Genomic DNA, 576,716 nt, shown 5'->3' on the forward strand with positions numbered 1-576,716 from the left:
AATAATAGTCTGGAACTAAAAGAACTATTTATCTCGCCAGTATCCAGGAATTGAGAATTGAATGGGCGTATGTAAAAAAGTAACATAACTAAATTTTATTTTTGTGGAGAATGAGGAGAGCACCGGGGGATGAGCACTCAGTGAAATAATAGTGGCTGTCTTATCATCTTGGATAAGAGTAGAGCAGTATGTATTTAAGGATGATGATTAGGAATGGGAATACTGAATGGAAAAGCACAGTAAAGGTTCCAGATTGACAGGAAGGAGGGAAGAGAACAGAAACTAACCAGATCAATCAACAAAAATAAAAAGCAAATAACCAAGTAAAATAAGGAAGTAAAGAAAAGTAGAAGGTAAGATGAAGACGATAGTCAGTTGGGGAAAGAAAGAAAAAAAATCTCAGTGATATGCTGTTTATAAGATATATGCTTTATAGAAGGTTAGAGGGAAGGTTGAAAATTCAAGGATGGACAAAAATAGAAACAAATGGTAGCTTTTTAAAAGGCAAGAGAGTACAAAATGCTTACAAAAGAAATTTAAAAAGACCTAAACAAATTGACACATATTGTATCAATGGATTAGAAGATTCAACATAATAAAGATGTCAGTTCTCCTCAAACTGTTCTAGAGACAAGACAATTCTCACCAAAACCTAAGCAAAATCTAACACAATTCTTATCAAAACGTCAGCAAGCTCATTCTAAAATTTATATGGAAAGAAAAATGCATCAAAATAGCTACACAATTTTGAAAATGAAGAATTAAGTGGAAGGAATCACTCTACTAGACTTTTCCCTCCCAGGGGTAAGTTTGCCCTAAACTAACATCTGTTGCCAATTCCTCCTTTTTTTTCTTCCTTTTCTCCCCCACAAAGCCCCAGTACATAGTTGTGTATAGTTCTAAGTTCTTCTGCTTCTTCTATGTGAGCCCCTGCCACAGCATGGCTGCTGTCAGACAAGTGATGTGGTTCCGGGCCTGGGAACCAAACCCAGGCTCCCAAAGGGGAGCACACTGAACTTTAACCACTAGGCCATCAGAGCTGGCTCATCCTATTAGATTTTTAAGACTTACTCAATAGCTACATTAACCAAGACTGTGGTATTAGAGGAGGTATAGACACATAGATCAATGAAACAGAATAGAGAACCCAGTAGACCCACACGAAGATGCCCAACTGATTTTTGATGAAGCTGCAAAACCCATTCAATAGAGAAAGGATATTCTTTCAACAAATGGGGCTAAAGCAATTAAACGTTCATAAGCAAAAAACAAAACTTTACTGAAATCTCATAACTTATACAAAAATTAACTCAAAATGGATCTTATATTTAAATGTAAAATATAAAACTTTTAGAACAAAATGTAGGAAAAAGTCGTTGAGACTCAAAGCCAGGCAAAAAGTTCTTAGACTTGACGCCAAGACCATGATCCATGATAGACCAAAATGAAAAACTCAATCGAAATTTAAAACTTCTGTTCTGCAAAATATTCTATTAAGAGGATGAAAAGAGTAAAAACCCATCAAAACAGCCAAAATTTAAAAATAACAATGACACCAAATGCTAGCAAGGATGCAGAGAAGTGGATCTCTCATCTATTACTGGCGAGTGTGGAAAGTGGAAAGTGGATGTAAACTGGACAGCCATTTGGAAAATAGTTTGGCAATATTTTACAAAAACCTACAATTAGGATGCAACCCACCAATTGCACTCTTGGGCATTTATCCCAGAGAAATAGAATCATATGCTCACACAAAAACCTGTACCCAAATGTTTATAGCAGCTTTATTCATAATAGCCAAAAATTGGAAACAACCCAATGTCCTTTAATGAATGAATGTCTAAACAAACTCTGATACAATGGAATGCTACTCATCAACAAAATTGTTGCAGGTAGCAACAACTTAGATGGAACTTAAGAGCATTTATGTTTACTGAAGAAAGTCAATCTTGAAAAGTTACATACTGTATGATTCCGTTTACAGTACGTTCTCGAAATGACAAAAGTATAAAGGTGAGAACAGATTAGTGGTTACCAGGGACAGTAATGGGTTTTGGCTATTTTTCTTCTTGCTAGATGATCTCTGAACCAGGTATCCTCGCTCCTCTAGAGAATTTTTAAGGCACCATATATGAACTAAATAAATTTATTTTCTTTTACATTTAAATCAGCTAGAGTTTGTTACAGTTGCTTGCAGTAAGAACCCTGACTGACACAACAATCCACAGAACTAAAATACAAAAAGAGACCTTAGCAGTCCATGAATCAGGAACATGCTTTTTTCCTTCATTCAAGGAAAATATGCCAAATTGAGCATGTATTTAGTTACAAAGAAAATTGAATTCATTTTTTTCAACCATTACTACTATCTATTTTCCAAAACTTTTTCATCACCCTAAATAGAAACTCTGTATCCAGTAAGAAATAACTCCCCATTCCCCCCACTCCACAGGCCCTGGCAACCTCTAATCAACTGTCTCTATGAAGTTGCCTATTCTAGGTGGCTTCTATAAGTGGACTCATACAAGTTTTGTCCTTTTGTGTCTGGCTTATTTCACTTACCATAATGTCTTCAAGGTTCATCCATGTTGTAGCATGTGTCAGAACTTCAGTACTTTTTATGGCTGAACAATATTCGATTGTATGTATATACCACATTTTGCTTATCCATTTATCCGTTAATGGACATCTCCACTTTTTAGCTACTGTGAATAATGCTACAACAAACATTGGTGTACAAATATCAATTCCAGTCCTGCTTTTTTGTTTTTTTTTAAAGACTGTCACCTGAGCTAACACCTGTTGTCACTCTTCTTTTTTTTCTTCTTCTCCTCAAATCCCTCCAGCACATAGCTGTATATTTTAGTTGTGGGTCCTTCTAGTTGTAGCATGTGGGACACTGCTTCAGCACGGCCTGATGAGCGGTGCCATGTCCGCGCCCAGGATCTGAACCGCAAACCCTGGGCCGAGAATCAGAATGCACGAACTTAACCACTTGGCCACAGGTCCGGCCCCGTCCAGTCCGTGTTTTCACTTCCTTTGGGTATATTCCTAGAAGCAGAATCACTGGCTCATAGAGCAATTCCATGTTTACCTTTGTAAAAATCCTCCAACTGTTTCCCCTAACAGCTGCACCATTTTATATTGTCACCAGTAATCGACAAGGATTCCAATTTCTTAACATTCTCACCAACATTTGTTATTTTTCCATTCGTCTTTTTTATGTATATATGATAGTCATCCTAACGTCTGTGAAGTGGTGTCTCAATATGGTTTTGATTTTCATTTCCCTAATGACTAGTGATCACAAAGCATATCTTTTCATGTGCTTATTGGCCATTCGGATATCTTTTTTAGAGAAATGTCTATTCAAGTCTTTTGTCCATTTTTTAATGAAGTTGTTTCCTTTTATTGTTGAGTTACATGAGTTTTTTTATATTCTGGATATTAATCCCTTATCAGATATATGCTTTACAAATACTTTCTCCCGTTCTATAGGTTGTCTTTTCACTCTCTTGATAATGTCTTTTGATGCATGAACGTTTTCCATTTTGAGGAAGTCCTATTTATCCATTTTTTCTTTCCTTCTTTCTTTTTTTTTTTTGAGGAAGATTAGCCCTGAGCTAACATCTGCTGCCACTCCTCCTCTTTTTGCTGAGGAAGACTGGCCCTGAGCTAACATCCGTGTCCATCTTTCTCCACTTTATACGTGGGACGCTTGCCACAGCATGGCTTGCTGAGCGGTGCCACGTCCGCACCCGGGATCCCAAGCAGCAAACCCTGGGCCGCCAAAGTGGAACGTTGAACCATCCTTACACTCCAAAATAAGCCCCACTTGGTTTGCTAATATTTTGGAGCATTTTTGCGTCAATATTCACAAGGCCTATTGGTCTGTAGTTTTCTTTTCTTGCAGTGTTTTTGTCTGGCTTTTGGTATCAGGGTAGTGCTGGCCTCATAGAATGAGTTAGGAAGTGTTTCCTCTTCTTCAATTTTTGGAAGAATTTGAGAAGCACTAGTGTTAGTTCTTTTTTTAAGTGTTTGGTAGAATTCACCAGCAAAGGTTTCTGGTCCAGGACTTTTCTTTGTTGGGAAGTTTTTGATACTGATTCAATCTCCTCACTAATTAGCGGTCCATCCAGATTTTCTATTTCTTCCTGATTCACTCTTGGTCGATTGTGTGTTTCTAGGAGTTTGTCCATTTTACCTAAGTTTTCCAATTTGCTGTTTATAAAAATCTTCTAATACTAAAGGCACAGGTGTAAAACATACACATGTTCAAAAATCCTAGAAATAAACAAATATTAGTCAAGCATCTATCATGTCCAAAGCATCATAAAACAGAGAAGTACACAAACCAGAAACAAAAGTCAAAAACGAAATTTTGAAAAGATACTATTTCCAATAGCCACAAACATCAGTAAAGTAACTGGGAATAAATCTGACTAAAGATGTGTGACAAGGAATAGTGCAGCAGCCCAAAGCGAGCCACAGTGAGAACAACCCTAGGAGTAAACAGACCCCAGGAAGAGCAACTGCAAAAGCTCACCACCAGAGACGGAAACCATCTAGAGGGGTGCATCCAACCTATAGGGACAAAGTGAGGAGGAATAAGTTCCCCATCTCAATCTCTCAACTTCTGATCTTTTTTTAATTAAACCTTTCACTTTGAGATCATTGAAGATTCACAAATAGTTCTAAGAAATAATCCAGAGAGGTCACGTGTATGCTTTATCTAGTTTCCCTTTCCTGAATGGTAACATCTTGCAAAATTATAGTGCAATATCACAAGCAGGATATTCACATTGATAAAACCCACTGAACGTGTCTGGATTTTCCCAGTTTTACTTGTACTCATTTGTGTGTGTATGTGTGTTAGTATATTTAGTTCTATGTAATTTTGTCCCATGGGTTTGTGTATCCACTACCACAGTCAAGATCCGGAAAAGTTTCAACACCACAAGGATTTCACCTGCTGTCCTTTTATAACCCTACCTACCTCCTTCCACCCTCTCCCCATCCCTAACCCTGGCAACCAGTAATCTTTTCTCATTTTTATAATTTTTTAATAAATTTTATAAATTTTGCAATTTTATAACTTCAAAATGTTACATAAATGGAATCACACAGTATGTAACTTTTTGGTATGGACTTTTTTCACTCAGAATATTTCCTTCAAGATTCATCCAAGCCCATTTCCTTACTGTTGAGTAGTATTCCATAGTATGAGTGCACTGCAGTTTATTTAACCACTCACCTGTGGAGGGACATTTGAATTGTTTCCAGTCTGGGGGCTATTACAAATAAACGGCTGTGCATACTCAGGTACAGGTTTTTGTGTGAACATAAGCTTCTGTTTCTCCGAGATAAATGCCCAAGAGTGCAATTGCTGGGTTATGTGATAATTGTATGTTTTGTTTTTTAAGAAACTGTCAAACTTTTTTCTAGAGTGGCTGTACCATTTTACATTCCCAACAGCAATATATGAGAGATCCAGTTTCTCCACATCCTCACAAGTATGTGGTGTTATTACTTTTTATTGTACCCGTTCTATTAAGTGTATAGTAGTATTATACTAGTTTGAGTTCTCCAGAGAAACGGAACCAATAGGAGAACAGAATTGGTTCTGTTGGTTCAGTTGGTTCTGTTTATGAATATACTTTGCTGACAGTTGCTGAAACAGTTGTTGAAAGTAGGATTCATATATACATACAAATGAGATTTATTATATGAAATTGGTTCACGTGGGTATGGAGGCTGAGAAGTTTCAAGTTCTGCAGATGGCAAGCTGGAGACCCAAGAGAGCTGATAGGGTAGTTCTGGTTTGATTATTAAGGCCTGAGAACCAAGATGAGCCAATGGTGTAAGTCCCAGCTTGAGTCCAAGTCCAAAGGCAAGAGGAGACCGATAACCCAGCTCAAAGACAGTTGGGCAGAGGAAATTCTCCCTTACTTAGCCTTTTGCTCTATTCAGGCATTCAGTGGATTGGATGAGGCCCACCCACATTGGGAAGGACAATCTTCTTTACTCTGTCTACTGATTCAAACGTTAATCACATCCAGAAACACCCTCACGAAAACACCCAGAATAATGTTGAACCAACTATCTGGGCATTCCATGTCCCGTTCAAGTTGACACATAAAATTATAGTAGGATATCACATTGTAGTTTAAATTTGTATTTCCCTACCAGCTAATGATGAAGAGTATCTTTTCACATGCTTATTTGCCATCTGTATATCTTCTCCAGTGAAATGTCTGCTCATGGCTTTTGCTCATTCTCTAAATGGATTTTTCAAACTGTTGAGTCTTGAGAATTCCTTATATATTCTGGATACTAGTCTTTTTTCAAATACGTGGTCTATAAGTCTAGTTTGTCTTTTCATCCTCTTAACAGAGTCTTTCACGGAGCAAAAATTTTTAATTTTGAAGATGTCCAGTTTATTAAATTTTCCTTTTAGGGATTATGCTTTTGGTGTCAAGTCTAAGAACTCTTTGCCTAGTCCTAGCCCCAGAAGATTTCTTCTGAAAGTTTTCTAGTTTTATACTTCAGATAATGGTTCATTTTAACTCAAAATGAGTTAATTTTATAGAAGATATTAAATTTAGGTCTTTTTTTAAACTTATGGATATACAATTTCTCACCACCATTTGTTGAAAAGACCATCCTTTCTCCATTGAAAAGCATTTGCATCTTTGTCAAAAATTAGTTGTGCATCTTTGTGTAGATCTCTTTCTAGACTCTCTATTCTGTTCCATTGATCTAGGTATCTATCCCTCAGCTAATACCACACACTCTTGATTGCTGTTAATATGTAGTAAGTATTTAAATTGGGTAGACAAATTTTGCTATATTGTATTTTCATTTTCATTCAGTTCTATGCATTTTTAAAATTTCCTTTGAGATTTCCTCTTGACTCGTGGATTATTTTGAAGTGTGATGCTCAGTTTTCAAGACTTTGGAGATTTTCCTGTTGCCTTTCTGTTATTGGTTTCTAAATTGATTCCATTACGCCCAATTGATTTTTTTTTTTTTTTGAGGAAGATTAGCCCTGAGCTAATATCCACTGCCAATCCTCCTCTTTTTGCTGAGGAAGACTGGCCCTAGGATAACATCTATGCCCATCTTCCTCTATTTTATATGTGGGATGCCTGCCACAGCATGGCTTGATAAGCGGTGTATAGGTCCACACCTGGGATATGAACCAACGAACCCTGGGCCACCAAAGCAGAGCACGTGAACTTAATCACTATGCCACCAGGCCAGCCCCTATGCCAAACTGATTTTTGACAAAGATACAAAAGCAATTTAATGGAGAAAGGATGGTCTTTTCAATGAATGGTGGTGGAGTAATTGTACAACCATAAGTTTGAAAAAACAACTTGACCTAAACATCATACCATGTATAAAAATTAACTCAAAATGAATCATCATCTTAAATGTAAAGCTATAAAACTTTCTGGAAACATACTCTGTATGATTTCAATTCGATTCAATTTGTGGAGGTTTGTTTAATGGACCAGGACGTGGTCCCAGGGCACTTGAAAAAATCGTATGTTCTGCTGTTGTTGGGTAGATCGTTTTATGTATGTTGATTAGATCTCATTGGCTGATTGTGTTGTTCATATATTATCTTTTATGCTTTGCTGATTTTCCATCTTATATTCTGAAAGTAGGATGTTGATATCCCTAACTGTAATTACGGATTTGTGTATTGCTTCTTTCAGTTCTCTCAGTTTTTGCTTCAAGTATTTTGTGGCTCTGTTGCTTGCTGAATATATGTTTATGATTGTTGTGAATTCCTGGTGGATTCCTTTTATCACTGTCTTATGTCCCTCTTTATCTCTAGTAATTTTCTTTACTATGAAGTCTACTTTAACATTGATGGAGCCACTCCTTTTTTAAAATTAATGTGTGCATAGTATATTTTCTTCCATCCTTTACTTTTGACCTATCTATGTTACTGAATTTGAAGTGACCTTCTCGTAAACAACACATAGTTCAGTGATTTTCTGTCTCTGCTGCCAATATATACCTTTTAATTGATGCATTCTGACAATTTACATTCAGATAATTATTAATATGTTAGCACTTACGCTCGCCATTGTATTATTTCCTTTGTTTTCTCTGCTTCTCTTTTCTTGCCTTCCTATGGGTTACTTGAACATTTTTTAGGATTCCATCTCGGTTTATTTATAGTGTTTTTGAGTGTATCTCTTTGTATAGTTTCCTCGGTGGTTTCTCTGCATGTTACAATATACATATGAGACTTATCACAGTCTACTGGCATCAATGTTTCATCACTTGGTGTGAGGTGAGGAAACCTCTCTTCTATGTAAGTCCCTGTTCCTTCCCCTCTTTTAAATATCACTGTCTTAAGTACCAGACATTGTTAAATTTTTGTTTCAATTGTCAAGTATGATTTGTAAAGCTTGCAAGCAGAACAGTCTATTCTATGCACCCACGTTTCTGCTCTTTCTGTTGCTCTTCCTTCCTAATGCTCCAAGAGTCCTTCTATCATTTTCCTTCCGGTTAAAGAACTTTCATTAGCTACTCTTTTTAGGGTAGGCCTACTAGCAGCAGTTCTTTTAGTTTTCCTTCATCTGCAGATGTCATCCTTTCCTCTTCATTCCTGCAGGATCGTTTCACCAGATACAGTGTTCACAATTAACAGCTCTTTGCTTTCAGCTCTTGGAAAATGCCGTCCCACTTCCTTCTGGCCTCCGCAGTGTCAGATGAAAACTCTGTTGTAATTCAAGTTGCCGTTTTCCTATAAATGATGTGTCTTTTCTCTCTGGCTGCTTTCAAGATATTTCTCTGTCTTTAGTTTTCATAAATTTGATTCTGATATGTCTTGGCATGAACTTCTTCAGGTTTAGCCTATTTGAGGTTCACTCAGCTTCTTGAATCTGTAAGTTTATCTTTCACCACATTTGGGATGATTTCAGCCTTTGTTTCTTCACATACTCTTTCAGTCCCACTCTTTTATTCACATCCTCCTAGGATTCCAATGATACAAATGTTGAATCTTTTATTAGTGTCCCACAGGTCCCTGAGGTTCTGCCCACTTTTTTTCAGTCTATTCTCTGTTTTTCTCAGATTCTGTAAAGTCTACTGGTCTGTCCTCAAGTTCACAGATTCTATCCTCTGTCATCTACACTCTACTATTGAGTTAAACCAGTAAGATTTTTATTTTAATTATTTTGTCTTTCAGTTTTATAATCTCCATTTGGTTCTTTTTTTTATTACTTCTTTGCAGAATTTTTTTTATTTTTTATGTTTCAAGAGAATCCATGATCTCGTTGAATATTTTTGTGATGGCTGCTTTAAAATGCTTGTCAGATAATTCCAACATCTGATTCATCATGGTATTGGTACCAGTTGATAGTCTTTTCTCATTCAAGTTGTGATTTTCCTGGTTCTTGGTATGATAAGTGATTTTTTATTATATCCTTGACATTTGGTTATTCTGTTAGAAGTCTCTGGGTCGTAGTTAAATCTCTTATTTTAGCAAGCAGTCACTCTGCTTAGATTTGGCACACAGATTCTTGCCTAATTTTGTGGGTTCTGGTTCTAATGACAAATTAACTTTCAGAGCCCTTGAAGTGTTATTTTGGTCTGCTTGGTTTATTTGGTGCAAGTGGAGCTTCTACTTGTCCCTGCATGTTCTGCCTAATGGGGCAGAAGGAGCTTCCACAGGCCAGGCCACCTGGCACCTCTATGTGGCGGAGTCTCAGGCCCAGGGGAACAATAAGGTTTCCTAAGCTGCCCATTTGTGGGGGTGGGTTCCCTCTGGCCAGTACCATCGTGCCTCCTGGTGTCTCTCAGTGGGGTACAGGGTTCTCTGGCCTGGCAGGGAATGAGAGCATGTCATTCGATCACTTACTGTCAGTGAGTTTCCTGATTTATCCCACTTGCTGATGCTACTGCATTCACCTGGTGTTGTCAACGGGTCTCCTATTTGATCTAGGACAGGAATGAGCCTACATTGGCTGCCTTCTGTTGCTAGATTGATGGTCAGGGAACACCAGGCTTTGGTCATGTTTTTATGATGGTTGGGTAGTTGTAAGATGCCCTACCTATGTTGTTTCTCCTGTCCTGGGGTTCTCAACCAGTCCACATTTTTCTTTCCACCTTTCAGAGCTGTCCTTTGGTATCTTTTATGTTGTTTCCAGAGTTCATAGTCGTACTTAGAGAAGAGGAGCAGAGAGGCATGAATCTACATCATCTAGTCTAGACTGCACGTCTGATCTCCTTTTAGTGCCTCTTATTGACTAAACCCAAGTATCAGCAGGAGAGTAAAAGAGCATGTCAACGCAATCCACAAGGGCAGCCTCCAGCACACAGAGCAGAAAGGAGAAGGGTGAAGAGTGGACTTGGAGAGAACAGAGAATATCCAGCACAACCAGCATTTGATTGTGAAGAAAAAAATCAAAACACTTTTAAATATACAAAGACTAAGAGTATTTACCTACCCTATACAATCATTGAAAGAATATCATCTGAAGAAGAAAAGTAACCTCAGAGGAAGGATAGAGATGCAAGAAAATGAGACTGGAAATGAATAAAATATGTTGGTATATTCAATTAAATATTTGTTAAACACCAAGAGACCTAATTCTGGGATTTAAAAAAGATGATACTGGGGCCGGCCCAGTGGCATAGTGGTTGAGTTTGTGTGCTCTGCTTCAGTGACCTGGAGTTCACGGGTTCAGATCCCAGGAACAGACCTACACACCATTCATCGAACCACGCTGTGGTGGCATCCAACATACGAAAAATAGAGGAAGATTGGCACAGGTGTTACCTCAGGGCCAATCTTCCTCACACACAAAAAAAGATAATATTAAATCCTTAGACAAAAATAACAAGGAATCTGATGGGTGGTTCAATGGGTAGTTAAAGTGCGAGACCATCCCTGTCTTGTTCTGAGAAAGACAGCAGTCTTAGGTAACTCTGGACTCTGTTGGAAAATTCACAATCATGATGGATGTTACAAAAATTTTAAGGTAACTACTAAAAAAACAGCTATCTAACCTATAGTTTCCAGTCATGTATATAAGGGAAATGGGAAATATAACAACTTTTTTTTTCAATGAGAAAGATTGTCCCTGAGCTACCATCTGTGCCAATCTTCCTCTATTTTGTGTGTGGGACACCGCCACAGCATGGCCTGATGAGCGATGTGTAGGTCCACACCTGGGATCTGAACCCACGAACCCTGGGCTGCCAAAGCAGAGCATGCAAACTTAACCACTACACCACTAGGCCAGCCCCGAAACAAAGCCATTTTTATCAATTTTTTAAAAGGAGAGGGAAAAGAAACATAACCAAAAAAGATGGCAGAACACCTATTTTGTGCTTTGGAGACTATTCTAAGGCACACTGAGCGTGTAGAGGACGTGAACAAATCACTGGATTCAGCACAACGTAAGCGTCTCAGTGAACTGCAGGCCTGTATCGTGCATGGCCTGCTTTGTGCTCAAGTGCTTTCAGCAGAGAAAGGCAGCTTTGCCGTCTCATGAAAATTGATAATTAACCAGCTCTGGGAAGGATATTGATGGGGGGGGGGGGTTAAAAATCAATCCCTGGAAAAACTGTTTCCTGCTTCTCTTTCCTCTTTCCGCAGCCTGCCTCCCCACCCACCTTAAACTCTGGACCTTCAAACCCCAACCCAGTTCTTCACTTGTTTTTACTTCCTTTCAGGCCTCTGAACTTAGCACTTGCTCTACTTCAAAAAAAAGCCTGTGGGGTAAGTAACAATCAGTAAGTAAATCTCTGTTTTTATAAGAATTTTCCAAATCAATAAAACAACCAATAGCAATGGCTGTCTGATTCATCTTTAAATTCCCAGTACCTAGCCCAATAGTGACTGCCATGCAGAAGTTATGCATATAAGACAGAAAGAAGGAAGGAAAGTGGGAAGGCAGGAGAGAGGGAAAGAAGGAGAATCAATAAGCATTTATTGTGCACTGGCTACGTGGTAAGCATTGAGCAAATAAAATTGCAAAGACGTGGCTTTTACATTTATGGGTCCACATCTCATGGTGCTGAAGGAACTCAGCTCCATTCACAGGAATCTGAGAGATTTCTTGGATAAGATAGAAGCAGTGAGTCACTGAAAGCCACGCACTCCTCGTTCTGCTCCTCACACCCCTTCCCCAGCCCCACCTCACCAGAGTGAGTGCGGTGGGCTGAGGACTGCTTCATCCTGTGTATCAGTCCATTTGGGCTGCTGTAACCAAATACCATAAACTGGGTGGCTTATAAACAACAGAAATCTATTTCTCACAGTTCAGGAGGCTGGGAAGTCTAAGATCCAGGCACCAGCGTATTCGGTGTCTGCTGAGAGCCTGCTTCCTTGTTCATAGAGAGCCATGCTCTTGCTGTGTCCTCACACAGCAGAAGCGGCAAGGGAGCTCTCAGGAGTCTCTGTTATAAGGACACTAATCCCACTCATGAGGGCTCCACCCTCATGACCTAAGCACCTCCCAAAGGCCCCTCCTCCAAATACCCTCACACTGGAGGTCAGGGTTTCAACATATGACCTTTGGGAGGACATAAACATTCAGTCTAGAGCTGAAAATTCAAGTTTTCTGGATATCATTTTTTAGCACTTCCAGCTCTAAAAACTAAGATTCTTTGAATGTCTCTTCCAAGTATGAGAAAAGGCATTAGAAGTGGCCCACAGGGACGCTCAGAGGGCATGCCTGCATCACAGAAGTGCGCGTCACTGTGCTATGAAAGAGAGTGTTGGCCTGTGGGTAACTCTTGGGCAGTTCGTTTACGCAGTTACCACAGAGACATATTTATCCAACTTGAAGTGAACTGGAACTTTCTAGGCTATAGAGGCTCAAAAAAATCTTACTTGTGGTCCACAACTCACCTAGCCCCCAGGTATGCGTACCTCTGCATTGGGAGGGTTTCTCCTCATCTTTGGGGCTAAGAGTGAAGTAGGGAGGAGGGATGAGATAAGTCACCTGACGTTGAAAAAAAAAAATATGCTCAAAAGTGAGCAAAAAGAGCCAGCCCTGCCTGCCTAGTGGTTAAAGTTTGCATGCTCTGCTTCAGCAGCCTGGGCCAGTTCCCGGGTACGGAACCACATACTCATCTGTCAGTAGCCATGTTGTGGCAGCAGCTCACATAGAAGAACTAGCAAGACTCACAACTAGAATGTACAACCACGTACCGGGGCTCTGGGGAGAAAAACAAAGAGAGTGAGGAAGATTGGCAACAGATGTTAGCTCAGGGCGAATTTTTCCCAGCAACAAAAAAACCCCTGCAATGGCTTTACAGAAAAAGGCTTGAGACTCAGCTCTTAAAAAAAAAGGGAACAAATCATGGGAAGAGAGTATGGAAACCATATCAATGCGCCTCCATAAACAATTTCTCTTTTAATCTTCACTACAACCCCAAAGGTATTATTATCATTGTCATTTCACGGGTAAGAAAAATGAGGTTTCTCTCTTTTTGTTTCCTAGGTCTGCCAGAACAAATTACCACAGACTGCGTGGCTTAAAACAACAGAAGTGTGTTCTCTCATGGTTTAGGAGTATCAGAAGGTGGCAGCAGGGCTGGCTGGTTCCTCCTGGAGCCTCTGAGGGAGAAGCCATCCTCTGCCTCTCCTGGCTTCCGGTGGCTGCAGGCCATCCCTGGCATTCCTCCGCTTGCAGACTGGCTGAATAAATCTGCTGTACTGAGCCAACTTCATCTAAAGTTGGAAACACAGCTTCAGCCCATATGTTCTCTTTTCAGCAAATCTTCCACTTTGGCAACACCTCCATGGACAGCATCCTTAACTCATGCCTTATTGTCACCAGATTCTTGAGTTTCCAGCAATTTCTTCAGGTGTTGGATGAGCCTTTCACCAGATGTATTTCTAATGCCTGAGCCTGCAGATGCTATGTGGGGAAACTCCTGCTAGACTGGATGTCCGAGATGCCCCACAAACTTCCACCTTTAAATTACTGTCTCTGTAGATCACAGCCACAAAGTAGGAGGGACAAGTCTGAAATGCAGATCTCCTGACTCTAAGTGCAATGCACCATTTCAGCTTTTCAGTTTTCTTGGGCTTTTCAAGTTCAATTCCAGTGGCATATCATGTGTGCTAGTTTCCTATGGACCCATTTTAACCACCCATCTTGGACTTCAGAAATCTGCTTGTTTGCCGCCCAGGCCTTAAGGACACATCCTAAGGTTCACAGGGCGCTGAGGGCATCCATCACGCAGACAAAGTCCTGAGCAAAGGATGGGGACAAGTGATCGCGACAAGAGGAAGTTATTTTTCTCAGATGAGAGGACAATTGAAACAGAGGGAAAACTCTTCTGTGGACATCAACATCACACAGTGAACACAACCTGAGAAATCTAACAAGAAAGCAGAAAAAAATAATGGCGCTTCTTATGCATTTCTCTTACAATTGTCATAATTGCATGGATCACAGCTACCTATTCCTTGGTTTTGAATTTGAATCTAATAATATTTTCTGCTTCATCCCAACATCTTTTCTTTGCTACCTGTCATTTTGTTGGCCTTCGTAGGATAAATAGAAGTTTGCCAGGATCAAGCATGGAAGAGTGCTAATCCAGGCAGTAGCTGGGGGTTCTGGGAGGGCAGGATACTCCTAGGAGATGCTGAGAATGGCCATTTGATTAGTGTTTGGTGCTTGGGGGAGGGGAGGACTTGTGAGAAAGGCAGCTTGAAGACAGGGTTGGTGCCAAATTGAAGGACTCCTTGGGTTTTGCCAAGGAGTGTGACTTTACTCTATGGGCAATGGACAAAATAGATTTTTAGTTTGAAAAAGTGATAAAATTCGTATTGTAAGAAAAATAATTCTGGTGATAAAGTACACGTGCTGGGGTGTGAAGAAGCAGGCAACATGGAACCTTGGTGGACACCCATCACAACAGCCCAGATGAGACCCAATCTTCACTAAGGCAGTGGCCAAGGGCATTAAGGAAAGGCCAATTCAAGAGCTGTTTAAGAGGAAGAATGGACAGAACCCCGGAACCTAGAGGATGTGGGTACAAAGCAGAAGTCAAAGATGTTAGACAAATCGTGGTACTCATATATACTGAGATCAGGCAGGTAGGTGCACTACTGTACTCAGAACCCTTAAATGACTTTCCTGAATCATGACGACAATCTGGAACCCTCTGTCTTGTCACACTTTTCCACGCTGAAGCACATGTACTATTTTTCTACCAAATCACAGTCCCATGAACTTTCCTTTACTGACTTTACTGACTCCCTTTCTCTTTTCTGCTCCCTAAGTGGGGATATCCTCAAGAATTTGTCTGTGGCTCTCTTTCTGTTTCGCATTCAATATTTCAATAAGCCAGTCAAGACTCAGGTCTCTAGCTATCCGCACGCTCTGCCCTGTTCTCTCACGCCATCCTTTATGTCTAAATGCCTGCAAGCTCCTTGAATTTATGTTGCCCACCTTCATCCCAAACTCAGCATATTCAAATAATCATTATCTTTCCCTGAAAACCGGGTCCTCTATCAACACCCCCTTTTCTGTCCACAGTAAAACCATTTTTTCAGTCTCCCAGACTAGCAGCCTTGAAGCCACCATAGAATAAAAGAACAAGGGCTTTAGAGTCAGACAGAGTCTGGGTGAATGTATGTGACTCAACCAGCTGCTAATTATAGACTTTGGGCAAGCTAATCAACCTTTCTGGACCTCTGCTTCTTCAATAGTAAAATGGAGGTAATAATGCTTAACTCAGAAGAACGTCACAAGGTGTAAATGGCAGGGCAAAGGGCCTGGCCCAGGACCTGGCACAAAGTCAGCACTCAGCAAATACCGGCTCCCATCTCCTACACCTTTTCCTTCACTTCCTGCTCAACAGGTCACCAAGACCTATAGTCTCTTCCTGTCAAATTCTGGATTTTCCTAGGCTACATGTTCTCATATCTCCACCACTCTTTAACAGTTTCTGAACTGATCTAACCACTTTAGTCTCATATTCTGGTCCATCCTTCACGTTGTTATATTCACATTCCTAAAACATTGCTTTCATCCTGTTCGACATACTTGGTGTGCACAAGCTGGGAACGTAAATCTATCTGACACATGTGAGTATGCGTATGTGTGTGTGCTTCCTCACTCACTTGTTTTCTCATAACTTCTGTGAAACAGATCTTTTTTGCTGCCTTCCACTTCCGTAGTGTCTTCCTGCAGAGATGAGCAGACAGGGAGCACTCAGCCAATGCCATGAGCCCAGTGTTTCACAAGCCTGGTCCCGGAACATTGCTCAATTTACAGCAATTTATTTTCTAAAGGACACAAAGTTCATGAATTCATATAATTCCCAAGAAAACAGCAGTAGCAGTGGGAAGGGAAAAGACAGAATTACTTTAGAGGAAGGTCTGTAGCCCAGCAGAACCCATGCTGGAGAATGACATCCCAATGACAGTAGCTATAATGACAAAACAGTGAGAAATTAACATGAGGGAGAATGTCTGTGAAAGTTGTAAAACCCCCGTGAGGTAGTTGCAGGGGCTGCAATGGGGCGCTGGTGTTTAATGGGTACAGAGTTTCAGTTTTGCAAGATGAAAAGAGTTCTGGAGATTGGTTACACAACAATGGGAATGTACTTAACACTACAACACTGTACACTTAGAAATGCTTAAGATGGTAAATTTTATGTTGTGTGTTTTTTAACACAATTAAAATATTTTTAAGTTTCTAAAAAAGGAAAATTGTAAGGAAAATCCTGAAGGAGCTGAAGGTGTGTGCCTGAGCTATGGAATGACCACAGCAGGAAGGAAAGCACCCCTAGATCAGGGGAGGTGTCCCTGCGCTGGTGCTCCCATCACAGGCTACATTTGTCCCTGTCACAGAGATCATCTCACTGCACTGAAATTTCCTCTCGAGTTGCCTGCCACCCCTACTGGACTAGAGGTTTCTTTAAAGAGAGACTACCTCTTCCTATGGCATCCCCTACACCTAACACAGTGTGTGGCACAGAGCAAACATCCCATAAATATTTGTTAAATATGAATGAATGAATGAATGAATGAATGAAGAGCTAGTCACTCTCTATATGTGTTTTTTTCAGAGTGCTTCCCACATATTATGAATTCATAGGGTACAACTCTATGAGGTTGGTACTATGATTATCCTCATTTTACAGAAGAGGAAACTGAGGCACAGAGAAGTTAAGGGACTTACCCAAGGTCACACAACTAATAAGAAGTGATTTTGGGATTCAAACCAGGACAGTCCAGCTCCAGAGTACATGCTTTTAACCACTCATCAAGCTGTAATTCAGTAGATGGGAAATTTGAAACACTGGTCAGCTGAAAGTCCAAAGTCAAACAGACCATATCACGTCTGCTTTCAGGAAATAACTGAAACCTGGGCCACAAGGGAAGACAACGTTGTCTCTGTGTGAGTCATGTGTTCACCAGCTTCCAAAAAGAAGTGCAAGAGCCACATTTTCGGGGCATCTGGAGTTCTTTGCTGTGTGTGTGTTAATGTACTTGCTTTCTTCCCACCAACAGTCTAAGGCCTCCAGGGAAAGCATCACATCTTATTCTATTCTATCCCCAAAGCCTGCCACAGTGCCTGTCACAGAGTAGATATTTAGACAAGAGTTTTTTGACTGGAGGAAGGGAAGGACAATCTTAATCCAAACTATCATTTACAGGAACAGATCAGTATCACTGTTTAATGCATCTGTCAGTCTTCGAATTTCTAATAAACCTTAGATTTACAATTTCACCTCTCCAAACTTATCATTTGACCTCATCATGTTTGTTATCCTCATAGAACAGGTAACTCCAATCAGAAAGTTGAGTAGTAATTGTCCAATGTATGAGTCCTCTGTACATAGCATGAGCATCCAGTCAAATAAACAGTGATCATTGTGAATATTCACAAGGAAGCAACTGGTATAAAATTCCAGATAGTGCACAGTACCATCAATCCAAACTCCAGAGGTGGAGGTGAAAATCACGAGTTGGGCATGAATTGGGTCCAGGTAAACCCTGCCTTGTGAAGGATGGCGATGGATGGGCTGGGGAAGCAGGGGGCTGTGAATTTCCTAAAGTCTCATGCAGAATTTTGTGTGCTTACACACGTGCATTTTCTAGGGGAATGATTCTTGCATTTATCACAATCTCAAAGAGCTACTTAATTAAACAACAAAGTCAGGACTATGGCTTTGGTATATTTCTTACCTCTTGTAATACAATATTTACCTTCCAGGAACCAAATGAGAAAGAGCTATAATGACTCCTTGGTGTAAACTGAAGACATGCTTCAGAGCTTCTCATGGATGGAAAGGGTGAGAAACAGGAGATGAAATTTATGAAACAGCTTGTGGCTTGATAGATAGGAGGATTTGGTGCAACAGGTGCTAAGGTGCTAGTTGCTTCTATTGCCTTAATTAGTGATTTTCTTGGAAGTTGAACAAAATTGAGTCTTTTCACGTACATTTTTGAGAAAAGGGAGCTTGACTGAAATGAGGAATGAGGCAGGCCGGGCTGTGTGCCTATCTGCTTCTATTCAAGACCATTCACCACCCTTTACCCAACATACTGAAGGAAAACAAACACTATTGAAATACCACTCAATTTTGTTAAATTATCTTTTCAGCTGAAATGTACATAAACCATCTCCAGTTATTTCCTCTCCTATATGAAGCAATAAGCAGATCTAAAGTCCTAGAATATTATAAATAGTAGATGGAATAAGATCAGTATTCTCTTTAAAAAATGGCCCTGATCTTATACAGAAGAGATTCACAAGAAACACAGCAAGAGAAAAGCGGAAAATTTGAATGTTTCCTAGTAAGTACTTTTCCTTGCTGAATTTCTTTAGTTGCTCTATTTAAGTTTGGCTACTGGTCACATAAATACAAAAAGGTAAATAGTGTCACTCCACTCTCTTGAGAAAACTTCAAATTCTGTGTCATTACAGGCCAAGAGACAGATAACACAGGCTAGGGGTTAGAGCCTTGTGTTTGCCTTTTTGTTATCACCTGTCACAATTTGCTGGGAAGGTAAGAAAACACTGCTATTTATCTGGATTCATGGCAATCTCTAACTGCAACTTTTAGAAACTTCAAGGTTTGACTGTGACCATGTTGGCAGAGTCTAATAAATTGCTTTGTAAATGAAGCAGACAACGCTGATTGATTATGTTTTACAATACAGCATTAGTAAAAAGAGAAAAGATTTTCTTCCCCTAAACTGAATTTTAGGGCCATGTGTGCCCCTTTCCCAAGAAAACCAATGGAAATTAGGTCCGTTTATGTATAGGCTAGCCGTAAAATCGGGGATACACAGATAACGGTATTTTATTTTGTATACATGGAATACAGGATATTATATATAGTTGCCTGTGTTTAGACTGTAAGGACACCCGATATGAGGTATTAGAGTGACAATAAAATGTGAAATGATCAGGTCTGTACTGAAAGCTCCGCACACAAGTGAGGAACTTAGGTGTGAATGGGAGCCCTAAAGACAGACTAACTTGATCATTTACGCCCCTCAGCTCTACCTTCCCTCCAATGATCTGAATGAATCAGGTCAGGACAACTCTGTGGTATGTGTATATCTGCTTAGTCGCTGTTACGAACACCTGCCCAGTGGGAGAGATGGCTCTCTTCAAACCAAGATATATTTCATGACTCTTGACCTGAGTCATCCAAAGAAATAAACATGGAACACCCAAATCAGGCCAGGCCCACTCCCTGCCGTTTTTCAAATAGACAGTTCAGTAGAGAGAACGTCTCATGACTCTGGTATGAACTATGCAGGCTCTCAGAAGGGCACAGCATGGGGCAGGGACTGATGGAGACAAGCTCTGATATAGGCACGAAAATCAAGTTGACCAGACGATCCAGGCATTTAAAGGAGAATTTCTCATTTATAGTTTTCAATATTCAAATAACTGTACAACAGTTGATGTTCTAGTAAATACAAAGAAGAAATAATACGTCTTGGCTTTGAAGACCCAAATTCTTTCCCAAGTTTTAAAATACTGTGTCTAAGCGATTAGAATTTGGCATGATTCCTACCTTCGGCACTTTCTCTAGGAACCTAACCCAGTTAGAAACATTTTGTGAAAAATAATTTACTATCCAGAAAGTTTTCCTGTTTCCAAGATAAGAAAGCCTGTTCTGCCATCCCAGCAGGCAAGGGTTGTTTAAGTTACTAGATAACAAAGTTGTTATTGATTCTATTATTTCTACTCTTCCTGATTCCCTGCAGTCCAAAGGGAGTTTGTCAGACTAAGAGTGATTTTATAAAAAGGAGTAGTTGTTATTGTTGTAACTGGCCCCATTGTGACAGATGGGAGCCTAGTGTTTTCTCACTGCACTTTACTCAGGAGCTAGGAGAACAGAAAGCAAATAACCAAGAAACCAACACACTCGTAGTAATCTGGATTTCTCAGCGCTGAGCCAGAGCACTTGGAAGTCAAATATTGGCCTCCTCCTGAACGCCCCTTTTAGCCTGTTGTTGTTAACCAGTTTAACATTCCCTTATCACATGCTCATGTGGGCAGAATTAAATGGAATTAGCTGCAAATTATATAAAATTCATTTACCTTTAAAGGAAGCTATTTGGTCATGTTCAGTGTGGAGAGAGCATGGCATTAAGACACAAGTTAATGGTACTGCCTGGAGATGAAGCAATTTGCTTTGGTTTTATTGCCTGCCTTTATTTGCCCTCACATGGTAGCTACTGTGGCTGGAAATGCTCAGCTCAACTTCGCAGAGCCCACATTGGAGCCACATTAACAGCCCGGGGAGAGTCCCACTGTTTCCAGAGGGCTCAGTGGGAGTAAGCGCAATAATAAAATAAGATGAAGCTGATCCTTTCTAAATCCTTAGTGACATAAAGAACGAACAGATTTGTGAGGGTGAAAGGAGAAATCTATGACAATGTTCAGGATTTATAACTTATACATGTTTAGCCGACGTAGAGATTCAAATAACATGCTTTCTGCGCTGACGTAGGCATTTTTCCATACATTTCCTCATTTAAACGTTACGACAACCCTGTGACCTAGAGGTATATTGTCATTTGAACGTCCATGCTTCCCGTTTGTTCTTCAAGAGTACCTGTGAGTCTCCATATACCGAATAAATGATAGTTTAAGGGTTGTTATTGTTGTTACCCTCAATTCGCAGTGTGCATAAGAAAGACTTTGGGTGTGTTTAAAATGCAATTCCCCCGAGTCCCACCATGCCCCACGTATGGTTATTCAGGAGGTCTGGGATTAGGCTCAGGAATTTGCATTTTAAAGGAATCCCAGTGATTCCCAGTGATTTGGATACACATGCATAGGGTGGAAACACCACCCTATAAATCCATGTTATTTCATTGATTAGTAGGAGTCTGTCCCTTTGTGGGATTTGCCTAAAGGTAAATGTGTCACAATATGTAATTGGAGAAAATACACAAAATAAATGTATTCAAATACAGCTTCTCTCTGCACAATGATACACTGATAAGAGCTATCTACCAGAGGAAGAAGCACTAAGAGGAACATTAAACCAAGTTCAGACCACAGCCAATGAGCCTCTAATCCCTGCAAGAGAGGGAACAGATCTAGCCAAAGCAGTCAAAACGTGAGGGCCTTCAGCAGCGCTGTTCTGGGTTTGGAGCTGACTCATCCCCATGAACCCCCACAGATTTCTAATTTTAACACTTTCGTATGGGTCTTAGATTTGGAGGACATGCAGAGGAATCACTTTGATGGGGGTGGGGGTGGTGGTTCTGCATCTTCACTAAGAGCAGAGTTGCACATGCTCACCTTCCTGACCTGGGGAAAGCAAGAATGGAGCAGGATGCCAGCCCTGCTCTCGACCCGGGCAGGAGAACCCCTCCCTTCCCTCCTGAGCCGTTTGAGGGTTTCCTCTGAGTTAATGCTAACAGTTTCATCTCCAACCTGGAAATGGAAGAACCATGAACAGCATGGGGGAGTGGCCTCTGCCTATAAGACAGAGCTCAGATTCTGGATTCCCCGCTCTGGGAGAGCTAAGCCATCTTAGTTGCGATTAGTTTAAGTCTTTCTGTCCTCCCCTCCTGGACGTAGAGAAGGAGAAGCCCCTGCCTCTCCGCCACACCCGTTTCTCTGTGGTGAGTTGAGGGCTGGCTGGAGCGAGTGCCATCCCGCTCTCCCTCCTCCTCCATCCCCTTTAAGCAGGGCCCCACTTTGGGGCACATCCCCCTAAAACACAGCAATGTATCCACCTATTGTTTGCTCCCAGTGTTCCTGAATAAAATATACCTTTCCAGGTCTGCCTGTCTGGGAAGGTCCTTAGATGTGGGCTTGTGGTAACGGCTCTGTAACTCTTTTGGATGTAGTAATGACCAATAGTTAAATGCTTGTAGGTGCATTAAAAGCAATGTCGGGGGAGAAAGGAAGAGACGATCATTTATTGAGTGCCGACAAAGTGCCCGGAACATTAGACATTTTGTCTCATTGAATTTTCCCAAAAACAATAAAAATATTTCTGGATTGCCTACTACATGGAAGAGAGTATGGTGTCACATGGAAGAGAATGCATTCTAAAGCCAGACCTCCTCAGTTTGGCTCCAGGCTTGGCCACCTACTAACTGTGTGATTCTGGGCAAGTTACTTAACATCTCTACGCCTCAGTTTCCTCCACGGTAAAATGGGAATAATAGTATCTATCTCCTGGGATTTTAGTGAAGATTAACATATGTAAAGTACTTGAAACAGTGCCAGGCTCCACGTGTTTGCTGTTATTATTACTATACGCAAGGGGTACACTTTGTGAAGCTGTAGTATTGTTTCCATTTTACAAATAAGGACAGGAGACTTAGTGGAGTTACACAACGTGCCACAGGTCACACAGCTTGTTCAGGGCAGAGGCAGATTTGAAGGCAGCTATATGCGCCTCCTAAGCGCTTTCCCTCCTACACCAAAGCCAGAACTCACTTCTACTACTGAGTTTCTGTCGCTCAGAAAGATTGCACACAGGCACACAGTAAGGGCTATATAGGTTTTTTACCAACAAATGTTTTTGAAAATATTTGTCCTTCTAACTAATAAACCACGTGAAATGCAGGATGATTCAGGAAGGCGGCTGGCGTGACCGGGAAGCGTGGGTCAAGCCTTCCTTGGGTTCAGGCAGGAGCCTGGAGGTGAGGAAAGGTTCCCAGGAGAACAAAGGATTAATCACAGGAAACCAGGATGGGAGGCGGGGTGGAGGGCAAAGAAAGTGAATTTCAACAGAAGCAAGGAGCTGGTTATCCAGGACTAAGAAGAGAAGGGAAGTGGTAAGGGCTGGGATTTCTGGAGACTGCATATTTGGAGGGTGGAGCACAGATGGGAGCCTGGTGAGAGCAGGCCAAAGGGATGGGTGCAAAACCTCGAGGCTGGGCCACAGGGGTGCTCGCAGAAGGGCAAGTAGGGGGCCTCAGACCCTTTGGAGTCTCAACTTCCTTTCACACTTTTCCTTTCAGCTGCAAAGTAAACTGAGGGCCTCAGAAGGATTAAACAAAACCGGGAGCAGAGTGCTGGTGTCTGGGGTCCCATTCCTGGGGAGGCAGCACCAAGCGGTGGAGCACGTGAGCAGCGCAGCAGAGTCCAGGGGCTCACAGAGCCTCCCATATTGCCCTTTCTTCTCTTCTTTCATGCGGGAGAGAACCAGTGAGGTAGCGAACAAGACAATTGTCCAATAAATTCGATTTTTAGGCTACATTTATCTATACACTTGTTGGGGGCGGGCTGAATTTTCTGGAAAATAATTTCAACTCTCCAGTTATTTTTGCTGGCTTGTTTTGCCCTAAAAATCAATGGGAAAGCCTTGGCTTCAAATTCTGAGGTCCTTTTTCCCAAATGAGTTAGGTTTTCTTGGCCCCTCTCAAACTTGGGTACCAGACTCTGAGGAAATAGGGGGTGGGGGCAATAAAAACTGGCCTGCACAAGTGCTCACTGAAGGAAAGGTTAATGTACAAAAATTCAAAGTAAATTATGAGAGGAGCATTTTCATTACATACATCGTTTGCCTTAGTGTTTAAACTCATGGTGCAATGTTTTTATTTTTTACTTTTTTGGTGAGGAAGATTGTCGCTAACATCTGTGCCAATCTTCCTCTATCTTGTAGGCAGGACGCTGCCACAGCGTTGCTTGATGAGCGGTGTGTAGGTCGACGCCTGCATAGAGACTGTCAAACCGGGCCAACGAAACAGAGCAGTGGAACTTAGCCACTACGCCCCCTGGCCGCCCCTCACTGTTATTTTTAACAGCAAATTAATTATAAAAATGACTATAACAAATTAAATCCCACACAAATTGATTATAAACACATCCTTGGAGTTGAGGTTCCCCCCTCCCTCCCCCCTTTTTAACGGAATACAGTGGCTTAAAAATTCTTATCAGTAAGCCAAATTCATCCCTTGGCATGCTTGTGGAACCACCGAAGAAGACTCAGCCACTTACCAAGGACAAGGTAACCCGTGTTCTCCAGGGCGCAAACGGTGTCTCCGGAAGGGGTAGAGGGGAGAGGGCAGGCGAGGACCTCCAGTATCAGCGAGGGCTATCAGGACGTCCCGCTAATAAACGACTTTTTCACTGTCCACACTATAATTGGTTTACAGCCTTTTTTGTTTATTTATCCATAAGAGCTGCTGTTAAATGGCTCGGCAAGGCGCTCGCCTAATGGCTTGGTATCGCTGCGAGGCCTGTGGGAGGCGAGGGGGGCGCGGGCGTCAGCGGGGAGGCAGAGCGGAAACGCATTTCACCTGTAATGGACTCGGCGCTTTTATGGCACCAGGAGCCGTGTCCACACAAGAAACACAACACGCGGTCTCGCTCAGCGGAGGGCTCCGCGGGGCGCGTTTTTTTATATGGATATACGTTATAATTAGCCAACCCAAAAATCCTGTTAGCTCCGTCCTACCCAAGACGAAGAATAAATGGCTGTTTGACCTCTGTTTCCTGGGTCACGTCTTTAGGTCGCAGGCAGCCCCAAATGCGAACTGTGAAAGTGAGAAGGCGCCTCCGCCGAGCGCCTTCACCGCCCCCCCCGCACAGCCCCCACGTTTCGTTCAGCTCGGGGTTCCGGGTTTTATACCCTCGAGCGCGGCGGGCGGATTTGCTTTCTGCTGAACGTCTCTTTTCTTTCTGCAGGGCCGAGCAAAAATATTAAATGGGAGCAAATGAAGCATCGAAACGGAGACCAATTTACAGAAATGTGCAATTAGACGAGAAGTGCAAAGTAAACACTCCGGATCGGGGGTGGCGGGCGAGGCAGGGAGCGGGGGCGAGGGGGGCTGCGAGCCGAGTCCGGAGGGGGGCTGCCGAAGGGGGGGAGTGGGAAGAAAAGAGAGGGGGAGGGGAAAGGTGGCCGATCTTTGTCCCAGGCGGAGCTCGCGGCCCGCTCATAACCGCGTCGCCAAGTCAACCCGCGGCGACTGGGCAGTTTATCTCCAAGGGTCAACACGCCGCGGCCGGGCAACCCCCTCCGGCCCTGCCCTCCTGATCGATGTGGTCACTCGCGGCCCGGGTGATAGCGTCGGGTCCTCCGCAGCCGCGGCGAACAATGGACTCATTGACGCCGGCGCGCAGAGATTAGGTGCGCAGGTCCCACGGCCTTTCACTTCCTGGCCCCCTAGGACCGCAGGTGGCCCTTTTCCCTGAAGAAATCGCCGAAACTCCCCCCCACCGGCCCGGCTTGCCTCAGCCTGCCCTCAGGCGAGAGCTGGGACATCAGCAAGCCCGGGAGCTGCAGGCGTTCCGGCTCCCGCCGACCACCCGCTGCCCAGCGCCCAGCCACGCGCGAATGTGGAGATGGCGCCAGCATCTCACAAGAGAAGGAATCTGCAGAGAAGTCCAGATTCCTAGTTGGCTTTTTGCTTTTAAATGCAAATGAGTATTTCAGCGTAGCACACTCAATCAGTACGCATTTTAAACACAAACATTTCCCCTAAGAGAAAATACATTAAAAACTACCTCGGAAAGCACTGGATGCAGTTTGTAGTTTAGCAGAATCGGATTGCAGAGAATTTCTCTTGCTGGTTCCATGTGGTTCACGCTCCCTCTTGCCGAGGCTTTTCTGCAAAGATGTCCAGTTTTACTAAATCTCTCCGTGGTACTTCGAGGAATGTGGTCATTTCGGCAGGGCCCGGTCTGAGGCCTCCCGGGACGCCCCGAGCACCCGGGCCTGCGGCGTTCTTCATGCCCAGGCCGGGGGTTGGGTGGCACCATGACCCGGAGATAGTCGGTCCGCACCATTCGGTCCCAAAAAGCGTCTCTCAGGACCCTAGAGTATCCAGAAGTTACTGAGCCAGTGGGGGCCGAAGACTGACGTCGTCATAAAAAGGCAGTGCTTTTCTTTCTTTTCTAGACACTCCTCTCCTGTCTCGGGCCTGCATTATTTCAACCGTGCTCGGAGTAAACGGTCTCCGGCTGACGGACTCCGGCCGGGTCTCGGGATCCGTGCAGGGCAGAGCCATGAAGGATCTGAAAACCCCGTGCCAGCCTCCTGCCCCCGCCTCCCAGCCGCAAGAGAGGACGCTACTCCTTTCCCCCTTGCCACATTAGGACACTGCATTCTGAGCTGGCCAAAGGAGCCCCAATTTCCAAAAATCAAAATTAATATTGCCCTTCAATTTAAAAAAGTTAAAAAGCCACTGTGCGTATTTCTGAAGTTACAGTTTACACTCCAGAAGTCCCCAGAGCACAGACGCCGATAAAACAGACGACGAATGCCGGATCTGAATGTGCTAGCTCACCGACATCGTTGGTGGATGTGTACAGATGTCATAAATAAGATAGAACCAACCGCGCCGACCTGCAGAGCTGGAGTCCGCAAACTTTTGGACCCTGCTCCCTAACATTTAAAAAAAGTTTGTGTACCACTAGAAGGACCCGCAACTAAAAATACGCAACTATGTACTGGGGAGCTTTGGGAGAAAAAGAAAAAATAAAATCTTAAAAAAAAAGTTTGTGTACCACCTCAATATATGCACATTTATCAAGTATATTAATGAACTAATATATTATGTACATATCAAACATACAAGGGAAATAGATCGTTCAAAGTATGATGAAAATAAGTTTTTGTAAATGGAGAGAAGTTCTAATGTTTTCATGCGTGCCCCGCTTTGGAGAGCACTGCCAGCTGCGCGTACATGTGTGTGCAGAAACTCAGCGAGGAGAGAAAATTGAAACAAATGCAGGTGCTCTTGAGTACCTGGGCCTTGCTTCTTCAGGCAGCCAGCCAGGCCAATAACGGCCCCAGCCTGAGCCACGTGGGGCGCCGTGGAGCCTATGGCGCGGCGGCCGGCCCGCCAGTCCCCGCCGGCGGCGGGTTCCCTCTGCGAGCAGAGGGGAGCTGTCAAAGCGAGCAGGGGTGGCGCCCGGAGTGGCAGAGCCGCACAGCTCCGCGTCTCCGGCCCCAGCTCCCTGCTCCCGGTACCCAAGCCCGGGCGGCAGCCATGAACGGCGAGGAGCAGTACTACGCGGCCACACAGCTTTACAAGGACCCGTGCGCGTTCCAGCGGGGCCCCGCTCCAGAGTTCAGCGCCAGCCCCCCTGCGTGCCTGTATATGGGCCGCCAGCCCCCACCTCCGCCGCCCCCGTTCCCGGGCGCCCTGGGCGCGCTGGAGCAGGGCAGCCCCCCGGACATCTCCCCGTACGAGGTGCCCCCCCTCGCCGACGACCCTGTGGTGGCGCACCTCCACCACCACCTCCCTGCTCAGCTCGCGCTCCCCCACCCGCCGGCCGGGCCCTTCCCGGATGGAGCCGAGCCAGGCGCCCTGGAGGAGCCCAGCCGCGTCCAGCTGCCTTTCCCATGGATGAAGTCTACCAAGGCTCACGCATGGAAAGGCCAGTGGGCAGGTAAGCCTGGCTTCCGGGGCCCCTTTGTCCCCCCCCCCGCCCCCGCACCCCCCTCCCTCAGCCCGGCTGCCGCTACCTCCAAGCGCTCCCCAGGACCCTCTCCCAGTTCGCGTTCCCAGTCCCCATGGATAACCCAGGGTCAGACTAAACTACACAGAGAGCCAATGTGGCCATCCTTCACAGAAGCTCTTTTCTGGTCCAATGTGGAGCGTCTTTTCCATTCAACTCTCTTCCTGGAAGGTTAAACCCCTTCCTTTCCTGTACACTGAACTCCAGGAGCCTGCGCGCTCCATGCAAGCCAAGGCCTGGCCGAGCTCAAAAGCTTTGGACCCTCAGGATCCTCCTCCAGCCGGGGGATCCGCCCGCCCAGGACTCCCAGGAGCGCGCGCTGAGGAAGCCGAGGAGGGCTTTGGGATCCTTCTGACCCCGACCAGAGCGTGCCTTCAGAGCCCCGGGCCCTCTCTCGCTCTGCAGCCCTCCAGGGCAGCTTCATTAGAGAAGGCAGACAGACTCAGGGGACCCCCCGGTAGATGGAGAAAAGCAGGGAAGGAAAAGTGCACCCAAGCCTGCAAAGCTGTTGGGCGGGGGAGGGGGGGGGTAGGGGCGGTCACCCCAAGGCCGAGGACAGGCCGCTCACCCTCGGAGCCAGGCAGCTGGGAGAGGCGTCTGCGATGCCAATTAATTTTTCAACAAACAAAAGCATTTGAAAGGGTCTCCCCGCGCTGCTTCCCAGCAAGTAAGTTTGAGGAAGGAGATGCCCTCTTTGCATAGCCGGCTCAGGGAGACGGGAGCCCTGGTTCCCCGTAGCCCTAGGCGCCGGCGTGGAACAGGTCTTCCCCAGAGGCGGAGATGCGGAGCAGTCCGCAGGTCCCTTCCCCGCCCCAAGCTGGCGGCGAGTTCCTGCGTGGCCTGCGCCACCTCTGCAAGACAATGTTATCGCTACCGCGCCTCAGCCACTTCTGGTCACACCTGCATTGCAAATACTAGTTTGACTTTTCTTTTTCTTCCAACTAACAGTCGGGAGTAGGGGAAAAGAGGTTCGAGCTGGCGCCCCCTCCCTTCCCTCTCCCTCCTCGGCGCCCTGTCTGCCGGGTCTAGCCGGCTTGCTTGACACTGACCACTGAGCAGCTATGCGGGCCTTTGCGGGGTCTGGGCTTGCCCAGGGTCCCTGGGGCTCGCCTCTCCCTAGTTCTCTTTCTCTCGAAGGCTGAATGTGAGGACTGGGCAGCTCTTGAGACAGGACAGGGCCCAAACTCGGCTGCAGTCTTCCCCCAACTCCAGCGAAACCCCGAACAAAGGGGGCGCCAGATACTTGAGGCGCCTCTGTGTACTTACCCAGCGCGCGCGGGCCCGGCCAAAGGCCTGGAGTCTTGGGAAGTGCGGGATTCTTGGGAACCGGGGAGAATGGCGTCCCTCGACTGGGAGTGGGGGACTTTCAGCCCGTAGTTTCCTGCCAGGAGCTGCGGTCCCTCCGAGGGGTCCCTTCCCGCAGCGCGCTGGGGACGCGCGTTTCCGACATTCCCGGCCCTGCTCGCAGCTTCCTCAGGAAAAAGGCGAGGGAGGCCCTGAAAGAGGTTTCCAGAGGCGTGGTAACTTCCCCATCTCCCCCACAGGGTGTGACCCCTGCTCGGGTGGAGCTTGGGCTTGGGTGGACCCAAGGAGCCAGAAAGTGAAATCCGAAGGAACATCAGCAGTCTTGCCCAGGAATGGAGGGTCCCTGGAAGGGTGACATCCTCGGGCTGGAGAGTCAGGGGCTGGAGAGGCCTTTGCCAGCGCCCTCTGAGCCCCTGTGCTCTCAGCCCGCAGGGAGGAGCCCACCCTCCCTCTCCTGGAAGCTGCCTTCGAGGTGGAGGTGCTGCCGCAGCCGGAGCGGTCCTCCCCGGAAACTTTCGGAAGAGCCGAACTTCAAGGGTTTGTGAACCCGTCTGCCGCTCCTCGTGGGGTTTCACGCCCCTGGGAAAACGCAGTGACCAAAGGCTTTCATTAGTAGTACGGATATGAATACTTATAATAGGGACTTTTGAAAACGACATAAAAAATGCACTGCATCAGCCTCGCTGGCTGACCAGGTCGCCCCTAAACGGCCTCACCCTACGCCTTAGGGAAGAGCGCAGACCTGGGGCCCTTGACATCTTCCCAGTAACACCAACAACAGCCTCCATCCCCTGCCAATTCGTCCTGGGCACAAGTCCCCTGGGGTAGTGGATCCCCCGCGCACCCTCTCGCAGCACCTTAGTGGGGCCCGCTGAAGAGGGACAGAACCCCGAGAAGTTGTGGGTTGAATTTAAGAACGTTGGACTGCCTTTATCAATGTTCCTTTAAGGCTCCCTCCTTCCCTCCCAGGCCAAGGAAGGCTTGGCAGTGGAAGACTCGGAGATGCCCCCAGCGAGCAGGACTCCTCCGCTGACTGGGGCCTAGCCTCTGCCTTGGCTTCTGGGCGCCTCCTTTCCGCGGGGGGAAGTGGGAGGCTCTATGTTGTAATTAACCCTCCCCCCAAACACATACACGCTAGCGTTTCAGCTCCCTAAGGCTTAGCCAGCGGTCACGAGGGAAATGCCGCATACTTCTGACCTAAGACAAGCCGACTTAGGCCTCTTCCCGGAGTTTTGGTGGAACTTACCGCGCCGTCGGTATTGCGCACAGACGCGAAAAGATCAGGACCTGGAGGGGCCAGCAGCACACACCAGATGTGCGTGCGGCGCTGACCTACCCGGCCAGGCCGGGGCCGTTGCTTTCTCTCGAAGGGGACTTGGAGCCAGGATCCCCCAGCCCTGAACCCCACCACTACTCCCGCCTCCGCGGGCTCTCAGCGCCCCAGCAGGGATCTGTCCCCACGCATACCCTCTCCGCCTCTGTCAGCATTTGGGGCCCAGGACATAGAGGGCAGGGCTGACAACGACCTTCCTGGGAGCCCAGAATCGTTTCCCTTCTCCTCGAGGGCAGGGGCCCGACAGAGGCTAAAATGACAATTATAGAGAATTTACCGGCTATTGAGGTGGGACTGATTACAATAATATAGCTACATAGACAGATAATATATGTTCAACTATAACACTCTATATCATAATCCCAGGGTTTTTACTAGCTCAAGGCTTTTCAAACTGAGGGTTGCACCCATTAGTCGGTCATGAAATCAATTTGTTGGGTTGATTTTTTTAAAAAACGAAACAGTAAACAATAGGAAAAATTAGATAGCATCCTATGTGGTAAAGGTTGGTATTATGTCTTGAAATTTTTTGTGTCAGTTATATATCAGCCTATGAACTGGGTAGTGATCTGAAATGTTTTTCTTACTGTGGATCATCGTCAGAAGGTTGTGGGTTTTTAAAGTAAGTCCTGTATTAATGGCATTGTAGAATTGAGTCAGTTTAAATATCTATTATGTGCATTTTAATCAGCACCAACCCAAACACGAGTTAAATGAACTCGTTGGAGAACCACTCATTTACAGAGGCCACTGCGGGCTCACGGAGAGATGTGGCGCAGCTTTGACTTCCACGAAAAGGCAGCCTGTATTAGAGAAGGGCTGGGTGCGCCCAGGTTGGGCTCTGGGCTAGGGGCTGGGACTCGGTGGCAGGAGCGGCTGGGAGGGCCGGGGCTCCTATGATTGGGACCGAAGCGTTGGGCTGCGTGGGTAGGAGCAGGACAGGAGGAGCCAGGGACTCGGGGACCACGCTCACGTGCTGTGTCGCCCGCAGGCGGTGCCTATGCTGCAGAGCCAGAGGAGAACAAGAGGACGCGCACCGCCTACACACGCGCGCAGCTGCTGGAGCTGGAGAAGGAGTTCCTATTCAACAAATACATCTCTCGGCCTCGCCGGGTAGAGCTGGCCGTCATGCTGAACTTGACTGAGAGACACATCAAGATCTGGTTCCAAAACCGCCGCATGAAGTGGAAAAAGGAGGAAGACAAGAAGCGCAGCTGCGGGACAGCCGCCGGGGGTGGTGGGGACGTGGAGCCGGAGCAAGACTGCGCGGTGACTTCAGGCGAGGAGCTGCTGGCACTGCCGCCACCACCGCCCCCCGGGGGTGCTGTGCCGCCTGCTGTCCCTGCCACAGCCCGAGAGGGCCGCCTGCCGCCTGGCCTTAGCACCTCGCCGCAGCCCTCGGGTGTCGCGCCCCGGCGGCCGCAGGAGCCCCGGTGAGAGATGGGCACTCCTCCCTGCCGGGCGGCTTCAACCACTCGCAGAGGAGAAGGGAGCGGGCCTGGCCCCGGGTGTGGACGACCGGCCCTGGCGGTTCAATGGGCGGGAGCTGCGGGGCCCACGGCAGACGGGAGGAGAGAACAGTGCTCTCAGGCGCCTGTGCCAACTGGGGCGCCGTGGTGAGACGGTGGCAGACCTTCTGGAAGGAGAAAAGACGCTTTCTGTAATATCTGGGGCCTCGTCTGGAGGTATTGTTGGATTGGCGACGTGCATCGCTGTTGTGCAGGTCCCATCAGTCCTTTAGAGAAGCCATCTCTTCAAAAGACCACAGAAACTGTACAAATCGGACCGCTCCCCAGCGCACGGCAGGCAAGCGGGATGGAGCGACCAGAAGCAGCCATTTTTATTCGGCCTTTCCCCTTAACGTTTAAAAATAATTGAGAGGAAACTTCTGAGGTTTCAAAGACCCAGTGAAATTGATGCCTGTGGAATAGAGTAGTTCCTCCTCCTCCTCTTCCTTTTAAAATCCCTTTAGCAAAGCCACGCCCTTCACCAGCGCGCATCCTTCTACCGGCACCTTTTCCTCTGCGGGGAGAACTTCTTGCGAGGGTGGGCGGGCAGCGGCTCGGCTGGAGTGTAAAGGCGGAGGGAGAGTCCCTGACCCGCTGGCCCAACGCTTCCAGAGAGGGCAGGCGAAATGGGTCTGGAGCGAGAACGATGGACCCCTGAGTGATCACAAAACTGAAGATATTTGGAGCGTTCTATTTAGGGTGTGGATTTAGTTCCTGGTCTCAGAACTGGGGGGAGCCGGGGGAGGGGGGTCGCTTTGTGGAAGGCAAGCGGGGTGGCCTGACCCACCTTGGAAATTATTCACAGAGCCGGTCTGATTTCCACATGTTTAGAAGTGATTTAAAAATATGTGGTTGGGGAATTTGGAAAACTGGTTACTTTTATTTAAAGATTTAAAATTACCTAACAATTCTTTACAAACAGGTCTGTAGTTTCCAGGTCAGTTCCTCCTTTCAGGATCTGGGCCTTGTGTTCAGGTGATGTCTGTGGAAAATGCTTAATAAATACGGATAACACGGAAAGAGATGAAAACAGATTCCCTTCGCTTTGTATCAAACCTTTCTTGTGATGCAATGATTCCATTTCATTTAAAAAGTTAAAGCCGCATTAATTTTCAATACTAACGAGGGAAAACAAGTAATTAAGAAACACTACGTTTGGGTTTGGGGTTGGAACTGCATATGAGCTGGTGGATTTTCGGTTTTGTTTCATTGTTAACTTGAATCACCTCTCATGATGAATTTCTTAGGCAAGATAGCCCAGCGGCATGGGGGGTTCAGAGCCCCGCTGGCTAGCGCTGAGTGGGCGCAGAGCCCAGGAGCAGCCCATCCAGCCGCACAGTGACCAGCCCGGAAGCCCGCAGCTGGCCAGGGCCATGAGCGGCTCTCTTTCCTCCCAAAGCCGCAGCTCGGGCCAGGCCTTTTTCTGAGGCTCTTTCAAAGGAAGTGTTGGTTTGGCTGTATCTCCGCCCCTGGAGCCAAGAGTGTCTTGTGTTAGGGGCAAACAGGCGTTGACAGTGGGCTTCCAACCTCTGGGGCCTCTCTGCTCCTCCCCATGTTGGATGAGCGTCTTAGCCCGGCTGTGAGCCTGAACACGCCTTCTGAGCGCTCCCACCGTTCTGGGCCATCAACTCCCAGGAGTCGCTATTATTTTCTTTTGCAAAGAGACTCAGGGCTTGTTTTTGTTTCTTGCTGGTTTTTGCTTCTGGTTTTTTTCGAGGGAAATCCAGTCATAAGGCTCCTACGAAGAAAAGAAGGTCCCATGGATCAGAAAGGGGAACTTTCTCATCAGTGAGCGGTCTCACAGGGAAGACGGTGCCCTTGCCCTGCAGCCTCTCCACACGCGCCCGGGCTCTGGAGTCTAGCAAATCTGCGTTGGAACCCCGGGCCCTCAAATACTGGCCCGTGACCCTGAGAGAATTATTCAGCTTCCCTGCGCCCCGGTTTCCTCATCTGTAAGGTGGAGGTGAATACTACCTCATAGAGTTGTGAAGTTTAAACCAAGTATGTGTAAAGGTCTTAATTCAGTATCTAGAAAATAGTTATCCCTCCACAAATATTAACTATTGTTTTATGCCATCATCATTTTCGGAAGCAACCAGGGAGCTGCTGCTGCAGATTCCCCGGGTCTCCTGCCGGCCCTAGCAGCCCCTCTGTCACTGTTGCTCTCACCCTTGTGCATATACCCGCTGACCCTCACTGCGCGCTCCCTGGTTTTACGACGCCTTTCCTCGTAAACGCCTTTGACTTCCCATAGCCACCTTCGCCAGGTAACTGAGACTCGCCTCCTCTGACCCAAGGGAAGCTGATGCTGAGCGGTGGAGGGAGGACGAGCTGGAGCTCAGCCGCCCAGTTGGTGGCGGCCCAACGACTTGTCATCAGAAGCCAAGGACATTTTCAGAGCTCCACACCCAGCCCGCCGCGCTCTCCGAGGCTCGCGTCCCAGTCTCGCCGGTGGCCTGGCCGAGGGTTCGCGAACCAAGGGAGACGAGGTGCGCGCCGCCCGGGCGCGGCTCAGGCAGCGGGGCGCGCGGGGGCTGACGGCGGCCAGGCGTGCGGCCTCCGACCGCCCAGGCCCGCCCGGGAGCGCTGAGCTTTGCTGAAAGCGCCACTCGGCGGCTCCCGGGACTCCGGGCCGAGCCCGAGCCGCCGGAGAAGCTCCGCGGAGGAGAGCTCGGCTTTCACGTGCTGCCGCCCAGGGCCTGAATTCCGCGTGGCCTTGAGCAAATCGCTTAATTCTCCGTTTCCTCTTGCATAAAATGAGCTCTTAACGAGGATGAAATGAGATGATGTCTTTGAAGAGTTTATTACCGGGCCTGGCGCGCAGTCGTCGCGAAACGCGGCGGGGGTGGCGGAGGTGAGGCGAGGTTGCCAGTAGGGGCCAGTCTTCCTGGGAGGCCCGGGGAGGTGCGGAGAGCGAAGCCCGGGCCTCGAAGACAGGAAGGAGGGAACGCGCTCCGCCGGGAGCGCCACTCGGGGCTCCAGCAGAGCGGCGGAAGCGGGGCGAAGGACTTTGTCCCGACCCCTTGGGCCGCAGGGTGTAGATCAGCCCCCATAGGGCGATGGCGTGGGGTTCACTCTGCGCTGCCACCCTCGGCCAACTGGCTAGTGGACGCGAACCGTGGGCCCGAGGGGCGGGGGCGCTCCGAGCTCCAAGCCCGAACCCACACACGGGGCTGTCTTCCAAGTAAGACGTCTTTCCATAGCCCAGAAAAAAACAGCCTTGGGAAGGGCCTCTTTCTGCCAATCCAGTCACCTTCTCCCGGCCCCAGGACTCCAGCAGTGACCCTGGTACCTGCCTCCCTAAGGACCGTCAGCCTCCCACTGCTCTTCAGGCTTGGCGCGCTCCTCTCAGGCAGTAAACAGACATCGGTGGCCTTCGAAAGCTCTCAGGACAGGTGGCCTTCGGCGCGGAGGAAGAGCAAGGCCCCTGCGAACGCCGTGCGTCCTTCCCCGCGCGGTGCGCTCCAGCATCCGGGGACAGCCAGGCTGTGCTCACCGCGCCAGGACGTCCAGGAGCGCGCCCGCCTGCACCTTCACGCCTCTCCGTTCCCCGAAGAGTCTCCGAGCTGGAGCCACAAGCCCCACCATTCCTCCCAGAGTCTTCGACCCGAGGTGAGGTATGTTCGTGGAGCGCCACTGGGAGGTGCGAACGATCCGGGCGCTGGTTGCAGGGCAAAAAGAGTGCTCCCCCAGCGCGCCGACTGCCGCGGCACGTCAAAGCTGCCGCTCCGGATGCGGGGAATTCGGCACGAGTCCCTCACCACACACACCCTCACACAGAAGCCACTGAAAGAATGGGAACCAGGGAACCGGGGAGAGCGCGCCGCTCTCCGGGCGGGGGCCCGAGCTGTGGGACTCCTGTGGATAGCGTCTCCTGTGGATAGCGTCGGACCACATAGTGCCAGAAACAGTGCACGGCAAACAAAAATCTTTTCTCCTGCGATATATTTCTTCCTGTAGGTTGGCTAACAGTTACTCAAAGTTCTCACCTTAAGAGCTAAATTCATACCATGTAATGACAATACGTAAAAGTTGGTGATGATTTCAGGTGCTGCCTGTCGCTTTAACAGCTTTGATGTCTAATCCGCTTGCCCCTTTCGCTCAGGGACTGTGCCCGCGTGCCTTCCGCAGCGTTTACTAGGCTCACACTCTGTGCCGGCACCTCTGGAGGTCGTACAGTGCTTTGCCCTGGAAGCACTCAGAGTTTGAAAAAGCCAGATCACCTCTTGGTGATGGTTACCACAGTCATGGAGACTGGATTGATTATTGGTGAATTTACCAGAGTAAGTAGAGGGCACTCAGGTTCCTCAAGTTCTCCTTTTGAGCAACAAAGGCTGTTCTGATTTCCCAAATTAGTTTTGTCCCCCTTAGTCTAGCACTGGAACCCTCTCCATATCCCCTCCTTCAACTAATTCAGTTCAATGCATTTAAATTTGAATGAAATCTAAGTATTGCACTGTCCTTTCCAGTTGGTAAAATCTGCCTGTTCTTGTATTCCCATACCCCCATTCTCTCTCTCCCACCTTCTCTTTCTCTCTAGATCTGTGTGTCTATGCAAGAGTGATGTGTGTCTTGCGTTGAGTCTGTCTGTGTGTGTCTGGGTATGCCTGGGTGGCCCCATGTATGTTTGTATGCATGTGTTTGGTTGTGTCTCATGTGGGTTGCACTGGCGGCAATGATCAGCGTGTATCTAGGGACCAGGGACGCTTTCCTATATGCTCTTTTTTTCTAGCCAGGACAGCCATCTCCCAAGTGTAAGATGATGTTGCTGCTGATGAAAACTGTCCACTCAGGTAACTGTCTCAATTCTTTGTGTTGACACAATGTTTGAAGGCAGGAGAAGCTGTCTATGAGAACATCGCTTGAAACATTGGTAGAAGCTGATTGCTAAAGGATTGCATGATTGTATAAGGAATTAATCTTTTTTCTTTCTAAGAAGAAAGTTCACAACTAAAGTCTTTCATACTTCAATAGCATCACCTTGAAACCCTCCTGAAAATTAAGTAGTTAGAAGGGTCAGAAAAGGGAAATTCTGGATGGAGACTGAGTCAAATTTTACTCAAACACAACTCTGACAAGGTAGATGTAGGAGCAGTAAACCTAATGGGAAACTGAGGCAGGGCAGCAGGAAGCAGAAAGCCCTCCCTGGAAGGGAACCAGGAGTGATGCAGGAGTAGGCAGCCAGCCCACAGGGAGTTGCTACCTGTGCACAGTTGAGCAGCGGGAAAGCATCTTCAGGTGACTCTGGGTAGGAAGGGGATGTCGAGCTCTGCAAATAACGGCTGCCAATAGCTGTTTCAAGAGTGAAAGTGACTGGTGGATATGGGTCTTTTGGGCTAGATAATGAGAACCCGGCAATGCCAGGTTCCCATATTAAAGTATACAGTATTTATATATTATGAGAGAGAATGAGCACAATAAAATTCTACTCCTGTTTTTTTCATTAAAATTATTTTTCTTTATAAAGGAGATGCCATGGCTTTTGAAAGCACAGATAGCTCTGACCTTAAGCAATATTTTATAATTCAACAAGTTGGGTTGCATGGAGTCGTTCCCTAAACACAGAGCATGTGGGCACCTTAACTGTATGCCGTATCATCAGAGTGCATTCAAGTTCTTGTCTGGGTTATAGAATACACTGCTCTTACTTCTGGTGATAATTACACGTATAAAAATTGCAACAATATTTTTGCTGTAATTTATCACTTGAATAAATTCTATGATTTTCCTGAATTTTCAATTAGTCTAATATACAAAGGATGAGAGTTTAAAAGATGATTTCTCCTACTTATACATGCTCTAAAAATTCAGAAGTTTCACATTTCTAGGTATGTCTGAAAATACTGCCAATTTAAAATTTAGGGCCGGCTCCGTGGCCGAGAGGTTAAGTTCGCATGCTCTGCTGCGGCGGCCCAGGGTTCGGATCCTGGGCGCGGACATGGCACCGCTCATCAGGCCATGTTGAGGCGGCGTCCCACATCCCACAACTAGAAGGACCTGCAACTAAGATATACAACTATGTACCGGAGGGGTCTGGGAAATAAAGCAGGAAAAAAAAATGATTGGCAACAGTTGTTAGCCCAGGTGCCAATCCTTAAAAAAAAAAAAGGAAGATTGGCAACAGTTGTTAGCCTAGGTGCCAATCTTTAAAAAAATTGAAAAAAATAAAATAAAAATTTATATATTACGTGTAACTATTTCCACTTCAGTAGCTCTAGAAACCCAATGAAATGCATAAAATAACCTCCAAAAATTAAAAAAATGAAAGTGCTGTATAATTGAATTTGTTGGAATAAGTTTATGGTTTATTTTTACTTAATGTTGAAAAACTAATTTTCTAGACCAGAAGTGTAGTGGAGTAGATTATTTCTCCCCTGGATGGGTGGGCCTTTCACAGAAACACGAACAAACAGACTTTGGCAGCACAGGCCAACTTCCATGCTGCCGTTTGCCCTCAGAACCAGTGAAAGAGAAAGGGAAGGATCTCTGGCCAAATATGGAAGTTGACAGCTTTGTTTCTCAGCACCCTGGGCAGGCTTTAACTTCCCTGTCCACTATTTACTGCCCTCCTGAACTAGGGCAAATAACTTAATCCCTTTGAGCCTGTCTACTCACCTGTGAATTAGGAGTAATGCCAGCTCGTGTGATTGTCCTGAGGGTTAAATAAAATAACATATGTGAAGAGTACATACGTGGAGGGGTTGGGTCCTTTAGATGGCATGTGGTTCCTTCAGAAGCTGAGGTCTTTCTTGTCCCATGAGAGCAGGGACATCACTTTGCTCAGTGGGCCTTGGAGTGACACAAACTGGATGTGTGCCCTTTTCCCTGGGGCCCTAGGGTCCTCCCTCAACAGGGGCAGCTAAGTCTTGCCCTGGCTCTTCACAAGAGATTGTCTGGGCTCCAAGGTCACATTGGTGCTTCCCAGGCAAGAGCAAAATTAATCACCCACTCTATAAAGCACAGAGGTAAAAGCCAGCCACACTGAGGTTACACTTCAAATGGCATTGATGCCCAAATTCAACTAGCTTTATATGTAAGGCACGTATGTTTTTTTCTTTTTTTAAAGATTTTATTTTTTCCTTTTTCTCCCCAAAGCCCCCTGGTACATAGTTGTGTATTCTTCGTTGGGGGTTCTTCTAGTTGTGGCATGTGGGACGCCGCCTCAGCGTGGTCTGATGAGCAGTGCCATGTCCGCGCCCAGGATTCGAACTAATGAAACACTGGGCCGCCTGCAGCGGAGCGCGCGAACTTAACCACTCAGCCACGGGGCCAGCCCCGTAAGGCACGTATGTTTTTAGCTAATTCAGGGATAGTCTGATGACCAAAAATACAAAGTCTCTTTACAAAATGGAATTTGTTAGGGGTCCCTCGGCCCCCAAGAATAGGGAACTGTCCCAGGACCTCCTTAATAAGTCTTTTCTTTACTTGCTACTGTATTGGTTAGATTTGACTAATAGAAACCTCAAATTATCTCAAAATAAGGAGATTATCTTGGATTATTTGGTGGGCCAAATCTAACCATATAAGCCCTTAAATTCAGAGAACTTTCTCTAGCTGGGATCCAAGGGATGCAGCAGAAGGAAGAGTCAGAGAGAACCAAGCATGAGAGGATTTGACGTGTCATTGCTGGTCTGGGAGGTAGGGACACACGTGCAAGGGCTGGAGCGAGGCCTCTAGGAGCTAAGGGCTGCCCTCAGGTGACAGGAGCAGGAAGTGGGGACCTCAGTCCTACAACCACAGGACCTGGATTCTGCCAACAACCTGAATTCTTCCCAGAGCCTCCCTAGAAGAGCCTAGAAGATGGCCAGCAACTTGATTTTGACCTTGTGAAACCTGGAGCAGAGAGACCTGCTGAGCCAAAGGGGACTTTTGACCTACAGAAACTGGGAGATAATAAATTAGTATTGTCTTAAGCTGTTATAATCACTATTGCACCAGTAGAAAATAAATACAGTCCCCCTTACTTTAATGACACTTCGAGGAAGTTAGGCGTCTCCTGCTTACACCTCATAAACAGGGCTTAGTTACGTGAAACACCACTGGCACAGCAGGCTGGAAAGTGTGGTCTTTCTTCTGGATGCCATTTGTCTCATTGAAAGTGGGAGAGTAAGGGTAGAATGGGTATTGGGGACAGCTAGCAGTCTCCACCACTGTGATCAAAGAGCTATATAAAAATTACCATAATAATTTGGCATTTTCTGCAAAATCCACAGATGAAATCAATACTCATTATTATGTACGGCCCACATATGGAGCCCTTGTCCTGTGAGTTAATGCTAAAAGGAAGCCTTTTCAGACAAATCCAGATGCCTGCTCTCATCAGACAATGTGCACTATACAACCCATTATTTGTCTTGTCTATCAGAAAGCTCAGAACTAAAATTAGTATTCAGTTAGAGCTCAACCATGTCTCTCATCCTGGTGGAGCACATTGGGAAAGGCTGAGATTTTCAATCAGAAAAATTGGCTTCCAGTTCTGTATTCAGCATTCATCACCCTTCTGGACTGTGTGGCAGATGACCTGGTATCTTTACATCTGTTTTCTCATTAATAGATTGGGGAAAATACCCACCTCATAGGATTGTTGTGAGGGTTAAAGAAAATAATGTATGTGAAAAGTACTATTCGATATGGAAACCTTCGTATTATATGTATATGAAATGTTATATGTAATCATAAAACATTGGGTCGCCCCTTCCTCTAAATCAGTGTTTTTCAAACAGTCTGTTGCAGCCTATTAGTAATTGATGAAGTCAGTTTAGAGGGTTGTTATCAGACTTTTTTTTTTTTTAAAGATTTTAATTTTTCCTTTTTCTCCCCAAAGCCCCCCAGTACATAGTTGTATATTCTTCGTTGTGGGTCCTTCTAGTTGTGGCATGTGGGACGCTGCCTCAGCGTGGTTTGAATGAGCAGTGCCATGTCGGCGCCGAGGATTCGAACCAACGAAACACTGGGCCGCCTGCAGCGGAGCGCGCAAACTTAATCACTTGGCCACAGGGCCAGCCCCTGTTATCAGACTTTTTAAAAGTTAAACAGAATAGACAATATCAGAGTACATAATGAATAGTGAGGATAATCATTGCTACATGAAACTTTTTTCAGTTATATGTAGATGTCTAATAAATCATAATATATATTTCTCCTTTGGTTGCCATGCGAAGTTTTGAAAACACTGCTCTGAATGGTGTGTGATCTTTATTTTATCTATTTTGAGCTTTTTTGTTTTAAATGTCCCATTTAGTATGTGCCTTTATTGCAAACCAACTCAAATCTTCCTTGAAGGGAGAAAGTTGAGCTAGAAATGAAAGGAAAAAGAGGGGGGGAGGGGGAATTCATGTCAAATACTTTTCAATCTAGATATGAGGGTTAAGCTCTTATTTCTCGGCCTCAGACCCACCCTTCCATACTCTGCTTTGTGATGAAGGAGCTGAGCTGAGACACTGAAAACTGCCTTTCTCCTTTGGCAACTGGCTGTTGATTCAGATCAGCCAACCAATTGGAGGCACTAGAGAGAGGCTTGAAGGCTGAAGGTGGGAGGAAGGACCTGTTTCTTCCTTTCTGCTTCCTTTCACCTCAGTGAGAGCTGAGCCATCTTCTTCTGGTAATGGCAGTTTATTCCATTAGCAGCAATTTATTCCATTTACTCCAGTTCCCAGTTTTTCCAGAATCAGCACCCCCTCAAAGACATCACCACCAGTCGGCCAGCAGCCCCCCTCGGAGAGTTGAGTCTCAGCTGCATGGGGCACCTCCTTCAAGTTTCTAAGTTTTCATGTTTACGACCTTTGTTTTGTTGCCCAGGCCTAGGGGTGGAGCTCTGCTTTGCAGTTACAACCTCCATGATTCTTCAGTGCGCCCTTCTTACCTTTTTAGTTTTCCAATATCTGATTACCCTCCAGTGAGGTAACTTGTGTTGTTTCTGTCTCCTGACTAGATCTTGGACCAGGGGACAATATAATGTGCGTTGAAGATAAAGATAGATTATTAAAGGGGAAATTACAGGATTTATATTTTTCTCGCAGCTCCAAAAGCTTCCATCCTCCCCAGACCGTCCCCACATTTCACCGAGGCCAGAGGGGTCTTTCTAAAATGTGAAGACGCTCATGCCTCTTCATCACCTAAAGCTGTCTGGTAACCTCTAGAGTCTGAAGGGTCAAGTCCAAATGGCCCCCCCCCCGCCCCCGACTCTCAGGCCCCTCCATTCCCTGAGCCCGTAGGTACACACACCGGTCCTGAAACCCACTGTGCTGCCTCTGAACAATGTTCTTTTGCCTCTGACTGGAAGGGCCTACCAACTCACACTTCCTGTGTTTGCCCGCCTTCCTTCTTTTCTTCCACCCTTGCCTACATTAAGATTTATTGAGTAATGACGGTATGGCCCTGGGTCCTCTGTCACGTCTGTTAGCTCGTCAAATATTGGATGTTTTCCATGAACCTTCCCCAGCTTCCACACAGTGTCCTCCTGTGATAGCTAGTTTCTAAGATGGCCTTTGGTGCATCGTGCCTCTTGGCCTCCCCATCTTTGTGTCATCCCTGCCCATCTGGAATCTGGGCTGGGCCCGTGACTCACTTTAGCCATAAACTTCAGCCAATCTGATGCTGTGCCAGTTCTGGGCCTGAAACTTAGGAAGCTCTGACAGCTCCCACATGTGTGCTTTTGGGAGCCCTGGACTACCGTGTAAACAAACCCAGCTACCTTACTGGAGAGGCCACATGAAGTGTCCACGTGAAGAGGCTGCATGAAGGAGAGAGCCCCTGAGGAAACATGGAGAGGGGAGAGGCCCAGGTATCCAGAGTCTCACTTGAGCCTCTGGAAAACTCCAGCTCCAGCCACTCTCTGACTGCAGCGACATAGACCAGCAGCAGAACTGCCCAGCCAAGCCCAGTCGGTCCACAGCACTGTGAGAGCATGAGCCCCGAGGTCTGGGGGTGGTTCGCTCTGCAGCAATAGGCCGCCAAAGCGCCCCTTCCCGTGCTGTGCTGTTACTCTTTAGTCCCACAGCTCCTTTCCATGTGTGCCTGTGTTCTATTCCCACTCAAGTGGCATTGTCTGTCTCCCCTAACAGATAGTATGTTTCTTTTTTTAAAAAAAACATTTTATTTTTTTTTCCATTTTTCTCCCCAAAGCCCCCAGTACATAGTTGTATATTCGTTGTGGGTCCTTCTAGTTGTGGCATGTGGTACGCTGCCTCAGTGTGGTTTGATGAGCAGTGTCATGTCCGCGCCCAGGATTCGAACCAACGAAACACTGGGCTGCCTGCAGCGGAGCGTGCAAACTTAACGACTCGGCCACGGGGCCAGCCCCGATAGTATGTTTCTTAAGGGCAATGATTACATCCTATTTATTTTTCTTATCTGAAAATATTCAGTGTTGAAAATAGAAACCCCTTAGGGCATTTCAAGCAAAAGGTGATTCGGTGTTTACAAAATCACTGGAAGGTAAGCCACTGCTAGACTTTTGGCCTCGAGGTCATATCACCATGGTTGTAATACAGAGGTCTGGAAACTGCTCATATGACCACAGCTGCCCCACATCCAAGAAGATGATGCCAAACAGTGGAACGTAGACTCGGGCTGTGCCAGTACTCGCATCTGCCAGAACCAGTCAGTCAGAACTATGACAAGAAGAATTACCTCTGCCTTCTTTCTGTCTTCCAGAGATTGTATGAGTGTACCTCACTGGCAAAATCTTAATTGCACCCAGAAGACTTGCTGCTAAGACTTCCGGGAAATATAGATTTTAGCATTCCAGCTAATACTAAACAGGGAAGAATCTAGATAAGGTTGGAAGTGGATAATGAGGGCCAATCAACAACAGGTGCTACCTTTCTGTATCCCTAGCCCCTAACACAATTGCCTAGTAAGTAGGAAGTCTTCAGGATAGGCTTGTTGAATTAATTTGATGAATATACAAATTAACTAGCTTATCAATCAGTCTGTCTGGCCTACAGTTATGGGCCTATGATGGACCCCTTCCTATGCTAGATGGTGGGAAGGCAAAGGTGAATAGGTGGGGAAAATATTTCCAAAAAGCAAAATGCAAAGGTAGAGCCAAGTTGTGGCAAGTGTGAAACATGAGTGTAAACTTTGTAAGGTTCTCACTAGTGTTTGTGAGGTCCCTATCTTCTGCACTGTCACGAAAGTAAACAGGCAAATACAGAACCCATTTCAGATATTAACCTTTTCAACTGGTTTTGCAAATGTAACCAGTTTCTCCTGGAAGTAAAGAGGTTACTTTTCCAAGGCCAGCCCCATAGCTGATTCTAGAAAGTAGGCATAAATCATGTTTAAACAGAATAAATCAGCCACAAAGACTGTATTCTTGAAAATAGTCACAACTAAGGCTGTATTGACAGGTAAACCCTATGGCTTCACCTTGAACTTTATTTAACCTTGGAGGTTAAATAAAATCACTTCACACATACTGTTTATTTACCCAAGCTATCACGTATAGTGCCACGTAGCTACCAATTCCTCAGGGATGAGGAGTGGAACAGAGACCAGAAATAGAAACTCAAGACTCCAGGTTTCTTTACTTAGTTCAGCCATTAACTTGTGAAAGCAGGTTAAGATCTCATTTTCAGCTATGTTATCTTCACCATTTATGAAATGCAGGTATTATATGGGTAACCAAACAATGCTGATAAAGTGTCAATCTCATTCTGCTCAGACACTGTATACAGGAGTATCCAAGAAGGTTTGTGTGGCCATGGGGCTCATGAACAGTTCCAGAGCACATCCCCCATTCAGAAAAACAAGACAGGATTTTTTAAAAGAAATTCATTGATCTTAGTAGGTTTTGTGCCATTTTATTTGTTTCCATTACTATTGTTGAGATCTTGTGCTTCTCTTTTTTTTTTTTTAAAGATTTTATTTTTTTTCCTTTTTCTCCCCAAAGCCCCCCGGTACATAGTTGTATATTCTTCGTTGTAGGTCCTTCTAGTTGTGGCATGTGGGACGCTGCCTCAGCGTGGCTTGATGAGCAGTGCCATGTCTGCACCCAGGATTCGAACCAACAAAACACTGGGCTGCCTGCAGCGGAGCGTGCAAACTTAACCACTCAGCCATGGGGCCAGCCCCTTGTGCTTTTCTTAAAACATTTGTTTTGTAGTTTTTTTAAAAAGGCTAAACAAAATTGTAACGAAGTACTAATTGTGGTTAACTCTGGGGAGTGGCAGTAGGTATTCCTTTACAGTTTTTAGTAGTCCCCCTTATGTGTGGTTTCGTTTTCCAAGGGTTCAGTTACCTGTGGTCAACCAAGGTCAACTGCGGTCCAGAAGCAGATGATCCTCCTTCTGAGAAATGGTCAGAAGGCCAACAGTAGCCTCACGCTACATCACAGTGCCTACGTCATTCATCTCACTTCATCTCATCCCGTAGGCACTGGGTCATCTCACATCATCCCGAGAAGAAGGGTGAGCACAGGACAATAAGATATTTGGAGAGAGAGAGACCACATTCACATAACTTTCATTACAGCACATTGTTATAATTGTTGTACTTTATTATTAGTTATTGTTATTAATCTTTTACTGTGCCTAATTTATAAATTAAATCTTATCATAGGTCTATATGTATAGGAAAAAATATAGTATGTATAGGGTTCAGTAGCATCCTCGCTTTCAGGCATCCACGGGGGGGTCTTGGAATGTATCCCCCATAAATAAGGGGGGACTACTGTACTTTATGTTCTTCTGCCTTGTTTATATTTTTGACAACAGGAATGTAGTAATTTTAAAGTGAAAAGCAAACTTTTAAAAAATGTTATCAATGATTAACTCTGAGTAGAAGGATTACAGATGCTTTTAAAAATTTTTTTCTTATTTGAACTTTACTTTATGTTGAGAAAAAAGGGGCATATATTAAAAGAACATTGGCTAAATTGTCACTTCTACAGAAAGTGCAACAAAGGTGTCAAGTTACAACTAGGTCTGCTCTTAGAAGTCTGTAAACTTCTTCACCTCATTAATCATTGGATGACCTGCAAAGCCTCAACAACCAGAAATAATGACGTGGGGTCAAACTGGACAGCACTTGGGAAGGCTGTCTGACCTGGACTGGACAGTTCAAGTTCAGACTGACTGGGAAGCGAATGGGAAGTCTTCCCGGGGAGCGGAAGTGTGGGCATGGTAAGACACTGCTCCACCCTCCGCGGCTGTCAGAACCTGGTGGAAGTGCCAGGGACTGCTGAGCAAGTTGCCTTTGCGAGTCCTTATTGTGGTTTTCTGTTTGTTTGTTTTTACTCCATAAACTTGAATGAACTCCTTACTATTTGTCAGGCCCTGTGCTGATTACTAGGGATCGAAAGAGTCAAAATATAGGATCCCTACCCTCAAGAAGTCCACTGTGGAAAACAAGAATCAGATAAGTAAGAGGGTACATTATAATACAGTGTAAGAAAGGATATACAAAGTACTCAGGGAATAGAGAGGAAGGAGAAACCAAGCCTGTGGGATTCGGGGAAATCTTAGCAGAGTTGGACGTAGGCAAGCCGAGGAGATGGTGTTGTGTGTCCAGAGAACACCTGGGGCAAACCTGGAGGCCAGAAGGAGAACAGAGAAAGGACACACACATAGTTCCTGCATTCCTTTTGTGTGGCTGTCATCAAATTACTACAAACTTGGTGGTTTAAAATGACACAGATTTTTTCTCTTATAGTGCCGGAGGTCAGAAGTCTAAAATCGAGGTGTCAGCGGGGCTGGTTCCTTCTGGAGCTTCAGAGGAGAGTCTGTTTCCAGGCCTTCCCAGTTTCTCGAGGCTGCCCACGTTCCCGGGCTCCTGCCCTTTCCTCCCATCACGCCAACCTCTTGCTTCCATAGTCATCGTATCTTCTGTCATCAGATCTCCCTCTGCCTCCCTCTTATAAGGACCTTAGATTACATTGAGCCCACCTGGATAATCGAGGATAATCTCCCCATCTCAAGATCCTTGACTTAATCACATCTGGAAAGTCCCTTTTGCCCTATAGGGCAACACTCACAGGCTCTAGGGATGAGGGCCTGGAGATGGTTGGGCGTTACTGAGCCAGCCATGGTTCCCCCAAGACTTTGACCTGCTAATTCTTCTGCCTGGACAGCCTTTCTGCCCAAGATCTGCTTAAGAGGCTCCTTCACAGCTACTGTGTAAATTTGGGCAATTTGCTTAACCTCTTGCACTTCAGTCTCCTCATGTGGAATGTGAGGATAATAATAGATCCAGCTTATTATGTTTTTGTGTAGATGAAGTGAGTTAATATATGGAAAACACTTGGAGCAGCACCTGGAATATTATAAGCAGTCCAAAATAACTAGCCTTTTGTTGTTGTTGTGATCATTGTTGCTTTTGTCACCTAGGTCTCTATTCCAATGTCAGCTCTGCAAAAATATCTTTCCTGGCTACCCTCTCTAAAGTAATCCCTCTAGTAATTCTCTACGTATCTCTTTGTTTCATTTTTTTTTTCATAGCAATGGTCACAATCTCACGTTATCCATATGTGGTGTATACTTATTTACTCTATTTACTTATTGTTTTTCATCTGCTTCCTCCACTAGAATGTAAGCTCCATGTCTCACTTATCACTGATTCCCCAGCACCCAGCATGATGCTTGGCACATAGTGGGCCCACAGTAAACATCTATTGAATGAACAAATCAAACTCCCAGCCCTGCATTGTCCAATAGAGCAGCCACTAGCCACACATGACCACTGAGCCCTTGAAATGCGGCTGTTCCAAACTGAGATGTGGCGGAAGTGCACAATGCACATCAAATGTAGAAATCTCGTTAATGATTTTCATATTGTTTACATGTTAAAATGATAATAATTTGGATACATTGGGTTAAATAAAATATATAAACATCAATTCCAGCTGTTTCTTTTTACTTTTTAATACTGGTACTAAAAAAATTAAAACTGCACATGTGATTCAGATTACATTTCTGCTGGATGGCACTGCCCCAGAAAGCCCTTATCGCGTGTGCTCTAAAGTTCAACTGTCTGGGTTTGAATCCTCGATCCACCATTTACTAGCTGTGTGACCATAGGCAGGTTACTTACTTCTTTCGATAAATTAACATTTACATTATGATCTACATAAACTATCATTAGCCAAGTTCTAAAGAAGAACTTATTTTTTGTCCTAGAAGTTCAGAGCTTTGTAAATGTTTGCCAGCAGAAAAAAAGACTAATATGAATCTGGAAAAATCTGCTAGGCCCTTAATAGTGGTTTGGGAGGGCTTTCACTTTTAATAATTTATATTTCTGATGGTTTGTATTTTTCACAATGACTTTGTCACGTTTGGAAGAAAAAAGGAGATATTTTCAAAAAATAAATTAGTAGAAGTTTGCAAAAATTCTTCAAATTTGTTCATTGTAAATGACGGTTTTCAAGTCCTAAAACTGGAGCCTGTCCCAGGGGGTTGGCCAGCTCTGACATCGTCCATCATCCAAGAAAGCCTGCTATAGCCCACTCCTTCCTCTGTGTTCCGACCTACGGTTCTGAGATATGCTAGGCCAAACAAATGTCCGGGGAACCATATAAAGTATTTCCATACTTTTCTAAATATTTCCTTTTTCCATTTTGACTTTCCTCTAATAGTTTTATCAACGCTATAAATACAATATAGAGTCTTGTGTTTGACAAGGGCTCGGTAAATAGGGAATGACTCATTCAAGGAATGAATACAAGAGTGAATTCAATATAACTAGCATTTCCCTTCTTCGCAGCCTGTCATTGATGCTTCTCACTGTTTTCTCCTTGTTAGATTATAATTTTCTGACACATTTGCTTCCCTCTTCTTTTTCCTCCCCTGATGCAAATATCCTCCATGGATTTCTTTATACTTTTCATTTTATCCACCACTTTTGCCCTCTGATCCTCTGTAATACAATCCCTGGTGAAATTTCAGGAGACCTGTTTAGATTCCCCATTTTGGCTACATCAGTCACGTTTTCAAAATAACTCCTCATACGTATGGTATACTACCACTTATCTCAGAAAAGGGGAATATGAAAAATTATGCATATAGCATGATGACATAATCAACAAACCAGAATGTAGGCTACCCCCATGGGGCACATAACCTGTTTTCTTCAACAAATAAACTGTAAGATTAAAAAAACAAAGAAATTGAGTTAATCTCTATTATCGATTAACAAAGCCATAAAAGACATGCCAACCAATCGTAATTTGTGAACGTTTTGTATATCCTAATTTAAACAAATAAAACTATGAAATAAAAACATTTACAAGACTTATGAGACAATTGTAACTTTGAACACAGACTAGACATTTGATGAAATTAAGGAATAACTGCTATTTTTTTAATTGAGGTATAGTTGACATAACATTATATTAGTTTCAGGTGTATAACATAATAATTAAATATTTGTATATATTGCAAAACGATCACCACAAGTCCAGTTAACATCCATCATCGTACATAGTTATAAAATTTGTTTTTCTTATCCACTTTGTTTTTAAGATCCACTCTCCTAGCTGCTTCCAAACATGTAACACAGTGTTATTAACTATAGTCACCATGCTGTACATTACATCCCCAGGGCTTACTCATTTTACAAGTGGAAATGTGTGCCTTTTGACTTCCTCCACTCATTTACCCGCTCCCAACTCCCCACCTCAGGCAACCACCAATTTGTTCTCTATATACATGAGCTGTGTTTTGTTTTTTGATTTTTTTTAGATTCCACATAAAAATGAGATCATATGGTGTTAATCTTTTCCTGTCTGATTTATTTCACTTAGCATAACGTTCTCAAGGTCCATCCACGGTGTTGCAAATGGCAAGATTTCATTGTTTTTTATGGCTCAATAATTTTCCATTTTCTTTACCCACTCATCCATTGATGGACATTTAGATTGTTTCCATGTCTTGGCCATTGTGAATAATGCTGCAATGAGTGTGACGGTGCAGATATCTTTTCGAGTTAGCGTTTTTGTTTTCTTTGGATAAATGTCTAGAAGTGGAATTGCTGGATCGTATGGTAGCTCTATTTTGAATTTTTTGAGGAAACTCCGTACCGTTTTCTATAGTGGCTGAACCAATTTACATTCCCACAACAGTGCACGAGGGCTCCCTTTTCTCCACATCCTCGCCAGCATTTGTGATTTCTTGTCTATTTGATAATAGCCATTCTAACAGGTGTGAGGTGATATCTCATTGTGGCTTTGATTTGCATTTCTCTGAGGATTAGTGATATTGAGCATCTTTTCCTGTGCCCATTGTACATCTGTGTCTTGTCTGGAAAAATATCTATTCAGATCTTCTGCCCATATTTTAATCAATGGTTTGAGTTTTTACTATTCAGTTGTATGAGTTCCTTACATATTTTGGATATTAACCCCTTATCAGATATATGGTTTGCAAATATTTTCTCCCATCTAGTAGGTTAGCCTTTTCATTTTGTTGATAGTTTCCTTTGCTGTGCAGAAGCGCTGTTTTTAAGGGAGGATAATAATAAAAGTGTCCATATCTTTTGAAGATACATTCCAAAATATTAAGAGATGAATTGATACAATATTTTGCATTTTCCTCAGAACATTGGGGAGATGGGAATGAAGCTAGGTTGGCTGTGAGTCGATCATCATTGAAGTTCAGTGATGGGTACAGGGGAGTTTCTTATACTTTGTCTTTTGAATGTCCTTGAAATTTGTCATCATAAAAAGTAAAACATAAAATACTGTTTAATACAAAATAAATATAATTATAGAAAATCCGAAAAATACAGGAGAGTCTAAAAAAAAAGGGAAAAACCAAAACCGCCCCTAATACCACAGCTGTGATTCTCTCCCAATCACTCATGTTTTGGTACATTTCCTTTCAGTCTGTATTCTATGCACGTATGTATAAATACACGTGTGTGCATGTGGCTATTTTAAAGCAAGACCACGTGTTTTTTACAGTCCTTTCATCAAGAAGTCGAATATTTGTCTTCCCTCCTTGAATCTAAAGGGTTTGTGGCTGCTTTGACCAATATAACATGGTGGAAGTGACTCAGTGTGATTAGGTCGTTAAAGGCCGTACAGCTTCTGCACTGTTTGCTGGGAACACATGCTCTTGGAGCCCTGAGCCATCATGTAAGAAGTGATTACCCTGTGGCCGTCAAGCTGTGTGGAAGCCCAAGCCACGTGTAGAGACCAAGTGCAGAGATTCCAGCTGACAGTTCCAGCTGAGCCTATACTCTGAGTCGTCACAAACAAGGTGCCAGATATGTGAATAAGGAAGCCTCCAATGACTCCAGCCTCCAGCCACTCAAGGCTTCCCAACTGAGGCCCTAGATATGGCGGAGAAAAAACAGCTACTCTTCCCTGTCTGAGCTGCTGACCACAGACCCCATGAACATATTAAAATAGTTTTGTCTGAGGTGGTTTGCTACACAGTAATAGGTAACAGGAACAGAATTGAGTACCTAGAAGTAGGTTGCTGCCATAAAAATTCCTAAAACATGGCATTTGTCTGGGAACTGGATGGCAGTGAGAATTGGGAAAGCCGATGGTGGGGGCCTGAATAAAGTGAGGAAAGTGTTATCGGAACTGAGGGAGAGAAGGCATTTTTTATGTACTGGCAGAATGCTTGGTGGCACTGTCACCTGAGGTAGCGTGGAAAAGAGGGAATTTGATGACTTAACAAACTTAGTGGACAAGGTATTAAGGGCGCCACCAGCTTATTCTAGCTGCCTATGTAAAATGCGAAAGGATTCTGTTTTCAAGTAGAATTAAGAGGAAATGTAAAGGGCTCAGCTGGGACTTATCCAGCAAGGGATCCTCAAAATAAGAAAAGACTTATGAGCAAAGATCAAACCCAGAGCACTGTCAAGAAAACGTGTTTTCAGGAAAAGAATGAAGCCAAGTGTGTGACTTTAAAGCCCTTTGTGGGACCTAAGAAAGGTATAAGGGGTGCTCCATAGACTGTCTCAACTCAACAAAAGATTTTGTCAAGGTAGACAATATTTTCCTCTACCCTCTTAGGTTCAGTGCCTGGGAGAATTCGAATTTAACTGACGAAAGATAGATTAATAGGAGAAAAAGAGCACAAATGTCATTAATATTTTACCTGCATGAAAGTTCAAAGAAAAGAAATGAAACTCAAAGTCACTAGATTCAGGAGCTTATATTCCATTTTAACAAAGGAAGGGGGGTTTGAGCTTCAAGATTTGAGAAATTGTGGGGAAGTGACTAGGAAAATCATGAAGGAGATAAATGGCAGGTTAAGGTTATTTTAGTGAGGTTTTTTTCTGCAGACTCATCTAAGCGCTGACTCCCCACCTCCATGATGAGTTGCGCTCCTCTTCCTGGTACAGGAGACGGGGATGCCTTCACAAAGGGAAAGTTATGCCCCATTTTGAGACAGGAAAGGGTAGGGCAGAGAACTCTCCTTGGATCTGCTGACTCTCAACCGCCTTCAGCTCAAAATAATCTTTATGCCAAAGAGGCATATTTTGAGATGGCTCAATTTGAACCTCTTCAAGCCTTCTAGGGATTTAGGGCAAGGCTTACAAATAATCTCTTTTAAACAACAGGGCTTCTAAAAATCTTAAAGACGTTGCACAACAGCCTCGTGGGGGCTCAAAGTAGGGAAGGGCTTATCTCAGAGAGTTGTGGGCAGCTTTATCCAATGGAATGGATTTTCATAAATTAAAACATAAGAAATCCACAGAGATTTTAAAGGAATTATATTCAGCTTGGATTGAAAGGAACAGAGATAGTATAAAATGAAATGAGGCCTCTGGCTCCCCAAACTTCCAGGCAGAAAGCAGGCTGAAAAAATCGCAAACACTGACTACTTTTTATGGAAAAAGGAAGGATGACTCAGAGAATGACAACAAAGGCCCAGAGGGCAGAGGAAAAAGTCCCAGATAGTCACTCCCAGGGAGCAGGTGGAGTCTTAAGCCATAAGTGGGCAACACATGCTCAGATGGATTCCAGAATTAATATAAATCAGTGACTCTGAACTTCCGTTTTCTCCACTTTGGAAGAGAAGTCTGTATAGCAGTTATCCTTTATCTGTCCCACCATTGTATGTTGGGTCTACCTGAGGGAGAAGTGGCAGAAAACTTGTCTCCTTAATTCCTAAATTTTCAGATCAAGAGGAACCATACTCCATCACTTAACTCAAAGAGCCTAATATCCACCTGGACCTGATTTATCCCATGAGACCTGGACCCTAAGCCCAAAGTCTTAACAAGATGAAACTTTAGGAGGAGAGAACTTGGATGTGTCGGAATGTAAATAATACGTGGGCATGGGACTAAGTGTGGCAGTTTTAAAACATGGCTGCAAATTCTTTGATAGTCCTCCCATAGAGAGGTGGATTTATTTCCCTCCTCTTGAATCTGAGAGGGTTTGTCACTGCTTTAGTCAATAGATTGAAAGTCGTGGCGAAAGTGACACTATGTGACTTCTGAAGCTAAGTCATAGTAGGGCCACACAGCTCCCATCTTGCTCACTGGAAACACAAACCTTTAGAGCTCTGAACCACGATGTAAAAAGTCTGACAACCCTGAGGCTCCCATGCTGTGAGGAAGCCCAAGCCACAGGAAGAGAAATTCTGGTTAAGGATCCAAAACGAGCCCATTGTTTGACTCATTTCAGCCTAGGCACCAAATAAATGAGTGAAGAAACCTCTGGATGATTTCTGCCCCAGCCACTCAAGTCTTCCTAACTGAGGGTACAGACACCGTGGAGTGGAGACAAGTCTTTCTTGCTGTACTCTGTCCAGATTCCTGACCCACAGAATCCATGAATGTAATGAAATGCTTGTTATATGACACCGAGTGTGGAGTTGTTGGTTATACAGCAATAAAAACACTGCTGTGTTAGCTTCCTGTGGCTGCTACAACAAATTAGCACAAACTTGGTGACTTAAAAGCACAGAAATTTATTCTCTCACAGGTCTGGAAGCCAGAGTCCAAATTTGTATCCCTGGGCTGAAACCAAGGTGTGGGCAGAGCCACACTCCAGAGACTGTAGGGGATTATCTGTTCCAGCTTCTTCCAGCTTCTGGTGGCTGCTGGCATTCCATAGCTTGGGGCTGCATCACTCTCATCTCCCAGGCCAGCATCAAATCTCTCACTGCTCCTTCTTCATATCACTTGTGTGTGTGTGTGTGTGTGTGTGCGCATGCGCGTGCATGCAATCTACCTCTGTCTCTTGTAAGGATACTTGTGATGGCCTGGAGGGCCCACATGAAAAATCCAGGATGATCTTTTCATCTCAAGATCCTTAATTTAATCATATCTGCGAAGACTGTTTGGGGTGGGGGTTTTTTGGTGTTTGGTTTTGACTTTGGCTTTGGTTTTTTTGGTTTATTTGGGTTTTTTTTGCCATACAAGATAACATTCACAGGTTCCAGAGATTAAGACACAGATAACTTTTAGAGGGCCATTTTTCAGCCTACAGCTGCATAGTTACAAAAGATGATACTGTCTATATTCTTCTGTATCCTGCTTTTTTTGATGTATGAATCAAAAGGAGTAAGTACTCCCCAGATCATTAAACACTCTGAAAACAGCAGCTTTAATTGTTATACAATATTCTATTGAATGGGTATATCATAATTTAGTTATGCAAACTTTTAATGTTGGACACATTTCCAACTCACTACTTCTGATTATTTCCTTACATTAGTCCTCGATGTGGAATTACTGAACTTAAGGAGTGTGAGCATTTCAAAATTTGTAAAATGCATTGCCAAATTGTCATCCAAAATATATTAATTTACAATCTTATCAGTATGGGAGTTGCCTGTTTCATCATAACCTCACCAGCACTGAGTATTGGATTTTTAAAAGTTTTGTTATTTGATGATTTTTTTTTAGAAGTCTAGTGTTTTTCTTATTATTTTGCATTGAATTCTTTATATATTAAGGATAATAATCCTCTGTCATTTTCATAGCAAATACTTTTCTAAATTTTTATTTGCTTTTAAGCTTTGGAAATGACATTTTTGATAGCTATCTATTGTTTTCTTTAGAATTTCTCACTTTGTCTTTATACTTAGAAAGTCTGCCTCATTCAAAAATCCGACTCAATAGTGGTTGAAACAGCATGGTGTTTGACGTCAGAAAGGCCTGCCTTAGAATCTATATTATGTGGATGGATGTTGGTTGTTGCAAAGATTAAATGAAATAATTTAAGTTAAAGAATCCAGCACAAGGCCTGGGATGTGTGAGAACTCCATTAAACTAAATTCGTGACCATTTTCTGTCCCTTAGATTACCAAAAACTGTAAAGATAACCTCTAGTGCAAGGAGGCTATGGAGAAAGGGGAGCTCAGTTACGGGCACCTGTGATGGTAGTGTGAATTGCTAAACCCTTTTGGAAAGCAATGACTATATTTATTAAAGTAAAAAAAAAAATGAGCATTTTCTTTGACTCAGCATTTCCAATTTAAGTAATCTATTCTTTAAAAATACTAAGATACGAAAAGATATATGTAAAGATATGTTTACCTTTGCACCATTTATAAAGCAAAACGCTGACAACAAGTTGAATATCCTTCGGTATGGAATCAGTTAAATAGTAAATATAGTTTTTTTTTTCAGTCTCTCCCGACTAGAATGTAAGCCCTCCAAGAAAAGAGATTTTTTATCTGTGGTCTTAATGCTGTTTTCCCAGCACCTAGACTATAATAACCATTCAAAGAAATTGCTGACTAAGTGAAGGAGTAAAATTCTGGTATATCCAAATTTATAAAATGCATGGCCATTAAAAAGAATCAGTTGGATTTATATGTAATGAGTCTGGATTATATGTAATGTAATGATATATTATTCAGGGATAAAAGCGAGTCACAAAGTAAAGTATGACGTCTTAAAAAAAAGAGAGAGAGAGAGAGAGAGAGACCGGAAGAAGATGATATGCAGTATATGCTGTGTAAGCACAAAAACTCTCGGATGATATGGACCAGGGTGTTAACATCGGTATCCCAGAGAGGTGGGACTGAAAGAATGGAGAAATTAACTTTTTTTCACACCTCTGCATTATTTAAATTTGTTGGAAAAGATTGTTTGTGCAAGCCCTTAGTTTGCTTTATCTTGTAAAGGCTTAAACCAAACCAGACCTTGCTATGGGAGAGAGTATGTTTGAATCCTTTGCCCGCGCGTTAGGAAAAAAGTGTCCTCGACACTCTTAGGTATTCTTTTCACGGTATCGGTTTGTTGCCTTTTCTAGTTCGGCGTTTGTTGAACGCTTCACGCTCCCGCACCGTCCCGCCCCCACCTCTTCTTTGTTGGCTCTGCCCTCCCCCTCTCTGTGCGTGTCCCTCCCGCCGCTCTCCCGGTCTCAGGGGCCTTAGAGCGGACGCCGGCTGCTATGTGCCCGCCCGGTCTTTGCGGCGCTCGGGGCTCCTGCGAACCGGAGGAGGACGCGCCTTACAGAGCCCGCGGCCCAACTGGCCTTATTACAGCGTCCTTATTTCCGAAATGGACCCCAAACTGCAAGGCCCATCGCCAATTAAATAAAAAATACAGGAGGAGGTGGAAGAGGGGGCAGAGGGGAAGAGGAGGCGTTGGAGAAGGCCGTGCGCGCCTCCACCACTATTAATATTAACTTTTATTAAGACTTGGCCTTTCTCTGCCCGGCTTCACAAAGCAGGAAGTCAAGGGCAACGCTGCAGGCCAGGGAACTGGCAGGCGGAGGAAACCTTGAGTCAATTATTGAGCCGGGAGCCGAGATTAAGAGCGAGCCCGCCCTCGCCCGCTCCCCCTGCTCCTCGCCCCGCACAGGGGGCGCAGGTCCGGCGTCAGCCCTCCCCGCCACTACTCATTTCAGCTGGAAAATCCCCGGGCCCTGCGGAGGGCACACCAGGGACGTTTCTCCGCTGGGAGGCGGACCCGGGAGAAAGCGCGACGGCGCGGCCGGGCCAGGAGGAAAGGTGGAGGTCCGTTCACACCGCTGTTTGAGGCGACACCCCTGCGACGGACCCCCGGACCCGTGCCCTCTGCCCGTAGGGGCAGCCGAGGGGGCGGGAAGGGTCTCCACGGGACGCCCCTCGCCGGCTGGCCTCGCTCGCCCCGCTCTCGGGTCCGCGGCCGGGTCGGGGACGCAGGCCGCCGTTCCGCCCGCTCCGCCGGAGCAGCAGCGCCGCCTGCCGGGGCCCTGGCGCTCGCTCGGCCGCGGCGCAGGCGGAGACCCGCCGGAGCCGGCGAGGCGGCGAGCGGGGCCGCCCGGCGGAGGGCCGAGCGCAGCTCCCTCCCGAGCCCTCTGCGGGAGACCGCCCCTGCGGCCCGGCTCCGCACCGCCGTCCCCTAGCGGGCGCGCCCTTTAAAACTCGTGGCACGCTTCTCTCTGATGACAAAAGCAACTGTAGAAACCAAGCTGAGCCAAAGAAGGAAAAGAACGTGCCCGGAATCTGGAGGCGCGACTTCGGGGCCCGGGCGCGGCGGGGCGGCCTCCCCAGCGCACCTCGCCGGCCCCGGGCTGCGCTCCCGCTCCCCGCCAGAACTCTCCGGGAGCCCCCGGGCTGAGCGGGAGCGGGGCCGTCGGTCTGACACCGGCTGGCCAGGCGAGGAGCCGGCCGGGCGTCCGAGGGCGGGAACGATGGGGACACCTGCGCCCCGGCGGCGCCGCGGAGCGCTCGGGGAGGCACGTGGCGCCGGGCCGGCCGCTGACCGTCCGGGCGGCTGCAGGGCAGGGGCGACGCCGCCGCCGCCGGGGCCGTGGCCTCCCTGATGGCTGCGGCCGCGCTCAGATGCCTGATGCGGCCGAACACTTCCCCCAAGCCCGTTTGAAACAGCCGGCCTGTTTGGGCAGGAGCAAAATTTTCTTGTGTTTCTCTGTCTGAAACATTCAAGGACTCAGATCCAGACACTCATTTCTCTGAGGCAGAGGTGGGAGGTGGAAGTGAGCTAGCCCGTTTCGTCCGTCTTCAGGTTTGCGGACGTAGCGCCCAGCTTTATTCAGTAAAATCAAGTCCATCGAAAGCTTTACCTGCTGAACAGCTTCAGACGGCACGATCATTTGGTCGTTTAATTCACTTGGTCATTTGGCCTTTTAGTTCTCAATTCTGGCCAAATGTCCACCCAGGAGGAGCAAACATAACCTTTCAAGACTCTAACCCTGGAAATGAGAAATAAATGGTTTTCTGTGGACTGAAGATCATGACCAAGAACTGTCGTTCTGAATCAGTGTCTAATATGTACAACAATGTATCACCAACAGATATCTAAACGTACAGAGGTGGTGGTATAAAATTCACAGGTATGGTGAAAATTGTAACAGGAACAAATGAAAATAGAGGAATTTGGATTTCTGAAATTTGCATTTTTAATAAAGTGGTGTGAGGGGGAAATTGCGGTTTTATTTTATTTTATTATTATTATTATTATTTTGGTAAGGAACATTAGCCCTGAGCTAACATCTGTGGCCAATCCTCCTTTTTTCGCTTGAGGAAAATAGTCCCTGAGCTAACATTCGCGCCAGTCTTCCTCGACTTTAATGGGGGACGCTGCCACAGCATGGCAAACCCCGGGTGGTGGAAGCAGCCACAAACATAACCACTATGCCACCCGGCAGGCCCACATTTTTATTTCTGTGTGTGGATTCTAGACAAACAGTCTCTTTTTCTTCTTCCTGCATGCTTCTATGTTGTTATTTATTGGACAATGGTCCCTTGTTTTTGCTTAATTATGTCTTTCTTCTGTTTCTGGCAATGCACATACGTTCTATCATAATTCTGCCTAAAAAGGAGGGGGGGGGGGCGCTGAAAACAGAACCTGTTGAGTTTTGTTGTAGTTGTTGTTTTTAATACATTAGATACGCAGAGTGAAGGAACAACGCACTGTCTTTCATGAGTAAAAGAGCCTGCCCAGGTCATTTTTAACAACTCCTATCTGTGGTTTAGGCACTTAATCTTTGTCACTGATTCAACTAATCGTCAATAAGTTATAATTATTTAAGTGCCACACAACAAGCAATTGTATGTTTGTGCTGCAATGACTTTAGCTCCTACATTGTTTTACACTGTTTGCTTTCCTGAGGTTGTAGGGGAATTTATCAACTGCTACTTGTATAAAACCTCTTATTGTCATACTGCAGATACCAAGTGTTGTGATAGCAGACTGTCAGTCCTGAAAGTCCTGAGATAACACGTGAACGATTGGAAAAGAATTCCTTTCCTAGAAATTAAAACAAATATTAAAATGCACCAAACGCCTGGGTTCCTATTTACCAATAAAATATTGGACACATAAACCTGATACATGACCTGAATATTATTTTTTAAGTAAATGTGTACGTGTGTGAAGGGATGGTTTGGTACCATTTAATCTCAGAGAACTCTTCATCATGAATCAAAATTGGTTGTGTTCTGCTTTATGGATTAGATCTCTAGCACAGAATCCCCAGGATCCTGCAGAAAGAAGAACAAACTGGTCATTGAGCTTTGGGGCTCCGGCAATTTAGTTGCTATTATCTGTCTCCACTGAGGTCAATGACAAATTCCAATTTGGAAAAGCTGTTGTTAAAACAAATGCCATGTTTGGGAACCCACAGGTCACCTTTGTGTTTGCCCCCACCTTTTCTAAGCTGGTTCTTCCAAAAAGAATGTCAAGGTAAGTGTTGGTATAGTCTCTGGGACTGACAGATTCTATTTTCCTGATTTGGAATTTGAGAGGTTTTTTTTCTAGATCTAATTTCATAACCTTCAAGAAAGTAATGATATGAGAAGCATATATTCCTTCTGGTTTGTAGCTAAGTAAAGAAGACATTTAGTGTTTGTTTGGGCCCACTATCAGCTCGTCCCACAGTTGTCAATAAAACCTACCTGGTTTCCTAAAATTGTATTCATCCTTCTGAAGAAAGGTAGGAGGTAAAAGGAGAAAATTGACCAAATGTAAGAATTATAGGGGTTGGAAGTTTGTATAGTCTAAATGTGATTTAAGAAAATAATTTAAATGTTCACTTTAAATATCTACAAGTTAATCTACATCATTTAGCTATGAATGTTTTCCTGATCCTTCAAAGCAAAACTAATTTAACACAAGATCTGCTGTCGTTTCAAAGTAAGAGAAAATCATGGAGACTAGAGTAAAATGTCTACCTTAAAATGACTTCAAGGGATGAACCAGGCAGAAAGAATTAAATCCACAGCAGCTATCCCAGAAGAGTACAGAATTGATATTGAAATGTTGGGGTGGACATTGTTTCAAAATAAGAAACTTTTAACGCTATCTTGTTGGAGTATCTGCCTCTGCCTCTTTTGGCTAAAAGTGTCCGGATGGAGTTTCCCAGCTACGTCCTCAACTAAGCTGACTTTCCTGAGTATGACTAGAAGTGTTGGGGCATATGCTTTCTGGTAGATGAAAGGGCAAGTGAGCTGTGTGTATCAGTAACAACTTCACCTCTGGAATGTCAGTTCGTGCTTTGACTGGAGATTCTTTGCAGATACCTAGGCAGTGGAAATCAAGACACAACAGACTTGAGGCTATTTTGACAAAGTAAGCAAAGCTGAATGCATTAGAAATACTTCTGGGAAGGGGTTATTGTATTGTGATTTGAGAAATTATCCTTGTTCGAAGCATAATTGGACCCTTCTAATGATCCTAGAGCACTTTGCAGAAGATGGTCATGATAAAAAGAAGCAGTAGTTCCAGCCGGCCTGGTCGTGTAGTCGTTGAGTTCATTTGCTGGTCCCATCCCAGGTACCTACACACCGCTCATCAAACCACGCCATGGCAGCATCCCTCATACAAAGTGGAGGAAGATTGGCGCTCAGCGACAATATTCCTCAAGCAAAAAGAGAAAGATTGGCAACAGATGTTAGCCCAGGGCCAATCTTTGTTGCCAAAAGAAAAGGCAGTAGTTCATGTCATTGTTGGGGTCTAATCATCAGTGTATGCTATAACTTGCATTCGATTACATTACTCACTTGCTCCCCAGATTAGGGATGAGGGAGTGGTGGCTCAGTGGTCGTGAACTTCCCAAGGTCATTAAACTGGAAATAGCAGCCTGTCTCTAAAATAAGGTGCAAACAGTGCCCCTAAAAAGCAGATAATCTCTTCTTAAGATTCTGTAGCTGGGATTTCTTTATTTCTGCTTGTTGCCTTCTCTTGTCTTTTCCTGAGTGGTTGTGAACAACAGCAAGAATATTGCTGTTTATGCATTAGGATTTCTACTTAAGATTAGTTTTCTTGACTATGAGGGCCTCTTACTAGATATTATCAGAAAGAAGTGAAACTCATTGAAACTTTCATTCCTTTCATTAGCAGTCCATCTCGTTAACTTTATTGAATGAGCACATTAAAGCCGTGAATTGTTTATGGGGGTAAAAAAGGACTCAGGCTGTTTTTTCTCCATATATACCTTTTTTGACATGACTTCCACAATACTGGTACATTCCCCCCCCCCCCCCGCCCCCGTATTTATCCTAAGTTCTCAGTCTTTCCATATATTAAGATCGTACCCACATTACTGTAATTTTTTTTGAAGAAACATCTTGTGCAAAAAGACCTTTTGAGAATGGTAGCTACCTCCCCCAAATTGGTTTTTCTTAAACATTCAACAGACCCAGAGTCTCCCGCGCCTAACTTAGTTTGGACTGAGTTTCAACGGGCCGGTGATGCTCGTGGGGAAGCCTCGGCCTGCCCCAGTTCGGAGCAGCCGGACCGGCAGGCGCTGGAGCTTGCACCCTCCCAGCCGGCGAGGGCGGCGCCCCTTTCCGGGTGGGCTCCGAGGTAAAGCGGAGCGCGGGCCCCAGCTCTTCCCAGAGCGCGCGCGCCCCCTAGCGGCCGAGCCAAGGACTGGGCGCTGGGAGGGCCGTGTGACGGCGGCCACCCCATCGACGGTACCCCACCGCCCGGCCGGCGCTCGGAGACCCGAAGTCAGCCCGTCAGAAATAAACCCGGGCGTCCCGGCGCCGACCCCAAGCTTCCTGAGGCTGTGCTGCCCACGCGCGCCAGGTCCCCCTGTCCCCTCCGGCTTGCCCCAGGGGTGCTGTCTCGGCGCGGGCAGCGCGGCGGCCTCAGCGGCCGGCGAGGGCCCTCGTTTCTCGCCGTCGCCGCGGCCTGGAGCCGGGGTCGCAGCTCGCGCTCGGAGCCCGGGCCGTGCGTTTCCGAGGGCGGCGGGCGCCCTCCTCCGCCCGGATGCGCGCGGGCCCGCGGCGGGCGTGGGCGCGGGCGCGGGGCCGAGCCCCGGGAAGGGGAGGAACTTGTAATCGCTTGCAGCAGGACAATGCCGACTTTTGAACCTCTAACCACTAAGCAAACAACCCTTGTGCTCTCGCTCCACTGTCCAAACAGGGTTTATTGACAGGCGTTTCACAGCAACGCGTAGCAACCGCGGCGGCGGCTAGGGGGCGGGCGGTGGGCTCGGCCGGGCGCGGGGCCCGCGCTCCCTCCCAGCACCCACGCCCTGGGGGACAGGGGACCACAGCCACCGTGAAACGGGACCCGCGCCTCCGCAGACCCCCACGCGGCTTTCCTCCGGGGGGCCGCGTATGCCCCCGAGGGGCGGGCCAGGCGCTCTCCGTCCGGCGCCCCTTTCTCCATCCGTAGCCGGACGCGCCCCCCGCAAGGGCCGCGGAATCAGGGAGCTGCTGCAGGGGGTGTTATGTCTCGAAGCCTTGCTCATCCTCCCCTGCCCTCGGGGCACCTTCTCCTTCTGTTGAGGCGCTGATTAGGCTCGAAGGTGCTTGTGGGGAGACCGAAATGGAGGGCAAAGCCCTCTTCCTCGGGCCCCGACGGCAGTGTCCACATCGGCAGCTTCCAGAACCAAAACCTCAAGGGCAGCAGCCCGGTCCCCAGCGGATCGGCCAGACAACAGCACCGTCACCAAAAGGATGTCCTTATACTGGCCCAGGAATTCTTGTATGTGGGGCTAGGTGGGCGGGAGACGATGGGACAAGGAAATGGCACAGAACAGGGCAAGGAAGGGGTGGAGGCACAAAGGGCTCAAGGAAACGCCCAGCGATTTGCAGAAAGACTATGTTCATGGAACTGTGGCCTCGGGAAAACAGAAAATAAATATTTTTACTTAATGCTTATGTTTAACTCGCTGGATTGTGGGGGATCCCTAGGGAGGAGGGCATCGCTGCTGAAGGGAATGCTTAAAATCTCCTCAGTGTGGATGTGAGGAGATGCTGAGGGGCTCTCTCACCTCCACCCCCCATAACTCCCGGCAGCTGGGAAGCAGCTGACCATTCAGATGTGCATTTCGCCCAAAGGCACCCCCAGGAGAACCATACATTCCACAATCCTAGGCTGGGCTCCGGCTTGGGGGCAGGGAAGGTCTCAGAAGCTGCTCCCTCGGGCTTCTGCCGCTCTGGGGTAAAATGAGGTTGTCCAGATAACCTTCGCTACCCCCTCCCTGACTTTTCTAATTCTAGCTTGCAAGTAGAGAAGATACTTAATTCCTTAAAAAAATAATAATTCCAGACAAAATCTGAAGACAATAAATACAGAATCTGAAATCTGGAAAGCTCGTTTATCTCTTTTTCTTTTTAGAAAAAATTCAGCTGTGTTCAAATACCCCCCACTTCCCTTCACCATATCACTTCTCTCCCCGTGGAGCCAGAGGCTTTTTAAAAGCTGGCTTGGATGTTACACAGACCAACAACCCAAACAGCAGCAACAACAACAACAACAACTCCCCTTCTTCATCAGCCCCAAGATTGTGAAAAGGACAGGAAGTCCAGGTTGGCTCTGGCATTTATAGCACTGACATACATTCAGCCCAGAGAAGCTCTGGTGACAGGCTTTCTAAACAAGGCTCTGTCCTGGGCCCCCTTGTCAGGCCTGGAGTCCAATAACCACCCCCTCACACCATACAGCACACATACACCAGCCAAGCCTTTCCTGGTCTGGGCAGGGAAGAGAAGAAAGACAAAGACCTGGGGGTTCTGCAGTCCTTGGTAGGTCCAGGTTTCTATCTTAGCTGCCTCTGGCTTCTGCAGTTTAAATCTTGCCTGCCCTTGAGGCAGGAGGGGCCAGCTGGTCCTTGGATGGTGAGCAGGCAGTAGCCATCTTGGCTCCAAGCATTGGCGTTACCTGGAGTGCCTCTCTGCTCAGCTCCCACCAGAGATGCATCCTGCAGAGTTTGGAGGCAAAGAGCTGGGGAGGTGGGGGCTGGAAACCTGGTCTGTTTAGCCAGTCTAGGCATTGCTTCTGCCAGTACCAAACGAAGCCCCCATCATTTACCCTCTCCTCGGGGACAGAAAGAGTCAGACCGGAAAAAGTCAAAATCTGGGAGAATGTCTTCCTTGAGGCCTCCAACCCCACTTGTCTTTACTCCTGGCCCCCAGTTTTTCTCTGAGAGCTGGGTAAGTTGGTGTACATTTGTGGGTGGGAAGGGAGGGGTCTCTCCTGAAGATTCTAGCAGAGTCCATGCTCCTCATGGCTCAGCCTGGAATTGCTCTGCTGCTGCAGGCCACTGTAGGTCACTGGGTGACAGTGGGGTTTAACACCCCCCCGGTTGGCCCCAGAACCCCAGGGACAGAGCCAGGCACCGAGCCTTGGAGGGAAGACACAGGACTCAGGGGCTCCGGGACACTTCTCAGAGGACCTGGCTGTGGCTGGGCAGGCTGTGGTGCAGGCGGCGGCTGCTGTGGCTGCTGCGGCGGCTGCTGCTGTTGCTGCTGCTGCTGCAACTTCTTCTTGTTGATTTTCCTTTCCTTCGCTCTGCGGTTCTGAAACCAAATTTTAACCTGGAAATGGGAAGGCGGAGAAAAATGGAAAGTGATGCAGAAGTAGTCAGGGAAAAAAAGAACAGCATTCAGCACCAGCACCACTATCTCCCTCTGCAACCAAAGACAGAGGACCCCCAACCCTTCTCACAGCCTTTCACTGGATACCTCGACACAGCCAAGCGCTGCAGCCCGCCCCCCGCCCCCCAAGCCAGACTCAGCCTCATGAGAGGGGAGCCTTCCTCCCTCCTTGTTCCCTAGATTTCTTTCCAAAGCAGCCTTTATCTACAACTTCACTGGAAAAGTTCAGAGTCTCAGAACCAAGGAAACAGAAACTGTAAGGCCCTTTCCACACAGAGCAAGAGGAGGCCAGTGCTGGAGGGGCTTCAGAATGGCAACCTTTGGCCTCTCAAAGCTAAAGTGTAATGTAATACTCCTCACCCTGAAGCTGAGAATGAGACTTAACGTGGGGCTTCCTGGCTGTGCATCGGGTTTGTTTTTCCTAAACTATGTAGAGTGTTCATAAGCCAAACCTCACCCCTCTAGTTTTTATGGGCAGGTATTGGGGTCTTATGTTAATTCTTTCCCCAGGTACAGTGCTGGGCACAAAGAGAAAAGATCTTTAAATCTTTATTGACCCAAATGGAATTCTGGATTAAACTAATACTCAGTTTTTTCTTGGACCTCCCGGACCCCCCCAAAAGAGAAAAAAATATTCAACATCAAAAAGAGACAGAGGTGAAAGGAGGCTTTTAAAAAGCATTCAGAAGGAAAACGCTCTCTATCCTTTTCCTTTGCTCTGCCCACAGAACGAGGTGGGTTCCCGGGCCCAGCTCCTAACTCTCTGGCGGGACTCCCCCCTACGGTGACCGGGCCCCAGAGGGAGCAGGACAGTGCCCACCTGCCTCTCGGAGAGCCCCAGCGTGGCAGCCAGCTCAGCCTTCCTCCGGATGGTGATGTACCGACTGTAGTGAAACTCCTTCTCCAGCTCCAGCCGCTGGTGGTCCGTGTACACAACTCGGTATTTGTCTTTCGTCCTGGTTTTCACTGTGGAGGAAGGAGAAGTTGGGGCTGAGCACTGCGAGGCCGCCCATCAGTCATGGGTAATGACAAACCTCCCTAACCCCGGGGCCATTTCTCTTCCTCCACCGCCCTGGGGGGCCGGGGCTGGCCAGTTCCTGCTTGTCTGACAAGACCCCCCAGAGGGTCCTGGGGTGGGGGGGTGTGGGGCTATCCCGGACAACTAAACTAACCTTGGAGTTAAGCGGTTTTAAAAAATTAAGGAAAATTAAGGAAAATTAAAACGTCATACACACAAAAGATAGCAGAGCCCAACTACCCTTTTGGTAAAACAAAACAGCACTGAAGCGGCGGGGCCCAAAGGCAGAGGGGCAGATCAGAGTCCCGGAAACAGAGACTTTCAGGCCTACCAGAGAGGGAAGCCCACGCTGAAAACAGCTGGGACTCTGGGTACACGTCCTGGGAGGGGGGTTACTTTCTGGTTGCTTTATTAGAAGTGGAAAAGGGGGTGCGGGAGCTGCCAGGTTCCCTCAAGTCACCAGAACCATCCCCCAGGTAGGGTGGGCCCATCTGGTGGAATTCTCAGCTGGGGTCTGGCAGGCAGCAAACCTCTCCCACTGGGGACACGGTACACCGGGCCCACCCTGGTTTGGCATTTGGCACTTTTTCCCTTTGAATCCCCCCGTTCATTTCTGCGGCAAACGCTGCCAGAGCTATCCTGACCGGTGATCTACGCTCATTGGATTGAGTCAACATATTAAACCTCGGATTGATTGTTTTACTGAAGGGCCTTGACAAATAGTGCCGACGCAGTCGGAGCAGGCCGAGCCTGGCGTCTCCGCCGGCACCGTCCCTCGGCAGAGTGCTGGCCAGGAGATGTTCCCTCCGGGCGGCCCCAGGTCAGGGTCTCGCACCAAAACAGGTTCAATTGCCCAGTGCCCGGTGCTACAGGAAGATCTAAAGGGTCTGGGAGTTGCTTGGAGGTGTTTAATGCCCCGCAGGCCGACTTTGTTCAGGTAAAACCCTTTGCAAACCACAACAAAAGCGCCCTGGGAAGATGCAGGCCGGATCAGAGGGAGCTCCCCCGAGCCGCTGAAAGGGGAACACAGTCGCAAACAATGCAGGACAAGGCGATCTTATCAAAGAAAAGCCCTTTCAATGCCTTAATAACAACCGCATTCTGTTTGAATTACCACTACTGAGCAAATGGCGGCCCCGGCTTTCATCCCCCTCCCCGCCAGGCGCATTAACATAAACACGGCCGGCAGGCGCATTTGAATGGGCGCAGCGGCCCCGACCCCGCGCCTGAGAAAGGACAGGGAGCCAACGCGTCCCCGGAGCCTCCAAGCGTGGGCGCGGCACACGCGTTAACCCTCAGACCCACTCGAGGCTGCCCGTGGAAGTCGCCCCTCTTTACAGACGAGGAGACTGAGAATCAGACTAGGTCACGCAGCCCGTATAAGGCGGGGCTGGCACTGGAGCCAGGCTGGAACCACACAGGACACCTCCAGGGCTGGGGAGCAGCGCAAAGGAGTTCTCTGAGCCGAACTCTCCTGTAACCACACTCGCCTTGGGGTGCTAGGGAGCAGATGTTTCTCGGGTGCTGCCCCGTATCCTGGATGCGCCGGGACACGCAGTGACCAGGTCCCATGCGCGCACTGCAGCCCACGCTCCAAGGGTCACGGAGGCGCCCCGCACCCCCTGGGAACCAAGAAGGGGGCTGGAGGAGGGGAGAGATGAGAGGGACTTGTCAGAATTCATTATTGACTGCGAAAGTCACCACCCTCTTTCCGGGCCCTAAAAGAGACAATGGCAGGGCTGGGAAGGTGTATATCAAAGCAGGCCGGGCCAAGTACCAACCCCCCCTCGCCCCTTGACAGATGACGCTCCGCAGAGGAGTCGGGCTCCGGGCCCGCGGGCCGCTGGCCTCCCCACATTAACATCACAAGGGCGCCCGGCGCCGACTGCGGCCTTGCCACCTCCGCGCGGGACTTCACAGCGTCCTCTCATCTGCTGACCCCGCGGCCTGGGCTCCTAGGCTCCCCTTTCTCTACCCCCACCCGGGCTCCTGCACCGCGGTCACTCTCCCGGGACATGCCAAAGGTCTCCCTTAGGCCGCCCCACTCCCCGCCAGGTGCGCCCCAAGGAGGCTCCGGAGAAGGAAGCCTTCTTTGGGAGCGCACTCTGATCAGACGAGGGCGCCTCCTCTTGGGGAAGCGACCAAGCCGAGGTTCCGAGGCTGGCCCTGTGGCCTTCTCCCCAGGCGGCCGCATTTCCCACCCGGACGATCCCCGGCATGTGCCCAGTGACGCACAAACCCGATGCCCAGAGACAGCCCCTAACGGCTGCTCTTGATTTATACGGCTGTAATTGGCTATAAACCTCTGCAGAGTGGTCATAACCTGCATGCATGCCGGCCGGGCTGGGCCAGCAAGGAGGGCAGAAAAAAAAGCGGAAGTGTAGAGAGCTGGGAAAAGGACTACAGGGAGTAAAAAGGGGACGCCAATAGGACTCTCCCCACGGCACCTATTCGCATTTCCTTTCCACCTTGACACACATCCTGACACCAGAAGGGGCAGACCCCGAACCAATGAGCCCCCCCCCCCCCCCAAGTCCGGCAAACCTAGGATCTTTGTAGGGACATCTCCTGAGCAAGCTTCTTGAACATGCACGCGTGTACACACACAACCCCGAGACCCTTGAAAGGAAGCTTTGGGAGAAAAGATCCCTGTATGGAGCAGCGGCTGACTCTCCACCAAGGTTTCCTTCCCTTCTCCCTCTGCAGACACGAGAGGACTCCCACGGCTTCTTGCCCCTAGCCCTCCAGCTTTCGATTGTAATAGCCCCTTTGCAGATCAAAGGTTCAAAGACCGGGGCGCGCCCCCTTCCCCTTACCTCCTGAGGCCAACACCTTCTTTGCAGCTACAGCAGCTTTGCCCGGTCTCCCTACTTGCTGTAGCTCCGCTCCCTGAAGTTGGCCGGAATGGCCAAACCTGGCCCCACGTGCCGCCTGGACGCCTTCCTGGCCCCCCAGGCCACCACTCTTCTTGAGTGGCTCAGACGGGGAAGGAGGGCGTGGAGAGAAATAGTCTAGAGCCGGGGGCGGCGGAGTTCGAGGCTCCCCCTTCCCGGCGGCTCGAAGCTGCGCACCGAGCTCGCGCGGCAGCGAGCGAGGAGGATGCGATTCCGCTCGCGTGCAGCCGAGCTACACCGACATGCCCGGGAGTCTCCCGAGTGTTCGGCTGTTGGAAAGAGGAAGCGACTACTCTGCCCTAAACTGAACGCGGGTGGAGGCAAAATATTCAGTCCCGACCCCCACCAGCCCAGGTGCAGTAGCTAGAGGGGACCCGAGGGTCAGAGCCCCCTGAACTGGTCTTCCCGCCCCGCCCCTCCGGGCGCGGAGCTCCGGGACAGCCCGGACGGCCCAGGACGCGCTGGCCACACAGCCTGCCCAGCGGCCCGGCCGTCCGCGCCTTCCCAGGGCGCCCTCCTGCGGGGCGCGGCCGCCGCTTACCTTGGCTTCCGAGGGACGGCTGCGCGGGCTTCCGCATCCACTCGCACAGGTTCCGCCGCTGGCCGCCGGGGGACAGCTGCTCGGCGGCGGCGGTGGCGGCGGGCCCTGGAGGGCCAGGGTTGAGCGTCTGCAGCAACCCCGAGGCACAGGAAGGCGCGGCGGCCGGGTGGTGCGGGTGGTGGTGCGGGTGGTGGTGCGGGTGGTAGTCGGCGGGGCTGCTGTAGCCCATGGCGGCGGCCGGAGAGCCCCCGTTGAGGCCGTGCGCCACGGCGTTGGCCGCTGCACCCCCCGGCGCGTAGCCGTTCCAGTCCTCGCGGAGCGGGGCGCCGTAGGCGGCGGGCCAGGACGGCCCCGGGGACTGCGCGCTGTCCAAGTTCGCGGCCGCGGCCGCCGCAGCCGCCACATGATAGCCGCCGTAGTCCGGGTACTGCGGGGGACTGACGAAGTTCTGCGGGGCCAGGTTGAGGCTGCCAGAGTGGCGCACGGAGCTGGGGTACATGCTCACGTCCTTGTCTAGGAGGTAGCTCACGTACATGGTGGCGAGGGCCCGACAGCAAACCTCACCATGCTGCCTGGGGACGGACGCTGGAGGCTGCCCGGGGGAGCGAAGGGGAAGAGGCGAGGGGGCGTGAGGAGCAGCGGTGGCTGCGCCCCAGCCCGCGGTGCTCGGCTGGCTCCTCGCGGCGCTTCTGCCTCTGAGGCGGTTCCTCCCTCTGGCCTGCCTCCTCCCTCCCTCCCTCCCTTTCTTCCTTCTTTCCTCCCACCTCCTTCCCACTAGGCTGCAGAGGCGGGGAAGACCCGCCACAGGCTGGCGTGCAGAGCCCCAGGCTGGCGGCCTTACGTGATTAACGAGTGTTTACAAGACTTTATTAGTAATGACACAGACACCAATGGCTGGAGACGTCGAGGCGCAGCGCGCACCCTGCGCGCAACCCCCTGAAACACGATTTGCATTTTAAAAGATAAGGGGGGGGGAGCTTGGAGAGGACGACTCTATCCCAACTAAATATTCAAACCTTTATTGTCAAGAGCTTCCTCCTTCCAACCTGGTGCACTTTAACCTCCAATCATAGGTTCAAAGAATGAAATCAAGAGACTTGCAAAAGAGAGGGCGAAAGAGCTATCTTGGTGGGAATCTGTCTTGGAGACTGAGGAGTTGTGTCTATGCATTTGCGGGGAAGAGGGGTGGGCGGTCACGAAGCTCTTTCCATCCCAAAGGGAAAAGCAAAGGGAAGCCATTGCTTTGATGACAACGTTTCTGACCCACCCGAGGTGACGAGCGAGCGGAGCCAGAAGAGATGGGCCAGTTCCTTCCCGCTCTGCGCGCCTGGCCAGAACGACCGCGCGCCCCAAACAACAGTCACCCAGTCCTTTCTTTTCTTCCCCAGGGAAGCCACTGGTTCTCCGCACGAGATAAATTGTGACCCCAGCTTCAAGCTGCATCTCCGAGTTCATCTCACGTTTGAGATTTAGGTTAAATTAATGCAATTGCTTTGAGCATTTACATTCAAGACTCAAAAGTAAACTACAAACCAAGGGACAGTGGCAGAAGTCAAGGTAGTTAGGAGGGCAGAGACGGAAGGGAGCAGGAGGGGAGAGGTAGAGCGCGGGTAGCGTTTCTTGAGCAGGGTACTGGTCACTGTGTGTTGTGAAAATCCAGGGTGTACACTTATATGTTTAGTATACTTAAGTATATGGTTAAAAATCAAGGAAGAGAGGGCCTAGACTTTCTCCTAATAGGTACCTAGGTATTTATATGTCTTAATACTTTCTCCTTTACAAAGTAAAACGTCCTTCCAAGAAAATTGTTTTTCATCTCCAGGGGATGATGGGGGAACCATGGGCCATTGCTAATGACGGCTTCTGAAAATCGCCCAGTGGGGAAGGGTTGAGAAAGTATCCTCCGTGGTTTTTGAAACACTGTGTCCACAGGGCCTGGGGTTGGAAGCGCAGGCCTGTTTCAGGAACTGCTGCAACAGGAGCACAGGGCAACCAGATTCGGCTTCTGCCGGTGTCCATCTCTGTTCAGCGCCCTCAGGGAGACGGCCCCGGTTGCCGCCTGCCTTCTCCCCAGCCCAGAGGCGCTGCCAGACTAGGATCTGAGGATCCCAGGGGCCGGGGCCGGCGGGCCGGGCAGCCTGACTGGGTGGCTTTGAGCGCTCCCGAATCAGCGGGTGCTTGCCGCCCTCCGCCAGATCTGCACTTGTCGGTTCTCATTGTCAAGCACTCTCTGGTATTTGTCACTTCATCTTGTCATCCCTGGAGCTCTTTCCAGTGTCCTTTATCTCCCTTGATCGGGAACAAAGCTGATGTTGTCATCCTCTCCATTTTACAGATGACACCCACCAAGCTGTATGGTGCAGAGAGGCCAAGCCAGAGCAGGATCAGAACTGCAGGACCTCCTGTTTGCCGGGCCCTCCTGGCCTTGTGTTTCCTAAGGAAGAAGGTTAAAATTGGGGCTGGGTCTGGGGCAGCAAGCTGAGCACTCAAGAGATGGAATATCAGAGCAGGTCCTCCATGTGGCCCCCCCAGGCCTGGGCCAGCCAGCTAAGTGCCATCGGACCTCTCCAGAAATAAAATAGGAAATAAATTGTAAACCCCATTACAGAACTCAAATCACCAGGGGAGGGAAAGGGGTCTGCAGTCCTGATGGGGCGGGAATGTGGGAGGTTAAGTAGTGGGCACTTGGGACTTTTGATCTAGCAAACATCTTCCTCCTCTTCCTGGAGACACAATCCCTCTTTCCGTCCCCCCAACCCCCTCCCAACCCCCAAGCTCTGGAAGCCGAGGCCCAGGCTCGAGCCTGTGTCTTCGGAATGTGGGCATTCTTTGGAACAATCACTTTATTGGGGACAGCCATCCCCTCCGCCCTGCGGTGGCCGCTTCCTGCGTTTTTATGGCCCGGCCGCTGGCCGCTGCCTAATTGTCCCGGTTTTCCAGCTGTGTCTCTGTGCTCTGCCCCGGAGAAAGGGCTCTGGCCTGCCCGCCCAAATGCTTTGGGAGCGGCCAGGGTTGCTCTGGCCCCAGGGGTCACGCCAGGTCCAGAGCTGACCCTACCACAGGGAAGCCTGAGGCTCACTTGGGGTGTGAGGGCTGCAGATAGGAAATCATGGTGAAAACCAATCGGTTTCCTTCATGAAAAAATGGGCCCACTGGTAGTGGCATGGCCCGCCTATGGTCCTGGGGTCTGGGCTTTTTGGTGAGGGGAAAGGAGCCAATAATGATGTCCTTGAACAAGCTCCTCAGAGCAGAAGTGTCCCCTCACATCCGGGTTGCCCTCTCAGCCAAGAGAGGGCCCATCTGGGTCCCTGGAGGGGCAGAGTGGTGAGAGCAGTCAGAGAGAGTGGAAGGTGGCTGATGGGAAGGGAGTCTGGGTGTCTTCTCATCCTGATGGCTTACCCCCTGGCAGGTCTCTGTCGGGGGTCTGCCCTCTGGAGGCCTGCTCTGGGTGGCGGCGGCTCCTCAGCGTCTGGGTGCAGGTATGCAGCCCTGGAAGGATGCAGATGCCACCTGCGTCAGGACCTCAAGCAGAGCTTTCTCATTCCTAGACCCAAGGTGCTTAACAGCTTTCTTAGAGCCTTTTGGCCTGAGCCAAGAACCACCTCGGATGGCTGTCCCCACCTCCGCAGCTCAAGGCTCTCTTCCAGCCAGTACCTCAGGCCCTTAACCGGCTGCTCTGCTAGAGAAGCCTTCAGCAAATCACTCTGGAGAAGGCAAACTTGTTCGGGAAGCTTGGGGCTTGGGTTGGGCTGGGGCTGTGACCCCACGGAGCCAGTGCTCGAGTAGGCTTTAAGGGCCAGAGGTGGTAGGAGGAAAGAGACTCAGGTAAATAAAGTGTCAGGAAGACTACAGGGATAGCCATGACTCGACTCACTTATAAAAGGGACGCCTCTTTGTTACTGACAGTGTAGAGGCCATACCACATTCCTCGGAGGGGGGTCTCATCTTCCAGGATCCCAGCTGGTAGCAAGGGCAGGGACACAGAGGGGGATGGGAAGCAGGAGACTCCGGAAGGGGCGGGCTGCTCCTCTAGGTAGACACTCCTTGAATCCACAGATCATTGACAGGGCTCCCTCCCTGCTCAAAGGTCCTGGGTGTTTGCTGCAGCTTGGGGAACCCTGCTTTCCCCCATATTTGTGGCTCCCGGAAACTGGGGAGCCTGTGACGCTTGTAACCCAGATAGGGCAGGCCATCTCTATCCACCTTAGCGTGAAAGTCTACTTTCTTTTGGATCAAGGAAATGATCCAAATAGTGCAGCCCTTCCAGACTCCCTCTCCTCCCCTGCACAGGAAACCCCCACCCTGCACTGACCTGAGTCCCCAGGATAATTAGGAAAGAGTGAGAAGGAAGAGAATGTTGTCTGATAAAATTGTTCGGCTTGGCGACCTGCAGCGCTGTGGAAAAACGACTCGATCTCTACTTAATTTGGAGTTTGGGGAGTTCTTCAGCCACTGCACTCAATTGCCAATCCCCCTACACAAAGGACGGCTCAATAATGGGTGGTTTGACCCCGAGAAACCCACTCTGCACTGCCACAGCCCACTCAGCTAACATCTCTGGGAAGGAAATCAATCGCAGTGTCCTTTCTGTGGGGCCTCCCCGAGTCCATGGCCTGCTTAGCCCCATCAGGCCACAATGGAGCCCAACGTGTTCAGCCTGCACAGCAGTGAGGGGCCGAAGCTGCCCAGGCTTCCTTCACTGGAGCAGACGTGTCCCTGCCCAATGGGGTCAAGAATGTTTCCTCCCAAGCAAACTGAGTGTCTGGTCCTCTCTACCTGAGGAAAAGCTCCTGCGTTTGTAGGAAGTCACTGGTGGACCAGAGTTTTATCACTTGGGGACCAGGGGGCAGAAGTGTGGGGAAGACAGCTGCCTTGCTCCTCTCACAGAGGGACCACCATGCTTTCTGATCCAAGGCAAGGAATACATTTTTTTCCTGCTCTTCCATCTGAAATCTATTCTCAAAGCCAGGAGACCTAGGAAAATAAAGAGCCTCAGGACAGGGGGTGATATTTGGGTGCAGAAATCTGGCTTTGCTCACTGAGTGAAAGTTATGGAAATAAATGGTGATTGCCCATTTTCTTCCTTTCTTCTGAAATTAGAGTCCGCGGACATTGTGTGGGTATTGTATAACGCACTCTAATTCTGTGTGATGGGTGAGCACAGAGAATGATTTAAAGCCCGAGGAGGGAGGGACTTGGGGTCTCATCCCAAAGGAAAACCCTTCATGCTGGGGAGAACCAGGCTCTTAGACCAGCAACAGCTTTGATGTGGAGGACCCTCAGTTACCATTTTTTCACTCACGAATGTCTCGTGCCCAAAGTGACCTTTATCATATGAAAATGTGTTCCTAGGAAGCCCTACACAATAGGCTTTATGTGGCTGAGTGAAGGCACTCAGATAAAGGGTCAGCTCTCCTTGAGTCACTGGGCCACTAGGAAGCTCATCTCCCCAGAGGGGAGACAGGGGACTTAGTTGTCCCTGTAGCATTTCCATTTTACGAAGGAGAAATCTGAGGCCCTGAGAGGTTGGGCGACTTTCCCAAGGTCACACAGATAGCTGTTCCAGTTACTAAAATTAAATGAGCTACTACAGGTGCATTCTTTGCAACCCGTAGCAGTCTGTACAGATGTTAATCATTACTAAGGCTGCTGGTGCCACCCTGGGAACAGTGCCTCTGCCACTCGAAACCCACTAGCATGATTCCTGGAATCCAGACTCCCCACCCCCACGCTACACGCCAAATAGTACCGGAACAGTCAGGCTCTGCTGGGCCACGGTGCTGACTAGTTCTCACATCCTATTTCTCCCTTTCACAAGCATGTGCTAACTGCAGTTTATGAGTTTATTGAATGGTGAATTTTCCATAATTTCATCTACTTTTGTCCTGCAGTAAATACTTTCTGAAAAGAGCTCTTCTCTGTTTTTGAGTTGGAACCGCAGGTACGCTGTGGCGGATCTCTGAAAATGTGTCAAATTTAAGATGAATAAAGATTATTCAAAGAAATCGTGTTGTCTCTTTCCCCTTCCCTTCTTCCCGTATCAGTGTCCATAGACATCTTTTGGACGCACAGACCAAAAAGCCTACCTTTCTGGGTTAAGTAAAAGAAGGCCCCCGTTCAGTTTCCCGGTTACATAGGTAAATGCCAAGCTCGGATCGGGTTCGTGAATTCCTAGCGGGAACCCTCTCGGGTCCTTTTGCTCACGGCACTCGCTAGGCTGGGCTTGGATGTTTTAAGGGGAAGCGAAATTCGGCTAAGCAGCCCACCACCTCGGGAGTGTGCATGAAGAGGTCGAAGGGTTACGGAAACTGAAATCAGCTATACGTTCTCCAACTCTTCTTAGCGTTGCCATCGTGCTTTTTTAACGAATTAGTAAGTAAAGTATTAATTATTCACCCTGGAACCTGCGGGGACCGTTTCTGCACGTCCCGACACTCGCTGGGCGCGCTTCGGGCCACCTTGCCGCCGGGGCTGGTGCGCACGATGGGGTCCAAGTCGGCGGCCACGGTCCCTGCTATCGGGGTTTGTCTCCCGCATCGTGCGCACCGGAGCGCAGAAACGAGAAAACAGGCGGAGGCTGGCAGAAGCCCAGGGCGTGTCGCTGTTTGAGTCAAGATGTGGCCGGAGAAATCTGCCCTGCCGAACCTCGGCAGCCACAGGGGACCCTCCCGCGCGAGGAACGGCCTCTGCTTCTTTGCTCCTACCGAAGAAGAAAGCAAGACCCAGCAGCTTTTGCCAGGGCCCTTCCCAATCTGGCGCCGACGTCCCGTGCCCGCCATCAAGGCTGCAATTGCTCAGGTGTCTTTGGAAGAGGCGCTGGGCTACCCGCTCTCGCTCTCACTTCAGCCCCCAGCTCCTTTGAAGGGGCGGATCTAGCGTCTTCCCCGACCCGTACCGTCTCCTGCAGAAATAAACCATTTCCCCCACACGCTTTGAACCGTTGAAATGTAACTGTGTAATTGGAGACATTCAGATCGTGCTTGAGAGGTCCTGATCACATCTACACTCCTAAAATTACCGCCGGGAATCTTCGCCCTGGGGATTCCTACCGATCTTAGGCTGAGCACATTTACATAAAGAGCCCAGACCCTGCATTTTGTGGCCCATCTATCTAAGAGCTGGGCTCACCCCAGGGATGGACAGGGTGCCTTGAATGCGGTGCATTAGTCTGAGTCTCAGGCTCAGCCTGAGAACACCCTCTTTACCAAGCTTCAGGTTTCTTGTGTGTCAGGAAAGCCCCCCAGTTACCCTGACCAAAGGGAGACAGGCGTCTAGCTCCAGGCCCAAGGGGGCCCAGAATACAGAAACTGAGTCATTGAGCTCCCTTTGTGGTGTGCACCTGGTGCTCCTACACCCAGAGAAGTTGTCTGGCCCAGGCCCGGGCCCAGGCCCAGGCCCAGGCCCAGGCCGAGGCGGCCCTGGCAGGGGTCTACAGGGACTCTAGTAGCCACAGCTCACCTTCCTGGCACCCTCCCCCACCTCCCTGCCTCCCAGCTTCTGGCCTTCTTCATAGCATGGACCACCTGTAAGCTGGGAAAGGGGAGCGAGGTTCCTTGATTAAAATTCCTGGTGCTACCACGGTGGTTTCTTTTTGTGGAATTCAGCCCCCAACCAAGGAGCGACAATACGACTTTTATGGAAAGGTTTTCTTGCTGCCGTTCCTGCTGCTAACCCCACCCGGGTTGGACACTCATGGAGGTTCTTGTCTTCGAAAGGGCTAGCTCTGCCTTCTCTTCTTACTCTGTGTTGAAGAGACAAGTATGGCTTGTTTCTCCTCTGCCAACAGAAGCCTAATTCATGTCTGTGAGGGACCATTAGACTTTCCAGTGTATGTGGCTGAAAGAGAATGTGGTGGGTTTTTCCTGTATGAGTGGGCATTCTGGCCACCAGGGCAGGGCGCTGCCCAGTCCGCTGGGGCTCTGGAGCCTCAGGGTTGACGAGCTGCCCAGAGCCGGCCTACTCTGGCCGGGAAGATTTCTACGGTAACAGATATTCCTTTCATTATCTCTTTAACAGCGCTGTGGGGGTCCATTTTCATCCCAGGGGCCACAATACCCAGCGCTACTCAGTGAGTATTGTTCAACTATTTTTTTTGTCATATATATATAACCGTTGGGTTTCCCGGGGCAGCCTGAGGTTCTGATGAGCCAACTCTCACGGGCCGACATCCGGAAGAGACGGAAGGCAGCCCGCCCCTGACCTTCAGGCCCATCCAACTCGGAGACGCCCCCACTCCCACCCCTCCTCTTAGGAGCGCCCGTAGCAGCGACTGTGCCCGCCCCCCGGGGGCGCTTCCCCACGCTGGCCCATCGCGGGGCTCCCTCCTGCCCACCGTCCCCCACCCGGCCTTCCCGGGGGCCGCGGACCGAGACCAGCGCTTTGCTTTCCTCATTCGGCTCCTGGAGGAGCCCCAGGGGGAGAAAGCCGCTTCCGCCCCCGTGGAGATGTCGGGTGCAGCAAATGAGGTGGGAGAAGGAAAACAAATAGCCAAACCGTGGAGTAAAAGATCCCTTTTCCGTCCGTTTTGCTTTGCAGCTCGGGCTTAGCAGAGAGGGTGGGGAGGCAACAAGGGCTGGATAAGCGCTTTGGAATCCACAAAGGCTGGTGGTGTCAACGGGCCGCAAAGGGAGTGAAGAATTGAAGCAGTGAGCTGGATAAATCGGGGGCAAAGCGTGAAACTATACAAATATTTTGGCAAAGCGTGAGCGTGTGGGTGTGTGGACAAAAGGGTTCGTTATTCGTATGATTGCCTCAATTCTCCCCTTCCTTTACGCGCGTGTGTGGACGCCGTTCCAGGCTTGCGACAGCCTCCAGCCCAGGGCGCACAGCGCCGGGCTGCGGCCCCCGCGCGTCCCGACGAGCGTCCGGCGCCCCGGGCTCGCGCGGCCGCTGCGGCCCGGCAGGGTCCACGCCGAGGAGGTCCGCGAGACGCAAGTGGCCGATCTTCTTCACCTCGGCCAGGGCGGTGCGCAGCTCCTGCGCGGGCGGGCAGTGCAGCCTGCGCGCTAGCTCTCGCGGCACGGCCGCGCGGTCGCTGAGGCGGGCCGCCAGCACGAAGGGGAAGCCGAAGCGCGCGCGGTACTGCGCGTTGAGCTCGGCCAGCCGGAGCCGCTCGTCCGCGCTCAGGCTCGTCAGGCCCGCGCCGCTCTGCTCCCGCTGCGACTCGGCGGTGAGCGTGCCCCGCTGCAGCTCGCGGCCCGCCAGGTCCGGGTGGCAGCGCAGGATGCCCTCTTGGCCTGCGAAGAAGCACAGACACGGCGGGAGCGCGTCACCGCGCCTGCTGAGCTCCGCGGAGAGGGCACAGAGGGCTGCGTTCAGGCCGAGCCCGGCCTCCTGCCCTGCCCCGAAGAGGGCTTCCAGAGGGAAGCAGGGGCCCCAGGAGGTAACGAGGGGCAACAAGGGGCGTCGAGGAGGCGCTGGGGGGCCCATTGCACCCGCCTCTCGTACACATCCCGAACCTTGCGCCCCTCGGTCCCTGCTTCGGCCAGGACCCAGGGGCGGGACGGGAAGTGACAAGTTTGTCCTTTGAGACCTTGGGGCAAGAAGAGCGGAGGGGAGAGGTCTCTGAGGCTCGGAATTTACGACTTGCTCGGGAGGGAGCTGGGACGCGATAAGGAGTCCGAGGGTTTCGTATCTTTTCAAAGTCCTTTGCTCTCAGAGGGGCTTTGATGTCGGAGAGGGCCGGACGCGAGGGCCTGAAGACTTCCTGCAAAAGCCGAGGAATGGGTTTCGTTCTGTTCCAAAGGAGAAGAGCCAGGAGAGTCCATAGGGATGACATGGGGCTGACAAATAAATGCCCAGAATTTTGCGACCCTAAGTGTGAGTTCTGGGCTCCTGGAATCAGGCAACCAAAGAGCCTTGCAGATGATTACCTGCAAAGAAGCCCTCTCTTCAGCAGGAATTCCACAGCCCTTCGAACGAATGTGGCTTTCTTCCGTTTAGGAAAACAGCGCCCGCTCACCACCCACCCTGTGTGAGGCTCATTTCCCTCCTCCACCTGCAGATCCCAAAGAGACCGCAGAGAAGAACGTTTTCTTTGAAGACAGCTTCTCATAATCTCCTCGGCCTAAAATTGGAAACCCCGGGGATGATACCTGGGATTGTAAATACCCTGATCCAGGTTTTCCCTGAGACATCGCCAATCACTTTACTTAGCTCGCTAAAGAGGGAATTAGGATCCTCAGGGCTGGGCAAGATCTCAGATATGGTAAACAGGGGGCCGTAATCCACACAAGGAGCATAATGACACCTAACTTGCTGAGTAGTTGTGAGGATTAAAGACAATGCACCTACCTAAAACACAGCACCTAATGCCAGCGAGCCTTCAGTGAACAGCCTTTATTATTAATCCTAGTAGATGCTGGGTAACTGGACTGCGACGCGGCTGGAAGCGTCCGACTCCTGCACTGGGAGTAGGCATTGGGCTCTACTGGAAAAGGGGATAATTTAACCCCCTTTTAATTACGGTATAAGCCTCCCCTTACTCAAACCTTACAGTTTCTGCCCAACTAAAGGATGATTGGGATTGTTCCAGCTAAGGCATAGACCAGTGTCCTCAGAAGAGGGGAGGACTGGGGAAAGATCTGCATTTAAGAGAGGATTCAGTGGAGGCTCTGAAAGGGTCGGGTGACCTGCCCAAGGTCACTTAGCCAGTAGCCAAGGGCCTGAGCCTGGATCCTGGACTCCAAGTCGCAGGCGTCTTCAGCGCACTGGCTGCCCCTACAAAGCTAAAGAGAGTTTAAAACGAGACATGTCACCAATAATCCGATCTCTGCAGCACCACTGTTTTAAAACCCCTCACGGGCCCTGTCCCTCGGGCACTGCAAACAACAGGTGGCTCTTTCCCGCTTCATGCGTCCAGCCCCGTTTGGGCGGTGTGAAAATGCAGGTGGTGGGTGTGAAATTCCCGACCTGGGGAGACCTCAACCCTCGGCCGGGGGGTTGGCTGTGCTGGGCGGCCTCTTGCCGGTCCTGACCCGGAGCGGCGCCCGAATCTACCCTGCACCCACCCAGCCTGGGACCGCGAACGACCTCGGCGGGCGAATGGGGAAACCGCGAGTCCTGGAAGGCCCTACGGGCCGGACCCGGCACGACCGCCCGCGCCCCCTACTTTGCATATTCAGATTTTCAAAGCAGCCTCAAGGCGAGGGGGGCCAAGACGCCGTCTTCCCACAGGATTCCCTCTCTCTCGGCTTCCTTTTCTATTCCTGACTCTCTAGAGGCCCAGCTCGAGTTCCCAGGGAAGTAGTTACTGGGGGGAGGCCCGGGCGCGGGAGTAGGGTCTGTCCCCTTGCCGCCCCCACCGGACTCCCCTCGCCCCACGGAGCACGGAGTGGAGGCGGCCCGGCAGGTCCCACGCGCGCCGACCTGCCTCTGTCCTCCCCCTTGCACCTCGCTTCTCGCTCCCCGGGGTTTGTCTCCCCTCTTGAAAACATCGCCTGGGGTTAATGTTTGCCTAGGACTGAGCCTGTGTTTTCCGCTGTGTGCGGGGAGGTGAGGGGTGAGAGGAGAGAAGGGAAGCCGAGGAAAGGACAGAGCAAAGAGAAGAAGAAAAGAAACTAAATAAGAGGAACTGGAATTTAAATACACACACATACACCTCAGCTGCAGATAAAAAGAAAAAGGTGTGGGGAGTCGGATAGGGGGAAGAAACAGAACCCGATCCCGTCCAGCCAAAGACTCCATCTTTACTGCCCCAAACCTTTGGCTCCTTAAGTACTGCCCAGGATGGCACGGACCCACTGGCTGCAGCAAAGCCCCAATTCCCCATCCAATGCTTCCTCCACAAGGTACTCCCAGCCTGGCCTTAAACCCCCACAGGAGGCTGGAGACTGCCTGGGGACTTCCCACCCTCCTCACCTCCAGTCCTGCAGGTCCTCCCACCTGGAATGCCCAAGCCCTGGCCAGGTCAGTCGAATGTCCTGTGGTTCGCAGGGCCATTTCAAAGCTGCCTGTTCTTCTGTCGTTCCTAAAACCTTAGACTTGCTGCCTGTGCCATTGTCACGTCCCATCTAGAGATGGAAGTGTGGACGTTGTTTGCTGCCGCCAGAAGTCGCGCATTTTGCACCTAGAAGAGCTCCTGGCACAGAGCCAGCACTGGTTGTTTCAACAGGAGAAGAACAAGGCAGGCAATGGTGGCCTCTGAAGAGCAGACGATTGGCCTAGAATCCCAATAGAGTCCGCCAGTGTCCCTACATGTCTGCCAACTAGTGTGCTCCCGGTACAATGGATCACCTGTCCCTTCTGTTGAAGACCAACCTCTCCACTTGTATTCTGGAAGCCAGCCCATCTTTTCCGTCTCAAAAACCACAATTTCAATCATTGATTTCTTTCCCCCACCACTGCCTTATCCTCATCAACCCACAAACGTGCCTTAGAATCACTCACTCCCTTAAACAAAATTCACACCCTCCCCTGATTCCAGTTGTCCTCTAGCCTCTTTGCTTGTCTTTGCTCCTCCTTACAGGAAAGCTCCTCAAAGAAGTTGTCTACCTGGTCTCTCCGCTTCCTCACCTTCCATTCCAGGTTCACTCTATCAAGCGTTCAGCCCCACCCGCCAACCAATCTGTGCTCCTCAAGGTCACAGATGATGGACATCTTGCCTAAGCCCAGTTATCAGGCCTCCTGTCTCAATCTCTTGGGAACATGTCATGTGGTTGGCCCTCTCTCCTTCATGGAAGATTACCATCACTTGCCTGCTTTTATCACTGGTTCCTGCTCTGCCAGATCACCAACAGTGAAGTACCCCAGGACTCAGGACTCACATCTCTTCCCTTCTGTATTTACACTGATGCCCCAAGTGTTCTCATCTAGTCCCATGGCTTTAAATGCCATCAATTCTTTGATGAAACCCTGATCTCATCTAGCCCACAGCTTTCCACTGAGTTCCTGTGATATGAAGAAACAAGTGAACACTCAATATTTTCATTTGGATGATGATTAGGCATCCCGGACTTAACAAGCTCTCGTTCTCCTTCCAGTCCGCTCAATTCCAAAGTCTTCCTCATTGTAGAAAACAACCCCGCCACCCACGCAGTTGCTCAGACTACAAGCTTAGGAGTTATCCTTAATTTCTCTTTGTTTCTGACCTGCCTTCCCCCAACAAATCCATCACAAAAACCCGGTTAGGAGCCGGCCCTGTGGCCGAGTGGTTGGGTTCTCGGGCTCCGCTGCAGGCGGCCCAGTGTTTCATTGGTTCGAATCCTGGGCGCGGACATGGCACTGCTCATCGGGCCACACTGGGGCGGCGTCCCACGTGCCACAACTAGAAGGACCCACGGAGAAGAATATACAACTATGTACTGGGGGGCTTTGGGGAGAAAAAGGAAAAAATAGAATCTTTAAAAAAAAAAAAACCCTGTTAGCTCTAACTCTAAAATCTATTCTAAGAATCCAGCCACATCTCCCCACCTCTCCTGCTCCCACCCTCGTCCAAATGACCATCACCTCCCACTGTTACCACCACAGCCAGCCCCCTCCCCGACCTCTCTTTCCTCATCTCCCTCCACTCTTCACTATTCTCTGATTGCCTGGGTCTGTCTGTGCCCCTAAAATGTCCAGTCTCTGGCTCCTTTTCTTAGAGCGGCCTTCTAGATCTTTGACTACTGCCTTCTCCTCTTTGGTTTTAAACTCAAATGTCACTTCCTAAGAAAGACCGCCTTTATTACATATTTTCTACAATATTACATATTTTATTCTATTACTTCTAACATCTGAAGTTATCTTATTTATTTCAGTTGATCCTGTCTCCCTTCACTAGAATGTAAACTTACGGAAGGCAGGCACTTGTCTTGTTCCCTGCTCTGTCCCCAGTACTGGGGACAGTTCCTGGGGCACAGCGGGCACTTGATAGGTATTTACTGACCAACACGTCACTCTCGGGAAGGAATGCCATATATTTTTTGACTGAACACATTGTAATAGCCTCAACTAAATACATTATAGCCTGCATTTAAGGGAATTATTAGTATGTAACTCTTTCATTTATTCAACAACTATGTTCTGAAATAAATATTAAATAATGAATTATGGCATTATTGCTATCATGAAATGCCACAAAGGGATGCACAATTAACTCTATTACAGTTTTTTTGCTCTTTGATTTTTAACACAAATCAGTGCTGAACCGTCTTCTTGTTGGCTCTGTGTGTGATGCATGTGTGGAGTATGTGTATGTAATGTATGTGTGTGGTGTGAGTGTATGTGTGTGGGGTGTACGTTTGTGTGTGTGTGTGTGTTTGTGGTGTGTGCATTTGTGTGTGTGTGTGTGTGGTGGGTGTGTTTCAACCTTCTTCCCTTTACTAGCACCATCCCGCTTGCCTGGTAACCAGGAACTGATTGTCTTGAAAGGGCACTTTGCCAAGTAGTGCTGGAGCTGAATGTTAATCCAGGACTGCCACCTACTGACCAGTAGTCATCATAGCGTAATCTAAGTGGATCGTGGACCTGGGCTTACTCCAGAAACAGGATTTTCAGTTTTCTGGTAATGGTGTAGGGTTTTCTTAGATCGTCTAAAACAAATCCTTGACCAGGTAGATCGTCATATCCTGAACATCTCTTTAAGTTTTGGGAACTTTTTAGTTTTAGGATTCAAAGGCCCCGTTACACCCAGTTTGTTCTTTACTATCCAAGGATTAAAGCTAGACTATACAGTAAACCCCATTTTATTTGATTGTTTAAACTACCAAACATGGGATCTGGGACATCAAGAATTAATGTTAATTGAATAAATTAGTGAATGAATAGATGAAATGCCTAGAAACTGTTTCTACACTTTGCTTCTAATTCTCTGGAAAATCCTTCAAAAGCTGTTGGGTTGACTATTAGGGTTTGAATACTGGTTCTGCCATTTTCTAGCTGTGTGCCCTTGATCAGGTTACTTAATCTCTTTGTGCCTCAGTTTTCTCATCTGTAAAAAGGGGATAATAATGACAATGCTTGTTTTATAGGATTGTGATGAGGAGTAAATGTAAATGAGTTAACAAATGCAAAGTGTTTAGAAATGTCCTCAAACGCACCAGTAGTAAGGGTTAAATACATTTTAGCTAGTGTTATTGTTTTTCCTACTGCTAACATCACCATTGAGGCTCTGCTCCCAGCCGTCTGTCTAAGAGAAACGCAGATACTGGCACAGGGCTAAGAAGCAGGCTCCACCAGCGGGGGGGTGGGGGTCCCTCCAAAGAAGTGTGCCTAGTGCAGAAGCAAACCACTGTCCAGGTGGCCTGAATTCTCTCCAGTCATCTTGTCCCACTGACCTGCCATGAAAGTCACTGCAGTTAAAATGTGTGGGGAAGGGGTAATATCAGGATCCGTCATCTTTTAAAGTCATCTTAGGAACAATTTCATTCATTCATTCAGCAAACCCTTCTTAAGTGCCAATATTCTATTCCCTGAGTGATATAGGATTCTGACACTGGCCAGAAGACAGAAGTTCCACTGAGTCTGGAGGGGGATCAAATACAAGCCTGGGGAGTGAGGGAGTGTATGCCAGACCTGCCCCAAATCCCACTTTGCTCAGGACTGTGATTAGATTTAACCTGAACTAGGTCTTAACTAACCTTAACTAGAACTTCTGGTCAAACTGGTTGGAGTGACTGCTGGTGGGAAAGAAGACAGAAATAGGGACATTTTTATTGTATTATCTAAGTTCCTGGCACAGAGTAAACCCCAAATAATGTTTGTTGAATAACTGGATAAACCAATGAATGCTAGAGTTAAATTCTTCACGCTATCACAGCTTTCTCTCAGTGCCTTCCCTCCGCAGCCCCACCACCACTTTGGGTATTGAAACAGATCCTGGGATTTTCTTCCTTAATGACATAGAACAATGTCATTCAGAAGGCATTCACACCCTGGAAAAGTCATTTCCCCTCTGGCCTAGCAGGCTTTCATTCAGCCTCCTCTGTTTTCCTGTCAGACAATCCGACCGTGGGCTCCAGGGCCCCTTGCTCTTTCCAGCTTGCTCTGCAGGCTTTGGGCCGACAAGCCTGAGTCACCTCACCCGTGGAGCGGGGCCAACTGTTCCCGTGAGTCATCAGTCAGAAGGCTCGGGGTCGCCAGTTGCCCCTGTGCCGGAGCCCAGTGGTGGAGCTGAGTTTGGCTTTGGAGTGAGTGAGCATCAATGTGGCCCAGACGTTTCTGTCCATTTGCTTTTATAACACTGTCTTCCCCTCTTCCTTGATGAGCCTAACATGAGCTCCTTATTTGGGAGACGCTCATCTGACAGTCAGAGACCATCCAGTGTGAAAGCCCTGGACTGAGAGCAGGACTTTATTTGTTGGCCTCACTATGGAAGAGAAGAGAGCAGCCGTCCTCCCTCCCCACCCCAGACCCCTTAGAAGGCCCTCTGTGAAGGCAGCCCTGCCTTGCCCCTGCGCCCCTTCAGCTCCGTCCAGGCGTCCAGGCGTCTCTGGAGAGTGTCAGGACAGCCCAGGAGGCAGCTTCCACTGCTAACGCTTGGCAGCTGCATCCCAGAGAGCCTGTGTGTCATGCTGAGTCACTTGGGGTCAGCCCAAACCTCCACGTCCGCCTCTCCCACCCCGCACCCAGAAGGGCCTCCTTTTCCCTCTCTAACCATGGGAAATCAACAATTTCTTTCCTTTTCTCCAGAAGAATTCCTTCAGATTTTCGTATTTTCCCTCGAACTCCCCCAGGGAGTTGCTGATCTGGGTGAGTCCCCTTTCCTTAGCAGTCCGGTCCAAACTAGCTCCTTCTGGTAAAAATATCAGCCATTTCTCCTTTCCCCTGGGCTCCTGAGATATTCTGATATTGAGCTGTCTCCTGTCTTGCATATAGGACGTTCCCAAAGTGAACACACTCAGTGGAGAGAGGGTGGGCCCTCAGCCTGACCTTTGGCCTCTGAGCTGCTGGGAGGCCCGAGGAGAACAGCGCCTGTTCCTTTTTCCTCGTGACCTCATGGCTTTAATATTTAACAGCCACTTGACCTGAGCCAACACACGTTCTTTCATTCCACCTTTGGCTTAACACCATGTAAGTGCTTGACTCTTGAGTACTAAGTCTGAGGAAACTTACTACACCTTACCATAAAAATAACTAAATAAATATATCAAGTATAAGCAAGTAGTCTAAAATGTCTAAAAATATTTTGATAAGCATATTTGAAACCCCTCTGTGGAGAATCTCGGTGTCTAATACTGCAGCCTTACCTGACTGTGGAAGAGCATCAATAAACGCAAAAAAGTGCTTCTCTAAATCTTCCAAGTCAGAGAACGGGCGCTGGGACCAAACGGCAGCTGCAATCAGAGGACATCTCTCCACGACGTTCCCGAACACATCCACAAACTCCCCGAAGTCCATAGAGTTGACCTTCTCCATGTCCATTGCCGTGTTCAGCCAGAGGCTGCAGGACGCTGGCTCCCCTATCGGTGAATGAGTAACGTCGCTCTGCTCACCAGGTTATATTTGCTGAATGCACAAGCTTGCTCTTTATGCAACACCAGCTTGGCACGTGTAAAAAGGCCTCTGGGAGAAGCAGACCCAGACTATCTGTGTAATGGACAAACACAGGCTTACGGTTCTAATCCGGGGAGCAAGATCTCTGCATTGTAAACGTTTCCAACCAATCTGTTCCCGTTATCAAAGCCAGTAGGGGCCGTATTCCACTCTCAGCGTTCAAGCCAGATAGACTTTTGGTGTCATCAACGTTTTAATGTCAGCATTACCCCAGGGAGGTCGTCCCTGATAACTCAAAGGCAGAGCATGAGTCAGCGCACTTGGGGTTTGATTTCCCATCTGTGGGTGCTGCCTTCGAGGACCAAATGGTGTGTTTCACTCTCTCTCTGTATCTCAAACTCTGAGTACAGTATGTATTTAATAAATGCTCACTAAACAGCATGCCGTTTCTAAGGAGTGATTCTGCCCCACTCTCAGTTGTCTCTCAAACACTGTTATGTATTATTTTCTTCCTGAATATGCCTATCTCTATCTGAAATCACTTGCTAATTGTATTTATTTACCTGCATATCACATCTCAGCCGGACTTACTCCATGAACCCGGACACAGTGTGTCTTGCTTGTTTCTGTGTCCTGGGTGCCTGGAAGGGTGTCCACAGCAGGCCCCCCATGAACACCATGGGGTGACTTAGTTGACCAAATGATCACGTAGATTAAATTTCTCACCCTACTGTGTTTCATGTATACTCAAACAAAAATACGGTGGAAGATAAAATCAAAAAAAAGGAGGGGTCGGAATTTAAAAATAAAGAAAGAAGTTGTTGCTATCTCCTTCTAGTACTAGAAATGCAAACATATTTCCAAAAGTCATACTAGCTACGCATTTGCTTCCATCTGAATTGAAATTCAGTGAGAGAGCAGCCTCATTAGCATTAATAAATCACTCACGTTTGCCCTGTGGTCTGTGAGAAGCAGGTGACAATAGCGCCTGTGACAATCTACCAGCAGCCACAGATTTTGTCCCAACTCTGTAGAAGATTCCCAGCCCGGGCCTCACTTGGACTAACTAGGCCAAAGGGTCATGACCGAGACCCCATCCTTTGAAAAGAAGCTGATGAAATTTACTTTTCAAAGAGGGTTAGTCAGGTGCTAGAAGTACCACCATGGCCAGCCCTGTCTTCACATATGAAGGAAGACATACAAGATTAACACTTACACGTCATATACCTTCATATATGTGAAAACACAGTGGATCCTGTCACGTGTGTGCAGCATCGGGCACAGTGCACAGAGCACGGACCCAAGAGTTCTGATCCCGGCTCTGCCACCTACCATCTGACATTGACGCATTATTGAACTCTTCTGTAGCTAGCTTCTTTGTCTGTAAAGTGGGGATAATAGTATTTACCTCATGGAATTTTTGCAAAGATTAAGTGAACTAATATTCCAAAGTGCTTAAAATGGTGCCTGTTACATAGCACTACACGAGTGCTGGCAAATCTAACATTTTCTGTGTACAATCTTCCTGTTGGGCGAACCACAGAATTTTCTCTTTTTTTCCCTTCTGCCACCAGAGTCACATAGTCTTTTCCTTGTCCCTGCAGGTTTTGCCTCAGACCCAGTTAACAGCCCACTGTCCATTTCCTCCGCTTCTCCCTCCACCACTGCCCTCTGCCTTGGTGCATTCTAGTGCTGACCTGACCACTCGAGTGCAGCGGCCACAATGTCAGAATAAGACTGTGGGAAAAGGGAAGGTGTGGTCTGTCTAGGGTCCCACGATTGGGCTGGCCAGGCCTTATTCCCACCCTTGTCCCTGGACTCTCAGTGAGTGGAAAAGAAGGTGGAGCTGAGGAAGAAGGGGTTCTTGGCTCCCCTCTCTTCGTCCCCCATCCCTCTTGCATGAGGCTTTACCAGTTCCTTCTGTTACCTCTGCACACCGAGATGATCCCCCAACCAAAGGTGCTCCTGCCCTGGGCTTGGAGCCTGGGGGTTCTCAGTTCCTCTGAGAGCAGCAGGAGATAGACATCTGAATTTGCAAATAGAAACTCCTTCAGCTCCTGGAAATGCTGATTCACGTGGCAGGACAGACCCAGCTACTGATAGTATTGCATTTCTCGCAGAGACTGGAAAACTAACCTCCTTTTATTTTGTTGTATCTATTGCAAAATAATGGAACTCCAAATAACCTACTAACATGTGAACCTTTAAGACACAAAAAGTTGAGAAATTAAATAGTCACGGATATAGAAACAACGTTCACAGAAAAGCCAAACAGATGCCACAGAAGCACCCTGGGGCTTAACTTGTCCTGTTTTGATGCTCACCAATCAAATCAACCAAAGAAATGTAGGGTGGTCAGAAGGTAAGGCAATATTCATCCAATCAAAAAGCTAAGTTATTGAATTGTGCACTATAACTAGGTGAATTGTATGGTATATGAATTATACATCAATGAAGCTGCATTTCTTAGAGTTAATTTATATATGGATGTAGCCTCATAATTTGTGTTTGACCATCCAAGATATGATTCTTATGTTCTGGTTGCTGAATGTATTATATGTGACTTTATTATAATTTTTCTTTTGAAATAAGAGACTTTTAGCAGTATGCGGAGAAGATTCTTAAATAGGCACAGTCAAATTTTTATTTCATTTTTTAGTTGAAACACTTCGTGCACCTGCCCTCTTCAGCTACAGCCATTAACGTTTCATGACTGGAGCTTATGCAGAAGTGGCTTCTCAATAAGATACCACAAAGGCAAATTGCTTTCCTCCATGTGCATTTTTAATTTGAGATAAACTGGGAGTTGGAACCCATATAACCTTGCTGTTACCAGACCCTCTTGACTGGCTGAGGACTGAGCCAAAGAGGCAGACGGCACCCAGGCAGCCACAGGGGTGGCTGTGGCTGTGAGGAGGCGGCAGGCGTGGGTTCCAGGACACCTGCACCTCGTACCTCCGTGTGTCCGTAAGTGACTTAACCTTCTTAAGCCCTGGTTTCCCTGTCTAACTGCCACAGGACAAGCTCCTACTTTACTCTTTGTTAAATGGGGCAATCCATGTGAAGCCTTTAGTGCAGCTCTGGAGTACCATATGTCATCAATAAATGTTAATATAAAGAATTCATCAGAGTGAACCTTGAAGACATTATGCTAGGGGAAATAAGCCAGTTACAAAAGACAAATGCTGCATGATTCCACTTGTGTCAAGTTCCTAGAGCAGTCAAATTCATAGAAGCAGAAAGTAGAACGGTGGTGGCCAGGGGCTGGGGGAGGGGGAATGGGACAGAGTTTCAGTTTGAGAAGATGAAAAAGTTCTGGAGGTGGATGGTGGTGATGGTTGCATAGCAATGTGAACGTGCTTAATGCTACTAAGCTGTACACTTAAAAATGGTCAAAATGGTAAATTTTACATTATGTATATTTTTCCACACACAAAAAGTTAATCAAAGCCTTTTCTGCCTCATTAAGATAATTTGGAATTTAATACATGTTGGACCTCTAGGGTCAAAAAAGATGTGGTTTTTTCAGATAATTTTTCCTCCCTTTTTTTTTCTGTTGTTGCTGATGGTGATTCTGGCACAGACAGAAACAAATGTGAATACTGATATGTCATTTATTTTTGACAAAAATGACAGTGGGAGTGGCAGAGGAGTTCAGATAAGTCTGTTATGGAGAAAGTCCTGCATGATGAGCTAAGGAGAGAGAAGAAAGATCAGGAAGAAACAAGTGGCAGAGGTGGGGGAAGGAGGAACAGAAAGGCAGGTGGACCATCGACGGGCTGGAACTGCGATAAGAGGTCACGCAGGACATCTTCCCGCTGCAGGCCAAACTCCCCTGGGTGTTTCTCTTACTCCTAAAGATCTCTAGGAAACAGACCCTTTGTTTTCGATACAGGAAGCCAGCCCCAGCTCAGACAACACTCAACACAGAAGGTGCTCCAAGAAGAATAAGTTCAAAAGTCAGTTCCCTGTGCAGATGAACGCACTGTAGAGAAGACAGTGGTGAAAACCAGGTGCTATAAGAAAACCTTACATCAGCCTGCTCAGTGAGGTCGAGAATGTATAAATACTGCACGTAAAATGCACAATCATTGCCGTAGTCAAAGAATGGATGAATTGAAGTTACTTACATGGGGGGTTGTTTTTCCTTCTAATCAACTGATCGATCTTTTCTTTACTCTTGCTTCTTAAAGTCTGCCTTTCCAGGGGCCAGCTCAGTGGCATAGCGGTTAAATTCTACGCTCCACTTTGGGGGCCTGGGGCTTGCAGGTTCGGATCCCAGTGGTGGACCTACACACCGCTCGTCAAGCCATACTGTGGCAGCATCCCACAAACAAAATGGAGGAAGATTGGCACAAATGCTAGCTCAGGGACAGTCTTCCTCAAGTAAAAAGAGGAAAATTGGCAACAGATGTTGGCTCAGGGACAATCTTCCTTAGGTAAAAAAATTTTAAAAAAGAGGAAGATTGGCAACAGATGGTAGTTCAGGGACAATCTTCCTCATAAAAAAATAAATAAGTAAATTAAAAAAAATAAAAGCAAAGCTGTATCTTATTATTTTTGTTTTAAATTGCCTTTCTGGAGAAGGGTGTAGTACTACAGAAGTCAGGCTACAGTAGCGAAACACAGTGGTCCTAGGGCGCCACCTACTGGCAAGATCGCGGCAAAGGCCTGGCGCAAGGGGCTGTCCACGCAGCAGGAGCGACGCTCCGTAAAAACCAGCGCTTGTAAGTCGTGTTCTTACAGGTGTTCAAAACGTATAGTTATGTCAGGGACACAGCTTGACTCACGGTAAATTGGAATCTGTAAGAGCTGGATTTAATAGAGTCAAATCTCATTTTCCCCTAAGTGGTTTATAAACCCCATCCTTCCTCAGAGTAGGTTGGCTTTTTTTAAATATCGTATTTGGTACATACAGAAGCTATGTTAGTAAATACAATGATATAATGAACACCTGTGAACCCATTATTCCACCCAACCCAAAAACCTTCCAATGTCATCAGTGTGAAAATAAGTAATCCTGCTATCTGTATCTTCACACAGTCCCCAGTGAAATGAAAGCGCTTCAGCTCCGTGTAAGACCATGAGCAAATCTTGGAGGCATACAGTTGATTTTTTTAAGAAAGTAGGATCTGGAAGTCTGCATAGGGTATGATACAATTTTTACAAGGCTCATGAACAATAGAATATTCATTCTCAGAGAAATCACATTCGTGGTGCCTTAAATGCTGCAACAACACGGAGTGTGCTGTGTAGGGGATCCCGCGTATAGACACATTTGTTTGGCTCCATCCACAGTGAAGTCATGTTTACAACGTAAGCATGTCTTGACCAAAATCTCTTTGGCAGAAGGAAATGGAGAACACTCCTACAAATGTTAACTCACTTTTATTTTTCTCCCTATATCACCAACAAACATATTTTGACGAGCATTTTGAGAGGGCTTACCAAATGCCTGTGACTCTACGGCCTCCTCGAATCCCATCAAGACGACGGAAGAATAGACAAATGAAGTCAGGTTAGCACTCGACGCTAGAAAGAAGACAACTGGCTGACCAAAATAGAGAGACCTTTCTAGAAAAAGTAAAGCAGATGAAATTCTCAGTTGAGCCGGGGAGACTGCGAGTCAGTGCATATGTGTGCGCCAAGGTTCTCTGGTTGTAGGCAACAGAGGCAGCCTTGGGCTCACCGCATCAGAAGACGATTTACTGGAAGGATGCTGGATGGCTCACAGGCCTGACAGGAAGGCTGGAGACCAAAGGCTTGGGCAAGAAGAGGGAGCAAAGCAGCTGCAGGGCTGTAGGAAGTGGGAACGGCTTGTCACTCTTGTCAGAGACTGGTATCGCACGAATAATAAGATCCAACTCCTGCTTTCATCCTTGCCTGAATCCAGTCAAGGTACAAAGTTCCAGAACAAGAGAGGAAGTTTATTGCCTAGCTTGAGTCAAGAACCCTCCTCGGCTACAGGGCAGAGCTCCCTGACTAAAGTCCCACCACTCTGCCCGCAATAGGGGGAAGTAATACCTCAGATCACGGTGCCGTTACTGAATGAGATGGGAATTGACACTGGGTGGCCAAGGAGGCGCACCGTCACTACAACAGGGCCTTTCACGGATGAACGCATGAGCGAAATGTGTTACCTACACACCAGGGACTGTGATTCGGCCTGAAAAAGAAAGGAAGTCCCGTCACATGCTACGACGCGGATGAACCTCCAGGACGTTATGCTACATGAAAGCAAAATGCACCAATGCCGTAGGATTCCATTTATACGAGGCAGTCAAATTCACAGCAACAGGAAGGAGAAGGATGGTTACCAGGGGCTCGGGCGAGCGGGAAGGGCGAGTCGTCTGGTGGGGATAGAGTTTCAGATTTGCAAGATGAAAAAGTTCTGGAGGTCTGTTTAACAGCCAAGTGAATATGCTTAACACTACTGAACTGTATTCTTAAAATGGTTGAGACAGGAAGTTTTATGTTACATGTTTTTTTTTTTTTACCACAATTAAAAATAAATACATAAATAAATGCAATAAATAAAACAACGGTAGATTCCAAGAGTAATCACAAGGCGAGTGCTAACAGGGGCTGGAAGACCACAAGTTATTAACCTAAGTTTCAGTTTCCTCAGGAAAAAAATTGGAATAATTTTAGAACTTCCTCCATGAGGCAGTTGTGAAGGGTAAATGAGATAAGGCATATGTAGTTCTCAGCAAAATGTTTAGTGCATGACAAGTGCCTCGCAAAAAGTTGGGAAAATATTGACACATTGGGAAGAACTAAAGGCATATTTGACAATATGGCTAGTGTAATCCCACTGACGTACAAAGAACTCTGGGTGTGTTTGTGTGTGTAAATACGCCTGAACAATAGAAATGTATTTAAACAAGATGGGAAAAAAATACCTGAAACTTTAACAGTAGTTCCCCTGAAGAAGCGTTTTGGGATTTGAGTGCATAGAGGGCAAATTTCACTTATTACTACAAGTGAAAATACAGAATTATTTGGATTTTTAACAGCAAGCATATTTTATGCTCTAAGTTGAGTAGGTAAAAAAATAATTGAATATATATACTTATGGTGTCCCGACTGTATGCACAAAGAAGTTAGGCATACAACTGGGCATGAATCATATCTACTTTCAGACTGATTAAAATGTGAGTAAAAAGGATGTTTACTTAAGAAGATAAATGACAACATAGGGTAGACTCTATGTTAAGACTCTATGTTAAGAGCCAGTCGGATGGTATAGATAAGAAGGCTGTACAAGATTTCAGTGGAGGAAGCCATCACTGTTGGCTGGTGGAGCTGAGAAAGACCTGAAGGGGAAGATGGAGCTCAAGTCTGGTCACGAAGCAAGGACTTAAATAGGGAGAAGAGAAGGCAGTTGGCATTCCAGGCAGAGGAGGGTGAGGGAAAGAAAAACTGGATATGGGAATGCCCGAGACATAACCACCAAACACAAGTAGGTGGTTTTGGCTAGAGAGGCAGCGTTAACGCGCAGAAATGCAGTGGAGCCCTCTGTGGTGGGCCCTGAAAGCTGGGAGGAGAATTTGGCCTTTGCCGCTGGACTTGGGGAGCCACTGAAAGCTTTCCAGCCAAGGAGTGATATCTGCAAATCAATACTTTAGGAAGATGAATCTGTCAGTGGCTTAAAGAAAATTTTGGATGGCAGAGAGAGTGGGAGACGGGTTAGATGAAGAAGGGATTGGTGTAATCTGATTTATGGTGACGTGGTCTAAAGCAAGGGATTAAAACCAGAAAGGAAAGTGCAAATGACAATATTAGGTTATACTCACGGGCCAGGCATTGATCTAAGTCATTTATAGATTTATGTAACATATGTATATATTTATGATATACATATATTATATACGTCATTCATCTAATTCTTACAACAACCCTATAAGATAGGTGTCATTATTATCCCATTTTCCAGAAGAGAAAACTGAGGCCTAGAGAGGTTGAGTTACTTGCCCAAGGTCACACAGCTAAGAGGTGGTGGAAAGAGAAGTCCAGCCTAGGCAGATTGGCTTAGGAGCTCTTATCTGTAACCACTACACCAGAAGGGAGGATGAGAAAAAGAAAGAAAAGGGAGAGCTTCGAGTTCTTCACCAAGAACTACATGTAAGGGGACGAGGACGAGTCCAGGTTTACAAGCCTGTGGGATGGAGGGTGCTAAGCTTCAAGGAGGAAGGGGACGGAATCCCAGCAGTTGCTGCCAAGAAGAGAGCAGACGCCCAACGTCGGCTGCTCTTCACTTCATCTCGAGGGCAGGAGTCACGGGTCCTTTTAAGAATCTGATGGAAGAGTGGGCCTTCTCAGTAGGAAAAAAAACCACAGGCACAAACAAAACACTGCACACAATTCCATCTGGTTCACGAACTCCGGTTAAGTCTTGCCCTAAATATGTCACGTAAACAATTCAATAACGGACATTTCTATAGTAGAAATTTTATTTCCATTCATAAAATATATCACTAAATAGCTGAAAAAGTTACATATTATTTTAAAACATAGATTTAAAAAATCATATTAGCTTCTCCTTAGCAAAATGCTTGTTTTACGTATTTACAAGGATATACTATACTTCAGGTACACGATTTTCACTCAAGCCAGCCCGAGACGGCCTTTGGATGTAGGTAGATGCTCCAGCAGAGTTAGTTATCCGCTCCCCCCTGCCTTGTGCAAAGGATGATTCGATTTTACAAAAGTTCCTTTGAAAACAAGAGTAAATACAGAGAGCTTCTAGAGAAAAGTCCAGCAAAGCAGTAGTTGAGAATGTATTTCCTTTTAGTGATGAAATTAACCTCGTTTTGGTGATCTACAGCCTGTTTAAGGTGGGCAGGGGGGTTGGGTCCTTAAGACTAAATGGTTTCTCTACGAATCTTCAACGTGAGCCTGTGGAGAGGGTAGCCCTGAATCCACCTCTCTGCTGTAAGGTCGCCTGTTTTGATAGACAGAAGGACGTTCCGAAACGTGACCATCCATGTTCTGATACATCTGAATACGGAAAGAGACAGAACATTGATTACCATCTGATAAAGACTTACATGTCGTGTGCCTATATGGCAAATTATTACTGACTTTTAGCTACCCACAGGTCTCCGAAGATATTCTACGTGTTAATTGACAAAGCAATTTTGGTCCTTTTACTAATGGAGAAATCAGGTCATAGTCAAGTATTTCATTTCATTATTGTTTCTACCTTTAGACATAAAATCTCAATCTAGAAATCTTAAAGCCATGCAGAAAAACCATAAAAGAGTAAGGACACAAAAAGAGATCCGTTCATTACGCAATTAATACAGGAGACTGATTCCTGAGTTTTCACTTGGGAGTTTAGTGACTTCTAAATAATTTTCCCAGATGAAAACAACTTTACTTTTTTTCTGTTTATAAAGTTAACACACATTCATATAGATGATTAAGGAGTATAGAAAGATACATGGAAAAAAGCTAAAATCATCAGAGGCACCCGCTATTATGGATAGCTTGCTATGGACACAGGTACACAAGATTTTGTGTCTGTAGGCTCAGATCGTAGATTCTGTTTTAGGACCTTATTTTAAATTACTAATATATCGTTTTTATGTTGTTCATATGTTACATATTTTCACTATTCACTAAACATGAGCACATATCATCTTTTTAACGGCAGCCTAGGGTTCCACAGTAGTGATGTCCCATGATGAAGCTTTCGATGGATTGCTTATATAATATAAACTGAAAAGTGCACAAGTGGCTTTGCTTGTCTTTGGGACAAAATAAAGGCAGTGGAATTGCTGGTTCAAAGAGGATGCACATCTGAATGGTGGTCCATGTGACCAGGCTGCCCTGCAGAAAGGTTTACTTATTTCTACTCCTATCAACTGTGCTGGGAACACTATTTTCTCCAGAGCCTCACCAACAGTGGGTATTAACAATCATTCACATCTCTAGCCCTTTGTCAAGAAACAAGTTCTATTACCTCCTTACCTGCATGTTTCGTGATAAGCAAAGGTGAGCATCTCTTTCTATATTCAGTGGCCATTTGCATTTCATTGTGAATAGCCTGCTTACCTCCTTTGCCCTTTTATATTGGACCATACATGTTTTGCCTGTTATTTATAAGGACTCTTTGTAACATAGGGATCATGTATTCTGTTTGACAGACTCCCTCCCTTCCCCCACCCCTCGCTACCGTTTATTGCTTTTTGTTAGTGTATTTTTGACAGTCAGTTATAGTGCTAACTGACGGGACTGTCTTCCACTCTTAATTTTTCTTTCTAGAAAACAAAAAAATATATATTTCCTTTTGAACCTGGTCTGTACAATGACAGTAACTTGAGGATGGGTAGTAACAATACATCTTTTTTGTGAAGTGGACAGAGCAGTTGGTTATGACCTGTTGGACTTGTTGATTCCAAATGCCTATCTCTCACGCTGAATTTCTAACCATCTAATAAAGCCTGTGACGTAAATACCAATAACACCTCAAATCCAGCATCTCCATGCCTGAATTCATTATCTTTGACCCCAAACCTTCTCTTCCTCCGTATTTTTGTAGCTGTAAATTGTATTTGCAATTTCACACCGCCATTCATCCAGTCCCACAGGCAGAAGTTTCGGAATCATCTCGAGCTGTCTGCTCCCACAGCCAATTGGTTATGGGTCTAGTTCTGATATGTCACTTTTTAATGTTGTCCTTTCCATTTCTTTAGGTGATTTTTTTTTTAAAGATTTTATTTTTTCCTTTTTCTCCCCAAACCCCCCCGTACATAGTTGTATATTCTTTGTTGTGGGTCCTTCTAGTTGTGGCATGTGGGACGCTGCCTCAGCGTGGTTTGATGAGCAGTGTCATGTCCGCGCCCAGGATTCGAACCAACGAAACACTGGGCCGCCTGCAGCGGAGCGCGCAAACTTAACTGCTCGGCCACGGGGCCAGCCCCTCTTTAGGTGATTTTTAAATGACTTTTTTAATTGCACAAGTAATAGATGAGTAGATTTTCCTTATAAAAATTTGGAACTCTAGGTTTTCAAATGTATCAACATAAAGAGGTACATAAGATTTTCTTATACTTTTTAAAATGTTTTTTCTATCCTTAGTTATGTTCTCCTTTAATTCTGAATGTTACCTATTTGTGCTTTCTCTTTTTGCTTCATTGTTCTCTTCAAAGTCAGTATGCTGTAGTGGTATATTTGTTTAGTGCCTTGTTAATACGCAATATTAATATACAGTGTAGACCAAAGCCAAACTGCCGTATTCAAATCCTAAGTCTGACACTGTGTTACCTTGGGCAAATTACTTAACCTCTCTGTAGGTCAATTTACTAATCTGCAAAAGAGATAATAATAGAACCTACTTCATGAGACTGATGTGAGGATTAAAGGCGTTATTATGGGTAATATATTGGGAGAGTGCATGATAAACACTCAAAAAATGTTCGCTATTACATTGTTACCATTATTAGTTCAAAAAACAACTTTGGGTTTCCCTGATCATCATTACTATTTTATTTTTGCTGCTATCCTCAGTTTAATTAATTCTGCCTTTATCCCTATTACTTCTTCCTTCTGCTTTGTTCATTCTCTTCCTTCTCTCCCTCCTCCCTTTTCTTCACTGCTTTTTTTCTTTGCATCTTGAGTTGCAAGTTTAGTCATCTATTTTTTTTTCTTTTTTGTTTCCTAACAAATGAATGTAGAGTTATATATTTGGCCAACTCCCACAGGTTTTAATATGCAGTGTCCACGTTAATTTCTTTTCCCTGCTCTTCCTTTCCCCCTCGTCCTTTGTCTTAACTACGACTTCTGTAAGAAGCGTGATTTTTAATTTCAGACATATGACTTTGGGGGCTTTTTCAGTTGCTGTTGGTGATTTCTCATTTCACTACATTACGGTTAGTGGATGTGACCTGTCTGACAATTTTATTTATTTTGAAATTCTCTTTCTCAAGTGGGTTTACTAATTCCTGCCATTTTGTGCTTTCTATTTCCAGGAATTCTCTTTGTTTCTCTCTTCCCCATTTTGTTGGGTTGATCATGTTTTCTCAGGTCCTTTTTTTCTTCTATACTGAACTTGAGGTTATATATCTCTCTTTATTTTACCGGTGGTTATACTTACGTTTTTAACACCCATATTATTCTTATGTTTATTTAACAGGGTGGCTGCTCCCACTGCAGAACTTCTGCAGAATCCCACTAGACGTCTTCCTCCCTTTTATGAAAGCACTTTTCTTTGTTTTTTTCAAAGCATCCTCTGTTGTGAATTTTCCCTCTTCACTCCAGTCTTAACTGCTTTCATTGTCTCAGGGATTTTCCACAGTTTCTGGTCCACAAAGATCTCCTTCTTGCTTTCAAAGACAATTATGGCCTCACTTCTTTTTTTAAAAAATATATATATATTTCCTATAATTTTGGGAGCTGATATGAAAGGAGAGATGATGTGAGTTCAGGCCCCTTCCTTGAAACAGGAGGTGTGGGTGTCCCTTCCTTCCATCATCCCCACTGCCACCACCTTAGTTCACCTCTTCATCGTTGCTCCTCTCTACTGCTGTAGTCGCCTCTTAACTGATGTCCTTACTTATTTTTTTTTCTTTTTATTTTGGTAAGGAAGATTTTCCCTGAGCTAACATCTGTTGCCAATCTTCCTCTATTTTGTATGTGGGTCACTGCCACAGCATGGCTCGATGAGCGGTGTGTAGGTCCATGCCCAGGATCTGAAACTGTGAACCCTGGGCCACCAAAGCAGAGCATGTGAACTTAACCATTACACCACTGGGCCGGCCCCCTGATGTCCTTACTTTTAACCTTTTTCCTCTTCTTTCCCAAACTTACTTTTATGTCTCCTTTCCTTCCTATTTGCTTAGCTTCTTCCATATGCCAAGCATTATGCTAGCAGTTGGGTATGTAAGAGTGAACAAGACAGATGTGGTCTCTAACCTACTTTCATGCTGACATCCATTCATTTATTTAATAACCAGTTATCGTCTCCTGCCTCTGAGACTACTCCAGGTGATATAAGATGAGCAGTGCATCATCCTTGCCCTCACAAATCAGTCTAGTGATGAGAAAGACAGACCCATAAAGCAAAATTATCATACAACATGATCTGAGTCTCACATAGAGAGAGGTATGGGATTTCTCACATAGAGAAAGTGCTATGGGATTCAGAAGAAGGAGACTGAAACGTGACTAGGGGAGTTAGGGGAGTCTCTGCAGAGGAGAGAATAGTCACTCTGGGCCTTTACGGCAAATATTGAAGCATGTTTGTCCATTGTGAAAATCTTCACTGATTTGCCATCATCTAAATAATGCCTTAGACTGTCGTTCAGTGGTCTCCCTGAGTTAACTCCATACTGCTGGGGCTGGGTCATATCTAAAGCTATTAGCCTACGTTTCTCTATGTGTTTCCCTTCGCTTCTTTCTTGTTCTCCGAGGGCCATTTTCCTTCCCTAGTCCATGATGAAGCAGAAACAGAGAATGTACAAAAACCATTCTCACGAGTACTAGGAAAGATTCCCCTGGGCATGCTAGCAAGTCCCGTTTTCCCATCCAAGAGACCAGATATGACGGTGCTCAGGGAACGTGAAGGGAAAAGATGGAGTGGCACCAGAGGAGGAGCAAGCTCTGCTCACAGCGGTCAGGGCTACCTGAGATGATTGTGTAGATTATGTCTTGCTCAAAGATGCCCAGCCAAGCAGGCAGGTGGGGACTGAAAGTCAACCTATGCTCTACTCCCCAGGCTTCTAGACTGGAGCGTACTACACCAGCCAGGGGTACAGAGTTCCTCTTGGTGTATTCATCCTGCCCAGAGGGGGGCGCCATTTTCTAACTTAACTAAAGAAGCTACAGCTTGCTACCTGTAGCTGATACTGATAGGGAAAAGAGCCTTCTGTCACAAAGGGTCAAGGAGCAGAGTGGACGAGATGGGGGAAAAAATGTTGGAGAAGCATCCTTGGGCATGCATACCCTGACCTGAATCATCAGCCGTGGAGAACTTGCCATTCAACAATTCCTGATACCCCTAAGGCCCCCTGAACAAAATGAAGGGTATCTGGACGTCCTGGGGGTGTAGAGCTATGAAAGGAGAACCGCACACCAACCCCAGGTGGTCCTGAACAAAGCCAAGGGCTCTCTAGCAGCAGCGGACGCTCCCCCCGGTTACACTATACTCAGTCTTGTTTTCTTCCACATTCCCCCACTCACTGTATAGTTTAGCCACACCATTTATTTTCCATTCAACATTCTCAACTTTGAACCTTTATTTGTCTTACTCATTCAGCCTGGAACACCTTACTAACCCCCTCCCTACCCAACAGCCAAAATACCACTCATTCTTCACAGCCCAGCTCAAATAACACCTCTGGGAATCCATATCCAACTGCCCAACAAGCAAAAATTACTCAATACTTTTTCTTTATTCCAACAGCTCATTTCTTGTTTCTTCATATAACTCTTCTTTCAGTTTATCTTATAGTGTCATTAACTGTTTAAAGGTCATCTGCCCAATAGCCTAGAAGTCCCTTGGGGGCTTTTCGTCTCCCTCAACATTTTTGACCCAATTCCCTGAAATAACTTAATTTCCATATGTGATTTAAAAAAATAATAACAGGAGAAGAGGACACACACCATCTATGCAGCTCTCTGGAAAGAATGCAGAATTGAAAATGGACTCAGTAATTTAGAAAAGAGGGCAGACAATCCATTTAAAGAATCAGATTCATATTTAACTAACAATTATTGAGTAACCACAAAGTGCCCAGTAGGGGCTAGGTCTTTACACAGATGTCATCTTATTTATTCCCTATAACTCCATGAAGTGAGATTTGTTAATCCAATATTTCAGATAAGGAAGTTGAGATCTCAAAAAACGTCAAGTGGAGCCAGCCCTGATGGCCTGGCAGTTACAGTTTGGCATGCTCCAGTTCGGCAGCCCAGGTTCAGTTCCTGGGTGCAGAACCACATCACTCGTCTGTCAGTAGCCATGCTGTGGTGGTGGCTCACACAGGAGAACTAGAAGGACTTAAAAGTAGAATATACCACCATGTACCAGGGCTTTGGGGAGGAAAAGGAAAAAGAGAGAGAGAGGAAGATTGGCAACACATGTTAGCTTAGAGTGAATCTTTCCCAGCAAAAAAAAAAAAAAAAAGATTAAGTGATTTATTCAAGTCATATAAGAAGTAAATTATGGAGACAAGATTTAAATCTAGGTACTGGGAGTTCAAGGTCCCATCTTTTGTTCACTTTGTCTAGGGATGGCTCCTTTCACAACACCAGGTGGTGTTGATGAGGGAAGAGTCAGCAAAGTAATTCCAAGTTCCCGAATCATCTAGTTTAGCAACCCATTTCACAGATGAGAAAACTGAGGCCCAGAGAAGTAAAGTGACTTGCCATCATTGACATAGCTATTAGGAGGGAGAGCAGCTGAGCCGATGTTAGACCCTCATGGCTCCAAGTCAACGTTCTTTCTGTCTACAGTATCACATGACTGAGTTGTATGATTATTCCACACTAAAGCCTCATGTTGAATTAGGAAAGGTCAGTGGCTTCTGGAGGTCGGGGATTAAGTTTTATTCAGTTGTCTGTCTGCACTGGACACTTCAAAGCAGATAATTTCTTAATCAATTGGCTGAAATCTTCAGGAAAATTTTTTTCTTCTTTTTTTCCTAAAAACACTTATCAACAAATATATCTAACCCATACAACTTTTAAAGGGCAACCAAAATAAATTGTGGAGAGAAAGACAACTTGGGATCTTTGGTTTTTAAGAAATCAGCAACCAGTGTTCTTGTTTACCGCTTTCCTTTATGATAATGCTTTATAAAGCGCTGTGCTGCTACATACCGCTTCTTCTGCATCTGCCAGCTGACAGCCTAAAAACGAAGTCAGATTAGGGAAGGATGGTCGTTTCCTTGAGTCAAAAGCCCAGCAGGATTGCATTATAAAGTATCTGTAAAAGCAACAGAACGAGGAGCAAGATGAGGAAATCTGAATGAAGCAAAATGCATCGTTTTCCACATAATGAAGCACCATGTATTGCGGTGGAGATATTTACGGCATGTTTGTTTTGTGGCAAGTACTCAACTAGATTTTGAACTCATATCAGAAAGGACAAATTAGATGCTGGACAGAAATGCATTTAAAGAAACATGATGTGGCCCAGAAATCAGGAGATGGAGTCTTGTCACCTTCTCGGATCCTTCGAGCAAAGGAATTGAAACCCAGAAGCAAGAGTCTCTCAGGGCAGGAAAGGTTCAGTTTTGTTCAGAAATCCCCCCCACCTCCAAAAGGAAGAATTTCATTTTCTTTTCTTTTTCTAAGAGGAATCATATGAACTTTGCATTACGGAAATTTTATTTTCTTTTTGTCACGCATTTGGAACTAGATGGACTGTAAATTTCTGATTCTAGCTGATTTACAGTCTGATTTGAACTTACATTTCTTCTGTAGCATAAAATGGCTGATCCATTTTAAATCCACTCTGAATGAGTTTATAGAAGTTAGCGTCAACAGGAATACCAGGGTAAGGATTGACACCTGAGAAAAACATTAAGAAGTATGACCATTCATTCATTCTTTCTTCGTTTATTTATTCATTCAACTAACAAACATGTATTGAGAGCTCCCATGGCCCAGACACTGCTCGGTGCTAGGGCGGCAAGTGGGAAAAGTCACAGTTCCTGCTCTCAAGCTGGTTATAGGCTGGTGGGGAAGACAGATCTATAGACAACAGCAAATAAAACATAAAGTTCCCAGCATTACCCTGATACCAAAGCCAGACAAGGACACCACAAGAAAAAAATATTACAGGCCAATATCCTTGATGAACATAGATGCAAAAACTCTCAACAAAATATTAAGAATCCAAATTCAACAATACATTAAAAGGATCACAGGGCTGGCCTGGTGGCATAGTGGTTAAGTTCGTGTGCTCTGCTTTGGTAGCCCAGGGTTCTGATTCCAGGCATGGACCTACACACGGCTCATCAAGCCATGCTGTGGTGTCATTCCACATACAAAATAGAGGAAGATTGGCACAGATGTTACCTCAGGGCCAATCTTCCTCATCCCCCCGAAAAAAGGATTATAGACCATGATCAAATGAAATTTATTCCAGGGATGCAAGGATGGTTCAACACCCACAAATCAATCAATGTGATACACCACATTAACAAAATGAAGGATAAAAATTATTGATCTTCTCAATAGATTCAGAAAAAGTATTTCACAAAATTCAACATCCATTTATGGTAAAAATTTTCAACAAAGTGGATATAGAGGGAATGTACCTCAACATAATAAAGGCCGTGTATGACAAGCCCACAGCTAACATCATACTCAGTGGTGAAAAGCTGAAAGCTTTTCCTCTAAGGTCAGGAACAAGACAAATATAGCCACTATCACCACTTTTTTCAACATAGTATTGGAAGTCCTAGCCAGAGCAATTGGGCAAGAAAAAGAAATTAAAAAGCATCCAAATTGGAAAGGAAGAAGTAATATGTCACCATTTGCAGATGACATACTATATATAGAAAATCCTAAGACTTCACCAAAAAACTATTAGAACTAATAAATGAATTCAGTAAAGTTATAGGATACAAAATCAATACACCAAAAATCTATTGCATTTCTATACACTAAGAACAAACTATCAGAAATAGAAATTAAAAAAAATCCTATTTACAAACACATCAAAAAGAATCAAATGCCTAGAAATAAATTTAAACAAGGATATGAAAGATCTGTACACTGAAAACTATAAGCATTAATGAAAAAAATTTTGGTAAATATCTGATAAGGGGTTAATATCCAAAGTATATAAAGAACTCATACAACTCAACAACAAAAAAACAAACAGATTAAAACATGGGCGGAAGATCTGAATAGATACTCTTCTAAAGGAGATATACAGATGACCAATAGGTATATGAAAAAATGCTCAACATCACTAATCATCAGAGAAATGCAGATCAAAACCACAATGAGATATCACCTCACACCTGTTAGAATGGCTATTATCAAAAAGACAAGAAATAACAAGTGTTGGCAAGGATGTGGCGAAAAGGGAACCCTTGTGCCCTGTTGGTGGGATTGTAAATTGGTGCAATCACTATGGAAAACAGTAAGAGTTTCCTCAAAGAATTAAAAATAGAACTAGGACATTATCCAGCAATTCCACTTCTGGGTATTTATCCAAAAATACTGAAAACTAACTCAAAAAGACATATGTACCCCCTTGTTCATTGCAGCATTATTTATAGTAGCTGTAAATATCATAGAAACAACCTAAGTGTCCATTGATGGATAAACGGATAAAGAAAATGTAGCATATGTACATATATAATAGGATATTATTCAGCCATAAAAAAGAATGAAATCTTGCCATTTGTGACAACATGGATGGACCTTGAGGGTATTATGCTAAGTGAAATAAGGCAGACAGAGAAAGACAAATACCATGTGATCTCACTTATACATGGAAACTAAAAAAAAACCCCAAAAAACTCAAGCTCAGAGATGCAGAGAACAGACTGGTGGTTGGCAGAGGCAGGGGGTGGGGAGTGGGTGAAATGGGTGAAAGTGGTCAAAAGGTACAAACTTCCAGTTATAATATAAATAAGTCCTGGGGATGTAATGTACAGCGTGGTGACTATAGTTAATAATACTGTACTGCATATTTGAAAGTGGCTAAGAGAGTAAATCTTAAAACTTCTGATCCCAGGAAAAAAATTTTGTAACTATGTATGATGATGGATGTTAACTAGACTTCTTGTGGTGATCATTTCGCAGTATACACAAATATCAAATCATTACGGTGTACACCTGAAGCTAATGTAATTTTATATGTCATTTACATCTCAAGTAAAAAAATAATTAAATAAAATGGCATGTGGCTCAACAGAAGGAAGATGACGGAGCTCTGGAGCATTCGAGGTGGCATTTCACCCACTCTGACTCAGGGGGTAGCAGAGTGGGGGAGGGGTGCAGAGGGAGCAGAACATGTGCCACGAGGACAGCAAACTAGGAAACTTACCAAGCGAGAATATTTCCCAGAGTAATATTCCGTATGACCAGACATCACTCTTAATTGTGTAGATCCCTTCAAATAAGCTTTCAGGAGCCATCCACTTCACAGGCAAACGGGCCTGTGTAAAACCCAAGAGGAGATCGAATGGTGAATTTTCCATATTACAAACATTACATCTTTTCTCCCGTTCACTAGATGATGACATTTATTATCTTCCTAAGGTCATTTTTAATGCTTAATTGAGAAAATCATATTCCTCAAATGGAATTTTTTCACTTTCAAATTAACATTCTAACAAAGTAGCCTTAACAAACAACCGCTCCTATTTCTTTAAGACTCAGCTTGAACAAAGGCTCGTGGTTGGAATTAATAAGTTTAACCGTAGATAGTCAGTTTCCTTTAAGGAGTAGCTAGTCAGTTCCCAGAAGTAAGTGGATACTAGTGAATTAGCGAAATATTTTGTTAAAGCATTTCTTGGGAGAACATTGGTGGAAATGCCGTCCACAAGAATGTGGTGAGGGGAGCGTATGTTGTCACTTCCAGAAACGATACCAGGCTGGCTTCTGTGGTTTTAATAATTTCCAGTAGCATGACAGGGGGATTTTGAATTAGCGCAGCCTCAGATTAGAATCAAGACGCAGGGATGGACAGGTTGCTGGGGCACAGCACTTTGTAGTAGTTTCTTTTTCTTGGGTTGAGGAACCCTTCACAGGGCACGTTTAATCTGCCAAGTAAAAATCAAAGCTCAAGAAAGAAACCTTATTTTATCCTATACAAACCTTATCCTAAACAAACTGATGAGCTGATTGAATCAAGCAAGCCGGTCTGGTTAATTTGATTAATTAAAAGAATTACTTGTGGTTCCAAATAGGATTTGCCTTCCCACATAAGAGACCACCAGCTGGTAGGATAGAAAGTGCATAGCCATATATGAGCATTCATCATATTTATGACTTCAGCTACAATGACTGAGGCATGGATCTAAAATCAGCTAAGATGATTCTTTGATTCTAGAGGGAATACAGTTTAATTTGATTTTTAACATTTGTTGCACATGTGCTTTCATGCTGGTTTAATGGTTTATTCCCATAACAACACTATGAGCTAAGTGTATAATTCTCATGGGAAATGCTATATCATAGTGGTTATGCACAGACTGGGGGCTCAGACCGTTCGTGTTCCAATCCACGTGCTGTGTGACAATGGGCAAGTTACTTTCTGTGCCTCGACTTCCTACCCACAAATGGGTAGATTGAGGACTAAATGAATTAACATATGTAAAGCACTTAGCATAGTGCTTAGCACACAGGAAGCATTCCCTAGCATTTGTCGTTATTATTATTTCACAAGTAGGGACAATAAAGCAGAGAGAAATCCCAAAGATGAACAACTGAAAAGAAGAATAAGGGTTTAAATCCAGGTGTTGTGATTCTTAAAACCATACTCTTTCATCTACACAATTTTATCACCTAGTATTTCTAATAGTTCCCTTGTAAATAACACATCTGTCCTTCATTTTTTTTAACAAGTAGATTCAGTCATGTCTCAGGTTTCCTTGTGTAACTAATAGGATGACAAATATTCATTAAATAACATTTAATTTAAATTTTGTACCTTTCAAAATGTATATGTAATATCTAATTCTTTATGTTGTATTTTTTAAAATGCTTTGTTTTAACTATTGTTGTTGTTAGTACCATTGAATCGATTCTGACCCCTAGCAATCCTGTGTACCGCAGAGCAGAACCCTGCCTGGTCCTTCTGAGACATCCTCTCACCTCCCGGTGCCCTATCAGACGGTGCTCCACTGCCATTCACAGGGTTTTCATGGCCAATTTTTTTGGAAGTGGGTGGCCAGGTCCTTCTTCCTACTCTGTCTTAGTCTGGAAGCTCTGCTGAAATCTGTCCACCATGGGTGACCCTGCTGGTGTTTGAAATCCTAGTGGCACAGCTTTCGGCATCACAGCAACATGCAGCTGCCACAGTATGACTGACAACTGACAGACAGGTGGTGTGGTCCCCTGACCGGGAAATGAACCAGGGCTGTGGCAGAGAGAGTGCAGAATCTTAACCACTAGACCACCAGGGCTGGCTATTATAACAATTACCTATTCCCATAATTGGAAACATAACTCAATAGTCACTTTATAGCTAAGAGAACTGAAATAAAAGCAAGTAACGAGGTTTTTTTTAAAGTGTGGATTGTACTCAAAAGCCCCTAATTGCTCTATTCTGACTAGCCCAAGGATAGATGTGATGCTATTTTGCTCAACTTTTATTACAGATGGAATATTCCCCGAAGCTGCAGAAAAACCTTTTAAGCATAAGAAAGCAAATTGCTGCGAGGGAGTGTTTTGATGTTACCATAAATCAAAAATGTATGACGGTGAGTGCAGATGTTTACCATCACAAGGACAGAACACAAAATAGCAGTATAAAAATATGTCAGAAATAGCAGTCTCACATTGCCCCTGATAACGTAGTTGGAATCACTCATAATATCTCGAGCCAGTCCAAAATCACATATCTTCACCACCTTCCCGTGGGTCACGAGCACATTCCTGGCTGCCAGGTCTCTGTGAACACACTAGAAAGATTGAAATTGGAGTGTTATTTACTGCTATGTATATTATCACAGAGCGCAATCTTTCTTCTAGTTTCAAGTTCAGTAAGAGTTACAGATGACAGAAATGTATAATTCTTCACGGTTCTTCTATCTTTGCTGGGCTGAGAATGGTCATCACAATGGGTAACAAGTCAAGTGAACGTGGGTGGCCCAGCTCTTCAGCTACTGTGGTTGCAGTCACTTGTGCTACTTTTGGAACATTCCAGAGGCCAAAGGGTTCTTAGAAAGGAGCTCAAACCCAGCGGGATGTGGACTCTTGAAATAACAAGAGACAACAACAGGGCCCTCTGCTGAGCTCCCAGAGGGATTTCCAGAGGCCTTCTTCCAGCACTCTTATAATGAGGTGGAGAAAACAATCTTGTTTCTGACTGGAAAATAGCTTTGGCAATAAAATGGAGTAATATCAAAGAAAATATTCAGAAAAAAATAGTAAATTTGGGAAGGTTGACTAAAGTGGAAATAGAAGGAATCCTTGAGTTGAGAGATGGCATGACACTAATCCGAGTGGTCTGGCAAGAAAATCAATTCTATGAAGGATTTTAAAAGGAACAGAGTACTAGGATAGCAAAGATCCAAAGGACTCTCTTCAATCTTTAAAAAATAAAAGCCAAAACCATAAAGACTAAAATCTCTCTAGCTCTCCTTTCTGCCCACCCCACTCTCAGTTTTCTGAGAGTCCTGTCACTTGCAAGCTCCATTTACATTTCATCCACTTTATTTCCGGGCCCGTGCAACCTGCCTTCCACCTCCCACTTGTCTGCCTAAGCTGTTTTGGCTAAGCCCCCAGTGACCTGCACGGCACCAACCCAGCGGAGATTTGATTTGACTGCTCGATGGCATCCGGTACTGTTTGCAGCCTGTCTTCCTTCAAGTCCTTCCTTCTGTGAATTCTGCACACCACTCGCCCCTGTTTTCTTCCTACTCCTCCAGTGGTCCCCATTTCCTCCTGTGGCTCTGTGCATGAGCCTGCTCTCATCCCCAGGGCCACACCCTCTCATTCCACATCCTCCCCTGAGTCATCCAAACCCAGGGATGCAACTACCATCACCAAATCTCTACTTCCAACCCAAACGTTTCTCTTGAGCTTCATATAGGAATATCCAAATACCTACCGGACTAAGCTCTACTTTGTTGCCAAATGAGCCTCACGTTCAACGTGTTTAACTTATGACCTTTCTTATCAAACTTCCTGCTGATTGCATGTTCTTTCTTCTATCCCAAGTTCCGTTCTGGTTTTCCTTTTCCTTCAAAAATCTCCTCCAGCCCAAGCATGAACTTCTTCAGAAAGCCTTTTCTTTAGCGCCTCTCCTCCCCCAGGTCTGACGTGCCTGCCCCTCTCCTGGGTTCCCAGAACTTACTCGAACACAATATTCATCACAATACAGCGCAATCTTGGATTTGCACGTCTGCTCGTCTCTTTCTCCCCATCAATGATAAGATCTGACTCTGTGTCTCAGCACCTACCGCAGTACTAGGCACGTAGTCAGTGCTCAACTAATGACTGATGGAGTCAAAGAGCCCATGGAGGAGACTGAGGAGTGCCCAGAGAAGCAGGGAGAAGAAGCAGGGAGACATGACGATTCAGAGGGAAAGGTCTAAAGGGAAAACGAGGGGCGGAGTCTAAGAAACTGGACAGTCTTCAAAAAATTCATATTCTTACAAGCCCAGGGGGGAAAAAGCAGTGTTCTTTGACCTCCAACTGCGAGTGGTTTGAGTGTTTACTTAACTTTAGGCAGCAAACGGGCCAGATGATCTAGGGAGATGCCCTCCGATGTCTGTGAAGACATTCATGAAAGCTCTACTGTGGACGTGTAGGTGAACTATAGTAAAGAAACTTGAGAAAAGGGGATCCCATAGCACACGGGGAAGACGAAGAGAAGAATGTGCCTTAGAGATGAGGGGTGGGAAAACATAACAAGACCGTGAGGTTTTAAAGAAAAAAATACATTGAAATTAGTCTCTCCAAATTCAGGGGGAAGGAGGAGAGAGGAGGCAGAGGGAAGGAAGTGGAGGGGAGAGGGAGGAAGAGACCAGGAGACTCAAAGAGAAAAGAGGAGGGAAAAGTTTGGGAAATAAAGAGAAGGTGATGGAAGGCAAGAAAATGAGGAGAGAAAGTAGCCAGAGGAATGGCTTTAATCTGCTTACAGGCAGGAGACATGTGAAATGTCAGAGAACCGCAGGACAGAAAGGCCAATTAGAGGGAGAACGCAGAATTGAGACAGAGTCCATGGTTCGAGGCAGGCTCCATGGCCTCGGCATCACAGCACCAACGGATCTGGGATTAGCAGCGGAGGCAGTAGGCCTACAGGGCTGCTGCTGGCCCACAGCATGACGGTGTGGATTAGGCAAAGGTGCCCAGGGTGGCTGACTTGGCAAGCAGAGCACATGGATCTGAGCCTCCACTCACCCGCTGGGTCAAACCCCCACGTGAGGGCACAGCCTGAACAACCTGAACTGACTGTCCAGGGAGGGGCTGACACTGCGCAAGTGATTTCAAGGAGGGACTCTGGGGAACTTCTGTCTGGAGGTCTGTGATAACCATCATCTCAGGAGGGATCCCAGGCCTCTATACCATCATCAGCCAAGAGCTGAGGTAACTGACATTCGAGGTGACTCCCACAGTGAACAGTGAGGGGAGAGAGACAGACTCTAAGGCACACAAGTTAAAATAAACAAGAAAAAAAAAATCACATCTCTTTTTCAAAATTATCTTTTTTTCTTGTTACTAGTCTCTCCACTAAAGGAGCTTACCGACTTAAATTCCAGAAATTCCATTCCTTTGGCAACTTGGTATGCAAAGCAAAGAAGGTCTTCAAACGTAAGCACGTTCAAGTCCTCTTCTTCCTCCAGCCTTTTTTGGTTTTCATATTCAATTTCATCTATAAAATAGAACTGGTCCTCATTTTTGCCAAAACTCTAAGAAATTGCCTTATTAAATGTCTATAAGGAGGTTATTAAAGCTACAGTTAGGTGAGGCGCTAAGACATACACAGGAAGTTATCCCATCATTTTCCTGGTAGCACCAGGGCCACCCTGTGTATGCGGAGAACGGCGCAGCCTAGGAAGGGTCACCCGAAGATTTTCTTTGGTTAGAGGAACAAATTCTCTAGCTGCTCTGGCGATACATGGCCTCCCAATTAGTCAGGATTTCAGATGCTCTTCTTTTGCACTGGGTAGTTTTGTCACATTGGGAAAAGAATTAACACTAATCTACCACATCTTATGAACCGCATTATGCACAATGTCCTTCCATTTAACCCTTCTAATAGTGCTATGAGGAAAGTATTATTAGGCCCATTTTACAGATGAGAAAATTGTGTCTCAGATGGTTAAAGAACTTGTCCAAAGTCACCCAGCCAGAAAGTGAAGGAAGCAGAAGTTAACCCAGCTTCTCTGTCTGACTCCAGAATGCTTCATCTTTTCCACTTATTAGGTAATAGGACGGCTCTAATTAATTTATGACTTTAAAAAGAATAAGCTGACCAGATAAAGTAGCTGTCAGTGCTATCAGTTGAACATTAACGTAAAATTCACGACATACAAACTGTTGGCTTTAACTACCTTCAAAGCAAATCTGCATTAATACAGCCTACAGATGAATTAGCAAGAAAAACACGCTTTTTTTAACACGCAATTTTTAAAAATAGCTAACACAGAATCCTTGTGTCTGTTTCTATTTTAAAGTGCTACTAATTAGAAGAAAATATTACCTTCGGATTGAAATGAATTCCCATTGAACCCTGAGATATGATCCAAGTCCTGGTGTATCTGAACTTCTCTTGAACCAGGCATACTATTAAAAAAAAATTTCATTATTTATGTTCTTCTGAGTAGACATTTTATAAAAAATACAAGTCGTCAAAGAAATGAATTCTAATTACAAATGGGCTTTTAAATTAAAAGCACATTATCAACTTGTTCTTTTTTGTGGACATTAAAAACATCTGTTTATTTGAGCTCGCTGGTCTAACTCAGATTAGGAGTGATGCCCTTACCTGTACGGAGCCTCATGGTACAAAAAGGACCCCGCTCAATCCTGGCAACCCTATGGGCTGGGTGTCAAAGGGACACTTTATAAAAGAGAGATTAGGCTTGGTGGGATACATATGATTTGCTGACACCACAAGCTAATACACAGTGCAACTAGGACTCACACCTCATTCTTCTGTTTCTAAACTCAGCCCCCTTTCCTTATAAAAACTCATGTAATACAGATCTTCTATAGAGACCTACGTGTTTTATTATCCTTCTTTTTTCAAGTTCACCTTTGTAAAGCTCCTTTCCTTTTCCTGTGAAATTAATAAATAGTAACAATGAAACTGTCCTCTATGGTATATAATATAGAACTCATCACTGAGAAATTTTGGATGCATTACATACAGAAAAAGATTCCATTTATTCCAGCACACAAGTTTAGCCCAATTTACAATTTCCATACCTTTGGGAAATCGCTTAATTCATTCAGACTACAAATATCCCAAAAGTAATTGCTTCAATGTGTTTAATACCCCAGTGACTGAAATGAACCAAAGGCGCTAAGTTTACCAGCATCAGTTGTTACCAACCGTGGAGTGCTGATGACACACATCTGATTTACTAGGATGGACTCTATTCTAGAATATGGATGACATTATAGAATTTTCTCAGTTTTAGAATATGAACTGAGGAATGAGTGTAAAGGGAAGATTGGTGTGACAGTATGAATTGGTTAAGGGCAGCCGCACAAAGATGGGCATGGGGATCTCCACCGGGCCTTCCGGCTTTAAGATGCTGGGTCTCCGTCTCAGACCTTAGAAGGCCAGAGGCCTGCACTGAAACTTACATACTAGGAAAACAAGGCTGGAATTCAACGCACCCTCCAAAAGTCCCCCAGCAAAGATAAAAGTCTCTAATAAATCTGCCTTTAGAATAAGGGACAGCTTTTGCATCTGTGGGAAAATAGGAATGCACTGTGTTTGAGTTGTCATTCTATCAGAATGCCTGTGAATTCATTCAAAGAAAGGTGTCATAAGAGCTACGATGTTCAAGTAATTAGCAAGAAATTTCCAAACATGAGGACAAGCATCCCACCAAACTCCTACAGCCCTCATTTATGCATGCTAAAACAAGAAATCCCATCAGGACCGAGAACCACTCAGGACCCCACGGATGGCAGACTATACAATGCAGAGCATAGAGATGAATGTCACCACTACTTTATCTTGTCCCCATCACATTATGTCAATCAATGCACCCTAATTTTTCAAAATCCAATTTACAAGTTTAGAGATCTTTTGTGCAATTCTCCAAGGACCTGAGCTACTCCCTAGAACTGTGTCAAGGACTTTGGAGAAAGTGTTCATTCTTTCTACCAATATCTATGTGTTACCCAGGAAGCCTGAAAGATCCGATAACGCAGCTTTCCCAAAATTGGCTCTGTGTCTAGGGTGTGATCTAGGCCCAGGTGGAAAGAGACTGGCTCAGCTGTAGGACTCGTACTGTAGGAAGGGAAAGGCTTCATTGCTCCAAATCAACAGGGAAACTAGAGCAAAGATAAGTGACATTTCTAGGTCTTAGAGCCCACAGACCACCCAGCGCCAGACTACGGCCTTTGGAAACTAGCCAGTGAGGTGTGTTTTTACCGCCATTCTTTGTCTGTGTTCTACAATGTATAATTATGAAACCTTGACGCAGTCTCTTACCTGGAATTTGGATGTGATTGGAATGTGGGGTAAAAACTGAAATTGTGTTCCTTGAAAATTTCCGTCCACGTCCTGTGAAATTTTTCTCTTTTACTTCTTAGATAGTTGAGAAGATCACCATAGCAACAATACTCAAAAATCAAGTAAATTGGTCCTGAAATAATGACAGTTTTAATTATAGGTACACAAATATCAAAGAATTTTTTCAGACATCTCTGTAGCAGAGAACACGCTCTATGAGAGCTCACTTCTCCTCTGACTTTGGCAGAGTACAATTTTTTCTGAGCCTATATGTTCTTATACTTTAAATTCAATTTCAGCTTTTTGCTCAAACTCCTTTGGAATGCAGTGACTTCTTGCCTTCCACTTTGGCTCTTGTTATCCATGTGGCCTCACCAATAACGCTGGCCACCTGGATTCTCACGTTTGCAACAAGTAATGATAGGTCAGCTGCATTGTGAGCTCTTGGTAATTATATGCTGATTTGTTGCTTGGCTGAGGAGGGAGAAATATATCTCCAATTTCCTCTTAGATCCATTTTCTCTTTTTCTCTTCTTTTAGTCCCAGTCCCAGTCTGGTTGTCACAGAAAGAATGACCCTTGGGCACATCATTCAGGTATTTCTAGGCAGAAGTGAGAGAATCAGAGCACACGGTCCATTGAATTCTGGGAAAGCAAAGTTTGAAATCCTCCCCTGGTTGTGCCTTATTTGAAGTAGCCCAATTGGGGCAGTGACCAAGCTTTGCAGCCATTCTCACCACTGCATGTGCCAGCTCCACAGCTGGGGGAGAAGCTCCATCTAAGTAGGTAGAGTGAGAAACCACAAAATGTGCTTGCGGAGTTGTTACTGTTGGTCAGTAGGTTAGGACTATGTGGAATATCCCAGCGAAGAGAGGCATTCTCTACACTGACCCACCTGATTATAGAGCGCTCAGTGTCTAATTCTACTTGGGCTTGAGGGCCCACATTGAGGCGGAGAAAAGACGAAGAAAATGAGAACAAATGTCCTCTTTGTCTTCAGGCTAACATATATTTCATCAGGTGTTTTCAGTGGGAATTGTTTACCTGACAGCGTGCATGCCCCCAGCAGATTCACAATATTCTCATGGTTTCCCAGGTGAGTCATCATTTTGAGTTCAGACATGAGAGCCTCTCTTTCAGAACTGTCTGCTTTTTCTGTCAATGGAAGAGCAGAAAAAATGTAAAATTAAAGTAAAATCAGTATTTTAGATTATTTAATAAGTTAAAACTTTCCTCAGTTCAGAGCGGATTTGCATAAAAATTTTAAAAATACATAAAATAATACCTGAATTTTGAATAATAATATCTTGTGTTTTAAGACAGAATTTCAAAGACTGTAGTATGAAAGGTGAATCTAATAACGTGCCTTTCTACTGGATGTTCCCCTACCTACCGAATAAAAACCCTTATAATTGACCCTCAAAAACCAAAATAAAACAAAACAAAACAATAATAACACATGATTTTCCTCCACAGTAGAAGTTAATACATATGCTGAAGGGAGAAACATACTCTTTTTTTTTTTTTGACTCTTGCATTTACTGAAGTCATAGAGAGACAAGATAGGAATGTCAGGGAGGATGGGTGGCTCCAGTCTGTGGCCCTCATGTCTACAATCTTAAATCTGTCAGCGGATCCAGTGGTGGGGAGGTCAAAAAGGACCAATTTCCAGTAACCAAGTTCTCAAGAGACTCATTAATTGATAATGAGAAACATAATTGATGAGTAGCTAGAATGTATCCATTGGCCAATGCATTCTCTCCCCAGAGAGAAGTCTAGATAGCTTGGCAAAATGTATTCATAATCTTGCTTAGAAGCATAGCATGAGGGTCGTAATCGATGAACTCAAATGTCTCGTGTCATTGAGGCTGATGTTCCAGTTGGTCAGGGCACCCCTGCCCAGGTGGGTGCTGGAGCCCTAGAGGCAAGCACAGGGGCTTTGGACTTCCCTCTCCAGGCTCCAGGCTCCAGGCACCCAGCCCTCTGTTAAATATTCTTTCTTGCAGACATGGAAACTTTTCCTTACATTCAATGAAGAATTGATTAGATATTTCCAGGTCTCTTTATTTTGTCCTGGAAGACACTGACTTGAGTGAGCTCTCAGGTGTACCCTTATTTTCAACATCTTAGCTTGGGAGTGAGATCCTTCACTGTGTGCCCCGCGATCCACTAGCACTTCATGTCTTCTGCTGCTTCATGTTTCATAGGGATTCGTGGCTTTCACTTGTCCATGTCTTGTTCCTCATGACCAAAATAATACATTTTTATGGCATGCTTAATTTTTTCAAATCACTTTCATATACCGTTATTTGACTTTCATTCATTCACTCATTCATTCATTCATTTCTTGAGTGACTACTGTGTATGAGCCAAAGTGCCAAGCATTGGGGGAATGAATGATAGACAAGACACAACCCCTGTCTTCCTGGAGTTTAGAGTCTCCTGGAAAAGGGAGACATGTAAATAAACAATTACAATATAGTGTGATAAATGCAACATGGCAAATGAATGTAGGGGTGCTGTGGGGTCACACAAGAGGACCACCTAACCTAGCCTCAGGAGGGGTGGGGAAGGGCACACCAAATGTCTATGCTGAGACCTGAGGCAAAATAGGAGTTAACCAGGTGAATTCACAGTGAGGAGAGAGGGAGAAGAAGAACATTCCATACTGAAGAAACAGGGTGGGCAAAGACCAAGAAGAAAGAGAGTAGCACAAAACAGATACAGACGCAGCCCTCATGAGGCTTACAAACGAATGTGGCAGATAAGACATTAATTGAATAATTAAACAAATATGTAATTACAATTGTGATAAATTCTGTGGAAAAAAAAGCCCACAGACAGCTAAGGATTGCGTATAGCAGGGAACTTGATCTGGTCTGTGGTGTGAGAGAAGTCTTCCCTGAGGAAGTGATATTTAAGCTGAGATCTGAAGGAGTGGGAGATGACTACGTGAAAGGGGAAGGGTAAGCAGAAGGATCAGCCTGTGCAAAGGCCCTGAGATGGGAGGGAGCATGCTGCTCTGGAGGAACTGAAAGGAGGCCAGCGTGCTGCTGTGTAGAGAGTGCAAGGTGGAGACGCGAGCAGCAGCTCCATCATGCAGGACTGTGTAGACGATTTCAAGAGTAATTGAAAGCAAGTGGAAATGCTAAGCAGGAAAATGATATGCTCTGCTTTGCATTTCCATAACCATCACTTATGCTTCAGTATAGAGAATCCAAAGGTTATTGCAGCCATTAGGAAGAGATGGACGTGGACTAGGGTGGTAGTAATAGAGAAAAGAGAGAAGAGGATGAACTCAAGAGACAATAAGCAGGAAACCTCATAGGAACAGTTTACGGCGTGTTAAAATGAGGTCGGCTTCAAGGACGAGTCCAAGGTTTCTGGTTTGCCCGATTGTGTAGAATGTGGCTTTTTTAGTCTTTGGCACTCGTAACCAATCACTGAGAGAGGGAGCACTGAGGGAGGATCCAGGTTGGAGGAGTCAATCTGGATAAACTGAATTAAAGGGACTTTTGAGATATCCAAGCATTTGGACATAGGAACCTGAAGCTCAGAAGGGAGACACAATCATGAGAACCAGTGGTACATAGGGTGAAGTCACAGGTGTGGTTGGGATAACCTATGATGAACATGTGGAGTAAAAATGGAAGGAGGCCCAGGAGCAAGCCTTTAGGAACTCCACATAAATAGCTGGGTTGAAGATGACAAACCAGCAGACGACTGTGAAGCAGGCAGAGAGACAGAAGGAAAACCAGGAGAATATGGTAACATGGAAACCAACAGAAGAAAGCATTTAAAGATGGAGAGAATAGTCAATCATGCTAATTTACGGTGAAAATTCAAGTAACATGAGGACTGAGAAACGCCTATTAGACTTAGTTTGTTGGTGATCAGTGACTTCCAAGAGCTGGAGGTGTTCTTGCTCAGTGAGTGATGCTAGGGGGAGGGATGGCAGGGGATGCCAGATGGAAGTAGATAGAGCAATGAGTGGGAAGTGATACAGAGGGCTCCAATTTGCTCTTCTACCCAGAGTCTGTATCAAAATGTAAGAAACAACATCTACCTGTAGCAACAGTATCCCCAAATACTGAAGCCAAAAAAAAACTAAACAAAAAGAGAAGAGGAAGAAGAAGTGTTTTGTATTCATGACTTGTATTTTGTATTCATAATTTGGTTGACACTAACCCCAACTCACTCCCTTTTTAGCCTTGAAACACAGCAAGCAGTGAGCACAAAAATGATGGAAAAGAGAAGAGGGGGAGGTAGGAGACTGCGCCTCCCATCTTTGTGCCTCTTTGTGGCTACTGTTCCACTTTACTGTACCTTTCAGCATTTTGACTGCAACCTGGATTGACACCCCTGTTTTACTAATTCCATAAGCTGTTGCATTCATCACTTTTCCAAAAGCACCCGATCCTAGCACCTTCCCTGCAAGAGAAATGGTGAGTGAGTGCATGTCAAAGATTTTCCAACAGAATGGAAATGCTACAGAAACATTTAGAACATTCTGTTCTTACCAAATTCTAAATTTTCTCTTGGAAACTCCCATTTGAGATCATATTCATATTCTCTGAAATCAATGTAGAAGTACTCATTATCCAAAGAACCAGTCACCTGTACCATTTGCAGCTGGCTTTCATACCTAAATTGCTTCAGAGATGAAATAATGTCAATTAGCAACAGGTAGTTCTTCAGAATTAGGAAACGACGGTGAATTGTTATCTTTGTTTTTACCTTTTTGTACTTGTGACAAATCAGCATGGTTAAAATGGCAATGAAGGGAAGACAAATCCCAATTGTTGCATAGAAGATGTTGTCCTGGATGAAAGGGAAGGTGCCTGCAAGGAAAGAGAGTCACTGAGCGATGAGTTAGAATTCCTGGCTGATATTATATTCAATTACCTCACATCCTGTTTGAGTAACCATTATTTGCAGCCCTTACAAGCACTCTACAAATACGCTACTCCCCACAGAAAATCAGGCAATGTTCACATAAAGGACAAGTTTCCTTCCTAGAAAATTTTGAGTGATTCCAAAACCATTTTTAAAAATAATTTACTAGGGTTATAAGAATTACATCTATTTAAACCCACAGGATGCACAAATTAGATAAAGAAGGTTCTGTTTCCCCTGTGAAGATATCATATGAATGTGGAGAAGTTTATTTTGGGATGCTGGTGATTCTAAACTATTAGTGTAAGTGGCCAGGTTTCAGAATTGTTTAACTTAGGACGGCTCTAAGAAACAAACTACAAATTATAAAACAGCAGGCTAAAGGCAAATAAGGAGATTAAGCAAAAAGGGAAATGACAGAAACTCCAGATTTACTAAATCTATTTCTCTAGAGTTGGATGTTACAGTAGGTATTCACTGCACTGCGAGTTTAGGGTTCTACCTACGTCGCTCAAACCCGTGAGTCATAAGAACCTAAATAGAAGTCACTCTGCTCCTGAACTCCAAAACAGTATAGATTCAGTGGGGATTCTTGCCTGACTCAAAAAGCCTTCTTGTCTCACACACTGAACCTATACACCCTTGTAAAATTCCCCAAACAAAAGCCAACGGCAGGGACTAACAGCTAGTGGGGAATTCCTGAAGGGGGTGCATTGCAACAGCAATTGCTGTATACCTGGTGAGTTTAAAAGGATTGTTTCACAAGATGTGCCAAGGGAATTGTATGCACAGCACTTCACCAGGAACCCTTTTATGGCCTCACTCATGTTGAGAGTACTGCTCGAGACCCACTTTCCAAACACTTTTCTGTTAGCCTTTTTATTCCAAATTCCTTCTGTGATTTCTTCTGTGCAGCTGAAAGGAAATGGCAGACAGAGAGGTTAGATAGGTGGGGCTGTCATCAGATGGGAAGTTAGGGTTTCTCTAGTGAACTCTTAAAGACCCTAATCTATTACAAGTTATCAGAAACAATCTATGACCATTTAGAATTATGGTTGACTCAGAGGGAAGCATTTTAAATATTTCATCATTTCTCCTTAAACTGGCTTCATGGGAAAGAGTCAATACGCCACAGTGTGAGTTTTGTGCTCTTCCAATCCAAAAGACACCAACGCCCTTATTACTTCAGAGACTTGTCTGAGCACTTCTTCCAGGTCCACGATGGTAATGGGTATCCATCGGAGGAGCAAGAAGCCTGACTTGCTGACGCCTCGGCTAGCACTTGAGGTTTCCCTGAAGAGAACAATGTGAAAAATAAGCTCATGTTGTATGGTACTTTCCAGAAATGGTTTCAAAGCTGGCTTCATATAGGCTGCCATTCACTGTAACCAGTTTGTGCTTCTGGGAGGGTCTCATGCAGGATGACTCAAGATCTTTGGTTTTTCCCTCTTTCCCGCCTGTGTTGTAAACTTCTGTACCAGCTGCCCTGCCACCTATCTGTGCAACTCCACTGTCCCACTGCTAGCCTTCTCCTTTAGAGAGCTGTGGTGTGGGTCTCTATTTACCTACACACCCCAAAATTATTCTTAGCTCAAGAAGTACCTGCAAAAAGTCCAATGAAGTGTGCACTCATCTTTTTATACACCACAGAAACAAAAATTATTAAGACAAATAAGTGGCAGGTACTATGATTTTCAGCCTTTCCTTAACACAATCCTTCAAAATACTAAAGTTAAAAAAAAAAATCACAATGCTAAAGCATATTCAGAGAGGACATGGAATTCTTAGCCTCAAAGGATGAACACAGAAAAATATATATATAAACAAAGCCAATAGACATGAAAGTAAAATCTCATAACACTTCAGCATATAAAAACAGTTTTATAGCATTCCTTCTAAGCCATTACTTAGCTCTTTCTGGTCATAGTTAATAAATAATTAAGTAGTTATGAGAATAAAATTAAACTTCTTGACAATTTAACTTACTTCTTATATTCAGTGTGAACATTTTTGTGAACTGGGCGTCATCATTTTCTGCATGGAATACATATTCTCCTGGCTGGTGTTTGTGGTTGCAAAACTTAGATATGCTGTTTGAAAAAGAATTAAAGATAGGCTTAGCAAGATTCTTAGAGGAGACGCTGAAATGAATGACAGTGTGTGTGAGAGGAGTCTTCCTTGAGACATTCACTCCCTAATGTTCAAGGGACAAGAGGTGTCTGTATGCTAGGCCCTTGCTACTCAAAGTGTGGTCCACGGACAGGCAGCATCAGCAATGGCATTCTCTGCGAGCTTGTTAGAAACACAAAAGCTCAGGCCCCACCCCAAACCTACTGACTCAGAGTCAGCATTTAAGATGATCTCCACGTAATTCACACGCACATTAAAGGTTGAGAAGCACTGATCTAGTCTGGGGCTCCTCGAAGTTTCCTGTCCCTACTGTTCTATACATTCTGGATTAGTCTGACTTCCCAGAACCACAGAAGAACCTCTGTAGGTGGAGGAGCCCATAACTCCCCTGCTTCCTGAAAGGAGGGCTCTCTGACGTTGGTCCGAGGCAGGACCTATGACCACCCTTGACTTACACTGCAATTACCAATGACGAGGGTTCAAATCCACTGAGTTTGTACAGAAATATTTGGGTGGTCTCAGCATGCTCTAGTAGTTACTTGGAGTGGTCATCAGCCACTCAATACATTTTGACATGAATAACTTGATATTGGGGATTATCCACCGTGCCTACCAAGTATATGGGATGCTGGATATTGTAGTGGGATGTTGGATAGTGTAGGAGAGGTAGGGGAGCAAGGAGCTGTGGAATACACCCTCATGTATTGAAGAAATAGAAAAAAAATTCCTTGGAATAAGAATAAGAAAATCTAAGGTGTGTTCTGAAAATATTTAATTAGGCCATCTCTGTATAACCTACTTAAAGTAAAAAAAAACCCAAAAAACAAAAGACTATATATGGGCAGGGTAGAAATGTAAACAGGAGGACCTGGAGTGGAAGCCAGCCTTAAACTAGGAGCTACGTAGGATGCAAAACACCTATAATATGTGGCTGCTGCCCTCAGAGATATAATCCAGGTCAGGGGACAAAACCTACATAAGTAGAATAGTGAAAGTATTAAACTGAAGGCCAATAGAAGATGAAAGAAGGCAGGGGCCAGGGTAAGTGGGAAAAGTTCAGAGGGCTTCATAGAAGCAGGACTTGAGTGAGGTCTTTGCAGGATGAGTTGGTTTTAATGAGAAGGCAAAAGAAAAGATAGCCAAGGAGGAGGCAACAGCGTGACTTAAGACACAGGCAGGAATTCCTAAGCTCACAAAGGAGAGGAATGGAGAAGCCTCTTGCCTGGAGCAGCGTGTCTATGGGGTGTAGTAGAACAGAGGGCTCAACACGTAGGGTGGGTCCACTGACCAGGGGCCTAATTATTTAGGCCTGAAGGAGAAAGCAGAAACAAGAGGCTGTGGGTTCCTGAGCAGGAGAGAATACCATGAACAGTATTCTAGTTTAGAGTGATGGCAGCAGGAAAAGTTTATTGAAGAAAAGCCTGGAGGCAGTTATTGTAGTAACCCAGGAATTCATTCATTCATTCATTCATTTCATTCACTCATTCTGTTGTCAATGGTAGAGCCTATTTGTGGAGGAATCAGGAATACAACAGTGAGTTAGGAAAATTAGATTTCTGTTCTCACAGAATTTACAGTTTGGTCGTGAAGGCAGGCAAGTAAGTAACACTCACAGTATAATGTGGGAAGTCCTATGAGAGGAGAAGTAAATGTTCAGACTTGAGAGTTCAGAGTGTGAAAAGACAAGCGTTGTCTAAGGTAGGGAAAATGGGAAAGGAGAGGAGAGAGCAAACCCAAGAAGCACCAGGAAAAACGAAATAGCAGGTGCTGGATTGGATATGGAAGATGAGGGAGAGAATAGAATCCCAATTGATCCCTAAGATTCAAAACACACACCTAGCAACTGACAGAACAACTTTTGAGCCCATGTTTATCTGACACCAACGTTCTTTGCCCTTAACTCTGAAGCTAAAAGGCAATTCTGAGTATGTAAAGTGACGCGAGAATTTATTTCTCTGACCTATCAAGAGAGCATTTAACAAGCTTTATGTTTGCTTCATTAACAAGAAGTCTGAAGAAGTAAAAAGAGGAATTTCTTATCCTGACCTACTTCTGGACAACAAGAAGGAAATGGTTGGTTAAGCGGAAGTGATGCAAAGATTGGGGAAAGCCAAATTATAACCTAGGAAGAAAAGTAAATACAGCTACGTGCGATTTCCAGAGTTTAGGAAGGCAGCATTTAAGTGGTCCAAGAAGAGAAAGATGTGAGCTTCTAAAAGGGAAAATGTAATTCTCACAGGACAATAGCAAAGACCCTGAAAAGGAAGAAGAGAGGAGATAGAAAAGAAGCCAGTGTGGCTAGCCAAGGACCATGCCAAAAGCACCTATCAATTTGATAGAAAAAAGAAATTCCCAGTACAACTACTGACTCTTAGGCACCAAAGCAAAATGTTTTGTAAACTTTTTCCCTCCTAAGTTTCGTGTGCTGCCTTAATGGAGTAGGATCTGCCAGGGTTTAGACAGGATGGCATCTGAAATGTTCTCAGTCTTCCAGATGGGAGATGGGTCCCATAAGTAGACTGAACACATAAGTGAATATCCAGGTCATTTTAAACAGGTCGTCCCCTTGTTTGTGACAGTCACCCCTAGCAAATAGCAACTGCATCGCTGAAAGGCCTCTGGAAATTCCAAGGGGACTAACCAATTAGGTGACTGGGAGATTCAAAGCTTCCTCTTTCCCCTAGGGTTTTTCTAAAAAGGGCAAGCTGGCATGAGACAAGACATCAGGAAATTGGAGTTTACAGTGAAATAACATCTTGGTGACAAAGAAGATGTATTCTCATTACAACTCTGAAAAGAGTTTTCTCCTCTGTATAATCAAAATGCAGGTCATTTTTATTGTCCATTTAGTGCCTGGATGGGAGGAGGTGGGAAAGGGCAGGCTCCTTCCAGTGGCTCGGGGAGTAATTTTACACCATAAGTAAAGAATGCTTTATTCAAAGAGCAAGGGATCATCAAAGTCAAATCAGAATGCAGAGAGTAATCAAGCATGTCCTGGGGATGCTGAGAGCTCCCAAAGCTGGAGAGCAGAGCTGACTAGACTGAGGTGCTCTAGGCAGGACCGACAGTCACCCCCTGGGGAAGCTGGCCATCCTATCTCCCTCAGCCTGCAGTTTCGATGGGGCAGAGAGGAACACAGCCCGGCTCAAGCTGAATCTGATCTGTTCAAATTTCTGCCCTGAATAAGATAAAGATAGTCGGGGGGCGGGAGAGAGATGCTGATGATTTTATATTACTCTATATAAAACCATGCTCATTTTTCTTTTATTCCAGGGGAGCTGACAAGCCTGGGGGAGGGTGACCATTAGAAACTCAATAGCAAAGTGTGGCACTCTCCTCAGGAGGCACACTTTTACTTTTAAATAACCGAACAGCATGCTTGTATTTTGTTTCTTCATACACTGTGTTTGAGAATCTCACACTTCTGAAATGAGTGGGTGTCAAGGGGCAGTACAACAGTGTGGTTAAAAACACAGGCTTTGCAGCCAACTGTTTTTGCTGGAATCCCAACTCTGCCATTGCTCAGTGGTGTGACCTTGGGCAAGTCATTAAAGCTCTCTGTACCTCAGTTTCCTTATCTTTAAAATGAAGATAGTAATAGTATCTACCTCATATGGTTGTTGGAGGAGAACTCGGTGTTAAGTTTTTATTAAAGCAATTTTGTAAAAGTGTCTATAATAGTGCCTAGCATGTAGTAAACACAATCTATGTGTTAGATTATCACTACTATGAGGCTTAGTAAGTCTGGTAGACATTTTGAAAAAAGACATTTAGAAGCTTTACTCTGGGGTATACAGTAAGTGGGAAAATCACTTTCAAATAAAAAAGAAAGATGCAAAGGAAAAAAGCTAAAGTAAATGCTTATCAATAGGAGCTAGGTGAAATACAGTTTTCTAAAAAGTGGAATACTATACAGCCACTAAAATGATAATGTAAATAATGTAAGATATAATACTATACTTATTAACATAGACAGAAATGACATTTTTAAATGAAAAATCAGGTTACAAATGGCATAGTGCGTTTCTTGTTTGTAAAAAAATCTATATTTATATGTTTCTATCATGGTGGTTACATAGAAAAAGTCTGAAACATAACCTCTAGAGGTGGAATTATGGGTGTTATTTCTTTTTTTTTTAAGGCAATTTCAGAAAACAGGAGTGAATGAAGGGAATTGACCTTGTCCGAAGTGATTGGGCAAGTAACAGCCTGTTTCCATATTTCACAAAAGGGGATTCTGAGGAATAACTGAGGTAATCCATATAAAGGACTTTGCACTTTGTCTGGCACATGGTAAGAGCTCAAAGAAGTTTCTCTGATTCTCAGTGAGTGGCCTCATACGATGTGGTTAATACCTTACAACTGAGGGGGGCCGGATGTGGCTGGGGGCTCCAGGTACTTCACTCTATCCAAACATCTTTTCCCTCCTTTCTGTATACGGACGCTCCAGGCTCATCTCCTTCAGAAAAAAAACCCATCCTCCCAGAGAGGCTCAATACGCTTCATTGATCTGACAGCCTGCGTTTCTGTTTGTCTGTCCCTGAGAAGGACCCACCTCACCACCCAGAGCCCAGATGACCACCACACTGCCGCTTACCAGAAAGTGCTCAGTTAATACCCCTATGAGCAGAACTTAGACTCACAGATTTGGGAAATTAAATATTTCAGGGAAAAGGAAAACACAAGGATTGGGCAAGCCTAAGGAGAGTCTTTCAGAAGAAATTGCTAATAATTATAACATTTTCATAAGTTGTTTTTTTTTGTTTTTTACCATGAAACTGGGAAAAGCTAAGGTAGATTTGGTGTTTATAATTAAGTCTATAGAGATGGGAAATTACGGAAACTAACAGATGAAATATCCTAGAACCTTTTCTCAAGACCAGGATATCAGGACTGCTGGAAAGTTATAATTTAATAAAATGCAAACACATAAAGGCAAGCCCTAATAAACTTTGGTGTAATATTTGAGGAAGTAAATTGGAGAAATGAAGCTGAGAAGGTGGGGAAGCTGAAAGACTTCTGGCACACACATCATGACCGCACTAAAGCTTTTTCAGGAGTAGAGTTATAACACAGACCTTTCAGTTATACGTAAAAAACTCATGTCACACTTATAAAGTCATCTCTGGCAACATGATTAAAATACTGTACTTCACATGCCACAACTAGAAGGACCCACAACTAAAAAAAATATATACAACTATGTACTGGGGGGATTTGGGGAGAAAAAAAAAAGCAGAAAGAAAAAGAAGATTGGCAACAGTTGTTAGCTCAGGTACCAATCTTTTAAAAAAAATACTGTACTTCACAAAACAAATTCAGTTCGGTTAAATTATTGAGTCTAGGTGGTGGGTAAAGGATGCTCACTGTCGCAGCCCTTCAGATAATTAGTAAGTTTGAAACTTTTTATAATAAAAAGTTGAAAAGAACTCAGATTATAATTTAATCTGTCCCCTCATCTCAACAGAGCCTCCTGTGGAGAGCAAAAGACATTTAGAGCGTCCAGAGGTGTGCTCAAATTTTTCATTGTTCATTTTTTGTTCAATATTTTGAGGCTTTTTTCATGAAGAAGGAGACTCCATCTTCCCTTTGCACTGTATATCAAGTGGCTCATCACACCTGGTGTAGCATTGTTACCAACAAACATTGTAGTTCTCCAAGAACTTTTTAAAAAAAATCAACACTGGGTGTTGGATGTTGCGGTAAGTGCCTCGTGTGTGGTCCTTGCAGTGCAAAGAAGATACCATTGACTCATCTCAGGCCCAGGCTATGCACTTTGAGTTGCTTTCGAGGGGTGATGATGAATTCATTCATTTATTAACACCTGTTGACTGAACGAGGCATTGTACAAAAACAGAGAAATGACGGAGAGCCTATCCTTATAGCGCTTGCAAACTCACTGGTGAGATTCAACACAGAAAGAGGTTAACTACATTACCAGGTAATTACAGATGACAGAGGTACAAAACACTACAGGAATCAGGACCTTCCCTGATTTATTCATTTGGCTACCTCTATAGGATAACTACCTGGGGTCAGGGGTGCAGATTGTGGCCATGGAATGAAACCAAATTAACTAGCCCACTAGATTGGCCCATGACCCATATATCAGAGACATGGTCCTCTAATCAGTAATTCTGTAAGATCTAATGTCAAGAAGTTGTGCCAGATGTCATCAGCACTGTAGTAATGATCTCCCGAGTGGCCTCCGGCACTTAAACGTGCCTGTGTAAATTAGGGGGGCTTGGGGTAGGAGATATTACCTTATTCACTGTTATAGCCCCTCACAGTATCAAACTGATCAAGAAGACATTAAAGAAATATCTGTTGAACTAAATTGAACTGATCCTCTATCTCTTTGAATCAGCTTCAAAAGAGAATCCCATAGTGTTAGGAGCTTCTCTGACACTGGGTCACAATACAAAGGAGGGAGGGGATCCTTCTCAACACAGGCCTGTGGTAGTCAGTTCAACCAGGCAGACAGGGCTGACTCCCTGGCCATCTGCTTTCAAAAGGTTGATGGTTCAGAATAAGGGCTTATGACAATGGAGTGATCCCTCTAAGGCAGTGGTTCTCAACCATAGGCAATTTTTCCTCACCAGGGGACGTTCGGCAGTGTCTGGAGATATTTTTGGTTGTCACAATGGGGGTGGTGGTGCTACTGACCTCCAGTGGGTGGAGGCCAGGGATGCTGCTAAACATCCTACAATGCGTAGGAGAGCCCCCAGAACAAAGAATTATCCAGCCCAAGATGTCAATAGTGCTGCTGTTGACAAACCCTGAGTTAGCGGAGTGTGTATCACTCATAGTCAGCTCACAGACCAAAGGCTGCATTCTTAATGACCTGAAAAACGAATGCTTCCAACATTAGGAGGTTTGGGTGGAAGAGGAAAGAAGGTTCCTTGCAAACTGCGCTACAACAGTCTTTTAAAATGCAAACGAGGATCAGTTACAAATCACTTTCGGGTATGAAGGAGGCTGCATTAATCATGAAACAAACACTGAAAAGAATCAAAGTGAAAAAAGTTTAACTCTTATTCTTCACCTAGACAGTGCTATCCAATAGAAATATAATGCAAAATTAAATTTCCAGCTAGCTACATAAGAAAAGTAAAAAGAAGCAAGAAGTAGTAATAGGCTTTAACTCAATATATCCAAAATACTATCATTTTAATATATAATCAATATAAAAATTATTAATGATATATTTTACCTTTTTTTTCCATGTAATTCTTCAAAATCTAGTGTGTATTTTACATTTACAGCACATCTCAATTTGGACCAGCCATCTTTCAAGTTCTCAGTAGCCATATATGGCGGGTAGCTACAGCATTGCACAGCACAGATATAGACCTGTGATAGGCATTTTCTCATGAAAAATGCAAAATCTGGGCATTTTGCCTCAATTTTGGTTCAGCATGTCTGAAATTTGCCCAGATGATGCCTATATAGTTGGTTTATGAACCACGTGTTGAGAAACAATGATTTATTCTAGACTATTGACTTGCTTGAGAGATGACAAGTACCTCCGAGTCCCTCATGGTCTAGGCTGAAACTTTGTTACATAGGATTAGTTTGAAGAGATAAGAGGTGTCATAGCCATAGAAAATACAAGAAAAAAGTCGTTTTTTGTTTTCCAATACACTTTGAAGGGAATGCAGACTTTCTCCCATAAGAGAACCTTGAGGACAGTTGTACAAATCACCAGGAAAATGAAATTTTCCTTCAGCACTTATTATTGGGCTATTTCTGTATCTACTTTTTGAAAATTTAAGTCAATACACCTATAGATAATGTTTTCCTGTCTTAAGGGGTTTTACTTCCTCAGTCATCTGCAATGTGCTCAAGGAGACTCAGCGTGCTATGCACGTCCCCTCAATCAGGAAGGAACAGGGTGGTGACTCAGAAAACGCCACAGAACCAAACTCAAACTAACACAATTCTTTCTGTTTTTTCGTGCAGTGGGTTACACTATCTGAACTGATTATAACACTGTCACTGTGTCCTCACATCTGCTGTTTGTCTCCTCATCTTCAATGTCAACTCAATAATATGTAAACCCATAATACAAAACTGCTCTTCTCGAGCGCAACGGGAAGAGTCGCGCTATGTATGCTGGTGAGGCCCAGGGCTCTTTGCTGTCTCACCTGTACCCGTCGTCGAGGCCAGTTTGCTCACAAGGAAATGATTTTTGAGAGAAGGTCCACGTACATCTGATTTGTGGGTATGCTTTAAACCTGACAGAAAAGCAAAACTCTTCATACTGGTCAATTTCATAATTTTCACTTGATTTGGAAGCATTTATAAATCCTTTTTCTGTAAAAAAAAAAAAATAAGAAAAAAGCACTTATAAATTATATAATGAGATTCATATGGAAATATATTGAGAAGATAAATAAACTTTTATTCATCAGTTTATCACAAGAAAACTCAGATGTGGGCATGCCGCAGGTCGGATCCGATAGTCCAACAAGGAATACAGGAGTCCTGCCCCCAGCCATAAGCCTGAGCTCATCACCTTCTGGAGTCAAGCTTCCGCTAGGAAATGGATGTAAATAATTGACTGTCCTCCAAAGAAATGTATAAATAAACCTACCAACTTTGCAAACAATTTCAAGAGACTGAAGGGCTCCCCCCGCCTGGCCAACCATGAACGCAGTAGGGGTCCAGTGACAGAGTCTGGAAGCCCCTGTTCTCAGCCAGAACACCTCTTGTGACACATCCAACATAAAACCATCCAGGGCACAAATAAAAGAACAATCTAGCCAGCAATATTCAGGACTTCCTTATAGTCCACTTCCTTATTAGTTTGATAAGAGAATCACTTCATTTCATTTCAGAATCATTTCATTTAGCCTTTTCATTATGGCTGAAGGCTACCACCTATCTGAGATTATTAAAGCCTGGTTATTTTCAGATCCTTCGTGGTCCACCCAAATTCCAGTGCATGCAAGTGCTTGTCTGTTTCTCTCGATCATTGCTCACTGCCCCCTCTCAGTTAGTTCTAGAACAAGTATTTATTAAGAGCCTATTTTGTGTCAGGCTCTCTGCTGGCTTCTGGGACTACAAGGATAGAAAGGGTTATCCTCGTCCTTGGGAAACTTACAGTCTATGGAAAGACAAAAATGCACGAACAGATGGTCACATTACAATGTGGTCAGTGTAAAGACAGTGGCATTCCAGGGGGCACGGTTTAACTGGAAAAGGAAGGAGCGGGCAGCCGCTATTTGAAAAGCTATTCTAACTCAGCTTCTCTCTCAGTTTCTTGATACTAGCATTATACTGAAACCAGAATTTGCAGTACATACTTCCCATTCGACAGGAAAGCAACTAAAAACGTGAATAAAGATCACATGGGCAGCCCACATTACCTAGGATGGTGACCAAAGCTGATTTACTGGGATGCTTCGAGGAGGAACAAGTGTAATATCCAGTGTCGTTTCTTCCCACTGATGACACAAAAGCAAACAGAATCCGTATCATAGTCCTGTTTGTGGAATAGGTGCTCATCTCAAAGTAGCTGCCCTAGATTTTAACAGAACAGAGTTGGAATTTAATGATTTCAACCTGCACTCTTAGCTCCTTGTTCCTGCATTTTCAGAATGCAGACTCTCCATATTACCTCCTCCAGTGCTCTATGCTCCAGCTCCCAGGTGAGCCCGAATCCATGATTTACGTGAACAGCTTTGCATCTTATCCAGAGGGGTTCCCCTACTTTAAGAAATAATTGTGGCAGTGTGGTCTGAGGAGTTTGATTTAGATCTAGAAGATGAAAACATCCTGAGTCAGAAAAAAACACGATTTTTCCTCATCACAAAATATATCCTGAACACTCTGAAGAACAAAGCTTTTAACATCATCTCAAATGTTACGAACCACTTTAATAAAAGAATCTTTTAGAGATTTCCTGCTCTTTTATGAAGAAATCATCAGTTACAGAATCCATAATATTACATTTAAAACGGTATAAAGAAATTATGGAATTTCTGAAGTTGAATGATTACCTAAGCAGTCGCGATTAGTCCCAGATCGTGTCTAAGGGATTGTCACTGAAAACAGAAGGACATAATATCATGGTCTTACCTATTGTGAAGAGCTTGGTGCATTCCCTGCCCAGCTCATTTCTTGCACAGCACCTTATGTCTGTTCCAAATAATTCATGAAGTACGCTTTCCTCCTTTCTAACAACAGCTGGACTCTCTCCTTTACAGCTGCAATGAGAAAACAAATGTCATTTGACTAAACATGTTTTAAAATTACAAATGAATGCTCAGGACAAGAACAAAGTTACAGGTTCTAGAGCCTGTTTTAAGCCTGTTTAAGAGTGCCGAGACAGAGGCAGGTCAAAAGGTTAACAAACCCCAGTCTATGGTTTTGGCAGAGTTCATAAGGGAACTAGTTAGTTTCTCGTTATCTCAATCAATTAGAGTAACATGAGAGAACTACATAATAAAACAGTTTAAAAGTTTTTGTGTTTGGTGACCTCTTTTTTAGTTGTTGTTTAAAGAGAGAGAAGAAAAGGAGAGTTGAGAAAGAAGACAGAGGAGACAGAAGAGGGGAGAGAAAAGGAAGGCATGATTAGGTTTTAATACAGCTTAACTCTGTGGGTATCCTGAAGCACGGAAGAGGACTACCAGTGAGAGGGAGAGGCTCAAGTTGCAAAAGTCACCAGAGTCCCCAGGGCTAAGAGAGGACAGCCGCGTTGTCACTCGTGAGGGCGGTCGGCCACATCTCGGGATTTGCCCGCACACCCTCCCCTCGCCCCGCCTCAGCAGAAAACGGACCTTGACACTCCTGAGAGCTCCCTGACCAGGACCTCTCCCAAAGCAGACTCTGCTCTGGGAGTCTCAGTAGAGCCACTTTTCTCCTCTTTATCAGTTTATGCGAGTGTATGCTTTTCTTTGTTCAGGTGTCTTCCTTGAGATTTTTTCCCTTATTATAAGACAATAATAATTGGGTTCATTGCAGGAATTTTTGAAAATAGAAAAAACATCCAAGAAAAGAACTTTTAAAATTTTTAAATTAAAATTAAAATTTTAAATTGCCCATGTTCCTACCACCCTGAGATACAAACTGCTATTATTTTGGTGTGTAGCTTTCCAATCTTCTTTTTCTGTGCACATGTTACATATATACCTACAGGTAATCTCTTTTTCTTTTTCCTCTAAAATTTGAGATCACGAATTCATATCACTTGGTAACCTGATTTTTTACTTTTTCTCCTTCTATTTAGTCCCATTTTTTGATAAAAGTTGTTTAGTAAATTTTAACTAGTTCAAACTGCCTAAATTCTTACTTTATGAGAACTTTGCTATGACACATATAAAAGACAGAGTAAACATCATATGGCACTTCCTATCTGCCAGGCACTGCTCTCTGTGCTTCACATTCTGTAATCCACTTCATCCTCATAGCACTCCTGTAAGGAGGCAGTTAATATCCACATTCTTCTGATGAGGCAGGAGAGGTTAAGTAACCTGCCCAAGGCCACACAGGTAGTAAGCAAACCAGGGTTCGAATTGGGCTAGATTCTACATCTTTAAACAACCATATTAAACTGTTTTTCCAGAATAAACAGAATAATGACAAATTATTCACAGGGAATCTCTTACTTATGGGAATTATACACTAAAATCAGTACCTTTCTGGTTCCTCAACAAGATGCTCCGGGAGCCAACAATTCTGTAACTTAAAAGGGCTTTCCTTTGTGTGGTGTAATGTCCAGGGAGGACCCTGCAGTCAAGTGACGTGAGTCATTTGAGGAGTTCCACAAGACGCCCTTCTAAAACATCCCCCTTACCCTCCCTGAGAAGTCCATACTCTCTCTTTAAGGAGCCAAAGTTTCCTGTTAAAATGGTAATAAATTAAATTGTACATACAGCGTCTATAGGTAACCTCTTTTTCTTTTTCCTCTAAAATTTGGGACCACATTCCTATCATTTGGTAACCTGATGTCAACTATATTAGAAAAAGACCAAAAAAAGTAAAGTAATAGCAGTTATCTTTATACGTGTCATACCTGTCACTCTGTGAATCGCAAAACACCCATTCCACGATTGGTTCTGGAATGCTCTCAGATACGCAGACCAGGGCGTCCTGATTCTCCATTTTTCTAAAGTAAGGTCTCCTTAATGTGTAAAGCAGTGTATCTAAAGCATCATAAATTATTAACATTTTAATATTTGAAAAATAATTGTCTTAGCAGCCCCCTCAAAAAAAGAATCCTACATCATTAAGAAAAGTTAGTATTTTATACCATAGCAGTGTCTTCTGCTCTTCTCCAAATATATATAATAATATATCTTCTCCTCACCAGAATATTAAATTTAACACTGGCTGAAGTGCCAACTTTAGCATTTATCCTTGTAGCCAATTTCTTTGGGTATTTCGTAAATCCACAGACAACTAAAGTAAGCGGAGTGAGGCCATGTAAAAATACAAATATCGATATGCATAAGAGAAAGAAAACTAGAAATAATATAAAGTTTAAAACTCATACAGTTTAACAGCCAACTTTCTTCCCATAATTTTATTTAGAACTAGGCAGAAATATACTGATCTAGAAATGTAGAAATATAGTAGGATCGAGTTAGAATTGGAACCGAATTTAGAGGTTTAGCTTAGCCTCCCATTCACGTGGGACCAACACACTTTGCCCCTCACCCCACAATGCTTAACATACAAACTCTCTTCCTGCTTCTGTGTGGACCCCTCTAGGGACAGGCGTTCACTACCTCCCAGGGTAAATTGTTCCATTTTTCAACAAACCATTTCTTTTAAAGGAAAGTTTCCCTCTACTGAATTCCAATCTCCCTCCTTATAATAAATTTTGTTTAAAAATATTATGTAATTCTTTATACATACACACACACACACACACGTATACACAAAAGTATATATGAAGTGTAAATTTTGAAGCATAAGAATAAAAAGGAATACCCATGGACCTATACCCAACTTAATAACCAGAATATTAATAAATACCTTTGGAATCTACTTTTGTGCTTCTTCTCATCTCTCAACTCTACGTAACTTTTATCTTGAATTTTGTGCTTATCATTCCTGTGCTTGTATTTATTTATTTTGGCAAGGAAGATTGGCCCTGAGCAAACACCTGTGCCAATCTTCCTCTGTTTGGTAGGTGGGACACTGCCACAGCATGGCTTGACCAGCAGTGTGTAGGTGCGCGCCCAGGATCTGAACCTGCAAACCCTGGGCCACCAAAGCGGAGTGCACGAACCTAACCACTACACCGTCAGGCCAGCCCCTTTCTCTGCTTTTAAAAATGTTTTCACCACAGAGATGTGTGGACCTAAACAATATATTGATTTGTTTTGTTTGTTTTTGAGCTTCAACATATGGTCTCATTCAATATGTAGTCTTGCATAATTTCATTTTTTCATCCAACCTCATGTTTTTAAGACTCATTCATGGTTTTGCATGTAGCTATACTTCATTCATTTTTTTACTGCTATATAGTATTCCATTGGTGAATATATCACAATCTTATTATTCCATTTTCTCGCAGTGGACATTTGGGTTGTTTCCAGCTTTTTATATTACCAACAATGGTGCTATGAACATTTTGTACATTTCTAATGAGGTAGGTATGTAAGTTTCTTTAATACTACACCTAGTAGTGAAATTGATGATTTATATGATATGAGCACGTTCAGCTTTACACATAATGACTATCTGTTTTCCAAAGTGATTATAAGAATTTCCACTTACACAGCAGGCAGACATTCACCATTGCTCTATATACTCACCGAGACTTCTTAATTCTCAACAATCTTGTGGGTATAAATGGTATCTTGTTGTGGTCTTAATTTGCATTTTTCAATTATTAATTTAATATGTTTATTGACCGTTTTTAGGTTTCATGCTCTGAAAGTGAAATGTCCACTCATGTCTTCTGTTCATTTTTCTACTGCTTTTTTTTTCTTATATATTTATGGAAGCTCTTTACCTACTATGACTATTAGTCTTTTGTTGATTATGTGAATTGCAAATATCTTTTCCCACTTTTCTGGTGGTTTTTACTTTCTCTCCCTGTAATTTCTAACCACTGGTCCCAATTCTACCCTCAGGAACAATATTTTTTCAAGTGTAGCTTTGCTTCCACATGAAAATCTTTCAAATATTTAAAATCAGAAACTGAGGTCAAAGGAGATAATTACTATCCAAGGTATTTTAATTAGTTCAGCCAGGTTTCCTGACTCATATGCCAGAAGAATTTCCTCTACATTATCCTGCAATCAATCCTCTCCTTTCCTCAAAATATTTCCTTCTCTATGCCAAACATCCCCAATTCCTTCAGCTGCTCCTAATTTAAGGAATTTCAAGTTCTTCACCATCCTGGTTGTTCTGTTTTGTCAATATTCTTCTGAAAAGATATAGAACTGAAAATAGTAATCTTCCATTAATTTCCTTCACTTAGACTTTATGTTTTCATGAATGCTGCCAGGGTTCAGATTTCCCTGTTCAGTAACCACGCCACACTGTTGGTTAATACTGAACTTGTGGTTCACTAAACTCTTTCCTCTTTTACACATTGACAGTTGCCAGGTTTCTTCCACCTGATTTTTTTGAACCCCACCATCCAGCAGAAAGCTAAAAACATGTTACAATCTACTTGAATGATTGTCGTTATCCTTTTACATTGCAAATCTTAAGTGAAAAGAAGGTACCCTAAATATCATAGAGACACAGCAGATGCCCACTTACCTTATACAAATTCAACTATAAACACTTGGCAAAAAAGAAAAAGAAAGAGAGGGAACCAACAAGAAATCTCTTATTCTCTTCCAACCCGAGGCGCACAGACTCCATGTGCCTCAGAGCGGGGCTGCAGACTGGGGACGGGGCAGGGAAACCAAAATCAAAGAGCAACACAAGGTACCTCTTGAATTTTGAGCTTCTAGGGCTCTGGTCTTGTAAGTTTCAGAGTAATTGAAGGGCTTTTCAGAACAAATTTTAACTTTACCCGATTCTGCCTTCCCATCCCCAAGCCCAGTAAGATGACACTTCTGGGAATCTAAACAGCCGCAAGTGCTCTTCCTTAGCAGCTTTGACTGTGAGATGCAGTGCAGTGTGGTGCAGGAAGTGTAGACCTGTCTAAACTGGCCTCTAGCTGTGCGCATCGCTATTCCTCTCACACCTACGTGTAGGCAGGATTGCTGGGAGGACCTGAGATGGTACATGCAGAATGCCCCCAGCAAAGGGTAGCTGTGGTTATCCCCCTGTGGGCTGCACCCCATGCACCCCCACCCCTCAGGCTTTCTGCCTTCAAGTCACTGACAAGCAAAGGGGGCCCAGCAAGTCAGACCAGTGTATAGCCAGGGAACTTAACTGAAAATGGAATATATATATATAGTGTTATAGACCAACGTTACCTCAATTAAATAAAAAATAATTTAAAAATAAATTTGAGTAAAATTAAATTTAATTAGCTTTTTAAATGTCAAAAAAACAGAAGTAAAAAAGCATAGACTTGGAGTTTGTGGAGCACTGCCTGGGCCCCTACAGGCAGTAGGATCTATGTGAATGCACCAACCTCTAGTCCTTGTTTGTCACAGGAGGTAAAGCGTTCAGGGTGTACAGCACTGAATCTGTGCCGTCGTTAGGCTGGTGCATCACTGGGAGGAAACCAGGAGAAGCCGGAGGGCACACACAGGCGCTGATTCCGCGACGCCCATTGCTGCCTCCCCGGGGAAGAACATCTGATCTGTTCCTTGCAGTTTGCATAGTGATGATCTGATATTTGCATAAATACAGCAGCCACTAGCTATCCGTGGCTATTTTAATTTTTAATTTTATAAAATTAAAACTGGTTCCTTAGTCACACTGGCCACATTTCAAGTGTTCAACAGCCACATGTGGCCAGCGCCTACCTTATAGGACAGAGCAGACACAGACATTTTCATCATCTCAGAGAGCACCACTGGATAGTGCTAAGATCTTACAATCCTGTGAGGTATGTATTTTTATCTGCCCCTTACAGATAAGAAAACTGAGGCTCAGAGAGCTTACATGACCTGCCCAGGATGGTAGTATCAGATCCAGAACAAGAGCCCACATCTTCTGACTCCAAGGTCAAACTGTTTTCCATTTCTTCCCTGTCAGCCATCTATCACTGAAAAAACTGGGGGGGCCTGAACAGAGGATGTCCTGGGTTTTTAAGAGCACTCATTCTGGTAGTCCTTGGGTCATGTCAGAGAGTCTGAATAGTTATATGGATAGTTGAAGTGAATTCAATCAATTCGACCACATATTGAGAGAAACCTGAATAACGAATCCAGAGAGCTGGTAAGAAGCTCACGGGTTCCACATCACTCCTTTGGGATACTGTGAACACCTAGTAGCAAACTGCACTTACTTCTTATACTCACTGTAAACAATATTGTGTAATTGGCAGCTTCACTCTGAATAAAAAGTAGGTATTCTCCAGCTTGGGTTTCTGTCATTTTCAAAATGACCATGGAAACAACTCCTCTGAAAAACAAGAAAGAGAACTGGTTATTTTGGAAAACGTGTGAAACTAAAAACATAAAATTTCATACTGACTCAGAAGGCAGGTTGGTGGCTCCTGCATTCCATCTCTGGCGGGCAGGGAGGGCCGCTCTGTGGAGCAGAGAGCTTCTCTCGTGTGCCCAACAGTCAGCCTGAGCCTTGTGAGTTTGACCTTACTGTTAACACGTCCCTCCCTTGACAGCAAGGGAACTCCATTCCAGCACCTTCTCCTCATGCCACCTGAGCCCCTTGGAGAAAAACCTCCCACCCAAAAAGGCCCAGGCTTGGTGGTACGCTCCCATCAGCGGGGCGGACCATTCCCTTCGACCGCAAAGCTCCCTCCACAGTCATATCTGCCCAGTCACCTGGCCACCAGCCTCAGTTCCCCATTTGCTGTACCAGATTACTGTATAAGCAAGACACACTGAGATAAAGAACAGTCTGCTTTGTGCCTCTCTCTCTCTCTAGATGAAAGAGTTCGAGCAAAATCTGACACAAGGCATTTTCCTGTGAAGTAATAATTACACTGACATATCACAGAGATGTAAGGAGGAAGACGTCTCAATGTTAGCATTTTTAACTTTTGAGATACTTGGTCGAGATAAACTTGGCTAGCGGCATTCTCTGCAAGGAATCAACTTTGATGGCTGTTTGGTGATACTCATTCTCATTAAAGCTTAAAATATTCTCTCGCAGTTTGCTGAGTAATGTTTCATTTAAATTTACACTTTCTGACCTTTAGACCCTTACTAATCAGAGTGCCGTCTTTCTCCAACAGTGTTAGCATCAACTGGGCATTGACAGAGATGCAGAATCTCAGGCCCCATCCAGACCTACTGAATTAGAACCTGCGTTTTACCAAGAAGGCCACGCAACACAATTGCACATTACAGTAGTCGCCCCTTATCCTCGGAAAGTGACTTTGCTCTCCGAGGTTTTCCTTACCTACACTTAACCATGGTCTGAATATATGCAATGGGAAATTCCAGAAGTAAACAATCTGTAAGTTTTAAATTGCACATCATTCTGAGGAGCATGATGAATTCTCGCACCATCCTGCTCCGTCCTGCCTGGGGCGTGAATCATCCCTTTACGTCTTTGTCCAGTGTATCCAGGCTGTGTACCCTACCCACCGTTAGTCACTTAGTAGCCTTCTCCATACCAGATTGACCGTCTCCATATCACAGTGCTTGTGTTCAAGTCGCCCTTATTTTACCTAATAATGGCCCCAAAGTGCAAGAGTAGTGATGCTGACAATTCAGATACACCAAAGAGAAGCCGTAAAGTGCTTCCTTTAATCGAAAAGGTGAAAGTTCTTGACTTAGAGAGGAAAGAAAAAAATCATATGCTGAGGTTGCTAAGATCTACAGTAACTTTTATTTCAGTATATTGTTATAATTGTTCTATTTTATTATTAGTTATTGCTGTTAATTTCTTACTATGTCTAATTTATAAATTAAACTTTATCATAGGTATGTATGTATAGGAAAAAGCATAGTATATATAGGGTTTGGTATTCTCTGTGCTTTCAGGCATCCACTGGGGGTCTTGGAATGTATTCCTGGTGGATAAGGGGGTCTACTGTCTATTCAAGGAGCTCAAGAGTACATGTGCTCACACACCTATAGACGTAAATCAGCAGGGTTAATATTTGATTTGCTTCTGCAATATTTTGGTTATGCGTCTTCTTTCTCTGAACCATTCACTCTCCTAGTATCATCTGTGAACTCTTGGGCATGTCAAACAAAACCCTAAGACAGTTATCAAAGCTTAGGTGTTCACTCTTTCTGGCTATGAGTCCGAGTCCAGATGTAAATTTCTGCAATTCTCTACTGTGAAAAAGTCACTAAAAATGTTTTGGTACTAAGCTGACTAATCCACATAAGACCGATGACTTTGGCTCACAAACTGGGCCGCCTGTCCTAAAGCCAAAAAGCGAACCTCTCATGGAGTGAAAAGAACTCTACTTTTTCACTTTGATTTTTGGTCTCAATCCAAGGAGAACTGTTGTGTTACCAAATTTTAACAAGATTACAAGAACATTTCTTCAAGCCAAAATTCTTAATAGAAGAGCGTCTCGGTTTGAACCCAAGATAAAAGTAACTGAAAAACAGAAGTGAGTAATACTCAAAAGAGGAAAGGAAAATGAATGTGTTCCAAGATTTAGAACCAAACTTCAGAATTATAGTCATTGTCCTGAAAATTACTTACGCATTTGTTTGACCTTAAAGGAACAAATACAGATACTTGGGACAAGTCAGTCACAGAGATGTTCCCTCATACCTCAGTCAAGCAACACGGCACCCCCTTAGGCCATCTGGATGCCACTTACTGCACTGTTCCTGGAAAGACGACGCCTCTCCTACAGCTATGAGGCACCAGAACGCCCCCCGTAATTAGCGAGAACTGGTGGCCTTAGAATCCTTAAGTGGGCATTTGAATGGCCTGTGCCCCTCGCTTCCTGCCCCTATGTGGTCTCAGCGAGAGGACAAGGACAGCAGAGGGCAGCAATCCGCACAGAATTAGATACAGGCCTGGACGTTAATCCACAAATCTTGGCTAAGATATTTTTCTGGATTGTGAGACTCACGTTCGTCACACACAGATCAATTTCTTACTAAAATATTTTATGGCTGTCACATTTTATTGCAATTCTGCTCATTGTACTTGAAACTAAATAGATAAAACCAAATGTTCTCTCCCTAGGCAGTTCCCAGAAAGAAGCTTCTTAATAATACTTTAACCAGGGAGCTTCTTGCTACTTTACCTAGAAGGTAATGAAAACTTTCTAACTTTTCAACTTTAAGACAAAATCCAGTTACAAAACAAGACATCTTAAAAATCTCAAATCTTCTTTTCACTATTTGTTTTACATTTTGCCAGCCACTCACTGCTTTCTTAGGCCCCACCTGTGTCTACATATCTATAGATAATTTTTTTAATTCATAGGCTTTATTTTTTAGAGCAATTTTAGATTTATAGAAAAATTGGACAGAAGGTACAGAGAGATCTCATATATGCCCTTCCCCCTCACACACACACACACACACACACACACACACACACACACACAGTGTTTTCCCGATTAGTAACATCTTGCACAGGTGTGGTGTATTTGTTGCAATTGATGAACCAATATTGATATTAATTTAAGTCGACGGTTTACATTTTTGCATTGCACATCCTACGGGTTTTGACAAATATATAATGTCATGTATTCATACCCTAACTACATTTTTGGTTCATTATTGCCCTGGAGGTAAGACTCATGATGAACATGGACAGAACTTTGAAAAAAAACCTCCAAATGATGCACATTTTATGGCAATAAAGTATTTCTCCCCAAATCCCGTGGTTGCGCACACACACGCACACACACGCACACATACCCACACTCCTTACCTGTTTTGTAAATCAAAGTGTGGCTGGCAGTTCAGGGAGCTGTGTTTAAAGACCCAGAGACAGGAAATGTTCCCCGGGGTGTTGACCAGCACTTGCAGTGTGATGGAGGCAGATGTGGCCACTTCCACGGTGGCTGCTTTGTAGACTGCCTCTGTGCTCTCAGGCCGCAAGGCACATCCCAGGTCTTCCGGGGATTCTGACACCTACGTTGTAGATGAAACAATGTGAATTTACTACAAGTGCAGGTTCAACGCATCCTTTTCTTAGCTGGAAATTTTATTAAATATATACATGTTGATATACTGCACATGACACCCAAGCATGTCATAACCCATTGAGAACATACTGCTGACTGAAAAGCCTATTAACAATAATTCTCTAAAGAAAAGATAGATAACATTAGGCTGCATTTCAAAAATGATTTACAGACTGCTATGGGTTGAATTTTGCCCCCCCCCCCAAATTCATATGTTGAAATCCTAACCCCCCAGTACCTCAGAATGGGGCCTTATTTGGAGATAGGTAATCAAGTTAAAATGAGGCCATTAGGGTGGGCTCTAATCCCATATAGGTGGCGCCCTTGTAAGAAGGGGAAATTTGGAAAAGACACGCACACCGGGAGAACACCATGTGAACATGGAGATGGCCCTCCACAAGCCAAGGAGAAAGCCTGGCACAGATCCTTCCCTCACACCCTCAGAGGGAACAAGCCCTGCCAACATCTAGGTTTCAGGTCTCCAGCCTCCAAAACTGCGAGACAACAAGTTTCCGTTGTTTAAGTCACCCCGTCTGTGACACTTTGTTATGGCAGCTCTAGCAAACTAATATACAGACAGTCATCATAAAATTCATGTTTTTGTGGTTATTGGTATGTAGATAAGAATCTACATAGTAATAGCAAATTGGTATCCATGTTAGAGGAAATTTAAAAACCAAAATATTTTCTGGGCGTATATCCCCATAGACTCATTGCCACCACCGCACTCCTTGCCTGCTTTAAATAATTGAAACATATTGAGAGGAAGGTGTGGTGGCAACTTCTGCTGCTAAACCCCTCACCTCCTGCCCCCTCTAACATGTGGCATAGCACATGCACATGCGTATGCACATGCACACAAGTTTCTTCAGACGAAGAGCAGGATCGCTCTTCTGCTACTGATCATAAGCCATATTTCTGGTTTTAGTTGTTCATTTATTCAGTTAGCATCTGATGAGTTCATTTGGTCAACATCTGGTTATTGCTAGACCATCTGCTGCATACCACGGACTAGAAAGAAAACACATTGATCTTGTCCTTAAAGAGTTTTGAGTCTAGTAGGAAGAAATAACCAAAACATAAGGTGACACATGATGTGCCCCATAAAAAAGATACAAACTATCTTGAAAGGAGAGTTTAAGTGCTCTGGAACTTCAGAGGAGGGAGAAGTGATTTCCAAGCTGAGATTGTGGGGATGGGGATGCTTTCCTGAAGTCCAGCAATTGAGCTGAATCTCAAAAGATGGGCATAGAATACAGTAAAAAGAAGGAAATAGTTGCAACACATATTACAAAATATTCACAGAAAATATTTGCAATATACTACAAGAAAATATTTGCAATCTATATTACAGGCAAAGAGTTAATATCCTTAATATATATTCTTTTAGATTGAGGGACACAGGACCAAAACACTGTAGAAACATGAGAAAAAGAAATGAATAGGCAATTGACAAAAGAAGATATCAAGAATGGCACTCAAATATATGAGAAAATATTCAAACTCAGTTATAATTAGAAAAACATAAAACAACACTGACATATCTCTTCTTATCTTTCAACTGGCAAAATTTTAAAGTATAACAACACACTTTGTTGGTGAGGTTGGGAGGAAACAGCTACTCGCATACATTGCTAGCGAATACAAACTGGTGCAACCCTTTTTGAGGGGAATCTGGCAACATCTGATAAAACTACATATGCACTCACCCTTGGAGCTGGGAATCCCAATTCAAGGACTATACCTCCAACAATTAATTGCAGCATCATTTGTAATTGCAAAATATTGAAACCACCTAAAGGCTCCTACATAGGAGAATGGTTGAACAAACTATGGTACATCCACACAATGGAGTACTATGCAGCTGTAAAGAAGAATGAGGACAATCTCTATGAACTGATTTGGAGTGATTTCCTGGATATGCTGTCAAGTGAAGAAAGCTAAGTGCAAAAAGTATCTACTTTCAAGTGTGGTACACTTCATGTGAGAAAGAAGTGGGTTAAGAAAATACACATGAGGGCCAGCCCAGTGGTGCAGTGATTAAGTTGCACATTCTGCTTCTTGGCGGCCTGGGGTTCACCGGTTCGGATCCCGGGTGTGGACATGGCACCGCTTGGCACGCCATGCTGTGGTAGGCGTCCCACATGTAAAGCAGAGGAAGATGGGCACGGATGTTAGCTCAGGGCCAGGCTTCCTCAGCAAAAAGAGGAGGACTGACAGTAGTTAGCTCAGGGCTAATCTTCCTCAAAAAAAAAAAAAGAAAGAAAAAGAAAATACACATGAATCTGCTCATTTTTGCACAAGAAATACAAGAATAATATCAAAAATTTAAAGGGACTGGTTAATTATAGGAGGTAGGTGGGAAAAGGATGGAAACTTGGTAGCAGGGATGAGGAGGGAGTGATACTTTTTTGACTGTATCTTTTTATATAGCTCTGGCTTTTAGGACCATAATCATAGGACACACTCAAAAACTAAATAATTAATTGGGACTGGCCCAGTGGCGTAGTGGTTAAGTTCATGCGCCCCACTTTGGCAGCCCAGGGTACACAAGTTCAGATCCTGTGTTTGCACCTAGCACTCCTCATCAAGCCATGCTGTGGCAGCATCCCACATAAAATAGAGGAAGACTGGCACAGATCTTGGCTCAGTGACAATATTCCTTAAGCAAAAGGAAGATTGGCAACAGATGTCAGCTCAGGGCTAATCTTCCTCATGAAAAAACAAACAAGAATTAATTAATTAAAACTAAGATATGGGGGAAACTCAAAATGGACTACAAACCAAATGAACTTAATTGTGTTACAAATAAATAACCTAACCATAGTGAAAGGAGTGGGAAAGAAAAGAACTAACCTAAGTAGCTTTGGAAAATAATACTTTGGATACTATAAGGCTAAAGATAAAAAGAATTGCATGCAAATACTGTACTCTAGTTAGTAAATCTTTTTCTCACTGGGATATGGGTTAGCAATTCTGAAACTAGTTTATTTATGGACTAAGATGAATAAATAAGTGAGTTACGATAGATATTGAAAGCCAGATTTCTTACCATCAGAGAGAGAAGTACAAGTAAGGAAAGAGAGAAAGCTACAATGAACACTTTCGTGCTGAATTGAAATCAGAATTATCAGCATGAACTTATGGTGATGATAGATAGATGATAGATAGATAGATAGATGATAGATATAGAGATGAGAGAGAGAGATAAATACAGTGGAGGGGTTGGTTAGTAAACATGAATACATTTCCTAGCTCTGCCTGCTGAAACGGCTTAGAAGAAATGGCACCCCAGTGGCAACAAGCACACTCAAGCCCTCAGATCTTGGTTTCTAAATGCTATTCTCCAAGAAACCAGTGTTCCATGGATAAGTGGTTAACTCCAAGGCTGAGGAAGGAAAAATACAAAACCACCTATGATGTAGTGCCAGAAAGTAAGGAAGTGCTTGAAAAAAGATAGGGACATGCTGAAAGGACCCTGGAGCTGACTTGAAGCAGCTCCCAATGGCCAACGCTGGAAAAATTTGAGCAACAAAATAAAAATGACAGTTTTGGGTTATAACCCATAGAATAAAATAAATATCTATGAGTCCATACTGATATAAAGAAATAACTGAATAAATAAATAAAATGGAGAGAAGGGATAGCTCTTCCTCACAGAAGAATTCCAATTAATAAATGTAGAGGGAATCAGGGAAAAAGAAAATCACCATTAGGCAAACACTGTAGTAATAATTGTTGAAGGCAAGATCTGCCAATGGATGCTAAAATCAGTTAGCTGAAAATTGGAGGAGAAACAGGATATTTGCATCTCCCCCCAAACACTTGTTAATTACAAAGGAAAAATAGTAACTTTGCAGAGGAGAAACCCAGCACACGCTATCTTAATCTTCAAATAGAAATGACAGATGATGGAAATATTCAGATTTTAAACAATAATTAAGTGGATTGTGAAAACAGTAAAACCATCTTGTTTTGGTTCAGGATATACTGGTAATATAACTAAAGATGTAGTTGCTTGTTTATTAGAGTTACATTGACAAGTTTTGTCTACTCCAGAGTGCTTCGTTATTCACAACAGCCCTGAACTATAGGATTTCTAGAAAGATGTCTCATTGGAGAACTGTGAACTATAGAAGAAATAAAAACCAATTTTTTAAAAAGCTACTGACAACCTAACAACCCACTTTACACTGAAGTGGGAAAATATCCAAAAGGAGTAGCTTCAGCTTCAGGAAGGTGAAGGCATGCTACGAAGACAGCTCACACGTGTAGCGTTAGGATTCGTTTGCGTTGTCTGTTTCATGCTGTTTAAGAACTGCTGGTTGGGGTTGGCCCCCTGGCTGAGTGCTTGAGTTCGCGAGCTCTGCTTTGGCGGCCCAGGGGTTCACTGGTTCGGATCCTGGGTGCGGACATGGCACCGCTCATCAGGCCATGCTGAGGTGGTGTCCCACATGCCACAACTAGAAGGACTCACAACTAAAATATACAGCTATGTACTGGGGGAATTTGGGGATAAAAGCAGAAAAAAAAAAGATTGGCAACAGTTGTCAGCTCAGGTGCCAGTCTTTAAAACAAAAATGAACTGCTTGGTCTTAATACAATCCTGAATATCACATAAGAAAATAATTCATACTACATGAAAAAGTAACGCAGGGCTCAATGCTAGGAAGTGAGACCAATCTTCATTAACTTTTTTAAGATTGTGTTTTATAAGAAAACACTTAAAGGCGTGCAGTTATTTTCTTACATTGAAAAGATGCTAAAAGTTTAAAACATATTAGCAAATAATATTAAAATTTTTTGTCCACACTGAAATACTGTGTAAGCAAAATGCCTTAATTATTAATAAGCCAACGTGTTATGATACCAATATCTGTTAAAAAATTAAAACCAACCATGCTTCTGGCATAAAAAAAATCACGTATTAAATTGAAGTTTTATATTCATGTAGAATATTGTTATTAAAACCTATTTCACACTGTTTTTAAATGTTGAGAATATTTTCAATATCTCTGATTTTTTTTTTGGGGGGGGGCGCTGGTCCAAGGCACCGTGTCATGTGTTTATGTATTATACTTAGTAAAAGAAAACAGAATGACTATATATTTGTACGAATCCTAAACTGGAAATGTCCACAGAATTGGCTAATTTATGTTTACTTTTTGTTGTATGTAGACTTCTAATATTTTCAGTTCTCTATCATTTAAGTTTCCTGTATTTGAGTAAATAGCTAGGTTCTGTTAGATGAGTAGCATGAAGGAGAAGAGTAAAGAAAAACAAGTTGGAACTCGAAGGAGTTAGAGGCAGACTTGGGAGCAATGTGTATGTCAGTTTAAGTAATGGGAAGTCACTGTAGGTTCCAAGCCAGGCAGTAAAGGATGTAGCTGTGCCTCGGGAAGAATAGTCAGGCAGCCCTATGTGAGATGAACTTATGATATTATTGTGATTATGAACTAGTTAATGAGGGCTTGAACTAGGGAAGTGGCAGTGAGACTAGAGAATATAAGGTGATTACATGAGAACTATTAAAGGTGAAATTGACAAGACTTGGTAACTGACCGAGTATGAAGACAAGGGAGAGGAAGTAGTCCAAAATGACACTGAGATGTGGCTTTCAAGCCTGGGAACTAGACAGGGCCATACATAGAAATTAAATCCTGCAAGAATAGGAGCAGGTTTGGGGAAATAGAAATGAAATAAATTACATAGGTGTATTTCAATGAGCAAATGGAAAATCTATTTATCTATATCCAGGAGGCAGTTGGAAGTTAGAGACTCAGGTTTGAGAGAGAAGGCTGGATTCTCTTGAAGGAGAAAGGGAAACTCTGTTACTTATTCATGCTGAGTACCAGTGTCCTTCCTGAATCCAAACCCAAAGAGAACATGACTCTTGATGGAATGGCGTGCCAGGTAGCAAGGGGTATAAAGGCCCGTCTGCACCAGATATGAGGACATAATATACTTAAATACAGAAAAAGAAAAGCCCACATTGCCATGGTAGGTCTCAGTAGCTTACACAGTATGGTCTCTACAGAAAGTAGCTAAAGTTGTAATTTTAATATTACTTTACCGTGGGATATGATGATGATATCCCCACTGAGGAGTCATTGTTCTTGTGATTGATTAAAACACACTTGATCACAGGCAGATCTTGATTTGTAATAGTCTCAAATATCATTGTTGAAAAAACAACTGTAAAACAAAACAAAGACAATGATGTTGATACATGTATACCTTAAAAAGGAAATATGGATTCATCTTACAACAAAACAAAGTGTAATCAAGGAAAAGTGGCCGACAGGAAAGTATGTGGGAAATATAATTTCATAAAAGGCAAGTCTTACTATAAGTCAGGAGCAGAAATACTTAGAGCAGTGCTGTCCAATAGAACATTCTGCAGTGATGGAAATATTCGTAATCTGTGCTGTCCAGTACAGTAGTCATTAGCTACACGTGGCTATTAAGTGTTTGAAATGAGGCTGGTGCATCTGAGGAAGTGATTATTTGTATACAGGCCACTTTTTCTTCTTTATGGATGCCTGTATAATCTTTTCTTTGTGCACTAAAATTTTCAAAATTATGTGTAGTGTTGAGAGTCTATTTTCATCCACTGTGCCGGATACTCAATTCGTCTTTTCAATCTGGAAACTCATGTTTTTCTCTTTGGAGAAGTTTTCTTGAATTATTTGATTCCTTCTCTCTCCTTCACTTTGTGTTCTCCTATTTTTTGGATGTTTTTCCTAAATGACTGATGATGCTTGACAGTCTGCTCATATATAACATAAAAATGAAACATGACATGTTCATCGTAAGCTCTGTGCACATGGTTTGACCTGCTGCCCGATCTTCTCTGTATGGTTGTCTTTAGGTTTTCTCACGAGCTGGTCAGATTCCCCAGAGAAGAGTCTTGTCACTCTTGGCTGCTGCCCATGTTCTGGGAGCTGGTGCTGGCAATTTACACTCTTCTGGGTATAAGATTTCCCCAAAATTCCCGCAGTGGAAACCACGCTGCTTCTCAGCTTTCTCAACGTCCACCTTATGATTCTCCTTTCTTCATGTGCTTTATAGCTCTCAAAATTTTATTTTCTCCCCTCCATCATCTTTGTCCGTATATGTTTATGTCTTTAAAAACATTATTTTACTGTCATTTTAGTGCACTATTGGTAGACAGGAGGTAAATGGCTATGTTCAACCATTTTTGTATCTTGTAATCTGCTTAAAAATCTCAGCATTGCACCTATGGGAACCACACAGTAAGACACATTCACTGGTTTGTTTTAACTGTCTTTCTTATTTTATTCTTTATTAAAGAAGCCACACTATACCAATACAAGTGGAACTATAAGTGAAAATTCATTCTAAATCCTGACACCCTAACAAATAAACCATTTTCATTTCTCTAGAACCTTTCCCATCTGTAAACATAGTTTTCAACTAATTGTATTGACAGAGTAGAAATCACGTTATATTTTATATTCTGATTTTTTTTTGGTTGAGGAAGACCAGCCCTGAGCTGACATCTGTTGTCAATCTTCCTCTCTTTGCTTGAGGAAGATTGTTGCTGAGCTAACATCTGTGCCAATCTTCCTCTGTTTTGTATATGGGATGCTGCCACAGCACGGCTTGATGAGGGGTATGTAGGCCCACACCCCGGATCTGAACCCGAGAAGCCCAGCTGCCAAAGTAGAGTGGGTGAACTTAACCACTATGCTGCTGGGCCAGCCCCTATTCTGATTTTGAGCATAATACCTCATAAGCATTTCTTATGATACTACATATAATTGTTTTGCATTCTTTTTGTGGACATAACAAAAATGACCTAATCATTCCCTTGCTATTACACATTTTATATTTTTTCCCCTGCCATTTAAAATACTTCATACTGAGCCTTTCATTTTTAAAATATTATTTCCTTAGTATAAATTTCTGGAAGTGGAATTAGTGGATCAAAGAATATAAACATATTTAAAAGGTTTTTGATATGATTGTCATTTCGTTTTGCAGAGATGCTATACCATTTTATGTCACCACGTGTAGGGTGAGAATGTAATAATTTTACTACAACCTCATCAGCATTTAGTTATTACGTATTTTTTATTTTCCTTAACATAGCCCCCAGTCTTCTAAAGGAAACTAAATGAGCACAACTGCAAGGGCAAGGGAAGAGAAAAACAAGTAACATTAAAGAGAATTTAAGAACCTTTCCTGCCCTATTCCCTAATGGTTTTTTCTCCCTACTCTTTTTTTAAAGTTTTACTCAGTATAATTAACGTACAATAGGTTTAACATATTTAGAGTACACCATTTGATAAGTTTTGACATAAATACATATATATCTGTAAAACCAACACCACTGTCAAGATAGTGAATTTATCCATCACCCCCAAAAGTTTCCACATGCCCCTTGGCAATCCCTCCCTCCTGGCTGCCCCACTCCTGCATGCCAAGCAACCTCTGATCTCCTTGCTGTCACTATAGATTAGTTTGAAGTTTCTAGAATTCCATACAAGTGGAATCATACAGTATGAACTTTTTCTTTTTTTGTCCAGCTTCTTTCATTGTATTTTTTCTTTTTGTGAGCTTCATCCACATTACAGTATATATCAGTAGTTCACTCCTTTTAATTGCTCAGTAGCAGTCTATTATACAGATGTAACACAATATTTTAATTCATTCGTCTGTTAACAGAATTTGGATTGTTTCTACTTTGGGGCTCTTACAAATAAAGCTGCTTTGAACATTTGTATTCAGGTCTTGGTAGGGACATATGCTTTCATTTTTCTTGAGTAAATACCAAGGAGTGGACCACCTAGGTCATAAGGGAGGTGTCTGTGTAACTTTTTAAGAAAGTGCCAAATTGTTCTCCAAAGAGGTTGTATAATTTTATATTCCTATTGTCAGTGTATGGGAATTCCACCTGTGCCACATCCTCACCAACACTTGGTATGATGAGAATTTTTAATTTTAGCCATTCTAATAGGTGTATTATATCTCACTGTGGTTTTAATTTGCATTTTCCTACTAATGATGTTGAGTATCCTTTCAGATGCTATTTGACAGCCTGTATATTCGTCGGTACTGTGTCTGTTCATATCTTTTGCCCCAAACAAGTCTTTTTAAATTGAGTTGTTTCTTTTCTTTTCTTTTTTTTGCTGGGAATGAGCTGGAGATGAGCTGACATCTCTCTTTTTTTTTCTCCCCAAAGCCCAATTACATAGTTGTATATTCTAGTTGTAAGTCCTTCTAGTTCTTCCATGTGAGCCACCACCACAGCATGGCTATTGACAGACAAGTGGTGTGATTCCGTGCCCAGGAACCACACATGGTCCCCTAAAGAGGAGCACCCCAAACTTTAACCACTAGGCCATCAGGCTGGTTCTTGTTTATTTTCTTATTATTAAGTTTTGAGAGTTTTTTCCCCTGAGTTTTATTGAGATGTGGTCAACATATAATATTGTATAAAGTTAAGGTATACAACATAATGATTTGATATATGTAGATATTGAAACTTGATTACCAAAATAAGTTTAGCTAACATTCATCACCTCACAAAGTCACAAATTTTTTTCTTGTGATGAGAACTTTTAAGATCTGCTCTCTAAGCAACTTTCAAATATACAATAGAGTACTGGTAACTATAGTCACCATATTGTACATCATATCCGCAGAACTTATTTATCTTTTCACTGGAAGTTTGCACCTTTTGACTACCTTCACCCACTTCTCCCACCTGCTACCCCTACCTCTGGCAACCAGCAATGTCTTCTCTGTTTTTATGAGTTCATTTTTCTCAGATTCCACATAAAAGTGAGATCATAAAGTATTTGTCTTTCTCTATCTGACATTTCACTTAGCATAATGCCCTCAAGGTCCATCCATGTTGTCACAAATGGCAGGATTTCTTTCTTTTTTATGGCTGAAAAATATTCCGTTGTATATACACACATCACATTTTCTTTATCCATTCATCCATTAATGAACACTCAAGTTGTTTCCATGTCTTGACTACCAGAAGTAATGCTGCAATGAATACAGGGGTGTAGATATCTCTTCAAGATGGTGATTTTGTTGCCTTCAGATATATACTCAGAAGTAGAATTGCTAGATCATATGGTAGTTCTATTTTTAGTTTTTTGAGGAACCACTATACTGTTTTCCATTTCAGCTGCATCAGTTTACATTCCCACCAACAGCACACAAGAGTTCCCTTTTCTCCACATCCTTGCCAAAACTTGTTTCTTGTCTTTTTGATAATAGGTGTGAGGTAATATCTCATTGTGGTTTTGATTTTCATTTCCATAATGATTAGTGATGTTGAGCATCTTTTCATTACCTGTTGGCAATTTGTGTGTCTTCTTTGGAAAAATGCTTATTCACTTCCTCTCCATTTTTTAAACTGGATCGTTTTTTTTTCTACTGAGTTGTTTAAGTTCTTTATATATTTTGGATATTAATCCCTTATCAGATATATGATTTGCAAATGTTTTCTCCCATTTTGTAAGTTACCTTTTCACTTTGCTGATGGTTTCCTTTGCTATGGAAAAGCTTTTTAGTTTGATGTAATCCCACTTGTTTATTTTTGCTCTTGTTGCCTTTGTTTTTGATGTCAAAAACCAAAAAAGACCAATGTGAAGGAGCTTATCCCCTATCTTTTCTTCTAGGATTTTTATGGTTTCAGGTCTTACATTCAAATCTTTAACTCATTTTGAATCGATTTTTGTGTATGGTGTAAAATAGGGGTCCAGTTTCATTCTTTTGCATGTGGCTGTCCAGTTTTCCCAACACCATTTATTGAAGAGACTATCATTTCCCCATTGTATAAACTTGACCACTTTGTCATAAATTAACCATACGTGCATGGGTTTATTGCTGGGCTCTCTATTCTGTTCCACTGACCTATGTGTCTGTTTTTATGCCAATATCTTACTGTTTTGATTACTGTAGCTTTGTAATAGTGTTAAAAATCAGGAAGTGTGATATCTCCCATTTAGTTCTTCTTTCTCAATATTACTTTGGCTATTTAGGGTCTTTTGTGGTTCTGTATAAATTTTAGAATTGTTTTTTCTATTTCTGTGAAAAATGTCATTGGAATTTTGATAGAGATTGCACTGAATCTGTAGATTGCCTTGATAGTATGGATATTTTAATAATATTAATTCTTCCAGTCCATGAGCACAGAAATTCCATTTATTTGAGTCTTAGTCAATTACTTTCATGAATGTCTTATACTTTTCATTATACAGATTTTTTCACCTCTTTGGTTCTATTTATTCGCACCTATTTTATTCTTTGTGTGTGTGTGTGTGTGTGTGTGTATGAGGAACATTGGCCCTGAGCTAACATCTTTTGCCAATATTCCTCTATTTTGTATGTGGGATGCCACCACAGCATGGTTTGATGAGCAGTGTGTAGGTCCATGCCTGAGATCTGAACCTGTGAACCCCAGGCTGCCAAAGCAGAGCACACGAACTTAACGACTATGCTACTGAGCCTGCCCTGGTATTTCATTCTTTGTGATTCAATTGTAAATGGGATTGTTTTCTAAATTTCTCTGATAGTTTGTTGTTAGTGCAGAGAACTACAACTAACTTTTGTATAGTGATTTTATATCCCACAACTTTATTGAATTTGTTGATTAGTTCTAACAGTTTTTTGGTGGAGTCTTTAGGGTTTTCTATATATAATGTCATGTCACCTGCAAATAGAGTCAGTTTTACTTCTTTCTTTCTGATTTGGATGCCTTTTATTTCTTTTTCTTGCCTAATTGCTCTGGCTAGGACTTCCAGTACTATGTTGAATAAAAGTGGCAATAGTGGGCATCCTTATCTTGTTCCTAATCTTAGAAAAAAAGCTCTCAGCTTTTCGCCATTGAATATGATGTTAGCTATGGGCTTGTCACACATGGCCTTTATTATGTTGAAGTACATTCCCTCTATAATCATTTTGTTGAAAGCTTTTTATCATAAATGGATATTGAATTTTGTCAAATGCTTTTTCTGCATCTATTGAGATGATCATATGATTTTTATCCTTCATTTTGTTAATGTGGTATGTCACATTAATTGATTTGTGGATGTTGAACCATCCTTGCATCCCTGGAATAAATCCCACTTGATCATAGTGTATGATCCTTTTAATGTATTATTGAATTTAGATTGCTGATATTTTGTTGAGGATTTTTGCATCTATGTTCATCAAGGATATTGGCCCTGATAATTTTCTTTTCTTGTGGTGTCCTTGTCGAGTTTTGATATCAGGGTAATGCTGGCCTCATAAAACAAGTCTGGAAGCATTCCTTCCTCTTATATTCTTTGGAAGAGTTTGAGAAGGATTAGTATTAATTCTTCTTTAAATGTCTGGTAGAATTCAATAGAGAAGCCATCTGATCCTGGATTTTCTTTGTTGGGAGATTTTTCCTTACTGATTCAATTTCCTTACTAGTAATTCAGTTCAAGTTTTCTGTTTCTTCATGATTCAGTCTTGGTAGGTTGTATGATATTAGAAGGTTATCCATTTCTTCTAGGTTGTCCAATTTGTTGCCATATAATTCTTCAGAGAAGTCTCTTATAATCTTTTGTATTTCTGTGGTATCAGTCATAATGTCTCCTTTTGCATTTCTAATTTTATTTGAGTCCTCTCTCTTTTTATTGATAAGTCTAGTCAAAGGCTTGTCTATTTTGTTTGTCTTTTCAAAAAACCACTTCTTAGTCTCATTGATCTTTTATATTGTTTTTTTAGCCTCTATTTCATTTATTTCTACTGATCTTTGTAATTTCCTTCCTTCTGCTAACTTTGAGCTTAGGCTTTTTTTCTGGTATAGTTATGTATTTGAGCTCTTTACTTTTTCTTATTACAGATATTTATTGCTATGAACGTTCTTCTTAGAACTGCTTTTGCTGCTTCCTCTAAGTTTTAGTATGCTGTATTTCCATTTTCATTTGTCTCGAGATACCTTTTATTTCTCTTTTGATTTCCTTTTTGATCCATTGGTTGTTCAGTACCACGTTGTACCTTCACATATTTTTGAACTTTCCAGTTTTCTTCTTGTAATTGATTTCCATTTTTATACCATTGTGGACAGAAAAGATGCTTGATATGATTGCAATCGTCTTAAGTCTTATTAAGACTTGATTTGTGTCCTCATGAATAATCTATCCTGGAGAATGTTCCATGTGAGCTTGAGAAGAACGTGTATTCCACTACTGTTAGATGGAATGTTCTGTAAATGCCTCTTAAGTCCACTAGGTCTAACATGTAGTTTAAGTCCAATGTTTCCTTATTGATTTTATGTCTGGGTGATCTATCCTTTGTTGAAAGTGGGGTATTGAGGTCCCCTACTATTATTGTATTGTTGTCTATTTCTCCCTTCAAGTCTGTTAATTTTCACTTTGTATATTTAGGTGCTCCTATGTTTGGTGCATGAATATTTACAAATGTTGGATCCTCTTATTGGATGACCCCTTCATCATTATATAATGTTCTTGTCTCTTATTACAGTCTTTAACTTAAAGTCTATTTTGTCTGTTATAAGTGTAGCTACCCCTGCTTTCTTTTGGCTTCTATTTGCATGGAATATCTTTTTCCATGCCTTTACTTTCAGTCTGTGTGTGTCCTTAAAGCTGAATGAGTCTCTTGTAGGCAGAATATAGTTGGGTCTTGGTTTTTCATCCATTTAGTCACTCTATGTCTTTTGATTGGAAAATTTAGTTCATTTATATTTAAAGTAATTATTCACAGGTATAGGCTTATTATTGCCATTTTGTTCATTGTTTTCTGGCTATTTTGTAATTCCTATGATCTTTTCTTCTTCTCTTTGTCAATTTGATAATTTTCTATAATGTATGCAAAGACTCCTTTCTCTTTACCTTTTTTATTGTTTATAGGTTTTTGCTTTGTGCTTACTGAGGCTTATATAAAACATCTTATATTTATTACAATACATTTTAAGCTAAAAACAACTTAAGTTTAAATTCATACTAAAGCTCTACATTTTTCTTCTCCCACACACACATTTTATGATTTTGATGTCACAATTTACATTTTTTTATCTTGTGTATCCATTAATAAACTATTGTACTTACAGTTATTTTTACTACTTTTGTCTTCTACTCTTCACACTACATTTATAAATGATTTAACCACCACCATTACAGTGTTAAAATATTCTGAATTTAACTATATATTTACCTTTACCAGTGAGATTTATATATTCATATGTTTTCCTGTTACTAGTTAGTGTCCTTTTGTTTCAGCTTGAAGAAGTCCCTTCAGCATTTCTTATAAAGCCAGTCTAGTGGTAATGAACTCTTTCAGTGTTTGCTCATCTAGAAAACTCTTTATCTCTCTTTCAATTCTGTTCTTCATCTCCAGCATTTCTGTTTGTTGTTTTTAGAGATTCACTCTCTTTTGTGAAGAAGTCCTTCTGCTCATTGATTTTATTCCTGAGTTAACTGAACTGTCTGTGTCTTCTTGTAACTAGTTGAGTTTCTTTAAGGCAACTATTTGGAATTCTCTGTCTTTTAGACTGTAAATTTCTGTGACTTCAGGATTGGTTTCTTGAGACTGGTCATTTTCCTCCTTCTCTGGAGTATTAACAGTATTTCTTCATGGAGTTTGATGGAGTGGATGTTTGCTGGTGCATAGTGGTAGTATCTGGTCACAGATTCCCCTGCCACCATTGGTTGAGGGGGGAAGGAGCTGTGTTTTCTGACCCTACCAAGTCCGATGGAAGTTGTGCCCATCTGTTGGAAGTTGTGCTGACAGGGTCTATCTGCATTTGCCTGTTGGCCACCACTGCTTCATACACACAGATGCAGGTGCTCTGGCACAGAGCTGCTGCCCTGGCTGGCTGGCCAAGCTGGTGTGCCAGGTGGGAAGGGAGAGGTGGTTTCTTTCGTGTGTGTGATCCTGTGTGATCCTGCTCTGTATTCACTGGCAGCCCACCTGGGCAGCTGGCTTGGTGGGGGTCCCCTCCTGGTGTCTGAGTCATCTTGGCGTGGAGTGTTCCCATGGGCTGGGAAGCAACTCCGAGAGTGAAAGTATTCCCATTGAGGCCTGACTGTTCCCTTGTCTCCCCTCAGAGTCCTGTGCCAACTGCTGTGTGAGGTCCTGTGCCCTAGATAACTGCCGCTGGGGAGAGGGAGGAGATCCACTTACCTCTTTCCACTGCTTCCTGGGGATCCAGACCCCCACCTTCATATGTATGGCTGCATGGATCTCTCAAACATCCTATTGTGCTGTGTGAATTTAGTCTGTTGGTTAATAATGTCCTTTTCATCATATCTTACAGGGGAGAGACTAAGGGAAGAGCTTACTCTGCCATGATGCTGACGTCACCTCTCTCTTTCAATTCTGAAGAACAATTTGCCAGGTAGAATACTCTTGGTTAGTAGTTTTTTTCTTTCAGCACTTTAAATATATAATGTCACTCCCTTCTGACCTGCAAAGTTTCTGCTGAAAAATTTGTTGATAGCAATATAGAAATTTCCTTGTACGTAATAAGTTGTTTTTCTCTTGCTGCTTTTAATTTTTCTCTTTGTCTTTAACTCTTGACAGTTTAATTATAATGAAGCTTGGTGTAGGTCTCTTTGGATTCTTCTTATTTGGAACTCTCTGAACTTCCTGGATCTGGATCCCAGGTTAGGGAATTTTTCAGTTATTATGTCTTTTTTTTTTTTTCCTTTTTCTCCCCAAAGCCCCCCGGTATATAGTTGTATATTCTTCATTGTGGGTCCTTCTAGTTGTGGCATGTGGGACGCTGCCTCAGCGTGGTCTGATGAGCAGTGCCATGTCCGCACCCAGGATTTGAACCAACAAAACACTGGGCCGCCTGCAGCGTAGCGCGCAAACTTAACCGCTCGGCCACGGGGCCAGCCCCCAGTCATTATGTCTTTTGATAAGCTTTCTGCCCCTTTGTCTTTCTCTTCTCCTTCTGGGACACCTATAATGCAAATGTGGGTCTGCTTGATGGTGTCCCATAAGTCCCCTACGATATCTTCACTCTTTTTCATTTTTTTTTCTTTTTGTCCCTCTGATTGGATCAATTCCACTGCTTTGTCTTCAAGTTCAATGACTCTTTCTTCCACTTCACCTAGTCTTTTGCTGAACCCCTCTTTTGACTTTTTCAGTACAATTACCATCTTCTTCAACTTGGTGATTTCTCCTTAGTACTTTCTTCAGTCTTCTATCTCTTTGTTGAAATTCTCAGTTTATTCATTCATTGTTCTCCTGACCTCAGTGAGCATCTTTCTGACCATTATTTTGTTTTTTTTTCTTTTTTGGTGAGGAAGATTGGCCTGGAGCTAACACCTGTTGCCAATCTTCCTCTTTTTGCTTGAGGAAGATTGTCCCTGAGCTAACATCTGCACCCATATTCCTCTATTTTGTATGTGGGGTGCCACCATAGCATGGCTTGATGAGCAGTGTGTAGGTCTGCACTGATGATCTGAACTCATGAACTCCGGGTCACCGAAGCGCAGCACATGAACTTAACCACTATGCTACTGGGCTGGTCCCTACAGGTAAATCACTTAACTTTGATTAATTAACGTGGTTTTTCCCCTTCCTTCTTCCCAAAGTTCCCCCCCCCCCAAGTACATCATTGTATATTCTAGTTATGAGTGCCTCTGGTTGTGCTATGTGGGATGCACCCTCAGCATGGCCTGATGATCAATGCCATGTCTGTGCCCAGGTACCAAACTGGCAAAACCCTGGGCCGCTGAAGTGGAGTGCATGAACTTAACCACTTGGCCACAGGACCAGCCCCATAATTAAGGTTTGATTTTGGAGTTTTCTCTTGTTCTTTTGTTTGGAACATATTCCTTTGTTTCTCCATTCTCCTTGACTTTCTGTGTTGGTTTCTGTGCATTAGATAAAACAGCCACCTCTCCCAGTCTTCACAGAGTGGTCTCATGTAGGAGATGAATCTTATTGTTCAGCCCAGGGTCAGGTCTTGGCTATATCTCAAACCTTTGAGATTGCCCAAGCCATTTCTTTGTTCTTATTGGCTCCCAGTAGTGAGGGTGTGCCAGGACCTGTCAGTGCCTCAGAAGGGAGGATCTCAGTCAGCATCTAGATACAGAGTGATTGGAAGCTGGACCCTCAGGGAGTAGCTTTACAGTATGCAAATAGACCTCTTTCACAGAAACATGGGAGCTAGGCACTTCTGTCTGCTCCCTCTGCACTGAGCCCTGGTGGGTAGCCAATTAAGAAGTGTTTCTTTGTTTGCTACAGTCCTACAGGATCCACAAATGAAAGTCCTGCTGGCCTCCAGAGCTAGACAATCAAGAGGTGTGTCCTCTGAGTGGCAGCCACAAAAGCCAGGGCTCCACACATGTGCACAGGCTCCTTTCAGGGAGATGGTGACAGAGGGAAAATGTGGAGATGGTGCTTGCCAGCCTCCCCAGTCTTGGGCAGGATCACAGTCAGCTCCTAGATGCATGTTAAATTAGGAGCCTGACCCCCAGGCTGCAAATATGCCTCTTTAAGGGAAAGACTGAGAGATGGGTGTTTCTGTCTGTTACCTCAGCACTGAGTGCTGGAGGTATAGCCTCAGTGAGTCCTTGCAAGCCCATTAAGAACTGTTTCTTTCCTATAATCTGGTGTGCTTTGTAGACACAAGACCCATTGGTTTTCAGAGCCAGGTGTTTGGGGGCCTGTCTCTCAGGTGGAATTCTTAATAATAGGAATGCTAGATGTTGGGTCGAACCCCTTCACTCCTCTAGGAGAAGCTGGGAGTTGTGAGTTCCCTTCCAATTGTACACTGCTGTGCCAGCGGTGGGGTTATAGCAAGATTGTGTCTCAGTCTTTCTATCTGTTTCAATGTGGCTTTTTTCTCATTTGCCTGATGTGTTGGAGTCACTCAGCTAGTCTCCAGATTTCTTGCAGAGGGCACTGTTCCATGTGTAGCTGTAGATCTGGTGTATCCATGGGAGGAGGTGAGCTCAGGAGCCTCCTATGTGGCCATCTCCAAGTTTTGAGAGTTCTTTTAAAAATATATTCTGGATATAAGTCCTTTATCAGATATGTGATTGACAATATTTTCTGCCAATCTGTGACTTGTCTTTTGAAGACTAGAAATTCTTAAACTTGAAGATGTCCAATTTACCACTTTTTCTGTTATGGATCATGATTTTGGTTTTGTACCTAAAAAATAATATTTCCATATTATCTTTTTCAATATCTATCTAAAGTTCAATATCTAAAGTTAGAAAGGTTTTCTTTCAGAAGTTTTGTAGTTTTAGATTTTACATTTATGTCTTTACATTTATATTTTAGTTTTACATTTAGGTCTATGATCCATTTTGAGTAGACTTTATGTGGTAAACTTTTTATATGACATAAGGATTAAAGTTTTTCATATGAATATATTTACATATGAATATCTACTTGTTTCAGCCTCATTTATTGAACGATTGATTTCTCCACTGAATTACCTCTATACCTTCATCAAAAATAAATTGACTGCATATTTCTGATCTATTTCTGGAATCCCTATACTTTTCCATTGATCTATTTGTATATCTGGATGCCAGTTCCACATTGTCTTGGTTATTATTGCTTTATAATAATCCTTGAAATCAAGTATTATAAGTTTTCCTCCTTTGTTCATCTTTTCAAAGTTGTTTTGCAGGGGCTGGCCCCTTGGCTGAGTGGTTAAGTTCAGCTGCTCTGCTTCGGCGGCCCAGGATTTCACTGGTTCGGATCCTGGGCGCGGACATGGTGCCACTCATCAGGCCATGCTGAGGCGGCGTCCCACATGCCACAACTAGAAGAACCCACAACTGAAAATATATATACAACTATGTACTGGGGGGCTTTGGGGAGAAAAAGGAAAAAATAAAATCTTAAAAAAAATTGTTTTGGGTATTCTAGGTCCCTTTCATTCTAGGTTTCTTTCATAAATTTTAGAATCAGCATGTCCATTTCTGCAAAAGGGTCTACAGGGATTTTGATATGAATTGTGCTGAATCACCAGATCAATTTGTGCAGAACTGACATTTAACAATATTGAATCTTACAATACATAAACATGGTATATCTCCTTTTATTTAGGTTTTTAATTTCTCTCAGCAATGTTTTGTAGTTTTCAGTGTACAGATCTCGTCTATCTTTATCCCTATTTCATTTTTTTATGCCATTTTGTATTTTTTTACTTCAATTTCTGATTGTTAGTTATAGAAACATAATTGATTTTTCTACACTGATCTTGCATACTGCAAACTTACAGAACTTACTTATTAGTTGTAGTTACTTTTTTGTACAACTTTCTACATAGATGCTAATGTTGCCTGCAAATAAAAACAGTTTGACTTCTTCCTTACTAATCTGGATGCTTTTCATTCCTTTTCCTTGCCTAGAATCATTTCTACTCCCAATTTGCTGGGAAATTTTCTCAGGAGTGGATGTTGAATTTTGTCAAATGCTTCTTCTATGTCTATTGAGATGATCATATAGGTTTGTTTCTGTGTTTTAGGAGCTTTTCTTTTTTATTCTGTGAATATGGTGAACTACATTGATTGATTTGCAAATGTTAACCAACCTTGCCTTCCTGGAGTAAAACACCAGTTGGATACGAGGTACTATCTTTCTTATGTACTGTTGAATTCAATTTGTTAAAGTATTGCTAAGAATTTTTGCATTTATATTCATGGAAATTATTCATCTGTAGGTTTGTTTTTATTTTTTGCTTTTAACATCTTTGTCTTGTTTGGGCATCACAGTAAAGCTGGCCTCATAGAATGAGTTGAGAACTGTTGTATTCTCTTAAATTTTCTGGAAGAGTTTGTGCTGAATTGGTATTATTTCCTCTTTAAATATTTGGTGGATTCCCCAGTGAAGCCAGCTGCTCTGGTGGTTTTCATTGTGGGAACATTTTTAACCACAAATTCAATAGCTTTAACAGACATAGCATTATTTAGGTTATCAATTTTTCTCAAGTGAGCTTTGGTAGTGTCTTTCAATGAATTTTTTCCATTAAATGAAAGTTGCCAAAGTATAGGCATAAAGTTGTTAATAATATTTCCATATTATCTTTTTCAATATCTATAGATTTTGTAGTGATGTTGCCTCTTTTATTCCTGATATGGGAAATTTTCATCTTCTCTCTTTTTTTCCTGATTAGTTTGGCAAGAGGTTTAGCAATTTTATTGATCTTTATTGCTCTTGGTTGCATTGATTTTTCTCCAATGTTTTTGTTTTGATTTCTATTTCATTGATTTTCACTCTGATCGTATTTGCTTCCTTTCTTTTGCTGACATGGGGTTTAATTTGTTATTTTTCCCCTCTTGCTTGTGCTTGAATTCAAGATCATTGATTTGAGATCTTTATCTAGTTTAATTTGTAGCATCTCTCTATAATTTGTAGCATTATGATTTAATGCTACTAATCACTTACTAATTAATAACTTAATACTATAAATTTCCTCTTAAGTACTGCTTTAGAGGCATCCCACAAATTCTTAGTGAATTTTCTTTCCATTCAATTCAATGCACATTCTCATTTATCTTTTGGTTTCTTCTTTGACCCATGGATTATTTAGAAATGTGTTACTTGGTTTCCAAATATTTGAGGATTTTCCAGTTATCTTTCTGTTATTAATTCCTAATATAATACCACCATAATCACAGGATATACTTTGTATGTCTTGAATCTTTTAAAATTTATTGAAGCTTGTTTTATAGTCCAGAAAATGGTCTAATTTGATAAGCGTATTGTGTGCACTTAAGAAGAATGTACATTCAGTCATTGGTGAGTGGAATATTTTATAAATGTGATTCAGGTCAGGAGGATTGATATTGTTCAAGTCTTCTATATCTTACGGAGTTTTTTCTCCTTCTTCTGTCAGTTATTGAAGGAGTATTGAACTCTCAGAATGTAATTGTGGATTTGTCCATTTCTCCTTGCAGTTCAATCAGATTTTGCTCCACGTATTTTCAAGTTCTGTTATTAGATGCATAAATGTTTAGGATTTTTATGTCCTTTTGATGAATCGAGCTATATAGCATTACCAAATGACTCTCTGCCTCTAGTTACACTCTTTGCTTTGAAATAGACTTTGTCTGAGATATTTTAGCCTCTCCAGCTTTCCTTTGATTAGTGTTTGCATGGGATACTTTTCCCCCATCTTTTTATTTTAACTTATTTGTGTCTTCACATCCAAAGTTGGTTTCATTCATGCACCATACAGTTTGGTCTTGCTTTTTTTTTTTTAACCAAATCTGATAACCTCTGCCTTTTAATTGTGATATGTAGATCATTTAAATTTAATGAGATTATTGACATGACTAGGTTTAAATCTACCATGTTATTCTTTGTTTTCTATTTGTCCCATCTGTTTTTTTCTTTTTTAATTGAGGTAACATTGGTTTACAACGTTATATAAATTTTAGGTGTGTGTATTTATATTTCAATCTCTGTGTAAACTACATCATGCTCACCACCCAAAGACTAATTACCATCTCTCACCATACTCATGTGTTCTGTTACCCCTTCAGCCCTCCTCCCTCCCCACTGTCCCATCTGTTTTTTAATTCCTTTTTCCTCTTTTTCTGCCTTTTTGGGGAATAATTGAGTATTTCTTGTTATTCCACTTCATCTCTTCTCTTGGATTAATGGTTATAATGCTTTTGTCTTGTTATTTTATCAAGTGCTTTAAGGTTTACAGGACAGTCATGCACCACATAATGACATTTTGGTCAATGATGGACTGCATCTATGATGATGGTCCCATAAGATTAGTATCATCTAGCCTAGGTGTGTGTGCAAGCATATCTAGGTTTGTGTAAGTACACTCTCTGTTGTCCACACAATGATAAAATTGCTTAATGATGTATTTCTCAGCATGCGTCCCAGTCATTAAGTGATGCGTGACTGTATGCATCTTCACTGTAACATGGTCTACTTGGAAGTGCTCTCTCACTACTTTATGTATAATATAAGAACCTTACAGCAGTACATTTCCGTTTCATCTCTCTCAGGCTTTGTGCTATTATTGTCAGACATTGTACTTTTACATAAGTTATAAACCCAAGTCACTGTTATTATTTTTGCTTTAAACAGTAAAGTATCTTTTAAAGTTAAATGATAAAAAAAAGTCTTTATATTTTACTCACTTTCAGTGGTCAAATATACATGTAATTAGAATCCTTGAAGGAGAGAATGGAGGAAAAGAAGGCAGAAAAAATATTGGATGAAACAAAGGAGGAAAATTTTAGAAATCTGATATAAATGATAAACCTACAGATCCAAGAAGCCCAACAAAACCCAAGCACATGACTTGGGAAGAAGACTACAAAAGGTCCTTTATAATCAAATTGCTTAAAGCCTATCATAAAGAAAAACTCTTAAAAGCATTCAGAGAAAAAAGATACATTCATATGCAGATTTACATGTATATTTGACCACCCAAAGTTCTCCTGTAGCTCACTGATTCCCTGTTCATTTTATTTTGTCTTTTTAATCTGTTCCTTTTGGAGAGTGTCTATTGCTATGTCTTCAAGTTAACTAATCTTTTCTTCCGCAATGTCTAATCTACTACCAATCCCATCCAGTGTAACTGTAATTTTCATTTCTAGCAGTTCAATTTGTGTGACTTTTTACATCTACTATGCCCCTGCTTAACATGTACAATCTTTCCTCTGGCTGCAGGAATATATGGAACAGAGTAGTTATAAATCTATTTTAATGTTGTTGCCTACTAATGCTATACACTATATCATTTCTGGGTCCCTTTTGGATGATTGATTTTTCTCCTTATTATGGGCTGAATTTTTATTCTTTGTTTGTCTGTTAACTTGTAATTGGATGCCAGACATTGTGAATTTTACCTGGTGTCAGATATTTTTGTATTCTTTTAAATATTCTTGAACTTTTTTCCAGGATGCAGTTAAGTTCATTGTAAACACTTTGTTCCTTTCAGGCCTTGTTTTTAAGGTTGGTTAGGTGGGACCAGAGCAGTATTTAGTCTAGGGCTAATTTTTTTTCCACTAGTGGACTTCATCAAAATTAATAACTTATGTTCTTCAAAGACACTGTTTAAAAAATGAAAATACAAGCCATAGACTGGGAGAAAATATTTCCAAAACATATATCTGATAAAGGACTTATATAAAGTCCTTTATATAAAGATAAAGAACACTTTAAACCTAATAATAAGAAAACAAACATCCTGATAAAAACATGGGCAAAAGATTTTAGGAGACACTTCACCAAACAAAATATAAAATGGCAATTAAGCATGCAAAGAGATGATCGATATCTTTACTCATTAGAAAAACGCAAATTAAAACCACAATGAGATATTGCTACACCCCTATTAGAATTGTTGAAAAACAAAAACAGCCAAGATGTGGAAGCAACCTAAGTGCCCATCAACTGATGATTGGATAAAGAAGATATGGTATATACATACAATGGAATACTACTCAGCCATGAAAAAGAATAAAACCGTCCCATTCACAACAACATGGATGGACCTTGAGGGCATTATGTTAAGTGAAATAAGCCAGATAGAGAAAGACAATCTCTGTATGACTTCACTCATATTTGGAAGTTAAACACATAAACAAAGAGAACAGATTAGTGGCTACCAGGGGAAAGGGGGGGTAGGGAGTGGGCACAAAGGATGAAGTGGTGTACCTACAACACGACTGAAAAACAATAATGTACAACTGAAATTTCGCAAAGTTGTAAACTATCATAATCTCAATAAAAATTAAAACAAAATAAAACAAAAACAAAAACAAAAAAACTGATCATACCAAGCTTATGATGCTGAGCAACTGCAACTCTCATATACTGCTTGCAGGGATGAAAAATGGTAATTTCACTCTGAAAAACCGGCAGTTTCTCATAAAGTTGAACATTCACTTAGCATACAATCCATCAATACAATACCACTCCTGGGTATTTACCCAAGAGAAATTAAAACCTATTCTCTCACCAAAATCTATATTCAAATATTATAGCTGCATGCCCAGCCTGGTGGCCAAATGGTTAAGTTCGCGCACTCTGCTTCAGTGGCCCAGGGTTTCACTGGTTCAGATCCTGGACATGGACATGGCACCGCTCATCAGGCCATACTGGGGTGGCATCTCACATAGCACAACCAGACTCACTCACAACTACAAGACACAACTATGTACTGGGGGGCTTTGGGGAGAAGAGGAAGAAAAAAAAAGAAGACTGGCAACAGATGTTAGCTCACATGCTAATCTTTGAGGAAAAAAAATATATATATATATATATTATAGCTGCTTTATTCATAATTGCCAGACAAATGAATTCAGCTGGTTAATGGATAAACAAACTGTGACACATCCATACAATGGAATACTACTCAGCCATAGAAAGGAAAAAAGTACTGATATACATAACAACATGGATAAATCTGACATAATTATGCTATGTGAAAGAAAGAGACTCGAAAGGCTACATATTGTAGAGTTTCACTTAAATGACATTCTGGAAAAGGAAAAGTGAGAGAGACAGAAAAGAGATTACTGGTTGCCAGGGGCTGGGGTGGGCAGTGGGAGTGACTACAAAGGGGCATAAGAGAAGTTGGGGGGAATGGAAATGTTCCATATCTTGATAGTGGTAGTAGTTATGTGACTGTATGTGTTAGTTAAACACATGGAGTCATACACTAAGGGTGAAATTTATTATATGAAAAATTGTGCCTCAATAAACCTGACTTTTAAAAACATCAAAGAAAGAATTTGCCATAATCAATATTAAGGTTTTTTCTGAGAATCCCTTTCAAAACCCTAGCAGCACTTCCCAGAGTCCAGTTCCAAAACCCTTCTGAGTAAGGAGGACAACGGTGGAATTGGAAAAGGGCTCCCTAAGTGGTCTACTTTGAAGGGACAGGACTGGCGTGGGGGGTGAGGGTTGGCGGAGAAAACAATTTGGCACCAATTTAAAATAAATTTTACGTAAAAGTAAAATCTACTCCACTAAAAGTGTGATGGATTTAGACATTATAAAACAAATCAAGAAAGTCAAGTCACCTCATTTTCAAATCCTCCAAGTCAGGTCTCCTGTGAGGCAAAGAGAACTGGATAAGACTTGGAGACTTGAGTTCCAAGTCTCTCTTCTGAGAGTTATCCATTTTGATAACTTTGAATTTTAGCAAGTCATTTAACCTCTTTGGGCCCCATATTCCTCAACTGGTCAAAGAGAGCAGTAGACTGGTGCAATATAACAAACATATAGTTGGTCTCAGTCCCGTTCCTGGCACAAAGCTCCTAAAACCCTTGGAATTTCCTGAGTGATGGAGTGTCATTTGTTAATCATAAGGCATAACCTTTGAGCACACCTGAGTTTATGTTAATGAGGTGAGCTAAGGTGGGGCCCCGCAAAGAGCCTCAGGATGGGGCTGGTCACCAGAAAAACCAAGTGATTAGAGGGTAAGAACTTTGAGCCCCACCCACTGACCACTGGGAAGAGGCAGGGGCTGAGAATAAGCTCTACAAAAATTCTTCAGCAGAGATTTGATGAGCCTCTGGGTTTGTGAATACATGGCGTTGCTGGGAGAGTGGCTCCTTGAGAGGGCACAGAAGCTCCACAAACCTGCCCTAATGCATCTCTTCCATCTGGCTGCTCCTGAGTTACATCCTTTTATAATAAACGGGTGATCTAGTAAGTAAAATGTTTCCTGAGTTCTGAGAGCTGCTCCAGCAAATTAATTGAACTTGAGAGGGTCCTGGGGACTTCGAATTTACAGCCTGTGGACACAAGCTCGGCTGACAAGCTGGACTTGCAATTGGTGTCTGAAGTGGGGGAAGAGGGAGCCTGAACTCAGCCTGTGGGATCTGACGCTATCTCCAGGTAGACGGTGTCAGAATTGAGATAACTTGTAGAACACTCAGCTGGTGTTTGAGAATTGCTTGTAGTGGGGAAACCCACACCCACCCACCCACACATACACATACACATACATTGGTGGCCGGAAGTGCCAGAAGTGTTCAGTGTGAGTAGTGCTGTGAGTAGAGAGAAGGAGACACACATGAGTGTATTTTTCTTAGAACTGGGCAGCCCTAAGGTCATATCCTCTCCACTCCTTCTATGTTCTTTTTCTGTAAATTCTCATGATTCTAACTACAGTCTATTTGCTCCTAAGTTCCAAATTCATACCGCCTCTGTGTACAGCTATGTATCTGGGTGGCCCCCTTGGAACCTTAGACTCAGATTAAACTCCATTTTTTCCTTCCTAAACCTACTCCTTCCGCTATCTTCTCTCTTTCTCAGTTAGTGGCAACACATCCACCATCACCAAAGCCAGAAACCCAGAAGTCATTTTTGAGTCCTCCCTCTCGCTCACTTCCCATTATCCTGGCAGTTGCCAAGCCCTGACATTTGAACCTCTTGATAATTCCCAAATCCATCCACAGCTCTGCATCTCTATTACCACTGCGCCGATTCAAGCCCTCATCATCTCTGGCCCGGACTACTGCCAACGACATCCTAGCTGGCCTCCCCGCCATGGTCCTGTCGGCCTGACATCCATCCTCCATACAGACACCAGAGTGTCTTTCGAAAATACTACCAGAGTGTCTCACTCCTCTGCTTAAAAACCCTCAACAACCTACAGCAATGGTCCTTACCCTTTCTTGAGTTGCAGACCCCTTTGAAAATCTGATGAAAACAATTAATCTTCTCTCCAAAAAAATACCATGCCTGTGCACGTGCATGTGCACGATACACATGCACCCTGAGGGATACAATGGACCCCCTGAACTCCATCCAGAGTCTCCTGGTCTACATGATAAAGTCCAAGCCCCTTACCGCACCACTAAAACACTCCTTACACATCACACACTGTGCCTCTGGCAACCTTGAATTTCTTAAAACTCTCCATTGAACAGTCTTCAAACAACTTTCTGAGTTACAACTCTCAAAATGGTAGTTACTCTAATTGTGGAGGCCTTACAAATTGTGTTCCAGCAACCTGGAATGTAAGAGTTTTCCATCCACTCCGTGTTTCTTACCTCTGTACCTTTTTCTTTGCTGTCCTATTTGCCTGGAATGTCTGATCCTCTCTTTTCCCTGTCAACTCTTACTTATCTTTCTAGTAATGGCTCTGGCATTGCCTCTTCTTGGAAGCCTTGTCTTATTTTCTCAGTCAGGGTTAGAGGCTCAACTTCTGTGCATATTTGTAAAATTGCACTGCAATTTTCCTTTTACAAGCCTGACCCTTTCCTGCCGAGACCCCCAGTATTAGACTGTGAGCTCTTAGACGGCAGGAACCAGTACTCTGTGGCACTTAACACAAGTCCTGGACAGAGACAGTGCTCAAAAGTGTCGAGGAAGGGAGGGAGAGAGGGAGGAATGCCCTGTGACTCTAAATCCTAATGATTTCTTCAGATTTTATACAGCTCTCTTTCTGCAAATCACCTGCCCAGCAAGGAATGCAGCTGTACTTTACAGGCATTATCTGATGAAGGGGTGAGATACTGCTAATCTCCTTTTTACAAATGAGGAACTTGAGTGCAGAGAAATTCCGTGCCAGAGCAGAGAACACATGTTTCCTAACTGTATTGTTAGCCCTAATATATCTCTCTGCATCGCCCCCGAGAACGGAATCTCTAACATTAGGAAAATCGTAACTCAAATAGCAACGTATTTGAAGACTGAATTCAGTGGATAGCTTAATCAAAACACAATAGTTTAAAGAAATAGTGACAATATCCAGTTTTAGTGTAGACTACATAATTCTTTAGAGGGTTCTTGGCTACCAATTGACCTTATAATGACAGCAGTGAAAAAATATTTTTACTGTTTAACCTAAAAAATAACAATAGTTCCTCTTTTAAGATCTTATGCAATTCCTCTAGCCACAAAAGAACAGTGTGTGTGTACTTTATATATTTTTAAATTTCCTCCACATGTGTTGGTACCCATAGGACAGAATTGCATGATTCAAATTAACGACCATCAGCGAGTTCGACAAAAGCTTCTATCACTTGAGGACCACTGATGATATAGACAAAGAAGATATCAACCAAAGGTAATTAAATCACTAAGATATAAAGCTCATAGACCCCTAAAAGACAGAAAAATCTTCAGCCACATAACTACAGCTACCTAATTGAGAAGTGGCTAAAGTTTTTGGAAGTCAGGGTAAAAACCTTAAGATCACAAAGTCACCTGATGAAAACCAAGAAGCTCTACTCAGACAAAACACCTACTGTGAGATTTGCAAGAGTTTGCTACTTCAGAGTGAATGAAGGATACAGCATAGCATCAAGACCAACCTAAGCAGATTACAGAGCAGGCGAAGCTAATTTTCAGTCCCTCAATTTCCCCTCTCCAATTTCTTACTCCTATTCTCTGCAAGGTCCTTTTAAAATCAAGAAAAATGATAAAATACAATACTTTTGAGATTATTTGCTTTGTGTCAAATCAGTCTTTACCCAAAGATTAAGGCAATATCTGGCGGGTATCTAGGAAGTCAACAAGATGGTAATCTTGAACAGTGAATTTATCAATAAGAGCTCTTGTCACACTGTTCTCTGAGTTTCATTAGAGAATGACCAGATGAGAGAAATGAAAGGAACTGTGAAGAAAGCAATGAAGGTGAGCCATCCTGTGGGGTTCTCAAGCAAACAGGAATGCTCTCTGGGAGTCAACTGTAGTCAACAAGTTTGTTCAAAGAACCATTTAGAAAATTACTGCCTCCCAAAGCCTAAAAGATGGTCGTATTTAACTCTGGAACAGTCAATTCGTTTTATTTTAAATAAAAGAGCAGTTTCTTTCTCGCAACTATTAAATTCAGTATACCCATGTTTAAGTAGCTTTAGGGGACAAAAAATCTGGGATTCCTCTTCTGACCTGATTGAAGCTTCCTTCATTGAAGCATGCTATTTTTAATTTATAGATATTTAGTGATCATAATAACTGTGTTGGAAGGTTTAACTGAAAGCAAGCTTCGTGCTGAAATGCTTTTCCTGGGGAAAGGCAAAGACCATGAGCATGCATTTCCTAAATAGAATGGAATTAGCTATTTATACGTAAGTTCCCCCATCCTCAGCTCTTTCATCTTCTGTGGCTAGCACAGAAATAGGTATTCAATAAAAGTTTGTCAAGTAAAAATTTTTTTTCTTTCTCATGTATGCTTCCTCTTCATTTTTCTTATCTGATGTCTTCCCTGGGATCTAGGTCAGTCTTCCCCCTCCACACTTAAGATCTCATAGCCTGGTAGTTTTTCAGTTAAACAACAGGAGAATTCAATAACAACAACAAAATCTTTCCTGATAACTAAGAGTTACTGAAAGTGCCTTTTTAGTTATGCAAAGTAGAGTTATTCTTTAACGGAAGGCAAGTAGTTCACAAGTAAGCCTAAGAGGATAATTTACTGTAGATAGATGTGAAGTACCTAAGAAGAAATAAACAGCCAATCTATGCTTGGATGACAGCAACAATTAGAACTAGACTTTTAAAATTGAAGGGGACCTTAACATCAGGTCACCAGATCTAATGTCCTATCCAATCCAAACCAATCTTTCTCTAGCATCCCTTCCCTCCTCCTCCTCCTGAACCATTCCCCCTTAGGCTAGCAGTACACAAAAAGGCAAATAAAGTACGATAGGCAATAGGGCAGGGGATGGCAACTGAAATGTGTGATCCGAGGTTCTGAATGTGAGTTTTCTGACACTAATAAACAAGGTAGTGTCATAGTTACAGAAATATTGATGCCCTCCTCCTCCTCTCCAGTATCAATAAGGAATGCAATTAAGGCCAGGGAGAATACGTTTCCATTCCTGAAACACTACTTAGAAAGCTTCACCATTATTCATGAAAGGTAGAGCCCACAATATAAGGGAAATGGGGATTGCCTGCTATAATTCAAGGAGTTCAAATCTTTTAAACATTTTAAACTGCTCCTTTTTAAGCTTCTCGCTTTACGCTTCTTTACTCAAGAAACTCTGTAATACCAAGGATTGGCAAAGACGTGAGGAACTGGAACTCCCATACGCTGCCAGTGGGAATGTAAATTGGTACAACCACTTTGGAAAAGTGGCAATATCTACCAAAACTGAACATACGCCTTCCCCTGTGATGCAGAAACTGTACTCATAGATATAATCCTAAGACAAATGGGTGTTTATGTCCACCAAAAAAACATGTAAAAGAATGTTTACCGCAGTATTATTCATAATTACACAAAATTGGATGCCATCCATATGTTCTTCAACAATAGAATGGATAAATGAGCAGTATATTCACACTAAGGAATAGCACCCAAGAATCAAAAAAAAAAAAAATAGAACCACTGCTACTGAGAACAAGGTTGAATCTCCTAATCACAACGTTGAGTGAAAGAAAACGGACATAGAAGAGTACGTAATATGGTTTGGTTTACATGAAGTTCAAAAACAGGCAAAACTACAGTAATAGAAGTCAGAATGGTGGCTCCCTTTGAGGGGTATTGACTACGGGAGAGTGGAGCTAGAATTGCTCTAGATCTTGATCTGATAATGGTTACGTGGGTATATAAATATGTAAAAAGTAATGGAGTTGTATTGTTAAGATGTGTGAATGTTTGCTGTATGCAAATTATACTTCATTTAGAAAAATCTGGAGATGTAGAAATTTCTGACATCGTTCCTAAATATAAAGGAATTCAAATGCAGCTTAAATATAGTTGCAAGTGCTGATTTTTATACTTTTAGAAAGTCTTTGTATGCTACTGAAAAATTCACCTACTGCTTAATGTCATACATAACAGAAAGCTAACTTATTGTATTAATAGACTCTGAAAAACATATTGTACTATACATCTGAAGTGTACATATTTACCAACTAGTAAAGATAAAGTTTAAGAAATGCAAAGGGCTTTTTTCCCCCACTCATTTTCCCCTTACGTTACATTTCTCACTCTATAATTCAGAATTATTTGTAACAAAAACTATTGGAAATAATTCCTGCACGTCTATATTGCAAATATTTTTTCTATTTACCACAGAGACTTCAAGTTAGAATCCTAGAATTCCGGAGCTGGTGGAGACACAGCTGGACTCCCTCACTGGACAGAAGAGGACACTGAGGCCCGGGCAGTGAGTGTTGGTCCCAAGGTTGCAGAGCTAAGACAGAGAACCGAGGCGCCCAGCTCCCAGAACTCTGACTCCTTCACCTCAACTGGACCCTAAGGGAATTTTTTTTTTTTTTTTTTTTTTTTTTTTTTGCAGTAACAACTATAGTACCCAGTAGATTACTTGGGTACAGTCCTCTGAGTCCTTGAAAAACCTCTTGGGGTTTAATGCCAGGATAAAAATCAAGTACAGGCGGAAGGGGCAGCCAGTATTTTAATATGTAAATCATGTTTGCATAACATTTCCAAAGCAACTATTCTTTGCTCCAACCGAAATTCGGCCGAGGTGGGGGTCGTTATTCGGGATGGCTCGCTGTGGGGGGAGAACGCGGGCGCATTTTCCCATCAGAGTTCACTCCATAAATCAAAACCTCAAAAGAAGAGTCACAGGCGCCACCCGGGAATCTACGGGATGCAGGGTCGGGCCAGGCGAGGTCTCGGGCACCTGGCGCCAACCTCGGGGCCGCCGCCGTCGCCGGCCGGCCCACCACCCGAGCGCGCGGGTAGGAGAAGGGCGGTGCGGCCCCGGCCCCGGCCCCGGCCCCGGGCAGCGCTGCGGTGAGGCCGCCCGCGGAGTCCGGCCCGCCGTTCGGGACCGCGGCCCGAGCCCAAGCAGCAACGACAGAGAAGAGAGAGGAGGAGGACATGGGGTGGGAAGGGAAGGGAAGGAGCCGCGGGCAAGTTCTGGGCGAGTCGGGAGGGCGCGAATGAGGGGAGGGGCGCGGGAGCGAGGGAAGGAGCGAGCGCGGGGAGGAGCGAGGCGGCGGGGACGGAGAAGGCGCGCGCCCGGGTCCACGGTGCGGGGTGGGGGCCGAGGGCAGCGCCGGGGGCTGCAGGGGCTTCGAGCGGGCGAGCAGGGCCTTACCGAGCAGCGGCAGCCGGCCGCCACGGCGCGCCAACGCCGGCATGGCCTCCGGAGCCCGGGGTCCCCAGGCCGCGCCGGCCCAGCCCTGCGATGCCGCCCAGAGCGGCGCGCCCCGCGCTGCAGGTGGCTCGCTTAAGGATGCGCGTCACCGACCGCAAATTCCCTCGGACTGGTGCAAAGTGGAAGGGGGGAGGATCTCTCTCCCCACTGGCAGGGGCCGAGGCGGGAGCGGAGAGGTTGGGCCGAGCCGGGGAGCCGGTGCCTGGCGCAGCGCTGCGGCCGAGCCCACGTGCCCGCCGTGGTCCGCAGCCCGCGCGCCGCGGAGCCCGGGGCTCCCCGACTGTGGCGGGGGAGATTGGGCGCGGTTCCGCCGGGGAAGTCGCATCGGCTCCGCGGCTCTGGCTGAGGAGGAGAGCTGCCTTGCCCCCTGGAGTCCCCGAACTCTCTCGTTTGGATCCCAGAGTGTAGGGACAGCAGAGAGCCAGAAACCGTCCTCCTGGCGCGCGGGGGTTTCTGAGGCCCTAGGATGGGAGCTAAATCCGCGCCACACACCGGCGGCTCCGGCCGGCGCGCAGGCGAGCAGAGGGTCCACGCTCGGTGGATCCTAATTGCGGACTGGATTTCTTTGTCTTCCCCTCCGTCTCCTAGGATGCCCAGGACCCAGTGAGCAGCTGCAGCAAGAAAAACAGGCCCGGTTTCAATGTTAACCACGGGAATTAGAGAGGCTAAAAACCAGCCGTAGAAACAAAAGCAAAACACTGCATCGCAGAGGTTGTTTTGAATTAGCTACTCCGTAATTCTTGTTCTTCATCGCATAATATTTCAAGTTGAAAATTATTTTCTTTGCAATCAGTTGAATATGGGAAAGCACCGGAGGCCAGTTCTGATTCTTCCCTTAACTAGCCTTTTGACTTTCACAGGCCACCTGACAAGTAAGTGAAGGGAATGGATCAAATGGTTTATAATATGTCTCTAAATGCTAGGAATTCCATTCTTTCAGTTATTTTTAATAATTTTCTAATAAAGCATAATAATTGGCAGTGTTCATTCTTGGCCGTACAATCCTTTTCCTTGACTATAGTCTATAGTACAATAATTTTTCCCCTCTAGAGCATGATAGAAACTTTAAAGGTGTCTACCATGGTGCAGCCACTACGGAAAACAGTATGGCAGTCACTCAAAAATTTTTTTAAAAAAAGTACCTCATGATCCAGCAGTTCCATTTCTGAGTATACACCCAAAAGAATTGAAAAAGGGGTCATGAAGAGATACTGGTACACCCAGTTCATAGCAGCATTAATCGAAATAGCCAAAAAGTAGAAGCAACCCAAGTGTCCATTCATGGATGAGTGAATAAACAAAATGTGGTCTATAGATACAAGGGACTGTTATTCAGCCTCAAAATGAAGGCAAATCTGACACGTGACAACATGGATGAACCTTGAGGACATGCTGAGTGAAATAAGCGCGTCACAAAAAGCCAAATACTGTATGATTTCACTTATATGAGTTACCTAGAGTAGTCAAATTCATAAAGACAGAAAGTAGAATGGTGTTTGCCATGGGTTTGGGGAAGAGGGAATGGAGAATTGTTTAATGGGTACAGAGTTTCAGTTTTGCAAGATGAAGAGTTCTGGAGATTGGTTGCATAACAATGCGAATGTACTTAACACTACTGAACGTACACTTAAAAATGATTAAGATGCATTTTTCCACAATTAAAAGTTAAAAAAATTTTAAGTGTCTACCTTAGGTCAGCCACAGAACTAGAGGAAGAGGCGTGAATTAAGTGAGACATGAAGAGATGGAAGCAGTGGGGCAGGCCGGTAATGGTGAAAAAAGTGGGCTAGTAAGACTTCCAATTGCCAACATCTAATGCATACCTTTGATTTATAGCTTGATGACTGCAAACTTTAGAAGAAACCGATGGTTGCAAGTTTGCAAAATATCAGCTTGGGTGGAGCACTGTTCAAGGACACAAAGTCATGAAGATATTGCTGCTTTTTCAAAAAATCTTGGACACAAGGCAGGAAATCTTTGTGAGAAGAGGTGGTAAGAAGGTAGAAATTAGGAATGGTTGCTATGTGCACCTGATTCTCCCTGGAAAATGGTGGAGAAAAATAATTCTAGAAAGAGCAAATTTTATGGACAGAAATATTTTGGAGTATAAGGTATAGGCTGACATTTAGAAGGTGAGATAATGCTCATCATTGTTTAAGGTGTGCCGAGAGTCATACCTAATATGATACCTAATTTATTCCTCATGGCAACACTCTAAGGGAGGTACATTATCTAGAGCCCCGAATTGCACAGGTAGGTGGGCACACCACAGTGTAAAATTTGGTTCCAGAGCTCATGATATGAAGCCTATTATAAAGAAGCTCCTAAAGGGGCAAGATGCAACCAGGAGGAATGAGACGAAAGAAGAAATGGGAAGAGAAGAGTAAGTTTGTTTCTGGATTGAATGGAGTGTCTTGCATTAGCCATACCAGGGATATATTTTATCTAGATTCTCTGCATCGTAATGCTTAGCTGCTACATAGCTGTGAGTAAGTGGTCATTCATCTTATGAACATCTTTGCAGACCTTAAATTACACAAATATCCCCCTCTCTCACTTCAAAAATCGTGACATATTTTCAGTGACAACCTATAGGTGAAACGCTTTTATGTCATTTTTAAAATACAAAGCTTTATGTTTTCCTGAAAATAAGGGACAAGCAAAAGGAATATTGGAATAAGATTCCTGTGAATTCATTTTAAATATCAACTATATAGTACAATTTTACATATAGTTTATTAATAGAGAGTTTGAACCCACCAATTGACAAAATCTGACAATACCAAGTGCTTCAAGAATTCAGAGCAATGAGTAACTCTCATCTACTGCTAGTGGGAGTCTAAGTTGGTATAAGCACTTTGAAAAATAATTTGAAATTACTTACTAAAGGTAAACATGTGCATACCCTACACTTGGCCCTAGATATATATATATATATATACACACACACACACCTTGGAGAAACTCTACACATATGTACCAGAAGACACATGCAAGAATGTTCATAGCATTACTGTTTGTAATAACAAAAAACAGGGAACAATCTAAATGTCCACTAACAAAAGAACAGATAAACTGTGGTATAGTCATACACTGAAATACTATATAGTATAACAGTGAAAATTAATGAGCTGCAGTTACCTGAAACAACACGGAACAATCTCAAAAACATAATGTGGAGGGGGGAAAAGCAAGTCATAGAATAATAGGCATAGAGGCAAAACCAAACAATATTCTCTCTAGGAAAATATTCATAAAATATAAAGAAAGTGAAAGAATAATCATCACAAAAGTCAGGATATTGCTTGCCTCTGGTATGGAGTGGGAAGAAAAAGAGGTTTACGTAGGGAAGGCAAACAGGATTTCTAAGGTAGTGGCAACGCTCTGTTGCTTTTTAACCTCTGTGGTGAGTGCTGGATTTTCATTTTATTATTATTCTTTTAAACATGTAATTATTTTTATCCACTGCTGCATGAAGTATTTCACAGTAAAAGAAAAGGAAGTTTGACACAACACTTCCACCTATGAAGTAGTCTCATCCAAACAACATTTTAATCTGATTAAGATCCCAGATCCAACGATCAATTTATAGGAAATATGCGGACAGTGGAACATGGTAAACAATGACACAAGAATACAATCAGAAAATTCCAGACCCCAGGAAACTTTATAGAACAAATACCTAATTTCTTCAACCAAAATTTGCAAGAAAAAAAGAGACAGAGTTGGAAGGATAACCTATAGATTAAAAGAAATCTAATAGGTATATCAAGCAATCGCAATGTGCAATGTGAGGATTTCATTTGGGTCCTGATTCAAGCAAACAGACTGAAAAAATACTATATAAAATGATTGGGAAATGTGACCACCAATTTTATCTTTGGCATTAACTAATTATTATTTTAAAAAATTATGTGTTAAGGGTATTATGTATTTTTCAAATAGTTCCTATCTTTCTAGAAGTGCATATGAAATATTTACAGATAAAATGATAGGAAATGGGAAGGGTGAGAGGGGAATAGGGAATGACAGCTAGTGAGTACAAAGTTTCTTTTTGGAATGGTGAAAATGTTCTAAAATTAGATTATGGTCATGGTTGCACAACTCTGTAAATATACTAAAAACCATTAAATTGTACACTAAATAGGTGAACTATATGGCATGTAAATTAGATCTCAATAAAGCTGTTAAAAATCATATAGAGTCTGAAATTTTCTTCAAAATAATTTGATTTGGGAAGTTTGAGTGGAGGAATCAGAATTTACCATGTGTGACTAGTATTGAACTTGAGCAATAGTTAAATAAGCTCATTGTACTTTTCTTAGAAATTTTCTATAATAAAAAGATTTTGAGGGAGAAAAAGACTGAAATGATGGATTAGTGAAGACAGCCTGAATTTCAGAAGATAACTATCCTCCCTTAGATATCATCAGCTGCTCTTTACTGTCATTTTATTAACTCACCTAAATGGGATGGACTATAGCATAACCCTGGAAACGGTTTCCAAGATGCAAACTTGGCGGCACACAGGTGAAGTGCAAAATTCCAATGGCAGAATTTTGTGCCAACTGACAGTTCTTCATTTATGTCTAAGATGATTTCAAAATAATCATCTCTTAGAATTCTTGGCAACAGATAATGTATTAGTTTGTTAAAGCTGCTGTAACAAAGTACCACAAACTGAGTGGCTTCCAAACAACAGAAATTTATTGTCTGATAGTTCCAGAGGCTAGAAATTCAAGATCTAGGTGAAAGTTGGTTCCTTCTAAGAGCTGTGCAGGAGAATCTGTTCCATGCCTCACTCCTAGCTTCTGGTGGTTTGCTGGGAATCTTTGGCGTTCCTCAGCTTCTGCTCTTCACCCATGACCTCATTATAACTTGATTACATTTATAAAGACCCTATCTCCATATAAGTTCACATTCTGAGGTACAGGGGTTTAGAATTCCAAAATACCTTTTTTTTTGGAGGGGGACACAATTCAACCCATAACAGATAGCTTTCAAAATCAGTACCTAGAAATTAATCCATATGATTCTCCTAGAGATCAGTTATTTGCTATATAATAGATTTCAACTTGATATTATGTTTTCATAAAGAAATATAACATGGGTAAATTTTAGAAGTTAACACAAAAATGGGGGGCATTGAAAATTATGCTTTCAAGGAGTTTAAGGTAAAAAAAGATACAAAACTATGTAGTATGACTTGTTTAGATTTTTAAAAATTATATACAAATATGCATACCCAAATGACTGAAAAGCAGCACATGTACACCCAAACACAGACTGGTTATCTCTGATTTGTGGCCTGAGGAGTGAGATGGACCTGTTTCCTCCGGTGAGAAATCTAAGCCTTAGAGCTATGAGGTGGCACGTGCAAGGCCTTTCAGCTAATGGAGACTGACTGGGGTTGGAATTCAGATGGGCTTGCATCCATAGCCCATGCTTTTGACCATGATGCCTCAGCATAATAATTGCTACGATTGGAGCAGCTACTATGTGCCAAACACTGTACTAATCACTTTACAACCATTCTCTCACTTAAGCCTAGTAATAATCCCATAGGTTAGGTATTATTATTCCCATTCCAAAGAAGTCTGATAAGAGCATAAACTTTGAAGCAGAGAGAGACGGATGATTCAAGAGGTAAAAGAAGGAGTTCACAAAAAGACAGCTTATGAAGATGGTGGTGTTTGTTGTAACAACTACTTGGCCCATCTTAAATTGTCAAAAAAAAACTAAGGGCATAGAGGATTTGAAGTACATAATTAACAAGGAAAAAGTTAACATATCTTTATTGAATTTATATCCTACAAACAGAGAAAATATCTCCTTTTTGGACTTCTATGACATGTTATAAATATTGATCACATACTGGGCCACAGAAATAAATCTCAAAAAGCATGTTATACTCTCTAACACACGACCGCAAAGCAAAAATTAATAATATAAATTTAAATTCAAAATCTTGGAAGCTTATAAACATTCTGCTAAGTAATATTGGGCTCAAGGAAGAAATCATGAATTCACTTACCACGAACATATAAAATAATGAGTATAAAAACAAAACTGAAAAGAAAGGGTAGTGTTTTAGCAAATCAAGAAAGTCTTAACACTCAGCTAATTAACACACTTCAGACAAATGGAATAGTAAAGAGTAGGCCTATGAGAAGGGGACTGAAAGAACCAACCTAGACCCATTTACATTTCCAGGAAGACACTAAGTGATACTACTATCCTGGGATCCAGCAAAGGGGAAAGGACTTTGAGGAGCCATGAGACTGAGGGGGCAAGGGAAAGAAAGAGACTGACGGGGGAGTTGGAGGGGAGGGGCACATAGCATCATAGCCCCTTCTTCCCTTAGGGAACCAGAGAAAGAGGGCTTAAGGAAGGGTGAATTCAGGCATGCCAGGTCAATGCAGGTTGGCCCAAAGCCTAGGAGCAGAATTTTTAGGGACTGAAAAAGGACTTGCTTTTCTTGTCCACAGGGCTCAAAAGTACAAGAGGCTGCTAAAGTGTAGAAGAGCACTTTAGCTGGGGTCTATAACCCATCCAGAGAGAAGAGCAGAAAGCACTGATCAAAAGAAGCTGAGAATCAAAAAGACAGCTCACAAGTGTTGGTGAGGATGTAGGGAAATCACAACCCTCAGACTTTTCTGGTGGGAACGTAAAATGGTGCGGCTGCTTTGGGAAACAGTCTGGCAGTTTCTCACAAGGTTAAACTTAACCTTAACTTAAATGACCCAGCAGTTCCACTCCTAGGTATATACCCAAGAGAAACGAAAACACACAACCACACAAAAACTTGTACACGAATGTTCTTATCAGCTTTATTCAGAATAGCCAAAAAATGGAAACAATACAAATGCCCATCAAATGATGAAAGAAAAACAAAATTTGGCATATCCATACAATGAAATATTATTTGGCCATAAAAAGGAAAGAGAGATGCTACAACGTGGTGAACCTTAAAAATAGTGTGATAAGTGAAAGAAGCCGGTCACAAAAGACCACGTATGATTCCATTTATACGAAATGTCCAGAATAAGCAAATCAATAGAGACAGAAAGTAGATTAGTGGTTTCCTAGGGCTGGTGGAGGTGCAGGCGGGTGCATGTGAGGAGTGACTGCTAATGTGTCTGAGGTTTCTTTTTGGGGTGATGAAACTTTCTTAATTTAGATCATGGTGATGGTTGCACAACTGTATGAATATACTATATCTACTGAATTGTACATTTTAAATGGGTCACTTTGGTGGTATGTGAACTATATCTCAATAAATATATTTTTTTAACCAAAAATAAAAAGGAAGAAAGAAACCAAGAATTGTATGGATGCAAGATTCAGCAGCAGAATTAACTTTGGATTTTAAAAAGGAATCATTTGATTCAGGGCCCAAACTAAGGAAACTCCCCCAGCATCTCACAGGGTCCTCAGAGAAGTGGGCTGGCAGAGAGCTATCCTAGACTCGTTCACTTTTCGAGGAAACAGTAACTGAAGAACTGCTCTCCTACTATTTTTGCAGAGTTCTTGTGTTTCTATTTCACTCACTTTTTGTTTTGTTCTCTTTATTTCTCTTGTAGTTTCTTAAAGTGAAATATTTAAAAATATAAAAATGTGTTTGTGTTTGGTAACAAGATAATAAAAGTAAAGCTGGCAATGTTTAGGGAGAGCAGATCCTGATGGAAGAAAGGAAATAATCTTTTTTTTTTTTTTGAGGAAGATTAGCCCTGAGCTAACTACTGCCAATCCTCCTCTTTTTGCTGAGGAAGACTAGCCCTGAGCTAACATCCATGCCCATCGTCCTATACTTTATACATGGGACACCTACCACAGCATGGCTTTTGCCAAGCAGAGTGCCATGTCCACACCCGGGATCCGAACCGGCGAACCCCAGGCCGCCGAGAAGTGGAACATGCGAACTTAACCACTGCGCCACCAGGCCAGCCCCGGGAAATAATCATGAGGGCCCATGGAGAAATAAAAATAGAGTGGCCCTAGCTCAGGACCAAGAAGTTGATGGAGGAAAAGGGGATGCTAATTAGCTATACATTGCACATTCTTCCTGCACAAACCTGTTCCCTCTGGGTCTTCGTGCTGCTTCTTGACTACCCAGGCATTTGTGGATTTATCTTTCTCTACTCCCCTCCACTCCCAGCAAAACTTTTAAGTCTTATGTTTCTATCCCTTCAGATTTCTCTTAAGTGGTAGCCAGCTAATCTGCTAATGTCTTATTAACTACAACCATCCTCTCCTAACTGTCCTGTCTTACCTCTCTGATCATACCTTCTCATTCTTCTTTGCTGGCTCCACCTCCTCTCCCTCTCCTCTTTACTTGGGGGAAATACAAACCAGAGTGTTTAGGGACATGTCTGTCTCTTTATGTGCGTATATATAAAGAGGGCATGAATATAAGAGAAGAAATGCAATAAAGTGTTAATTGGAGAATCTAGGTAATGGAGATACGGGATTCTTTTCTTTTTGCTGTTTAGAAAATTTTTCTGTAAATTTGAAATTATTCCACAAAAAAATTTTTAAAGGAAATTTCTTGCCTTCCATGTATGCTTTTTCTTTCCTCTGAGCTGGAACAGAGATATGACAGTAATCCTGTGTTGATGATGCAGACAAGGACAACATCCTAGGGGATGGTGGAGCAACAATATGGAAGGTGTTTAGGATTAAAATGAGCAATGCTGGAAGCCTGCACTACCTACACGTCTAGACTGCTACTCGAGAGAAATAAACTTTGATCATATTTAATCCATTGTATCTTGGAGTCTCCTTGTAAAAACCATTTAGCCTGTACTCTGACTATTTTTATTCCCACCACTCCTCCATATAAATCCAAAGTTATAGTCATAGGAAACTAGAACTCCAAACTCATTGTGTTCTACTTGATTTCCATGTCTTGATACTTGATGTTGTTTCTGTCTGGAATGACCCATTCTCCCTTCTCACCATTTCTCTTGCCCCTTCTAGTCTGCCTAACTCTTATTCACCTTCTAGATTTATCCTGGACCACTCCATCCGTGCCCTTACCCTGCCCCAACTGTCAGTTAGGTATATCTTCTTGTTTCTCATGTCTGTATACAGCACTGTATGTCTTTCCCACTCCTACCTACACCCCATCCACATTCCTAACATTTATTCATCTTTGTATTCCTAGACCTTAACACAATGACTAGCATATGTTATGCTCTCATAAATCATTAACATTTGTTGCATGAATATTTGAATTTTTTGACAGGTTTCTAAAACACTTTTTTTTTTAAGGTATACTTTTTAGGGTGAGGAGGATTGGCCCTGAGCTAACATCTGTTGCCAATCTTTCTCTCCCCCCTGCCTCTGCCCCACCCCCACCCCCAAAACCCCAGCACATAGTTGTATATCCCAGTTGTAAGTCATTCTAGTTCTTCTATGTGGGATGCCACCACAGCATGGCTTGATGAGCAGTGTGTACGTCCAAGCCCAGGATCTAAACCTGCAAACCCCAGGCCACCGAAGCAGAGAGTGTGAACTTAACCACTTGGCCACGGGGCTGACCCCCAAAATACTTTTCTAGTATAGAAATTTTCAAACATATGCAAAAGTAGAAGGAACAACTTAATGATACACGTATCCATCACTCAGTTTCAACAATCATGAACATTTTGCCATTCTTGGGAATGGATAGAGTTCAAGAGTAGAGTCTTCAGAGATAGTGCTTTAACTAAAAAAGGTTACTTTATTGGGGAGAATTTCAAACACTGTGGCAAGCTGGTAAGGAGATATTTTGGAGCACGTTGGTTTTTGTTGGGGGAGAGGGTCTTCAAATTAAAGCATGCATTTTCAATTGGAGAGGCAATAAGAGAAATAAAGAGTTATTCTTCATTCCATCTTTCCACCAACACTTATTAAATGCCTGCTATGTGCTAGGCACTGTGGTTATGTAGGTGAGGAAGACAATTCCTATATTCAAAGAGGTACGTAACCTAATACGGCTTGACAGCCACATAAGCAAATACTTGCACCAGAAGTATGATAGAGGTTTTGATAGAAACAAATGCCAGGCATAACAGGGTCACAAAGGAAAGTAAGGTCAATTCCCTAGAAAACGTTCCCTCCACCTCTGGGCCTGAGAAACCTGGCTACACCTCAAGGAAACTGTTTCCTCTGTAGCCCTCTCAAATACTATTTATTTCCCCTAATTTCGTGTATGGTGGAGCCTGGAATGAGAACATTCTTCTAGTGATCATTGCTACTTCCACACCATTACCTCTTTTTTTTCTTTTAAAAACAATATTCTTTTTCTAGCAAAAGTATACATGTTCAATGAAAAAAAGAGGAAAAGTACACACTTATACACAGATATCTGTAAGCACCAACTGTTAACAATTTGATGTCAGCCCATTCAGATTTTTCTCTATGCCTGTATGTAGATATAGATTTTTTCAGATTAACATCTTTAAAAAATAAGATCATCTTATAATGTTCTTTTATAGCTTGCTTTTTACAAAGTCAGATGCTATCTATGTTGATTTTTCTACAAAATTATTATTCGTAGTTAGAAATTCTGTCATGTGGATGAATCATAATTTATACAACCAATCCATGCTGTTGGCCATTTTACAGCCATTTTTATTTTAATTAATATTCAGTTATGGTTGCAAATTTTAGAACTTAGTTTTTTGAGGCTTTTGAACTCAACTTATAAATCTTATTTCATTTATAAATCTAGTATAGTTTGTTTTAAAATTTAAAACACTCATTTTTACTTGTACTTGGTTAATACTGTTATCTTATAAATTTAAATTATTAATTATAAATTTATTACTAAATTTTCCTAAATATTTAACACTTTTACTAATTCTCTTAGACATTTCAAACTATAAGTCATACATTTAGTAAATTTATTCCTCTTTAGCACTTCAAATAACTCATAAAGTCTAATGAAACTTCCTCACCATTTAAGGAGTATTTACATGCATAATAAAGCAAAACTTGTAGATTTAATAATCAAATTCTCTTAAATGCTTAAGCATTGATTATAAATTTAGTTAGGTAAATATTTGTAAGTATTTCACTTAAAAACATACATCTAAAATGTCAGATTCTCTTAAACACATCAAATATCTCAAGTCATGAACAAAACATAGAAACTACAACAATGATTAAAAAATTATTACAACACCTGTACAAAATATTAACATTGTAATTTGGCACCAATTTTTTACCATTTAAAAACTTATTTTTATCTTTTCTCAGAGTTGCCAGTTTGCTTATGATGCTAAGCGAAGTTCAGACTGGCTGTGATATGTATTTAGGATCATAGGTCACAGGTTTGGCATCAGAAGGTAAAAATCTGGTGGACCTTCCAAAGTAATTCACACAGGCCAGTCTTTACTTGGCTGGCCACTTCTTCAAATCATGTTTTGTTTTTTTTTTTTTTAATTAAAATCCGTTCTGTACATTGTGTATTTCTCTTAGCCACTGCCACTCTTTTTTTTAACTGTAACCTCTTATGCAACTTTCCATTTCCTGAATCAAGTTGAGGGGATGTTGCACCCCCATCTAATTACTCTCATCATTCATTTGCAGCTCTCCACCCAACCGTTATCATGATGAGGTACACCAATCCAACCGTCTACCCTCAAAGAACATAAACACCCTTGCTGCCAACAACTTTGATCACAACTTACCAGTCCATTTCCATGGTTACACCTTGAAAATTCTCTACCTTTGAAATCTTAAATTTCAATGCACTAATCTAATAGCAACTCCCAATCCCTCTGTGGTCTGCACCTTAATTCAAGGCTAATTAGATTTGTGTGATTAAAAACCTGCCGAGGTTTTAGTCTGGAAGGTGCGCCTCAGCAGACTTTTACAGGAAGGAGAGGGAAGGATGTGGTTTGATAGAGAGAAATATAAAAGATCTATTATTAATCCGGATGATTGCTGTGTGATCACCCTGTAGGGAGAGGTCAGTAAATGAGTTCAGGTCACAATGGAAAACTCCTGTTGGGGTATAGTGAGAGATGAGTTAGTTAAATGAAACGAGGGGGATCAATTTTATATGAGGACTTTAATTTAAAATGGGAATTGGGTGTCATTCTCAGAGCAGCACAAGTTTTCATGCTGTTGAAAAGCAGCAGGAATACTTAAAACTTCTAGGTAACATGGAAAAGTCTTCAAGCGTGACTAACCATTACCTGCGTATGAACAAAACCATTTCTGAGCACTTCTGGCTATGGATTTTTAAAATACAAGTTTTAGAGAATTTTAATGATGCTATTATGATTTTAAGGGATGGACCACATTTCATATGTTTGGGGGGGGTTCCCCTCAAAAATCGTGAACAAAATCCTAAAAATCTAAGCATCCCAGCAAACAGTAACCAAATGTCTTCAGTCAGTTAGAATTACAATACGTGTGTGTGTGTATATATATGTATCAAAAACATTTGATTACATCTCTAGATTTATGGTTAACACTTTAAAAAGAGTCACTTTAATTAAAGACTTTCTTTGTTTGAATCAGTCTCAATTATTCAAGGGATCATTAACTGATTTTGGTTAAAGTTAAAATGGTTCTCGACTAGCTTATTCCCTGTGGTAGGCACCCTTTAAGATGATCCCAAGGATCCCCACCTCTTGGTATTCATGCCCTCGCGTAATAACCTCTCCTGTGTGTAGGTTGGACCTAATAACTCACCTCTAACACAGAAAATGGTAAAAGTGACAGGATGCCATTTCTGAGATTAGGTTACAAAAAGATTGAGGCTTTTATCTTGCTTGTCCTCTATCCTCTCACTCATTCTGAGGGAAGTCTGCTACCATGTTGTGGGTTTCCCAGTGGAGAGGTCCATGTGGCAAAAAACTAATGTCTCTGGCCAATGCCCAGTGAGGACATGAAGTCTGACAACAGCCACATAATGTGAGTTTAGAAGGCAATCCTCCCCAGTCAAGCCTTGAGATAACTGCAGCCCTGGCTTTGATTGCAGCCTGTAAGAGACTGAGAGCCAAAGGGACCCACCTATGACACACCCAGATTCCCAACTCAGAGAAACTGTGAGATAACAATTGCACCCTGTTTTAAGCTGCTAAATTTAGGGTAATCTATTAAGCAGCAATAGATAACTAATACATTCCCCTTACTTTAGCCTATGTTCAAACCTTAATGAATTGCTTTTCAATTTTGTTCAGCTAGATGAAAAATTTTCTCAGCTTTCAGCAGGTAATTTATTTACTTTCTGAGAAAAATGTTTGTTGATTTTTTGGTTGGGGGTTCAAATTAAATAAACAGAGAAAATATTTTTCTTTATAAATCTAAATCTAAATTCCCAGAGTTACTTTTAAGAAGTGCTATGTGGAAAAACCACAGACATCAACAACTCTGACTTGCAAAGTGATTCAGAAGAGCTCTAAAAGTGAAGAAATTTTAGGAAAAATTAGCCAATTAATTTTTCTTATATTTTCTTTTTTATGTATGCCAAGAGTGTACATAATTTCTAAAAAAACTCTGTCTAAATAAGTCTAAAAGAGCTCTTTCAATGAATATAAAATAAAAATCCTAATTGATAAAAAGACATTTTTTCTTGGGCTTACATACAATAACAGTGTATCTTACAATCAATGACACCTTATATTTGATGGAATATAATAATCCAATCCACATAGTTGTTTTTGAATATAGAGATGCTCTAAAATATATTATCTGAATGAAGTTTTATATATTCCTATAGGTAGTTTTTAAATACTAAAATGCTCAATTATTACAGAATAATATGTGAAAGTTCTTTTCTTTGAAGTCAATGTGCTCACTTACTATAGACTAATATCTGAAAAGTTCTTTTCGTCAAAGGCAATGTTTACTAATCAGACTTGAAAATGTTTTGAAATATTATAAGGGTAAAAATTATAATTATCCTACAATATTTTTATTAGCCTGCTTAGCATTTACAGTTCCGTGTTCTCCCCCTCTCCCACAGCTCATTACTACCTCCTAGTGAAAAAAAGTCACCGACATGGCAGTTATCAGAAGATCCGGTGTCCTGTCCGAGCTGTGCCATTCACAAACCGTAGAATCTTGGCAAACCACAACTTCTCTGTTTCTTTATCCATAAGGCTACTTCCACCTTTGATAATGTTTTTAACTCTAAAGAGTCTACAATTCAACAGAGAGTCAATATTATTAGGCTGAGAAAAGGCAAATCTTTGGCATTGAGATGCCTTACCAACAATGTTGACATGAAAACCATACCAAAAAAATAATAGAAGGAGCAGAGATTATTTTCTTCTAATTCTGTACCATAACTTCAGTAAGCTTACTCTAATTTTAATTAGGAATCATATTGTTTACCCGTTCATTCAACAAATATTCTTTGAAAGTTTTTTGTGCCCCAAGCGCTGAGTTAGATAGAAACAGTCCTTGCCCTCATGGAGCTTATAGCACAGTAGGATAAATAAACATTAAACAAATAATTTATAATTACAAATTATGATATATGCTAAAAAGGGTGCTAACGAGAGACTACATCATGAAGACCTGAATTAAACTGAATGGTAAGGGAAGGCCTCCCTGAGATTTTTTTTTCTGAGGAAGATTAGTCTCGAGCTAACATCTGTGCCAATCTTCCTCTACACTGTATGTGGGACACCGCCACAGCATGGTTGGTGAGTGGAGTAGGTCTGCACCACTGATCTGAACCCACAAACCTGGGCCGCAGAAGCAGAGCACATGGAACTTTAACCACTATGCCATGGGTCCAAGCCCCTCTCTGAGGAGATTTAAGTTAACACCTATAGAAGGATTTGTGCAAATTAGTTAGACAAAGTATGTGTGGGTGGGCTGGGGCTGCACTCCAGGCAGAGAAAATGGTATGTATAGAGACCCTGAAGTAGAAAAGAGTTTGGTGTGTGAAGAATTCAGATAAGGCCAGCGGGGCTGCACTGACGGGAGATGAACCAGGCAGTACATCACACCACGCAAGGCTTTGACAGTCATACGGAGGAGTCTGGATTCAGATTGAGTTCAATGGGAAATGAATGAAGGTTTTAACGGGGAGTGGGGTGGGGTGTGATTTGATCCTCCAGTTTACACTTTTTATTTTTTAATTTATTTTTCCCCCAGCTTTATTGAGATATAATTGACATATAACATTGTGTAAGTTTAAGGCATATAACGTGATGCCGTGCACAATGATACATATATATATTATGAAATGATTATCACAAGAAGGTTAGTTAACACATCCATCACCTAACATAATTACAATTTTTTGTGGGTGGTGAGAAAATGTAAGATCTACTTTCTGTGCAACTTTCAAGTATATAATACAGTACTGTTAACTATAGTCAACACATTGAATATTAGATCCCCATAACTTACTCATCTTACAACTGGGAGTTTGTACACTTTGACAATTTAGATTTTTAAAATGTTGATTAGCTGCTCTTTGGAGAATGGATTGCACACGATAAAGGAGGAGGCTAACATAATCATCTAGAAGAGAGATCATGAGAACATGAACAAGGGTCTTGGCAGTGGAGAGAAAGAGAAGAGAGTGGAAGTGTTTTGAAGGTAGGAGTCAAGCGAGTTAGGGAGAAAGGGTGCTCAGGATGACTCTCAGGTTTCTGCCTGAAAAAACTGGGTGTTTGGAGAGCCCTTTACTAGAAAGGGGAAGGCTGGCAGAGGAAGAAGTTTGGGACAAGAGTGAGAGTGCAGGTTTAGATATGGTAAGGTTGAAATGTTTGTGAAAATTCAAGTGATAATGTCAGCTATGCATTTTGATATACAAGTCTGGAGGTCAGAAGAGAAGTCTGGGTTGGAAATATAAATTTGGGAGTCACCAACCTACAGATGGTACTTAAGCCATGACACTGCTGAGTGAGATCACCTAGAAAGACAACACAGAATGAGGAGCAAAGAGAGCCTAGAACACACGATGCCCAAGTGTATTTGTGTGCTCTGCAAGAAACTAGTCTTCTGAATGCTGGACTACAGCAGTGAGCAGGCATCTCTTTCCATTGGTTCATTATTTTATTAATTCACTTATTCTGTTATGCGTATCTATATCTACCTTCTAAGTGAATCCTAAATTAAAAGGTTCTGGGGTATTTTTTCCCTTGCTGGCAGAGCCAAAGGAAAGACCCCGGTTTTTGGGGGACCCGAATCATAGGTAATCTTGGGAACTTTCTTTTTATAAAAAGAATACACCTTTGTAAACATAAAATTAGGCACAAAAGTAAATATTTATTTAGAACTGAAAAAGATATCACAACAGATTACAGATTTTTAAAAGCTGACCAATACCAGAGATGTCACAAAATCAAAACAAATAATTTTATTTCTATTTTTAAAGTATTTTAATTAATTCATAATTAACTGCCTGACATATCTCTATAATACTTTCTTCCTACCTTTTCTGGCTGCATAATTTTTTATTGCTTCTTCTCATGACATTGCTTTTAGAAAATCATTCTGTATTCTATAGAGAGAATAGAAAGATAATTGAGTCTTTTATAAAGCATGGTCAATCAAAATTTTTTACTATTAGTTGTTTGATATTGCTGCATCAAAACTCATGATTAGCTATGCCATGTCAATTTTTAGAACTGTTGTCAAATTTTGGAAAATCTTGATTAAATTTCTATCACATACGAGCAGTGAGATTTCAGGGCCATTTCACTGCCTTGGTGCCAATTTTACACGCCATCTTGTCAGGACAAGATGTGTTAGATACACTAAGACAGCATCCAATCACAGAAGCATAAAACACACAACTTCGCACAAAGACATGCTTGCTGTTCTTAATACTGCTACAGACTTGGCCCTACAAACACAGGAATTCTGAAAAATTCTATTTTGTACATTTCCATTTTTAAAAACATGAATAATTTGTTTACAGTTGTATATATTGCATTACTGAATACATTCATGACAGGAGAGGACTTCCCTTTTGTCTAAGTATTGAGAAGAACCAAAGCTTCCAGCTTACAATTTCACATTTGATGACTGGAAGTGTTTTCTACAGACAAGGCTCTAGCTTTGCACATCTCTAATCTTGTTTCTCCTCCACCACTCAGAAACTGAATGCTTGTATTGCAATACGACCTCTGGTTCTAGATCTTTGCGTTATTGCTCACGGTGAGTGGGCATTGGGCAGTAGGAGTGCTCTTAGAAGACATTCCTATAACCTGAATGACTATCAATGATTTAACTATACATGGAAATGACTATGAATCCTGTAAATACATTCCACTGAGCACAAACTGAATACATATATTCCCAACTCAACATCCCCAACATCACCCAACACAAGGGGAAGTCTGAGTGGAAAGAGACAACAGTTTTAACCAGTTGTAGTTAAAATATATTACTTTTGAGAATTTTACAAACACATATGATCATGAGAACACATTGCTAGGGGCCCTTCCAAGGCAGGGATTAAGTCTCCAAATACAAAGATGTTAACTGCCCACAACTGGATACATTTTTTATCCTCCCCTTGATGGCAGAAGAGCTATTTCCTTCTCCTCACACTTTCCTGTGAGTTAGTCTTGGGGAAATCTCAAGGTGTTGGTTTGAGTTGCTGCTGTGGGGACACCAATGACTGCTATTTTAGTAACTATACTTTTTTTTAGCATATGTGTACCAAGAAGGACCACTTTTGCTCTCGAGTATAAGTTTTTCTCTTACAAATCTTGATTTTGAAAAATTGCCATTTATTAAATGGTACCAGATCACATAGTTCAATAAGCATTTGCTTTTGCCTCGTATGATTACTAAGTGTACATAAGCCTGTTACAGTTGTATGGTGAGGAGACAACAGTTCTAGTTGTAAGCATTAGCTTTTAAGAAGATATCTTGGTGATTCTTTACCTTTGAAAACTATGACCTAATTCTAATATGGTTCTTTAGCATGCAAATAACTTGTGAGGGATTATGTCTTTTATGTGACGTGCTCGACTTTCCTTAATACTCTTAGAATATTTGGCCTAAACAAAAAATTTCCCAGTTACATACTTGTCTAGAGAACAGTTACTCCTACCTGGGAAGGAGAGAACAGAGAGGGGAAAGTGGAGCTGGGTGGGAGGGGTATATTCGGGGAAAAAGAAGAACAAGATTCATTCTGCTTGAGAGAGTATGGGGTACTAAAAAAAGAGCAGAGCTCTTAAATTTACATGATCTAGGTTGAACCATGGCTCTCTTTACTTAGCTGTATGATCTTAAGCAAATTACTTAACCTCTTTTAGCTTCATTTTCTTTTGAAAATGGGAGAAATAATATTTGAGAGGATTCTTGGTAGATTTGATGGGATGGTAGTAGGAAATCTTTTTTTTTTTTTTTTAAAGATTTTATTTTTTTCCTTTTTCTCCCCAAAGCCCCCCCAGTACATAGTTGTATATTCTTCGTTGCAGGTCCTTCTAGTTGTGGCATGTGGGACGCCGCCTCAGCGTGGCTTGATGAGCAGTGCCATGTCCGCGCCCAGGATTCAAACCAACGACACTGGGCCTCCTGCAGTGGAGCGTGCGAACTTAACCACTCGGCCATGGGGCCAGCCCCGGAAATCTTCATTAATACTTCAAAATTGTATCATCATCATCACATACACATAGCTTTTTTTTTTTTTTTACCTTAGTGTTCACTTTTTATCAAAATTATCCAATGCACATTATTTATGGTTTTTTACAAAAAACAGTTCAAATCTGGAATGTATGCCCACCATGTTATCATGCTATCTTCCCTTCATTATTCAATGTTAGGATTTCCTTCTCTCTTTATTTCAACTGAATTCCACTTTCTAGATCTCATTTCTCTCTTTTGCTTATGGTTTCTGGGTTTTCAATATTGCTTAAGGTTTCTGACCCAATATTATATACACATTCTCCTAATTTTTCTTCTTTTTTTTAATATCCTATTTGGACTTTATTTTTTATTATCTATTTATTTATTTATTTGGAGGAAGACTAGCCCTGAGCTAACATCCGTGCCCATCTTCCTCTATTTTATACGTGGGACACCTGCCATAGCATGGCTTGGTAAGTGGTGCATAGGTCCGCATCCAGGATCCAAACCTGCAGCAAAAGTGGAGGTCATGAACTTAATCGCTACACCATGGCCAGGACTTTATTTGTTTATTTTTTTAAAGATTGGCAACTGAGCTAACATCTGTTGCCAATCTTCTTCACTGTTTTCTTCTTCTTCTCCCCAAAGCCCCCCAGCACTTAGTTGCATATTCTAGTTGTGAGTGCCTCTGGCTGTGCTATGTGGGTCGCCGCCGCCTCAGCATGGCCTGATGAGTGGTAACATGTCCGCGCCCAGGATCCAAACCAGTGAAACCCTGGGCTGCCAAAGCAGAGCACGCGAACTTAACCACTCAGCCATGGGGCCGGCCCCTGGACTTTATTTTTATATGCTGAATCCTTCCAGAGTTTTCATATACTAGTTTGTTTTCTAAAATGGAAAATTGTAGTAGCAACATTTATTTTTTTAAAATTTCTTTTCTCACGTAACTAAAACAACACCTTTGCCATAGATTGTTTCACAAAATTTGATCTTTCTTCCACTATTTAGTTATCTATTCCAGTGCCAGTACTGTACTCTTTTAATTACAGTAGCTTTATAATAAAGTTTTAACATCTGATAAGGCAGGTCTTTCCACACTTCTCTACTTATTTGTTATAACTATTAAATTATTTGCTTCAGTTAAAAAACAAAAATAAAATATCACAAACAAGCAGACAAAACCCCAACAGCCCATCCTCTCATAAGAATTTTGATTTATATATATAATTTTGAAGGATTTAGAGTTTTATGATGTGACATCTTCCCATCTAGAAATTCTATTGGTTTCTTGATTTATTCAGATTGTTTTTCTTGTCAATAAATTTCTAATACATTTTTCACATAAGTCGTATGCTTTTGTAGTTAGATTTGTTTTTAAGTATTTATAGTTGTATCACTATTATAAGTAAGTATATCTTTTCTAGTTCCATCTCTAATTGATTCTTAAGGAGAAAAGCGTATCTATTTTTGTATATTTATCTAATATCCAACAACCTTAAAAATTTTTTCTTAATTTGTATTGGTATTAGACACTGTAGGGCAGTGATGTCCAATAAAAATAAAATGCAGGGCATATAAGAAATTAAAAATTTTCTAGTAGCCATATTATAAAAGTGAAAAGCAAATAGGTAAAAACAATTTTAATAATATATTTTATTTAACCCAATATATCCAATATATTATCATTTCAACATGTAATTAAAAAAACATGAATGAGATGTTTTATATATATTTTTTGTTTAAACCAAGTCTTTAAAATTCACTATCTGTTTTATACTTGCAACACAGTTTGGACCAGCCACATTTCAAGTACTCAGTAGCCACATGTGGCCAGTGGCTACGATATTGGACAGTGTAGCTCTCAGATGTTCTATATATACAATCCATTCAGTCATGTCATTTATAAATATAGTTTTGTTTCTTCCAAAATCATGATTTTTTTTCCTATCAGTTAAAACCTCTCTAAAAACACTAACAAATAATGGTGATAGGAAGCATCCTTGTCTTCTTCCTTATTTTAATCAACATGGCTTTAATTAAATGGCCAATTTTAAAATAAACATCCTTTTTAAATAGTTTCCTTCATTTTCAGTTTACTTAAAGTTTATATTAAAAATAACTGAGGGGACCGGTCCGTGGCCAAGTGGTTAAGTTTGCGCGCTCCGCTTTGGTGGCCTGGGGTTTGCTGGTTCCGACCCTGGCTGTGGACATGGCACCACTCATCAGACCAGGCTGTGCTGAGGCGGCATCCCACACAGCACAGCCAGAGGCACTTACAACTACAATATACAACTATGTACTGGGGGGCTTTGGGGAGAAGAAGAAGAAAAGAGAAAAAAAAAAAAGAAGATTGGCAAGAGATGTTAGCTCAGGTGCCAATCTTTAGGAAAAAAATAGGAATTTTATTAATTGCCTGTTGCCACTGAGGTAATCAATCTTTTAATCTGTTGATATAATTATGCTTAGGGATTTCCTAATGTTGAACAATCCTTTCATTCCCATAGCACCCATTCTTGGTATAATTCTTTTACATTCAGCTTGCTTATATTTTAAATTCTTTTAGATGCTTATAGATTTAGTTTGCCAATATTTTATTTAGGCTATTTATATTTGTACTCCTCAGTGAAATTAGTCTATAGATTTAATTATTTTGGTAATACCTTTACCATGTTTTGGTAGTAAGCCTTTCTTAGCTTCATAAAGTGAACCAAGATATTCTCTATCTTTTTCTAGCATCAAGAAGAGTCCTTGAGAATTTTCTGTTCTTAAAAGTTTACATAGAATTCAGATACAAAGTCATTTGAGTCTGGGACATATTTTAAAAGTTATATTTCAAATTAATGTTTCAATTTATTTTATTGCTATTGGTCTGTCTGGGTTTTCAACCTCCTCTTAGGTCAATTTTGAAAATTTAAATTTTGGGGCCAGCCTGGTGGCACAGTGGTTAAGTTTGCACGTTCCACTTCGGTGGCCCAGGGTTTGCTGGTTCAGATCCCAGGTGCGGACCTACTCACCACTTGTCAAGCCATGCTGTGCCAGGTGTCCCACATACAAAGTAGAGAAAGATGGGCATGGACGTTAGCTCAGGGCCAGTCTTCTTCAGCAAACAGAGGAGGATTGGTGGCAGATGTTAGCACAAGGCTAATCTTCCTCAAGAAAAAAAAAGGAAAATTTAAATTTTGCGGAGAAGGCATCCATTTCCTTTAGATTTTCAAATTCACTGTCATAGCATTACAAACAACATTCTTTTAAAAATACTTTTAATCTCAAAACCACAATGAGATATCACCTCACACCTATTAGGATGATTACTATTAAAAAAACCCCCAGAAAATAGCAAGCATTGTCAAGGATGTGGAGAAATTGGAACTCCTTTGCACAGTTGGTGGAATTGTAAAACAGTGCATCCACTATAGAAAGCAGAATGGGGGTTCCTCAAAAAATTAAAAATAGTACTACTATATGATACAGCAATCTCACTTCTGGGTGTATATCCAAAAGAATTGAAAGCAGGGTCTCAAAGAGATATTTGCACACCCATGTTCATAGCTGCCCTATTCACAATAACCAAGAGGTAGAAACAATCTGGGTGTTCATCAATGGATGAATGGATAAACAAAATGTGGTATATACATACAATGGAATATTACTCAGCCTTAAAAAGGAAAGGAATTCTGACACATGCTACTACATGGATGAACCTTAAGGATGTTGTGCTAAGTGAAAGAAGCCAGTTACAAAAAGACAGATAATTATACGAGGTATTTAAAATAGTCAAATTCATAGAAATAGAAAGTAGAATGGTAGTTACGAGGGTCTGAGGGGGAGGGGATATGGGGAATTGTTTAACGGGTATAGAGTTTCAGTTCTGAAGATGAAAAGTTCTGGAGATCTCTTTCACAACAAAGTGAATATACTTAGCACTACTGAACTATACACTTAAAAATGGTTAAGATGGTAAATCTTAAGTTATGTGTTTTTACCACACAGAAAAAACTTCCAAGCTATTGTCATACCACTGTTATAATTCTTAATGGTATTTATTATATTATTTCTTAAAAATACTTTAAAAATGCAGTAAAGCATATACAGAGAAAAGTGAATAAACTGGAAGTGTATTGACCAACGAATTATCACATAGTGAACACACCTGTGTACCACTACCCAGGTCAAAAAATAAAACCACTAATATCCCAGAAGTCCTCTACAGGTCCCCTCCTAAATGCTCTCCTGTCTCCTTTCTAAATGTAATCACCATACTGAAACTTCTAATACTACAGACTAGTTTTGCCTGTTTTTAAACTTTTATATAAATGGAATCATACAGAATGTACTCCTGGTTTCTCTCAACATTATGTTTATGAGATTCATTCATGTTGCTTCATGTAGCAATAGTTAGTTCATCTTTATTCGTCTATTGGATGAACATATTACATAATTATTTATCCATTTTATGGTTTATAGGCATAAGTAGTTTTCCCAGTATTGGCCTATTATGATCAATGTTTCTAGGAAAAATGTTGCACATGACTTTTGGTGCACATTTGGTGAAAGAAATATGTGCATTTCTGTGGGGAATTCACCTAGGAGTTAAATTGTTGTGTTTGTAAATATTTAATTTTAATAAATAATTACAAACTGTTTCCCAATGTAGTTGTACCAATTTTAACTCACAATGTCAGTATATAAAGATTCCAGTTACTCCATATTCTTGTCAGCACTTGGTATTATCACCTTTTAAATTTTAGCTGTTTTGTCAGCTGTGTTGTAGTATTCATTTTAGTTTTAATTTTCATTTTTCTGATTACTAATGAGGTTGAATACCTTTTAATATGCTTAATGGTGATTTAAATATCATCTTTTGAGAAGTGCTTCTCAAGTCTCTTGCTAATTTTTCTATTGGATTGTTTATTATTTTCTTATTGATTTGAAGTAGTTATTATATTATGGTTACAAGCTCTTTACTGGTTATATGTGTTGTAAATATTTTACCCCATTCCCATTTTTCGCTTTAAGAATTAAGTTGTTAATTTTAATGTATTTTTTGCTCTTTTCCCTTTTGTTAATGTTTCTTATATTTGGTTCATGAAATTTTTGCTACATCAGGTCACAAAGATATTCTACCATTTTATTTTTAAGAAGCTTTATTGTTTTACTTTCAAATTTAAACCAATAATCTACCTTACGTTGATTTTTGTATATGGTGTGAGGTGGGTTCAGATTTTTTCCCCTCCCATATGTATATTTAATTGAACCATCATCATTTATTGAAAACACAACACTTTCTTCACTGATCTGTAGTGCACACTCACAGACACATAAATCATCTTGGGATTTGATTAGAATTGCGGCAAATCTATATATCAATTTGGGGAAAATTGGCATTTTTATAATATTTCTAGTCTGTGAACTTGCTATATCTATTTATTTAGGTCTTCTTAATAATAATTTATATTTTTCCTACCAGCTTTATAGTTCTATGTGTAGAGGTCATGTACCTCTACAAATTTCATTAGAATTATTTCTAGGTATGATCACATAAATGGCATCATTCAAAATTTTTTAGTTTTCTAATTTTTTCTGGTATATAGAAATACAATTGAGTTTTATATGTTGATCTTGTATCTAGCAACAATACACAATATATTGTCTGTAGATCTTTTATTTCTTCCTTTACAATCCTTAATTCTTTTTCTTTTCTCCCTTTTCATACTGGTCAGGACGTCTGGTACAAACTCAGATAGAAATGACGATAATGCACATCCCTTGTCCTGATTTCAGAGGGAAATCTTTAAAAATTTCACCATTAAATATGCTGTGTGCTATAGGGTTTTTTTTTTTATAGACATCATTTATTATGTTAAATATGCTCCTTTCCATTCTTAGTTTGCTATTGGGTTTTTGTTTTTTGTTTTTCAACATCAGGGTCATTAAATTTTATCAAATGTTTTTCCTGCAACTATTGACATGATTTTTCTCTTTTATTCTGTTAATGTGATAGATTATATTGGTTTTCAACTGTTAAACCATCCTTACATTCCTGGAATACATCCATCTTTTATTATCCTTTTATATATTGTTAAATTCATTTGGGATTTTTGCATCTATAGAAGTGAGTGAAATTGACTTTTAACGTCCCTTCCTTGTAATGGCTTTGTTAATTTGGTATCAAGGCTCTGCTGGCTTAAGAAGGTTTGAGAAGTATTCCCTCTTTTCAATCCCTTGGAAGAGTTTGTATAATATTGTTAATTCTTCATTAAATATTTGATAGGATTCTCTAGATAAGTTGCCTGGGCCTGCAGTTTTCATTGTTGGAAATTTTGGATTAAATTTCTTTAGAAGACAAAGAACTATTCAGCTTTTCTTTTTCTCATGTCAGTTGTGGTAAACTTTTTAAAAGGAACTTTCCCATTTAATGTAAATTTTCAAATTTATTGTCATAAAGTTGTTTCTGTCTGTTTATATTGTATCTTTTTACATCTGTAGTAAGATCCTCTCTTTCATTCCTAATATTGCTTATTTGTGCCTTCACCTTTTCTTGATCAGTCTCTCCAGAGGGCTTAATTATTAGTCTTTTGAAGAACCAGTTTTTGACTATTGATTATATTATGTGCATGTTTCTATTTCCTTCTTTCTTTCTATTTTCTTTGGGCTTAATTTGATGGAGCTTTTTCTTCTTGAGATGGTTGCTTAGATGACTGCTTTTCAGCCTGTTTTCTAATATATGCATTTAAAGCTATATTTTTCCCTCTAATTACATGTTTAACTGTATCACACAGGTAATTTTTATCATTTATTTCAAAACATTTTCTAATTCTCGTTTGCGATTTCTTCTTTGACTTGTGAGTTACTTAAAGGTGTATTCCTGAACATGGAAAATTTTTAAATTTTGCTGTTGTCATTGATTTTTAGCTTAGATTCACTGTGATTAGAGACTATATATGATTCCAATCCTTTGACATTTAGTGAGACTTGCTTTATGGCTCAGCATATGGTCAGTTTTTTGTTTTGTTTTGTTCTTTTTAAAGGCTTGGAAAGCCAAGAAGTTTTTTTTTTGTTTTTTCATGGAAACATTCACCCTGAGTTAACATCTGTTGCCAATCTTACTCTTTTTTATCTTTTCTCCCCCAAAAGCTCCCCGGTGCCTGGTTGTATATCCTAGCTGTAAGTCCTTCTAATTCATCTATGTGAGCCACCGCCACAGCATAGCTACTGACAGAAAAGTGGTGTGGTTCTGCGACTGGGAAACGAACCTGGGCTGCTGAAATAGTGTGAGTGCTGAACTTTAACCACTAGACCATCAGCGCTGGCTCCATATGGTCAGTTTTATAAATGTTCTGTATGCATGTGAAAAGAACATATTCTGCAATTGCAGGTACAGTGCCTAACAGGTAAAACTTGTCAATCACATTTGTATTTTCTCTCTCCTTATTGATTTTTTATCTGCTTTGTCTATCAGTTATTGAGATATGTGTTTAAATTTTCCCATTTTGATTGTGCACTTGTCTCTCTTTTTAGTTTTCACAACATTGCATTATATATTTTAAATATATATTACATGCATACAAACTTGGAACTGTTAAATTTTATTGGTGACTTTAACTTCTAAATATGAAATGTCCTTCATCTCCAGAAGTATTTCTTGCTGTGTTTGTGTTATACATATTTTATCATCCTTTTACTTTCAATTTTTGATTCCTGAGTTTTAAGGTAGCAGATTATATTTTCCCAGGATGGCTTCAACAATATCTCCCATTCCACATGCTCTTCTAGAAACCACCTCCTCATCAAAAGTTAGAGTCTAATTCCCTACCCCTTGAATCTGGGTGAGTAGGTGCCTGCTTCCATGATTAAGCTGTAGGGGAAGTGGTGCTTTGTGACTTCCCAGGCTCAGTTAGAAAAGGCACAGAAGTTTCTGCCTGATTCTTCAGACACATACTCTTAGAACGCAGCTACCATGCTGCGAAGAAGCCCAAGACGCTCAAGTTGAAGCCCAGAGCAGAACTGAGACTCTTGGCCTATAGTCCTGAGTGGTTTCCTATACGACAACTAGCATCAACTTGCCAGTCATGTAAGTAAGACATCTTGAAAGTGGATCTCCAGCTCCCAGAAAAGCTGTCCCAGCTGACATTGCATGGGGAAGAGATGAGCCATTCCTGACAAACACTACAAAAATTGCAGATTCATGAGGAGAAATAAATGACTACTGTTGTTTCTAGCCACTAAGTTTTGGGGTGATTTGTTATTCAGCAATAGATAATCAGAAGCGGAATGGAACCTTATATATGGGTTATCTGTATTGTTTCTGGATTATCTGGAATTAGTTCTCTCATCTGATTAGGTTTAAAGGTATTAATTACCCTGTTTTCACTGGTATTGGGGGGCATATGTTAGTTGATTCATTGAATTAGGAGTTGAGACTGAATCTGGCCGTATTTAGCTTTTCATGCCTATAAATCAAAGAAGAAAATTATTGTAGTAGCTGGGGTGACTGAACCTGATTATTAATGGCAAACTGGATTGCTACTACACAAATAGGTAAGGACTATGTCTGGAATGCAGGAGATCCCCTGGGACTTCTCATAGTACTCCCCAACCTCGTGCTTAAAGTCAAGGGAAAAACTACAACTACCCAATACAGGCAGGACTGCTAAAGGCCCAGACTTCAGAAATGGAAGTTCGGGTCATAACACACAAGGAGCCATGAACAGCTAAGGGTACTTGTGGAGAGCAAAGGGAATAAGGAATAGGTAGTGGAAGAAGGAAGTAATATAAACACCCATGACCACGTGATTAAGTTGCAGAAACAAGGGTTGGAATAATTATTTCTTCTTTTGATTTGAATATATTTGTGTATATTAGACAACTTTTTCCTCTCCCCTCCCATTCCTCTACCATTTAACATAATTTGTGTTAATAGTAATTAACCTTATAATATAGCATTTAAGTTACAGAACATCAATAGGAGAGCGTGATTCAGCTAGGAGTGAATCACAGTGTCACTCAAAGATGGACAAAGACACTTTGTATCCTCCTTTGGGGGAGGGCTGCTTGTTTTAAGTTTATGAAGCTTAGCTGATCATCTTAGCTGAAAGCATGACTTTGCTATTATTTTTAAGTTAACAATGTTTAAAGAAAAAGCGTGCATAGATACCAAGTTGACAGGTCATTACTGTGGTGGCTTTATACCATGCCAAATTAGCTAAACTGGAACTTGTAATTAGCAGAGTTTATTTGCCAGTACAGTTCTTTGTTAGTGGTGACCAAGAGAGGAATTTGTATGCGATCTGGAAGGTGGAAGTGAAGCAGCAGCCAGTGCAGGGCACCAGGCACTATGGCCACTTGCACATGTTGTCACTGATCTGCAAGCTGACCTTATCAATATGAGGAAGCACCGCTGCCTGCAGTTCCTTCAGCTTCTTTCAGGTTTTAAGACTTCTGGGCCAGGCACATGTACAATGCCATGACAACCACTGAAGTCACTGAGAAACAGATGTGGGTTCCAGTTTGTCCTCATGAATTCCAGTTGTCCTTTTAGGCTCCAGTTTGCCTTTCTTCTTGTTCACATCTAGCACTGCTTTCACACTGCTAGTTAGGCTGACTCATAGTGGCTTCAGCTCTGCACAAGATGCAGACACCAGCATTGTATAGACTCCCCCGATTGTGTAAGATCTAATCTCTATAATAAATCTCTTATTCTTTATCACTCATAGTGGTTGTGCTTCTCTGATTGAACCTTGATACACATACAGTTTTCTTTTTTTCTTAAACCAACTTGAAAGGCTTTTTTTGGAAACTGTTTATTTTCCCTCAACTTTTGGTTTCTCTTTATGAGTCTGTGGAAGAATAGCTTGAGACCACCCAGTGGTTGTTCCTACCCGTTCAGTGGCCTGAGGCATGGGAGCTGCAGACCTGCCTTTAGGGCACTCCAGAGTTCAGTAGGGAACCGTTGAATAGGTACTCAGGGCACCTGCATGCCTTCAGACCACTATGCAACCTCAGGTTGAGTAGCAGTAAATTCGGGAGCAGATGCAGTCCATTTACCCTGAAATTCCTCTTTGGTCACAGCCTTTCCAGCAGCGGGCTGCCTCTTATTCAATCTTTTCAGGATCCCTCTAAAAGTGGAGATCAGGTATGACCTCCTATGGGTGTTCAAGGGAGGTGGTGCTATGCATGTGCTTAACTTCCCTGGACAGTACTCTCCACATCAGACCCACTGAGTGAGCTCCTTTATTGTTGCATGGGATGGCAACGTCCAATAGTGCAGAGGAGAGTGCAGGGCAATGGTAAGCAGCTTAACATAAGATGCCTCTGTGAGAGGCTGGTGGTCAGCCTTGGGATCAGTAACCCCCAGAAGTCACAGCTCCAGGAAGGCTACCAGGATCAGGTTAGTGAAAGTTCCGGGAGTAAAGTGGCCAGCAATAGGAGTGCCTCCAGTAGCAGCAGCAAACTTCAGCACAGCTTGTTGGTCAGTATTCCTGGAGGATTTTACACTATCATCAGGGGTGTTTTCAATGGCAACAATGCATGAGCTGCCGGCAGAAGCTTCTTCCAGGTTCTCTTCAGATTTATGATGTAGATACCATCACTTTTCCTTTTATAGATGTACTTTTCCATTTGGAAGTCAAAGTTGGTGCCACCTAAGTGGGTTCCTGCTGCAAGGAATTGGAGCACATTCTCCTCCTTCATTTGCAGGACATCGAGGGCTATGGACATTGTGTAAGTTTCCCTTTTAGTTACCGTGGGAACCCAGAACAATGTCTACGGATCCCTCTATGGGTAGAGTGGAAAGGCTTAAAGTCTTTGTCTTTTAATTGGAGCTTGATGGTTTGTGTTTAATGTATTTGGATTTAAACCCATCTCACTTGTTTTCCATTTGTTCTATGTTCATTTTCTCTTCTTTCAATTCTTTTTGGATCACTTTATTATTCTATTTCCCCTTCTATTAGGTTGTTACATATTCTTTCACTTTACTTTTAGCAGTTACTCTAGCGATTATAATGTGCATCTTTGATTTATTGAAGTCTAAGATAAATCAGTGCTTCTATTCTTTGAGAATGCAAGGGACTCACGGGCCTTCACTTACATCCCTTACGGTTTTTACATGCTATTGTTCCCATGTGTTTTAATTCAACATCTGTTTAAAGCCCCATGAGGCATTATTGTTTTATATGGTCCATATTTGTTTGGTTTTACCCACATATTTCACCCTCGCTATTGCTCTTCATACCTTCCATCTGAAATCCTTAAGTGAGAGTTTGCTAGTGACAAATTCTCTGATTTTGCCTGACATTGTCCTTACTTTGACAAATAAAAATGGCAAGTAATAGGATACATTGGAGAATATGAGGAAGCCATTTGGTGTAAACCTAATTTGGCCTGACCTTGTCTTTCCAAAAGGGCCTGACCGTGACCGTTGAGCATGCATGGTATATCTGCTTTAGATATTCCCTATGGCAAGAACAAAGGCCCTTGAGATAAAGGTGCAACTTCCCTCCCCCACCCAACGTTGGCATTCCCTTAAGGATTAAGCATCTTTCCTTAGGCTAGGAACTGATTGCTGCGCTCACCTGTGACCACCCAGCTCAAGACAAATAGACTTGCCTCCTGCTACGCCATCTGAGAGAGCAGACCCACTACCTGCTGTGTCCATCAAGCGCTGTGCCGACAGGGCAATCTTGTGACTATTGTGGGAGGGACATTCCAATCATATGTGAAACGTCCCGTATGGGGGTATATAACCACTCTGTACACCTCACTTCTTTGGTGCCCTTTCTTCCTTCCGGAAGAAAGGCCCCGGGCCATGGTCCTCAGATTTCAGCTCAGAATAAACTCACCCAAATTTTCACTTATAGAATGGTTATGGATTATTTTCGTCAACAACTTCATCTTCAGTTTTAAAGGATATTTTCATTGGGCACTGAGTTCTAGATTGGCAGTTATTTTCTCTAAGTGTTTCAAAGATACTGGTGATGCATATTTTTCTTTCTTCTTGCTATTATCAGACTTGCAAGGAGGGTATCTACTTAATTAAACCTTTTAATGTTTTCTGTTTCATTAATTTCAGCCTTTCCTTTACTACACATTCCCTTCTTCTCCTTTCTGTTGGTTCATTTTGTCCTTGTGTACTATTCATTGTTTTTTAATAATAAAAATACTTAAGACTATATGTTTCTTCTCAGTATTGGCTTTAAGATGTAGTATGTACTCCATTTTATTGTCTTCTGGATTTTTATAATTTTAGTTTTACTTTCTCTTTGGTAATGGAAGTATTTAGAAAAACATTTCTTAATTTCTAAATAGGTGGGCTTTACAGTCTTATTTTTAGCACTGTTTTCTAGTTATATTGGATTATATTTACACAATGTACCCTATAAAATTCTTATCTTTTGAAATTTGTTATGGTTTAAATTATGCCCAAGTATATGTTTGATTTTTGTAAATCTTCCACGGTTACATGAAAAGAATGCATCCTTTGGTAATACAGTATAAAGTTCTATATTTGGCTAAAAGCCAAGCCAGTTGATTATATTACTAATATATCAATATCCTTGCTTTTTTGCATGTTAATTTCTGAAAGAGGTTTATTGAACTCTACCATCATAATTGTGAGTGTGTGTGAGATTCTAACCAAGTTCGTGTATTGCTAGGTGTTTTTGCTTTTTTGCATTCAGTAAAATTATTTGGTGCATAGAAGTTTATTAAGATTATTATCTTGTGGAGTATACTTTTTATCTTTACATAATATTCCTCTTTTTTCACACTTAACGCTGTGGCCTTAATTTTCTATACCTGATGTTAATATTCTCATTCTTGCTTTCTGTTTGCATTTAGGCAAACATCAAAATCCTAAATAAACTGTAGTACCCAGATACTTGCTCTATACTAGGTAATGTGAGGGGGTTAACAGAATGCAAAAGACACAGTTTCCTGCTTCCAGGAGCTTCATTTTAACCTTACTAATGACATATCTTATTAAGGTTTTTGCTTTAGGGGCTGGCCCCATGGCCGAGTGGTTAAGTTTGCCAGCTCTGCTTTGGCAGCCCAGGGTTTTGCTGGTTCAGATCCTGGGTGCGGACATGGCACTACTCATCAGGCCATGCTGAGACAGTGTCTCACATAGCACAACCAGAAGGACCTACAACTAGAATATACAACTATGTACTGGGGGGCTTTGGGGAGAAGAAGAAGAAGAAAAAAAAAGATTTCTGCTTTAAAATATAGTCTCTTGATTTACAATAAATCAAATCTCTTGATTTAAAGCTTTTTATCAGAGTATAAACTAGAAAATCTGCACCAAAACAAGTATCTAATTTCTGAAATAGTAAAATTATTTATTAATACAGAACTATCAGATTTAAAATGATAATAATGGGCCAATGCCAATAATGGGCATTGCACATAGTAGAAATATTGAAGTGATCTTCTGGAGTAGGGGTGCTCAACCAGCAGAAATGATGGCAGTGGGCTTTGCGAAGTTAAAGGCATCTCTACAAGGCTGGTGGTAGCTGTATGGGATGATAACAATGATATAGTTCATTATCAGGGTTATTTCCAAGGTACAATTAGTATTAAAATCTTATTTGCCTATAACATAACTCACAGGAACATAATAAGAATGAAAGTCTTTAAGTCCTTTGAAAAATTGTAAAGAAACGTAGCAAATTGCTTTTACTACCACAAAGACTCAAAAATCTACACAATATATACAAGTATAATGACACTGATGAAAGACTCTCTTATAGCAGAGGGTCACAGATACATTAAAAAAATCTTTCAACATGGCAGTTATGAATTACTGGAAGGCTATTGTTTTTAGTGTACCAAAAATTTGTCAAAACAGGTTAACACTAGGCAGCTGCTAATAACCATGTATAGAATTGTACAGCAGAACTTACGAGCATAAAATGATACACAGCTTTACAAATATGTAAGAAATATATATAAAGGCAGTAAATTCCATTTCTGGGTCTCAAAAATAGTCAACTCTAACTTGTCCACGTGTAGTTGCCACTCTAGATTGTCTTGAGGGAGAATGTTTCTCCAATTAATTTTATTGGGATCATAATGGTTTATAACATTGTGTAATTTCGGGTGTACATTATTGTTTATCAATTCCTGAATACACTTCATCGTGCTCACCCCAGTAGTCTAATTTTTATGCATCACCATACATATGTGCCCCTTTATCCCTTTCACAACCCCCCTTCCCCTCTGGTAACCACTAATCTGTTCTCTTTATCCATGTATTTGTGTTCTTCCACATATGAGTGAAAGCATACAATATTTGTCTTTCTCTGTCTGGCTTATTTCCCTTAACATCATACCCTCGAGGTCCATCCATGTTGTTGCAAATGGGACGATTTTGTCTTTTTTTTATGGCTGAGTAGTCTTCCACTGTGTATATATACATCTCCTTTATCCATTCATCTATAGATGGGCACTTGGGTTGCTTCCATACCTTGGCTACTGTGAATAAGGCTGAAATGAACATATGGGTGCACAAATCTTTTTGGATCATTGATTTCAAGTTCTTTGGATAAATATTCTGTAGTGGGATAGCTGGATCATATGGTATTTCTATTTTTAACTTTTTGAGAAATCTCCATACTGTTTTCCATAGTGGCTACACCAGTTTGTATTCCCACCAGCAGTGTATGAGCATTCCCTTTGTCCACATCTTCTCCAACATTTTTTTTTTTTTTGGTCCTGGTAATTATAGCCATTCTGACTGGTGTAAGGTGATATCTCACTGTAGTTTTGATTTGCATTTCTCTAATAATTAGTGATGTTGAGCATTGTTTCATGTGCCTGTTGGCCATCTGTATATTTTCCTTGGAAAAATGTCTGTTCATATCCTCAACCCATTTTTTGATCTGGTTGTTTGTTTTGTTGTTGTTGAGTTGTACGAGCTCTTTACATATTTTGGAGATCAACCCCTTGTCTGATGAATGACTTGCAAATATTTTTTCCCAGTTGGTGGGTTGTCTTTCCATTTTCTTCATGTTTTCCTTTGCTTTGCAGAAGCTTTTTAATCTGATGTAGTCCCATTTGTTAACTTTTTCTTTTGTTTCCCTTGCCCGAGTAGACATGGTATTCGAAAAGATGTGGCTAAGACCAATGTCAAAGAGTGTACTGCCTATATTTTCTTCTAGGAGTTTTATGGTTTCAGGTCTTAACATTCAAATCTTTGAGGAAGAATTTTTTAAACTCAGGCTGCTATCACTAACACAAAAATGAACCATTCAGAAAATGTGAAGTTCTCCCAATTACTGGTAGTTAATACAAATTAAACATTAGCTTTAGCAATCGGTTGCTGGGGGAATGTTGCCTGAGGTCACCCAGACAAAAAGTAATCCTCACACTATAGCCCAAGGCAAATATAACTTATAGATTTGCAGTTTTGGATGTAATCTACATTAGCATGAAAATGACTTAGAGTTGACTGAAGATTTATTTTTAGTAATGCATACTCAAGAATGCACCTTTCCTAAAGAGATAGCCCTATTACAGGAGCAGGCAGTTGCCTATAAAATGTTTTTAGGAGATATGAAATGTGTGAAAAATAAGACCTTTAGATATTTCCAAAAAGCAAATACATTGGACTATATACCAAATAAATAGTTTCCTTGTAGAACACCTACTATAGTCACATGGGAAGATTATTCATTTACATTCTAATAATGTTGCCATTGTTTTTATGAAACTATTTTCAGCACCAGCTTTAGAATCACACAAGAATATTGGTTTTATTTATATTAATATCACAATTTTTAAACACAAATGACATGACCCTGCTCAGTAATTTTCATCATTTATTACAACTGGCTCTGATAACTTTGGGTCATTTCCAAAAATCAAATATTCCCTTAAAGAATGAAGATTTGTATCATGAGGATATTTTAGAAATGTGATTAAGGTGCTTAAGTAAATCTCAAAAACATGTTATAATTTAGAATGAGCCTAGTTTTTACCAAGGTGACTACCTGGAAAGTAATATTCATTTAGATTATCAGGTGAAGCATAAAAAAATCCCATTATTCCATCATACCTCACATTTCTTCCATCCAAAAATGGGAAGAAAACTGCATTTGTGAACATTACTGCTAGAGCACACATAATCAATCTAGGAAGTTACTCTTCTTCCCTCTCTATTAGTGTGTAATTACAGGTTTCAAAACCCCAGACTTGCTTGGGGGATATCTTAACTGAGAATCTAAGATAACAGAATATGGATTTAATGCATTTCAATGAAAGATGAGGAGTCCATATTTAATCCTGAGGTAGATTGAAGGCAACAGTAGGAAAATCCAGAATGAAAAGACACAAACCCTAATAAGATGGTTGTAGTTTAGGAGAAAGGTCCTAGAACATGGGAGTTTAAAAAGTCTAAGCTGACTTATTTTGGGGCAAGTCACAGAACCTTATAGATCTTTTCAAAATCTCAGATTCCCAACATTAAAATAATATTCTCATTTTAAGATTTCACAGGATTGTTGAGGAGAGAAACAAGAAACACACCTGGCTGCTTTTGTAAGCTGTGAAACACTACGGAATTTGAGGCATCATTACAGTAATTGCTGACACCATCATCATATAAGTAGAGAGATGCATGAGAAAGAGCGCTAAAGGAAGTAATATTAAAGGCAATAAAATATAAAATATGAAGTTCTCAGAAGTAGAATCCCTTTTACACGGAAAGGTGGTTAAAATTATTTTGCAAATAAAAACTTTGTTTACTTAGTGGCGGAGAGATTATTTTCTCCATGGGGTTCTGATTATATTATTCAATCCTCAAGACAGCCTCATAAAGTTGATATTATTTCTGTTTTGAAAATGAAGAAACTGAAGCTAAGAGAGGTTAAGAGACTTGAGACAAGCCACACAGGTATAACGTAGTAAAAACCAGATTTCAAACCAGTTGTTTATTTATTTTTTGTGAGGAAAATCGGCCCTGAGCTAACATATATTGCTAATCTTCCTCTTTTTGCTTGAGGAAGATTGTCACTGAGCTAACATCTGCGGCAATCTTCCTCTATTTTATGTGAGATGCCGTCACAGCATGGCTTAACAAGCGGTGTGTAGGTCTGCACCTAGGATCTGAACCTGTGAACCCTGGGCCGCTGAAACGGAGCATAGGAACTCAACCACTACACCACCAGGCAGGCCCGTCAAACCAGTTATTTTAATTCTTGATCTAGTATACTTTTTTGTCTCATTAACATTACATTTCGTGTTCACAATACAAACTTAAAGCTCAGAGGATATCTCACGCATTGTATTGAATTATAATAATTACTTGAAATATATTTCACAAATATTTCTGCAAGGCCTACCATGCAGGCAGCATTGAATGGCAGAGGCATTGGAAACCCTATCGGGGGTTAAAAAGGCATAGGGAAAACAAGAGAAAGGGGTAACTGGAAGCCAGGAGAGAAGAGTGCTGTGAAAATGGTTAATACTGTTGAACATTACAAAACGGCTGCAAAATACGTAATAAATTTGCTAACTAATATCAGTGGTGGCTCTGGCAAAAAAAAAAAAAAATTAACAAAGCAAGGGCAAATGTGAGATTATTCTTGATTAAGGGATGAATGGGAAATGAAGAGACTGGTTATGGATGATTTAAAAAATTGCCTGTGAAGAGAAATTAGGTCAAAAGAAGAAACTAATGAGAAGTGAGGGTTTTCTTTTTTTAAAATGAAATTTCAATTATCTAAGTAAAGCAGACATATAGTCCTCTTGTAAATCTGAAACATTACAGACAAAGCTAAAGTCCCCCTTGATCACTACTCCCAATCCCCATCCTGTTAGCAACCTAATGTTCATCCTCCCAGTCCTGTCTGTATACACTTGTATATATCCTTGTAGGAAATCTATTTTAATTATTTTACATAAAAAGTGCTATAATCCACACATTTACCTGCATCATGTTTTTTTCATTCAACAATAGATCTTAGAGAATAATGGCACATATGGATCCATCTCTCTGTGTACATTTAGGTTATTTCTAATTTTACTATTATGAACAATGCCTCAAATGAACAGTGTTATGCATGCCTCCTTGAGTATAAAAGTGTTTTTCTATGGTAGATACCAGGAGTGGCAATTTTTGACTTTTTTTTTTTTGAGGAAGATTAGCCCTGAGCTAACATCTGCCAATCCTCCTCTTTTTGCTGAGAAAGACTGGCCCTGAGCTAACACCCGTGCCCATCTTCCTCTACTTTATATGTGGGACGCCTGCCACAGCATGGCTTGATAAGCAGTGCAGAGGTCCACACCTGGGATCCAAACTGGTGAAGGAGTGGCATTTTTAGGTCATAGGGTATGGATATTTAAAAATTTTATATATTGCCAAATTGCCCTCCTAAGTGGCTGTATCAGTTAGCCCTCTTACCAGCAGTGTTTGTTCCTGATGTTCTTAAAAACAAACAAAGAAGCATTTTTCCTTATGATTACAAAAAGTTCACAATAGAAAGGAATGGATGCTTGAAAAATTACTTAAATAAGAGACTTTACATAGTCATATACTAAGAGGAGAGTCAAAAAACAGAAGATACTGGATGGAGAATGACTTGATTCCTGAGGAAACGTTAGGCAATGGAGTTCAGCGTGTGACTGACAGGATTAGTCGCAGATAGAAGAAGGGACTCTAATAAGTTAGGACAATGTTTTCTTCTTATGGATGTATGAAGTAGAAAGCAAGGTTGAAGGGTTGGGATGGGGCCAATTAAAGAATGTGGACAAATTTTAAAATAGGTTATATAGGGGAAATGAGACAGCAGGTGACTAGGACAGGTTCCTCAAAGTATGTTCGAGGAACACTAACTCCACAAGATGACTAGAGAAAAAAGTGTTCTGTGATAAAAAAAAAAAAAAATTTGGTAAATTCTGCATTTTATATCCTGCTTTAAGAGAATTATAGCATATCAATATATTAAAGGCTCTGAAAAAGACCTGAAGTAAAGTTAACTCAGTATTTCCCAAACTTTCTCAACAATAAAACCTTTCTTTGTATAATACTAACTAATATACTGTTGAACCAGTCTTCTATGAAATAGACTTTGAGAAACACTAGACTAGTGAAAATTTGAAGAAATGGGAACACTGAGTGTCCAGTTTGTCTTCACAAAATTAATTTATTTGAAAACAAAAAAACCCCTAAAAATGCAGAGAACAATTTAACAAACATCCATGTACTTACTCCTCAGAATTAAAAGGTTAAGATTAAATTACAGTAAATTTCAATGCTTATTTTTCTAAAACAGAAATAATATATGTTCATGATACAAATTTGGGAAGTAGAGGAAAATAGGAAAAGCCTACTCTGTCATCTTACCACCTTAGTAAAACCACTGTCAATGCTTTGAAGCAGTTAGTCTTTATTTCTATCAGGTTTTTTATTGTTTACATCATTATAGTAATATAGCATATACAATTTTGTATCATGTTAAATATTTACATCGTATCATAGGCACTAATGTACATCTTCATGGTCATCATTTTTAATGGCTGCATAATATTCCAGTGGATAGGCCATAATTTAACCATTCCCCTTGGTTTTAGAATTTAGGTTTTTTGCAACTTTTTCTTCTTTGGCTTTCATATGCAACATTGCAAGGAGCACAATGAAGCATAAAAATTCTTGTTTATAGTTATTTTCTTAGGATTTACTTGCCAAGTAGAATATTAACAGCTCAAAGGCTATGTACGTTTTAAAGGCTTTTGAAAAAGACATTACCAACTTGCTTTGGGGAGACGGGAGGAGAGGTTGTATCATCAGCAATGTATTAAAGCGCCTGTTCGCTCTGTTTCCCTCAATTTAATTCAGGTTTTATTTTGTTAGCAGTGGTCCTTTTTTCCAGCTGATGGAGATTTCCAAATGCTAATCTGTCATTTATTGCATTAGCTACCCCAATGGTTTTGCAAAAGGTTGCAGATCTGCTAAATATGCTATATATTTCTTCACCTAGGCAGCAGATAACATTTTTTCATAAAAATAGGTTAAGAACAGAGTCCAAAGGAGGACAGCAAAGTATTGATCAATTGATATTCTCTGGCTATTGTTCAAGGAGCTCCAAAGCCAGTTTTATCAACATTTTAATTATGACTAATCAAAGAGCATTGAAGTCACCTAACTGTAGTATGTTAGCCTATTTTTCTCCATCATGTTCACAAAGATTTAATAGAAAACTTTGTCAAATGTGGTACTGATGGATGATTTACTTTACCTTTGACATTTCCCTCAGTTCCCAGGAACTCTTGAGGACAAAGGCTACATCTTACACATTTTTGTATAGCAGATCCTAGCACAGAATTTGCTTGGTACATAATACACAGTAGATGCTCCGTAAAGGTTTGTTTGAATGATATGCTTAATTTGGCATGAACTTAACGATTAATGAACTTCCATTTTCTCACCACAGACACTACTTTCCTGTCCAAGCCATCAAAAGACATGTATTTTCATTAAGAAATGGCAAAATGTGTAATGGAAAGAGCACATGTTTTGCAATTAGAAGTCCTGAGTTTAAGTGCTGGCTTTGCAATCTACAAGCTGGTAACTTTGTGTAACTCCAAGCCTTACTCAGTTTCTTCATCTACAAAATGGTGATAATCCATCTTCTTTACTTTCCTCATAGGGGTCTTATGAGGATCGAAATTTTTTTTCTAAAGGGAAATCTGATGATATTACTACTTAACTTTGTAAAATGCTGTAATAATTTTCTATTGCTCTCAAGAAAAAGTCTAATCCTTTAACATGCCTTACAAGGACTTTTGTGTTCTGGTCCCTTCTCAATTCTCCACTACCACTATTCTAACAACCTAAGCTCTCTTTCACCTCAAGGCCTTTTGCACAAGCTGTTCACTTTGCCTGTAATGCTCTTTCCCCACACTCTTATACAGCGACTACTACTAGCAGCGATACTACTAATAGCAGTAGCTACAACCTACTCGATTCTTAGTAAGCATGGTACACTTCATAATACATTATTAGTTTATACTTTATGTATGCAGTGGGTACTATTCTTATCTGTTTCATGCCTAAGATACAGAGAAGCGAAGCAACTTACCCAGAGTAACACTGGGTACTGAATTCAAAGCAGATGTTCTCAACTTCCGCTTTTGGGGTATCAACTTTCTCTATGAAGACTACCATCTTTAATATCTTCTGATAGCCAATGTGACAAAGTTAGCACTTAAGACACTGGTTTATAATCGCCTGTGTACTTTTTGCCTCTCCAACCAGGGGATAAACAAGCCATGTGAACTCAGACAAGACTGCATCTTGTTTACTTTTGCTTCCCCAGCTCCTAGCACACTTCCTGGTACACGTAATGTGCATCAATAAATATTTGTTGAATAAATAAATACGAGAAAATGTTTCTAAACAGAAAGGCATTATACAATGCTATTATTTTTGAATTTAGCTAAGGAAAATCACCAGGCTTACCAGTGTTGTGGTCTATGGAGTCCACTTTTCCCTTTCTGCAATGTGGTACACTTGCTTATATCCGTTCTTCCGTGACCTCTGGTTTGCCACAATTCCTTAGATACTGCCAATAAACAAGCCCCCTCACAACTGCGACACTGCCTTTTTGAGAAAATCTTTTACAGACGAGAAAAACTGAAACGTTAAAACTACATTCCCCTTCATGGCAATTCTTTAAAATTCCTGAAAACCTTTTTTTTTTTTTCAATATAGCAGAGCAAAACATCAGAGACAGCTGAGGGAAAAACTATCTTTTAAAAATTAATCTCCAATCAAGTCTAGGCTGACTGGAGAAAAGCAACGTAGTACATTTACAAATGAAACCTTCTAGTGCTGCCTAGGCAATGTTGTCCCCAGGTGGCATCTTATTTTTCATAATATTTTACTGAGGCTTTCAGTAACATAAATATAGAGAAAACAGGTGCGGCGCTGAGCAGGGGGCTTGTCGAAATCAACCTTTTTTGGTTCAGATTTTTGTAAAAGGCCCAGAACTCAAGGTAATCAGTCCTGTAGTTCTCATCACCTTCAAGTGGAAGGAAAGAGTTGGGAGGAGGAAAAAAAGGGAGAGGAATTGTGGCACACAGAATGAAACTATTCTTCCAACCGAGCGAGAGCTTGGGCTTCGTCCCCAGGTGCGGCCCCTCAAGATGGCCCTTCACACTCGGTTAATTTTGTCTTTTCAGTTAAAAAACGACGTCTGGCTTTACAAGTAGGAGGATATACAAAAGAGGAAGGTATTCGTCTCGTGAGAACTCCACCACCCGAATCAGACTCCGGGAAGGCCACCGCGGACGCCAACCGCCGCCGGCTCGCGGATGCCCCGGGGGCCCGACGCCAGGCCAGGCTTCCTCTCGCGCTCCCGCTACCCACAAGCCACCGCGCTTCTGCGCACGCGCAGCGGCGACCGCCGTCTCAGGAAGAGGAAAATGGAATAAACAAGTCGGAGGAACCAGCGCGCGAGCGAGCGAGTGGAGGCAGAATTTAAAAATAAACCGGCCTCTCCGCCCTCCGCACCCGTTTGCCGCCGCCGCTCCCCCTCTCCTAGCCCGCGCCCTCGAAGTCCCCGTGTGGGTCCGCACGCCCACCCCGTCGTCCCGCGCGGCCCCTTTAAGAAAAGAGAACGAGAGAGTGAGTGAGAATCCCAACTCTCCCCCTCCCCTCCCCTCCTTCCTACCCCCTCCTCCCTCCCCTCTCCCCTCCCCCCCTCTCCCCGGGCGGCTCCGGCTCCCGCAGCGGGACAGACCCACCCGCCCAGGCTTTTATCCGGTATCGGCAGCGTCTTCCTTCCCTCCCCGGTCTATGGTGGCGGCGGCGGCGGCGGCTCCTCGGGCGGCAGCGGAAGACGAGGCTGCGGCGTTGCCATGAACAGTGGCGGCGGCCTCCCGCCCCCCTCGGCCGCCGCCTCCTCTTCCTCCTCCTCGCTGGCGGCGGCGGTGGCGGTGGTGGCCCCGCCGGGGGTCGGGGGTGTCCCCGGCGGGGCGGCGGCGGGAGTGAAGCTGAAGTACTGCCGCTACTACGCTAAGGATAAGACTTGCTTCTACGGGGAGGAGTGTCAGTTCCTGCATGAGGACCCGGCCGCCGGAGCTGCCCCGGGCCTCGGCCTCCATAGCAACAGCGTCCCCCTGGCTCTGGCGGGCGCTCCTGGGGCCGGCTTTCCTCCCGGAGCCGTCCCGGGCGGGGGAGCCGGGCCGCCCCCGGGGCCCAAGAAGCCGGACCTGGGGGGCCCCGGGGCGGGCGTTGCAGCCAGCGGAGGAGGCAGCGGCGGAGTACTCGATGGACCGCGGTTGGCAAGTGAGTGTGGTCCGGCCTGGGGGCCGCGGCGGAGGGGAGGCCGGGGGCCGCAGGGGGCGGGAGGAGGCCCTGCCGCCGTGCCTGGCCCGCGGGCTCCCCTCCTCACCTTCCTAGGCGGTCTGAGAGGCCTAGGCCCGGCCCGGGCCCTGCTTCCTGCTTCCTGCTTCCCCTCCCCGCAGCCTGCGGCGAGCCGCGGAGTGAGGGGAGGCTGGGCTCCCGAGAACGTGGGTGGGTGGACTGGGGTGAGGTGAGTGGGGGCGGGGAGGAAGGGGGATGGGCTGCGGCGTGCGGTGTGTGATAAAGGGGGTGTCGTTTCCGGGGGTGTGGAAAGGGGTTGGGTTTGCAGGCACATGTGTCCTGCGTGCCCGTGTGCGGTGGAGTCCACCGAGTGTGGAGGTTCCCCAGTGGGTGTGCGTGTGGGTAGGGGGCGGGAGGTGAGGGGCGGGCTTACGGCTTCCTAGAGTAGGTTGAAAGAACGGAAAAAGTTTGGATAAGGCTTACGGGAGAAAGGTTTTCCAGGCAGGAAATGCTTTCTAAGGATTTGGAGTGAACGGATAGCAGCCTTTATAGTGTGCTTAGGTTTAGTCTAGGGTTTAGAGTAGGAATTTCAGAAGACTTGCATTTCAACACAGTTTTCCTGAAAGCTAGAATAAATTTGTTGGGTGTCAGTAGGGATCCTGTCTTCTACAACTTTGTATCAAGCAGACTCTTAGCATGAAGCCTTGAAAGCGTGTCATGTGCAGCACACGTTTGTGTGCCCTTGATTTTGGATATTTTAGGGCTGTTCGTATTTTTTAGTTATTTGTTATTATCTCTTGACTTGCAACATTTTAGTTAGTGAGTGGAGTTTACTTACAATTATAAGTGTAATCTATTTTACAGAATGTTGCCCTTGAGGAAAAAGTAGGACACGTGTCAGATTTTCTTTTTTTGTTTCTGAGTATATGAACATTTCTAAACCAAGTGGGAAAGGCCTACTTTCTTGGAAATTCTAAGTAGTTTTTAGATCTTAAAATAATTTGATAGGCAATTTAATGTCAGATAGGCAATAGGATGTCAGAACATTTTTCTTTTTTTTTTAAACTATAAACGAACTTGGCTTGATGTTTTAGCACTTGTTTGCCCTATGAAGAGTATTAAGTGTCTTGCCAGAGATTTGTGTGTTTTTGAAAAAAGTTTGTTTCTTTTGCAGTGATGGTCTTGACTTTAATGCAGATGTATTCGATGAGGTTGACATGCTAAGAAGATTAATTTGTAGCTTAAAATGTTTTGTAAAAAGTGCTTTATGGGTGGAATTTTGAGCAGCAAATTTGCATTTTCAACGTAAACTTTTGCTGGATGTGTGAGTTGTGACTCAGATTAATCTAAGAGTAATGTTTGATTAGTAAGCAATGACACTGAACAGTAGTTTTGTTACCTACAGAAAGAAGTCCTTTCAAAAATGCTGGTATTCGGTTTAATATGTGATCTTTCTAGGGTTTTCTAATACATAAAGGTAGTAGATTTGAGACGTGAAAGATAGGACAGGATATAAACAGGTGAAGATGGGAGTGGAGGAAAAATACTAGCAGTTGCTCAAACTTGCATTTCACATCTCAGAAAAGGAAAGTAATTGGGATATAGGGTCTTGAGAGGACAGGCGGTTAATGCTAAAAAGCCATTTTAAAATTAACATTCAGTCATTTAACAGTTATTTGAGTAAATAGCTGAGTGACGTATTTGGATTCTGTAGGACTTGCTTTAACTTGACTGGGTGAAGCCTAAGGCTTCTCTTTTCTGCTGTAGGCTTCTTAGTAACTCAGTACCTAGGTTGTGAGCTCCTACGGATGAAATAAAATTGCTTTCTATCAGTGAGTGGCAAGTAAAGTTGCTCAGGAAGCAGGGAAGAGGTTTGTGTTGGTGGTTAATGACTGCTTTGAATTTTTACACATAATTGTTTAATTTTTAGTCAACTTTCTACCTCTTATTGTATTCCTAACCATATCTTTGAGACAGGCTTTGTTTGTTAATTAAGTATATGAGGCAATTAAAATAGGTGATGCATTCCAAGAGGTATTGCTATTAGGAGAAATTAAAAATTTTTGTTAGTTGCTGACCTAATCATGTAGCATCACTGAGACAATTTTATTTTGCTTTAATTTTTTCTTTGCTTTTCTTTAAATGTAAGACTACCTGAGAGGTCATAAGTTTATCTGCTCTGGTAAGCTGGATCTGCCTGCAGAAATATTTTGTTTGGGCTCCATGGTATCTTCTATGTGTTTTAAAAGTTTTTATTGAAATATGCATACTTGGGGAAAAGTGTACAAATTATAAGTGCTTAGAATGTTCACAAGATGAACACATAGCTTATAACCAGCACTCAGGTGAAAAAACAGAACATAATCAGTACCTCCAGAAGTCCTGCTCTTGCCGGCTCCAGTCACGACCCTTCCCCAAAGGTAACTACAGTACTGATTTCTGACACTACATTCTCACACTCTGGATTCATTTTTTCACTTTTTTGTACTTTTTTTGAACTTTATAGGAGTGGAATCCTATGGTTTGTACTCTTTTTATTTTTTTGGCGTATTAGCGAGATCCATTCATGTTATGTAGGAATAGCCTCTGTAGTTCCTGTATGGTGTTACATTGTAGGAATATACCACATTTTGTTTTTTCATTTTACTCTTGATGGGCAATGGAATGTTGCCAAGTTTTGTCTGTTAAGAAGAGCACTGTTTTGAACATTCTTGAACTTTTTTTTTTTTTTTTGGTGAGCAAGTCTAAGCATTTCTGTTGGCTAACCTGGGAGTGGAATTGCTGGGTCCTAACAGGGTATGCATATGTTCAGCTTTAGTAGATGTTAAACAGTTTTCTGAAGAGATTGTACCACAGTTACATTACTCTAGTGGTGTTGTGAGTTCCATTTGGTCCACAATCTCAACGCTTGGTATTAGCTGTCTTAAAATTTTAGCCATTTTGGAGGCTAAAATTTATGGTATAATTTTGTGTTTTTAATTTGCATGTGGGTGGATTGTGATTGAATTAGTTGACAACATTTAAAAAAATCAGTTTTAATATAGAAATACGGACATCTGGTTTCCTTTGAAGGGAAACTCTTACTTGTATTGGAATTAGGACTGTTGAGGGGGCAAGACTCTCCATTTTGCCTCACTCCCTGACTGGGGGACTTTTGTATGCCTGGCTTCTTTAGGTATTTGACTTTTTGACCCTTGCTTTAGTATACTTTATATTTGCAGAATTCTTTTGTTAGTGCTTCAGATCGTGTTAAAACTTTAGAGGTAAATTAAAGAGCACATTTTATCCTTATTTTGCACACATTGGAAAACTGAAGCACGAAGCCTTTTTCTTCTTAGTACATTTGAGTTGCAGTGATGTTTCTGTCTGGTAAAGGAACCATACTTTGGATTCGTTGCTTGCTTTCATTTGTTGTATGATATGAGTATTACATTTTCATACTCCAGCTTTACTATCTGGCGATGTGGTAGTAAACATGTTCTCGGCATTCAAGATTGTTGTTTGGGAAATGTTTGTTTTTTTTTAAAAAAAGCATTTACTTTAAGTTTTTGACGTTGCATATTTCTGTTGGACTTGGCATCTTCTAAGGCTTAAGTGTGGTTTGATTTGGGTTCAGTTGAAAGATTGATTATTGGCATTTTAATGATGTAATTATAATCTCAGCTAGACTTTAAATCTTCAAGGTGCTCAATTTTTAGCAGGTAAACTATTTATTATACCAATATTTGTATTTTATGTACGTTATTTGAAACCCAGTAGGTTTGTTTATTTTACTGAAATAGACTTATTTTTTAGTTCTACTAATTTAGTTAGTAGTGAAGGCTTTGGTGTAAGACATGTCTAAGATGGAATCCTGACTCTCTCACTTACTACTTTGTGATCTGGGGCCAATTTTTAGACTTTAAGCCTCAGTGTTTCTCATTTTAAAAATGTAAGTAATAGGGGCCATCCCCATGGCTGAGTGGTTCAGTTTGCGTGCTCCGCTTCGGTGGCCCAGGGTTTTGCCGGTTCGAGTCCTGGCCGCGGACATGGCACCGCGCATCAGGCCATGGTGAGGCGGCATCCCACATGCCACAACTAGAGGGACCCACAACTAAAAATACACAGCTATGTACCGGGGGCCTTTAGGGAGAAAAAGGAAAAATAAAATCTTTAAAAAAAAAAAAACAACGGAAGTAATAGTGGTACCTACTTCAGAGTTGTGATTGGATTGCACGTGACACTATCAGTGCGTTGCCTGATACTTGGTGAGGTTTCAGTCTTAGTTGCTTCTGTTATTGAATATTATTAATAATAAGTCTATACTTAACCTGTATATTTCCTTTCCTCCTCCAGTTTTTGAGAGTATACTTTCAAGACCAGTAAAATAGCTACAGATTATTGAACTGTGGTTGTCTGTCCAAATGGAAGAAAGTAGTGGGTAACTTGAAGTTTGTATGCTAACTTTGGAATGTATAATGTGTGTGGCAAAACTGTTTTTAAGTCAGGATCACACTTTTCATCCCACAAACCTATATCAGCTGGCAGGAAAGTGAGTACTAGGAATTTGCCATTTGGGTAGCTGGTATAGGTTTAAACATTTTTATTGGACAACACACAAAGTGGATAACAAAGACTTTATTTGTAATACCATTCATTTCACTCGTTTAATAATGTGCTTGCAAGGTGGCAAGGTTTGATCTAGGTGATAGGAATACATTGAATGAAACGAAATTCTGCCCTAATGCAGTTTACATTCTAGTGGGGATTACAGACACATATATAAGATAATATTAGGTCTTCATAAGTTTTCTGAGGAAAACTCAGAGTGTTATGAGGAATAGTCAAAGAGGGATGTACAGTCTTCCCTTGGTATCCGCTGGGGGATCAGTTTCAGCACCCCCACAGATACCAAAATCCTTGGATGCTCAAGTCTCTTATGTAAAATAGCATAGTATTTGCATATAACCTACACACATCTTCCCATATACTTGAATCATCTCTAGATTACTTATATTACAAAATACAATGTAAATGCTAGGTAAATAGATGCTATATTGTATTGTTTAGGGAACAGTGACAGGAAAAAAAGTCTGTAGTCATAGGCCTTTCTACCCGCTTGTGGTTGGATCCATGGATGCGGAACCCGAAAATATGGGGGGCTGAGTGTACTAATGTAAGTCTAGGTAAGATTCACTTAACAGGTAAAACACTTCTTTCCATGAAAATTCATTTGAAATGGCCCTGTAAGAAGATAAGTGATTGCCAAAACAAAACAAAATATCTTCCTCTTTTTGTCCTTTCATAGAATTTTTCTTTTTTAATTGTTTCTATTTTGAGATAATTGTAGAGTCACGTGCAGTTTTAAGAAATAATAGAACGTTTGTTGTCCCCTCACTCAGTTTCCCCCAGTGGTAACATCTTTCATAACCATAGTACAGTATCACACTCAGTATTGATTGATACAATCCACTTATCTTATTCAGATTTCCCAGTCTAATTTGCACTAGTTTGTGTGCCCATGTGTGTATTTAATTCTATGGAATTTTATCATCTGTGTCTATGTGCCTGGCAACAGTCAGGACAGAACAGTTCTGTCACTCTCAAGTTGCCTTTTGTAACTGCTCCCCTCCCAATCCCTGGCAACCCCTAATTTGCTCTCAGTTTCTATAATTGTGTCATTTTAAGAATGTTCTATAAATGGAATTATATAGTATGTAACCTTTTGGGATTAGCTTTTTTTTTCCCCCCACTTGGCATAATTCCCTCAAGATTCAGTCAAGTTGTGTGTATCAAAAGTTAGCTTTCCCCCCCCCCCATGAGGATCGGCCCTGAGGTAACATCTGTGACAGTCTTCCTCTGTTTTATGTGGGACGCTGCCACAGCATGGCCTGACGAGCAGTGCTACGTCCACATCTGGATCCGAGCCTGTGAACCCCAGGCCAGCACAGTGGAAACTTAACCACTATGCCACCGGGCTGGCCCTGAGAGTTAGTTTGTTTTTATTGCTGAATTTGAATTTTTCCTTTTTTTTTAACTTGGAAAATTTATATCCATCTTTATTTTGGAGCGGCATTTTTTGTTCACTTTTCAGTAGGCATGTCTGCTTTTGTATACAAAGCTGTGAACATTTACGGTACCTAGACATGGTATTTTAAAAGTTTGTGCTGGGATTTTAAGGAGCATTTATTGACAGATTTGAATATTTGGTTTTTACTTACCTATTTATTTTAGGATTGATTTTCATTTATTTAATTTAGTTTTTAAATTATAAAAGTCAAAAACTTGTAAAACTTTCCATTGGAACAGCAATGTATAAAGTCAAAGTAAACCACTCTCCTCATCTTATTGCCCAAGATTAATCGTTATTAATAGTTTTTTTGTGTGTAACCTTAATTACCTCCTAAAAGGCCCTGTTTCCAAATATAGTCACTTTGGGGATTAGGGCTTCAAACATATGAATTTTAGGGGGAAACAGTTTAGTATGTAGCACATGCATGCACACACATGAATTTTGTAGCGGTATTTCTCACAACTGTGTTTCCATAGTAACTTACTTTATATCCTGTTTATAAAGTAGTTTAGTGAGCCAAAACTATACAAATGGAATAGGATAAAATATTTTTCTGTACTCTTGTCATGTAGTTGTTAACAAATCAGTACGTACAGCATTTGAGTCTCCATTCAGTATATAGGAATTACTACTGGACTGAGGGTCCTGAGGTTTTGATTTTAGTGCTCTCTCTTACAAAATAACTTTTGAACTGTGGTTGTCTGTCCAAATGGAAGAGAGCAGTTATCTTAGGCTAGTCATTTAGTACATGTGAAAATATGTTTCTTTATCTGTAAAAAAAAAAAAAAAAAAAAAAAGGAGAATGAGATATGGAGTACTTGATGTCCAAAATCCCGTCAACTCTAAAATGCTTCTGTATTTTCTAAATGTTTATGTTCTAGAAAGCAAACTATGTATTTCATGTTTAATCCTTAGATTTCCTCCTCTTCCCCTCCCGGAAACTTTTAAAAACACTTGACCACGCAGCAGATTAACTTTGGCATAGAGAAGGCTATGCTGATCTCACAGATCTTGGCTGAGTTAATTGGCATGTAGATAACTGTCCTCTTCCATAAAAAAGCTCTCCCTTTTTTGATATCTCTTTTGGTATCTCACTTGCTTTTTCTTTAAAAATAAATATACTGTTCTTATTTTTCTAAAGCTAGTTTTAAATTATATTTCTAGTATTAAAAATTCCAGGTTTACAGAAATAGGAACAATAGCTTGTTTTTTGGAATTAAAAATGTAATACATGCACAGGTTAAAAATTTAAATAGCACAGAAGGGTACATAGTGAGAAGTAGTATCCCTCCTTCCTTAGTTCCCTGATCTTTCTCCAAAAGATAGTCACTCTTTTCAATTTATTTTGTATCCATTCAGAAATATTCTTTGCCTATACATTCATGTTTATATTTCCCTATCTCTGGCATATAATGACACACATACACATGTGCACACACGTGGAAGCCTAATGTACTTTAACTTTTCTCACTGAATTGCACAGTTTGTTCCACATCCACATGTAGATATCTACCTTAGTCTTTTTTAATGGCTGCATAATATTCCATTGTATGGTTATATTATTCTTTTAATGGATAGGTTGTTTATAGTCTTTTACAAATGATGGCACTAAACTGTTATATCTTAATGTATTATGTATGTTTATACATAAATTTACACAAAATATGATATACACATATGTTAAGGGGCATACAGAATATTCAGTAATCTGGTTCAAACTTGGTACATTAAAAAAACCTTGCAGACGAATACCATATGATCTCAGTTATGTGTGGAATCTAAGAAAAACCCTGAAGTCATAGATGTAGAGAACAGATTGTGGTCGCCAGAGATGGGATAGGGGTGGGGATGAGAGTGAAGTGTGGGCAAAATGGATAAAGGTGGTCAAAAGGTAGAAACTTCCAGTTATAAGATAAATAACTCCTGGGGATGTAATATATAGCAAGGTAGTTATAGTTAACAATACTGTATTGTATATTTGGAAGTTGATAAGAAAGTAGATCTTAAAAGGTCTCATAAGAAAAAAAATTGTAACTATGTTTGGTGATGCATGTTAACTAAACTTATTGTGGTAATCATTTCAAATTCAATGTATACATATATTCAATGTATATTCGTTCAGTGTATACATAAATCGTTGTACACCTAAAACTTATACAGTGTTATATGTCAAATATATCTCAATAAAAATACTATGTATTTTATACACCGTTAGCTGAAAATAACATATTTGAAGTAGTTATCCATATCAAATCTGCCCCAGCAAGATTTTTTCCCCCAATGGCTCATATATCTAGAGGTAGTTATGTAGATCACATCTTTTGCAACTTAATACTTGTAAATAGTCACTGGGGAATTTCATTTATGTATTTAATAAAAGACTAGTGTTGTTATTTAATACTCTTTCATTGTTTCTCTATATTCTTGATAGTATAGACACCTTATGGTGCTTTCATAAATATTAGGTAGAGCATGATAGAGCTGGAAAAGTTGGAGAGGACTTTATATGTCATTTGGTTTAACTTTTTTTTTAATTGAGGCAAAATGGGTATATAACATTATATAAGTTTCAGGTGTACATTGTAATTCAACATGTGCGTACACTACAGAGTGATCACCACCAAGAGTCTAGTTAACATCCGTCATCACACAGTTGACCCTCTGCACTCATTTTGCGTACCCCCAACACCCTTCCCCTCTGGTAACCACCATTCTGTTCTCTGTATCCATGAGTGTGTTTTTGTTTTAGATTTCACGTATGAATGAAATGATTAGCGTATTACCCTCAAGGTCCATCTGTTTTGTTGTAAATGGCGAGATTTCATTCTTTTTTTATGGCTGAGTGGTATTCCATTGTACCACCTCTTCTATGGCTGAGTGGTATTCCATTGTATGTATGTACCACATCTTCTTTATCCATTCATCCATCAGTGGACACTTTGGTTGTTTCCCTATCTTGGCTACTGTGAAAGATGATGCAGTGAACATAGGGGTGCATATATCTTTTCAAATTAGTATTTTCATTTTCTTTGGATAAATACCTTGAAGTGGAATAACTGGATCATATGGTAGTTCTATTCTTAATTTTTTGAGGAATCTCCATACTGTTTTCCATAGTAGCTTTACCAATTTACATTCCCACCAATAGTGTACGAGGGTTCCCTTTTCTCCACATCCTCTCCAACCCTTGTCATTTCATGTTGGTTTAACTTTCTTATTTTGCTAATTTGTTCCTAAACTTATTCTGTCTCTTAATATTGCTGTTGCTGAATCTGAATATATACTTGGTTGAAAGTATGAGATCAGGGGTGAAGAAAGACAAAATACAATGGCGCTTTTAAATTCCATAAGTGACATTTTATGGTTCTTAGTCTTTATAACAATATATCAGCTATGTCTGAGGAAGAGTTGTCTTGACAAAGATGGGACAGAGACTCTTCTCCCTACTCCTAACGCTTGGAAAAATTATCAAGGGAGCTTTTAAAGTGAAAATTTTAGCAGGTTCCTCTGATATGTATTATAAAAAGATTTCATGTATACAAGTAATGTCTGTGAAAAACTTAGACTATGGTAAACTTTTTTTTTTTCATTGAGTTATTGATAGGTTACAATCTTGTGAAATTTCAGTTGTACATTAATGTTTGTCAGTCATGTTGTAGGTGCACCACTTCACCCTTTGTGCCCACCCCCCACCCCACCTTTCCCCTGGTGTCCACTAAACTGTTCTTGGTCCATAGTTTTAAATTCCTCATATGAGTGGAGTCATACACAGATTATCTTTCTCTCGCTGGCTTATTTCACTTAACATAATTCTCTCAAGGTCCATCCATGTTATTGCAAATGGAATGATTTTGTTCTGTTTTGCAGCTGAGTAGTATTCCATTGTATATATGTACCACATCTTCTTTATCCATTCGTCTGTTGATGGGCACTTAGGTTGATTCCACGTCTTGGCTATTGTAAACAGTGCTGCAATAAACATTGGAGTGCACGGGACTTTTGGGATTGCTGACTTCAGGCTCTTTGGATAAATACTCAGTAGTGGGATGGCTGGATCGTATGGTATCGTATGGTAGTTCTATTTTTAGTTTTTTGAGGAATCTCCATACTATTTTCCATAGTGGCTGCACCAGTTTGCATTCCCACCAGCAGTGTATGAGGGTTCCTTTTTCTCCGCAACCTCTCCAACATTTGTTGCTATTAGTTTTAGATATTTTTGTCATTCTAACGGGTGTAAGGTGATATCTTAGTGTAGTTTTGATTTGCATTTCCCTGATGATCAGCGATGATGAGCATCTTTTCATGTGCCTATTGGCCGTCAGTATATCGTCTTTGGAGAAATGTCTGTTCATGTCTCCAGCCCATTTTTTGATTGGGTTGTTTGATGTTTTGTGGTTGAGTTGCGAGAGTTCTTTATATATTAAGGATATTAAGTAGACTATGGTAAACTTTTAGTATAATTTGGACTAAAAGTGGAGATTCATTCATTCATTTAATTAACAAACATTTATTGAGCACATACTCTGTGTCAGGTGCTGTTTTAGATTCTTGGGATACATTAGTGAACCCAATAAATAAAAGATCCCTTCCTTTGTGGATCTTACATTTTAATGGGTAGGTAGACAATATTTATAAACATAACCCCAATACTTTTATGGTATGTTAAAAGATGACAAGTATTGTTAAAAAAGCAAACAACTCTACTCCTTCTCAGTTTTCAATAAACCATAGGTTTGGATGATCTTAAACTGATATTTTGCACAAGGAGTAAGCTGGTTTTAGAAACATATTTTCTCTCTTCATTATTAAATTCTGAGTCACTTTACTGAGAAAACAATTAAGAACAGTAGAAGACTTCAAAACATTTATTGCTTTATTGGCAGTTTTTGATTGTATAAAAACACTTATCTTGGCACAGATCCCAAACTAAAACTGTCTTTTATTGGACGACATTTTTTGGTAAGTAATCAGATAGATAGTACTAAATATTAAATAGCTTCACCCGAGAGCCCAATTTATTTAGTGTTTATGGTCAAGTTTGTAGCCAGTTCGTCTTGGAAGGCCTATGGTATTGGACTCCTCAGAGTCAGGTGTTTGCCAGTCTTGCACTGAAATTCCTTTCTCATTGAGGAGACTAAGTAATAATATATATCTTAAAACATTTTCAGCTCAAAACAGTGTACTGTATATACTTCAGTGTTAACAGTAGGATCTCAGCTGGGTACTTGTTAAGCTAATTGATCCATCTAAAATTGCGGTTTCAGTATTTTTTTGGTCTTGCTATAGGCATTGCTGTGGCTGTCTTGGTGCAAAGGTATGACGACTTCCATAAGGGTGAATTTGCCAGATAGACCTTGCAGTTTTTAAAACAATGTCAGCTTGTCTCTCTGGAGGTCTGATGTTTTATGCAGATGACTTAGTCTTTAGTAAATGATATAGTGTATGTACACTGGGCACTGACTAGAGAGCTTAATTTAATTATCAAACATTTATTGAACACTTCTGTGCCAGTCATCATACAGGTATTGGGGAATACAAAGATGCATGCTTCTGGCTATTTATGAATGCATAGCCTTGTAAAGGATTTTGAAATGTATAAAATTTGGCATAGTATGGTATGCTATAGATAGAAAATTATAAAAAACTCTGTTCAGGGATATTTTGGAAGATTGTATGAAGAGGTGATATTTGAACTACTTTTTTTTTTTAATGGTTGGCACCTGAACTATCATCTGTTGCCAATCTTATATATCTTTTTTCTTCTCCCCGAAGCCCCCTAGTACATAGTTGTATATTGTAGTTGTGGTCCTTCTGGCTGTGCTCTGTGGGATGCTGCCTCAGCATGGCTTGATGAGGAGTGCCGCATCCGTGCCCAGGATCCAAACCAGCAAAATCCTGGGCCACCGAAGCAGAGCCTGTGAACTTAACCACTCGGCCACGGGGCTGGCCCCCTGAACTACTTTTTGAAACTTGTATGCAGCGTATGTGGTAGAAAAGAAGAGTGTCCTAGGCAGATGAGAAAAAGGACACAGAGGTTTTGAGAGAAAGCATCATACATGATTTTGTTCTATAGTTATCTGATGTGGTTCAGAATAGGCTATATTATGGAGAGTGGTACCAGATGGTAGATTGTGTGGCCACATTGTGAAGGCCCTGCTAGGCTGTCCTAAGTGAAGTGATAAGATCTGTGTCTTAAAAAGATAACTGTAATAGTTTATTTGGCTTTTAAGGATGGAAATTTGGAGTAGTCTTATAGTAATTGAAGGGAGAAATGCTAAGGACTTGATTTAGGCAAGTGGAAATTAAATATAGAGGGCACATTTGAGAGAGACTTGGTGAACCAACCTCTTGGGTTAGATGAGAGAGAGAAGGACTAAAGATAAAGGAGTTCTTAGTTTAAAAGTACTTGTCACACATCTAGTTGGAGACATTTAATAATAGTTACAGATGTGAATCTGTAGTTTAGGAATGACTGAGAGGAATGTATTGTAGTGATTTTTGGAGCCTTTGAAGTAAGACTGTTCTAGTTTCAAATCTCATCTCTGGCACTGCTACCAAAAGGGAGAAAAATGATATATATATTGAAGGACTGTTGAGATTGTGCATGTAATACAATACATGATGGCTGATACTGAGTACTTGAACTACATTGTTAACTCTTTGTGGAATTACCTCAATTAGGTTGTGGTTTAATGTTATGTTTTCTATATCTGTTGAGAATGAATATAAAGTGTTTCTAGAAATCTTCCTTTCAACTGTGTTGAAGATGCATGATATTCAATGCTTCATATATAAAAATCCTTGTAATAATTTCTCTGAAGAGTTTAGTAGTAGGAAGTATTTTTGCTCGAAGAAATTGGTATTTGTTATTTTACTAGGTGAGTATTTTTTAGATTTTCTTTTTTATCTTGGCTATTTAGAAACTTTTGAGCTTGATGTTCAACTGAAATGCTTTTCCTTAGCCTTTGTTTTTGGTTTAATATTTCCCATTTAATCTTTTATTTTTATTATATGGCTTTTTTTAAAAAATTTTTTTGGCTTAAACAACAAATGTAGTGTCTCATAGTTCTGCAGCCTAGAAGTCCGAGATCAAGGTTATGGCTGGGTTGCTTTCTTCTAAGGGCTGTGAGATATAATCTCTTCTATGCCTCTCACCTGAGTTTCTGGTGGTTTGCCTGCAATTTTTGGCATTCCTTGGCTTGTAGGAGCGTCACCCTGATCTCTGCTTTCATCTTCACATGATGTTCTCCCTATGTCTGTGTCTGCATCCAAATTTCCCCTTTTTATAAGGTCATTAAGTCATATTGGATTAAGGCTCACCCTAATGACCTCATCTTAACTAATCAGATTGCAATGACCCTATACCCAAATAAGATCACATTCTGAGGTACTCAGTGTTAGGACATCAACATATGAATTTTGGGAGGACACAGTTCGATTTATAACAGTTGTTGAGTGGGTAAAAGAATGATTTAAAGCCGGACTGAGAAAGACAAGCACCATATGACTTCACTCGTATGTGGAAGATAAACACACGGACAAAGAGAACAACAGTTCAGTGGTTACCAGGGGAAGGGGGTTAGAGGGTGGGCATAGGGGGTGAAGGGGAGCACTTATATGGTGATGGACAAGAAATAATGTGTAACTGAAATTTCGCAGTGATGTAAACTATTATGAACTCAATAAAAAAAATGATTTAATGCACATAAAATGCCTAATACATTTGACTTACAATTGGTGCTCTGTGCTACTAAGGACTCACTTCTCCCTCATTATCACCGATGTTGGTTAATGATGCTTTGGAGTTAGGTGGAGAATTTAAAATGTGGAATTGACCTTTTTATGGCTCTGCACAAAAACTTTATCACAGGACTGGAAATACAGTGTTTGTAGTCATTAATTACTGTTTTGTCATAGTTCCCTTGGACTTTTTTCTTAGCTTGTGAGCTTTTGAGGGAAGTACAGCCCTTCAAACAGACCAGTATGTCCTGCCCAGCCACATACTTTGAATTTGTCTTTTCTTCCACATGACTTCTGTGGGTTTTGTCACAGATGTGTAAAATGTTCCAAGCTACCTTTTTATGGTTTATATTAAAATTAAAAAACATGCGAAAAATTTCCCCATATGCATTCTATACAAAGAGCATATTAGCGTTTCATCAGAAATAGCAAGCTTACTTTCAAATAAATTTGTGAATGGATACAATGATAACCACAGAAAGTAACCATTAAGCACCTAATATCATCCAAGCATGCCAGTATACCGAATTATTCTCACAGTAACCCTTGAAAGTAGATGTTTTCATTTCTATTTTACAGAGGAGGAAACTGAGTTTAGATTAAATATGCTGTCAATGGTCAATAATTGGCAACTGGCTGAAGCAGACCTCAGGGGCAATTGTATTTGCTTAAAGTCTGTGCTTCCACAATCCAGCAGAGAAAAGGATGGTTCTAGTGTCTGCTGAGTGGACCTGCATCCATTCCATTATTATCGAACATCTCTGAGTCTCACTTTCCTCATCAGCAAAATGAAGATGGTAATACTGTTTGCATGGGGTTTTTTATCAAGATTGAAAGGGGAAAATATAGTGTATCTTTTATCAACTTTTTAAAATATCTCCTTTCAAAAAGAGTTTAATTGTAAGTATTTATACAAATGTGCTAATAGATTTGGGAATACCACAATACCAAAAATATATAAGGAGTAGTACCAAATTTCAGTTTACAGATAATTTAGATGAGTAGAGTACAGATATATATATTAGTCAACTGAATAACATAGACAGTATCTTAAGAGGTAGAGGTTTTAACAGCTTGGAATAATTGGAGAATACATTCTAGAGGTGGGAAAAGAGGAAAATAACTTTCATGATTACCGATGAGACAGGATGCTAGGCACTTTGCATAGGGTACTCCACTTTAGCCCCTACCACAATCCTGTGTGTAAGATGGTATTGCCTTCTTTTTCAGATGAAGAAATGAAATTGGAGGGTTGTTTGCTCAAGGTAATACAACTAGTAAGTGCAAAAGGAGGATTAGAACTCAATGTCTGACTCCAAGTATTTTTTCTTTACCATCATGTCTGGGTCTTGAAGAACACAGAGCTGAGGGTGTATGTGTGTAGGAGTTGATGGCACTCCATATTGTAAAGTGTAGACTTTGAAAATACAGTGAGTATATAATTTTGTCTGGAGGAGAGAGTTCAATAATGTTATGATTGTTGTAAAGATCTTTTTATAGTAGATATATACTTTTATTATTTTATGCTCTAGTCTTTGATCTTTTGGAAATACCTGTGTAAGGTATTCAATTTCTTCCCTGATGGATACCCAGTTGTTGTAAGTCCATTTATCGAATAATCCCTTTTTTCTCCATTGATTTTTAAAAATAGCTTTATTATAATACAATTTATATACTATAAAATTCATCCATTGTAAGTATACAATTCACTTATTTTTAGTAAATCTATAGAGTTGTGCTTCAAGATTTTTAAAAGAACTCTTAAGACTTTGTTTTGTTGTTTTTCGTAACTTTTCATTGAAGTTTACAGGGTAGATGGTATGATTCTCATTTTATAAGTGATGGTATAATCTCCATTTTATAAGCTCAAGACCTTGAGGCTAGTGTGTGGCAGAACTGAAACTCAAACCCACCCCTTTTAGGAAATATAAGAATGATAGGTTAAAAACGATTGTTGAGGGCTTTTTAATGTTAGACTTAAGAAGTTTGGATTTCATCCTTTGGCATAAGCATCGCCAGCATCTTGTCTGTGATGTTCTCCTTGGCAGAGGAAGACCACTCAGTATTTTCAGCTGGGCACTTTTTATAAAGTGTGTTCTATGGAAATCGAGTCCCTCAAGTTCCTCTATGTAGAAAGGGTTCCCTAGTCAAGAACATTTGGGAAGTATTCTTCTCCTCTTTGGGTAGTCACAGTTCACACTGTATATGCAGGCCCTGAGAGGTTGTACAGTAAAGAAATGGGTTTAGTTTTTTTTTTCAGCATTTCTCAAATTTACTTGACTTCAGAATTCCCTTTGGGTAACATTGATCTATTGTGATGTTTTTTGAAGAGTAAACTCATTTCATCAAGAGGGGACCAGACTTAAGATGAAGGAGAATGTTTATGTAGTTAAGCTGTGGGATTGGGTTGGGTTTTTTTTTTTTTTTTTTGATAATTATCATGCACATTTTATGTGAAAATAATTGCAGGCTATCTGCTGACAGATGTAGAATTTCTGATTCTTTAGATACTTAAGATCCTTTGTTTCAAAGTTTGAATGTCTAATGATCATTTTAAAACTGAAGGCTTGAAATTTCATCTTTTTTTTTCTTTTGTGAGGAAGATTGTCCCTGAGCTAATGTCTCTTACCAGTCTTTCTCTTTTTGCTTGAGGAAGATCGTCCCTGAGCTAACATCTGTGCCAGTCTTCCTCTACTTTGTGTATGGGACACCGCCACAGCATGGCCTGATGAGCAGTGTGTCTGTCTGTGCCCAGGATCCGGGCCTGCGAACCCTGGGCCACCGAAGAAGAGCACGTGAATTGAACCACTACCATCAGGCCATCCCCTGAAATTTCATCTTTTGATTCATAATTCCTTCTCTTAAAAATTGAAAGGCAGTTTAGTGCAATAGAGAGCTTGCTTTTATATCCCAGTTCTGTCACTTACTAGCTTTGTGACTTTGGGCAAGCTATCTAATCTCTCTGAATCACAGTTTGCCTAACAGCAAAATAAGAGGAATGTCAACCTTACCACAGTTGTCATTTGAACTAATTGAGATTCATATCTACACAGTGATTGTTCAGTTGATTATTATTACATAGAGATATAATAGTTATAATAATAGAGATGGTAATAGCGCTTTCATAGAAATAATATGCCTTACTTAAAGTGGATTGTAAATTATTGTTCCATAGAGATAGTGTCAAGCTTACTTAAAGTGGATTGCAAAAATAAGGGGTTGAAGGAGTAAAAAGTTCTTGATTATCTAGTCTTGGTAGTTAAAGTCTCTAACGTGCTTATGTAATTTAAACTTAAAAGTACTCTACATGCCTTTTCTCTTTGAAGGTCGGGTGAAGTAAGTAGGACGTATGTTTGCTCTTAGTAACTTAAAAAACTAAATATCTTCATGACCTATATAGAATGAAATAATGTATCATAGGTTAGTGATTTTTCTAACTACTACTTTTGAAGTATCTGTTCCCATTTCCTTCCTTCCAAAACTGTAACTTTCCAAAACAAGAAAACTCAAGGGTGAGTAGGTGTGTGAAAAGTTTTTTTTTCTCTCCACTTTATTAGAGGTATTATTGACATAGAAAATATGTTAGTCCAAGATGTACAGTGTGATGATTTGATACACACATATATTGCAAAATGATTACCACAGTAAGGTTAGTTAATACCTCCTTCCCTTCATTTAATTACTATTTTTTGTGTGATGATAACTTTTAAGATCTGCTCTCTTAACAACTTTTAAGTATATAATATGGTGGTGTTAATTATACTCACCATGCTGTACGTTAGATCCCAGAACTTATTCATCTTATAGCTGGAAGTTTGTACCCTTTGACCAACATCTCCCCATTTCTCCCACCCACTAGCCCTTGGCAACCACTTTTCTACTCTCTATTTCTTTGAGTTCAACTTTCTTAGATTCCGCCTATAAGTGACAAGATGCAGTATTTGTCTTTGTCTGACTTATTTCACTTAGCATAGTGTCCTCAAGGTCTATCAATGTAGCCTAAAATGACAGGATTTCCTTCTTTTTTATGGCTAGATAATATTCCATTGTATAGATGTATCCCATTTTCTTTATCCAGTCATCTGTCAGTAGCCACTTAGGATGTTTCCATGTCTTGGCTGTTATGAATAATGGTGCAGTGAACATGGGGGTGCAGATACCTGTTAGAGATAGTGATTTCATTTCCTTTGGCTATATACCCAGAAGCAGGATAGCTGAATCATATGGTAATTGTATTTTTAATTTTTTGAGGGACCTCCATACTGTTGTCCATAGTGACTACACCAGTTTACATTCCCACTGGCAATGCACGACGATTCCCTTTTCTCCACAGCCTTCCCAATACTTGTTGTGTGTCTTTTTGATAATAGCCATTATAACAAGTGTGAGGTGATATCTCATTGTGGTTTTAATTTGCGTTTCCCTGATGATTTGTGATGTTGAGCATCTTTTCATGTACCTGTTGGCCATTTGTATGTCTTCTTTGGAAAAATATGTATTCAAGCCCTTTGCTCATTTTTTAATCAGATTGCGTTTTTGGGTTTTTTTTTCTTTTTGCTACTGAGTTGTATGAGTTCCTTATATATTTTGGATATTAACCTCTTATCAGATAGATGGTCTGTAGATATTTTCTGCTGTTCCATAGGTTGCCTTTTTATTGTGATGATTGTTTCCTTTGCTGTGCAGGTGCTTTTTAGTTTGATGTAGCCCCTCACTTTTGTTTATTTTTGCTATTGTTGCTTGCGCTTTTGGTATCATATCCAAAATATTGTTGCCAAGACAAATGTCAAGGAGCTTTGTCCCAGTGTTTTCTTCTAGTTGTTTTACGGTTTCAGGTCTTTGTCTGGACTGTTAATTAAAAAAGTAAATTAACCCTTAATTACTGGCCATATTCAGCATTCCCCCATCCCTTTTTTTTTTTGGTTAATCCTGATCAGATATTCTTTTGTTAGGGAGCATAACGTTTCTCCTGTCAAAGTTGTGCATCCTAAAGGAATATAAACCAACTTTAGTACAGTGAAAAACACTACCAGAAGTTTGCTAATGTTATTAGGACAAATTCTATTTCTTAAAGATAAAATATTATTAAAGAATGGGACGTTTTAAGATTGTTTTATTGTCCTCCGACAGCTGTTTCGTATTTATTTTACAAACATTTTGTTATGCTTACATGCTTATTTATAGTCCAGTGAATCTACTTTAAAATCGAGTAAGATAAGACATTGACCATAGATATTTGAATTCTGGCATGTTCAATAATAGTTCTATTGTATTAGCTTGTATAAAATATGAAGAAAAGTGGATTTAAAATTTTTTAAAAATTTGAAATAAAAAAGGTATATTAGAAAATAACTTGACTCTGGAATTGTACTCTATTTTTGAAAACCATTTCATTCTACTAGGAAAAGATAGTAGATGCCATTAAGGGTTTTGGTGGAATGGGAGGAGAAACTTCTCCCCTTAGGAATTTCTCTGTTGTCATCATTATTATGAAAATAACTACATAATACAAAAGTCACAAGAGAAAAGACTAACTTCTCCCATTTAATCAACCGGATAACACATTTTGTTATGTTTATTCATTCTTACAGTCTGTATGTGTACAGTGTAACTTAACAACAGAGATGTGTTGTGAGAAATGCGTCATTAGATGGTTTCGTCATTGTGAGAACATGTACTGAGGGAACAAAATTTGCCATCCTAGAATGTGTCTCTTTAACATGAGGATTATTTTAAGCTGATTATTTTTAAGAAACAAAAGACTCAGGAAGTTTTTCTTGTTACCTCCCCCTTAACTGTCTAAATGAATTCAGATTAAAAATCCTGTCTCAGGGACTGGCTCCATGGCATTGTGGTTGAGTTCAGCATGCGCTGCTTTGGTGGCCCAGGTTCATGGGTTCAGATCCCAGGCATGAACCTACATCACCTGTCAGCCATGCTGTGGCAGTGACCCACATATAAAGCGGAGGAAGATTGGCATGGTTGTTAGCTCAGGGTAATCTCCCTTAAGCAAAAAAAGAGGAAGATTGGCAACAGATGTTAGTTCAGGGCTAATCTTTCTCAGCAAAAAAAACCACCCCAAAACAAAAAAAACCTGTCTCAGGAAGTGAGCTGTCACCTTAGCATAACATAAACTAGGTGGCAGACAGGGAGGAACCTAGAAAAGCCCCTTCATTTGGGTCCCCTCTGTGGCCTTCTGCTTCTGTGTGACTAAAAATTTGTTTCCCAAACGTTTGTTTGCTCCTTTTCACCTTCTTGTGAATTGCCTTCCTTCCCTTTGAAGTCCCTGACTCATCCCACTCCCAGCTTCTTCTTTTGATTTAGCTGAGGATGGTATTTAAGGTGAGGGCTTTAGCAATTTTGGCGAGTTGTTTAGTTTTCCTGGGTTTCTTCCATGTATACATATTATTAAACTTTTGTTTTTCTTTTGTTTATCTGTCTCACGTCAATTTAATTCTTAGACCAGCCAGAAGAACCTAGAAGGGTAGAGGAGAATTTCTTCCTCCCTTATAGTACTAACCCAAACCAATAGCCTACTACATACCTAGGCTATATGGTATTAATCTTATGGGACCACCGTTGTATACATGGTTTGTCATTGACTGAAACATTGTTATGCGGCACATTAGTGTACATGTAAGCACACACAATTATCATCATAATATAAATAAAAATGCGTTCCCTTTTCACTTCGCATTGTGAATAGTTCCATCATTTAGTCTTTATCTTCATTTTCTACAACCTTTTATTATGGAAAATTTTAAACTTTAATAAAAGTAGAGAGGAGAGTATAATAATCCCTTGTCATTCAGCTTCAACAGTAATCAACTTTTTGCCAGTCTTATTTTGTCTGTCTCTCCTCCCAGTTTTTGTTGTGATGTGTTAGAGTATTAAATAAATCCCAGGCTTTAATTACCCTGATTTTTAATTATTTTATAGTATTCTTTCAATGCATGCGTTAGAATTTGCTTAATCATTCTTCTGTTGTTGGGCATTTCACATTGTTTCTAATTTTTTGTTATTAAAATAATACTTTTAATTCTTGTGTATAAATGAACATAATGATGAACATCTTAAGTTATAAATCTTTAGGTGTTTTTGATTTTCTTCAGCCACATCTGAAATTGTAATCACTAATTCAGAAGATATGAACCATTAGAAATAATCTTTTTGTAATTATAAAAGTAATACATTTAATTGTGGACATTTTGAGAATTAGATTTTAAAAATAGAGAATAAAAATTACCTCAGATTGCTTTCTAAGGAATTCCTATAGTCTATTTGTGTTGCTATAACAAAATACCATAGTCTGAGTGGCTCATAAACAACAGAAATGTATTTCTCACACTTCCGGGGGTTGGGAAGTCCAAGATCATGGTGCTGGCAGATTTCGCGTGGTGATTGTTGAGGACTTACTTCCTGGTTCATAGATGGGCACTTTCTTGCTGTGTCCTCACATTTTGAGAGGGGCTAGGGATCTCTATAGGGTCTCTTTTATTAGAACACTAATCTCATTCATGAGAGCTCCACTCTCATGGCCTAAGCACCTCCCAAAGCCTCCACTTCCTAATCCCATCGTCTTTGGGGATTAGTATTTCAACATATAAATTTTTGGGGAATATAAACATGCAGATCATAGCATCCTACATCCAACTATCAGCGTTTTTTAAGTTTACTTTTTAGTTGGGGTTGGGAAGGGTTTCAGTGAGTCTCAGAGGCTCTGTCTGGAAGAGGGCAATCCTACTTGCAGCTTAGCTGATTTGTAAAGCATAAGGCTTTGTACTTAACTGGTAGCTCAGAAAATAGCATTCCAATTACCAGGAAGTAGCATCTGAAACATGCTGTCCATTCCTTTGTTGATATATGATGGATTGTCATCCTAGTTACAATCATTCTGTGTTATCCTACCCTAAAATCAACAGGTAGCTTGTCTGTATTCCTGAACTCAATCCCCTTGCTACCTCTGCAGAATTGTTTTTACTGAATTATAGTTAGTGTGGGACTGCTGGTCTGTTTCGTAAGATGAGTCCTGAGAAACTTGCCTCTCTTTACCATATGAAGATTCACAGGAGAAACTGCTGTGGTTTATATTTTACTGTCATTTTGCAAAGTTAGAGAAAAAAAACTTGGTGAGAAAACTGGAAATGCAAGTGTGCTTTGTTTCTTTGTGTTGTGCTTGGTGGGTCTTAGGTAACTAATGCAAAATACTATCTGTGTGGAAAAAAATTCAGTCAACTTGAGCTTTGTTCAACAGCTTTTTAGAGCTGAGCCAGTATTTATTTGGTCTTGCCTTTTGTCATGAACGGGTAACAGAGATTTGAGACTTTAAAACTTATTTAGGAACACAAAAACTACATCAGTGTTTTGCTTTTAAGTAATTTAAATACTTGAATTTTCCTTCTCTTTTAGTTCCTGGAATAGATGGAGGTGCTTTAACTGATACAAGTCTCACAGATTCCTATTTTAGCACCAGCTTTATTGGAGTCAATGGATTTGGAAGCCCTGTAGAAACAAAGTATCCCTTGGTGCAGGTATGGTTAGTCTGAATTTATATGGCACTAAACAGTAAAGTTTATTCCTGGGGTGGGGGACAACTAGAGTGTTTATTTATTCCTAAATTTGTTGAGCAGGGGGTGGGATTTTAGGAGATGATGAGGTGGGTGGTATATAGATAAGCCATGTCCGGTAGGGTTGGATTCAGGGTGAGGCTTCAAGGGTGGGGTCGGGGGTGGGATGACAGTGGAGTATTTAGAGGGTAGTTAGAAAGAGACTAGTTTCACTCCTCTGTGTGTTTTGTGGGTATGGTGTAAAGGCCTTTCACAATGGAGAGACTATGGAATATGTTAAGAAAGTATGGGACGTGTTTAGAGAGCAGAGAATAGCCTAATTTTATAGAATCTATAAGGAGTATAAAGGACAGTATGTGTTGGGAGAGGTTATTAGAGAGCATGTATTGCCTTTACGTATAGTCAATTCACATCCTCTCGGATAGATATTGGAATTTTTATTCTGTGGACAAAGAAATCTAGTTACATATTTTGCCCAGGCTAATAAGTCATACAAGTGCAATTCAAAATAGGTCTGCAACTTTGGTTTTAAATACATGACTAGTGAGTAAAATTTTCATTTGATGTGTTAGAGGATTTGGAAGTTTTTGCATAGATTATTGTAACTCAAGCAGCAACATTTATAGGAAGATTAGAGTGTCAGTAATGTGAAAGATGGGTTGGAGAGGAATAAGCAAAGATGGTCAATCTTAACTTAATTGGTTGAATATTCTTAATTCTGTATTTCTCAGTGATTTTATATGTGTATTATTTTTCAGAGAATGACCAATAGTAGCAGTTCCCCAAGCCTTCTAAATGACAGTGCCAAGCCGTATGCAGGCCACGGTAAGACTTGGTCCCTTTTTCTCTTTTATATATATATTTTTGACTCTAAAAACAATATATCCATTGTAGAAAGTTTGAAAATTATAGATAGGTATAAGGAAGAGAATAAAAATGATCTATTATCTTCACACTCAGAGATAACTAAGATTTTGGTTATATATATATACACATACACACATATATACATAATAATAAGTATATACATAATAATAAAGATGGCATTAAATATAGTTTTAAATTATGAGTGTTGTTCCTTATAAATTGAATTCTGTTGTTTATTTTCATAATTTACTTAACTATTTTTGTTTCTATTCTTTTTTTTTTTAAGAACTGGAACACTCCAATACTTGACTATATAAGTCTCTGTTCATATTTTGAGTTATTTCTTTTGGAAACATTCTTAGACATGGAATTATTGTTTCAGAAATTATAGACATTGTTAAGGCTTTTGATGTAGAATTGCCAGATATCTTTCTGTATCCTATTTTTAAAATAAATGTTCAAGAATGGTTTTTAAAGAATATGTAACAATTGAGTGTTGATACTCTGCTTCAGTAAAGTGTTAACAATGATTAATAATGATGAGAATAAGAATTTGCATGTTGATTATTTCCTGTGATAGCCATTTTGTGTGTGTGTGTGTGTGTATCAGATCTCTTTCACTATTTGGAAATTTCAACCTTTGTTTCTTTTGCTATAGAAAAAAATAGCAGCATTTTAATATTGAATAAAATTATTAGAAACTAATTGGTAGCATTGTAATATTTTTAGCATTCTCATAGAGTTTATGTGCTGACTTTTAACTGCTATGAAAGGTAGCATAAAGGGTGAATGATATTACCTATTTTTAAATGCCTTGAATGTATAAATTACATAAAAATACATTATGTCTTACTATTTTATTAGCTTCTTTCTCTTTCGTATTACTTATATTAAATTAATGTTAATTCTAATGAAGAACTAGATTATCAAAATCCAGGCAGAAGAAGCCAGAGAAATTAGGCAGCTATCTATCTGTACTGCATTATGAAGAGATTTAAGTTTCCTTTAAATGAGAACATTTACTGTATTTTTTAAGATTTCACAGATAATTTAATCAGAAGCATAAGATTAAAGCTTAAAATTGAAGATAAACTCTTTCAGTGTATATCGTGCATATCTTTTGAAAAACTCTTCTGATTTGTTAGGTGAGAAACAGTTTAGAGATAGACCTTTATTTATAACTTCTGGAGTAATAGAACTTTGAACCTATAAATCTTTGAAATTTGTGTTTGTTTTGAAATGTTTAATATTTCCATCTTTAAAAACTTAATTTACCTTATCTTTTTAGTAAGAATATCAAATATCTAGCAATAAACTTAAAAATATGGAATATTCTGAGAGTTGATGGCTTTAAGGCCTTGCCTCTGGGTTAAAATCGAAGTCTGATCCCAGTGTGTGGTTGACTGCGCTTCCTCCCCAGCTCCCCCTTTTATTTTTCTCATGATTTAGTCTCAAGAACACAAACATTCACTACATTCACTACAGGTAGACTGACTTTCTTTATCTACAGACTCCTGAGAATGTGGTTAAGAGTCATCTTTGCCTTTTTTCTCTATTTGATTTTTCTTTGGGTTCTAAGCAAGCAGATGCATCCTAATCCATATAGCTTCTGAATAAATAGGTACTGAGTATTGGCTGAATGAAGTGTTCTCCAATTTGTGTTTCATTCACTCAAAATATTTGAACATCCACTGTATGCAAGACGTTGAGTTTAACTACTATTATGGTATATGATTTTTATTACTGTTATAAGCATTGTCAAGTTAAACGTTTATTAGATTTGTGGGTTACCTGAGTTGTCTCTGTGGAAACTTACGTAACTTACCTTCCAGATGCTCTAACTTCACCTGCTTCATCCTTGTTTAATGACTTTGGTGCCCTCAACATCTCTCAGAGAAGAAAGGTAGGTGAAGTTGAACTTACGTGAAACTAAATAGAATGTAGAGGTGACATTGGTGTGTTACCTACATAATGGTCAATATTCTCTCAAGTGAAGGGAGGGCTTTTTATGGACTGTAATGTTTTTCTTGCCTTTTGTTTACCCTTTTCCTTGTTATATATTATATCTAGAATTTCATTTGATCTCTGTGCATGGAATAGAGACATTTTATTTGAAGGGGTGAAATCCTTCTGCTTATTCTTGCTCATTTTCTTTATCTTAATGTGTTCTTTTTTTAAGATAACATCTAATTTAATGTTGTAGTTGCTGTTAATGTGACCCATTGTAGGCATGTTAATCATGTTTTAACTTTATTTTGTGTCTAAATTTCAAAGAGATCTCCCCAAATTTGAACTCCTCATTACAAGGCAAACTTAAAATCTTTAACTTTTCATAATTGGTCCAATTGTTTGAAAACAATTTAAAATCTTCTCTTATTAGAAATTTAATTAATTTTGTTTGGAATTGAGCTTGGTAGACCATGCATAGATTTTGAAATATTTTATAGGGACTGATTTTGTGACAAGTAGAAATGAAAACTTTATTATAGTTTGATGCCTTTGAGTCTTAACGAGAATCATTGTGTTAATAGTAATAATAATCTAAAGAAGGTGGTATTTTTGGTTAGGTTCAGTTGCAGCTAAAGATGTTCAGGAGGTTGTAAATCTTGGTGGAAATTACTATAAAGTTATAACTAATTCAATTTCCTAAGTAATGGAAGAAAGACCCAAAAGAAAAGAATATTAGAATATTAATTTTAGAAAACTGATATAAACTTACGATTAGTTTAGAAAGTATCTGATTGAGGGTAGTATAAAATGAATTTCAAAGAGACTAGATGTTTTCAAGACAAAAAAATTTATGGGGTCAGGTATAAATAACACCAAAACCTCATATACCTAAATCCTCATTTTGAAACATAGATGAGAACAAGGAAGTAATTAATTACAAAATGCTTTTAAGCAACTAGAATTGATTGATTAAAATGTATGGGTTGATTTTATAGACTTTCTTATAGGCTCTCACCAAGAACACGTTTATTCTTGCTTTACATACTATTCTCATAAATTGGAATACGTGGTTTCTAAATCCATATAGTAGAAGTGGAATAGCATTGGACACAAGCAGACTCATTGGCAGTAGTGAGAAGTGACAATAGACAAAGCCTGTCAATATGGAAGGGAACAGTAAAATGCTGAAAAGCACGTACAACCTAGAAATCAAGTTATCTGGAGCTATGTGGTATAGGAGGAAAGTGAAAAGCACTTAAGTAGTCTTAGGGGGTCCCCTTATGCCTTTTTATATCCTTAAAGTAATGATCAGTTACCCATGATAAGTAACATTTCTGATGTATAAGTAGAAAGTAAAACTAGAATGGCAAATAAATACTTAAAAGTATTCTAATATGAGAGTTTGGTGGAATGCATTTTAAAGTTGAAATATATGGCTTAGAGCTACTGATACTTATTTTTGAGAAAATGGCAAAAATCCCTGGAGATTGGAAAAAGGAAGATATAGTGCCCATTCTTTTAAAATTTATTTTAGTAAAGAAAAATAATAAAAGGAAATATTACTACAAATGTGACCTCAATATTTGGAGAAATACTAGAATATATCCTAATGGAAGCTGATTATAGTGAAATGAGTACTTTGCGGTGATTTTTGAGGTGCTTGATTTCTAGCTTTGTGACCTTGGGCCAACTTTCTAGTCTGTAATCTTCACATCTGTGAAATGATCAGCATGGCCTGGATAATTGCCATAGTGTAAACTCAATGTCTGTCTAAACTGAAAGGACCAGTGTGTCAGTCTCTACTTAGAAATTCAGGGTTCACAGTGTGTCTTTGAAGGACCATGTTTTCTTGCCATTTACATTTAAAATTACATGTAGGGACGTAGAGATTTTTTCCAATAGTGGGCTATATGGTTAGCAATCTGTGTGAGTACAAGTTGCATGTATTTTTAAATTGTTAATGGTTGAGTTGAGAAGGTTTAAAATCTCTTCGTATTGGAAATACTCTTGGCATAAGAGTATTGCATGCTACACATTGTGAATTAAAGGTATGTGGAGACTTTATCTATTTTTCTCTTGTTGTAGTAATTCATAATGTCTGTTTAATGATGTAATTTTAGTGGAAGTAACTCCAACTTATGTAAATATTTAATTATAATTCCAGGTTGATCTAAGCAGGCTATCCTGATTACTCAATGATATTTATTTCATAATGGTATCAGAGAACAAGTAGTTAGGCCATACTACTGTTTCATAGCTAGTTACGTAAATCATTTTCTGAAAATCTCAGTTGGACCAATCCCTGGGCCAGATATGCTGCTTTTTGCCTGTCTGGTATGTGAATTATTGGGATCAGATCAATCAGTCAGGTGTTTTTACTGTAGGCAGTCTAACTGTCTTCTGTGTGGAAAATTAAAAAAGAATGGACTGATGTTTTTCTTGCTTTCCTCAAATCTAATTGTAGAGGGAATACGTGAACCTACTAGAGAACATTTACCCAGCAGCATATTAACTAGTGCCAATTTAAATATCTGATGATTGCGAAGTAGCAGAGAATTCTCTAGATTCAGAAAAGTGAATGGAGAAAAGATGTTTTGAGTTGACATTTTTGAATATGGAGAAACAGATAGTAAGCAGAAAGTGTTGTTTGATTACAACTAGAGAGTTAGGATCTTCAGTAAATTTTTTAATTCTCTTCTTTCTATCATAAATAAGCTAAGAAACTACAGCTGAGGTCCTTGTATCTATAGGGACTTACTGAAATGAAATGTGGGATGTGAAAAACAGTCCAAGGAGGTTCACAGCCATTCGACTGGGTTGATTTATTGTTGTTAGTTATGTGAAAAACTTCCTGAAGAGTTGTATACTGAGAATATATGCCTTAGAGCACTACCACTCATGGAGTATCAAGGGACCAGTGCTAGTCCATGAATTATTTGTTAACCTGTCTGTAGGGAGGTAAGTTAAAACATTGAAAGTAAATGTTTAGAAACTCGTTTAACAATTTGATAATACTGCAGCATCCAAATATGTGATCATTTTTCTAGTAATTTATTTTTATTTTACAAAAGTATAGGACCATGATGTATAGGAAATTTTTTAAAAAGTGATCTTCCATAATTGATGTTTGAGAAGCACTGATTTTTTTCTTTATTTTCCACATTAGGAATACCTAATTTTATACTTAGAAAAACTAGCCATTATTTGAAAATGTGTATAATTACTGTTGGCCAAGGGTGGTGGTGGAAGAAGTTGAATTATGGCTATATACTCTGTGGGAGAGTTAAGTCCCCCCAAACACTAGAGATGGAGTTTTGTTGAAAATGGGAATTAATATATTAGAGATTAATACATGAGGAAACCTTAACAGCAAGAAAGATAAGGTTGAGAACTGGTATGACAGAAAAAGACTTGAGAGTCACTGTGAATCACAAATGTGATCTAGACAGCAGTAAGATTCTCCTTAAATCCTTTGGGAACAAAGTATCTTTGTAACAAAGTTAGTTGTTGAAATATAGATATTCATAAATGAAGTGATTCACTCCTATGATATCTTGCTAACTATTCTTCTAAGCTGTGAGTTTTTATGCAGGGCAACCACAGATGATTGAGACAAATCTTAGGCAAAGTGAGAAGCCTTCGAAATTTGTGTCTGACATTCTTGGCTTCCCCTTTTATATCTTTCTTGGCCCTTCTTTGCCCTTTTTTTTTTGTCATCTAGTCATTTTCCTATTCAGCTTTCCCTCCTCTCCCTATTAAAGCAAAAAATGCTCTGGTGCCTGTCTTTTACATTTCTTGTTTTAGTTGTACTTTAGTGTGGTGTTTCAGTCAATATGCAGCTTTACTTGGGCATTTGCATTTTATTTCTAATAATGGGATAACAGATTTTCACTGTTACAAAAAATTGTAAATTTTTTAGGTTTTTATAACAAGTATAATTCTTTGGACTTAGGGGATAAAGATTTCTGAAGTATCATGTTTATTTCTTCTGTTCGTGATTTTATAGCTCTTTGTTAGGATGAGGGACATGAGATCAAAAAGGGCTGCCTTATCTGCTGATAGCTTATTTGTGAGGAGATGTAGGTGGTGGAGGCCCAGTTCTGGATTGTTCTGCTTCAGGTGGAAGTTCACTAATAGTACTTTCTCTGCTTCCTTCCCTGTTTGATCTCAGTTTGGAACCTCCTTCCCACTGTTCTCTATCTTAAGAGCATCTGTCCTTCTTTCTGCCATCTCTACTACAAAATTTACTGATGATATGTACTGTATGTTTTTTGATTAATTTCGCGTTTGAATTTTTTTTTTGGTAGCATTTCTGTTCTAATGTCTTTGAAAGATAACTTTTACATTATTTCTACTCCAGGGAACTAAACAGGGAATAAAAGGGAAATAAAAGGAGAGTATTTGTGGTAGAGTTCTTTTATAGAGAAAACTAAAGTAAATTTGGAGAAACTAATAGGATTATCGCATAGACAATCTGGAATGTAAGCCTTCCCTAATCCTTTTGATGGTTAGGCTCATTTTGGAACATCAAACCAAGTATTGATCTCAGGAAAAATAAAAGATGAGAAAATCGAGAAAATATTGAAAAATAACTGAAATCTTAATGGAAATCACAGTCTGAAACTTCACCTGTAAAACCGTTGTTTTTAAATTTTTGATTTATGTTCTCAGGCATTGTTTTACTTAGTATTTAGGTTTCTAGGTCAGCCGTATTAGTCTCTTTTACCCGTTTAAGTATTGTGCGGTAATGTTTCTATGGAGAATCATGTTTGAATTCCAAATTAATATGCTCAGAGTTCTTCTTTTATTGGAATCGACTAAACTTTCATTCACCTCCACTTGCCAAGCTGTGGGATTGTGCACTATCCCAGTTTAAGCCAGATGTAGGTGAGGTTTTAGGTTTCGAGATATGTATGAGTGGGTCCTTTGCAGAAACTAGTAGTGTTGTTGGAGTCCAAGTTCCCATAGGCACATGAGCACCCATGGTTCCTCTTTGTAGCTTGCTCAGAGACTCTTGATGAGTTTTTATTTCTCATAAAGAACAAACAGTGGGAACAGTAATAACCTAGTAGTATTAAATAATGGTTAAGGTTTTAGGGTTTGGAGTTGGATGCCAGGCAATCTGAATTGAGTATCTATTTCTTCACTGATTATCTTTGTGTCTTTAAGCTTAGTTCAACCTTTCTGTTTCTTCATTCACAAAATGAGAATAATAATACTTAGTACCTACTATGTCGAGTTGTTTGTGAAGACTAAATGAGATACATTTCCTGGCACACAAGTGCCGAGTAAATCATAGCTGTTAATTGGTAGCAATACATGGTGTTCACCAAACCTTTCTAGCCTTGTTTGGGAGTTGTTAACTATTATTAAATAAATAAATATCTGTTGCTACTCACTCTGGATCAAGCTGTATTGGAATTGCCCACTGGAAAAGCAGTTCTCCAGTAGTTACTCTGAGGGTGTCCATCTTTTCTCTGAGGTGTTCAGGCCTCTCCTCCCCCAGCATTAATTTTTTGCTTCTTCCCCACATAGCTGTTAGCTTCTCACACATCCTTCAGATTTGGTAAAAATTCATCTGGAGTTTTCTCATAATGTAGTGGCAGACAGAAACTTGGTTTTATTTATATTGACAGTGATTTTCTGTGTTTGTTCCAGGTAATATGGAAAATTGAAATAATTCTTTTATAAATTGTGTTGTATATTTTATTATATCATTTAATTGCTCCAACAATTCTTTGAGAAACTGTGTTTTTTCCATATTTTGGATTGTGAAATGGAAGTTTTGAGAGATCAAGTAATTTACCTAGAATAATATAGATAACATTTATTTACATTTTAGAGAAGAAAATCTCTCTAAGGCAATATGAGAGGGTGAGATGACTGAGTCTTTTATAAGGTGAAAAATGGAGAGGTAGTGGAGAGGCCACTGGTAATATGCAGAGGAGGAGATAGAACATTGATTTGACCTTACGCCTGCTGCTTTTTCCATTTATGTGATTATCTCAGTGTAAATTTCTACAAACACAATTTCTAGGGCAAGAATACACAAACTTTTGGTAATTGACAGATTCCTTTTTAGAAATGCTGCACAAATTTATATTCCTACTCATAGGTGCTGGTTTTTCTGCAACTAGGAACCTCTGCAACCTTGAAAACACTGAGATGTAAAAATCTTGCGTATCTTTGTCATTCTATAGGCAAAATCCCCCCCTCATTGTTTAAATTTGATTACTGGTGCTGTTGAACTTCTCTTTTATGTTTATTGGCCCTTGACATTTTTTTCATGTCCTTTGCTCATTTTTCTGTTGGGTTATCCTTTCTGAGTTCATTGTAAGCTCTTTGTGTATGTTTTAGAGATTTAAGTATCTTCTATCAGATGTTTCAATCTCTTCCTCCCATTTTGTTTTTGGTATTGAATTTCACAAGTAATTTATACCATCAGCTTTGAAACATCATACTTACTCAGCTTGTCTTTTATTAAGCACATTAAAAAAGAAAAAAATATTAAGCTCATTTTTGTTAAAATAGCATGGTAATTCCCTATCTGATGAGTTAGTGACTTTAAATTGAAAAGACTGTCATTGTTTTTATGTAATTTGAATCCACTATCATTTTTATTGCTAAAATGGTATAGTTTAGCAGTACAACTTATTAGTTGTAAGTTTTCTTAACTATTAGATTATCTGATTGGCTTCTTTACACTCTACTCTAAAAACACTTATTACTATAGTAGTGTAGTAATCAACTTCTCTTAGCAAATGAATATGTTCTCTCTCTTCTCTGCATTTTAATTGTCAAACTTAAATGTGACATTCTAGCCATTGTTTACCTTCAGTCTCAGTCATTGTTTTCTTAAAATATTATGCAAGTAACATTAGATTGAAAATATGAAAACATTAGATTGTTTAAAAATATGATAGTTTCTATAGAGAAAGACTCAACTTTCAAAGGCTTGATTTTATTTTCCTGCTAAATAAAGAGTACTCCAGGTTGAGCTTCCAGGATTGTGTTGAGATAAAGATGTACTTTGGAAAGAACAGATTAAATTTTGTTGTAACAAATTAGGAGTTCAAAAGCACTTTCTGTACTTTATTTTAATGGTACTTTGTGTGCAGTGACCCCTTGCTTTTTTTGAGTCAAGAAAAAGTCTTCCAAATTTATGATTGCAAGGGAATTTTGTCTTATTGATTGATTAAAAAAAATCTTATGAGAGATTTTTGTTTTGGAGGCTTTTTTGTTAGATGCGTGTGGTGGTTTGGTGTTTGACGCTTTACCATGTTTAAACACATAAACTGAAACGGCATACCTTTATAGATAGTATGTTGGCTATAGTCTTTATCTAGTTTTAGCTTTGGGGATTTTGAGTTCTTACCTAAAAATGATAGTTTAGTAAAATTATGGTGCATTTCCTTCTTGAACCTGGAAACTAGTGGATCCCTCTGAGATGCTCTGCCTGGCTTCTTTACATTCTGCTCCGGTCATCGTATTTACGAAGCGTAGAAGCTGATATGAAGAGGTTTTCATTGCTGGTGGTTGATCTTTATTTTCCTAGGAAGTAGGGGTCGGGAATAAATTAGTAAAGATGAGTTTAGAATTCTTATCCACAAACATGTTAGCCTAAGTTTTAAGCTAAATTTAGCCAAAACTATATAATTTTCCCCAACTCTATTTAATTCCCAAGATTTGTTCTTCTTGCTTTTTGAAAATGGGCTTGGGGGAACTGCGTAATTTTGTTTCTTTGAATGAAGTCTCTGTAGCTATTGTTTCTCATTGATCCCATCCATGCCAACTAGATTCACAGATTGATTCTTTTAGGAATCTGTCTTTGGTTCTTTTAGGATTAGTTAGAATAATGTTAAGATTGTAATATATTAGGGAATATTAGAGAATGCGGAATAGATTTCTTTGACTTGGAGGCAGAATATCATAGTTAAGAGTACAGGCTCTGGAACCCAACCTTATGTTAGTTGTGAGATTAAAGATGAGGTATATTAACCTTGTCTAAGCCTCACTTTTCTTTTCTGTAAAGTTGGTATTATAATGTGGCTATCTTACAGAATTATGAGTATTAAATACATTAATGGGTATAAAGTGCTTGGCATAGTGCCTTGTGCTTGTCAAATGGCAGTTGTTACAGTCTTCTATGGCTTATGATTCTGCAATTTTAAAATATATGTTTATCTGTGTCTGAATGTGTGTGAGATTACTCTTGATTAACCACTACCTTAGTTTAAGTTCAATTTATAGTAAAGAGTATTTCTGAAGATATTTTCCTTCATTTCATGATTGAATTTAAGCAAAGGTACACATATAAATAAATCAAAAGGGAACCTTTTGCTAATAAGCGAATAGTCATTTTAGCATGATGGTTGGTTTTGATAAGGGATTGTAATTCATATAAAAACTTTTATAGGGGCTGGCCCCATGGCCGAGTGGTTAAGTTTTCATGCTCTGCTTTGGTGGCCCAGGGTTTCGCTGGTTCGGATCCTGGGCGCAGACATGGTACCGCTCATCAGGCCACGTTGAGGCAGCGTCCCACATGCCACAACTAGAAGGACCCGCAACTAAAATACACAACTATGTCCTGGGGAGATTGGGGGAGAAAAAGCAGAGGGGTAAAAAGAAAGAAGATTGGCAACAGTTGTTAGCTCAGGTGCCAATCTTTAAAAAAAGCCAAACTTTTATAATCATTACAGTTGGTAGTTTATTGTGGAACTAATTTTCATGACTTTAAAGAAAAACCTTTATTCACTTTCACTTAAAACATTTTAATAATTTTGACATGATATTTTATTTCTCCACATCTTGTGTTCTGGTTCCACGCTAAAGCAAAAGAATAAAAGAAGTTGCAGTTTGGTGTTCCAGTCCTTTAGAAATTGAATGTGGCCTTTCTTAGCAAGGCTATTCCAACTGATGTCATTTTTGATGGCGTGAAACTTCATTGTAATGTTTAGGTTTTGAGAACAGAAGTAATGGCTGCTTTGTAGGCTTTGTTAAATTTACGTAGATAATATTGGGAGACTCCTTCCCCAGGATCTGACTCATAGCAGAGCTTAAAGATAGATGTTTGTATGTAAATCCCATTCTGCTACATTTGATAGAATTTAGATCTGTTTTTACTCAGCATCATCCCCTATTTTCATCCTCTCATCCTATACTGATTTGTATATTGACTCCATGAATTAAAAGCTCTCTTTCGTTTATAGATGTTTACCTGCCCATGAGTCTTTAACAGAGACAGTCTGTTTTTCTATAGAACCTATTTGCGCATCCCATCATACTATTGTTTTTTATTTAAACAGTGGAAATATGAGGAACCTAATACATTTTTATAAAAAGCCCACGATTGATAATGAATTGCAGGACAAAATACAACATAACCTTTGAGGCTGACTTATTTTGTTTTTGATTTTTAAGTCTTTTACTTAAAGAGAAAATTGATTGGAGCCCAAGATACAGTGATTCGTAGGTCTGAATTTACTGTTATAAATTAGTTAGGTATAGGAACCTTTAAAATCCAAGTGTATTAACACACCTAATTAGCTAATAAATCAGCTACAGGTTCCTGGTGTTGATGATTTTATGTAAATTAGTTAATTTATTTGATTTTAAAATCCAAATGGTTTAAATCAGTTTATGTTCTATTTTTTCCCAATGAGTTTGGATTAACCACTGATGGTTAATGGAATTAGAGTCTTATATTTAGTTCTCATAATTACAAATATGCTAAAATGTTAGGATATTTAATTAATTGAAGGAAGACCATTGTGAACCAGAAGAGGTTGTAAAAGAAATGCAGATTTATTTTCAAATAAATATATAGTGAATTCTAGGCCAGAGTTTTCTATTTGTAGACCTTAGACCCTTAGGAGTGGCACAAGGTAGGTTGCTGAGTTATTACTGCAAAAGGCAATGAATGACCATATTCATTAAGCATTGTCTGGAGGGAGATAATATTTCATATATGTGTACTACTATTTTCCAGGTATGTAAAGATGCTCTGATGAATAAGATGCAAGTCATTTAAAAGTCTCTTTCATAGTAACTTTAAATCATCATTTGTGGTTTCAGAGTACAAAAGTGAAAGCAGAGTTATTATGTTTTTGATGTTCAAAGGGGATTCTTAAACTTCAGGGCATTGGAAACTTTTCGTCTTAGAATAACAATTAGATTTCTCTAGTTTGTTACTAATGATTAGATTATGAGGCATAATAACATGCTGGTAATGTGAAGCATTGTCAAGCTGATGCTGTTTTGCAATTTAGCAGAAGAATTGTGCACTGAAAATTGGTCTATTCCTTGGCAGCTTTAACTACATTTTCTATAAAAGCAGTGGTATTTATAGATTTTTCTTTTGCCAGACTGTGAACTTTTTAGGGGAAGAGAATAGATCTTATCGTTGTATTTCTAGGAAGGGCAGAGAGCCTTATGCCGAAATGTTGAGTGAATGAATGAATGGAAAAAAAAATGTGTACACATTTAGACTCTTCAACTAAAACAGTCCTAAAAATTTACTTTTGCTGTTCTTTCTTTTGACATAGTCTAGAGACTTATCTCATTTGTTAGGAAGGAGAGCAGACTTCCGTTAGTCCTAAACATTTAGAATGAGCTTTTAGTGGGTTAGGGCAAGAAGTTTTGAGGAACCAGGGCTTTAGGGGCTATGAATGATGATCTTTAAGGCTCTGAGTATGTAGAGCAAGCTATAACGAGGTGATGTTGAGCTGTTGAACCCCTGTCCCTTTTCATTTTGGAGAGAGGCCCCAATTTCTGTTTGGACTGCTGCTTGTTTCTTATCCAGGTCTTTTCTCTGACATTCTCTAGAACTTTACTACTCAAAATGTGGTCACCAGACCAGCAGTGCTAGCAGTCTTGGGACCCTTTTAGAAATGCAGACTCTCAGGTCTCACTCTAGGCCTACCAAATCAGAATCTTTATTTTAACAAGATCTTCAGAAGATGCATCTGTTCATTACAGTTTGAGAAGTGCTAATCCAGAATACATTCTCAAACTTTTTCTTGTCCTGGGAGCTTTTGTTCAAGCCCTAGGCTGTTTTTTTTTTAAATGCCCAATAGAAAGGGTAAGACTATTTTCAACTATACTATCTTATTGTACTGTTTATTTAGATTTTGTGAAGAATGATAAAAATCACTTTTGTAGTGAATCTTCAGACTTAAAGTAAAAATTGTATATGTTAGAGAGAGAGAGAAATAAAACAGTTACATGCTCTGCTGAATATTTTACCACAGAAACAAAAAGATTGAGAATTTTGATGTGTAATACTAACTTACTAGGAGGTGGAGCAGAAAAGCTGGTTATTTACCAATAGGACGTGACATTTTAAAATGCTTCCATTCCATAATAACCAGGACTGGCAAGGCTGTCAAGGGTGGAGGATCAACAAGGAAACTTGCTGTCTTTTTTGATCATCACATTCTCAAGATTGATCTAGGAAACGATTGCTGGAAGCTAAGGGAAAGGGGAGGAGTTTGGATCTTACCGAACTCAGAAAACTTGAGGGGAATAACTTCAGGGGTAAATAAACATTTCCTGTAAAATTTCATTTGCCTCTTTTATTTCCTCATCTTTCATTTGACTCTTCCATTTCCCTTACCTCCTACTTTCAGTTACTCACCAATAGTTGGTTCTTTTATTTATTTTTTGCTGAGGAAGATGAGCCCTGAGCTAACCTCTCTTGCCAATCTTCCTCCTTTTTTGCTTGGGGAAGATTAGTCCTGAGCTAACATCTATGCCAGTATTCCTCCACTTGATGTGGGTCACTGCCACAGCATGGCTGGTGAGTGGTGTAGGTCCACACCAGGATCCAAACCTGTGACCCCAGGCCGCTGAAGCAGAGCATATTGAGCTTAACCAGTATGTGATGGGGCTGGCCCCACCAATAGTTGTTTTTAACCCAGCAGATCTTTCCCCAGCCAGGCCTTAGCTCTCTATTTCCATTGCAGTTTCCTTGAGTTCACATCCTTCATCTAGACCAGTGATTCTTACATGGGGCAGTTTTGTCCCCCTGCTTCCAGAGGGCATTGAAGATAGTTTTGGTTGTCACAACTGGGGCTTTGGTGCCACTGGCATCTATGGGTCGAGGCCATGGATGCTGCTAAACATCTCCAAATCACAGGACAGGCTTCGTAACAAAGAATTATCCAAAGTCTGTAATGCTAAGGTTGTGAAAACCTAACTTGGACTGCTGCCACAGTGCATTAATTTGTCTACCTATTTTCAGTTTATTTCTCATTCATAAGCTTTCAGGAGTTCCCCACTGCACATGGAATGAAGTCCAAACTCCTTGGCATGGGATATAAAACAATTTATGGTTTTTTATTGCTTTCAAGCCTCATCTTTTGCTGTCACGGTTGGCCCTCTACTAATGGTAGACCGAATACCTGTGGTTTTTCCTGAAAACCGCAGTGCCCACATGCCTCTGTGTATACGGTTTTCCTAGCTTACAATACATCTTTCTCTCTCTCTCACTCTTTTTTTCTATCTAGGCACACTTACTGCTCTTTCAAAACTGCTCAGGCATTTGCCTTCTCTGTGAAACCTTCTTTGTCTCTGCTCTACTGGTACCTTGATTATATATGCATTTGTTATATCACAACGAGTATGTTCTCTTTGCGTGACTTTGTTACCTACTAGGTGAGTGTTTTATGCATTATTGTATTCCAAGTACTTAGGATGGTTACTGATACAAAGTAGGCTCTCAGATGTTTAGTTGAAAATACATTTTGGGGCCAACCTGGTTGTGTAGTGGTTAAGTTTGCATGCTCTGTTTCAGCAGTTTGGTGTTCGTAAGTTTGAATCCCAGGTGTAGACCTACACGCTACTCATCAAGCCATGCTGTGGTGGTGTCCCACATACAAAATAGAGGAAGATTGGCACAGATATTAGCTCAGGGCCAATCTTCCTCACCAAAAAAGGAAAAAGAAAGTACATTTTTTCTTCAAGGAATAAATACTAGTTCAAGTAATTTGGAAATTTGCTTACAGATGAGATTTTACTATAATTAACATATGCAGTGAGACGTCTATGTTATATCTTTTTGCCTCACCATCATACTTTCTATTGCCACCATCTCTTTTCTGATCTTATTTTGTCTTCTCTTGCTTACAATGTTGTTTTAAATGGTATTGGTACCTTAGGGCTTTTCATTCAGAATCACATAGAAGATTTTACTTTTGGATTAAACTTTAATCTCCGGCACTTTCCTGAAGAAACTTAAATCTCCAATGGCATGTGTTAGGGGATCCCTGCTACCCAAGACGAAAGGCCTTAGGCTAATTATAGGTTTTTGTGGGGATGGGGTGATGGAGAGGAGTGATGAATTCGTCTTTGGAAAAATAAGAAACATATAATGAGAGCTATTGGGGAGGAGGAATGATACATTGGATTTATATAAAACCTTTTTTCTGTGTTGCTTAATGCACTATTATAAGAAAATTAATTGCACTAATTGTAGTAACTGGATCAAAAGCAAGTCTGAATTTGTGAAGGATCTGAGTAACAGAAGAACATTTAAAATAATAATTTTTTTGCTTTCGAATATATGACTGGAATTTAGGTGTCCTTGTATAAGTTCTGTTTGACAGGTTGTGATTTTGTTTAAATAAGTATTCTTTGATATGTTGAAATTTTATGATAGTTCTTAGCTCAGACGTTTTCTAAATTATAAATTTTAAATTAGTGAAGGCTTAATGAAGATTATCTTATTTTTGCTGTGTATCAAAGCCTTATAGTTGTGAGCTACGTTACTAGAAATCGCTTACTTTAAAATTCTTTCCTTTATAATATGGTTCCAAAGGGTACGTTTTTATTATCATCCAAAAAAAATTGCTTATGAGTAGACATAGAGGGTAATTGAATCAGTCCAAGATTGCATAGAGGTGAAAATATTTTAGCTCCATGAAACGTTGTCCATTGCTGTAAATAATGGGTAGGTAGGTAGTCTAGTTACCTTTCTTATGCAAGTTTAATGGTTTTTTTCCTCCTTAAATCAAAGACAATACGGCAGAGCCCATTTGTGGAGTGGAGAATCTAATGTGCATAGAATTATTTCCATAGCCATTATTTGTAAGGTCATTTTGAAATTTAGAAATCAAATCTTTTCCTCAAACTGGTCGTCTTTATACTGGAAAAATTATTTTTTATGTATTTTCTATATTTCTCTGGCTATGACACCTTTTTGGAAGAAAGTTGCTTTTAAATATTTGCTTCAGCAGTCTTGTGACAGAACGAGTAAACATAGATTTTCTTATTTCAGGTCTTAAATTAGATAACCTTCTAAAAAATGAATCAGTATTCGCTAAAGGGATAAAAATACATACAAATTCCCTTTAAGATGCAATTTAGTGCAAATTTGCTATAATTAAGAGAAGTAAGATGATGGAAAATGTCCTTAACTTTCATGTATAAAACAGCCCTGCCAACCACTATTAAGATCACTTACTAACTTTGTTATAATGTTAGCCAATGAATTTATGCTTTTATTGGGCAATTTATTCCATGTCAGTCTGTTCAAATTACTGAATTTATAAGACCAATGAGATTTGTGTACTTTTTTTTTAAAGTTTGAAGTTATTTCTTTTCATTGAGTACTTTAATTCGAATTCCCACTGAAGACAGAGTGATTTGTACTCTGGTCTAATGTGCATAGAATATTAAAAATTTAGAAAATCCATTCCTTAGGAATTAGCTGCTGCTTTTAGGTGGGGTAGTTCTCAGTAGGAAAAAGATAAGTGAGATGGGATGCAGAAAAAGAAAACAGTTTGGATAATTTTTTTACCTGTATTTGGTGCCCTTGAAGCCATTTCTTCATATTGCAGTGAGAATAGGTAAGTGCCAGTGGAAAAAATTTTGCAAGGCATTTACTTTGCTGATTAGTTAATTTCTATTTATTAAAGTCTTATAAAATCAGATTATAATGTATTTCTCTAAAACATCTGTTGCTTTATATAATGTTGTTCAGCCTGTTAGGACTGTGGGTTATTTTGGAGGTGTATATCGGGGGCGGGGGTGGGAAATGGTGGGTAGTGATAAGGACATTAGAGGGAGTGTCTTAGAAATTTTACTTGTTTCCTATTCCACCATTCCTGATGCCTTCTACATGTTAGTTATGTTAGTTTGGATTAGTGTGGGGGATGTTAGGAGTGGCCTGGTTTCTTTCCTTCTTTTTCCTAGCCAAGGAAGTATCGCCTGGGGATGCTGGAGGAGAGGCTAGTTCCGATGGGATCAAAGGCGCGAAAAGCAAAGAACCCTATTGGCTGCCTTGCTGACAGGTGTAAATCAGGAGTACCCATCAATATGGTTTGGTGGAACAGAGTCACAGAAAACAATTTACAGGTAAAAATAATTTTATTAGACATTTTTTGAAAGTGAATATCTTGGCTGCTTTCTATGTGGGGTGGTGGGTGTGAGATTGGATGGCTTAGCTGATACACTTACATGATTTTTTTCTTTCAATCAAAGTTAAGATTAGTGGTCTGTTAACCAACTAAATGATTTTGTTTGGTGGCTTTTTGAGCTTTCTCTGCTTGTGGTATATTTTCCTTTTCTTTTATTAAATTTAGTTTTTCCTTTTTGGATTTTCTTAACAGTTAGGTTCAATTATTTTTAGTACACAAAGTTATTCAGGGTACTACATTCAAAAGTCATATTATAAAATTTATTACAGAAAATCTAATTTATTTGGAATCTGAACAGCGGGAAGCTCCATATGTTGTCTTTTGTACGTTTTTACTAGTAAATAAAAATTTTATGTAAACGAACCTATCAAGTATTGGTTCTAAAACTAACTTGAGTAGTGTGTTGTCATAGTTATTCAGATACATTTCAGTCTTTGATTCTGCCTTAGCAGTGCTGAATAATGAAAATGAACTTTTATAACTCAAAGGCTAGCTTTTGTATAAGATTCTGAAGTACCTTCAAAATAATTTGAATTATATTCGATTTTAATTTGGATATAGTTATTATTTTCTCATTTTTAAAAATTGTTAATTGTATAATATAGTTCTGTTAATCAAAATTTTAGTTTAGCTGGAGGTAGAGTATCTTTCCTGCCAAACTTTCTGAGTAAATTGGTGTTTTTAATATACTGCTAGCTCAAAGCCTATAATCCCACATATACGTACCACATGCAGAAAAGATATAGCAGGGTTAACAACTTGGTTTTATTTCTGTCATCAACCGTGTATTATTGAAGGGGTTCCACAACATTTTGGTTTGTTCAGTATTAACAACATAGCAATATCTGTTACTAATGTTGCCTTGGGCACAGAAATAAAGAAATTATTGCAAAAATAACGCAAAACATGGTATTTGCCCCAACTGAAATTTTGGTAGTATTTTTCTAAAAATAAGGAAAAACTCGAGTGGGGGAGGCTACACATAATCATATACTTAAAATTTCATTGGGAAGCTTTGAATATGTCAATTAAGAATATCGATATAGTTTACTGAATTTTTATCTTTAAAATCAGCAAGAGAGAGATTTGATGTGGATTGTTAGAATTATTTTTCACTTTTAAAAAGAAAGGTTGAAAATAAATTGGACCCCAACTGAATAAGAACAGATACAGATGGAACTGGAACTGCTTGTAGGTTGTGAGGTGAAACACTGCTAAAGCAGAGGTGTAGCCACTCGTCTTCCCCACAACTGCCCCGCTTATCCCAGTGGCAATTTTGAGGCACCTCTTTTTTAGCACAGCTTCCAAAATCATTAGGTTAGTACAAGAATGTGTACGTTAGAATTCTGCTTTAAGTACAACAGCTTCTAGTAGATTTATTTGCGTTCAGTGTACGAAAGATTGAATTGGTGTTATCTGAATCTGGTGTTTCAAATAGTACTATTATTTTATGCTTCAAATACTTATTTTCTTTTAAGGACATAAAGAATGCCTTATTAGCTTGGTCTGATATCAGAGGGTCAAAATACCTCACGTTATCAGTCGCATGTTGAAGTATTGAAAAATATCCATCTGGTCTCCATTACTATCTTTGTGAATTCCTAAATTGGGTACCTTGTGTTGTTTATGCAGAGCAAAGATTACGTCAGTACATTTTTTTCCCTATTGAGGTTTTTATCTTTTTTTGTATAGGAAAAATAATTTATATAAATCAATTCTATACCTTTTTTTTAGTTTTGTATGATGCTTACTTAAAAATATTTTATATTTTTCGCATAAAAAATTTTTAAGGATTGTGTAGCCAGATATATTAATCTTTCCTGTTTCATTTGTTTCTTTTCCTTAGAGCTTGGGTCTTCTCAATCTGAAGGTCAGAGAGATATGTATCTATATTTTATTTTAGTAATTATAGCTGTGTTTCTTAAACGGTTACTGTGTGCCAGGCACTGTGCTAAGCTCCTTACATGTATTATCTCTTTTGGTCTTCCTCATAGCTTATGGGACAGATGTTACTGTTAAATGGAGAAACGTCCTCAGAAACTCTAAGTGATGTTAAACAGTAGTCAGTAGAGGAGCAGAAATTTGAACCCATGTTTTCCAAACATGGACTGTAACTGATCTATAACTCTGTAGTATTTGTAAGGTCAGTCCTTTTTTCTTGTGATTCATCTTTTTCTCAGTGATGTTTTAACTGCCTTTCTTTCTGGAACTTTAAACGTTTCTTTACATTGATTTCTTAATCCTGACCTAACATCTTTAGAAGTTTTTTCTCTTCTGAAAACAAAAGAAAACCAACCAACTAACCAGCAAACAAAAAGCCTTAAAACAACATCAAAAACTTTCTCTGAAGGTTTCTACCTGAATCATTCATAATTGCATTTCTCTTTGGTGCTGGATTTTTTCAAGAGCCCCATGATTCCCAATCTTTTAGTACTTAATAATCTTTCTATTTATTTTCTACCAAGCCTGTCTTTTACTGAGCGCATGACATTTGTAAAACAGTGATTCATACTTTCATTTTAAAAAAATGTATGTATATATAATATGCTGATTAGAGACTCAAAGAAACTTAGTATTTTCCTTAGTCTGTTGTAGCTCGATGGAGGCTAAATTTATTTTTCATATGGCTGTTTGAAATATTCATAATGCCCATCTGATCTCCATTACTATGTTTGTGGAGTTCTTACTTGGGGACCATTGGAATAGATTCTGTTCTTTTCCCTGATTTCTTTACTATGCATTTATTTCTTCAATGCCTGCAGTTTGGTGTCATCAAAATTTTGTTGAAACTGCTGTCAGTTTGTCAGAGATCTCCCTAATTGCCAAGCCACCAGTTTTATCCAATACTTAATACTCCTGGCCACCTTTTATTTTTCTCTTTTCTTATTTTTCTCTTCTCTTTGCGTTTTTTACTCTTTGTTTCATCCCCAGCTTCTTGTGAGCTCCTGTTATCAGCTCACTTGTTTCTTGCTTTCTCCTGTATACCTAAGATTCCTAAAATTTTATTTCTGTTAGCACTGTCTGAGATGGACTTGAATTTTTCCTGCCTTCTGATATCTTTGCATGTAGTGATATATTCCACTATCATTGAAAATATGACATGTCTAAAACTCAATGTATTTTTATATTCTCCAAATCTCCTGCTTCCTTTCTATTCTCTTACATTCCTTCTTTAGTTCATGGCTTACTCTTCCCAGTCACTGAGGCTGCGTATCTTGACTTCTTCCCCCTCATCTCCCACATTCTACCATTTATTATGAGAAGGAAATTACTGACGTTTGACTTCACGTTAATTGAAAGAATACATGGGACACTTTACATTTTTCATCATATTAAGGCTTTATTGCAATAATGACGTATTATCCCCATTTGGAATTTGGAAATTGCAATTTAGAAAAAGGTTATTGTTAGTAAGTGATAGAGCTGGGATTCTAGCCCAGATCTATATTTAATTCTAAATCCTGATACTTTTCCTACTATATTGTCTGCCTCTAATCCCTATTCTTTAAAATTCTGTAGTATCTTTCTCTTCCTTCGTTTATTAACAGTACCGACATAGTTATAGTTTATACCATAAGTGTATCTTCTGAATAGTTTTTGTCAAATCCCTTCAGGATCTGTTCTCCCTCTCTATGGCCCTCTCTCTAATCATCCACGCATACTAAATTCTGATCATATGCAATCTTTCGTACCTCATATAATGTGAAATGCATTGTCAATTCTCTGTACCTCTGTGTCTCTGTACCATTGTTAGCTGAGCCTGAAAAATATCTTTCCTCCTGTTTCCTTCAAGAGTTAGCTCAAATGCTACCTTCTCTGTGAATACTTGGTCAAATACGTCAAAGAAATTTTTTTTAACCATTTCCACAATATTTGGTGTTGTTTAACATTTCATTCTCTTTTATATTAAGTTTATCTGTTTGTCTTTTCCCACTGGATTGTAAATATTTGAGACTAAGCATGTGTTTATTATTTTTGTACCCTTAAGGTATTTTTTTTTTTTGTGATCAAAGATCATTTTATTCCCAACCCAGACAAAGAAAACAACTTTTAGCTCTCACCCACACTGTCTTCAGTCTCTGTTGTCAAGACTTCTCCTTTTTAGACACATAAACAGCTTTGGATGTCCTGCAATTTTTTCTTTTATTAAGATTCTGATAGATTACAACCTTGTGAGCTTTCAGTTGTACATTATTGTTAGTCGTGTTGTGGGTACACCACTTCACCCTTGTGCCCTCCCCCCACCACTCCCTTTTCCCTGGTAACCACCGATCAGTTCTCCTTGTCTATATGTTAACTACCGCCTATGAGTGGAGTCATATAGAGTTCGTCTTTCTCTGTCTGGCTTATTTCGCTTAACATAATACCCTCAAGGTCCATCCATGTTGATGCGAATGGGACGATTTTGTCCTTTTTTATGGCTGAGTAGTATTCCATTGTGTATATATACCGTATCTTCTTTATCCAATCATCAGTTGCTGGGCACTTAGGTTGGTTCCACGTCTTGGCTATTGTAAATAATGCTGCGATGAACATAGGGGTGCATGGGACTCTTGGAATTGCTGATTTCAGGTTCTTAGGATAGATACCCAGTAGTGGGATGGCTGGGTCATAAGGTATTTCTATTTTTAACTTTTTGAGAAATCTCCATACTGTTTTCCATAGTGGCTGCACCAGTTTGCATTCCCACCAACAGTGTATGAGGGTTCCTTTTTCTCCACAATCTCTTCAACATTTGCCAACTCTTGGTTTTGGATATTTTTGCCAATCTAACGGGTGTAAGGTGATATCTTAGTGTAGTTTTGATTTGCATTTCCCTAATGATTAGTGATGATGAGAATCTTTTCATGCGTCTATTGGCCATCCTTATATCTTCTTTGGAGAAATGTCTGTTCATGTCCTCTGCCCATTTTTTCATCGGGTTGTTTGTTTTTTTGTTGTTGAGCTGTGTGAGTTCTTTATATATTATGGAGATTAACCCTTTGTTAGATAAGTAGCTTGTAAATACTTTTTCCCAATTAGTGGGCTCTTTTTTTGTTTCAATCCTGTTTTCCCTTGCCTTGAAGAAGCTCTTTAGTCTGATGAAGTCCCATTTGTTTATTCTTTCTATTGTTTCCCTCATCTGAGGAGTTACGGTGTCCGAAAAGATTCTTTTGAAACTGATGTCAAAGAGTGTACTGCCTATATTCTCTTCCAAAAGACTTATTGTTTCAGGCCTAATCTTTAGGACTTTGATCCATTTTGAGTTTATTTTTGCGAATGGTAAAAAAGAATGGTCAATTTTCAATCTTTTACATGTGGCTGTCCAGTTTTCCCAGCACCATTTGTTAAAGAGACTTTCTTTTCTCCATTGTAGGCCCTCAGCTCCTTTGTCTAAGATTAGCTGTCCATAGATGTGTGGTTTTATTTCTGGGCCTTCGATTCTGTTCCATTGATCTGTGGACCTGTTTTTGTACCAGTACCATGCTGTTTTGATCACTGTAGCTTTGTAGTATGTTTTGAAATCAAGGATTGTGATGCCTCCGGCTTTGTTCTTCTTCCTCAGGATTGCTTTAGCAATTCGCGGTCTTTTGTTGCCCCATGTGAATTTTAGGATTCTTTGTTCAATTTCTGTAAAGAATGTCATTGGGATTCTGATTGGAATAGCGCTGAATCTGTAGATTGCTTTAGGTAGTATGGACATTTTAACTATGCTTATTCTTCCAATCCATGTGCATGGAATGTCTTTCCATCTCTTTATGTCGTCATCAATTTCTTTCAAGAAGGTCTTGTAGTTTTTGTTGTATAAATCTTTCACTTCCTTGTTAAAATTTATCCCAAGGTATTTTATTCTTTTCATTGTGATTGTGAATGAGATTGAGTTCTTGAGTTCATTTTCTGTTGGTTTATTGTTAGTGTATAGAAATGCTACTGATTTTTGTATGTTGATTTTATATCCTGCAACTTTGCTGTAGCTGCTGATTGTTTCTAATAGTTTTCCCCCTTAAGGTATTTTGCTTGTCTCTGAATGTTACTGTTTAGCTTTCTTTTATTTGGTAATATGTGCAATTGGTAATTTTGACAATTCGGTAAAATTGGCAAGTTGGTAAGACTTTTATGTATTAAAAAAAGTTGGTCAAAGGTTTTCTGGATTTTATACCCATCGTATGTTACTGTTGCTTAGTTTTATTATCATAACTGATTTAGAACATGGGATGGTGATTTCTTTTGAAATATTAGAAGACCTTCTATTTTTTTAAAACTCCAAGTTTAGCACTGTCCCAATATTCTTGATATTCTTCAATCTTCTGAGCCTCGTCGTGGTCTTAATTACTTCTTGACAGTGTTGTTAAGTGATGAAGCTTCTCCATTTTGTATTTTTCTCGTGATCTCAGCCCATACACCAAGCAGATGGTAGATAGAAGGTCACCTGAAACTCCACATCAGCAATACTTTATTTCACCTAAGTGCAAATTTCCTTTTGTCTTTCCTCAGTTTCTGCCTAGAATGATTAACTCTGCTTGATCAATCTATATGTGAATTCAAGATTTTTCATGTGTTCTATGATTATCTAGTTCAAATGCTGTTGTTTAGGATTGAAATATTTTATCACCTACCTTACAGAGTTGTGAGGATTCAAATTTCCAGGCATGTAATAGATATTAAATAAATGTCCATTCTTCCAGTTTCACTTTATCACTCCTAAACTTGGTCTTTGTTTATATTGGTTTAGGGTACTGTCTGTCAGTTATATTCAGATGTGTGTGTGGCATCGTGGTGTATATATAGACTGACACAGTGACATTAAGTATCTTTTAAGGGTTCTCATTTTAATCCTGACTCACTTGAATATTTTTAAAAATTAGTTTAAAAATGCTTTTGTTTTCAAAGGGATAACAATGTCTTCCCATTCTTAACATAAACATTAGGTGTCAGCTTGAATGATGTAAACTTCTCAGGGTATAGCAGGTTAAAATTTACCTAAAAGTAGTGACATATTAAATAAAATCATATTCATTTTGTTTCAGATCTTTGGAAATAGTGGGCAGAGGAATCATCAATTGTTGTTATTATTACTGTTGTTTTAGCTCACCCCCTAAGTGATGTAAATGAATAAGAACTGTTGGGCTGTTGGGTGTGTTAGGAGATTCATACTTGTCAACACCTCTTTTGGTGGTGGTTTTCCCTCTTGTGGTCTGATTAAATGGCATTTCTTTTAAGAAGTGTTAACTTAGAAGAATGCTCACATTAAAATCTCTTGTCCTTCAGATTCTCCTGTGAATTCTAGTTGCTCATTATTGGTGCTTTTAAGATCCCAGGGAGGTTTGGAAACTCGCTGGATATACTTCAGTCTTTAGTTACTTGCTAAGTTTTGGTGTTATTTCAGGTGATTTCTAGTGTCTAGGCCCCAAGAAATGGGGTTATTTGGGCTTTAGATGGAGTGGATTGGAATTTATAAGGGTGAAGTTTCAACCTATCTACTCAGGATTCCTCAGGACTTTGAAACATTGTAGAACTACAGTGCAACTGAGATGAATGGCCTTACTCTATAAGTACTGCTTTCTGACCTCAGTCCATTCCAGACCCTCCTCTTCTCTCCTCTTCTCTATGGCTGCTGTCTAAACCTTTAACGTTCTCCGCAACCTTCTCGCTTGCTCTCTGTCACTTTTGAGTAATTGACTTGTGTTCTTCAGAAAGGGGGAAAAGAGATCATTCAGAATGAATTACCTCATGTGTCGGCTTTTCTATCTGTGTACCACATTTTCATTCATACCATTTCTTACTGTTTTTCCTTCTGTCACAAACAGGTGTTCCTTTACTGTATGCTTCAGAACCTGTCTTTGTTTCCTCCAGCAATTTATTCCATTATTTATCCCTTAAGTTTTGGACAGTGTCTCTGTTGACATTGATTTCTTCCTTCTAGCTTCTAAACATGACATGTTTAAGTCTCTCCTATTCTGGAACCCCAGAGCCAAGGAATGCTGCATGAGGAATTGTTCTGTGGTCAGTATGTTTGGGAAACTGTGCCATACAATTTGAGAAATGCTTCCTGCTTACTGTTCCTACTTTTTTACCTTTCAGTCATCTCTTGATTCCCAGTGTTTTGCCTTTCACTTTGCCCACTCTATTGCAGCTCTCTTTGATAAGGTTACCTGACTACCAAAAGTAGCAGTTCTGTGCTGACCACTGCTGCATTTGATGTTGTTGACCATTCCTCTTTCCTTGAAACTTTGTTCCCTTAGTTCTTAGACTGTTGTTGCTTATTAGTCTCTTTTGAGGACCTCTTGTCCTAGGCCTTGCCCTCAGGAACTCTCCCAAGCTCTGTCCTTGACTCTCTTCTCTTTTACTCCACACAGTGATCTCTTGGTGATCTCATGTATCTTCATTTCTTCAGCTACTCCCTATTCACATTTGACTTCCAGATAATTGGTTTTAATCCTCTCAGTCGTCTGTACTCACTGTAAAGACTAGCTTCTTCTGAATATCTTCATCTATGTGTCATAAGACTTTTTAAATTCAGTATGTCTTAAATGAATCTTGTCTTTTCCTTCACCTGTTTTTTCATTCACACACGTCTGTACGTACTTATTCACAACTATATGCCTACTATCCATCTTGGTTCTTGATATTACTCAGTTGTCTAATTTGTGAGCTCTTCTTCACTCTTCTATCTGCCACATCCTTCAGCCACTAAGATCTGTCGATTGTGCAACTTTGAAATTGTCTTCGCTTTTAATATTACTAAGTTATAATTTAGGCCCACCTTCATTTCTTAGTTGGACTATTATTATTGTAGTCTCTTATCTGGTTTCCTACTTCTGTTCTTATCTTTCAAACCACTACCTGGGTGATTGATCTTATTTCTCATCTTTGTCATTGTTCTTTGTCATTAGAATAAAATCCAAATCCCTTAGAAAAGTATACAAGGTGCCTCTTGATCTTACTCCTGATTACTGCTGCAGAACTATTTGCCATTCCATGAAGAGTACCATACTCTTCCTGCCTCTGCCTTTGAACATTCACTTTGCTTGCTGTGCCCTTCTCTCTGTCTTGACTTAGCAAAATTGTCTTTTAGGATTCAATTCAAGCATATGGTCTTATGACCTAATTAGACAGCATTAATCATTTGTTCACGAAACTTAGCACTTACATTGCTCTAATTAATGTATGTATAACTTGTCTTATAGGCTAACAGTAGGTGCACTATAGATATTTAATATTTTTTTGATACATGGATGATCTGAGCTCTTGAGAGTGTGGAATTGGGTTCAGGGTACATTCTATATCTGTGAATTCCAGACCGTGAACTTCTAGAGCATAGTGCCTGTGTTTTATATATCTTTCTTCTCCACAGTGCCTAGCACAGTGCCTAGTACAGCATCTTTTATATATTAGCTATTGAAATAATTAATTAGATGAACCTGGATTAATGATTATCTGGCGGGATGAGTATTTGGCCTAATGTTAGTCCTGAAATTTAATGCTTTGTGCATTTTCTTAAACTTTCTTTTGGTACAGTTTCATGACAAAATATTGTTATTGAAAAATGTTTGAGAAATCTTAATGTATGCTAAATTTTGTGATTAAATATGGCAGGATTCTTAGTTAGAGAGAATGCCTCTAAGTAAATCTCTCTTACTATGCAGTGTGACAAGTGAGTTTTACCATTATATAGCTGTGGATAGAAGATGTACATAGGTGTAGAAAATAGTCTTAGCTATATAACGTGATTCTGATCTCTCTGGAATCCTGTGATGGTCTCATTCTCCTGGGCTGCTAACTGACCTAAATGGATATTTTTGCTCCTTTTAGGGAGAGAAATACTTTTCCCCCCAGCTTTATAGAGATAATTGACATATAAATAGGGAGTGTAATATTGAGAATGAACTAGGTGGTATGCCTCTGTGACCATTAATGATTACTGTTATTGGAGAGCTTTGATATGTAAATAGCTTTTAAGTGGAAGAGGAGCAGTTTATGTTTTTGTTTTTAAATGTCATCTATCCTCCAGAAAGAGATTTTGCTTTTTTTATGTACATTGGTTCTACTCGTCTCAGTTTAAATATTGCCTGTTTTATGTGAATTCTTATTGTAATGGCACTTCATTCAGCGATGATAATATGCAAAGAAAAAGGAATGGTGTAAGTGGCTTCATGATTTATAAATCTTAACAAACTTAAAACTTTTTTTTAAACATTATATATACTTATTGGAAAAAAGTCAGACACTACAGAGAAGTATAAAGAAGGAAGCAAAAATGTCCTCAGTTCCCTCACCACCTAGAGATAACACCTCTCTTAAGATTTTAGTGAGCATATTTAGTTAGCATCCTTTTCCACACATATGCACATGCACACACACACATCCCCTCTGTCTCTCTCTCTCTCTCTCTCTCTCTCTCTCTCCCCCCCTCTCCCCCTCTCCCCCTGCCTCCCTCCCTTCCCCCTCCCCCTCGCTCCCCACCACTGATCCCCCTTTCTCTTATGAATAAGCACATCATTTTACAGAAATAACAATTTAGTATAATTGCTGTATTGTACTCTAATTTTTATTTTATTTTTACTCAACAGTGGTATGGGCCTTTTTCCGTGGTAAATAAAAATATATCAGTCCACATGATTTTTAATGGCTGCACACTGTTGTATGTACCATAATCCATATAGCTGGATCCCTACTAATAGATACTTTAGTTATTTCATTTTCTTTAAAAACAAGTCATAAATTTAAAATGTGCTAAACTTAATCTTTTGGACTTGTGTGATTTTTCTCCTTTGTTTTAATTCCTAGATGTGGGGGTACTAGGTCAAAGGGCCTGCTTATTTTTTATTTTGATACAAATTATCAAGCTATTCTCAAGAATAGTGTTTATAGTATTACCCATTTCTGACAAACTTTGTAGATGAACAAATATCTTAGGAAATTTATGTGCCTGTAGTTTCAAGCTGTTGTATATAGAGAATTACTTTACGCTGAGTTCATGAAAATTTTTCTGTTTAATTCTACTGTAACACAAAACGTATTACTAGTTAATTTTCATTTGGCAGGTTGTGACACACACATGCTACTTTTCCCTTTAAGATAGTCAAATTATAAATAGGAGAACTTCTGTTTAAAAGAAAACTAGTGTGAATCTCTTGGAAGCATAGTAATCAACTTTCTTCCACTTTATCCACCAATTTGATTCTGATTTATTTAGAAAATAATATTTACTCTATTGGGGTGTTTTTAGAAGGCCCAGTTTGCTTCAGAAAATTTGTAAATTGTGATATGAGACTGATTTCACAATAGTAGTAGTATTTAGATGTTAACTTTTAACTTAGAAAATGAAACTTAATTGGTCTTAAGTAGGTTAGTTTCTGAATAACCCAGAAGTTGAGTATGTTTTGATGATAAATTTTAAATTGACCATATTTGGATATGTTTGAAATATGAGGAAATAACCCATTAAAATAAAAAAAAATCTTGTAGAAATGTGAACTTGGAGGTTCTGGTTAGCCATTCGACTTCTCCTTTCCATCTCATCCTGTTCCTCTTTGTTTTGTGTTATTTATGAATACTGAAGACTAGTAAAAATAGCTCTGAATAACGCTGTTCTTTATGTCCATGGGTCTCATCTTTTTATGCCTTTTTAGATCATTTTATCAAGGCAAAATACTTGCCTTTTCCTGCCTTTCTCCCTCATGTTCAGTATCCCATCTTCTACCCTCCCAAATAATGCACTGCTCCTTGCCCTTGCCAAGAAACACACGCGCATGCACACCCCCCCTTCCCCCCCCCCACATACCTACACACCCCTACCTTGGACATGAATCTTTTGGATTAGTCCCAACTAGGCTCCTTTGTCACTCCAAAGAGGGAAGAATAATAGTGAAGATGGGAGATTAGAGTTGTAGGTTTTGGAAAAAAGTAGATGAGGCTAAGATCAACATCAACATTTTATCTCCTGTTTTTTTTTTTTTTATTGACTTAATTCAGTCAATGACAGTGGAGACTTGACCTGGTCAATTTAATTGGATTGCAGCAATAAAGTCATTGAACAGAACTTTCCTTCTCTTTCTTTCCTCTCACTTTCCCTTCCTTCCCCTCTTCTTCTCTTTTTCTACTATTCTCTTTTACTCTCTTAAACTTGATTAGGGATGATTGTGGCCTAGATTTGGGGACTGACAGTGACATGGGTAGATGTAGTTTAATTTGAGAGGGTATTTAGGATGTACAACAGACTCTATGATTTGATGCTTCAAATATATCTGCATTATCGAAAGGATAGTTGTGGCATAATTTATCTGTTTAGGAAAGAGATGATATAGAAAGCATAATAAAAGTTGAAAAGAAAACCAACTTTATACGGAAATAATTGATTTTCTTACTAATTGTTTGAAATGATAGTTGCAAAGCATCTCTTTACTAGTGGATGTCTGGTCTAACCAAAACAAGGAATTGGCTAAATTTTGCATATTGGTAACTTAAGATCAAATTAAGAATACCTTATGTTCTGAGAATATCACCACTAGATTTGTCTTCTGGTCAAGATGGAAGAACAGGGATTGAACTTACCCTCTGTCCAGAAACAGGTAAAAAACTGAACAAAATATATGAAACAACAGTGTTCAAGACATTAGATATCAGGTGATGAAGGGCAGTGATTCTTGATAGATGGGAAACAAATGAGATGATCCCTATGATTATCCAAGCTTACTGCCTAGAGGGAGTTTCCAAGTCTGGTGCATGAAGAGGGAACTCAGGTGGAGCCTTGTGATCTAATTGAGGAGACCAAACCGGAAGTTCACAGAGGCCAAGGTGGTTATAGTTCACAAGAAAAAGTACTGGAGAGGAGAGAGCTCATACAGAGAGAGAACTTTGGATGCTTGCAAAGGTTCCCCTTAAGTCTTCAGCTTAGTACTGATCAGAGGGTCTGAGTGAGGAGGCTATTTGAGGTAGAAGAAGAAATTCCTGAAATGATCATGGGAAATAATTCTCAGAGCTCATACAAGGCCAAGAATAGTTCCTATTCTCACCAACCAATGTGGAAAACATCATAATTCATGAAGCGTCAAGTAGGGTAACGGGAAGTCTTTTGCCTCAGTAGTGGGGCCAAATTAGCCTTAGAGTAAATGCTGCCCTAGTCCTTCCAAATAAAGCTTAAAAGGAAGACCTGAAAGGATCAGGCTGATTTTTAAGCAGTTTCATTGCAGTGGAGAACAAAGCTCTGTAATATTTATAGAAATGAAAAATATCCAGAGTCTGGCCCCATGGCATAGTGGTTAAGTTTCTTGTGCTCTGCTTTGGTGGCCTGGGTTCACAGGTTTGGATCCTGGACATGGACCTACACCACTTGTCAGCCATGCTGTGGTGGTGACTCACATATAAAGTGGAGGAAGACTGGCACAGATGTTAGCTCAGGGCTAATCTTCCTCAGCAAAAAAACCCTCGAGCATCCCACAAGATAAAAGTAACAATATTTGGCATTCATTCAAAAATTAGCAGATATGCAGGGGCTGGCCCAGTGGCGCAGCGGTTAAGTTTGCACATTCCGCTTCAGCAGCCCCGGATTCGCTGGTTCGGATCCCGGGTGCGGACATGGCACCGCTTGGCAAGCCATGCTGTGACAGGCGTCCCACATATAAAGTAGAGGAAGATGGGCACGATGTTAGCTCAGGGCTAGTCTTCCTCAGCAAAAAAAGAGGAGGACTGGCAGTAGTTAGCTCAGGGCTAATCTTCCTCAAAAAAAAACAAAAAGTAAAAAAAAAAATTAGCAGACATGCAAAGATGTAGGAAAATATGACCCACAAAGAGAAGAAGCAAATGTAATCAATCAAAATTGACCTAGAAATGTCATGTAAATAGTATGTAAGAACATCAAAACAGTTATTATAACTATATTCCATATGTTCAGGAAGCTAGGGGAAAGAGTTAAACATGTTAGTACATATATGGAAGATACTAAAAAAATTCAAATCAAACTTCTAAAATTTAAGACTACCGTATCCAAAATGAAAATTATAATGGATGAGATTAATGGTAGATTAGACATTGCATAAGAAAAGGTTAGTGAACTTGAAGGCATATCAATAGACACTATCTAAAAAAACAGAGAAAAAGTGAGGTGTGGGGTAAGTTGAAGTAGCCTAACATACTTGTATTTGGAGTCCCTGAAGCAGAGTGGGGGAAGGTTGTACAGAAAAAGTATTTTAAGAAATAATGGGCAAATATTTTCCCCCTGGATGAAAACTGTAAGCCCCAGGTCCAAGAAACCCAATAAACATTAGTACAAAAGGAACATGAAAAAAAAAAAAAACCAAACTACACCATGGCACACCAAATAAGCAGCCAGAGGAAAAAATATGCACTTTTGAGGAACAGAGATACAAATCACAGCATGTTTCTTGTTGGAAACAATGCAAGCCAGAAGACAGTGGAGCAATAACTCTAAAATACAGAAAGAGAAAAATGTCAACTTAGAATTCAATTCTTGGAAAAAATATCTTACAAGAGTACAGTCAAGTAAGTGAATGTAAAGACTGGTGGAATTTGAATAAAGTATGTAGTTTACTTAAACTTATTGCACCAATGTAAATTAACACATGGTTTTGAGAATATACTATGGTTATGTAAGATGTTATCTTTGGGGAAAGATGATAAAGGGTACTACTTCTTGTGAGTCTTAAATTATTTCAAAATAAATTTTATTTTTGGGGGGGAAGATTAGCCCTGAGCTAACATCTGCCACCAATCCTCCTCTTTTTGCTGAGGAAGACTGGCCCTGAGCTAACATCCGTGCCCATCTTACTCTCCTTTTATGTGGGATGCCTGCTACGGCATGGCTTAACAAGCAGTGCATAGGTCTGCACCTGGGATCCAAACGGGCAAACCATGGGCCACTGAAGCGGAACGTGCAGGCTTAACTGCTGTGCCACTGGGCCAGCCCCTAAAATTTTTTCCAAGGCACGAAGTAAACACTTTTTCAGACTTTCAGTAGTTGAAAGGATTTACCACCAGCAGATAGGTACTTCACTAGAGATTAAAGGAAGTACTTCAGGCAGAAGGAAAACAATACCCTGTGGAAATCTGGATCTGTACAAAGAATGAAGAGCACCAGAAACAGTAACTACATGAGTAAATATAAGAAACTTTCCCCCTTACAATTTACATCTCTTTGAAAGATAATTGACTATTCAAAGCAAAAGCAGTAACAATGTATTGTAGTGTTTATAACGTGTAGAAATAAAATATACGACAATAGCAGAAAATTTGGGAGGGGAGAAATGGAAGTGTAATATTGTGAGCTTGTTGTTCTATTTCTGAAGTAGTTTAAGACTCAGTGATAGTGTTATGGACTGAATTATGTCTCCCCAAATTTATATGTTTAAGCTCTAATCCTTAATGTGACTGCATTTGAAATTGGGGCCTTTAAAGAGGTAATTAAGGTTAATTGTGGTCATAAGGATGGGCCCTTAATCTGATATGACTGGCATCTTAGAATAAATTGAGGAAATACCAAGGATGCATGAGCACGGAGAAAAGGCCTGTTTCTGTGAGAAGAAACACAGCAAGAAGATGGTGTTTGCAAGCTAAGGAAACCTTAGGAGCAGCCAACTCTGCTGGCATTTTGATCTTGGACTCTCCCCTTCTAGAACTATGAGAAAATGAATTTCTGTTGTGTAAGCCACTAAGTATATTATGGCCCTAGCAGACTGGGATGGTTGGTGATAGGTTAAATATATGTACTATAAAACCTAAGGCAACCACTGTAATATCAGAACAAAGAGTTACAGCTAATAAACTGGGAGGGGAGATAAAATGGAGTTTAAAAAATCAGTTAATCCCAAAGCAGGCAGAAAAAGGAAAAGGGAAACAAAGAACAGATGGAACAAATATAAAACAAATAGCAAGATGCTAGATAGATTTAAATTCAGTTATATCAGTAATCACATTAAATGTAAGTAGTCTAAACATCCCAATAAAAAGGCAGAGATTTTCAGATTGGATTAAAAAAAGAACAAGATCCAACTACATATGAAGCTGACCAGAAACCTACTTTAAACATAAAGACAAAAATAGATTAATACCATGCACTAATTAAAAGAAAGCTGAAATAGTTGTATTCTTATCAGACGAAGTAAGATTTCAGAGCAGTGAATGCTACCAGGGACAAAGAAGTTCATTTGGTAAAGATAAAGGGGACAGTTCATTGAGAGTATGGTTATGCCGTTCTTAAATGTTTATGTACTTAATGATAGAGGGTTAAAATATATGAGACAAAGACTAATAGAATTGTAAAGAGAAAAAGAGAGTGATAGAGATTTCAGTACTCCTCTCTCAATAATCAAAGGAAGAGACAGAAAATCAGTAGATGTGAGACTTGAACAACTCTATCAGTTTGACATTTATAGAACACTCTGCCCACCAACAACCAAATACATATTATTTTCAAGTGCACATAGAACACTGACCAAGGCAGATCAATTCTGGGTCATGGAACAGGTCTCAATAAATTTAAAAGATTCATGTCATACAAATATGTTCTCTGACCACAATGGAATTAAATTAGAAATCAATAACAGAAAAATCTTTGGAGAATCTTAAGTATTTGGATACTAAATAATGCACTTCTAAATTACTCATGGGGCAAAGAAGAAATAGAAAGGGAAATTAGAAAGTATTTTGAACTGAATGAAAATGAAAACATGTCAAAAGTTGTGAGATGCCACTAAAGCAGTAATCAGAGGGAAATTTATAGCACTGAATGCCTATATTAGAAAAAAAAAAGGTTCCCAAACCAATGATTTCAGCTTCTACCTTAAGAAACTGGAAAAAGAAGAGCAAATTAAACCCAAAGAAAGCATAAGGAAAGAAACAATTAAGATCAGGGCAGAAATCAATAAAGAGCAAATGGAAAAAAATAGAGAAAAATTAAACCAAAAGCTGGTTCTTTGAGAAGATCCATAAAATTGATAAATATCTAGCCAAACTGTTTATGAAAAAAAGATAAAAGTCACAAATTACCAGTATAAGGAATGAAATAGGTGACATCATTAGATTCTACAGATATTATTATAAGGATACTAAGGAAATATTATGAATTATTTTATGGCAATAAGTTTGACAAGAGATGAAACAGACAAATGTTTGAAAGACAGACTACCCAGGTTCACTCAGGAAGTAACACATAACCTGATTAGCTCTAAATCTTTTAAAGAAATTGAATTTGTAGTGAAAAACCTTCCCACAACGATGGCCCAGATGGCTTCACTGGTGAATTCTATCAAGTATTTAAGGAAGAAATAGTACGAATTCTGCACAAAGTTTTCCAAAAAATTGAAAAAGAAGGAAAACTTCCCAACTCCTTCTATGAAGTCAGCATTACTATGATAGCAAAACCAGATGAAGACATTGCACACAAAGAAAACCAGTATATAAACCCAACTGTATTATCAGTAATCACATTAAATGTAAGTAGTCTAAACATCCCAATGATGCATATAGTGTAGTAGTCTAAATATCCCAATAATGTATAATGTATATTTCTCATGTATATAGATGCACAAATTCTTAACAAAATTATAGCAGATTGAATCCCAATGGTATGTAAAAAGGATAATACACCATGAAGAATTGGAATTTGTCTCAGTCATGTAAGGTTGGTTTAATATTTAAAAATCCATTGATGTAATTAATCATATTACCTCACTAAAACCATATGATCATCTCATATGGTCATAGATACAGAAAAAACATGTGACAAAATCTAACATCAATTCCTGGTAAAAACTCTCAGCAAACTAGAAATACAAGAGAACATCCTTAATCTGAAAAAAAAAAAAACCCTGAAAAAACTAAAGCTGATATCATACATAATGGTGAAAAACTAAATGCTTTTTTTCCTAAGATCAGAATTAAGGCCAGAATGTCTGCTTTCACCATTTCTGTTTAGCATTTTACTGAAGGTTCTAGTGTCATATGAAGAAGTAAGACATACACGTTGGCAAGAAATAAGGGAAGATGTCTTTATTCACAGAGACGTAGTCATCTATAGTTAAAATATAAGTCATCTGTAGCTAATAAGATAGAATCTTTAGAAAAAACTGTTAGAACAAATGAGTTCTGTAAAGTTGCATTATACAAAATCAACATACCCAACTCAGTTTTATTTCTCTATTGTAGTGTGATGAATGGTGGCCCCTGAAAAAATATGTTTACGTCCTAATCCCTGGAATTGGTGAATTTTACCAGATGTAATTAAGTTAAGGATCTTGAGATGAGATTATTCTGAATTATTCAGATGGGCCCTGAATCCAGTGGCAAATGTTCTTTTATGATTGAGGCAGAGGGAGATTGCACACAAAGGAGAAAGTGATGTGAGGATGGAGGGCAGAAATTGAAGTGATGTAGTACAAGCCAACGCATGCCCCAAAATGCTGGCAGTCACCAGAAGCTAGGAGAGAGGCATGGAACAGATTCTTTCTGCTCCAGTGCCTCTGGAGGTAGTGCAACCACCTTAATTTTGGACTTCTGGCCTCCAGAAACTGTAAGAGAATAAATTTCTGTTGTTTTAAGCCATCAAGTTTGTGGTAATTAGTTCCAGCAGCCACAGGAAACTGGTACATGTATACTAGCAACAAACATTCATAAATTGAGATGTTAAAAATTACACAGTTTATGATAATATCAGAAATATAAAATAGGGATCAGTCTGACAAAAGATCTGAAGAACTGTACGGTGAAAATTTTAGAACATTCCTGAGAGGAATTAAAGAAGACCTAAGTAAATGGAGATGTGTATCATGTTCATGAATCTGAAGACGTCAGTTCTCCCAAAATTGATGTATAGATTCAGTGCAATCTCAATTAAAATTCACCAGGCTGCTTAGTAGAAATTGACAAACTTATTCCAATCTTACTATGAATATGCAAAAGGCCTATAAACCAAACCAAAGTAAAAAAAAAACAAGAAAAAGATGCAAGACTTACATTACCTGACTTCAAGAGTTACTGTAAAGCTACAATAATCAAGACAGTGTGCTGTTGGCATGAAGATGGATTGGCATCGGTGGAACAGATTACAGAGTCCGGAAGTTAACTCCCTAATACATAGTTGATTTTTAACAAAGTAGCAAAGGCTATTCAGTGGAGAAAGAATTATCTTTTTAGCAAACAGTGCTGGGATAGTTGAGTATCTATGTGCAAAAAATGTTAGTTTAGACCTATACCTCACACTATATAAAGGTGAAACTCAGGGGCTGGCCCCGTGGCCGAGTCATTGTTTGCATGCTCTACTTTGGCTGCTCAGGGTTTTGCTGGTTTGGATCCTGGGCATGGACATGGCACTGCTCATCAGGCCATGCTGAGATGGCGCCCCACATAGCACAACCGGAAGGACCTGCAGCTAGAATATATACAACTATGTACTGGAGGGCTTTGGGAAGAAGAAGGGGGAAGGGGAGGGGAGGGGGGTTGGTAACAGATGTTAGCTCAGGGGCTTATCTTTAAAAAAAAAAAAAAAAATTAACTCAGAGTGGATCATAGACCTAAATGTAAAACATGAAACTACAAAACTTGCAGAAGAAAATATCTGTGACCATTGGTTAGGCAAATATTTCTTAGCTACAACACTAAATACATGATCCATGAAAGAAAAACTTGATAAACTGGACTTCATAAAAACTTAAGAACCTCTGTTCTTTGACAGATACTATTAGGAAAATGTAAAGACAAATCATAGTCCTGGAGAAAATGCTTGTATATCACGTATCTGACAAAGGACTTCTATCCATAACTGTCAAAATTCTATAACAGAAAACAAGCAAACCCAATAAAAATGGTCAAAAAATGTGAATAGACCTTTCACCAAAGAAGATATAGAATGGTGAATCATTTGGGAAATGCAAATTATAATTATGAGATTTTACTACACACCTACTAAGATGTCCAAAATGTAAAAGTCTGACCAAAGCCCTTGTTCCTGAGTAGAGTAATTTGATCTCTTCACGTAGTACTGATGGACGTATTAAAATAGTACAACTACTTTGGAAAACAGCGTACCAATTTTTTGAAAAGGTTGTATATACACATACCATATGTCCAGGCCATTCACTGCTAGGTATTTACCCAAGAGTAACAAAACATGTTCATACAAGGACTTATACATGAATATTCATTGCACCTTTGTTTGTAATAGCCAAAAACTGGAAACAACCTTTGTCCATCAGATGAAAGGATAAACAAATTGGGGTATGTTGATATTATTAAATATTAATCAGCAGTAAAATAATGAAGGAAATATTGATAGAGGCAATGACATGGATGAATCTTAATGAAGCCAAGCGAAAGAAGCTAGCCAAAAAACCAGGACACACATATGTATGTAAGATTCATTTATATTAAATTCTAGAAAATACAGACTAATTTATAATGATAGAAAATGGATCAGTGATTGCCTAGAGACCAAATAGGGGAGCAGAGAGGAATGGGAAGGAGGGATTTAAAGGAGTCTCATGGAAGCTTGGGCATGATGGATAATATTCATTAATATTCATTAACTTAGTAATGGTTTCATGATCATCTACCTATGTCGAGTTATCAAAGTTTGTGTTTTAAATATGTGCAGTTTATTATACATCGCTTATATCTAAATAAAGCTGTTAAGAAAAAGTCACCAGGTCATGTTTCATTCAGAGAATGGAAAGATTACTGATAACAACTTATGAAGCCATTAAGACAGGTAAAGCAAATTGAGCTCATTATAAGGAGTTATACCATGGAAGTATTTTGTGGTTTTATGAGTTTACTATGCAATTAAAAAAAGAAAACCTGACCAATGTTCAGGAATGTTAGTGGTTTCTTGATCATTCATACATCACCTTAAGACAACTTTCTTTTTCTTACAGACCTGTTTTACATGTGTAGCATGAAATATTTCATGATATTTTGTGTTCTAATTTCATTCAATCTTTCTCTTCCTATCTTTTTACCTAATTTTAAAAAATATTTAACGGCTTCACTATTTTGTTACACTATTTGTTAAATATTAGTCCCCTAATTTTGGGACTAATTTATTGTGGTTTTAAATAGTAAGTATCCTGTTTGTAGTGGAGTCCAGCAGAGTATTAAATACCGAATTTTACTTTAAGTTTCTGTGGAATCATATAATAGTAGAAAAGTATAAAATTGTGTTAAATCTGAGTGAGAAACCTCATCAGAAAATTACTTCATTTTTTTAAAAAGCTTCATTGGTCATTTGTAGATAGGAAATACTCTCTCATTTTGATTGGATGGGGTGTCTGGATTGAAACATTAATTATTATTTCATTTAAAATAAAACGATAATAATCACAACAGTACTTTTTCAGCTGAAGATCAGCACTCTTGATCTATTACATTTCTGTCCAGAGTACAGGTAGGAATCATACCCAAATGTTGGGGAATGATGTCAATTTGGAGAACTCACTATATAAAAGGCACTTGGTTGTTTTTGGCATGAAAGTTGCAGTGTAAATTTAAGTGTATGAGAACCTAAAATTCTGTTTTTATTGACAAATTTTCACAAAGTGAATATCTCTTATTTGACTTGAATAAACATTGATTTTTTTTTCAAATGTGCATTTATAATGTTGAAGACACGAATGAAGAATAGGATTTAAAAGACAAATACAAATTAGAGTAGAAATAGAAATTTTGAGTAGAAATACAATTATCTATATTAAAAAAGACAAATTTAATAATATATGAACAAATCTAGATAGTTATGATGAGATTATCTAAATCATAGGGCAAAAATAATAAAACTTTTGCTTTTTCACTATTCCTTTTCTCATTTCGTTCTCTTTAGTGTTGTTGAAGTTAGACAATTTATATAACCCAAGTCCTTGAATTGTCTTTCTAGACAGAATCTTCATCTCCTAAAGCTTAAAGAAATTATTTATTTTCTGATGAATGACTTTTCATTTTAATGTGATATTAGTTTTAGTTACCAATTTTGTCTTATCTTTCAAAAAATTATTAATATGTTAAATGTGGGTGCCTATGCTATTTTGTTACTTTATAAAACTCTTATTTATATTTTAAACTAGTAATATTGAAGCAGTTTTAAGAATGCATCTTTTTATTGTAGTTATTGTTTTATCTAATTTTGTCATGAAAGAATTCTCATTATTATAGTAATTTTTCATTATTACTCTATTTCTGGTAGTTTTCTAATCTGGCTACAGGAATTTGTATTATCTGTTAATAATAGTAGCTCTACTCTCATTCCTAGATTTTGTTTTATACCTCAATCTTATGTAATTCTTTTTTTTGCCATTTAAATCTTTTTACTTTTTCTCTAATCTCAAATACTTAGATTTGAATAAAACAAGCTCTGAAACCGCTCACTTAAGGGAACCACCCAGCCATCTTAAATCAGGAAACAGGAAGGAGGGAGGGTTTTAGGCCCTTCTTTTCACTTTTTAATTAAAATTCACTGTTAGGTAGGTTTTTTGCATCTGTGCTTGTTGCAGTTTAGTGTATAAATTTTTTAGTTAAATTTTAATAACTTCTATTATAAATTTGGAGGCCCTTTATAATTTGTTATAATGACATTTTATATATATGGTTTGTTTGGGAACAGTAGAATAGACTTTCCCTTCCTTTTTCTCCTTTATAGGATCCCTTAAAAGTAGACTTTCAAATTAATTTAGAATAGATTTAATTTAGAGAAACTCAGCTTTGAAATCAGATGGTCTGTTATTCACAGTGAATGTAGGATATAAGTGAAATGTAAACTGGGTAATGCCTAATTCTCAGGAATATGCTACTAAGATCTTTGTATGCATATATAATTTTCTTTGTCTAAATTTGCTGTCTCTTAGTAATCTTGTAATCCTGAAGTCCCTATCTCTCCCAGGCATTTTGGACTCTTTAACCAAAATACCTGATTACTTTTATCTTGATTCTTATCGTCTAAAATAGATTTAGGATTAAATCTGATTTAGCTCTGAAATGATCTTGTTGGTAGCCTTTGTTCTCTTTCAACTAGCTATTACTACCTCAGTAAAATGCACTGACTTATTTTCTACTCTAGCAATTAAGGAATTGACCATACTTTTAAAGAACATGCCACTACTTTTGAAAACTTCAAAATTTGGAAGGTTTAAAAAAAAGTGTGTATATATATATAAGTGATAGAAGAGGATTTTTTTCTCTTTGGAAAGTATATTTTGGCTGAGGCCTGATTGTTTTTCTTTTCAGAATTTCATGTCTCAAATGTGGGAGTAAAAGATGTTAATTCTGTATATCTAATATATTTTAATTAAGCCCATATTAACATTTCTTCTATATTCTGTCACTTTGTATTTAATTTTAACTGGCTTGTAACTGGTAAAATATTTGTTTTATAGTTTAAGATTACGTTAGCCTGTTGACTTATCTTACAAATCTAATACTTTGAACTCTAACTTGGCAGTTTAAAGTGTCGTTCATATCAAGTAGGGTAGTTGTTCTTCAGTTATACAATAATTAGTCCACCTTCTTATTTTCTGCCTTCTATGGAAATTAAGTTTTACATCCCAATGATCAATGCTAAAATACTTTTAAGTGATTAAATATTTTGCATCATGATTCAGTGTGTTTTAAAACTTAGTTTATATGTATACATAGAATTTGGGCTGAAGTATGAACATAATAAATTATCTCCTTATTTGACCCTTTTGGAAGTTGAATTCAAATGATATCGTTAACAGTCATTGAATCTTTATACTTAAGCATGTGGAATTTAAAGTGGTCACTATTTCAGAAAAATATTTAGGATATTCATGTGTTTGACATGGACAAAATATAGGCCATTTATGAATTTGATATACAGTCTCATAATGTTCTAATAGTTCTTAAAGCCAAAAGTACCATTCCACGTTAATATATAAAATGTTTGGCATAGTACAACTGTGAAGAAATGTTTTTTCCATATAACCTCATAGTAAAATATTTTTAATATAACAAAGTACATGTGATGCTTTGCAGGCATTGGGGCCTCTATTATGCTTTTCTTATATCTTGATTCCTCCCATATTTGCCTTGTTTTTAAGTGTTTTTTCTTGTCTTTACTCTGTTACCTAAATACATGGTACCATATTATTGGGGAAATGTCTCAAGTGCTTACAAAAAAGGAAGTGATTAATTTTGGAATAAAGACAGTTTTGACCTTTATCCTGGTAGAAGTGGTTTAGAGATATTAAATTTGAAACTTGTTGCTCAGTTTTGAGGTAGTCTCAACCTCCCAGTTCTCTAAAATGTGCTAGGATAGTTTGGTAATGATGCATATTTGACAATAAAGGCAAATTTTACATGTTTCTGAGGTTAAATTCTGCAATGAAATGATTACTATCTTCAAATTTGATTAAAAATTTCCTGCAAGAAATTTAATTATACCATCCCAAAATAAGAAAACTAAAAAACACTGTAAATCCTTTCAATAAAATACTTTACTCAGTAAATAAAGCACTGTGGAGTAATGCCTAGTAGATTCAATGTCTTTTTTGGGCTTAAAGTGTGTTAACTTACTATATTTGATTTTTAAATAGACACCAAATCCTACTGCAAGCGAGTTTATTCCTAAAGGAGGATCAACCTCCAGGCTGAGTAACGTGTCCCAGTCAAATATGTCTGCCTTCTCTCAAGTTTTCTCTCACCCATCCATGGGAAGTCCTGCTGCTGCTGGATTAGCACCAGGTAAGCTGAGTAACTATTTCCAGTGAGTTCCAGATATCAAATCTGTAAGCACCGTTTGCTGTGAGTCTGTCAGAACTGAAGTTGTATACTTGAATGATTCACATTTAAACACATTGTAAGTTTTGTTTTGTAGGTTTTGGTACCATAGACCAAATGTGTAGTTGAAAATTATAAAGCAAAAATTTAAGTATGAACAAAAATTCTATATAAAGATATTTAAAAGCACAAAAATAAATTTAAGGGAGAAAATGGTTATTTAGAAAAAAATACCTATCTGGACCTTAGTATTTCTCTATTTTTTAAAGCGATAATGCTGTTTCACTCAAAAACTTCTGTAAAAGCACCAGAAATAGAATATTGATGTATATATATGTTTCAGAGTTCTCCTTTTGTACTAAGTTTCTAAAATAATAATTTATTCTATATCATTCTAAATAAAAGTTTAGATGCATTGCCTTTCAGATGTTTGATTATAAATTTGTAGTGGTAATTTTAAATTGGATACAGTATTATAAACAATAGTGGGAAAGAAATGTAAACTGTTAGGGGTCATTGAAGTAGGGAAAACAGTTCTTCTCAATCTCTTTCTTCCAAGTTTACCCATAATGGCAGAAGAGTTTGAACAAACCAGGGGTCTTGAGGCATAGTTCAAAGGGACTCTTTGAGAACCCTGTTTTCTTTGAAGCCCTCTCTTTTATTTTAAAAATTCATGCAAATTTTGCATTCTACTCCATAACATAAACATTTATTTTAATATAAAATATGAAAAATTTCTTAGATAACATCAGTAATCCCTGTGGATATGTACCTTAATTAGAAATGTAAGGTATGCGAAATTACACTGAATTCATAGCGAGTGCTGAGCAGGTTACTTTGTGTCTGTAAAATGTTTGAGCTGCCCACACAGATTATGTTTCAAGAACCTGCACTGAATAATCATCACTTGGTATTGAATATTTCAAAAGCCAGAAACAAAATGAAATATACACACACTAAATGAAGCCAAAAGAGCTATCTAGATCAGCCTGGAACTAGTACTGCCTCCAGAGTTTAATCCAATTAGTAAAATAAGTCATGGGTTTTGATACTGATATCAAAATCAAGGACGTTTTTTGGAAGAGGAATGAGAGAAGATAATAATAACTATGGAACAGAGCATCTGATTTAGCATATAGAGTATCAAGTGTATGCAGAGGCTGAATAACCTTGTGTTGCCAAGGATTTTATCAGTGCCTCCTTCCCCCAATCCCCCCTCCCCTTCCCACTCCTCTTCCCCTCCCTTACAACCACCTCCGCCTCATTTGTCCCCTTACCTTTTCTTCGACTTTGGCTCTTTTCAGGTTCAGTTAATTTTTGTAAACATTTTCCCTTCTTCCCTAGAGAGCAGTGTCAGAATTGAATATCCCTGGTAGCCTAAAAGTTTTACTTGTAAGTAATATGCTACTATGGTTTTTCTCCCATTGAGGTGTGTTTGAGTTGTTTACATGAGCATAATCTCCATGTCGATTACACATCTAAAATTTCTTGGAGATTGTCCAAACTTCTGAGCAGTGTTTATAAAGCACCCACAATAATGATAAGCGTATGCCAATCAGAAAACTTCGGCTTTCTTAATTAAGCGCCAATTTATTTGGGGCTAACGACACATCTTCCCGTCTTTCAAAAGTAAATATTTTGTTTGCATATTTGTCTAGACTAGTTCAAGCTTGCCATTTAAAAAAAAATAGGTTTTTTAAGTATTGACGGAGTTAAAAATGCCAAAGGGAATTTTAGATCCTGAAAACATTTACTTAAAAAATCCATTAATGCTGTGGTATTTGTTTAAGCTTGCCAGTAGGGTATTTTCCTGTATGTTGGTAAGTGTTTCATTGGCCCCAATTGGGTATCACAACTAAATTTAGGGTGAAATTAATTAATTTAAAAATTAAATTAACTGAGAAACTATTTATGCTTCTGCATAGTTCTAACATTAAAATATTCATTCTGCTTCCTATTAGTGAAAGTAATTACTATCTGGAACCATTGGAAATAGGCCAATATGTCATATTAAATGTATTCCTGAATTCTTTATACCTATTACTTAAAAATTGTTCATTCAAATGACAATCATTGAGGCTAAAATATTTTCCCAAAATACTGGAATGATGAATGGTTTTGCATTTATTATTTCTCCATGTTTTCTCCTTTTAATTAATGGCTTAATATTCTTTGGAGATGAGCAAAGAAAAAAAATTGTCTGCCTTGCTTTCAGAAAACCGTTTTACCCCTTCTGTGTCTTCTATCGTTTCTTACCCACAAAGGTTATTTTTTTTCAAGGCCTAGGAAAGGTTCTTGACATTTCTACTTTAAGGTTGTAGAATAAAAAAGGTCGTAGAGTTATTTACCTACCTTGGTGGTGATTTAATTTATCTTTAATGCTTCTTGTCTACTGTAGTTGTAACCTATTGGTAATTTTCAGTTATAAAGTTTCATTTTCTCTTTTTTCAACTTATATTCCAGAAATTATTGCCCTTGAAAATATGTCAAATTACTGTTTTTCTAAAAAATCTGAAACCTTAGTTTGGCACTCAAATGTAAACTAGAATAATGTCACTTTTATTATATTTGGAAAAATACATATTGGAATATATTCTGACCAAAAATGTAAAAATATTTAAGCAAAGTTGAGTAGCTATAAGTTAAGAACCACTTAACACACCCTTAGCAAAATTGACTTCCAAAGTATGCTACAGTAAGAATACTTTTAAAGTGGTGCATAGTCTAAAGATAAAGATACATTTTTCTAGTAGTTTTTGCTTTAGGCACACATTTTTTGAATAGATCTTTACAAGTGAAAATATGCCTACTCTAAGTATATGAAATGTTAACTTGTGGTTTAATTTTTTATGCCATGAAAAATAGTTTTATCATGAGAACTAATTGCTGAATTTTTTTTAATCAGAATTTTTCTTGAGTATTTTGATTTGATAGTAGACTTAGTAAACTAAGTCTTGGTATACTTTAAGTTTAATTACCTCAGTATTAACCATAGTCTGAAAGGGATTTTTAAGAGAGGTAGCAAAAGGAGCATACATTTCTGGGTAGTGTTCTGGTGTGTCATCTGCTGGTTTAATGCAGTTATAACTCAAGAATTGGGCATCTCTTGTTCTGCTTAATTGTGTGTGGACACTTGGGAGGGGCAGAGGAGAGTCCCTGAATTTGAAAATGCCATCACTGATTTGTAAATGAGAAAGAAAGCCATAGTGACTTTCAGTATTTTCAAATATTCATTCCTTCAAGATGAGTTTGCTGCAGATTTTGGGACTATTAGATATATTTTATTGTAAGTTATGATGACAAATCTCAGATGATTAATTTGGGGAGAAGAACTTAATTATTATACTAATCATTATTGAAAAATTGTATTCATTTATTAGAAATTTTATTGTAATATTTTAGAAAAATCTAAAAAAATCTATGTTTTTAGATCCAGTTTTTTGAAGTCTTTAATCTTTTTTTATATATTCCTGAGGGTGCCAAATCAATGGGTAAAATTGGCTAATATTCCTTATTTTTTGGCTTAGGCAAAGTATGAGGGGAAAGGGGAAATTAATATTTATCTATCATTCTTCTTAAAAATATTAAAATATTAAACTTTTTTATATATATAGTGTACTATTTAAAAGTAGAGTTACTTATTCTTGTAATGTTGAAAGGTTTGAGTGAGGAGATTGTTTTTAAAGTTCTATGCTAAAAGACGTCCTATGATTCATTAGCTCTGTGGCGTTTCACATCATAGATGGAGAAATGGAGGCTTAATTCGTTTCCGTTGTGTAGTAGTTGGCTTGTGCAGTAATCTGATGTTGGTCGTTGGTCTAGGTGGAAACTTTGGGGTTTACATAGTTTAGCCTTGTGCCAGTTTAGAGGCGGCATTCCTGACAGGCTGTCATCCAGCTTCAGCTTTGTCACTTACAGTAATAGGGAACTCATTAGCTAATCAAGGCAGTCCAGTGTACATTTTAACATTTGAATAAAAAAGAAAACTATATCTTATGCTGAACTTAACTCTATTTTGTCTGTCTTTTATCCACTAGTTCTAGGTTTTTCCCTTTGCGTTGAATGAAATAAATCAAAATCTTTTCTACATGATAGTCTTTTCAGTTATTTTCTTTTTTAGACTAGTTGTATGTATGTGTGTGTCCATATAACCAATCTGTTTATATGATTGAAAAAGAAGAGAGTGGAAAAACTGGGAAAATACTGTTAAAATTAACAAATTGTATGTGTCAAAAATCATCAACTCTTGTAAATCATAATGGCTGGAACACTAGTGTGGGTAAAATTAAGACCGTAGGTATGTCTACTTAGCCATATTACTACTCTGATATCCAGTGAAGGAGTGTATGTACCATTGGGAAAATAGGAAACTCTGCTAATAGGTTGAAGCTGTGGTGACTATCTAAGTTCATATTTAAAATTTTACTGTGTATCTTAGTCTGTACATTAAAATCGCTCAAGGCATAAAAACTCCGTAAGCTATTGTTTTAGATTATTTTATGTTTTACCAAGTGGTATAATTACTGAAAATAAAAATTATAAAAAATATTTATAAAGTAATTCTTAAACATCACCATGTTTTATATATGTAACTCTAAGCAGGTTTTCCTTGTAATTATTTTTTTAAAGTCTACCGTTAAATGGATTCTGTGGGACAGTCAAGTAATTCAACCGTGAATTTATTTTGATATTTCAGTCTGAACTGATTTCTCTAAATTATTGTTACTCTTAATAATAGTAGAGCTAGTTTAACATTAAAATATTCTTCTAATTGTTTTAAATATCAATCTAGATTTCTTAAGCATATTACAAATTCCTTAAGAAGAAAGGACCATGTCATTTCTTATTTAGCACAAATTTAGGCATATAGAGAGTACCTAGTAAATGCTTATTCATTTAACTAAGCTCCATTTTTGTCTTGGAAAAAATTTTTTTAATTGATGGGTATCTCTTAAGTACAGTGAATTTTAATGATTTCATAAACATCTTTGAAGAACTTCTAAAAACTGCAAATGTTCAAGAGAATATAGTTGAATAGTCATATGAGGAACAGAAATATGCCTGTTGAAAGTTTTAACTGCATCAGAACTAGAGTCACTGTGTGTTTTGAGGTGCTAAAACATCCTTAAAACCAGTTAAAATATTTGTGTTATTTTTAAATTGCATGTTTCCATTTTTTGTAACTACTTTGTTTTTCAGGTATATTCAGCAGAATCACTCAAACCTTTCCAAGCTTTCTAATTGGGGATTGCTTTCTACATTAAAAAATAAAATAAAAATTTATAGTCAAGATCAGGGGTTCCTAAGGTTTTTGTGAAAAGGGACTTTTCATCGCCCTGTAATGTTGAGCTCATCCTAATGGGGGCTGCTCTGTGTCTGCATGTGTATGGATACAGATGGTGATGTCCCAGGGAAGATTACTAACAGTAGAACTGTAGAACCGTAACTGGGTTAGGAGTGCCTGCTAGCTATATTCCCTTCCCAGTTGGGAATTTCAGGAAACTGAGGCGAGACGTTAATGGCGCAGAGGGGGATGTGGCTGCTGCAGCTGGCTTGGAGACCTGTCAGGTAAGGCTTAAATAGTTACCGGTAGATACTGTTCTACTGGTTGGGGAATCCCTGGTTAATGTGTCCTGTTAGGTTTGAGAGTTCCTATTGTGGGCTGCTTGTTTAAATCTTGTGTATTGGCTAACTTGTCCCTTAACTAAGGGGTAGGGGCTGGATGGGAGTGGGTAGGACTTCCCTTCAACTATAGGTTCAGTGATCTATAACTGCATCAATGTCTCCTGCAGCTCTTGGGCTGCTTTCATTGGATTGATTTGATTGCCTTTAGAATGTGGTACCAGTTCTACTGAAGTAGCTGTGTGCCGAAAGGCACATCCTTTGATCCCTGTGTTTTAGCATCTTCATTTCTATGAGAAGATAATTTTAGATGGTTTTAAAAGTCTTTCTAATCTAAACTTCTATTATTTTGTGACACATTCATCTGTAGGAGATAGGTACACTAAAAGGAGATAGAAATGAAGACTGTGATGAGAGGTAGCGAAAAGGCGAGTTTGATTTTTGTAGTAGACTTAAAAAGGACTTAAAAAGGCATCTGGACTTCCTTGACATACTCTGTGTAAATAGAATATCCCACCACGCTTACCTGTGTGTCATAGGTGGAGATGAGGAGAGTTTTGTTTTAGCATTATAAGATTAGAGTCTGGGATGAATCAGTGTTGCAGTGGTTCTGAATGAACTGAGAGGTGGAGAGAGCATGTAATAGAAAATGCCGAAGAGCATTCCCGATTCTTAGCTGGATGCGGAAAGTTAGATGTCAGTCTTTTTTTTTTTTCCTTTCAGTCAGATAGGTTGAGAGTTCCAAGGATCATTTCTTCTTTTACCGTTTGACTCATTGGTGCCTGGGACATTGTAGGTACTCAGTGAGAGAGTGTGGATAAAATTATCATGCTTGATGTAACACGTCTGGTTAGGAGCGGTCCTCTAATTCGGTAGGAATGAAGTGAGTGGTGGCAGCCTCTTCTGTTTCTTGAATTTTCCCTGATTCTTCTCAGCTTGACTAGTCATATTCATATATGAAAATCATCTTTTTTCTTATTCTTTTTACCTTTCAGATGTGCAGTTACCCTAGAGAAGGGCATGTAGGAAGGGTGTTAGTCAAAGGAGAGGAATTAGAGATGAATCCCTCTTAAAACCCCCTGTGTACAGACACATGTAAAACCTAACCATGAATACTAGCAAAAACTCAGATGTGGACTGCATGTTTATAGTGACAGTGTTTAGTTTTGGATTTTTTAGTCAAGGATCTCTTACATATTGGTATGTCTGAAGTGAGAAATTTTCTTATAATTTTGTAAACATCTTCCCGTATTTTAGATGTGCCAGATTTTAGACTGGTGTTCCTGTAAATAGTAACTAGTAGTCCCTTTAGGGGTTTTGTACCTTTTAGAAGACAGTGCAGATCAATAGGATATTAATATAATTGTAGTCACCAAACTGGTCTTTAAGCCATAGTTACTATGGACAGTAATCTTAGTGCCCACTGTGATGTGGTGGTAGCCTAAACTGCTGAAACAAATAGATCCAAAATGTAATGGTTTCACATGACAAACATTTATTTCTTGCTTTTATAAAAGTCCATGGCAGATGTTCAGATTGTCTGGGATGTTCTCCTCTGCATAGTTAAGGATCCAGGTCAAGTGGCTTCTAGGCATCTCTCTAGTCAGCTGGAAGGGCGAAAGTGTGGAGGAGCATGAATAGGAAGTTGGTATGGACAGCCTGGAAATTGTCAGAAAGTTTCTCCAGTGATGGCTGTCTACCAAAATTTGGAGTTATATATTTTTAAAGCAGCTCGGCTACATTTCCAGGTCTTCTTTGGATGCAGAATTTTAACAGTTGATCCTTGTTATCTCATATTTATGCATTTTGGGGCATTATATTATTTGCATCTTTTGTATCTATCTTAAAGAAATCACCAAAGCAGCTGTAGTAACTGATTTATCTAGCATCATGGAAAACGAAACTTCCAGCATACTTGAATTTTTTGCCTATCAGAAGCTGTATGGCTTTAATTGTCAGAACTTTATACTTATAGTAATTTTTCTTAGAAAGATTTCCAAAATTTTTAGTACTCTGTTGCTTCAAACAAAATCTAACCTTTTTTTGATAACTCATGATCAACTTTATATGCCTCAATGATTGTATGGAACCAGGATACACTTGGTACTCTTTAGGTATCAGAGTTTGTAGAGCAGTTTTTTTCCATGTTATATAATTAATTGGATTCTTTACCCTTACCATTGTTCTCCTGCCGCAGTATATTAATTATAACTACTTGAAGGTGAAGCCTTTCTCTCTTGCTCTCTGAATCTGTTAAAGTGCCTAAATGTAGTGCCTTGAATGGACATACTCAGGCAAGTTTATTTGAACCATTTTAGTGAGTTCTTACTGGCTTTTTATTGATGACTGTTGTGCTGTTAGTATCCTACCTTTAGGACAGTGGTTGTCAAATTTGAGACTCCATCAGAATCATCTGGAGTGCTTGTTAAAACCCAGCACTTGCTGGGTCCCCCTCCCAAAGTTTCTGATTTTGTAGGTATGGGTGAGTCAGAGAACTTATTTTTCTAGCGTATTTCCAGATGATGCTGATAGATTGCTTCTCCCGGGACACCATTTTTAGAACCACGGCTCTACATAGCGTTCCATGCTATCTTCTCTCCTCTTCCTTCTTACAACCCTTCTTCTCCTAATCTGCTGAGGGCTGAGAACACAAATGTATTTTATAATGCTTTTTTTTAAAAAAATAAGAAAAAGTCTTGGAGTCAAGGACTTGAATTGTTGCTTGTCAGTAAGGTACATGGGCTTTAAATTATCCTTTGGCTGAGGCCAGTTTTACTTTTCTGGTTCCTGTCCCTGCTCTGGATAACTTAAGTTCTCAGATTAGTTGTCACAGGGGTTACTGAAGCTCAGCCAAGATCGCAAATACAATTTGACTAATAATGGGCAACAGGCATTTTTTCTACCTTAGTGATGTTAATGGAACAAACATAATGTAAATTAATTACTTCTAATACATGTAAATAAATTTTTCAGAATACCTGAAAAATGAATAAATAGTGTAAGTACTTTGTTTAAAAATTTAAACCCCATGGTTCTAGAACTGGTAATCAAATATCTTTTATTTGCATTCTACATTTTAATATGTATGTTTTAAAATTTTTATGTAAAGATCACTAAATTGTTATTAATATTAGAGAAATTTGAGAAGTGTTTATTGATTCAGTTACAACATTTTCTTGATGTCAAACTTTCATTTTTTAGTTTGGTACTAGCTTTTATTCATTGGAAAGAAATCCAGTTAAAATTACATTGTTAACTAATATTAATCTTACATTATTTTTTGTGAATATCTATAATTTTTATAATCAGACACGTGTCTTGGAGTAAGTTTCTTGTTTATAAACAACACAATTTATCACTGAATGAAAGATACCATTTACTCATAAACATTTACTATCACTTGAAAAGAGAAAATGATTCTTTCGATCCAAAAGTTACATGTGGTAGCTAACACCAATTCTCCTCCCATTTTGCTCTGACCCTTTATTTAAATAATCTGAGTGTTATGATTTAAAAGGTTGCTGCCATTGCAGAGGCTACGGAAGATTCTGTCACTTAGATCATTTGCCAGGTTTGGCAGCTAGCAGGTCACTGTTCTGTATCTTCAAATAGTGTAGTGATCAAAGTTACCTACCTACTATATAGGCCAGAGGGTATAGTTCTTAAAATTGTAATTTAAATCCTAACAATGGTTTTTAAAAATAGGGACAGAGGCCAGCCCCATGGCCGAGTGGTTGGGTTCGTGAGCTCTACTTCGGCGTCCCAGGGTTTCGCCGGTTCAGATCCTGAGCGTGGATGTAGCACTGCTCATCAAGCCACGCTGAGGCAGCGTCCCACCTGCCACAACTAGAAATACCCACAACTAAAAATATACAACTATGTCCCTGGGGGCTTTGGGGAAAAAAAGGAAAAATAAAATCTTTAAAAGCGTGGACAAGTTATTCACATTTTTAGGGGTTTGGGCACTGTAATTTATACTGTTAATATTCTAATATTTGTTGATTTAATTAATGAAAACTCATATGGAAACGAGGCTATTGATGGCAGTAAGGCTGAAGGTAGGCCAAAAGAAAGATTAGTGTGTGTAGATATGGAACACAAAATAGTTGTGCAGGCTGTGATCTCTATCAAATGTTACATAAGAGTATGTGGTTAATAAAACTCAAATCAAATTAATAATATGAGCTCACAGTACTTGCCTAAATTTGGTCAATGAGATTAAATCAATTTTGTGAAGCTTTAGGGTACTTAATAGTTTTATTAACGTGTACAGTGTTTCTAATATCCAGGAAGTCCAAATACCTTTTATCACAGACAGATATTCAGCCAAAATGAACTATGATTATGTAAATCAGTTGGGAAATTCTCTAGACATTGAAGGAAACCAGAGATGGAAACTGAGTTGCGTTTATTTTGGCCAGATCCACATGGCTTCTATTAGAGGTTATTTACATTAAAAAAAAAAAGTGGAGAAAAGCATTTTGGAGTGTGCTGAAACTTGTCATTTTTATTGTGTAATGTAATGGAAAGAGAAAATATTTGTACTTTTAATTAAATACAGTTTTTATCATTGAAATGTTACTGTAATTCAGTAGTTAGATAAACATTTTGCACTTTTTTTTAGTGTTTTCCTGAAAGTAAAACTAATGCTGGTTCTTTATACTTCTTTAAAAGAATGAAAAAGAATATTTGTGATATCTTCATGGTCTTATTCTTATAATTTTTAGTTCACTTTTTTTTTTTGATGGAGGCTTTAAAAACAAGATGCAGTATGTAAGAAGGTTGAAGGTAGACACTGAAGGCTGGCAGAGTAAGAGTAGAGTGAGGTATACCACAAATACTGGAGGGTCCTTGAAACCAAGGTTCAGTTTACCGTGAATCTAGATTTTGGAGACTTCAAGAATAGAAAATCGTTCTGTCACATCTTACAATAAGCGTTGTTTCAATGGTAGCTGATAAATTGATTCTGTTCCCCTCTGCGTGGTATAGATTTGCATATAGGATGTGAAGCTCTACTGCCTTCAACTAAAAAGAAATCTATGCAATGCATACTTCATTGAGAGTTTAATTTCCATAGGCATAAAAACAAACAGCATCTACAAATTTAGATATATATGTATTAAGAAGCAGAGTAAATAGGTTAGGTATTTAATTTGTATTAATTGAATTTCAGTTCTGGCATGAATAACCTTTATCTACAAAATTTGTTTCAAATGCTGCCTTTTATCATGTTGGGTAAAAGCTGCTGTCTGTTAACGGGAAAATAACATGTTTATATGTAAGATCTATGGATGAAATCATGTCTCATTTAAATAATAGTCTGTGAGTGTACCTCTTCCCTATCATTTCTACAGAATGAGTTTTTAGGTTAGGCCTGGTCCAAAACTTGTACCTGAATTTAACGATTAGAATACTATTTTATCTTTTTCTTTTTGAGCAGATTAACACGTCAGCATGCGTATTGTTAAACTAGAAAATGAGAATCTTAAATGAGTAATTTCAAGTAAAGGCAAATGTATTGATATAATTGAAAGAATCATAGATAGTAACTTTGGATGGTTGCTTTTAGTAATTCCTAAAACAATGAGAAAAATTCTGTTAATAACCTCATATACCTTTTCCTAAATTATTAATAATGAAATTAAATCTTAAAACAATTTGAATAAAAAACACTAGAAATAGGGTAGAGTTTTGTTTTCTTGTTTGATATACAGTTCTGTAGTTTCTTCTGCGTTAAATGCTTATATTCCATTTTATTATTTATCTTTTAGTTACTTCACATAGTATTATTTAAAAATTAGTTATGAATTTTAGTGTCTTCCACAGAGAAGCAAGGATTTTTGTGATTTGCTCAATTGCCTTGTTTCTTAATATTCCATATAAATTATGACCATCTTATTCTTGAATTATGACAGTCTTCTTCTTGGAGTTGTGACTTCTTTCTTTTGGAGGAAAAGTATATTGTATGGTTTGTGTACATTTTATATGTCGCAAATTAATTTTCTTTGTTGGACACTTTATCTGTTCCTTGAGGAAGATTTATAGCTATTCAGGATGTCATAGAGTTAGGGTAGAGATGAAGTAGGTTTTCATAGTTTCACTGGCAAAAATCAGGTTTATAATCTTTCTAATCTGTCTAATCTCTGATGAGAGACCTCTGAGTTTTCCATCTTTATTTGTATAAAAAGAATATATTTGTAATTTAAAAATTGTAAGAAAAGTAATTTATTTCCAGAGAAATTTTTAGTTTTGTTGCATTAAATAAAATGACTTGGTAAAATAAATGTTAATACATCTCCAGTTTTTTAAATTTTGAGAAATTTAAGTTTTATTGAGGGGTTTTGTTTCTTATACTTAACTCCTGGAGATAATTTTGTATGTACCTATATTCATAGGAAATTAATGTTAGTACCCCGTGGGGGAATTGCTTGGAGAAACCTTAAAGTGGATGTTTAGTCTCGGATTTATCATAAAGTAATAATATGTCTAAACTAAAATCAGTGGGGAACCTGTACCCCCCCAAAAAAAGAAAGACCTATTTTAAACATAATAATGTAATCTTTTTGTAATGTAATAATATTTTTGTTTTGCCACTTTAATAATTTTGATTTTGAGGACTAATATACAATAAGACAAAGTACTATTGCTGTCTTCATGGAATATTTCTGACTGTAGTGGATTTATCTCATGGCTTGAAACATTAATACTAGAAGTAGTGACTAATTAAAATTGTGTGAAAATTAGCTTGGTTTGGTGTTAATCTTTTAAAGGTTAATCAAGACTGTGCATCAGCATTTCTCAGTGTGCTTTAAAAACAATAGAAATATTTTATATATATATACACACACACATAAAAATGTTTCTATTTTAATATATATTTTATAATTTATATATATTTATATTATATTTGTATATAAAATTTTTATATATGTAAAATACACCCACATACACACATACACACACACTCTCACACTGAAAGACCAGGACCTATCCTAACCCTGGCATTCCAGTTTCTCACCCAGATCTTCCCTTCCTTTTCCCTCTAGTTCTGCACATGTCTATTTTCAGAAAGCCTTTCTGATAATTCTGATGTCCTTCCTTGTTAAGAACTAGTGCTTTAGGAGGTTTGGGGCAGTGGAGAAGCATTAGTCTTGTTACAGTGAGGTGGAGCAGGACTTTTTTCCCTCTTCAGGTACTTTCAGTTCCATATGTTTATAATTAAAAGAAAATGTTAATATATTGTCTTAAAATTTTTCATTTTTTAAAATTTTGGTGTGATTTTTATGGAGCTGTTGTCTTTGTACATGTGAATGTATGATTTCCATATATTAAAAAACAAATTATAGGTAGTAAGAATCCTAAACTGCTTAATTCATTTTCCCAACTTCAGTTCCCTCTTAAGCTATCTAAGCCATATGAAAATCTCTTAGTTACTTTAGAAGAATATGTGCCACTTCCCTTGGTTACCTCAGTTTGTTTCAGGATTTAGGAGTTCTTCATTTTATTCTGCATTCCATTTGCTGAGTTAAGGCTTTTTCTTGTCTGGGCCTTTATGAAGTTGAGTAAACCTGTCATCACCTGATGCTTGAGCAAGAAGCTTAAGACTCATCTTTGCTCTCTTCACTCTTCACGACTAGTCTATTAGGAATTCTGTCAATTCAGCCTTCATATTATGTCTCTCATATATACTGCTTCCATCTTAGACCAAGCCATCATTGCTGCTTTTTGTACTGTTTAAATAGCCTAATTGGTGTATCCCTCTGGTTCGTTTTCCATATAAAAGCGGAAGTAATCTTAAATATAAATCAGATCATGGCTTTTTAATTGTCGTTAGAATAAAATCCAAGCCCCTTACTATGTACGGCCTACATAATCTGTGTCTTGTTTGCCTCTCTAATCTCCCCCTTGCACTCTTTCCATTGTGTATTCAGTTCCAGCCATATTGGTCTTCCTCAAATATGTCAGGCTCCTTTCTGGCTCATGTTCTTTGCATGTATTGTTCCACCTATTCTTTCCATGGCTGGTTCCTTTTCTTCTCTTAGGTCTCAGCTGAAATGTCACTTACAAAGAAAGGCCTTTGACTACTGTTTATTTTCTTTTTAGAACTTATTACAATGTGAAGTTTTATTTTTGTTTAAATTAGGAGGAGTGGTCCTCTTTACACCTATTGGAATATAAGCTCCCTTGCGGCAGGAACCATGGCTCAGTGAATATTTTTAGAATTAAAATAATTGAAGATTACTATTAAAAGTCTACCAGCTTTCTTTTCTGATTAAATAAGCCTAGTCTCTTTAGCTCTACCTCCCGGAGGACTTACTGTGTTTAGGAAATACATAACCTATTTGCGAATGCGTATTGGAACATGGTCAGCTGTGTTCTCATCTCTGTGCCTTTGCTTTGGCCTCACTCTACCTGGAAGGCTCTTCAGTTTTTTTGAGATCTTGCCTGTTTTTCATTGGTTAGGTCAAATGCCTTTGTTTCCTGAAAGTTATCTCTGCTTCTCTAGTTATTATAGATATCTCCCATTTCTGTGCTTTCTCTCGTGTTTTGAGTATCTCATAATGTTATTTTAATTTTGTCTGTATGTTTTATACATATTTATTTCCTCCACTAAAGTTAAATGTTTCCAGAGGCTTTTTTTCCCCATTTTATCCATTATTGTGATCACACAAGGAGACCTAGAGTAAATATTAAAATTTAAAATGTTTAAGCAGTTTAATGGACTTAATGATAGAATGTGAACTTGTTAAGATCAGGACTAGATCTTATTTCTTGAATCCTAGAACCTTGCTCAGTGCCTGGTCTCATGCAGTGGTTCCGGTAAGTGTTCGTATATAAGTTACAGGCTAGAATCACCTGTGGGGCTTTGAAACCATGGCTTCCCCTGGTCTCTTCTAAGACCTGTGAAATCAAAAACTCCACCTTTGGAGCATTGGCCTTTGGTGTATTTTTAAAAATTTCACAGGAGATTCTGCATTACTTCTAGAGAAGAAAAAAGTTCAAAATGCCAGAAAATTTGAAGAAAGGTGAGATTTTATCTGATTGGAATGAGGGTGTCCAGGAAAGAAATGTTCATGGAAAAGGGAATATTTGACATGGGTTTTAAAGGATAGCTAGGATTTTTTTAAACATTTTAACACAGACAGTTGAGAATCTATGAAGTTTATTTTTTTTATGTTTTAACCATTTTAACATCGTAATATAGAAATGTTCTCACTTGGTCAGTGAACTTTCATGAAGTAATTCATTCTGAGTTCGGTAAAGACTGAACAGAGGTGAAGAAAATCTCAGGTGTGGTACTGAGCCTTAGGCTCGAAGGAGGCTTCTGCTGGAGCAGGGCCCTGCTGGAATGGGCGTTTCCCTTCAGTGCTGATTGTGGAGAAGTCCACAGAGTTCCCTTGGAGGGGCTAGGGTAGAGCAGGGTTTTTTACCAACTAGCACTTTGTTTTGTTTTTTTGAAACAAACTATATGTTGCTATCAGTGTGCATTGATTCCACATGACAGTTTAAACTATCCCTAATTAGCTCATATGGATACTTCTGTTTCTCTGCCTTAGGCTTCTTAGTCTCTGCTTTTGTTATGTAGAGTTTCTTTTCATTTATCTTTTCAAAGAAATATTTTTGAAGTCTACCATTTGTCTGATATGGAGAGCCACCATCTCTGAACTATCAGAAGAGTAGAATTTTGTTTTAAAATTAAAATTGCTAGGCAAGTGAAGAAGGTTAGATGACTCAGGAACGTGGAAAAATTAATGAAAAGTATCACTGAGATAAATTTTTCATGTATTTAGAATACCTGGCACCTCTTTGCCAGCTTTATTTGCCATTAGCACCCCAGAGTTTGGCACATTGTTTTTTGAGAGTTGTCAGAATGTGAGACTAGTAGGAGATTAAGACTGGAAAGATGGTTTGGAGTGTATGTGTAGCAGAACCTTGCAACTCAGCAGGCATCAAAGAATTATGACTTAATTACCATTTCTGCCCCTAGGGGACTTGTGAACCAGGAATACAAAATTTAGAGCTTACAACAGTGGTTTTCAAACACTTTTTTAGAGCAGCAGAACTCTTATGCAGTCTATATACAATCCCAAAGTCTAAATTATAAAAAGGAGGGCCGGCCTGGTGGTGCAGCGGTTGAGTGTGCATGTTCTGCTTTGGCAGCCCAGGGTTCGCCGGTTCGGATCCCGGGTGCGGACATGGCACTGCTTGTCAAGCCATGCTGTGGCAGGCGTCCCACATATAAAGTGGAGGAAGATGGGCACGGATGTTAGCTCAGGGCCAGTCTTCCTCAGCCAAAAGAGGAGGATTGGCGGCAGATGTTAGCTCAGGGCTAATCTTCCTCAAAATAAAATAATAAAAAGGAGATAAAATTGGCATTTACAGGATCAGGTTTATTAAATTTACTCATAAGTTATTCAGTGAGAAAAGGTCTGTGTGGTATTTTGTTGAACACAATAGCTTGAAATTGATGGGTGAAGGATAATCTTATATTTCTCAATTTCCTTTTCTATATTTTCTATAATATAGCAACATGAAAAGCATGATTCACATGAATAAGTTGTGCACTCATTTGTTCAATTTTATCTGAGTACATGTGCATGTAAGTAAAGAATATAATAGAGTCACTACTTTCCTAACAGAAAATCCACATATGTACACAGGGGTAACAGGACAAAGAGGCTTTATTCTGAGGTCTCCATGAAAATATCCTAACCCAACAGAAATTAAGTATGTTAGTGATGATCTCTAGTATGTTAAAAAGGGATTGCATACTAATTTGGACCGGCATTTGTGATTTTATTATTAATTTAATAGTGAAAAAGTAGATAGAAAATCAAATCAACAATTTGCAGAACTCTGAAGCATTCTGGAAGCCTAGGGTTCTATTTAATACAGTTTGAAAACCACTGGCACAGAAGGCCTGTTTCTCGATAGGAGGGAGCTTACCAGTACACGGGTTAAGGAAGCTGGGAGGGTTGCAGCTTTTCTCAACTGAGATTCCTCATCTGAACCATAGAATACAGAACATAATTTGAGTGACTATTTTGCGAATTCTCCCAAGGATAGTAAACAACAGATGTCATTCATTACATGGGTGTCTTCACTCATTAGGGCTTAACTCTCCTTTCTCTGAGAAAGGCTGGGAAAGTGAGGAATCAGTAAGGCTTTAAAACCAAACCAGACCAAAAACCGCTACAAATTATCAAAGTGTCAGATGCTTATATTCTAACGAGTACAATTTTCAAGACAGAGCACAATTTTCAAGACAGAGCGTAGTCTACTCCTAGTTTTGTCCTCCATAAATCTCGGCACTCAGGCACCTAGATTCTTGGTCGAGAAATGAGAATTTTCCATGTTACAATTTGGAAGTGACAAGGGAAAATTTTTTATTGGAAATTTTTTCCACACTTCAGTAAATAATAGAATTAACAAATTTTAGAAAGTGAAAAGTTGTATTGGGTCCACGATTCTTTCTGTAGGCAGTCTTGAGGAGCATGTTTGTTGTATAAAAACCTTTTAACCCAATTTATGTGAAAGGACGAAACACCATTTCAATCTTCTGAAATTAGCTTGGGCTTGTTGGTTGCCTGTCTTACTGAGTTTTTTTCCTCCATTTTCCATAATGATGTATTATTGTAGACAAAACCCCTAACTCATGAAATGGGAAGGTCTTGTTTTGTTATGGTATATCTTGAAGCTCAAAGGTTGTGCATGCTGATTTTTTGGTTTTAAAAATACATAATAGGGAAGGCAATTCGCTATTGTAGGTCTTGAAATGAAACATATTACTCTTTTTATCTTTTGATTCAGAATATTTTCTCTGACTAGTAAATGATGACCTTGCATTTAAGGAATTATGTAACACTTCACTAGTTTTTTATGTGTCATTAAGCAAAGCTACCCTAGACATGTAAACTATTTCTAGGTGGAGACATTTAATTCCCCTCCACTACACACACACACACACACACACACACACACACACACACACAGAAAGCAGCTTTTTAAAGATTAAAAGAAGACAAAACAGCAGCTTTGGCCCTTGGAATACTTTCCATTTATATTCCCTGCGAATTTCTTCTTGAGTGAGAAACCCCTATGGCTTGTGTGATAGCTTTTCCTGTAAGCTCTTTTAGCTGTTTAACAATTCTTGCTATAACTGAGTGAAAGCTTTAACCAAGAACTACCTGTGGCATATAAATGCCTTCAGTTTATTGGCTACTTCTGTAGTTGAAAGGAAGTTGAACTATTTTTTTGGACCCAATAAGTTGTCCTTTCCACTTGGGTGTTGAAAGAGCTTATGAGCAGTAGCTGTTCTGATTTTTGTTGGTTGTTTTCTCTAGGGAACAAGCTACCCTCTGAGTCAGCACTGGACTTGAAGATAAATCCTACAATTCATGAAACTGACTGATCCGACTAAAGGATGGATAGTTTGGGCAGCGTTGGACAGCTCTATGAGGGGTCTGTTTGTTTAACCGAAGGGATTGTTGAGTTCAGCAACTTTTAATTCCCCTAATCATAAGGGGTTGCTGTTGTGAAAACAGGGTTTGTGAAGGAATCAGTTCTGGCAATTAACATCGGTATTCTTATTGACTCTGTTTTCATTTTACCACCACACTTCATGAAACAATTCTTTAAAGTATAGCAATTTTACTGCTATTTGTTGCCAGCAAGAATTAGTATGCCTCTGAGAGAGCAGCATAGGAATTTTTCAGTCTAGTTATGAATCCAAGTTACCCTTTTTTCACATGGGGTTGTAAACATTTCTCTCAAGTAAACCTTTTGGCATTTGGGTTATTTCATCTTTGAAAAGGTAGTTTGCGTTTGTGGCTTGAAACTGTTAGGATTAAATTGAACTTAATTTGATTAGTTTATATTTTACTAGATCATGAATAATTTATATTTTCCCTTATGGCTAATATTGTAATATGCTTTTGATAATTAACAATTTTTAGCTTAAAAAGTTACAGTACTTTTTGTATCCGTTGTCAAGTAAATGAGAATAATTATAATGTTTAATTAAATGGATTTTTTATCTGAAACATGAGGGATTTAAGCTACAGAAAGAAAAATTTTCTTATCCTAATGTTTTAGGCCATAATAAATTATGCAGGAATACTGTGGATTGTCTTTTTGGAAGCTTTTAAAAACAGAGTGTGTCATGACATAAGGAATACTTTACCCAAAGGTACATCTGTGTAGTAACACATAAAATTTTGTGGTTTGAGAGTTAAAGGGTTATAAATATATTAATTTTATTTTAATTATTTGAAAGTTAATATGATGTAAAATATATGGGAATAATGAGAATTTTCCCTAGCCAGTATTCAAGCTGATTATTAAATATCTTTAATGTTCAGGCTAGAAGTACAAATGATCATCCATCATATCAGAGTTTGGAAAATTGGGCTTTAGACAAGCGAGCTTTTATACAATTCAACTTTAGGTTCATTAGTTGCATGATTATTAGGACCTTAAGCATGGTACTTTTGGTTAAGAACATTTTAGCCAGTTTTGATAATTATTTGCAAAGCTGAATTTGATCCAATGATGAAATTATTGTGTGGAAAGAAGTATAGGCTAGTATTACGTTACCTTTTACTTCCTAATTCTGTTGCTTTTTGGATGCTGGTTTGTTTTGTACAACCTGAAGATTAGATCCACATTTAAAATACACACATACCTGTATGATGGTTATCTCAGTTATATCTTTGTGTCCAGTTTTTAAAATTTTCTTGTTTTACTTCAGTTTGTGGCTTAAAAGGGATGGTAAAATATTCTCAAATTAAAATTTAATAAAATACAGTCATGTACTGCATAATGACGTTTCAAAGATGGACTGCATATACGATAGTGGTCCCAGAAGATTAGTGCCATATAGTCTAGGTGTGTAGTAGCCTCTACTATCTAAGTTTGTGTAAGTACATACTATGATGTTCACCTAACGACGAGATTGACTAATGACATATTTTTCAGAATGCATCCCCATCCTTAAGCAATGCATGACTGTATTGACTTTCTTTACTTGATGGCAGAGTCTTGAAGGATTATTGCCATTAGTTCCCTTGTTGGGCAGAAAAGTGACCAAAACTAAAATCAAGATTTATCATATTCCTGCATTCTAAGTTGCCATCTATCAAAAAATGCATTTGTTGTTGCCGTTAATGCTGTCTAGTCAATTCTTTTTTTTTTCTTTCTTTTTTTTGAGGAAGATTAGCCCTGAGCTAACATCTGCCGCCAGTCCTCCTCATTTTGCTGGCTAACATCCACGGCCATCTTCCTCTATTTTATGTGGGCCGCCTACCACAGCATGGCTGGGATCTGAACCGGCGAATCCTGGGCCAGCAAAGTGGAACATGTGAACTTAACTGCTGTGCTGCTGGGCCGGCCCCTCTAGTCAATTCTGACTCCTAGCAAGCCTGTGTACAGCAGAGCAGAACCCTAGCCAGTCTTTGTGTGCCGTCCTCACCTTTGGCACTACATTAGGCAATGCTCCACTGCCATTCACAGGGTTTTCATGGCCAGATTTTTGGAAGTGAGTGGTCAGGTCTTTCTTCCTACTCTGTCTTCATCTGGAAGCTCTGCTGAAACCTGTCCACCATGGATGACCCTGCTGGTATTTGAAATACTGGTGGCACAGCTTTCAGCATCACAGTAACACACAGCCACCACAGTGTGATAATTGACAGACAGGTAGTGTAGTTCCCTGACCAGGAAACAAACTCAGGCCATGGCGGTGAGAGCACCAAATCTTAACTACTACAACACCAGGGCTGGCTATCAAAGACACTCCATCAGTTTAATAATAGCCTCTTTGGGGGAAAAATAATATTACTAGATGTATAAATTTGAAAAAATCTTTAATAAAATAATCCAAACATCCATATTGCTGGGATTCTTCAGAAACACTAAATTCTAATCCAGTCTTTTTTTTTTTTTAAAGATTGGCACCTGAGCTAACATCTGTTGCCAGTCTTTTTTTTTTTCCCTTCTTCTCCCCAAAGCCTCCCAGTATATAGTTGTAGGTCCTTCTGGCTCTGCTATATGGATGCCACCTCAGCATGGATTGATGAGCTGTGCTAGATCTGCACCAGGATCTGAACCAGTGAAACCCTGGGCCGCCAAGTGGGGTACACGAACTTAACCACTTGGCCACGGACCCAGCCCCTAATCCAGTCTTTAAATTCAAGGATCTTCTGAATCACTCTTATCTGTAGCAGTTATACATAGCTTCATAGTGCCTTGTTTCTTTTCATAGTACCTAAACCTTTAGAACTGACAGTATAATTTTGAAGCTTATTGTAGACTTCCAGAAACTTTAACAGATAAGTGTTTTGAATTGGTTATACCATCCTCTTCTCCTTTAATATTTTATATGTTCTGAAATTTAACAGTTCTTCTGCCTGTAATCACATTTTCTCTTTAGACTATAACTTTTCCTTCTAGGTGCATTATTTTTATATGACCATTAGTGATGTGAATTTAGGTTAAGTTCAGCTGCATTAAAGTGCTACACTGGGCTGTGTTAGCACTTAAGGGGCCTAGATTCTAGTTTCGTTTCTTTCATCACTGAGTTTATAGATTAAACAAATCATTGAGCTATGTTGGGCCCCAGTTGTCTAATTTGTAAAGAGAGGAGAGAAGCTTAGTCTACTTCTGGCTTAAAAATTGGAAATTGTGGGGCTGGCCCCGTGGCCGAGTGGTTAAGTTCGCATGCTCCACTCCAGGCAGCCCAATGTTTCGTTGGTTCGAATTCTGGGCGCAGACATGGCACTGCTCATCAAACCACGCTGAGGCAGCATCCCACATGCCACAACTAGAAGGACCCACAACAAAGAATATACAACTATGTACCGGGGGGCTTTGGGGAGGAAAAAAAAAAAATCTGAAGAAAAAAATTGAAAATTGTAAAACATTCTCTTCAAATGATTGGTAAGTTCATGAGGTAAATTCTTATTTATCTTTAAATGTAAGTAGATAATTAAGTAGATTCTTAATTATCTTTAGAAAGATAATTATGAATTTAAGGATGACTCAATAAGGTGATTATCATGAAGCAAAAATATTGACTAAGGATTTCTAAATTTAAGATTTTGAAATTTATATATTCTTTTATTTATAAAGCAATGAAGATAACTTTAATCTTTGTGCAAACAAACTTAGACTCAAGGTTATTTAAAATGTAAACATAAAAGAAATTGATTTTATTTTAGGTCAAGTTATTAAGTATTCAAACAGTTTTTCTGAATTAAGTAACTGAATCATGAGTAAAAATTTAGTGCACATTATAGAGCATCACTTATAATGAGCCGTTTTCCCTGAAAACCATTTTTACCACCTTAATAGATTTTAGTTGAGTGACAGTTTTCTCTAACCTTCAAATTGCCATTCAGTTTTTAAAGACTTATTTTATCTATTAAAAAATTGAATCATAGTGTTACGTTTTAGAAAGCAGCATATATGTATATGATCTGTGCATATATACATTTATCTTAGCTATAAATATCTTCCAAGATTTAGGACTGTTTCTTTAGGATACTTTGTAGAACTAGAATTTCTGGAACAAAAGCTGTGAATTGTTTTTAAGCTATTAAAATTGAAAGCAGCTATTTTTATGAAGCATACAGCAAATCAAAGCCTAGATGATTCTTTTTAGGATTGTTCTAAAAGTCCAACAGTTATTTTCTAAGAATAAAGTTTTGTTTCATATACTCCTAATATTTAAATAAGCAAACTTTTTGAATGGCTTCTATAATTTTAGTATGCTAGAAGCTAAAATATGACTTAACTGATGGTATTATGAAGTCTTTTCTATTTAATGTTAGTAGCAGAAATCTTATTTTAAGCCATGACATATATATTTGGTTAGTGTGTATATTTAGATAGGTCAAATACTTAGAGATAGGAGCTGATCAAACACATAGGATCAGCTCCTTTTTATGTGAACTGTATTTAATTTCTCTTTGCTGTATTTCCTGGCCGTGGACTGTACGTCACTAATGTATGTAATTTTTTCTAAATGCACGTAGGCGAAAAGTAGTGGAGTCAATATAAATCCATTGCCCTAATTTAAGGCTTACTTTTTTTCTCCTCCTCCTTCCCAGAGGCATTTGTTTAGATACAAAAAAACAAGACATTTGTCCTTGTGTTTCTCTATAACAATATTCACTTTATTATAGGGCAAAACTATGAAAAAGTGGTGACTATCCTGGAGACAATTCAAGGTATCTGTGTAGAAATGAGCCTGCTATCCTTAAAAAAGCCCGCTTGTAAGGTTGGCCCTTGGCCAACATCTGGGAACTTAGATTTGGGGAATGTTTTCATTGTTCCCCAACTGATAAGGGTGGTTTACTGTGCCAAGACTCTGTGCTAACAATGTGGTTTATCCTGCACATCTGCATTCCTTCTGGGAGTTTGGAATTCTGGTATGTGCTGAGGATGAAGATGCCTATGTGACCAGTCCCCCTGTGAAAACCTGGGGCACTGAGTTTCTAATGGGCTTCTCTGAGCAAATAGATTGCACATATGTTACTGGAGGAAGAGTAAGCTGTGTGATCTCTCACGAGAGGAAGAGCGCGTAAGGAAACTTACACGTGAATTCCTCTAGACTCCACTTGTGTCTTTTTCCTTAAGATATGGATGTGTATGCTTACTACATTGCTGTGATAAATTTTAGCCACGAGTGCAACTATATGCCAGGTCTTAGAAGTTCTCGTGAATTTCTGAACGTAGGGGTGGTCGTGGGGACCCTAATACAGATTTTTTGTTACTAAATTTACTGAGGAACTGAGGATTATATTTTAAAGCAGCTTTATTTATAGAGTAACCATCAACATCATATGGAGAGTTTAGTGCATTTCTGATGTTATTCTGTAACTTTAACATTATATTTCAGAAAGTTCTATTCGATAGAACTCTGTCCTGCATACCATGTAGTTACTTAGAGTATGTTGGGGATTTGTCTGACAGGTTGCATCAAATTGCAAATAACTCCACGACATCCAAACTTTTAATTGTTAAAATGATTACAGTTAAATACTTTCCTTAAACTCACTTTCTCCTGCTAAGAACAGCTAGTGATAGAAATGGACTAAGAAATGAAGCTTGTCTCCAAAGCACTGAAAGAACAAGTAGGGGGAGAAAAGTGCTCTGAGTTCAAGTTTGGACTTGATCTTTTATGCCCCCCCTTTAAATCACCAGTGAAGTGAAAGAATTTATTGATTCTTAACAAGTTTAAGACTGTGTTAGAATTTAGCAATATAAATTTAAGTGTCTGTTTTTGGGGATATAGCTGCCTTATTTTAGGGAGGTGATTGGGGAACTTGCTTAAAAAAATGAATAAAGTATTAAGTGTTTTTAGTAGTAATTTCGTTTTTTGTATTTCTGGATGTGATCATATAAATTCCTTAGTATGATTTTCTCTTAGATGAAGCCCCAAACATTGATCCTGTTGTTAAGAAGATAATGCTTCCTCTATTTTTCTTCAATTCAAGTTCATCTGTTCAATATGAGATATATTTTGTTAATTTCTAATCTCAATTATTCTCTTCAATGTAGTTATACATGACAATTTATTATTTGAGAGTTAGTTTGGTTATTGGAATTGTGTTAAAATCATTAGTGTAACCTAGGTTTTACCTAGGCTACATTTACCTAGAAAGAGTAATTCTAGAATAATCAGACTGCTCTTTCAGAAGAATGTCTTTCACCACAAATTCTTTCAAATTCCTCTCTTTCACAATGGCTATGGCTTGTTTCACATTTGCTTTTAAATATGATGACTGACATCTATACCACTTGATAGCATGAACATTTACTTTTCTTTTCCCAACTTCTTCTTATACTCAGGTAATTCTGATGATGGCATTCTCCATTTCCTCATCATAGCTAATGCTATATTTAGAATCTTGATTATTGATACCAAAAAGAGGAAACTTTCACCTCTATATCTCTTTCTTTTCAACAAATTTATTGTGTGCTGACATTGTGCCATTATGAGTATAGGTGAGAGAGGTTAAGGCACAGTTCTTCCCTACAGAGAGACAATTTGAATTGTGTGGTACTTGCAGCAAAAGATAAAACACAAAATCAGGGGAATAATTTTTAAATATCGGTATCAAGAAAATTTTTATAGAGTTAGAAGATTTTTCAGAAGAATGAATTGGAGTTTACTCTGAGGATGGGGTTTAAAGAATTTGGTGTTGGCATAGAGTGTTGTTGATTAACGTACTAGAGGAGGAAGCAGCTTTGGAGACTTGTGGGTACATGAAGAAGTCTGGTGTCTTCAGGGAAGTTGTGTTGAATCTTTAGATGAATTGAAGAGAATCATCATCATTGCAATATTATCTTCTTATCCATGAACGTGGGCTATCTCTCATTTCTTTTTTCCAGGTCTTTAATGTCTTTCCATAAAGTTTTTATAATTTTCTGTGTTCGAGTCTTAATATATTTTCTTAGATATTCTGAGACATTTCATAGTATTTGTTAGTATTATAATTGGTATCTTTAAAACGTAAAATTTTTTGAATTAATTATTTCTAGTGTGTAAATATGTAGTTGACTTTTATATGTTGGTTACTTTGATAAATTCTGTTGTTTATAATATTTTGTGGTTTCTTATTTGGACAATTCCCTGAAAATAATAATAGTTTTATCTCTTCCTTTGCAGACTTTTTTTCTGTTGTTTTGTTGCATTGGTTAAGACTTTTAGTATGGTATTGCATAGAAGTAGTCGTAATTGACATTTTTGTCTTGTTTCTGATTTTGAAAGAAATGTTTCTAATGTTTTCATATTTAGAATGATTTCACTCTGGCATCTCAGGTGCATTTGTATCTGAGAGGACAACTTTTTAAAACTTGTCTGAGAAAAGAAAATATTACTTTTGCTTTTTCCTGGAAGGGATTTAAAAAGTAACCTTAACATTTGTTCATGAGGCATTTATTCAGTGACTCCTGTGGGCCACAAAGATGAGCAAGACAAAAATATCCTCTTTTGTGGAGTTCACAGCTTTTATTTTTCATTTGAATTGTTTACTATTATCATGTCAATGAAGAAGTTTTTGTTGATAGGTATTGCCAAATTGTCTTCCAAAAGAGATTGTAACAGTTTGTAGCAAAAGTGTATGCCAGTATTTATATGGCACTCACCCTATTAATAATTGTCTAAATAAACTTTTTAATCAATGCCAATCTGAGAAGAGGCCGTTGATATACTGGTTTTAATTTGCATCTCTGTAATTATCAGTGAACAGGAGCATCTTTTTATGTTTAAGGCGTTTAATTTTTTTTTCTATGAATTGGCTAGTTGTGTCATTTGTCCATTTTCTATTGATTGCTTTTTATTTTCTTAATGATTTTAAGAACTATGTATTAAGCAGATTAGCCCTTTGTAAAGTGTTGACAATACCTTTTGTTGCTGTGTAGAAATTTGTTTTTTGGTGAGGAAGATTGGCCCTGAGCTAACATCCATTGCCAATCTTCCCCTTTTTGCTTGAGGAAGATTGTCACTGAGCTAGCATCTGTGCCAGTCTTCCTCTATTTTGTATGTCAGACGCTGCCATAGCATGGCTTGATGAGTGGCGTCTAGGTCTGTGCCTGGGATCCAAAGCTGCAAACCCCAGGGCTGCTGAAGTAGAGCATACAAACTTAACCACTATGCTACTGGGCCAGCCCCGAAGCGTTTATTTTTTGGAGAAGTTAAATTAACATTTTCTTTTTTGACCTTTTCATTTTGTGTCTTCATAACATTGTATTTTTAAAAATATTCTTTGAGATACTTTTTATTTTAAACTCTTAAATATTCAATCTGAATATTTATCTGAAATTTATGTAGGTGTAATAAATGAAAGAGTGAGTTGCTTTTGTTTTATTAAATAAGCATCTGTTTGCTTATATCTTTATTCATTCCATCGTGTAGTGACGACTAGTAGGTTGTCATATCTGACTCTTGTCCATCTCCTCCCCTAAAGTGTGAAATGCCACCTTTATCTTATACTTATTTTTTCGTATGTATTTGAGGTCAAATTTTGTACCTTTTCTGTTGTATTCATGTGAGCCTTTGTCAAACATTTTTGTTGCTGAAGCTTTTATCACTTTTTAATAGCTGATGGTCTTATACCATACTTTTTCTTCTTCCTTTTACTTTTTTGTTCTTGGTTCTTTTTCTCTGTTCTTCCTCTGTATTCGATTTTCTTTAATAATTTTCCTAGCTATTCTTAATGTTTATTTTTCCACATGGATATAATTGGTTTGGCTAATTAAAAAAATTCTATTGCTATTTTTATTGAAATTGCATTATATTTTTAGATTAGTTAAATGCAGAATTGACATCTTATGACAAATAAGTACAGGTATTTATTTTCTTTTGTTCAAATTATCTTTTGTTTCTGCCAGTGGAATTTTAACCTTTCCTTCACATTTCTAGTTAAGTTTATGCCTAGATAGTTTATCTTTTTATTGCTAATTAACATAAGTGGATATTTTTTCACAATTTATTAGTTGCCCGGCCTTCTATTGGATTAATGGAGTTTTCTTGATCTTTCTCTCCTCACCTCCAGCAATGATTCAGATGCTATTTTTTGCTGAGATATAGTTCACATCATAAAATTCACTCTTTTAAACTATACAATTTAGTGGGTTTTAATATATTCACAAGATTGTGGAACCATCATAGCTATCTAATTCTACATATTCATCACCCCCAAAAGAAACTTTATACATATTAGTAGTTACTCCTCATTTTCCCTCTCCCCGGTCCCTGGAAACCATTAATCTACTTTATGTCTTTATGGATTTGCTTGTTCTGGACATTTGATATAAATAGAGCCATACAATATGTAGCCTTTTTGTGTCTGGCTTCTTTTGCTTAACATAATATTTTCAGGGTTCATCCATGTTATAGCATGTATCAGTATTTTCTTTTTACAGGTGAGTAATATTCCGTTGTATGGATAGATTACATTTTGTTTACCCATTTATCAGTTTGTTAGACATTTGGGTTGTTTCTTCTTTTTGACTATTATGCATAATGCTGCTATGAACATTCATGTATAAGTTTTTGTGTGAACATATGTTTTCAGTTCTCTTGGGTAACATGCTTAGGAGTGGAATTACTGGCTCATAGGAGAATTCTATGTTTAACAATTTGAGAAACTGCCAAACTATTTTCCAAAGTGACTGCATCATTTTGCATTTCTACCAGGGATGTATGAGGATTTCAATTTCTCCCTTTTCTCACTAACACTTGTTATTATCCTTGTTTTGTTTTGTTTTTGTTGGTTTATTGTTTTTTGAGGAAGATTAACCCTGAGCTAACATCTGCCACCAATCCTCCTCTTTTTGCTGAGGAAGACTGGCCCTGAGCTGACATCCGTGCCCATCTTCCTCTACTTTATATGTGGGATGCCTACCACAGCATGGTGTGCCAAGCAGTGCCATGTCCGCACCTGGGATCCAAACCAGTGAACCCCGGGCCACCGAAGCAGAATGTGTGCACTTAACTGCTATGCTAATGGGGCTAGCCCCATATCCTTGTTTTGGATTATAGTCATCCTAGTGGATATGAAATGCTATTATTGTGGTTTTGATTTACGTGTCCCTAATTACTAATGAGGTTGAGCTTCTTTTTATCTTCTTTGGAAAAATGTCTATTTGAATACTTTGCCCATTTTAAAATTTGGTTATTTCTTTTTATTGTTGAATTGTTCTTTATATATTCTACATACTAGACATTTATTGAATATATGATTTGTAAATATTTTCTCCCGTTCTGTGGATTTGTTCTTTACTTTTTTGATAGTTTCTTGTGAAGTAGAAAAAATTTGAAATTTTGACGAAGTCCAATTTAAATTTTTTTCCCTTTGGTTATGTGTGCTTTAGGTGTCATATCTTAAAAACTCATTGCTTAGTTGAAGGTCATGAAGGTTTGCGCTTGTTTTCTTTTTAGAGTTTTATAGATTAGCTCCTACATTTAGGTTTTTGATCCGTTTTGAGGTAATTTTTGTAATAATGTGAGGTAGAGATTGAATGTCATATATTACATTTCTGTTTTATTATATAGTGGTCATCACTAGAATTTTACCATGCATGCTTTACTCAGTATGAAATTGTTGAAGAGGAAGAAGGTAAAGATATTAGTTCAAAGATTTTTAATAACTTTGGTCCTTCCTGCCCTTTTTCAATGTTATACTTATCTAGAATTTTAATTACACTTTGGCTTTAACCTATCTCAGACTAATCATTCTTCAATACTTATTAATTTACCTACACATTCTTATAGTCTGTGCCTTTTGGGAAAGGAGTTTTCTCTGTACTGAAGTTGATCATTTAATTGTTCTTTCAGCAGGAGATGTAACAAACCGTAAAAATGTCTTGATGTTCTCCTTATTTGTAAGTTGTGTATAAACTTCAAGGTGACAATTATTTTCCCTCCTTACTTTGAATACATTATTTCATTGTATAGTGTCGCTGATGCCGTCTTCTGTTAATGTGATTGTTCTTTTTTTAGATAGTTTCTCTCTTTTCTGGTAGCTTTTTAGATTTCTCTCTTTATCTTTGACATACTACAGTTTTACCCAATTGATTGAAAGGGATTTATTTTTACTTATTTTGTTCAGAACTCTTGCTCAGGACTTCTTGAATGAGGATTTGTATGGTTTATTTCTTGAAAAATCACAAATTTTTCTTTGAATATTCTTTTTTCTCCTGGAAATTTTCCTTCTCATTCTACCTTTTGTATCTCTTCACCACGCTTTCATGTTTTCCAAGTTTTATTTCCAGCTAGTTTCCTCAAATCCTTCTCCAGTTTACCTTTTTCTTTCTTTGATTATGTCTACTTTGCTATTTAACTCATCTGTTGAGTTGTTTTCTCTTTAAGGGAAGAGCAAATGTCCTGTTTTTTCAAGATGTTTGTCACTTCTTTCATGTCCTTAATCATTTTAGTCGTTTTATCTGTGATTCATTCTTCTCAGGGTGCTAATTCTGAAGTATATTGTGCATACTAATCCTCATTTTGGGAGTTAAGTGGAGTTGTTTTTTGGGGAAAGATCCTTTGTGTTCTGGGTTGTAGAAGTGTTCGTCAGAATGCTTGGTGTTTTCTTCATCCAGGTGTCCACTGCCACTGCAATTCAAGTTTTATGTTAACTTCTCACTGGGATGTTTGTAACATGAAGTTTTCTTGGAATTTTGTCTCCTATATATATATGCGTGGTACAGTTATGGGTTTTCCATTTCTCTTAAGACACCACCCCAAACCCGTTCCTTTCCTCCGTATCGCATCCGCAACAAGTTTATCTTTGCCTCTGTAGGCTGATGGGTTAAAAATTTTCTCATCCTACGTTTACTCATGGTACAGCCTTTTCCAGCCTCCTGGCTTTACACTGGGGTTTAGGTTCCATTCTCTACATTTTATGGGCTGAAGGCCATATTTTATATGCCCATGCGGATATTTAAAGCTCAACTGATAGAGACTATATCTGGCCTAGGTTGTGATTCTCCTAACTCCCCACAATGTAACTTCTTAAGTTTAAATTCTGCCGTAGTTTCTTTCTCTTGGGTTTTTTTCTTTTTAATCTCAGCTATGTTTTAAAATGTGGGTGTTGTATTTTCTCTGATAGTTCCGTGTATTCGTAGCATTGGTGGGAGTTGAGGGAAGGTGTCTGAGTTGGCTCAGATACATTTCTCAGTTCCCAGAAACCGTATTGCCCTAACTGGTTGTTTATGTTTAGGGAGGCTGTTTATTTGGTATATGTTAGTATTGTAACCATTTACTTTAACGAATTCTGTCATTATTTACAAGAGTCTTTTTTGTTGGTTTTCTTGGATCAAATCTTGTCATCCCAAAACACTGGTAATTTTGCCTCCATAAATTAGCCTTGAAACTTTTTATGTCTCATTTCTTTATTTTGTTAATTGCTCTTGTTAATTCCTCCAGGGAGCATTATTGTATTGTTCCTCACTTTTATTTGAATTGAATACTTTTACGAAGGATTTTTTTCAATTGTTCTAAAGCAATTAATTTATCACATATGGCTTAAATATCTCAGTTTTCATATTTACTTAATAAGAAATTATAGTGCAGTTATTGTATATGATGTCACTGAAATGTCGTTCTAAGAATAAAAAGACAAAAAGTAATACAAAAATAAATACAAAAAGAAATATTTCTAATTCAGCTTTTAATACAAATTTTCATTCTTCTAGATTGTCTCTTATGGTATCCTCAGTGTGTTACTGTATTTACTTAAGTATTCTAGTGATTGAGTACCAGTTAATAGCAGGGTTTTGTAATAACCACGATTAGCATCACCCCCCCATATGTGGAAAGATAGAACTTACAAAGAAATATTTACATGTGAGAGAGATGAGATTGAATCTGTTGATTTTAATTCACCTTTATTTTTAACTACTCATTTCTGTAGCGTGGTTCTACTCCTTCATACTGTTTATAATTTAGTATTGTATGTAGGCAGTTAATATTAAGTATGTTGTGGTTATTGTCTTCACAACACAAGTACACAATCTCTCTCTAAGCAGATAGCTGCATATTTTACTCAATTCTTAGTTTGTAGACTATTGTGGTGGCACAAAGCTGTGCCTTTTGTGACTACATTTGATATTTGGGGTTGTTTGAAATTTAGGAGTTAGTTTCGTCTTTAGCTTCCTGTACAATTTAAATATCCTGTTACCCTTGTGGGTGGTGATACTTACTATTGTACATGTTTTACTTTGAGTGTTTTAAAATAATTCCAGTCAGCCTGACCTGAGATATATGAACTCAGATTTCAGTGCTGCAACTTTGTATTAGAATAGCCACGAAATTAAAAATTCTTAAGGGAAGCCTTATTACTTACATCTTGTGAATTCTACCATACATAAATTCCCTTCTTAACTTACCTCAGATTGTTTTCAGATTGTTTTTGGTAATCTTTCTCCATGTATTTGACCTTGAAGAGGGTTTCTACCTTTTGTCTCACTTACATACCTGCTTTGGTGTCGGAATCTTTCTTTACCCCGTGCTGCACCTGCTCCTTCCCACATGGCTTAAGCAATCACACTAATGCTACTAAGTTGATTGGATCCCCTTTCAGTTCTCTAGTATAAGACTTAGGAAATAGACAACTGTATAGCTTATTGGCTAGGAGCACAGGCTTTGGAATCCAGTAGACCTGAGTTTGAATCTTGATTCTTTTGTTTAGTAACCTGTATTTCTCTTTACAATAAATTTTTTAAAATTTTAGGATGTTTCCTTCTCTGTGAGATGAATATGATATACCTATCTTATAGAATTGTTGCGCGGATTAAATAGACTGAGGTATGTGAAGCACTTTTATTAGTGCGTGACACATGGAAAGTGCTTAAGAACTGGTAGCTATATTTGTTGCTGTTACTTAACTTAAAAGGTAGTAAACAAATTTACTCATCTTTGGTGGCTTGGCCAGTTTTATCTTGGAAAGGCTTAGTGACTAGCTTTAGGAAAACTAAATGCATTTCATATTAGATAAGTGGGGAGTATATATCTTTTGAAAGTAGTTTAATCATCTTCCCAATTTTTGCTGTATGGATTAACTTGCATCAGTGTATAATATGGAGTTAGAAAAAACACAGAGAACTCTGGAAGAGTTTTTTAAAAAATTATCCATACATCTTAATATAGTAGTTTGGCTTCCTTATAAATTGTTTTTTAAAGAGGTTTTAGATTTTTAAAGGTTCTCTTAGATACATTTAAGACGTTCTTGAGACTTCCTGGCCTGTTTTAATGTCACTGCAGTAGACATTGTGTTATAGCAGTAGGAGTATTAAATTGGGAGTGGAAACTTAGTTGCTTAGAAACCAGATGAAATAATTATGTCAAAGCTCTTAAGAAAGTGCAAAGAGCTGTCCAGAGTAAAGATAAGTGTAATCTCAGTTCTCAGCTTATTTTTGTTCACCTACATCTTTTCAAAAAACAATATTAATGTTTTGTGAATTCTTATAAATTGAAATTCATATCCCTCTTAATCGTATTTCTGTGACCAGAGGCATTTTGATAACTTTTTTCCTTGAATTGTGAAATAACATATTACTTCGAAGGTGAAGGTTTTTAGTTGTTCCCCACATAGCCAGAAAACAGTTTGTGGATAAGCCAGTTTTTTCAGGCAGTGTAACTGTAGCTCTAGAAACCGTCTTCAATCTCTGCTCAGAACTGATCACCTCCATTAAGCCTTTGATTAACTCTGCCTGGTTTGAATTAATTTGCATCCATCTGCATTTATGCATGTAGTTTACAGTATATTTACATTTGAGTGTTTTTGTAAGTTGTCATATGTCTTTTACATGTGACCTGGTCTTGTTTTCTCAGTTAGCTCGGAATCTCCTGAAGGCTAAAGACAATTGTCCTTTCCCTTTCTTCACAATAGATTCATAATAGAGAATTCTCTGCATATAATGGTTTCTTACTTGTTGTGTGTAGGTAAAACTTTCACTAGAACATAGTGGTATCAGTTGGCCTAATTTTAAAAAGTATGCATCTACAGAAATTTTCAGTTGTTTTAGTGTGTGCCTATTTAGAGTTAAAAACAAAAGGCATCAAAACAGTATACTACTTGATTAAAAGAATATGTTTAAGCTGCCATGTATTTCAGCTAAGACTAGACTTATTTTCTTTTTTGCTTTTTCAAACCATTCTGTTTTGTATTTTGGCCAAAAGAAATCTGGTAGATCTCGTTAAATAGTTTGTTTTTAATACTATAATATTTTATGAGACTTTGGTATTTGTATTAATAGCCATAGTTTTAAATGATTCTTAACAAAAAAGGAATTATGCCTTTTATGAAAGAAAGGTTTTTATAGAATTCATAATTTTCTAGAGTCCTGTCATTTGTTATTTCTCATTTTTCCATTAACCTAATTCATTAAGTTATTGGTGATTCTTATTATTGAAGTTTCTTATGTAAACCTTGATATGGAGGAGACTATACTTGCAATAAATTTCCTAATTTACTTGGAAATGACTATATTTGAGAAAAGAGACTTCTTTACATTTGCTTTAATCAGAGCTTCCTCTAAGACAAAACAAGCTAAAATTGTCTATCTTTGCACTTAAAGAATTTGCTAAAGGTGATGTTTCTTCCAAATGAATGTTTGCATTTTATTTTCCAGATTTTTTTCCCTAAAACCAATTTTTTGCTCCATTAAGAAACGTTTTTACATCTTCTTCAGGAATGTCCTTGTCTGCTGGATCTTCCCCTCTTCATTCCCCCAAGATCACTCCACATACTTCTCCTGCTCCCAGAAGAAGAAGTCACACTCCAAATCCAGCAAATTACATGGTGCCTTCTAGTGCCTCTACACCTGTTAGTAATCCTGTCTCTCAGACTCCGTCTTCTGGTCAGGTGATCCAAAAGGAAACTGTCGGTGGGACGACTTACTTCTACACAGACACGACCCCAGCGCCTTTGACTGGAATGGTATGTCTGCGTTCAAGGAGCAGTGGTAGGACTCTTAGAACAGTTCCTTCTTATTAATGAGGTTAATTGCATCTTTTCACTGTGATAGGAAAAAGTGAATGTTTAATTTTCTAATTTAGATGATAATTCTAATCTCTTCTTATCTTTTGAAAATAATCTGTTTCTGCATTAATAATAACTCTAGTTATGGACAAATCTGGTTTTAATCTGAAATTAGGTTATGTGCAAACTCTAGTTTAGTAGTTTACGACATGTTTTGCTTGTGGGGTTACCTAGTACATGTGCTAGCTGGACTTGATGTTTGCTGACATTTGGATATAGGTATAGGTAGTTTTACTTCTAGTAAGAAGTCAGAGAAAGTAGCTGATTTCTTATCAGTACTTAATGAAAGCAAACTGATGATAAATTCTTGTCTCAGGAGAGGCAGTGATTCAATAGCTAGATTTCTGGATAGTGGAGGACACGTAGTGATAAGAGGCTTCCAGTGTGAGTCATTGGGTTAGGAGGGAGGAGGCTTAGGGAGCCCTGATTATGGATGAGAAGAGACCTCCCAAAGGACTGTGGGGGCCGAGAGGAGGGAAAGGGAAGTATTCTCATGATCCGTAAATTGTACCTTTTTCTCTTCATTATTTTGTCCGTGTTCAAAAATTATTTTTTTAACTATAGAAAAATAAGTAGTAGATGAAGAGCTCATGAATAAGAAAGCCACATTCCATTAAAATATGAAAGCTAATCTAAACTATAGACGTTTGACATAATCATAGGTGATAGGATTAGATGAAAAGTATATTTGGATTTTAGTAAGCAGATTTTGATCCCACAAATTAAATTAATGATTTATTTTTATTGAAGTTAATATTTTACTAAAAGGTTTGAGTGGAAAGACAACAGATTCCTTTTTTATTTTTAATTTCTAAGAGTCCCAGTTCTGCCGTCGTTTTGTGACTCTTGAATCTTAGTACCTCTGAGACTGTTTCCCCAATTGTAAGTGGGGATAATAATACCTAACCACCCTAGGAGAAATAAATGTGAAAACATTTATAGAAGTACTTGTAAATCATGTAAAATGCTTTTTAAAAAATAATAAAATACCTAATAGTTTTTTGTTTTGTTTTGTTTTTGGTCAGAGATCTTTCAAAAATTATCACAGAACAGCTTGCCGAACAGAAGGTCAAATAATTGAGGTAGAGTAGAGACTTTCCTTGGTTCTTTCAAGTAAGAATTCCATTAATCTTTTACAATTTTTTTTGTTTCTTATATTTTATAACTATTTACATTTTTATTATATTTTATTTTATGGTATTTGTAGAAAGAGGTTCTTTTGTCACAAAACTGTCAGCTCTTTTTGTAGATATTATATATGGCGCATTTTTATAATGTTTTTACCCTTCAAACCACTCTTAAAAAATATGCTTATGGTAAACCTGAGCTAGTTAAGCCAAAGTATGCTATCTGATGTAAGGAAACCAAGGCAAGAAAAAGGAGATATTATTCTCCTGCAGGTTATATAGGTTAAAGGAAACTTTACAAGTATTGCAAAACCACTTCCTAGTTGAGTTACAGAGCAGAATAATCATCTGAGGGCGACAGAAATCTGCTGAATTCATTTTTGAAAGAGAAAAAAATGTTTGTTTCAGCTTTTAAAATGTAAAGATAAAACAAAAGAAAAGAAATTTTAGAATGTACTTTGATTTTATGTCGTAGAACAGTGTAGGGAAGGAGAGGCAGAGGAAAAAGAGAAGAAAGCAGGGTGGTGAGAAGAGTCCAAGTGGAAAAATGAAAAACAAGAAGCTGGAAGCAGATTTAGTAACTTTGTTGTAGTTTGCTTGGAAGATAAATATATTGTTGCACCCTTCTCTTGGCTTAAACTGCTGACCCAGAGTAAGTTGGTCCTCTTTCCTGTTGCAGTTTGAAGTGTTCAACAAGTCTAGAGATAAGGCTTTGTTTATGTTGGCCGCAAAAAGCCCTTCATGTGGGCAGTTCTTTGGGCGGCCAGGGCGGTGTTACTTCATTATCTGACTGTACCCAAACACCTTTAATATCTGCTTTCTTCCTTTCTTCCAGTTGCTTTAAAAAAATACTTACAAACTGTTTGTGTAACATTTTTTCCAAAGAGCCTCTCATTGGAGCTTAAATTTTGCTATATCTGAAGAAATATTTCCTTTCTCATTAGGTATTTTAAATTGATTGTTACAATATGAGATTATTTTTTAAATGAATTTATTCAGAAAGTATACTGATAACTGCTGTCCTCTGAGGTTTTAATTTACTATTATTTAAAGATTAAAAATGTAACAATTTATTACTCATTTAAAGATTAAAACTTTATCAAAACTACGATAAAAATTTGTCATTACATTTTTCCCTTCCCTACCTTTTTAGGTATTTCCAAACTATCATATTTATCCTCCAACTGCACCTCACGTTGCTTATATGCAACCAAAAGCAAATGCACCTTCCTTCTTCATGGCTGATGAGCTCCGACAGGTACACTTTCAGAATTCATAGTGGAAATACTTAATGTCTCTTGTGCTTTAGCAAAGAACTGGAGAAAGAACCAGGGCTCTTTTCAGATCATATTATTTACTGTGCTGTACTAAAGCAAATAAAATTTAGAATTTGAGTTCTAACTGTATGTTTATTTAAGGAAACCTTATTCAAGCAAATTGCAAGTAATTATGAGTTAGGATATAAAACATAGAATAGATATTTAAATGAGCAGTCTTTCTGCACTTCATATCCTGTGCATTCAAGATGTCTTTGAAGTATATAAATAAATGATTTAAATGGTTTCTAACCTTCAGACAACTTTTGGCCAATACCTGTAGGTTGGGAATAAGAAGTTTGGCCCCAAAATAAACCTCATTTTAAGAGAGCTTAATATTTTCTATTAAGTAGGTTTTCAAAATAACTTAGGTGTGTTTTTTGTTTGTTTTTTCGTAAACTGCTAGGTGGTATTTGGTTTGTGGAATTTCATTTTACACTTAGAGGCTTAAAAAATATTTTTGTTTCACAGAAGTAAGTTGTAGCACTATAGTGTTCGTAGAGTGAATCATTGATGAGCTTAGAGTAGACCTTGAGTTTTCAGCCACAGAGTTAGTTATATGCTTTGGGTTATGTACTAAAACCCAACCTTAGTTTTGGGCAGGTCTATCTAGGACTAGAATTTAGATGTTTTACCATTATTAGAAATGTTTTTTCATGATAATAACATTTGAAAGTGCACATAACAAAAACATTCATACTTATGCTATTTACTTGCAATAGAAAAATCCAGATGTCAGAAGCTGTGTTTAGATGTAAGTATACTTGTTTTCTCTTCATAGGAGCTGATTAACAGACATTTAATAACAATGGCTCAAATTGATCAAGCAGATATGCCAGGTAAAATGCAAGTTGATTCATCCTTCCTTTGAAAGGGTATTATAATTCTTAAGTAGTCGTACATGTTTTTATGCCTTAACCTATCTAATTACTATTATATGAATGTATTTATTTGAAATCTACTTAAGAAGAGTTTCAAGATACCACTGATCATTTAGTTCATTTAAAATTATTCTACATGTGACAATATTCTGGTTCATCAAAAAAATTTGATAGTTTTATGGTGATTCTTGGTGACTTACCTCACTTGAGCACTAGAATATTACTGTCTTCTGAAACTTGATGAACTCTAGGTACTTAAGGGTAATTATTATTTTTGAGACTACAGTGTGCGAGACAGTGTGCTAATTACATGCTTTACATGTCTTCTTCATCACAAAAATTCTGTGACATAGATACTAATATTATCTCCGTTTTACATATGAGGAAAACTGAAGTTGACAGGCAGGTTAAGTAACTTGCCTTTAAGACTACTGTCTAGTAAATGGCTGCCTGAGTCAGGCCTTAAACCTCAGTTTTTCTGACTGTACCACAGTGTTTCTCAGCATTGAAATTTCTTTCCCTAGCTTACTGCTGTATATAGCAAAATGAAATATGATATAATTTAGCAAAACTTTGTAAATAATACAGTAGGAATACATTTGCCATAGAGAGAATCTCACAACACCTGGTTGTAATCAAGAGTTGAGCATAGTCCACTATATAGCTTCTTGATTGCTAAAGAATTAAGAGGAATATGTCTGGCTCTTATGTCTTAAGACTGATTTTTCCAGTTTAGATGAACAGGGAACTTATCTGTCATAACCTTTGAAGTGTTCAGGTTGAATTTTTCCTTAATTATTTAACACCCACTGAAACATCGTTATGCGGCACATGACTGTATATGCTATAGATTGGTAGAGTCAAGGTCTGAGCTTTTGTGTGCTGAGTTTGCAGATCCTTATTATATTATTAAGAATAATTAACTGAATAAAAGCAGGGCATGCATAGACATGAACCAGTGATTTGAATGTCACAAACTAAAGATTATGATGAATCCAATTCTCTGCACTGGTGTTTAAACAAGGTTTAATAAATGGTTTTTTCTGTCATTGCTCTAGCTCTGATCTTTTTTGTCTTATGTTTATTATTAACCTTCATCTCGTGTTGACTTGTTTATTAATCTTTGGTCTTGCTGGCTTTTTTCTTTGCTTTTTCCATTCCATACTTCATACTTCAATCAAATTAGTACTTCTCCACTCTGAAATCATAATTTATTTCCTATAGATCAGTGGTACTTAACCAGGAATGATTTTACCCTTCATGGGTCATTTGGCAATGTCTGGAACATTTTTGTGTGTCATAACTGGCAGCGAAGTGCTGCTGGCTACTAGTGCATAGAGGCCAGAGGTGCTGCTAAACACCCTACAATGCACAGGACAGTCCCCAACAGCAAAGCATTATTGGATCCAATATATCAGTGCTGAGATCGAGAAGCTGCTGTAGATTTACCATAGTGAATCTCAGACATTCAAAATCTTACTTCCAACCTATCATTGTGTTTGATTTTTGAGGGGGCAAAAGGGTTGAATAAGGGAAAGAAACTAAAGTTTTCTTATCATTACTTTTTAATATTATTTGGTAGAATTGGGCCCTAGACTAAAAATTGGGGCTAAACTAAAAAACACAGCTCTATCTATAATCTTCCAACTTGATTTTCTTTACTTTGAGTTTTGATGCCTAACAGTGATTGAGGCATCTCTAATCCCTTTATTTATACTTAATTTTGTGCATTTGTTAAATTGAACTAGAAACAAAGAGCAGAGTAACAATGAGTATTCCTATCTGTTAGTGGAAACATTTGTTTTTTAACATTAATATTAGGCCATGTATGATTATTTCAGGGTAGACTGGGAATGTAGTATTAAAAGACGACTTTCTGAAAAAAGTTAAAATTGTGATGAACAGATATAAAAATGAGTACCTATTAAAGATTTTATTTAAGTCATGAGGGAGCCACTCACATGTTATAAGACATATTCTAGATCAGGAATGTTGAAATCAATGTGCAAACTGGCTTTTCTACAGGGGTGGAGGGAGGTCAGTTGAACCTCCACCAGATAGAGCAGAACGTACATGTGTGTAGACAAGAATTGTTTTGTAGTGCTGTCAGTTATCTACAGTTTACAGAGGGGTGAAATACCTTCCATAGAATCAGAATCAGACACTGGAGGGGTCCTTTAGATAATGCTTAGTTTTCTGCTGAAGTGGTTTTTTTTCCTTCAATGTATAGATTTCAGCGTGTCTTGTCTGAAAGTAGACACAGGGATAAAGAGGTTAAGAGCATAAGATTTTTTTTAATTGATTTTGTCCCTCAATCTCTTTGTCATGCTGATGCTATGAGTACCACTGTTTGGCATAGTAAATTTCAAGTCTTTAGTATAGCATTTATACTTCCCTTTGATCTAATCCCATATTAGTTCATATTTTTGTTTGATGACCATGGAGAAGATTTATCAAAGAGACTGCCTATTTCTTTTAGGAACATTGAAAGGGCGTTTGTATTTTTTCACTCATTCATTATAATGGTAAGAGATTGGGGCTGTCCCGGTGGCACAGTGGTTAAGTTCGTACGTTCTGCTTCTCGGCGGCCCAGGGTTTGCCGGTTCGGATCCCAGGTGCGGACATGGCACCGCTTGACAAGCCATGCTGTGGCAGGCATCCCATATATAAAGTAGCGGAAGATGGGCATGGATGTTAGCTCAGGGCCAGTCTTTCTCAGCAAAAACAGTAGGATTGGCAGCAGTTAGCTCAGGGCTAATCTTCCTCAAAAAAGAAAGAAAAAAAAAAAAAGGGAAGGTATTGCAGGCAGAAATCAAATTTTTCTCTCTCAGCTTTATCTGCACTATGCGCCTTTGCTGTGGTATATCCTATTCTCCTGGCAGGTGAGATTTCACTGATCCTGAACCCAGTGTACACATTCGAATGTTATTTTTTGTTACTCTGTTTACTCCCTCACCATAAAGCACTCCTTCCACTTGTTTTAGCTCATTAAAAGCAGTCTCATCCTTCATTTTGTAGAAATATGCCAAATCTTCTGTGAGATCTTTCATAATATCCTTGGGAATGGCTCCCTTCTCTGTATTTCCATGTGTATTGGTGTTCAAAGTGTGGTCCCTTGACACAGCAGCATCTTTTTATTATCACTTGGGAATTTGTTGGAACTGTAAATCCTTGGGCCCTACTTTAGACCTCCTGAATCAGAAACTGAGCAGAGGGCCTAAACTGTTTTAACAAGCCGCTAGGTGACACTGAAGGGCGCTGAAGTTTAAGAACCAGTGCTGTGGTCACTTGTACTTTTTTAATAGCCATTTTGCCTTGTAGTATATTAGGTTTTATGTAAATCTCTATCCTTTGTTTTTCTTTAAGCCTTTTGATAGCAACCCGTATTTCACTAATATGTGTTCACTAATACGTAGTATGTACTCAATACATTTTTACTAATTTGAAAATAATTACTTGCCTTATTAAATGCTCCTTGTGAAATAGCTAGGAAACAAAATTTATTTACCATTTTTTTCTTAGTGGAAATTATACTGATTGTTCAAATAAAAAATAATAAATGAGCAGAAGTTACAGCTATATTCGCTTGTGTGTATACTTCCCTTATACTGCTTTTATTTCAATAGAACATGCCACTTGGCCTTGGTTTAAAAGTTACCTTGAGTCCATATTTGTTTTGCACTATGGCCGAAATTGCCATCTAGGAGTTGAGTACAAGACTATGGAATCAGAGCCCTGGGTTTGCATCCCAGCTCCCTCTCTAGATGTATAATCCTTATCTTCCTTATTTATGAAATAGGGAATCCTAGCTCATAGAATTGTTTCAAGAACTAAGAGATAACGAGTGTATGTTTTTGGCAAAGGGAGAGGGATCATTTTGAACCTGTCTTCTGGAATTAGAGTTTTCTTAATAGGATTTCACCTGTGTTTCCTAACAGTTATAGGTCAAAAATGATCAGTTATTTTTGTGAGGGTTTTGTTTTGAGATTTACTGCCATCTTTTAAAAATAGTGTTAAACGTATTTATTGTAAAAAAATTGGCAAATACAGGATAATGTAAAGGTGAGAGTAAAAATCCTCCCACTCAGAGGTTACTTACCACTGTTAAAGTTTTGCTCTATTTCTTTCTAGATGGTTTTCTATGCATATTCTGCATGTTCACTTATCTGCTTTTCACTTAAAATATCGTGAACATTCCCAAGTCATTGAAGACATTTAATAGAATGGAAGCTATCTGATTGGAAAATGTAATTGATTGTATTTGAAGCATTAAAAAACTGCTTGTCTTTTTGGATCATAAAACTGACACGTTCTAGAAAATAGGGAGCAATAAAGAAGGGAAAATAAATTGCCTGTATTCTATAAAGAAACCAACCACTGAACACGTTTTAGTCTATAACTTTCTAGTCTTTGTAAGAAACAACAAATTGGGATTCAAGGTAAGCAGTTTTTAATGCCTAACAAAGTACCATGAGCAAATCCCAATGCATTATATAAGCTCAAACATAATTTTTCTTTCTTTGAAGAACATGGCAGGCATGGTGGTAGAGTTGTTTCAGGTTTTTTTCTTTTATATTTTGCTAGAGATTAAAGCTATGCTATTCCACTGAATGGTTTGAGAGTTTTGATACAGATTGCCATATTTGTACATACATATACACACAGACGTATTACATATACATACTCTCAAATTTAAGGTTATTTGTTTTGAATTTCTTTATGCTTCAAAAAACAATTCATATGCTTAACACCATTGTCTAAATATATTTTGTACAAAATAAAATGCTTAAAGAGGTAAAACTTGATTTTTATTCAGCATCAGAATTAGAAATGTTTAATATCTCCAAGTGATAATACAAATTGTTTCTAATAAGCTGAGAAACAAAAAAGTTATACTACAAAAGAAATATTTTTGAGCAAATGAAATGTAGTTGTTCTTTGATGGTTTTATAATGCCTATTTTTATTGATAGTGGAAACTGTTTCATAGAATTGTTATGAATGTTGACACTGTTATAGAATGCAAAAATGTGTTTTGATTCTTTATTGCTCTGAGAGATTTATGAATTGTCTGCAAGTTAAAGTCATCTTCTTGTGAATTACTCTAGCAGTCCCTACTGAAGTTGACAGCTACCATAGCCTGTTCCCTCTAGAACCACTGCCACCACCCAACCGGATACAGAAATCAAGTAATTTTGGATACATTACATCTTGCTACAAAGCTGTTAATAGCAAAGATGATCTGCCATACTGCCTTCGGAGGGTACATGGTGAGGAAGATAAGTTATCCTCTTTCAGAAGCATGTTATTGAGGTTAAATTCAAACCTTCCTGAGTGTGTCTATTTATTTAAATATATTTATATATTATATATTTATATATTAAAGGACAGTAAATAAATTTATTATTTCATTTGGAAATTAGTACCTCATAAAGTGATGTGTGACAGCTTTTTCTTCACATTTATGATGGAGTGATGGGAAGATTTCATTTACAGGTTAGTAGAAGAATTCTTCTTTTTTCAGGTTTTCGTCTTGTTAACACAAAGTGCATGGTGTTGGTCGATATGTGGAAAAAAATTCAGCACTCAAATATTGTAACCTTGCGTGAAGTATTTACCACTAAAGCATTTGCAGAGCCTTGTGAGTAATTTGTAATTGTGTTTTTGCTTGTGGGCTTCATTTTTTTTTTAACTTTTTATTGAGATTATGATAGTTTACCACCTTGTGAAATTTCAGTTGTACATTATTGTTTGTCAGTCGTGTTGTAGGTGCACCATTTCACCCTTTGTGCCCACCCCTACCACCCCTTTCCCCTGGTAACCACTAATCTGTTCTCTTTGTCTACGTCTTTAACTTCCACATATGAGTGGAGTCATACAGAGATTGTCTTTCTCTATCTGGCTTACCTCACTTAACATACCCTCAAGGTCCATCCATGTTGTTGTAAATGGGACAATTTTATCCTTTTTATGGCTGAGTAGTATTCCATTGTGTATGTGTATATATATACACCATATCATCTTTATCCACTCATCAGTTGATGGGCATTTAAGTTGCTTCCATGTCTTGGCTATTGTAAATAATGCTGCAATGAACATAGGGGTGCATGGGACTTTTGGAATTGCTGATTTCAATTTCTTTGGATAGATACCCAGTAGTGGGATGGCTGGGTCATATGGTATTTCTGTTTTTAATTTTTTGAGAAATCTCCATACTGTTTTCCATAGTGGCTGCACCAGTTTGCATTCCCACCAGCAGTGTATGAGGGTTCCTTTTTCTCCACAACCTCTCTGACATTTGTTACTCTTTGTTTTGGTTATTTTTGCCATTCTAGCGGGTGTAAGGTGATAGCTTAGTGTAGTTTTGATTTGCATTTCCCTAATGATCAGTGATGATGAGCATCTTTTCATGTGCCTATTGGCCATCCGTATATCTTCTTTGGAGAAATGTCTGTTCATGTCCCCTGGTGGGCTTCATTATTTGAAGCCAGATTGCAGTAATGAGTGTTTGTGTTTTACTTTAAGCTCTTGTGTTTGCATATGATTTCCATGCTGGAGGAGAAACTATGATGAGCAGACATTTTAATGACCCTAATGCTGATGCCTATTTCACAAAGAGAAAGTGGGGTAAGAAAAAGATACAAGCATGCTGTATTTTGACAAATGCCTTTGCTCTGTAGAAGAGTAGTTTTGTATTTTAAAATACGTGTGAATTTATCCCTGTAATCCTTCAGCTTAAAGACCCTATTGCATTTTAGAAAGAAAGAAAGAAGTGGAGTCAATCTGTAACAAGTTAGGGAATAATGTATTAGGTGTATAGACTGTGATGAAGATGGGTTCTGAAAGACTCAGGTAGATATCTGAAATTTAAATAACTGAGAATATGATAAAAGTTTTTTCCTCTTAAATTTTTTTTCTTTTAAAAATAGGATGATTTCTGAATAAAGATGGTTTGGAAAATTCAGTAAATTGAAAAATAATCCCTCTATCTTCACCACCCAAAGTATGACCATTATGAATCTCTTGGTATATTTCTTTCCAGGCTTGGTATTTTGTTTTGTTTGGTATCCGTTTGCATTGTTTTTTTAATTTTCTTACCATTTTTATATCACATTGCATCTTTTGCTTATTATAAGTATTTTCCCCCTAATTTTTATATTTTCCGAATATAATTTAATGACTCCCTCATAGTCCAATGTGATTATATTATCATTTATGAAATTATTTCCTTAAATAAATGCTTTTGTTTAAAGGTAAGATTCCATGTTACTTAAGGAATTGTTCTTCAGACTAAATTTGCAGGTAACTTACCTAAACAGGGAATATTCCCCTTTTTTTTGCCCCTTTCTGATATTTACTTAAATAATTGTTTTATAGTTCAAATATTGCAAAGAACCACAATATTTTAATTATCTTCTAGTGAATGTTTATTAAAGGATAAGTGGTTTCAGAATAAAAGTAAATACATTTTGAGATGTCTATTGATTAATTTATGTATTTGGGGAAGGAAAATGTGTGTATCATTTTCTTCTTTGGGGCCAGGAAAGATGCCTTGTGTTCTTTACTATGGTTTTTAATTTTTTAAAGATTTTCTTGAATACATACTGAGAGAAATTAAAGAGGGAGGAAGATTTGAGTCCACATTATAGTATCTTTTGGATTGTGACTTCTTTAAGGACTAATTATGGGTAAAAATATATTACTTCTGTTTACTTGTAACTTTGCTTTCTGACAGTTGAAAGAAGAAAGCTGTGGTTACATGGCTGTTTCACATTGAAAATCTGGTCATATAGTGTGGTCATTTTTTTTCCTTTTGCCATGTCATCTGTAGACACATACATAATTTTGTTGAAGGGGATGTGGTATAACTTTTCCTATAGATGAATATAGCTGTAGTTGTTCAAGTTTATTTTAGTAATAACACCTGTGAAATGACTGTTGGTTTTAATTTATAGCTGGGTTTTTCGACCTCAGCACTGTTGACACTTGGTGCTGGATAATTATTTTTGTAGGGGCTGTCCTGCGCATTTCATTGCAGGGTGTTTAGCAGCATCCCTGTCCTCTACCCACTAGATACCAGTAGCAACCCCCCCCCCCCCAATTGTAACGCCAAAAATCTCTCTAGACAGTGTCACATGTCCTAAGGGGTAAAATTGACCCCTATTGAGAACCACTCATTTACAGCACTCCTTTACCTTTTTTTTTTTCTGAGGAAGATTCACCCTGAGCTAACATCCATTGCCAGTCTTCCTTTTTTTGGCTTGAGGAAGATTAGCCCTGTGCTAACATCTGTGCCAGTCTTCCTCCATTTTACATATGGGACGCCACCACCACAGCATGACTGGTGAGTGGAGTAGGTCCACACCCAGGACCCGAACCTGTGAACCTGGGCTGCCAAAGTGGAGCACACAAAGCTTTAATCACTTAGCCACAGGGCTGGGCCCTCCATTTTTTTTTTTATCTTAATTATTCTGTTTTCGGTTGACTGATTATTTGAAATATTATGTTTACATTTTCACAGAAATCAGTCCTTTTTCTAATAGTTGAAGGTATTGTTTAAATGATAGTAACTTCCCTAAACTTAGCATATATTCTTTAATTTATGGCAACTTCTAATATAAGGCAATCATCTGTTTTCCCAATGTGAATATTAAAAAAAGAAGAAAAAGGCCTATGTTTGTATAAACTTGTAAAGACATAGATGGAAGTTTAATATTTTCTTATACTATTAATTTATTAATTTAGTACAAACCAAAAAATCACATATATAAGAAATATGCTAATTTAGAAAATGAGAATAACGATAATACTATACCATATTGTAATAAGAGGTTTAAAATTAGATAATTTGGTTAAAGTAACTAGACAGAAGCTGGCACACATTAAGCACTGTGTTTGCTGTAAATATTTCTTTTCCTTATTACCACCTTTATTAAATAGTTTTATTTAAATTCTTCATAGTCATCTTTAATCTTTTCTCGGCATTTATCACTAGAGCCACTTTTTGAGTCATTAACATTGTTTTCTAGATTGTGTTATCTTCAGTTCTCTCTAAAGTGAGAGAGAGCAGTTTTTGAATTTTGTATTTGCTTTTCCCTAGAAATTTTATCATAAGCCATAGGTACCTGTTTGCCATTTATTATCTCAACAATTAACCATTTAATTGTGTTGCTTTTATACCTCATTCACAAAAGGTTTGTTTACAGCCATATGAACATTGGCATTTATAAGGTCGTAATACCTGAAATAATTACAAAATCTGGATTAAATTTATATGGCTTCTTTTCTCCTGATTTAAGGATTAACAGTGATCCAGAAAATGGTATCAAGAAGCACTTACAAGAGCTGATAGAATAAAAATGATTACTTTTCATAGTAGACCAGATTATTTTTGTGTTTTATCATAGCATGTAAGTGACATTTAGTGTTTTAGATTTATGTTTTTGTGAGTTTGATATCATCCTATGTAACTGATGTGGCTTAATAGAGGCGGCTGAGCAGCAAAGGAGAATAAGCAAACATTCAACATAAATGACAGAAGAGATTTGTATTTTCCTCCAGCCACAGAATGAACAGTTCTCACGTGCCTGAACAATAATGTAGGCTAGGATTGTCCGCATTTTAAGTAAAATGATAATCCCTACATTCCTGTTTCTAATCAGAATTTGAATTTATTTGGTTCACAATTGAATATAAATTCTAACTTTAAATAGTTTTTCTTTATTCAGTAATTATAATGATCACAGAAAAGAGCACTTCATTGAGAGCTCTGCTGCTGCTAATAATATAAAGGTATAATCTCATAAATAGGAAATTTTAGGTTTGTCTCAAATTCTTACTAGTAGACTAAAATTGTATATATAAATTGACAAGTTGTGCCATGAATATGCATGAATTTTTTTCTTAATTTTGATTTGACTGGTTTAGTGTTTTAGTCGATTTCTTAAATGAGGATCTCATTTTTTTTTATTTATTTGCTTTATAGGTCAACACGATGGACCATTGCCCAGACAGCATGCTGGATTATTGCCAGAATCTCTTATTTGGGCATATATTGTCCAACTGAGTTCTGCATTGCGTACCATTCATACAGCAGGTTTGGCATGTCGAGTTATGGACCCAACAAAGATTCTGATAACTGGCAAAACAAGGTACTAGCATTTTGTGTTTTGACTTCTTTATTGAGCATGTAATCTATGACAGCTTAGTAAACAAAGCATGATGATTTGTTTTAATTCTGCCTTTTCATATATTCCATCCAGAAGAACTGCTGTGACTTTGAGTTCATTTGTAAGTTTTTAAAAAAATGTTGAATTCTTAATAAAATGCCTGGTTGCTAATCAAGAATCTTGTAAGGGTTGGAGAGGTATGTATGTTTAGGGTTAGGGGGATGTAGAAGTCATATGAATACAACTTTTCTGTGTACAAGAGTGGTTCTCAAATTTTAGCATGAGTCACAGTCACCTGGAGGGTTTAGTGAGCACAGATTGGTGGGCTCCACCCCCAGAGTTTCTCATTCAGCACATCTGGAGTGGGTCCTGAGAATTTTCATTTCTAACAAGTTCCTAGGTGGTGCTGTTGCTGCTGATTGGGTCTCATGCTCTGAGAACCACTGATAAAGTTAAGTAACACAAACTTGTCTTCACCAGAGTTTTATTTGAGTGGCTGTAATTTTGAGAATTGTTTTGGTCAGCATAGCATAAAGAGCTCCAGATCTAGTACCAGGTTACTTGCGTTCATATCTGGACCCTGTTAGTTACTGTTTATGTGACCCTGAGCCAGTTACTTAACTTCTCTGTGTTCAACAACCTTATGAGACAGGTACTATTATCATTCCATTTTCGACATTTATGAGGTACCTGTCTCGTAAGATTATTGAGAGCATTGAATGATTTAATACAAGTAAAATGCTTTGAATGGTGCCTAGTACATCTTCAGCAAGTGTTAGAGAGCTAACTAACTTTTCATGGATAACTAGTAAAGGAGCAGTTTTATTCTTTTCATGAATAACATAAAGAAGCACCTTGGTGTGGTGAAAAGACCACTGGCCTAGTAGTCAAAAGATGTGAGTTACAGTCCTGGCTTTATCTCATTTTTATAACCATAGGCCTATCGCTTGATAGCTGTAAGCCTTAATTTCCTCATCTCTAAAATGGTAGTTCGTAGAGGTTATGTAGGGTTAGGACAGGAGGTTAGACTAGATAGTATTCTGAGATCCTTCCTAATATTATAGGAAATGTTAAATTTCCACTAGTATATAATTTTAAAAATGTCATTTTAATTATTTTCTTTAAATTCTCTGGTCTTTAAAGGTTGAGAGTAAACTGTGTTGGAGTTTTTGATGTTTTAACGTTTGATAACAGTCAGAATAATAATCCATTGGCATTAATGGCTCAATATCAGGTGAGTAAGAATTAACATGGATGCTTACTTAATAACTTAAGGCTTGACTTTTTTTTTAAGACAAATTCTTGTTTATTTTAAAGTATTTCAGGGTTTTAAGTCTAGATTTCAGTTTATTCTGAGGGTGGTCTCCATGCAAACTTTGAACATGTATTTTTTAATCACTGTGACGTATTTAGTGTAGAGCCCTTATAGGTTGAAATATACGGAATTAATGACAGTATCAGACACTCTAGTTGTTCAAATGAAAATGTCTTTATATGATTAGGAAGTTTGTCCTCAGCATAGATTAAAACAGATTGGTCAGCTGAATGAATTATATTAAATGACATTTTTTCTTTTTTTCCACTTCTTTCATGCATTAAAAAACACACCAGTTATCTTTACTTTTCAAGCAGTTGTCCCAACTACCAATCTGAAAGTTTAAAAAATATTTTCAGAGGAATATTGTTGTATTGTCATTTTCTAAATAATTTTTTTCTTTTGCTTAATCAAAGTCTATCACTCACTTCTTGTACATTCTAGACTTTGGTTCTAGTCTGATTTCATAATAATAGTGTGGATTCAGCCCTCATATGTTCGTAGCTATTTCTTATTCCTTGATTAATGTATGGTATGGGAGAATAAGAACCTATCTCAGAGAGGGTTAAAGTGTAGTTGCTTTTTCCTTGAGTACTCTTTGCAGGTAACGTAGCTATTTAAAGGATCATTCAGTTTGTATTTCAATGCTTCACATTTTTTGGAGGATATGCAACTGTCATTTTTTTGTGTAAGAAATTTTTGGTGTTTCTGAATGTTTATGAACTTAGGTTTGATATGAGGCAGAATCTCTTAGTTACATGGAGAAACAAGAATACCTTTTCCTCCCATTGCCCTTCTCATTTCAACTTCTTTTGTTTAAATCTTTGAAAGAAGATTTTCATTTACTTTATTTATTATAAGACAAAATTTCAGAACAAAAAGGAATGAGAAGTAGAGTCTAACTTGTATTTAGTATTCTAATTCGTGCATAAACCTCTTCTTTTGCCACTGAACCACAGACAGTGCAGTGCCCGAGACTTAGGGCCACTCAGCACATCCTGTTGTTTGCAGACGTTTCGCATCTTCCTTCCCTCTGCTTGTGCCTACCTAACCTCAGCAGCAGCCAAGCTGTCCTGGTTGGTAGCACCATCTAGTGGGCACCACATGGAAGAATTGGACTACTTTTTTCCCTAACAGCAGCTAGCTGCTTTTTTATCTAGGGTGCTTGCTTCTTAGCTACTTTCCTTCTTATCTTCTGTCTTATACTTTACCTAATTGGCTCTGAAAATTTTTCTTCACAATCTTCGTCTTCTAAAAGTGACTGATTATTGACTAAAATACTAGTGATGTTTATATATCCAGGAAAATGCTATGAAATGTTTGAAGAGAAATTAGACATTATTTAGAACCAGTGTCATCAGCTTCTGCTGCAATTATCTGGAAACCTCATGTCTGCATTAAAAAACAAAACACCTTACAGTTTTGTTTTTTACAAGTACAGCCTTACAGTATCTCCTCATTCTTCTCTATTCTGAATAGAATTCCTTTTTTTTTAAATTACTAGTATAAAATAAGACTAATTTGATTTTATTTTCTTGTGAGTATAACAGCAGTATTTTCCATTTTTTTCTTTGCAAATCTACATTATTTTAGTTATGTAATGTGTTGTGTAGTTCCCTTGAAAAACGGCCCTTCATAAGAAAAAATAATCCTGGAATTCCAAACAAACAACTTTTAAATAAGCATTTGGGGCAACTGATTGGTGAGTTAGGAACCACTGTCATTCATAAACTCAGGCTCCGTTCAACCAATTGTCACCGTCCCTTTGTTTTTCAGTAGTAAAGGATATATCAGGTTTTCTTTTCTTTCTTTCCTTCCTTTTTTTGGGGGTAGAATGTATATGTGGATGATTTTTCATATAGCTTATAGTAAGATAAAGGAGAAAATTAAAGATAGTCCCAGAAGGGGGATTGTGATTTTACAGAGAAGAGGGTACATGAGAAAGGAGTGCATTGTTTCTTGTAGTCTATTTTTCATAGTCTGTTTCAGACACGTGACTAGAGACTGACTTTCAGTAAAATGGACATAAGTAGAGCCATAGATAGAATCAGAAAAATCAAGAAATCAAGAATCAGGAAGAAACTGAAAATGAGTTGGGGGGAAAACCTCCAGAATTCAACAAATGGGGGGAAAAACCAGATGGAGGTAAGAAGCAAAATAACAAATGGAAAATAATTTAGCTGGGAAATAAGGAAAGGAGAATTACTGAGTTTTTATGATGTTAAACTCTATTAAGCAGGACTTCGTTAACCTCTTTTATCTTAAAAAAAAAACCAGTTTTAATTTAATCTGGATTATGTGACATGTATACTTTATTTCTAAAAGTAGGTATTCCTGCCTTGTGTCAGCTTTAGAGAGGTGGTGGGATATATACTCAAAATTATATTTTCTTATTTTTTAAACCCATCCAGTCCTTCAGCTTTCTTGGACTTTTGTTTTCCTGTCTCATAATAGGGAATAGTGGAATGTTCTAGGTGGGAGGTTTAGTTACAGCATCAATTCAGGGCGGAGCTAAACTGAAAATTCTAGTCCTAATTGTTGGGAGGCTGTGTGTTGGTACATACTGCTCAAATACTTGGGAAATAATAACCTTAATTCGGTGTGCTTTGCTGACCACATTGGATTTAAACACCTAGAAAAATTTACAGTTAGCGTTTACATGCGCTGATTTCTCTTGACCAACATTTTTATGGTTTCATGAATGTAACTTGAAATGTTTTACTTGATCTTGAGAGTGATCCAGGGGACTCCTTGAGTTCTTTCATGGCCGTGTCCTCCAAAGAACAGAAAGGATGGCAGCAGTAATAGTGCGCCTTCCCTGCCCCCTTCCCTCCTGCCGTTCTGGGCCTAACTCTGTACCACTAAGGAAAGTTTAAAAAGTTCTCAGGCGTGAATCTGTGGCATCTCTTGTCCTGATAGATTCAGAGTAGTTTGTTTATCTAATCAGTTTTTACACTGATTATAGGATCTCCCGTTCACAGTGTCAGATTCACAAATGCTAGCTTTGGATAGATTTTTAAATTTGAACTTTATTTAATGTTATTTTTGTAGTGGAGTTTGACTTCCTCTTATTCTTTATTATTTGGTTAGAATGTTGTTGAGGATAGCCGTACAGTGCTGAACTTTCATTAGTGATTGCCTTGAAATACGCACCTGATTTCACAATTATACCCTTTATAGACATTCCACAAAACCAGTGTTTCTCAACCCTGGCTGCGTATCAGAATCTCTTGTGGAAGCTTTGAAAAGTACCAATACCTAGATCTTACCCCAAACTAAGAACACCAGAATTGGGATGAGGGGATGACAACTTGGTGATTTTTCTCTTAGTTTTTGGTTGATTTTAACGTAGAGCTAGGTTTGTATTATTCTTATACTAAACCAGTATTCGGAATGAATATGTATGCAGTAATTCAGAGGAGGTCTCAGATTTTGAAGATTTAAATAAGTGTTCCACAGAAATTACTTCCAATGATTTCATTTAACTCTGAGCTACTTCATTCTCCTAGGCATATGATACCTGCCAAGCAGGACCCCTTGGGTGACCATTCTTGTTTCCTAGAATTATAATGGGTAATAGAGAGCTTACCTCAATTCAGCCAGCTGTCTTTTGAAAATCCTTTTAAAAGGAAAGCCTCAGAGTGGTCAATCTTAAAACAAAGGTAGGAAACCAGGTGGTTACAGAGCTCAAAGATCTGTTATAGTGTGAGTAAAAATTGTAAACCACTACAGATGGATGTCATTGAGGTTTGCAGCATTTTCGGTGTTCTAGAGAATATACTCTAAAATCAGGTAATGGTCATGTTGTGCTTGTAATGGAATAGCTTTTCTTCAAATAATTCTTCAAACTCCCACTGTATTTTGGGCATCATGGAAAATGAGACAAATGCATATTGTAAATTATAATTATCATAGTAAAGCAAGTGTGTAGTAACCAGCCTTAAATTTCTTGTAATGGTAAGAATATCAGCTCAATTTAAATAAAATTTTTTTTTTTAACTTTAAAGCAGTAGTTCTGTAGTTGGCATGTGGATTGCTTGGAATAATGTTTTTTAAAGTATAGCCCCAGAACTACCTTCATCAGGATTACCTGGGTGCTTTAAAAAGGTTGGGCCTGTTCCCGGACCTACTGAATGAGAATCTCTGGTGGAGAGGCTCCGAAATCATCCTTTTAATAAACTCCCAGGTGATTCTGATGAGTACCAGTACTTGAGAACCTGTGCTAAGCTTGGCGGCTTCCTTGTAAAGGTGCTTTTTCCATTCAGGCAGTAGTGTCAGGGTATTAAATTTGTATCTATAAAATAAAAATTAAAGTTATATTTATTCTTTCATGTCAGCAAGCAGATCTGATATCATTAGGAAAAGTTGTGTTGGCTTTGGCTTGCAACTCTTTGGCAGGAATTCAGCGAGAGAATTTACAGAAAGCCATGGAACTGGTGACAATCAACTACTCCTCTGACCTGAAGAATCTGATTTTGTAAGTTTTAATATATGATTAAATGCATAGAATGATCTTATGAGGAGACAGAGCTTTTGACAGTGATTCTATTTACTTTAGTTCTCACTGTTTAAAATCTAGCAAAACACAAGTAACTTTTGATTTCTTTATTTTTATTGCTAAGTATATATTTCTTGGAATAAATTCATAAACTAGTGTTCTTAAATTAGTTAGTGATGTTTTAAACATTTGGCCAAAGGGCACCCACTAAAGCTGCATTGGTATCCACTAGCTACATATGACCTTTTAAATTCAAATTAATTAAAATTCAAATTAAAAATTCAGTTCTTCAGTTGCAGTAGCCACATTTCAAGAGCTCAAAAGCCACATGTAGCTTTTAACTAATATATTGGACAGCATCAACATAGAACATTTCCATCATCTCAGAAAGTTCTCTTAGACAGTGCTGCTCTAGAGAGATCTGTGTTTTTGTGAAAGCTCTCGTAAATAAACTTCAAGTGCAATCCAATTATGTACTCTGTGGCCAAAACTCTCATTCCAGAAAGCATGTATGAAAGATCCCTATGCTTCTACTCCAGTATCTTCAGACTCCAGGGAACCCTTGGGTATAGATTTCAGATGAATTTGGCTTAGGAGAAACCCACTGTGGACTACAATCACCACAGAAGGACTTCTTCCTAAGATACATCAAATACCAGAGAATTCTAGAGGATGGACAACTGTGGCCCTTGTTATAAGTTATTCTAGAGGACAGATGCTAGGAAGTCTCTTGAAATTTTTCCTATTATGTTCTAGAAGTAATTAGAGCTTATTGATCCTTTTCAGTCTCTTTTAGCTTCCAGCTGTTCCTGATCTTTCTGTGTAGCCCCGGATGATCCAGTTTCTTTTTGGACTAGTCCTGGGGTATGGAATTGAGGGATGGAGGATGGGGCTGCCACCTGTGCTTTGTTACATTGGCATAAGTGTCCTGCTTGTGACAGAGCACTGGAAGCCAGTGTTTGCCTGGTTCCTATTAATCAAATAAGATGATTTATCTTTTAAATGAAAATATTTGTTTCGTATATTATCACAACAGTGATTCCTAGCCTTAGTTTGCAACACCTAGGATGTCTCAGATAATCTCAGATTATAATCTTCAAATTTTCCTTTTTAAAAAGTGGAAGTAAAGGATATAAATGTAATAAATTTGCGGTATGTTAATAATTATTGAAACTGGGTGATGGGTACATGGGGATTCATTACACTGCCCTTCTTTCTACTTTTATAAATGTTTGAAATTTTCCTTAATAATGAATGAATTAAAGTCATACTTTTATACTAACCAATAACTAAAATATATAGAGCAATAACCATATATTGGGCACTTTCAAACTAATTGATGTGAATTAATTTGTTTAATTCTCCCAAAAACTAAGAATTAGGTACCATTATTAGCTTCATTTTAGAGATGACAAGACTGAGGCATAGAGAAGTAATTTGCCAAAGTCACGTAGCTTATACTAACTTTCAGTAGTTAGATATAAATATGTCAGTAATTACAGATGAATAGCTAAGACATAGATTATCCACATGAGTATAACCATTTGTTAATTTAAAAAAGAAGGCCTCCTGTATGTCAGAAGCTGAAGATACTTTGAACAAAGTGAACAAAATTCCCCATCTTCTGGAGTCTCCACCCTACTGGGGAGGAGTTAATAAGCATGTAAACAAGTAAGATGTTTGCAGATATTGCTAAGTCCTATGAAGAAAATAAGATAGAATTGTAAGTAGGGAAGAGTGGAAGAGGGGGAGGCTGCTTCAGTAAGAATGGTTAGGAAGTGGCTTACCTAAGAGAATAAGCAATAATAGGTGATTAATAATCATTGTATTCTAGCAGATAACCCTTTGAAACATGTAGTATTTTTCTGCCTTAGTTATAATGATGGAAGAAATTGAATTGGTCTCTCCTGATGTGTGTTAGTGCATAAAGATTTCTCAGGGATAAATGAAGTCACAGAGCAGAGGACACCTTCCTAAAAAGCCAAGGCTTGTTTGATTTATCAAAATTAAGATCCAGTTTCAAAAATTATTTTTGAGGGGCCGGCGTGGTGGCGCAGCGGTTAAGTTCGCACGTTCTGCTTCTCGGCAGCCCAGGGTTCGCCGGTTCAGATCCCGTGTGCGGACATGGCACCGCTTGGCACGCCATGCTGTGGTAGGCATCCCACATATAAAGTAGAGGAAGATGGGCACAGATGTTAGCTCAGGGCCAGGCTTCCTCAGCAAAAAGAGGAGGACTGGCAGTAGTTAGCTCAGGGCTAATCTTCCTCAAAAAAAAAAAATATATATTTTTGAAGAGTAATGGAAAAATCTCCCCATCTGCAATCACCCCCTATTTCACCCCTTCAAAAAAGTTTGTACCAATCTTTATCTCCCACTATTGTAAAGAAAGGTTTGAGAATGGAAATGGTAAGTGTAACCCTACTCAACTTTCCTTTCTCATTTTCATCGTAGTAAAAATGTAGAGAAAGAGACATGTTTACAGTTTCTCCATTGACTCTTAAAAAGAAATACAGTTATTAAGCTTTAAAAATGAACTTGACTTGCATGAGAAAATGTTTTCAAAATTGCGTACACTAATATGATGGCAGCAGCGATAGCTTTCTGCTTGTGGGTTTTGTTGTTTTTTAAATTGCATGTTTGGCATTCAAGTGATTCTCCTTTATTTTGCTTAGGTATTTGTTGACTGACCAAAACAGGATGCGAAGTGTAAATGACATCATGCCCATGATCGGTGCTCGATTTTATACTCAATTGGATGCTGCTCAAATGAGAAATGATGTTATAGAAGAAGACCTTGCAAAGGTAAAGAGTATTTGCACACTTGCGTCTGTATGGATATAAAACATAGTAATTATTGTGCTGAATATATTACATAATTGGCTAAGATTGTTTGCAGATATTTTTGTCCAAACTTAACGTTCAGTATTTTAATTTCTTATGTCCTCTGGGCATTTGTTTTCTTCTTTTTGTTCTTGACTTTGCTCCAGTCATGGAACACAATCTTGATTTTTTTTTTCATGTGTTACTTTAACAATTCTTAAAAATGGCCAGCTGCATAATCTTCTTGAGTATTACTACTCAATGAGACGGACGTGTTGTATTTAAAAGTATAACCAAAAGGTGGGATATTAGGATTTATTGTTTAAAGGTAATATTGGTGCAGGACACCAGTTTTGTAAACTTTTGCTTTTATATTCAGTTAGCTGGAACATTAATATTCTCTCTCTTTTTAAAATGTTTTGTAGGAGGTTCAAAATGGAAGACTGTTTAGGCTTCTAGCAAAATTGGGAACAATCAATGAGAGGCCGGAGTAAGGATTTACAGTATTTTACAATATGTTTTCCATCAAGGGCACTATTTTGTGTAACAAGAATGAGTATACCTTATTCTTACTGGTTTTATTTGGAAAAAGAGAAAAATCCTCATGTGAAGTGACCTTAAGCCTGTTGTTAGCCATTAGGTTGCTGTTTTTAACACAGCCTGGGCACAGTTGTCAGCGATTTCACACAGACACATAGAGAAAACACGTGGTGTTAGAAATCTCTGTTGTGGTTTGCACAGGAGGGAACATGTTATGACTGTCAGTACTGCCTCTACCCTGTCTCCTTTTTGGCCTGGTCAGTTCAGCTTGGTGAGATTAGAGACTTCAGAAATCTCTGATTATTGCATGCCTCTTATCTTCTATTAAAGTATGCTATTTATAGCTGTCATATCAATGAGAGTGGAAAGGAATCACCATCGTACATTGTCATTTAGTTCTGCCTCGTTTGTAAATTGAAGTTCATATGTTCAAGAAAGAAGCAAAGTTGATATTTGTCCTACATAACTGTCAGACAGGTAGAACAGTATTGCAGCTATTGCAATTACAGTGTAAGTTACATTTCAGGAATGTTACCTCTGTTTAATAGAGATAGGTGACAGATAATTATCATTGCTTGGGGGATTTTTTTGACCACAAAATTCAAGTTCACTTACCTTTCTTCAAAGTTAAGAGACTCAGTTGGTATTTTCCCTAATAATTTTTCCAAATGAAGAGAACATGGCTAGATGTTGAGCCATTTATAAAAAACTTGTAGTTATTTCTTCTGGCATTTATCTCTTTATTTAAAAATATATGCTTAGAGTGCTGTTTCTTGATTTTTTTCAATATTTAACTCAGCTAATGACTTTGTCCTGTGAAAGATGAGGCTTTATCTTTCTTACTCCCTTTGCTTAACAACACACACACACATTCACGTTCCACTACTTAACCTGTAATTTTTGAGTTTATTCTTTATTCAGTGTTGACATTATTATAACAACTATAAAGGTAAATGTTGTTCATAGCTGCACCACATGGTAAATCATGACTATATTTCCTTTCTTTTGTATTTTGTTTTTGATTTTTGTTTTCCTGGAGTTAATAATTGTTTTATATGGGAATCTAAGCAAATGAAAAAGATATATACCACCAGTTCATTCCAAACTCTCTGCAAGAGCTACAAAACACCTTTCCATAGGTTCAAAAATAGGTAACGTATCAGTTACTTCTTTTTTCTCCTCCTTAGAGAAATTACCCCTGGAGCCTCTGTCCTTCTGTTTCTATCTGGGCTGGTTGTGTTTTAAGCCTGCTCATACTCACAATTTAGAACTAGAGTTTCCCTTCACTATTTTCCTGGGAGTTCTCATTGTCTCTTTCTTTGTGTTGAATACCCTGTTTCTTGCTTTTTTCCTTGGTTTATTCTTTTGATTTAATGGAGCACATTCTCCTGTAGCTTCCTGAGAAAGGTGAGTTTTTTGAGTCTTTGCAAGTCTGAAAATATCTTTATTCTAATTTGGTAGTATGATTGGGTATAAAATTCTAGATTGTCCCCAGAAAATTATTTCATTAATTAAATCTCTTGAATGTGTTATATGAACCAATTTTTTTAAAAGTAGAAAAGGGTTTGCAGTGAAAAAAATAAAATCTGTCCTTCATACCTGACATCCCCAATCTCTCCAGTTCCTCCCACCAGTCTTTATTGTATTAGTTTCTTGTACATACTTTCCAAGGTACAACGATGTATTTATATCCCCCATCCACTTTTTAATATATACAAATTGTAAGTCATGCACAGTGTTCTGTATATTGCTTTTTTCTCATAACAATGTATTTTGGATATCTTTCTGTTTAGATATGTTTAGTGTATGCCAAACACTATTCTCAATAGTTTACAAATATGAACTAATTTAATCCTCATGACAACCCAATGATGCAGGTACTATTAGTATTCCTGTTCAACAATGAAAGTGAGGAATAGAGAGATTAAATACCTTGTCCAAAGTCACACAATTAGTAAGCGTATGGGTCAGGATTCGAGTCCAGACAGTAGGATTCCAGAGTCTGTTCTTAACCACTATGCTGTGCTTCCCTTATAATTTTTGGCCCTGTAGTTCATCCTGTCAGTGGGCATTTGAGTTGTTCTCACTTTTTTGGTAGTATGAACAGTGCTGCAGGGACTGACTTATGCAGAGTTAATTTTGTGTGTGCGTAACTATAGATCCAGGTGTAGTTGTTAGGTCAGTGGCTATGTCACTCTCATTTGAGAGCTATTACTGAAGGGTTTACCAATGTACGATGCATGAAAGTCTTTCACCAATGATACTTTCTTCAAACTTTGGGATTTTTGTTAACCTGGTAGAATCTCAGTGCAGTTTTATTTTAGTGAGCATTCACTTAATGAGCATGTTGCCCATCTTTTTTATGTTTTTGATTCATTTCTGCTTTCTTTTCTGTCTGTTCATATCCTTTGCCCATTTTTATTTTCATTTGGATTGTCTTTCCTTTTAATGTATATGAGCTACAGAGAATTTACCCTTTGTGATCATTTTCTTTTTAATTTGTCATTTTTCTTTGGACTCTGCTTAATTTTTTGCCTTGCAGACATTTACATGTGTAATGTCTAACTGATCAAACTTCTTTTATGCTTTTGGATTGGTCATAGTTAAAAAGTTAGAAAATCCTTTTCTACTCTAAGATTTTGATGGAACTATCCTATTGTTTCTTCTAGAATACTTACAGTTTCACTTTTTTCATATTAGAACTTTTTCTATATTTGGGATTTATATAGGATTTAAGGCATGAATCCAACTTTTTTTCCCCCTAGAAGACTACCCAGTGGCCCAAATACAATTCATTGAGTAGTCTAGCTTTTCCCCACTGGGGTAAGGCAGCACCTCTTTTACACTGTTTTAATAATTGACATTTTAAAATCTAGTAGTGTTCTTTCTTATCTCCATTTTGTTATGTGTTGTTTTTGTTGTTTTCTTAAAACTGTTTGATTTTCTGTATAAATTCTAGAATCAGCTTGTTAATAAACAAAGCAAACTGGTAAACCTGATGGTATTTTTATTGAGAAGACAGCATGTTGTATTTATTAATAAACTTAAGGAGCGTTTGTGTTTTTAGATGTTATCTTAACCAAGATAATGGTATGTCATTGTACTTGTTGATGTTTACTTTAGTATTCTTCAGTGTTTAAGTTGCTATTTATATAGTTATAGCACACTAGTTTATTCTTAGATATTTTTTCTTGTTGCTATTATAAATTGGAATTTTTCCCGTCTATCTTCTTAGACTGCTTGTAATCAGTCTACATGAAAATTACTGACTTCTGTACATTTTGTACCCTGATACCTTAGTGTTCAGACACTTTTTCAATAGATTCTCTTGGATTTCCCAGGTATATAGTCATATCTTCAAATAATACAGCAATATTTCCTCCTTTCTAATTTCTATACTTTTAATTTCTCTTGAGTGATTATGTTAGCTAGTAGCTCTGATAGTGATAGTTTCTTTCAGAATTTGAAGCATTGCTCCCTTGTCTTTTAACTTCCAGACAGATTCGAAGCCATTTTCTTTCCAAATTTCCTCCTCCTCCTGCTGTTAGCGTCCTTGCTTTGTCATTGATGTTCAGAATTCACAGTGATGTGCCTTGGTCTTTTTGGTTCATTCTGATGAATCAGCAGGTGGGCCCTTTTCATCTTGGAAGCTTCTGTCTGTCAGTTCTGGAAGTTGTCTTCATTGCTTCTTTGATAACTTCTTTTCTTCTCTCTTTCTGGAGTTCCCATTGCTCAAGTGTTAGACTTTTACAATTGATTTTTTAATATTCTCTTCTGTTTATTGTATCTTTTTGTTCTACTTCCTAGGCAGTTATTTCAACTTAGTTTTTCTAAAATTAAAGGTTTCTGTCTAATCCTTCTCTGAGTTTTAAAATTTCTGCTGTCATATTTTTAATTTTCAAGAACTTTCTTCTCTCTAAGTGATTTGTCTTACAGCGTCTAATTCTTGTTTCTCTCAGGCTGTCAATTACAAATTTTTGGTTAGGGTGTTTTGTTTGATGTTCTGTTTCGTTCTCTGCAATATCTTGTAGGAAATGAGTTGTCTTCGCTTGTTTTGTTTTGTTTTATTCTCCAAAGGATTTCTGATCCTTGGCTATCCATTCATATTAAAAATGAGGTCATGGGGCCAGCCCCGTGGCTGAGTGGTTAAGTTTGCATGCTGTCCTTCGGCAGCCTATGGATTCACCAGGTCCAGATCCTGGGCGCAGACATGGCACTGCTTGTCAGGCCATGCTGAGGTGGTGTCCCACGTGCCACAACTAGAAGGACCCACAACTGAAAATATACAACTATGTACTGGGGGGCTTTGGGGAGGAAAAGGAAAAATAAAATCTTTTTAAAAAAAAATGAGGTCCTCGGGGCTGGCCCCGTGGCCAAGTGGTTAAGTTCACGCGCTCCACTGCAGGCGGCCCAGTGTTTCGTTGGTTCGAATCCTGGGTGCGGACATGGCACTGCTCACCTAGCCATGCTGAGGCGGCGTCCCACATGCTACAACTAGAAGGACCCACAACGAAGAATATACAGCTATGTACTGGGGGGCTTTGGGGAGAAAAAGAAAAAAATAAGTAAAATCTTTAAAAAAAAAAAAAAATGAGGTCCTAAAAAGCTAATGGGAAGCTCTTTGTGCGGGCAGGGATTGTAGAATGTGGGATAAAACAGTGTGATATTGTTATGTATGATTTTTGGTTTTAGTAGACTCCCAAATGTCAGTATTTCTTTGGGGCAGGTCAGCATCTCCAGAAAAGAATCTTCCAAGCTTCTATCTGTAGTATAAACCCAAAGGCAAGCTTTGGGGAGCCAAGTAGAAGGAAAGGGTTGGTTGAATAGTCTCCCCCAGCACTCCTCAGCTCCGTTTGTCTTGCTTTGCCTGGGATCCGTGAAGCCGGAGCGTCTCTGTTGCCTCTGTCTAGAAGGAGTTCTGGTACCCTTTTTGGCAGATTTCTGCCAAGGGAAGTGGCACTGGGGATGAGAGGTGGGCTGTCTGTTTGCTGTTTATAGAAGCTTTCATCAACTCTGTTATTTCCTGCTTCAGTCAGTCCACACCTGCACCTTTAGTAGTACCTAGTGACTTCAGTTCCTGAGCCTCACTGGCATGGCTTGCTCCTTGTGGCTTCCCCTTTTCACCCCCCCATCGCATTAGAATTCAGGTCTGCTCAATGATAGCACTTATCTCTCTGCTTTCCACCTGCCAAATTCATGTGAATATTTTTTGTCTGCTATTTTGCTTCTGATTCCTTTGTCCTTAGATGTTTGTACCCTTTTTTAGATGTTTGTTGTCAGTTTGGTGGGATTTTGAAAGGGAACAGAGAGAAATGGGTGTGTTTAATCAGCATTTTAATTGGAAATCATTGGAGTGACCTTTGCCAAGTACATATATGATTGTGTTTAAACCATGTGATGGGCTTTCCCCCTCCCCCGTTCTTAGAATACTGACCTAATTTTTTTAGCATGTCCTAAGGCTGCATAGTCTAGTCTCTCCCTTCTTATCCTTGCTTCAGATCTGCCTCTTTTTTCTTTTAATTTTCTTCCCCTTCTCTTGCCTTCTCTCACTCTGTTCTTGTCTTTCCTCTTCCCCTCCTTGCCCCGACTGTCTGTCCCTCCCCTTGTATTCTCTTGTTTTCTCTTCTTTTCTCCCCCAACCCCATCCAGCCACACTGACTTTTCTTAAGTTTCTTAAGTGCTCCTTGCTGTCTTTTGCAAATACAGATGCCTTTGACTAAGGAGCACTCTTCCTCTGGGAAGAGCTTTCGTTAATGCCTCTGGAAGACCTTCCTTGCCTTCCCAGATGAATTCGTGTTTCTATTCTATACTGTATCCCTTTTTCTTAATAGCATTATCTAAATATGCAATTACAACGTTCTTTGGTTATTTGGTGTCTGTTTTCCTCACTAGACTATAAGTTCCAAAGGTCAGTGAAAACTAACAGTGGTCTTTGGGTCAGTTCTCCAATTCTTTGCAGCTCGCTTTCACATCATCGCCTGATGGTAGGAAACCAAAATCTCCCCCCTTTTTGTTCCTAAACATTTTTTTAATTGAGTTATTGATAGGTTACAATCTTGTGAAATTTCAATTGTACATTAATGTTTGTCAGTCATGTTGTAGGTGCACCACTTCACCCTTTGTGCCCACCCCCCACCCCACCTTTCCCCTGGTATCCACTAAACTGTTCTTAGTCCATAATTTTAAATTCCTCATATGAGTGGAGTCATACACAGATTATCTTTCTCTCGCTGGCTTATTACATTTTTCTGTTTTAAACTCACCAGTAAAGTACAACATATATCTGACCATGTCTCTCCTCTGTAACCTTATGGTGGGAGGAGGGAAAGGATCATCTCTTTCAACATATTTTCAAAAATATCTAAAGACATTTTCTTTCTTCCCCATTTTATCTAATGGTAGGGGCCTAAATAAAGATGTGATTATAACATAGGAGTGTGTAAAGTTTGATTGCCCTTGAGAGTTGAAAACTGGTATTCATAAACTTTCATGCTGAGATGATTTTTAAAAAATCTATGGGCAATCTAGACATAAAATTTGAAAAAACAAATTTTTTATCCTCCCTATGTCTTTTGGAGGATCTAAAAGGAAAAAAAGCTACACACAAAAAAAACCCCGTTCTTATTTATTGGAGAAGACAAATTAAACTAGTTTTGAGTCTGAAGAATAAACACATGGCCGTGTGGTGTATAGCATGAGTTATTGAGGTAAAATATTACCTTCCCCCAGGTTTCAGAAGGATCCCACCTGGTCGGAGACTGGAGACCGTTATCTGTTGAAACTCTTTAGGGATCATCTTTTTCATCAGGTGACAGAAGCAGGTGCTCCTTGGATTGACCTCAGTCACATCATTTCTTGTCTTAACAAGGTAATTTGTATCTGGATTTTTACATAATGCTATCTACAATGTGTAGAGTTGCATCTTCTACAAATACTGAGACTTTAGAAAGTAAGATGTACGCTACTGTAGTCTACAGGACATTAATTATTATTATATGTATCTACTTAATAATTTCTAGAATAGGAGGACTTCTTTTAACACCTACATGAATAATTACAGAATTTTTCATTGTGGATCTTTTTGTTATGATAAAATGTCACAAAATGACTGCCTCGTCTCTGTCCATTATACAGTGTTTTATTTACGTGTTATTTTGCTATACCAAATAAATAATGCATAGGAGAAACAGAAAAATAGTTTTGTGCTTAAATATTTTTTAAAAGTTGGAATTTCTTTCTTCTAAGTCATTGTGAGTTATATTGAATGCCCTACATGTTATGAGTTCATTTACTGCTAATTACGGATATACTGAACAAGTGTCAGGATAGTGAAAGCACAGTAATGGTAACATCAGTAGGCCCAGCTGTTACACATGAGACATTATTTCATTAGATGAATTAAGTAGATAAGAGACATGTTATAAATTTGAGAGACGAGCTTTGTGTTTTGTGTTGCTTCATTTTCTTTTTTGTTTTTGGTGGATTTTTTTTTTTGTTTTGTCTTTTTGGTGAGGAAGATTGGCCTTGAGCTAACATCTGTTGTCAATCTTCCTCTTTTTGCTTGAGGAAGATTGTCCCTAAGCTAACATCTGTGGCAGTCTTCCTCTATTTTGTATGTGGGATGCCACCACAGCATGACCCGATAAGCCATGCATAGATCCACGCCCAGGATTGAAACCTGTGAACCCTGGGCTGCCAAAGCGGCGTGTGCAAACCCTACTGCTCTACCACCAGGCTGGCCCCAGAGCTTTGTGATTTGAAAGAGCTAGTAGAGACACAATTTACAAAAGAAGGAAGGGATGCATTTTCCTTATGAACTACTTGGAATTGCAGAACTTAGAATGGGTCTCCAGAAGTAAATCCTAGCCTTTGTACAGGTTTATATCTCAATCAGAGTTCGGCAAACCGTGGCCCATGGGCCAGATTCATTCTAAGGCCCGTTTTTGTACAGTCTGCAAACTAAGAATAGTTTTTACATTTTTAAAAGATTGTAGAAACAAAAAACTAAGAAAAATATGTGTTAGGGACTGTGTGTGACCCTGCAATTTGAAAGATTCACTATCTGGCCCTTTTTAAACATTTACTGATTCCCACTCTAAACTGTCCTTAAATTATAAGTACTAGAGGAGAAAACACTAGTATGGCACATGATTTAGAACTGTTAACGTACCGTGTACTGATCCTTCAGGGAAAATGTTGTAGCGGTTTATTTTTAAGCACTGCTTTGCCTTGTTTGAATTTCCTTAAAACTCTTTAGAGAGGAATGTCAATAACCTACATTAAGACAGAATAAAATTGTATGTACCATTGAACTAATCCAGTATGATTTATATATTCATTTGCCCTTTTCCCTTAAGGGGAAAACATTTTTTCTTGAGAGCAGTGAGTGGGGAATAATTCTATCAGATTTTCGAAAATAGTATGCATAGAATCAAAGTGCCAGTAATAGTAATTAAAAATATGTAGAAGTAGTATAAACACTGACAAGTACATCCCATAGAATAAGCCATGGATAGATGTCTTAAGGGAAGATTATTTAATGAATATTAGAACAATTGAAAATTTGAAGAAAATTCTATTTCATTTCATAAAATAACTAGTAGTAAATAAAATTTATCCTAAATCTGAGTGCGACAATTTTGTAAGTTTGGAAAGAGTGTAATAATTAAAAGGGATGAATGGTCATATTCATGGTGTAAAAATTAAAACTTTACATAGGTTTTTTTGATAGAAATGATGACAGCAATTAACTGGTAAAATGATTTGAAAGTTTGAGCCGTCAGAATTAAATATATTTTAATGAATGAACTAATGAAAAAGGAAGGAACAATATACATTGAAAACTAATAGAAATAAAGTGAAAACCATAAGAAGTTATTTGATGAACTCAGGATTAGTATTTATGCTTTATAAAGATCTCATTAAAACATTAGTAAATTAAAGTAGCAAGGCACTCATCTGATATGGAGTTGCTGGTAAAATGGACAACTCGTAAGTCAGTGGTGTCTGATAGTCTTTGGAAATCAATTTGACTGTATGTATGAAGCTATAAAATTACTCATACTTTTTAATTCATTATTTATTAAGTATTTCTCCTAAGGAAGTAATTCTTATAGAAGAAAAAAAATAAGTAGATGAATATGTTCGTTGCACTGTAATTCATGATACAAGAAAAAATTGGAAGATATCAGAGAATAATTAAATTATGGATTATCAACTGCATGGAACGTAATGCAAACAAGTGTTAAGTAGAAAAGATAGAGACATAGGGCAGTGTTTGAAAAAGGTCTGAGTTGAAAAGTGTGTGCATACCGATTAGTAAAAGTGGTGTAAAATATTTGTGTATATCTAGAAGGGAATGTGACAGAAATTTTTTAAATATTTCATTTATCATTGTTGCAAATGTCCTAAAATAGATGATTTTATTCATGATATGAACTTCATATGTTGTGTATCTCTCTGTTTCAGTTAGATGCTGGTGTGCCAGAAAAAATAAGCCTCATTTCCAGAGATGAGAAGAGTGTACTTGTGGTGACTTATAGTGACTTGAAGCGCTGCTTTGAGAATACTTTTCAAGAACTGATTGCAGCTGCAAATGGTCAGTTGTAGTAGTTGCTCAAAAAGCACGCAGGACATGGCTGAGGAATTAACCAATAGCAAATTGCACTACAGCTGAACTGTTTTCATCATCTCATTTCACATTTGGGAAACAAACAGGAGATGAGCAAAGCTGCTTGCACTTCAGTCAGGTACACTGTTACTTGAAAGGAAGAATGTTTCACTTAGCCTAGAGCTGTGGCTGCCATTGGGGCCATATCTGTGAAGAATTTATTTTAGATTAAGGAGCATCATTAGATGAATGATGTTCCAGCTTTTGTTTTTTCCACTTGTATATGCACTAATTTTAATTTTTTAAAAAGACTTTTTTCTGATCTTTAAACTTTTGCCACATTGTATACTTATTAAGGGAAACTATTTGCAAGGACATTTTTGGGAAACAATGCTGGGCAACATTTATGTCACTGAGGGTTGCAGAATTTGCTCTTTTGGGGATGGGTTGCCCTAGATAACATGATGGACCAGGTAAATAATTTTATAGAAGTGCAGTATAGTGCATAATTCTTACAAGAGTATTGTATGCAAGCTCTGTATGCCACCCACTGTTAATTCAAATTGAGATTTGTTTTGTTTTGTTTTGTTTTTAAGAACACACAAAGAGAAATATCAGTGAATTGTTGGATATGAATTCCCCTATTAGTTGATTTAAATCTTTTCTGAATAAGAATGGATAAACAATAACTGAAGGAGCACATAGAGCTCTTTGCTCCAAAATTCAACCAGAGCCTTTTTTAAAAAACGTGTTTCCCTGCTAGTCAGTTACATTTACACTTATGCATTTTTTTAATAGAAAAAAAATTAAGAAATTGTGTTAAAGGCCTGAAGTTCAGGAGTATATTGCTTTAGGTTATTTCCAGTTTGCTTTTTTGTATAAAGTTCTGTTCTTTGAACCACAGCTTTATTATGGTACTTTACACTGGATACAGACACAGAGACACTGTTCAGAAGATGAACTAAACACAGCAGTGGTCTGGCATCAAGAGCTTTCTGAAGTTTTACAGCCTGAATCTGGAGGGATAACAATCTGCTGTGCCTTTGCAGTCACTGCTTAGCCCAAAGTAATAGTACTTTTGATAATAACTTAACTATGTGGGATATTCCTGAATAAGTCAATCTCAAAAGTTGGGAATTTTCCTTCTCTTAACTTTCTTAATATTTGGACGTGCAGTTGTCGCCAAACTTGGGTATTCATGGAATTTCTAGTAAATGAAATACCTATACTTTGATACTGAAGACTGCCAAATACATAGGAATTTTCTTTCGTAAAAACAGTCCTGAAGACAATATCTCCTTTCCCAGCACTGAATGTTTTACTAGCACTGGGTGCTCACCACGCGACTCTGAAGAAGATGTGGGAACTCAGAAGGTCAAGAAGAGACTTCCAAGCACTTGCAACTGATGTTACAGTCTTCAGTTTTAATAATTATTCATATTTGTAGTTTTCAGAGAAGTTTTTAATATTTCTCTGTCCACTTTTTATAAGCTTTAAAATGATTTTCTCTGCCTTGAGATTTGCATCAAGAAAAAGCACCTCTCTTCACCTGAAAGCTTTGAAGACCAGAGACACACTTTACACATTTTAACAAGTGTATTTTGAGTCCACGTTTGGTAGCATCAGTTGTTGAGTTAAAAAGAAAATCAATTATTGCATTTGATCTGGATGGATTTTAAAAGAACATAATGTTCAATATACAAAGGATAATTAACATTTGCCATCATAATGTTCTTTTTTATGTAAAAGGAACAAGAACTTGGAGACATTAACATGCAAAAGTCTTTTATCATTAGCTCATGTATTTGAGGAAGAGCAGCTGTCTTTTTATATGTTTTTTGACAAATCATATTGTAATTCTTTTGTACAAAAAAGAACTACTTGTATTCTAGAAGAAATATGAAATGCTTAATTTATAAGCGGGCTGGAGATTTTTTCCAATATTGTTTTCTTTGAAAATAAAGGGGATCATCTATTTTAGTTTTGGGGTCTGGGAACTTTTTGAAAATTTAATTTGTGGACCAATGTTTTGTGAAAGCTAAGGAAGGGCAGGGGTAAAATAGGGCTTGAATTTCTCATTCTGTGGAGACCAGCAAACTTCCCTCTGCAAGGCAGGCTCAAATCACAAACCCAAGAATGTGTGCATAGTTTGCTTCAGCCCCTAGTAACCTCAGGACTTGGTTTGAATATAAAAGGTAGACAGCTGATATGTTTTCATGAGTAAATATTGTCAGCCAGAAAACAGTTGGTGTCAGGTAATACGTATTTTTTTTAAGCTTTGTTTTATATTTATTTTTCATTTAGTTTTTATTGGGAATGGTTTTCAATAGAACTCTTATTTCTGCATAGGTGTTTTTTGGGGGAGCCCTCTTTTCCATAGTGTAATTCCATTTAAGAGGTTGTCTAAAAGTCTTTTTAATTCATAGGAAGATTTTAATATCTGAGAATAGTCAAATTAAGGATAAAAACTTCCCATTCCTTCCTGTTATGACAGATAAAAGCACAGAAAAGACAACCCGTGAAATCATGTAATAATGTGTTGGTCATTTCAATTTTTTGTACCTATTTTAAATTCTGTTAGTGTATTTACTTCATTGTAAATATTTTTGAGGGTACCTTTGTGTTTTGCTTTTGACCTTGGTTCTGTGATTTGGATGTCAACAACTTCCCTAAAAAGCACCGCTATGTTAAGTTCTAATGTTGTGATCCCAATATGGGTTATTCATCTTTAATCCTGTTTTCAGTCTCTATGTGTACAGCAGTATTTTTAATAAAGAATTACAGAGAGAAGTTTGTCTTTTTTTGTTACCAGTTCATTTAACAAGATAATGTTTTCTTATGATCAGGCTTTAAAAGACTGACTGTGTCCTACATGTTTTGGAAGAATGTTTGGTCTTGGGATGAAATTGTGGCAGATTTATTCATTAATTTACCAAATAGCTGTTAAATGCCCGCTTGAATCTGTTCTAAGCACTAAAGTGCAGATATGAGTGCTTGTTATTTACAAAATGTGTAGTTATCCTCAAACATTTCTGTAGAATACATGGCTTACAGTGTAGATGAGGAAAGAAGACGTACTTATGTGAGTGGATAGGGACTAATGGAAAGCTAGCTAGTCTTCGATTTAGTACTTAGTTAATGTACTAGATAGGTGAAAGGTGCCCCTCCTCCCAGATTCTCCAGAAACATTATTCAGAACATCACGGGGCCGACCTCGTGGTCAAGTGGTTGAGTTCATGCGCTCCGCTTGGGCGGCCCAGGGTTTTGCCGGTTCGGATCCTGGGCACGGACATGGCACCACTCATCAGGCCACGTTGAGGCTGCATCCCACATGCCACAACTAGAAGGACCTGCAACTAAGATGTACAACTATGTACCAGGGGGATTGGGGGAGAAAAAGCAGAAAAAAAAAAAAACAGATTAGCAACAGTTGTTAGCTCAGGTGCCAATCTTTAAATAATAATAAAAAAAAAGAACATCAGGATAGATAAAGAAAATATGGTAAAATGTTAACATTTGTTGAATATGGGTACTGTTTATTACGATTTTTTTAATGTACATTTGAAATGAAAAGTTGAAAAAACTACCATACAGAATAGAAGGTAATAAAGGACTTGAGGCATAGGTGAAGGGAAACTGGAGGAAAGAGGGACTATTTTCAGCTGAAGGAACTGCTGAGTTGCTTTTAGAAATTCAGAGAAAGGAGAGAATAAGCGTAGAAGATCTTTTGTTTAGAAGAATCTTAAAAATACATGGATTCATAATGCCAATCAAAATGACCATTGTCAGTTCATGGGGAAGAAGGGAAATTGGTCTGTCTAGAATGGAGGATGTATTTGGGGATCTTTTAGGTTTAAATTTCTTAGGAGAAAACATTAAAAATACTGTTACAGCGAGGCCAATGTTACGTCTGATAGACTCTGGCAAATGGAGATACAGTGGCTTTGTTGTTTTCATCTCCTTTGCTCTGACTGGTCAAAAACAGTGGTTTTTTCCCTCCACTTTTAGCAAGTGCACAGTTGGGGACACATCTGTAAAATATCCTTCTATATACATGGTGGAGGGGCAATGAGGAAAGAGAATTTTAAAACACATCCTTAAAATTTATTAAAAACAGTATGCACAGTGGTTAAGAAGCCAGCTCACCAGAACAAGACTACCTGGGTCTACCACTTAGAGCTGTTTGATCTTGGGTAAACCGCTTACCCACTCAGTGCCACAGTGGAATGAATTGGGATTTACTTATTCATTAAATATTTATTGAATGCCTGTTATATTTCAGGCATTATTCTAGGAACCAGTAGAACAACTCTGACCACAACAAACAAAGATTTTGGTCCTTACAGAGCTCCCGTTCTGGCAGAAAGAAGACAACGTGTCTAGTACATTAAGACATAATAATGGTTATGGAAAGAAAATGGAGTAAAGGATGTGGGTAGGGCTGCCAGATTTAGCAAATAAAAGTATAGAACCCAAAGTTGAATCTGAATTTCAGATAAACAGTGTATAACTTTTTTAGCATAAGTATGTTGCAAGTATTGCATGGGACATATTTATGTTAAAAAATTGTTTATCTGAAATTAAAATGTAATTGGCCATCGTGTGTTTCTCTTGCAACTCTAGATGTGGGGAGTATGTGGTGGTGATAGAATTTCCAATGGGATGATCTGGGTAGTAGGTCTCACTGAGAAGGTGATATTTGAGCAACGACTTGAAGTGAAAGAGCCTGCCATGCAGATATCTGAGGGAAAAGAATTCCAGGTCAAGGAATGTGCCAGGCGCGTTTGAGGAATGGCAAGGAGGCCTTGTGGCTAGAGTAGAGTGAGTAGGAAGTGAAAGCAGAAAGGTAATGGGGTAGGGGCAGCATCTTGTAGACCATTTTAAGATCATTTTGGCTTTGAGTCCCATTCAAAGGGGGAAGCTGCAGGAGGATTCTGAGCAGAAGAATAACATGATCCTAAGTTTAAAGAGGGTCGCTTTGGCTGCTAGTTAGGAAGCTCCTGGAGTGTCTCACGTGAAGGATGATGAGGATTTGGACTGGGGTGATAGCAGTAGAGGTGGTGTGAAGTGATTGGATTCTGAATATATTGTAGGTAGAGCCAGAGGATGTCCTGACTTAGAGGCTGTGGAGTAAGAAAGGCAGAGGGAAGTCAAAATGAATGTTAAGATTTTGGCCCGCCGCTAACAGGACGGAGGATTCTACTGAATTGAAAAATACTGTTGCAGGCACAAAGGCTTTTTGAGGGCGTGAAAGGGTGAGCAGGACAGGGAAATGTAAAAAGACAATTGGGAATTTTGTCTGGGGCCTGTTAAGTTTGAGATGTTTAGTGCACATTTGTTCTGGTTATTCTTTATTGTTTTGTAACAAGCAGCTCCAAACTTATTGGCATAAAACAACCACCAGTTTGTTATCCTCGGGGATGCTATGGACCAGGAATTTGGACAGGGCACATCCTGGATGGCTTATCTCTATTCCATTATGTTTGGGGCCTCAGCTGAGAAAATTCCAGTGGCTGGGGGCTGAAATCATCTGATCTCGCACCTAAACTGAATGACTTGAAGGCTGGGCACGGTCAATGGAAGCACCTACACATGGGCTCTCCACGTGGCATAGGCTTCTCCAAGCATGGTGACTGGGTCTTTGCTGGGAGCTTTTGGAGAATGAGTGTACCAAGAGACTCAGGTGGAAAGTGCATGATCTTTTCTGACCTGGCCATGGAGTCAAGCAGTGTCACTTCTGCCACATTCTGTTTATTACAAGTGAGTCACAAAGTCAGCTCTGATTCTAGGAGAAAGGAATTTGATGGGGAAGTGGCAAGGTCATCTGGAATGGGAGATACTGTGGCAGCTATTTTTGGAAAATACAATCTGCCACAGCATCAAGAGGAGATGTCGATTTAGCACTTGCATCATATGAGTTTGGAGTTTAGGGGAGAGCTCTGGTCTGTGTATGTAATTTGCAAGTAATTATCATATAGATGTCACTTAAAGCCCTGAGTTTGGTTGAGATCATGAAGAGGGTTAGTATAGACTAGGAAAGGGTCCAAGGGCAGAGCCCTGGGGTAACTAAAACAAAGGTCAGAGAAAAGAGAACACTAGTAAGAGAGACAGAAATGACCAGTGACATAGGAAGAAAAATGTGTGATGGAATCAAAGAATGTGTTTTCGGGAATAAGGGTCAAGTTGTAGATGAGTCAAGAAAGACTGAGACTGAAAATCGGCCACTGGATTTAGCAATGTGGAGGTAGGTCACTGATAACCTTATCGAGAGCAGTTTAGTGAGTGTGAGAGGAAAGCGAGGCTGGAGTGGGTTTAAGAGTGCCTGGGAGGAGAAAATTGGAAACAAGGAAGATAACCAGCTCTTTCAAGGGATTTTGCTGTAAAGATGAATGGAGAAGTGGGGGGTAGCTGGAGGGGAAAATAGGGATGAAAGGTTTTTTTTGTAAGATGGGAGAGATAATAGCATGTTTTAATGATCCAGTAGGAAGGGGAGAAATTCATGGGGGTGGGGTGAAGTGCTGCAGCGGCGTCCTTGAGTAGGTGAGGGGATTGGATCAAGTGCACCAGTGTTCTGAGGTGGCCACCTAGCAGGAAAGGCAGTGTATTTGGGTACAGATGCTGGTGAATGGGTGGATGGGATGATGAGATTTTGAGGTTCTCTTGATTCTGTTTTCCCATTGATGTGAAGGGTATGCTGATAGTACCTATCACACTGGATTGCTTTGAAAACTAAATGAGTTTATTCCTCCAAAACTCTTAGAATAGTTGCTGGTACATAAAGTTGACTTAATATATTTTAGACTGAGATTAACCCTTTACTTTTTTTAAGATGGGTTTTTCTTCTATGAAAAGTTGTGGTAGTAAATCATAGGGTTTCTTCCTTTTAATAATCTTTTATTGAAGAATAGCATACACATACACACACAAGGTTGCAAGTAAGTGTATATGGCTCAATGAATTATCACAAAGTGTACACACCTATGTACCACACCAGGATCAAGAAATAGAACATCAGTGGCATCTAGTTGGTTTTTTTGGTTTGTTTTGTTTTCTCCCTTAAATGTCCTTAGTTTAAAAGATAGAAGGCTAGTCATCCTGTGTTGGGACCCAGGATATTTTTGGAAAATTTCCTGGCCTGTGAAATCCAAAAGTCTGGTAATATGTTTAACAACAAGAAGTCCAGTAAACCTTACTGGGCCATCCTTCTGCTGGAGGAGAGAAAAAAATCAATTCCCAAATGTCCTGTTAAGTTTCCAGAGTCATGAGAAAATTTCTAAACTATGATGTGACCCCAGTTCTTTGAGCATTCTTCAGATCATTCGTCTACATGAGTGACTTTTATGTTATGAAAACCAGTAATATTTTTAAAGGGTTTCAGATTCTTGAAGATAAAATGCCTCTTGCCCTCTTCAGTTAACCACAGATTTACTGAGACTCGTCATTTGCCCTTTTTTCTGGCCTTTGTCCCCAAAAAAGTAGGCCTGTTTTCTCTTTCATTGTCTCTGCAGTCTAGTTTTCTCATGATGTTAGAAGGAAGGTGATGGTATGACCACTTCCTAAGACAATCTGGGTCACTTATTGTGTGTCAATTACTGATTATCTGAACTGTTTCTCTTCCTAGGATGTACTGCACAAAACAAAATTGAAGGGTATTTTAGCCAAGTGAACTTTTCTTAGGGAAGCTCTTGTGTCTTAGGCTTTTGCCTAATTATTTTGTATGGTTTCCTGCACACAACCTCTAACACACACACACACACAGACACACACACACACACACCCTGTAATTATGGTAATTGTTTATTAGCTGAAAATGAGTGTTTGGGAAAGCCTGCCTCTTTTTTAGTTGAAGGCGCTTTCATCTGCAGTCAGCTCGCACACTCGGTCTACACGTTTTACTTGTGATATTATTCATGTTAGTGTTTAGTTTTCTGGGCCATCTGCCTAGTTTGGTTTTGTTTTCGTTTGCCACTGGCAGTGTCTCGATTGTTTAGAGCAGCCGTTTGTAGTATTGATAGGAAGCACTCTGCCCTCGCTTCAGCAGGGCTGGCTTTATTTTTCTTGAGCTGTGTTCAGTGGTAGGTATTTAATGAGATCTCCCAAAACACCAGGCCCCCACCCCCAGGGAAACCTATGACCCCTTTTTTCATTTATAAAAGCAAGTCAGGGAGAAAATATATAGATGTTTTTGGAAGTTAATTTTATTATATGAAGATAGCATACAAAATACATTCATAGTGACTAGAGATGTAGGACCAAATTATATCTTACTTATATCTGCAGCATATATTCTTGGTTTGTATAAAAGTAACTTAAAATTCCAGTTTCCTTAAATAGTTATGCACAACACACACACACACACACACATATATACATATAGTGACTACCACTGTCAGTCAAAGGTGCGCTCCTCCTTTAATCAATTAAAAGGGGCTGGCAAGTATCTGTTTCACGTTTGACAGTCTTATGAGCTGGGAAACAAGGCGTAGCTGGAAGACCTAAGTAACGTTTTTCAGGATTTAGAGAAATTTGTTCCATGGGCTAAAACTAAGGTATGAAGATCATTTCTTAGACTAACTAGATAGAGACTTGCATATAGTTTCAGTCCCGTTCTACCCATGCTGTTATCTCACACATCCCAAAAGGAAGTGCTTGGTTCTTCAACTGTTGGTGCCAACCATTTTTGTCACAAATGACAAATGGTTCTAATAATACCATCAGTTAGTATTTTAATTTTCAGTACTGTTTTAATGAACAAGTCTGTGGCAAGGACTTTTCAACTAAATACACTTATTACTGCAAGCTTCCATTTTTCTTTTCATGTTAAGACTCCAGATGGAACCATTTTTTGACTGATGGGCTCATGTAGACTACAAACCTGAGTCTGAAGAAGCTGAATTAACATAGTTCTAATAGATTTCTTTTGGAAAGATGGTATTGCTAAGGTCTCTTAATGATTAAGAGTTAGATTATTGAATTCAAGACATGATACGTATAGCTAAGGTTTTTGTTTCCACTAATCACTGGATCCTTATCTGATTTGAAAACAGAGAATTTATTGAGGTCTTCTCGCACTTTCCCTATGTTTAAGCTCCTTTTGGTTACTTGATTTTTACTATTGCCAGTTGTCACAGGTGCTTTTAAAGAAGAAGAACAAAGCTTGTCCACTCTTTGGGCCCTGGCCTGGTTTTGTTTGGACCTGGCTCGTGGTGAGAGGCCTGTCTCACTCTTCTGCTGGCCCAAGGCTCCTTGAGCAGAGCCACCACTGGAGCACCAACTGTCACTTGGGATGTGCCGACTCTCCCATCTCTTCATACAAAGAATCTTGAAACAAGAATGTGACACAGGGAAGGAAGCAAAGATTCCTCTGTTACATTTCAGGTTCTAGAGTTAAGTTACTTGCATAAAGGGAAGCACACTCTTCTCTACCAGAAGCAGCAATACACTGTTGCCTGTCCAGCTTTGACTGGCTTCAGAAGGTGCATACATCCTAAATCAGAGCCAGTTGAGAGATCGAGGGTCTTTAGACCCTGAAGAGTAGGCACCCTTTTGTACCCTGTCTCCCTATTTCATCATCCTCCGACCCAAGGCAAGGTCCAGAGCAGATGAAAAGAGGCTTTTCTCCTATTGATGGCTCATTAACTAATATCCTGAGTCCCAATTCTAGAAATATCTTGCATAAGTTACATATCACTTTTTTTCTCAAGGAGCATAAAGTGCTTAATAGACATTGGTTAATGCTCTTCCACATCTTTCCAGGAGACCATCATGAGATAGCGGAATCCCCATTAAATAAAAAGGAAACATGATTGACTTCCTATCCTTCAGGGCCCAACTATGTCAGTGAGTTGGCTGGTTGGTATAGAGATGGGGTTTTCACCCTGCCATATCTTTTTTTAATTCCATCTATCCTAGTTCTGTTATAGAGAAAACCCTCCACAAGACAGCATTTTCATTCTCCTCAGCTTCCTTTTATAACTAACTGCACAAAACAGGTTAATACAAAAAAAATGAGTTAAAGTGTCTTGACTATACATGAATACTCAAAATAGAATCTGACATTATTTTTGAGAATGTGGCTTAAAGCCCAGCAGATAACTCTAACAGGCCACACTCATTCCAGTTAGCTTACTATGGGCGGTATGCTACGTGTAAGGCCATCAAGCCCTGGAGCCAGCTGCGCTCAGGGTGGGTTTTCAGTGCATCTTGCTGGAGGGGCCAGCAGTGTGGGCTTAGACCTGAGCACCACTCTCAGTGCTAGAAATAAAAAATGAGTCATGTATGGGAACGCACATAGAACCAGTCCCATAGCTAAAGTTTTAAAATTTGCTTTGTAGTTCTAAAAAATATGTCCTTTTCTTGCCTGCCAGAATCCAGAAAATGTCCCCTCATCCCCCTGTCCTGTCTGCTCTGTGGCTGGGTTCTCCAACGCGGAAGCAGTTAGGTCCGGGTTTCGGGAGCCCCTGAAGCGGCAGTGGTGGGAGTCCTCTCCTATGCCCTTCCCGGATGGAACAGCTCAAATTCTTCCTTCTCATGCCTTGTCCTGTTTGTTCTCTCTTCTCTTCCTTCCTCCCTTCTTTCCTTCTCCTCCTTACATGTCATGTCTGCTAGAGGACCCGGGAGACATTGCTTAGGTCAGCAGAGGACTTGCTGCCTCCCGGCCCAGTGGAGTGCAGGCTGCATGGCATGGTCAGTGTATCTCCTGAATCATCCAGTCCCGCTGCCCTGAGGCCTCGGGGGTGGAGGCGGTCAGTCAGCGGGCTTGGAAAGGGTTTCTAGCACACTGAGCATCGTGAGGGTTAAGCGGCGGTGGTCTTCACTTGTCTCTATTGCTATGCTTATCTGGGGTTACATTCTTGTTAGTCAAAAGAAAAAAACAGCACTATTAAAAATCAAAAAAGCAGCTGGCTCCTGTGGAAAGGCAAGGGTGTAGATTTATATATGCATAATACTGGCAAAAGCTAGTTTTCTGGGGGTATAAATACATGTGGTTCTAGAAACATGGCTGTATGTCAAGCTTTAGACAGGTGGAGTGGAATACAAGACCACCGAGTTGTAGTCTGGGGGAGGAGAGCAGCACGAGATCTTCTCCAGCTCCGAGTTGTCGTAGGTGAATCTGCGCTTGCTGTTGAGGTGCCCACAGCTGGAATGGCAGAAGGTAGGCCTGGCGAGGTCAGAAAGCCCCGACTCCTTGCTTTTACTGGTTACTCTCAGGCTAACGGAAGAAAAAAAAAAATCAAAAGTACGAAATTGGTTTCTTGAGAACAAACACTAGAGTCCCCTCTCTTAGTGGGTCTTCTATTCCTAAGTGTCGTAGAGTTAATGGTTATTGAGTGCCATCTCAATCTCAGGTCAGATCCTCTTTGTTCTGGATGCACACTGCCTCTCTCCTACCAGCTGGGTGTCACTGGGAAGAAAGAGGCATTCCACTGGCTGAGGGGGGACTGTGTGATTAGATCATGCAAATCAATAATTCCAGGTGGCAAATAACTCCAAGACTTGGGTACAGCCCTCCCCTACTCTTGGATCAGTTAGCTACTGTGGGAGGCTGAAAAATGCTCCACTCCCAAAACATATTCATGTCAAATCCCTGGGACCTGTGAATGGCACCTTACATGGCAAAAGATTGAATATTACCTTATGTGGCAAGAGATTTGATTAAGCTAAGGATGTTCAGAGGAGGAGCTTAGCCTGAATTATCGAGGTGGGCCCTAAATCCAATCACAGATATAAGAGAGGCAGAGGGTGATTCACAACTGGATACAAGAGGAGGCGATGTGAAGGTGGAGTGGAGAAATGTGGCCACAAGCCAAGGAGTGCCTAGAGACACCGGAAGCTGAAAGACGCAGGGAGCAGATTCTCCCCCGAGGATGCGCAGCCCGGCCTACACCTTAATTTTGGACTGCTGGCCTCTGGAACTGCAAGAGCATAAATTCTGCTTGCTTTAAGCCACCAGGGTCAAGAAACTAATAGAGCTTGATACAAAAAGGTTAGCACAGGTGTCTATCAAGTTGTGGGCCTGTATATCTCTGGCAGGCTGGCTTGAAGGTGAAGAACTTGCTTCTGGGTTCTGTGTTACATCCAGCCTAAGACAGATACAGGAGGAAGAAAAAAAGCTGCTCTTGTCCCTTCACATTTGTTTGATATATTTCTTTAACAGCGGGGACGAAAATGAGAAAACCTTGTGCACCACATTACTTAGACTGCTTCTGGACTAACACAGCAAGCATTTGCTCCATGTTGTATATTTTCAGTCTCAGAGTACAGGACACAAAGTTTTCCTTTCTTCACAAAGATCTAGGTAAAAGTAGCCACCCATTTTCTGAAGCGCTCCAAACTAGGAAACAAAAGAGCATGGTATTCTGCTTTTTCCCTTTATCTACTCATTCCTCGTCAGGGTCCTCTAGGCGGCTACACTCCGAGGGGACTCAACTCAATGTTAAAAGGAAATAAATATGCAGATGTTTGCCTGGAAATGTTCCTACCCTTTGAGTTTACTCGTGGTTGATAACTTGTGCTGACCATATCACTTAGAGGCATTTGTTGCCATCCTTTGATTTAGATCAGGCTCAGCAAACTATAGCCCATGGGCTGGCCACCTCTTTGGTTTCTTTTTAAATGACAGTTTTATTGAGGCATAATTTACATACTATACAATTCACCTATTTAAAGTGTAGAGGTCAGTGGTTTTTAGTATATTCACAGATGGTGCAACCATTACCACAGTCAATTTTAGAACATTTTCATCATCCCCCTCAAACCCACACCCATTAGTATACCCAGTCACTCCTCTCCCCCGCACCTCCCACCCCCAGCCCTAGCTGACCACTCCTCTACTGTCTCTGTGGATTTGCCTGTTCTGGGCATTTCATCTAAATGGAATCATACACTATCAATTGATGGACATCTGAGTTGTTTCTACTTTTGGTGGTTATAAATAATGCTGCTATCAACATTTGTGAACACATTTTAGTGACATAAGTTTTCGTTTCTGTTGGGAATATACCTAAGGAGTGGAATACAGAGTAGCTCTGTTTAACCCTTTGAAGAACTGTTTTTCAAAGTGGCTGCACCATTTTACATTCCCACCAGCAGTACACTGACTTTTTGATTCTAGCCATCCTAGTGGGTATGAAGTGGTAGCTCATTGTGGTTTTGATTTGCATTTCCCTGATGACTAATGACGTTAAGCATCTTTTCATGTGCTCATTGGCCGCAGCCACCTGTTTTTGTAAATAGAGTTTATTGGAACACAGCTGCATCTCCTTGCTTATATATTGTTGATGGCTGCTTTTATACCACGATGGCAGAGTTGAGTAGTTGTTTACCACCTGGCCCTTTAAGAAAAAGTCTGCTGACCCCTGGTTTAGATGAAAGAGGAGCAGCTTCTGCCTTTGGGTGAGACAGGGGCAGAGATTTGAACCAGGAAAAGAAGCAATGCCTGACAGGCCCAGCCTTTCCCTGTCCAGCCCTATTCCTAGGTAGAGACCGGTATAGAGAAGCTGAAGTGAGGCGCAGGGCCAGCGGGGTATAAGGCAAGAGCCTAAGTAATTCTGACAGCAGTTGTTTAGACCACTTTGGAGGGAGGAGTGCCAGGATCAAACAGGAAGCAAGCCTTCATTTGGAAGGGCAGGGTTCTCAGGATGGCATGTCTGAGGACTGGAAAATAGCACTGTCGCCCTTCTTGTACAAACGCTGCCAGCCCGGGGCATAATAATGGGTGAGCATTCTCTGCCCACCCCATAAGCACGTCTCCACACTGTTCACAGAGGCGCATATCAGGCTCTTTTCATCTGCAGCTTCATGTGTTTCGACAGCCTGTCTTTGCTGGAATTTTCTGCCTGGTTTCTCATCTTAAACCCTAGTCTTCAGTCCCAGAGCTTGATGCTCATGTATCTAATTTTATGCCCTCTTTCTTGCCCTTCTGGGGAAAAAAGTGCTTTTCTGCAATGCCTGAACATTGTAATTGAGGAGGGCAAGTAGCCTTCCAATGTCCTCATTAACCGTCCTCGCCAGCATCTTCCTGCACCCAGCTCTACCGACTGATCATGGAAGAGACCCAGCTTCCTTACTCAATCTTTAGTGAGGCCTTGGGTTTGCTCTCAGTCCAGGTGAAGCGCTTCAGCAGCGGGGAGGCCAGCAGAGTGCTGCTGTCCACCTGGTAATCCTGGCGGGGAAGAAGGAAAAAGGTTACCCTTCTCGACCCGGAGGGGTTCACACCAAGTCTGGGGGATGCTAACGGGACGCACATCTGAAGTCACGCTGGGCTCTGTCCTCACTTTCCACAATCCCCACCTTTTAAGACAAAGCATTTTCTCCATATTGGCAAGTCTAAACTTTGTCAGTTGTAAGAAATGCCTTTTTCCAGTGACTTTGAGGCCCTTCTTCCTGAAGGTGAATAAAATAAATTTAAGCAAAAGGGAAAACTGCAGGTAACAGGTGAACATTTTTCATAGTAAACTTTTATGCAAATTATTTCATAAATATATTAAAACTAATTTTAGCAGGGGACCACTGGCTATGTATGCTGTTATTTGGTGGCCACGATATGCAAAAATTCTGAGAAATTATAAACACATGGTTTAATTTTTTTCTCGAAGGTTCTATGGAATTTTCAGGCCCTCTTTGGTCATGGTTTCCAGCAATTCTATTTCGTCACTGATTCATCTTTAGTTTTGAGTTTTATGCAGACTCCTCGTTACCCTGTTAACACAGCATTTCTAGTAAGTGGATCCTGCACTACGTTCCTACCACCCTTTGATCTCTCACTGGGCTGTGTTCGTGCCCTGAATTATCAGTAAACAAGCCCAAGCAAGCAAAGCAGCTGTCACAGTCCCCACTGTATTAGGGTGGGGAGGGTTAAGGTTGAGAGAAATCTTCCATGTTCTGCCCAGTATCATTTTCTTGGACTTAAGAAACCAGTGTAACTAAGCAGCAAAACCAAATTTCAGCTACTTTACCGTTGTATTCTCGAGCTTATTTGTAATGTTTCTAAATGTTTAAATCATCTTTTCCTCTTTATCACCCATCTGTCGGTTGTCATATTGCATGTTGCTGTGAGGCTGAAAGCTGTGCCACTGGGATTTCAAATACCAGCTGGGTCACCCATGGGGGACAGGTTTCAGCAGAGCTTCCAGACAAAGACAAACTAGGAAGAAGGACCTGGCACCCACTTCTGAAAAACTGGCCATGAAAACCCTGTGAGTAGCAGCGGAGCACTGTCTGATGTAGCGCCAGAAGGTGAGCGGACGGCGCAAAAAGACCAGGCAGGGTTCCACTCTGCTGTCCACAGGGTCACTAGGAATCGGAGTTGACTCGATGGCACTAACAAGTGCTATGTCTCAAGGCCACACTGTTCCGTCATCACCTTCACACTGCAGTTGGTTTTCCAGGCCATTTATGAGACACGGGCAGCACCAGCACTTTTCAAATTTAAATTGCACATGAATTTCCTGGGGATCTTGTGACAATGCAGAGTCTGACTCACTGAGCGTGGGTGGGTCCTGAGATTTGGCATGTCTAGCCCACTTAGCAGCAACAGTGCTTGCCTGGAGATTACATTTTGAGTGTGAGGGTCTGTGACACCAGAGATGCACTCTTGCCCAGCTCTCCCCTCCTCTCTTTATTCTCTCAACCCCAGATCTTTAAAGAGACAAGCTGGTTGAGGCCTCTTGTTTGCCAGGCAGTACTTGATTGTTTCTCCCATTGTGGCTGGGTAGGAACATGGCTGTTCAGCCTCCAGAACCTTAGTGGCAAGGAGCATAAGGCCTAGGTAGACTTCTTCCAGGATTTCTAAGGCTGCTCTTAAGAGAGAGCTCTCTGTTACATCATGAAGGCCAAGCCACTTACACAGCTTTGAGTTCCTCTATTACTCTGAAAGCAAGTTTCCATCATTGATAGTCAAGAAGCTTAGAAACACACAGTGAGATTTCCTAAGAGACTAAATTACGACCAGGCAAAGATGTGGACCTGTGGAGTGAATTCTGGGCCATCTTCAAACTATGGAATTATCTACTTTCAAATTAGCTCTGTATAGCTAAGCCTTGTGGTCAGTCCCCCAGAAATTGTCATTTCAGTCACCACCAATTACTGGCCCCCCATTGACCAAGAGTCACCAGAATACTGGAGTTGTGTTTGAATGGCGTCTGGCAAAGAATCCTGCCAGGGTGCACTGAGTAGGCTTATTCCATTACTTACATCAAGCATGGAAGGGGCATCTGGTGAAAGTTCTTCAAAGGTTTTGATTCTTTCCAAGCTCATGAAATTGAAAGCATTTACGTATCTAATGACAAGGCAGAAAGAATAATCAAGACAGGAAAATGCATCCAGCTTTGATTAATCAGGAGACCATGGGCACTGTATCCCGCCTATGATGAACGAAAGCATCAGAAGGAATCATCTCCCTCCTTCTGAAGCTGAAATGCTCCTGCTGTGCTCTCCCAGGAATCCTGACAGGGAGGCTACTTCCTCCCATGTGGTTAATCCACATTGCATAGTTTTAAGCAAAACCCCAGAGGGATCCTTGAAAAACTCAGGAGTGGTTAGGCCTCTGGTCCCTTGTGGAATCAGAAAATGTCAGGCCTAGAAGAGATCTGAGTCATCATCTGGTCTAAACACCATACATTACAAAGGAGAGAAATGATGCCCAGAGAAGCGATATGACCTTATCATGAATAGCTGCCTACTTCTAAAAGGATATGAGAAGACAAGTGGAATAACCTGTTAAGGTCACACAGCTGATTTAATGGCATAGTCAAGTACTAGGGCTAGTCTTGCATATTCTGTTCTGTGATTACAGATTGGAAGAATGGGTAGTATTTGTGTGATTTCCCCATAACTACCTACTGACCTTTCGTTGACAATTAGGAAGGACCATCAGAGCTATCTACCATATGGTTACTCATAAAGCAAGTTCACATATTGATTGAGTTTCTCAGTCTGATACTTGTCACCATCCGCAAGGCCCAATTTCTTAGGGAAGCTCCCTATTGGGCCTAAGGCTAAGCCACACACTGGAAGGGCTCAAAAAACTTTGACACTTCCCTCCCCCATCTCTGACCCAATCAGACCCTGCTAATTTATTTAGTCCAAACCAGTTTTCTCATCTTTAAAAAATGGATGACTCATGTGTTTCAGCCTCTTGGGCTGGTTGTGACGTATGAGCAGTGCTAGGGACCTGTAACCCATTACCATAGGTCTGCGCCGGCCAATGGGCTACTCCTAGGCCTATCACAGACCGCTATCAGTCTTTGCAGACTGTGGCAGCTCCTCCCCATGCCACCCCCGGCCATCTGACAAGTTTGGCTAAACTGAAGTCAAAGTCATAGGGTTGTGCCTCCTCCAGATGAAGATGCTTGAAGAATAGTCTAAAAGTCCTAAAAAACGGAGTCCTGACTCTATGAGAACAGGGAGGGAGTGTCAGAACGCCTGGGTTAGAAACTCTTATTGATTCTGCCACTTTCTAGGCACACAATTTTGGCAGTTATCCTCCATGGAGGCTTAATGTCTCCATTTGTATAACAGGAATAATATTTACTTCGTAGGATGTTTTGATTAAAGAGGTTGATGTGTGCAAAGAGCCTAGCACAGTGTCAGACGACACACAGCATATGTCTGTGTAAGCATTAGTACCGAATGTGTGTGAAACGTGTAACCATGAGTAATGATGTGTGTGATACACATATAACCGTTAGTACTGATGTGTGATACACGTGTGACCATTAATATTAAAGTGCTGACCCCCACCCAGTGCCCAGCGGAGACACTCAATAGATATTTCTTCCCTTACCCCTTCTCCAGTTTCCTCTGCAGTAATGAGAGATATGTTAGTTCGTGAGGTAAGAAAAACATCCAGTTTGTTTCATTTTATCTAAGATCTCATGAAAAAAGTCAATGTCATTGAAAAAAAGGATGGAGGAATTATTCTAGAATAACATAGACTAAAGAAACTAAAGAAAATGCAGCGTGCTATGCTTGATTGGATCCTGCTTGTTTTTCGGTTTTTTAAATTTTTCCTTCTTCTCCCCAAAGCTCCTCAATACATAGTTGTGTATTCTAGTTGTGGGTCCTTCTAGCTGTGCTATGTGGGACGCCTCCTCAGCCTGACGAGCTCTGCCATGTCTGCGACCAGGATCCGAACCGGCGAAACCCTTGGCCACCGAAGCGCAGGGTGCGAAGTCAACCACTGGGCCACAGGGCTGGCCCCTGGATCCTGCTTGTTTTAAAAATGGTATTAAAGACATCTGGGGAAAATTATGGAAGTGTGGATATTTAATAATAAGGACTTAGTTTCTTTGGTGTGACAATTTTGGTGTGATTACACAGGAGGATGTCCTTCCTATAAGAAGTATATCAAAGTATTTAGGGGTAAACTGTAATAATTCCTTAAGTTCTCTTTCAAATGGTCCGGGAAAAATAAAAATACACACACACACATAGAGAGTATACAGACAAAACAGCCAAATGTTGACTATGGTTGAATTTAAGAGGTGGGCTTTTTTTTGTATGTTTGAAAATTTTATAATATAAAGCTGGAGAAAGAAAGAAATCTTACCTGACATTATCAGAACTTGCTGAATTAAACTTCGGAGCAGAAATATCTTCCTTGAAGAAGTCCTCAGAGAAGGCAGGAGTTGAGTATGTAAACCCACTATTTCTTGTCAGTATGGCATTTAGTGGGATATAATCTTTACCATCCTAAAACACCAAAGATGGAGCTATAATTGCAGAATTTCTACCTCTACCAATTTCTGTGAAACATTATGTCAGCTTCAACTATGTCATTTCCACAATCTTGGTTGTGTTTTAGGGAGATAATTCTGCATACATATCATACATATACATACACACACACACATTTTTTTCTCACTGCTGATCTCAGCTATGAATAACAATGAAAATAACAATAGGCAAATAAAACACCCCCTTGACTTACATTCAAAGGCATTTGGCCTACTGATATTCTAGATAAATTTAGCTTTACCTGTTGTACATTTGCTTGAAGCAAATCGCCTAGTTTTTCCACAAGTTCTGCAAATCTTGGCCTTTCTTTTGGGTCTTTGTGCCAGCAGTCCAACATGATCTGATAGCTGTTGGTGAAAGCACAATAGAAATAGCTGGAGAGCAGTAGTAATTACAGGGATTGACTTACCTACCCGCAATGCGATGGGTGTTGTCATACATATAAAGATGATGCTTTTTGTAGTATGTGCTATTTGCCTTCATTCTTAGATTTGGGTATGCAGCACCAACACATAAAAGGCTGTCTGGGCCAGGTACTGCTGGTAGTAGAAAACCCATCTGCAAGGGAGACTAACAAAACAACCCTCCGGAGCCCATCACGACCCAAGTTCTTTGGAGTGCCTGTGGTGTCTGCAGAATGGAAAGTGTGAGTTCTTCTGTGAACAGAGCCGAGCTTTTTGGAGAGGAAACACCACTATTCACTTGCAGTTAGATATGATGTGTAGTACTCCCCCACTCACTGTCAAAGCAGGACAACGTCCTTAAAGGTAAAAAGTTAACACAGTACTTATTACATCCTCGGGCTGTAATGAAGGTTGGCGTGGGCTTCTTAATTAGCACGTGGTATTTCCAAGTCTTCACAGTTCCATTATTGAGCTTGGCAGCGGAGACTGGTGGAGAAGGCACTGTGCACACAACCCATGTCACTTCCACGAGGTGGAAGTCCACACAGAGTGTGAGCAGTTCCTTGGGCTGTGTGCCAGTTTCTTGCATGTGGCTGATTCTTTTCTCCCTCAGCATTTCACAGCTGCCATTACATACTGGCCTCCACCACTCAAGGCAAAAGTACAGGCTGAGCTTCTGGATATGAAAATGTTTGTCTTAATATTACAGAAAGCAAATCTTGTCCTGGGATTTAAATGTCAATAGGGTTCCTCTGTGATTCTTCTCCTCTGACATTTTGGATGTCAAGGTAGTGGGCTCCTCTCTTGGTCACGTCTGCAGGGAGCGCAGGTCTGTTCCGCCCTTCTGACTGCAAAATGCTTGCCAGAGGTCTGTACACACGCTGCTTAAGGATTTATTCTATTTTGGTTCTTTGCTCTCCTCAAGAGATGTTTACCATAAGTAATCTCTTCTATCATAAGATCATCTGGGCTAGAGAGGACGTTGATCAAGTTGAACCAAAATCTGAATGGGCTCGAATTTGGAACTGGTCCGAATGCGGTTGTAAGCACTATGGGGGCAGGGACCTCATCTCCATGTTCCTCACCTAGCCCAGGGCCTGGCATATAATCACTCAATAAATATTTGCTGAAGGAAGTCAGATTGGCCTCTGGGGAGAGAGAGCACTGCTCCTTCCATGAATTCTGCAGACACTACTTGTTGCTAGGGTGTTGCTAGGAAAAGCCTGAGAAACTCCAGTACCCAACCGGCCTCTGCCACTTCTCAGATGTGCGCTTTCAGGCTGCACCAACAGCTCCAAGAGTCTATTAAGTATATCCCTATTTTGTTTCAAAGTATATGAGGTGGCAAAGACAGTAAAAATATAGGAAGGTTAAAAAAAAGAGAGAAGATTATGAGGAAGGTAAAATAAAGATAAGAAAAGAGGTGAAAGTTAATAAACAAAATTTATATCATGATTCTGAGTATTGATAGAGGCAATGCTCTAAGCTTCCAGGCAGCTGGTGAAAAGAAGGAATAACCAAGTGTATGATACACATAAGCCAAGAGTTAAGAACCAGTTACTCAGAAGAAGTGTGGCTATTCCTGGAACTGAAATCTGAAAGGAAGTTCTCCCAGACACCTCTCAATAACATCATCCCCATCCAGGCAACAGTGACTTTATGGGACTGTCTTGTGTATGGTCTTTCAATGTTGGCCAAAGCCTTAACAGCAAAAAAAAAAAAAAAAAAATACCATACGGTAAAAACAATTCTGAAAGGTAAAATAGTGTGGTCCAGGTGTATGTGACCCAGGGTTCTGATTTAACCCAAGGATAAAAATTCTAGGCACCCAGGGGAATGGTGGCACCATGGGGTCTTCAGACACACTCCATGGGCAGTGATCTTCAAAAGCAAGCTCTCTTAATAGCTGGGTGGTGGAATTGAAGTTCTACTTTCTGACAAGTACCCAGCAAGTAGATATCCTAAGTCTTTGATTAAGGGACAGGAGCTCATAAAGATCACATATCTGAACTGCAAATTCTCCTACCTTTTCTAAATCTATGGGTCAAGACTCTTCTGAGAAGATGATTCTGGTTCCCTCTCACCCCTGTACTTCATCCACTGTACCTATTTTACCTAAGTTGCAGGGGATGTGGGATTCTAAGAGCTGTGAGTGCCCTTTGGTGGGTGTGCTGTGTGGGCCAATGTCAGGTCCACTACACTAGGGCTCAATTTACAGACACCGAGGAGCCTGGGAGTGAGGAAGGGAACTCTAACTCTCTAAGTCTGGGCTGTTGTCCCTGCTCTCTGGGAGACACAGGATAGGGGCTGCAGTGTCCCAGGTCCCTAACTGTCTCTGACCAGCAGGACTCAAGGCACCCGCTCCATTCAGGCGGCCTGGGCCAGCCTGCTGGTGGCCAAAGACCTGAAGTGAGCATAAAACAGACAGTCTGCACAATCTGATTTGGGTCTCGTTTTAAGATAAGTTTACACATTTTACTAATTTATTGAGATAGGTGGAAAAATGTATACTACAGAGACAAAGTAGTCACTAGACAAAAGTCTGAGGTCTCTCACCCCAAAGTGCACTGGCTGTGGTGGAGGATGGACTGTTTCCCCCTTACCACAGTCAAGCCCAAGCGTCCACGGCTCCTTTATCTCTAGCAATAAACAGATTCTCGGAGGCTGCTGGAAGAACATTAAATATATACATAAATAATCTATAAAAGGTAGCCAACACAAGAAAGGCTTGAGCCAGGCAAACTAAAGGAGCCCTGAGGGTAGGGAGTATTCAGTCAAGCAGAGGCCCCAGGCTTGTGTCAACCAGCATCATTTCACTGTGGAGCAAGCAACAGTTGGGGAGATGCAGGGACCGTGAGCAGGACTCACCCTGATTTCTCTCTGCTGAAACTAGCAAAGGGACCACCTACAACTACTTGCTGTTTTTAAGTTTTGATTCTTGGTTTCTGATTTCTGGTTTCCACTCCTCTTGCCTAAAATTCAATGCAACTCACTTCAGCAAACACCAAAGGCAAAGAAAAAATCAAAACATTCATTCCTTATTCCCTTATTGAAAGACATCTGATTAAACAGGCTCTGGGCGAGGAACCAATGACTCAACATTGAACAGTTTTATGTCACTAAGTAAATAGGTTTAATAAAGTAAAGAGACACCAGTTGCACCCAACCCAGCAACCCTTCCTGAAACAAGCGGGAGGTGAGAGCCCGTGGAAGAGCTTCCTTTCTAAGCATCACCCATCCTCGTAAGTGCACCCGACATTAGGCCCAGTTCAGGTCAGAGAATCCCAGTTCCAAGAGCTGTGCTTTCTCCTCACCCAGGCCTCCCCACTGTTGGGGCAGACACGGAGGAAATTACTCTATCAACTTTCAGATGCTTGAGAATGGCTGAAGGTTTAAATTCTGGCCTTCTGAACAAACATTTCACAAAGGTGCTTCTTATGTCTCATAATTTCTAAAATAATTCCTCCCCAGAAGTGAGGAACCCTCCTTTTCTCTACAGGCTGTGTGGGGTGCAATTGCTCCCTGGGAGAGGTTATGTAAAGACTTGAAGGTCTGATAAAGCCCGAGAGAGTTTTTAGTCCAAACTGATATGACTTTGTACCTCTAGAGTTATTTTGGACCAGAATCTGGATAAGAATTGGAAACATACGCTGCAGGTATGTGGGGTGGTGTTGTGGACTCTGGACTCAGACTGGGTTTGCTTAACATATTGGGAATGTGCCAAGTCACTTCGATGTTCTGTGCCTTGGTTTTCTTATCTGTAAAATGGAGATGATAATAGTACCTTCTTTATAGGGTTGTTATGAGCACTAGGTAAATTAATGCATGTTAAAAGTGCTTAAAACTGGCACTTAATAAGCACTAAACTATTCAGTTAATAAATATTACTAAATGCTGTTATTTAATAACAACTACAATTATTACTGTAATTGAGAACTTACTCTTGTGATTTTCAGGTTATACGAAAAGTGGAAGAGTATATTTAATTCAAAGCATGAGTGGGTATATTAGAGAGAAACTTACTCTGCGGATTGTGGGGTCTATTCTCAATTTAACAGCCCTGCGATCTAGGGTGATGAGTCCAAAGGACCAGCTTCTAAATCTGTCTCCACTGCTACTTAGCTGATGGAAGACAAGTCACTGTACTTCTCAGAGGCTTAGTTTTATTACTAATTCAGAAATTCAGAAAATAATACCTGCTTGCCTGCTCCTCAAGGTTGCCGGGAACTTCAAATGAGACTGTGTGGGGGAAACACTTTGAAAACCGTAAAGTGCAAAGTATCTCATTTTAAACCCAATCTCCTGGTGTTTGCCCCTCTGGCCAAGCAATTAAAACCCCTCAATGCCTCAACACTCTCCAGCCCAAACGCAGTCCTGGGGACTAATCTAGCTCTGTCCCCAGCTCTCAGAAAGGGGCCTTGACTCAAACTCCCTGCACTTTGCTGATAAGGACACTGACAAGAACAGGTCCCCTCACCCACTCTGCCCTCAGCCTGCTCCCCAGCCCTGCCTTCACAGACCTGAGTCCCCTGTCCTTGTCCTCGTCCTAGGCCTGGATCTGACCTAGCCTTGTCTCCAGACGATGAAGGAAAGAGACAGCAACCTTGCACTTTGGCCAAGCCCACACTTCCTTTGTTCCCTCTGAGTCCTACCCAAAGGCCATCCTAGGGCTTCTGACAGGACCCCATTGTGTGAGTGGGATGGAGAGGGCCGCCTGCCAGTTCAGGAAAGGTGGTGCCGCCTCGGGGAGGCCTACATCCTTGTCAGCAGCTCAAAAAAACTGCAAATGTCATCACATTCCTGCTCAGGCCTCCAAGTGCAAAACATCCAGAAAGCCTCAGGAAAAAAGAGTGTCCAAGAGAGGCAAGCAAGCATTTGTACAATGGAGAAAGCCTTCACACAGAGACTGTCATCTTCCTAGAGTCACAGGACCACGCAGCAGGAAGCCAACTCAAGAAGAAGTTCCAGGCAGCTGCCGAGGTGATTCCTAAAATGAGTCTAAAGAAGGCCCATTGCCCACGTAGCCTTCTGTGGAGTATAACGACTACAGTCAGGAATTTCCCCCTTTCCTCTCCTATACCTCTCCCCCTGCATTCCAAACCAACCCCCTTATTGGTCTTTAGTGTGGATGGAGGACTAGTCAACAGTGGCTTCTAGCCCTCCGTCCCTGTGGCTGCTTAGCTCATTTGGCTGCCACCAAATGAGTGACGACCAGGTCTTGTATTCAGTTCCCGGGTAGTCTGTTAGGTTTGCCTGGATTCATACCTAGAAACTGAACTTCTAACTTCAGTTCCCAGATTGAGGCCTTGAGGTCAGTGGTCAAGAGAGGAAATAGTTAGGGATGGATCAAGGACAGTGTGCCCCACTTCTGGAAAATACTCCCAGCACATCTGGGGCCAACAGGGGCTAAGCAGGGGCATCCATGAAGAAAAGGAGGACTCTTTGCATCTTCCAGGACTGGGATTCCAAAAATCAACAAAACATCCCCTTTCTGAGGTGTCCTGGTAGGAAGAGAGCTGTCAGATGGGGATGGAGGAAGCCAAGGGCTCACATTTCAGGAGTTGCGTATTCGGGAGCCCTCATCCTCATGCCTTCCTTCAGGCGACTGCAGAAGTCCTCATCCATTTGTACTCCTGGGTATGGAGACCCACCTGTACGAGGCAACGTGAGAAAACAAAGGGCACATTATAGCTTCGGGGTACAACAGACCATGATGGGGCAATTCAGTGTTTGTTTCCTCCTGTTAAACTGACATTTTTGTAATAAATTTCCACTGATTGGAATCAATCTCACTGTACAGCACAACCCACAGAGAAGCTCAGCAAATCTTGCTAGTGACACATGCTTGGTCCCCTGATGCTGGGTGGCTGAGCCCACAGGTCATCCCTAGGGCTAGTCTGTTTGGTCAGGAGAAAGAGTGCCATCTGAAGAGTCTCTTCCCTCTCCCCACAAGGAACTCTAAAGAAATCCCATCATTTAGAGACTCATTCCTTGGGTTAATGAACTTCTTTTTAAAAAGCTGGTAGACTTGGAATAGTTTACTTGTGGATCTTCACATCTCAGCAAGGATGATTTTAATTCACTACTTTCTTGCAAACTTCTCATGGCACTGAGGACCAGTTGCTATGATGGGCCTGAGGGAAAAGGGGGACCTTGAGCTCCAGAACTAGGCTGAATGGTGTCGGTGGGGTTGCCCGTAGGTAGAAGTCTGTGGACTAGAGGGTGCCAGAGGGGCCTAGACTTTGCCTTTTGCCAGTTTTACTGTCCAGGATATCAACGTAACCTTTCATTTTAGGAGGATTCTTGGCTGGGGGGTAGGGGTAAGCAAGGTCTCCAAATCTGCTCTTTTCCAGACCTCAAACCTAGTCTATCTTAGTATTTGTTTGTCTGAACTTTCTAGTGATTACTGCTGGTAGGAAGCAGCTGGGAGGCGTGCAGTGCTGGCAGTGTGTCACTGTGAGGCCACTGTGGCCGCCAAGCTGCTTTCAAAGACTGGAAGCAACAGGTGCCTGTCATCGAAAGCAGGGGAATGATTTTCACACATTACAGGAAACCAGGGATGTTACTGGGTGACTTTTATTTGCTCTGAAAGTCAAATTTTTGGCAAAGTTCAAAAGACTCTTGGCTAGACCCCACATTTGGGAGGCCTCAGAGCATCAATATGCGTCTGCAAGCAGATGTGGGCTCTGTGCACATCTGTGTGCTTGGGGCATTGAACAAGGTTTCTAGCCACCCACAGTGGATGTTATTGGAAGCAGAATAAATATAACCAGTGTTCCTATTGTTCATCTGGCTTAAACTAGTGTCCATGACGAGCTGTGCTCAGATCAGAGGCAACAGAAAGGCTTCCTATTTCTAACACTGGTTGAGCTGTGCTGGTTGGGGCCTTTCCTAAGAAATTCCAAGGGGGTGGGCTGATGCAGGGAGGGAAGAGGGATGAACATTAAGAATTGGGGTGTGTGAGGAATTAGATGAAGGGAGCAAAGGACAGAGAAAGGAGCAGCCAGATTGGCTGAAGATAAGCCTGACTTCTGATTTTATACTAGTCTGACCTTGTTCATGTTCATATAAACCGTCTGTAAGAATGTACTGTAAAGGTCAGGGCACACATACACGCCCTATTTCTCATCTGAGATTCTTCATGGACCCATGCCTCTTTAAGGATTTTTAATTCTTTCAGGTGCTGATTTAAAGGTTGTATCTATCTAAAGGACACTCAGCGGAGGATGCAGACATTTGGTTCTGGGCTATTTGATGTCTTCCTTCCCCCAAATTTACCTAAGGAGAAGATTTCCCATAGCAGAACTCCATAAGACCACACATCACTCTTGGTGCTGTAGATTTTGTCAAAGATAGATTCAGGAGCCATCCATTTCAGAGGAAGTCGAGTCTAGAAAAGGGCAAGGGGGCCTTGAGCAGAAGGACATGAAAACAAAGCACATTCAACCCAAGTGTCCATGGGGTCACCTCCCAGATACCACTTGGCCCATAAATCAGTTCCTAGAGCAGCCACAGTTTTGTAACATGGAGAAAACTCTCATGGCATGCAGTGTTACACTAAAAGAGAGCTGTGTGCTATACCAATTCCTATGAAGGCAATAAATGTTTAGTAAGCCCCTCATATGTGTCCAGCAAGTCCTAACTCTATGACCCTGTAAGAAATCCTCCCCAAAAAAGCTTGCACTCCACAGGGACCTGGAAGAGTGATCTGAATTAGAAGGCATCCTGAAAATCGATGATTTCCAGGAATTTTTCTTAAGAAGGAGGATTTTGAAAGTTATCCTTATATAAAAAGACAGGATTTTAAAAGTCATTGAATTATGGGGAGTGGGCAAAAGCATTGAAAAGAAGGAAAGCGATAAGACAGTATTTAGGAAACCAAATGGCTGGCTTTCAAGCATGCAGACAAAATGTCCTTTTCTTCTAGATAGCAGGAGTCCCAGTGAGTTAGGCCTTGCCACTTTAGATGGACGGGAATTGACAGGAAGTATGGGATAACAGAGAGACAAAGAGAAAAATAGGAGTGGGAGGGGCAGGGAGAGGCTGAAAGAGAGACATAGATGGACAGAAAAGGACAGACTGACATAGGTAGATGCCATCTTTACAAATCAGGGCTCCTGAGGAAAGTTTGTTGGTTTTTTTTTTTTTCCTGTTAAAAAAAGGGACTATGGAACAGTAGTTCTCATAGTACAGTGCTGGGACCAGCTATGTCAGCAGCACCTAGAAACTTGTTAGAAAGGCAAATGCCCAGGCCCCACCCACCAGTTGCTGAATCAAAATCTCTGGGGGTGGGGCCCAGCAACCTGTAGTTTAATAAACCCTCCAGGTGATCCGTACGCTCACTAAAGTTTGAGAACCACTACTGCAGAGTATTGGTCAGGGCTCAAACAGAGGCTTAAGCCCTCAGGGTATGGGCCGGAAAAGAGAGGACATGGGAGGTCACCCACAAAAATGAAAACACCATGTCCAAAAACAAGCAGAGAAGAGAAGCCAGTGTGAGCCAGCAGGGAGACGCTAGGCATGGAAGGCAGACATGGGAGGTAAACAATTTTCTCTCTAGTGAGATAATACTAATACCCTCCCCCACCCTTTCCTGAGATACATACACCTGCTGAATCAATTATTTGAGGGAAAGAGTCCAGGCTGTTCTTTCCAGTGGTACAGGGAACTCCCACAGGAGTCAAAGGGAGGTGATGATTTGGTTTCACCAGGGCTCCACTAAACAATTCTCAGGTTAACAATCTCAGGCAGCACTGCCCAAATGACAAGTACCAAGCCAGGAACTAGGGAAGAACAGAATCAGGAGACAGTGGCTTTTCTGAGCCTCACGCAAGGGCTCTCTGGAACACAGCCCATCTAGACTGCTTGTCTTCACAGAAAGCACATAATGGTTTTCAGGGACCACTGCTGAAAAAGTGTAAATATTTAGCAAGGGCTTCGGTCTGTGATTTAAAAATGATAGGGTATAAACAAGTCAAATAAACATCAGACTGACTTACATCTCCTTTTCTCACATAATCGGGGTTCTTATAAATATCCCGGGCAAGGCCAAAATCGCAAATCTTCACCACATTGTTCTCAGATAAAAGAATATTTCGTGCTGCCAGGTCCCGATGAATGCACTATAATAAAACAGTTGCATAATCAATGTGTTTCCTTAATGTAACCAACTAACTTCCTGTGCCTTCTCAGTGTCATTATTCTTCTTAATTCGAGGATCCACTTCACATGCTTCCTTTACATGAAGGAAGCGACTCCCAGTGCACATGGAGTCATCATGGACATGAAGCACTTCTTTACAAATATAGGCCCCGTGAGGCCCAAAAGGCAAGAAATGCCCTGAACCTACTTTGCTACTCTTTTGCAGGACAGCATTCTGGTAAGTGAAACTGGCAATTGAGTTCCACCAGGGAGCAAAACTTCCCACAACCTTTTATCCTAAGCTGCTGAGATCAGATCATGGGCAAGCTGCAGTTTTGTGGGAGGGCTCCACATGTGCGTGTTAACAGAAGACCTCCTGTGAAGTCGTGTCTTCTGAGCTTCTGACCAGTTCTGAAGATGTGCCAGAGGGCAGTATGGAGAATGGTTGTCAGATTTCTCTGTTGGAAACCTGGTGAGGTTCCCCCTAGAATTAAGTTCTACCCACTGGTATCCAGGACTCATTCTTCTCAAAACTCCTCACTCATATGAGGACAAATTAAGGCATTTGTTGTGATGTTTACTCTACATTTAAGGACAGAAGTACAAATAAATACTAGAAAAAGTGGATTTACAGCAAAGGTGTGTGTTTGTTCATGTGAATGCCCACATGTCCAGGCTTGGCAAAGAGGAGCAGTCGAGAGCAAGGCTGACCTTTCTGGAAGACAGAAACTCCATGCCTCTGGCCACTTGAAAACTGTAAGAAATCAGGTCCTCCATAGTGATGGGCTGCTTGCAGAAATCGTCAGAGTCTGGAAAGCATTAAAACCCTAACTGTTTGTAACGGTTCTTGCTATTCCACCAAATCCCAGTTTATTGGAACAATGTTAGCAAAACATAAAACAAACCAACAAGTAGATCAGAGTTCATTTTCAAGAGCATTTGAGATTCAACATGAATAGCAGAGATTTTTCCAGGCCTCCAGCCCATTTCACCCAAGCACGGAGGGAGGCGGACGATCCGTTAAGACAAAAAGGCCTGAAGGGAGACAACTGTACGGTTCCCTGTCAAAATTAGTAACTCTGTAAATAATCTTAATTCAAATCTTATCTCCTCAGGACATTACCCTTCGAGTCTCCCACGGATGTTTATTAGGGTGATAAATAAGAAAAAAATTTCAGAGATGCACAGTATGTTGTAAAAATATCTCAGACTGTAGGACAGGAAGGAATTAATACCTACCCTCCTCTTCCTCAACATCACTCAGACTTTTATCTTCCTGAAACCCGGAGCTTGCAAAGCTCTCACTGCTGGTGACACTATCTAGTCTTTGTTTCTTGCCTTGTTCCAGGTCTGGCTCCATGTTTTCTTTCTTCAGCTCCATGTGTAATGCTGCATCCTTTGAACAAACCAAGAAGAACACAGATGAAAGGGAGCTCCACAACAGCAAGGGGGAAACTAGTCTTTCAGGCGTCAATTGCCTGAGCTGGGAGAATGTCATTCCATAAAATGCACAGTAAGTTTAGTAGCAAGGGCCCTATGGCAGCTAGGCGCCTGGCTACTCCTGGGGTTAAGTCTATTCTGCTCTTGACTGGGCTTCTAGACAGCATCTTAGGTAGGATAAAGGAACATTAATAGCAGCTGGTATTTACTGAGAGCATACTCTATACGAGCCAGTATATTAAGAATCTTAGGTACATTTTCTCAATTAATCTTTCCAACAGTTTTATGAAGTAGTTGTTGCCTATACATGAAGAAATAGGTTTGGAGAAGTGAAGAAATCAGTCACATGCAGCTGGTAAATGGCAAAGCTTGAACCCAGGTTTGGCCAACTTCAGTCTGTGCCCTTAACCACTTTTCCATGCTACACGCCATCTTGTGAAAGAGGATATGAATGATAGAACTGGAGCCCCAGTGACCTTGAGGCTTCACTTGTAATCCCTATGAGGAATAATAAGAGAAGGCTGTAGTTATCAATTTCTCTGGTTTCCTTGGGGAAAGAGGGAACATGAACATTTCTTTTTCTCCCCTCCAAAACAAAGATACAGTTTGATCCTAAGAAGGGTAGAAAAGGCCTTTCATCCTGGATTGGACATCCAAGCCTGGATTTGTAATATGGCTCTTCCATTGACCATTGATCTTGGACAAATCGCCTTACTTTTCTGGGTTTCATTTTCCTCATCTAAAAAGCTTTATCATCCTACTATGCTTTGACTCATAGGTAAGGAGTTGTTGGTTCTGGCCGTTTGTGTGGAACCAGAAAAGATTTTTATCGCCTTTAGTAATTCATCTAATAACTGTGACAGTAGAAACTTAGTACTGCCAGTGGCTTCATGACTGGACTGTGTACCGAGGGTTGACTCTGCTAGATGGCAATACTGAAACAGGGGCTGAAAGGGACTGGTGTTCACTGGTGTCCTTTGATCCACCTGCGTAGTATGGCAGTGCTAGGATTCACCAGGCTCCCCATCCTTTCTTGGCTTTTCGTAGAAATGTCACAAAGTAGGAGTGATCCCTCCACTAGGGGGCACAGTGGGAGCAAGCAGAGGGCAGAGGAGGGAGTTTCAGGAGGGTCAACGCAGCAAACTCTGAAAGTGTGGAGGGTACCAGGGTCCTGCCCCCTGAAAAGAGACCTTCCTGTGCTGCAGGAGGGGAGGCAGGCCTCAGAGTGAACACCCACTGCCACCCCAGGTGAGCTACCTGAGAGCAGGTAAAGAACATAACTGTTTGTTATCGTGTCTCCCTGCAGCAGTTGGATTGGATTCTGCTCATTTGGGAACTGGCATTTTATTTTTCACGAGACCCTTCTCAGGACAGAAGGCAGCAGGGAGAGAATGCTGGCAAGGGGGTGGGGGAGAAAAGTGCTCGACAGGCCCACTCATGGCTCAGCTGGGTGAAAATGCTCCCTGGGCAGCTTTCTTCCTGACCCTCCCAGAAGTCACAGCCTGGGGCACATCTCCAAGGACCATAACTTGAGCTCCCTCACCCTTCCTGACTCCCAATCAATGGTATATTTAGCTTTGCTTATTGGTAATTACCTCTGTTAAATAAAGGTTCATTTACTGAACTTTTGGGACTCTGGCAGAATCCAGTGAATTTATTACAAGTAATATTTAAAGATCCTGGTGAATTTATTTGGAAAATGAAATATCCCATTTCTATTTAGCCTTTTGGTTCTTCCTTCATCTTCTCTTTATATTCCTTTAGGTTCCAAATACGAAATACAGCCATGTGTTTTCCACGAAAACACTAAGCTCCACCAACAGGGAGGCAAATCATTAAATATAGCCAGAGAAGGAAGCAAACTCTTCAAAACAAAGGACGCACAAACCCAAACGTTCCATCCTGCCCAGATCCCTGGGGTATTCTGCTGGCTTACTTCTTCCTGAAGCCAGTCCAGGATTTCAGGACTGAAGGGAATTTGCACTGCTCTCAGCCCAAGGCACCACTTTCCACTTTTTCTTATGTTTCCCCCGCTCCTTATCCAGTGTGGTGCATGTAAAAAGCACTGGAAAGGGAGTCAAGAGAGCTGGGTTCTTTCTCCCCCTAACATCACCTCTTGGTAGGTGTGTATCCTCAAGCCAATCACTTGACTTTTCTGGGCACATCTATAATGTGAGAGTATAAACTAGCTGATCACAAAGATCCCTTTCAGCTTCAAGATTCTAATTATTAGAGGACATGGTTTAAAACTGGGGGAAATATGTTCCTGCATGTATGTTGGCAGTCTGGAAGAAGACATGTCTCTGGTTGGATCAAAGTTTGAGAGATGAGAGAATGGGCCAGCTGTCCAGTGGTTCTTAATTGTGTGCCACACAAAGAAGCTTGCCCACATGACAGAGATGGGCATCATTCTTGGATGTCAGACACTTTGCCACCACATAGATCATACAGATTAGTGTCACTAGGTTAGACTCAACTGATTTTTCTATCTCGATGGGTCAATAATGATGATGATGATAGTTAACATTTATTGAGAGCTTAACTGCATTTCATTCTCTCAACAATCCCATGAGTTGAGTTCTATTATTACTGCCATTTAATAAATGAGGGAACTGAAACTTAGAGAGACTGAGTAACTTGCCCAAGGTCCCAAATTCCATGAGTGGTAGAAAGAGAATTTAAACCCAGAAGTCTGACTCTGGAGTCTGAGTGCTTAACCACCACACTATGTGGATGTACCAACACTGCAGATTATTGGTTAATAATGTTGAATCATTGTCCCCTAAGCTCCTCTAGCCCAGTAAAGGACACAACCTTGGTGGGATAGGTCACATTGGCAAAGTTTTACTAAACTCTTTCTCCGCTACTCAATAATCTCTTTTAAGCTTCGTTTGCTTTCAGGTCTTGGAGCCCCATGTTCCTTTTATTACACAGCTTTATTTTAGTGGGTAAGGCTGGTTCAGTGTGTGTAGGGTTGACGTGGATCGTGAGGGTGTGATGAAGTGGGTGAAAGAGCAGGAGGAAGGGAAGAAAATTATTCCTCTGGCCCCATCACTGGTTTATTGTTGACTGTAAAGTCACTCAGTTGGTTGAGTCCTTAACTTCTGTAATCTAATAAATGGAGACAATTATACTTACTATCATTTTCTTTTAAGAAATGAGTACATGACCTGTGCATGTCTGTGTATATATGGAAAGAGAGAGAGAAATAAAATTATCAAAATTATTTGACAGGTATTTAGGCTAGTAAATTTTAACCCCTAATTATCACTGTATACACTGGAACCAAATGTTCTCTGTGCTATCTCCCCAAACAATGTGATATATCAGCATGGATGGAAAAAATTAAAAAGGAGGAAAAAGCAGCTGAGATTGAGTTTTAAGCTTATTCATTAATGGAAAAATCTAGGTTTCTCTTGCTTTATGCTGCTATAGCCTAAATGGAAACTCTTTGCTGTCTTTAAAAACCTCCAAACCCCAAACCTTAAGTTCCTTACCTTGTTGAGAAAGAATGAGTCTCGTTTACTCTTGAGGTAGTTGGATAGATTTCCATATTTGCAATATTCAACAATCACCATCAGAGGCCCTGCAGCCAAAACAGCATATGCTCAGCCACACCAAGCCAGTCAACCATTAGCCAGCCTTCAGTCTGCCTGAGAAACCTCCAGCCAGCCTGTCTTTATATTAGCAGTGCCTAGGGATGCAACTTAGGGATGACAGATTTCTTTTTCAAGTTAAGGCAAGAAGGGGTTTAAAAAATAGAAAAAGAATAGGAGACAATTAGGGGTGGGTAATTGGGGGAGAAGCAGAAGGAAGAAAAAGAGCAGAAGTTGAAAGAGAAAAAGAACCTCCAGAAGTGGGGTGGGCAAAAGCCAGCCAAAAGCCTGTCACTGCCAGCCACCCTCTCCACCTGTTAGCCAGACCTAGGCTAGCAGAGGGGCCTCGGGACACTGTCACACCAATCCCAGGATTGTTTGTGGGTTTTTTTGAAGATTGGCCCTGCGCTAACATCTGTTGCCAATCTTCCTCTATTTTTTTCTCCCCAAAGCCCCAGTACATAGTTGTATATCCTAGTTGCAAGCCCTGGTTCTCCATGCAGGACACCGCCACAGCATGGCTTGCTGGGCAGTGTGTAGGTTGGTGCCCAGGATCTGAAGCAGGGAAACCTGGCCACTGAAGTGGAGCGGGTGAACTTAACCGCTACACTACCAGGCAGGCCTGAGCCCCAGGACTAATAAGCAGCTCCTCCCTCCCCGTGCAAAGAACAGGCTGGTTTGGTCTGGGCTGTCTCTCCCCAGCAGCAGGCTGCCTGCGAGCGTCTGAACAGCTTGCCTTGGGGCTTGTAAGAAGGTCTAAGGCAGGGGTCAGCAAAGTTTTTTGTAAAGGACCAGACAGTAAATATTTCAGGCTTTGGAGGCCATACAACTACTCAATTGTGCATTTGTAGCATGAAAGGAGGCACAGACAACACCACAACCAAATGAGTGGCTACGCACCAATAAAACTATGAACACAGAAATTTGAATTTCATGTAATTTTCACATGCCATGAAATATTCTACTTCTTTTGATTTTTTCCCCCCAACTATTTAAAACGTCAAACCATTTTAAGTTCACAGGCTGGCTGGCGGGGGGTTGCCGACGCCTGGTCAACAAGAAGCATGAAGGCTGGGAAGGAAGGAAAACCAAGCTGCACTGTGGGTCCCATGGGGTGCTCTAAAGGCCTCTTCTGCTGCACTGAGTCCCCTCAGCTGCCACATCGCCTGCCCAGCACTCCCACCACACGCCGGGGCGAGGCCAAGACATGCAGCGGAAGGACAACTTCCAGTTCCGGGTCAAAGTGGGCGCGAGCCCAGAGCCGCTTCCGCGGACTGCTGCACCAGGGCATCCTGGGAACGAGCGTGCTGGGGCTGCGCGGATTTGTAGTGCGGGGGACCCTAGTGCCCTGGTTCCGCTACGAGGCGTGCAGAGGCCAAGCTCTTCTCGGTAGAATGGTTTTGCTCTGTCTAACAGGGCTTTCCTGGGTTTAAAAATGTGTATTGGACACCCTGACAGCACGTGCTCTTCCCTCAGGGTTACAGAACGGGAAGTTGCTTCCAGCCGTTGTCGGTCTCCCCACCAGCGCGGAGGACTGGGAGGATCTCGGGCGCCTGCCTGGGGTACACCAGGCCTCGCCCTCGGGATGGGCTTCCAGCCTGAAGCCACGGACGGGCAGCTCGGAGGCGCGGACGGAGGTGGGGTTTGCGATTAGCCCTGGCCAGTTTTACGGGGCAAAGTTGAGGCAAACAGAATAAGGTTGCTGAGGCAGAGAATTTGGGAAAGAGCTTATCACTTGTCAATACTCGGGGGTAATGGAGAAGCAGGCAGGCTGCGTCTGGATCCCCAGGCCCCCCCAGCCGGTAGCTTCTTTCTCCTCCCGCTGCCGCTCCCAACAGGAAGGTCTTCTGCGACCACCCTTCAGCTCTACTACCTTTGCTGAACTCAGAAAACATTTATATGCACAGGCCCTTTGAACCTTTCTTTCTGGCTCAAGCAGTGGTCAGACATCTACACCCAAGCACTAACCTTGCCATAGGGGAGGCTAGAAAAGTCTTCGAGAACATGTCAGAGCCCTAATCCATAGCATAGCCCTGTCCCTGACGTTTGCCCCAGTGGGTGAGGCTTGTATGAAGGGAAAGGGCCTGTGCATATAAATGTTTTCTGAGCTCACTAAAGGTCGTAGAGCTGAAGGGTGGTCGGGGAAGACCTACCTGCTGGGAGTGGCAGTGGGTGGAGAAAGAAACTCCGGGCTGGGGAGGCCTGGGGACCTTGGTTGTTCCCCATATCTCCTCCTCCTGGCATCCCACCAGCAGTGATTCATTCCTTTAGGTGAATCTTCAAATAAGACTCAAGCTTCTATGCTTTTACCTTAGCTCTGTCACACTCCTTCTAAGTCATCCTGAGACAAAAACACCCTTCACTTGACCTCATTCTGTGCAAGGAGATCTAAAAGGGAGCCCTTTTCAGAACCTTTAAGTTAACTGTCCAGGGAAGGTATTTCTAGAATGGAAGCACCCTTCCGTAAATGGACAAACTGTTTCGTCTGAGTCTATTGAGAGGGCATTTTCCAGGAGGTGAGGAGAAACGGGGGTGGGAGAAAGCTGTCTGTCACAGAGCTGCGCTCTTAGCATGTGAACTGGGAGATAGAGTGGCCCCATTTCCAATTACCTCCTTGCTTGGTGCAGGCTCCCAGCAGGTTGACTACGTTCAGGTGATGGCCAATGTGAGTCAAGATCTTGAGCTCAGTCATCAGAGCTTTGTATTCACTGGCCGTAGCCCCCTCTGTGTGAGAAGCAAGGAAGAGTCAGGGTGACAGGACAATGGCTCTCTTTCTGCTGGTGGCAGCATTCCTGCCCTCCATGTTTGTCAATGCTCAGCCAGTTGCTTCATTAACTTCCCAACGTTCTTCAGAAAGGGTGAGTCTTCACACTTTTTTATTACTCCCACCCTCCTGAGCCAACATCCTTTTGACTACAGTAAGCCCCAGAGCAGTGATGGGGTTAGTCACTGGACATTTCCTCTTGGCGGACCTAGTCCTGTTCAACAATGCGCTGACTCAGAGCTGGGCACCTTGTGAAAGCATCTTCCAAAGGCTTCCTTTCTTTCAGAACAAGGAGCAACAAGAACTTTTCATCCAGGGGATGCACCCACACCTCACCTCTTTTTCTCACTTTCCTCTCTTTGAGGAGTTACAAAGAAGGAGCCCCAAGGGGCCTGTAAGAGCAGAGTGGCCTCTTCTGTAAACATCTTTGCAATGTGTTATTTTCTCCCTATAACCTTTTCCTCCCTGGAGTCCTCAGGGTTATCTCAAGTTGTGAGGATCCATAAGCATCTCACTTCAACTTCATTCTCAGAGATAAACAAAATCAGTCTAAGAATTAGCAGAGTCTAAAGCCTGAATTAAACTTGTCCTGTTTGTTTGTCCTTACTGGTCAATTTCTAAGCATTTACAAATTTTAAATTATTTTTCGAAATAAAAAAAGTCATAGAATCTTGCTGTAAAATATTCCAACAATATAATATATAGAGAGTAAAAAGTGAAAGCCCCTCCCACCCACTTACCTTCCTAGAAGTAACCACTGTTGATCGTTTGGCGTTTCAGACCTTTTTCTTTGCATTTATGAATATATATACCCAATCAAAAGCCTTTTTTTGGTTTATATAAAGGGGCACGTGTATATGTACTTTTTAAAATGTGCTTCCCCTCCCTTTTTAATATGTCAGAGACTTTTTCCATCCTTTTTAATTGATTAATGGCATTCCTGACATTGACTGTCTACAGTTTTTTTGCCATTACAAATAATGCTGTAATAGACAGCCCGTGTGTAATCTTTGTACATATGTGCAAGTATTTCTGTAGGACAGTCCTGGAAGTGGGTTAAAGATGTACATTTAACATTGTGGTAGTTACTGACATGGTATTTCATAAGCACAAATTATTTTTTAATAACAACCAGATAAACTCTAGAAGCCTCCCAGTGGGGTTGGGATTGGCTCACAGTAGATGCTCAACAAATATCTGTTAGATAAATAAACAACATGATTACTCTTCTCATCTCAGACATGGGCATAAGGCCCAAAAAGGTTAAAGGATTTGCTCAAGGGCACTTTGAAAGAGCTTCTGAGTCATGACCTTTGTTTGACATTCTGCCTTTTCAATTTCTCCTAGAAACAGATGGCCAACCAATTTAAACAAGAAAGCTGAATGAAAATGGTTTTTTAGTGGATGATTTGGCAGTCTTTTTCAATCAAGGCTGATGGCTTAAAAAAAAAGATAACTCTTATTAAGATATCACACACACTATTTCTCTATTACACAGAATAGATTCTCTGGGCCTTAAAAAAATCTCAAATCAGAATTTCCCCACTGAAGCTCATCAGTCCCTCCAGGTGTTTATGCCTCTTTAGCACAGAGGAAAAACCAGGCTCTTTCGCTTAGATTGTCCATTTGTTTGCAGGGCCACAGGTGTTATCTGGGACCCAAAATGATGGACAGCAGACTTGCCTATCCTAGAGGCAGTGTGTGGTAGTAAGGAGGGAAGTGGGACAAGCTGAGGAAGCAGTGCTTTCAGATTTAGTTTTGATTTATCTCAAGGTTGGATACTAGATTGCCTCCAGAACACAGGCCGGGATCATTTGGAGGCTTTTGGAGCAACTGGCCACTTCCAGAAGGCTGGGTCTTTTCAGCCTGTCTTCTGTGGCACTGGGGTGTGGGAGAAAGTACTGCACTCAGAGCTGGAAGACTTGCACTCAGACCTGTGCTTTTGCACAGGTGAGCTGTGTGGCCTTGCAGAGGCTGTTTAACCTTTTTGGGCCATGTTTCTTCATCTGCAAACTGGGATAGTAATATCTACCTCACAAGGCTGTAGAGAGAAAAATAACAAAAATGGCAATTTCGTGTGGTTCAACCTAATATCCTAAAGTACCTAGTCTGGTGCTTTCTTACATAGATGACATGTTGATGCCTCTTCTCTTCACAGTCTGGGGTGAGGGGTGTGGGGTGGGGTGCTGGAATGCAGGTATTCTCACAAAATTGCCTGCCATCATCTGTTGAGTCCACCTCGAACAAAAGTCCTGACTTGTAGATGCAAAACTCCTTTTCTGGCTACTTTCAGAGTAGAACTGTCAGGTTCTTTGTATTTTGAGGTGGAAAATATCATTACATCAACTGTTGCAATGATGGTGTCAATACTAGAAGAAAATGAAGAGCTATAAAGCCTCTCTAAGCAAATGGCCCTTTCTCTTGGAGCCTTTGCTAGGTACCTGCTTAGTTGGGGGCATAGCTTCCTATGCCTTAAAATCCCCTGGCAGTATCTTGGAGACTTTGGAAAACTGAAAATTGCCCTTTGGGTTTTCAATCCTGTTTCTTTTTGGTTTTGGAATCTTAAAACACATTGAAGTAACATGAGAATTACATCACAAATGAGGACAAGAAGTACTTTCGTCACTTTAAAGGACCTATGAGTCTTTGAGATGTTTGGTTTACGCAGTTTTCACTTTCAGTCTGTCTTGCGGTGGTGGTCATAAACCACTGCGTGATTTGGCTCTACCTCCCACTGCTTCACAGAGTGGTGGTATCTTTCGACACTAGAAAGATAATTTGATTTTTTTTTTAATTTATAAAGAGGAAATGTTTTATGGTTTGGATTTGCCAGTATAAAATAGGTTAGAGTTCTGATTAACTCAATCGTTCTAGCTTCATAGTTTCACTGTATAGTTAGATAAAGCCCCTGCTAAGCCTTTGGGATTTATAATGTACAGCTAAGTTTCCATTGTAATGTCATAGTGGATGGTTCCAAAATTTTGTACCCATGGATACAGTGGGCTTAAGTCCCTGGTAGTCTAGAGTCTGAGATGTGATAGGAGAAAGATCTCTGAGGTGATAGAAATTGTTTTCCTGTGGACAATGCTGGATTATTTCATTTACAAGGTTTATTCTGAGCTCTTGCCAGCCTTATCTATAAAACTCCTCAAGTAAAGGGGCTTCCAGCAGTAGAAGAAACTTACGTGGCTAGAGCAGAAATAGCTTGTATGTGTTCCTAGGTCATATCCAACGTGTATCAATATTTAGGGAATGTGATGGGTCAGTTGAAAGCCAAACTACAGCATCCATACCTTTCAGCATTTTTACAGCCACGGTCCGGCATGTGGGTGATTTCTTAATGCCAAATGCAGATGCTTGAACCACTTTTCCAAAGGCCCCTCTTCCAAGTGATTTGCCTAAAATGAAAAGAACACATTGGTTTGTTTGCCAAGCCAACAGGGTGAGTTTGTCTTTTTCAGGAAGGAAGGGCCTTTTTTCCTATGTGTGTGTGTGAGGCATGTAGCTTTTAACGGAATCTCCAAAGAACTGACCCCTAAAGAGTCAAAGTAAGGGACACATTTCTGGAGTATCTTCCTTCCAACTCTTTACTGTGCTTCTGAGGTGCCCTCATCCTTTACAGCTAGGCTAAGTGCAGGTAGGTGGCCAGTTTCCTCTTCACGAAGTCCGCCTGCGGGGAGAGGCTACTAAATCCTCAGGGGTCTCTTCAACTGTTTATTGACATTAATACCAAGAAGATTTCCCTGTGTTTAACCTAAGCCCCTTTTCTTGCCACTTAAGTTCATTTCTTCTGATCTGTTTTCAGCAGAAAGGGAGAGAGAGAGAATGGTGGTTACTGCTATTAGTTATGATAGTGCTTCATAGCTAAAAAATAATCACTAAATCATTTCTCAGACTTCCTTGCCAAAGAAAATATTCCTAGTATTTCTAGTATGTCTTTACATGGTGATTACAAATCTTCATGGTTCAGCACATGAGCCTGTCAGCCACTGGTCTAATTTGTTTAGACCACAGAGAGGTGGTTGCCAGATGCAATAACAAAACGTGGTTTCTTTCATGGTACCCATTATGTTATGCTATAATGATTGTTAACATGCTTCTTTCCTCAGCCTCTGTGATATTGTGATTTAAAATAAGAAATACATATTTAGTCTTCATGCTGTTTCTGGCAGTAGAGCTCCTAAAACCTTTGGAAGTTCCTAAGTGATGAGAGCCATAAAGGTGTTTCTGTTGTTTTAATAAGGTGACTTTTAGACCCCCACCTAAGGATGGGGGCTGGTTGCCAGGAGAACCAACCACGTGATTAGAGGGTTGGGACTTTTAGTTCCACTCCTGACTTCTAAGGATGGGAGAGGGGTTAGAGGTTGAATCGGTTGCCAATGGCTAATGACTTAATCAGTCATGAATATGTAATGAAGCCTCAACAAAAACCAGAAAGGACAGGGTTAAGAGAGCTTCCGGGCTGGTGAACACGTGGAGATTTGGGGAGAATGGCATGCTCCTAGGGGCATTGGAAGCCCCATGCCCTTTCCCCATACTTTACCCTATGCATCTCTTCCATCTGGCTGTTCCTGAGTTACATCCTTTTATAATAAACTGGTGATCTAGTAGAGTGTTAATTTAACACAACACCTCCTCTCCCAACCAAATTCTCCTTCTCAGACTGTTCTGATAACGTGCCTTCAGTTAGTTATCCAACCTACCCTCTTTCCTTCCTCATACTCCAGTCCCTTTCCCCAAAGGACAGGTTTTTTTTTTTTCTAAGATTCTTGTAACACTTGTAATGAAGCTTTCCTACTTCCTCATCATATTAGAACATTTATATTTTTATGCACAACTATCCAGTAACAAAGATGTCTTCACCCTGCCTCTGCTTAGGATCTTGCACTCCGGCCACTCTAGGCATCCCGTTAGGGCATGGGAAAAGTTCAGTTACTAATATAATTATAAGAGCCTCTTTGCATCTATCTCAGAGGGATGCACTCTGCATTGGGAGGGGAGCACTGGTGAAATTACATACTTTTCCTCAGGTCAAACAGACACCTGTGGTGACTGATAAAGACCATTCCTCCCAGAGCAGGCACCTTGTGCAGGGATGTAGGCTCTGCTTCCTTCTTCAGATAAAATTGTACAAGAGATACACCAGAATGGGAACTCTTAGTTTAAATAAAAGAGCCTTGGCTGGTCCCTGAAAGTGCTGGATATTGAAATCCTGTATGGAAAGCGCACTAGCAGATAGCTTCTCCAGAGTTGTATAAATTGGTACATTTTTGTTGGAGGCTTATTCCTTGCTTTTTTAGGATAAAAGAACAATGTTTCTCTTCTGCAGTGCCTTCTTCTATCTAATGTGAAAAGTGTCCTAAGCCTGAGAAATACTACGATAGTCTCCATCCTGGGGCCCCTTTCCACATAGTCCGAAGACTCTTGCTTCTTTGGGGCAGGTGGTATCCTTTTCCTTTCCACACCTTCAGCCCCCACACATTCCCTTCTTAGCTGTCACAACACACTTTATTTTAACAAGTGTTTGGGGGCTTTGCTTCTATCAGTGAGGATAAGCTCATGCTCAGTTGGCTTCCCCCAGTCTTTGCATTTATTCTTTTGGAATCTGACTGCTGCCTCATAAAATAGTATGAAGCTATTACAGGCTCTTTAGTCATCTGATGCATTGGAATCCTTCTGCAGACCTGTGTTTCCAGTTTCAGGGGAGCCCAGTCACACCGGACTTGACTTTGCCTGATCTTTCTTTTCCCTTAAAATCCTCTTTGGTGTTACCTACATGCCGCTAACAAGCTTGGAAAAGTGCTAGGTCATTGTCATACACTAAAAGGATACTAGAATCTCCTCCAAGAATGTCCTTGGCTGGCCAGGGTCCCTGGGACACTCTGGGGAGAGTGCACAGCAGCATAGAGCTGAGCCCCTCTCTGGCATCCAAGGCTGGTCTTACAAGAGGCAGCACTTGCCTAGGTACCATCCACTTGCCAAATTCCAGACTCCCTGTCTTGTTTCCCATATTAGGTAATTCTGACTTTATTTTCCAATTGAAAGATGCAGTGTCAGAAATTATCCCAACTCCTGTGATAAATTTATAGGAGCTGAATTCTCTTCTAGGTTTAGTGAGGAATCACTAACAAAACAGGTTTCTTTAGTTCCTGGATTCCAGGAATTTCAGTGGTAGCAACACCTTTGACCCAAGCTCTGACTGTATCAATCTATCAGTTCCTATACATTCTCACTTCTCCCACCAGGTCTGCTAATAGTAACCAACAGAGTACGTACAGCTGAAATCAGATGCAGCTTAGTCTGTATATTTCTTTACATTTATAACCCCACTATAACTCTGCCCATAAAACCAGCTTTTTCTCTCCATGCATCCAGACAAAATCTTGGTTACTTTCACTTGCCAGACATTATTTCAGAATACTTTCTGTCATTTATTTGGCTGAAAAAAAAATCTTGGGCCTCTTTGCTCCCACGTTAGAAGGAGGAGCATTCCTCTGGCCCTTGCAGCCATGCTTTGCATTAAAAGAGTTAGCTGACTCGACACTTTCTCTCACCCATCAGAGACACTCACATGTACATTAGTCAAATCATAGCATCTGGCAACTCCAGGAAGAACAAGAACCATAAGAAAGATCTTCAACAAGGAGAATCTCCTGAAATGAGATTATCTAAACCCATAGGCCCCCAGAGGAATTCTGCTAAAAGGGTTAGCAATCTCCCTCGATGTGATATGGATCACAGTGATAATAGGCCAAGGAATGAAGAAATGGGACAGAAAGCTCATGTATCCTGTACTGGAAGAAGCATGTTTGATTGTGACTAATAACCCTGGAAAGCAACATGGCCTGAGAATGGCTTATGGTTATGGGAAAATTATCCCATGTTCCCTGCCAAGGTTACTGAGGGGCTGGGCTAGCTGCCATATAATTTAGACTCACAGAAGGAACTCATCTTGTGTGCCACCTGCCCTTAACTACTCTAAATTTAGTCGATGTTTTTTTTCTGTCAACAGCCATGGCTGGCTTTCGCGTGTCTTTCCAGCTTTTTACTGATTTCCAGTTTTCTTCCCCAAGCCAAACAGAACATACTCTTGGGGCCAAGTATTCTTTTTCATGTAGGAAGAAATGTAAGTGGAATCATTTCAAGGCCCAAGAGAACAAGAAAAGCCATTTCTCCCCTCACACCCCCACCCCAATGTAGTCTGTGTGTGGGGAAAGTGGAGGCAATGCAGCTGAATTTGGAACAACAGAAACTTTACACTGCGAGTGACAAGCTCCAGAAACACTGGATCCATGATCTCTTTTCCTAGTTCCAACTACTAATGATTCTGGCGTACACATGGGAGTGAGTGGAAAACTTTTAGAAGCCACGATCCAAATATTCTGGGCAAGCGTAATTGAGGCTCCTATTGTTTTGTAGCACGACGGGCTGGAGATGGATTTGCATTGTGATGTCTGAGCTGGAGGAACTGGTGCACTAAGCTGAGGGAAAGCACAACTGCCTAGTGTTTACAACATCTGTGTTACCTGGAAAACAATAGTCCTTGCTCTTCAAAAAGGAAACTTAAATGACCCCTTAGGACTTTCTTCTCTGTCTAGACATTCCAAACACCCAGGGAAATTCAAAGTATGTAACTTGTGGATTTGCACAGAGGGGTTTTTTGATCCACAGCCTTGAAGAGCACCAACTCTTTCACCAAAAGTTTGATTTCACTATTCCTCGCCATCCTGGATTGTGTTCTGGGTTATAAATTTCTAACTCCTCAAAAGTTTCATTATTTAAGAGTGTCTATACTTGTAAGCCTCCTGATGAAACTGATCCCCTCCCTCCCCTTCCCTACTCTTGTGATTGTCTCCTTCACCCTTTGAGGGAAGAGACTCAAACACCTTTACATCCCCGGAGCTTAGATGGGTGCCTGCTGCTCAGAGAAGGTGCTTGGTAACTGTTGGAAGAATGAGCAGGTGCACCCTTGTACCCTCGTCCTGTTGTCTCAGCATTCTCTTAGGATAATTTACCTCCGTGTCCGTCTCCCCTGCTAGTGTGTGAGCAGCTGGAGGGCGGAGTCCCCAGCCCAGTTTACTGTTGCGCCTCTCAAAGCACAGTGTTTGCTTGTAGTAGGTGCTCTGTATGGACTTAGGAATCTGTTGAACAAATACATTACCCAGTTTAAGTCTCTCCCGGGCAAACTCCCACTTGCTGGCATCATAAGGGAGCCGCTCACACTGCTCATCCAGGGGAACTTCATCTGGGTCCATTATAATTGATAGGTAGTCAGTCTTTATTTCAGAAGAAGACTGAAAAATAAAGAGATCTCAAGTCACCAAAAGGAAACAACTTTAAAAACACCAGCTATCCAATTTAAAACAATACCTGGCAACATCTGCTGCTATTTTGGTTCATTTGGTTAAAACAGTGTAGTTGGGTACAGAAAGTACCTCACCATATACACATATGCACATCACACTTGAGCGTGCAATTTCCATTAAACAACCCCTTATTATTCCCACACTAAAATTCTGTAGTACTAGCTCCACCATCCTATCTCAGATAAAATGCACTCAGATTCTCCAGAGACCTTATTGCTTGCTAAACAATTATCATGAAAGTCCTTCTCTAAAAAATGTATAGCATTTTTGTAAAATCGTTCCAATGACTAAAAATAACATTCTGTGGCCATTCTGTACAAGCAGGAATATACATGACAGATGGGCCAGCAGTGGGGTCTATGATGTGACTTTTCCACATTTGCAAGAAAGGCCAGAGGTGGCAAAGTAAGCCCAAGATCCCTGGGACAGTGGAGAGGCACAGTTCATGTGAAGTGTTTAAATATACTCAAAAGGCCTGGCCTCTTAGTTGCTGCAGCTACTTGAAAAGAATGGAGGGTCCATTAGTGAGATTAGAATTAAGATTACCCTTCAGTAAGAAATAGAGTTTGATTATTTCAAAGGCCAGGGAGTAAATAGGTTATAAGACTTAAAGCCATGCTCCGAGTTCGTTGGACCATTGGTAGGATGTCAAGTAAGTAAGATGGCATCTGCCTTCAAGTGTCTCATCTTGGTAATGCACATCAAGCCCAGAAAATACCCTTTATTTCAGATCGTAGATAACTAGATTTACATTTAGTGTCTTAGATTTATATCAGTGGGTGGATTTCCTGTTAATTAATTGTAGATTTCATGACTACGTTTCTGTGAGAGAACAGAAAAGAAGTATGCTTGCCCATATAAGGTAGGTTTTGATAACTCTTGCCTAGAAGTTATGTAAACTTCATTTAAATGAGTTTTGGGGCCCTTCCTTTCAAGGCCTTTCCTTAAAGAGAATCAGAGTTCAGTAGAGAAGACAACCTCTCCAAAAACACCATTTCACACCCATCCACATTCTTCAGCCCTTACTCACCCTGTTCTGGGCTGTCACAGCTCACCTCATCCATCACTTACAATCAGTCTCCTTCTCACAGAAATTATCACTAAAATGTGTGACAAAGAACTCAAAGTAGAAGGATTTGCCTGGCCTCCACAAAGAGTAGAAAACAGATATGGAGCACGTTTGTCACAAACTGCATTTGCCAGTGGTGTTAGACTCTAAGGACCTGGCCTGTCAGACACTCATGTGCGTCTATAGATTCCTATACCAGGGTGCTGGGTGTTCATTAGAGACACTGCTGGAGTAGGCTTTATGACTAAACTTTTCAGTGTCCAATATAGCCAAGTCCATGAGAAATAATCTGAAATCCTCAAAGAGCATAGGAGAGCTGAAGCCTAGCAAGGGACATCCTAGGTTCTGCAGGATGTGAGGGGAGGTTGGCAGAGGTGTTAGTGGAGGCAAGGGAGCAGGCAATGGAAGACAATCTCCCCATGTGACATCTACACAATTTTGTGGTTTATCTCAATAAGGAAGATGAGAGGAAACACTAAACAAACCTTAAGAGCTTTGAGGAGAATACGATAGTAGAATCTTAGTGGACAAATATTTATTCTTTCAGTTGACATTAACACTGAGCAGCTACTAGGTGCTTGGCATGAACTTGCACAGCTCAGTGCTTCAGAGCCCAGGTGTTGAGGCTCACTGCCTGGATTTGAAGCTCAGCTTCTGACCAGCACATAACTTTGGGCAAGTTGCTTAATCTTTCTAAGCCTAGTTTCCTTATCCATAAAATAGTGCTAATAATGGTACTTATCTCATAGAGTTGTTGTGAATATTAAATGAAATAATCCATGTAAGCTATTAGAACAGGGCCTTGTATATAGTAAACATCAATAAATGTTAGTTATAATTATCACACTGGGCCATGCAGCAGAGGATAAAAAGATAAAATACAGTCTTTATCAATGAGGAATTTACACTGTGGTTAGAGAAAGCACATGGTAATATTTTTTTTTATGAGGAAGATTAGCCCTGAGCTAACTACTGCCAATCCTCCTCTTTTTGCTGAGGAAGATTGGCCCTGAGCTAACATCCATGCCCATCTTCCTCTATATGGGACAACTCCCACAGCATGACTTTTTGCCAAGCGGTGCCATGTCCGCATCCGGGATCCGAACTGGCGAACCCTGGACCGCCAAGAAGCAGAACGTGCGAACTTAACCGCTGCGCCACTGGGCCGGCCCCCTGGTAATATTTTTTGATGCTTTGTTCCTCTTTTCCTCCACAACCACTTTTTAAATTTCATAGGCACTCTGTTATTAAGATGATAATCTCTTGCTCTCATCCTTTATTATTGACATCAAAATTTCATAGATTTTTTGAAATACAAGGAACCTCTTCATTTTATTCTCAATTTACCTTTCCAGTTTTATTTCCACTATGTTCGTATATGCAAAATAACCAGACTCCTGCCCTATTCTGAGGAGTGGGAAGGAGTAGGGTGCGCTGTGTTTTTCTGCTTCTTTCCTTCCAGCCACAACCTTCAAAGTCTGTCTCTAAAGTTTGCCTTCTCTGAAGTTTTTTCTCCCCCTCTCCTCCTTTGAACTCCTATAGCCTTTGTACCTCCCGTACAGATTTGGCAAGTTTTGCTTTTGTTAGATCTGTTTCCATATATGATGTATCTCCCCTTTCAAAATGCTATTGTTTGACTTTCGTTTCCTTCTAAAGCAGTGGCCTTAATTGTCGTGTCTAAAAACCAGTCACTCATTATAGCAAACGCCTGATGTTACGTATTTGCCATAGAGGATGGCTGCTAGCCTTGCCTCTCATACCAACGCTATAATTGGTTTTGAATATCAAGTCTAAGATCAAACAACCTGGGTTCAAAACTCAGCTCCAGCTCTATTTTTGTGACTTTGGGCAACTTACTTTACCTCTCTGAGCTTCAGTTTCCCTCTCTATAAAATGGGAATAATAATATATCCACCTCCTTGTGCTTTTGGAAGGATTAACTGAGATATTACATAAAGAGCTTCCCACGAGATCTGACACATTGCTAAGGGCCAATAAAGCTCTAGAAGTTGAGGAGGCCTTCTTGGCACTTTTCAAGTCCTGTTGATTTTACCTCCTAAATATCTCTTGACTCTAATCATTTAGACTAAGCTACCATCATTTCTTACTTGGACTGCTATAAAGTCTTCTGCTAGGGTCTTCTCTATTCACTCTTGCCCCCTCTGGTCCGTTGTCCTCACAGCAGCCAAAATAAGCTTTCCAGACACAAATCTTTCACAATTAGAATCGCCTACCTTTGCTTAACAACCCCCTCCACCCAAGGCCTCCTGTTGCTTCTAGAATACAAACTCAATTCCTTATCATAGCCTACAAGGCCCTGCCTGGTCAAGTGGTGCAGCCTTTCCTCTCCTCTACTCTCCTGCCTCACCTCACACCTTCTTCCCACCACTGCAGCCACACGGGCTTCTGTCAGTCTCTCGTTCTCATGGTGTTCCCTCTGCCCTGCCCGAGCCTCCTACCTGCTCTTCTCTCTCCCTGCAACAATTTTCCCTCCCTTCTTTGCCTGACCAACTCCCTTACACATCTTTTGGTCAGCTGACTCTAGTTGCAGTTTTACGTTTGTCTATGTCGTTGATTAAGGACAGTCTCCTCCACAGACTGCACGTCAGTGTTTGCTCCACTGTCATCAGAGAGCCTTACACAAGGCCTTGCACTCTGCATGGAGCAGGCACACAGGAGATATTTGAGGCATGAATGAGTGAGTGAGTGAGTGTTGACTCCCCACTGAACTTCAAAGAAGCAGGTTGTGCTGCAGGCGTAATTATAGAAATCTGATGTCTTGACTTCCAACCTGAACCTCACACTCCAAAGAACTTAACTGTATTGTGGGGCTCAAAGAGTATGGAACAGCAGTGCACTTCTTTGTGCTTCCATAATGTTATGAGAGATAAGTCAGAGGTGGGTCTTTATTTTGCTTTTTCCTTTTTGTTTCTTAGTGGAGAGTGAGGTTAAGAAAATGAAGGCTTCACAGGTCCCATGCTGAATTTAACTTAAAGACTTTATTACATTTTTTTTCTTCCTTCTTATTCTCCCCAAACCCCCCTAGTACCTAGTTGTATATTCTAGTTGTGAGTGCCTCTGGTTGTGCTATGTGGGACGCCGCCTCAGCATGGCCTGACAAGTGGTGCCATGTACGCGCCCAAGATCCGAACCAGTGAAACCCCGGACCGCCAAAGTGGAGGGCACGAACTTAATCACTCAGCCACGGGGTTGGCCCCCTATTACATATTTTATATCAAAATTATCCGTTCTGTCCCTTGGAAATATTAATCTGTCCATTGCTCTAGCTTTTCTTTTTAATATCCCACTTTGTGGTTGAGAGACATTCGAATGATTCATTTTCAGTGTTCACCAGGTCAGAGACAGGAACAAGAGGAAAAGGGAAGAAGAGGGTGTAACATTTGCTTAGTGCCCGCTCTAGACATCAGACAGGGCTTTGAGAATATTATGTAAATTGGAGCATAGAACTTCATCTGAAATGATCTTACCCTTTTTAGTTTTCGGATAAAGAGAGTTAATAGGAGCCAGAAGAGGGTTGCAGCCACACACGTACACGTCAGAGTGATTAGCTCCAGATTAGACTTGTCCGAGGTTCCTGGAGAGAGAAAAACACCAAGATGGTGCTAAAAAGCAATTCTCAAACTTAAGGTCTTTGTGGTTTTATAAAAGCGGTCCAGTGCCCCTACATGGCTCATCATGGTGACCGCGGTTGCTGGCACAAGAATTCGTCTCTGGGACAGATCCTTTCTTACCTTCTGAGTCAGGCAGGGTCCACAATATTATCACAGTAAATCGCACGTAAATTAAAAGACTGTCAAGAGAAATTTTGCTCTTAAGTTTGCAAACTTTGTAATCCCAGAAATAGCTAATTAAAAATCAGAAGAGAAATTTAAAAATGGGAAAAAATTAAGGCGGGAACAAAAGCCCATTAAAGTCCTAAATCTGGAATATGTTAAATCTCCCTAATGGATTTTAGAGGAAATTCTAGAGAAAAAAGAAAGAAATGACATAAAAGGGCTCCTTTGGGACTCACAAAATTCTTCAAAGTAGATTTAAAAAATAAAAATAAAACTCAAGGACTGTCACAATTGCCTGCTCACTCCTTTTGGAACAGCCAGGCCAAACCACCCACATCCCGCTCTCCACACCTGGGGCTCTATTTCTGACCTTTGCAGCAGTCAGCCTGCAGGGGCTGAGATGAGAAGAGATGACTGCTGGAGTGGGATTCTTCCCAATCACTTCATTTCCCAGAATCACAGAGATCAAAAGCTGAGCTCTGTTCCTCCATGACCAAAAAGAAAAGACCCAAAGTATTCGAGAGAAGCCTCCAGAGACGAAACTCTTTGGGATTTGGAAAGGAATGCCCCAGTGGGCCAGAACAGTAGTTCCCTGCTTATTGATTCCAGTGGACAGTTTCCCAGAAATTCTAAAGTAAGGCCCTTATCCTTTAACTTCATTAAAAGGAGACAGAGGCTTAGTATTACATTAGGCAGAGAACAATCGAAACTTACTCTTTTTAGAAATGATGATGTGAATGATATCATTTATCAAACACTTATTATGTGCCAAGCCCTCACTCCCACCCTGTGAAGTCGGTGGCAATAATATCCCCATTTCATAGATGAGTACTTCATGTTGTGGGGTTCTTCGTTTCAATTCAATAAAGACATATTGAGTCCTGCTATAGGCAAAGCTGGAGGCTGGAAGAGATAGGAAGATGAGCAGGAAGGGAAAGTTGTCACTCTCAAGGAGCTCAGTCACAGCCTAACCAAGAGATGGAAGGCAAATACAAAGAAATTAGATAAAAAGAGTTTCGGAGGTTGAGGGAATCTAATGCTTTTTGGAAGAAGTAACATTTGAAATGGACTTTGACCTACAGAGATGAAGGCAGGGGAGGGCATTATAGGCAGAGGGAACAGTATGAGTAAAGACCCAGACTTGGGAAGGCTAGGGCACTGATGGCAGTATAATGCAAGATAGAGGACAGGACCAGACCATAGAGAATGCTGAGCGTCTGTGTGGAGAGTTTAAACTAAATGCTGCAGGCAGTGGGAGCCAGTGTAGGCTCTCTGCCCTGAATAATTGCAAACACACGTGCTAGAAACCTGAACCTCTTCTTTCTTCTCTCTTAACCATTAGCCACCAAGTACATACACTTCCTGTAGGCCATAGTCCCTGCCACAGTGTATCCCTTTTAATCTAGAGGGGAAACTGACGTTTTCTCTCTATCCAGTCTATCACAAAGTCCTGCCTGTTCTGCTTCCATGGCTCATGAAATTTTCACCTCCTCACCTACCCCAGTATCACTGCCTTAATCAAGGTCATCAGATCTTACCTGGACTACTGCATTACCTTCCTAACCAGGCTGGGCTCCCTTCAGTCTCTCCTCCACTCTGTAGCTAGAGTGATCTTGCCAAGTCATATATTTAATCCTGTTACACCTCTCCCTAAATTCTATCATTGCCCCCACCCCTAGTCACTGTAGAGATAAAAATCCATATCCTTAGGTCCCTTATGCCCAGCGTTGCCTATCTCTTCAGCTTCATCTCCTGCTGTCCTCCCGCTTGCTCCAGTCACATCAAAATACTTGTAGTTTCTTAAGTATACCAGCCCTTCTGAACCTTTATGCTTTGGCCTTTGCAGTTTCTCCACCAGAATGTAAGCTTCCTGAGGGCTGAGGCCACATCTTATTCATCTTTATATCCCCACTCAGTGAATTAAAGGATAAATTATGTTTTGCTTTATTTGTCTCCAAAGAATTTCATGAAACTTTCAAAGGGTTCAGAGTCAAATTCCTGGTTGTGTGTATTAATCCAGTAAACATACGGGATACCACCTGTGTCCCAGGCTCTGTTCTGGGTGCTGCTATATAGTGGTAAGTGAAAGGACATGGTCTAGAGCTCAGTCTGGCCTTCAGTCTGGACTGATGGGTATGTTCAAAGTTCTGAGTGAAGCAGCAGAATGTAGAATTGTGTTTCTCATGTTCATTGCTATATCTCTGGTGTTTGGAAGAGTACCTGGCATGCTGAAAATATTGGTCAAGTGAATGAATGAATTTAGCTTCATTTGCTGCTGTGTCAGCTTGTGGTTAAGTTTCCCTGAACCTCATGAGATTGATTGAAAACAACTTCCTCGAAGAAGTTTCAAAGTATGATAACCTTTCTCTTAGTACACATCCTCTCGATGGGAATATTGTAAACTTGAGTAAATATGAGTTTGGATTTCTTCCACTATAGTGAGAATTCTAATGTTGCCTTGCTATATTCACACACACGCTTCTTTGCTTATGCTGCAAATAAGTTTTGTGGAACCTGGTTGGGACCTGCAAAGGGCACAGTGGCCTCTGGCTGTTGGAGATGTTGATCGCATTTTGAGACATGGCGCTGTCTGTATAAAACCTCTGCAGATGCCTCCTGCATGGAATGCTCGGGAGAGACTCCCTCCCATTGTGAGAACTTTCTCACTGCATTCCATGGGGCAGGAAGTTGACCCCCAAAGTCATTCCACAGTCCTTACTCAGGCAAAATTCCTTTCAGTGGGATCAAATGTGTTTGTGTGCACTTACACATTTAAAGAATCAACTCATTAAAACACATCTTCAAGATAAACATTTATTAGAAGGGAAAGATCTATTTAATATTCTATCACTGCTTACTGAAAACTAAAACAAGAATTTTACAAGATACAATGTAGTAGCTATGCTCTATCTCTATCTTATTTGATAGCTTGATCTCTATCTTTATTTTAAAAGTAACTGTTAGGATATTCTTATGCTGGGTAGACTGATTTAAGTCAGCAGCATCTCATTCTATACAGCTCTTGGATGTTTTCTCAGAGGTCAAACATCTACACACTGGCCTGACTAGACCCAGCTTCGACTGGCTGGTGACAGCTGATGAGCTCAGTGCCTGAAATAGTCCAGCTGCACATTGCAGGGGAAAGGAGGCCAGCGGAAACGTGGGTAGGATTTGACAATAATGAGGAGTTAGCACTGGGCCTCAGAGACTCACTCTTATATGATGTGTGTGAAAGGCCAGCATTAGGACATGGTACAAGGTTATTTTTATATGGGATCCTGACAAGAATGTGGCCAATTTGAAGAGTTCAGGTAATTGTACCTTTTATTACAGATTGTTGCCCCTGTTGCACAGAGTGTTCCATGTCAATTACCCTCCCAGGCTTCATACCATTCTTCTTGGGACAGGAAGGAAGGTGCCACCCAGGGGATGGACTGAGTTCCGACGGGTGGTGTGCCTTGTCTGGAGACTGTGCAGCTGTGCAGTGTCCTGCTGCCCTGCCTTGAGCCTTTCTGATGGGGATGGCAGGGTGTACAGGGCCTGGGCTTTGTGGTATGGCAGCATCGCACCCTGACGTGTGGCATTGTGTGGCACCAGACTGCTTGAATCAACAAGCAGCAGAGCCAGACAACTCAGTTCATGCAGTATACCTGGGTGGTGCTTCCTAAGATGTTAGGGAAGATCACCAAGGAAAAGACCAGGGCTCCTGGCCCCAGGGCCTGCCTTGACTTCAGAGAGTGAGCACAAGTTTCATGAGGAAAGCGCAGGAAGCCTTCATGTGACCCTACAACCAGCATTGTCTTAGACCAAGGACTCAGTGCCCCAGCTTCCTCATCGTTACAATGTGGAGATGACAACAGCACTCGACCTCACAGGCGAAATACGTAAACCTAGTGTGAGCAATTATTTTGAAGCCTTCCTTCCCTACTCTCTCTCCCCTTTCCTTTTTTTTCCTTATCACTTTTTGGACTTCAAGTACAAGAGAATTTTTTTTCATTCAAACATATTGCATATATCACAATTTGTCTTTTCTTTCTAAAACCAATCAGACTTCGACCCAAATACCGATCATTCTCTGCAGACAACTGAGTCATCACTTTCCCTGAGAAATTTACCTGACACTCTGCAGGGTGGCTTAGACGTTATTCTCTGGTCCTGTCATTAATTTGAGGTAACTGTTTATGTGGGTTTATTGCCCACTAAACTGTTAGGACTTCAAGAGAGGGGTATGTTTCTTGTTAATTTTGCATCTCTAGCACTGGCCCCGAGGATGTCTTAATAAATGTTTGTATGTGGATGAAAATTAAATTAATCAGATACACCTAGAGCTGACTCTCCTCATGGACCAGTCAAGTAGCACTACCTTATTCTGTCTAAAATCCAGTCACCAGTTAAGCTTATTATATGATTTCTCTAAGACTTATTGGAATATTAAAATTGGCCTTCATACTGTTTATGAAGCCTTTTAGGAATCTATGTTTACCACTTGGAACCCCTGTTAAGGACAGTGATGTATAGAAATACTGTATTCAGATTAAATTTGAAGTACATTTGAAAGAGTAATTTTTGGTAAAGGTATTTAAAATTGCTATTATGTGACATCAGTCCCGTAACATATTTTTATTATAGCAAGTTAAACCCTTAGGTCAAACAGGAATTTTGTGGTTTGGAACACAATTTGGGTGACACTGGCTAAGTCTAGGAAAACTATAATACAAAAAGTTTTGTTGAAATGGAATTTGGTTTATGTTAACAAACAATAATGTTAGCTAACATTTAAAGTTGCTATTATATGCCAGATACTGTTTTAAATGTGTTAATCCTTACAACAACCCTGTAAAGTTGTATACCATTATTAACATCCATTTTGCGAGTGAGCAAACTGAAGCACCAGGTAGGTAAGTAATTTGCCCAAGGTTACACAGCTCATGAGCACTGATGCTCCTCACTTCAGAGTGGGTCCTCTTGACCACTGGGCTTTCTGCCTTAGGGTTGAGAGGCAGGAGAGCAGAAGGGTTAAACATGGATCCAGTTCTCAGCTCTGCCACTTCCTAGCTTTGTAACGCTGGACAAAGTCCTAAAGCTCTCTGTGCCTCAGATTCTCACTTGTAAGTAGAAAAAATCCTCACTGAATTATTGGGAAAGTTAAGTAGGCTAATGCGTGTTATGTTAAAACAGTGCACTGTGTGTTCAATAAGCATATGATATTATAATTACATAGTCCCAGGCCTTCACAGAGCCTAACAGCAAGTTCACTAAGCCTAAAACCCACTTTTTTGACCCCCTGCAATTTTTTACCAGCCTAGTTTCCACAGGAGGAATTAAGATGAATCTTTTTTGAGTTTAAATTATTTTACCCCAAGAATTATCTTCAAAAATGTCATATCACCCTAACTGAATTCTATCACCATTTTTTGAATTCTTGATCAAGGCCAGATGTCATTGTTTAGATTTGAAGTACAAAGGCATGTCTATCCTGTCCCCAGCCCTCCTGTGTGAAACTAGTGAACAGCAAGTTCATCTGTCTGTTTTGAGAACTCTTCTCTCCTTGGGAAACTTTTCTGAATTGCCAACACCCATGAGAGGAGTAGCATCAGGCTCCAACATCTTCATGTGAATTAGTTTATCACATCCTTCTTAGTACCAGAATAGCCATGGGAGTGAGTTTGGGGGCAGGATTCAGGAAGAGAGGAGCTAGAGTAGAGGACAGTCATGGATCAGAGGAGAGTCAGAAAGGAGAAATGAAAACTGCAAGCTGGCTAAGGGCGATAAAAAGAGTGGCTGGATACTCAAGACAATTCCGTTTCGAGCTTTCCAGGTTTTACTCTTGGAATTTTATCAAAGAACATAGTCTATACTTCCTGCTGTATGAGTCCTTTCCTGAAATGCGTTAATTTGCAATTATTGTGGCACAGAAGTTATAGACGACATCTATAATGCCAATTCAAGTCTTTAGACTGCAGGACCCTGAGGCAGTCCTTCTGTGCTTCCCATGATTTTTTGTATCCATCAGTCATCCTCAAAAAAATGTTTCAAATGGTAATTATTCTTCAAGTTGTTTCCTCCTGTGAAATTAGAAATGCTATTAAAATAGCATTTCAATAGCAAGGCCTAAATCTGTTCTAAGAATGTATGTTTATATATGTGGTTATTACTTGCAATAATAATTATAAAGTATAATTTACCTTAAGTCCTTAGATGAAAATGTGCCGCACTTTCATTGTAACAGTCCCAATTGAGTTCCATGGGCTATTGAGTGCTATGTTAACTTCAGAAATAATTTGGTTAGTAACAGTTTTGTTGCTGTTGTTTTAATATTAGAACTTCCCCTCTGAGAGCTCCCCTGTGCTCCGGTGCTTGCGCGCACAGTCCAAACCAAACAAGACCTGTGCTTATTTAAAGCAGCTACACTTGGACTCCCCAGGCCACTCATCCTTTCAGATACAAAAATAACACATTGTTTTATCTGTGACTATAAGAATCCTTTTTCAAAGGAAATAAAAAGAGCAGACAGTTTCCTTCCTGGCTAATTCATGAACCTCTTTAAATCTGTTAAACATAGCCATAGACACAACTCATTTGCCTGATTTCATTTCCTAAACTCAACTTGACAAGATAGGTTGGTGTGAAGGGTCTATATGCATATATTAGAAAATTAAGTCTAAATTGGGAATGTTTCACAGCCACCAGAATGAGAAGAATAATGATTTAGACTCTAGAGCAAGAATCCAATTTCACTGATAAAATTACTGAGCAGGTACTGCATTCAACTATTCTGAACAGCATCCAAGAATCAGATTTTTATTCAATGAACCCAAAGTACGTCCCTTCAAGATACTGCATCTAACTCATAAGATCCACATAATATCAACTTTCAAAACTTTTTCCTATTCAAAATTATATCCTTATGTGGATCCGAAACCTGCCTCCTTGAAACTTTACCACCATCTCCCTTCCTTGGGTCTAGTTATATTTTCTGGTCTGTCAAAGAATAAAAGTTAAATGTCTCCTCAGTCTGAAAGCTCCTTAAATATTTGAAGAAACCAATCATGTCAACCCAAGTTGTCTCTTTTTTAGACTAAACATCTTCATTTCCCCGCACTATTTTATCATTACCCTATTAGGATATGGCTCCATTTATTTATGCTTGGCTTATAAATGGGTACAGTATTTCAGGTATGATCTGATGATTGCAGATCAGGTAATCTGTTTTCTCAGCTCAACACAATTTTTAAGCAGAGAGGTTGGATACGGCTGTCATTCTGAGAGCAGAAAAAAAAAATTACAAGAGAGCAAGGGAGAAGAAGGCAGAAAAACTATAAAAAGCAGACACAAGAACTTAAAAAGCATGGCTGTTGGGAGCAATAATGGGTAAAGAGAAGGAGCCATATATATAAAAGATGTCTGCAGCCACCTTGCAAATTATACCATTTCTCTAAGTGATATTGAAAATTAATGCTACATGAGGGAAAAGAGGTCATGAGTCAGAAGGACCAATTTCTCAGAAAAGTCAAGGGACCAGCCAATAGTTAGTTCTAAATAGTTAGAATAACTTAGATTTTGTTGTTGCAAGGGAGATGTCCATGTAGATAAGGTCCAAAGTTGCCTTATAACTTGCTGTCCTTTCCTACCTTGTTCACCTTGCCAATCCAACATCCTACAAATCCTCTTTTAGAGATCAAGTCACTCTCCATATCCTTTTTTTGTCTCTATGAGCTCCTTTAGCACTTATTAGCAGCATTGTGTAGTCTGTTTTATACAAACTGGTGTTTCTACTTTACCCTTGGGAGGAGCTCAAAATGTTTATTGATCTTTCGAATTGTTTCATGTGCACCTTAATCTTCTTCCAACTAGGTTTTCAAAGCACACTGAGGTTAGGGATCATGGCTTACACTTTCATATCCTGCATACTCCTGGGCAAATAAATAAGTTATTGACCTAACAACTAATTGAATTTGGCATATCTCTATTGCCCTAAATAATATATCAATATATTTCTTATTTCAGACAGTCAATGGTAGTTTTCTAAGATGATTAATCCAACAAACATTTATTGAGGGCTCTGGGATAGAAAAATGAATAATAAATAATGGTAAGCATTGCATTAAAGGTACATGTCAAGTACTATGGGAGCACAGAGAGAAAAATGATGGTGAGACAGGAGGTAAGGTGTAGAGAAAGTGACCCAAGAGAAAAAATGAATTTTAAAGGATGAGTAGAGTTGTCTGGGAGAAGAACAAGTTGGTAAGGAAGGTTTTTCATAATAAAAGGAAAACAATGTGTAAAGGCAGAAGGCTAGGAGGAGCACAGTGTCTTCAGGGAATCACAAGTAGATTTAGTGTGGCTGGAGGGCTGGAGTGAGTGGGGAAGGATAAGAGTGAGGCTGGAGAAAGAGCCTGTGGAGGACCTTGTATGCCAGGATGAGGATAATAGGCAATCAGGAACCACTGCCGGATTTGAAGCAGGGAAGTAACATCATAAGATTAGTTATTTACAAAGATCACTCTAGATTGGGGAATGGATTGGAAGAAGGTGAGAGGAGAAGTAGGTAGGCTGGGAGGCTAAGAGATGAGGTCAAAAGATGATAGAGGTCAGAAATTATGCAATGGCAGCTGATTGGGCAATTTAAGTGAAAATTATCTCCCCTTTCCTCAAGAGCAAATAATATAGGCTGATGGAAACTTCTAGAAATTATCAGTAACAGCAGTATTCTTAACTTTGTCTGACTTTTCAGAAAAGAGCATAACGTTAGTGGGAAAAGGAATCAGTATAGGAAATCTAGAAGGAGGTAGAGAGAAGACCAAATAACAGGATAACTGAAAGAGTCTAAAACCTCAATTTTATGCTAAGGCTTTGCAGACAAGTTCCTAAGGCACTTCAGGAATGAGAAGAATGGAGGAAGAGTGGAAACCTTTGGCAGTTTACAAAGACATGGACTCAAGTCTCAGCCTCACCACATACTTGTTGTGTGTCTTTGGGCAAGTTATTTAACCTCTTTGAGTCTCCATCTTCCCGTCTGTAGACTGAAGATAATATTACTTATTTCTTTGGATTCTTATGAAGTTAATGGGATTAAGTATGTCAAAAGTCTAGTACAGTGCCTGCACATAAATGTACTAAGTAAATATTAGTCTCCTGCTAAGTGCTGGGCCTGGGGATGTGATACAAAGATATGTCAGACACAGTTCATAAAAAAGCTTACAGTTCAGTAGGGAAGAGAAGAATATCAGTGCCTAAGTAATAATAAAAGGCAGAATAAAATAAGTACTGACTAAAGATACAAGAACCATGGTGGAAAAGACCAGAGAAGAGAATGAGTATCTGACTCAGCTGTTCATTCTGGAAGACACTGCAGGGTAGAAAGCATCTAAACTGGCCTCAGAGGATAAGGAGGATTTGGCTGAAACAGAGAGGGAGCCTGGACAAAAGACATTCCGGGCTGTCTTTGAACATCATGAACAAAGGCCACACTTGGCATTATGTGGTGAGTCAGGCTCACTGATGGTCAGAGTCCTGGCTCCATTCCAGCTTGGGAGGCTCCACAGTGCCACTCCTCTGGCCCTGGACAACAAAAGGATAACAGCAGGCCTCCTGGAGAGCAGACTTATGGCAAATAGAAGGATGGTGGTCATGGCTATGGGCAGAAGAAACTCACAGGTACCGTAAAGCAGTGTGGCTTCTAGGAAACCCAGGTCACCCTGGCAGAAAAGGAGAAGGGAAAGGAAGTGGAGTCTTTGGGGAGACCTACATACTTGCATAAATATCTCTGCTTCAGTCAATGGCTTCTCCCAAGCCATCAGGTGCCCAGCCATTGCTGACTCACATTCCTTAGTACAGAAGCGTGGGAATAGACACATGGCCAGGGAAGACAGCCATGCGCTGGGCTGGAGTGAATCTAAGAAGAGAGCCAGTTCACTGCAGGGCTGCCATTCCCTGGCTATAGGATTTAGGTTAGTCATTTCTGTCCTCTTTGGAGTTTCATAATAACTGCTCTATGTGTCTTACAGGGTTGTTGTGAGCATATGGGGGGAAAATACCTCTGGACTGAGGATTAGGGGGTCCTCCTTGCTCTCTGCTGCTGCTCCTCTCTCAGATCTCGGTCCCTTCCTGGCCTGATTTGGAAGCCTTGTTCAAAGATAAATTAACAATCCTTTGAAGAAGGAGGTGTTAAAGAGGGGTGCACACTTAATACTTTAAAACAGGGATTATTTGGGAGACAAATAGCATCATTACCTAAAATGTTTGGGGAATGCTACTTCTGACTTTTTCTGAAAGTATAAATTGGTGGTAGGATAGTTTCAAATTTTTCAGGAGACTCTCTAAAATCATCTCCTTGTAAAAGAAATGGAGATGATTTTCTCTTTTAAAGGAGTCTGAATTCTCAGTTACAGTCTTTAAGCAATGTAAGTTTCTAGGGCAGAAGAGCTGATGTATATTGCCTTCTCCCTGTTTCCTCCCCAAGAAGTACTTACATATTCTAAGTCTATTGGGGAGCGTTTGGAAATAGGCTACTGAACAGATTCCATCTTTTCATGTAAAACTTCAATGTGCCATAGATATTTACATCTAAGAGGTGCCAATTTGATATTTTATGATGCTGTAAATGTTATGTTTTAGATGATTCTTGGCCTTGGGGAATTGAAATGAGGTCTAAACCCTTTTCTAAATGGAAACTACATAGCCATAGTCCAGGGTAGGATTAGACTTCTTTGGATTTTGCTGCTCAGTGAAGTATCTGAGGCCTATGAAGAGGAAGCACTTGGAATATTTTTCTTAAATGTGATCTGTTTGTTATGCGTTGCTTCTCTCTGATAGTATTTTGCCTACTTTGTGTTAAAACTCAGCTTATGAAAACAGATGGAAGAGCAGCATATGTCTAACTCATGGGAACTGGAAAAGGAAACAGAATGAACAATTTCCAGTGCATGGGTTTCTTTCACCCATCTACAACCCGTCTTCTTCCTTTTTGGATTTCTTTCTCACAGGTGTGGGCGCTCCAGCCATTCTCTGTGGGTCAATGTCATACATCTGGCAGCAGCTGGCTTTCCTCTCTTCCAGGAACTACTTCCCTTACAGAGACTCTGTTCAGATGGCGGGCTCTCAAGGGTGGCCAGCCAGTGTCTTCACCTTCTGCCTTGCCAGGTGGGACCAGACAGTCCCTTCTCAGAGGGACGGGGCGGGGAGGGGGGGAAAAGGAGGTCAGGGAAAGGAACAGACTGGAGCAGCAGCAGGAGACGGGGAGGTGGAAAGTTAAACAAACAGGGAAATAGATGTCTGAAGAGTTTCTTGTTGCTTTCTGAAGCAGCTGTTTACCTTGAACAGTGAGGTATGCTGAACTTTCCACAGACCCCTTCTGGTTGGTGGCTTTGCAGTGATAGATGCCTTCATCCTCTTCTGTGACTCTTTCAATAAACAGCGTGCTGCTTCCTGGTCCTAAAATAATTCCTGAGAGTGAGAGATGTTTAGATTAGTGGGCCTGGACGACAAACAAAAACAGCTACTTCTGTAACACAACCCTCTTCCTATCATTATGCATTCAGACAAGGAAATCCGAGCTCTCGTTAACCTGGGGCAGGGCTGCTTATTTGTTTTCTCTGGTCCAGGCTTTTTAATAGCACCTTCCCACCACAGCAGAGCTCTGATCCCCAGCTTTGGAGATGTGGATCTGACCAAGGCCGTTCACTGTGTGGAAAGAAATGAGATGGGGCTGCCATACCCAACTTTAAAGAGCAAATATCAAGGAGGTAGCAAATCTAATAATAATAACTATCATTTACTCAATGCCTGCTATGCGCTAGGCACGACACGAGACACTCACTATTCGTATCTTGACATTCACAACTACCTTGTAAGGTATCATTGTCTCCATTTTATGCATGTGGAAACTGAGATTTGGTGAGGTTAAGTAACTTGACCAACAGCATGTAGTTTGAGAGCACATTATATTTGTGGCAGATGGGTCAAAGAAAACTGTGTTTCATTTGTCATAATGGCAAAGAGCCTGGGCTGTTTTAATCTAGGCCTTATCACTTCAGGTTTAGTCACTTTAGGCAAGTTACTTAATCTTTCTAAGTTTCAGGTTCCTCAATCTTAAGATAGAAATTTATTGAGTTCCTACTCAATAAGTGTGAAAATGAATGGCAAGTGCACAGCACATAGTGATACTCAGTAAATACAAGCTGAAGTATTACTACGGGGCATGGTGACATGGAAGGAGCTCCATGAATTTTTGGGACCCTGGCTTCAAGACCCAGACACTTTAACACCAAGTACTTCAAGTATTTATTGAGTACTTACTCTGCCGTTAGTCTCTGTTAGAGACTTTGGGGGTTGCAGGCTGAGACATGGTATCTGCTGGGGGGAAAATTAACTAATACCAGACACACATATCCATATATTCTCTCTCACACACATACACTCATACACCAGCAAACAGAAAATGTTTAATGAATGAGAATGAATAAATGTGGCACAGCATAACCAATTAAATGCAAAGTCTGGGGCAAGGAGGGAGATCAGTAAGGATAGGAATACTCAGGGAAGGCAGCATTGAGGAGGTGGGCCTTGAGTTGAGGTTTAAAGGAGTATCAGAGGTGAAGGGAGAAAGGAAGGCCCGAGGAAAGGCAGGATGCTGAAATGAATGTTCATTGAGCACTTGTTCTGGAATCATGATAAAATGGGCCTGACAAGACAATAGGCTATATTTCGTTAGTTTAAATGGTTTTTATTCCCCCTGATTATAAAAGATATATTCAATATAGAAAATTCGAGAAATATTGGAAAACATGAAGAAAATGTAAACAAACCAACCAACCTACAATCTTACCTCCCAGATATTTTTCTTCTAGTCTTTTTAAAGTGGACTTTTTTACACAGTTTGCTCATTCATATAATAAATATTTTGTAGCTCCTATCATGCACTAGACACTATTCTAGAGGTTAGTGATACAATAATAAGCAAGGCAAGTAAATCCTTGTAACAAAGGGCTTAAATTATAGTTTTGGAGAATTACAAATAAATCATGTAATTTCAAGTAGCAATAAAATCTGTGAAGAAAATTAACTAAGTTAAGAGGATCATGGGTTAAGGAGGGTGAAGAAGCTGTTTTAATAGGGTGTTTAGAGAAGATTCTCTGAGGAGGTGATGTCTGAGCAGAGACCTGAAAGCTGGGAAAGAATGAGCCATCTGAAGATCTGGAAAAGGGCTTTTTAGGCATAGAGAGTAGCAAATATAAAATCTGTCTAGCAGGAATGAGCTTGTTTAAGGAACAGTGGAAAGACCAGTATGCCTAGAGTGTAGTAAGCAAGCAGGAGAGAGGAGAGCTAGGCAGGGCCCACATCCCGTATGACCCCACGGGGGTGGGTAAGGATTTAGGATTTTATTCTGAGCACAGAAGAAAGCCGTTGGAGATTACAAGACTGTATGGGGACAAGGGTGGAAACAGGGAGAGCAGTTAGCTAGCTCTTGAAGTTGTCCAGTAGGAGATATGGTGGCTTTATCCTAGAGTGACTGTGTTGGAAATGGTAAACATTGGTGGCTTGGGGGATATTTTTGAAGAGAAAACCAATCAGCTTGCTTATGGATTAGCATGTGGTATGTGAAAAAGTCATAACAGTTTGACTTCAAAGTTAATGGTTTGAATAACTAGGAAAGTAATGATACCTTTCCTGTTGGGGAGCAGGTTTGAGGGAAAAAGTCAGGAGATCTGTTTCACACACATTAAGTTTGAGGTGCCCACTGCACATCCAAGAGGAAGTTTCACTGGGAGCTCAGGGAGGAGATCAGGATTAGAGACAGCTATGTGGAATCAACATATAGAAGGCATGTAAAGCCATAAGAATGGAAACTAACCTCATAGGAAGTGAGTCAGGATAGGGAAGACAGCAAGTCTGAAGGCTAAGCACTGGGAACTTTGAGGAAGAGGAAGAGGAGGCAGCAACCTAGAGACTAGGAGGGAATAGCCCAAGAGGTGACAAGTAAACCAGGAGACCATGGTTCCTAGGGTGCAAGGAAAGAGTTCACAAAGGACAGAATGGTCAGCTATGTTCAATACTGCTGAGAGACTAAGATGAAGGGAGATAACTGACTACTGAATTTGACAGTGAGCCATTTCAGTGATATGTGGGAGCAAACGCATGATAACTGTCACTTAAAGAGAAAACAGGAGGTGGTGAAGTAGAGATGGTGAGGAGGTTACTTTAGAGGTAGAACAACATGAGGTCAAGGAATGAATTCTTTTTTGAAATGTGAAATTTTACAGCATGTTTATGTACTGATAGGAATAACCCAGGAGAGAGAGAGAGAAACTGATTATGCAAGGGATGGAAGGAATAATGCCACAAGTGAGGAGGGATGGAATTCATTGGCCAAGTTGGCCTTATATAGAAGTAGGGATAGTTAATTCATTTCAACAGGAAGGATGGTAGAGTATAAAGGGATAGGTAAATTGGACAATTTGGTGATGGAGTAAGTAAATAAGAGGTGCTCATCTGTTTAAATTGAGGAAGAGAAGGGAATTGGGGGGGTTTGAAAAGAGAGAAAAAGGTGTGAAATAGTGTGCTGGGAGAGAAAGAAAAAAAATTCAGTAGTGAAATGACATGAGATTTCTCCTAATGATTATACAACTTTATGTACTCACTTCCCCCCACTCTTTGATGTCATAGTATAAGTATTCCCCCATGTTCTTAGATACTTTTAATAGAACCATTCATTATGTACCTGTACCCTATTGATTGGCATTAGATTATATCTAATTGCTTGTAACTATAAATAGCAGTCCAGTTAACATCTTTAGGCATAAAGATTTTTCTGTATTTCAGACTATTTCCTTCAGGTAGATTTCCAGAAACAGTTTTTAGGTCAAAAGCTCTTGATTCATATAACCAAATTGCCTTCCAAAAAGATTCTACCCTTTAACACTTTTGCTAGCAAAGGATAAGAGGTTTTATCATTGTCCTGCCAGTTCTGAACAGTATCATCTGAAAAATACAAAACACCAAACTTTGCTGATTTGATAGATGGAAATGATTGTTGTTTTAATTTGTGTTTCTTTGAACATCCTTTCATGTGTTTGTTAGCCATTTCTATTTTCAAAGCACCTGTTTTGAGTAGTTGACTGGAAAAGGTGAGTTCAGATTAAGGAGAGCTTTGAAATCTGGCTAAAGAGTTTCCATTCAGTGTAGAAGGAAAGGGTCACAACGATTTTTGAGCAGGGAAATGACATAATGAAAGCAATGTTTAAGGAAGTTTAGTCTAGAAGGAGAATGCAGGATGGCCTGGAATGAGGAAAAAGTGGCATCTGGAAGTCCAGCTCACGAGTTGTAATTCAGGTAAGGAATGATGAGGATCCAAATCTGGATGGTGGGAAAGGAAGTAGAGAGGAAGAAATGGAAACAGACACTTTGTAGAAACAGCCTCAGGAACTAGTGCTTTATTAGATACAGGAATAGACAGAGATGAGTCCAGGATGGTTCCAATAATCTAGGCCCAGATAATAGGAAAAAAATGAGAGCTCTCCCCCATAACCTTGACTAAATCATTTAATCTCTTTAGGGCTGTTTCCCCACCTGTAAAATGAGAATAATACCTACTCTGCCTATTTAGTGGTATAACTGTGAGGATCAATTGAGATAATTTAATGAAAGCTTTGAAGCTTTGCCATTTATACTATATCTTACAGTTTTCAATCACAGACAGTAGTATAGCTAGATAGTGAGTGGTCAGGGACAAAGAACATTTATAATAACAGCTATCTTGCAACTCACAATCATCTCCATTGCAGCCGACCTGAACCTCAACCTATGGTCTATCACTCAAATCCCAATTTAAGGCTAACACTGTGAACAGAAAAAGTCAAAGAACTTGGATTTCATCCAAGGAGGCAGATGTACAATTGTGGAGGTGAGAGGATAGCGCCAAGGATGCTGATGAGCTAGCATCATCTGGCACGGTTTCCTTTTTCCATCACATGGAGGAGAGGAGATGACGTGAGAGGCTGTCCAAAAACAACAGACAAAGCTCTTCTTTCTGACTTGTCCTCCTATTGCACTGTAACAAATGGCACAAAGACACTGATGCGTCACCATCATACAAACCACTCACAAACCTCATCAGGCCCTTTCTCATTCTTTGCTCTTGCTATTTATTTCCCTTCTCACAAAAATTGGCCAGTTACTACCCTTATAAATTTTTCCCATTCCTCAAATCTTCCGTCCATATTTACTCATAGTCATCTTCTCTAGTTTCTTTAATGCCTTAACCTGGTCGTACTCACTTATCTGACCTGATTCCTATAGTATAGGTTCTGTTCTCCTGAGGATCTCACCTCTTAAAAAGGGCGTTCTTTTTAGTTTAATTTTTTCATTGTGATTAATTTCAAACATTTAAAAAGTGCTAAATAAAATATAACCCATGTACCCACCATTAAGATAATCAGATGTCAACATTTTGCCATATTTGCTTTAAACCCCTCTCTCTTTTAATATGAATAAAATTTATACTTTTTCCCTTCCTTCTCCCTCTCTCTCCAGAGGTACCGCTATCCTGAAGTTGGCACGCATCCTTCTTGTGCATGTTTTTGTCCTTTTTCTTCATAGGTATATATCTGTAGAATATATAATATTGTTTTATGGGTTGAAAAATTCTAAATAAATGGTGTCATACAGTATGTATCCTTTTACAACTTGTTTTTTTCCTATTCAACAATATTTTAATATTTATCCTTGTTGATACACATGTATGGAGTTCATTCTTAACTGATGTATAATATTCCATTGCATAAAAAAGCCACAGATGAAAAAAATCCACTTCTCTACTACAGGATAGTTAGGTAGTTTTCACATTTTTGCGATTACAAAGAAGGCTACAATGCACATCTAACACAGCTATGTGTACACTGTTATGCACACATCTCCTTGTGCTGGGTTATAGGATACCTATTTTCAATTCTACTATTACAAAATTGTATTTGAAACTATGCCAATTTACACTTTAATTATCAATGAGTAAGAATTCTCTTTCCCCCATGTACTTACCAATACCTGGGGTTATCAGGTGTTTTAATTGATGGCAAAATGATGGGTATGAAATGATATTCACAGTGGTTTTAATCTGTCTCTCTCTGATTACTAGTTAGGCAGAACATCTTTTTTCTATTTTTTTGGCCACTCAGGCCTTTTTTCCTGTGAATTGCTCATTCATGTGCTTTGCCCATTTTTCTATTAGCCTATTTGTCTTTTTCTCAATGATTTTAGAGTTCTTTATATGTTGTGGATACTGATCCTTTCATGGTTAAATATATTGCAAGTCTTCTCTCATTCTATGAACAGTCTTTTAAAAGTTTAAATTTTGTTTATGCTGAATTTTTAAGACAAAAGCTTTTAAAATTCTAATGTAGTCAAATTTATCAATTTTTTCATTATCCTTTGTGCTTTTCTTTACTTGTTTAAAAAAAATCTTTTCCTACTCCGATGTCATTCCCCTTATATATACTTTCTTCTAAAAGTAAAAAAATCTGTTTCAAAGATATATTTAGAGTTTTGCCTTTTCTCATTTAGGTCTTTAATCCATCTGGATTTTCTTTTGGGGAAGGATTGTGCATGGTGTGAGGTAAGAATCTAATCTTTACCATATAATTAACCAATTATCCTAGCATCATTTACCGAAAACTCTGTCTTTTTTCCTACTGAGTTGTGGCCCCGGCTCTATTGGATACTAAGTTTCCGTGTATTTGTGGTTTTGTTTTTAGGCTCTCAACCCATTTACAATGACCTATTTATCTATCTCACACAAGTTGTGATTGCTTGATAATACATCCTGATATGTGGTATGGTGTGATCCCTTCTTCTTCTTCAAAATTGTCTTGGCTCTTTATACTTTAATATGAATTTCAGGTTTAGTTTGTCAAATTTTGTAAAAAGCACTGTTTGGATGTTGATGAAAATTCCACTGAATTTATATAATATTGTGAGGGAAATTGTCATATTTATTTTTAGATCAAAACAAATGAAATTGCCAATATTTTGACCTACAAAAATGGCTCAAAAATGGTTCAACTTAGTAATATATATTCTCATCCAAGAATATCAAACATCGTTGAGTTATTTAGGTCTTCTTTTATGTCATTTAATAGTTTTATGATTTTTCTCTTTAAACATTTTGCTTTTTTTAGTTATATTTATTCCTAGATATGTGTAAGTTTTGTTGTTATGAAAAATGGAATTGAGTTCTTTGAAGAGTCATTCTATATGAATTTTTTCTTTCCCCTTTGGGTGTTAGTCATTAGAACTAACAGATAGAACTCACTTAGAAACATGATGCTCTTCTTTGTGTTGCTGAGATAATTTAATTGTAGGCCAGCTTACTTCTAGAGGGACCACCTAAGTAATTTCCAACCACTAAGAAGATAACGATTTCCATGGAAACTTATGATTTATTTCCCTTTACTATAAGAAGCTGTATCAGATTGGACCAACATGGCACAGAGCAGGATTTGCAAATGTAGATGTCTTCAGGGGCCAGGCACATAACATAAATGAGTTGGGGATGAGATCATGGGAGGGAGACCATCTATAGAGCATAGAAGGCCTGTCTCTCATGTGAAGGTGGAAGCATTAATTTAGCTGTAACTAATTGGAATTTGGGAATTTGAGTCCAGTGCTGTTTTCTGAGTTTTGGGGTTTTTTTTTTCCTGAGGCAGATTAGCCCTAAGCTAAGGTCTGTTGCCCACCTTCCGCTTTTTATGTTTGAGGAAGATTAGCCCTGAGCTAACATCTGTTGCCAATCTTCCTCATCTTTTGCTTGAGGACGATTGTCCCTGAGCTAACATCTGTGCCAGTCTTCCTTCACTTTTTATGTGGGTCGCTGCCAAAGCATGGCTAATGAGTGGTGTAGGTCTGCACCCGGGATCTGAACCCATGAACCTGGACTGCCAAAGTGAAGCACACCGAACTTAACCACTACGCCATGGGGCTGTACCCTGTCTTCTGGGTTTTAAAGAGAAGACAGAAATTTGGATTTTTCATGATTTTAAATGTTGGCAACCAAATCAACTTATATAAATTTGCTGTAAGGGCCAATAAAAAGGTGTATGTTCGGTAGATTAGACATAAGTCTGACCTAGAGGATGTACATGGGGATACACTATTATATTTTTATTAAGTAAACACCTTCATGATCTGACTCCTGCCTCTCTTTCCAGTTTCTGTCCCTGCTATATCCCTAAATATATCCTTGGTATGAGCCATACTCATCTATTGGCAGTTCATGATAAGCCTCAGTGACTTTGCACATGTTACTTTCTTGATCTGGCCACTTGATTAACTTGTTATTAATATTCAGCTCAGGGATTAGCTGCTCTGGAAAGCATCTTCTGATGCTCTTCAGCCCCTTCTCTGTTACTTTCATATCACCTTGTGCATGCTTCTACTCTGGCACATACCAGTTTGTAGTAAATTTGCTTACTTTCTCACTTGCCCACTTCACTGTGGGCTCTTGGAGAGAGGTTACTCTGCCTTATTCATTACTGAGTCCTCAGTGTCTAATGCTATGCCAACAGACAGCAGACACTCAGTAACTGAGGAAATGTCCACATAAACCAAGACAATGGAAAATGGAATTTAGAGGGTGAGGAAGGGAGGAGGCTTTGCAATGTTTGCTGAATATTATGAAGTTAATGCTAACTCCCTATGTGGTAGTATGGACTTACGACCTCTCTCCTCAGAGTCTGTAAAATTCTTTGTCATTTAATGTTATTATCTTAAGATTCAAAGAGCTCCAGTTCCTAGAGCTTAGAAATGTAAACTCAGGTAGTTTCATAGATCTGCTAAAACGTTAGTCCCAAAGGGTCAAGTAAAACTTTACACTGAGTTGTTTTTGCAGGAACTTGTAATGTACTCCAAGGAATCTGATGATGAGTCTCAGTATAAGGACTTGAATTGCCTATTGTGTTGGTTGCTGATGAGGGTTGTGGATCAGAGTTTGTGATAATATTGGTCTATATATTTATCCATGAGATACAGTCTAAATTTTAGGCATACAGTATGTCCGACCCCTTCAGTTTTTAGTATTTTCAAGAGACTTTGTAAATAATTTTATTTCTTCCCATGATACCAGAAGGTGAAGGACAATCTTGGCATTTTAATTGATTTATTTGATTTACTTATTTTTTTGAGGAAGATTAGCCCTGAGCTAACATCTGCTGCCAATCTTCCTCTTTTTTGCTGAGGAAGACTGGCCCTGAGCTAACATCCATGCCCATCTTCCTCTACTTTATATGTGGGACGCCTACCACAGCATGGCTTGACAAGCAGTGCACACATCCGCACCCAGGATCCAAACTGGTGAATCCTGGGCCGCTGAAGCAGAACGTGTGAACTTAACTACTGTGCCACCAGGCCAGCCCCAATCTTGGCATTTTATATATAAATACCGTATTGCCCATGAAAGAGCATAGAATAGAACTTTAATCCAATTCACCACTGAGTAAATAAATCTGTACAGCTTTTGGTTTCACCTATTTGATTAAATAAATGCACACCGTGTGTTTGCCTCCTGATCCTTACACAAAAATCTGACTTGTTGCTTTCCTAAATTGGCCTAGTAGTCTGACCAGTGGCTTGTTTTTTTTGCATAGTTGAGCATCTGTACTCCTGACTTAGAGAACATTATGTCCATCCAATTTGGCCAAATTAATCGGCATCATCAAAACTCTCTTCTTCACCCATCAAAGTCCAATTCAAATGACATCTTCTCTATAAAGCCTCCCCTGATCACACAAATTGGATGTGCTAATTTGTATCCGGTGGAATTTTATACCATTCATGTTGCATGCTTATGAATTGACTTTGTACCTATTATGTGTAACTTTTTCAAAGGTAAGGACTAAGTTTAGCTAATTTTTACTTTCTCTAGAATATAGTAAAATATCTGGCTCATGGTAGGTAATTAATATATGTTTGTCAGATTTAGTAAAATAAAAAGTAGATTTTGTTTGCTATTGTCATGATAGTCTTGGCTCTCCAGCTAAATGATAAATTCTTTGAAATTAGCATGATATGTTTTCAATAAATGGTAGCTAGGTACATAGTAAATAATCATACTTTTATATTGGTAGCTCTTAAAGGAATTGATTAGCTAAGAGCTGAATCTGAACTAAGGACCAGAAGAACCAAAATATAGATTCAAGATGGCTAAGGCAACCCAAGGAAACTAGAGACAGGATGTCTGATTGACTTCCCACAAAGAACACAAGGGAGATTTTATATATCCAGTCAGACCTTTGGAGGTTTGGAAAACTATGCCTGGGTGCGAGAAATCCAAGTTTAGTAAACTGCAAAGTCTGACAAAATTGGGAAGTGAAGGGTAATGGACTCATTAAATGTCACTAAAAAGATGAATGATTCCAGTATTTTCAAATGGTTACCATGTGGCTTCTTCCTTCTCTATTGAGAATTTTACCCTAAGATGAAGCCTCATGGCAAAGCCTTGTGGATGTGAGAACAAAGAAGTTGATGAAGTGTGGAATAATCTGAGGCATAATGAAAAGCAGCCTTATAGTAATGTGTTAAGTTGGAAGTGAATTATGAGATGTTTAAAACATATGATCTAAAGGAGATCTGATGGGTAATGTGATCCCTGATGAGTCTATTTGCTCTTTAGCCATGAAAAAGACAGAGAAAGAAGAGGAGCTCTTAGAAAAGAATAAGATTGAGGACAGTGGTGAAAAAAGCTGTATAATATTCCTCTCTATATAACCACTGAGTAAGGGAAAAGCCAAAAACAAAGGTCCTTTCATTTGGGATAATGTCTATTGCTTCCCTAGTTTAACTTACAAAATTGGATTATGATAACAGAATAGTTTCCAAAAGCTTTCAAGAAATTGTAAACTGATTCACTTGAAGGGGTCATGGTTGAAGTGAGCACCTTGAAACTGTGCCAAAAGCACATGTATTTCTAAACTTATAAAAATGAAAAGCATTTTTGTGCCCTTTCATTGTGTACTTTGTTGTTGTTCTAATGAAGTATTTCAAGATGATTCAAGCACTCAAAAAGTATGTCAAGTGGTGCTAACTCTCTGGTTATTGGCTGTAAGACGTTAGCCATCAACTATATATATCTATAAATTGTAAACACACACATGTGCATGCACACACACATACACATACGTGCATTGATCCCTCCCCCAATAAATTCTTGTGGTGTGTTCAGATTTTCCATAGCCCCACCATGAGGTTGGATGCATTTGTAGTGTGGGATATAGCCATTCCCTTAAAGTGGCCTTCCTGCGTGTAGTGAAGTAGGATTTCTATGACCGTTTTAAGACAGAGAAATAGTATTGCACTGCATAAGATGTTAAAGTCAAGAAAGTGTTTTTCCATCAGCAGCAGAATAGCTAAATAAATTACAAGAATACATGCCATAATATACTGTATGGCTGCTAAAAAGAATGAGGCAGAATAATAGGTACTGACATAGAAAGACCTCCCAGATATATTGTGATAAAAGCAAGTCATAAAACACATAGTATGATCTCAACTCAAATTTATCTTAGAGATGCTAGCTTTCCCATATAACCACACTACTGTCACTCTCTGTAATCCATTATCTTGTTTTGTTCATCGTAGCAGTTATCGCTATCTGACTGTATGCTACATGCTTATAGTTTTGTTTGTTAAATTTATTACCTGTACTTTTCCATTAGAAAGTAAATTCAAGGTCCCTGGCTCATTCCCAGCATCTAATATATTCCTGGCACAGAGTTGGCTCTCAGTGAATAGCTGTTGAATGACTGAATGACTGAATCCCATTTATCATTCACCTCACATTTGCCCCACATATATATACACATGCTCCACATTTGTATATATGCACGTATATAGGTAAAAATTGGAAATGTTGTTGACAAAATACACATCAAACTGTTAGCACATGTTAATTCTCCATAACGGAAATTTTTATAGCTTATTCTATTTCCGTACTATGTGATCTTTTACAATGAAAATATAATCATGTACTACTTATTTAATTAAAATAAATAACGGTAGTTTTAAAAATGAAATTGTAGGCCTCTTTAACATCAGCAAAGAGCCACCAAATGAACATTTAAAAACTGTATAGATCCAAATACTTAAACATTTGCAAAACTTTACAATAATGTTGACTATGTATAGAATGATAAAATATTTTTGAAGCAAGAAAAGTAGATTTATACTTAACAAATTTACAATTTTGGATTAAAACAATAAAAGGACAAACCAAAACCCATCCCATCAAAAGCCTGGGCCCCTACAGTGTGTGTGTTGGGGGGGGGGGCTTCATATATAGTATGTTCTCTGTGTTCTATTTTATTTTTCAGTGATGGTCAGCTTAATTATGATGGAGTGAATGAGATGGCTACTTGAGCTGTTTAATGGTCCTTAGTAGCAGGAGATTATGCAAAAATCAAGTTTACCACTTGAATATGGGAGCGAGGAGGAATGACCTTTCTTGATTTGACTTTTTCAGCAGTGATTTACAGTCATGTAAGTGACGGGCTGAGTTCACTGAATAGGTTAGCTGAGAATATATTTGTTTGCATATTTTCCTTAATTGAGTTGGGCATAGCAGTGACCCCAGCTGCATCGCTGTGTGTCATTTTAGGTCCTGGTTAAACTCTGTCAAGTTTGTACTTGGGGGGAGGAGAGGTTTCCATACAAATTCTGGACTTACAAATTCTAAAAAAAAACAGAAAAACCTCATCTGATTATTTTGCTAAGGGATAGAGGAGCAAACTTAGCTAAGGTAGTGTGTAAGTTTTCCTTCTTTAGTCACCCAGTCTTCATTGTAAGCAGCAAATTGTAGATTGGGGATTGAGAACCCCTCCCACTCTAAGAGCCTGGACAGTTGCTCTTAGTTGTGGGGTTAGTGACTTTGGACAGGATATAGTCCTGAGATCTCTGGGATGACTGCTGAGAGAGTCTGCCCTCCCTCCTTCTCCATCATAGTCCCATATTTCTTTATTTCTCTCGTCTTTGTTTTTTTTTTCCCCTCATTTCTTTTCTCTGCCACTGGTCCCTCAAGCATCAACTGCTCTTCAGGCAAAACAAGCTGCTCATCTTGGCCGTGCTCAAACTACAGTTCCGTGTGTTGCAGGGGTCACAAAAAGAATCAGAAGAGGAGGTTAATTCACAGTCAAAAAGGAGAAGCTTTAATGGGTATGAGGTTTCCGTTTGAGGTGATGAAAAGGTTCTGAAACTAGCCAGTGGTGATGGTTTCACAACATTGTGAATATACTTAGCATCACTAAATTGTGCACTTTAAAATGGTTAAAATGGTAAAATTTGTGTTATGTGTTTTTTGCCACAATAAAAAAAAGAGGGAGAGGTGCTTTCTAAAGCGATGCCCACATTTGCAAGTTCTTTCCCATTTCTTACATTCTAAATTTTTCATATGAAAATTCAAGGGGACTTTTAAAAAGGCACACGACCAAACTTAAACAACTAGCAGAGGGCCCTGCTATTTATATGAATGGATTTGTGCTGCCTAATGTGTGATCCTCAGTTGGCTCTAGCTTTCAGGAGGCTTCTCTGGGCTGAATGGGGATGAAGATGCTATACTGGAAAATACATCCAAGAAATTTTCTTTGGGCAAAGCATTAGGATATAATATGATGCTATGTATGTATGTGTGTATGTATGTATGTGCAAGACCTAAATAAGCTGGAACTTGACAATAGGGATATTTTAGGGGTCAAGATTGACTCTCCATAAATAATTTCTATTGATTCCCAATACAAAATGGGACTCTCCTCATGGGTTACTTTACTTTTCTGGATGTAAACCGTAGAAGTCTACAGCTGTACTTTTCAGTCTCCTTGAACTAGCCAATCATTAACAAGTAATTGCAGAGCAGTAGAAAGTGCATAAAGTAACATTCTTCATTTTTTCACACCTTAGGGGCTGTGGTTAAAGTCAGGCCCCTTCTTTTGTCTGGGGTTGGGCTTGTAGCTCTGAACTCTGGCAGCTCCAACCAATTAAATGTTTTCCCTGCTGTAAATCTGACTACACTCCTTCCTTAATTCCATTCCTTTCTCTTCAACTTCTAAATGGAAATTTATCCTTAAAAAAGAACTGAGCCTTGATTCTATAACATGTTCAGGATGTCCCTCATGCTTATATTCTTGTCAGAGGTACAACTAAACCTTGAGAACTTGTTTGAAGATTCTGGCAGAGGAGAAGCGCTACTGGTATATCTACCAGTGAAGCTTGGCCCTTCTGGGTCTGGGTACATGGACACCCTTACCTTAAAGGCACATATTGAAGAGAAAGGAACGATGAGAATAGCTGCTTAGCCAATTACATCAGCAGATTGACTGGCTCAGTGCAGGTGATAAATGGAACAGCCAACTTGCCTTCCCACGCACTGCCCTCTGTGCACCTGGGAATCTTGGACACAGTTCTTTTTTTTTATTTATTTATTTACTTATTTATTTATTTTGGTGAGGAAGATTGGCCCTGAGCTAACATCTGTTACCAATCTTCCTCTTTTTGCTTGAGGGAGATTGTCCCTGAGCTAACATCTCTGCCAACCTTCCTCTATTTTGTATACAGGATGCCACCACAGTGTGCAGCGTGCTTGACAAGCGGTGTGTAGGTCCATGCCCAGGATCCAAACCTGAGAACCCCGGGCCACCGAAGCAGAGTGCATGAACCCACAACTATGCCACCAGGCCAGCCCCTTGGACATATTTCTTTTCTGCAATACTTCTTTTTACTTTTATTTTTTTTGAGGAAGATTAGCCCTGAGCTAACTGCTGCCAATCCTCTTTTTGCTGAGGAAGACTGGCCCTGAGCTAACATCCATGCCCATCTTCCTCTACTTTATATGTGGGATGCCTACCACAGCATGGCGTGCCAAGCGGTGCCATGTCCGCACCTGGGATCTGAACCGGTGAACCCTGGGCCGCCAAAGCAGAACATGCGCACTTAACCGCTGTGCCACTGGGCTGGCCCCACTGCAATACTTCTTAATTCTTTATGCACCATAGAGTAAATTTCATGAGAAAGAAAAGGTAATTACTACTCAAGTTTTGCAAAAAATTATTGACATTTCTGAATTTTATTATTACTAAGAAATCAAGCAAAGCTGCTGATTCTTATAGCCTGAGGGTGACAGATAGTTTATCATCACTAGGCATTAACATCCTCATTTATATCTCTCTTCTACTTTTCCTGAAGATCTTTCCCAGATCTATGAAAACCACTTTACACTTCACATATAATTCTGTCCCTCCAGGTACTAGGACAGTAGGTCACCTTGATCTGAATATGCACTTATGAGTGCAGATATTTGGTGTTGGTGATATAGTGGTGACAGGAAAGATGTCCCTTTCAGGTCATTAGATAAGTGGTCCCAGTGACCAAGATCCCATTTAGGAAGGAATATTAATCAGTGGGTTAGGGTGGTTCTCTCCTGTTCCATCCTCACTCTATTTAAGACAGAATTTATTCTTTCTAAACTCCTTGTTCTAATCCTACTGCCTTAATCTGAAAATATTCTGAAAATGTTTTTCTGTCATAGAAATTTAGTTTAAGTAATAGTTTGATGATAGTTTCTCGGTTCAAGCAGGTCTTACTAAATACATCTCAGATTAACATTGCCTTCTGTTCTCTTAAATATTTTCAGAGGAGAGCTTGTTACTTTTTTCAGCATTTCAATGACTTTTTCAGAACCCCCGTTTTTCTCTGCACAATCATTTGTGAGATGGTTTGAGCTTACATCAGAGTAAAACTAAGCTAGATGAACCTTCTGCCATATCTGCTTTGCAAACTTATCTTGATGCCTCACAGTGCCACCATGAAGTAAGTTGCCACCTGTCACAGCTTGAAACATTTTTAGGACCTCATTGGAGAATCTGGGAAGAGGGTCAGGCAGAAAGGTGACTTTTTGATCATTTTGGAGGAGCTGCTGGTCCTTTGGGTGGGTGACTGGAGAAGTAATGAAGATGCTCGGGGGAGTCATACATTCTCCAAGGTGACTTCATACCATTGTTTCAAGTCTGGGTGCAAACCCTTTAAATTTTTAGCCCAACAGAAATGACTGTTTCTTAAAGGAGCTTTGCTGTCTGCGTACCCCTAAGAGTCAAACTGTACTCAAAGTAGCCACTGTCAAATAGACTTCGTCTCCAGCGGAGAGCTCTTGTCTGGTGCTTTTTTGGTATTGGTCCTTTCACATTACGTTTTTTGTTCATGTCTGGCCCTTTATATTATACTTACTTCAGCTAGTCCATTTTCACTTGTCTCTTCAAAGTAAATATGTGTCAAATTACCTTCTTCTTTCAACACTTTGCACCTCTCAGTCCCTTCTAATAGTTGCTGGTAGCTTCGTTACTCGGTTCTGATTTGGATGTTCTGCCACCTTTATTACTTCTCACATATTTTCTCTTATTTCCTCTTTATTGCTCTTCCATTCTGTGTATTCAGCTAACATTAATGATTTAGAACCTGTTGTATGTGCAGCATTAAAGCACAAAGGAAAAGTATTTTTTCAATTATCTACTACATTAAAGATATTTTAGTCCTGATTGAGCCATAATATTTTCTACTTGTCATGTTTATTAATTTGCGTCATTCCATTTTTAGACTCATTAACTCTGGTGCCCAGTTGATGTGATGATAGTGAATAAGTTAGGACACACATGGTGCTGCTTGAAGAAGCTGTATTCATTTAAACACGTATACAAATTAATTACTTTAGATATTTTGTTATTCAGATTTTAGTTTTCTTGTTCACTGCTCTATTCGCAGAGCCTAGCACAGCACCAAACACAAAGTAGTGCCTTATAAATGTTTGTTGAATGAGTAAAAGAGTGTTGGGCTAATATGCAATGAATTCTGGATCTTTCAAAACGTGAAAGTAACTGGATTTGTGTTCAGAATAACTTTTAACTTTATACATGGATTGTCTACTTTTTAAAAAATGCTTTAAATATTTTTAATATGCTTTAAGTATTTTTAATAAGTAAATTTTTAAAATAAACTATAGTCTTTAGGAAGCTTAATCTTCAAGGGTTGGAAATGAGAAACTATTCATTGTTTTAAATACGTGCTTGTTAATGCCCATGAGGTCATTTACAACCACTGCCTATTTGTGCTCTGGTGAGGACTGATGTTCGGCTCCACATGTTGAGTGTGCGAGCACAGGCTCAGGAGTCATCTTCTGGTTTGAACTTTGGTCTGCTACCTTCTAACTCTGACCTGGAGCCAGTTATTTCTCCTGTCTATGTCTCTGCTTCCTCATCTTTTGGTCTGTAAAACAGGCATCATAATTTAGCAAACTTCATAGAATTCTTAGGGCACTAAACAAATTAATATTAGTAAAGTATTTAGAACAGTACTGGGCACGTAATGTGTGCTTGTTAAGTTAAAATACATCTATGGAAAGCATTTAATAACAGTACCTACCTCAGGTGATAGTTGTGAAAAGTAAATGACATATTTGTAAAATTCCTAACACAGTGCCTTAGTACCTGTGAAGGCTCAGTAAATCTATTACTGTTTTTAATAGAGAAGACATTAAGACATTATATCTATCTTCAAAGGTTTTAAAAATAAGCACAGATAAAACGAGAACAACGAGGTGATGCACTCTGTGACATGAATTGTAAATAAACCTGGACATCGGAGAAAGGGAAGAGTCACTGTGCACTGGAATGTGAAAGGAGGATCCCTAGTGAAGGCGCCTCTATGGCCCAGAGGCTGAGGGGAGAAGAGGAGAGTACAGAGGTCAGGGGTAGTGGGAGCGAATCAGTTAGTAGGGTGGGGCCGGGCAGTTGAGGCCCTGAAAAGCTAGGGGTTGTGTGGCTGGCAGCAGGGAGCCTGTTCTGGGGGTTGTCAGGCAGCGTGGTTTCCAGGATGCCCATTTTCTGCTCATTTGAGTTGCTGTAGTGGAGATTGCCTCATGCCCCCTGTGCTCATGCTTTCCTGTGCCTGCGTGCTTAGGATCCCTTTTGTTCCTGCTTGATGCCCTTTGGCCCAAGAATTTACTACTCAGCTTTCATAACACTTTCTTGAAATTGCATTTCTTCTATGGAATGACTGTGCCCTACTGAAAGGTTTTCCTGAGAGGAAACGAAAAGGAAGGAAAAAAATTCTACTCCACTATGTTCTTTCAGCAGGTGTTTTACGGCCACTTGTCTAGATCGTGAACTCTTGTGTGTGCCCTGCTTCCTCTCTCACATTTTCTTTGGAATAGAGTAAGTTGTCATTTAACAAATAACAGTGATAATGGGCTGGATCCTATCAATGATCCAAGGTCACTAAAATACTCTCAGAATATAAATTCTTTTTGAGTTGCCAGGCTTCATATAAAAGATGCATCTCAAGTCTCTAAAGGATGTACAGTTTATTCTCAGGGTTTTAAAACTGTCTAGCTTTCCAAAGGCTTAGTATATGATGACCTAGTTTTCAGTCTTTTTCAGGCTGTCATCTTGATGTTTTTCCATTTAGGCTTTGGAACAATCAGTGAGTCAAGGTTTATTGCTTTGGGTACCTGTAATCTGTACTCATAGGTTTATAAAAAGATATACCATAAAAGAATTGGTATTTTTGAAGATGTCTATATGCATGGACATAAGGGTCCTAGTCAAAGAGCATATTGCATTGGCTGCTGAATTTGCTGCATCAAATGGCAATCTTACATATGAAATTTTATAAATACTGTATACATGTAAAAGAGTATCTCAAAAAAATTAAGAAATTCCTTTCCAAAAGGCTATAGTAGTTTTAAAGAGTGAATAAAGGGAAAAGAGATAAAATTGACAACTTAGTGCAGTTGAACTCAATAAATGCTAATAGCATATTAGAATGATAAAGATTTATAAAGAATTTACATAAGATTCTTTTTAGATATTCTTCTTTTGGCCCTCAGAAGATCAAAGAAAGCTGGGAGGAAGATTTATTAGATGTAGAGTTGTTTGACATTTGAGCTGACATTAATTAACCCTCTGACACCTTCCAACGAATTCTGACAACTCATTGGCCAATTTTTGTATAAACGAGATTGATGAGAAGGTGGCACTGACTAAGCCATCACTATGGGTCACTTTAGTTATGTTAACTCAGTTAAACCTCACTACATCCCTGTGGTCAGTATTATCCCAGTTTTATAAATAAGGAAATAGAGGCTCAGAGAATAAGGATAAGTGAGTTGCCCAAATTCTCTGACTCATGAGGGCAATGTTAGGACTCAAACTCTAACACCTCATAACCTTTTTCTGTGTGTAGTAACTGCCTTGGCGCATTCTCTTGCTTTGTCTATGCTCTAGTTCCAGAATGGTCATGAGCTTTCAAAATTGGGTCAACTCTAATACTTTAACTCACATTCAAAGTATGAAAACTGAACTTGTCAAATTTACTTCTTTCAAAGAACCACCCAACATCTTACATTAACACTTCTTAAAATGTATTTTGTATTTGCTTAAAATATAAGTAAGTTTGGGTAATACAGAGCTTAAAAGCATAGTTTACCTGATTTATGTAGTACAGCACTTCCTTGGGCCTTTGATATACTAATATGAACTCTGAATCTCTAATGGGAGGATATTACAGGTGTTGTTTCACAAGCTATTTATTTATTCGTGTATTCATTTATCCTTTTATTTTGGTAGAATATCTCAAAGAATTAGTTTTCTATGAAACTACCCATCTTAATAGTGTGTCATCTTGGGCAAATCATTTTACCTCTTTGGGTCTAAATTTTATGTTCCACAAATGGGCCTGAAGATATTCCAAAGGTCCCTTTACCTTTAAAAAGTCTGTGATAGAGCCCGTACCCCCAAGTCTAGGCATTTGTGCTACCAAGTGAACTTGCTAAGGGTAGAATAAGATTTTCTGAAAAACATTCATTCATTCATTCATTCATTCATTCATGAAACATTTATTGATTGCCAAGCACTATTCCAGGTCTGAGGATAAAAAGACAAGTAAGAAGGATACAAATAAGACAAAGATACACTGTTTGCCTTCAGGATGATGGCGTATGTTGATACACACGTGGTAAGACAGCATACACATAAACTGATGATACTATATAGTAAGAGTGGAAGCAATATGCATAGATAATACAGACACATATGAACTGATGATCAGAAAACAACTCCGTGAGAGAGAATAGAAACATTCATAAATAATAAAGACTCATAGAGGACCTGCCTCCTCTTCGCAGAAGTTGAGTAAGGTTTTCTGGAGGGAGAACACTCTTGATCTTGGTCTTAAGGGATGGGTAGGCATTAGATGAAGGGAAAGTACTCCAGGCAGAGGGGACACAAGAATAAAAAAAAGCATAGGAGGTTGAAACAGCATAACGTGTGTGATGATCTATAAGAGTTTGGCAATTGCTAGAATATAAAGTTCAAAGCAGGGGAGGTGAGCATAGAGTTGTAGGAGTAGGCAGAGCCAGTCGTTGAACGCCTTCTCTGTCAGATGCTTGAACTCGGTCCTGTGTGATGGAGAGCCAGTGGAAGACTTGAAACAGGGAAGTGACATGTTCCCAGCTGCGTTTTATATAGCTGTGTGGGAAACAGATGCAAAGAGAGAAAAGAGAGGTAGGGAGACCAGTTAGGAGACTGCTGCAGATGTTCAGGGGCTGCATAGCGAACATCTGAACCAAGAGAATGACAATAGGAAAGCAGAGGAAAAGAAGGTTTTGAGAAATATTTAGTGTGTAGTCGGTATAACCTGCTTAGCCTGGGGATTGATTAGAGGAATAGGGTGAAGGAGAGGTCATTACCTTCTAGTTTGGATGATGAAGTATATGATGTCAGTACAAGAGGAGGTACTGCTTTACGGAGAAAAATGATGTGATGTGATCAGTTTTGGACCTGCTGAGTGTAAGTCCTAAGACATTTGTAAATATCTTGAAATTGGAGATGTTATACCACAACCCCTTTCTGTGCATCAAACTCAAATGGAGATTTCATTTTGATTTTGAGTATAGGACTTACATTTAAAGACCACTCCATACTGCCAGTTATTTCATTTAGGCTGTTGAGATATTACAAATAAATGGCAATTTTATTTTTAATATAAATGTAATTATTAATCAAAATTATAAATAAGTTCATTTTAATCTTATTTAACCATGGAATTATGAGGCAGGCAATAGATAGTGCTTATACTTAATGATTTCAGTTTTTGTTGTTGATGCTATTGAGTCAACTCTGACTCGTAGCAACCCTGTGTATGGCAGAGCGGAACCCTGCCCAGTTTTTTTGCGCCATCCTTTCACTCTCCAGCGCTACATCAGACAATGCTCTACTGCTATTCACAGGGTTTTCATGGGCAATTTTTTCAGAAAGGGGTGGCCAGGTCCTTCTTCCTAGTCTGTCTTAGTCTGGAAGCTGAAACCTGTCCACCATGGGTGACCCTGCTGGTATTCGAACTACCAGTGATACAGCTTTCAGCATCACAGCAACACACAGCCATGACAGTATGACAACCAACAGATGGTGGTGTGGTTCCCTGAGCAGGAAATGCACTGGGGTCGCCGTGGTGAGAGTGCTGGATCTTAACCACTAGACCATTGGGGCTGGCTGATTTAAGCCTATCTGTTTTTAAATGTATTTTCTGTGGAAAGGAAATGAACACATAACCATTAGTTTAGAATTTTTTACAAGTATTATAAAATATCTTTTAAAATATTCTTCTTCCTACCAAATTGATAAAATTGGTGTAGGTGAATTAAAAAGACTATAAATCTACTCTGAACTTCATGTATGCCAGATATTCAAAGCTCTGCTATACCCTCAAGCTAAGGAACTAACTCTTCACTTTCCCTGCTGTCAAGGTGAACCGAAACATTTTCTAAGTGGCTCTTACCATTTCTTTCTGAATGCACTCTGTAAGGCAGATTCCATAAGGATCTTTCTATAGGGTCAGGAATATGGTCTGCATAAGAACTGGCTCAAATATTCCTCATGTGAAGTTGATATAAGCATGAACCAGAGCCCAATTTTTCGCAGCTCTATCGGCAAGTGGTTCTAGATGTACCGGAAGGAGGTGATAGGAGTGTTAAGGGAAGAAGGGGATAATGAGAAACAGTAAACACAAGGGAAAAAGATCTCTTACCAGGTTCTTGTTGTATTTTGTGGTTGTTTTTAAACCAGGTTATCTGAGGCTCTGGGACGCCGTTAGCGTGACAGTCTAAAGTGGTAGAGCTGCTGATAGGCACTGTGTGATCACTGAGGTTTCGCAGGAGGTAAGGTGCTTCCTGATCTAGTGAATAAAGAAAGGGAATTGTTATTACTCATCAATTTTCTTCTTTTATTGTATATGCATATCAACGTATTAAATATATATAGAAACAGCAAGGCTCAATTATAAGGTCTTATTTGTATCTTGTTCCCTAAGTCTCTCCTCTATGGCTAACCTACTGCTTCTTCTTTATTAAGTTGCTACAAGAAATTGAAATTTGTTAGGACACGGAGTAAAATCAAGAACTAAATCCTATATTTTTAAGTTTCAATATCAAGGTTTTTGCCTGGCCAACTAGTTTCCTTCCTTTTTTTGAGAGAACCTTTACTTCTCTCAAAAGAACCTAATGATTTTGCACAATATTTTAAGAACTCTAAGTGAAAACATGATTTTGGGTATAGGCTTGTAATGAATTTTTACATAATTATACAGTAGTATAGTGATGAGCTAATATAATTTTGTATGTATTTTTATTGATGTGTTTGTGAGGGTGAGCATATTTGTGTTACTCAGCTGTCAGTAATCTAAATTGTAAGGCAGCAGACCAAACAGGAGAATTTCTTGAACTTTGAATGCTTTATTGATTATTTCCTTCCTCCATTCCCTTCCCAAATGCAAGCGACCAAAAGATTAATTCAAGAGGCAGAGGCACAGATTTATAGTTTTTGCACTATATAATAGTACAAATATTGTATTTTATATTATTTTCTCTTAAAACATACAAATATGATACAATACAATTTATTTTAATAAAATGCCAACCAATATAGTACAACAAAATGAATTTAATACATTAGGATGCAATACATTACAACATTAAAATCCCACATAGGAACAGCAGTACCCCAGGCCCCCAGTGAGTACAGTGTCTCTATTTAATGAAGTAGTCAGTCCTGCTGATGTGTATACATTCTAGTTAGGCCGGTGCTGGATTGGTAGCTCAAGCTTCCAAGGTAAAGGAATAAAGACAACTCCTAATGTCTTTCCCACCCTCCCAAATCATCCTTTTCCCCCCTTGTTGCAAATCCTGGAACAGAATCAAAAGAGTTTTGGCATAACTTACACATTCTGCATCACTGGTTTCAATTATACAGTATGAGCTTTCTCTGACCGTTTTTGATGTCCTCATCTTATTGTACTAAAACTGTGAAAGCAGCTTAGGAGTGATTACCATGCTCTAAGAGATGACACAGTCCCAAAACCTTTCTCTTTTTATTCCTTCAGGGAAACTCTCAGGATTAGCATTCATTAAAGCAATTTAGAAATCTCAGGTTAAAGAGTATATTATCACATAACTTTTATAACATGTTGACTTAGTATAACATGGCAGTTACTATCTGTTAGGAGAAACAGATTTCTCATTAAACTTGGATTTCTATAGCTTATCATTAGTCTTTTCTCATTTCATACAAAGTAAAATCTGAAGGCAAAAAAGAGTGTTGAAGGAAGTACTCTGATTTATAAACTCTTCAAACAGTGTGGATAGATGATAGCAATGATCCTTTTGCCTGTTTCAGTGTATCTTTCCTTGTCTATCTTTACCCCCAGGCAGAACCATTTTAATATTTCTGTGTTTGCATGTTGTACAATCTGTCAAATAGCTCTAACTAATAGAAAATGCAGCCATGTATCAAAATCTTCAATTTTGATAACTTTTACATGCTTGATCATTACAATTTTGACATTTTTACACGGTAAAGACCCCAAACATACCAGTGAAACATGACGAGATAATAAAGAACAGTATCATATTACTATTTAGTATCTTTTACAGTGGCAAGCCAACTTCCTCATTTAAAACTCAGATCCAGTTCACTGAGTTATACTTTTAGTAGCTTCCCATAGCACATTTACTATTTTCTATGCACTAAATATGATAAAATAATCTGTCATTGCCCATAGGCCTTATTATAAAAAGGAAGTCTGAATATAGGGCCTGCAACACCCAAATTATTTTCATAGCTACAAACTGTAACATCATCAATACAAGATTTGGCTTCCCTCACAGGTGTATTGGAAAACAATACTTATATAAAAGAGAACATTTTATTTTAACATAAATATCATGAAGAACTCCCAAAGCCCCTACCTGTACTACACAAAACTTCAGACAAGAGAAGCAGCAAAAAGGCTGCAGAATAAACATAAGACACTCAATTAAATACAAAGTTCATATAAACATGTCTGAAACATACAGTATTATGATTTCTTTCTTTGTACCCATTTCTGAAAAAATGTTCTCCTACGTGAAGAGTCTCATTTTTGGCTAGTTTCAAAATGACCAATTGATCAAGGAATCATTTTATCAATTCCCACTTTATACTTTATAGTAATCTATTTTGACATTTTAAATAAGAAAGGTACATTGAACCCATATTTTTTAAACCTAAGTTATTTGATGGAAATAGGTAGCTACTTTCCAAAATTTAGCAAAGTGGAGCTGATCCCTTCAAACTGAGAAAATCAGAATTAACAGAATATTTCTGCTGGTTGTCAGTAGCCAAAGATAGCTCACCACCAGGTTCTTTTACTTTTCAGTGTTATGGCCCAGAGACTTGCTAGGTCCCATAAATACACAGTGTCTCTTCTCCATTTGGAATGAGGACTGAGGAACCAGCCTCATGCCCTCTACTCCATCTCAATCATTCTCCATATTAATGCTCTTTTTTCTATTTTTCCCATTATCCTCCCCTTACTCCACACTCAAAAGAGTAACTAATAAAAAACAAAAGCCACTCAACTGTTTTTTCTTTTTAAACTCTCTGGAAGGATTAATTACACAGTGAATAATTCATTACTGTATGTAATTCTTAAATTTTTCTCTTGGAAATACTTAAAATCATCTCCTGTAAATAATAACACCCCTCCCCTCCCCACAAAAATTACATTGCAATTTTAAGGAGAAGGAAATGACAGATTCTGCATGTCCACTTCACCATTTTTTCAAAAGCAACTCCTAAATCATTCCATTTGCTTTTTCAGCTTTAGTGAAAATTGAGGCCCCTAAGTTCTGTGGTACTAAGACATTGTTTCCTGAAGGAACACACTGACTTATAATGAACAAAGACCCAGGCAAAAGAGCCATAGGTAAAATTTCAAGATACAATTGATTATTCTTTCCTTTGCGCTGACAACTTCCAGGTTACTAATTGTTTTCAGAGCATTTGGGGCTCCATAAAACTGGCATTCTGGGGAAATGCTATTGTTTACTCTTTCACACTTGACAAAAGCAATTCCCACGTGAAAGACAAGTTTAGCCGTGGGACAGAGTCTGACCTAAAGGAGGAAACAGTCTGGTGAGTTCCCAAGCCTGAAAAGTTGTCATATTTTCACCCCCTATTGAACTGCCCAGCCACTGTGTTCTCAGCCATGGCTATTTTGGTCATTATAGTTTGTTTTCCAATAGTTCATGCAAGTCACATATAATGATCAATGATAAATGAAAACAACAAAATAATAAACATTAAACTGGTGAAAAAGTCACTTTCCCCTCAAATGCAAGGTTAAAACAAGAGATTACAATCTCTCTTGATTTAAAAATGATGTATATTTTTAAATGATCCTAAATTTTGCTTCTGTAGTTTTGCCATTTCTTAATCCCCATAAAATATCCTATTAACATTTGCATATGGAGAAAGTGGACTTTTTGTTTGTTTATATTTTTGCCAAGGAAGTTGCCTCCTGAACTAACATCTGTTGCCAATATTCCTCTTTTTTTGCTTGAGGAAGATTTTCCCTGAGCTAACATTGGTGCCAGTCTTCCTCTACTTTGTATGTGGGTTGCCACTGCATCATGGCTGACCAGTGGTGTAGGTCGGTACCTGGGATCCAAACCTGTGAACCCAGGTCACCAAAGTGGAGCATGCTGAACTTAACCACTACACCATGGGGCCAGCCCCAAAAGTGGAATTTTTGTAATGGACAAATTTTAGAATTACATTTAGAAGAATGCATTAAACCTCTGGTCACATTAGCCTTTATTTCCTTGATAAACTGATTGTGGTACACCTTTGAATGCCATCAATTAAACAGGATAAAGTTCTTTAAAAGAATAGCCAGGGGACAAAAATATTTAAAATGATGGCATGATCCACTTTCTTTCAGGCACTGTCATAGCTGTCTAGTCCACTCAGAGGCAGTAAGGATGAAACCCTTCTCTGAACTAGTGTACTGGCTACCTGAATTGCATGAGAGGAGGGAAGTGGGCTTGACTTGGGTGGACTTTCATAATTCATACTGTGATACAGCTTTAATACCTCAATATTACACCTGTATCTTGCACCCCTGGGCTCATTTTAGAAGCTCCAATTTAAGATTAATGTGCTTAAGGTAAAAAAAAAAAAAAAAGCATTTTCAAATAAATAAGCATTATAACTTGCTATCCAGGTGCTATTTACAAATCAAGAACAGATGAAATAATACAAAATAAAACCAGGCAGAGGTCCGACAGAGTCTCAAATTCAACTGTACTCATTCTGAGCTGGAAAATTAATTTATTCATGTCCATCTTTGGCAGAAACCAGCATCTGTTTAAATTATTCAGTTTGTGCAGCTTCAAAACTTAAAAATAAAAAGAGGTTGGCATCAAAGTGGAAGGAAAGAATCAGTCCCAAGTTGTTGTTTATCAGGCAGGAGAAGACAGCAAAGAGCAAAACACACAGAGAATGCACTGCAGGGATCCTCCAAATCCAAACGCGCACCAAGTCGGCCCCAGAGGGCAGACCCCTCAGCCTGAATGGGGAGCCCAGAGCTGGGACTTTGGGGTCTCATTATTACTCCTATCATCTCCAAACTCATTTTGGGAGGAGCATCTCCTCTGAGCCGGAAAGTTAGCAACAGTGACAATAAATCAAGATGATATGAGACAACTGTTACTTTTTAATGAGTCCTTTAATGTTTTACATTACTTTGTGTGGTACAATCATTCCTTGTGCTTTTAAATTTGGAGATCCGAGAGAAAACAGCCTTTTTGTTGCAGTGCTCACCTCTAATTGTAACTTCTTTCTTCTGAAGGATTTCTTCCCCTGTATATATGTTCCTGGCTCTGCAGGCATAGGTGCCTGAATCTTCCAGGGAAACATTCTTGATGATTAGATGAAGAGTAATGGAGTACTCTTTGGTGATGGCCATTTTTTGCTTGCTAATACTGTGGTGCATTGTTCGGTTATTAACTGTCCGCAGCAAAATCCAAGTAATGTCTCTGTATAAGAACTTGTTAACCGTGCAAGACAGTTTCAGGTCCTCTCCTTCCGTAGGCATTTTTTCCAAGTTAACATGAAATCCATTGGGCACATCTATAAAATAAGAGTAAAGAACTTCAGTTCCTAGAAAAATCAGTGTCTCATATGGAGACATCTCCTCAAGAGATATTCAAACATCTTAAGAGATGTTCCTACACAAATTCTCCCAGCATCAGCATTAAAAGGAGTATTATCTTTTTTATTTTAAGAGAACCGATCAAACATAGCAGGTAGGAACCAACTAAGTTCATTCTATCAGAAGGGAGGCAGGAAATGCAAAACAAGACCGTTATTAAGATGGTACATTTTCCTTCTTTGCCCAAAGTTGCTTTCACAATGGAATATTTTTTTACAACTTGGGATCATAACCACGTTTCCATTTCTTTATCACGTACAGAACCCCTACTGGTAACTGGGCAAACTAGTGAAGTGATATAAGAGCAATTTGTACCAAAACCCAAAGATACCTTTATAGTTAACTTATCCAAAATACATTGTAAACAGGTGATAATAGGAAGTCCCAGGTACATGCTAGGAGACTTCAGTCATGCCTGTCAACACCACTTTAATCCTAAACTTTTCAGGTCAAAAAACAACCGACTTCCCCAGTTTCCTACAATTGGATTGCTCTGTCCTCCTCCTGCTGCTGCTCCATGACTTTCCCTGCTCTCTGCTGGCACAGTAGGGCAGAGAAGAGCCAGGTTACTTGTTCAGGTCCCCATTGTGGTGGTTGTTGTCAGACATAAAAGAGCAAATATTTCTTCTGAAAATGCAGACAACTAATCTGGAAGAGTTGCCAGATTCCAAAGTGGTGGCAATGTGGTGGAGAGTAATTTTAAAAATCAAATTTACTCTCAAAAACATATTAAACATTTTCTGAAAGTGACTGTGTCATTAGAAGCCATTTTCTCCAATGTCAATTCCCAGCTAAGCTTCATCTCCATTTTCTGAGTGCCTCTCCTCATGAGCTCTCCTCGTCAGCTTTCTTACCCTGGAACATCATTTAGCTTTTGTGCTGAGAGTTCCTCAGTCTCATTTTGGACCATTTCACCAAAGGATTTTAAAAAATCATTGGTTACTGGCCCTGAACCGACCTGCTGTCAAAACCCTCCCATTGCTTGTTACTAGTGGCATATCTGTATTTGAGCAAAGAATTTGGGCCAACATTTTACAAAGTACTTTGAAGATGAAAAGCACTATGTTATGCTATTATTATTATTATCCTTTACACACAAAGCTATAAAGAAACCTTTAAACCTTAAGGGGACAATAGTCCAAATTTAGATATCATATCAACTCTTTCCTAAATCTCACTTTGCTTGTTTTTCTGATTTTTCTGGGCTTTGGCTTTATTATAAAGTGTCACGTCTGAAGAAATGCCAAAGTATTCATTTGAAACCTGGGAGCCGGGGGTAACAGTGGCTTATGAAGCTGTCAGTGGTTGGAAAGAGAGGAGACCAGGTTTTCCTGCTTTTAAAATCAAAATCTAAGAATGTGCCAGAAGATGCAGAAGCAGCTGACAGTCATTTTTAACATAACAATAAGGTGTCAGAAATAGCCCCTCTAATTCAGCATCTTTTTATAATTGGGACATTTTCCAAGTATGGGGAGTAAAACATTAGCCATCAACTTTTACACAGATACTAGAACAGAAGTATTGTGCACTGGTTGCAATCAAATCATTTCTTAAAAGACCACAGACTTTCCATTTATAAGGTCTCATCCTGGTAGTTAGAACCCAAGCAAGCCCAAGTAACACCACTGAGATCATGTAGAGAGTTTCTATTTACTTTAGTGATTTGAAACTTCCTGTGGAAATAGCTCACAGGTTTCCTGATGGAAGATTTTGTTTATCTTTGCCAAGCACCACCAGGAATCTCAAAATAAAATGCATTTAGTGACATTGGGAAACCAGGGAGATAAGGCAGTGCTGTTCCTGTTTCACCCTCAGTAATTGCTAACACACCCATAGTCATGCTGAGTGCCAGCAAAACAGCAAAAACACACACATAGGAAAAGAAAAGAACCAAATAGGTTTTGAGGTCGGTTTCTCATATGGGGGACACTGTTACTGAAGCTAATTTGGTTATGTTATCAGATAGCCTTTTAGAAATGATTATCTATTTCTCAGGATAACCTCTTTGGTATTCTCTTTTGATGCATGGAACTGATAAATAAAATGTCCTGAACTAGTTAATGAATCCAGAGGGATTTTTCCCCTTAATTCATGTTGTTTTTTTTTTTTTAGCCTGAGTACAAAAACAGACCCAAGAAAGAATTGCCTTCTAACTCTCAAAGTGAAAACAAGAAATCTTCCCACACTTAAGTATGTGTTGCAGATTCAGCGCAATCATCATCAGCACCAATCAACACTCATCCATCAAACACATATCACATCCAGGGCATCTTATGAGGTGTCATGGAGAAGAGTCAACCCTTGCTAGAGTTAGATGAAAGAGTAACCTATTTACAAAGGTGCATATTTGGGGGTAGACGTTTGACTTGATTGGATCAAACATGAATTGAGTTCATGAAAGAGACAAGCATAGAAATTAAAAGGATGAATGGCATCTCATTTGACAGGTAGAAATAACGAAGGCTGTACTTCTCCTGAAGAATAGAAATAACATTCTCTAAAAAGAGGGTGAGTGATTAGTAGGAAGTTTTGCTTGTTTCAAGTAGATTCTATGTACAAGTAAATGGCAAAGTTTAGAGTGGAAGCAATAGAGGATTCTAATGGCCACAGCTAACTGGTGTTCATCAGTTTGGAAGGGAACTCTAAGTTATTATTGTATTTTAAGGAAGGGGCAACATGATTAAAATGAGAATCAATAACGAACCAAATCTAGATCTTTTGATGCAGAGCAGTTAAATTTTAGACAGATCTTTTAAAGCATTGTCTGCACTAGGTCAAGTATAAACATTGAAAAAATATACATTCATATTTTGGAAAATAGATATGTAAGGTGCAACATCCTAAAAGTATTTAGTCTCATCTCTAGTGAGAATAAATCTCGTGACAAAGAGTTGAGAAAGAAAAGACAATAATTCATTTTAAAATAATGAATATAAGCAAATTAATCTATTATCACCAATCCAAACTAGAATTTTTCAGGACTGGTAGAAAAGCATTAAGAGAAATTATATTCCAGGCAATGAGGTCTTGATTGGCTGAATTTGTGCTCAGTTGTGAGATTAAAGCTCTTGAATTTCTAGAGGAAAAATGTTGTGAGCTTCAAGTAGGTATGTTCAAATTGAAATCTCATCACCTCTTTCTTTGGACAAGGCTTGGGATCTAGAAAAGGTTTCAAGCATTCCATGGTTATAAATTGTATAATGTGGGAGATGGGAGGGAATTTCTGTCTGAATTTAACAGGTGATCAGCTTTATCAGCTGGAGCCCTTTCAGCAACATTACCATGCATAGGTATATGATGCAGCAATGAAGAACGTGGTGAGATAGATAGGCTGGATGCTGATGCTGCAATTAATGCTGGGCATCAATTAACCTTTCTTGGAGACCCTGAACAATAAGAAATGAGCATGAAGTTCCCCTCTACTCTTAGTACATCCTCTTCCAGTCCTGCCTTCCAACCCAGGCAAAAGGGGTCCTTGTCCTGTGCCTTTAGATGGCTCTGTTCTGGCTATATGCTCTGTCCCTGTCCCAGGGGAGACTGTGAGGAGTGTGGACAGAGTTTGGAAGTGTGGACTGGGGAGACCATACACTGAGTGTGTGGCCCCTTCCTGTGTGGGACAGAGCCAGAAGTGCAAAGAGAAGATGGGTGAGCCAGGGGTCAGTTCCTTCTGCACCTCCAGGCACTGCTACATTCTGCTGTAGAACTCTGAGTAGTCCCAGAATTCTAAATTTGTACTTGACCTTTCATGAAGGTATATTTGTTCACAGGAGGCTAAAACATATTTAATAGCTTGTTCGCTTAATTTAGAACTTATGAGTGGTTAGGTGTATAGTTTGTGAGCCTCCACTGGTACTTTTGCCTTGGCTCTGAAAATGTCAGGGCAAGACTGTCCTCTTCTTTCAAATTCTATTCAAATTCTACCCTCCCTCAGGACCAGCTCAAGTCCAGGATCACCTCAAATCCTGCTATGTTCTGTCAGGCTCAGAGCTACACTGTCCAATACAGTACCCACTAGCCATATGTGACTATTGAGCATTTAAAACGTGGCTAGTGAAGAACTGAATTTTATTCAATTAATTTTATTTTACTTCAGTTAATTTAAATTTTAAAAACTGAAGCAGTGTAATATTTTTAACAATATGGATTACATGTTGAAATGATAACATTTCAGATAAATTGGGTTAAATAAAATTAATTTCACTTTTTTCTTTTTACTTTTTAAAAATGAGGTTACAAAAAATTTTAACTTACATATGTGGCTTACATTGTATTTCTATTGGACAGCATTGGGTTAATGGTGAATTTGTCTGTCACTTTACTTCTGCACATACCTTTTGATACGAGGATATATATAACTTAACACTTTTTCTTTGTTTGCTTGCTGTTAAAACTGTCTTCTTAGAAAGACAAGAGTCCACTGATATCCCTTCAAGTGCTCAGCACAGAGTTGAACTGTACTGTTTCATAGTTAGTGCTCATTAAACTTGGACAAACTTGAGTGATGTTCAGAACTGAACAGGAATTGCTCAATCTTTTGTACTCTAAATCATTTATACAGTGTCTGTGGATTTGCATGGTAACTTGTTTCCAACCAACTATAAAGTACAATACAAACCTTTGTTCTTAATTACTCCAAATCTTCTGAGATTGATTAGAGAACTGATATGTGTGAAATTGTATCTCAATATTCTAAATAAAGGACTTTTCCTACTTAGAATGGATGCAAAAATGATTTCCCTTCCATGTTTCGAATGTGAGAGGACAGGGACTGACTTGGTCTAGAGCGGCTCTTCTGTGTTCCTCTTTACTCTCTAAATGCCATTTCCTCATCTGGAAAATCGGGGGCTGCAATGTTGAATAGCCTCTAACATCTCTTCCAGCTCTGACATTCTGTGGGAACCTACTCAAGGATATCCCCCCTTGCACAGCTTCTCTGAGGGTTGGTTCACTTGCCGGAAGGCTCCCTGTGATGTGACGACCCATACATCTCATGAAATCAGACCTACCTATTTCCTTCTGGAGAACTCTAGGCAACTGCTGCGGCCTGCCCCATGCAGTGCAGTGTTTCCAGAGAGCTGGAAAACTGCCCAGGCTTCCTCAGAAAATTGGGGGGGGGGGGGGGGTGTATGGAGCCAGGCAATTGTTTTTATACTTTGAGCTACTTACTTCCTTCCTGTACCCATGGAGGGACATAGGGAGTGCCACTTGTGTGCCTTGGAAGTTTTAAGATCTGCGGAGGCCATCATATTTAAGGCTAAAAATGCTTAAATGCTACCAAAAATATGGCATATTAATTATTGTCAGCAAAGCTCAGTTTCAGATTTCTATAGGAGAGCCTCATTCTCAAAAACTCAAGTTATGAAACAATTAGCTTCTTAGTTTAAAAACAAAATGTCATCACATGTATTATAATTGGTTTCTTTGATTATTATTGAACAACTGCTATGTGCCAGACCCTGTGCAAGATACTGAAGGGAGTTCAAAAATGAACATGACAAGATCCCAGATTCACAGTCCAGCCTGGGAAGGAGACATACACAAATAGCTCTAAAAGAGAATTCCGGGAAATAGCTCTTTAGGAGAACCAATGATGTTGTAGAATACTACTCCTAAGAGAAAGGTGAAGGCACTTAAAGTTTAACAATTCTATGGAATGTTTTTGTTTTGTTTGTTTTTAAATAAAAATCACTTAAGCTATAAGTGCGCTAAAAGCATACAAGATTTGAAAAGAGACTGAGGTCACTGAGCTGTCTTTGTGAGTTTAGGATGTGTGGCTTACCTGTGACATAAAAGTTCATGTTTCTTTCCACAGTCCCTACTTTATTGGAAGCCATGCAACTGTAGATTCCAGAAATCCTAGAGTCAGCCACAACCAGGGTGCTAGCCGTCTGCAAAAGAAAAGGACACTTTAGCTAGAAATAGGACAAAAAATTATTTGAATATCCCTAAGATACTTCTGAGGGTTGAAATGATTCATCTATTCCGTTCATTCAACATAGTGTTGCATGAGTGGTGGTTACCAGAAGGCTCTCCCCTTGCCGAGCCGCAGCAAGAATGGAAAAATAACAGGAAAGCAGGTCCTCAGGAGACCGGGGGCTATGACATCCGACTCGTATGAGGGTTTCAGGCTTATTTATCTCGTGCTGCTGGCGTAACAATTACAGACCTGAATACGAATGCGGGACTGCACGTTCTACTCCATGAGGTGGTCAGTTTCACGTCAATGAGAGGAACAGGTGAGGCCAAAGCCACCCTTCTGTTTGGATGACCTAAGATCATGGAGCCCATTTGGTAACAGAAGCCTTCTTTGCTCTTTGATTCTGTAATGGGCATGTTAAGTGAGCAAGAACGGAAGAGAAAGGTTGGCTGAACTATTTCTTTTATGTGCTCAAAGAATATGGCATTGTAGCCCTGATGGTGCTGAAGGAGACTAGAGGCTGGAAAGCTCACTAAGAATGTCGTGTGTGTTTGTAAACTACTTCATTTCTCAGTTTGTCAATTCCTAATCTAGAAAATGAAGATATAAGTTATGAATTAATACAATGATATTGTTTCCTAGATTTTAGTGCTATTTGACAAATTTGCCCCAAAAGAAACACCAGTAGGTAAATTTGTGTGACCTTGAAAGCACTTTCCAAACTGTGATGTCTCAAAAAGGAATGAAACACAAATGTATACAGCTTAAAGACTTGCATTGCTGTCTTCTTTTAAACATAAAAATTAGTAATATGAAACAAACTATTGAGAGTTTTAAAATTTAATCCAACCTTGAAAAAAAAGTCATGCATACTATATATGAAAAAAATGAGAATGCTAGTAAGTTTTCATATTTAAAATTAAAAAAAAAATTTCATCCAGTTACTTGTAAATTGTTGCAGCCTATCTCCTAGGACACAAATAACTGGTCACAGGCTTTGAAATTGTAGAGGCTCTGCTGATGCTTCCAGACTAACGGGGTGTCCTAGCTGAGGCAGAATTAGACCACATGACTTACACGCTAAAGTAATATATAGGCTGAAATGTGACAGTGCACTTTCTAAGATGGTGAACATAAATTCTACAAAGGGTCCTAACATTTTTCTGAGTTTCTAAGTAGTGTGCTAGCCCCTTTACCTGGTTCTCATATTTCATTCAATAAATTAAGGTATTTCTGTCTTTAATCTACAGATCAGGAAGACTAAAAAATATACTCCTAGCTTTTTTAGCCAGCAAGTTCATTGCTCCAAATTCTCTGTAATTTTCACTATGGTATAGTGACTATTATATGATGTTTCCTTTTCTGTTTGTTGAATCCGTTTAATTACATCTACCCATATATCCTCTGTGTCTTATTAAAACTATTGGAAATGAAAGCGTCTGCAGTATATAGCAATTTTTATTCAATTCAACAGACATTTATTCAGTGTTTATCAAGGCATTGCCCAGATGTTGTAAGGAAGAAAGATATGAATATAACACAATCTCTATTCTTAACCTTGAAGGATTCCTTTAAAGTGATAGAGAAGAATTTCCCTACTTGAAGATCAAATATATACTATTCTCTCTTTTGCAGAGAAACATTCACATGAACTTGCTGGCAAATAACCAGTGGAGAAGACTATGAAAGAGAGCTCAGGTGTCCCTTTCCCTATTTTGATTATTAATCTTTCTAAGAGGTGGGAAATAAAAAAATTCTAGATAACTGTTTCCTTTTAATTACTGTGACCACCACTTAACAGTCATGGAAGAAAATGGAGGTAGTGAGAAGAGAAGTTTGGAGATGGCAGTGTGGAAGGAAGTGTTAGTTGGTGGCAGCTGGAAGGACAATAGAGATCATCAAGTAAGACTCTGAACTCCTTTATTTTGTCTTGGGAAACTCGGGCTCCATGCGTTGCAGCGGCGCACAGCAGGTTCAGATGCAGGGGATGCACACAGAGGCTTCACAGCCCCTCTCTCACCACTTGCCCCTCAGCTCAAGCACTGCTTGTCTTATAAAGTTAGCTCTCAAATGTTTACCCTTATGGGCCTCAGCAGGATCCTATTTAGATTCTTGGAGTTATTGTTGTGCAATAAATAAGTGAAAAACCCATTTCTGTTTGGCTTGAGAATGTCTGAAATTATGGACAGCAATTACCTAAATCTGGAAGTTGTGTTTGGGTTTCTATTACAATTATTTTGATTTCACTGAACTCAAAGCAACTGAGAACAAAAACTGGGTTTCATGGCAAGGGAAAGTCAATTCAGATGTACACATTTGCCATATTTAAGACCTGTGCAGGTAATCTGAGAATGGCCGTAGCCATTTTACACGACTCCAACAGTCAAATCACTCAGAATTTTCATATAATCAGAGAATAAAATTGAGGTTACCTATGAGAGAAATGAATCCAGGTCACATGATGAACCATGGAGATACGAATGCATTTGAGCCTCTCCTATTTTGCCTGAATGACCCCTTCCAAAGCTGACACCTTACTCATAGTCAAGCCTGCCCCAGAACTCACTTCTCCAAAGCTTCAATTAAAATTGAACTAGAAAATGACATTGATGGGAGTTTACATTGTTCCTTTGTTTCTCGGCACATTTATGTAGCCCTTGCTCCGTGCCAGTGTGCAAGGCCTTATCTCATTTAATCCTCCCTATAGCCCTATGAAGTGGGTGTATTACCCTGTTCTACAGAAGAGGCAACTGAGGTTACAGAGGTTAAATGACTCCCTCAAAGACACACAGTATCACAGACAGACTTGGACAGAACTTGTGCCCAGGTTTGTCTCACTCCAGTGCCTCTGCTCTTAATCTCTACAGGCAACTGCTTCTTTCTTAAAACTCTTTAAATTTATTGACACAGATCTATTGGTAGAGTTCTGTCTACCCTTTGAATTGGGGTTTTTCCTTGAGATTATCTCCTTTAATCAGCAGAGGTCGCATAAGCCAAATGCTGCTATGAACAGAAATACTAGTTTCTTTTTTAGTGTTTTCCAAAGCTGCAAGCTTCTTTTCACCTGATACAGTGTTATATGGTTTGAAAATATGATTGATGAATGAAAAAGTTGTGATTAAAGAAAAAATTTTAAAAATAAGATGAAACATATCCTATGATCAACGTTATTAAAAATTATCTGAGTTCTAGAGTGCTTCTCTTTTTCCAGAGAATATATTTTTAAATTATAAATTAAAACATATTTCCATGACAAACAAAAGATATTTGACAACTGAAGTATAAACTTCAATTCAGGAAAAAAGGAGCTCAAGTGTGAGTTGTAGGTGAGTATAGTTTGGACAGAAGACAACTTCTCACAGGACAGTAAGTCTCAACGTGGGAGTCTTCTAAGTTAAAGGGACAAATCCATTCCGGAGTGCTCATAACCAGATACTACTATTTCAAAGGGGAAAAAAATGAAAATAGCATAACAGTTGGAACACCAAATATCAACTTAATACTTTAATAGGGAGAGTATCAATAATTTGAGTTGTAACGTGTTTGAAATTATAATCATTTGTTTTATAAGGTACCCCAAAAGAAATTCTCAAGGATATCTGCTTATACTAGTTATATAATTAGTTTTCATTTGCCACAATTTTTTTTTAACCTCTGAACTCACATTTTGGGGGTGCCTCTGCTTGCCCTGCCAGGACCTCAGGATTTAGATACTAGAAATAGACCCTTAAAGCCCAGTCTCTGGATTCTTTTGTATGACCCAGGAACACTGATGAAAACTGTCATCAGATACAGTAAGTTTGGAAGTTATTCATGCTCCTTCCTTCCTTCCCTTTCACTAAGTATTTGTAATTCAGTACTACAATGTGGTTTGAACCTCATGGAATAGAATAGATGGGATGATGTGTAATTCAGCCTAATTTCCAGCACTAGTTTTTAAAAAATCTATATATAGAACAGTCATTTTAATCTTGGGATATTTCTAATATAGTTTCCTTTTAAGTGTTTCAGAGAGAAATAAAAGTAGATATGTAAAGGTCATAGAAGAATATAAAATTAGGCTTGGGTGGCACATTTGAGCCAAGTGATGGGAAAATAGATTGTGAGAGAAAAAATTGGGAAGTGTGTGGGCAATGAAACACATTCTGTAATTTTGTGATATTAATGTTTCTTTCATGGATTTGCCTCATACAATATACACATTTCTCAATGTAACCTCAAAACAATTTCAAGGGAAATGTTCCTACAACATTAAAATTGCCACAATTCTCCAGCCTTGCAGAATTAATGTTGTAATACGTATTTCCTGTGTGTTTTTTCCAACACAGGGTTCCTTCTACTTCCTATTCCGTATCTACAAACCTAATAGTCTGGCAGCCCCATTTAAACAATACTAAGACTCCACATTTGCTATTAGCAACTCCAGTTGATGACTCACTTTTCACAAATCTAGGCCAAAACTTGCAATAAGGAAACTGAATTTTATATTCCTCTGCACCCTTCCTTGAGTTAAACAAAAAACAAACCAAAACAAACAGAAAAAAAAAGCAAGTCTCTGAAATCCAGCAAGTGCTCCAGGAGGCCCTCCATTCTGCTGATCCGTGGGTAGTATTGTTGGGCATGCTAACTGAATGACTGCAGGTCAAGGATCATTATTATCTAAGTTGGGACTTTACTTTTTAAAAATGTACAGAAAATAAAAGCAGTTTTAATTGTAAAGGAAAGACCAGTGTAAATAATTCTGAAATAGCAAAACTTCTATTTGTCATCATCATATGAAAGATAATTTTTTTCACATATATAAAAAGATATATCAATAGAAGCTAAAAGTAGTAAATTCTTCTAAATTTAGAACATGTAATTAATTCATGTCAATTATTAACATGAAATTAATAATAAGTCTAATGTGTTACATTACAGCTGCTAATCGAATATGCTATATAGATGTCAACTTTGTTTAGGAAAAGTAGTAAAAATTTTTTAATGCAAACAAATTGTTTAACAAATAGTCTTCATTGTATATGATCACAATCAATTTGGGGAATTGCGTTAGGTTATATATGACAATCGTCTTTATAACAACAGGCAAACCAAGTAGGGCAAATATTATTATCTCCATTTTTTGGAGGCAAGAAATCAAGTTCAGAGAGGTAGACTGATTTGCATATGGTTACGCCCCATAGAAAGTGGCGGAGCTTCACCCCCTCGCTCCTGACCGCAGGTTGGACGGCACAACTGCCAACTGTGTCTGGAGGTCTATACTTAAAAGCTCTGCAGAACTACAGAACTGCAAGACAATAAATTTTCAAGGCCACATGGAAAAAATCAGGCAAGTTCCTTTATCTCACCCAGGTTTCGTCACTGCTCTCCCACTGTTTTCACAGGGCTTCTAATGTGGAGTCAGGTTGCTACTTCCTGGTTCAGGCGCATCAGCAACCTCACCTAGCTTTTCCATTTTCCTTTTGTTTTTTCTATTGTATATTTTTGTGGCTAGAATACTAAAATAAGACTGGAGGATACCACTGAAATTAGGCTCATAAATTCTTGTTTTAATATCTAGCAGTTATCAGTGTATCCACTTGCTATGGTCAGGAAAAGGCAAAGGTGAATTGACACAATCAATGGCATCTTGAGATTTTCTAGTACTTTGTGACAACTAGCTTGCTTTCTACTCTGAGGCAATTTCCTTTTTAAAAAATAGAGTGTGACCCAAATTACACTTTCAAGGTTATAGAATTTCCTCTTTTCTAAGTATTTCGTTTAAACTGCTTTCTCATCGAGAGCTACACATCATGGAATGTTTTAACTACTGTTCATTTGTATTAGAGAAACAGACTTATAAACCACCCACAGCTAGTGCTGTGGTTAGAACACTTCTCCTCAGTCCGTGACAAGTGCTTGTTGATGTTACCATGCGAGCCATTGCCACTGTAACTAATTTCTGCCTTGGGTTAGTTGGCAGGTCACTGGGTTTTGGAATAGGAAGACTTTGGTTTCAGTTTCTCATTTGCCACTTTTAAGCTGTGTGGTTTTGAGCTAATCATCTTATTACCCCAGTTTTTCTTATCTTTAAAATAGAGATAACCACTCTAGCCTGACAAAGAATGATGTTGACATTAGCGTATGTCAAAAAGTTTTATATAATGAATTCAGACATTATTTGTTGCTATTATTTTTTTTATTGAGGTAACATTGGTTTATAACATTATATAAATTTCAGATGTACATCATTATATTTCAGCTTGTGTATAGACTACATCATGTTCACCACCAAAAGTCTAGTTGCCATCTGTCACCATAAAAATGTGCCCCTCCCTTTACCCCTTTTACCCTTCCCCCACCCCTACATAGGGAGTGATGCCATCTACTTTGTCACCTTCAAGTGGAAAGAGTACAGCTGAATAAATAGATAACACAAACATAACCACACTCAAGCAGATGGCATCCATATAAACAGACTACTCCAAATCAAGATATGCATGTATAAATAGACATTTCAGCAAGGGGTTATTTGATATTTTTTTCCTTTTTAAAGCATCACTACTTCTGTGCCTGATAATACCAGATTTTTAAAGTGTATTTTTCACTAATTCGACAGAAAAAAAAGCCACCAGGTCTGAGATCCACTGGGATTTACCTGGATCACAAGATGCCAGCTATTGCTGAGGTTCAGTGGCGGTTAGGGGAATAGAGAATGAATGGTGCAAGAATGGCAGAAAAGATGCCTGCCAGACCTTGATTAGGGCAGGGAATATTCCTTTTGGTTAAAAGACTCTCTCTCTCTCTTTTTTAATTGAGATATAATTGACATATAAGATTATATTAGTTTCATGTGTACAACATAATAGTTAAATATTTGTATATGTTGCAAAATCATCACCATACATAGTTAAAAAAATGTTTTTTCTTGTGAAAATGTTTTTTCTTGTGTGATCTTAAGATCTCTTCTCTTAGCAACTTTCAAATATTCAGTACAGTATTGCTAACTATAGTCACGATGCTGTGCATTACATCCCCATGACTTATTTATTTTCTAACTGAAAGTTTGTACCTTTTGACTGCCTTCACCCATCCCCTATCTTCCCACCTCTGGCAACCACCAGTCTGTTCTCTGTTGTCTATGAGCTTGGTTTTTATTTGTTTGCTTGTTTTGGATTCCACATGTAAGTGAGATCATATGATATTTGTCTTTCTCTGACTTATTTCACTTAGCATAATGCCCTCAAGGTCCATCAATGTTGTCACAAATGGCAGGTTTCATTCTTTTTTATGGCTGAATAATATTCCATTGTGTGTATATGTACCACATTCTTTATCCATTCATCCATCATTCTACTTGTTACTTTTTGAGGAACTTCCATACTGTTTTCCATAGTGGCACACCAATTTGCATTCCCACTGACAGCGGACAACAGTTCCCTTTTCTCCACATCCTTGCCAAGACACAAGTCTTATCTTTTTGATAATATTCATTCTAACAGGAGTGAGGTGATATCTCATTCTGGTTTTGATTTGTCTTTCTTAGGTCAGGGAATCTTGATATACTGTTTGTGTCTGTATACCCCAACTTAGGCTTTGCTCTTGCAAAGACAGAGGGACAGAGGGAAAAATAAGATCTTTTGTGAAATGGAAATATTCAGTTTTAAGCTGAAGTCTTATACTAGCTTTTGCTTATTGACATCCCACTCATATGTATGTCAATGATTCTCAGTCCTAGTTACATGCTAGAATCTCCCAGGGACCTTTTATGAACCCTGGGCTCTGCCCTAGAGATTCAAATGTGATAATAATTGGTAGAGTGTTCTAACGTGCAGCCAGGGTTGAGAACCACTGATGTGGACCATTTTGATGTTCAAGAGGCAGCTCCACCTCTTCCTTTAGGACCAAGTACTCATTACTTTGGAACTGGTAGTCAGTTGGAGAATATAGCAGTTTGAGTACTCTCAGTGCATCTCTCCATGAAGACGTATCTCAGATATTGTCTTTCTTTTCTCTAAATTTCTGTTTGAGCATTTGAATTACTTCTGGTTCTAATAAACCCAGAATGAGAGCTGAGTGTGTGTTTTTAGAATAAATATCCCAGTGCTTATTTTTATAAACAATACCTTATTCTTTCCTTCTATTATTGCTGTGCGCTGAGTGATGCTCTCAATTCTGTTTCCTATGTTGCTGTCAGGATCCAGGATAAAGGACTCTTCATTTTTGGAGCAAAAGTCATACCTATTTTAAAAAAAAGTAAGTCATCACTATGTTGCTTTGCAGCATGGTACAGCCCATGGTGACAGGTGAAATCAAAGTCATTGGATAAGACCTCAGATAACAAAGTCACACATTTTCTTCTTTCCCTTAGATTTTTTTTCCCAACATCCATCCTCAAAACTTAAAAATAGCAAATGTATTTTGCTTGATCTGAAAAAAACACACCAGTGTATCTCCATATGTTCTTCCTGTTCTAAATGTTAAATATTAAATAAAAATGCATAAATAAGAAAATTTGATACCTAGATTTTAATTAGTTCCTAGTGGAGGAAACATGCAAACACAGAAAAAAATATAAAGTTATGTTAATGAATAGAAACCTCAAGGAAATACTAGCATTTCACATCTATAAAAGGCTGACTTTTGATCAGAATGTTCCATTATACAGCTAATTTTTTCCAGGGTTAATTAAGTGTGTATGGAAACACACATCATGGAGCAGTTACTAAATTCAGTGTATTTCTTTTCAAGTTTTGGGGTATTGTGGCAAGCTCTTTAACTTCTCAAGCCTCAAGTGTTTAATTATAAAATAAGGGTGCTGAAGTTGTTTATCTTTTAAGATCTTTTTTGTTTCTAAAAGTCCACGAAGTCTCTCTTATTATTTTTAACTAGCTAGTAGAATATCATTTTAAAGAGAGTTTTTGACCTACATTTGGAAGTTAGCATGTTCTCTATAAGTAGGCTTCTGTTTTCATATGGTTTGGTACTCAAATCATTGGTGTAAATATTTATTGATCATTTATTATGTTTTATGTTTCCTAGATTCTATATGAATAAAAAACCCAAACAACAAAAAGGACACTTGAGACCACTGTGACCTGGGCAGTGCAGTGGTATCTAACTGACCTGGCCGCCAGCTGGCTTCCCGCTCCAACACCTTACAAAGCTGCTGCCAGGCCAGCCCCTGAATGTTGTATTTTTAATGGAATCCTTTTTGCTCCAAAAGCTTCAACTGCAGTGAAGAAAGCCAGGCTTCCTTGTCTGACATCAAGGCTATCCACAGTCCATTCCCTTCCTGCTTTTCCAACCTTACCCCTACAGAAACCTTTTGTCCTAGTCAACCCGTGCTTTGGTTTAGTTAGTTTAAAGAGTACTGAAACAGGAGCCAGAGGACCTGAGTCCTAGTCTCACCCTGACTTCATCTAGCTGTATGAAAAGTTTTCTTTTCTGAAAAACCAGAATAAAATATACCTGCCTTGTTAATCTCACAGGATTGTACAAGCATTAAATGACTTAAAGTTTTACTTGGAGAAGTTATGTAAATTAAAGACGCCAGAGAAAAGTAAGGAATTCTTCTGAGCGTATCACAGAGTGTATGCCATGTGCACCCTGATCCCTTCACCTTCACTCACACAGTCACCACTGACTAGACACCCCCTCACCACCCTGCGACCTGATCTTCTCTAAGTGGCTTATCTGATCACTGTGAACCTCACAGCTCTGATGGTCTGAACCACTCCATAAGCCTATAGCAAGTGCACCTTAATTTGTACTGTAATTTATATTTTCGCGCCCTGCCCCAATAGGTAGTGACCTGCCCAGAGCCGAGCACTATACCACATGTATTACAATGCAGGTGATTTGCTTTCTACTATTTGTGACAAAATGAATACTGATTCCTTTAAAGCAGCCTTTTGAGATTTAAATATGGCTATATTTGGTACACAATGCAAATATACAAAGAGATATTTTAGGTACCTCAAAAAGATATCTGTGGGCTCCAAGGTTCGCATTTCTCTCCCAGCCTGGGAAGGTGAGGAGAGATGGATGCCCATGGGAGCCGGGCTTGAGTGCCTGCAGCCACCCTTGGCCGTCTCTTCTGCTTCGTGATTACCTTAAGTGCTGATGATGTTTATTTCTATATCCCCCTTGTAGATGCAGCTTTCCTCCTACCTCCCAGCCCGAAGAGTGAGTCCTTAAGTGCAGGAAAGTGGTTATTTTTATGATTGCTTGCTCTGGGAGCATTTCATGGAATCATTTTGTATTCTTACCTTCCGGACTAGAATTTGTGGTGAGCAGAAAACTTGCTGGGCTCTAATTTGTACATGTCTTGGTCAAATTCTGGAGATTTTCAACCTGGGAGGAACTTTAAAGCCCAGTTTCCACAAAGAATGAGAGGTTGATCTTAACTTAAGTAGCCAAGGGCAGCAGTGACTTATGTGAGATGAAAATGAGAGGATAAAAGAAGTGAGGAAAAAGGTAAGGTGGAAAGGATTGTGATGATCAGAAGAAAGTTCTGTGATCATTCCTCTCTGGTCCTTGAGCTGAGAAAGGTCTCTAGACGTAAACTATAACGTCTGCTGGGTCAGGCTCCCCTCCGTGGGCGCACTGCCCCATAACGTCCTCCCCCGGAGCACTCACCACCTTCTGAGTTTCCATGTAAAGCTTCTGAGGCCTCACTGGGCTGGCAGCTACAGGGGGACAGGGCCCATCGACTTATTCATTCTGTCCTCACGGTTAAGCAAGGGCCTATTATGTAATTGGCACTCCTTAAACATTTGTAAACATACACACAAGCATGAGGTACTGACATGTTGTTTCTAGTAAGAGTTTTCATTTGTTTTAAGTATCATTTTTAAACACACTGATAAGCAGAGACATAGTGTGATAAATCCCCGTGTACTCATTACCCAGATTTAACAACTGTCAAGATTTTGCTACATTTATTTCATCCATCCCTTATTTCTTCTTATTTTTTCCTTTTGTGATGTTTTTTAAAGCAAATCCTGGACATCACGTCATTTTACCCCTACGTATTTCAGTGTGTCTCTCTTAAAAAACACACACATTTTCTAATATAACAGCAATGCCATTATTACACCTAAGAGAATTAGTAGTAATTCCATGGTGGTGTTAGTACCTGGTCCATATATCAGATTAAAGTGTTGGTGTTTATAGTTAGGTTATAAAATTTAAAATAAAAAAGAACTAATAAGGACTGATCATTCCTTAGGAATTTCTGCTATTTCTCCTAGCTATTCCTGTAATCATCAGGTAAAATAAGTGAACATTTTAACTCTTATTGATTAGTAGAGGAAATCGAACCAAAGAAAAATCACTTTCTCCTTTATGTAAAATATTTTATTGATGAAGTGTGAAAATCATATAAAAGTCACTTTGCCCTATTTTTCATTATTAGTATTCTCCATTTTCTAGACTATAACATCTATACCTTGAACTACTATTTGACCATACATCTTCCATACACACTCAGAAATATATGACTATATATAATATATATATACCTCACATGTATGTGGGGATTTATTCCATATGTTTACACCATGTACACGTGTACACCTATATTAGACATGTGCACGTATACTTGGTATTGTGACATCAAACAGCTGAAGTTCTCTTGTATCTGGAAGAGAAACCTTTAATTTCATTCTTTTTTTCCCCAGAGAAGTGAAAAAGATAAGGGAGGTCTTAGACAAAGATCTTAATTTCATATGCTTGGTCTTCAGGAAATGCAAAGAAATACGTTAGAGTAAAACAAGTCTAGGCATTTCCCAAGGGAAATGCAGTCTGCCATCCGAGTTCACATGGGGCTGGCAACCTCTAACCCCCACCCCCTTTACTCTAAGGGCGCTTACTGATGGCACAAGCCCTAGTATGGAAACTATAGGCTAGACTTACTGCAAGGCCCTCCAAATGAAAAGGACAGATACTGTGGCTCTTTTCTAATTTGGGGACTGTTATTTTTCCTTCTTTGTAATTGGAACCGTAAAAATAGAATGTCATTTAGGAGCCTGACTATATAACAGCACTTGAAAAGAGATTTAGGGGGAGGGGAATTTGCCTAAGCCTTAAGAATACATCAAGCTCTTAAGGAAGTAGATTGTGCCATGTTTGAAGATGCAGAGATAATCACTGTGCTGGGAACCGTCTTGAGGGGGGAGGAAGCTGAACAACAAGAGGAAAGCAGCGTTCACTCCTGATTTCGCACAGGAAGTCCACAGCACCTCCTGCCAAAGGCAGATAAGAAAGCTCCCATGCACTATTCTGGACAAGGCCACTGTTATCAGCTTCAGCTCCATGCTGTCCTCTCTATGCTCCAAGCCTCTGTCCCTTTCCTAATGAGCTTTAGGACTCCTACCTCTATTTGCATACAACATGCCAAGTACAATAGCATGGAGGTATTTATAACCATTGAGAGGAAAAAAAAATTTCCGGGGTAAGAGTGTACTCCATGTCATCGCTGTCTATTGCCCTGGAGTTGAAACAAATTAGTTTTGGACTAGAGATTGATATAAATAAATTAAAAGAAATCAGCCAGTTATGCCTCCAACACATGGAGCTGAGACCCTACATGTGACACATCAGTCTGTTTAATTCCAAGTAGGAACCATCTGTGAGACTCTCCCATCTGGTCTAAGTTACCAGGTTTCTTCTCTCACATAATGGGAGAACACCACCCTCCATAGATGGAGATGCCATTACTGACCTACATGCTTTGGGTAGATTTTCCTGTAGTGGTGATGGATTTGCCCTGTTCCCTTCACACTCATAAATATTTAGCTCCTCTGTGACCAAAGACAGATGAAGGCCGTCTGGGACACAGAAAAAGGCAAAGCCAACACTGGAGTCAAACCTATCATCTTGACAATATTGACTGCTGGTCCCAACAGGCAAGCTAACTAGACAAAGGCTATATAATTATAATACACACTATGCAATATTGTATTCTGCTATAATAAAGATTCTATATTCTATGCACTAGGCACCGTGCTAAGTGATTCATTTATACTATCTCATTAATCTGTACAACATCCTACAAAGTAGGTACTATTATCCCCCATTTAATGGATAATGAAATTGGGGATTAGATGGGTTAAGTAAATTACCCAAGGCCAAACAGCTAGTGAGTAGCAGAGGCAGAATTTGTACTCAGTTCTGGCTCATTACAGAATCTATGCATTCAACCCTCATACCATACGTAACATAATATCTATGTACTACCATCATAAAACACAAAATTATTATGCTTAGTAAGAAAAGGCTTCTCAAGTATTCACTACACAAATACCATCACTGCGTTGGGGATTTAATGTCTTTTTTAGCCCTTTTTACATAACAGCTTCTCTCCAGAATTTGGCAAACAACTCTCATCGTACATAACCAAAGTGTATTGAGTGCTCAGTGTGTGCCTGGTCTGCAATTATGGTTTATATTAGAACTCACTTTATCATCCACAGTTTCTGAACCCAGTTCCCATTCACCTTGGCAAATTCAGCATAGGAAATACAATGCATGGTGTGCAGCCAAAGGCACCCTTTTGTGTTCACCTTTGCTTTTTCTTAAGTGCTGGCTTTGAACAACTCTGATTTTCTGACTTTCTTAATTCCTCCTGCCTTTCCGCTCCCCCTATCTAAAATGCAAACTGGCCATTTCTTTTCCTTAGAGGATGGATTTTTGCATCTGGTGGAATTAGTAGGGAGAATCCAGCTGGGTGAGCTTTAGGCACTGATGGTTAGTCTGTTTTCTTTGAAATGGCTTTTTCGTGTGAGAAAACAGTAGGCTCTGAAGAACTGGGTGAGATGGTTCAACCCTTCATTTAGCCTTTCTAGAAACTGCCCATCTGTTTGGTGCCTATTATGGTACCCAAGACTCCTGTAGTAATCTAGCATAAAATTTTCATTTCATAAATTATTTCCAGCAAGTTTAATAACCACCCCAATTCTAGAAAGTCTACTCTACAGCCTGAGTCTTAAGATGAATCATTTTTAGGACACCCTGTCACCTTAAAATAAATGATATTAAGCTGATCTTTCTTTCAAAAGCTCTGTTCTACTAAATTCTGACTCTTGGCTGACTGAAGGGAAAGGAGTTGTTACTGAGTTGCTGCTAAGGTGCCAGGCCGGGCCAGGAGTCATACACTTTTAAGCTCAACTAATTCTCACAGTCACCCAATGAAACAAGTGTTCTGATTCCCCTTTTCAATAAGGAAACTGAGACCCAGGAAAATCAAATGCCTTGCGCAGATCACAGAAAGTAGCAGACCTGGGATTAGAATCCAGATATTCCAAAATGTTTCTACCACACCAAAGCTCAATCCATCACATAGGATGAATTCTGTTCCCAAGGAACCTCCCCAAACTTCTACCACTATGCTTCACAGGGTACACCTGGCTCAGAGACACGTTAAGAGAGGAAAACTCTGGGAGTCCTTGGAATAAAACTGCTACAAAGTCAGACACCAAGAGAAATGAAACATTAGCTTTTAAGAGAGAGAAGAAGCACGTGTTCCTTTGGTAAAGAGGAAGAGGCAGAGGAATACTGTATAATTATTATTATTATTATTATTATTTTGGTGAGGAAGATTGGCCCTGAGCTAACATCTGTACCAATCTTCCTCTATTTTGTGTGTGGGATGCCACCACAGCCCTGGCTTGACAAGCAGTGTTTAGGTCCCTGCCTGGGATCTGAACCCATGAACCCCAAGCTGCCAAAGCAGAGTGTGTGAACTTAACCACTATGCCACTGGGCCAGCCCCTTATAATTACTTTTTTGACATAAATTCTGGTTAGTTTTGGTCATAAAAATGTTTTGATGTTAAAATTATGGGAACCCTGGGCTTTCTACTGGCTGATAAATTTTATCATTTTTAAAAATATTGCCACAAAATAAAAATCCAACTTTTATCACAATCCTTTTCTTTCCCTGCTAACTTACTTTGGTCTGTGTGATTCCTGGACCTGTTCTGGGATGAAGCTGGCCTGTTTTATTACAAACTTCAACACCTTTATAGCAGGCCGCCAATTTTAAAGAGGGCCTCTGGGGCAGGGGGGCTGTGCAGTGACGAGCTGAGTACCCCAACACCCAGTGGCTGTCTATTTGAGCCTGAGCCATTGCCTAGGAATGTATGCATATATTAATTTATAATTAAAGCACATTTGATTGGGATAGATACTCTAGAAAGTTCTACCACATTGCAAGACAGAGAATAATCTCCCTCTCACTCCTTTTTCTTTTTTGGATGATGAAATACGAAGACTTCTTGTGTGGACTCTGCTTATCTGTTTAATGGGATTTGACTGCACGTGCTAACTGTGATTAGAATCTGTTTGTAAAGAATATGGAATCATTTCAAGTTAGGAAACAAAGAGGTAGAGCAGTAATAAAGAAGAAGTCAAGGCTGTAAAATGTCTTTTAAAAAAATAGAAAAGAAAACAAAGACCACCTGGAACCTTGCCAGAGGGCATGACCAGGGCTGGTTCCCCACTGTGGTGCGCCATCCTGTAGATGGGCCTGATGTAAACTTTCTTCTGCTACTGTGGGTGTCGTGTCAAAACATTAGTGATAGCGTGTCTGAACCATCAGATTAATAGAATCTGCAAACACTATCTTTTCCCCTCCTCTCACATTTTCTTAAAACAAATGAGAGAGGATGCAAGCAGAGTTGGAAGGAATGTTTAGACAGAATGGTTCCTGCTCCTTTTGCTCCAGGAAAAGGGCCTCGGCCTTTGGGGTGGTCACAGGGTCAGGCTGAAGGGATGCTGGAGGAGTGAGTTTCTTGTGCAGTAAGAGACCTTGTGACGCCTTGGAGGCCATACTGAAAATTACTTCTTGTCTGAATGGAGAGGGAGGAGTAGAGAAGAGTTTTCAGAGATTGAAGGCTTTGGGTCAGCTCCGTGGACAATGGTGGAGGTGATCCAGCGTCCTGGCCACCTCTGTTTAGATAAGAGCTTTTCCGTGAGCGTCTTGGCCTGCACTGCTTCCTGCTCTTGAGGGCCCGGTGGTCCATTCACACTCAGAACAAGGCCTGCCTTCCCAGCCTCTGCTTTCCTTCCTCCTCTCTTTCCTGCTTGCTTCCACTAGGAGCTCCAATACTCCCCCTACCCTTGACTCGGACTCTCTTGCTCTTTTACAGAATCTGAGCCAAGACCAAGGAATCCTTATAACCCCACACCAGGGTGACTGGGAGGCTAAAAGGGTGGATACTTACTTGGTTACACCCAGGTATGGGCCTCAAAGAGAAGACCTCTTTTGTACACTCATTTTTCTTCTTAATGAAAGACTGGTCAGCTGAGGAAAGGTGATTTGGTAACTAAGAAATCTTTAGGGAAATGTTAAGAGTGGCTGCAAATAATATCCTTTACTCTAATATATTCAAAGAATCTTAAGGTATTAACTTCAAATCACTCAATGAAGAATATTTCAAGCTATTGTTACATTTTGTTCTCGTGAAAAGGAAGCAAGCAGATTACATATTATATAGTGGTCAATATTGAAACACCCAGAAAGCTTTCGGGGGTGGGGTAGGGAATCACAGTTTAGCGTAAGGAACGTAGATTCTAGAGGTAGTCAGACCTGAGTTCAAATCATGATTTTATAACTTTCTAGTTATATAACCCTGGGTAGCAAAAGCCCAATTATGAGAATGATAGTCAAGAAAATTGCTCAGAAGACTTGCAGTCTTTTCAATCCCTTGAATAGTTATGAAATTGTTGGGTCATATCAGCCCACAAAATCACTTTTAATAAATTCTGGTTTGGTATTGTGCCACTGGTCAACAGTGAGGGAATATTATAATTACCAGTCCTGTGACACTCACTTTATAGAACGGGGATGAGGAGTTTGTCTACTACATCTCAGAACATGAGAGAAGAAATCACTTTTCTCAGATCTCAGTTTGTTTTTATCATATGGGCCCTTGATCTTGCAAATATCTATTTCATTTCTCTTTCTCTCTCTTGACAACTAGCAAGTAAAGCACGTGAGCCATACCTCCACACTAGTCTTACCTCACTTTCTCCTTTCATCCAGATTTGCTCAATTATTTATTGTGCTTTTTGTGAACCACCTTGAATTCTTTGGGAATGGATGTGTTCTTAAAATTGCCAGCTCAAAAGGAGTTATCCCATATTACAGTATCTTATTAGTTTTATTATAGGGGTTGAAAAACAAACAGAAGGAAAATAATTCAAAGAAGATCCTTTTGCATCAGCAAACGTTACGGTGATAATAAATGAGTTAATTTGTGTAGCATGCTTAGCACAGTGCGTGGCACACAGTAGATAGATCATTAATGTTATTGTCATTTTATTATCTGACTAGATTGAGAGCTACTTAAGAGCAGAGACTATGTCTTATTCATCATTATAACCTCAGTGCCTGGCCCAAGCACCTGGTAACAGTAGAAGAGCACATGTGTGTCTTGCTTAGTTGACTGCCTGGTGAGAAAAATGAATCCTGATAATGGCCTGACTAGATGTGGACTCAACCTCATGTCAGGTGTCAACCCTGCCATCTATCACTTACCTCAAATGTGCTGAAAAAAGGGGCACTTCTGACCCTCAAATGACCTCACACATACCCCCTCAACTAAGCACTATGTCACCACCATCTGTGCCTATCTGTTCACCATGAGGAGTATTGATGAAGACAGAGGATCTGCCTGGGACCTGGATAAACTCATCACCGCATTATCGGTATCTGACAGAATGACAGTCATGGACAATTTCAGCTTAGGCAATGATGCTGACAGGTGAAGGAGCATCTTCTGGTCTAATAGAAAATAGAAAACTAACCAGCAATGGTCTTCTTCTTTCTTCAAGTGTAGACAGAAATATTGGCCATAATTACTAGCCTCATTTTATTCAAATAAAAAATAATTTGTTCACATATATTCCATTTAAGAAGTAAAATCATGTCCTCTGAAATAAGTACCACATTTAGTTCCTTCTGTTATTAAGGAATATATACGTTTATTGAAGAGACAAGTCAAATACATGGAAAAATATCAGAATACAATTGAGCACAAACCAGTAAAATGTCAAGAGCCCATATGCTACTATAGGCTGGACAAGATTTAGGTCAATGAGCATTCGAATAACTGAGGTAGAATTCACAACTCGAGTTGATCCAGGATAACTCCTCTAATTTCCCAAATAATCTGAAAATTCTACCAATTCCAGTCCCATCTTAATTTCTTTGGAGTAAATCACCATAGTCAGAAAACCTGTCCAAAGATGTAACTATGTTTCCTGGGAGAAGATTTTCCTAAGAGCATGGATTATTTTGTCAGATCATCATTAGCTTCCACAGGATATCAGTATGTATATGATACCACTTCAGAAGGAAGTTGCTTTGCTGTGGGCAGTCCCAGAGCAATCTAAAAATACTGAAAAATACTTTCAGCAACAAACTGAGCACTTGCAAGGCACTAGCCACTGGGCTAAGCACTTCATGTATATTATCTCATTTAATTCCCCCAAACAACCTTGTGATGTTGGTGCTGTTATCTTTATGGTACAGATCAGGAAACTCAGATCCTGAGAGGTGGTTTCTTTTGCCCAGAATCACACAGCTGGTAGATGGTAATAGGTGGCAGAGCCAGGATTCAGGCTCCAGAGCCCATGTCCTTAAACTCTAAACTGTATTGCCTTTTTGAATCCTAACCCCTTTTCAAATTGGCTCAAGAACCCAACCCTGATGGCCTAGTGGTTAAAATTCAGGATGCCCCAACTCAGCAGCCCAGGTTCAGTTCTCAGGCACGGAACCATACCACTCGTCTGTCAGTAGCCATGTTGTGGCAGCGACTCACATAGAAGAACTAGAAGGGCTTACAACTAGAATATACAACTATGTACTGGGGCTTTGGGGAGGAGAAAAAAAAAAAGAGGTGGAGATTGGCAACAGATGTTAGCTTAGGGCAAATCTTAAAAAAAAAAATCAGTAACAGGAAAACTATCGTTTAAAAAAAATTGGCCCTTGGTATCATAACACAGGCTTCTCAAGACATATTTGCTTTATGGATCATGAGCTTTTGAAATGACTCCTTTTAATGTCTAAGTAGTTCTTAAAGAACCAGTCCTAGTAGTGACAAATGAAGTGCCTGGTTGGTGATGTGCTAGAAGGCCACTCATTTAGAATCTCCGACATGTCAACCAGAACTGGTTTCCTTGCAAGGTACTTGAACTCTCTGTGCCTCATCTAGAAAATGGTAATAATCATAGTATCTACCTCATAGAAGTTCTATAATAATTAAATGAGATAATACATATAAAGCACATATGAGGCAATTAACATCCTATAGATAAGTTCTTAATAAATTTCATCTATAAAGAAAATAAAAATAGGAACGCTAAGCCATACAGTCTTCTAACCATAATCTTCTATTTGGCTCTAAGTAGTCTCTAAATACCTAGTTTTGTTTTTCTTACCTTACTTATCCAAAGACTTTTTCACACTCACAAGAGAGGATTTCTCGATAAGGTAGTAATCGGTTATCATCTCACATAATTTTCAATAATGAGGACAAGGCATGTGGAACATTACAGGCCTAATAAAATGGGATAATATGTACCCATATAACTTTTTAAAAAGCCTGAGTAGAAATCCAAGTTCTTGGATTCTAAGGCCTTGATCTTCAGACACAGAAGGCAGAGTTTCATGGATACAAGGCACATAACACATGCTGAAGACATGCCACAGGAAGAAGACCACCAACAATGAGTTTGTGAAAGTCTGTCCATCTATAACAGTGACAGCATGTGCCTGTGGTCAATAGATAGCAGAATACCTAGGCATTAGCCAGGGAAGGTGAGCTGAAGCAGAATGACTGACTGGCTCAACTATTTAGCCCCCATTCAAGAAATTCCATGTCAGGTCCAAAACTATCTTTCCAAATTTTGGTTTTCTTTTTTTTTTTCAACCCAAATCCAATAAGCCAGCCAAATTACTCTTCGAGCATGTTCTCTCCAACTCCTTAATCCATTCCTATCCCCATGTCACTCTATTACATCTGTGTCCCTCTCCCTTTCCATTTAGCAGTGCAATACCTACCATCATCTACGGGACTCAGATCTTACTTCCTCCATGATGCTTCCCCTAAACTGCAGTACTCATCCAGCATCCATTGAAACCATGTTGGTTCATTTATTCAACCAGATTATAAGCACCTCCCATGGAGACTCAATATAATGTTATGGTGGAAATAAGAATAAGCAGGAAACCAGAGACTTGGGCCTAGTGCTGGGCTTGCCATTAACTAGCTATGAGGTAAAGGATAATTATTTATCTTTGAGCCTCAGTTTCTCATCTGTAAAACAAGCTCTTTTTTATCTCTCAAGTTTCTAAATTCTAAGTGAATTAATCATTCAAAGTGACTAAATCAAGGCATGCTGAGGCTGAAATTTGCAGGCTGCATGTCCCCATTTCATCCGCTCATCAACTGTAAGCACTTATGCTTTCTCCTTTATTTTCTTTTGACCTCTCCTTCATCTACTTTGATTAATCTCCTTTGTCTCTTGCCTAAACATCTACGGGCTCTGTGAGACCCACTGAGGACTGAGTGCTTACTGAATGCTGATCCAGAAAATTAATCCCAAACAATAAATGAGAGAATGAGACTTCCTGCAAGAGAATCAAATACCCCTGCATGATGAGAAAGTCACAGAGAGGGACCATACTCTTAGGGGAAAGTGCCAATTAGCTGTTTGACTTGACATCCTCCTGAGCTTGGTCTTATTTAGACCTGCTCATCCCATTGGGGTTTATACTGCCTCAAAGGGTCTACTCCCACCTGCAGGTTTGGGCCCGAACCATGTGCAGGTCATCACTGGTTTCTAAAGAAATTGTGAAATTTGAGTCAAATTCTCCCATTTGTGCTAACCTCCTCCTTTCCTCTCCCAATCTCAGTTCAATTCTAACTCAACAACTCTAACTCAACAGGTGGACTTTGTGGGATCACTGGTGACAAGAATAAACCCAATAGGGTAGGCCAGTGCTCCCCCAAACCTATCCCCTCAAGGATTTATGCTCCTTCGTCTGGGAACCCACAGGGATCCACTTTGAGGAGTCTTGTGGACACCAATGAAAAGTAACCTTCTGAAATGCCAACCTACTTAGCCTCTTTTATTCCATGATCCAAAAACACCTGAAAAATAACTTTCTGAGCTTCAGTTTCCTTATGGGGAAATTATGTGCATTATGTAGAACTGTTGTCCAGATTAGGCATAATGTACGTAAAGGGATGGACACAACTTTGGCACTGGAAAGGGCTCATTGATTAAATCTATTACAGCTGTTATCATTAAGTAGACAATTGCATTCAAAGTGATAAAACCTCCTATGAGGCTTCTAGAGAAAGTAGGAAGAAACAAAGTCTAGTGACTTGGAGCTCACTATAAGGCACTACCTGGGCCATACTGTCAATCCATCACACCCTTTCCATCTTCTTGATTCCCAGGTTCTACTTTTTCACCTAAAAGGGCAGTGAAGTTATATTAAAACCACAGACTAGAGTCCATATTTCAAGAAACAGTCTACCAAGTCAATGGAGATATAACTGAAATGGAGATTTCCAAGAATAGGTGCATGTTTGAGTGATTTGTCGTATTTACCTATAACCTAAGGATCTTGCGTCAGGACATTAATTTCTAGATTCAGTAATGAAAACGCTCATTTAATTTTTAAAAATCTGTGACTATGGCCAAATAAAATTTGGGAGGTTCTGCCAGTCTTCTTAAGGAATCTTCCCAAATCGTGTGTCACTACCTTCTTCTGTTATTCCTCTTCCTGGGAAGCTACACTGAATTTTGCTCAAAAGATCCCTATAAAAACCATCCAGCATAGACTTCCTATGACTCAGCCTTTTGGTTTAATTTAAACACGTAATGAAATGTTTGATAGCAATTACAGGAGACAGTTAATTCATTAGAAACGATTATTCATCAGACTTACTGTATGAAGAGTGGGAAAAAGAGGAAAATCTCATAAGGCATAGAAAAGTGGCAAAGAGGCATTTGGCAAATGAACTTGTGCTCTGTTCTCAGGACTTGGTATGAAATATTAATAAGGGCTGTTGTCTGAACATTCACACTGGGCAGCATGCACTTCCTCATCCAGTAATTGTATAACAGAGAGCAAGTTTCTCATTAGTAAGTGCACATTCACTTTTGGCTTGTGATGAAAGTATGCTATGTAAGATGACCAGATTTATTCGGTTATTTGTTGAAGCTCAAAGTCCTGCTAAAGTGGTCTTTGGTGAAATGGTCTTCTTTAAAGTCTCCATTTTGATTCAAGGTTTTGGGTGGCAAATTAAAATTCTCTGTAGCATGCCTGGTTTGAGTCTGCATATCTGTACACACACTGCACAGAATATATGTCAAGAGACACATGGATACAAATTGTATGTATACTTAAGAGGAGTGTGGTAAACATTAAAACATGTAGTATGTGATAATATTTCCAAAAGATGAGGTCTTAAATTACAGCTTCCCTCTGACTTCTGACCTACATTTAGCCCCCAGGAAACGTTGACTTTTTTAATGTTTAAATTGTTCAAACTTTCATTTTGTAGATAGAAAATAGAATATGGGACATAAAACTGTTTCAGCATAAAAATAATAGACATTCATGCTGGCAGTCAATTAAATTTGGGTCCTTGAGTACATTTCTAATTAACTACCATTAGCAATTGTTTTGTTTTTGTCTTGTTAATTTTACATACCCCACTGATGCACAAAACTATGTTTCTCCCAAATGATCTATGCCTAACACATCCCTAATGATTCAGGCCTTCCTTTCTTTGCCAATTTGCTGACGTAAACAATAGAGAGATGCAATTAGGCAAGCTCTTCTCAGACTTCATAGATGCCTCTGCTTTCCCTTATTTTGTAGGCCACCCCCCCACCCCCACCCCTCCGCCAACACACACACGCACACAAACCCAGCAAACCACACTTAGTCCTGGAGTGCTCAGCTTTCTCTAGACTCCCCACAGTCCTCTGCTGCTGGGGCAGATGCAGAGTGTTGCAGAAATGGAACATCAAATTGTGTGGCAGGGAATATTATTTTCTATTAAACTTCTAAAGCGTGTAATTATTTGAGGCTCCAGATCTGCCTTACTTTAGAGTTTGGAAGCAGTTCTTTAAGATTCCATGTATGTCTACTCGGTCTTTCTTAGAAAACCTATCATTTTAGCTAAAAAGTAATAAAGAATATGCTACCCGCTCCACCTTACATGAGTTGAGAATCCAGCTACATTTCTCGCATTCTGGAGGGGCTCACTGGCAAAGGACTAAACAAAGCAAGCATGCTTTCAGGGCTAACGGGGCAAAGAATGATAATTCATTTGTATAGGCTGAAGTAAGACTGGCAAAGGTAGTCCAGGTTGGCACTGAAGAAAATATGGGTTGACATGAATGGTGCAGGAGCTGCTGCATTTTTTCTTAATGAGTAATTCATTAATGTTATAATTACTGAGTCAGTTCTGTACCACAGAATACATAACTACATGTAAGACTTTTCTTAGAACCATTCTACTTTTCTATAGTTGATTTTTTCTGTTAATTTGGCACTGATCCTCAGAGTTAATCCTCAGGTCAAATTGCTTTATAATTTATAAGAAGCCATGTGCAACAATGAGGAAATTATTTAAAGCTTTTTTGAAAGAAGAAACCATAATTTTAAGAGATTTTCTCATTTCACTCAATAGCTGTGTGTTATAGGAAAGGGGAAGCACGGCTCTTACCATTTCCAGAAGGGGAAATTGAAGCACAGATTAAATAACTGGCCAAGGTCACAGAGAAGGCAGGGACTGTGCCAGGAATAGAACCCATTTCCTTGATTCCCAGGTATCTATCCCTGAGATTGTGGAATAGACCTTCTACTGATACATATATAGATAGAATAAGTAATCACCAACTATGTTCGATCTTATAGAATTAAAACATAAATGCTAAAGACAAATGGTGTGCCTTTATGTTTTGCACATGGTTGGTGCCCAATAAACATTTATGTGATAAGAAGATGGTTGACAGTATAATTAGATTGAATATTGATGATACACAAAATGCATTTGTAAGATGTGAGCAATGTTAACGTAATGTAAGTGGACGTTTCTCTCTACGTCTTTGTCTTGGTCTTCACAGATAACCAATGAAGAAAATGAGAGTTTCACAAAGAACCCAATATACCTAACTTCTTTTCCATTAAAGGACAATAACATAGTATGTGTTGCAACTTTATCTATTATAATCAAGCAGCGTTATTTATTACCTTGAAATTATAATTTGTGATAGTTAGATGGGGAGAGAGAATTAAAGCAGCCTATGATTTAAAAAATGTATGCTCTAAAAACAAAACTACGGTAATCAAAGGCTGCAGGCCTTAAACCTCCCTATAGGAAAGACCCAAACACAATCAACCTTGTAAAAGCAGGTCTTAGTTTTAAAAAGAAGAAAAGACAACCTCAGAAACAACCAGGTAGACTCTGGACGCTAATGGGAAAGGTGATCTGAGTTAATGGAGACTCTCAAGAAGGATGACCCAGAACAAGCCCACTCACTACCCTCCTGTTTGTGGGGAGTAGATGACCTGTTCAGGCATAAAATTCTCCAGGCAGTTACCTGAGGGGCTCTTTGATATTCAAGTATGCATGAGTAAAAGCAGTCTTCCAACATCTTAGAGTCTTCCTGAGAAAATGTGACTGGTGATCTGAAGTACAAACAGATTATGCCAGGACTGTCCTTTCCCCATTCCCTCCTGGGCTCCTCAAATCCATCCTTTCCACTCCCCAAAGAGGGGCCTCTTCCCTCCAGTCCAATAGTGTTACTTGTTCCTTTAGAGACCAGCTGCCTTAAAGTGGGCAGCCTTATGCAGACAATATTTCCTATGAGACTGTGCCAGCACTGTGGCAAAGCCCATCAAGGACTGGGAGATCAAGACTACCTTGCTGCCTGGGCTGTTAGGAGACTACTTAGTTCTTCAAAATCCAGAGGGGAGGTGAAGTTCTAGAAGGCTAATGTGGACTCACCAAGCAAGAGTCAGCCTTCCTACGTCCCAATCTGCCCCACCCCAGCCTTAGCCAACCCACAGATCAGAATCACTTCCTCCTATGACGGGAAACAAATGAATGGGACAGGCTACACAAACTGGGAGACTTGCTTTATTCCCCCATTACACACTTTTGTTTATTCTTACTTCTATTTTTGCCTAACTCGTCTATATTTCCTTTATTTTATTCTTCTGAAAAGTCATAAATTATCTTTTCCTGAGTTCTACAGCCCAGACCTACTAAATTCCTATTTCTAAAGCACAGCAAAATCACATTTTACTTTCCACAATTTGTGTTCATTTCTCAGAAATGTTAGGTAAAAATTCTCACTGTTGTGAAACTAGCTCTATAGTAGGCAGAAAATTCTTTTCAAGTTCCTTAAAAGTTTTGGAGCCTTATTTAGAGAAGTTTACCCCAGTGCAAGCAATAATTACAACCTTACATTTCCGTGGCACTCTGTATCTTTCCCAAATACCTTACTTCATTTGATCCTCATATTCTCTCTATGAAGTGTGTATAATGATCCTTATTTTATATGAACAGAAACTGTAAACTACACACATGTGGAAGGTACTATAAGCTTAACAGCCTTATGCATGCTCCCCTAGGTGTATGCCCATGCTAACGTGGAGCAGTTTAGGAGTATCTATTTAGAAGTCTCTGCCAGTTGCTGAGGATGAGAAAAATCCAAAATTCTACCTCATTCAGTGCTAATAATTTATTTTAATGTTATTAAGAATTCAAAAGAAATATTCTAGCTCTCCTACCACTCTACCAACCAAATATGCAGAAAAGTAAAAGGGGTAAAGATTCTGCTATATTTCTTCTCAGCTCATTAGGTATATGAGGTTAAAAGTAACCACGCTTTTTCCCCGTCTCTGTTCTTCCTTATGTTTTAGAAGAACAAATTCTAGGTGAATCAAAAACCACAATGTTATTCAGTTAAAACGTAGCTCAGCAGTTTACCACAATTTTTTTTTAAAAGGAGGAAATTTTTGTTAAATTCATTTGTCGCTCTTAATATCCATAAAGATAAAGTAGTTTAGCAGCAGTTTTGATTGTTTTAAAACATATTTATATATTTACTGGACTCCAGAAAGCCATACAATTAGAGTTTTCTGAACCTCTTTAATTTAGGTACATTAACCAGCTGGCCAAATCAAACCAATTAATAATTCTGAGCTACTTAAACACATTCTAACCTCAGAACTAAACTAATACTTTGGTTGTATCCATATATAGATATGTCCTTTAACTAGAGCCTAAATTTCAAATAGCAAGAATTATTCAGGAATAATGTCTATATATTAATCACCTAATCTGTTTTGACAATCATGCACAGATAGCACTATGCAAATATATTACTATGTAACTCAAAATAAGATTTTAAAAATTCTTACAATAGAACATCCTTTATTCAAATGTCACTAACTAAAATTCCTGTCTACCACTGAATCCAAGTGATAATCTAAGTACATAGAACATTTATATAAAGAACATTTATATAAAGACATATTTGAAAAATTTATTAAAGAGGGCTTCATTTATCTGTCAGTTTTAACTATTATCTCTCTGACAGGGTGAAATAGAGTTATTCCATTTGTTTCCTAGTGCACAAATGTCCCATATATCTTTCTGAAATACTTCGATGTTAAATGTTCTGATAAACCACCAAGCACCAAATCTGGGCCCGACAGAGGTAAGCTACTCAATCAGTCTGCTGACTAAAAAAATGAGAACTTCTTATGGATATGCACAGTTTAAGCAGATAATTTCAAGCAACAACATATATTTTTTAATGAAGCATTCATTAAAAAAGAAAAGAAATCTTTCATTTCTGATCTGTCTTGTGATTGGTGAAAAAAAAAGAAAATGAACACCTTTAGCAAAGAATAAGTCAGATGGTCAGTAAGCATTTATTGAAGATTTAAGGCAGTGCTCTGAGTCTTGAGAGAATTCCAAGAGTGGATAAGACATCTTAACAGGCCTTGGAAGGTTACTTCATAACATGACAGAAGGACTCTATATGCCACAAAGAACTCGGAAAAAGAAGGCTAATGTTTACAAAGTTTCACTTCAGCTGACTTCATTCCCCTAATAATATTTGGTTAGCATTATTCAAATATAACTTTATATTATGTTCTATCACTCATAATTGTTATTTTCTAAGATAGTTACTAGCTCTGATCCTAGATGGAATTGAAATTTTAGATTTGCTATTGTCAAAACAAAAATTAAAAATATCTATCAAAGGCCATGTTACTCTGTAAAAATTCAACTCTACACTTTTATCCAAATCTAATAGCTTAAGTTATTTAGTTATTTTTAATATATTTACATGTTAGGGTTGCACAAATATCAAGGCTTTAAAGGGATGGGTCCATTAATATGGATGCCTACCCCCAAAATAGCTAAATAATATAAAATCTCAGTAGATCTCACTTTCTTTTGGGTTAAATATCCACAATAGTAAAGAAGGTATTCAAGATTTGTAAGTTTTCCATTTTTCTATTCTTAGAAAATGACACTTAGGTGAGAAATTAGATATCTTTGGAAACAGCTACTTCTCAGGAATTCCATAACTCCCCAGTAACTTGCACTATCAGAATAATGTGCTTTAAACAAAGGTTAAAACACAAGATGAAGAAGAGTTGAAATTGCAGGAAGAATCTAAAAAACCAAATAGCCACTTCTGTTTATGCTAGAATTATGTCTTGGTTACTTTTTATCAAGCTAATTTGTTTTGGTTTTGGTTTTTTTAAATAGCAATTCTCCCAAACTCTCTGCAAGTGGAGTTAAAACCAATACAGAAAATATTTGGCATAATGATAATTCTTGGGCAGTCTCAATATCTTATTGTGACACCTATCAATTCTATTCCTGTTCTTCAAATTAGCTTCCATGAACTATCATTAGTATCATTCCTCTAGACTAAACGAAAATGGGAAAAAGGCAAACAGGGCCCAGTCACCAACAGGATGCAAGGAAACACTGCACAGTTAACAGAGGGTAGGGACGTATTCATTCAGCAGATACACAGTGAGCATCTACTGTATGCCAACCACTGTGTCAGGCTCTCAATCAGCTCACAGCCTAGAGAAAAGAAAAATGTGTGCACACCTAGTGATGTAACAATGGTGTAAACAAAGTGCTGTTCGTACTGAGGAGGGAGAAAGGAGTCTGAATGAGGCAGTGGGTAGGGTCTGCAGAGAAGGTGACCTAAGAGCTGAGCCTTGGAGGATAAAGAAGGACTTCTTAGGAGGCAGAAAATGGGTGGAAGTACATTTCAGACAGATGGAAAAGCAGGAGCAAAGCCTATGAAAGGTAGTGATCGTCAGTGTTGGGAAGACCTCATATCATATCTAGCGTGTATAAAGTGAGAGATGGGAAGACCAGTGTAACTGATGGAGTGGTATAGCCACAGTCTGGGGATCCTCAATTGGGAAACGAGTGACGAGTTCCAACCTGAGGTCCAAATAATGGCTCACAGGGTAATCTTAATTCTGTCCCTGGGCTCCTACAACTTATAAACTGGAGAGAAAAATTATGAAATGGCTAGAAATGGGTAAGAAAAAAGAAAAGATATTGCCGACCTGTTCTCAAGGCAGGGAAAGCCTCTGCCCTAAATATGCTGCACATCCCATGTGCAAACTCCCATCTGTGTCCATTAAAGAATCTTGAGTCCACGTGTCAAAAAGTATTTAAAAGTTATTCAGGAAACTAACTGTCCCTACCTTGCTTTGGAATGATTGTGGTTACAGGGATGCCAGAACCACTTGACTGCAGGTTGAGGGATACCATAAATGGTACAGGTCAGGATTTGTCTGCTGCCCAGTGGGTAGAGAGTTGGGTCTGGAAGCGATGACACAGCCTTTTCGTAAATCTGGGGTTTCACTGGAAAGGAGAGGAAGAACACGACAGAGGTCAAGAGCTGTTCTAATGACTTTCTCCTGGACCACAACATGAAGGACCACATTCTCACTGATTTTGATATAAGGGAAGTAAAAATATGAAAAAAAAACAAATAAACCCTCATATTTGTCATTATAATGCCAATTTTTTTTAAAAAAGAAGTGTTTTAAGAACATTACATTGATTCCATGGTATGTACATTATGATTACAATTATAAAAAATCATGTTACTTATGAAAGATAAGCAGACATGAATAGTTATGATGGAGGTGTAAGTGGTTTTTAAAATATTTAAAATTTTGTTTTCTTTGATGTTGTTATCCTGACTTTTGATTTACAAATTTTCACTAATTTTACCCCTACCAGAACCAGAAGGAAGTATGAAGAGTAAACTTACCATTTACAATTAGAGTTGCGGTGAGGTTTTTAAACATATTTGACTGCTTTATGCCCAGCAAGATTGTATAATCCCCTGCGTCTTCTGCAGTTACGTCTTTGATAATTAATGAATAGCCATGAACCAAATAGCGAGCAGATTTCTCAGTCGCAAGTAACCCATCTTTTAACCTGTGGTTAAGAGTATGATGAGTAAGTCATTTCACACTTTCTCTCAGATGTCACTTTAAAACTGTCATTAAAATTTGTGAGGTCAAGTTTATACATTTCAAGCCTTTGGTCCTCAACATTCATGTAAAAAATTTAGACACTAATTTTTTAGTAAAGCCAGGTGTGATTTTTAGATTGGGAAACACTTCATATTTATCAGCTAAGAGGAAGAAGTAAGCTGAAGGAAGAAAGAAAAGTGATGCTCTAATGTACCCACAGGGATACTGGTCGCCATTGTGACTTAAGTTTTAACTCAGAAGCACTGGCTGATTCCATCTGAGATGTTTTTCAGAGTTTTCCATGAGGCTCCATCAGCAATACAAGAGCCATTGTAGGTCAGATCAACTAGATCACTTCTCCAGATAAAAATAAAAATAGACTTTCCTATTGTGGTCTCATGTGGAGTTCTTATTAGTTGTATAAATGGTCACACCAGTTGTCCCTTTCATAAGCTATAGTGAAATCAAGATTATCAAGATTTTTTCCCTGAAGAAGAATAGTTAAGGCAGAAAACTCACAAACAAAAGGTATAAACTTAAAAGAAAAATTTTAACTTTAAAATAGAATCAATGCCTAGATATCATGCAATTGCATACAGAACTGAGAGTCAGGACGCCTGAACGCTTGACCTGGTTCTGCCACTATGTGCTATGCACCTGACTTATCCATTTGAGCCTCAGTTTCCCCAAATTTTCTAGAGTTTCTCACAGATCTCTTTTAACTCTAAAATTTTATGATTTCATTAAATTGCACAGTTCTTTAAATGAGCATTTTTTAATCTGTTAGGAGTTGATTGTTTTCTGCATAAGGGTGTACTATTGGGGATGGTATTAGTTCATATTCATGCATATGTTACATAGTCCTGCAAACAAGTTCTCATTATTAGTGGGTCTCAGTTCCACAGCAGTGAAAATAAGTATGCTCTCTTTTGTGATTACAAATATCACCTTAGTATTTAAATTATTTCCTATTAACAAATCAGTATTTTCAAAAATGGATTTGTTTGTTTGTTTTAGGTCCTTGCTACTTTAGTTATTGAAGAAATTAGCCCAGTTTAATAGATGGGGATACTTTCAGTCACTGAAAGATGGAATGTACCTCCTAGAGTGATGAAATTTCTGTTAAGGAATAATGTACACTCATAGGAAGTTTACTATTAAACTTTTTAGATATTATGAAACACAAAATCTCTTTTCTACTGCGATGGTGTGAAGGGGCATAGCACAGAGTTAAATCTTCTGTTTAATTCCCTATGAACTATTTGAGGAACCTGAAAACAAACACTACACTCATATGATATTGAAAGCAAAATAAGCTCTGGTTCAAGAGATCCTAAAATGTCACCACTTCTATATTGTGTGGGTTGTTTTCCTAATCAGTTTTGTACTGTACTCTTTGTTTAAAATGCAATGGCTTGAGCCAGAGATGCTGGCATTTAAAAGTGATTTAACAAAATAACTGCAGATTATAAACAGATTACATTGTTTTACATCAGGTGTTGTACTAGCATTAAAAAAAAAAAAAAAACTGCTTAAGGAATTTCTGATTATGCAAACTTTGAGCCAAAAAAAATTTAATTAGTTCAAGTAGGTCCATTCGTCTACTGCTGCCACTAAATAAGTCTTGTCTCTGTTAATGTTTGTTTAATTTTAAAACAAGATTGGAACTTTCAACCCAGCTGTATATAAAAGAATTATTTTCAGATAATAAAAGAATTATTATCCTCATTACAAGGGCCCACTTCTTCAGAGTTAATAGAGCATGTTACATATTCAAGATGCTTCCTAGTCATTGCCCAAAATATCCCATTCAAAGGATGTTGACATCATAGGAAGGTTTAGAGATGCAGAAATTCAGTCACAGTGAGTAAATGAGCACTCAAAAAACCCTAAGCCCTTGCTCCATCCTGTTACATTAGTTCCCTTCCCCTCCAGCCCTTTCTACCTACTCCACTCCCAGCCCAGAAGTCAACATAGTTCTTAGCTCTCTACTGCTGTCTGGGGAACTTATCTCAATATTTTTTCAGGAATTCAAGTCATTGAGCTCCTGCATCTTCCTACTTAGAAAGCATATCTTAAACTGATATGAAAATAATTATGGTCTTACCATACAACTTCTGGTGAGGGAAATGCCTTCACTTTCATAGATAGCCGGTAAGACCGCTTGCCAGCTACAGTTTCCAGCACCTGCTGTTTTCGGTGTTTCACAGTGATGAATGCTTTATCTTTGAAAGGAGAAGTGATAAATAAATTAGAAAAGACTATATTTATGTAAACAAAATAAACACAAAAACAAAAAGCCCAATTACTGCCTCACTAAAGGAGGGTGCAACCAATGAATAAATAAACAGCTGAATTATGGAGTCCGCCCCATGGCCAAGTGGTTAAGTTGGTGCGCTCTGCTTTAGCAGCCCAGGGTTTGCCAGTTTGGATCCTGGGTGCAGACCTAGCACCACTCATCAAGGTATGCTGAGGTGGTGTCCCACATAGCACAACCAGAAGGACCTACAACTAGAATATACAACTATGTACTGAGGGGCTCTGGGGAGAAGAAGGGAAAGAGAAAAAAAAGAAGATTGGCAACAGATGTCAGCTCAGGTACCAATCTTTAAAAAATAAAAAATAAACAGCTGAATTATAATCAAACCTCTCAATGAGCCCAAATATTGAATGATGAATAAAATAATTTAAAAGTACTCTAACTAGTGAAATACTTTCAAATTAAATGGTTTCAGGTCCCAGGGACATAAAAACAGTGGCAGAGCAACAGAAAGTGAAACACCGTAAATATCCATATCACAACAACAAAAAAGTAAAAAGATCCTTCTAAAAATCTACCTGGCCAATATGAGTATGATGGGAGACGGTAGCTCCAGGCACCCTGAAACAACTAATTTGGGAGAAAAAATGAACTGGAGAAAGTCAAAAGAATATCAAAGGCCATTGATAGAATTGTTCCATAGATTCTTCTCCTCACACTGTTTTTCTTTTAACAGTAGAAATAAGTGAGGTTTTTAAGGATTCTAAAGAGGTTTAAGTATTTTCCTTACAGAATTTGCCTATGGGAAGTAAGCAACAATATTAGGATTTGTAAAATAAGAGTAAAACCAGGTATAAAATAGCATCAATTCTAAATAATTTACCATACCATATTTTTATTTCTCTAAATCATAATAGTACCTGAGAAATTTCCTCCAGGAAATAAAGGTAAAACTGATCATATTTTTCTGTTTTGTTTACATGGGACACTAAATAAGGAATTTCATATAGATTATAATATGATTGAATTATTAACCACAATACACTTGTAAGGAAAAGAGTCTCTGTCCAATTCAAAACTATTAAATTTAAAGAGCACTTAATGTGATTTGCTTTGTGGCAGGGGCAGGAGGGTGACAAAATTGTATTCATTCATGACAGTGTACCTCTTGGCCAAAAGAAAATTTACTTTTCTTATACAACTCCCCAAATCCATAATGATTAGAAAGCAGAGCACGAGTTGCTTACCATATATATGCACTGAGGTGTTAACAGATTTGAATGATGGGCCACTCTTTACATGACAAGTATAAAGTCCTTTGTCTTTGTTCTGCACTTTGTCAATAATTAGAACACTGTAGAATACGTTGTTATGGGAATTGCGTTGGTCAATTCGTTGCCTTATAGAGGCTCTCTTATTTGTCTAGAAAGAAAGTGTATAACAAATGTAGAAGTAGTAATTGTTTGTGGTTAAAGTTACAGCATTTCTCAGATTAATACTGAGATCAATATTTTATTCTCAATTATTTAGAAGCAAACCCACCTAGAGCAACCATCTGTTTGGAAACTACATCTCTGTCTAGATGTGTTTCAAATACGAGCCATAGGAGCATTTGTTTAGCACTTCATTTTCTTCGAGCAGACTTTGACATACATTCTCTCAATTGTTTCTCACAACAACCAGTGAGATCGGCAGGATTATTGCCCTTTTACAGATGAAGAAACTGAAGCATCAGAAACACTGGCCAAAGCAGGCTGGGAACTCAGGTCTTTCGAGTATAAATCTGGCGCCTTTCCTCTAGCGCATACGTCTCTAAACAGTAACCTGTTCTCTAGGCATAGATATCTCACACAAACTCAGACAATAATTATCTTTAGTATCTGGCTCAATGACAGTGTTTCTCTTAAAAAATCACCATGTGAGTTTTCTTTTGCTTCCTTGTTAGAAATGAAGGAAAAAATAATGAGTCCTGGCTATACCTACTAAGGGTAATAATCTTAGTTTCATTATTTCACTATTTGAGCAATGCTTGCCAATTTCTCCTAAATAGCACTTAAATGGATCTGGGGACATGCAGAGCCATAGACAGGTTTAGCTAACACTTGAGTAGGGGTGGGGGTGTTGTCTCATGTTTGCCTCAGGGGAGGCGAAGAGCTGTGAGAGCAGGCCTCAAGGCCCAGCAATGGAAACTGGCCACAATGACCTGCCCCTGGTTTTGAGAAGATGAGATCACATTGCCTTTTCCTTTAATTGTTCCTTCCTCCTTTTTTTTAGCATTACATTTTATAACACATAATATGTTATTTCCTTCTCTCAGTCCTTCCCCATGAGGAGGCATGAAAAAAAGACTTTGGAAGCGGTCCAGGACTGATCCTTGGGTCTTGAACTTAGCTCTCCTCTGTGCCATATTTAATAAACTTCCACTCACCTATCCTTTTATTGCTCTGTTGGAACAGACACACGTTTAGGCCATTTTCTTCATTCTCAGCAGTAACCAGAGAGAAAATGTCAATCATCACCATAAAAAATCAGAGAATCAGTCCCCTAAATAACAGACTGAGGAATTTCCAGCAACTCTGCTTATGTAGGTATTACGTCTCTCTTCTCCCTTTGAGAATTCTTTGCTTCCCAAGTTTGAGTAACAATTGGTATTTCTTCTGCCTTGGAAAACAACTGATCCTGAATTTAGAACTGCTTTGTTTACTACTGTAGCCATCAGCCACGTGTGGCTATTTAAATTAAAATTAAACAAAATGAAAAATTCAGTTCCTTAGTCACACTAGCCACATTCCAAGTGCTCATTAGCCATATGTGGCTAGTGGTTACTATATTGGACAGCAGAGATAAAGAATATTTCCATCACAGAAAGTTCTTTTGGACAGTACCATTTTAGAAAGCTACTGGCATTCAACAGATATATTATCATACTCTTACTTATAGTAGCAACACTAACAGGATAAAAGTTTTTTCCCTCTTGGCGTTTATTGAGAATATTTGATTTCTATCAAAACTCAGAATATATTGCTATGCCATAACATTTCCATTTAAATGAAACAACGCCACTTTCTAGAAAATACTTTACGACTGATGAGTCCTTAATGTGTCCCTACAGGGCACTTGTTACACCTTTTTGTTGCTAAGTTATTCTATTTCCATGGCAAGAAATGTTGATGAAAAACAATAGCTTGGAGCTGATGCATCAGTCCTTCAAACACAATTCAATCATAAGTTAACTTTGTGACTGGGCAATCTGAATGACATAACAAATGATTGTACTTTGGGATATGCCACATAAATCATACTGACACACAAGAAATGGGGGCTGGAACGACTGTCAAAAGTTTCCTAACAGTTTATCATAGATTCCCCATCTATGCACTTTTAAAATAATTATTGTTTGCAAAGATATTTAATTTGAAGAAGGGAACTCAACTTAGTCTTCATTCTTCTCATTTTTCTGAAGGACAGAATTACTCCTTTGTCGCTAAACAAGTGGAACATTGGATGGCTGAGTCGTAATATCTTTTCCAAACATGCTCCAATCAGGTGCCTGACTGTCTGCCAGTATCTTAAATTAATGTGCTGACAACAACTTTTTGTTGTTGTTGTTACAAAAGATAGTCCCTGCCTGGCATTTAGTGATAAATTTCTTTCTCATCTCTAAATCCTAGAGAATAGTTTCCGAGGATGAAACAATCCCTGTTTCCACCCAGAATCATGCAATAGAAATACCAGCCTATACACTTCAAAACAAAACCTCCAGACATCAAAAGAACGTATCAACGCATATCATGCTTGTGAGATGTCAGGCAAGGAAAGCACCCAGACCAAACCCAAAGCTTCTTTGTTGATTCAAACTGCCACGGGAGTGAGAATATTCTGATTTTTCTCACCTCAAAAACTCAGTGGCATTTCACTTGTTAAAAATAAATACTGTCCTACAGAAGAAATAGAAAAATTGGTCACTCACTTCACCAGGGTAACTCCAGGTCATTTGAACTCTCGTGTTTAAGGGCGTGGTAGCAGTGCAGTTGAGGGTGAGAGTATGGCCTCTGAGTAACTTGACGGGGCTTGGTGTGCGGATTTGGACATCTGTGATTGTATTGGCTGCAAGCATAAGAAATAACATTTTTTAAAAGTCAGGGTTTCATTAAGCAGATAAACCCTTGAGCATTCCGGCTTATGTTCATGCCTTTGGAACATCACTTACTTTCTCGATATGTGAGATAGTTTGTCTTGAACAAATGTCCGTTGACTGTTGTTTCACAGGTCAGAAGCCCTATTTCTTTGTATGTTGCATTTGATATTATAAAACCCTTCCTACTGTCCCAGATTATTCTTTTTCCATCAGGGATCAGAGTATCAAGTGGAAACTGAAAAGGAAGAAACATGCTTTAACAAAATCCTATTAGCACTGTGGTGATACTGTTTCACTAATAGTTTGTGAAAACATAATTTTCATCTAAAATGAAAATAGTACAGGTAAAAACTCCAGTTTGTTATAATTGGTTCTTCAGTTTTCTTTGCATGTAGGAAGATATACATTTATTATAATAAATTATAGTAATTATGGTAATTTATTATCAGTCTTAGCAATAAGCTCTGCCTGCCTAGGCTAGACCTAGTTGTCATGTCAGACTTGTAGTGGGACCCTGTATTTCTTTGGCCTCTGGGAATCTTGGTCATAAACTGGCCTGATACTCGATAGAGAAACCAATTAGTATTTGTTCTACTGGGGCTGCCAAGTTATCCTCTTGAGTCTCACCATCTGGAGCTTTTAACAAGCCATAACTCGTCCTCCCGTGATTTACTAAAGAGGTGGATGTCTTAAAAGGACTATAAATAACTCCAGGTCCTCCCAGATGCGCAGCATTAACTTGGCACTCACTGGGGTTATCATTCTGAGAAGGCTGAGGGTATCAACTCTGTCTCTGGAAGGGAAATTCCCAGAAGCTGAGGCCACTGACAGTGAAGACAGCCACAAACAGATGTGGAGGCCAAAGATACTGTTATGAATAAAGTGCTCTCAGATTCTTAGAAGTATTCCCAAACGCAGAGAGTCCAAACAGAAGAAAAGAATCCATGATTTGATTTGCTCCTTATGCCTTCTTCTGGACACCAAGGACTTAATTTTTAAAGACTGCAATATAAACAGTCTACCTCGGGATTAGACTTTATAAAGGGTCATTGCTTTCATAGAACAGCCTAGCCAAACTCCCCTGATGCCAGATTGCCAGCCCAATTTCAGAGGCAGTACACTCTGACTACCACTATTACTTATCCCTAATTGGAGAAGGAAAAAAACTCAGATTACCTTCCCACAACAGATTATAAAGCAAAGGCCAAACTGCCATAAAGAAGTGTCATATCTTTTCTATCTTCTTTTAAAAAGCGTACCTTACATCACTCTATCTATCCATTTAGCATTTATTTATATTGCTTGTTGAAGGAGCTAATCTGGTGGGAATTTGTGATCCTATGGTAGAAATTTCCATTGCAAAAGTCACCAGTGCCCTCTCCCAGTGAATAGGTCTGTCCTGACATATGCTACCAGAGTGTTACTTGGGTTTGAAATGAATTGCCTCCTGTTTATGAAGAACTGAAAGCAATTGAAGGATGCATTTCATGTTTTAATAAATCAGGATTCTATCTATAAACTCTGCATTCGGTGGGGGAAAAAGAACCTTTTAATTTGATGCAAACTATTAAGGGAAAAATTAAGAAAAATTTAAGTCAGGAATTGAAATCTATGTTGCTTTAAAAATATGTGAAAACAAGCATGTGCTTAATCTAAAAGAAAGGTTTGTGATAGACTTGCTCAGCACAACTTAAAAATATATTAAAATTTCCTCTAAAATGTTTCTCTAATCTATACATTGCTGCCACTAGCAGTATTCCATTGATAAGGTAACTCTATTTCTAGCTGACAGTACAGGAGCAAAAGACTATAGAGGTGCTCAGCTGTGGTGGTGCTGCACGTGTCACACAGAGGCACACAGACGGGCAGTACTCTACGGAGGGCCTATCTCCAGCTAACAATGGTTCCACCAAGTTAGGCATGGGAAAAGGAGAGAGAGGGGACAGCAAATCAGAAGAAAAGGGACAAGAAGAGAAATGGAAGGGAAAGATTTTATATTCATGTTGGCATACATAAGTAATAGGTTAGAATATTTTCAGTATATACATGGCAAACCAAAATCCCTGTTAGCTCTTTATGCTTCTCTGTCTTTTGTTGTTGTTGTTGTATTATGGATCTTAGGTAGAAAACAGAGAAAATAAGTATTCCCCCCAATTTTTTTACATGTGGGAATTTGGAAATGTTCCCTTACAACAGACAAGCCATCTGCATTAGGGCAAAAAGGCAAGGGGCTTGCGTGAAACAGAGAAGTTCCATGTCTCCATGGTTTGTTTCATATGAATTATATAGCAGTTATCATCTCGGAGTAATGCCATGCTATTATATAAAACATTTATTATATAAAACATCATTTGGTAATAAATCAAGTATTGGATAGTAAGCTGTTAGATAAATATAGTAATACCTAACACTTGAATAGGGCTTACCTTATGCCAGGCGCCGTTCTAAGTGCTTTCCATATTTCACCTCATTTAGCCTTCCTAACAACCAGGTGAGGTGGGAGCTACTGTAACCACTCCCCTCTCCCAAATGAGGAAGCTGAGGCAGAGAGGGGTTTGATAGCTCACCAGTTTGTCCAGCAGGTAAGTGGTAGGGTGGTAGTCCAGGCAGTGTGGCACTGGGCTCTGCTCTTAACCACCCTGGTCTTCCTCCTCCGCAAACGAAACCATTAGCAAAGGGTGGCAAGAGCACCAAAGGAGAAGTCAAGAGATCAGTGCCAATGCCCAGTATGGCCTGGGAAGTCCCTAACTCCCTGGGAACCTCGGTTTTTTCCTTCTTCCAATTGAGTTAGACATCTATGATGTTTCCACCTCTGACATACAATGAATTTTATGTTTCCTGGCCATGATACACAGATATAATGGAAGCCCAAACCTGTCACTGATGGACTATATTGAGGGCTTAAATCAAATCAACAATGTAGGAAAGGGAATGCAAGGGAAGAAGACAGGAGACACCTCCATCACATTTTAGGATTCAGGGCCAATAGGTGATACTGAAAATCACTCTAAACTTTTCCAACTTGACTACCACCACCAGTGAACACTTCCTGAGGACCTACTATGTGCTGGGCACTGCTGGGTGCTGCCTTGAGACATCCCTAACTTTCCCTCTTAAAGCTGTAAGCTCTTAGGATTCACCACAGTTTTCCATTTTGGGAGTTTTTATCCAATGCTTAGTCTTAGCATCCTCCTAAACTCTTATTGCTGATGAATTAGCTGGAACATCACATTTTAGTTTTTGTCTTTATTAGATTCTACCTTAAATTTTTCCCTTTCCACATGCACAATTTGCAATATAATATAAAGAAAAATCTCATTTATAGCTTTCTTTCCTCCTTTTCTTTTCCTAAGAGGCTAAGTTTGGATGCCCAGCAGGAGATAAGCTTTCTGTTACCTGGAACTTCCCAACTCAAACCAAATGTGGTAGTTCCATATGCATTAAGCAAGAGCTCTTAAATGCCTGGCGAATCAGGCACCCTGCCTGACAGTTCTGTCTTTAGCAAAAATCTGGATTAACCACTCTCTAACAAGTTATTAATTAGTATAAGCAATAGAATTGGTTTTTCTTATATTTGCAGACATTTGGATTTATGGCAATATATAAAACTTTTCATGGTTTTAGTTCTTTTGTTATTCACATAGATTTATGCTTAAGACATTATCATTTTATTCCATTTAAATACATGCATGGGTATAACTTTTAGCACTTACACTTTATGGTAAAAGGAAGTTACAGAAAAGTCCGCTGAGAAGCCTAAATGTCTGTAAGAAAATTATTCTAGAGAATAAAAATGACTAAAAGTTCATTATACTCATTTGGAGTAAAAGTATTCTGAGAGTAGCATTGCTCAGTTTTACCTTTTTTAAAGTAACAGTGATGTTAGGTGATGTGACCCGGCAGGGAATGACGATCTCCCTTCCTTCAGTCATATATATAATTTCAGGTATTTCACTGTGCATCTCTAAGAAAGGTCTACCTGTATCTGAATGAGAAAAAAATGAAAAAATACATATATAAGTGATTTTATTACCAAAATCTAGACACTGTAGCTGGGGAGGCAATATGGACACGGCCACAGTCACATCATTCTCCCCTTAGGTAATCCATAAATTCACATTCTTGTCTCTGAATTGGCCCTCTGTGTTTCTGCCCAGAAAAAGAATGCTTCTTTAATAAAACCTACTTCCTTATTCAGGTCCTGGCCTTTGATCAGATTGCCCTGATGCCCTAATATGCAATTGTGATATGGGGAGGGGGGCAGTGTTTAGATCACTGTGGGGGGAGGGGAGGAAAAGTCATAAAAGTGCAGTTAGAGAGAAAGGAGAATATTCTGCATAAACTGCTTACCACAGCTATGCTAAGTAGCCTCAGGAAGCACCCTCCAGAGCCTTTGTAAGAAGTCAAAGAGGGTAGGTGCATTGGTCAACTGCCTTTGGAGCACAGATGACAGCAGACAGAGGTGATGCAGAGGTGTCAAGTTGGAGAGAACAGTAGCATTTGAATGACAGAAGCCTGACTTCTGAAGGTTTTCTAGACCTTTCCAGGCAGACTAATAATGAATAAGAAGGTCTGAGCTCCTTAGGAGGAGGGGAAAGGCTGGAGAAACAGTGGAGAATACTGCATTTATTTCATATGCATATTTGGTCTGTTTCTTTAGTACGCACTGCATATCTACTAAAAGCAAAGGATGTGCAAGTGTATGCAGAGAGGTCTGGAAAAGGCATTAAATAATCACCAAGATACCACCCTTTAAAAGTATGGCATTTGGCCAGTCTCAGAGGCCAGAAGGATTCAAGCCACCTGTTCCGTGTCCCTGTAATTCCTCTGTGGACCAGAATGAGCATGAGATCCTTAGAAACATCTCAGTCTACCATTCCCTTGTCCTCAGGAATCTACTGACATCCTCAGGCAACAATCTCTTCAGGAGTTATTGTGTTCTCATCGTCCCCCCTTGGCTCCAGCCTTATATGCCTCGAGAGAAAGCAGTCTCGTGTTAACTCTCTTCATCTGGACCTGAAAGAACTAATTAAGACTCTACCTGCTTGCTGTAGTTTAGGAATTTCATTCTAGATGCTGAGTGGAGAATGAATTGGAAGGAAACAAGAGCAGGAAGTAGGCAGTGGTTGCCTAGACTAAATGGGGGCTGTGGAAATTGTTATGGGTTGAAATGTGTCCCCCCTCAAGTTTATATGTTGAAGTCCTAACCCCCAGTACTTCAGAATGGGACCCCATTTCGGTCAAATAGGGCCCTTGCCAATGTAATTACTTCAGTTAAGTATGGTGGGCCCTAATCTGATATGACTGGTGTCCCTAAAAGGAGACAGCTATATGAAGACACACACACAGGGGAAAAGCCATGTGAAGACAAAGGTAGAGATTGGAGTGATGCAGTTACAAGTTAAGGGAAGCCAGAGATCCCCAGCAACCACCCCGAGGGAGGAAGAGGCAGGGGAGGATTCCCCTACGGGTTTCAGAGGTAACATGGCCCTGCCGACACCTGATTTCAGACTTCTAGTTTCTAGAATGTGAAATAATAAATTTCTGTAGTTTTAATCCCCCAAAAAGTGACATTGTTCTAGCCTGCTGAAGATGGGATAGTTTGACAGATATTAGAGAGGGCCCTAGAAAGACCCTATCACCACAGCCCATCTGTTATGCCCCTAGATACCTAAATAATTCTGACTTGTCCTTGGAATCCTTGCTAGGCCAGCCCCTTGCTTATACCCTTCTCTGCCCCGCCTGCCTTAGGGGCTTTTCCAACATCTCTAGCATTCTCTTGTTGCAACCCTTATAACACCGTAGACTGAACTAGCAGCTTACTTCTCTGGCTACACATTGGATGATGAATTCCGAGAGGAGAGAAAACTGATCATATTCATCTCTGTCTAACATGTATTGAATGAATGAATGAACGAACGAATGAATGAAGGGCTATCTGACATGGTTGTTTTATAGATGAGAAAACAGAAGTATAAATAGGTGAAGTGAGTTGTCTAGATGTGAGCAGAGCCAGGCCTGGAGGCCAGTTTTTCCTGATGTCCAATTCAGGGCTCCTCTCCCTGTACCACCCATAGGGCTGGATCTCCAGCCTCCTCCTAGTGAAGTAGAGCCCCTCCATTGGCAGGGCTGTAGGTGGCAATTGTTTTTCAGAGACCGAGGCTGATTTTCACACATTCGTGGGGGAAACTATGTGCCATGTCTCACTGTCTAGTTTTAGAGGAATTCTGAGAAGACGATAACCAAGGGGCAGGGCTGTGAGGGGAGGCTTTGGGACAGGGCCACTGCATGGCTTCGAGTCAGATGGAGGTGATGGATCATGGAGGTTAAGAGTGCACATTTCACAACCTCGGTCTGAGTTCTGGCTCTGCCCCTTACTGGTTGTGAGACCTTGGGCAAATCATTTTACCCCCTGTGCCTCATTTGTAAAATCTACTTCAAAGGGTTAAATGAATTAATATATGAAAAGTGCTTAGAATGGTGCCTGGCAGATGGTTAGTACTACATATGCGTTAGCTGTTACTTTTCTTACTCTTCTGAGAGATTTGAACTTACGGAGAAAGGGGGTTATAATATATGAAAATCATAAATTATACTCATGATCTTAACTATAAAAAGCATAAATATATATTCATTTAATGGCATAGAAAAAAGATGAAATGAATACACTGAAATGTTCATGATTATCTTTGGGTAGTAGCTTTATGGGTTGTTGTTATTTTCTTATTTATCTTCCTCTGTATTTGTCAGATTTTCTAGAATAATCATGTATTATTTTGTAATAACATTTTTAACTATTGAATTTAAGTATCAAACTATAAAGCACCAGCCATTTTTACTTGAGGAAAACTATTAATTTTGCATTTGATTTACTTTAATTTTGTCCGATATGATAGAATGAGACATTTAACTATCACAGTTAACAGTGTCTATTAGGAAAGCCCATGGGTGCAGTAGCATAAGCAGAGAGGTAAAGTTAATTACACACAGTCAAAGATTGACTTATCAGCACAAAATTCCTCCCTAAATAAAGTTGCTGAGCTAAACATTCAGGCAGGGACTATTGGGATTTGATCATTCCTTTCCTTCCTCCTGTGAGTCTATATTTTTGTCTCCTTTGTGAGTCCCAAGGTAAACACAAACACCAGGAAATGGTTTAATTCATGTAACTAAACTGTAAATCCTTCAAACTTAATTTACTGTCTCCTTAAGCAACCATTTTCAACAAAGGACACTGGCATAAAAGTTCCTGCAGGAAATTGTAAACATCAGTGTAGCCATTTCTAGGCTAATGACCGGCAATCCCAAATGAAAATAGAAAAGGTTAACTCAATGTGCCTTGAATTTCTTCTTTCCCTGTCACTTTGAATCCCCCAACACTTGAACTTTAATACAGCTACTGTCCTTTCAAAGCCAACACCAATTTCAGCACGGGGCCCACTGCAGTTCTGTTCAAACATGTCAGAACTTCCATGATTTGTGTCCATCCCAACATAATTCAAGACCCATCATTTGTATCACAGTTAATAGTGGCATTATAAAGCCACTGTTTGCAAATGACCTTATGATTGTAGATACACACACACACACACCAACTATATTCTCTGAGCTTATTAATAGTATATTTCCTCTGCAATTTGCTTCAAGGAAGGGCTAAGAATGAACTTGCCTGACACATTATAATACAAACATTTTTTGTTTTGTAGGACCATAGATACAGAAGAGGTCACGGTTCCATTAATATCACCCGTAAAACCACTTACTACTCCCATAGGACACATTTGTCTTTGTCACAAAATTAAAAATGACTTCCAAACCCAGCCAGCACTGCAGAGTGGTTTCCTGAGACCAAATTGGCTGGTCATTGAAAGAGTGAGGAAAAGCTGCTCCAAAGATTGCTGGTGTTCTGGCGGTGGAGACACACTGTCACCAGGGACTCATGCCAACACATAGCTAGGTAGAGGTCACACCACCCTCCCCTCTCTGAACTCTTAGAGCACAAAGCAGTGACAGGAAACTGGCACAGAATATGAGGTTTTCTCATCCACTGGGAGTATCTGGGCAGTCATCCTTCAGGACAACAAGTGGGCTCGGACACAGGGAAAGATCAAACAGGGACCCTTGCTCAGAATGGTAGTACATCTATTTTTTAAACGTGTTTGTTCCTTTTGAAATCTATAATGGCCCTGGCACATGAAGGCGCACATACAGAGAGGCCCCAGCTGCCATCCTCATTCCACTCCCTTCCTCACTGGCATAACTTGGGAGTTGTGCTACTGGGTTCAAAGCACGCAAATGACCCAAAGAATTCAGGGAGCTTTTCTGACTTGAAGAGAGGTTCAAGAGTAAACATCTTGTTTCCAAGAACTTGTTTATTCGTATGACTTTTGTAAACTTTTTCCTGACATCCTTTCCCTTACCTCTAAGTCCTGGTCATGAGGATTCCTATTTTAAACAAGGATGTGATTGTAACTTATTGAGGATAGAGTGAAGAGGATGAGAAACTAATTAACCAATCCCATGAAGAGCACTCTGTGTAGACGCAAGAGTTTGCACATCTCACAGGTCTTTGTGCTGTGGACCATACCGAGAGCTCAAGAAGAGTTGATTGGTGAAATATTTCGCTTGAAATATAAGCAAAAGAAAAAAAGGTAAAGGGGCAATTTCTTCACTGACCTACACTGCCCATCAAAGCCTTTGAAAATTCAAAACAGAGCTTTGAAGCAGCAAAAAGAAAGCCGAGGTGGCTATACTAATATTAGATAAAATAGACTTGGAAAACAAGAAATGTTACTAGAGATAAAGAGGGACATTTTATAATACTAATAGGGTCAATCCATCAGAAAGATATAATAATTATAACCATACTATATGAAATATCCAGAATAGGCAAGTCTATAGTGACAGAAAGTAGATTAGCTTAGGGCTGGGACATAAGAAAGGATAAAGGGTAATAGCTAAAGTGTGATAGCTAAAGGGTATGGGGATTTTTTTGAGATCATGAAATTTTCTAAAACTGACGGTGGTAATGGTTGCATATATTTGTAAATATGCTAAAAGCTATTAATTTGTATACTTTAAATGGGTGAATTGTATGATATGTGAATTCTATCTCAAAAACCTTTTTTGGGCTCTTTCTTAGAAATGGTGACCCACTGTTTTCAGAGCTAGAATAGTTCCTGGAGATCATCCAGTGCAAGCTGCTCACTTTATGGGTCCTTGCAAACTTTTTCCAACCACTCCTCTTTGCATCTTGGTGGGCCACCCACAAAAAATGGAATTTTCCCTGTGACAAAGTCACCCTGATTGTAAATATGTCCTTCAGTTCCCCTTGGCAGCCCCAGGTCAGCAGGGAGCATAGTGAAACATCTCTGCCGTCATTTAGATGGGAAGTTACTTGACTGACGTATCTGAGAATTATAGTCCACACAAAGTATACAGTCAAGCATTTTCTCATGAGTTATCCTGATTACCCATACGAATATCATAAAACCTCAGCTAACTTACCACTGACCCTAAAAATATACCCACTGTTGCCATTAGCAATTAGTGGACTAGTCTCCAGATTCAAAAGTGAGAAAAATCCCACTATGGCTGACCTAGGAATATCAGTTGCCAGTTTCTGCCATCTAGACAGATACCTTACACAAATATTTCTATTAAAAGAAGGTGAATAGAGAAAGTTCATTGTGTTTCAGACTCAAGATGTCATGCTACAGTAAAAAATTAAAAATATATTATTTGTGTGGTACAAAATAAGAAATGCCTCTTTCTAAAAAAGCTCTTTCCCAACTACTTACCTTTCTTCAGAAGAGAGACATGTAGTTTTGCCTTATCTCACTTTGAAGCCCCATTGGCCCACTTATAACAGCAGATCGGATAGCAAGAGAAGAGAAAAGGACAAGAGTTAGAAAGGAGAGACGCGAACAGAGATGATGGTCTACCCTCTCTCCTTCCTTTTCCATCTTCTGTGAATTTGCTCCTTGAAATGTGAGTGGCTAGCAGCAGGCGATCAGGGTAATCAGTCATCTCAACCCAGTGTCCAGCACAGGCTGGGCACATGGCACACAGTCAACTAATGTTTATGGACAAGGTATCAGATGAAACAAGAAAAAAAAGTGAAATTTGGATGTATTATTTACCCAGCACTGTGCATAAAGCACAGTCCGTGAACTCAAGGTCCCTAATAGTGTAGCTGCATGGACAACACACACATCCTCCCACACAGAGACTTTCATATTGATTAGAGGAAAAAGTAAATACTAAATTCTGCCTTAAAGGAGAGTAGGGACATCATTTTTAAAAATTTACAGCTAAGATCTAAAGTTAGTTGAAGATCTAAATAAGAGTGGGGTGCTGGGTAGATGGTAAGCTTAACTAGACTATAAGATCAAGGAAGGCAAAGAAGGTCTCGGGCTTTCCCTGCTCCCTAGAACCTTGCTCACTGGGTGTTCACACAATGCTGTTTGGTTGATTTCTGTGTTCACCAAATGAATGACTTCAGTCAGATCTTCATCTTGATCAATTGAATCATCTCAAAAGAAAAGAAGGGAAAGAAAAAGAAAGAGAAAGATAGGAAGGAAGGGAAGAAGGAAGAGAGGGAGGGAAGGGAAGAAGGAAGGATAGAAGGATGGAAGGATGGATGGAAGGAAGGAAAACAGAAATGAAGGAGAAAGGAAAGGAAAAATCAAGGAACTCTGATGGACTAGTATAACTCTTTCTTCTACTGCCAAGATTTTTGGCCGTGTTCCAAGTCCCATTATTCTCAGCTCTGCCTCTGAATCATAAAATTGTAAAACTGTTAAGGAACTTAAGATACCCTAACACTGCCTCTCATGTTACAGAAGAGGAAACTGAGGCCCAGAGAGAAGGAGAGACCTTCCCCCAAGCACAGAAATAATATTAATAGCTGAGCCAAAACTGAATTCAGGTTTCCCAGTCCTAGACTATTCTCTCTCCACCATGCCAAAATTGGGGCCTGACTCTCCTGAATGACTCAGGAGTGACAAGTACACCTTTAAACACACCAATGAGAGAAATAGTGGCAAAGAGACAGAGGTAACATGGGATCTTCTGACAGAGCTTACAATTATGAAACAACAGACCAACAAGTAATTCTCACTATTAAAATCAAGCTTAAGTCACTGGACCCTCTGCTTCTCTCTCTCTGCTGTGAGGTGCTGGGGACTCTTTGGAGGTCTCTGTGATGACCACCTCAGAACCACAAGCAGCCAAAACAGAGAAAGTCTTGTTTTGTGGAGACTAGGGATGAAATTCCTTCTCAGGGCACAGGCATCCTCAAGTGCAGGGGGTGCTTGGTCACCCTCCTCTCCAGCCAGGACACGGGTTCTCCTGGAGAGCAGCCTCAGTACTTCCCCTTAGGAGAACATTCCCTCCACAGTCATTTGCAGTGGGGAATCAGGAGCCAGGGTTCTGCTAAGGTCCTGTACTGACAACCTGTGCACTATGGGACTCTCTGGGGGCTCAGCTTCTTCATGCGGAAAATGCAACAGGCACTTTCCTATTCCCAAACTTATGATTTGTTATGCATTCACTTGAAACGTTCACACTGGGCATAGCACACTGACATCCCTCTGGGGGCTGAGCAAGGAAGGCAAGTGAACAGAGTAGCAGGATGCAAGACAGTAAGAGTGGTGGCAGTTGAGAATGTGGGGGCTATGTCTGAAAGGGGCATTCACTGCTTGATGCAGCCAGTTGTTGCCAAGTGGGAATATGGGCCAGTGTGGCTAGAGTTACCAGTTATTTGAGATAAGTAGGAAATCAGATTTTTATGTGAACTACTCCAACTATTAAATGTTGGCAGCCAAAAACACTATGCCTGCCAATCAAAACGTATGTTGACTGAATCTGGCATGAAAACTTCCAGTTTACGACCCTGCACTGCATCCCCCCTCCCTCCTACTCCATTTTGTACCGCACACAAAGCTCCAGGGAAGTTGGGGTGGAAGTCCAAGCAAGGCCATGTGGGAAAGAGCAGGGGCTTTGGAGTCAACCAGAGCTAAATCCAAAGCTTGCCTTGGTAACTTACAAAGTATGCAACCTTGAACATGGTATTGAATTTCTCCAGCTTTTTTGTAAAAGAAAACTGATAACAGAATTTATCCCATTGGGTTGTTAGGATGAAATGAGGTGATATATGTAATGAACCTGAGCCAGATGTTAGAAAGTATTTCCTGGGGCTGGCCCAGTGGCGCAGTGGTTAAGTTCGCACGTTCTGCTTCCGTGGCCCTGGGTTCACCAGTTCTGATCCCAGGTGCGGACATGGCACTGCTTGGCAAGCCGTGCTGTGGCAGGCGTCCCACATAGAAAGTAGATGAAGACAGGCACGGATGTTAGCTCAGGGCCAGTCTTCCTCAGCAAAAAGAGGAGGGTTGTTGACTTCTTTCTTTCGTAGATAGTAGTTCTGCCATCTGGGATTATAAAGATGAAGCTTAATCTCTTCTCACAGAAGAAAACTTTGAAGGACACTCTCACACTTGTGTCTCCTATTTTCCCACCCAATTCTTTGCTTTTTTAGATTAAACATTTCAGTTCCTTCAGTTGTTCCTTGTCAATGAAAATAATGAAATCATCAAATTATTTAATACTCAAAACCCTACGAGTCAGGTACCCATTTTACAGATGATGAAAATGAAGTTTAGAGGGGTTAAGTAATTTGCTTGGAATTCCTGTTTTCATTGTCTCTCCTGAAGTGTAAACTAAACAAGTAAGACTGGCACCAACTTTATTCTGAACACTATATATTTATTAATGCAGTCCAAGATTGGATTCAGTTTCTTGGCATATGTGGAGTCAATGAAAAGCCTGACGTCTTTCTCACATGTGCTGTCTCAGCCATGGCCTCCCCCGTACAGTCCTAGGGTAGTTGCTGGGGTTTGTAAGCCAAATACAGTCCTTTACACTTATTCCTGTCAAGTCGTATTTTATTAATCCCAGTTCACTGTTCTAGTCTGTTGGAAATTTTTTGGATCATGATTCTGCCACATGACATGTGAGTTTTTACCCCCAGATTTGGCTCATTTACCCAGTGTGCCCTCAATTTCCTCAGCAAAGTCCAGGAGGTCAGGAAAGACTAATAGAAATTAAAAATCCCGTGTTTCTGTCTTTCATTTAGCAAACATTTCCTGAGCACCTCCTGTGCACCAGATCCTGTGCTGGGTGCTCGAGCTATCATGGTAAGCAAGGTAGAGTCAGCCCTGATCGTCACAGAGTTTGTGCAAGGTGAGTCCTGTGTGAAAGGAGTAGGTCAGTAGAAGCACCAAACCCAGTTTAGGGCAGCCTGGAGAGGTTCCCAGGAGGGGTGATGTTTAACCTGATACCTGACAAATGAATAAGAGTAAGCTGGTTAAAAGAGCTAGGGGGAGGAGAAGGAAGAGATGCGAATGTCCCAGGTAAAGCATCCCATCTGTGTTCCTCTTACTGCTCTTTTCCCATAGTGCTTTGCCATATGGTTAGTTGTAACCTACTTTATTTGCCCCACCAAAGTGTAGGCCCCTTAAAAGTTGAGGATATCATCTTTGTACTTCCTGCTTTGCTCATCACAGTGCCTTTCACACATAGTAATTACTACTGATTAATCCTCCTAAGTGTAGGCACAGTACTGTGTATATTATCTCACTTAATCTCCTAACAACCCCAGGAAGTAATACTCTTCTTACTTTACAGATGAGGAAACCGAGGCTCAGAAGATGATGTCCTAACAACAGTAGTAGCAGTAATAGTAAAGACAGTGCATGCTACACGCTACACACTGAAACTGAGTGTTTTATGTGTATGAACTCCTGACTATGAGAGGTGGTTAAGGACAAGAACTTTGTTGCTTTCTTTACTGTGTACTAGTTACATGACCTATACATACCTTTACATATAGTTATAGGGGCAAATTACTTAACCTTTCTGTGAAATGGAGATGACAATGATAGCGCTACTTCCTAGGGTTGTTGTGAGAATGAAATCGTCAACATACACAAAGTGCTTAGAATTGCGTCCAGCACAGAGTGAGACCTACATGTTAAACGTTAGTTATTCTTATTAAAGAATTTGTCAAAGACCTAGCATGTATCAGAACAAGGATTTGAATCCACTGTGAACCCCAGATTGTGTTTTTTCAACTATAGCTTATTAATTGATTTTTTTTTAAAGATTGGCCCTGAGCTAACATCTGTTGCCAATCGTGTTTTCCTCCTTCTTATCCCCAAAGCCCCCCAATAGACAGTTGTATATTCCAGATGTAGGTCCTTCTGGCTCTGCTACATGGGACACCACCTCAGCATGGCTTGATGAGCGGTGCTAGGTCTGCACCCAGGATCCAAACCAGTACATGAACTTAACCACTCAGCCACAGGGCTGGCCCCTAGTAATTCATACTTAAAGAAGGAAGGAAGGGAGGGGTGCTTGTTGCTTTAGTTAAGTCACTGATTTTGAATAGCACAGTTAGTCAAATGACTGCCAACTTAACCCAGCAAAGATGCATCGGATGACAGAACAATGAATATTTTAAACAGTAAAGGAAAACTTAAGGGTATCAGAACTGCAAGGACCATAAAGATCAAAACAGATCACCTCTTCATCTCCAGGCAGGGCAGGCATTTCATTATCATTGTTAAAAAGAGAGTTATGAAATGTCAGAAACTTAAAGCCTTTGCAGCTTAAGGGGATTTCTCCTGAAAAAGTCCCTTCTTCATTTTTCTTAAAAGATTACTTGAAGGAGATTTTTTTAAATCCTTAAAACCATAAAGTTTTTATGTACTATTTTTCACAGTTCTTTATTGTAGGGGGAGAATGAGAGGATATGGCCAATTTTATTGCCTTTAGACTTCACTGCCATCTTGAAATTTCATAATTCTACCTTAATCATTAAGTTTTCAAAGTCTTATGTTGTGTCCAAATGGCTCATTCAAGACTATGTTCATTCTGATTATTTATATAGTTGTACTCAATGCCTGGTGATGTTCAATTGTCTTGTTGCTCACAAAGCTTAGTAATGTGGCTCTAGAGAGCTGGCATGCCAAAATTTTCTGGGAGTGACACGAAATGCTGTTCCTGAAGGAATGGCCTGAACATTTATTTGGCAGGTACCGTCAAGTGCTGAGAATGAAATTCATACAAACATGCTAGGTGAACATTTGGTTCACCTAGGTGAAGGTTTGAGGCAGGGGCTAAGGAAAGAAGATGCAGTGTTCCTGACTGCCAACAAATTCACCAACACAAGTGGCTTCTGTCCCAATCACATGTAAGTGTTTCCTATAGTCAAAGTCTCTTGGTGTCTAATGACAAAAATGCTTCTAGAAGGGAAATATGAAATGGCAGGGCTTAAAGATATCAAGAATGTCTTCCATCAAATTTTCATGTAGCTGGAAAGAAGAATGGATAAGAGTTAAGTTACTCTTCTCTAAATTCTCGCCATGTGGTCCTAATCAGCTGTCCCCCAGTGATGGATAGAATGGATAATCTGCTTCATGCTTCAGCCCGAGAGGAAGCACAGAGCCAGGCTGTAGAGGGGTCTGTTTCCCAAGGAAGAATCTGTGAGTCCAATCAACAATGTCGTCAGTGTGTATTTTAAATCCTGGATATATTTGTTTCCTCTTTTTCACAACTTCAGCAAAATTGAAAAAAAAAATCCAGCAAAACTTGACCTTGTACTAGATTTTTGATGAAGCTGTATGCAGAAACAGGCCAGGAAATTCCTAGGAATTCTTTACAGAAGGTCATTTGAAGTAGAGCTCTGCAAATGCACGTCAGCCTCAGACTGCTTCCATTTTAGGAAACCCACCTGGGTTTCCAGACGTGTAGTCCAGAGGCTGAGAGTCCAAACTTTGTTCACCTCAACGTGTTCATCTGTCTCCTAAGCAAATACATCAGGCAATGATGTGAGAAGAATAGCAAACATGATCCATCACCCAACCTGTCTGCATTCGCAGCTTCCTGGTGATGCAAGGTGACTAGTAAGTGTTCTTCTCATCGACTGTGGGCTCAGGTGGCTACTAGGGTAGGAATCTTAGACAATCTTGAGACCAAAACTTTGGAAACCAATTCTTACCAATAAAGACAAGTTTCAGAAAATAAGTAGAAGGAGCCACGCATCAGGGATAGAGGTGAAGAAGGGAGGTGTGAAAAAAGCTCTTTGGATGGGCAGGGGAAAGGGTGAATGAGTACATGTTGAAAACTGGAGAAGGCTCTAGACATTAACAGAGCAATAACAGATAATGTCCTAAGTTTGCTAAGAAATCCAGACCTAAAGAATTCAGCCATCTAATGTGGCTAAGAGGGTTTTTTTAGTTGGTTTCTTAATTTTTTTCTTCCTACAAAATGTAAATTGTTTTAGCCTGTTTTCCCTCAGAGGAGAATTTTGATGAATTGAGTAAATATTTTTTCTTTAAAATTTCTCTCACAAAAATATGATAGTGATTCCACTGAAATGTTTTTAGAGGCTTTGAAAGTCTGTTCAGCCTTGTGATGCTCTCTCTGCCCATTGTAGTTCTGACCTGCATGGATGTGGCGTATCTGACAAGGCAGCCAACTGATGCAATTGAAAGCATCAAGACCCCCTTTCAGTTTAGGTTGGAGGGCTGACATCTTTTGTGCATTCCCACCTTACATATGTTGTTATCACCGTGAGGGAAAAAGTGGGAGCTGCAAGGTTCTGTGAGTAAATCTTCAGATTGCTACTCTTTTCATCAATGTCTCTGCTTGTTATAATGGCTGTGCTGATTGGACTTAACATTCTAGTATGGCAAATTGGGCAGCAGACGCCAACTGCTCAGCCATCACCCAGCTAAGCAGTGTCAACCAGGCATCTTGTGAGTGCCCCACAGTGCCTCAGACCTGGGTGGAAATCCAGTGGAGGGCAGCGTTGGAACAGAATGTCTGGGCTCCGTGGAACACTGATGGGAGGCCTCAGTAAGAACTATTGGAGGAGTCCTGTTCACTTCCTGGAAAGACCTGCTTTTGAACTAATAGTTATTCTTTAAAAAAGTTAAACCTGTGCATTTTTAAAACCTCACAAATCTATTGTAAGTCATGGTGCTAGAAAGTGACCAGGGGAGTCCAAAAATCATAAGATCCCATAGCTTTGCTCTTTGTGCCTCCACAGAACAAACAATAAGGCCTTGTACGTGGCAGGTGTGTAGTCTACATCTGCAGACAGACTCCATTTGCTGACGGCACCTCCTGGGTCAGACCTATTTGTGGGAAACCCCATTTCAGGAATGTGACATGTGTATTGCACAAAACCACATGGCAGCGGTGCAGCCACCTCAAGTAGAGGAGAGCAGTTATCCCCCTAGCAGGTTCTCTCCATGCCTGTTTTAGTAGTGGTGTGCAAAAAACACCGTGGTGCTTATGAATGGTGGTGTTTTCCCAAATAAAAAGTATAGATATGTCCTGCCCTGTCGAAACCTGTTAGAACTTTAATAAGTTTACCTGTTTAAACTTTCACGAGTTTAAAACTTCTAAATTTATTGTACTGAGTTCTACAATAAGAAATACATTTCGCATCAGCCCATTAAACACACATACATTCATATGTATTTTACATATATGTGGGTGTAATGTATAAATGTGGGCGTATGTGTATAAAATGGAAACCAAAGTTTATTTAAAAAAAAAAGTTTCACTAAACAACACTTACCCCTACACTTTGGAATGTGCTGGGATATTTTCCATTCTGTTCTGCTTTTTTTTTTCCTGATGCTGATTACAACCCACTAATTTGATTCCACAGTCCATTAATGGATTGGAATGCACATTTTTAAAAGCCCTGCTCAACTTAGTCAATAGGATTGTGTCTCTTTCTCCTACTGTGTGAGCCAGAATGCAGCAGTGAAACAGTGTTTATGCGGATGATGCCCAGACAAGCTCTGTCCCCAAGAGGCGACAACACAAAGCTCTTTGGGATCAGGATTTGTTTCTCTAAGGTCTATTGCTCAGAAAGACACTCTGAAACTTGCTTAATCTATCATTCCTCAAAAGAAATAGATTGAATTTAGAAAAATTTAATAACCATATAATCTATATTCTCAAAGATCAAAACAACAACTAATTCATAGTTTGAAGCAATAGCTGAAACTCTAATGAAGTGGAGATAGCCCTAACCTAAGGATCTGACCTAGATCCTCATCCTGGCTTATCATTTTATTAGCTCTGTCTATTTCATGCAGGTCACTGAGGATATTTTCTCATATACAAAATGGAAGAAATAATACCAACTCGGTTTATCGCAGAGATAATTATGTCAAAGCTCTTCAGGAAAATCTGAAGTGCTGTACAAATGAGTATATTGAATCCTTCTCCGAATATCTGGGCTGTTGGTAGTTTTACTTGTTCCAGGTCCCATAGCCAGGTAGAGTTTTCTCTAGTTCATGTGAAGCCTTAATGATTATTCTCTCCCGGAATATCTGGGTTGTTAGAATTTCTACTACTTTTCAAATATATACCCAGTGTGTCTGAAAATTTTTCTACCTGGAATTAAACTGTTATGCAAATCTCATACGTTTTATATATATAGGAGAAGCAATGGAGGAAAAATCTGTTATGAAAATGCTCCAACCTATTTGCTTTAATAGACTCAGAGAGAAAAATCAAGTGAAGAAAAGAGATAAATTTCTTTAACAGGGAAGAAGTAGAAGATATCCACCCAACCATAACGCACACACCCCTCCATTTCTTCCCCCTTTTCAATTATAATTTTTCAAGAGAAGATATTATACTTAAATACCCCTGAAAGGCTTGGGTCTAGAGAGGGGAGGGGTATAGGCTGACTTCACAGCGTGAGGAACTCAACATGCTAAATTCATGGTCTTCCTAACTAAATTGGAGTCACTGACAAAGTATTAAATACTCTGGAGATGCCATTAAAAACTCTTATGCTCAGTTTTCTTCCTTTACAGTCACAACTCATATATTACAATCGTAATTTCAATGAACGCTTCTAACTTTTAGAAAAGGCTGAGCTGGAGCCAATTTCTTGTGTATACCAGAGGGTCAGAAAAGAAGTGCAGAGGCATTCCTTTTTCTCTGCAAAGGAGACGAATACCACCTCAGCAGCCATAATGTTACTATTCATCTAGAAATCTTTTTGTTTTGTAATTAGCAAAGCATTAAGGAGTGCTTTACAATTTGTTTTTCTTTATGACCCAGAATTTTGTAGCTATAATTACTAGGCTTTCCATTCACTTTCACAAGAGCAATTCTTAAAAATGTATATGAGTAGTTTTCAGCTACTCTCATTCAACAGCCGTTTGTTGAGACCAAGCCAAGGGTGCATCAGGAGAAGATGCTGATGGTCTTCACATCAGTGTAGTTTAGTGAGACAAAGCTTTACTTGGCTCCGGGAGACCTGGAGAACATTGTTCTCCAGTACTTATATACTACAGTACTTATATATATTCCATAGTAATGTCCTATGAAACACAACTAATGTACTTCACAACATCCAGCTGCCCCTCCAGAATTCCGAGTGTCGCTTTGACTCCTCCCTTTCCCTCACCCACCTGATCCACACACTCTCCAAAGCTGCCTGACTCCCTCCAGCCCATCCATTTCTCTCCTTCCCCGCGGGTACCACAGTGACCTGGGCCGCCAGCTCTCCTGCCTCAGTGCACACAGCAGCCCCTACCTGGTCTTCCTGCCTCAGTCTTGCCCGCCCTGATCCCCCCCCCGCCACTGGGACTCTGAAGGGAAAAATCTGGCCACCTTACTGTGGTGCTAACACTTTTCCCTTGCTCCCCACGTAGGCTCCATGTGAAGCGGGTCTTAGATCCTTCACTGTAGAATGAAGAGAAGAATACTTCACAGGACCGTTGTGAGAATTAAATGGCAGAATGTAAACAAAACCATTTGTTTAAATGAAAAGAAACTACAAATGTTAGAAGTTATATTAAAGGAAATTTTAATTTACCAGACAATTCAGTATTTAAGTCAAGTAAAGTATAATTACTTGAGTAATTAAATTAATATAGTACATTATGTCAGAGGTTTGGTGGATTTATACAAGCTGTAATGATAAAGTGGTGATATTGATTTTTCTGTACACTGCATATCAGATGTTATGTCCAAACTAGTGCTCAGGTGGGAACTGTGCCTATTACACAGCAGGCAATCGATAATGTCTAAGTCATATTTATTTATAATCTACATGCTGGATTTGGTGTTATATAGATAAAGTTGTAGCCCTGTGTCTTTTTCTCGGAACCCTATCAGCTACAAATCTATGCCTTTTCAAAAGATGTGTCTAACAGTGTTTCTCATCTTTATAGAAAACCAAAATAAAATGCGAACACAGCTGTAGGTGCTTATCAGGGGCAAAAGTACTCCAAATAGAATAATGTGCTCTAAAGTAAATATTTAACAATCATAAACAAGTAATAACCAGTTAATATCTAGTGAGTAATCACAGCTGTGTATTAGGAACTGGTCGGAGTTTTGTTAATCCCAGAGACAATCTTGAGTCAGGGATGAGTTTTGTGCCCTGAATGAAATTAAACCTGTAATGTAGTAGGTATTCAATAAAAATGGAAGCATAAGACAAATTTTCTCAGAAAGAGAATAAAATAAGATGATAGGAAATGCGTAAAATGTAAGGATATTTGGAAAAGTTACATCTTTTAGAGAATTAGACATCACAGCTACCTTGGACTTCAGTACAGTGTGTTTATGAGACCAAAATCACTTTGCCAGGAAAGAGACGAAATTGGTGTTATTATACAGAGTAGTAGAGTTACAGGCACATAGCAAGTGTCCCCTAAATCTTTGCTAATTAAATTAATTAACAAAGAGGCTTCAGGTGCTCTTCTATGGCTACTATTATTGCCTCACATATCTTCTAGTATTAGGGCTAATTAAAAATAGCAGTATCATTATAATATTTTTTCCCAATGAACTCATATAGTATTCACAGTACTTATATATATTCCATAGTAATGTCCTATGAAACACAACTAATACACTTCACAATCTTCCCCTCTCCAAAAACACGGTCTTTGAAATAGACAATTTCCTAATGTCCAACCAAATTGTGTGTTGGTAAGTTTTGAGACATGGGACTTGTAACTTTATGCTAATGTCTTTGGACTACTACAGAAGAGCAGACATGATAAATACATGACATAATGGCCACTACTTCCCCTCCCAATCTCATAACAGACATCAATAATCAAACATGGCATTCTTTCCCACTTAGCCTGGAATTAATCCTCAATGCCAATTTCAATATAGTATTCCACACAGCCTGTGTTAATTGCTTCATATATTCACTCAACAAATATTACTGAATTCTCACTATGTGCCAGGCACTGTACTAGGGAGGGACACTGCAGACAAAAGTAATTTAAACAGACATGGACCTTGCCCTCATGGGGCTTAGATTAACAAGTGATTTGACACCCCAAGTAATGGTTATTTGCCAGATCTACTCTGTTGTATAGTCAAAATGGAAATCATTCTAAATAGCTAAGTTTCCCTTCTGTTATAAAAGAGGATTGAAAAAGATGAGTTCCGCGCTCCCTACCTGCTGGCTCTATAAACCCATGAGATCTCTTGAATAGTGTAGGAGTTAAAGGTGAAAATAACTGAAAGTTATTTTCTAGAGAAAAAAAAGAGATGGTCTTCTTTTACTCATTAAAGTATTGGATTAGCAAATTAGACTCTGACAAACCCATAGGAGAAAGTTTTATGAGAATTTTAGTATGAATGAATTTTCCCCCACCCCTCAGAGAGACAGGAATAAAAAGTTTTCTTTCCTCTACAAGTGTCAGAAAGAACATAACCTACTATGTGGAACTCGAAAAAGAGAACAGATGACTGAGTACATAATTTTTTCCACCACTATCAAGTTTGCGTCTGCTTTCTCCCTAAGCTGCAAAAGTACCCCTCTGAAAGCTCCCCTTCTTCATTCTGCACCTTTTGCACCCTGCCTCATTTCCTGCTGCCACCCTTTCTTCCCTCCTGTAGAAGTGGGCTGACTTCGCCAAGCAAAGATCCTTGGCCTACTTCCTCCTCTTATTTTTAAGTGGGCTGATTGCATTCCTATGATGGCAACCAGCTGGAAAGTTGTTTCCTCCTTCAGTTATCTACCCCCCTGGGAAAGTGCAAAATGTAAAAAGAGTTTGGAGGAAGAGGGACAGAAGAGTGGCTCAGTCAAAATCAGGCTGATAGGAAGATGTCCCTGCCAACATCATACAACTGTTCTGCTGTCTCCTAAGACTAATCCTGAATCCGGATGATTACACATATTATGCTTGGGAAAAACATTGTCTAGTTGCCTTATTTCAAAAATTCAACAAGAATCCCCCCAAAACGTAATTCTATGGTACTGCCTCCAATACAAAGACCCACTTCTTTAACTCCCCAGGAGGGAGACCCACAATGTGTATTTAGGCTATTGATACTGATGGTTGGTTGTCTTGTTTTGTTTTTTAACTTGACTTTGTACCTGAGGTGCCTACTAATTTCATTTTCTGTTCTCTAGAGCCTCTTTTTCTTTTTAATCCCTCTCAACAGGTTTTGAAAATGGGCTACAAGTAATCAAGGCAGAAAAAAATGACAGGCCATCTTCCTTATTCTTCCTCAGGGATCCCTTCTATTGTCAGTTTATATTTCTTTAAGGATTTTGCATTTCTTCCCTCTCAATATTACTTCACTCGTTCATTCTCTAAGGTGGGAAAAATAGGACCATAAAAATTATTACCAAAAAATGACTCATTTTTACCTATTGCCCTTTCCACTATATAATGGCACATGCCAGCTCTTATATCATTCTAATACTTGCTTAATGAACATGAAATAATACATCATCAACTAGAACCAATTTTGTAACATTCAAGAGACATTAGAAACATTACATTTATGAATTTAGTAGAAAAAACAATATTTTACAATTCCAACATATAAGAGAATACAGTTGTGTTAAAGGCCAAAAAATCTTGTATTCTATTTTGGGCTTCTCAATAATTAAGAAATAGAACTAAAATCTTGTCTTTCATTTATTCATCCAACTATGTGCCAGATACTATTATAGGAACTATGGATACAGTGCTGAACAAAATAGACCAGAATCTCTCCCTTCAGAGAGCATACAATTGACTGACTGCTCCTTGAAAATTCTAGTTGAAATTGACACTCAAGAAACGCATTGAAAATGCATTCTAAAAGATTCCGCAACTAGGGTAGAATCTCTTCCCTGGCCCATTTCTTTCATACTCACTAGGAAAGCCCCCTTTCCAGTGGATCAGGGTGGATTTATGACCCACCACAAAGCTATAGCAAACAGAATTTAGAAAATGAGTCTTACCATTAATAAATATATAGATTCTAGACTCTGTTTTCTTCTTCTTTGAAGCAGGCATGGACAGATATTTGCAGCTGTAGAAGCCAGTGTGATTTGCCTGAGCCGTGGTCAAGGTCAAAGTGCTGCAGAACTGTTTGCCGTTCCTTCCACAGGCAGACTTACTTATGCTCAGCCTTTTGCTTTCCTTAGTCACCGTTTCAGGCAAAGACCAGGAATGGGCTGCTTCCCCCCTGCAATCACAGATAAGAAAAGAAAACAGAATTAGGGCTGGGGCCAGTTCCTAAGCATTCATTTCATTAGGAAGCTCTAATCTGAGGTCCTTTCTTAAGTGTAGTCATCTTCTTCTTTACAGAAAAGCAACACATTTAGAAAAGCTTTTAAACAACTCAGAATAAAGATGCAAAATGTTTGGGGCATCTGTTCCGTTCCCCCTTTGTGATTTCCCCCAGCAGATCACGAGAGACAGCTGAGGTCACTGCCTTTCTCCTCCAAGAGGAGACCTTCCCACTTGGCCAGGGAATGCTTTCCCTTAGGAAAGGCAACCAGATTATCCCCAAACCAACAGTCACTGACCTGCATTTCAGATACAGCGTCTGGCCTGCTTGCATGACGTGCTGGGTGCCTTTTAAACTCAGTTCAGGACCTTTTAATTTTGAACCTGAACTAGATCCTGGAAAACAAATTTTTGAAATGCATTATTTGCAAATTGCCCTCTCATCTTTTTTTTTCAAAAAAGGTGTATCTTTCCATAAAGGTAACTTTCATCTTTAACTTACTTGCATATACAAAAAGGTACATCTAATACACATTTCTCTTAATTCACAATTTTTTTCCAGCCCAAGCCTTGCTTACAAATATTATATATCCTATTATATCAAGTGGTCTAAATAATATCCAAAAGCCCATCATTTTAGAACATTAATAGATTCATACATGGTTCAAAATGCAACCATGTTAAGAATATATAGCAACATTGATAACTCTCAGTATTAAATCTCATACAAAATATATTTCTAATACTGAACTTTCTACCATTGTAAGTCATCTCGTCATTCAGGCCTGTCTGATCTGTTTTCTGAATACAAAGGATAGAAATTTTCTTGGGTTCTAGACATAACTCAGTCATTAGGTAAGCTATATTTTGGGCTAGTCATTTCTCTTTCTGAACTAGTTTCCTCATTTGGAAAACTAATTATAGAATCAAAATCAGTTTTAGAAGCCATTTGGTTTGTTTCACATCATCTCCAAGTTCCCTCTATAATGGAACAGAAAAAAGGGAACCATCCACTCCTACGTGACACTTGACAAGCATATGTCATGGGGATTGTTGTGAGACAATGAAATAAGCTGTTCAGCGGTGCTTTAAAGTCTATATATCTCCATGCAGCACAATAATATTATATATCCTAGTGACTAGTGATGTGACCCTGGCCAAGTCACCTCTCTCTCCAGATCTCAGTTCTCTCATCTGGAAAATGAGAGATTAGACTAGATGACTTTGGATCTCTGACTTTCCATTTCTGACATTCCCAGTCCCATGATTCTTTGAGCCTTTGGTTCAGGAGAGGTTGATCCTGTCCTGAAGCTCTCACTGACTAATCAGAATAAATAGCAATAAAGATCTCTCCTGCCTCCTTCTTCCCCCCATCCTCTGCTCTTCCTCCTCGGCCCCCCCCCCCCCCCCCCCCGCCAATTCCTGTTGAGGCAGCTGCAATGCCAGGCCAAAGCAGGAGATCAGGGGCCCAGGATTAGCAGGGATAAGGGTTAAGGGAGGGAGGGGAAGATATTCTTGGAAGGAGAAGAGTTAAGTATTTGGAGCCAATCTTAGAGAATATTTTTTCTGAAAGAAATAGGTTTATGCAGTGGAATTCAAGGTAGAAGATTGAGCTGAATGGTGCTCTAGGTTTTAACGTCAGCTCACAGATCTGTGAGATGAGATCTATGTGTCAATTCCACTTAAGTCTAGCAGTGCTCTCTAGTGTTTCTCTCGGGTCCTAAGATCTCAGAGAAAACTAGACTCACTTAAAAATCTGCATTGAAAGCTTAATTTCTCCATTTACTAACTGTATGGCCTTGGCATTAATTGCTGCTTCTTGGTATCCTCATGTGTAGAACTGGAAAACGCACGATCTGCCTCACAGATGTGGTGTGAGGATTTAGTGCTGTGTCCTCTAGGTGTGGGCATGATGTCTGATATGTGACAGATGCCCACTGTCCCTGACAGCAGAATCACTTCCTCCCACTTCTCTCAGAGAGTTTTTGCTGGGTGTGTAGTTGCAAAGATATTAAATTAACATTATCTGCTTTTCTAGTATTGCTGGAGATATAAATTAGTACTTTTAAGGTCACTTTTTTTTTTTTTTTGAGGAAGATTAGCCCTGAGCTAACATCTGCTGCCAATCCTCCTCTTTTTGCTAAGGAAGACCAGCCCTGAGCTAACATCTGTGCCCATCTTCCTCTTTTTCATGTGGGACGCCTGCCACAGCATGGCTTGACAAGCAGTAGTTAGGTCCACACCCAGAATTCAAACCAATGAATCGCGGGCTGCCAAAGCCAAACGTGTGCACTTAACCACTGGGCCACCAGGCTGGCCCCATAAAGTAACTTCTATATACAGAAGGTCCTAGTATCAAATTATTACTAGAAAAAAATGGCTCAATATTGACTAATTTAAATGAAAATTACTGTTTCATATAGATGAATTGGTCTATCAAATAACCCCATAGAACAAGTCAACCCATTCAGGTACCTAGGGAAGAATTTTGTACTTAGCTCACCTTTATGAGTTTCCTGAGGCAACGTGTAGCTCAAAATCAGTGATCCATGGGAGCACGAGGTTTTTCTACAGCCACAGCTAGCAAGTGATAACACCTGCCCTGAAAAATTTCCAGGCCAGAATAGTTTCTGCCTTTTTCTATGGCATGGAACTCTAGGGATTTAATTGAGCAATTGTTCATGTGCTGGAAAAGATCCAGCAAAGCTTCCTGTGGAAACTTCTGGCATTCCTTGTAGGTATCTCTGTGGTTTGTGTGGAGGTAGTGAGCTTTCTCATCCAGGAGAGGCCATGGGGAAGAAGCCTCCCTTTTCATATGAGGTGAATCCCACTGCCTGCTATTTTGGTTACCAAATTGTATGAATCTTTCTTTATCAGCACCCTAGAATACCAGTACTCCTGACCCTCATCAGAGAGAACCTTTGACTTCAAAGAACTACCCAAATCACAGCTGAGAGAAATGTTACATAGAGAAGATTCCTCAAAGGATGTGCCATCTGCACGTTCCTCTCTGCATTGGACATTCCATCCTCCAACTAAAAGATGACAACAAAAAGGAGTGGTTAAATAAGACCCTGAGAAAAAAATGGGGTTATTGGAAAGTTTAGGGGGAAAATGCTGAGAGAACATTTTGCTATATAATTTGTCTCCGCTGACATCAATGAATGTTGCACTTGGAATGAGGAAGTTAGATAAAAGTGGTTGATTAAAACAAAAAGAGAGGAGAAGTATAAGGAAATTGTATTTCCAAGTAACTGGCCACTTTGAGTACATCACCATTCTTCTCTTCATAAGAAACTAGAATCTCATAAAGATTAATGGAGGTGCCAAGACTACAGTTTAACAGGAAAACTAGTAAGGAAAAAGGAAAGTGAAATATTTATTCCTCAAATGCTTTGAAATTACATCAGGCCTTAAAACACTTCTTTGAAGCAGTTTAATGTCCATACACCTACTTGAGTAATGAAGATTTAACTAACATTTTTTGAGTATCTATTGCATGTCACACACTTTCTCGATCTCAATAGTAATATATATAAAGATATAAATATGTACACATCCATATACATGTACATCTTCACACCATGTGCAACTCAGCTTGCTCTTCTCACTAAGTAACTCAGAGTCACAATGCCCATTTAGAAACAATCCACAGGATACTTCATTGCCAAGGGTGGAGTGCTATAATTTAACAATGATTCCCCCATTGTGAAGCTCAGATGGGGATCAAAACTTTCCACTGTTTGTCATAGTAGCCCAGAAGTCTGGTTTAAAAGAATTATTGTCCTCTCAGGGAACTAGGTGGTCTGTGAACTACTGTTTTCATCAAAGTCAACTGCAAATATAATCATGAGGGGCAAAGAGATCTCCTTATATCAGGAAAATTATTATTTAAATAAAACAAAACAAAAAACTTGTGGCAGACCATGGAAATGGGCTTTATCACATGCTTCTTTATTAGAAAAACTGTACGATCAAGCAGTGTGGGCTAATAGCAGTGTGGTTTATCAAAAAACCAGTATGTGTACACGGACTTATGTGAACACTGACACTTTGTATTCTTCTTGTCTGAATATTTTACTCATTGTTTGTCTGTTCTGTATTATCTGGTAGCTATAAAGAGAATAGAACTTTAGGATTCTTTGACAAAAATCCCTTCTCTCCACATGCCAAACCTCTGGTAGAAAGCCCATGCGCAGACTGTTCTAAAATGCCACTCTCCATTCCCCACCTTCATTTCATGAGGCAAAGTGGAATGCTTTCTTTGACTTCAGTGGGAAAGTGAGTAAAATTCCAAGTAAAGTGTGACTTTATTTTGCAACAAAATCCAAAGCCCAAATGATTGAGGCTCTTTTTTCAAAGCTACCGTGCATGACACTAAAAGAGTGAGCTCCCACTATAGGTCATCATGAACGAGACAGCCCTGGCCATCACTTTGAAGACTGAAGGAAGACTCTTATGTAAAGTCTGACTAAAAGTATCTGTAGGAAACTGGTATTTGTATTGATCTAAGTAAAAACAGTGTCCTTACTACCTGTATACAACTTCAAGACAAGTTCCTCATTAGCTCCTCTTCCTTTCAGATGCTACTGCTTTGCCTCTACTTTATTGAAATCAAAGGGTTATTCTCTGTAAGAAAGGGGCCTTATTCAAATATAAATCATGAAACGCCTATGTTTTTTCACTTTTGATTTAGAATCATTAATGTCCCTAGCTCTGCTACTAGCTAGCTCTGTTATGGCCATGGGCTTGTCACTTTAAGCCTCAGATTCTTCATCTGCCAACAGAGGGGGCTGGACTTAGACTGTTACAATCTCTTCCAGCCTAAAAGTTCCATGATCCTGAGATCACAATAATTGATACCAATGTACAAGTTAGAAATCACATTTAAAAAATATTTATGGCTACTGAAAAGACAACCTAATTTCAAAATGGATGAAGGATCTGAATAGATATTTTCCCAAAGATTTATAAATGACCAATAAGCACATGAAAAGATGCTAGACATTAATTAGTCATCAGGAAAATGCAAATCAAAACCACAGTGAGATACCAATTTACGTCTACTAGGATAGCTCAGACCAAAAAGACAGACAATAACAAGTGTTGGTGAGGATGTGGAGAAATTGGAGCCCTCACATATTGCTGGTAGGATTGTAAAATGGTGCAATCACTTTGGAAAATAATATGGCACTTCCTCAAATGGTTAAACATACGACCTAGCAATTCCACTCCTAAGTATCTTCCCAGGTGAACTGAAAACACATGTCCACATAAAAACTTGTACACAAATGTCTATAGCAGCATCACTTAGAATAGCCAAAAAAGTAGAAACAACCCAAATGTCCATCAATGATGAAGAGCTAAACAAAATGTAGTATATTCATACAATGGAATATTTGGCAATAAACAGGAATGAAGTACTGATCCATGCTACAACATGGCATGAACCTGTAGCATTGAAAACATGCTGGCACAGAACAAAGGCCATATGAGGACACGGCAAGAAGGCAGCTGTCTACAAGCCACAGAGAGAGGCCGCAAAAGAAACCAAACCTGCTGACACCTTGCGCTGGGACTTCTAGCTTCTAGAACTATGAGAAATAAACATCTGTTGTTCAAAAAACAAAAACATTACACTAAGTAAAAGGAGCCAGTCACAAGAGGCCACATATTTTATGATTCCATTTACATGAAATATCCGGAACAGGCAAATCCAGAGAGACAGAAAGTAGATTAGTGGTTGCTGGGGGCTGGGGGAGAGGGGAATGGAGAGGGGCTGATGATGGGCATGGGGTTTCTTTCGGGGGTGATGAAAAACGTTATAAAATTAGATCGTGGTAATGGTTGCACAACTCTGAGAGTATATTAAAAAACCACTGAATTATATCATTTAAAGTGGTGAGTTTTATGGTATGTGAATTTTATCTCAATAAAGCTGCTATGAAAAAAACCAACGTGACTAAAGTAATCACAGAGTTAAGTTGAAGCCCTAGAATATTGAGCTATTTTGAACATTGTTGCCACATATGACCCATCAGTGTTAGATTTTATACTAGTTGTTTTTCCAGCTAAAAGGTTTAGGATAGGCTGATTTTAGAGAAATAATTTTTCCTTAATGTTCAATAACATCACTATTTATATATTAAAAGTTTTATAAACATTGCAAAAAAAATCACTGTTCCCCCAAATTACAATATTTCAAATTTAATTTAATGCTCATTTAAAATCACTTCTAATTGCATGTTTCAAATTTTAACTACTTAAATTAGAATTTTAGCAAACTGAGTCACATTGAAAATTATGTCACTAGAGCTCTCTGAAGAAATCTATTGGTGTTTCCTTTTATATTAAAATCATTGATTTCTAATTTATTTTTTTTAACACATAGCTTTGTATACTAGATTTATGTCAAATGATATGCATCTGTCTTTGATTTTGCATACCATGTTTTCAATAGTACATAATCCTACATGATAAATGACCTCTTTATCTAAATATAAATCCCCAAGTATCATATTTCTAAAATTTGATTTTAAGACTGTGAGCTTTTGCCAAGGTTGTGTGAGGTTAATTGAACATAATTCATAATAAAAGAAGATATTCTTTCCTTAAGATGTAGGTTATTAAAAGCTTACATCTCATAGACTAAATCTCATAGAATCTTTTTTGTTGGTGGCAAGGGTGGGAGAAAGGTTAAGAATGCAATTGCAGATGAACCAAATTTCTAGAATCCACCGAGATTTTTGTTTGACATGCTAATTCCTACAGGGCTCTCATACTTAATAAAAAGTTAAATCTTGGTCTCAACCTCTGTGTCATGCCTGTGTTACAGAATTTATCAGATACTATGTAGTGTGCATTATAACTGAATGCACTGATTAGAACTGCCTTAAGTGAAGACTACACCACTAGCTAAACTTACAGGCACCATGCTCTGATGGAGGGCGTGATAATGTGCATTTTTCTCTCACTTCTAGCATGATGGAGAAAGATCAGAGGGTTCACATTCCATCTACCAACAGACTAAACTGAAGATGGGAAAGGTGTGGGAATTTGTATGGTAGCAGCATAACTTGAGCCCCACAATTAGCCATGATCTTAGTTTTTAAGATGTTATTTTTTTCTCCAAAACAGTTGGCCTTAAGTCAAGGAAGAACCTAAAGAAATGAAAGATGTTTCCATAAATACATGCACCTATACATACCTACCTACACGTGTGCGTACACTTTTCTCTCCGTGAAAACGTCAAGTTTGTCTTACGTGTGGTGGGGAGGTGGCTATAGAAATGAAGGAGGTTTTGAATGTGTATGTTTTAATTGCACTGTTCATTCTCTTAGACATAAGGAAAGCTCTTTCCAGGCTGGGATTTAGAAATTGACTTGTATTCGGCAATAGCATGAAGCTCTGCCTCACTGCTGACTAATCCCTTATAGAGATAAGATTATTTGCGACTTTAGATGGACACACAGGATATTTTAGATTAGGGTAATTGTGCTCGTGATCTCAGGATCCACAAAAGGCTGAATGTTTAGGTAGCTGCTGTCTGGTAACAATACATTTAATTTGTGGAAAGCTGCTGTCCCAGGAACCTGCTATTTCCCTTTACGTCTTTACATTCCATTGAACGCACTGTTTCACCACACAGACCCACAAAAGGAATTCACCGGCTTCTTGCTTTAGAGTTTTTGCTGTTCTAAGTAATTTCCAAATCATTAGACTTGAAATGTGAAGGCTCTGATCTCCGTGCCTTCATAGAAAATTTAAAATACTCATCTATATAAGTTTTATGTTTTGAATTCAGGTGTAAAAAACAGTGAAAAAAATGATTTAAATGTTTAATTTCAGCATTTAGCATTGGCACTACCCTATAGATATATTCATTTGATTATATCTCTACTATGATTTGTTTGTTTTAAAGCTGTCTTACAATTCACATTTTAATTGTTGCTCAACAAAACCCATAAATAGCTTTAGCAGCACATGGCACAGAGGACACCACACTATTAGCCACTGAAGTGGCTGATGTCTAAAATATTCAGAACTTGGACAGTCTTTGTTCCACCCATGCATGGGCTTTTGATTTGACTCATTTTCCCTTAAACTTTATAAAAGCCATTTAAAAGAAAAAATCTGTGTGGTTTAAGATGTTTACCAAGAGAAAAGTACTCTAATACCATCGACATTCCTACTGTCAATGTTTACGAGGGGGCATGTCTTCAGTGTACCTCTCTGAGCTTTTTACTCGACACTGCCTTCTCAGAGGGTCATGGTTTAACAGGGCACATTCATTTATCATTAGGCCTGTCACTAGGCTACCATCAGGAGCCTACCCTCCCAATGACCTGTACCCATGCACAGCTCCTTTTCATGTGACATCAGAGTTAATTAAGGTTGGTCAGTGAGAAATCTCCTGCCAACCAACAAGTTACCTTGTCCCAAAAAATGCTTTACTCCCATACCGCTGTTCTTTATTGAATAGGTTCAGAAACCACCTCCACAGAGCTGTCTAACAACCCGTCACTTCAATTTACCATACAATGTCATAGAAGTTATCTGAGCTGCCTGGAGCAAGGGTCAAGCTCTGGTTGACAGGGCACGAGACACAGCTCATAAAGTATTTGGCAGAAAAGCCTGTCACACCTTCATCTGGTCAGTTATACAAAGGGAGATGAACAGAACAAATGGTCTTCACACCCTAAAAATGCACAGAGGAAGGTTTTGTCCAGTAGGCAGGGCCTGGACACATGTTGGTTTCTCTCTCAATAGCAGGCAATACATTCCATTTTTGTATGTATTTACAGTGGGGACTATACTCCCCACTGGCCTATGTTGTTATCCAATGTTACTGTTCAGAGGACTGTGGGGAAACTGGACCTGATGTCCTCTTACATACAATGGATCATAGTCACCAGTAGTGTTAGTTTATGTCAATTCACAAGTTATTTCAGGCCAGAATATATTAATTTTCAGGTTAGCAACACCTGGAAAAGAGATTGCTCAGTAGAGGTACAATTTCAATAAAAACACACGCAATACATGCAGGATTAAATATACGACACTTGGCTTAATGGAAGTAATTGATTTTTGGTGGTGGTTGTTAATCTTTCATCAATTGATGCACCCTCTTTAGAATCATTTGCTATATAAGAATCAAGTATCAAGTCAGTGTGAGAATGCGTACAGCTGAAAGAGCATTTGGATAGAGTTGCATTATTAGGAATAGTACTAATACTAATAAAACGCTCAAACTGCTCTAAATTGTTTAGGATTACAAGTTTCAGTTCTGCCAAAGGTACCCTCCATATTCTTTTAAAATAAAAAATTATTAGTCTGGAAGCATAGTTCAGTATGTATGTGAGCCACAATTTAAAATCTAAAGTTTTCCCTATTTAACATGACATTTGGTTTACAATTTGGTCTACCACCAAATCCTTTACCAAATACTCTGTGTCCATTACTCTTCAATACCAAAGTTCCAGGCATCTCCGGAGACAATGACAGCAGCTCTCCAGATCTCATCTTCATGCTATTTACGTGGATCCCTGTGGGTTCCCTTAGGAAGAAAAGCACCACAGAAAAGATCTGGGAGATATTTTATCAGTTCAAGGTAGGAGCTTGCCATATGTTAAAGCATGAGAATGAGAACTTTTACATTTTAGTTTAGCCACTGCCTATAACCTGTCATGTAACATAGATAATCTTCAGATTCACACACAGTTCTTTCTGGAAAAAAATGAATACATCATGGAGCTGTATGTTGTGATGCTACTAAGTAATCATAAAAAAATGTATCATGCTGGGGGCTGGCCCCGTGGCCGAGTGGTTAAGTTCTCGCGCTCCGCTGCAGGCGGCCCAGTGTTTCGTCAGTTCGAATCCTGGGCGCGGACATGGCACTGCTCATCAGACCACGCTGAGGCAGCTTCCCACATACCACAACTAGAAGGACCCACAACGAAGAATGTACAACTATGTGCCGAGGGGCTTTGGGGAGAAAAAGGGGAAAAAAATAAAATCTTTAAAAAAAAAAAAAATGTATCATGCTGAAGTTTTAATTTTGAATTCAAAATAATTTCTTAAAATTTTTGTATAAAAAAAATGAAAAAGAAGAGGCCAGCCCCATGGCCTAGTGGTTAAGTTTGGCACACTCTGCTTCAGTGGCCCAGGTTTGGTTCCCGGACGCAGACCTACACCACTCATCACTGGCCATGCTGTGGCGGCAGCTCACATACAAAATAGAGGAAGACTGGCAAAGATGTTAGCTCAGGGTGAATCTTCCTAGGCAAAAAAAAACAAAAGAAGAAGAAGAAGAAAGGCTAGCAAGCAGATAGCAGACAGGCAAGCAAACATGCACCTTAACATGCTAGCTATTCATACAAGAAAAAGCAGAAAACATTATTATAGCTAACCCAATATTTGGTCTGTTCTTTTCATATATTCTTCAACCTTATAATCCATTACAAATAAAGACAAAGTATCATTTGCATATAAAAATAGAGGAGAAATAAAATGAGACTGGAAGGCTGAGTATGATGAAGTGCTTACATTAATTTTAAGCTTACTTTCTTACAGTTTATGAAGTCTAAACTCCATGGAAAACATTTTTCTGGAGTACTTTAGACTGTCTATAAAGAAGGTGCTTTATAAATTCACTCACTAAGAGGAAACTTGAGAGATCTCTGTCTTTGTAACCAATAATATATACAAACCCTCTGACCTTTGAGATTTAAATGGCCAAGAGTGTGCAATAAAGTTATCCATCATAAGGGAATTGAGTTTTTGAAAGCTATGTTAGCATATTTTCTAAGACTCATTAAACACTATTCTTGACCATTGTGTCTCTGTTGTCAAAGTCAGTTTCCTTCTAAATTAAACAATTTGACATACAATTGCTTTTCATTACACATGTTTTGGAGACTAATCCTGCTTAAACAATGGGATGGGCATGTTGACTGAACTGTTCTTTTTAATTCTGGGTTCCTTTAATTTTCATGTTTTCTTCAGACTCGCTTAATTTACATAGTAAATTAAGGAAATTAGGAAGCTGTGCCTTCCTAAGATTTTACAAACTTTAAAAGAATCTTATCTCAGATGAAATTAATGTTCTATAAATTTTGCTGAGAGTCAAGGGTCTGGAAGGGAAAGTAACCCATTAAAAGCAGTATGCTTCCACCCGAGTATCCCAATTTTTAAAGAAATAATTTACTGAATGTTTTTTAAAGTCATTTGTACCCCAAACCTGGAGAATGCTGGTTTTAATTCTCAGAGCTTTTTACTTATATACTTTCATTAATCTATCTAGAAATTTGTTTCCAGAATTAGGCTTTTTGATATCATCCAAAATATCACATCTCTGATGGGAGAAAAAACAAAACACCAACTTCTGTTACCAGTTGGCTATCAGCCTAAGAGGCTTTAAAATAGATCATGAATCAGCTCATTCTGGAGGACAAGACTAAAACCACTAAGTAGAAGTAACATGAAACCAGAAGGAAGAACTCTGTAGAGCGGTAGTAAGGTCCCCAATACCAGAGCTGTCCCCACAAAGTTCAACCACCACCTCCCTGGATGGGGTTGATGCCCTGGGTGAAGGCTTGGACACCCATCCATGATTCCAGGAGTCTGGGAACTCTTTTCCCTCAGTTATCTATGTTTCTTATCTCCCTTTCACTGCCAGCCAACCCTGGGTTTTTCCCTACTGCATTCCCGATATGACCCCTTCCTCTCACCCCCTTCACCTTGCTGATTTCTCCAATCTTTAACCTCACCATTTATTCTTCTCTTTAGTATTTTAAACATATACTAAGAGAAGGATACAATAATAAACAAGACTGCTTTCTTTAAAGTGTTTATAACTTAAGCTGAACAACAAAGTTTATATAGATACATGCAGTTTTATACTTATAAATGACTTTTCATATAAATATAAAATTACATTATATTTGTGTGTTATCATGGGGAAGGACCAGATGCGGGGGAAGCTAACCCAGCCCAGAGAGTGAGGGACGTTTTCTCAGAAGAATAACGTTGAAGGTAAAACCTGAAGAATGAGTGCGTGTTTGCTCAAGGAAACACCAGGCTCTCTTTTTCTCTCCTTCAAAGGCTTCCAAAGCTTCAAACCCTCTAAAGGTCATCTTTACTTTTTAAACTTTGTTTTATTTTACCAACTGCCCTTAATTCTCTTGCTTCTACAACTCTGCTTCCTTTGACCTCTCTGCTGAGAGGAGAAAGCCCTATTATCTTCTTCCAGTGCTCTGGTTTGAGTTTTTTTTGTTTAGTGTGGGATTTATGTGACTTCACTAGCCATGGAAAAAAAGCCACAACAGAACATTCTCTAGAAGGTATGCCACCCAGGTCACATTGTGCTTTTTGAAGTTATATTTTGAAATCATGGAAGAGTTCTGGGATGGGGATGCAGCAATGAGGGGAATAAAACAAAAGAAAGTGATCAGATGTGATACATCAGCCAGGACTTAACTTGGCCTTCCTTTTCTCTCTTCTTCCTAGCCAACACTGTGGATGGTCCATAGCCAATAGGAAATAGTTTTCCCACTCAAATGTCCTTATCCCAGATGGTAAAAACAATGGCGGCAACAGTAAGCTTCCCTAGTATCTTTAGGCTGTGTTGGTGTACCTAGAAATTAAGGATCTCAATCAACTGTCTCTTCTGTGCTGTTTGTGCTAAACCTTGACCAGCTAAGAGTACTCCAGCAGAAGGGCTCATCTAAAGGGAAAATCTCTTGGGAACCATTTCTCTAGTGGCTGGGCAGCTTAGATCTTCATTCTGAATTCTGAGTCTAGAATCACCTCAGGAAAATATGGCCAGCTCAGCTAAGGACAAGAAAAGGGTCACTGGAACCAGAGGATGGCCCAAATGGAAGGAACAGAACATTACAGATGTGTAGGGAGAATTATTGCCAGCACTTAGACACATTTTAGCCAGCCTTCTCCACCCATGCTCACACACAGATTCTTAGAAATGAACCAGTGTGGAACCACAACTCCTACAAAAGCCTGTGAGACCCAGCGGAATGGCTAGGATACAGTTTCAGTCAGTTCAGCCAGCATTTATTGACTGAATACTATGTGGCAGGCACTGAACCGGAATCACAGCTGCAAAGATGGATCAAAACCAAGTTCTTCCTCTCAAAGAGCTTTCAGCCCTGAGCAGCCTCTTAGGACGTGAGTCATCTAGAAGTAGATTAGGTGAATACCAAGAAGCATAGAAGATTATCTACAGGCAACAAATAGAGATCACCTCAAGACTGTAGATCTTGTTTTTGAATAACACATTTTTGAGTATAGGGAGTCACATTCTGATTCACTTCTGTGCTGACTCACTTCAGTATGACTCAATTCAGTAAATTCACAGTGAATTTCACAAAATAAGACACTTTCAATGGTCAATGCCTAGTACAATGAATACAACCATCTTTATATCTTGAGATAAAATATCATGGGTTACGGGGGCCTGCTGGTGACGTACGGTTAAGTTGGTGTGCTTCGCTTTGACTGCCCAGGGTTTGTGGGTTTGGTTCGTGGGCATGGACCCTAGCACCCCCTCATCAAGCCATGCTGTGGCAGCATCCCACAAAGAGGAGCTGGAAGGACTTACAACTAGGATATACAGCTATGTACTGGAGCTTTGGGGAGAAAAAAAAAAGAGGAAGATTGGCAACTCATGTTAGCTCAGGGCCAATCTTCCTCACCAAAAAAACACATACCTAAAAAAACAAAAAAAACCCCCAAGTTCCTGAGATAAAACACCTTTATCATTTGACCAAGCTTTCCTGCATCTTTAAAAAAAAGAGAGAGAGAGAGAGAGAGCGGGCATTAATATAATGGGTTAACTGATGATAACTGCTTGAGCACTTTTTTAAGGGAATATATTAAAATGTTCTAAAATAAAAGTCTATGCGTGCCTGAACTCACAGTGGAAGTTGGACATAAACCTAGAATGATGACCAGTTATGAAATTGGCATCGGGAGAATTAAATTCAATATGATCCATGTTTTTCCTCATGAAATTATGGCAGGAAATATACATTCCAAAACTCTGTAAGAAAACATATTTCTCAAAAGAAATTTCTACTCCCACGTTTATACTTAACATTCTCCCAAAAAGATGAGTGAATTACTCTAGCAAGGCAATCCCATGCCCATCTGCTTGGCCTGTAAAGCACAGTTAAAATAAAAAAACAACTCTATGTCTACATTTTAGGATTTTACTATTTCTAAAAAGATATACTTAGATATAGAATCACTAAGGTTCAAGTCAGTCTAAAAAAGGTAAAGTGAAATAGAAATTCCTGAAAATTAGCATTCATGTTAGTGTCCTGAATTTCTAAGTAAGTTTGTGTGGCAAATACTTTGCATAGGGTATTTTTCATTTACCAGTTTTGAGGACAGGAAATGGGATGGGGAGTGAGTGGCAGGAACACTTTTAATCTGCATATCAACAATGTGTGTCAAATATTTCCTAACCCTCAAGAAGTTATAGTACACAAAGTCCATTCAAGGGCAATACAATTACTCAATTCCCATGCTTTTTTCCTTTCTTTTTTCTCTACTTCTAGCAGAATTCCCTAGGGAGAAGATTCTGAAGCTATAAAAATTTCCAAATAACAACAGAGAACAAAAATCTGATCCGTCAGGAGACGTTTAGTGGAAAAGAGAGTTAAACAGTGTTTTCCTTAAAGAAAACAATCCCTTTAATCATAAATAAAATGATGTAACAAGAGTTTATATTGCTTTTTAGAATTTTTGTTTGCAATCCCCTCTAATATATCCTGCCTTTCCATCTGTTTACATGTATTTTTTTGGTTTCTCTAATGCCAATTTAGAAAAAGAAAACAATCATAAAACTCAAGCAGAATATATATCACCACTCCTTGTAACTGTCTTCAAAGCATATTTCCATTTGACCACACTTTCCACTATTTCCTTGGAACAAAGGTAAAACTCCTCAATAGATAGGAGGATAGGATTTTTCTCCGATTCGGATCAACATGGTCATATGCTGGTGTTGAAAATTGCCCCTCTCCAAGTAATGGATGAAGGAAGAAAAAGTCAACTGCTTTTTTCTCTTTCCTGACTTCTGGTAGGTTTGAATATCTGAAAGGAATGATCTAAGGAGGAGGAAGAGACAGAAGGAGCAACAGGGCTTAAAGAAACGCTTCCATTTGTGATCGTGGTACAAGGACCTCCAATCAAAAAGGGAAATCATCTGGGGATATAACGTACATGACAGTGTAGTTAACACTGCTATATGGTAGTTTGGAAAGTTGCTTTAGAAAAAGGGAAACCAAAGCCTATAGCTGTGGCCATCCCAGACTGAAAAGGAACTCCCTCTAGGAAAATGTTCTTGGACGGTTGTCTTTTTCTGCACAGATATAATAGCTTTTTATTCTAAACCCTGAAAACGAAACTTTTTGGTTTTTCTTAATTCCTAGAGTTTATCATTCAAGATATGTTGGGTAAATGTTAGTACAAACAGCACTGATTTCAAAGTCAGAAAGACCTCGGTTTGAATCCTGGCCTGGATACTCTGTAAGTTTACGACCCTCAGCAAATCACCAAGTTTCCCTGAGCCTCAGGGTATCAGTTGGTAAAACAGTTGAGCGTGCATGTTGGATGGTTATGAAGAGGTTCGCCTGAGCTGACATACACAGCACCTGTGCTTAGGAGGCGCTCAGAACGAACATCCTCCACGTCCCCTGGGGACATATTCAGTGCTCCCCCTCCCTCAATTCACATAGCATCTGCCTTCCGGCTGAAACATATATCCACATCCTTCCCTGTACTCCAGTTCCGTTAAGAAAAAGCTCCAAGTCTTTGAGGTTTCTGGGATCTAAAAGGTGCACAGAGAAGTAGATATTTGATTCCTGGAAACAATCTTGGCAGAGGGTATTCCTGGCTTTTTCAGAGGACCTGCCTGATGAGAGCTTTTCCAGAATCAAAAGCACTGGCCTCATCCATCCTCCTATGTAATCTGTAAAGCCACATATAGGAGAGCAGTTTGGAAACCCATATAAAATCATGTTTTTAATGGCTTTTTCTGACTTGAACTTTTTGGAAGGTCCTTGAATACCCATGATAAGAAAACCCACATGATTAAAATTCTGTCTTAATGGAGACTTTAATGGTGTCTATCACACGCAGCAGTGGAATCTGCCAAGGCCACTTTAAGCTGGAATAGCAGGGGCTTCTCACATTCTTTGGAAATGGCAAAACCCCAAGGATAGAATGGTTTAGAAAGAAGGGAAAGACCAACACCCTCTCATCGATGCTCTTTTCTTTCTCCCCTTTTCATCTAGGCTGTAAGTTGTGGTAAGAGGAGCGAGGTTTGGAGTCTGACAATCACATTGAAATAATTCCAGCTTTACTTACTATTTCTGTGATCTCGGGAAAAGTATTTAATTTACCTAAGCCTCAGTTCCCTCATGTTTAAGAGTACTCTACCTACCTCCTGCGACTGAGTAAAATGATATATGTAAATCAAAGTGCCCAACAATCCACAGGGGTCAGTTTCCTCCTTTCTCCCTCCCTTCCTCCTTCTTCCTCCAGAAGAAGGTGCTCAGAGAGCCTATGATACAAGCCCCAAGACCTGCAGGGCAGCCTGCATTTGGAATGTGCGGGTGAGCGGTCCTCCCTTGCTGCTGTCGTAGCATTCGAAGGAGGCTAGCCCCCTACCCCCACCCCCGACATGGCATCCCGCATTAGTCATGGCCTGAGTGCCCTAATCAAAAGATTTACAAATAGAAAGCTCTCCCATTGGACCACTTGCTCATTCCCAGGTACTGTTTAGAAGGGCGAAGGCATTAGTCACTACTATTTTCTTGGCCAAACTCCAGCCTAACATCTTGACTGAAAAGAAAAGGCTAAGTGCTAAATATGGGGTGGCAGATTGAAAAACATGGCCACGATTTTGTGCAGCTCCTCTTATCAGGAGAGGAGCCTGTTTCCCCATGCCTCGACTCTGCGTTAAGATCCGCTTTGACCAATCGAATGTGGCAGAAGTGGTTTTGTAGGAGTTCCAAAGCCCAGGCTTCAGAAGGCCTTGAGGCTTTCACCGTCGCCCTCTTGGACCACCCCTGCCTCCACGTAAGGAAACCAGGCTAGACAACTGAATGGCAAAAGACAGTGTGTGGGGCGAGGCCCAGTGACAGCCAGCACCAAGGTCTCTGTTGAAATGCCAGGTGACTACAGCTGCATGAGCGACCCAGGTGAGACCGGAAGAAAAATCACCTAGCTGGACCCAGCCCAGATTTCTAACCCAGGACTCATGAGACATAATGAATTACTGTTGGAGGCCACTGAGTTTGGGGGCAGCCTATTATGTAGCAATAGATGACAGATAGAAATGCTATGCTGACTCAGCCCTGCACAAGCAGTGATTCAGTAGTGGGCAAAGGATATGTTCTTTCTGTATCTGAAAATAAAAGCGTCCAAGTGGAGCTCACGTAATATTAGGCCTTCAGTGCCCTATAGGTACCCCTAGAGGCTCTCAGGGAAGGAGAAAAAGCTTGAATTCTTGGTGTTTCACAAGAAGGGTCCCAACATCGTGGTTCTACACAACGAGAGGCCAGCTCTGTCTCCAGCAAGCAGCAACTTTTCCCACCAAGGAGGACAGACCCCTGGCATATCACAAAAGTCAGCAGAACCATACTGCTCCAACAGGTAGAATTTGGCCACCCAGGTTGGGGATGCTGATCTCAGCAAAGGAAATGCAGATGCAGAGGCTCAGTTAGGGGCAAATCATGGTGAGGCTTCAGAGAGCATTGTGCGGGGCACATTGGAGGGGAGCAGGGACCAGGGCATGTGGGTGCCCAGGACAAGTCAATAGTTGGGGACCTTTCAAAAGGATTCTGTAGACATTTGCCAATGTTTATATAGAGGAAAGGCAGAGCACTCTGTGGTGTAAGGCAGAGAAGGAGGACTGCTCTTAGCTCTATTGTCTTGACCAGCAATTCAGTTCTGGTTCCTAACTCACATACCTCACACGGCAAAACAGACTTACTTTCCTCAGAAGGTAATTTTGCCACATCTATTGAGGTCACACACCCCAAGCACTTTATCCTAGTATTTGTTCTGCCGCACTCTAGGACCAAGTCCTCTTCCTGGCAGGAATTCTCATAAATACAGTTTCCTCTACCTTGTTATATGTCTAGTGAGGATTTAGTGCCTTTTACAGACTGGAATCTGGGCAGGGGCCTCCCAGGTGGCCAGGCCTCTCAAACCAGCCCCAAGGCAGAGGCTCTCTAACTGTGGTCTCTGGATCAGGTGCATCAGCATCACCTGGGAGCTCATTAGAAATGCAAATTCTTGGCCCCATGCCAGACCCAGGGAATCAGAACCTCTGGGGTGGGGCCCAGACTCGGTAGCATAGCAAGGTCGTCAGGTGATTTGGATGTGGGATAAACTATGACGTTCTTAACCTTGGCTACACATTGGAATCACCCAGGAGCTTTAGAATTACTCATGCCTGAGTCCCACTCAAAAGAGTGTGACTAAATTGGTCAGGGCAGCAGCCAGGGCAAGAGGAGTTTTAAAAGCTCCCCAGGTGATTCTAATGTAGAGCCAAGGCTAGGGACCATGGCCCTAGAGAGAAGTAAAGAATTTCACAGAACTCAGTTGGCAGACTAATTACTAATCAGGGTTTTGCTAAAGGTGGCCTTGAGTTTAAGCGGTTTCATATTTGTATATAATAAAAGCCAGGGCTTTCATTTATACAAGGTTCACTTCAGGCCTCTTTTAACAAAAGGATCTGATCATTGTTACAGCTTTGCTTGTGTGGACCACATGGGTGGGTCTGTGAAAGGAAATCCATTCACACTCCACCCCTTAAATAGAAGGAGAGAAGAACAGGCTGAGAAAAAGTGCCGGTCAGCACTGTGATAATCTGTGAAAAGACAAAAGCCTTTGCCAACATTTGCAATAATGAGACAAGGAAGAATGTTAGTGCAAAACATTAAATTTCAAGCCAGTAAGAAGCACAAAGAATTTATCAGCCGTAGCACAACACAAGGAGACGGTGATGCCTCCTTGAGAACAAAGGTTCCTTCTGGAGAGGGCGCTTACCTCCGCTGGTCTTTACCACCAAGTAATTTTGTTTTGGAAGCAAATGCCTTATAAAACTTTATTTACGGTTAATGCATATCTATTTAATGGCACTTTAACCACTTTTTACCAACTCCCTGTTTTCTAATACCTTGATCTTCCCACCTCTGATTTGGTTAACCATGGTGTTCTTCAAGACCACAACCTCCATTTACAAAGTCTAAGATTTTGTGAAAAGATCCTGGAAGTAGGACACAGGTGTCCCTGCAGAAGACAGGGCATGAGAACAATGTGGGAGCCAGAAGAGGCTCCTGGCTGGCCCAGGTCTAGTCCCTTAGTCACACAGGTCAAAGGTCATCACAGGATGTTGGTGAAGAGGATTTAGACCCTGTCGCCAGAGCTAAGAATCCTTTACTAAAATCAGTGTTTCTTAATTTTTAATTAACAAAATATGTGGGGACTTTATTAAAACATAGGGTCTGATTCATTAGGTTTCCAGGGGATGCTGGACCATGGGCCACACTTTGAAAAGCAGGTTTTGACTATGTTCTGGGCATGTGCAAAGTGTGGGGGTGGGGGTGGGAGGAGGGGAAGGGAGGCACCAACTTAAGCCCAAACCGTGGGATTCAGATTTTTCAGAACACGTCTCCTGCCTAGTAGGGTGGTCCTGTCGGGAACATATTTGCATGAAGCGTTGAGAAGAACCCATCCTACAAAAGAGGCTATCAGGCAGACTAGCCTGGCATACAAAGGCTCCTATTGAAACAAAGCCTTGGGGCCGGCTCCGTGGCCAAGTGGTTAAGTTGGTGCACTCCGATGCGGCGGGCCAGGGTTTGGATCCTGGGCGCGGACATGGCACTGCTTGTCAGGCCACGTTGAGGCGGCGTTCCACATCCCACAACTAGAAGGACCGGCGACTAAGATATACAACTGTGTACGGGAGGGGTTTGGGGAGACAAAGCAGAAAAAAAAAAAAGATTGGCAACAGTTGTTAGCCCAGGTGCCAATCCTTAAAAAAAAAAAAAGAAACAAAGCCTTGATTCTGAGTGTGGCCAGGTCTCTGTCATTCAGGTTTGCATGAGGTGCCATAACCCAAGGACTCAGGTTGAGTCTATGAAAGGACAAGTAAGTCAAACCATGAAATCCGAGAGCGCTGTTGTCTCTAAAAACTATATAAGACACTGCAGAGTAAAACTGAAGTACTTGCCACCTCACCAAAAGAGGCCAAGACAGGACTTCTGCACAGACCGAAGCCTGGCTTTGCTGCCTGAGAGGCCCCAGTGAAGCATCAGGACAAAACAGGAGGAGATGAGAGGAGATGGGTGTCTCAGAGAGCTGAGGATCACAGTGGATTTCCTGCCTCTTAGTCACTCACTGTGGAGGACAAACATGACCTATCGTCCCTCTAAGGAAGACTCTGTAACCGAGGCCAAATGGACAGGTAGCAGTACATTAATACACTGGAATAAATTCATGTCTGGCCCTGAGGGCTTTCTTCCTTGAAATGATAGTGTGGCAGCATCATTCATTTGTTCTAACACTTACTGAGTGCCTCCATGCCAGGTACTACAGCTGGTGCCAGGACCTCAGGACAGCTAAGCCATGGTCTCTCCTCCTCAGAGAGCGAGGGCACAGACTCGTAAACAGAATACTAACAATGCAAGATGAGGAACTGAAGGAGGGGCACACAGAGGGGCTATATATAGGAGGGTACGCACAGGAGTGGAAGAAACTGCTAATTCTGTCTGGGGCTATCAGGAGAGCTCGTGGAGATGGTGGTTTCTGAGCTGGATTTTAAAGGCAGTGAGGCAGAGATGCTGAGGGAGGAAAAGGATCTTGCAGGCAGACAAACAGCATGAACATGGAATGATGAAGTACGAGAGAGTGGTGAGTAATTTCTTTGACCGGGGTAGTTTGTGCGGTTGGGACACAGGGTGTTTGGAGGGAAATGGTGAAAGATGAAGCTGGTACGTAAGCCACAGCTATGTAAGCCACGGTAGTTCCAAAGAAGGATTCTGACTGCTCACAGGAAAAATGAATCTTTTCACCGAATCTCTCAGGGCAATACTGAGCAGCCATAATTTTTATATTCTTAATTTAAACCCCTTATGGGCTTCAAGAAAATGGAAGAAAATTTCATATTAAAAAAAGATGCCAAAGTTTAAAAAGAAATGTTAGCACTATAATAATGTCATTCAACAAATATTTAAACATCTCTACTCTGTGGTAGAGGAAATATAAAAATGAAGAAGAAATGTTATCTGTAGTATGAACATCAGGTTCTGTTCCTGGGTCTGCCACTAGCCAGCTGTTGACCTTAGAAAAAATCACTAAACTGCTCTGGGCAGATTTTCTCATCTCTGAAATGAGCAGAATGGATCTATGAGGTTCCATCTAGCACTCACAATGTATGTGTCTGTGAGACAAGATCAAATCTCTCAAGGAGCTCAAAATCAAGGGGAGGAGCAATAACCAGCAATGACTCTGAGGCATCCAGCTTCACCAAGACTGATGGGAAATCCCCAGGAATTCTTGACATCCCCCCACGTCCGCCCCAGCAGCAATGCAGGAAACCTAGTCCGCTATCTTCAGCAGACTCAATGGAACCACTTCCTTAATGAAACCCCCCTGCAGGCCCAGATGCTAAGCCAGAGACGTTCCTTTCAAGCTCTCCCTCAATTACCCCATTCCTCCCATTTCCTTCCCCTCCCTCAATCTGGTATAGAATCCAGTAATTTAATCAGCAGCATGCAATTTCCAAGGCACCCAAGTGTGTGAGGAATCAACAATGATCCTGGAAAGCATCTGGCAAATCTTGTCATTTCTTATGAGCCCCACCAGTATACTAAGGCCAATGGAAGAGAATAGACTGTTCAATTAAATTGTTTAAACCAAATGCAACAGGTGCTCTTAATGCTTTTAGCCATTCCTAATAATATATTTTTACTTAAAAAAAGCAAGGTCTGTTATTATTTCAAATGTCCTTCCTCCCCCATCCCCAATAACAAATATTCTGAAAAAATTATATTTACTTGATATCCAACAAACTCTTGACCGTGCAACTGAACCAAGAACCTGACTAACACCAGCAAGCTTTGCATTTAACACCCTTGTGCTGACAGAGCTTCTCTCCCACTTTCTCTCCATTCTTATGCCCACTCACATCTATCTAAAACACTACAGAAGCTACTGACTCTGTTATTAGTTCTTGCTTTGTAGAACTTCCCAAACCAGAGTAAACATCAGCCAAAACTTTGCAATGGGTTGGATAACCTTCCTCAAGGACATTGCATTTTTTTGTCAATATAAAACCATTTTATGCAAAATACCATTTTCAACTTCTATATTGTATACATTCAAAGCAGATTTAGAATGTCTCAATGGTTTTTGGTAAGGAGAACAAAGTGATTATTTGGTTTGTTCTAAAAAGACATAAAATAGGTTCCGTTTTAAATAAGAGGTTTAGTATCCTTGTTGAAATCTGAAACTCTTTTAGAATGAAGTTATTTTTTGATCAAATAACTGAGCATTAATAAATCAAGAAACGCAATTGGGTTTAGAATGACTGATTTCCTTAACAGAGTTAATAGAATGAGAGTTATGAAGTAGAGTCTACTTCATAGAGTTACGTATTCTGCTAGTTAAAAAAAGCCCTGCGAGGCCACCCTGGTGGTGCATCCGTTAAGTTCGGACGCTCTGCTTTGGCGGCCCGGGGTTTGCCGATTTTGGATCCCGGGTGCGGACCTACGCACTGCTTGTCAAGCCATGCTGTGGCAGGCGTACCACATGTAAAGTAGAGGAAGATGGGCACGGATGTTAGCTCAGGGCCAGTCTTCCTCAGCAAAAAGAGGAGGATTGGCAGCTGATGTTAGCTCAGGGCTAATCTTCTTCAAAAAACAACAACAACAACAGCCCTGGATAATGATGACTACTGGCTTGGGCATCTTTTTTTTTCTTAAAGATTGGCACCTGAGCTACCGTCTGTTGCTGATCTTCTTTTCTTCTTCTTCTTCCCCCCAAAGTGCCCTGGTACATAGTTGTATATCCTAGTTGTGAGTCCTTCTAGTTGTGGCATGTGGGACACCGCCTCAACATGGCCTGACGAGTGGCGCCACGTCTGCGCCCAGGATCTGAACCAGCAAAACCCAAGCGGGGCGTGGGAACTTAACCACTCGGCCACAGGGCCGGCCCTTTGGGCATCTTCTAACAGCCTAGCTCCTGCAACCCACTAAAGACCAAGTTAGTTGGTTTGTCAGGTGCAGTCTACCAGTGAAGAAGAAAATACAGTGTGATCACTGATAGCAGAGAAACTCAGTTCATCCTTACGGCCTCAGCTCCAGCATCACAGGGTTTATCATCCATTCTATATGCAAATGTAGATAGGGGAGGGAGAGAAAAGAGACAGACACTGTACTCAGTTTACTTCTGGGAATCATTCATTGAATTTTAGAGTTGGAAAGGGCCTTAGAAATAAACATCTCTTAACTTCTGAATTTTACATATGAAAACAAAACATCCACTTAGTGATATCGAGAAAAGAAACGATAGCCTGTTATAGAATTTTCAACAGGGAAGGAAAAAACTTAAATAATACTAAATAAACAAGGTGAAAATATTGAGGAACTCGAGTAGGTAGCTACATACAGTTCATCTGCAACACGATCCATCAGTTGGAAAACTACATGGGCTGCCAAAAGTGTTAAAGAACCAACATTTCAAATATGCAATTTGGAAAAACAAACCCCAAAAAGTATGACTTCGTAAACCTTGGAGAAAACAACAAAATCAAAAATTATTATGTAAAATTAGCTTTATTATGAAAGATTTCTTACATCCAATTTGGAAATGGGTATTATTTTCATGTACATCTTGATTTAACTTTATTTTATGAGTGTAGACTTCCTTCACAGAATTCATAAGTGAAGTATTTCCAGTTATAGCAAATTGTAAATGTCGGCTGCTCAAAAACACAAGAAAAATGGGGGCAGAAAAGAAGTTTCTGTGGCTTTAATCAAGGGCATGGTGCCTTAAAAGTAAGAAAATGGGACTTTGAGCTGGAGAAAAGAGGACTGGTATCCTTTCTAGAGGAAGAGACTGCACTTGAAAGGATCTGAATTACTGGCATCTTTTTATTTCCCCAGGATATTTGGAAGAAGGTAAATATACTCTTTAGGGAGAAATGCATTATCTTTTTGTTTTACTGAACCTCTGGTTATTTATACTTCAGTGCGCACACACAGACACAATATTAATAACTGATAAATATTCAAAGGCTATATATAGCACCTGAAGGTGAGCACACCCTGCCCATGATGAGCGCCCACGAGGAGTGGACTCCTGACAAATCCACGCGACAGAAACTCAGCCTCTGTCTGGACACCACTCCCCAGAGATGCAGCTGCTCGGTTCAGTTTGAAAGCCCTGAGGCAGTTTAGAAGGTCGGTGGCTGATTGTTTTACTGTGAGACGTCTGCTAATCGGCTGGAGAAGCCTGTGGCTTGCAAAGGCAATTACAAAACCCAACCGCTGACAGAACATCCCCTAAAGCCGGAGGTAAAAGGCTTCTCACCCTGCCAGTGTTGTGTCTTGCTTTCTTTCTATAACGCATATGTAAGTTTTTAAAAGTCACAAAAGAGCTCCAAGATTTCTGCCTCATTTAAGTAAAATGAAATCTAAGAGCAATCACAAGCGGCTCTCACTCACGTGTCTGAAGACTTCGCGGAGCTCCTAATCACAAACAGAATTATCCTAAACTAGTCAACCCTGTTTGCGAAACAAAGATGAAGACATATGCGTGAAGAAGAAAATCCAATCAAACAAACTTTCCCTCCATTTTTTGGAGTCACAGTAATTTTACTTCGATTTACCTTTACATAATGGATGGACTTCAGCAAGTTATTTAAATGGTCTAAGCAATCATATTTCAATATAAGCGACATTTCAAAACAAAAAAATATGTATTTTTGAAATAGAAAATACAATACTCCGTTTAACATATTTTAGCAACTTTCCCAACATATATCGAGTTCTCGGACATTACAATTTTGCCTTGCCTCGTCGTCTAACAGTTTTACCAATCTAATTGGAACTATTACTAGTTATTCAAAAATTGACACTGAGAAAGAATATTTCACTGTTACTGCTTTTTGGGTTTAACAAGCTTTTTTTTCCCCCTCTAATAGACTCAACCCTACTGACTTTCCTTCCCGGGAATCAGTGCGATAACTTACGTTACTGAGTTTTATTTCATATTTTACCCTTTCTCCACAGTGCTTGAAATAAAGGCGCTCGGAAATCTGACTCTCTGTGCCCAGGGGGCCTGAACCAGAGGCCTTGGCCACTCAGCCCCGCTGGGCAGAGACGGCGAGGACGACCTCCTAAATCCCCTTGGGCTTTGACGCCTGGATCCGGCGGCCTTCACCCTCAGGGTGGGTGTAACCTCCTGGCTGCAGAGGGTTCCCGCAGCCTGTTTCTCTTATGCCCGGCAAAGGGGCGGACCTCACCGATTCCTCAAGCTGCATCTTTCATCTAAGTCGTCCGCCCGTTCTTCTCTTAGAATTTAAAGGCTAGGCTTGTGATTCCGAAACTTAACAGTATTTGGGCCCTCGGCTGCCCTCGTCGCTCAGGTTCACTAAGGTCGGCGACCCGGGCTGGACCGGCGGCAGAGGCCCCACCCGGGAGGCTGCGCGGAGCGCGCTCGGGCCCCGCAGTCGACGAGCGACCGGGAGGCGTGGACGCTCGTGGAATGTTCCTGGGGACAGTCGGGCTCGGGGGCCCCGAAGTGCGTCGAAGGATACCAGCGTTTGCCACCTCCTGGGATCTGTCTGCTCCTAGCAGGCACGCGACCCCCTCCAAGGTGGCTCTCCTCTTTCCCCCTCGAGGCGCGACGTCGTGGCCAGTGCCCAACATCACCAACGCCCGGGCCTCAGCCCAGCCCCCAGGCAGCCTCGCCGGCGGTCTAGGAGCCGCTGAGCCCGGCTCCGGAGGGCCCCACGAACCCGCGCCACGCCGCCTGGGAGCAGGCTCTGGATGTCAGGCAGGTCCAGGTGCGCGGCGCTCCCCGAGCCCGGAGCCTCGGCTGGGAAACCGGACCCGGGAGCCAGGCAGAGGATCAGCGACTTCAGCCGCAAAGGGGCAGCCCCAGCGGGGACCCGAGCGCTGCTCCAGCAGCCGTTCAGGGCAGCGACGCCCGCGGGCCCCCGCCAGCTCTCTCCGAGGCGCCCACACTGCCCAGTGGAGAAGGGGCGCCATCGTCCCAGGCGTGCCCACTGCAACTAGTGTCCCAGGTTCCCGCCGAGGCTTGCTTCTCGCGGCTGCAGCCTCACCTCCCCGCTTGCACCCGGTCCCAGCCCCACAGATTGTGCCCCTCGGTCGCCCCATCCCAGCCCCGGGCCCCGGCAGCGCCTCACCTGTTAGAAGCAGACCGCCGAGCAGCGCGCACAGCAGGACCCCGGCGTCCCAGCAGCTGATCATGGTGAGCACGACGCGGCCTGCTCACCCGGTGCCCGCGCTCCTCGCGGGCCAACGACCCAGCCGCCCGAGCCTGTCTTCTCGCGTTCCGCCACCGGCTCCACGCTCCGGCCTTACGCCCCGAGCGCCCCTCTCCGCGGCTCCAGCCAGGGAGACAACCACTTCCCCGGGTAATCCTCACAGCCTGGCGTCCTCTGGCTGCCGTGCCCCAGTCCCGGAGCCCGCTCCGAGCCGCCGCCGCCGCCGCCGCCGGGGAGGAGCCGCGAGGACAGTCTGCCCGGCGCGCTCCGAGCCTCCAGCGGACCTCGATTAAGAGGAGCCGAGGGCGGGGGCGATTTATAACCTTTCCCCGGCCCACTTCCTACCCTGGCACCTCCTTCCAGTGACGTCAAGGGGTCCCCCACCCCTCATCCGCCTCCCCACCTACCCTCTTCCTCCGGGACCAGATTCCCTACAGCTCCGGAGAGGGGCGGGGGCCGCCGAGGGCGGGTGGCTGGGGGCAGAGCGCGCGTCGGGAGACGCTGGCGACGCGGCCCTGGAGCGCGGCCCCGGCAGGTTCAGGGTCCTTGCTCCCGGCTCTCCTGCCCCGGTCCCCTCCTCCTTCCCTTAGCGCGCAGGAAATCCTTGCAGGCTCCCTCCGCCCGGTTTACTCAGCCCTGGGGGCCGCCCGAAGCTGGGAAGGGGACGAGGCTGGAGCTCCACTGCCCGGGGCGGAAAGTCCGATCCACGGGATGCTAGCCGCGCCTCCGCGACGGTGTCCTTGGCACGGAGGAGTGAGGCGCAGTCAGGCTCCCTCCCCTTCCTTGCTCTTCCCGCGCTGTCCAGCCGCCCCCGACCCCCCTGACTGTCCCCAGACGTCTAGGATGGCGCCGGAGACCCTCGGCACAGTGGACTGGACCGGGAGTGCCCGAGGGGACCGGACGCTTGCTTGGCACCTTCGGGAAGACAGTGAACCCGCTCAGGTCCCTGGGGAGTGCGTATGAGTCTTTTTCGGCAGCATAGATGCACCCGCCCAAGTCATTTCCTAAACTCTTCGCTTCCTAGAAGCAAAACAGGCAATAACATCACGATACCTTTTTAAAACCTGAAGTATGAAATTGCTCCTGCAGCTTGTAAGGACCGAGCACTTGAACTCTATTTCCTAAATGCTCGAAAAAAATCTTTCTGGTGGCAGCTTGCTACGCAAGAGGAGTACTTCTGCGGCTCTTCAAACAAAACCCGGTGAAATTAACTTGAGGCGCTGGATCATTTGCGATGACACTAATTCCGCTTTGTTCTTCAATTGTCTTCATTACCTTAACAGCTGAAATCGTCCTAGGCTCCACGGAGCAGCCTCGTCTTGTCTCTGTAAATATCGCTGGCTTGAAAAATAGTTCTATTGGAACCTGCCAGATGGGCAAGATAAAAGGAACTGTGATGGTTCCTAAACGGGGCGAGAGACTTCCTGAAGGACTACTTCCCCGCCTAGGAAAGTTGGGCAACCCGAAGTTGCCACACCTTTGGGTGGCAGAGCAAGGACAGGTCCCCGCCACCGGCCGCCCCACGCTGGAAGCGCGCGTCCGCGCACCTGGCGCCGGGGCGCCTGAGCCACAGTCCCTTGTGGTTCGGAAGAAAGGAAGACCGCGCAGCCCTTGCTCGCCCGTCAGCTTCGTCAGCCCTTTCTATTTTTCCAGTGCTCCTTACCATTCCGCCTGGCTCCTTTTCTCTGCCTCCCTCGAGCCTGATTCCTCCAAAACCACAGGATCATTCCGTGAACAGTTAGCACATAGGGATCGCAGGGCTGGAGGCTGACAGCAGATCCTTCTCGAAACTGGTCCGGCAGCCCGTCACAGTCTGGGATACACCCGAGAGCCACGGTGTCCCTTTGCCTCACTTCAGACTACCTGTCACTCCCACGGTTTCTCCCAAGGAGCAGCTCTCAGCGTTGCGCGTCTGTAGCGCCTCACAGGAGACAGACAGACGTGTTAGAGCCAAAAACACTGTGATGGGACGAGATCTCCGCCTTCTAAGGGGCTCAGAAACTGGGGAGGAACTTGACGGGAGTAAAGAGGCCATGACGACACAGTGCAAGGATCACAGTGCTGGAGGGGGCTTGAGACCCCGTTGGCCCAGAGAAGAGGTGGTCAGTCCGGACAACTCAGGAGGGCTTCTCAGGAGAGACACTTAGCTGGTTCTGGGAGAAAGTGGTCCATAGTAAAACCTACAAAAGTTTAACGCAACTTTTCAAATGCTATTTGATTTTTTAAAACATACAGACAGCATTCCACTTACCTGCTGCAAGAAATTAATTGATTCGGAGTTTATTTGTGAAGCCAGAACAGGTATTATTGGACGGCTGAAACAATCTTCATAGTCTAAGACGCCAGTCCACAATGCTAATAGATTACTCAGTTAGTTAAGGTTAAAAGAATCGTGGTCAAATCGAACTTAATTTACACCAAAATCATTCTGTATCGAGTGGTCCTCCACAAATTCCCCAACTATTCTTTTAAGAAGTTGCAGGCTTTTAATTGTAGTCAGCAGTGTCTTTTCTGCTTCTTTTGTTAGCTGCACTAGCCTCCTCACAAAGAACTCAAGATGCTGCAAGTTGTCACAAGGTTTTGTTCGTGATTTCATTTTAGCTTAGATAAATTTTAGCATTAGATACATGAATATCTAAGCTAAAATGCTAGGGGCTTAAAGGTATGGCTCTCAACCCTCCCTCCGAAAAGAGATAATCCCTTTGAATGAGAATGGGCTACAGCATTCTTCTAACTAAATCACTAACGAAAGAGGTTTTATAGATAATAGTGATGGAAAAGATCAATTTCAACATGCCTGGTGGGTATAAAAAGCTATTGAAGTAGACTATCTGTTGCTTCCTGCTCACATACAAAAGCACATTTCATCTCCCGCAAAACCAGACACTCTCTCCTGTTATCAGCTGCAAACACTCTCTTGAGGATTCTTTCTAGTCCCTATTCAGAGGCACACTGTTAGTAAAACCAACAGCTTTAATATTCGACAGGATAATAGTGTGGGAACATCAGTGTTAGAGACAGAAGGGAACCCAGGGCCTCATCTTCCCATGGGGCACCAAGTGTGGAGCTGCTCACCTTGCAGTTACTGGGGCTCAATCGGGAATTTCAGCCCCACATGGGTCAGGGAGCCTCAGAGCAAAGAAAAAATAGACTCCTTGGCTACACACTGCATAGCATAAATATGTATGGCTGGCTACGATGAACAAGTAGATCTTATAAAACCCTTCTATGTTGTATGAAAAAAACATCTCCCAATACATATCCACTTGACAGTGCAGGCTCCTTGGTCTAAGAGGCAGGTACTCACAAAGCTCATGTAGCGGGCTCTGCTGAGTTCACCAGGCAGGCACACTTATGGTTTGATTTGTCACATGCTGATAGGTTCTGATGGAGTTCCTTAGGGGCTTCTGGCGGTGAATGTCCTCGCTGCTCTCCTTTCTGCTCCACATGCTTCACTCTGTTCCTGAGTACCTGTTCTTCACATAGGTTGGCACTGCTGCTGCTTATCTCATTTTGATTTATTCAAGGTTTCAGCTTCTTTTTGAGGCTGCATGTCCCAGCTCTAGCTCCTAGTTAGCCCTGCACCTCCTCTACTCCCCAGGGGCCATGACATAGATACTATACTTCTGTTAATGCAACTACTGCAACGGGAAGATCAAAGGAGCCTTTTCTGTTGGCTACTTCACACCCTGGACTCTTACAGAGCTCACTCTTGGTTGAAACCCCTGCGGCTCTTTCACAGGAGCTGTGACCTGGCTGTGCTTGTACAGCCGCAGCTTTTGACATCTCAAATTGCAGACCCTTATACACACTCTTATCAAAACTCTTATTTGATTTAATCCATCTTTCCGGCCTTTGGAAATCTTTCTGATCTCCAATTCTGCCATTCAGTGCATTTACTATATATCTCCTGCTTCGGATTATCCACAAATACGATAAATGTGTGTTCCGGATCATCATCAAAATCATTGACTAGGACAGAGCTGAATGAATGAATGAAGAGATCTGTGGAGGTTCAGTATACTGAAGTATTCCTTTGTGTCATTATCTCTAGATGTATGTTCACCAAGGGAGGTTGCATATGAATTAGTTAACATCTACCACGTCAATATTCAGGAATAATTGATGGCCCCAGTAAGAGGTAAGACGACAGGTAGGTTTTATTCAAGGTATTCTAGGAAAGTTTAAAAAAAAAAAAAAGTCCAGACTGAGATAATTAGAGAAGATTGGGGCAGAAGAAAAGACAAAACAGAATAAAAGTAGTTGGCTGAGGAAATCAGGATAATGGTCATCTAATCATTATAATTAACAACTTTGCCAAAGGTTAATTTTATCTCAGCATATAACTGTCAACTATTGACTTTTTCTCTTATTTAAAAAAAATTATACCTTTTTTAATACATGCTTTTAGTTATAGAACATTTTAGACAGATGAAAATATGGGGAGAGGCCTGGAGGATGAAGCCTAACTCTATCATCTCAACATTGCCACCGTGATCACTTTGTTATATTTCATGTTAGTCTTTTTCATAAAGAGTGCTTTTATTTTCCATGTTTCTTTATAATTACTATACATATATCATAGCTACAAAATATTGTCTTACTGCTGGGAATTTCAATTTCATCATTATAAATAATTCCAAAATGTTTACTTTGACACTGGAATATTTTTTAGTCAGTTAGGCACACACACACGCACTCAGTACCCATTTCTCTCCTCCCTCCAAGGCCCTTTCATGCATACACACACACACACACACACACACACACACACACACGTGCACATGCACACACCTCCTCCCCGCCCCCACCCCCCGCCCTCCCCCAATATTCTTGCTTCACTTGAAACTTGAACCAGCTTGGTCCAACAGTGACCTGGCTGAGCCATCAGAAGGAAAAGATTCACATCAGGGTGCATAATCCAGAAAGTGTATTCTTTCATTCAGTAAATATTTTTTTGTGCACATACCCCATACACAATCCTGTGCCAGTCTTGTTGGAAATAGTAGCATAGAAGATAGAATTATCGCCCTAGAAAGCCTTACAGTTTATTTGAGAAGGCCAGACTTACATGAAACATTAGGACACAATTCTACTGTAATTAAAAGCACGAACAAGATGCAGTTATGCGTATTAAAAGGAACTATTAATTACTAAATTGGGAAATGGTTTTGAAGGTAGTAAGAGATTTGTGTCAGCAGAGAGAAGACAGCAATCTGACAAGGAAAAGCTTGTAAAACCAGCAGCTATTGGGGAAAAGTGTGTGGAGGAGGGGCTGGGAGAGGATGGAAGGTGCTCAGGAAGAGGGAGATTAAGTTCGAGGAGGTGAGGTTGAGGGAACTTCACTAGTTGGTAGATAAATTTGAATGTGTCTAATCCTGCCAGTACTAGAAGGGAGGGTTTTAGGAGAGTTAGACTAGCGTATCAGGCATGAAAGGGGAGTGAGACTGCAAGGACAGGAATAAACTATTAAGAAATAAATTTATGAAGAAAGAAACTATTAAGAGGCGAGAATATAGGACTGGAACAATGACGGGACAGAGAGAGCAAGGGCGCAGGCTGGCTCTGGTTAGTAGTTCAGAGAAGGGATGGAGAGAGAAATTAACTTTGGGGTAGAAGTGAGGGAGAGGGAAGACACCAAGAGAACTCCAAGGTTCTGAGGACTCTAGGATAGCTGAGCATTGCCAGGCTGGGGAGGCTGCTGGGAGGGGAGGGGAAGGCTTGGTTTCAGCCAGGTTGAGGGGAGTGGGCAACTGAAAGCAATCTACTTTATTTTCCTGCTTGAGCCAAGGCAGCGTATGAAGTGACAGTCTGGCTCAGGTCCAACATTTTAAGGAAGTAGAAATTCATCAGATTGCTGTACTCTAATGCTGGACAGAAAAAATATATATCAATATATATATATCTCAAGTCTTAGTTTTGTGTAATGGCTGGGCTATGACACTAGGAAGTTTATTAAAAGCCGTGAATTTAATTTCTACCTCTCAGTATATAGGGGTCACCAGCAGAGTTCTCCACCTTCAGCCTTACTTCTTCAAAAGTCCCCCTAACTCCAGACATAGCCTCAGGGCAGGTCTGCTGGCGGCTTCAGTGGAAGACCATCCCTTTCCTTCCTGCGCCTCTTCCAGACTCCTCCCAGACCGACTTTTCGTGCGTATCAGCAGCAGCAGCAGTAGCAGAAGTCACGGAGGAGCCCAGCCGCTTTCTGCCCTAGACCACACGCCCATCCAAACCAGAGTCAGCCAGGAGGCAGAAATGTGGCCCTGTAGCTTTCTAAGCTATCATCAGATGCAAAATCTGGCAAATCTGCCATTTGTAAGAAAATTAGATCCCCAGGCTCACCTAACCCTACCGTGGAGGGAAGAATTGAGTATAAGTGGCTTTAGGTTTTTTCTCTAGAGAAAATAACATTCAATGAAATCAAGTTCTTGCTAAACTGAGAACATTGCTTCTAATTATTACCTGAGAGGCACAATATCATAAGCTGCTGTCCAATAAGTTTTAGACTGCTAAATAACTTTGTTTCTATAATTTTATGATAAAAATGTCCTCAGAACACCTGTATAAAATATCAGAATCACTGTTTCTGTATTTTGGAGTACAACTTCCGTTTATCAGAATAAGAGAAAGATGTGAATGTCAAGATACGATAAACAAATCTTGTTTTTCAGACATAACAGTGTCCAAAACATCAGGTAAAATATTAGCATGTTTTTTCTTGCTGAAATTTAAAACTGAGACAAATAATAGTTTATTATTTAAATAAAATTCCCTTTCTTCACATACTGAGGTAACCACAGATGAAGTGAAACAATATCTGAGATTTGCTTCAAAATTATCTAAGAGGAGTAAAAATGAAACAAGATAGACCACATGTTGATAATGTTGAAACTGGGTCATGGATATATAATTTATATATATTTCTTTCTTCTTATATATATGTTTAAAATGTTTTCTTAATAAAACACATTTTTCTTTCCTACTCTGAAATTGAAAATGCAAACTATCAGACCAAAGTAAATTTTAGGATTTGAGCCGAGGAAAAAAGTGAAGCCTGAGAGAAAGGGGACAGTGAATCTTCCCTGGGGACCAGAGCTTTGGTTTCACTGATGGACGTGAGGACATGTGTCCTTTCCCTGAGTTTTCAGCAAATCCAGCGTCCACTGGTGAAGAGGTATGACCAGGTGTAAAGCAGTCATAAGGAGAACAGCTTACGGTTCGAAAAATCTACTTGATTTCAAAAGTACTGCTCTGTTAAGAAGTAGCACAGACAAGTAGAAACCAGATCAAGAATGAAAAAGAAGAAAGAAAATAGGAAAATTCTTTAAAAGTAGAATCAAGGAAAATACTGTCTATATGATAGAGAGGAGGGAAATGCACAAGCTTTGAAAATCCTTTTTCTTGTCCATCCTATTTATTTACAAATTGTGGATGGTGATCATTAAGTAAAGAAAATGAAACTTAGGGTGAAAGGATAGAAATCAGCTAATGATATTATTAAAAAGGACCTTAAAAACTATTTTTTTTAAAACAAAACAAAACAAAACAAATTGTGATGGCAACCATCCTAGGCGATTTTAGGAACAGGAAGACAATATTGTGAGACAATTGGCCATTTTTGCTAAAACTTAAGAAGTTCCAATGGTTGGAAAAAGAAAGAGTCCAGAAAACTGGTGAAGATAAAACATAACATCTTGAAATATTAGGGTATAAATGAACCTCATAGATGATCTGGTCCAACCACCTGATCTTACCATAAGGAAACAGGCAGAGCGGCGACATGCTTTGCCCACTGAGTCTGAATGACCTCCTCTGGCTTTAGGTTGGACTCCCCCTCGCAGTCCCCACAGCCCTTCCAGTCTCTTAATACAAAGCTTATTAGACAAGGAGAGAGCTGGTCCCCAAAGACCCATTGCTTCATCCACTGGATCAGTGTGGGATGATCTGATAAATCAGTAGAAGGAAGAAAGGATTTGCCTGTGGGTCAGCTCAAGTCTCATTCAGGTCAAGATCACCACCTTTGGGCAGAGGGTCACCTGCACCCAGAAGGCAACATAAAACAAAGCAGAGAGCAAAGAGCCTCCACCAGGAAAGCGCGTGTGTGCACAGCTTCTAGGGCTGGCCTGCCAGAGGTTCTCTGCCTCTTGTTGGATATATGACCTTGAGCAAGCCACTTAACCCATCTGGGCCCTAGTCTCTTACTCTCCACAGCAGGCTGATGACATAATCATAGGGTTGTTCCCCGTGCATAGCTGGGCAAGGGCCGCTTGATTTTACCTTTGCGGATTTTGTTCTCTGGACTTAGAATGCTCTCCCACTTTAAAAATGGTGGTGGAGAAGGAAAAAGCAGGACTCCTGTAATTTCAGTATCTAGAAGAACAGCAAGTATAATTGACAACCACTTAAAATATGAATTCAGTTTGGGAAAGCCCCGATGACTCATCCCTTCAATGAGGAAAATGAAGCCCCCAAAATATTACGTGACGTATCCAACTGAGGCAACATAACTGAGACAGTGGTACGTTCCTGCAAGACCGGGTTTTCTTCTATAGCCACAGTGTCAGGCCTTGTAGATGGAGTGTCACTTCAAAAGATGGTTTTACTGTTTTGTCATATATGGTATTTGTCATCATTAAAAGTGTTAGGTGATTTGAGGAGCCTGGCCACACCTAGAAATTGGAAAGTTTGCAACAGGCCACCAGGAGGGCCATTAATTTAAGAGAACCCTCTAGGGCCGTGAAGCCCAGATTGTTGGGCTAGTCCCCTGACACCAAAATTATGACTGACCGCAAAAGAAAGAGATGAAGATTTCTCAGCCTCAGGAGGGAGGTGTATTAGGAAGACAGGAAACTCACCGAGTGAGGAGTAAAGGGCACCCCCACAGCCTAGCGCTGGGGTGAAAGAGGACTGTTAATGTGCCGTTCTGCTGCAGAGCTTCCTACCTCAATACATGCCTGGCTGGTCATCGATCACCCTCAGGGCGTGCTGGGAGACTGGAAGAGCAGACTTCCTGTGGCATCCGAGAGACTGTAACACTCAGGCAGGAGTTTAAATGTGGCCTGGGACCCAGGCCCTCTAAGGTACCGGCAGGAGTTGTCTCCATTTGCTTATGGTGGGACCGTCCACCTGCTCGTGATGTGCGCTGACAATTTCCGTCTGCCTGTTCAGCTCCCGCACACTGCACAAGTCCTGGCCCGGTGCCTTATGCACCATGAAGGCCTTCCTGAGCACTCCGGTCACCCAGACCCCTCTCTCCCTCACACTCCTCTCAAATATACGGTTCTGAATTTCTGTCTTGTACTTTCTTGTTGCGAAAGTGTAGAGAACTGCAAGAGGATGTTTTTAGGCATTTAAATGCTTGTTTAAAAAGCAAATTTGATGAATATACCAGTTAGGCATGCTTTTGGTTCCAAATAAAATAATAATTGACTAAAAGGGACAAGCAATAGAGATAAAACTGAATTCTCTCACATAGTAAGGAGTCTGGGCAGGGCACTTCCAGGTTTATGTGGCAATCCACAATGTTACAAAGCACCCAGGGAGGCTATCTCAGTCTTTCCGCTCTGCCATCTCTGATGTCACCTCATGGTCACCAGGTGACTTGTACAACTACAGCCAAGGCACGGAGTGGGGCAGACTGGAAGAAAACTCCCAAGAGCTACCCAGCAGAATCCCCTTTACATCTCATTGGCCAGAACTAGACACATGTCAACTGGGTCACATGACAACCCTTAGACCAATCCTGGCAAAGGGGAATGAAGTTAACGTGACTGGCTTAGGCCAGCCAGGATTAATTAGCACATACTCCCCCCACCCACACACACACGTGCACACACACACACACATGGGCACACATACACACACACTGGACTGGGCACTCTGTCTCCTAGAACAAAGGATCTCCCTTCCCCTCCCTCCAACCTGACCATGATGGGGGGTCTGTTAGCAACTAAGAGGGAGACAAATTATCTTAGTGTGAGCAAAATCAATGTCAGCCACAGTGAGTGTATGGATGGTCATTGGTTAAAGACACATAAGAGCCATAAAAATTGACCTTCCTAAAACATGGCATACATCAGGTCACTTTCCATGTAAAAAATTGCAGACTATCCATATTCTGCCTGTTATGGTAGGAAGAGCAGTGAATTTAACTTGGAATCAGAACTAAATTAGAGTCCTGGATGGCATGACTTATTAGCTGTGTGCGTAAATTAATTCCCTTCCTTGAGCCTCAGTTTCCTCATTTGTATAAGATGAATGAGTTGGATTTGTTTCATCCCTTTTGGTTCCAGTACCCTGTGAGTCCCTTTTGGCTTTCAAGGCCTCCTCAAATCTGGTCAGACATAAATATTTAATCATATTTTCTGCTTATTTATTCCTATCAAGATTCGTACTTCCTTTCTGCTAGCCCCATCATTGTCCCAAGACACACCATGTCATTCATTCATTTATTCCGCAAGCATTCATTGAATGCGTCCCAAGGCATTAAATGAGAGCAATTCTCTAGAAAATGGTGGAGCAACAACCAAGAGGGACTTGGGTCTCTGGATGACATGGAAGAAGGCCTTTGCCACCTACTTCTTCTAGATTGTTTCAAGAGAAAAAATGACATATCTTTTTTTTTTTTTGAGCCCCTATATTTTTGAATTTCTTAACCTGTCTTAGAATGTGACTATATTTAGAGATAGGGTCTTTAAAGAAGTAATTAAAGATAAATGAGGTCCTTAGAGTGGGCTCTAACTCAATATGACCGGTGTCCTTAAGAGGAGGAAATTTGGACACAGCTACAGAAGGAAACCGTGTGAAGACCCTGGGCGAGAAGACAGTCATCAGCAAGCCAAGGAGAGAGGAAGAAACCAACCCTGCCGCAACCTCGATCCTGAGCTTACAGCCTCCAGAATTGTGAGAAAGTAAATTTCTGGTGTGTAAGCCACCCAGTCTGTCGTACTTTGTTATGGCAGCCTGAGCTGACTAATAAACTACTCCTACCTGATTGCTTTCTTTCCTTTTTTTTTTTTAAGATTTTTTTTTTTCCTTTTTCTCCCCAAAGCCCCCTGGGTACACAGTTGTATATTCTTAGTTGTGGGTCCTTCTAGTTGTGGCATAGGGGCTGCCGCCTCAGCATGGCCCGACGAGCAGTGCCGTGTCTGCGCCCAGGATCCGAACCGGTAAAACCCTGGGCCACCACGGTGGATCGCAAACCCAACCACTCGGCCACGGGGCCAGCCCCCCTGATTGCTTTCTTAATTCTAAAAACTACAATTTTATCTTCTAGTCAATAACATACAATTTAAATATTAATTTTCTAATGTTCACACCTTTGTTGAAAGTTCACTATGGATGGGCAACACGTTCTAAACTTTTATAGAATTTCTACTGTTGTTGTGACTTTGAAACCAAAACTTAAACAATCCTTTAGCAGGACTGATAAGGAAAAAAAAAAGGAGAGAGGAGACAAAAATAAACAATATTAGTAATGACAAAAGAGCCATACAAAGGGGCTCAGTCTACAGACACAGTCCAGAGTTTTCAAAAATCCTAAGAAAACTCTGAACTGAAGTATGAAAATCATTTTGAAAACAGACGAATGTGACAATTACTTATAGAAAAAAATTACAAAATTGAGCTGAAGAGATGTCTAGGTTAAAATGACAGATGGGACTTATATCAAAGAATTTCCTTCCCTTAATATCTAAAGAAAAAATTCATGAGAACCATCCCCAAAATATGCATTAGGAGCCAACAGGAAAGGATGGAATTACAGCTTAATGAAATACACTTCAAGTGTCAGTAGCCAAGGAGAGACAGGACCTTCTGGAGCAGAGCGGAGAAGCACAGCGAGGCTAGACATCTAATCTCACTTCTCCACCCAAAACCATATTAGTGAGCAGAGAAATTCTAAGAATTCTTACTAATAGCAACTATGAATACCCAGTGGAGAGGAGCAGCTATGTGGGTGTGTTTGTCTTTTTCCTCTTCTGTCTGACAAATAGCAGCCGTAGAGAAACAAGTGAGCATATTGCAAGAAACAGTCCCGATTCCCAGAATATCCTCCCCCAGGCATTGTGAATCCTGGTGGGAGCATTTTAACCAATCTCAGAAGAGAGAAAAGGCTCACATAGCCTAACAAATACTTCCTAGCACTACAGATAAACTCAAACTCTTCCCTTCCCACTATCCCCTCATTCCCGTTAAAAAAAAAATAATATGAAATGCTCAAGCCACAAACGGTAACTTGAAGGAGAAAAATGGTTTTTAGGTGCAGTGGAAAAGGAGTAAGAAAGTCCCCCACAACGCAGCCGAGAAAAGAGAGGGTCTGGACGGAATCGCTTAAGATGAAAAAAGCCCAGCATGACAACTATGCAAATACTCTGTAAGAGAGGGAAGGAAAGAGGAAGGAGGGAAGGAGGAAGGAAACAGACCAGCAGACTGGGGGAAGAGCACAAGACGGGCAAGAACTTAACCAAAGAAAACTCGGATAAAAGAAGAAAACTCTTCCCACTCTTTACACTAAAGAAGAATAATTTTTTTGCACATTAACTGCCTTTATGAGACTAGAGTTTTTTTTAAACCCATGAATTCAGTAAAACAAGAACTCAAGGATGATATGGTAAATGTGGCAGAGATGATGCTGTGGGCTCACCAAATCTTACGTCATTTTCTTCTTCTTGGGCACACAGGAGTTTTGCATTTCTTTGCCTTTCTTGCAGTTCATACTTCCCAGACTAGTTCTGGGGGAAAAAGTGTACATCCTAGCAATAAATGTAAGTGGCATGTAATAATCCCAAGTCAATTCCAGACAACTCCAGGTCAGCAGGTGTGAGTTCTATACTGTCATTTCTCCTGCCATGATAACTTAGAAGCCCGTGGTACAGCTTCAAGATGCAAATATCCTGGGCTCTGGCTTCTGTCTTGGAAAGGGACCACCCTGAAAAGCTTTCAGCCATCAGCTGACTTTGCATGAGAAAGAAATAAACCGAAATGTGATAAGTCACTGAGAAGTTGAGTTAATTAATTACCGTAGCATAATCTAGCTCATCCTAATATCTTGCAACAACAAAATGAAATTTAAAAAGAATTTGCAGACATAAGGAAACCAATTGGATATCCAAACAACATCATCACATAATAGATATGTATAAATTAGGAACAGAAGGAACAGACTGATGCCACTGAAAAGCTAATTACTAACATAAAGGAAAGTCTTGAGAGATTTGAAATAATATATATGAAGAAGACAAAGATATTAAAGCAACTAATGAGACTAATAGAAATGGAAAAAAGATTCAAGTATTCCAACTTAAGATAACTGATGTCCTTAAAGTAAAGACTCTACAAATTAAAGAGAATATTTATTTAAACTATGTAAGAAAAAGTCCGTAAAATAAAGAACTGACTTTGCAGATCAAAAGAATAAATAGTATTCCAGGAAAATTTAATACAGGACAATAGCAAGGAGACATATTGTAATTAAAGTATTGAACTTTAAGGATAAAGAAAGAACTTAGTAGGTATTCAGGAAGAAAAGCAAATTACTTATAAAGGGGAAAAATTAAAGTGGCCACAGACTTCTCCCTCACAGCCTGCAGGGGTAGAAGACAACAGGGCACCGCCTTCAGGGTTCTAGGGAAAAAGACATCAGACCAAGCAGGATGTCACTCAAGTAGAAAGGCAGAGGCAGACACTTCTCCAACATGAAAGATATAATGCCATGGCTCTGCATGGAAAAGCAACATGACTTGACCACAAAATCCAGTCAATTAAAAAAAATTAATCAAATATAAGGACTCAGGAATGAGGAAACCATAGACGAGAGATTTAAGATAAACACTAAATCTGCTTGGAGACATATCTATCTATCTATCTATCTATCTATCTATCTGTCTATCTTTATATATACGTACCCTGAACAACTCCGGAGCCATGGTACTTCCTATAATGTAGATGCCGTGAACTGGAGCAGAGATCAGGAGGGGAAGAAAAGGGGCTGAAGTAAATACTGTTGTCCTCTGCTTTCATGGCAGGGGGTCAGTTGGTGCTATCTAAAATTTTTAACAATGTAATTTTTTTAAAAACCTGTGGATCTAATACCTTAATTTTTAAAAACGTCTCTTCTTAACCTTTGAGAAAACTCAAAGAAATTAATCTCTCCCATTCATCTATAATTCAGTTGTACTTTAATTTGTTTTTTCTTTGAATAAATTCAAGTAAAACTAACAGTATTAATAAATATTCCTGTCTATTTATCTATCTAAAAATAGCATTTATAAATATCCATTCATCCATCCATCATCCATCCATCTTTCTATCTGTATTTTATCTGTATGAATGCATTAAAAATTATCTGGAATAAATATTGATCTGGTTAATGATGGTTATTTCTTAGTAATGAGGTTTGGAGTAACTTTATTATTTTTTTTTAAAAGATTTTATTTTTCCTTTTTCTCCCCAACCCCCTCCAGTACATAGTTGTGTATTTTTAGTTATGGGTCCTTCCAGTTGTGGCATGTGGGACACCACCTCAGCATGGCCTGATGAGCAGTGCTGTGTCCGCTCCCAGGATCCGAACCAGCGAAACCCTGGGCCGCCGAAGCAGGGTGTGCTAACTTAACCACTCGGCCTCAGGGCCAGTCCCTGGAGTAACTTTAAAAAAAACTTTCATTGTTATACTTTATGCATGTATTATCCTGATGAAATTAACACAGGGATTTTTTTCTCCTCAAAAAACATTGAGCATATATATCAAAATATTAAAAACTGTGATAGAAATTTGAATTATTGTTATTTCTTCCTACTTTATTTTTTTATTATTTTTTTCTGAGGAAGATTGTCCCCAAGCTAACATCTGTGCCAATCTTCCTCCACGTTGTACATGGGTCGCCACCACAGCATGCCTGTCGAGTGGTGTAGGTCTGCACTTGGGACCCAAGCCCACAAACCTGGGGCCACCAAAGTGGAGACTGCAGACTTAACCCCTTTGCCACCAGGCTGGCCCCTCTTTCTGCTTTATTTTTAATAAAAAATTGTAAAAAACTAAAGCTGTTTGACTCAAGAAAAATTAGGAAAAACTCAAATAGATCAATAATCGTTCAGGAGACTGAAGGCTGTCTAGAAGAGCATCTCCCTCCCACCAACCCCCTCCTCAAAATATGTGTTATCACATAGTTTTCCAGGTACATTTTAATAAACCTCCAAGAACAGACCATCTCTATCTCGTAAAGCTGATCTGGAGAAGAGGAGTGAAATCCGTCCTGTTTGTTTGATGAGGTCACCATAACCTCGATTCCAAAACCAAACAAGAACAATGTAAGAATTACGGCTATAACTGATTCTACTCATGAGCAGTAGATCCAGAAATTCTAAATGAAATATCAGCAAATTGAAGAAAGAAAAATCAGACATGTTGATGTTGCAACCACCTTTATTGATCGACTCTACTGTCTTGAACCCTTGTCAGTCGTCACGGTACATCTGAATGTTGTGTCTAATTTCGGTATCCATAATGTTAAAGGATATGGATTATTAGAAATAATTTAGAGAGTATTCCATTGTAAATTCACTAAGAGGATAGAAACATACGTATTCTGATTTTTTAAAAAGTTGCAATCAATTGGCTCAGAAAGACAAAATACCAGAAAATATATTTGAATTTTTTTAAAAAACAACGCAGCACAGAAAGTATGGATTTATTGCTGGTAAAAAAAAAACATGATTTCTTTACTTGAAATATCGTCATGAGTAATTCTGTTGATAAGCCCCTAAAAAGGCATAGGCATCCAAAGACAGTCCCTAAAAGTGAGACCAGCTCCCGGGGCGCATCCAGGCACTGCACAGGGCCCCATGCCCGGAAGGGCCCATTCTTGGTTTAATGCTCTGCCATAGCAGTCTTGAAATACTCTTCATGACTTTTGGAAAAGGGGCTCTGCATTTTCGTTTTGCACTCGGCCCCACGAATTATGTAGCCAGCGCTGTACAGAAGGGTAACTAGTCAACTAGCTAGCACTATTGGCCCGTGAAGATGTACTGAGACAATGCAGATTCCTCAGGCTAGAAAGAAGATGATAGGGACATGATTCAAATTCTTAACGCTGTGAAGAGTGTAGTTGGTCTGAACACGGACTTTTCCCATCATGTCTCCACCATGAAACTTGAAGGTGGAAATTTTATGACCAAGGCTAATCTGGCAGGATAAAGGCTGGAGGACTATTTCTCTCAGAGTTCATGCTGCTGAGCAACTCAGACTTTTCCCGCTCTCAATATCTTAATCCCAAATCAAGCTATAAAAATTATGAGCATTATCTTGAACAGGAACATAAAAAGTTATAAAAATGGACTGCATGATTAAGGGAGGAGGACACAAGGCATGCTCCAACCAACAGTGTGTGTCCCCGTGACACCAACTCTCCCACCCCAAACTCTTCAGAGTCTGACCCTCAGCGATGAGAAAAGCAGCTGAGGGAGCCCAGCTCAGTCCAGGCCACCCCAGGGATAGCTCTGTCTGTCAAAGAAAACATCAAGACTCTGTATTGAGGGTAAATACATGGGATGCCTTACCCTGAAAGGTTGTACGGGCATATTTTCAAAGGTATTTTGATATCAAAGGATGTTAGGGATAACAATGAGAACAATCATTTATGTATTTGACCCCAAAAGAGGAACTCTACAGGCATAATTTACAGATAAAGAAAATAAGAGTCTAAGAGCAGTTAAGTGATTTGGACAAGATCACACACAAGTAAGTGGTAGAGCAAGAACTCAAGCCCAAATTCTTTGTCCTGTGCTGACCTGCTGTGGGGCCCATCGCCCTGGGCACATTCCCCATCTCCTGAAGTCAACACCATAAAGAGTAACTGGCATGAGCTCTCACAAACTAGCCCTTTGCCCTGACATTCATCAGATGTTGAGCTGGGCAGATCATGGGTCAAACACAATATGGCATTTTTATCTTCATGTGTTTTAAGCAGTAGCATCTCAGAAAATTATTATCAGGAGGACACTGATGCGTCCTCCATCCCAAAGAGATGCTACCAGGAGGTGGACACAGCATTAAATTAGGGCATAAAAATGACTTCTAAATTGGGCAGACAATTCATTCGACAAACGAATGCGTGCCTGCTGTGAGTCTTTCGTCCTCCAAGATCTTTACAAACCAAGTAGGAGGTCTTTTCTCTTAAATAGTTTAGGTCAAAAGTTTATAAACCATGTTTTTGTGGAACTCTGCTGCTCAGGAATTGGACTGATGTTTTGAGTAGAAATTTGCAGAAAATACCATATTAATGGAACCTTTCTCTCTATTTAAAAATTTTGTATCAAATGTTTCTCATAACTTGGATACCTTTCTCCACCTATCTACACAATAAGTTAGTCTGAGATGGCATAAAATTTTAGCATAAAATTATGTGTTCATCTGACTAGAAGCACAGAACAGAGGTTAAAATCATGATGTTTGTGCCAGCCTGCCTGGACTCAGCTCAGGCTCGCTCCTTTCCTAGCGCAGTGGTCTTGGGTCAGAGGCGAATTACGTGGGAAACTTCAGCCTCTGGACCCCTCTCCTAAGGCCTACACTAGATTGTTTTTTTGTGCATTTGTATCCCTTTTCTTAAAGGTGGCCTTTAAAATTGCATACACAACTGGCCTCACAAAACCACATCCGTCTCTGCGTGGTGCAAATTACTTAACCTCTCCAATCTCCAGTTTACTCCTCTGTAAAATGGGGATAATCCTAGTATAAGAGTCTTACATCATTGTGAGAATTATATGAGATAATCTGCAAATGAATGGCACAGTGATTAGCACATAGTAAGCACTCAATCAATGGTAACTGCTATTATGATCACCATCATCATGGTTGAACTTAGTGTTTTAATTTTAACGTGTTATTCATGGTCCTCCCCCAAGAACTCCAGGATGGCCTGGGGCACCACTGTCTATATAAGCCGAACAACCCCTGTTTCCCCAGCTCCATGGAGAGAGAGGCTCTGGACCCCCTGGACACCTTTAAATTCTACTGAATCATGAAGTCTTAAGATACCTTAAGGTAATGGCCATTAGTTTTGTGGTGGAGAATTACTTTGAATCTTTGAGGCCGAGATCTAATAAAATAAAATAAAAATTTTTTAAAGTTCTTTTTTTGTTTGTTTTTATTTTTTTTTTTCCTTTTCTTCTTCTTCTCCCCAAAGCCACCCGGTACATAATTGTATATTCTAGTTGTAGGTCCTTCTGGTTGTGAAATGTGGGACACCGCCTCAGTATGGCCTGATGAGTGGTGCCAGGTCCATGCCCGGGATCCGAACCAGTGAAACCCTGGGCCGCCAAAGCGGAGTGCACGAACTTAACAACTTGGCCACGGGGCCAGCCCCAGAAAATAAAAATTTTATAGTAGTTTTCCTTTGGGTATAATAGCATTAATAAAATGCTTTCAAACTGAATGAGTCTAGAGAGTGTAGACAGTGTTTTTCAGTACAGGTTCGATTTGCATCTTAGGTAGAACTAACTATTTTTACAAGATATTTATCATTCTTAAATGGCAGTAGTGTGTTTGCTGTACCTGGCCCCCTGACATACATTCCACATGCCTCCTAGTGGGTCCATGTCACCCTTGGTTGGTAAGTGGAGGCAAGAGTATGTTTTGATTGATTATGAATGTCCCACTGTACTTTATATAATTAAAGATAGAAAGCTGCACCATCTCAGTGCTCTTGAGGTAATGTCCCAGCAACACTAAGAGTGACGTGGGTATGTGTGCCAGCCATCAGAGGGCAGAAGAAAGCAATCAGAGCAAGCGTTAGAGACAAAATACAAAGAGCTTGATATGAAGAGACTCCTTTGATGGTTTAAAGAGTCAAACTTTACCAAGTCAGAGAGACCAATCTGAAGAGGCTACACACTGTATGGTCCAAACTCTATGACAATCTGGAAAAGGCAAAACTATGGAGACAGTAAAAAGATCAGTGGTTACCAAGGGTTAGGGGGAGGGAGGGATGAATAGTGGAGCACAGAAGATGTTGGGGGCAGTGAAACTACTCTGTCTGGTACCATAATGGTGGCTACATATCATTATCCATTTGTCCAAACCCATAGACTGTGCAACACTAAGAGTGGACCCTATTGTGAACTACGGAATTTGGGTGATTCCGACGTGTCAATGTAGGTTCATCAATTGTAACGAGAGTACCACTCTGGTGGGGGATGTTGATAGTGGGGGAGGCTGTGTGTGTGCGTGGGGGAGTTTTGGGAGTATATGAGAACTCTCTATAATTTCCACTCAATTTTGCTGCGAACCTAAAACTGCTCTAAAAATAAAGTCAATTAAAAAAGGGTTTTTTGATTTATTAAAACAAAGTGAACCTCTAGCTTTTTGATTCATTAATTTGTGGGCATTAAAAAGTTAACTCTTCACTATTTTTAGCATTCACAGAAATCTGAAGCCTAATTTTGTTTAATATTTCCCAGTGTCTGCCGAAGAGATAGAATTAGATATTACTATCATAAAATAAAAAGCTACAAAATGTCATTATGTGTTAAAACAAAAAATTAGAGGGTACATGTGGGAAGTCACGCAAATAAAAAGAGGAAAACATCAACCTAAAAGTGGTGAGTAATTTAGCAACTTAAGGAAAATAACTAAACCATAGACACAGTTTCACTATTTTTAGACTACACCTACTGTAAAAGTGAGTAATCTTGATTCATAATCTTTTTCGTACCAATTCCAATTGTGTTAGCAACAGTTATTCACCTCATTCATCTCGAGAATTTTCTTTACTGAGCCTCCTTCATTTCATAAACTCCTTTCCTAAATTTGTCTTAATGTTTTCATCTGTAAAGTTCGGAGAATGTAAAAGAATTTTGAGTTCCGGAGACACTGAGCATGCCTCAGATCCTCCACCGCACTCTGAAGCGATAGCGCTCCACAACCCAACTGGAGACCAAAGCCACTTGGTCCGGTGAAGAAAGTGGCAGAGGAAGTGGATCTGGTGGGATCCAAGAAAAGTGGATCAGTGGCTTCAGAAAGGGGAGCCTAGATCTTCCCTCTCTTGCCCTCCGGGAAGTGAGGAAGCTTTGGATCCCACCTCTGAACTGACCAGCTGTGTGATCCTGGCAAGTGACCTAACTGCTCCAAGACTCAGGTTCCCCATTTGTAAAACAGGGATAAAGACAGCACACACCTCCTCAGGGTGCAGGAAGGAAAAGGCATACAGGTGCAGAACGTCACGCTCGGCCTGTGTAGCTGCTCAGTAAGGCTTCCATTAAAGTGAGTCATTGGTCAATCTCCTCTGCCTGTATCTCGTCATGATTCAAATTTTCAGGAGACTAAGTCTTGTTGGCTGAGTCAAGCCTGTGGATTGGTGTGCCCTTTGTGGGGTGATACGTGTGTGCATGTGTGAGTGTGTGCGCATGAGCAGAGGGTTGTGCCAGCGTATCTGATACCGAACAAGAACTCTAGCTTCAAATGTCAGAACCTAGTTAAGAAAGGTGGCCAAAACGTAAACTCTTCTGATTAGAAAGAAGACAGCCCTGGTGCCCACGTTGCCGGGCTGCGCAGCCATTTCACCTTCTCTCCTTCTTCATTCAGGGCCCTTGGGAGGGAAGCAAAGAGGGCAAGAGAGAGGCAGAGGAGGTGACTGATAAAAAAAGTCTCCATCTGCAGTGGTGAAGGACACCCTTGCCATCATGCTGAACCCAGAGTTAACAGAGGAAAGAGCCTGGTGGGAGAGTGAATTCAAGGCAGAAAGGTTTGAGGTGGGTTAAAAAAGAGTTTTCAACTCAAATATACATAGGACCAGGGACTGAACACAGCTAAAGATTGGTGACAAAGTCACTGAATTTTATTTATTGCCATCTTTCATCCAGATATTTTATTTAATTAATGAATGAAATTCCTTTTTTTTAAGTAATGAAATAAGTTTAAATTAACTTACGGATCCTAAACTACTCAGGACAGGATGGACCCATTTAGAAATTAAAGGTTAAAATATTACAAGCCATTGCCAATAGGACGTTGACATATTGATCTTTAATATTCATGTTTAAGATTTTAAAAGAATGTTTACTACACTAAGAGTTCTTATATTATAGGCTTCTTTATTTTAGATGCACAATTCATTAAAGTCCCGGGGCTATTAAAGGCTGAGGAACTCTTGGACACAGTAAATCGTACCTCTTGGAGAATCTAGCCGTTTGAAAATCTCAGGGACCACCACTTGCCCTGTGGCAGCTGGTTTAAAACGTGAGCAGAATACCCGGGAGGCATAAGCAGACTTGGAATCTGGCCTCGCAGACTAAAACCTGCAAGGTCATTGCAAACGGCACTGGATATTTCAAGTCTTGTGATTCACCTGTTTCTGTGCTTTCAGGCACCATAACTAGCACCCTCTGCTGATTTTTTAAAAATTTGAACCTGCCTCCTTTCAAACAGGTTTTGAGCTGTCTTTGGGTCCAGCGGGGAAATGGTCAGATACTTAGAATAAGCTGAAGAGCAAAGCCCTAGAAAGGAGGGGAACAGATGCTGGGAGAGTTGACCCTGCTGAGGATGTTGGTGTCAGAGGGGCGTCTACAGACTACCATACTCTTTAGTCCAAATCCAGGAAATTAATCAGCAATGGGGAAAGGAGCCTGAAATGAAGTAAAAAGAGGCCTGAAAGTGTGGGCAGAGCACTGCGGAAATCTGGGTAGACATACTTCCCAGGAAGGCAGTAGACAACAGCTGTCCTGATAGGGCCCTCAATGAGGGCCTAGCCTCAGGACCAGAGTTCCAGAAAAGGGACCTTTTCTTCTGAGAACATCTCTAGGCAACAGTCCTAGAAGGAGAATATTACAGGCAGGAAACCAGGGCAGGAACTTGGGGGAAGAGGGCGGGGAACGACCAGATCAGAAGCCCCAGAACAAAGTGGGGCTGGAGGGCAGAGGTGGCACACCTCAAGCGGTAAGAGAGGGCAGACTGTTAACTCCCTGAATGAATTTCTTTCATACAAACTTTTATTTGATGGAGACAAGGACCAGCTTTACTGATGTTTCAGCAATCCACGAAGAAAATAAAAGATTCGTCTGCAGCAACCTACACAAGTTAAGCCAACATGAATAGTCCTTGAGACGGCAAGTTGAAGTGCAACCATTCTGCATTTGTCAGCTGCTCAGGAGCCCTGAACTCCTTCTAGGTCATCAGAGAAGCTACATGACTCAATAAGCCTCTGACTTGTTTAGCTTAAATTAGGGCTAATCCTTTTGTGGGAAGACTGTGGGGAATGACCTGCCTCTCCGCTATCAGGAACAAAGTGAGATGGAAAAGCCAAAAGGGTGTGTGGACAGATGGAGCCTTAGGAATCTGGAGCTGTGGGTACAGGCGACGATTTCTACTGAAGAGAACAGAGGATTAAAACCTTCCATCATTTTCTCCTAGCTCTGAGCACTTCTTTTCTGAAAAGTTTTCATTCTAGTTCATAGAGCAAGTTCAGAAATTACTTTTTTTAAGGGTTGGTAACAGGAAAAGTTCAATCTTGAATATCTCCCTCCATGAACAGATTTGGGATAGCAATCTGCCTCGGCCTGTTGCTATCATTTTTCTGCGACAGATGTTCACAAAATCGTCCTGAGCAGCAGGACCTCAAATATAAAATCACTCCAGTAGAAGATCCTTCTCCACTGCTCCCTTGAAGCACATCCATGGAATGCCATTGGAAAACTGCCACTGGAGGGCATTAGACATCATTTAATTTGCTACCTCATGACTTTTGACCTCTGCATTCATTTCACATGGGTCATTAGCTTATTCCCATTATCATCATCAGACATTTATTGATCTGTTTCTAGGTGCCGGAAACAGTGATGGGTTTGCGGCTTCAAGGCGATCCTCTACAGGGCTCACACTCTGGTTGGAACACGTATATAAAAAGATAAATAACAGCTACAATAGGTTCAAATCAGAGTTGCACACTCTATCGAAAAAAGCCAAGACAACAAGGCTCTTGGGGCAGTAAGTTTTCTGCAAAACCACAAAGACCCTGCTAAGAAGTAAACTCCCAGTACCACAGGGTTTTGCACACTCTGCTCTCATAAGTCGTACCTCATCTTGGCTCAGCGTAGGAGCCAGCCAACTTTTCCATTATTAAAATGTATTTGTTGAGCAATTAGGATGCACCCAATTTATACCTTCTTCAAGATTGCTCCACCAATTTCTCCCCAAATTTATTCCTACAGACCACAAACTAGAACCTATTTTCTAAGTTTATAAATAAAATAACACGTAAACCAAAAATAGAACATGATCAACCATTCACCGAAGCAGCATTCAGCAGCCTTGGCTTTTAGCCCTGCTGGCCTCAGCTCAGTTGGGCAACCAGATTAAGGACAGAGCACCTGGGAGCGAAGCAATTAGGGGATGATTTTCACATTACAAAGAGTCCCAAAGGGTTCCTTTTAGTGCTTCCCTAGAGGATTTAAATATTTAAGTATTGTTTTACAGACCATTAACTCCTGCAGCTGGAGGGGGAGGAAGGGATGGACGTGGGTGGTCAGGAAAAAAGCAGATCTAAATCTGAGTGTTAGGAGCCAGTGCCAACAACAGATCGATGATTCCAGTAACTCCGATTTATATCCTACTCCTATAGGATAGAAAGTCCTCAAAGCGCTTTCTCAACATCCTCTATTTTGATCTTAACATGATTGAGCATGATGATAAATTCAAAAATTGAGGGTTTAAAGGGATGAATACACGGAACAGGATATTTAGGGTGGTGAAACTACTCTATATAATACTATAGTGGTGGATACTTGTCATTATACATTTATCCAAACGCACAGAATTTACAACACCAAGAGTGAACCCTAATGTAAACTATGATTATGACGTGTCAATGTAGGTTCACTGATCTTAACAAATGTGCCACTCTAGTAGGAATGTTGCTAATACGGGAGGCTGTGCATGCTCTGTGCTTTCTGCTCAATTTTGTTGTGAACTTAAAACTGCTCTAAAATATAAAGTCTATTAAAAAATTGAGTATAACATTTGATGGGAAATATTTTCAAAAATTAAATTTACATATACCCTTTGAAGAATTTGATACAAAAGAAGATCAGTGAAAAGGAGAGGTGTACCCATAATAGACTTGAAGTGGAGTTTCCATTTCCTTCTCTCCAGACCCTCCTCGAGGGCAGGGTAGAGGAGAGCCGGGTGGTAGTGGTATTGCAGTTACTAAACACGTATTGCATACATGTATTGTATGAGTGTGTGTACATGTGTACACATGTGTGATGTATAGAAAATACCGGGTGAATTCCATATACATATAAATTCTATGCGTACGTTCAGCAGTCAAGCTGTTAGTATTCCCAGCCTACAAATGTGAACAATAGGAGATGGTGGTAGGGGTAGCTAGGAGAGACACAAATGTCTGTACATTTAGGGAAAATTTACAGTGATGAACGCAGACCAAGAGGACTCCTCCCGGCCTTCGTGATTTTGCAGTCTAGTGCTGTTCCAAGAGACAAGGAACACTATAATCCAGGGCAGAGTCAGATGCAGACCAAAATAGAAGTGCTAACAACATTGGCTAGTAGTTTTGTGGGCCTAACAAGTGTTCAGATGTGTACATTTGGGGGCCACCTAGGCAACTCCTCCCACGGCCCAGGCGTGGACCGCTGGGTGCAGATCCTAGCACCTCCAGACGTGGAGGTCTCTGGGCAGCTGGGAACCCCTCTGCCAAGTCGCCTTCCGCGAGAACTGTGAGGCTGGGCAGCGCGGGTCCCGACGGCCCCAGCGGGAGGGTCGCCGCGGAGACAGCAGCGCCATCTCATTGTTCCGCGGAGTTTCCTCCTTGGGCAGAGACCGGCCGCGAGCCGAGCGGGAAGGGGCGGACCGGGGCAGGACTTCGGGATGTCTATTGCTGCCGCTCCTTCGCCTCTCCGGGAGCTCGGGTTTCCCGGGGTGTGTGCGGATTCTCAATAAAAAGGGAAAAGCACGATCCAAGTTAATTTTCCAGCGCCGAGAGGAAATGCTGTTTCCTGCATCGTACAAAACTGGTGCCAACAAGACTGACACAGGAGCCCATTGTCCCGCTAACAATGTGGTGATGGGGAAGGACGCCTGAGAAAACAGACCTCGGACCGCCGTGCGCGTTTGATCTTTCCCCGTAAGTGTGTGAGTGTGCGTGCGTGTGCGTGCGTGTGTGGCGTCGGGACAGTCGGGCTGCTGGAGGCGGGGCACTGCCCCTTCCGTCCTGCCGTCGCTCCCGGGCGCACTCCTGCAGGGGACAAGAGAGACCTAGCCCTCTAAGACGTCCCAAAGACAAAAAGGAAAAGGAAAGGAAAGGAAAAAAGATAGAAATGCAAAGAAAAAAAAGGAAAGAAGGTTAAAGACAAGCCTCACCCCAAAGCCACCCTACGGGCTAATTTCAAATCCTCCACCGGCCTGGGTCACGTTCAGAACCCAAAGTCTCCCACCCCTCATCACCACCCCGGTGCCAAGCCCGCTCCTCCCGGGAACCCGGGCCGAGCGAGGTCCCACGCGGTGCGAGCGCCCGGGACTCGCTGACTCGCGGGCGGCCTGGCACGTAGGAGGTCCCTGGAGAGCTCCGCGCCCCGCAGGGCTGACGCGCGCGCCGGGGACTCGGGACAGCGGGCGCACCGTGCGCCCCGATCCGCGCCCCGCCACGGTGGCGCCAAGGCCCGGGTGGGGACCGGCTGGGGGGCGCTGCACCTCCGGGTCGCCCCCTCCCCGCCGCCGCCGGGACGACAGTCACAGTCGGAGCTGGTGGCCTCGGAGGAGACTTCGGAGCAGGCGGGGGCGCGGGAGCAGCGCGCGGCCGTCTGGTGCATTTCACCTGGGCGCCCCGGGGTCAGAGCCTCCGCCCGAGGACACGTGGCCGCAGGCTCCAGAGGACGCGGGTTCACCCCAGCGCCCGAGAGTCACCTCCCCGCCCTTCCCTCGCTCACGTAGTCCCGGGCTTCGGGACGTGAAGTGCTGGCGAGGAGGCTGCTCCGGCCACGGCATGGGCTGGGTGATAAACAATCTCACAGGATACACAACACCCTGGACTGTCACAAGTCCCTCGCAGGAAAAGATAAATAACATCTGAGGAGCCGCGGCGCAGCCTCCCCGGGCTGAACAAAAACGCTGGGAGAAGAGAGTAAACAACAGAAGCGAGAAGAGTTCACGGAGCCTTGGCCGCAGGGAAAATCAGAGGCTCTCACTGATGGGGCGGGGGCGGGGCTCTTCCAGTGGAAATGAGGAAAAAACAAAACAGCGTGACCCCCTCCCCCCCGCACCCACGGTTCAAACTTTGTCCTTGAAACCGATTGGTTGTCACGTTCTGGGTAAAAAGTGTGTTTCCTGGGCACTATAGGAAACCTTTCTGGAGCGGGGGGTAGAGAGGAGCTGGGTTTTCTGGAAGAGGAGGCTGCTGAGGAGTTTCCTGAGGAAACAACTCTTTTCCAAAGGTTTGCTCCCTGGGACCACAGCTGTCAGCAGTGAAACTCTCCCGTCTTGGTGCCATCTTGATTTCTTGATGTAAAAGAAGTCTCCAACGCCTTTGCCGCATTGGGGGCGGGGCAGGCGGGAGCAAAATCCAGACCGGAGAACTGCAAATGCTCCATGGGTACGATGAAATGGCTCTAAAAACGCACACCTCAGCTGTTCGCCTTTCTCCCACCCGGAGTTTGAGTGCCCAAAGCAGTCTTTGCCTTCTGTGCGGGCGCCAGTGCTGACGTGCTTTCTGGGCCTCTTCTCTCCTCTCCTCCTCCTGCAAAAACTCAGCTCTACCGTCAGTCTCCGGGGCCCAAGCACAACCTATTAAGAGGTCCAGTTCCAGCTCCATATTTCCGGCTGCCCCTTAGACACTGCCCAAATTGCACCACATGAGAATAAGGCTTAGACCCTAAAACACAGTTTCCCTGTGTGGGGTATTCCTTCATTGCTTACACTCTTACTGTTTACCTGTTTGTGTAAGCTGGGCCACTCCACGAGCTCATTATCTACTTCATACTATTTTATCTTTTCAGTAACCTTTATGTCCACGTGAATCAGTTGATGCAACATTTTGAGATTAGGGAAACTGGGACAAGGACAGTGGGGATGTGGTGAGAATGTGGGCTGGGCACTTCCTAAATACAATTCATAGCGCACTGATCTCATCCCTCTGACCGCCCGGAGCCCTGGCTCGGTGGTGATGCACAGACACAGGGTGTCTAGATTTCTAGATGTTCTTGGAGCTTCCTCAGGCCAGCCACGTGGGCAAAGTGGAGACATCTGGGCTGGATGCTGGTACAAGCGGATGGGTCAGTAACTGGCTAGAAGATAGAAACCACGGTGTCCTGATGGCTGCACCCATGGACTCCTAGGAGAAGCTTTCGCTGTAGTAAACAAGCCGCGTCTCCTGTGGTCTGTGAGCCCCTCTGGAGAGAGGCCCCCTTTGATCCATCTTTGTATTCCCAGTGCCTGGCCCAGTGAATAGAATGCAGAAGGTGCTCCACAAACACTCCTTGCTCAACAGAGATACTGTAGAGCTGCTTACCAAAGCTGGAGGCGACACAAAGTTGAGAACATAATTGATTATAATATCAGGGTCACCTAGAGTCCTAGCAAATTGGAACAGCAGGAAAATCCAAAATGAGAATGTGTAAGGTCTTTCTCTTGAGTCTCCCAAAACGTGATTCCGCTGCTGCACAGATGATGACAGGCAGTGGATTCCATGTGAGGTGGCAGAGACCTCTGTCAGAAAAGCTGGTGGGACCTCAGACTGCATCAGAATCTACTCCATGTTTGCTAGACCCATCGAGCTCTGGGCTCAGTTCACAGCTCTCCATTCGGAACAAGATTAGGTATAGCTGTGCCTATTAGAGGAGGAGGAGGGGGGCAGAAGGCACTCAAAATCCTGCTGTGTGAGGAGCCTCCAAAGAACTAGTGGTGTTTAGTCTGGGAGAGAGGAGATCCTTCAGGAGACCTGAGAGCTGGGGTTGGAATTATGTCAGCTCCTAAACCCAAACAAAGACCAACGAGCTGAAGAACGCTGAAGTGAGAGTGACTGTCCGCAGCTGACACAATTCCTGGTGACTGTATCTTTTGGTAACAAACTCCTGATTAATACGCTACCTCAAGAGGAAGTGAGATCTCCGAAAGAGAAGTGATTATGGCAGAACCTGGGTGACCCCTTGCCAGGAACACGGCAAGATTCAAGGATCCAGTGGGAGATGGGGTGGAGGCAGGGCCTTCAAGTTCTCTTCTAACACGAAGCGTGGGCTATTCCGTTGTCGATGTCTATTTTGCAATGGGCTAACTCTGCCTTGCTGTAATTTCTTAAACCTAATGAGATCATTAAAGTACTTTTATATTACTGTTTTATAAAGAAAAATATGCATTGTGGAAACAACCAAGCAGTGCATGTTTCTGAGCCTCAGCTTATAGAGTGGGAAGTTTAAAGATATAACCAATCGTTGCTGATGATATAATAGTCGTGATGAGTGCGGGTTTGAAATAATTAAGATGCTGATATTTGCAAAAAGCTTTGGCTGGCTGGCAAGAATGCAGAACAACTGGAACTTATCTATATTGTTGGTAGGAATGCAAAAGGGTACAGCCATTTTACAAAACAGTTGGGCAGTTTCTTAGTAATTTAAACATATACTCTCCAAATGACGCAGCAATCCCATTCCCAGTATTAATCCAAGAGAAACAAAAGCTTATGTCCACACAAAGACCACATGCAAATGTTTGTAGCAGCTTTCTTCATAATGCTGCAAACTGTAAACAACCAGAATATTCATCAACTAGTGAATGGATACATAAATTGTGGTACATCCACACAACGGAATAATAAAAAGGAATGAATTACTGATCCGTGCAACAACATGGCTGAATCTGAAAAGCATTATGCTCAGGGAAAGAAGTCGGACACAAAAGCTATATTCATATGGTTTCATTTATTTGACATTTGGAAAAGGCAGAACTGTAGGGACAAAACTCAGACTAGTGCCTGCCCGGGGCTGAGGGCGAGGGAGGGGTTGACTCCAAAGGGGCACAAGAGAACTTTTTGGGGTGATGGGATCAGACAAAATTTGTCCTTTTGTAACTGGCTTATTTTACCGAGCGTAATGTCCTCTTTTTGCTGAGGAAGACTAGCCCTGAGCTCACATCCATGCCCATCTTCCTCTACTTTATACGTGGGACGCCTACCACAGCATGGCTTTTGCCAAGCGGTGCCATGTCCACACCTGGCATCCGAACTGGCGAACCCCGGGCCGCCGAGAAGCAGAACGTGTGAACTTAACTGCTGCGCCACCGGGCTGGCCCCACCCTGCCCAGTCTTTTTGCACCACCCTCTCACCTTCCAGGTTCTGTATCAGACAATGCTCCACTGCTGTTCCCAGGGTGTTCATGGTCCATTTTCCAGAAGTGGGTGGCCAGGTCCTTCTTCCTAGTCTGTCTTCGTCTGGAAGCTCTGCTGAAACCTGTCCCCATGGTGGTATTTGAAATCCTGGTGGCATAGCTTTCAGCATCACAGCAACACACAGTCGCCACAGAATGACAGCTGACAGACGGGTGGTGTGGTTCCCTGACTGGGAAACGAACCTGGGCTGTGGCGGTGAGAGCGCCAAATCTTAACCACTAGACCACAAGGGCTGGTGGAGCTTCTAGAAAACAACAGTATCTTCTGTGCAGCCGTGTGTACTGTCACGAGCTCCCTGGGTTATTCTGGTGCACTATAGGACTCACACATCGCTGTTCTGATGCACGTACAGTACGATGGAACTTTCATGAACAGATTTATGTAATAAATGTTAGTAGATTTGAAGAGACCCTTGGAACGTTAGAGTAGAAAAGGACACTAGGAGGTTACTCCATCCAAGCCCATATTTTTAAGATGAACAAACCAAATCCTGGAAATGAAAATGACTCACCAGGGGGACATATAGCAAGAGCTTAGACACAAAGGTGCAACTCCCAGATCACTGCTGCTTCCACCGTGCTGGCGGGCCCTGGAATCTCGTGACAGGAGATTTGTTTGCTATATGGGCCCTCTGTGTGGTACGTACACCACTCACCTTATGAAATCTGTTCATTCAAGTGGGCTGTTTTGTCTTAAGTGGGGGTTCGTTTAGGTGGATGGAGCACACACAGGCTGACATTTTGCCTGCGCCACTTTACTCAACTGTGCTCTGGCGATAACTCACAAAGCCCTAGCATCCTTGGGGAGTGGCGCCTAGGGACAGGCCACGGGACTGTATCTTCCGTTTTAGAATAGTTTCTCCTACTTGTCTCCATGGTTTACGGCTTCGTTCTCCTCCTGCCCCTCTGGCTGTACCTTCTTAGTCTCCTTTGAGACCATCTCATACTCCGTCTACCCGGAAATGTGAAGCTTCCCACGGCTCTGCCCTCAGCCCGCTTCTTTTCTCACCAAGCATCTTCTCCCCAGGCAGCCTGAGTTGTGCCCTTGACTTCGCTGGGGATGACTCCCACATTGAGCAACCAGCCCAGCCTAGACCTGGATATATGAGTGCTTTCCCCACGTGTCCATGGGGGAGCCGCACGCAGTGCGTCCGACTCAATGTGTTCAAATTTTCCCTCGTCCTTTCCTCCTCCAAACTTGCTCTTCTTGCCCTGTCTTTGCATTTGCTGAAGCCAGAAAGCTGGCAGTTAGCCTCTTCCTCAACCCCCGTGTCCAGTCAGTCATTTAACTCTGTTAACGCTGTTTCTTAAATAGCCATCAGGTTCATTGATCCTTTTTTTCATCCTGGCTTAACCCAGTCTTAGTTTAGCAAGTCATATTCGGAGAAGCTTAGGCTCCCCACTATACCACAGAAGACTGGGATGGTTGGGGACGGGAGGGCAATTTTGCCTGCCCGGGGACATCTGGCAATGTCTAGAGACTGGGGTTGGGGGGGGTGCTACTACTGCTACTACTGCTGGGAAGAGGCCAGGGGTGCTGATAAGCACTCCACAATGCACAGGACAGCCTCCCACAAGAAAGAATTATCCAGCCCAAAATGTGAATAGGGCCAAGGCTGAGAGACTCCGCCCTAAGATGATCTTGAGCTTTTGCTTCCCCACCCAGAGGATGCACCAGACTGCTGAGTGTTGGCTGCTAACGGCTCACAACAGTGCAGATGGGAGCCCCCTCAATGTCTGCGAGGTTACCTGTACCCCACCATGGTCAAGGTGTCCTCAGCACAATGACTGACTGATACAGGGATACGAAAGTTCAGAGCCCCTGCTTCAAATAGGGACAAATGTGGTGCCATTCATCTTCCCAAGTGTGATGTTCAGGCGGAGGTTATTCAGCTGAAATAGCATCTTTTCTTTGTTCCTCTTTCCTTTCCTACTTCCCTCACCTCCCAACAGATTCCTCCAGAGAGCCCGTTCCCAATTTACCACTTGTACGAGAATCCCCATCTCAGCTCTGCTTCTAGGAAACCTGACTTAAGACATGGGGCAGGACTGACATTGTCAATGAGAGAAAGCAGAGCATGGAAGGACCAACCAAGCACTGCCCGGCCCCGGCAGTTGAAAGGACCTGGGCTGACCCCATAAAGCTTCTCTGCCAATTACTGCTGGCCCCCAGGGTGCTCAGTGAATTGATGAATAGAAACAAATACAAGGAAGTACTACTTTACCAAGCAGACAGTAAATTTAAGATACTGACTGGCTTCCTTTAGAGAAGGCAATCTGCTAACTCTTGGCCTAATCTGCCCACGTTGCTCTACCAGACCATCTGTCTGCTGGGCTTTTCTGGGAAGGTGGTATTTGAGATAAGACCCGAAAGATGAGATGAAGTCAGCAGAAAGTGGAAGGGAAATTATCCCTGGACAGAAGAAAGAGTTTATGCAAAGGCCCTGAGCCAAAAACAAAAAACTCACCACCACTGCTAACCAGAAAAGTAGAGAGTGTCCCAGGGACTGAGAGGAAGCCAGTGTACCTGATGATTGTGGAATTCGAAGAAAAAGAGGATGGGGTAAAGTCGAGAGAAAGGTAAAGCCAGACCGTGCAGGGCCTTGTAGAAAAGGCAGGTGGGGGCCGGCCCTGTGCCCAAGTGGTTGGGTTTGCGCACTCTGCTTCAGTGGCCCAGGGTTGCGCTGGTTTGGATCCTGGGCGCAGACATGGCACAGCTCGTCAGGCCATGCTGAGGCGGCAGCCCACATGCCACAACTAGAAGAACCCACAGCTGGAATATATAACTATGTACTGGTGATGAGGATCAAGGCTGCCCCAGGGAGAGAAGCCCAAGGCGTCCTGGCCTGCATACGGATCTACATCATCCTCCCTCCGGGGAGCGTAGGACGTCCTGACCTGATCTGATCTGATTCTTATCTAAAGTTATAAGACCACCCAATAACCAGACCCCACCTGCACTGATACCATTTTAATGACTTTTTTTACATAATCTTTCCTTTGTCTTGTACAGAAATAACTCACATACCTATGCCTTATAAGTTTAGCCCTGCCCTCACCCCATTGCAGCTCTTCACTGCCCACGGGTCCTGTCCCCATGCTACTCCACGCTATTCTCTGAATAAAGGAGCGCTGCTACCAGACCTTGAGTGTCTTAGAAATCTTTCTTTCAACTCCTCGACTCACCGAGCCCACATCATTTCTTCTGGTGGCCCGTCCGGGGATCTTGCTTCACCAGCTTGTGAGCTGAAGTTCTGGTAAGTGCACTCTTCTTCCTTGTGCCTTCCTCTTTTTCAAGGATGGATCTAAGTTCACTTCTCCATCAGGAACCTTCTCGGACAGCTGTATGAGTCCACATTTGCTGCCCATGGCTACTCTATGGGGCAAACTGTGGCATCCAGCCTGAAGAGAATCAGTACCTTAAGCTGAGGGTGATGAAGAATGAATTAATCCATTCCTTCTTAACTCTATCTCTAATATATAAATTTTACATGGGCGCGGGTCAACTACTTAAGTCATTAGGATGGTCGCCAGTCTCCAAGACTCCTGTGGCAGGTTTGTTTTCCGAAGGCTGGATTGGGATCTCTCCCTATGGCTCCTGCCCATACTCTGAACCATGGGAAAGCCCCAACTGGGACTCTGTTCAAGGAAAGTACCAAACTCTAACCTTTGGTTGAGTATGGGAACCCCTCTTTGGAGAATGGCTCCAAGACGCAATTGGATAGAATGTCCCCAAGACTGGCGGAAAATTCTTCACTGTTTTTCTTTATTCTTTTATCTCTGGGACCATTCTGCCAGGCATATATTGCCATGCATAATAGGGAAGGTATACAAGGGGTGCAATGCAGGGGGATGCCCCCATCACCCCTTGCTATAGGGATCCCACAGGAGGAACAAGGGATAGGACACTGCCCTGGGTTCATGGGGGACTTCAAGGTAATGGACCCTTTTCTTTCATCTCTCTTGAAGTTACAGTGGCCATTTGGGGCTCCTTTTGAGCTTTGCAACTGAGAAACAAAGGAATCTTTAAAGTGTCAAAGGCTCCACCCCTGGGAGCCCCCCCAACTCTGGTTTCCTGGCCTGATCCCCCCAGCAACCTTAAGTGGGGTGCCCTCTCTTGGTGGTTGACTTGTTGAGTATTTTAGGTGCTTACTGCGTCGGTTATGAGGATAGGAGACCTGTGATTTATTCTGTGAACTGTCCTGCTCATTTTCTGTGCTCCAGCACAGGAACTGTTGTGTGACCCTCATCTTAATAACCCTTGGGAAGAGGCCATGAGGGTGAGGCCTGATCTCGCTTTTCCTTTCTTTGTCTGTTTTGTTCGTTATCTCCTCTGTTGTCACCAAGTGGAGGTTAAGCTCAGGCTGGACCAGAGCAGAACCTGGACTTTCTGTAAAATTGTAAACTTGACACCCTATTGCCAGGGACTTAACTCTCAGCCCCAGCACTGGGAGCCCCAGCCCCAAGCCAGTTCCAGGCCTTTGCCTCCTGCTTCCCTGGCTTGCCTTGTGCTGGCTCAGGGACTAAGTGCCAGGGCTGAGCAGGACCTGACTAAATCTTATAACTATATCGATCCCTGCAGTCAGGCTCTGCACCCTTTCCCCAGCTGCTGTCAGTCAGACACCTGCTTTACTGCCATGGGGAATGCCCCAAGCATCCCTGGAGACTCACATCTTGGGTGCATTTTATTTAATTGGAAACACTTTCAATTGAATGGGATATGCCCTAGAAGCTCCATCTTGGTGAAAACTTGAGGTGTTTCTCTGTACTTTTATGATGTAGTTCAACAGGTAAATCAACCTATAATGTCATCTGAATTATAACCCAGTTTCTGAGAAATCAAGAGCAGCTCTCCTTGGAAAATCCTTGTAAGGCTGGAAAGCAGCTCTAGAGGCATTCAGCTTCCACCCATTTCCCTTATATCAAAGAGCTTGCAAATCCTCCGGGGACTACCTAGCCCATCACTAATTCCTAAGACTGAGGGGGAAAAAGGAAAAAAAGGCCATAAGCATGTCCTTGCCAAGAAATCTAGCATCTTGAGTGTCTCCTCCATAAATATTGGTAAAAAGGCTTAAAACAAAATTTGGATTCATAACTAGGGAGATTTATATTACTGTACCTGATTCATGGCAGTAATTTTTAAAACAATAGCTGTGGAGACTCTGTGTACGTGTGTCTTTATGTATGTTTTATGTGTGTGGCATTTTCCCTCTGGATGGTACGGCCAAAATTAAGAGCTCTGTTTAATTGGCTTAAAGTAAGCACTTACATAAATTCTAAATGTAGTAGAAATTAACCCAGTGTCTTTCAAGTTAACGTGGTGTGAATTAACCTTTGGTAAATGAAAGCTTGTTTAAGTTTGTTGGTTTGATTGAAATAGGCATGTCTTCAGAATTGTCAGTATTTGGATATGATGCAGACGTGCAGCCTGGGTTTACTAATCAAACAACTCTGTATACAAGGAAAGTAAAATGTATGTTTTCAGTAAAGAGAGTATAAAGGATGGAAGTATTTTTGTTTGTTGGGTTAAGACAGATAAATTTGACCTAAAGTACTAGAAGAGGAGAAAGCAAGCATGGGACAAATTCTGAATGCAAAAAGAAAACTGTAGAAGTTTGTGAAAGAGAAATTCAGAAAGGAATTTTATGCCTGGTCAAGTTGGCTAAGATTAAAGTAAATCCAATTAAGTAAACAAGTTTTAATAATAAGCTGTTGCAAAAATTAAAATTTGGTTTTCTCTCTCAAAAGAATAATTTTCTTGAACTTTTGGTCTGCTCTTGATAAAGAGGTTATAAAAGGTTTTCCTTTAACAGAAAAGCTATGGTTTGTTAAAATAATTTCCTATGTCCAGAAGGACTGAGGTCTCTCTAAGATTTTTTGAGTGTGTTGTTTGCTCTTGACTGTTTCTTTTGTCACTTTGAATATATACCTGAGCACTGTTTTGCGGTGAGCGTTGTCTCCTATTTGAACAAGTGTTTTAAAATCTTTTGATATTTTTGACAAGCTTCTCCCTCAACAAAATATTCACATCCTGAATGAAGGCTTTCTTTTGACCTGGTAGGAGGAAGAAAATTTCTCTGAGGATTTTCAGAGGGCTCCTGAGGCTTCTCAAAAAAATTTTCTCTCTCTTCCTATAAGAAGATATTAAACTTATTAGGCTTATTTTGCCTATTAAATTACATGGGAAGCACTGTCAAACAAGTGATGATAAACTTTCTTAGGTGATATTATGTGGGTGAATGCTGTTGATATAAATGTCTTAAAATTATATAACATTCCTAAAATTCTGATCTGTCCTGGTTGTCAGCCATAATTTTAGTTATTATATTGAAGTGTTATATGTCACAGAAGTCACCAAGTTTCTTTGTCAACTTCCCTTTTGAGTCTTTTGTCATTTACAGATGGTTGCTATTTTACTCTGATGCCTTTTGCTTTTGCAAATATGTTTTGTCTTCAGAGAAATTCATGAACAGGACTCTGGCACTTACTCTAGAGTACAGGTTTCTGATAAACTTTCAAGTCATAGAACTGAACTGGGTAAGAAATTACAGAATTCTAATGGAGAAACTGATGACTTCATAAAACTGCTAACAGAAGATTAAGATCAAGAATCGACAATACAGGACTGTATGAACTGATGAGGATGATTATATTTTTTATGACTTTTGTTTGAAATATTGTTGATTTTTTGATGTTTCGCTTTGTGGTCTCAGATTTAAGGAAATCTTTTTCTCTTATGCTAACTACTTTTAGCAATTTGGTGAAATTATACCTTTGTCAGCAGAACAGAAACAATTATCTTTTTCTCCCTACCTGATCTCTCCAGAATTTGGAAACTCCTTGTGAGTGAGTGTGGTTATTTCATGGCAATATAGCTATTTGCATAAGTTCAATAAGAATCTGTTCTCCTTATAACGGGACACATTTGGAAACATTCGTTATATTACCAAGGCTTTGACTGGAATGTCATATTTGAGAGAAACATACAGGCTCAGATATGACAAGACAACTTTTCAGGAACAAAGATTGGACTTTCTGGAATAAAGCCACTTGGAAATATTGGCCTGGTACCTTGTTTACAGAGATTCCATCAATCTTACCTGGTAAGTAAGGAAGCTCACTTATCTGGTGGGTGCAAGGAGCTTGAAATATTTTGGGGGACCTCAAAAAAAGAGGAATCCACTTAAATCTGTAGATACTGCAGGCAAAATCTGATGGCAAGTCCTTGGCTGGGCTTTTCTGGCCCCCAGAGGCCTTTAAAGTTCTATCTGAGATTCCTCATAAAAAAATTCCAGCAAAGTAGATTTAAAAGGGTCTCTATGATCAATTGCTATCCTCGCTGCACTTATGTAAATAATTGGATCAAGTTTTATTCAAACCACACTTAATTTCCAAATCTGTTCATCTTAATTTGGCTATCTTTTGCAAAAATGAGGGTGATTTTAGAGAGAAAAATTATGTTTCAGTAGAAGCTATAGTACGCATTCATGGATATTAGGTTCTAGCTCTTCTCTTCTACAAGATTCATCTATTACTAATCATAATGTCTACTTGTGGCCATCCATCTCTGATACCTGGGAGCTCCCTGGTCACAAGCAAACCTTTTCCTTCAACTCTACTGCCCAAATACTAACTAAATTTGCCTTGTCACAGGTGGGTCATAAACAACAAGTTCCTAAGTTTTGCCTCCTGGACCACTTCTCGTCAAATGATTCTCTCGTCTCCAGAGGATCTGTATACCTTGTCAGTTTGGACTTCATGGGCGCAAACTTCCGGTCCACTGAACTTCCTGCCTGTACCCCTATGGCCCCATTTAGGGACAACTCTATGACCTTGTACAGCTGGAAGTAGTTACAGAAGATTGACCATTGCCCATATCCCCAAAAGATTTCAGGGCCAAATGAGTTCTGGGCGGGGGGCGGGGGGAGGTGTTTTATGATGAGGATCAAGGCTACCTCAGGGAGAGAAGTCAGAGGCATCCTGGACTATACACCAATATGTATCATCCTCTGGGAAGCATAGGATGTCCTGACCTGATCCGATTTGATTTGCATCCAAAGTTATAGGACCACCTGATAACCAGACCCCACCTGCACCAATACCATTTTAATGACTTTTTTACATAATCTTTCCTTTGTCTTGTAAAGAAATGACTCACATACCTATGCCTTATATGTTTAGCCCTACCCTCAACCCATTCCAGCTCTTCACTGCCCACGGGTCCTGTCCCCATGTTACTCTACGCTATTCTCTGAATAAAGGAGCACTACTACCAGACCTTGAGAGTCCAAGAAATCTTTCTTTTGACTCCTCGACTCACCGAGCCTGCATCACTGTGGGACTTTGGGGAGAAGAAGAAGAAAAAAAAAGATTGGCAATAGATATTAGCTCAGGGCCAATCTTTAAAAAAAAAAAAAGAAAGAAAAGGCAGGTAGATCTTATCTGAGATGTAATGGGGAGGTTTTAGGCAACATGATAAAACAATCTTTTCCATTTTAAAAAGATTATCTGATTTTGGAATCTTTCATGTTAATAGGGAAACTTCTGTAAGTTCAAGAGAAAAACTATTGACAATCTCAAAGGTAAGAGAATTACTTTTTCATGTAATATTGAAATTGCTAAAAGCCATTTTAATTTAGTTCAGGAAGAGTTAAGAATTAAGGATTTGTTTTAAAAAGTAAATTGACAAAAGTTCATAGGTTTATGAAACCTTTGTAAGATTTTACTCTCCTTTTTATGCCATAGCAAAGGATGAACAGAAGTTGAGTAATTTTTATTTGATTGGATAATTTCAGGCAGATCTTATATTCAGGAGTTTTATTTTGATAGCTTATATGCAAAAGACTTTGGTGATCATTTGCAAGGATATTGTTAAGCCTTAAATTTTAAAACTCTGCTTGAATGTGTTGCTGTTTTAAAAATGACAGCTACTATTTTAAAGCATAAAATAACATAATGGAAATCATTTCTTTAAACGAAAGGGGATGAAATGGTGCCTATGCAAATTCTATAAATTTAAAAGATGAATAATTTCCATCAAACTGATTCATCAAAAGATGAAAAATTTCCATCAAACTAATTTCCATCAAATTTTTCTGTTATGCTTTCTCACTGGAAATTTTATGTAAACTTGTTTTCTATGCAATTTAAAAAACTGGTTTTTTTGTAGTTTATTTTTTACACATTCTTGCAATTGTGATTTCAATAATGAAATAATTACTTTTCTGTGTATCCTTAAAGTTGTTAAAAACCACTTTAATTTCCATGGCTTTCTTTCTTAAAACTTTATCCTTGCTATTTTGTAGAGAATGTATTAAACAGGGGCAGCAGGGGAAATGAGACCAGTAAGGGGTTCGTGGGAGAACACAGGCAAGATTGGAGGGTGGTTCAGAGATTGTGTGGTTTCGGCGCTGGAAAGAGGCGGGAAAGTCGAGATGCATGGACACCTGGGAGGTAGAGACGACCGGCTTTGCTGATGCCCTGGATGTGGGGGATGAAGGAAACCTGGATGGGGGCCATGTTTCCAGCTTGAGCAAGTGGCTGAACAGCACCACCAGTTACTGAGATGGGGAACTGGGGAGAGAAACTGGTTTGCTGGGTGGTGACGGAATCGAGAGTTTCAATTAGGACACATTATTCGTAAAGCAAAGCATGATCCACAGGGAGTTGTCAAGTAGGCAGTTAGATGGAGGGTTCCGAGATGGGGACATTTGAGGTATCCTTTTGGGAATCCTTAGCATGTAAAGTCATGAGACAGGATGAGGTCACAGAGGGAGATAGTGTAGAGGGGAGAAGAGAGCCTAGAACTGCACTCCAAGGAGCCAACATCTAGAACTTGTGTATGTTGGTGAAGGAGGCAGAGAAAAGCCTGCAACAGATTCTGAAAAAGAACAGCAAGAGGGGCAAGAGAAAAAGCAAGAAAAGTATAGTCTCAGAGGAGCTGGGAGAAGAACGTGTTTTAAGAATGAGGAAATGAGCAGGTAAGTTGAATGCAAAGGTCAAGTCAGATAAAAACAGGAGAGGTTTATTTGGATTTGCACTCTGGAGGTGTTAAGTGGCTTAGACAAGAGTAGTTTGGGGAAGTCGTGAGGACAGAAGCTAGACTGGAGTGGGTTTGAGGAGAATGAGTGAGAGGAAGTCAACACTGGACAGTCTTGAGAAGTTTTGCTTAAACATGTGCACAGGTGGGAGGAGTCGCAGAGAGATGCCTTGGTCACAGCAGGAAGATAAAGTGATGTGCTGGTAAATGTTTCACAACCCCCCTTTGGAAAACCAAAGCCTTCATCTGTAGCAGTATAAATACTCTCGGCGTGGCCAACTTCAGGTTACCAACACAAGATCATGCAGCTTGCAAATTTCCTGAAAAATTAACAATTGGCTCTTAGGAGCCCACCTGACCCAGCTCCAGCATGCCGCTGCATCGAGGAGAGTGCCTTCTCGGAATGGCAGATACTAGAACATACTGGTAAGCTGTTGGAAATGGTCCTGAGGAGAAGGAGAGCATTGTTTCAGGACAGCAAAAGCATAAACAAGGAAGATGAAACAGGAGGGAACAAGGTGCAAGGTGCCAACAGGTTTGCTGATTTGGGGGCAGGAAGGGGAGGGAAGCCCCTTCCAAGTCTCCTCTTCTCTCAGTGCACTAGGAGACAAGGCCATCTGCAGAGAACGAGTGGTCAGTGGATTATGGTGTTGATGGAGTTGAAGAGTTGTGTGGCAGAAGTATTTGAACAGGAGCATTAGAAGGATAGGAAGGTGTGGTGGATGGGAGGGATGTTGAGATTAGAGACTTGGGGGGATATGATGACCTAATCCAGGTGTGACTTGACTGTGGGTGGCTGCTCTTGAGACTGTTGAGTAGTCAAGGGCCTGAGAGGCCAGTGTGGTGGATGAGTTATCTCCGTGTACGTTGAAGTGGACAAAAATGCTGCAGGAGTTGGGGTGGAAAAGAAGACAGGCAGCCAGGAGCTAAAACTTCCAGTATATGAGGGGTGTGTGTAGACGGGGTGGTTTCTGGAAGTCTGTGCCTGGCAGCCATCAACAGGAGGAGTAGGTGGCATGTGAGTGGTGTGGATCTTAGAAAGCAGGGGTTTTCCAACAGGGAGGGAGAGACATGGTCTGTACGTGGCAATGGCGACCCAGGAAAACAGAACTTTTGCTTCTGGTCTTGAGGTCTAAGAGGTGTGTGAGAAAGAAGCAGCCCCAAATGCTTGGGCTGCAGGAGAACATTCTCAGGGTGACCCAGGTGCTTAGGAAAGAACGGGGGTGGAGCTACAGGGGTCTGCTGATTGCAAAGTGGAGGTTCTTCAGGGGGCAGTAGAGGGTTGGAGGGGAGGTCGGTCTGGGGATTGGGTCCCACTGGGGATGAACAGAGCAGTGTGGGGGGTGATTCTGGGTGAGCAGGGAGGCTTGGGTTTCTGGCCGTGTTGTGGGAAGAGTGGATCTGAAGCCTGTGACCTTGTTTGGACACAACACATTCCACACCAATATGCCCCCAACATCATCAACATGTCAGACTTGAGATCCTTTGAGACATTACCTGACTTAACCTCTAAGCAGACTGAAATTCTATCAAGCATCCTTTGGCATCTCCCCATCACTGAGCCCTTAATTCCTTCAAGAGGACCTCCTGGGTTCTATTCAGTTTTCTGGCATTCAATTTAAATTTCTTGGCCCATGACATTCCTGCCTTAGGGAGTTTCTCCCTCTGAAATTTAATTTCAAATATTTTTTTTATGTCTTCTTTTGTTTTCTTCTGCTAAAGCTGTCCACTTGCGATCTGTAAAACTGTTTCTTTTATAGGATGTGGTGTCCCTCAGTTGTCAGGGTAACTCAAAACATATCACTTCCCAGGGCATTTCTTTTGATTACTCAAACTTCTCTCCTGAACAAAAGGGAGGTTCAAGAACGTTAATCACGGCCCACTCTAATCTCCTTGATTCATATAGTGATATTCAGCTAGCGGCAGTCCAGCTTCCTTCTATAAGTCTTTAGGAAGAGTATCAGAAGGATACATTGACCACAAATATTTCCCTGCAGAACTTACAAGATTCGCAGTAGTCAACCAAATATGATAACGCAGCCTGTTTGTTGCATTAATAATAATTGGTAATATAACAGCTGCCAACTGCCATTTCAGAGGAAAAGTACCACATTATGCTGAAGACACAGGAGTTCAAATGCTAAATTTTATAACTTGTAATTTTCCACCTTTAGAACCTAGCCTCTGGAAACAAGAAAAACGCTATCTTGGGTTTCTGTTTTTCAGGGTGGTGGCACTCAGTGTAGTAATAGTACCAATGAGAAATTCAACAGGGTTACAGGAACTACTGATAGGAAATATGAGTCACAGCCAATTTGGTGTGGGTGTCATGAGCATTAACTTTTAGTTCGATGTTTCCCAAGCAAAGTGAGTCCTCTGAGAAATTCTCCACATGCTTTAGAATTTAAAAAAAGGACAGCAGGCCCCAAACCATCTTGTAGAAGGTGTCAGACAATTCGAGAATAATTATTTTAAATAACATGTCCATTGGCGTGACTATTGCCTGATCCCACTTGCTATATTCAGAAATTACTAAGAGCCTAAGGGCTGGCCCTGTGGCTGAGTGGTTAAGTTCACACGCTCTGCTTGGGTGGCCCAGGGTGTCACCGGTTGGGATCCTGGGTGCAGGCACGGCAGTGCTCATCAAGCCATGCTGAGGTGGCATCCCACATGCCACAACTAGAAGGACCCACAACTAAGAATATACAACTATGTACCAGGGGGCTTTGGGGAGAAAAAGGAAAAAAATAATAAAATCTTTAAAAAGAAATTTCTGGGGCTGGCTCCATGGCTGAGTGGTTAAGTCCACACACGCCACTTCAGCAGCCCAGGGTTCAGATCCTGGCCGCAGACATGGCACCGCTCATTAGGTTATGTTGAGGCGGCATCCCACATGCCACAACTAGAAGGACCCACAACTAAAATACACAACTATGTACGGGGGGATTTGGGGAGAAAAAAGCAGGAAAAAAAAAAGAAAGAAAGAAATTTCTAAGAGCCTAAAAACGTATTTCTGGGTGTAGTGGAAAAGATTCCCTTGTTTTGATATTGTTAGAGGCCCACAATCTAAGCCTGTTTTGACCACCCATTTTTCTATTCATATTTATTGAGCGTCTGCTATGGGCAAGGCACCATCAAGTGTTTGGGAGAAGCATTAATCCATGTAATAAACAAATAGTTAGAATGCAAAGCACATGTGATAAGAGATATAAGGAAGCCCAAACTCTTGGGGAGTTTAAAGAAAAGAGCATTGTTTCTTGCCAGGGAATGGGAGAAGGAATCTTAGAGGAAATGGAATTTGAGCAGCGTGTCGAAGGAATGGTAAGTTTGGAGCAGAAGGAAGACATACCTTGTCTTCCATGTCATGGGAGGAGCAGCCAAGGCAGGGGAATTGGTGAGAGCAAAGTTGTGTTGCATGTTTGGGAAATTCCAGGTAGACTGGGGAGAACATAGGATGCAAAAAGAATAGAAAACTAGTTTATGGCCAGAATTGTATGGATACCAGGCTAAGAAATGTGGTCTTCATGGAAAAGGCAATTGGGAGCCATTGAAAGTTGAGAGGATATGCTCTCAGAAATTAAATCTCCAAGCACATGTAGGATGCTTTGGAGAAGGGGGAGGCTGGCACAGCTGTCAGCTAAGATGCTACATGCACCCCATGTTTAAGATCTTTTACTGCTATTATTTCACTATTATTACTATCTTTCACAACCATCTATTGGATGCCTACCTTGTGCCAGGCAGTAGTCAAGCTTTGAGGATACACAAGTGATCAAGACGGAATATGTGGAGTATATAATCTCGTTGGAGTTATCAGATAATAAACAAGAGTAAGGAGGGAAATTTCAGATTACTAAATTCTATTAATAAAGTAAAACAGAGTATCTTTCTCTTTCCAGGAACAGGGTCGGGTAGTTTATTTGGAACAGTCCTTTCACGGAAAACACTAAAAATTCTGGGTAAAATACAATTTAAGAAAATCTTCTTAAAAGCTCAGCTATGACAGAAAGGAATTTAGTAAGTTAGTCTGTAGGAAAGAGGAGCCGGAAGCGTTAGGTGAGTCCTAACTTAGTTTGTTAGGACTAACTAAACTTGATAGTTTGTCCCTGAGGACAAATCGAATCCAGGAGAACTTGAATGTGGGATTTGGTGACCTAGAGGGATGGGAGGCAAAATCTTAGCTCCCCTTCCTCGAACTGGGGGACTGGTAATATGGCGTCGTCATCACACCAAGCTGGAATTAAAGTACGAGTCAGTGCGGGCGTAATGCTCAACAGAAGCAAGCCTTCCCACTCCACGATTTCAGATCTCATCTCTGCCCAAACCCTGGGGCACTTAGTGGCTTTGCAAATATACAGTTCACTTTTTTCTAAAAAATTCTTCTGAACCATGAAGATCACTAAGACTATGTGAAATGAGCTACCAAAGTGTCAGTTTTTCAACTTCTTGTGTCTACCCAGAGTTCTTTGTGGCTTGATGAAAGGAAAATCCGTTGGGACTTTTGGTTTCTTGTCCAGCATGGAAGGAGCTTAGACATCAATACTCTATCCTAACGAGTAAAAAACAAACAAACTGAAAAATCAGCAACTCTCCTCAAATCTGTAAGAGATACAAGGACACAGGGCAAACCGCTGCCGCCCCAACATTGGAGAGACTCAAGCAGACAGGGAGGATCACAACTCACCAGGGCAGAAAGCCCCGCAGGCACTTCCTTGGGAACCAGAGCTGGAGTAGGAAAACCTGAATCTAATTGGCAGTGGCTGGAGGCTCCGTGTGGACAAGGCGAAGAGATAAAAACTCCAGGGCACCCAGTCCTCGGGGGCCTCCACACTTTTGGAGTTTTAGCTCCTGGAGCTCTACCAGGTTCTCTAGAGAACGTCAGTGAAAAATCCCCTCGTGCTTCAGGCAGGGGGAGGGGAAAGGAACGGTTTTGAATACACCAGAGCACTCTGCTCTTAACAAGCCTGCCCTCAGGGGAAACCAGTGAGCCGGAGCCTAACCTGCTGGGGTGTCATTAAAGACTAACTGACCCGCTGGAAGACAGGCACGCAACTCCAGCCCCCTCTGCCAACCTCTCCCACCTAAAGGGGGAGGGAAAAACTGAGAGGCACGCGTGGCGTTTACAGTCCAGAGGGGCAGGCTCACGGAGAGTCAAGTGGAAAACACATCTTCCGGCGTGCAGAGGAGAACAGAGGACATTGCATCCCCTCCGCCCCCCTTCCAGTTCGCTGCAGTCATGAGAGGATCTGACAGCCGAAGACAGAAAGTGAAACCTGCAGCCACCCCCGCTGAATGTGTTGGGTGCGAGTGGGCATGTTGGGTGTTGAGTAACCCAGCGCCAGGCCTGACCTGGCGTAGCTCCTTCTTTCCCAGCATGATTTCCCACGAGGTGGTCAGCCGGCCCAGCATCAGGAGAGGTGGCCAGAGTGGACAGGTGGCCTTCCTTCTAGTCACACATGACCAGACCTCACACATTCATTTGTGGCAGAACGCTACTACTCCCTCAGCAGAGGCTGGAGAATCAAGGGTCCTGTCAGATATTTTCCCACTAGCTGGCTGTTAATTGCTTAATAACACAGAGGAGAAAAGAAAATTAGCAGCCTGTTTTCTGAGGAGCTATTTAGTGCATTAACTTATTGGCAGCCAACAGAACTACACATTACAAATATTTATATTATTTTCTTTCCACTTTGTGACTAGATAAAAGGAGTAAAAGAAAAAACCTGATTCTTCGATAGTATAATTGATTGGCACTTGTCAGATACTTTACATTTACTAAGCTTTACAAAAAAGAAAAGAACAACCCTGCAAGGTAAATATTATTATGCCCATGGCATAAAAGAAAGTGGGGTTCAGCGAGAGAAGGTGGGCTCCGTCTGATCCGTGTGGAACACAATGTCTCCCTAACAGCGCCCTCAGCATTCTTCACTGTAGTCGCTGATTTAAGGTCTGTCTCCCCGCAGGCTCTGAGTTCCATGAGTTCAGGAAGCATATTAGGCTTGTCTACACCTGCGTATGCGGGGCCAAGCCAGGTGTATATCAGGTGTTCAGTAAACATTGGTTGAATGAAAGAAAGACGGGAAGCACGAATGAAGAAAAGGAAACTGAGTCCAAGGAAACAAGTCTGTTTGGGGCAGAGAGAGTTTGGTAAAGTCCTTCTATGAGGGAAAACGTCCTGGCACCACCTCTACTATTCTTCAGTTAGCGTCTTTAGAAAGTTGGAAATGATTGGGGCTGGCCCCGTGGCCGAGTGGTTGAGTTCGCGCGCTCTGCTGCAGGCGGCCCAGTGTTTCGTTGGTTCGAATCCTGGGCGCGGACATGGCACTGCTCATCAGACCACGCTGAGGCAGCGTCCCACATGCCACAACTAGAAGAACCCACAACGAAGAATACACAACTACGTACCGGGGGGCTTTGGGGAGAAAAAGGAAAAAATAAAATCTTTAAAAAAAAAAAAGTAAAAATAAAAAAAAAAGAAAGTTGGAAATGATTGTTAATGGAGGCGTATCGAAAGTCCACTCATGCAGCTTTCCCACTAACTTGCGAGTGCATAGAAAGCAGTTTGCTTTCAAGATTGAAGACCTCCTTGTGGCCCCCCTCTTTCTCTTCTGGTCCCGGCACTTTGGGAGCACACGTGGCCAAGTCCAAGAACCATATCGCACATGACCAGTCCCGAAAATGGACCAGAAACAGCATCAAGAAACCCCAGTCTTAAGGGGGTGGACCCCAAGTTCCTGAGGAACATGCGCTTTGTGGAGAAGGGCCTGAAGAAGATGCAGGCCCACAATGCCAAGGCCATGAGGGCACGTGCTGAGGCGAACAGGGCCTTTGTAAAGCCCACGGAGCTCAAGTCCAAGATCCCAAAGGGCATCAACCGCACGCTCAGTTGACTTGCCTACATTGCCCAGCCCGAGCTCGGGAAATATGCTTGTGCCAACATCACCACAGACCCGTGCTCTGCCGGCCAGGCCCAAGACCAAGGCTCCAACCCAGGCCCAGGTGCAGCTCCACCTGGGGCTCCAGCTCAGGCTCCCACAGGTGCCCAGGCCCCTGTGAAGCCTCCAGAGCAGAGGCCTCTGTCTGCCTCTCAATGTGAGGACTGAAGGACTGGTGTGCCCCTGGGCTGCTGCACGGGGCTGGTGTCCTCCTGTGCTATTTGTACAAATAAACCTGAGGCAAGATCTGCACCTCACCCAGGCCCCCCCAAAAAAGATTGGACACCTCTTGCTGAAAGTTAGCAAGGATGTGCTCTGATTGTTTCAATCAGCATCACACCCTCCCACGTCTCGTGAAGTATCCTACTGTGCAGTGTTCTGTGTTTCAAATAAACCACGTTCACGTATTTAGAGGACGTGCGCCACATAACGATGTTTTGGTCAATGACAGTGGTGGTCCCATAAGATTATAATGGAGCTGAGAAATTCCTGTCATCTAGTGCCATCGTCTCCCTCACCCCGTAGCAGCACAGTGCACCACTCACGTGTTTGTGGGGAGGCTGGTGTAAATAAACCTACTGCGCTGCCTGTCGTATAAAAGTACAGCACATACCACTATGTGCAATACATAATGTTTGAGAGTGATAAGAAATGACTATATTACTGGCTTATGTATTTACCATACTGTACTCTTTATCATTATTCTAGAGTGCGCTCTTTTTACTTACAAAAAAAAAGAGATTACTGTAAAACAGTACACTGTGATACGCTGGCAACAGACTCCTACATCTTGTGTTTACCACATCTCTTGATTGTGCCATTTTCTTTTATGCTTGATTTAATCTCATGTTGTTTTGTTCCTCGTGGCCCCTAAGTGTGCAAAATCCATCGCTAACATTGCCAGCAAGAGGCCACATTGAGTGATTGACCTGGAAATGAAATTAAAAGTGATTAAGGACTGCGAAGGTGGAAAGTCAGTGATGGTTATTGCATCAGTCAGGGGTGTCCCATTCCGCCATAGCTACGACCTTGAAGAACAAGTACAAAGTGATGGAAACTGTTAAAGGATCTGCTTCACTGAAGGCAACGAGACCAACAAATCCTTGAGAAGGGCCTATATGAGACGTGGAGAAACTTCTAATGACCTGGATTGAAGGCCAGACACAGAAGTGCATTCCTCTCAGCATCCTGACAATCGCAGCCAAAGCAAAAAGTTTGCTTGCGATGTTGAAAGAAAAGGCTGGACCTGACTATGATGTTGAATTTACTGCTGGCTCTGGATGGTTTAAATGAGTCAAGTAGCATTACTCATTACATAATGTGAAAGTGAGCGGTGAGTCTGAGCGCTGATGTGAAGGCAGCTGAAGAAGTTTTGGAAACTCGAGATAAGCTGATTGTGGAGGAAAATTACTTGACAGAGCAAATATTCAATATGGATGAAACTTCCCTATTCTGGAAATGGATGCCTAAAAGGACTTTTCATCCAAAAGGAGGCAAAGTCGATGACAGGTTTCAAGGCTCTCAAGGGCAGGATAACAGTCTTGCCCCGGGGGTGACGTTGCAGGCTACAAATTGAAACCCTTTGTGATCTGGCACAGGGAGAGCCCCAGGGCCTCGAGGCGTATCAGTCAGCACACACTGCCAGTGTACTACAGGAGCAGTAAGAAGTCATGGATGACCCAGCTCCTCTTCCAAGACGCCCTCCTGAATTGCTGTGCCAGCGAAACGAAGTGCTGTTGGAGAATAACATATCTTTCAAGATTTTGCTTATTGTTGATAATCCTTCTGTACATTTTCCTTTAATTGGTGATCTTCATACTCATATCAAAGCGGTGTTTCTTCCTCCAAACAGCACCTCTTTGATCCAACCAATGGATCAAGGAGTTATTGCAGCTTTTAAGGCCTACTACCTGAGGAAGACCTTTGCCCAGGCTATTGCTGCAACTGAGGAAGACACTGAGAAGACACAGATGCAATTCTGGAAGGATTACAACATCTATGACTGCATCAAGAACCTTTCTGGGGCTTGGAATGATATCGCCCAGGAGTGTGTGAACGACATCTCGAAGAAGACACACAGGAGGTTCGTCCATGACTTCTGAGAGTTTGCCAAGGATGAGGAGATTGCAGAAATCAACCAGGCTGTGATTGAGATGGCAAACAACTTGGACCTGGATGTAGATGAGGAGGACACTGAGGAGCTCCTAGAGGTGGTTCCTGAGGAATTGACTAACGAAGAGCTGTTGGAACTGGAATAGGAATGAATAGCTGACAAAGAGCCGAGAGAAAAGGAAACTGCTGGAGAAGAAAAAGAAGAACCCCCAAGAAAATTCACAGTGAAGGGTTTAGCAGAAGCTTTTGCAGCCCTCACCAAGCTCCTTGAAAAGTTTGAAAACATGGACCCCAACACCCAAAGGTTTTCAATAATAGAGAGAAATATTCGTGGTACATTATCTGCTTACAAGCAAATCTATGATGAAGAAACAAATCAAATAAACCACCTTGGACATATTTCTGAAAAGAGTGATGCCTCCTCAGGAAGAGCCTCAGGCAGGTCCTTCAGGAGGTGTTCCAGAAGAGGCATTGTTATCACAGGAGATGACAGCTCCGTGCGTGTTATTGCCCCTGAAGACCTTCCAGTGGGAGAGGATGTGGAGGGGGAAGACAGTGATACTGGTGATCCTGACCGTGTGGAGGCCTAGGCTAATGTGTGCTTGTGTCTTGTTTTTTAACAAAAGAGTTTAAAAAGTAAAAAAAAATTTTAAATTCTAAAAATAGAAAAAAGCTTATAGAATAAGGATATGCAGAAAGGAAATGCTTTTGTACAGCTGTACAATTTGTTTGTGTTTTAAGCTAGGTGTTATTACAAAAGTCAAAAAGTTAAATATCAAAAAGTTCAGAAAGTAAAAAAGTTACATTAAGCTAAGCTTAATTTATTATTGAAGAAAGATAAAAAAGGTAGAGATATACTATAAATTCAGCGTAGCCTAAGTGCACGGTGTTTATAGAGACTACAGCAGCGTACAGCAATGTCCTAGGTCTGCACGCTCACTCACCACTCGCTCACTGACCAGAGCGCCTTCCAGTCCTGCAGGCTCTGTTCATGGTAAATGCCCTGTACAGGTGCACCATTTTAGAACTTTTATACTGTATCTTTTCTATATTTAGATGCACAAATACTTAGCTTGTGTTACAGTTGCCTACAGTATTCAGTGCAGTAACGTGCTGTGCAGGTTTGTAGCCTAGGAGCAAGGGGCTGTACCACATCACCTAGGTGATAGGAGGCCACGCCATCTAGGTTTGTGCAAGTCACTCTATGATGTTCGCACAAGGATGAAATCGCCTAACGAAGCATTTATCAGAATGTATTCCCGTCATTAAGTGACATGACTGTATTTTTTTTTGTTATTTCTATTGTTTTTAGAGAAGGCGGGCACTAAAGTTTTCTGGTCTGTCCCCCTACTCTCACCTCCTACCAGCTCATCAAATCTTAAAGGGAAAGAGGATTTCATTCAATAACTATTTACAGTGGGATTGGGTTCCCAAATGAGCATGTCAGGCCAAACTCTTATATGGTCCGAACTATACTAGAAAATCTTTTCAGTTGCCCATAAATTATGGTAGTCTATTCTCTCTTAGCCTGATAGCCAATTTTGCCTCTGGCGTTGGAGGGGATCACCATGTCTTC

The 576,716-nt window shown here is 40.4% G+C and overlaps 6 protein-coding genes, 1 long non-coding RNA gene and 1 pseudogene across 23 annotated transcripts; 3 read left to right on the top strand and 5 right to left on the bottom strand.

The window, feature by feature from the left end:
• The first annotated feature begins 27,309 nt into the window (after nt 1-27,309).
• PDX1 (pancreatic and duodenal homeobox 1) lies at nt 27,310-34,877 on the top strand. The gene is made up of 2 exons (XM_001492067.3): nt 27,310-27,836; nt 31,535-34,877. The coding sequence occupies exons 1-2, from the start codon at nt 27,434-27,436 to the stop codon at nt 31,978-31,980; spliced, it is 849 nt and encodes a 282-aa protein (XP_001492117.2). The 5' UTR covers nt 27,310-27,433; the 3' UTR covers nt 31,981-34,877.
• A 28,571-nt stretch (nt 34,878-63,448) lies between these two features.
• On the bottom strand, nt 63,449-69,884 carry CDX2 (caudal type homeobox 2). 2 transcript variants are annotated; one of them, XM_023621445.2, is made up of 3 exons: nt 69,198-69,884; nt 65,565-65,710; nt 63,449-64,684 (listed from the first exon to the last, which is right to left on the bottom strand). In XM_023621445.2, exons 1-3 carry the CDS (start codon nt 69,730-69,732, stop codon nt 64,418-64,420), a joined length of 948 nt encoding a protein of 315 aa, XP_023477213.1. In that variant the 5' UTR covers nt 69,733-69,884; the 3' UTR covers nt 63,449-64,417. The 2 variants fall into 2 exon arrangements, with proteins under 2 accessions (XP_023477213.1, XP_023477215.1); XM_023621447.2 differs by having other exon boundaries at nt 64,397-64,684; nt 65,569-65,710.
• A 7,807-nt stretch (nt 69,885-77,691) lies between these two features.
• On the bottom strand, nt 77,692-86,591 carry URAD (ureidoimidazoline (2-oxo-4-hydroxy-4-carboxy-5-) decarboxylase). Of its 3 annotated transcripts, none has more exons than XM_023621448.2 (2): nt 86,363-86,585; nt 77,692-78,433 (listed from the first exon to the last, which is right to left on the bottom strand). In XM_023621448.2, exons 1-2 carry the CDS (start codon nt 86,535-86,537, stop codon nt 77,949-77,951), a joined length of 660 nt encoding a protein of 219 aa, XP_023477216.2. In that variant the 5' UTR covers nt 86,538-86,585; the 3' UTR covers nt 77,692-77,948. The 3 variants fall into 3 exon arrangements, with proteins under 3 accessions (XP_023477216.2, XP_070096298.1, XP_070096297.1); XM_070240197.1 differs by having other exon boundaries at nt 77,699-79,924; nt 86,363-86,591; XM_070240196.1 differs by having other exon boundaries at nt 77,699-78,903; nt 86,363-86,587.
• An 8,449-nt stretch (nt 86,592-95,040) lies between these two features.
• On the bottom strand, nt 95,041-214,059 carry FLT3 (fms related receptor tyrosine kinase 3). Of its 2 annotated transcripts, none has more exons than XM_023621450.2 (24): nt 213,157-214,059; nt 147,212-147,333; nt 140,883-141,085; nt 137,347-137,462; nt 132,988-133,117; nt 131,052-131,179; nt 130,591-130,730; nt 130,340-130,493; nt 129,116-129,284; nt 120,825-120,928; nt 120,023-120,131; nt 119,575-119,753; nt 118,680-118,783; nt 118,463-118,595; nt 118,269-118,373; nt 114,987-115,097; nt 113,923-114,076; nt 111,952-112,034; nt 110,993-111,120; nt 108,080-108,202; nt 105,622-105,733; nt 103,025-103,124; nt 102,432-102,537; nt 95,041-95,609 (listed from the first exon to the last, which is right to left on the bottom strand). In XM_023621450.2, exons 2-24 carry the CDS (start codon nt 147,317-147,319, stop codon nt 95,487-95,489), a joined length of 2,922 nt encoding a protein of 973 aa, XP_023477218.2. In that variant the 5' UTR covers nt 147,320-147,333; nt 213,157-214,059; the 3' UTR covers nt 95,041-95,486. The 2 variants fall into 2 exon arrangements, with proteins under 2 accessions (XP_023477218.2, XP_023477217.2); XM_023621449.2 differs by lacking the exon at nt 213,157-214,059 and adding an exon at nt 173,097-173,586.
• Nucleotides 201,388-202,534, bottom strand: LOC138918494 (small ribosomal subunit protein uS2-like; annotated as a pseudogene).
• A 28-nt stretch (nt 214,060-214,087) lies between the features above and the next one.
• Nucleotides 214,088-349,544, top strand: PAN3 (poly(A) specific ribonuclease subunit PAN3). Of its 13 annotated transcripts, none has more exons than XR_002800966.2 (21): nt 214,088-214,986; nt 237,206-237,327; nt 238,122-238,188; nt 240,063-240,133; nt 255,373-255,534; nt 280,127-280,274; nt 314,130-314,377; nt 315,505-315,561; nt 316,760-316,864; nt 317,704-317,761; nt 322,911-323,072; nt 323,327-323,443; nt 324,328-324,429; nt 327,788-327,953; nt 329,115-329,205; nt 333,624-333,763; nt 336,457-336,586; nt 337,030-337,094; nt 343,874-344,012; nt 346,613-346,893; nt 347,659-349,544. XR_002800966.2 is itself a non-coding variant. In XM_023621451.2 (21 exons), the coding sequence occupies exons 1-21, from the start codon at nt 214,557-214,559 to the stop codon at nt 347,712-347,714; spliced, it is 2,766 nt and encodes a 921-aa protein (XP_023477219.2). In that variant the 5' UTR covers nt 214,088-214,556; the 3' UTR covers nt 347,715-349,544. The 13 variants fall into 13 exon arrangements, 7 of the variants coding, with proteins under 7 accessions (XP_023477219.2, XP_023477220.2, XP_023477221.2 ...); XM_023621451.2 differs by having other exon boundaries at nt 346,613-346,742; XM_023621452.2 differs by having other exon boundaries at nt 322,914-323,072; nt 346,613-346,742.
• A 5,477-nt stretch (nt 349,545-355,021) lies between these two features.
• Nucleotides 355,022-526,917, bottom strand: FLT1 (fms related receptor tyrosine kinase 1). Its single transcript, NM_001309471.1, is given in 30 exon segments — nt 355,022-357,966; nt 360,824-360,918; nt 362,949-363,033; nt 365,305-365,447; nt 365,734-365,839; nt 371,448-371,547; nt 373,175-373,286; nt 374,896-375,018; nt 375,749-375,846; nt 376,277-376,433; nt 379,975-380,063; nt 382,684-382,797; nt 386,131-386,235; nt 390,999-391,131; nt 395,761-395,867; nt 407,383-407,514; nt 429,172-429,318; nt 434,283-434,591; nt 440,453-440,561; nt 448,696-448,810; nt 469,370-469,529; nt 469,945-470,114; nt 472,260-472,377; nt 473,660-473,834; nt 476,383-476,519; nt 476,623-476,785; nt 480,411-480,535; nt 499,859-500,085; nt 500,429-500,525; nt 526,597-526,917. Coding segments are annotated over 30 exon segments (4,011 nt in total). The 5' UTR covers nt 526,661-526,917; the 3' UTR covers nt 355,022-357,770.
• Nucleotides 468,811-490,625, top strand: LOC138918495 (uncharacterized). The gene is made up of 3 exons (XR_011427934.1): nt 468,811-468,959; nt 489,686-489,792; nt 490,237-490,625. It is a non-coding gene; the product is annotated as an uncharacterized lncRNA (long non-coding RNA).
• Nucleotides 526,918-576,716: the final 49,799 nt, after the last annotated feature.

Source organism: Equus caballus, chromosome 17 (assembly GCF_041296265.1).
Source record: "Equus caballus isolate H_3958 breed thoroughbred chromosome 17, TB-T2T, whole genome shotgun sequence".
Taxonomy (NCBI): Eukaryota; Metazoa; Chordata; class Mammalia; order Perissodactyla; family Equidae; genus Equus; species Equus caballus.

Excerpts from the sequence above, each read along its gene's own strand:
- PDX1 (XM_001492067.3), top strand. The coding sequence starts at position 27,434 with ATGAACGGCGAGGAGCAGTACTACGCGGCCACACAGCTTTACAAGGAC. Across the intron at positions 27,837-31,534 it reads ATGGAAAGGCCAGTGGGCAG|GCGGTGCCTATGCTGCAGAG; the intron begins GTAAGCCTGGCT and ends TGTCGCCCGCAG.
- CDX2 (XM_023621445.2), bottom strand. The coding sequence starts at position 69,732 with ATGTACGTGAGCTACCTCCTAGACAAGGACGTGAGCATGTACCCCAGC. Across the intron at positions 65,711-69,197 it reads GCCGTCCCTCGGAAGCCAAG|TGAAAACCAGGACGAAAGAC; the intron begins GTAAGCGGCGGC and ends CTTCCTCCACAG. Across the intron at positions 64,685-65,564 it reads TGGGGCTCTCCGAGAGGCAG|GTTAAAATTTGGTTTCAGAA; the intron begins GTGGGCACTGTC and ends TCCCATTTCCAG.
- URAD (XM_070240197.1), bottom strand. The coding sequence starts at position 78,626 with ATGGGCCCCCCAGCGCCTCCTCGACGCCCCTTGTTGCCCCTCGTTACC.
- FLT3 (XM_023621449.2), bottom strand. The coding sequence starts at position 173,139 with ATGCCGGCGTTGGCGCGCCGTGGCGGCCGGCTGCCGCTGCTCG. Across the intron at positions 114,077-114,986 it reads GGGGGCATGCACGCTGTCAG|GACCAATTTACTTGATTTTT; the intron begins GTAAACAATTCC and ends TCATTATTTCAG. Across the intron at positions 111,121-111,951 it reads GAATTCATTTCAATCCGAAG|ATGAAATTGAATATGAAAAC; the intron begins GTAATATTTTCT and ends TCTATTTTATAG.
- PAN3 (XM_023621451.2), top strand. The coding sequence starts at position 214,557 with ATGAACAGTGGCGGCGGCCTCCCGCCCCCCTCGGCCGCCGCCTCCTCT. Across the intron at positions 316,865-317,703 it reads TGGCTGATGAGCTCCGACAG|GAGCTGATTAACAGACATTT; the intron begins GTACACTTTCAG and ends TTCTCTTCATAG. Across the intron at positions 323,073-323,326 it reads CTGCCTTCGGAGGGTACATG|GTTTTCGTCTTGTTAACACA; the intron begins GTGAGGAAGATA and ends TTCTTTTTTCAG.